Source organism: Lichenostomus cassidix, chromosome 4, assembly GCF_008360975.1.
Source record: "Lichenostomus cassidix isolate B80296 chromosome 4, HeHo_3.0, whole genome shotgun sequence".
NCBI lineage: Eukaryota > Metazoa > Chordata > Aves > Passeriformes > Meliphagidae > Lichenostomus > Lichenostomus cassidix.
Genome location: NC_139484.1, coordinates 59,956,997 through 60,533,712, shown reverse-complemented (window position 1 = coordinate 60,533,712; position 576,716 = coordinate 59,956,997). Strand labels below are relative to the sequence as shown.

The 576,716-nt window shown below is 38.8% G+C and overlaps 3 protein-coding genes and 2 long non-coding RNA genes across 8 annotated transcripts; 4 read left to right on the top strand and 1 right to left on the bottom strand.

The window, feature by feature from the left end:
* Window positions 1–112,713: 112,713 nt before the first annotated feature.
* On the bottom strand, window positions 112,714–561,117 carry CTNNA2 (catenin alpha 2). 2 transcript variants are annotated; one of them, XM_085059503.1, is made up of 19 exons: window positions 560,982–561,117; window positions 506,455–506,561; window positions 469,750–469,945; window positions 453,547–453,713; window positions 449,653–449,772; window positions 447,272–447,538; window positions 433,772–433,975; window positions 221,504–221,584; window positions 206,832–206,984; window positions 173,217–173,309; window positions 172,475–172,631; window positions 169,315–169,515; window positions 156,570–156,721; window positions 149,168–149,281; window positions 145,638–145,819; window positions 143,223–143,328; window positions 140,537–140,671; window positions 129,108–129,251; window positions 112,714–113,878 (listed from the first exon to the last, which is right to left on the bottom strand). In XM_085059503.1, exons 2-19 carry the CDS (start codon window positions 506,554–506,556, stop codon window positions 113,591–113,593), a joined length of 2,862 nt encoding a protein of 953 aa, XP_084915629.1. In that variant the 5' UTR covers window positions 506,557–506,561; window positions 560,982–561,117; the 3' UTR covers window positions 112,714–113,590. The 2 variants fall into 2 exon arrangements, with proteins under 2 accessions (XP_084915629.1, XP_084915630.1); XM_085059504.1 differs by lacking the exon at window positions 129,108–129,251.
* Window positions 176,231–179,835, top strand: LOC146438642 (uncharacterized). Its single transcript, XR_014852102.1, has 3 exons — window positions 176,231–176,533; window positions 179,284–179,445; window positions 179,608–179,835. It is a non-coding gene; the product is annotated as an uncharacterized LOC146438642 (long non-coding RNA).
* On the top strand, window positions 260,971–264,714 carry LRRTM1 (leucine rich repeat transmembrane neuronal 1). Its single transcript, XM_085059505.1, has one exon. It carries the CDS (start codon window positions 261,858–261,860, stop codon window positions 263,421–263,423), a length of 1,566 nt encoding a protein of 521 aa, XP_084915631.1. The 5' UTR covers window positions 260,971–261,857; the 3' UTR covers window positions 263,424–264,714.
* Window positions 344,131–345,632, top strand: LOC146438640 (uncharacterized). The gene is made up of 3 exons (XR_014851869.1): window positions 344,131–344,375; window positions 344,497–344,587; window positions 345,314–345,632. It is a non-coding gene; the product is annotated as an uncharacterized LOC146438640 (long non-coding RNA).
* On the top strand, window positions 560,818–569,246 carry LOC146438638 (uncharacterized). 3 transcript variants are annotated; one of them, XM_085059506.1, is made up of 3 exons: window positions 560,818–561,360; window positions 562,362–562,447; window positions 568,285–569,246. In XM_085059506.1, exons 1-3 carry the CDS (start codon window positions 560,962–560,964, stop codon window positions 568,340–568,342), a joined length of 543 nt encoding a protein of 180 aa, XP_084915632.1. In that variant the 5' UTR covers window positions 560,818–560,961; the 3' UTR covers window positions 568,343–569,246. The 3 variants fall into 3 exon arrangements, 2 of the variants coding, with proteins under 2 accessions (XP_084915632.1, XP_084915633.1); XR_014851872.1 differs by lacking the exon at window positions 562,362–562,447 and adding an exon at window positions 566,029–566,204 and having other exon boundaries at window positions 561,144–561,330; XM_085059507.1 differs by lacking the exon at window positions 562,362–562,447 and having other exon boundaries at window positions 560,834–561,360.
* Window positions 569,247–576,716: the final 7,470 nt, after the last annotated feature.

The following is a 576,716-nucleotide window of genomic DNA, read 5'->3' as shown; positions in this document are numbered from 1 at the left end:
TCCTTAGTGCAGAAAACCAGTTTAACATGTTGATGGGGAAGGAATTTATAAACCTGTTTGTTGTACTTGGAATAAAAAAATATATCACTTAGAAATTAAATTGAAAGAGAAGTTCTGAATTCATAAAATTCTGCAAAAGTCAGACATGTAATAGGAAATAATTGTTTCTAGATTTCAATAACGGCATTCCTGCTTTTCCATGCTAATGAATACTGAAGGAAGAGTATGCCATCAAAGTGTAATCAAAGCTGGCTTGTTTTGTGAATGATTGACAGGGACAGAGGCATAACTTGGGTTTTTTCAATCATCTCACACTAATACTGCAGTGAGACACATAAGTGCACTGCATTAACAAAGCCAATACTCCCCCAGAAATTATATTTGCATTTGCAAATATACAATACATCTCCCATGTCATTACATTAATATGAGCCCAGCACCTCAGCACAAAAGTAAAAACGTGTGCAATCTGAAGTGGACTGCCCCAAATTAACGCAGCAGGACAGGAAATACAAACTACATAATGTATTTATGCCACCTGAGTGATGTTTAACACCCCATTGGTAGGGGATGATCGACAGAGCAGGGAGGTAGGAAGCACAGGAGCTAATCAGAACCCTCATTAGCTGCACACTGAAGAACACTGGGGAGGGAAATCAATACCACCTCAGCAGCAGGATGAGGGCAGTGAACCTTCATCTGCAAATCCTCAGTGGTGGCAATTGAGGTTTCTCATGCAGCTGGAGCCTATTGAAGTAGAAGGGACTGAAATCACAGTAAAGATTTATAGGGCGAGATCCACAACGAGGTTTTCGTTCTGGTTTTGCCCAGAAGGAAGGAAATTGAGCCTCCAGTAATGATTAAAGCAAATTGAGCAGGTTATATCACGAGGAGAGTTCATTTTCCCTTATTAAATGGAGAGAATGAGATGTAAAAAGGGCCAGAAGATTCAAGGAACAAAGCTGGTCAATCACTTGATGCAGTCTTGCCTGGGCAGGTCTAAATGAGAGGAATTAACAGGGAAAGATGAAGATATCTTCAAGATCCTACTATAGACTGGAAAAGGAAAGTCGTGATAGGAGTTAAAGGCATCCCTGGTACCCTGATTGTGCTGCTTTGGGGCACAGAGAGTTCACCACTAGAACTTGCATTAAATTCTGAGCCTCTCTATGGAAAGCTACAGAGCAGCCAAAATTTGCTTTGACCCATCACTGAACCACAGTGAGTAAGAATTAGAATTACAGAATTAGAAGTAAAATGACTTCACACCTGTTTGAAATGCCTTGTACTTCAGAGACCAGTGCTTGCCCTGTATCATATTTTTATTCTGGATTAGAGGATTTATTTGTTGTATTATTCACTCTTTCTTCTTGCTCACATTGTGTTTTTCAAATAGCAGACAACTGAGTAGCTTGTCCTCATTGGAAAACCAGACCATGATATTAAAAAGCTTAATTCTTCCCTCATGATACATAACTAAAAGATGACCCATCAATAGTAACCTCCATTTTATTTTAAATAACTTTTTTATTAACTACCTTTGGTTTTGAAGCTGGGTTGATTATAATCATTATGTTTTCTTAATATCAATGAAGTGAAAACTCCTAGTTTATTTTATTTGTCATAGATCATTTCTAAGGGGAAAGGCAGATATGTCATTAGAAGTTCTAATATACTGACTCTTCAAAATAAATCAATTTTTGGTTCTATATTTTTTATTTCACTTAGAATAGTCACAAGGTCACATTTCCAATATTTAGGGTAGATGCTGTCTTTCTCCTGCCTTACACTAAGAAGTTCTCATTTTTGGGACATCCTAAACCCAAGTGTAAAAGAAAAAAGGAGGTATTAAAAGCAGTAATACAAGTTGTTTTTTATATATGTTTGCAATGGAGCAAAACAGTGGATGCTTAGGGAGTGAGAATAAAAAATTTGGTGCCCATGGTACAATATTCAGTATTCCAACACCTAAACTCTCTTCCATGTGGAGGAATTAGTTTTCTTTCACAAGGAAAGGAGACGGAACATCATAAAACCTTTCTAAGATAGCAAACAGGCAAAACTACCTGAAGAGCAGCATGTCCTGGCACAATGCAATATTTCATAGAATCATGGAATGGTTTGTGTTGGAAGGGACTTTAAAGACCATCCAGTCCCACTCCCTGCCATGGGCAGGGACACCTGCCTGCCCAGGACACTACCATCCCAGGTTGCTCCAAGTCCTGTCCAGCCTGGCCTTGGACACTTCCAGGGATCCAGGGGCAGCCACAGCTTCTCTAGGCAACCTGTGCCAGAGCCTCACCACCCTCACAGGGAAGATTATTTCCTATTCTCCTCCAGTCTGAAGCCAGTCCTCCTTGTCCTGTCACTACAAGCTCTATTTGAGGCAGAACCTGATGTGCCATTTCCATTCATTAATGATTCAAAACCCTCAAAAAAGTTTCAGCTTTTCTGGATGATGCTCACAATTCTTATGTCAAAATCCAAGCTGGGACATGGTTGTCTCTCTCCTTTCCAAGGAATGACAGAATGGATGAGGTTGGAAGGGCTCTCTGGAAGTTTCAGTGCCAGATGTCATCTCCAATGTCCAGAAATTGCTCCCTGAACATGACAACACCATGAGAGAGCTGCATCCCATTTCTGGCACTATTGGAGACACAGAACTGCAGCTCCTGCCTGCTGGGAGAGGTCTCCAATCACCAGATCAGAGCTGATTGACACTGGAGGTGAAATAATACATTTTTTATAGGATAGGTGCAATCCCTAGGCCAAAAAGAAGAAAGGAAAGAAGAAAAAGAAAATTTAGCTTTTTGCAAATGTGATTGAGATTCTTAAACTCCACAGTGGCAGAACTGCCTTTGGACAAGGGGATTTACATGTTGCAGTTCACAGTTCATAAGTCTATAAGCTGTCAGTTCATTTTATAATTAATTACCCATTCTATCAATGCACAAAATGTTGTGGACTCCTGTATATTCATCTTGCATTATCCACTGAGCAGTGCAGACACATTACAGTGTGCTTTTTTCCCCTTCCCTTGACAAGTATAAATAAACCCGACAGAAAGCAGGAAATGCTCAAGAAAGTATAAAATTTTCAGCTATTCTCCCATTTATTTTCAGTGGGAATAAAACACCTAACTTGTGTGATATCTGAAGACACAGTGAAATTGTGTTTAAATATATATGTTTTTATACCTTAAGATACCTAGCTTCCTTTGAGGATATCCCCTTCCTGCTTTTTGCAAGATCAAGGTCTGTAAGAATGTCAAAAGATCAGGTGAAAAATCACATGCCTTGCTAAAAATAAATATTTTACTGCATTATATTTTTCTATACTAATTCATCCTGAACTGCCAAAATTGACAGTTTCATACTGCAGAAACAATATCTTTGTTCTCTAATTTTTAAAACTGAAGAACAGCTTGATGTATTACTGGAAGGTGGAAGAAAAAGATTGAAGGCAAATTTTCTATTAGTTTTGTGTGAGATGGAAGTGTTCTGGTAAAAAAATAAAAAAGGTGCCTGGTATTGTAACATAATAAGAAATTTCTCATTTTCAATGCTTTTGGCAACAATTCTAATCTCTGATGAGAAAATGTTTGTTAGAAATCTTAGCATCCCATCCGAATATTTGTTATTGTGAAGTTAAGAGTGTGGCTACCTGTGACTGAATGATTTCTGTGGTGTAGAGAACTGTGAAAAAGGAGATAAACTTGTGTTACTGAGACACAGATGATCTGAGAGTGCTTTGCAAGAGGGGCAATAGAGTTTTTACTTGTGTGTTGAGGGGAATCAATCAAGAAAATTTGCTTAATAGCCTCATGAAATGCACAATTTGGTGTTCATTTTCTTGATGGGAGAGGATGGATGGTTGTTCAAATAATGCTGCTGCATTTGCAAGAAGTGATTTGTCTTCCTCCAACTGCAAAGATGATTTTGTTAGAACACAATTTTGTGTTTTTCTTTAGGCACTCATATCCTCTCGAGACCAATAAAAACATAAAGTGGGAAAAAAAAACAGTTAAAAGAAAAGTCTGATAAAGTTAGTCATAAATTTCTGGTCAAGGTTCTAGTAAGAATTTTGAAGGTTATATTAATTTAAATCTTATGAATTGCGGATGATCTGCTAAGTTAAAATCAACTTTTCATTGTCTTTGTGAATTTAAATTCTGAGTTTTTAACCCAACAGAGCCATTTCTATCTTCACATATTTTTGTCTCAGTTTTTATCTGAGTAAAAAGTATTAGACTTTCATTACAATAATTTTTTTTAAAATTTTCTAAGAAAATGTTTATTTAAACCTATTATTCTACTTAAATATTCTACTTAAATAGGCTAATCTAGGTTTATTTTTAAAAGCCAAAACCAAAGGAAACCATGTAACCACGATCAGTCATGGTTAAATGATTAAATTAGCATTAGAAAAATGTTACCAACACAGTTCCAGCTGCAATTCAGTAAAAAGTGACTTTTAAACTTTCAGCCATGAAAAAAAAGTTTCAAATTAAACTTTTTCTCTTCAGAAAAGAGGAAAAACCTGAAAGATCAAGACTCTATTTTCTTAATTTAGACACATCAAAATGTATAAAGATTAAATGATGTGACAGAAACTGTGTAAGGAAAGTGATTGTGAATTTAGGTTAAAAAAATTGTCTTTATTTTTTCACTTTAATAGACGTAATTTAATATGTCAAATCCAAGAAAGTATGCATGCATAATGGAATTTCATTAAATCATGTACATGCTCCAGTTTGGTCCAGATGTTGGTGAAATGTATCTGCAAATTTTAAATTAGATTATATTTAGTCAAGGATTTCTGTAAATCCCTTTATTAATCTCACAGCTTCCTGGGATAGGCAAATTTCACATTCCAGGGTATGGGCACAAAACAGGAATGTCAGTTTTTCTCTATTGACTTGTTTGCAGCTTTGTGTGTTCATCCATTTCAGGAGAATTCCTACTGATTTTGGCCACTTCCATGAGGAAGATCTAAACCAAGGTCTGTAACACTGAGACCTTTCACTGTGCAGAGATTTCCCATGAGATGTTACAGGCTCAGCTGAGCCCTGCGGGTCACAGCTCCATTCTCTGATGTGTTCTCAGACCCAGGAAGCTTTTTTGGGTGTAATGCTGATTTTAGGAAACCTTATCCACCTCCAGCTCCTGCTCCAGGCGTCTTTCTGCCCAGCATGGGTTGGATGGATGCACACAGAGAAGGGTGTAGGATGGGGTCAGGGGTCTGGGCTTCATGTGGGACAGGAGATCCATCCTTTTCCTGACCATAAACATCTCCACTCATGACCCATCTGGAGCCATTTTTTGAGAAAACAATTAAAATTTACCTCCAGCATCAAACCAATGACACAGCAACAAAGATTTACAGAGACGAAGGTAAGGTGTTTTGTGGGGAGGGGGCAGAAGAAATGTAAAAGAACTAAGAATGCTTAATCTAACCATCCTCAGATCAAATCCCAAACCTCTCTCTTTCCCTCTTTGTGTCTGTCTGCCATACTGATGACATTTCCTTTATTCCTGTGGCCAGCAACATGTTCCCTGTCCATTCCATGAGAGACAGGTGGCTGTCTCAGGAAACAGCCTTTCCTTGGCAAAGCATTCTGGTTTTTATGTCCAATCCTTTTCTTAAATCTCCCTGGGGCTCCATTTAGATTAAAATCCTCCTTTCTCCCACCAAACACTATTGATCCTTAATTTATTTAGGAGGCAGTTTCAGCACTCCTTCTTGCAGATATTGACTGCCCTTACTGCCTTGGAAATGATAATGGACCCTCAGAAAAATAGGTGCTACCTCTTGCACTTGAGTAGGCATTAGAAAAATATTAACAGCTCTCCCCCACTTGGGCAGACAAGGAGTAAATCTCCTTTGGGAAATTTTTTCTGTACACTGAACCTTGTATCTCATATTAATGTGCAAAGTCCTAATGATACATCAACAGTATTGATGCTTGTAACTCGTTAGTGGGTGTTGGTTGAGACAGAAGTGAAAGCAAAAAAGATCAAATAGGGCTTAGTATAAATTGACTTAACAGTCTTCTTAAAGAAAATGAAAGAAGCCAGGTCTCAGTTCTTTACATCAGGACTTGTACAATTTTTGTAACAACAAAGCTGTTACAACTGCCATGTTAGCATTTATCTGTCTGAGGGATTTGCTCAGGCTCTGCCTCTCAACACATTAAATCCATGATCCTAAAAAAGAGCTCATGGGAGAACAGTAACACCTGCAGGTTTGAATGTCCTGTCAGAGATCTTAATCACTTCCTTCCATGGTTATCTCTCTTGTGTATCATCTGGTAGAATGTCACCCATTTAATAGCACTTCTAAACCCAGAAATACTCCTTAAAACAGCCTCAAAGAGCGATGAGAAAACTTAAGTTGCATCACAGTTGAGAGCAAGTGACTGTGGAGCTGTATTACCCTGGCAACATTCAAAGGAGAGGAAATGTGTGTTCTTCAACTGTTGGAGAGAAGAAAAATTGCATTTGAAAAAAACAACAGCTCTGCAGAATGGTCTGTCTACATTTTATATGCACCTTTTTCCAGATCATTAATGAGTGATCTCATTAATGAGTGTCAATGAACTAAACTTCACAAAATCTCTGTGATTTTCAATAGGGAAGTGTCCATGTCCACGGATTTATGGATGAAGAAATGATTGAGGCAAAGAGAAGCCAGAAGTGTCCCCACCCCAGAGCACAGAGCAAGGACTTGGGTGTTTGGACACAATTTATTGGCCACCTTTTCTGGATTGTCTGTATCTGCACACAGAGCTGGGAAATCAGACACCCTGACCTTTAAAAAACACATAATGAAAATTTCCTCTGTATTTTCATTTTGCCTTAAATGAAAACAAACTTCTCTCCATGATAAATTCTGCTGGGTAATTACATTTGCTACAAAAGGTGTTTGTTCTCACCTCTTGTTCCCTGTGTTTATTAAAACAAATCAGGCCTAATGCAGTCACCTCTCAGAGTGAATTCATCTCCTGGCAAAATATTTCATTTCGAGTTTAGATTATCACTAAACATGGATGTGGACTTCAGTGCATGAAGCCATAGGGATGGAATCTGACACCAAAAATCATTATTAAGGTAATCAGCATCATGCCCCATTAATTTTAATACAGTTATTAGTGGCAACTATTGCAGCCTTTGCATAATTATTTTGGAAAGTAATAAATGTGCTAATGTTTGGCTTGCAAAAGTAAAGCATTTATTTCTAATTGTTACTGTTTCTTGATCAAGTATTTGACAGAAACTGTTTTTAACCCACACATCCTCTGATTGCCCCAGATTGCTCCCTTGAAGGAAGAAAATTAATTATTTCTTATATGTATGGTGCCTTTTTCTCTACATACATCTGAAAAAATGTCTTATCCTCTAGCTTAAAGAAAACTGGAGATAAGCAAGAAAACGTGGTTCTTTATTTCCTCCACATCTTTGAATATTCATCAGAGATACAGAACAATATGTAGAAAATCTCCTGCTACTCATTTCAGATCACCCTGTTTGATTCAGTTTCCCAGTTAAAACACTAAAAGTGCTAACTCACCTATCTCAGTGACCAAGAATGTGAGGGCTTATATTCATATTCTGAATTTGCTAAGGCAAATATGACATCAGGAGACAGAAATTCCATTCATCTGTGCAAGAAAGGTACAAGAAGAAAAAAAAAACCTACCTGTCCTGCAGCTTCTGGTCCATCTAGCCCATCCTGGACTTGATCTTAAAGATCTTTTCCCACCTTAGTGATTCTATCTTCCCAATCAACAACCAAAATTACATAAAAAGGAAAACAACAACAAAAATAACCAAATACCAATAGTCTGATATTTTGCCAGCATGCAAAAAAGGTACCTGATGCAAGGAGCTTTTGGTCATGTTCTTCTCCACTTTGAGGCAGAGCAGGAACAGGATTCAAACCCATGCAAAATAGGTGAGACAGGGTTTTTCAGTAGAGTCTTTCAAGTGATACTGAGTCTTTCCCCACTGGGATTTAACAGCTGTAGGATGCTCCTTATTCAAGGGAATAAAGGTGCTGAGCTCATGGTGAGCTGGAGGAGTGGCACAGCGTTCCTCACTCCAAACCCTGTCACTCAGTGAGCTGGGAGATGTGCTGCCAGCAAAGCTGGGACCTGCTGTCTCCTGGGATCATAAAATATCCTTGGCCTTCCTGTAAACCAAAAGTGCTGTGGGAGCCAGGAGGACAGAGGAAGAGAACTGAGCAAAATCCAGATGTTCCAGATGTGATTTATTGGTTTGGAAAGGAAAAAGTCATTGCCTTAAAAGAAAGGAGTGAATGCAAATATTAAGAATAACCTATGAGCATCTACCATGCTCAGCCCCAGCCAGGAGTAGTCACCTGTGAATATCCCAGCCATGGCATCAGGAACAGGACAGAGCAGCAGTCAGGGGCCTGCAGAATAGTGCAGATGTCCCACTATGGAATGGTTAGTCACAGTTTCAGCCCCAGGCCATGTAAGTGTAAGAGAAGAGGAGCAACAAGAGAGAGGAGCAACAAGAGAGGGAAGCACCAAGCTGATCAAACTCCAGGGGTGATTACACCCTGGAGGAGAAGGAAAAGGGCAGATGTTGAAGGGTCTTGGGAAAATGATAGTACTGCTAAGAGACAAAGCAGCCTTCCCACAGTCTCTGTTCCCACATTCCTCACTTCCAATATCTGAAAACATCTCGACAATAACAGGGTAAGGACCCAGCATATGTGAGAAAATTTAGGAGTTTAATTACAGAAACTATTTTTGGGTAATTTTTTTAGAAATTATCTGTCCTGTAGAAATGCAGCTTTAAGACCAGGCAGAAAACTCAAAATAGAATTTTTCAGCTGTATCTTGAGTTTATAGCTACAGGCTGCTATTTTTCCCCTGAACATATAATTTAATCCCAGGTTTTAAAGCTTAAACCTAAATGGGGTTTCCCACTGGAATTAGATGCTTCTGTAACTTTGAAGGTCTTTGTTTTTTAGCCTGGAAATTGGAGGATAAACATGGTGTCCTATGCCATATGAATTCTGAGGATGACTACACTAAAGATTACAAATAAAATCATGTAGTACAACAGTGGATTCCAAGCAGGAATTGTGACAAAATGTGTTTTTCAAGCTCTCTGTTGTGTTTCCAGCAGAAAGCAGACATTATTCTTCAGACTCCAGGTAAGAGACTGAGTTACAAAAATGAAGAGGCAATCTGCAGCCCCACGCTGAGCAGAGAGCCCTATCTGAACTGCAGCGTGCAGGAGGGACTTAGGAAGAACATACAGTCCAGTCGATGATAAAATGTTTGTTGCTACCTCCCTGGAAGTTGCAGAAAATCAATATCCCCATCAGTACCAGCTCCACTGGCTTTAACATTTCTTACATTCAGTCTGCAGCCTGAGCAGCGAGGGAAATGCCTCTGTGTGTGTGTCAGTGCCTTGTGTGTGTGCTTGTGAGGGAGAGGGATGTGCAGCGAGCTGGAAACCAATTAAATTGTAGTGTTAGATAGGTGGTGAAAAGGGCTCTGTAAAAGAAGGATAGTGCCAGAAGCTGGAGTTTATAAAGCACTTGGTATCCAGTGAATAATAATAACATTAAACGTGTTCTGAACTAATTTATTTGTAGGGAGAATTGGAGTAAGAAGAGCAAAGCTTAAACAAAATGTCAAGTTCAGGCAACAAACCTGGAGGAAGAGATGAAGGAATGCCAGATCTGATGGTAAAAAATACATCCAGTAATACAAAAGAGCAGTTAATAATGGAAGGCTTGAGGACTACCAATACTGACTGGCAAACCTCACAGAAAATAACCCTAAAATGTTAAGTGGTTTTGCTAAGAACTCTTATTCGTGGGAAGGGAAGGAGGTGGGGGAAAGTATGAGTCATAAAACCAATTTTCCAGTCCTCTTGCATTTATCATCAGTATCCTCAAAGGCCACTCTGATCCTCAAAATCCAGCATGGCCTTGGGGCAGCTGATGGAGATGTGGTGTGGTTGGCCTGGACTCCCAAGTGAGCCCACTGAGCTCTTTGTGCTGCTGCACCTTCACTTCACCCTCATTCAGGGAGAGAACTGCAGCTCCTGCTGCCTCCCAGCTGGTGATGTGGGAGGCACAGAGCTTCAGGAGAGAGCTCAGATGGAGTTCACCTGCCTGAGGTGACAATGTGAAGGAGACCAGACTGCTAGTGGAGATGTCAACAGAGACATCAACACAGAGTCAACTCCAGAGGCTGAATGAGGCTATGGGAAAACCAATTCCTCTTGTTTTTCATGTTTTCTCTCTCTCCCTTGTGCACCTTCTGCTCTCCTAGCTTGCTCTAATCCCCATCTCTCCTTCCCCAGCTGTAGCTCAGTCCAGCTTTGACACCAGGAGAGCTGCAGCACAAGTCTCAGGGAGCAGCTTTGCCTCTCAGACTTCTAAACCCATCAGCTGGGTCAGGCATGTCCAACACTTAATTTTCTAAAGAATAAATAAAATAAGACTCTTGATATTGCCCCAGAATTACAGGATGAGGAGAAGGGAGGAAGAAAGTTTTCCTCAGCATGTTCAACCTTCACTCTGTTGAAAATAGGATGCTCAGGGGAAATATTTAAAAACAGCTTCCAGCCCCGATCTGCCTCTGGCAAGAAGCTGAATAAAAAAACTGAACCAGCACAGTCTCTCTAAGGAAGATTTGGGTATCTAAAAAAACAGGCAAAAGGCTAAACACTGCCTTAAATGTATGTACAGCCACATTTCCATGTTTGTGCAGAACATCCAGAGCTGTGCACACAAGGGAATCTCTGGGAATTACTGGAGTGAAGATATTTTAGAACAATTATTTGGAAGCAAAGCCACATTTATGCACATACTAAAATCAAGGCAAGAAATAGTTCTTTGCATAGGGAGTAAATGGAGCTGTAAGCAAACCAGTTGGAAACTGTTGTCTTTTATATTGCCAGACTAATTAGCACTGCTTTCAATGTTTGAAAAAAGAAATAGTTAGGGAAAGATAAGTCAGCACCTCTAATTAGCATTCTGCATTGAGTAGCAAAGACAAGTGCAGTGGGTTGACAGTGGTCATTTTAAAATATAGGAAGAGGATAAAAACTGCTTGCTCTGAATGTCCAATTTTACCTGTTGCAATCTCATTATTTCCTACAGGATTGCACTGTAAAAGGAATAAACACTGAATTAAGCTCAAAGATATTGGCAAAATCGGGTGAAATTGTACACAATATTGAAGTATTACCCTCCCCCCTTTTTTTTTTTTTGTAAATATCAACAAATGTTTAAGGCTTGCTTGCTTGCTTGCTTGCTTGCTTTCTTTCTTTTTCTTTCTTTCTTTCTTTCTTTCTTTCTTTCTTTCTTTCTTTCTTTCTCTGCTTCCTTCTCTCTCTCTCTCTCTCTCTGTCTCTTTTGTCCAGTTGTGTTATGGCTTCTCTGTTGACAGACCTGGTTTCAAACCAAAGCTCCACTGATTTTTATTGGTTCTGCTCTAGTATTGATACCTCTTACCTGCTGTGTGAGGTAAATCACCACCACTGAAATCAGCCAGATGAAAACCCAAATCCCTCAAACGGAAAGAAATTAAGAAGAGAAATGGCCTGTAGTGTTCCAGCATTAGTGAAATGAGGATCAGGTGTCCAAGTTTAAATTTGGAACACTTGCAATCAATAAAGGTGCTTCAGATTTGTGCCCGCATGAGAGCAGCATTGCTTTATTAGAGGAGCACAGCCTTAAAGAATTGCCATATTCACAGGTCTTGACGTGGTTTCACTGGAGGAGCTGCCACACAATGCTGAACAGGAGCAATTAGAAGTGGCAGTGGCAGGTTATAACTGCAAAACACCTCTGGAAGTTCTTGTCTTTTCAGGATACCTCAGTAATAATGTTCCCGTTGGGATATCCATTTAGATATCCTTTATGGATTAAAGGCATAAATGATCCCATTTCACTCCCACAGGTTTGCAAGCTGAATACCTGTCAGCCTGAATGTGCAAATACAGGAAGAGAGAAAAAAAAATTCCTCCTAAGTATTACAGAGATCCAGTTGGTAGCTCAGCATTCAGCAATAACTACCCCATTCTGCACCTCTCAGCAAGAAAGCTGGGACTCAATAGGATTTCACCAAATTTATTATAATGGTCGAATTATTGGAATAAGTCTACCAGAACACCTGAAGGGACTGATGGAGTATAAATACCATTTCCATTAGGAAGGAGGTATGAGTCAAGCTCACCTGCCAGCCAAAAATCTCTCACATCTGGCTGGGATTTAGCTATGCTTGGTGCCCCTTGTTTGATTTTCCTGACAGTTGGGATAATTTCTCTTTGCACGACACACAGGCTTTTTTCTTTCCTTTTTTCCTTTTCCTTTGAAATGAGTATGTAGGTTATTTTTTATGCATGGTAAGGGATAATGCAGTCATCTGTCTGTGGAAAGAAAAGCATAATTCATGCAATTTGACTGATTATTTCAACATGGTTGGTATAGGCTTTGGTAAGAGGCTGCCAAATTGCTGTTCCTTCCTCAGCCTCATTTTGCATAAAGAGTGACACAGGAAAATAATTCAGTGGGGCTTCTCTTTAGCTGTAAAATGTTCTCAAGCCAGCCTTCCCTTCCTCTCCCTTACACACAAGTAACTAACTTAAAGAAACACCACAAAGAACAACAGAGAAGAATGGGGGAGAACTAATCTTGAAAGCAAGTTCCTTTTGAGAATTTTTCAGTGCTAAGACAATGTAAAGAGCCAGTGCACAAAAGCTGCTTGAAATGTTGTCTGGATAGTTAACCCCAAGGTCTCAAGAACTCATTGATAATTGAAAATTTCTCCTGAGTACAAAACCAAAAAAAAATCAAAACAAAACAGAAAAGGAGAGCTGTTGCAGTCTGTTGTTGAAAAATCAATTGTTGCAGTCTGTTGTTGAAATGAAAAATGAGAAGATTGTTTGGGGCAACTCTTAAGTCTTCTCTACATCCCTGCACTCCAGGAGACTTCCTTATCCTGCAGGAAAAACTGAGTTCTGTGTTTCCAAATCTATCCCTGCATCCAAAATATATCAGAATACATTCTGGTCACCTGTGATCATTTTTTTCCAGGCATCTCACATCATGCCAACATTGTTTATACCCCAGCAATCTGTCTGCCATACTCATGATTTGACAAGACCTAAGTTGTTGGATATAGGACTGGAATCCATGAGGAATAATTTTTTTAATGACATCTCCTGATGAAGAACTTAATTGGAGATCTGTCTGTTACAAAGTTATTAATTCACCTAATGTTCTTTGTTCATTCTATGTATGGAAAGTTTCTTTTATTCAAATGACAGCCAGTCATACATCAAATGCTCTGAGAAAGCCGAAGTTTCTCTTTCACAAACAGACCTTTTGGGTAGACCTGAAATTATGTCAAATAAAACATGCTGTTGTTTTACAAAAACTTCTTTGAAGCTATGCTGACATTAATATTATGGGTTTTTTTCTTCTAGTCCTTCGCTGCCAGTGAATGCCTCCATATTTTACTAGTTATGCTACTTTATCTAGAATAAATCAACTGATTGATGTAGTATATTTCCTCTTTTAATTTGTTTTAGTAGTTTTCGATACTGAAATTAGTAATCTTCCAAACTCTGGAACTGAGACTTGGATATTAGCAAACATTCATGATTCAAAGGGCCCTTTAGCTAACTCCCTCCATGCTTATGATACATCACTTGGCTTGCTAATTTATTAGGATTTGAGAGTTTTCTTTCCATCCTGAAGACCAGGAAAGCTCATGTGTTGCAGTAGGGACAGGCTGCCTGTAGGTGACATAGGCTGAGAGACCTGCAGCCTGTTTTCCATTATCACTCTGTTTAGGGTGGTATCAGTAGGTGTCTGTCATTGGGGACCATCCATTAAAATGTCCTGTATCACAGATTTTATTGTTAATGCCTGTTTTAGTTTCCCACTTCCTTTGGTTTCATTTGTAGCCTTCCCATATTTGGTTTTCTTTTTCCACAAAACAAACCTGACCAGGCAATAATCAAGGGTTAATTGCAGAGTTGCTGTATTTTTAATTAGTAATTAAATTTTTACTGAGAATATAATATTTTCCCTTGCTACAGACTTTGCTGTATTCCTGATGTTTGGAAATCTTCATGGGTTTTGTCACTATGTCAAATTAAAACTCTTCAGCTAAAATTGCTCAGTGTAACACAATTTTTCATGTAGTTCAGGTCATTCCTTATTGAGAGTAGGGAGTCTACAATAAATTCCTGCCCAGCAATTTCATTACATACAACTTTAATGAATTAGTATTTAGAGTCCTGTAACTCTCAGTGCTCTGTGATTTATGAGCATCTAATCCTGATCCCAGCAATTCTGGTTGCATTCTGATTTTCAACAATCACCAGCTCCATCAGATTTCCTTTCTGAGTATGGTGTGGACAACAATGCACACAGGTTTGTTCTTGACAGGCAATTTGGGTTTTTTTTTCCCACATAAAGGATTTCCAGCTTAGATTTCATGCCTGAGACTTCAGACATGACTGGCTTGTTTTAGCCTTCTCTGCATTTTTTGTTTACAGGTCTCTTGACTAGGGAGAGATTTAAATTACCACATTCATACAATCTGCCCTCTCTCCACTTGACCTAATATTCTTTGGTCAAAACTGCCCATCTGGTGCCATTTAAACACTCAATTTTTGGTATCTCCTAAATCCTTTCTTCTCCATTCTGCAGGGTAATATGTTTTCTGGGAAATTCATGGATAGCCTGGATATTTTTAACTTTCCTCTTTCTACCCAGATCAGTCAAGCTTCCCAGACTGTGAGGAGCAGTGCCAGCTGCTGTGTCAGAGTCCAACACAGATGGAGCTAAAGGTAGCCTGTTTTCAGCCCCACCATCCTGCCAGCCCTGAGTCATGCTGTTTGCTGGCACTCCCAAAAGGGAACGAATCGACTTGATATCCTCCTAGCTCCACACCAAATCCCATCCTCTTCCCCAAGCATCCTCCCCTCTGTGGCAAGTGCCACTTATGGCTGCTCTGTTAGTCATATCTGCACCTCATTCTGCTCTGGGTTGGGTTTTCCTCCTCCCCATGAAAGACCTCTGTGCCAGGAGCTCTCCCTTCATTAACAGCACTGTGCCTTCTGAGGGGGAAACAGGCTGTGAGTCACTCCAGCAGCTGCTGGCGCCAGAAGGAGATGGGGATGGATGGATGGGTGGGTGGGTGGGAGGATGGATGGATGGAGCCAAGCAGACAGAGGAGTCTCTCAGTCCCAGTGACAGCTTCTGAACATGCCATGTCCCAGCTTTCTTACCCTCTGCTGGCAGCTGAGCTGGGGACCTGACCCAGCAATATGTTCCACTCACACTGAAGTTTCAGGACAGAAGAAGAAGATTGTGGGGCTTCTGGCAGTCATGGTTCTTCTGCTTCTAACATCTTGCTGGCACTGCTTAATGGGAAGTTAAATGAAATTACATTCCTCATTGTCACACTTTCCCTTCTCTACGCTGTCAGGAGTGTGAATCAGCATACAGGACACAAGGATAGTGGCAGCTGCTGCTTCCACTGGAAAAATAATTTTTTCCTATCATTAAAAGGGACTAATATTTAATTATTAAAGGGATTTAGGAAGAGGCTGATGGATAACAGTCACTTGATATCTAAAGTATGGGACTTTCTGCAAGCACAAGATGAGGTCACCTCAGCTCTAACCCAGAGCATTACTGGCAGCCAAACACAACCTCTTGCAGTCTTGAAATTGAAAAAAACAGACTGAAATTAAGACTGGACATCAGCAAGACTGCAAAAATGGTGTAGAGCTATTTGCAGTTATATAGCAGTTAATGTTAAAAGTTCTGAGAAGTTATTAAGCACCACCCTTTAGTTTTGATATAACTTTGAATATTAGAGATTAGTAGAAGACACAATCTAAAGAATAGATCATTACACTTCTGCCCAGTTTGAAATTCCTGTACCATTCATTTCATGGAATATCTAGTACTGTGTTCTGCAGGACACTGGTTCTGTACTGGACAGCTCAGGCTGAGGATATCTTTCTTTACTAACTTCATAGCAGATCTTTCCAGCTGTATAAGAAACAGCACGGACAGGCTTTGACAGGGTATTTCTCTACAGCAGGAAAGGGAATTCCTTTAAAAGGGAATTTCTCAGTAATTTCTTCCTAGAAGATGCCATCTTTTGGGAGACCAGGGCTCAAACAAAGAAAATCACTGGATTTTTTTTGGGTCTGCGGTTTTGTTGTTTTTTCTTTTGTCTTTTTCAGGAAACCCCATCTTGTAAGCTTCTAATTCCATCTCCACTTCAAACCACAAGAATCTCTTAAGAATTTCTCTGTCAGAACACAGCAAAGCAAGTGACAAGCAATGATCACACTTTCCATACCCTATTTCATGATGCTGTCTTGATGTTTATTCTTTCCTCCCAAAATTCAGAGATTACTGAATGACTGACATAACCAGTGCTGGCATAAAAGCCTTTTATCCATGTTCAAATATCTAATGTTTCTAATTTGGCTACACTGTACAGATAGAATGGTCAAAACCACAGATAAACAGTCTCCAGATCTTCTGATTAGATTTTTAGTTAGAAAGTTGAATCTTTTTTTAGTGTATTTGGATGAGCTTGTTAAAATGAACAAAATTGGATACTAACTTTAACCCAAACAAGAGAAATTGTTTTCAGTTATGTGAACAGATTTATCTTGTACATTCCTTGCATCTGCTAAAGTGTTTTATTTTTAATATAAAAGAACTGCTTGGTCAGAGCTGCGCTTCTTTTCCCTTGAGTATAGGCTGTAGGAAACCAGTCATGTGCTCTGTTTAAAGCTTTTTACATTATTTCCAGAATTTTTTCTGTTAAGAAACCCATAACATCCACAGAAAGTGAGAAATATTGTCGAGTGGAAAACATTTTGAAACTTCTGCATTTTGAGCAGCAAAGAAAAATGTCTTTAACAGCTGATACACTGGGCTCATAATTCAAACTGTCCCTCATTACAGACCTAAATTTATCTTTCATCCCACACAGATTTCTACTCCATCACAATTTTTCTACTCAAAATTATTCACATCAGAAATGTAGGCTCATGAAATGCAGGGGAGCAGAAGTGTTATTTATGCTAAAGGAACCAATCCCACTCCTTATTTCAGCTTGCTGGCTGTAGCTTTATTGTGTCCTCCTTCTCAGGGCTAAGTCCCATATGGTATCTCACATTTGCACCTAAGCACATTGAGAATATGATGTCTTTGCCTCTGAGAGCTTGAATTAATCTACTAGGGCTCAGTCATAAAGTACTATAAAGAGCTGGAGGCTTTATTGACTCCAAGCTCTCCGGATGCATTTTTGCCATGTGAATTATTTAAAGTCCTTCACAAGCTTCCCTGGGGCTTTTTCAAAAGGAACTCACAATCACTTTCAAACATGCTTGGGCCAACCCTCTCTTCAAAACCTGCTTTCTCTAAACATCCTGAGTTCTGGCAGCATCTTCCCACCTCTGCCAGGGGAGTGGAGCCCAATAGTCAAAATTTTCAGACCACTCTGCAGTTAGAAATAATTATTATATTCTAAATGAATGGGTTTTTTTTTTCCAGGACAATAGATAAGATATTCTAATAATTATAATTGTTCTGATGCCCTGTCATACTTCTATACACAAGGTTTATTTTCGTAAGGAAGATGACAAGTAATGTTATTTCAGAATTGCACACACATGGCTTTATACAGTCACACAAGTTCAAGAATACTTGATTTTAGTCAATTTGCATTAAACCTATTTAATAAAGCTATCATCATTCAGAAATTGCTTCAGAGTAACAATAAGATTTTCATTTCACAGTCTTCTTCAAGAACAATTTCTCCATGAAAATCAACTCAAAATTATATGAGGCACAGGAATTCATTATGAAAGAGTTCTGTTAATAGAGTCTGATGATTACTCCAAACAATGCTTCTGGGAAACTTGGTTCCCAAAAGCTTTCAGCTGATGAATTCAAGAGTTCAGCCTGAATATTATCTGTAGGAAATACAGCAATAAAAAAAGCTAAACCACCATCAATAGGCAGATGACTTGTGGCTCTAATTCTTTTTTCCATCAGACTCCAATGGAAGTACTTTTATTTTTTTGTTGTTCCTGTGAAATTAAGCAACACTTTTTAAATTTTTGTTCATATCTCAAGGAAATCATGCTGTAACACCTCAGCCAATTCAGGACACAGTGAAGAAGCTTCTCTACCCTGGTTTATCTTCTCTGTTCCTTCCTTCCTCCTCTTCCTCACCTGGTTTCTTACCAGCCCCCATTCAGGCACAGGTGGACTTCTTCACCTGTCCATATTTACTACTTAGACCCTGAATAAGCAATTTTATTGACCATGCCTGACCTCTCTTTTTCCACTTCCCTTCCTATTTTCAGTTTCAGGCTCAGCCAGGATTTATTTAATGAGTTCATCCAAGTCTTACCAGCTAAAAACCTGCCTTGCCTTATGTTCTTTTACGCACCACTTGCAGTGACAGTCTTAATAAATAATAAGTATTGATAATAAGAGCACCACCATTACCCCAGCTCTTTTCTTGAGCTGACAACTGTGACACAAGCCACTAACAACACAAGAAACCACTTTAATCACCAAACAATCCTGACATTAACTTCCCCAGCAACAAATAATTATCTAAATAATTTGTAAAATTGTCAAGTAGCAACCTGCATTTTCTTTTGCAGCTCCCACTAACATGATGGAATTTCCATTTGCAGCACAATGCAGAATTTAAATTGAAGTGTCCTGGATGCTTGCAAGATATTGCTCTTATCCTGAGGGGAGATCCTTACCTGATGCAATTTAAGATTTCCTTCTCCTTTGAAGTTAGTTTTAGATAACACCAGATGAGGATCTAGCCTACAGTATCAGTAGGGTTCAAACCCAACACAATGAGAAACTTTCCTATTGCATCAGAATCAATAGATTTCCTTCTTCCCTTCCAAAAATCCATGGTACAGAAAAGTGCACTACCTCAAGTAGTGTAGGGTAATGGTACTTTAAGATGATAAAGAAGGTGGAGTTTTTGAAATTCCAGGATTCCATGCAACTCTATTCTAGGCCTAAAGTTAAACTGCAAAGGTAGGATCAGAAATTCCAAAGAAAGATCTCATTTCCTCCAAAAGTGAGACAATATCATACTGGTGTCTCCAGAGACTGAATTCAATTAAATCTCTCATAAGGAAATTGTTTTCTACTATATATTTGAAGTCATTTACTTACTCTTCTCTTTAATTCAATGTTCTGATTCAGGAAAATAGAAAAGCCTAATTCTTAATTCAATGTTGGAACTTTTGTCATAATTGAAGACAAAGGCTCCCCATTATTTGGCAGGTCTATAATACTTTAACAAAAAACAAATCTTATAGATTTTCAGAATGTCTAATAATATACTGATTCTCAAGACAGTCTTTTCAGTTTTCTGAAAAATCACTGATAAACGTGAAGAAAAATCAATTTCTCCTTCATACATTACAATCAATTGGTATCATATTTTGAATTCTTCCTCTATTGCAGTTCCGTGGATCATGACAATTGTCAGACACTGACCAAACAGTTATTAGGTCAAAACAAACCAGGGGGAAGATATTTCCAGTTCTAACATTTTTCTGGCTGTTGAACTCTACATGCCTCTGCAGGAATATATGGATTATTTTTCTAATCATGTATCTGTGGCTAGGAAAAGTATCAGGGAAAGTCTCTCCTTGAAAGTATAAACAAATAAAAATAGCACACCATGGGGAGTGGTTCAAGGAGCATAAAAGTCACAATACCAAAGCCTTCATGAGGACTCATCAGCCAAAGGAAAAGAAAAATTGAAAATAAAACTATTTTCTACCCATGTCCTCTATATCCATCTCTTTTCCCAAAAACTCCAACCTCACACAAACTCATCAGTATTTCCAGCTGAGGTCACCTTGATGAACAGACTTTATCATCAGACATTTTCCACTTCTCTCTGTACCCCTTGCTCCAAGGACCTAATAAAGCAGGAGTCCAGAAATCTTTTACAAACCTTTTGTTTCTAAAAAAAAAAACAAACAGAATGAGGTTTACCACTTGCACAGAGAGGGGTATTATCTATCAAAAAATGATTTGCACCTAAATTAGAAAACAACTTTTGTCCTCAGTGGCAATAATGACAATAATTTCAGACTTGTGGCAAAGGCAAAGTAAGATTGGTCAGTAACTTACGGATAAAATAAACTCTAAATGTAATTTTTGTTTTGCTGCTGTGCTCTCCCCACTTCATGCTTAAACACAACATAGGAAAAATCTGATCCCTTTTTCTGCCTGAATAGTCATGTCATGTTCTGGCAGTGGGTATAGCAAATTGTGTGATGGCTTTGGTTTGCATTTTCTTGCATCAAGAAAAAAAATCCAGGTAGTTCAATAAATAAGTATATTAATTCAATTTCTGAATAAATAGCCAATCAGCTAATAAATTAATTCAAGCTTCCTTCATGATTACACCTTAATGAAATCAGGAGAATAAAAAATCCTATGGGGTTACAAAAGTTTAATTTAATAAAAAAATAATTCTTTAGTGTTCTAGATACTCTCAGGGTCATTTAAACATTGAGCTTTTTCCCCAGCAGTGCAAGTGGTGGTGTCTCATTCCATTCCCTTTTATGACATATAAAATCATAGAATCATGGAATGTTTTGGGTTGGAAAAGATCTTTAGGATCATTGAGTGCAACCATCAACTCAACACTGTCAAGGCCACCACTAATTCATGTCTGTAATCACTACATGTCAATGTTCTTTGAACACTTCCAGAGACAATATAGAATTCATCTCTTTAACTCTTAAATAAAATTTATGCTTTGCAAATTCCCTGCCTTTATTCAGCTGTTCAGTGAGCTTTCACTGAGCCTACAGACACTTAATATTCTCATAAGTGAAGCAATAAGACTGTATCTGATGAGAAATTTGCATATCAAAATGGGAATGTGAGTCCAAATTGGAAAGGCACAAAAAGAAGTGATCAGAAATTAAGAAACCATACTGATAAAGCCAAAGCCTGAATCTCTCAGTAAGAATTCACTATCAAATCACACTGAAAATACCTATTGAACAGCATATAATCTCATTAACTAAAAGTGAAAATTACACTTAATTCTTATTCTCTGAAGGTATGAGTTACAATAAATCCTACTGACATACCAGTGCATGGGCCCAGGAGCTGGGATCTATTATAATCTACTTACCCTCTGAGAACCTAATTTCCACTTGAAATAATAATTAAAAAAAAATCTTAAATACATTGACCTCTAATACATTCAAAATGTTGGAATAAATCAAGTAGCAGACTTAATAATTGACTCTTTACTAATGTGCTGCTATGAAAGAAAAGAATTCAATATGCTTAGTGCTATCCCTAATTTGAAGCTCTAATAGTCCATTCTTCATGTTACTCTTCCTGCCAGATTCCAAGGTAAACCTTTTCAAGCCTTTGGGAGAGGAACCAAAGGTGGAGTAAGAGTAGAGCTGTAGTTCCAGTGTGAGGGTCTGAAAGGGAACATAATTCACCACTTTACACCATATTTCCCACATCAGACAAAAAATACTTGTCATTTTCCTTGGGATAGAAACTAAAACTGGAGCTTCATTGCAGGATCTGTTTTCACAAGGCATCACATTTTAAATAAATTTTAAAACAGCATTTTAAAATAGCAAAAGAGCAAAAGAAATCAAGCCACGCTCCACCCATTTTTGAGGATGAAGTATGGCATGCACAGGGAGAAAAAACTGTACAAAAGTCACACTAAAAACTTGAGACAAAACAGAAAGTGGTGGTGATATGTTCCAGTTGATAATCAATCTAAATACACATCCTCCCTCCATCACCAGTTCTGTGCTGATTTTCTGCACGCCAAATGTAAAATGTGCATACCCACAGTCATTCCATTCCAAAGTTCCAAGAGCCACTGACTAAAGATAACCAAGCTTACCTGTGAAGGATGGAGTTTTTAGCATAAGTAATAAACAGTCAGAAATGCACTATTAAGTCAAGTTTATTTTATTATTTGTATCAAGGTGAATGAGACAGGATGTTTTTCTGAGAAACTTCCCTTTTATTAGACACATTATCAGGATTATTCCAAAGATATTTAAGAAGGGAAGGGGTCTACACTGGTTCTGCTACTGAGTCAAATGTCAAAGTGTGTTGAGATGCAGTCCCTGTGACATTCCTGTGAATATAGCACTGCAATGAGCTATTGGGGCTGCTAACTTTGACAACAAAAACATTTTCAACATGTAAACATCAATAGAGGCTCCAATTGCTGAATTTTTTTGGCTGAATAGGAACACAACATACGTAAAAATCGATATAGATGTATTCCGATTAATCTGGTTTTTTTATTCCAAGAAAAGCAAAGTGAGGAATTAATTCACCATTCCCCCTGGATGGGTTCAGCCATCTCCAGGAACACAGGGCTCCATCACACTACTGGTAGTGGCAGAGCTGGGTATCTCAGCTCTTATCAAAAGGTTATTTTACAGAGACCAGTGCCCTATTGCTACAATAATCACATTATGCTATTGGTATTTAAGTAATGGAAGCACTTCACCTTCTAGTTTGATTTTAACCTCTTGCAAAGTCAATATTTTCAGAGAATGATCAAATTGTATGATGGGCTAAAGTATATTTCTGACATAATCTGAACACTGTTTCCTGAATGGAGTCTCAGATGTGTACTGAGTCATTCTGCCCACAATAGCCACTTGTCACTCTTAACAAGCACACCTGAAGACATATTCAACTGTTAATAGATTCATGATCTTTGTCAGAGGATCACAACATATTTTATATCAGCTGGGTAAACCTGCAGCCCTGCTTCACTTGGAGTTCATTAATTCTGTCTTTCCCTCAGTTATGCTGTTATTGAGATCCATGTCATTGGTTATAATATTGCAGAAAAAGCTGTTCACATCAATGTGTTTTCAAATTTAATTCCATTGAGTAAAAACAGGCACTGGTGCATGGACACTGAGATAATGTGGAAGGTCTGGAGTGAGGATTTCCTGGAGAGAACATGGAAGTGTGAGACAATCACAGATTCATGGAAGTCTCTAGGTTGGAAGAGCACTCTAAGATCACTGAGTCCAACCCTTAGCCCAGCACTGCCAAAGCCACTACTAACCCATGTCCCCAAGTGCCACATCTATATGGCTTTCAAACCCCTCCAGGGATGGGGGCTCCACCACTTTCCCAGGCCACCTATTCCAGTACCCAACCACCCTTTCAGTGAAGAAACTTTTCCCAATAAACAATTGTTTTAGTATAAAAACAAACCAGTAGGAGATCACAAGTCAGGATTAAGAATTTAATAGGAAAATTAAAAATACGTGCAATAACACAAGGAAGAACACTGACAGAGTCAGATACAACCTGACACCCTGTTGGTCAGGGTGGTAGAAGCAGTCCAAGTGAAGTAGCTCAGTTGAAGCAGTGATCCTGTAGAAGGTCTGCTCTCCTCCTGAAGATCCAGTGGTAGCTCTTGTCCTCTGGGAACCCAGCAGACAGGGCTGCCTTGGGCAGTTCCAAGCCAGGTTATATCCAGGTGGGAATGCTTGGCTCCTCCCTCCTGGGTGGAGCATCTCCCAATAGGATGAGATAATTCCGTGAGTCATGCAGTTGGTTCTTGATGCTCATTGTCTGTTATCAGGGGTGAGTCACAGCAGGAGATAACAGCTAATGCCCCACAGCTGGTGGTAATAGAATACTAAATACATCTATATTGTAACCTAGGACACCAACCTAAACCCTCCTAGTGCTACTTGAGGTGATTTCCTCTCACAACAGCACTGACATCAGCGCTCAAGCCCAGACGCAATACTTGCAGATGTCAGATGAAATGATTAACCATGAAACAGAAAAATACTCAATCAGAACCTGACATGATGATCCTGCACAGTGTAACCTTCAGCATGGACAAGGCAATCAGGTCTGTGAGTCTGTGGGCTTTGAATTCATGACCATTGATGTCCTCTAACAGGTTAATTTGTTTACATATTTTCAAGGGATTTGGCTTCCTGGAGCTTCTTTAAAATAAAAGTTGTTCCCAGACTCTTTTTTTTTGAGCAATGCAGAGTCATGGGTTAGCCCTCAGTTACTTATTCATGAAAAGTTCTGTTTCCCAGCCTGATTCTTTGCACCCAGTCATTAATTCCCACTACCTATCTGAGAATGTCTGCTCCTAATTAAATTAAATCCACCACATATCTAAGAGATAGGATCTTTGTTTTTTTGTCTCCCTGCTGTCTTTGAGGACTGATAGATAAACAATTTTGATTTGATACTTATCACAACTTCCTAATAGTTTCATTTAAATTCTTTCCTTCGTATTTTGTTTGTTTTAATGCTTTATAGGATTCAATTTCCTCTGCTAAAACCTGTGACCTGCAAAATTACAGTGGTGAAATAGGGATATTCAAAAACTGTTTTCAGGTGATTTCACATTCATTTTCCTATTTCAACTTAAAAGCTAGTGAAGATTAATGTAGATTCTGGTTTGTTAGAACACCTAACACATTGCACAGAGAGTTTTGCTTTGCACTTGCCTCTTGAAATATTTGACTTCTTCCTGCTCCATGTCCTAAATCTGTATTATGATTAAACCTCAGGCAGCACCAGCATCACACACCACTCGCTCCTCATCAGTGGTGGAGAAACTTGTAGGGGTAAAAAAGTAAGATACCATGGTTACAGTCAGCTAAAACAGTCACAATATATTGTCATCTTCTGAGGAAAAAGTGATTTGGAAATATAAACTCTATGATAAATGTATAAATCCAGTAATCTAGGAACAGATTGCTAATTGCTATACAAAGGAAATCAAGTTGGTCTTCATAAGTCAGCAGCAACTGTTGCTGCTTAGGGAATTGAAATTACAATTACATGCTCTATTTAGAAGGAAAACACAACAGTCTTTTAATGAAATGCTACCATAGACCTATTGGTAAATATTTGGAAGTTTTTTTCAGCAGGTACTGAGAGCCATGGCCTCACTTTTCTCCTATTAGTGTGTGCATAAGATGCTACAGGTACTGTTTCACAGTTATCCTCATGTTACTGCAGTAAATTTTTGTTATTACTTATATCATTACTTTATAACTCATAGGCAGACTTGTATCCTGTTAGTTGGTAGGAGTTTACACAATGAAACCCATTTGCTCTGCCTTGGTTGATAGATGTTTGAGCAGATTCACACAAGTCATTGATTTTTCTCCCAGAATCATGCAGAAGGTGCCTATCCAAGGGAAACAAGCCCAACCACACTGAGAAAACTGAGCAGGTTGGAGCCAATCTTTTTTCTCCCTTTTGAGCTCTCCATTCCTCTGATGACTCTTCCAAACCAACAGGACTTGTTGTGAAAGCAGCAGCTGGACTGGTCAAGGTTTAGAGGACAGTTCTCTTGAAAAGTCCTCCACAGTATTCTCATTGTAAGTGCTGGAAGCCAGAATCACTGCAACGAGCAGGAAATGCTAAGATGACACAGTTCTGATGGAAGGTACATTCAGGGATTTACAGAAAACAGATTATAAACTCTGCCCTAAGATTGCAGTAGATTTTCAAGATTTGGAAGCTGAAGATGGACGTTTGTAGAATACAGACAGCAATGGAAGACAGAAGGTGAAAATACATGCCTTCTACACCACCTATGTGTGAAAATTATCATCGAGGAGATTCCTCAAAAGCATTGCAGACACTCTTTGTATAATCAGAGGGAGGAGTCTTTGCCATGTCCACCCCAAAAGAGCTGCCAAGCAAGGACATGAGGAGAAGATGACTTTATAATGCAGAATGTTTTTATCTGCCTTTAAGTGACTCAGTGATAACACAAACTGTATTGAAGTCTGCAGCAAGTGGATGAAATAATAAAATGAGCTAATATTCCATGGAGGACGTGACAAAGTCTCTAGATGAAATTAGCTCTTCTTGTTATTGATATAGCTATTAAAAAATGGTTGATAAGGCATAGGAGAGGTGAAGAAAACAGTTTTAAAAAACATAAAAACCAACACAACAAGGGACAGGAATAGGATGCAAGAACATGAGAACCAAGACTTCCTTACAACAAAATAGGTCTTCTAAGACTTATCTTAACATGGCTCTAGGGCACCACTGAGGAGCATCTAAGTCCAAAATTCCGGAAAGCCTTTCTTAGACAAGACCTACAATGATCAGCTTAAGAATGAAATGGATTTTGTTTGCTTCTTTCCATTGGTATTGAGAATAATTTATGAAAGAGCAGAACTGAGGCTTTTGTGATGGACAATACAAAACAAGGAGCAAGGCACTGCATGGATACAAACTTTTAAAGAATATTCTTCTGCTTGAGATGCTTTGTCTCAGTAAAACAATGCAAATCATGCGTGAGATTGATTTAACTGTGATTGCTGCTTCTCTACCATCACAGTAAAACAGCTGGAGTATATTGATGAACCCAGCCCATTCCTGAACATTTTTTATAACCATCATCTACTTCATCTGCTTCCTTAGACAGTAATTTTGGTGGGGTTTTATACAGGATACCTTCTAGGTCTTTATTTGATTTTAGACTGTTTTCACAGTCCAAAGAGTATCCAGCCCAGGAAATGCATTTTTTCCTTCCCTGCATATACATTTCAACACGTTTGCATTTGTCATTTGCTAAATGCATTATGACACACCATGGCTGCAATTCCCCAAAGAATTCCTCCTGTGATAAAGTGATTTGGAAAGCAGCTGATCAAGGCACTGGGCTTATTAAGTTCCTAGTAATAGCTAAATCCATACGCTTTAGGAAGGTAACAGCAGATGTTAAAATGTGTTATTGCCGCTGGATAAGTACAGTTTGAAAAAATAATTTCCAGTAACAGGCTTCCAGTTTTCAGTTGCCAGCACATTTATTCTGGTTGTAAAATATATACATAATGCTTTGTAGAAATACATTTGGTAAGCATGCAGCCATTCTGGAGTGCTTTGATCACTGTGTTACCATCAGGATGAATTTCTGCTTAGTCCAGCTGCCAGAGCCTCTTGAGACTATCTGAAGAACAATGAGGCATAGCTTCATCTTAAATGAATCTGGTTTAAAATGAGGAGATACCAGGGGGAGCAATTCTTCTCCACGACCTAATTGCACTTCCCCATTCATAATTCCTACAGTTAAGCCTATGCTACTGGCAGTCAAATTCTGCTATCATGTGTGACTCCAGGGTGTATCCAAAGTGACTCCAAAATTAGTACACAACTACTGCAAAGCAGTTCCTCTTCTGGATAATGAAATCTCAGATGCAGAAGAGGATTTGTATACTGTCATGCTCAATATTAGAAGCCCTAATTTTAGGGGACTTCACCTTCATTACCCACATGAGGAATCTACTTGGGCTGCCAACTGAGAGAACCCTTTTGATGTGTTCACCAAGGAGAACTTGAACAAAACCAAGCAGGGCAGCCTCAGCCATGTGGGCAAATGCCTGCTCTGGCTCACTGTGAGACTCTGAAGCAAAAATAAAGCCTCATGCCATTTCACCAGTATTTCATTATCAAAGACTACAGGATATAGTAAATTTATCTACCAACTACTACAAATTAGCAGGGCTATAATTAAGCAAGGTACTTCAAACATTATGCCTCACCACAGGGGACTGTAGGTCCTTGTGCTGCTTCTTGATGTTATTAGGTCAGAACCTGCTTCCTTTGGTTTCCTTCTTCACTTTCTTTTCTAATTACCAATTTGATATAAACTCCTAGATGTAACTGTGGAGAAAATTTCTCTGCTGAAATAGAAGCACTTTCTAATTCACCTTTGTCAACCTTTATTTCTCACTTCTTGCGGTTTGGTTTGTCATATCCCCAGCTCTTTTTTCTTCAATTGCCTTTAGTTTTGTTATTTGGTTTTTTTTGTTCTCTCACCTTCCAGAGAACCATCATCTGGCTACATAAAAGCAGTCAGATATTCAAGTAACACTTTGTTGGAGTGCAAGTAAAAAGTTACAGCATTTTAGCTTATAAGTTTTTCTGCCTAGTTCTTTGGCTGCCAGCTCTACAGCTGGGTTACATCAGGTCCTGCACTGAAAATGGTTTACCTTTTAAATCTAATCACTCTCTGGGACTTTAGTATTCAAATAGAAGACATTTTTTTGTCACTAGGCACCAACAGCACAAACCATTTACTAAAGGAAGGTCTTTGTGATCCACCTTTCAATATCACAGCAGCAGATGTGCCTTTCTTTCAAAGACAAGAATAGAAGGAAGTGATGAGAAAACTCTCATTGTAAAGAAAAGCTTAGTGAGTGGTTTGCAGCTATTGTACAGGGAATAAGGAGATTTCCCACCCCTCTCATTGAACCTTCTCTGCCCCTCATGAAATAACTGAAGATTGAGTGAACAGCAGCTTTCTTCTTCAATCTGCTAAGATATTTACCTGTGGGTGAATAGATACTCACTCTGCTCCAGAGGAACCAGAGCTCTCACCTTTGGGTGATGAAGCTGTACTTTCTCTGTGGACATTTACCCAGCCAGCTAAGGCCTGTGGGGACATGAAAGAATGGATAATTGTTGTTCCTAGTAAGGATTAAACACTTCCTGCAGGGTGGGATGCTCACCAAAAACAAAGGGTGAGAAAGAAGATACTTTCAAGTATAGGTGTAGCAAAGAGACTCAATATCCTCTCCAGCTGGTATTGAAATTAATCCATGACTGTTAATCCAGTGTTTCTCTTCAATCCATGCTCAAACATAAAATGGAAAATAATTCCAGCCGGTGAATTTCCTACAGCACAACAGTAGCCCAGAGTTGGGATGTTCACATCTATGTTTTTGGTGACACAAGAGCTCTGAGGGTCTGCTCATGCCAAGAAGCAGAACTTCAGATGCTGGGGAAAATACCAGTGAAAAATAGAGTTTTAAGAGCATCTGGGGTAAAGTGGCAGCTGAACTTCAGGATTGCAGTTTTGGTTTCAGATAGTCAAAACTGGAGGTGGGCTGGAGCTTATGAATGAGGGAAAGAGAGCAGGAGGGAAAACAAATACATACTATTTATATATGCCTGTGACATTTAATAATTGCAAGAAATATAGTAAGTGAATTCCATCCATCTGTCCCACAAACCACCATTAGTCAGTAAATTTTTTTATAAGTCTCAGAAGAGGGTGTTGAGACTTTTTTTTCCCTCCTCTTTTTTCCACTTTCCCTTATGGATCACGCTAATGAATCACTATTTTTCCAGCTATTCTCATTTCTTCCCCAAAGTGGCACTTCATACTTCTTAATTCCAATTTTAATTATCTCTTTAGGAAGATACTTCACTATGTGTGATTTATTGTACACAGGAATTAAAAAAATAGATAAAGTGCATTACCTAATTCTTTCCTTCTTGCAGTTTTCCTGCACTGAATTGCAAAGTAGAAGGTGAAAATTTATAAGAATTGTCTTCCTTTACATAGAAATTTGGTGCCAGTTGCCCAATCTCTTAATGTGCAAATTGACTGTGGTTTTATGAAATAATATGCTAAAACAGTGAATTGGCTGTTACAAATGTTAATAACCAAAGTAACACATTGGTAAAGTGCATATGCAAATAGCAAAAATACTATGTTGTAGTAATATACACTATATATTACTGTATTCTCACCTAATTTTACCCAAAATTATTTCAAAGCCAGAAATATGCATAATTGACAATATTTGCAATTCCAGGTCTAAGTGGGTAAATCACTGCTTATCTTTTTTTCTCCTCAATTGGCTTTAAACTGAAATACTAGATGGTTGTTCTATCATTTAGATTTTTTCAAACAAATACAGATTCTATGTAGAAAATGGACATTTTGATTAAAAAATAATTTTAAAAATGAACCCAGAAAAACAAGGAATTAATAACTCTTGTCAATAAGTAAAATCTTACCTAGTTCTTAAAACTCTAGCTAATGTATATTTCTGTCATGTGGTGATGCAGGCAGAGGAGATCATCTGATTATTTGACAATAACAGTATCTTTTCTCCCCCTTTTATATGTAAATGATCACAGTTTAGCCACCTCATTAACTCCATGTTTTTAATACTCTACTAGAAAATTCCTCCGAGCTATTGCTACATCAAAATTAAAAACTTGTACTTGACCTAGAATGTCTTTTAGGAAGTCATTAATTTTCAGTCCAAAGATAAATGATAGATTTGTTGTTCTAATGACTAATGATGCTAATTGTTAAAATTGTGCATTTTAGTTTCTTATACTTCTATTTCCTTCTGATGGACTAAAGTGCCCTTTGCTTTCAGAAGCCTCAGAGGATGAATTTACATAGAACATCAGCAAGTCCTCCCTTAACCTTCATTTGCTAAGTTAAATGCTTGAATGTTTTATGTATTTATTCATTTATTAGTGCTATGCTGCTTTTCCAGAACAACTATAGCTTTTTCTTTTTCTGTACATTTTTAATTCAGCAAAGCTCATTCTTTATGACTTCATAAGAAATAACAGGGTTTTTTGGTCATTATTGCCTTACTTTTGCACACAGCATTGTATTTGCTATTTTTAATGAGGACTTCATCCTCCAAACATTACTGCTTATCTCATAGAAAGGCAAGAAGTATTTTGAAAGAATAAACATCTTTTCTTTAGCCCACTTTTGCCTGTGTTATATCACAACTTGAAATACGTTTTCTGAACTTTCAAAGTCCCCTAGTGCACAGCAACAAAAAGATTTACATAAACATTGAATTGAGGAAATAAACAGTGAGATTCAGCTTGCAGACCAACATGCTCAAAACTTAGCTTTGTGTTTGGCTTGGCAGATAAGATGCAGCATCTGGAAAAGTCTCATGTTTCTTTGGACCAATAACTGGATATCAGCCTGGACATCTTAGGGTCTTTTCCTAGGGAATGTAGTTGTGTGCACAACTGAAGTATAGTCATAGAATTATGGAATATCCTGAGCTGGAAAGGAACTGTCGCTGTTGAATCGCTACCGGAGTGAAAGAACCAGGCCGAATCACAGGTGTCATAAATCCAATTTTATTATTTAATTCTAAAACTTATATAGACTTTCAAGGGTCGTCCAGATTGGGTCAATTCAAAAGCTCCCCCTAGGCCAACTGGCTTGTACAGCCTATCTTTCCAGAGACCGTTTCAATAACATCAAAACTTTATCTGTTTATAAAAAACACAGGAAGAAGAAGAGAAAATTCCCGTGGGAAAGAATCTGTGTTACCACAGGGAAACCATTAGGATCATCCAGAATAAATCCTGTCCTTGCACAGACACCCCAACAATCCCACCCTGTGCATCCCTGAGAGCATTGTCCAAGCACTCCTGGAGCTCTGGCAGCCTCAGGCTGTGCCCATTCCCTGGGGAGCCTCTGGGGGAAGAACCTTCTCCTAATATTTCACATAAACCTCTGCTGACAGAGCTCCAGCCGTTCCCTCAGATCCTATCCCAGCTCACCAGAGAGCAGTCAGTGGAATCTAAAAAGCTCCAGAGCTCCTCAAATGTATTGTGAGAGACCTGAACACCTGCACTGACTGCGTTGATTTGATCTCCTGCCACTACAATACAAATTTAGCCTAAACTGGTAGACGTGCTCACACTGGCAACTGGTTTAGGTGCCTCATCTTGAAACTGAACCCTTTTTGAAGAAGCTAAATTACAAGGCAGAAGAAAGAGACATTTCCCTCCTGCTTTGCAATGGAAAATAACCAAGGAAAGTGGTATTTGAAGAACTAGACATAAATGCAGCATTTTTTTCCCCCTGCTTGGTATTGTATTCTCTATTGTAACTTAAGGACCTGCTGTCCTCATTTTTCCTTGGAAGTTACACAAAGCTTCTTAGGTTGCATTGTCTTATGCCTGTTACAAAAAATTGCTGTTTCAGATTTGGGTATAATCTACCAAGTATTTATGGTCCAAGCTAAAACTTGCAGGTGAAGTTTCCTTTTTAACTTTACATTTTGTGCACAAAATGTAGAAAGAGTTCCATGGGAAGTGACACTGTCCTTCTTTAAATCCTAGGGACATTCTTATCAGAGTGAATTGAGAGAGCTGAAATTATTTTGTATTTTTAAACTGTTCTTTAATGAAGAAAATGTTAAAATTATGAAAATCTGCAGGGGAAAAGAAAAAGATTGGATTTTACCACAGTTAACCAACTAAGCTCAGCTTGAAAATTTTACTCCCTGGTATTTTTGTACCTGCTTGCCTGTCTAGCAATAGGAAAGTTACCTTCTAATGTTTTTCTTACATTACACTGAAGTCCATGAGTCCAAAACCTGATAGACATTTTTTTCATTCAAACACTGAGCATTAAGTGACCAGGAAAGTGTAACCTGACCTTCTGTGAGGTCCTTACTAGCTCTGAGCAGGGTTGCACCTGATAGTAACTTATCAGGTTCAGACTTTCATCAAACAGCATAAGCCTCAGTGAGCAAAACATTGATTTGGTGATAATCAGAAGGTTGGAATGGTAAAATGTGTTGGGGCACAGAGGTCCTGATAGTTTATTTTCAAGCCTACTGGTTTCAACAAGGTGTGTAATTACTCAGAGACCACAAAACCAGTGCAAGACATCAGAATTAGCCTCCCTGTTCAGCTCCATTTATCAGTCCCAAAGGTTAAAATGCTGGAATCCTGAATGACATTCAGCACCAGGGCAAAAGGAGAGTTTAAAAAAAAAATTGTGGATCATGGGGGAAGAAATAAAATCATATTGGAAAAATATGCAAAAGCTTTTTTTTTTTTTCTGCAGAAGCAGTGGAGTGTGATTCCATGTGAAGGAGGGATAGTTTCAACATTTTTCTCAGTCCTCCCACAAATCCAGAGGGAAAGCAGGATTGTAAAATGTGCCTAAGGTTCTGCAAATCTGTGAGAGTCTTTGAAAACAATACAGGCATCCAAGCACTGCTGTGCTCCAGACAGCTGGTAGGGTTCCATAAAAGAATGAAATGTTGTGCAGATGAAAGATCCAAAGAATCCCAGTGCTCAAAACTCCATCCACCCAGAATGAGTCACTGTCACGATGGCCACACCAGAACAGATGGCTACTCTGAAACAAAAGTGCTGCACTTCATACCTGAAGCTGGTTCACTAATGGAATATGCAAAAACTAAGATCAGTAATATGTTATGAAATAGTTCATGAAGAATAAAAACAATCTTTTTGTGCTGCGATGCATTGGCTTGATGGTGCAACCATAATTTTGAAGTTTGGTGTTGGGTTTAATAAAAGCCCTAAAGAATCGCTGTCGCCTGCTTTGAAATTGTACAATGTGGAAGTTTCTGTCATGAATTCAAAAACTTCCCAATAGGCAAGGTTTCTTACTGAAACTGGTTAAAATTAAAAAAGTAGTAATTTAAGTCTGGAAGTGGTTCAAATCTGAGTATAAGCTTTGAAGAAGGTATGTTGATATAAACCTATTAAAAATCACATTGATTCAGTTTATGAACACATTCCATAATATTTTTTTTCTTCTTCTTGTTATGCAAGAGTTCCAAGTAGACAGTGAATAATTAATAACTGATTGGTATATGCCTCAGAGTCGATCCAAATTCAGCACCAACCTCAATACATTTTAGCTGAATGGTGGAATCACTTAAAAAGTCACTTGATTCACAATAACAATGAACTGAGAGCATTTGATTTTTTTCTTTGACAGTTTGAAAGCTGTGTTGTTTCCTTCCCATAACTTGTCCAGCTTCAGCTGTTGAGTTTCTGGATGTTAAGATGCTTCTGTTGGTTCAAAGACCCTACCAGCATCAGATACTTTCTCACTTGATCTATATCTTAAACAGCTAATTACACTGAAATTATAAAACTCTCCAAGCTTTTGAGCAATTCCTGGTACTCCATGAAATCTTCAAACCTGTACTTTTGTTTAGATACTACAAAATTTACAATTCCAGGTTATATTATTGTCGTGCTATAACCCCAGCCAGCAGCCAAGCCCCTCACAGTCTCTCTGGTGGGACTGGGGAGAGAACTGGGAGGGTAAAACCCAAAACTTGGGGGTTAAGATAAAGACAGCTTAATAAAGCAAAGCCCCACAGCAGCCACTGGGAAGCAAATTAACTACCCCAGCCAAAACAAGCAAAATTTTCATAAAATTTATGGGTAGAATTAAATTTATAGCTAGTCACTGGAGGTCTGAAATGAACAGATCATCACTAATGCATGGCAATACAGCAATTTCTTTAAAATCACCTTTGAGGTCCAATGAGAAGCCAATTTTTAACATGCTTTTTGCCATGCTAAATTTAATTGTTCTAAGTATGACATCATCTTATATTAAAAAAAGCAGTGCATTATTGTCTGAAAAATAACTAAATAGCAGTATAAAATGAGAAAGAAATTGCAGAGTACTTTAAAGGAATGAAATCACAATAAGGCTGGCAGCCTTAAAAAAAATATTTAATCTAATACAGCTCAAAACTTAAAATATAAAGCCCTTAGAAAGAGAATATCAAGTTACAAATGTGAAGCAGCTCCTTCTAGAGGAGAGCAGCATTCCAATTATCAGTTCACAGTAATACTTCAAACACAAATATTACTGGGCATGTGTCTTACTTTTATGTGCCAAGAGCAACCTATTCTTCACAATTTCACTTTTAGTGACAGAACCACTCTAACAGCCTTTCTCAGGTCTGTTATTCAGAGTGCTTAAAGATCACACTCTAAGCACTCAAGAATAAATCTATCTGGAGCAAAAAGATGAATTATATTACAAAGTTGGCATCAAGTTAAATTGTTCAGGCAGGGAAAAGAGGTTAAAAAAAAGGAAAAATGTTCAAAGCAGAATACCCACAAATCTGCAGGTACAACACACAAATGTTGGCAATGCCTTTTCAAGTAGGTTCCTTATGCTCAAAGGACTGTAAATACCTAGGCAAAAAAACTGAGACAATACAGCTGAACCCTCCAGATATTAAAAGTTAAAATGATGTGAACACAAATATAAATATATGTATTCATAACATTTGGAACAGGACTGAGGAAAAAAAGGAAATATTTGAGATTAGCTGGAAATTTTTTCCTACTGACGGGGTTGATTAATCAACACTTTCCCTCAGTTGTTATGACAGAACCTGGAAAATCAAGAATTTTTCCATCTTGAGGCAGTGTCCTGAAGTGCTCAAGAGGACCAGTGTTTCATCATGGAAAACACCATTTAGGAAGAGCATAAAGCTGGGCCATCTACATAAAACCCACAAACCAAGCCAAACAAACCAAGCAGAAACACTCAAAAAAGCTGATCTCCATTTAATGTAAGAGGGACTGAAAACCAAAATCATGAAGAATATTCCCAAGCCTACACAGGTAGATGTAGTAGAGCTTCTGCAGATTTTGCACTTTTACTCATTACCAGCATTCAGTTGCCAGTTGTTCCCATCATTCCCTGTTTTCCTCAATCACACAAGGATTCTGCTCACAAAAAAGAAAATGTTATTTCTGTACACAATCTGCATTATCTTGGAAAGGGAAGCACAGAGACTCTTGACACTAAACTGAAGTGGGCATTTGAGTTGCTGTGGCTTCCAGCACACAAGCCAGGCAGAATACTGGGCAACCTGAGCCAAACACAGCAGTCACAACACCAAACATCACAAAGATGCACACTTGAACCCTGCACATCTTTTCGTTTTCACTTCATCATACACTTCATCCGAGCATCTCAAAACTCTGAAAAATATTTATGAAATCTTACAGAATTCCTGAGAGGTAAATTATCATGAGTTGCCATTTTACAGACTGATACACTGAAATTAAAAGACAACTCAGCACTAGAGCCAGGGATAGAATTTCACACATCTAACACCTTCCCTTCAGCCCTGAATAAAAATGTCCTAAGCTGCCTATAACAACAAATACTCAGAGACACCCTGGCAGCTCTGAGAGACACATTCATATTAATACTATTAAATTGTAAAAATAGATGTTTTGCATTAATTGATTTTCTTTCTTGCCATCCATTCCAAACAGTCAGTGAAGTGTTTCAGTTCTCAGAACTGAGCAGATACAGATTCATCTAGTCAAATATCTCATCTTAAACAGGACTTTTCCACACGTTCACAGAAACAGTGAAAGCTTGTTGTGAAGTTAAATTCTGATAATCCTGAGAATCTTCCTTAAAATTAAGTATCCAGAACTATTTATGTCTCAATATATACTAATCTGAACTTGCATATTCAACTGATTTTCCACTCTTTTTCCACTGCAGATTTTACAATCATTATGCCTTACAATTGTTAAATTTGGAAAAGACCGGCAAGATCATCAAGTCCAACCTTCAACCCAGCCCCACCACCATGTTCCCCACTAAACCACATCCTCGAGTGCCACATGCACTTTTTTTTTTTTTAACATTTTCAGGAATTGTGACTCCATCACTGCCCTTGGCAGTCTGCACCAAAGCTTTACAAGACTTTCCGTGAAAAAAAAATTCCAATTTCCAATCTAAACCTTGCCTGGTGCAAGGTGAGGCCTTTTCCTCAGGTTTACTGAATGTCCAGTGTCACAGGATGATATTTTATAAAAGATGCTCACAAACACAACGTTTAAAATGTATTGAATTAAGTTCACTGACATGGAATGAGACTGGGATAACTTTAGGAGATTTCCACTGTTTTAGCTGAAGTTCATTTGTATTGTCTCAGTGTGGTGACAGAATATTTGGCCAAAAACCTTGTGTTAACTTTGAGGTACTGAGAAGCAGAACTCAAGAAGGAAGAATTCCACAGGGAAAGCTGGAATATGCTACAATGCAGACAAGAGTAAGTTAAATGTAGCTTTGTGGATGCTGACTGGAAATTGATGGAAACATAAAGAAATATTAGACCTAATTTGTCCATCATTGTCACCCTGTTTTATTTAATGGACAGTAGTTCTTTAGGAAAGGGACAACCTCCTCATGCATTTTGAAGCTGCAGAGCCCTTTTGCCCATGTCTCTCTCTGAAACTGTAGTATTAACAGGACTTACCCTCCATCATGGTTAAAATGCTAAAGACATTTTCAAGCATGCACTCTACATAGCCCTCGAGGAGAATTTTTCACTGATTTGCAATGATGTTTTTTTCATTTTGGGTTTCTTTTTATTTGGTGGTTTGGTGGCTTTATTTTCCTCAAGCTGTTATTTGGGCAGATAAATTAACAAAGAGTAGATATTCATTAATTGAATGACAGTAAAGAAAAATGGGGGCTTTCGATCAAGAGCTTCTTGGTTTCTTGTGGTACTTTAGATGAGAACAGTGAAGAACTCAACACCATCTCAGGCTCACTGTAAATGACACAGCTGTGCTTTAATCCATTCCACAGTTCCAAAAGGAAGAGGGAGAAAATGAGGGATTTTTTTCTTGAGCAGGAAATATTTTTGGGAGGTCATCTGTTTTGCCTTTTTTGTTTGTTTGTTTGTTTCCTTTTCCATATGAGATTCTCATGGTTTTATGGGACACCAGAAATGCAGTGAGATGTGCAAAATGGCTGGACACAGGTTAGTCACTACACAGCTTTCTGCTTTAAGTTGTAGTGAAAGCTGAAATCTAATGGTTGAAACGGGGAGGCAGAATGTGCTTTCATCTTTCCCATTTTTAAAGATTTCTTTCACTATATCTCACATTTAATACTTACAAGGGAATTCTTTCCCTGTTGTGATAGATTTATCTCATGAACACACTTATGTATTCTGTCCTTGAGGCTGAAAGTGTTCTCAAAGAGTTCTTCCTGTTACTCAAAGGGAAAAAAATTCTGTAGAAAGAGCAAAACTTTTTACAGTTTATCAATCCCAATCAGCAGGTCTGACTGTCCATTGACAAGCCCTAATAAATTTTTGAAAAATGACCACCATGTCCTGAAAAAAAAATACTGTTCAGAATTTTTCAGTCCTGAAGGGCATAATTTTAATACTTTAGTCTATGGAGTAGGACCTACTGTCAGCAGTAAGGCTCAGTATTAAATCAGAACTGCAAACCTACAGATTTTTTTTCTCTTGCATCAGTGAATGTGACTGAGAAGCAGGCAGTTGGTTTGCAGCTGTGCCACTGCACTGATTTCATTGGATTCATGAGCTAAATTAAGACAGTACCTGTTAATATGCAGACAGAAATCTCCCAGCTTATTAACATGCACACAGCTACATGAGTTGCATACAACGTCAATGTTTCAATAATTAAGTTCTTTCTGAGGTAAGGGATTCCTCTCTCAAGAGCTGTGCTGGAGTATATCCTCTTCTTAATAGCTTCTTATCATCCATTCTCCTGCTCTTTCTCAGTCTGAGAGAACAAACCTGTGGGTCACATCCTCACTGCCAGTGGAACCTCACACTGTTTGAGAAGGAAGATCTCTGTTTGCAAAGAGATGAGGTGATCTGTCCTCCATTGCCTAGGCAAACTGTAGACTGCAGAAATTACTCTAGAGGTCCTTTAATTTGTCACAAAGCCAAAATCATCCATGGCTAAACCTCCTTCCACATGCCTGCCAAATGTTTCTCCTCACATGTTGACCCACGCTCTATGGATCTTTTCATTTCCCCTCTTTCAATCTTTTATTTTCGTTTCCTGTTCTGTCTCTAAATTTCTCTTCCCCTGTGCCCACTTACCATATGTTGTGTTCTTCCTGATCCTACCATCAAACCGAAATCCAGGCTCCCATGATCAGAGCACACTCTGCTGTGTCAGCACAGACCACAGAGCCATGGCAGGGCTTGGGCTGGAAGGGACCTGTCATCTTCTGCAACGTCCCAAAAGGACACCCCAAGGGAAATCTTGGGAATGGCTTCAAACTGAAGGAGAGAAGGTTAAGATTGGATATTAAGAAGAAATTCTTTCCTGTGAGGGTGGTGAGGCCCTGGCACATGTTGTCCAGAGATGCTTTATCCTCAGAAGTGTCCGAGGCCAGGCTGGACAGGGCTTGGAGCAACGTGGGATAGTGGAAGGTGTCCCTGCCAATGGCAGGGGCTGGAATGATATGGTCTTTAAGGTCCCTTCCAACCCAAACCATTCTGTGATTCAATGAGCCTCAACTAGACGAGGTTGCTCAAAGCTCCATCTAACCTTTGGATGGATATTTCCATGGATATTTCCAGGGATGGGGCATCTACCACCCCTCTGGGAAACCTACTACGGTATTTTACGACCCTCATTGTAGAAAACTTTCTTCTGTCTAATCCTTGATGGCCTACAGGATCTCAAAGAACAGCTGGACCATCAGCACACAGACCAAATAAGTTCCCATCCAGCAAACCTGCCCAAAAAAGGCAGAGAATCTTCTTCAGCTGTGGACCCCACCTGTTGAAATGGAAGAACCTGAAACCATGACCAGACCTTCATTATGGAGCATTGCTACTTCATACAGCATGGTTTTTGTCAAGAAGGGGTGTAGAGGTTTCTTCAGCCTTCTGAAATATCTGCCGGACCACCCACAGTGGTCCATGGCTCATGACCATCTGTTGCAGAGATCCAGATCCTCATCCCTTAAATTAAGGACACATTTGCCAGCTATAGCAAATTGAGCTACACTGCCTTAAGGATGACTTGGCTAATGGACTCTTTAGAGACGTGCAGCCATACTCAAGCCAGGCATAACTGACAGTCATGAAACTTTCTGAAAAGCCCCCAGAAGTGGTGGAGGAATCCAGCTTCCCATGTCATCACCAAACTGGGAGAAAATAAGAAAAAACTACCATCTGTCACACTAATTCTTTGCCCCTGTGAACTTTTAAAATTATGATGTTGTCATATTAATGAGCAGAAATTGTTTAATTTATTAATTCATCTTTAAAAATTATGGGTAATGTTGTGTACCTAGTCATGACATCTTTTCTTTATTTGATGCATTAAGGAATGTTATATTCAGTGTCATCAAATGATCTCCCTTAATTATGACAATGGGTAACGACGGCCATTAAAGTAATGACATTTGTCACCATCAGTAGTGGCAAGGATAATGAATAATGAACAAGGCCAAATTTCCACAGAGACTTTATAGTCTTATATTCCACTCAGCAGCAGGCTAGAAAAACACAGAAACAAAATAGTTCCCTGAGGACAAGATAAGTTAGAGGAAGACAAGAGAGAAGCTTGTTCTTTAAAATACTGAAACATCCTAGCCAAGATATGGATTAATGATGTGGCATAAAAAAACTCCACCAAAACTTAAAAGCCTTGTGAGCAAATCCATTTTATTAGGTCTGCAATAATATCACCCTATATACTCTTTTCAAAAAGAAACACAAATCAGTTTTTAATGTGACTACTCACACCTGGAATACTGTGTCCAGCTCTGGTCCCCACAACTGAAGAAAGTTGTGGACAGATTAGAGATGGTCAAAAAGAGGCCACAAATGTGTTCAAAGGGCTGGAAAAACAGAATAAGTTGGGTCTTTTTCCCTGGAAAGAAGAAGGCTCTGGGGAACCCTCATTACAGAATTCCAGTGTCGCTGTTGAGCCGCTAGCAGAGTCAGAAGACTCAGGTTCAAAGTGTGGCATCCAGAAGAAGGTTTTATCATTTAATTCCATCTTATATAGACTTTTCAAAGGTCACCCAGATTGGTCAGTTCGAAGCCTCCCCCTAGGCCTGATTGGCCAGGCCTGAACTGTCCACATCTGAGAAACTGTTTTTAATAACATCCAAACTTTATCTTTGTTTATAAAACACAGGAAGAAGAGAGAGAAGGGTTCTCATGGGAAAGGTCTGTGCTAGCCACATTCCAGTACTTATAGGGTGGCCACAAAGAGGGTGGAAGCTCCCAAGGAGTCTATGGAGAAGGCAAGGGGCAACAGGAATGAGTTAGAACAGAAGAGAACTCATACAGATATAAGAAAGCAATTTTTTACGTTGAGAGCAATCAACCTGGAACACTCCCCAGGAATGTTGCGGAGTCCCCATTGCTAAGTTCTCAGAGGTGACTGGGCAGGGAACTCAACAATCCCATCTGGGCTCCAAAAGCTGGTCCAAGTGATTCAAGCTCCCTTCCAATCTGTCCTATGGATTGTTCTGGGATTCCATGTTTTCACACTGAATCCCAGAGGTTGCTTATATCCTGATCTTGAACAAAAAAACTCCTGCATTAAGAATATAGGGATGGATTTTGAGACTCAGGAAAATTATCTTTTTGCCCTACCTACAAAAATAACAGGTAACCTATCCCTATGATGCTTCCTAGCTTTGCTTCTGAATGTAATCACAATGGATTCTAAATGTAATAATAATTTATTTTGTTTCTGACATGAACATCCTGAGAAAGGTATCTGCAGAAAGGTACAGCACATGTGTCTTGCAGTTGCACATTAAACTTCCCATGAAATCTGATGCAATGTGGCACAGAGAGTATTTCTGCCAAGAGGCATGAGAAAACGTGTTGAGCAAAGAACAGCTCAGGCACTCCTACAGTTCAGACCATAAAAACCACCAAACCTGGTGTTACATTTGTTTTTCCAGACCAAAAAGGAGAACAAGAACTTTATTAGGCTCATTCTCTCTGCCCAGATTGTCCAGCACAGATCCAGCAGAGAAGAAATCTAAACTGAACTAATCAGTGATTCCAGCTGAACCACCATTATGAAAAACCTGTTACCTGCAGGACCTACTGCCCACTTTAAAATTGGCAAGGAGGACACTTTAGGCTGCTCTGACATGTGCTTTTCTAGGACATGACATAGCTCTGCTGAAATGAATGAAAGTGCATTTCATAATAAGTGTCTTGCTAGCTTTTAATAAAATGATGCATTATTAGCAAAGATTAAAAGAACTAATTATGTACAGCATGCTTGAATGATGGCTGGGGGGAGAGAGAAGATAGCTGTCTCTGTGCATTTGAAAACTGAGCATTAAGAAAAGAAAGGATTTTTAATTTTTAAGGTAGCAGAGATGGGACAGACATCATTAATAAAACAAGAAAAGCAAAGCAAAAAAAGAAAACCACAGCTGGAAATTCAGTGAAGGTAATTTGGGGCTCAATATCAAACAGGTTTTGTCAACAAACTGAACTCCTCAAATTGATTGTGAAATCTCTGTGAGTTTGACTACTAAAACCACAATGAGAAAAAAATTATGAAAAGAACCCAAAGAATTATTTGTTGAATATGGAAACCAGATTGCCTGAATACATCTTAAAAATAATGGACAGCTGTGTGAGGAGAAAGGTCACACTCTGGGCAGTGACAATGATAATTATTCCTGGCACTCTCAGATGGATGTGATTTAGCTCTTATCATGTGGGTATCCACAGCTTATGAGATGAAAAACGTGACAAAGACCATAATACCATTTTCCTGACATACAAATCTGTGAAACTCAAGCTTCTTCAAGCACAGTTTTGATACCATTTTAAGAAAGTGGTTTGGAAATAAAAATATTTAAAGCAGAGTTTAAATAGCAGTTGTGACCAGCAGGTTATATCATCTATTAACTGTGTTAGCAGGCTGTATAACTGTATTTGTGTGTAATAAAAACGCAATGCCTTCAAGCAAAATAAATTGAATAAAATCTATGTTGAAGTGAAATCTGAAAGATAATCAATTTGAGCATGGAAAGATTTGAATAATTTGACAAGGCATGGATAAAGAGTTTCACTAATTTGAAAATGGAGTTTGCTAATTTTATGTTTGCCTGTTGAAGAACAAGGCTTGGTGCAGCATCCCAGGAAATCTCTACCTACCCTACATCCCATGGGCAAATCAAATGGAAAAAATGTCATGACTGGGGCCCCAAAATAATGCAAGTTCAAAACAACCAACTAAATTTCCTCTTGGATGGAGCACATTTATCCCCATGTATTGCTGGGCAGCAGAAGAGCTGGAATGTCATTTCAATAAATGTCCTGAATTCTTTATTAAGGGCAGTAAAGCATTTTCTTTTATATTTTTTCCCCCATATTCAGAATTTTCTTAGGGCCAGGCATGGGTTAACGGGGTAATTCCCCCTCCTCCCCATCTCCTCCCTCTAAAAAGCAGAAGGGGGATATAGATGATGCTACTACTCCCAAGTCAGGCTCAGCCCATCAGGAAATCAAAACTGAGTCTACGATTAATGTGACCAATTGAAAAAAAAACCTACTTCAGCTTCAAAAAAATCTTTTTCCCCCCACTATGAATGTCTTATTCAGCTGAGGACAGCAAACAGTCTTATGTTCAGTGACAGATGTTACATTCAAATGGAGTGGAAATGTGATGAACTATCCAGTTTTGTCCCACAAAGGCTGCAGTTTCACTGGAGTGGAACACTGAGAAAATGGCAACCAACCAGCCCAGATTTATGAGCAATCCAGAGGAAACAGGACATGGAACATGATCAAGAACATAAAACACCTGAACTCTTTTAAAATATTGAACCTTTAGAACATTATGTTCACTAAATAAGACTTAGTTGACAAAAAAATGAACAGGTATGGACACTATGTGGATTAGTTTGGAAATGATTTAGAGTTCAGTGCACAGTTCAGAGTAGATATTCTCTGCTCATTTGGCTTCTGTGTGCAAACTGTCTGTGCATGAGAACTAAAAAAGAAAGAAAAGGAAAATTAATCAGGCTAGAATTACTACTTCACACCATATTAAAAGAAATTGAGAAGCTCAGTGGAAGCCAGATCAGGAGGGACCTTAAAATAAGCAAATGGATTAGGCTTGGTGTGGAAAAGGAGAGCTCATGGACAGGTGGTAAAAATGGGAAATAGGATCAGAGCACTCCTTATGGCAGCCCTGATGTAAATTGTAGAGTAAGACAAACTTTGACCAGGGATGAGGAGAGGAGGATCTGGTAGCTGAGATTCCAGACACTGAATATTCCAGACAATGAAGCTTGTGAATCTTACTTGCAATTTTCAGTCAGCTGGAGCACAAATGTCATCAGGTGCTTTCTCCTCTCCTAAAGTGTGGTTTGCTTTTCACATTTCAAATTCTTTCCAAATTTGAAGAACTTATCCTTAAATCCAGCTCTTTGCTCCTCTGCATGTTCAAAAATGTTGTTCTTCTTAAAAGAAAAAAGCCATACTTGTGGCCTCCTGGGTCTGGAGAAGAAACACAGTGGAGTTTGACTGAGTTGTGTCTTGTCATCCCTGGAAGTGTTCAAGGCCAGGTTGGATGGGGCTTGGAGGAACCTGGGATAGTGAAAAGTGCAGGAGAGCTTGGAACCAGGTGATTTTAAAGATCTCTTTCATCCCTAACCTCTCTGTGACTCTATGATTATATTTTTTTCCTCTAGTACAAATTGTAACAGGCTTAGCAGGTAGGAGATAAGAGGTTGTATGCTTGGTTTCCTTACTGTGAAGTCCACTTCCCCAACCAGAAAACCTACAAAAAACCCCAAAACTAACTGTTTTATGGTTGATCTCTCAAGATGAGAAATTACCAAGTATGAAATCAGAACAGCAGCACACATTGCTAACTTTCTTATCAAGGTGTTTCCAGAGTGAGGCAGAGTGAGAATCTCAGTTTAACCTGAGTTAGTCTCATTCTAAATCCCCATATCAGACAGAGCCTAATATCACAATATTTGGAATACATAACAAGAGTTCAACATTCTTGAAGAATTTTGACTTAAAAACTAGAGGTTTTGTTAAAAAGTTGAAGAACAAGGGTTGGTTCTCAATACAGCAGGAATATTTCCTCTGGTGTCACTTGTCTGATTTTGCCAGACAGCTTTACTAAAACCTGACGGTTACAAGGCAATCAGAGTTTATGCTGAAAGCACAAATAAAAAAAAAAAAAACCAAAAACCAAAACAAAACAGAAAAGAATGCCCCTCAAAAATCCAGTAAAGAAAAAAAATTGTAAATGAAGAAATATAACCAAAACTGGCAAAGGGAAAAAAATATAGTTGATGTAATTTCACAAAAGACAGGAATATTGATTAAGAGCAAGACACCATATGTAGAAATCTTTTGTGTATTATACTCTGTGATGTGGTAGAACTCAGATAATTTGTTTTTTAATGATTAATGAAGTCAGAATCATTAGCATGTGTTTTTTTCTACAAAGAACGAAGCAGATGGATCTGTCAGGGCTTTATAAAGTTCAAATTACAGATGAGGATTTTCCTCTCCACTGTTTGCCTTCATTCTAGGGGGGAGAGGGGCAGTGGGAAGGAAGAGTAACTGCTATTTCTTTGATCAAATCAATTTAGGATTCTGCATGAATTCTGAATAAACCCCTAGCTGTCTGGATTGGTTTTTTTTAAGCAGTCGGGTTTTCAAGTGGGTAAACTGTATTTTATTCCTTCTCAAGAAATTTATATTCTTATTTCTTAATAAGCCATTCCCAAAAGGCTTTCAAGAGGGTTGCATTGCAATGTGGGCTTATAGCTCTGCAGTTGTATTGTTACTAGGATTCAGTCTCTGACTCAAAAAAAAAGGCCTATAGGCAAAACTAAATCAATTTAATCCGACTTAGCATCCTCCAGGGTCTTTCAGCAGAGGTATCACAGCACAGACATTTGGGATCTTTTTAGCTTATGTGACTGTTCAATCACAGTAAAGCACCCAGGCTGCTCCTGGGATTTCTCAAACAGAAATCCTTGCCCAAGAACATCCTACAGAACTTGTGTTCAACATCCAACCTTCTTCACAGCTGCACAGTGGCTTTTGTCCTCCTTATCAGATTTACTGATCATGACAATTGATGTGCTGAGTTTACTCAATCCACAGTTGTGCTCCAGCCCTTGCTCTGTTAAGATTCTCTGAATTCCAATATTTCAGTCCAAGAAAGGAGATTCTCACATCTGCTCCAATTTTTTTTTCCAAATGTAGAAAAGAGCTATGTAAAGGCTACATGCACATCCAGAAAACTGCTTCCTCAGACTAACACTGTTACAGAGGCTTTATCACACTCCCACTGTGTCCTAATTATAAAGTGATTTTTAAGAGCTTCCAGGTTTAGCAGAGAAATAGATGACAATTGATGGGTATTAATTTGTCTCTGGGACTCAGGTATCCACATGGCAAACTGGAGACCTACAACCTGGATGATGCTCCCTGCAATGCTGTCCCACAGCACACCCAACTTTACCCCAGGGCTGCTGCTTCCTGGAGTTTTGAGAGCTCCAAAGTCACAGACCCAAACCTTCCTGTTAGTACAGGTGAGCTACAGAATTGCCAAAACTGCCTGGGATCCAGAGAAAAGGATCATTGCACTAAATCACCTTACAGAAAGCCCAGTGATGACTTTTTCTAGAGAAAACATTCCCAGAAGTAAGAGCTTGAACTCATGTTTCCCCCTGTCCCAAGCTGGTTTGATTCCTCCAAAGATCCTTAAAATCTCCTTTGCACAGTGACACTGCTCAGCTTTACTCGGATTAGATGAAATTTTTAACCTTTTCAGTCTTTTTAGGCAGAAGTTGCCATAGGGTCAGGTGAGCAGTGCCCACTCCAGCTGGGTTAGGCAGGATTGGAGATCTCACAAGATCTCACAGCTGCCCTGGGCAGAAGGGAAATCACACATGAGTCACAGAGACAAACCTAAGATTTTGAAGATCCCAGTTTGGCAGCAAAATGCACACCAAGCACTTTGGTGCTCTCATGAATTTTGCCCCTCACCCTAATTCAAATTATTATCTCTGGTCATTTGATTTGGAGACGTTGAGTCCCTTTCTGTGATGAGCCTGGGACTGTCATCAAACAGTCACTCTAACACAAACCTGAAATTAATTAAATTTACCTGGGATTAAGGAAGTACTCTGTTGTAACTAGAATGCTTTCCTGGACACTATCTGTTTAATCACACATCAGTCTGCCTGATTATAATTGAATCCTCTTAATTAATTTTCCACTGTCCACCACTCCACGTTATTCTGAAAAAAAAAAACTCCACAAAAAACCTTCCCAGCAGATTGCAAACAAGAATGGCATAAAATTATTTCCAAAACTGCTCTGATAGAAATCATCTTAATGAAAACTTGTTACAAAATCTGAAGCAAAATATGGGCATGAAGATAATATCTGCCTCTCCTATTGAAATACTGTGCAGATTTCAATGTCCTTGCAAGCAGTTAACTGAAGAGTTAAGAGACTTTACAGATATATCTGTGTGCAGTAGCAGCCTGTGTTACAAGAGAAAGGGAGAATGCTGTAAGAATATAAACCTCTAATAAGATGAGAGACTTTTACTAAGCCACTCATGCTTGAAGTCTATTGAAAGATAATCTTTGGTACAGTACTTCCAGAAAAGAAGGAAACTGAAATCAATATCCAGTAAAAAACAGATTAAGAGACCGAGCTAAAGAAATCAGAAGTTACTCAGCAGAACAGATATATATCTTAAAGATTGTCATTGATCATGAAAGGATGGGGTCTTTTTAGCTCCTGGGAGAGAACAATTTCTAAGGATGAGACCCCATCTCTTTCACTTTAGGTATAAACCCCTGCAGTACAATTAATTTAACATCTCCATATTTTAATTTAAAAAGAAAGTGTGAGAAAAAAAAATACAGTTCAGTTATCATCTAATCAGGAGGAGGAAATCTAGTTTTGTACAAAAGGACCTTCTTTTCACTCACACATTTGAACGTCTTTGTTTTTCTCCCTGTGAAAAGAGACAATTCATTTTTGAGACGAGAGATGATCTCGCTGCTGGGAAATGAACATTCAGCAAAGGTGAGGTAATTGCCAACATCTTCAGAGACCTTTGGCCAATCTAATTACTCCACAATGCCATTCCAGACTCCAAAATATCAATAGTAATAGTGTGCATCCTTCCTACTCAGGTGGCCAATGCTTTGGACCTGCCATAAACTCTTTCCATGAAAATGAGCCCAGAATTTCTGAATACAAAGTGATCTCTATCACAGCAGCCATTTTTTCCTCTCCTTTGCTATATATTAACAGAATCAATTTGAATTTTAATTTTCAAAACCTATGGATACACTTCTTTAACCTTTTAATAACTACTGTTAAGATGAGAAGACACAAGAGGCAAAAGTTTAACAGTAGAGAAAGACTAAATATCTTAACAGGGATTCCAGGTGGAATGTTTGATTTCATGTCTGAATGATTAATTTCAGCAAATTAAACAAACCTATTTTAGTGAACAGCTTAGTAACTTATTTCCACTGTGACACAATTCAAATCCTGGTCTACCCAGTACTGAAAAAATTATAAAGGGAAAGTAATACCAGCATGAATTATCAAGGTATTTTACTTTGCTCTTCATTAAAGTGTATTCAGTGTTGAACATTGTTTAATATTTCCAATAGGTATCCATAATTTTTGAGTCCTTATTCAGCAGCGAACATCTCACAACCTCAAAATACCAAACTTCAAAATAAATTCAAATATTCAGTCCAATTCTATGTGTTTACTGCTGTAAAAAGGGAATGGCCTTTTTAAAACACACACCACCAAATTTGCTTATTTTTCTTGTCCTCTGGATTACTTTTTTTCTGATTTAAAGTTTTATTCTGACACTCCCTAAAAAAAGTTTCACATTCTTAGCACAGGTCTTTGTGATGGTCACTGAATGGACAAGAGGCAATGGGCACTAATGGAAATACAGGAAATTCCATTTAAACAGGAGGAAAAAAATCGTTTCTTGTGAAGGTGACTGAATGCTGAAATAGGCTGCCCAGAGAGGTTTTAGGGTCTCCATTACTCTTCTAATCTTTACAATTCTGAGATTCTACAGTTTACAATAAATGCTGAACTTTCCGATTTACAAGTGATGTAAATGCCTTAATTGTTTATTTGGTCATACTTTATTAAGAGCTCATAAGCATATTGCATCCTGAGCTTGCATCTAATATTCCTCACAAGAAACCCTAGTTGTGCCATTCCAGTCACCAAAACCCCAAAGTTTTAAACAATTTTCCTGTGAAGTCTTTCTTCTCCATCTGCAAAAATAATCACAGAGAAAAAGAAATATTATCTACAAAACCAGACTTATGTTAGTCCCCTGGGCATCTGCAGAGCCGTTTGTCTTTCTTATTCTCACTCCTCTCTGCAAGTGAAGTTACTGGGGTTTGGGATTTTTTTTTTTCCCTTCTTAATTCTGTCCCCCCAGAGGCATCACCACCATCCCTGATGGGCTCAGCCGTGGCCAGCAGTGGCTCTGTTGTCTCCAAGCTCTCTGGAATTCACTCCTTGGACAAGGGGGAAGTTTCCAGGAGTTTCTCACTGAAGCCACCCCTGTATCCCCCCTGCTCCCAAAACCTGGCCATGCAAGCCCAAGACAAATTATTTCTCACAGCTCCTGCAGCCTGTTACAAAGGAGGGCTGATGCTGTGATCTTCTGCCTGTTGGCTTTTCTTTTCTTCTTCCCCCACCCTCTGTTCCTCTGATGTGAAAGTAAAGCTGTATTTTCACTGCAGAGCTTCATTTCCTGTGTGTACCTTGAGTCTCTCTCTCAATTTTCTTGGTCTCTCCCTTGATCAAGCACAGCTTTCAGGCTGCATTTGTGCTTCCACATCTGCCCCAGCTAGAAGCTTGAATCTGGGACAGTTTGTTGGAGTTCAAAGAAATAGAATTACCCACTCTGAAACAAGGGAAAATCATCCCCTTGCACTGACAGCTCTCCAGTTGTTTACTTCCATTTTTTCCTTGTTCTCTCATGACCAGGCACATTGTCTCCTGATCCATCTTGAAAGCTAGCATGTCCCAAAGAGTCACAGAAAAAGATTTGCTGTCTTCAGTCAAACTTGGATAGCAGCTCTTTCCTCCCCTTTCAACCCAGCAGACTGGAGATGGAGGCTCACACCACCATTGAGGAGTTCAAGTTCATTTGAAACCCACATTTCTCTTTAGCACAAGATAAAGGGCAGATTCCTTGTGTGTCACCTTCAGGGTGCAGGTGTTAAGGGACAGGACAGCTTCACCTGCTGCTCAGATTTGGGCAGTGATCACTAAAAGGGACTTTGCAAGGCAAACATTAACATTAATTCAATTAGAAACTTCACAGACAATGGATGCTAAGGAAATTGCACGCTGTCCTCATATTTGTGTGTGTCCAAGCTCCTTGGGTTTTTGCTAGCTAGCTCTCAGTTTAAATAGGGCACAGATTTTCACTGATGTCAGAAGGCAGAACATTTTGGAGCTTCTCAGCAGGGGAGGAGTCATGAATGGTGCCTGAGAAGGAGAATGGAAAGCAGAGTTGTACACAACAGTTGCATCCAGGAAGAGCTCTGTGTAATCAGATTTTAAGTGTTTCTGCTTCAGTACATAGCCATAAATGTCAGCTGAAAGTTAACTTCGTTGTTTATCAAATGCATGTTAATAACTTAATTGAAAACCAAAGTGCTCTATTGATTGCAAATGTAAATTGGCAACGCTGTGGTCTCTGCCTGCCAGTCAATGACAGCAGCACGAGGCAGGGAGGCAAAAACAGAATAAGGGAGCTGATTACAGAAGGTGTTGAAGGAAGAGATAAATGCTAGAGAATACTTCTGTATTTCAGTATCACCAGACTCCCTACCACACAACTCTTCATGCAGCAGCTGGTAAAATTCAACCCCTACAGCCTTTTTTTTTCAGTGTAAAGCTCAGATGAGACACACACATCCCCACTGCCCCAGCACAACGTCCCTGAGGGAAGAGCAGGAAGCAATGCTGGGTTACAGCAGACAACCCCTCAGGGAGCACTGTCTGGACTGACAGCTGCTGGATGGCATCAAGGACTCCAGGAACATCTCACTCTTCTCCCCAGATGTACTCTTACTGACAAGAATGGCATAAAACTTTCAAAAGAGTGACCATACCCAGAGCAAATAGCTGCAAGCAACTGGCAACATTTCAAGAGGGTGACCAAAAATCTTCCTTAGGGAAGAGAGAGGAAAGATTTCCTGTAAAGATGGGCTTTTCTGCATAGGATCTACAAAGGTTTTGGCAAAATCCTTTTTAGCAAATGTGAACACCCTAGTATTGCTTGGTTTTTGACAGTGATAAAAATTCATTTAGTATCAACAATGTCTCATTCAGTGCTAGAGTCAACAAGCACTTAAAATCTTGGTTTTATAACTCACCCCTCCCTGCCCTTAAATTCCCATCTATCACAGCATAACATTATTTTGTAATTCTTTTGTGAATGTCTTTCCATATTGTTTACAAAAATAAGTGTCAAATTCACTTGAACTCCTAATTACCAGTGAAGTCTGAGCAGCACTAAATCCAACCCCTATTACTGTATTATTATGCAGAAAGGGTCATAAGTGAGATTTGATTGATACTATTTGTTTCCTGTACACAAATGAGAGCTTCCCTCTGAGCACAGCAGATACTGTCTAGAACAATATTGTTATGGAGATAAAGCGCTGTGGAAACATCTTTTAAAGGAGAATTAAAATAATTCACAAGCAGCTGAACTAGGGAATCCTGCTTTCCTGTGTGCTGGAGTGAGGAACTGCTGCTGGAAACACTGCCTGGACAACCAAAACAGGTTGAGTTTATGTGGTTTTCCTTGGTTGGAAGCTCTGGTTTGGGTTGTTTGCCTATTCAGAATTGTCACAAAACATTTTGACCCTTATCTGTCTCCACTTGCCACTTCTGACAAACGGAGCAACAGATTCAAAAACCATAAGGAGGGAATTAAGCATCAGGTATACAGAACTTGATCTGATCAGCCTTATTTACACATAAAATTATTCTGGTCTCCCTTCTTCAAGTCCATTTAAAAGATTTATTTCCAACTCAACCAAAACTGCTAGAAGTCAGGCAAAGATATGCTAATCTGATAATAACTAATTTTTACAAACATAATCTGCTAGTTTCAGGCAGATGGGTAAGGTAAAGCCACATCAAATTTCTAATACTAGAATAAAAAAGAGATAAAGAAAAAACGGTTTTGTTAGATTCACAATAAGAATGCTGTAAAGATACCTAAAATCTTAAAATGTCAAGTGACAAATTATTTTGTAAATTACTATTTAAGTCAAGTAGTAGTTGACTTGATTTTTTGAAGAAACTATAATTGAAGTACTTTAAAATTTTTTCTGCCTATATAAAATAAAATAATTGCATAATTAGCACATAATTACTTTCAGGAGTGGCTGATTTTGGATTCTACTAAGTATGTATTAATTGCTGTGCTGGCAACCTCAATACAAAAAGTCAGAAAGTGAAAACCTTCCCCTATCAAGGTCAGCATTTGCATTATAAGACAATCAAAATAGTGTTAAATCAATGACCAGTCCAACCTGCAGTGGCTGCAGGGCATAGGGCAGTGGGTGGAAGGACAGCCATGGACTCACAAGGTATTGCTGGCAGAGTCACACTGACCTCACTCTCCGAGGTCTGGGGTTGCACCAAGTAAAGACAAATATTCCCAATGATTTCCCTGGGGCAGGATTAGCTCCACTGATGAGTTATCTATTGACTGCAGAGCCCACTTGGAAACCTCTTCTCCATCCTCTGTCACACATAATTATTCCTATTGTTCAGCGGGAGGACTTATAGATTCATAACAAACAACGGAGAGTAAATCTTTACTTTTTTTATAATCCAGTGCTCCATTCACTGAGTTACACTTTGTGAATTTTTGTGGTTGTTAAAATGGTTTTTGATCAACTTTTTTTTTTTAAAAAAAAGAGAAAAATACCAAACAATCCAGACATGAAATTGTTTCATTTACATACCATTTTTGGCTCCTAGGACATCAGGAAATATTAACATATTCCTACAACCAACTAAATGTATTAGCACTGCATACATTGCTGACAAGGCTTTCTTCAACAGGAGGTCAAACCCCATTTGATCTTTGAAACCTGTTCATAATTTTGTTGTTCCAGCTTTGATGATAACACTTCCCATGATCCTGAAATCACCCAAGATAGCTGAGGCACTGATAATATCAAATATCCAAATTTAGTCATCTCTTATTTCTATCTCAGAAAAAAACCCTTTTCTTTTTTTTTTTCTTAAAGTTGTCATTCAGTGATTGTCCTTTTTCATTTAAACCCATTTCAAATAAACCAATTTGCATTTATCTGAAATATTAGAAGGCCTGGTGGCAGATTTTCAGCCTGGTCCTGCTCACATTGACACCAATGCAGTGTCTTGCAGGCAGCTATTTGTACTTCTCTCATTCCTACATTTTCTGCTCTCCATCCCATCTGTATTTCAGGGATCTCAAAGGGATAATTAGCTGTATTGGTCAGTCTTACACACAGGTGGACCACGAGTCATATGAATGGCTGTGGAATAATCTAAGCACCTCAAAAATCCTAAAAAACAGGTCACTGCTGGAAAGGTTCAATCTGTCTTTGGACAGAATAGAAGGAAACAATGAGTGGAAGGATTTTTGCAAGTCTGTCGTGGAGTGTGACCTTCGATGCACCCAGCCTGTGTGAGGGAAGGCAACTGCTGCCAACCAGATTAAATTGTCAAAGCGAATGAATTTAAAGCCGAGGTTTTAACTTTCTACCTATTTACATATCACATGGAGTTTAACGATTAGCAAATTAGACACAAATCATGTGCAAATCAATGCAAATTACCGGTTCACACACACAATGTAAACTTCATTTTTCATGTTGGGATGTAGCCAGTGCCTGGTTAACAAGCATATGGATTTCTGATCTGGGGTAAATGAGCTGCTCCCCCCTCTTCCCCTCTCATTCCTCCACTTGGCACAAACCCACCACATTTCTCATTCAATCCACATAATTCACTCAATACTCTCCTCATGTCAGCCTTCGTGTAGGCAGGTAATAACTTCTAGAGTCATTAAATTAGGCTGTGTGCTTTCTCTAATTTGTGCTCCTTGCTTAGAGTCTTGTGGTCACTTATACTAATTAGAAATGCTGGGTTTATTAACATAACTTATATGCTTTGGAAAGCTCCTGGAGGTTTCCAAGGTGTTTATAGATCCCTGCAACCTTTGTTTTCTTGACTTTCGAACTGTGTCATATATAACTATTCTGAACTGAGCTGACAAGAGCCCTTTGATCTCATCCTCATAATTAAAACTCATTGCATTCACTGCTTCTCCAAGATCACACACACCCAGAATCACAGAATCAGTCAATAGTCATGCCCAGAATCAACTTCTCCAGGTCTGTTCTGCAAACTCCTGCTCAAAGCAGGAGCAACCTCAAAGATAAATCAGATTTCATAGACTCACAGAATAGTTAGGGTTGGAAGGGACCTTAAAAATCATCTAGCTCCCATCCCCTGCCACGGACAGGGACACCTTCCACCATCCCAGGCTGCTCCAAACCCTGTCCAATCTGGCCTTGAGAAATTCCAGGGATCCAGGGGTAGCCACAGCTTCTCTAGGCACCCAGTGCCAGGGCCTCACCACCCTCACAGGGAAGAATTCCTTCCTAATATCTCATTTAAACCAATTCTCTTCTAGTCTGAAGCGATTCTGCTTTGTCCTGTCTATATTTCTTGGGCTATTCTGAAGATTGGAAAATCTGCAGGCTCTGTGATTCTGCTCCCTACCTGCTGAACCTCTGCTCTGGTGCTGAAGGGAAAATGAATTTCCTAAAATCCAGTGTGAGTTTCCACTGCTGAAACATGTGGCCTTTGCCTCTTGACCTTTCATTGTGCAACCCCAAGGCTCTACTCTGTCTTCTCTCCATGTCGCCGCAGGCAGTGGAAGGAAGATTCCTCTAATTCCCCTTGCAACTCCTCTCATTCCTGTGCTCCAGCCTCTAGCCCTCCCTGCTGTACTCTCACCAATTTCTCATTTTTGGGGGACTCTGACAGATTTTCCACAGACTCCTCAGTAGCAGTTAAAATAGAAAACTGTCCTTTGGTGTGCTGCTGCCAATTAGCCATGAAGTTTGAATAATAACCCTCTTATGCAATTAGCAGCCACAATTTTTCCCTTCTCTCAGAAAATCTGTGTAGCAGAGACCTTCCTTTAAGGCCAGGTGGAAAAAAGGATGCCTGGAAAACTCTGTTTATTACCCCCAGACTGATTTTGGACTGTTGCAGACAAGGAAGATCAAAACACACAAATCAAGGGAATGTGCCCACTGGCAATATATAATCCTTAAAACTCACAGAAAATCCTACACAATGTGTATGTACAAAAAAAGTGGAACTGGAAACATTGCTGAAGTCCCAGCTTCCATTTGAACTGCCTCAGTCTGGAACATCTCACTGGGCATGAGTGATTTTAGTCCCTATCAGATGTGAATAACATAAACAATCAAAGAAATATGTCTTCTCTGACATGACCCTTAATCACTGCCAAAAAAAAAAAAAAAAAAAAGAGAGAGACGGTGACCTTGATTAACATTGTGCTGCTGAATATGAGATGAGAGATCCCATTGATCACAGATTCAAGCAGCTGGGGATGTACAGAGCCTTTGTTTTCATCCCTTCATTTAGTACCTACAGAATTTAAGGTATGATCAAAACAGAGGAGAGCATACACAGGCTGCATCTGTAATCTTCTGCTCCCTGCTGAATACAAAGCTCTCACATTTTTGTATGAAATAAGAAAGAAACACTCGTATAACCTGGGCTCAAGAGGAATTGCCAGTTAAGTTTCCATTTTAATGTGTGTGCAGGAGGACAGAGTTAAAATTCTGCAGGCATCCGCAGGCAATATTTTGTTGACCATTATGTATGTAACGTCTACAACATAAATAAATTAAATGTGCTATTTTTACTATATTTTTTTTTTCTTTTAGAGGATTTGGGCCTTAAGAGTCGGCCTGTAATCAGAAAGGTGTTTTGTTCTGTAGCAGTACAGTCACCTGCACAACATATTAAAATATATAAAATTTCTGCTTTTTTTAAATGTTAAAAGTAACATCTTTTCCATGAATATTTATTTTTTTTAAAGTTTGCTTATTTCACAGTTCATCCTTCTCCCATCTAAGCTGCTCTTTCCTTTGCTCCTTGCCTTGCTGCCCAAAGAAATTAATTCTGCTATGCCCATGGTTTTGCATGTATAAAACATCAGATACCAGCATTTTCTGACCTTCTGCTTCTTTCATAATTCTGTTCATTATTCTGTGGCTTCAAACAACCAGGTATTACTCGCATTTTTCAGAATTCACAATCATCCATCTGATGTGTTGAACGTTTTAAGAGGCTTAGTCAACAAACATCCAGCAAGAAGAAATGTGCCGAAAGCAGCTATAGCTTGAATCTTGGACAAAAAATGTCTACAAATAATTACAGACCTCTCTCGTGAGCCCCAGACACTGTAAAACAGACTAAGGTCACAGTTGGATGCTAAATCCAGTATTCCTGCTAACATTTGCAGCCCCAAAAGTTAAGAGCTCTGGAAAGGATGTGTGGCTGGGGCTGATTGGAAACTGTTGGGAATTATCTCAGCAATGCCATGACTCTCCAATTGTTCTGGGAATTTGCATCACAGGAAGTTATTTACCAAGTTAGGGCCAAGGTTCAGGCCACCATGTGGATGTACCCTGTATTCCAGGTCCTGAGGGAAGCAAAGAGGGGGCAAATAATGTTTAATTGTTCAACAATAGTTGGGAGGTCTTTTATAGTGCATTGGGAAGTGAGCAGGGAGTTCCTCACAGCTTTGGGTACATCAGTTCCTTTTGAAAGCCTGCCCTCCCACAGACATCCACTTCTGAAAACACCTCAGTGCTTTGGGTTTAGGAATTAACCTACATGGGCACTGCAGTGACAGAAATACTTCCTCAGCCAGGAGACTTCATTTACAGCCCTGCCCTCGAGATTTTTGCCCCTGCTGCAGTATATCACAGAAGCTCATTAAACGAGGTGTCTGTGAACCACTTGCTTTGTATCTAAAAATAAGTTCAGTGCCTTATTTCCACCATGGGATCAATCCAAGAGGGAGATGCTTTTCTCAAGAAATCCAAATGTGCCATCATGAACACTGCATGTTTTTACCTCAGAAACCATATGGATTCACAGAACAAGTGAAAAGGTTGTGGTTTGGGATTTCTTTTCCCCTCATCTTTCCCTTCCCTTTATCGCTTAAGTCTGGGCATTGTTCAGGAGGTTTGAGCACCAACTGCACCCACAAAGAGTTTAGAGAAGTACCAGCTCTGTCTCCAGTACTGCTATTGAATCAAAATAAGCTGACATAAGCTGGGTGATAGCATGGCTGGTTTTGTGCTGCCACAGCTTTTAAACTGCTGTTGAGCTCGAGCTGTGATCAGACTGAAGTTGAACAAAATAAAGCAGAGAAACCCGCCCGAAACAACTCTCCCCAGCTTTGAGTGAATGCTATTTTTCACTGGCAAACTTAAGCCTTTCTTCTAGGCGTTCACTCTGTCTGTTTTATCTGCTCCCAGGATTGCTCCATTGTGAGGATGAGCACAAGGCTGATACTGCTCTGAGCCATAGTTCCCTGGGGAGGTTTTATCAGGCAAAGCTGTTGCTTTCTCAGCTTCTGCAGAAAATTCATTCCAAATATATATCTCGTATAAAACACATTTGATTTTTTTAAATATATTTTTAATTTTAAATACACCTCCCTCTCTCCAAGTAAATGCAGCTTCTGTTGTGGCTCAGATGTAGAGCCTTGGATCTGAAGCAGGGATAATCATGATCAGATGGGATGACTCTGAGTGGGGCTTCTATTCCAAATTTGTTGCTTTTCCTTCATAGCTGTTATTTTAATCTTTTCCACAGGCATCACTCCAGACAGTTTTTGAGACACACAGTTATGTGTGCAGGACATTTGAATTCTATCTTTCCCTTGATAGGGAGGGTATTTATTAACAGGCTGACATCAATATAATATTTGAGCACAAACATTTTTTCTCTTGGACTCCAACTCTTCCAACCTGCCATTGCAGGTATACAAATTTGGTTTTTTCCACTTTCCTACTTTTCCAAGGAAGAGAGGAGCAGGAGTGGAGTGACTGTAGAAACTCCCTTCAAGCATTGAGACAAAATAAAACTGAGGAAAAATTATTGTATTTAGATAATTATTTAGTCTGGAAAAGACATTTAAGACCACTGAATTGAACTGTTAACCCAACACTGCCAAGGCCACCACTAACTGGTTAAGTGCCAGAACAGAGGTCCAAATGAGTGGTTTTAATTTCATCCTTGGAGATTTTCAACACTCAGCTGGACAAAGTCCTGAGTAACATGCTCTGACTTCGAGGTTAATCCTTTTTTTTTGCACAGGAAGCTGCACTACAGACCTCATACATTCCCTCACAACCTGATTTTTGTATGATCCCAGCACATAGACTATACAAAACTGTGAACCAAAGGTGGGATTAAATATGTACAAATTAAATCCACGAACATACAGAACAACTTTTTTAGATTTGTATCTATCTCTGCAGACCATTCTTGCTCACTGGCCTCAGCAGAGGGGGACTGAGATACAGGACAGTGTCTGCAGGTGGTAGTGTTTGATTGTGCTGATATTTAGCAGAAAGGAGGAGCTGATGGCTTTGATTTAGGGCTTGTGATTTTACATAACTGACAAGCCAGGCAGAGTCTGTGGATGGGTGTTTTCTACTGCAGTCAAAGCAAAACAAATGATATGGTTAAGGCACCATGCAAACTGTTTGGGATATTGTCATATCGTTGCGTGGCTTCTATTTCTGACAAACATTACTTACATTTCAAAGCACTTTTTTCCCCCCAGCTTTCCATATGTTAGCTGCTATCAAAATGCACTATTTAGAGTTAAAGGGAAAGAAAATTAAAATTATTATTTTTTCTAGTCTCTGATCATCAAGTGCTTGAAGAAAATCCGAGACACTGCAATATGTGTAAAATGTCCAGCTTTATCCATAAGTCCAGGATGACTCCACTGGCTCCAAATACTGTCTTAGCACTAGAGCATCACAGCCTCAGCCTTGCAGCAAATAAAAACCTATACCTTTCCCAGGCATTGCTTCAGTCATTCAAAACTCATCTAAAATAGAGAGCTCAAGACTGGGATAAAGATTCTCCCATTTCATATAAATGCTAAATATGATTGTCTCTTCGGAGGGATAACAAGCTCTTCTATGGTGTCAATGTGTGGTGTTAAAAAGCTAAAAATAAGAAATCAGAAGGAACAATACATACTCTTACACAAAATGGTACTGGGGGAAAATTTTTCAGAGAAGCAATTTTCTGGGTGGTTATTCAGGCCCTATATCTGAAACACCAAATTCAGTTCAGAAGGTACAACCACAGAATGGTTTGGGCTGGAAGGGACCTTAAAGCCCATGCAGTTCCATCCCCTGCCACGGGCAGGGACACCTTCCACTATCCCAGCTTGCTCCAAGCCCTGTCCAGCCTGGCCTTGGACACTTCCAGGGATCCAGAGGCAGCCACAGCTTCTCTGGGCATCCTGTGCCAGAGCCTCCCCACCTCACAGGGAAGAATTTTTTCCTATATCCAGTCTAAACTACTCTCAGTTTGAATCCATTCCACCTTGTCGAATAACTACATGCCGTGTAAATAGTTTTTCTCCATTTTCATTGAACTCTTCAGGCATTGGAAGGCTACAATTAGGTCACCCTAAAGCCTCTTCTTCTCCAGGCTGAACAATCCCAGCTCTCTCAGCTTTTCCTCCCTGCAGAGCTGCTCCATCCCTCTGCTCATCCTGGAGCCTCCTCTGGACTCTCTCCAGCAGCTCCAGCTCCTTCCTGTACTGTTCCCCAGGGCTGGAGCAGCTCTGCAGGTTGGGTCTCACCTGATGGGGCAGAGGGGCAGAATCCCAACCCCTTTCCTGCTGCCCAGGCTTTGGGATCAGCCCAGAGATCAGCCCTGGTCACATCCAGCCCTCACCCCCAGCACCCCAAGTTCTCCTCCCCAGGGCTGCTCCACCTGCTCATCCCCAGCCTGGATGGTTCAGATGACTGGGCTGGGAAGTTACATGAGCACATAATCACATGCAGTCTTTAAAGTTTCATCAGAATTGCTCCTAAATGGCTGTTTAAAGCCAGTTTCAGGTCAGAAGGAAGAAGGCATCCATCCAGTGTGCTTCATCTAAAACCAAATTCCATGGAACATGAACAAACACAAAAAGGAGAAAGTGTTGAAAGCATTGCAGTATTAAAGGAAAAAAAAAAAAAAAACAAAACAACACAACCATTTTTGCATTAGCAGAAAGGATTTTATTCTCTTGACCTAGAATGGAAAATGGTTTCTGCCAGTTCAGGTGAGGGTAGTACAGCAGTGGGCACAGTGCTAGGGAGGAGAAATCACTCAGAGCAATTAGCAATATAAATGCAGATTTCAACAGGTGAGTGACAAGCAATTTTTGAAGCTGGATGTACTTCCAGTCTTAAATTCAGATAGTAATGTGGGACTAGGAGACACCTACAGCATGCTAATGTGAAAAGCTACTCAAAAAGTTGAGATGAAGGTTAATGCCTACTTTGAGCATTTACACTTCGGTTCCAAATTTACTGATATGAATAGAAGAACAGTTTACTAACACACTAGTTTTACAGTCCCTGATCTCATGTGTAGGAAAAAGCATTAGTGCCAACCTGATGCTAACAGATTGCAGGGAAACAAGAACAAAGCAAAAGATGATCTACATTGCTGAGAGACTCAGGGTTTGATACCAGTGGGAAATTTATTTTAGACAGTTTTACACCATGCAGTTAATAAAGCACTGAGTTTGCAAGATTGTGTACATGTGAGCTCACTAGGAAAGTTTGGCCAACAAGTGAGTTGTAACCTTGAGTTTGTCACCAGCCTCCCATCCATTATCCTTTTCTTCCCCCTCTGCAGTAGCACTTACATTACTTATTATATATCTCTTCTTTTCTACAAGAGATAACCCAGATTTCGCCAGTTTTCTTCAGAGGAAACATTTCTTGATTTCTTACCATACTTCCTGCTTTCTTCTTCAGTTGATCCATTTAAGAGTTAAATATCAGGATTTTGAAACCAGTGATGTCTTTTTTCCCCTTTACCCCTTTTTTTTCTGAAGACTTTGGAACAATTAAATCCAGGTTTAAATGAATTGATTCAACCAGTCTTAGCTCTGAAAAATTATTGTGATGTCAGTATTAATGGTGTATATTTATTTACATGGGTAATTACTCAACAAAAAAATGCTTTCTGACTTTGTACTTTTTGTGGCCTAAAATACCTGATATTTTTTCAAATACTATTTCTTCCCTCAAAAAATATGACTTTATCTCTGCAGGCTTTATATTTGCCCTTTTCCTATTGCATTGCTCCAGCCAAAAGGAGGCATCTAAGTGGCCTCACATCAGAAACAAAATCCAGGCAGAAAAATGTTGTTAATTCACTGGGCTTTTCTCAGATCTCCAGATTTTCAATCCAGTCACAGCTGACCTTGAAACTTTGGATTTGTGGCTGAGGAGATAATGGCAGAAGTGCTGATAGACTAACTAGTGTTTTGGGATATGAATCTGGAGTTTACTCCCACTAGCAGTATATCATTCTGCAGCTGAGGTATTACTTATCTTGGTGCTCTTACCTCTGTCAGCACTATGAGCAGTTATCTCCCTCCATATCATTAAGGGAGAAAAATCCTGTAGAGCAGCAGGACACAATTTACACTTTGGAACAAGAAAAAAAGTAAAAGGGAAGAGAAGATAACACAATTTGGGTGCAAGCTATAAGCTGTGTGGCAGTGAGAAAGGACTGGAGTTTCAAAGACTGAGTGAAAACAAGAATGCAGTTGCTTTACTACTACAAGAGATTAAAACAATCCTAAAATCCTTCAAAAGGGTGGATGTGTGTGTGTGAAATCCCACACAAAGACACCCAAGTCCTTAGGGTACCTTTTCTAAAATTTCAAAATAATTCAAGAATACTGCTTACCTTACACATTTTCTCAAATAAAGGGTAAAACTAATAATTTAAGGTTTTACTGCATGAAATTAGGTTATTTTAGTGCAGTTGGTATGTTAAAGATCTTTATAAAATATACCACCTACCCTTACCAAAATCTAAATAACTGCCTGCATTGAATCCCAATGATCTGTGTTTCCTGGAAGTAAAGGAAAGTTTTATTCAAATGATGCTAAACAATGGAAAGGATCCAGGAAGTAAAAGAAAGTTTTATTCAAATTATGCTAAATAATCCAAAGGATCCCCTGAGAAATAGGGCTGGTGATGCTAAAAGGTCTGAACAGAGACACAAAGCTTCAAAATTCAGCCTGGAGCAAATTTCAGTGGCTCTGGTCATATTCCAAATTACTGCAGTTGTTCAATATTAATCTTTTCTGTTGTGTTATGTCCAATGCTTGTTTGAAGAAACAATATTAGGAAACGAATTTGAAAAAGATGGACCAAGACACAGGAAATAAATTGCAAGTTGGACATCAAGATTACCAGGCAGGGCAATTCTAAAGCAGCCAATTTTCACACAGACCTTGGTGATTCAAGGGAACATACTTTTAATCAATAAGCCTGTCTAACACGCAGCCAAAGATATGTTTTGGACTTACAGAAGTTCTAAGAATTATTTGTAAATATTTTGCTACCAACATTTATTTTTAAACTTATAATATGATCTAAATATAGGGGAGGGAAGAATCAGGAATTTTCAAAATATATCTTAAGATGAGGTATGGGGAAAAAAGTTGGTTTTTAAATTCAGGGAACTAAATTGTCCAAGTATATCTTAATGCTTTCCAGTCCTTTTCCTGGCTAGATCTAGGAAAGCTGAATTCTACCCTATCCCTCACCAATCATTCTCTTCCAATGGTCAAATACAGTTCCAAACACATCAAATCACCAATCTTAACTACATTGCACCAAAGCCAGTTGGATAAGATCACTGAGGGTAGAATTACAGAATATCCTGAGTTGGAAGGGACCACCAAGGATCACCAAAGCCCAGCTCCTGGCCCTGCACTGATCACCCCAAGAATCACAGCGTGTACAGATTAAATTTTGCAATGACAAAATAGCTGCTTTGCCAGGGAACTGGCTTGGTAATCAGGACCCAAACACCTCAAGTTTTACCTTTTCCTTTGCATGGTGGCCTTGGGTAATTACTTTCCTCTTGCCCCAACTCCCCTTTCCCTCGTACAATAATCTGCTTCTACCAAGTGCTGCAAGAGATTAAGGTATTTAACTTTGGAAGCCATGTGCTCACTTCAGTGGGTCTTATCTCCCCATGCAAATATTTTTTTGCCACTGAGAAAAACAGTAACCTGGAAAGGCACCAACAAAGAGCCTTCATTAGTGTGGAATAAAGATTGGCCTCATGTTCTTCCAGCAATGTTGGAAGTAGTACTCTGCCAGCTAGGGAACACAAATTATATGGCAATAGCATCTTGCCTGTACTTTCTGAGAAGATCAAACATTTTGTGCTTGCAGATTATGCACTTTTTGTAGAGAATCTTAGAATCATAGAATAGTTTGGGTCAGAAGAGATCTTTACAATCATCTAGTCCAACCCACCTGAAAGGAGCAGTGGAAAAGGTGGGCTCTCCTAGAGAAGAGGGTCCACAATAATTATTGCTTGCTATATAAATCCCATTTTCCTTGAAAGGTGATGGGTGGATAAAGCCTGAATTGCATTATTTACTATTTGGGTATTTTTAATTTTTCAAACCTCTGAGTGCCACTGTTGATGTTCTGGGAAGGCAGCAGAGCAATCTGAACTCTGCCTAATGAACTTGTGATAATGAATAAAAGAAGTTGTGCTGTGATCTTTGAAATTTAAGTTTTGGGGTTTTTTTTCTGATAACAGCAAGGGTATTAAAACAGTCTCTTTGTACTATGAAAATGGAATTCATAGCTATAATCAGAATTTTATTCTTATTGGTGGGCTAGAAAGAGAACACAGTCTATAATATCATATTGTTGATGAGCTTCCACATTCACTGCTTATTTATTTCCCTAGAGCCTACAACATTTTTACTTTCATCAGTAAAAAAGCAGCAACTTCCCATAATATCTTTCAGGTCATACAATGTCTATATTGAGGCTATCATGTGTTGTTTTTTCATCTGTGGTGGTTTTGTTCCTTTTGGAGGGGTGGAGGGTGTGAAGAGGGAACAGCATTTGAGAAGGATTTGTATAACTGAGAATACATCCCCAAGCTCTCAGTCAGAAACTCCCAGGCAACAAATTCTGCATCCAAGACACTCAATTTTAAATGAAGAGTTAATCACTGGGTTTATATTAAAAGGAAGGGGGGTGGGGGAAACAAGAGACAGGGTAAAAAAAATGAAGGAAAAATTTTAAAGAAAGCACACTTATTCCAACTTCAGTAATTAAATATTGAACCACACTATGATTTAATGTATCCTATTCCTGCTTCAGCCTGGTCACGTGCTCCTGAAGGGATATCTGGGAAATCTGGTACATAATTATTAGCAATTTATCTTCATCTGTCAAAAAAACATACAAGGCTCATCCACACCAAGAGTGATCTTCCTGTGGCTCTTTCTGAGCACACAGCTGGCAATTGTCATGTTCTGGAGCTTTAAGCAGCATAAAGGCTTCACTGATGTTGTGTCGAATGGATTCACACACCTCTGCATCCACATTAATATTTACTGCTAATTATTGTTGCCAATACAGAGCAAATAAATGAAGTGTGAGGATTCATTTGGATTTCTGAGTGAGGCTAACATTTCACAGCAATATCTTAAAGCTGCAATACATCCCGTGAAGTTTTATCAGACTTGTGCCACACAGCATAAGGGAAATACATGGGAAATAAATGCCAAAGACATTAAAAATATAGACCCACACTATTCTTTGAAAAACTAGGTCTGTGATCACATTGTAGCATAGAATGTAACTTTATATTTCAAATATTTTTTCCTGTCTGTGTATGAGTGCACTGATAAGATAATGAAACATAGAAATAAGATATTACTGAACAGCTTTCCTGTGTGTGCAGCTATGCAAGTTGAAAAAAACAATATCAGCAGCAGGACAAAAGCAGCCAAAAATCAAAGTTTAGGAAGGCTTAGGAAGATTATTGCATTACCTCCAGTGCAGAAGAGATACAGATCTTAAACATATTCCAAATCTATTCAGGCTTCAAAATAGCTTGGAATGATCTGTTTTCCTCCATTTTGCTCTGAAAGCTCATTTTTAAACACAAACCCTAAATAAATAACAGGAACTCCGAGAGGCATAAAATGCCAGACAGTCCATTGCCATTTCCCTGGGCTGAATCAGCTTTACCTAACCCAGGTATGGTTAGTCACCTGTCAGGGAAAACATGGAAAATAAAACAGGGGAAACAGGGGATGTAAGTTGTGCAGCATCCTCTAGCCCTGCACCAGAGCACATCCCAAAGGACAGTTTTGGATCATGGCCATTCCATCAGACACAGAGCAAGCTGTCTGGCATGAAATGCTGTGCTGGGTGAGGGTAGGATGTGGCTTTTTCCAGGAGGTGATAGGGATCAAAGATAGAGCCATTCACTTAAAGCAAGCTCGAGGGAAGTTAAACAAGTCAAATCAATTTTAAAGAATAACTAAACCCACAGGACAGGACGTGGGGGAATGGCTTTAATCTGAAAGAGGGAAGATTTAGATTGGGTATTATAAATAAACTATTTATTTGGAAGGTGGGGAGGCCCTGGCACAGGTTTCCCAGAGAAGCTGTGGCTGCCCCTGAATCCCTGGCAGTGTCCAAGGCCAGGTTGGACAGAGCTTGGAGCAACCTGGGATAGTGGAAGGTGTCCCTGAACATGGGAAGATATTATTTAAGGTCCCTTCCAACCTCAGCCATTCTATGGCTCTAGGATATTATCACCTTAAAGCACTTTGAAGCATTTATATGACCCAATGTCCCCTGCCAAGTTCAATGAAGTTCCATTACTAGCTTTCATTCAATTAGCTCTTCCCTTCGTATCTCCTTTTGCCTCACTTCAGTCCCCAAATCCAGCAGACATCATCAAGTGGTTAATGGCTGATGTGCCTCCAGCTGGAGGAAGTGATGTCAAATACGTGTTATGGATCTTCATACAGAATTCACCTACCAAGAAATCTTCCAGAGGAAATTTCCCTTGCATTCAGTTTATGGATGTAAGATTGGGTGTTGAATGCATTACTGCAGGAGAGAAACAAATGATCACAACGGAGCAGTGATTTTTCCTCTCTCCATAAGGAACACTGCAGAAAACCATCCCTGCTGAAGTACATCTTATCCTGAGAGGTTCACAAATAGCAGGTTTTATTCTGTACACTCACAGGTGGCAGGGTGGGTAGTTTTTAGATTTCATCTTCCCAGCAAGGTCATTTCCCCCAGTGATTCAGCACTTGGGCATCTCATTTTCTCTTCTAAAAAAGGGGAAACAATGTCTAGCAGGAGAACACAGACACACAAATTTTTGGAGACAAGAGAGAGAAGAAAGGGGTTGACGACTTCCTTTGTGCCAAGGAAATTATTATACTGAATTTATTCAGATGTGGTGCAGACAGCTTGCAGTGGGTCCATTAGAACTGCCTTGCTCTTAATTACATTGACTTTTAAAAGCTTTGATTAATTATGATAGAGAGCAAAGGTTTCCAGCAGGGAGATGATTGGATCAGAAAACAGCTCCTGATGCTGACCAGATCGGGTCAGTGTTTGAAGCATTTTATGTCTCACCATAAACTGAACACAAAGCTGTCAACAGCAGGATTGTAGATGTTGAGAAAGATTTATAATGGTCAAAGAGATCTATGAATGCAGAACACTGGCAGTTTATTTATTTAATTAAATTGGTGGAAGTGAATGAAAAGAAAGAGACAAATAACAGTTTAGGGAGGTTTTTTGTTTAGTCACTGGAATGAAAATAAATCACATTAAATACATGCATTTATTGTAGAGATGGATTTTTTTCCCCTCATTGAACTTAAAAAAATGCCTTTTTTTTTTTTTTTAATTTTGTAAAATTCATTCACCATGTGAACTGCAATCACTTGAAAGCCTTTGTAAACAGAGTCAGATTCTTTGCATCTCTCCACCTCATTTCCATCCCAATCCTCAGTGGCTTTCTGAGGTGGGTGCAGGTGCTTTCTGATATCTATGGCACTATTATGAAAAATTATGTGCTTGCCTGAGTTGCATAAGAAACAAATTTGCATTCAATTCCCCAAAGAGCCATCGAAGGTTTAGATGTCCTTGAAAGCATCACTTAAAGTGGGATTCATTGAAAACTAACTGATAGTTGAGCTTTTCAATGGCTCTGGAATGCCAGCAGAGGAAAATTGAATTGCCCTCTGCCAGGGCTGCTGTCTCTCCAGGAGCTCTGGGTGGAAGCTGGATGACAAGGTTAGAGTAGTTTTATAAAGTTACAGGACCCAGGTCTCTCTGCCTCATTTTCTACACCTTTAATTTAGTAATGGCAGCAATTCCCTGGGCTGCTGTATCAGGGCATATTCATTAACATTTCAAGTCCTGCTGCTAATGACAAGTATAGGTGAAAGATTTAAGAGAGTGAGATTCTGGCTTCTGGACTGATTTTGCACTGCTGATATTTGTGGCTTCTTCAATCTTACTGTTGCAGCCATTCCCACCTCCTCTGTGTATAGGGGTTTTTGAAACCCTTGACAATTTCTGGCATTCTTTCCTTCATTACCTTTATATCCTTTTTTTTTTTTTTTTTTAAATCTCACTACAGTAATTATTTTCTTTCTAACTGCCCCCTAGAGATACATATTCTGGTTTTTTTCCTGATAATCAAATATTGGGTATTTCTATGATATTTAGCTTTTAGAATTACTTTTTGAGTTAGAACCTACTGTAACCTGCAGCACCAGTTTCAAGACTGCAATGTAAGTCTATTTGAATGAGCTTTAGATGACATTTTTCTTTGTCACCTGTGCTGTTACCCCATCAACCTTCAGACAAAAGCTTAGTGGGAATAGACTGTAGTACTGTTAACTCAGGCTTCTAAATCTCTCTGCTTGAATTTCAAGCTCTGATTAAACCTGAACTACTCCCCAGCTTTTAAACTGCTGGTGGGAAGCAGGTCAGCTGGGGAAGAAAGCAGCATCTGAGGAGGGCATACATCAGCAGTTTTGGGGGTCAGGCAATCTGACATGAGAGACACAGAGAAAATTCAAGAGTCAGCTCATGATGTATTGCTTTCCTTGCTGCCTTCAGAACGGGGCTCTGTCACAAGCAGTACAGTGATATATGGATCCTCCAGCTTCCCCTTCCACCCCACCAGCTCCCCTTTCCACATCTGACACAATCTTGACACTAAATATACTTTTTCTAAACTCATCCTGGTCACTAGGATGTCCCCTCTGATTTCGCTGTAAGGTGAGCTCATAATTAAGAGTTGAAGTTCAGAAATTCAGGTAATTGCTCCTCTGGGATTTTAGGGCCAAGCACTCCTGGGGCTTTGGAAAATATGAACCAGAAGTGGTGCCTCAGTGGGAACCACACCTTCCATACCTCTCAAGCTGCTGCTTTCAGAGGAGCCATCCACACAGCAATTCCCACCTGTACTGGGGCAACAAAAATCACATATGGGCACATCCTGTGTGTTTTCCAAGGCTGCACCTCAGACTCTGATTACAGAGAATTAAGGACCCATGGCAGTGCCAGTGTGGACAGCCAAGGTGGGAAGTGCCAAGAAAAAAAACCTCACTCTAATATCCATCACTCAAAAAATCATATTTCCTACTTCAAGTCATGGTTCCACACACAGCACTAAACAAAAACCTGATGTCATATTTGCTGTCTGCACAGAAACAGCTGTACTGGGAGTGAACCTCTGGGAAACACACACAGCAAGTTATTAAAAGTAACTTGAGCATGTGACAGGGCATCTGAGTGAAAGAATTCAAACTTCTCTGCTATTAGACCTTCCCCTTACTGCACATTTTTTTCCTGACAATAAAGCTGTAAACATCTTCTGAAAATTAAGTGGACCAACCTCTCATCTACAGCCTTAATTATAGGAAAAAAAAATCTACAGTGCAATTGCAAGCATCAAAATTCATTTCAACAACAAGTTCAATTAAAAAAATTAAAGTTTAATTACACATATTTGATTTTATAGTTGAATAACAAAACCTTTGTCTCTCCTGTTTTTTCTTGAATAGAACTTCCCCAGAACACCCACCATCTCTCCTTCTCTTCCCCTTCTTTTTACCAGGGGACAATTTACCAGAATGGGCAATTTTTAATTTTTTAATTTTAGTAAACAAACCAACTTTCCATCCTGTGGGTAAATTTGTACAACCTCTTCTGCCTCCTCCCCACAGGGTGATAGGTTCATATCAGAGAATAAGAATCAAAGCACTGAAGGATGTCATTCTCTCAGGAGCAACTGAGTCAGAAATACTCCAGTGATTTTGGAAAGGGCAGAAAATGAGCTTTTCCTGATGGCAATGATCTTTAAATTACTGCCCTAATTAAACATTCAGAGTTCTTACTCGGAGGTGTGAGTATGAATTTCACAAAGAGCTGTGCTTCAGTTGTAGCAGAAGAATATCCTTTCGAATTCTTGTGTTGTGGGCAACTTCATTCCATCTCCTCCTAACAGTTAGGGTTTGATTTGCTTATATCTCTGAGCCCAAAAACTCTCACCACTCATTGGAGCAAGTGCAGAGGAGGCACCAGGATGATCAGAGGAATGGAGCAGCTCTGCTGTGAGGAAAGGCTGGGAGAGTTGGGATTGCTCAGCCTGGAAAAGAGAAGCTTTAGGGTGATCTCATTGTGGCCTTGCAGTGCCTGAAGAGATCCTACAGAACAGGTGGGGAGAGAATTTACGAGGGCCTGGAGTGGCAGGACGTGGGGAAATGGCTTCAAACTGAGAGAGATAGTAGAGTTAGAGGGGATATTAGGGAAAAAATTTTTCCCTATGAGGGTGGTGAGGCCCTGGTACAGGTTGTCCAGAGAAGCTTCTCCATCCCTGGCAGTGCCCAAGGCCAGGCTGGACAGAGCTTGGAGCAGCCTGGGATACAGGAAGGTGTCCCAACCATGGCAGGGGCTGGAATGGGTTCATCCTTAAGGTCACTTGCAACCCAGGCCATTCTGTGACTCTGTGATCCTGAACCCACTTTTCTCCATTTCCAGAGCAAATCAAACCTCAACACTTTGGAATTCTTTTTCCTTTTCTATGAAGTTTCTTTGGTGACTTTTTGTCCTCATCTCATCTGTCTTGAGCCTCTCTCTTGCTAACATCTATGACAGTTCTTTAAAAAACTTATTATGTCCCCATCAATACCTCCCTTCACTGTGACACTTTGTAGCCACTGTAATAAAGACTGTGAAAATGACCTGGGTCCAGAGGACAAATTCACACCAAATGTTACTTGTGTTATGTTGGAAGGACATAAATAAACCAAAAATAAGATGGAGCCTTCTAGGCTGAAATAGTGAAAAACTATTGTTTTGTCCTCTTGTCCTCCTTGTCCTCTGAGTCTCACCTTAAAATATTCAGATTAAACCATTTGGTAACATAGGTTTTACTGTTTGGGGTTTTTTTTTTACATATTCCTATAATAATAATCAAGTTAAGCAACATCCATTTGCTTTGGATTTGCACAGGACTCAGCCCAGTAAAATCTGGAATTGATCTCCCTCTGTACAACCAATGCTGATTACAGTCTCTCCTCTCTACAAGTTATTTATATTTTGCTAAATGATCATTAGTGAAACATTATTGAACTCATGAAAAAGAAGAAAAAATAATGAAGGACAAATTATGTTCTGCTAACAAAGAAGAGAGAGACATTTCTATTTTGCATCTCACAGCCCCGTTGGAATTTGCCAGAAGGAAGCTTGATGTAATACCTCATGAAATTCTATTTCCATACCAGCATGTGTATCCATGCCATGTAATCTGAGAAAAGAGGGAAAATAAGAAGAATTTATTAAACAGGAGTCCTCTAACAGCTCTAAGAACCTGGGTTGTGCTAGATCTTAGAACTACTCAAGGTTTTCAAGTGCTAATGAAATTTCCCTGCTAGAAGTCATTCTTTTCAACTTTTTCAAACCAGGGAAGTTTTCACAAAATTTTCTTCCCTGTGTTGTTTACAGCTACTTTTAGATCTTTCACATGGCTTTCAAATTTCAGAAAGAAGGTGGAGGGTAAACAAATATTTTTAAACTAGGTGTGATTTTTTTACTTTTCTCTTTAGTCAGCTTTGTTAAACAGATTCTCTACATAATCTTGAAAGAAAAAAGGGGGGAAAAAGAAAAAAATCTGTCTTAATACTGCTGAAATACATCAAACTTAGAGAGGTTTGAAAACACCCAGCAGGGCAAGAACATAAAAAAGAATTTTATAGCATTTGTGAAATGCTTAAATCCTAAATTTGAAAATTTGTTTTTCAGCTTGCATCGCAGTGGAAGAGGATTTTTTTTTAAAGTAATTCACGTCACGATCAGTGTCTTGACTTGTGCCAGCTTTGAACTCCTGTAGTGTAAGGAATGGCAGCTTAAGATCTCAGCTCCTGTTTTACCATCTTCCTGCACACATTGCTTTGATCTCTACCAAATTTAGCTGACCTTTCCAACAAAACCAGGACAGAACCCTTCCAACTGCATGAAAATTTTAGTCTCAATCTAATTAAGGAAGAGGTAGAGAAAAGCAACCTCTTGAAGGAGAATTTGGATAAATAATGACACCAGAGACTCAGAAATTATTGGGCTGTAGCCAGTCCTTTTCCTTGTAACATCCTCTCTACAGCTAAATTATTTTTTATATATATATTCAGGGAAGTGTATTGTCACTAGTGAGTTTCTTTTACGGCATCACGTTCTTGTCTACAGGGTACCCACATTTCTGTGATTGAACTTCCCTCCAAAGTTCGTTATGTTCCAAATTTTTCCTTCCCATCAGTGTAAATTTATTTCAGAAATGCTCCTTAGCTCTCCTTTCTGTATATGAAAGAGACTTGTTCTCCTGTTTTGCAGTTACTTTCTTGCCTCCTGGGGCTCCTTTCACAACCTTGCCTGCAAAGATGCAAGGATGGAGAGAACTCAGCTTTAGTTTATGTCCACACATGAAAAAACCCACAAACCAAATGACCCAAACTCCCTGCATTTAATCCTTCCCGCAAGCCATTTGGAAAACACAGCTGGAAAATCACACTGCCTGACTCCATCTTTCCCAGGACAGCCCACTGCAGATTGGGGTTAGCCCAACAATGCAAGTCTGCCCACGAAAAATCTTTGCCCCTGTCACCAGGTGAAATTCCATGAGCCCTACTCATTCCTCACCCATGGGAACTCCCATTTCACTCTCACACCACGATCTCAAAAGAATTTGACAGCACTGGGAGATTTGCTGTCAGTATTCACATTCCTCTGTAAATTACTGACTTTGGAGAGCAATGTGGGACCTTGACACTGATCCCTCTCTCCCTTGAATTGCCAGAAATGAGTTTAACTTGGTGGAATTGCATTAGTGGGAAGCCAGATAATGGCCCTAACTCAATAAGGCACATTATTTGTTTGCTTTTAATCTGGTGGCAGTCCCATTGAAGTCAGCCAGCCTCGAGCATATTCCAGAATAGCAATGCTTTTTGAGTAAGGACTGGAATATAAAGGTGCTCAACCTGAATACTTCCCCTCTAATCTAATATAGAAGAATATGTTTATAATTTAGGAACCCATGATTTAGGAAACAGAGAGAGAGAGAGAAATACTTGGCATTAATGACTTCATGCCTGTTATAGGGGGCTTTCTTAAGAATAGAGAATCATATAAAATGGCCACATTTCCAGGCACTGTCAGAGGGGCAGTAGAGTCCAAATTATGAACATCATGGAAAATTTGTAGATAATCAAACTGGATTTGGATTTGATCATACATACATATGGATCTCACCTGTAGCAGGGCTTAAATGGTTTATCAAGCAATCGTCCCTTGATCCTCCCTCTCCCCTGGTCTCATATGCAAACAAGTCTCTCAGTTGACTCCCAGACCCCACAGCAGCTCCTGAATTGGATCTGGCTTTGATCTTTCTGGTCCCTTCAGCTGTCAGCTTGCAGACCCTCTGGTCTCTGTAGAATCTTAGCAAAAATAATATTCTGAAGAAAATCTCAGTCTTCATTAGTTATTCCTGATCAGTTTTGAACTCCTCTGACTTCATCCCCAAATTAAGGAACAATTATTATCGAACTAAATCCCCACAGAGAGGAGTTTCCACCCCAGGTTGGATGGTCTGTCTTGCAAAACAAGACTCATGGTAATTCCACACAATCTTTAAGTCACACGAAAAACTTAATTTTAAACCTTCTCAGCTAAACACAGCTGACTCCCTTATCTCTATAACTACTAAGACTATAATAAATTGATAGTAATTTACGTGGGTGTCCAAGTAAGGGGGAATAATGAAGAGGAGATTAGAATGATGTAAAAACTGTTACAAGCTATTGAGACTGAATACAGTCTCAAGACAGATTACCAAATTAAAAGAAAAATATTTTGATTGCCTCTATGTGATCGAGATTTAGTCTGCTTTGGAAGTGGCAAGCAGTTGAGCTATATCAGCAAATGATAATTTGTGAAGGAGCTCTGAAATAATACACACACAAAAACCCCAAAAGCCTTCAAAGAAGATGAAAGATTTTTCAGGTCTGTTTTTGAAGCAGGTAAAACAAGAATATGTTTATACAGCTGCTAGAAAAATGTGTGATGATTTAGATGTTAAACTCACTTTTATTTTTGAATAGCAAGTGTTTAAAAGCACAACTGAGTCTTTACCATAGAAGGAATTTCACGTTTCTTTAGGATAAGTGCTTCCAGCTATCCCATGGGATAATGGGATAATCCCATGGGTTGGGCTTGGCCTTACAACTTTTAGGACAGGTCAAGTTGTCTGCACCTCAACAGACTTTTTCTGTGACTTTCAGGCCATACGTCCTATGTCTTAATTCCCTATTTCTAAACCAGGGGTAAAGGCTTTTTTCTGCCTCTGAGGATTTCTGGGAGGATCAATACATTAAGGATGCGAGACTTTTAGATATGGAGGTGATGTGAGCTGTACATCTCTGAGATGGATGGCTGCTGAATGGAAGCCAAAACCACAGTTTTGAGAATCTCAGAGAGATTTATTATTCTGGTCCTCATACAGTGGAGAGCTGCATGGAAAAAAATGTGACCTTGAGATTCCTGTTTTGATTGCCTCAGTGCCCAGAAAAAAACCCTGCAGGTTGACCCAGACCCACCCAATTTTCTGCTTCATTTTGGGCTCCCATTAAGTGACCATGCACCTTCACTGGCCAATACCCTCTTACACTGTTGGTTAAAAGGGAAGGAAAAGTATCATCCCCTTAATAGTCTTGTACCTTGCCCTGACATAATGGCTGAGATTGGAACCTCAAGTGCAGTCTGGGGATGCTCTGGGTCTATAAAAAACTGACAATCCCACCCAGGAGATAACTAATATGTGTCACCTACACATTAAAGTGTCACTCCTCATATGCCAGGGCTGTCTTATGCCTTTGCCTCACGGTTCTCTTCAGAGACAGAGAAAAAAAATCACATTTCAAAAGAAATTCTCTCTTTTCTTCCATCCCACCTGCCTGATCCATCAAGATACTCCAGCAAAGGCCACTGCAAATGCAGACAAATGGAACAAACTTGTGACAAAATGGAGATGATATGGTCCTACTTAGTTTAACTTTCTCATTGCCTGACAAAATGTTTAAGCAAGTCCACCAATATGACCTCCCAAACCCAAAACATGCCTGCTGCAAGAAAAAATCAACAAAACAATCTCTAGAGCTAGAGAACTGTCATAGCTGAGTAAGGATTCAGAAAGCAGGATTCAGATCAGTGTTTCCTTAACAGATAAAGTGGAGGTGGGGATGCAAAAATCCGTATTTGGAAATTGAGAAATATGGCAAGAAGCAGCGAGCAAGAACAAAATCAGAGGGCAAGGTGCTAGAAGTCCAGGTTTTATACTCCTCATTTTAACATGAAGAGGGATTAGGAAGTGTTGTTACTTCCCTTCTGTTCATTCACAGAACACTGCTAAAATAGGAGGATTATTTTTTTTTTTTGCACTGAATGAACAGAAGCTATGGAAACTGAGGAGATGGAGGGTACAGCACTCGTTTTGGTCCTAATTAAACACTTTCCAATTTCATACTAAGGGCCAAGTTCATCTGCTTTGACAGAAATACTGCCAAACAAAGGAGAAAGGGAACGAGTCAAAGTGGCTGAAATCTCAGATAATAGAGCAGGAGTGGTTGTGAGATTCATGTTCTTCATACAACAGCAAAGGTATTGAGTGTTTATTGGCTCACTTGACCTATAGTTATGCTACACTCATAACAAGGTGTCAGGGAAAGCAGCACATAATTTTCTGCTAATTATTCATAAGCTCCCCAAGAGTTCTCACAAAGCCTTAACATCAGATAATTTAAGCACTAAAATAATAAAGAAAATATTTTACAGTTAGGACTAGCCAGTTTGACCACTACTGCACTTATAAAACAAAAGCATATAAATTGCACCAAAGAAATACCAAGGTCACAGAATCAAGCCACAAAAATCAATGGACTCCAGTGTACATTATAATATATTTTGTAATTATGTGAGTTCATGTTAATTCTCTTCTGTTTCTTTCCACAGAGAGGATAGTGCTCAATTTCCTCCTGAATTCTTCAGTGCTTATTACTATAGTAACCAAATGCTTCAAAAACATTAATTAATTTTCAAAATATCTCTGTGGAAAATTAAATCCATCTGGACATGGTCCTGGACAAATGTTTTAAGGTGGCCCTTCTTAAGCTGGTGATTGGACCAGATGATCTCCAGAGGTCCTTCTCAGCCTCAGTCATTCTCAGATTTAGTAAAAAATAATATTGTCCTTATTTTGTTGAAGGGGAACAGAGGTAGAGGGTGATTAAGAATGCTTTTTTTGGATCTCTCTTTCAAAACATATTTGTATAATATTTTAGGCATCTTTGCATTTGCGTCTTCAAAGGAAAGCTCTTTCCATCTTTAGGTTAGTATTTTTGCAGATGAGATACAGTTTTTCCTTGAGTATCAAAGAACTGAGAGTCTCGGAACTGAACCAGCACTTTAGGATCAATCAGCCCCAGATCTTTTCTTTTTCTCACCTGCTTCCTCATTATCAGGATGCTCATCCTAATCCATTGATCTCCAAACCTCAAGCTATAATCCTATCGAGGTGTTTTCACGAGATATTTTTCTCTAAATTAGCACCTCTACATTTGTATTTAATGCAGGGGGCAAGAGCAGAGCCTTCAGTGGCTGTGCTTCCTTCACCAAAACCTGTCACTAAAAATTCAGCTCAGAGATGTCAGCAAGAATAAAAACCTTCACCTCAAAACCAGACTGAATGTCATGAAGTTGTAAACAACTGAAGAGACATATTTACAACAAGGAGGGTCAGGAAACAATATTATGGAGTCTGATCCAGACAGAAGAAGTTTAATTCACCAGTCAGGTTTAGGTGACTCTAAATTAGGATGGGATTTTGTACCAGCTGACCTTTGAAGGTAAAAAGAGGCTTCGGGGTATGAGCTTTTGCCTAAAGCTTGGATTCTCTAGGTGGAATTTTGGGGGCTTTAGGAACTTTGTCTTGCCTGACATCACAGCTGAAATAAACCCAGCTGGTGTTTCACTATGTAATTCAGGGACTTTAATAGACTCTGTCTGGGAAAAGCCTCCAGCCAAGGTCAGAGTCACAAACCCAGCAGAGCCACAAACCCTGTGCAGAGCAACCTCCAAAGCTGTGCTGCCTTTTTCCAGCCAGGAAAAGCTGTGTAGGTAGCTGGGTCTCAGTGCCATGCTGCTCCAGTCATTTGGCAGGCAGCAAACCACATCAAATTAGCCCCACTGGGTCCAAATCATAAAACAAACCTTCAGAAACAGCAAGAGATTAGCTATCACAAACTTCTAATTTTGTTATTTATAGTAACAACTATAGCCAAATAATCATGTTCTTGGGAGCCTGTATCCTAGCAGGCACACTAGTGTTTTTTTTTTTTTTAATTATGCTGGTGCCAGAGTGAAAATACAGTAATAACAAGGAGGAAAACTTCACTGTTCCCAATTAAATTCTTTTTTTTCTTTCAAGAACTTTCCAGTAACTTCCTAGTTATTATTCAGCACTACTCCTTGGTCCCACCATGTCACCTTCCAGCAGGTTTGCCAACTTCACTGGCATACAGAGGGCAATTTCACCTGCTTTAACACTTCTATTCACCTGCTGCACATAGCTAGGGCAGGCAGGCACAGTGTGTGCAAACAACCTGGTGGAATTCAGCAACTGAAGCAGAAACAGCTGATAAGATCCTCAATATTGTCTGAAAGTGCTTGCAATTTTTAGTAACAATGCCAGCAGGTTAATAAAATCTGAGGGGAGTCTGAGGAGCAGGACCAAGTGAAATAGATATTGTTCGGCTGGAGGAGAGAAATACAGAGTAAAATTCTGTCTTTGGGTTCTTCTGCTCCAAACTGTGTGGAACATGGGCCTTTCTCTGGCAGGAGAGCCTCTATGGAACCTTTTCTTCCTGCATTGTCACAGGTGAACTGTCCTAGGTTACAATATAAATGTATTTAGTATTCTATTTCCACCAGCTGTGGGGCATTAGCTGTTATCTCCTGCTGTGACTCACCCCTGATAACAGACAATGAGCATCAAGAACCAACTGCATGACTCATGGAATTATCTCATCCTATTGGGAGATGCTCCACCCAGGAGGGAGGAGCCAAGCATTCCCACCTGGATATAACCTGGCTTGGAACTGCCCAAGGCAGCCCTGTCTGCTGGGTTCCCAGAGGACAAGAGCTACCACTGGACCTTCAGGAGGAGAGCAGACCTTCCACAGGATCACTGCTTCAACTGAACTACTTCACTTGGACTGCTGCCACCACCCTGACCAACAGGGTGTCAGGTTATAGCTGACTCTGTCAGTGTTTTCCCTTGTATTATTGCACTTTTTTTTTTTTTAATTTTTCTATTAAACTATAATCCTGACTTGTGATCTCCCACTGGTTTGTTTTCAAACTAATACATGAACAAAAACGTGAAGAGGAGGAGAAAAAAGAGCTTGCACGTGGGAGGAAAGTTAGCATAAAAGGAGGGAAATATGTATCTCCTGTACAGAGTGCTACACACAGTGTTGGTTCACTTTTCTCTCTCCTGTGTTCTCAATCCTTTTTTCCTTGAGGCCATTCCATGCCTGTCTTACAGTCCCTGGGGATCCTGCTCAGGTCATGTTGTTTCCCTTTTCTTGAAGTTATCTCTCTGCCTTAAATACCATTTTTACACCTTTAACCTTTGCTCTTTACCATGACCAGCCCTTTTCTACTCACACTCTGCCCGTCTTGCTTATTTAGGTGAGAATTCCTCAGTGCAAGTTTTGTGGGTGGCTGTGGGTTTGCACAAAATCCAGCAGCAGTTGCCATGTCTTTAATGGCAAATATAAAACAACATAACAAAATAAACAAGACATAAAAAGGGTCAGGTTTGAAAGTAAGAACAGCCCTCGAAGAAAAGTCTGCAGGCTTGTTCAGTCTTGAAAAGAAATTCAGCATGGAATTTTATACGTTAATTGGGACAGAAATAAATGTTTGAAGTGGGATCCTCTTTATTTTTTTTCTTTTTATCAGACTGACCATGATCATATAAAATTTTTTCATCTTTTACTGTGCTGAGTTAGAGTTAAATCCAGGCTAAGCCTGTTTATTTTCTTGAAATCCTATCTAAACATGTGGTGCTGCTGTAAAGGCTTGAGGCTCAAAACTTCTCTAAAAAGTAAATAATTCAAAAATTATTACAAAATAATTCAGAAATTATGTGGAAACGGAGTGCAGTTTCCACTGATTAAAAATTGCAATGAACCAGGTGAATCGAGAGAATGTGTTTGTACCATTTTGTTGTGAGATGTGTATTCTATGACTGCATTTCAGAAAACCCTTTGGAGACAGACTAACCTTATTATTCCCATTTTATAGGGAAGATTGAGATAAAAAGAAAAAAGAATCTGTCATTACACTCAAAATCTGCAGTAAGGTCAAAAATCAACACACTCCTACTGTTCCAAACATAAGATTGTTCTTGCAGTACAAATTGCTAGACAAGAACCATTTTCAAAAAGTACTAATTGATTATGCACTACTGTGGTTGTTGCTTTTAATGTGTTACAGATGTTTGGATACTGTACACACTGGATTTCATATCTTTCATAAAGCACACGACCAGGTGTAGAGAACTTCATAAGAATATTTAATATCTTAGCTATTATGAGATTTCTTTTTTCATGCAGTTTTTCACAGAGTGAAGGTAAGGATAACAAGATATTTAATTTTCTTTCTCCTCTAATGTGCCATTATAAGTTATTTAATTGTGCAAACATATATGCAGAAATATAATATATATGAATGTGAAAAAGAACTCTGGCATCATAGAATATTAATGTACCCAGAAGGTCTTTTATTACAGAGCTCTGAATTGTACCGAGAGAGGCACAGAGATTACTGATGCAGAAAGCAGCATTTTCTCAAGGTAGGTCTATTCTTTTATAGTCCAGCAGTCTGCCTATTATTGTCACCAAGTGCTGGCCATTCCTGCCACCTGCAATGGTCTTTTGTCCTTATTTAAAATCTGTTCACAGCTCTGTCACAAATAACAAATCCTACTCCCATTTAGGGTTTTGTGTGGTGACCACAGCTGAGCCCAAAGCACAGAACAGGGTCTAGTTCAGGTTACCTGCTCTGCTGAGACCTTCTAGGCGTCCTTTTAGTTACTTCATATACCTAAAATTCCTAAATAAATCCCTGTATAATATCAGTTTAACCACCACACTATTTTAGAGCAGGCTGATAGTTGTGTGAGCTGAAACTGGGGAGGCTGAGACAATCATCTCCTCCTGTTGCTGTTGTGAGAAATGAGAGTAGGAGACATCAGAAGATTCATCAACCCATATGTGTCAGATCTGCTGAAGTTTTATAATGGATTGGGCTTGGCAGAGATCCTCTTCTTGGTTTGCACTTGGAGAGGTGAAGTATCAGTTCTGCTGCTTGGCAGAGAACAAGAGCACTGCATGGGTAGAGAAAAAGGAAGGAAACTTCCCAAACTGGAGGAGACAAGACATATGTGTGTCACTTCTGTATTTTGCCCTGCTTAGATGCTGCACAGAAACATGGATGAAGCAAAAGGATTACCAAGAAAAGCCTTCTCCTTCAGGCTGGGGGCTCAGGGGAATGTCTCTCTCTCTCAGCCTGATATTTCTGAGCAGATATTCCACACTTTCTGCTGCAATGTTGGGTGTAGGACCAGCACAGCAATTAGGTATTGAGAGCCATAAGCAGATCAAAGTGCATTTAAGAAGAGAAAGCAAATATTTAAGTCTTTAGACTTAAGAGCTTTAAATGGTGAATAGATAAGTATTAGGCAATATATTTATAAATCCTCCAAATTTCCTAAGGAGCTTTCCTTGAAGCTATGCATAAAATAACTGCCTAGTGTACAATATTCTGCATTATCTGCCAGACACCAACAACCACAAGATGCTGAAGGAAATGAAACTTCAGTTGCAGACAGATGAAAATTCCTTCTTTCCAATGAATAGTCTAATGGAAAGGTGTCTTCCATAAAAAAAATTTTAAATACTACAGTCCTTGAATTTTAGTCATGTGTATTCAAGTACCCATATTTATTGTGGGCTAAACCAGGTGAAGACTGAACAGAAGTGTAGAAACCATATATGATTATAAAATAATCCTATTTTCTGAAGATTGGGATTAAAAAGGAACATTCTAGTTATATTTTAGGCTGAGAAATTATTATTCCATTCAAGTAATCTAAATAGAAAAGTGTCATTTTAATTATTATACCAGGATGCAAATGCAGCTAAATTGAAGAGTTGATTATTCACAAAATTGTGTCATTCTTCTACAAACAAAATGAAGCAGAATGTGTTTTGTGGGTAGAAAGTTTAGGCAGTACTAATGCAGTCAGTGTATTTACTGATGTGAGTCTCATTCGAGAGTCAAGTGAGCTCCAATCAGTTTTTCTCCAGAACCTGCATGTACGAATTTTAACTGGCAAATTAGATAGATGTCATCTGTCGGCTCTTTGGGGAAATAAGAAATCCCTCTACAAGATCATCAAATTAGTTTTCACCAATTGTACGAAATTATATTAAGTAATACCAGGCTATGTTTTATTTATTTGAAAGTCTGCATCAGGAACTGATAAGTCAAATCCAACCAAACATTCCCAAGGGTAATTTTTATGAAAACGTCTGTTTCAAGCCCTGGAGTGAATGTGACACTTTAGAATGGCTCAGGCAAAGGCAAGACTCACACACAACCTCTGCCACTGGTCAGGGGATCTTCAGTAAGAAACAGCAAGGGGTTATTTCAGCAGGTTCAGCAGGAGAAAGGAATTAAAATGGAGAAATAATTATTTTCTTGTCATGGTCCTTCTTAATCATTCCTGAAGTACACTTTTACTTTTGGCTCCGCAGTCTTGCAGATCTTGCCAGTGAGTTTTTGCGCCATGGAGAACCACTGGGAAAACTCCTGAATACTTCACTACAAATAGGTCAAAACCTGGCAATTTTGCCACCTCAGCCAGAATCCTTCACAGAACAAAAGTTTCCAAGTCTCACATGCAAATCTAACACATCTTACCCAACAACACGACTATAAAATACATGAACACATTTGCTAAATCAAAGTGCATCTATTCCAGAAATAGTTATGACATTAGGAGTTATTTCTGGGTAGAGATGGAATGAAATTGGAGTTCTGAGAACTGCAGTAATCAGTTATAAATGATAAAAACTCCACAAATAAAGCCACCGAATCTGGACTAGGTAAATAAACTATTTTCTAGTGGTGTGACTAAACCACTTGGGGACTGAATAGGATTGATTTGTTCTGTGGTTATGTAACTAAAATTAATTTTGTTTTCCCACTTTCCATATGTTAAACATTCTCTTAAAATTAACTGTTAATTATTAATATTAATTCATTTTAATTTTTATGCCAATTGGAGATTTTCACACTCTTTTATAAACTTATTTTATTTAAAATTATTTAATTTCAGTCTGGACTCAAAATTACTTTTGTTTTAACCCATCTGTAATACTCATTAAGGCCAACCAAATGAAACTAATTCACAACCAAAAAAACCCCGCCTGATTGTGTTCCTAATAAATTCTTGTGGATTTGCTAAAATGAATTCTCAAAGAATCATGGAATGGTTTGGGTTGGAAAGGACCTTAAGGATCATCTGGTCCCAACCCCCTGCCATGGACAGTGATGCCACCCATCAGACCAAGCTGCTCATGGCTCCATCCCAGCTGGCCTTGAGCACTTCCAGGGCAAACAGGGAATGTTATCTCTCCAGGTTATCATATCTCCACGCTCTCTCTCCATGCTTTTTTCTCCATGCAGGCGCTGGGAAAGGCAGGTACCTCCAAAGGACAGATCACAGTGATGCCTGATGGGTTTTTTGTCCTTTTTCATTATACTTTTATACCCTTTTTATATACTTTTTACCCTTTCCCATTCCTGTACTTTTTACTCCCTGTATTTTAGCCCACATGTTAATAACCCTTGTACTCTAGCCTAGTTCAGAATTCTTTAGAGAAGACGAAACAATCTCCACAATTTCAAGAACAATGAGGCACCAACCTTGAAAGAGCCCCATCCCTGGGACATGTTTTTGTAAACTAAGTTGTAACCTTTCTGAGAGGAGGTAATTTGAATAAGGGGGCAATTACTTCATTTGTTAAGTTTCTCACTGGGGAATTTTAGATAAGTATGCCAATCGATGGAGTCCATAAATTGTATACATGTGATATTGTCGCTCTCTTTTCTTTTTGGTGCACCTGGGATCCTATTAAACCAAGGTTGTACCCTTTTTCCTATATTGGGTGTCTGTGTCTCAATTTTTACCAGCATTTTAGGCATCAACAGCACAAATTGCAGCTGAGACAGACCCTCCACATGGATCAGAGCAGCGTGAGAAGATGCTGTCACAGCCTAACCTCCATGGAAAATGGACAACAGTGGGAGAATCTGTTTCTCTCACATGCTGCATTTCAAACTTTGCTCTGTGCTGATCTAAGAACACACATTCTTTGTTTGGGACTGTTTTTAGGGGTTTGAAATGACACCTCTCTGTACCCTGAGCAGCAGTGCTGGGAAATCATTTCAGCATCTCACACAACTCACAACCTTCTGAGCCTCATGCGGTGCTGAAGAACAGCCACGCCTTTTGCCACATCCATAAAAAAACTTCCCTGAGGGTTTGTAGGTTTGGAAATGTGCAATCCTGCCTCCGAGGGACCCTGAGTGCAGGGAATTATCTACAGGACTGGGCTGCAAGGGACAGAGAGGAGGGGAAGGTGAGAGAAGGGACAGGAAGGGGAGGGAGAGCCACCTGTGTCATGAGAGAAACACCCAGTGGGTTGTGTTCATCTTCCAGGACTTCACTTCCCTTGTTCTACTTCTACTTGATGCCATTCCCACACAGAAAAATGATATTCACTGTGAACGTAATGAATGCATGTCGAGAGCTAAGTATAAGTAAACATATCAGGGTTTTTTTTTCTGAAGATACAGCAAAAATCACACAAACGGTGCAATAACTGGGAAAACAGGAGTTATAAGAGGAAATTCTGAAATACAGTTAATCCAAATTTTGCTATTTTTTTGCAAAATTATTGGGCGTACAGCACATAGAGTTCCTCAAATAACTTCAATGCTTTTCTGCCAGAATGTTCTAAAGGGGAATGACAAATAAACCACCTTTAAAATAGTATTTATCTGGGACAACACATAATAAGTAACAGCAAATACAATCTTCCTGTTTCCGAATTATATCACTGTAGCCTAAATTCTTCAAGGAGATGTGGCTGCTGAAGCTACAGTGTTTTGTTTTAAAATATCTAATCTGTGTTCTTAGCTATTAATACCTATCTAGGAAATAATTATGTATGCTGAATCATTCATTCAATAGCCTGTGATGCATGATCCATCTGTGTATGGTTAAATAAATCATAAAACTCCGATTTCAATGAAAAAATATATATACATATATACATCTACATATGTGTATAAAACACCTTGTATAGATAGAGTATTGGTTGCTAAAGAGAGACTTGGTTCAGAGACAGATTTGATATTTTAGTCTTATCCTCCTGCATAAGGCCTAGGAAGATAAATTTGATGCCATCTTCAGCTGGATTTAGAAAGAATTGTTCTGGCATAACCCTTAAAGCTTAACTGTGTGTAACAACTTCATATTCTTCACTCTGGCAAAAGTTACTTCTGCTTGCATGGATTTAGTGACACAGCAAAATGTCACTGATTCTTCCACTTGTATAAAGATCCAACATTTCAGAGAGAAAATGTGGCTGTGCTGGAGTCAGGATGAGTTTTACAGTATTTAAGTTTCATTCCTTGCATTTGCAATTTAGGACTGAAGACAAATGGCTGAGGTTTCTGACTAAGCCCTGGCTCAAGGGAAAAGAGGCCCTGAGAGAATGTGCAAGTACTTCAGAATATTATACATTAGGCAGAGAGGATTGGGTCCATTGGTGATGAGATTCATCTTAGGAAACACGTTTAAGCTCATTTAACTGAAATTTTTCTAATTATTTTTAATTATTTATCTTAAATAAGTTTTGGGTTCAATGCTATGATCCCAAAAAAATTCTGATTATCTTCAACCCCTGATGCCTGAGAAAAAACACATCACATTTCTCAAACAATTTCAGTAAGAAAAAAACCATGCACATCAGAAAGGCCAAAACGTTTTGGTTTGACACACTCAGAGCAAACTTCCCCAATTTTGCATGTTGAAATGCTTTTCCTTTCCACTACACCCACAATCAGCATGAAACAGTTTAAAAGAGCCTACACACAACCAGATTTTTGGAGAGGGTCAGCTGAAACCAAACTGAAGCAGTTTTGGTTTTTTGCATGTCTCCACATATGAGCTGCATATTCAGCTGACATTGAGCAGCAGGTTCAGCAGGAGAAAAAAATTAAAATGGAAAAAATATAATGACTTTCTCATCATGGTCCTTCCAGATCATTCCTGAGGTACACTGAAACTTTTACTGCCATTGTCTACACAGTACTTGCCTGCTTTGTCATTAAATGGGTGAATCAATCATCACAGATCCTGAATTCACTGAAAAAATATTGGTTAGTGGAGCTGAGCCAGCTCAGGAAAAAAATGGCCCATTGACTTCTCCCTCTCAGTGACAAAGGGAAATGTTCTTTCAGTAAAAGGCAGAATTGATGGCCTTTTCTTGTTGATTATAAAAGGTCAAAAGTCTGAAGGAAAAATACAGCAACTGGACAGAGAAAAACTGTCTTTGCTAAAGAGCCCATGAACTGCCAGTGGCACCAAAAGCTTTGCTTTACTTTGCATCAACAGCCTCAGTGAACTTCACTGAGCACCCCTCGGCCCCACTCACCCAAAAACCACAAAAATACAGTAATGGTGCTGACTCACCTCTGGGTACAAACACAATTCTAAGTTTGAGAGCCTTATCCTGATCCTTCAGATCAATGAAACATCCACAGCTTATCTCCACACCCAGTGCAGAGGTGCAGAAGCACAAAGCACATTTCCCAGCCTGACCAGCTGGGATTTGGGGCCATGGTGGATATATAGAGTCACAGAATGATTTGGGTTGGAAGGCACTCTAAAGCTCATCCAATTCCAGCCCTTGGGGAGTTCTTCCACCTTCCACTATCCCAGGTTGCTCCAAGCCCTGTCCAGCCTGGCCTTGGACACTTCCAGGGATCCAGGGGCAGCCACAGCTTCTCTGGGCACCCTGTGCCAGGGCTCCCCCACCCTCTCAGAGGAGAATTTTTTTCCTAATAGCCAATCTTAATCTCCTCTCCTTCACCTTAAAGCCCTTCCCCTTGTCCTCTCAAATACCTATGAACTGTCTATTGCTCTCCTAGGACTTTCAGACTACTTAATTTGGCCTCCCTGTTCCACACTGGAGAAAGCAATACATCCTCCCAGAGCAGCAGCTCACACATATTGGTAGACCATGGAAGAGCCTATATTCTTTAAAATGCATCATGGAGCTTTTATCAGTTGTTTCCTTTCCCACACAGCTGCTTGATCTCTCTCCAGAGCTAGCCCAGTGCAGAAAGCACAGTTGCACCCTGAGCCATGGCAGCAAGGCTTCCCAGGAGCACAGAAACAAATCTTCTTAGGCAAATCGGTTTATGTCCTCCCCAGGCACGTGCTAATTTGAGCTGATTTACTGATGCCAGCATCCCACCCAGTGTGTGGCAGCAGCTGGCCTGCTCTGAATGATTCATAATCTGCCAGTGGGGTAAACCACTCTGCATCCTGACATCATCCTGACACCCCTTTCCTGCTCCCTGCTCCAGACGTTGTGTTCTGTGCCAGTTCTTGGGCTGCCTGACCTCAAGGACCACAACTGTGTCTAGCCTGGAGAAGGCTCTCCTGGAGGAGCCTGGAAAGCCTGAATGCACTCTTCTCCTAATTCCCCAGCACCCGCACAGGGTCCCAACTGAGCCCCTCGTGTTTGAACTACTCTTCTATTCATTTTTTCTCCCCTTGGGAGTTCACAGCTCGAGTAAGAGCTTGTCTTTTATCTGGATGAAAAGAATTCCATCTGAATTTAGCAGCTTTTCTTACATCCAGCTTGTACTGGGGGTTGGATCCAAAAACCTATGGCAGCTTTTCCAGTTTTTTCAGAGGGATTTGGATGGGGCTTTCAGCAACAGGATTCTCTTCTGATGAACATAATTGTCCCACAGAGGCTGACAAGGTGCACACAGCCAAATTGTCCCAGGCTGTCCCTGCCACTCACAAGTTAAGCTAGGTGGCCCTGTGAGTACATCAAAGAGAATGACAAGTGTAATGCAACGTTTTTTCCCAAGTGCTGTGATGTTGCAACCTACAGAAGGGTTATTTGATTCACCCTGGATAAAAAGAAAGTCACTGTTTCAGAGTGTTCTGATTCAATGTGTTCTGATCCAGTAATTTCTTTCAGTAACCTCTTGATTCCACTGGACTGGAGGAACCCCTAAGTAGAAGCCAAGGATTCATTCAGCTCATGCCATTCAGCCTTATTCTAAAATCCACCAGTATTTATGAGAATTATTCTAGAGATAAAGTGTCCCTGAGAGTTAATGCACATTGAAAGGTAAGTATTGATTCAAAGACAATTTTTAAAGAGAGACCAACACATTCAAATGCTCCTTGCTTTACACCAAAATACTTCAGAAATGTCAGCTGGCTGCTGGTTCTCTTGGCATGTGTAGTAAGAGAGAGAAAAGCACATTAAACTGCCTCTACATGCACAGGATGGCTTCCAGTCTTAACATTTGGATGCTTCAACCCCCAGTTCTGCATCGTGGAATAATCACAGAACCACTGAATGGTTTGGGTTGGAAGAGACACTAAAGCTCATCCAGTCCAACCTCTGCCATGTTCAGGGACACTTTCCACTATCCCAGGTTGCTCCAAGCCCTGTCCAATCTGGCCTTGGACACTTCCAGGGATCCAGAGGCAGCCACAGCTTCTCTGGGCACCCTGTGCCAGGGCCTCAGCACCCTCACAGGGAATATTTCTTCCCTATCTGCCCTCCTTCCCTTTAAACTGAAACCTTTTATCAGTGACTTCTGTACATAGTTAATTTATTAAACATTTGGTACCCATTAGTATAAAGGAAACCATATAAACATAACTAATTTTTAAAGAAGTCATCTTTTTTTTCTTTAAAATTACTTCTAATTATTTCTAAAACAAAATAAATTTAGAAACCAATGAACTATAATTAGATTATTCAGCCAGAGGACATAGAGGAGCTAGATTATAAATGTTCAGTCTTTTCAAGGGATATGTATTCCCTTTGGTTTATGCTCCACTGAATTTCTTTCATATGTTAAATCTACTTTGAAGAGACCCTGGCACTAGAGAAAACTAGGAAATGGCATGGTGGGAAAGTATTATATATCCACCAGACACTACTGGGGGAAAATATGAGTAAGTAATGACATGAATTCCTTCAAGAAGCTGATAAGGGGAATATAAATCAAAAAGCAACTATGGCTTCTTCTGAGAGGAGGAAAGCTGAGTGTGCTGAGGACACCTGGAAATCCATCCTGTCATATCCAGCTCCACAGGGCTCTGCACTAATTCATCCTTCCCATTGTACAGCACCATGAGGTTCCTGTGAGTCTTTATTGAATCACAGGTATTTTGGCCAGGGTTTTGCACGTGTCTGTCTAATGGGGCACAGCTGAAGAGATTTTTCAGAAATATCTGCATCTTGCTGTAGGATAGAAGGAATAATATTAAAGTGTCTGACCAACATGGACATCTACATGCTTTGGGGCATCTTTAGATCCCTATTTCCATCTTCAGGCACCCAAACCTGTTGACAATTGAGGTCCTTTGCTATTGCAAATAGAAAGCAACATAATAGACAATATCACTGTGTGCTGTAACTAAAAAGATACAATGCACACACCTAAATTGCATTCATCCAGTGTTTGGTGTTTGGGTCACCCAGACCAACCAGAGCATAAACTGCTTGGCACAAACAGTGCTGCCCTGCTTATCTGGGGTGTAGAACTTACAATTTGTATTTCTTTCTGGCCCAAAGAAGAAGATAAAAAACAACACAACAGGGAAAAAACCAAATAAATAAACAAAGCACACAAAAACCCAAAAGCAAGTCAAAAGAAACCAAGCTTCAAATTATCGAAGAAAACCTGATCAGTATACAATTATATAATATGTCATGCAAAATGCCATAAATGCTGAAGACAAACTGCTTTGGCATGAGTCATTCAAGTGCCATGACCTTAGGAATCACACCAGGGATCTTCTTGCAAGCAAGAGCACTTCCAGATTTTCCTGGCCATCCATTTTCCAAAACAAATAACTGTGAAATTACTACTTCCACGAATTCAGATACTACTGGTAGCTATGTCAGCAGTAAAAGGTTATTTTTTTTCTTTTACAGAGACTGGACCATATAAAAATCACTGAAATAAAACCTACCACATCAAGGGTTGATTCCATCTTGCCAATCTATCAGCTAGTGGAGCTCATCCAACCTGAGTTAGCATGTAAGAACTAAGCCATGCCAAGTAGTAGCTGGCAGATTTTCCTACCCTCCAGAGCAAGGATTAAGCAGGGACTGAGTTTTTGAACTCCTGAAGTTTGTAATTTGGCTGCAGCTCTGCTTGCTGGGCAGAAAAACTCTGCCTGGCCCCTCAGAAATGTTTAAAACTGCTCCCATTAACTGTGCCCGTGGTTTGATTAGTGGTATTTAAAGGTCTTTTGAATTTTTACAAACCAGTAGGAAAACCACCTTTAAAAATATGTATCCTATTGTCAAATTGAGATGAAAATGATGCAAACTTGCTAGATTTATTGCACATTCCCAATATTCTGTGTCCTTACTCTGTAAAGTCTAGAGACAGCTCTGTGTGCTAGGCTGGTAAATAATAGCTCTGGAAACTGAAAAATTTCAGTCTTAGGAAAGCTCATGTCTGATCTTAAAAAATAAAACCCTCACATAGACTTGATTCTGCATTCAGGGGGTGACACATTTCCCTATGCACCAAATACACCAAGTTTTGCACTAAAATTTTGAGAATCCCAGTGAAAAGTCATGGGAGAGAGGGAAGAGTTAAGTGCAGCTCAGTAAACATTATCCACAGCAGGAGGAAAGTAGGGCCACACGTCACCTTGCCCAAGAGCAGCTCCTGGTCCCAGAATGGCTCAATTTCAGTCAGAGCTGCTGGTGACGCAGATGAATAAGGAGATGAATGAGTTGGCTGATGTAAATGGGTTGGCTTGTTTGTCAGCATGAATGCCTCCTAAGATTAAAAGATCTCATCCCCACCAAAGGCAGGAACTTTGTTATTATAAGTTACAGAAAGTGCATGAGATCCCTTTCATTTTAATATAATACTCCGTTAATTCAGAATGAAGGATTCAGTCGATACACACACAGTTCAGCTTTTGATGTGCTGTTGAACATTATCTTCTGCTGTTGTTCATTTCTTCTTTTGTTGTGCAAAGAATAAACCCTGTATATCTGCCCAACCCTGCTCATCTTTCTTGTCTTCTCTTTTTCTAATTTTTTTTAATTCTATCACATGTATTTACAGCGATTATTAAAAAAATTACAAAAAAAAACCTTACTCCCCCTTCCCCCAAAGCTTTCATTTGCTCTCACATCACTGTTTCCTTCCTTGCATTAACATCAAACAGTTCGTCTGTGAAGACAGTGGCTCATCAAAATCACTTGGAGTAATTTCAATTTCACACTGATCACGCAGATCTGAAACCTCTCCAAGCAGAGATTTTCATCATAAGAGAAAATTTGGTCTCCTGTTGGGGCTGTTGATATTTCAGCTCTGTCTCTTGTTAGCTCTTGGAATAGATGTGTCACGGGAGCTTACCTACAAAATTGAATTGATTGCAACAATGATTCAGGATTAAACAAGATTATTGTATTTCCTTCCAAGCAGCATTCGTGCTGCAATTTTTTTTCCTTTTTACCTTTTTTATTTTTTTTCCCCTTCTCTTCACTCATACTTTGAAACCTGGCCATTTTGAACAATATAAAACCAGTTTCTGGTTTTGCCCCACCCTCCCACTGCTTCTTTTGGCCTTTCCTGATGTTGTTTTTCTTTATTAATTCTCTTGCAGTTACACCTGGAGTCTTCAACCAAGACCAGAGGAGCAGTGAGGACAGGCAGTGCACAGGTTGTGAACACTTTCCCCACATTCATCCAACACAAAAACAAAAGCACAGAAGATGGAGCAGAAAGACAAAAACGCATTTCTTATGATCTATGAATTCATCTCAGCTCTTCTGAATTTTCTGGTCATGCTTTGTTCATGTTATTTGACTGCATTGTTGGTCACACAGAGATGTGAAAATGTCTTCTGTAGACTGTGAGATCACTGACAGAGATGAAACCTTTTTTATTGTGCATGTTTGGAGACATTCCAGGAATAAAAATCATTAGTTATACATAGAGCACAATAACTAAGGTGACTAAATTTTGTCATAAGAAAACATTTACTCCTTTCAACTAACTCTGTAGAACAACCTCAAACCAATCACATGTGTTGATTGTAAAGCCTCATTCTTCACAGATCTTCTCCATCATTGAAGAATATTAACTGTTATGTACATAAAACCAAAGTTTCCTTAGATTTGTCAGAAGTACTTTTGGTTAACCTAAAATATTTTGGACATGTTTTCAAAAAGGGACATGTTAGGTACTATGATAATTATTGATCTCAAAAAGATGATGATTAGGTCACCAGAAAGATGGATTTTTTTGAGCAATTTCAAGAATGTTATTAAAAAAAAAATAAGGGGATCCTGGATACCATGCATGAATATTTATCTCTCTTCTGAATAATGGGTCTAGACTATAAGCTAGGTGCAATTTCCACGATCTGTCCTAAGCAGAAGGCAGATCTTGATGAGTTTCAGAGGTCCTTCCCAGGCTGTGTGACTCAGTCTTGGATAATGAGTTTATTCTTCAATTCTTGCTCTTACCCAGAAATAAAAATTTATCTCCATTTTCTCCAGCTCAGAACTTAATACACTTAGCCAGGATGCAGAGTAAATGCTGATTTTCCCTGAGAGGATTCAAACCCTGATCTTTCTCCAGGAGAATGCACTGCAGCAGATTATAACTATTCCACGGTGAAAAGTGGAAAGGATATCCCTGACCTCTTCCTTTTGGGTTTGTTTCATTTCATATAATACAATTAAATATTAGACTAGAGGGAGAGAGTGTTGAAATCTTTAGCGTACTTGGTTCATGACTTCTTCTGGGAAAATTCTGATTTGTGTTTTCTGCTCCAGGGAATTTTACTGTATTTTATACAGTAGGGAAGTAAGAACAAAGAGAACAAGGAAAAATGTATATATCTAATTCAAACTTTCAGATTTTTCCTCACATCTCTACTGTATTTTTTTTGGCGAAATATGGCTAAATTCAGCCCCAAACATACTATAAAGCAGAACCTTTAGGGATCTATCCTTCCTGATATCCCTAATTTAGAATATCTGTCTACTAATATTGTTACAGCATAATTTTTAACGTGTGCTTCTTCTCCTTCATATCACCAGAATAACTTTCCAGCAAAAATATCCTTAACAAACAACCCATTTTCAAAAGGCATCTCAGCATTATCAGATTTCCCATTGAGGGACTGTTAGAGTACTTAATAATGAGGCAAACAGGAATACATTTTTATATGTATTTGTTACATATAACGCAAAATATTTACATTTCTAATCTTTAAAGATTACAGAGAAATAGATAGAAAGAAATAGGTCAGAAAGAGAAAAGCCATATCAACTCAGGCTGCAGACTGAGAGATATTTGTCCTATAAAAAACACCAGAAAACACACAGGGAACCATACGTTGTTTCCAAGGGGTAAAGTAAGCAGCTCTTAAATGCTGGCATAGAGCTCTCTTCTTTTTAATTTTCACACTCCTCTCATCTTTTAGAAAATATTGCACTGGGAAATGCTGGACTTACTTAAAAAAACATTGCAGTAGTGCTAATCCTGGCCTCCTTAGCTGCGGAAAGGCTTGAAAAAGCAAAACTCTTCTCACAAGATGGAACATGCTTTACTCATCTATTTGCTCATCAAGCTTAATTTATCCTTCAGAGGAAGAGTTGATACAGAGTTCATTTTCATCTCAAAACAACCTTGACAGGCAGGAAAAATCACAATTAGTATTTCTTTTAAAAAAAGATTCTCCTGCTTCTTATTTAAGATAAAACATTTTGAGGTTTTTGTCATCATGTTTAATCTCCTTATTTGCATTAAGTGTTAGTCACTCGCCTGCCTGCATTCCCTAATGTTCTCTCTCCTAGTGCATGGAGGACTTCACATTTCCTAACTTTATTTACTTTCACACCTGAGCAAGACACCTCAGGGTCCTTTTATTATTTTTTTGTTGCTGTCAAAGGCAAAAAATAATTATTTTACATGGTGCTTTTCCTGCCCAAAGGTAGTTGTCTGCTGTAGGATGCAACTAGCAGCACCCTAGAGTCACTTGCTTTTTTACTAAAAGGGGAGCCTTCAGTGACTCACTGCAATAATTTAAATATCTGCACTGTAGAGTCTGACTGGTCAGGCAAATCTCATCCCTGACATCAGACCTGGACAATGTTCAGGTAACACAACAAAACTTTGGACAATATCTGAATCTATCAGTAGCCTCCTTTTCCTGAAATACCGCAGGGTTTGTTTTGTTTTTGAGGAGGACAAAATCTCTGCAGAGCCAATCCCAGAGATGCCAACAATTGTTCACCTCCCCCAGGAACACGAGACAGCAGCAGCCACTGCCTTCCCACAGAGCACAGGAATATCCAAAACCTTCCAGGAGAGGAGAAATCACCCCCAAGGACAGCACAAAGGGGATTCTCTCCACAGCCTCTCATTTTCCCCAGTTTTATTTATTACTCCTCATTTTACATCAGATTAATTGGAGGATGTAGCTCCCTCAAATTGCTTTGCATAGACATATAATCTATTTCTCCCTATTTCCACTTCTTTCTGCAGAAACAGGCCCTCAGGTGGCACTTGGGGACATAGTTTGTGCCAAGTTGATGCTTGGACTTGATTACCTTACATGGCTTTTCCAGCCTAAATGAGTTTATGGTTCAATGTGTCTCGTGTTTAAAAGCATGTCTGTAAGAATATGGGGGTTTATTTCAGTTTTTTTATTCCCTGTGTGCTCCTTGTATCCAAAAAAAGCTGAGCAGAACAGGCTGTTGTCCTCAAGGCTTAATCCTGTGGTACTTAATTCCAGTGGCACTGACAAGTGCAAGGTTTTCATTATCATGTAGGGAACACAAACCAACCAGAAGAGTCCTTTCTGTGGTCGAAAAATTGAGCCACAAATTGCAGGGGAATGCAAGGAGCGACTGTTTAATGGAAACTTAAAGCTGTAATAGCAGGTCACAAAACTCCTGCCAGCATAACTGGAATTTTGTTGTCACAAAAAATCACACAAGCAATTATGACATCGTCAAGACAAGTGGTGTCAGAGTGGGGCTGAAAATTTAGTGGTTTTTACTTTTCCACTCATGTGAGTCATTGATTATTTTTCCCCCCATCAACTTGTCTCTAGTGACCTATTTATTAGATAAACAAGATTCCTCTCCTTTAACTTTGTTTTTCTTTTAATTGCCTGTGATTATTAGAGAAGCACTTGTTTTCAGTCACTATTTGAGCAGTCTCTCAGCTAAACCCTGTGGTTAACCCTCTTAATATTACAGTAATTTTACACACATCAGAAATGTCAATAAAACAAAACCAGCTAGCTGTAAGCTTCTCTCTGTTTTATCACATGCTGTATCCATGCACTGTAAAAAGTGTTTTTCCCTGTTAGGGCTGGAAACTGATAAGTTTCTGACATTAAAAGAGGAGGTTGTGTGGCCTAGGAGGGATGTGCTTTCAAATTGGAAATGCTGGTAACTGAGGCCTGAAGACATGCAAGGAGTTTGTTATGCTCACAGATTGTCACTGCCTTTGGAAAAAGATATTAATACATTTAAAAGTGTTTTAATTCAACAGGTATTTCCATCAGGGTCTCATCTAAAAGATCCATTCTCTCTTTGAGCCAGCAAAGCTGTTAGTAATTTTTTCAACCCAAACTAAAGTCCAGACTTAGGTGGTTTAAACATCTTTACAGACACATTTCCTAGAAATGAAATATCAAATCGTTTGCATGGTCAAAGGACTTGAAAGGGTCAGAGGCAGGAGCTGTGAGATGTGGAAGACTTTTTGGAAGAGTCTGAAAGGCTAAGGGGCACCGAGGGGCTTTGGGGCTCTTGAAGGAGACATTGCTGGGAGGGAGAGGTTTGACCACTGTATCCTGCTTTTCACATCACCTGCCCACGTGGGCTGGAGCAAGGATTTCACTGTTCATCCTCACAAAACTTCCACCTGCAGGAACTGCAGCTCAGGAGGTCCTCCCTGCCCTGTGCAGCCCCTGACAGCAGTGCTGAGTTATGACCCAAAGTGTGGGAGCTTTGGGCAAACCTGCAAAAATTCTCCTCAAGATCCTGGTCATAAACATGCCCGGTTTAAACTGTCACAGCCCAAGAAATACAACAATAACAATAAAAACAGTGATAATAACAGCAGCAGCAGCAGCAATAATCATATACACAGGGTGGATTTCAACTGAGGACACACTGATATCCCCTGGACTGTCACGTTTTACTCCCATGATCACAAGTAAATTAGGAATAGGATATTAAAAGCAGCTCAGCTGAGAGGGGATTCCTCTGTGAAATTTCCCTGCCAGCACACAATGGCAACCTGAACACTTAGTAGACAGCAATACCCTGGCCTGGGTAGATAAATCTAGATTAAATGGAAACCAGTGAGTTGAAGCTAATGGGACTTGGAATCACTATTTAACTGGCAGAGGACCTCAACAGTTTGAAGATTCAGCTGAAGGACTGATATCGATTCCTTAAAATGAATACCAGTGATAAAAAATAAAATATATTAAAGAAAAAAGTGCACAAGGAACGAGACAGGATAGGAAGCGGGGGTGGAGCAGATGGGGGATATGGTGGAGAGAGACCATCTTGAGCAAGAACAGGCAGTTCTGAGGAAGGGGAATGCTAAATTATACATCTTCAGCTAGTCTGTGATGTCTGATAGATGTTTCCTGCGAGTTATGCAACTCAGTAATTGCTGTTATTTTTTTTTTTTTGGTACCACGCTGATTTTTATTAAACCATTCAGCAAATGCTAATTTCAGAGTCGCTTGTCCAATTAGTCACAACACTTCATGGGTATCTCTGCTAGTGAGCAGATCCTTCAGCCTTTGCTCATCCTCAACAATGCTTTTACCCCTTAAAATATTGTCTTGTGCTTCCCAGAGCAAAGCTGATAGAATCTGCCTTTGACATTTTGCCATATAACAAATAATTTGCCTAATCTTGGGGTCAATGGCAAAAAAGATGGCTCTTGCATGGGATGCTATTCATAGAAAATAGGCAAATTATCTGCCAATCTAAATTTTGACAGATGAAACAAACATCTTTGTTTATAATACTTAAAAAAGATAATATGCTTTCAGGGAAAGGGATATAAGAAATTAATACTTTTCTACTGTAACTAATTTAGACGAGGCCAACATGTAGATTTCCTTCTGAAAGCTGAAAAAAAAACAAACCCTTGCTAATTCCACCTGCCAAAAAACCCAATCCCAAACCCTCTTTTTGTCAGACTGCTGAAAGCAAAATTTTTTTAAAAAGGGAATTTTTCAATAGAACATTTTAAAACAGCACTAATAAGTCTGTTAGCAACATGCTATTCAGTCTTTGTTTTGCAGGTAGATATTGCACACAAGAATGATGATTTAATTGGCAGGAGGAGAATGTCTGATCTATTGTATGCTTTAATAATTGCTACTTTGTTTAATTGAGCAAAGAATATTAATTTCTTTATTCTACCTTTATGATGCATGATACTGTAGAAACGACATTTTATGGTATTTCAATTCCTGTTGTCTGTAATATTTGCAATGTAGCTCACCCCAATTTCTGTGTCTGTAAAACAAAGGGAATGGTTATGCTTATTTTCTCCTCTTCAAAAAAATAATATTCCATCCATGAGAAGTGTTATGTAGGAATCACTGTTCTTACCTCTAAAGAATTTTGTGTCCAGTTGCATTTTTAATTACGAAAATATCATCAGGATTATTTGCACTTATTCCACGACAGGATTATTTTCACAAGCACATTGAATTCATGAAGTGGCAGGGATCTGAAGGGCATCTTCCTTCACGAAGATACCTCAACATTAGTTCCAGTAGCTTATCATAGGATAAATTTTATGCCTCCATCTCTCTCTGACTCAGCCTCGTTCCTTGTCACATCACAAGAATGTGGAAGGTGTCCCTGCCCATGGCAAGGGGTGGAACTGGATGATCTTTAAGGTCCCTTCCAACCCAAACCATTTCATCCCTGTGCCTCACCACGAGGATATCTCCCTTTCCTGCAGCCCCTGGGCTTTCTCAGCCCAGCTGCTGACAGAAGGAGAGGATGAAATCTGACAGACAACCTCCTCTGGATGGAGCTAGGATATATTCCCAGAATTCCATCACACTTGTGGATTATGACAGAATATTGCTGAAAAAAATTGTCTGTGCCTAAGTAATTAAAAATGGTCCCATAGTTTAGACCAACCAGGGCACAGAAATCTGGCTGTGCAGGCAGTAGATACTCAGATATCTTAACTACGAGTTTGTCCTAATTTTGCCATGCAAAAGATGTGCTGCTAGTAACGTTCTGTCTGCTGTGATTTCCTCCTTGGCAGTCACTCATCATACTCCATTTCCCTCAGAAATATTGCTCAGCTGACAGGCTCTGGTATCCTTCCATTGTCCTATTTACTCTCTTTGAACAATATTTAATTTGAGGAGTTGACAGTGTGTGGACTCCTCTGAGCAAATCATCCTAAACTGACTTCATCACCAACAGTGAGAAAGAGGCATTTCCCAGGGCTCAGTTAATCTCACATATTTCATGATTATGTGTGGGGATGTAATGAACTGGAGCTCAGCTGCACCCAGCAGTGCCATCTTTGACTGCAAGATTTACGTGTCCACATTAGCCCAGATGAATGAAGGTGATTTCCAATCCTGGAAAAAAAATAAATCTGGAAACACAGCAATCCTGTGTGCCCTGAATCCACATGCTTCAAATGGAGAGTGTTGGTATTTAGATAAACCAGTATTTAGAGAAACCAAGTTACTACAGGCACATCAGCCTGACACTGGTTCTGAAGAAAATAATGGCTGACACAAGATATAGCTGATGAAGACCTAAAATGAGATGCTATAAATCACATTTTCTTTTGAAAGTGATCCTATCAAGCTAATTTAATACTTCCTTTTGCAAAATTGCACATTATTAAAGTATATGCTGTCAGTTTTGCATACTGAGATTGCTACAAGGCATTTTTTATGCCATCGTACACTATTTGGGTTAAAAAAATAATCAGAATAATCTCTAGCTCATAGGAAGAATATATAACAAGCAATAGAACAAAAGAAAACAGCCTCGAGTTCTGCCAGAGGAGTTTTAGGTTAGATATTGGGGAAAAATTCTTCACAGGAAGGGTTGGCATTGGCACAGCTGCCCAGGGCAGTGGTGAAGTCCCCATCCCTGGAGGGATTTAAAAGCCATGTGGATGTGACACTTGGGGACATGGTCAGTGGTGGCTTTGGCAGTGCTGGGGAATGGCTGAACTTGATGATCTCAGAGGGATTTTCCAATTTCAATAATTCTATGATTCTGTGCTTCATATGGGACAGAATTAGTCCAGGCTATTCTTTTTCCCAGCAGGTTCATAAACACATGGTGTAGAAATTATCAGTTTTTAAAGGATATCTGTTGGCAAAAGGGTCAACATCCAAAAATGCAGGACTTTTAAAGATGTATATTGGGTAAGTATTGTAACAAGTAATTGTTCCACTATGCAGTGCCTGGTGAGTCCTGCCTAAAATACTGCAAGTGAAGAATGCAGAAACCATCCTGTTTCTAAAATCCTACCAGGTAATAATTTAAAAGACCTTTAAAAGATTAACTCCTGATGACAATGTGGCTATTCTGGCTTAATCAGATGATGGTGTCCTTTGTGGAAAAGTCTCTGTTTCTCTTCAAAACATACCTAGTTGGAACTATAGTTTGTTAATTTTTTTTTTCCATCACAGGAAAAAGTTGTTTGGTTTTTTTTCAAAGAAAGTTTTGTTTGATTTAAAGTTGACAACAGGAAGATCAGTTGCTCACTGTAATCCTTCAAAGCCTCAGTATAGATTTTTCCTACTGTGAGTGGAAATAAATTTGGCATTTTGGGAAACTATAGTCACTGGAGTTTTCCCCTAAATTAAATGCTAAGAAAATATTTATGAAAAAATGTAATAAATACGTTTCCTCTCAGAGTAAATACTGACAATTTCCTAGCCCAGTCTGCTTGAAAAGGTTGCAATTCAAAGCAGGCAACATTTTTTAAACATTTGTCTTATATTTATTTTTAAGGTGGAACTGACAGGAGAGAGGGAGGATTTTGCTTAAGGACACAGCATCAAAATAAAGAGTTTTGCTCTCAGTTATAGAAAGATGTAGCAGGAAGATACAGAGCACAGACATCTTTCCAGCCTTGGATATATTCTATAAACTAATTCCTTCTCCACTAAGTCTTAAAATAATATGGCAAAGTTATTCTTCATTTTAAATGACAGAGGAGTTCACATGGTGCATCATTTGAATAATATCTCGTCCTTCTTCAGAAAAATTAGGAGCCAGAGGTTGTTAGACAGAAACCAGAACTGACAGTGGCTGTTTTGGACATGGAGCATCAGAAGTCATCTCTAACTGTGCTGGGAACACAGAGAGTGGCAAGAGCCTCCTCAATTTGCTCTAAAATGTTTGAAAATACAGAAACCTGATGGTTTCCAGCCTTCAATTGTTCTACCTATCTGCATTTCCCCCCTTGTTTGACATTTAATGCTGTTGATGTCAAGGTGCTCTGTGTTCCAGCAGTTATTCTTAAATATTCCAGCTTTAACACAGACAGGGGCTCATTGGTAACACAGTTCTCTGGTGTCCTTCTTATTTTTGTGCTCAGAGCCATTAGCTCTGTGCCTTGTACTTGTGGCATGATATGAAATTTAGTTTAAATGCCTGCAGCAAGGCCTCAGAATAGAATCAGAGGTCTTGGTGAAGTCACAATGCAATGATAAAAAGATCCATGCATGAGAACAGCTGTAGCCAATATTAAACACTCAGCCATCAATTATTGATGAAATATGTTCCTTGTGCTTGCATAAGAATGCTTTTTAGGATCTTCTTATTTAGAATTCTTAGTAAGACTGTCAAATAAATACAGCTTCCTGCAGTTTGAATTCCTTAGAAGCTTACCAGAAACTTTAGGTTGTTTCATGTTTGGGTGTTTTTTTAGCTTATCTGAACTCAGTAACTCAAATAATCTGCTGACAGAAGCAAAGCTGTGAATACAAGACCATATTCATCAAATCAATGAGAAACAGCATGGTTTGGGTTGGAAGAGACACTGAAGATCACCTTGTTCCACCCCTGCCATGGCAGGGACAACTTCCCAGGGCCTTCCAATCCCTGACCAACCTGGCCTTGGACACTTCCAGGGATCCAGGGGCACCACAGCTTCTCTGGGAAACCTGTGTCTCACCATTCTCACAGTCAAGAGTTTCTTTGTAATATCCAATCTAAATATACCCTGCTTCAGCCTAAAGCCATTTAGTTGTAAAGGAAAAAAAAAAAAAAAAAGAAAATAAAAGTGCACAAAACTACAAAATTATGGCCAAATCTGGGCCAGATGCTGCATTTGTCCAGCTAACCATCAGTGATTTCCCCACTCCTCTGGAGAGGAGCACAGCAAGCAGCATAAGTCACTTCTCTAGTGATTTCACATTTGGAGAATCCAAAAGGCACAAGGCTCATGGAGCTGGTGATCCTTCAAAGACACTCACTGAGTGCAGTGCCAGTGGAAAAGGCAGAGCAAGTATTTGGGACTCTCTCTGTGAGCCAGGGATCTCTGGCATGGAGCAAAACAGAGCTCCAGCTACTCCATCCACCCCCTGGTCCCAGTGCTGCCCTGGCTCAGGCTGGGTTAGTCACCAGGGCACTGCAGCTCCTTTCTCAGCCAGGAATTCCACGGCCAAGCACTCCCAGAGTCACCTGGGAAGGATGCTGAAGGAAAATATGGGATAGCATTTTAAATTTCACACACACAAAAAATCCGTTAAAATTGCAACAGGATTCCAAAGGTAATGAGCTGGGGTTGGTTGGTATTAGATTGGTGGAAGTAAAAAATGAAAGAGTCTTTTCTTTATAAAAAAACAGTTGCTTCTCTAAAATAAAGCAAAACAAAAAGGCACTGTGGAAAACATGTCCTTACTAGTACAAATTTCAATTGGGGTCAAATCACTACTGTTGGAAAAAATAGATGTACAAGAACAAAATTTTTATTCAATATCAGTGCATTATAAGCTAAGCTAACTTATGAATGAGGGGTCATTTTGGTAAAATAATCATAATCAATTTATGCTAAAGAGATGGTATTTTGAATTTTGTTCCGCTTGATTTGTGCACATAAGCATAAAAAGTAATTTTAATGTTACTGCACAGGACAAGGATACACAGTTACAAACCATTTGTATTACAAAATGATACATGGTTTCTAAACAGAACCTCCGGCAAAGATAATTAGAATAAAGGCTGTTTGTGACAATTTCAAATAAGATTAATATTATCTCCTGATAAAACTCTTCACAAGGCACCTCAGCATTGGTGATGTGACCCATTGCTTCAGTATTATCCATATTTCACTGGTGTCTAATCTGCCAATATATGGATTTTAATACAGAATTAATTGCAGACAGAAGATTTTACATAGTGCGTTTATGAAGTTCCTATTCATTGATACACTCATGACTTCAGGAGTGAAGCTCCTGCCATTCCTCCACCACTTATTGTCAGGTTTAAATTGGTTTCTGAAGTTTCCACGGACAGAGAGTTTCAGAGCTGGAGTGTCCTCCTGCAGACACAGGGGGAGATCACTCAGGTTAACGAGACAGGCAGGCAGGAGATGGGAGAATAAAGGCAGAGAAAACAGGGGAATAACAAACCCTCCCTGAGCCTGGTGCTGCTCACACAGGCTGATCCTGATGCCTAAAACAGGGTATCCTAAAACAGAAGGCCAGACAAAGTCAGGAGAATAAAAAGAATAAAAAGCAGATTAATTTATTGAAAGTCTTTAGGTACATTTAGGGCAGACAGAGCCTACTTGAGAGACTACACCCAAAATGGACTCTGAGTCATGAGTTCTTCACCTTTTATGAGTTCTAGCTTATTAACATATTGGGCCTCAATTCTCCAATTACACCTTCAGGCAATGATGTCAATCACCCCAAGCTTGCTCCCCCTAATTCACTGTTCTTTACACATTTTGGGGCTCTGAGGCAGTGAAGTATCCTTGGATTTTCCAATTGACACCAATTAGTTTGTCTAAAATGCTGGGAGCAGAGGTTTTTAGCACTTTATATTGAGCCTAGAGCTACACACCAAAGCTATAGATATGTGAAAAATTGGAGCTAAAAATCCTTAAGGCATCCCTCTTGGGCAGTCACAGATTTCATCCAAACACACTCACCAGGCAGCAGGAAAAAAACTTCCTCACACTCGACCCCAGAAATCAACCCCAAACCACCCCCATTCAGTGCAGAAATTCTGATTATTTAGGGGAGATCAGATAAACTCATCTCCCACACCCACTCTCCATCCATGGGCTGGTTTCCTATGCCACCTCCACTGCCAGTTCCCATGTTTGCCAGACTTCTGACTATTTTTTAAGCAATCTGACATTTTGGGGAGAAATTAGTTGTACCTCCAAATGCAACCTAACCCAAATAATAATGCCAAGTGCCCAGATAGTGCCTTTTATGCCCTAAGTGCAGTAAATAACCCAACAGCTTAATGTTTCCCAGCATTCACACTTCTGTGCCTTGGTCTGCAAGCAAGTTTTGGGAGTCTTACAAAGGAACTAATTTAAAGATGGGGAAATTCAAGTGTCTGTAACAAATACACCAGCACATCTGTGCTTATGAGAGATTGAAAGCCTAGGAAAAAATAAAGTTTCCAGGCAAAGGAAGCTCTTGCTAGGAGAGCCAATGCTGAGTAGTTGCTTCCCACAGTAACACTTGTGCCATGCAAGGCACAATTTCAGCTCAGATAACACACAAATCCCCATAACATAAAACATGGAAATCAATCTCCTTCATCAAAGCCTGCTATGAGAAACCATACTTGACAGGAAGTAAATGAAAATCTAAACCTCCCCCCCCCCCCCCCCAACCCAACAGAGCTAAAGTCAGAGAGGGAAACAGTCCAGTTTCAAATTTGAATTAACTGAGGAAAGAAAGGTGTCCAAAAAGTGTATGGAATTGCTGCAGGGAAAGAGTACACTTCTCTCCTCCTGCTTTACATTGCTGGAACCCCTGAGGTGTTTTCCTGGGGTACCCAAAAGGAAAATTTTGCTTTTCTGACTGATAATGCTTTGGGGATGGTCTGGGATGGCCCTGCTTTGGACAATCCTAATCCACACACCTAAGACATAGAGCTGGACAGCTTCACCCTAAAATTGTGAGGCAGAGGCTGCCTGGGAAAGTGGTGTGGAGAAGTAGAGCTTCCCTGGAGAAAGGGAAATCAGGCTCAGAGCAGAGCCAGAAGGAAGGGGAAAGCCAAGGCAGGGAGCACACAGTGCTAGGAATGGCATCTGAGAGGTGCAGGCATTGAAGGAAATGGAAGGGAGTTTCTCTGAGCTTCCAGTCAGAAAGGCAGGGATTGATGGAAAACAAGCCTGAATGCCAGGAACCACCTGCAACAGTGCAGTGGGCTATTGCAGTTGTTCATATTGCTTCTTTTAATGGCTATCCTTTTTCCTCAAGATATTTTTGTCTTTTAAGAAATATTACAGTATGTGTTCTAATGAATCTTGACTTTTACAGCTATTTTAATCTCCTTATAAAAGATTACGGTAAAGTCATGTATTTTCTGCATTTAAACCCTGGATAACTTTTTTTCAGCCATTGTAAAATGCTACTTATCAGGGCTTTACTCACTCAGAAAAAGGCTGTGGTGCAGTTTCACTGTTTCTGGTTCCAGATGCAGCTCAGACACAGAAGGTTTGGTTATCTCCAAGTCCAGTTCTGTGGCACAAGGTAGACACCAGCTCAGAAAACAACACAGGCAATTCAGAGAAATGAGACCTGAGCCCATCTGAACAATCTGAGATGAAGCTCCATGAGAATTTTGAAATCACTGAAACCTTTGTGCTGTGGGTGCACTCAGCCCAAGCTTTCTCTTGCAGAAATGTGTGATAAAGAATAATTCTGTTTCACAATATTTCCTCCATCCCAGGCTACTGAAAAAGCTCCCTGATGCCATCACAGTGGGGAATTATAAGATGTCCACCCAATTAGGTTAATTAGCAATGCTTCCTCCTGAACACAAAATACTGAGGAGGGAGGAGAATAAAAAGTCATAAAATAGTCAGTCCTCAAGTATTTCTTTAGGCAAGAACATAGCTTTCAAAAGCTTGACTGCAAACCTAAAATCCCATGGCTTTGGAAGGAGTGAGAAGAATGTGAAAGCAGAAAATAAAAGAGCAAGGTGCTCTGTGTGATTGAATTAATAATGCAGAAAAGACCTCCCGAGTAAGAAACACCAATCCTGAAAAGAAAAATAAAACGTCTCTGCAACCTGAAATATTTCATCAATAATGAATGCAATCCACTCTGAATGAGCTGTTAGCTCATTTTTTCCTGTAGAAGTGCTGTAAATGCTGGTTACCTCCTACAAGCAGCCTTTGCCATCCACAGGAGAGAAATTCTGCTTCTCAGGAGCCTCTGCAGCTCCTGCCATCCCCTCTGAGCCCCAAACCCAACAGTGGGTGTGAATCCCTCCCTTGCCAAGGGCCTTGCCTGCCCCACATTCTCCCAGCCAGGATTCACCGTCTTGTTCAGCCTGAAAAGTTCTGGGGAAACAATTGCTTCCTTAATGGGAAAAAATGGGGAAAAAAACCTCAATGGGAGGCAAAGCTCCCAAATAAATGCATCTCTGAACCAAAGCTGGGGAAGCAAAGGTCAGCATGAACTCTGCAGCATGCAGGGCACTCTGACATTCCCACATCAGCTGCAGCCTTTCCATCTCTCTTTTCAAGTCTGATTTATGCCCTGGTTTCCTAACGAGCTGCACTAAAGCAATAAGCCTTGATGAGGAGGGCATTATCAGGAGACAGCTTAGTATGCCCAACACATGATGCTCTGCAGGTCAATTAGGAGGTCAATTAACAAACCATATTCTCAGTCAGACTTTTTTGGGGGAGTAAAACCAGTATAAATTAACAGGCTTTGGAGCTGCCCTGGTAATTTTCTTTTTTTTTATTTCTTTCCCCCAAGTCTGAAAAGCATTTGAGAAGGAGATTAAGGGGAAAAAAAAAAAAAAAAAGAATAGTAATTTAAGGAGTAATTTCTTCACATTTTCATTAAACCAAGGCAGTAGTTTCTGAAATGGAGACAAATGCCAGTCTTTTACAGTTATATTTGAGTTTGAAAGCAGCTTTCTGCTCTATCTTTCTGCAGTGAGGGAAAGAACTAAAAGATCCTTGACCCTGGATATGCACAATTAGATGATCTGGGGACACAAGTGAAGCTAAATTCACTCAGGTTCAGCCTGGTCAATACAGCTCCCAAAGTGAAAACCTTTCCCCATTAAATCAGTTTACATGGACCATCTACTTTCAGACTTACACTTGAAAATTTCCCATAATCCACAAAATTTTCATCTGGAAGATGGAGCAATTTCACTGTGAAGGATGATGAAATCAGTGCAGCCCTTTCAGGAGGGGAGCTGCAGGGGTTGTGTGTTGGGTTGATAGTATAATATTGGTAGGTTTGATAACTAAATATGTATCAGTGCTATTTTTTTCTTTTTTTAATCTTTTTGAGTGGTTTTCATTGATTTGTGCTTTACAGAAAAAAAAAAACCAAAACCAAAACACCACAGATAATTTATTTTTCCCTAAGATTCTTAGGAACCACACAATAAAAATTAGCTGAGGGAACTGATGGTGATAAAGCAGGATGCAGTTACAATATATGTCTCAAAATGCAACCCACAACAGTACAAAAAATATTTTAACTGATAACATCTTTTAAAAAAAAAGAGATTATCGGTTTACATGTGAGTATCTGTGTGGGCACAGACTTAGACTAACCCAGTTTTATTTTTCTTACCATCAGCCTGGCGATGGGAGTTCAAAGAGTCTCCAACATCAGGATCTCATTCAGGGGACAGTGGCCAGTGGTTTAGGCCTCTTTTAGTCTGAGAATTTATATAAAACCTTTACAGTTTTTTTTTTTCTTTAATTTTCTTTTTTAATACACAGAATATATTTACACCAAGTGGGATGGGAACCACTGCCTCAGCCTGGATAAGCACAATGTGCTCATCTGACTGCAATTTCACCAGGCTAAGTCCTTAGGGTGGGGAAAAGGGGTGGAGACACACTGAAGATTGATCAAAAATCCCTTTCCTACATTCTTCCTCAAGCTCTACTAAAATTTAAATGATAAAGCCTCCACACACCTTTACATAGCTCTTACATTTAACATCAAATAAAACGCATTCAAATAAATACTCTTCTATAGTTGTTTTAACCTATTTCTTCACTGATTTCCAAGGAATCAGGCATAGAACTTCAAGAGGAAATATACCTGACCATGTCCTATTTTATTTCAGGATTTGTTTTTTTAGGCTTCTTTTCAGAGTGTCTTTTCAGAGATGGCAGTGCAAAATGCTTTTTCTCCTCCTCCTCCCAAAGATGCTAATTTGAAAATTTTCAAGGTACAGATTGCAATGGTTTTCACACAAATGCAGTCACAGAGATATGGACTGTAAACCCCTCTTCATGATTCTTTTAAAAGTAAAGAATTTTTTTAAAGGATGGGTTTGTGCAAAAATCAAACACCAGACCTAGAATTTTAATGGGTGAAATAGGGATCCAGGTCCCCTTCAGTCATGAGAGATGCTTCTAGCTTGTTCAGGCTGAAGTTTACACATAAAAGAGAAAGAACAGGTAGAAATGGATCAACAAAGCAGGAAAGAAATCATAAAGAAATAAAGAAAAAGGCAACGTGCAAGATCTTATCAAATACAGTTTTTGTGACTCCAGAAAATGCCTATGATTTATGAGTTTACATCACTCCTTCCCCTCCCATAGATATTTCTGTCATGTGGTGTCCATGCAAAATCCGAGCTGAGGTGTAAATTGGGGGTTTTCTCACTTAACCATTTGACAAAGGCACTGTCATAGGTAAAAGAAAAATAAAGATTATTTTGAAGATGCACACACTGAGCAAAGCTAAAATCTCTTGCTGTGGACATTGTGCACCAAAGCTGGTGTGGGAGATACCTGCAGCACACCCTGTGGAATGTTCCCACTAATCCCCACAAAAAATCTGTGATTAAACTTCTCCCAGGGACAGGGATTTCCCTCGCTGTCTGAGCTCCATCCACTGTGAGTTTTGAGATATCATTGCCAGGGAAGGGAGATCATAAATGTCCCCCTGTGTCCCCCAAATACACACAATTGTGTGAGTGCCCAAATCACCTTAGATCAGGGTACTGGGAAAGCTGGAGGAGCTTTTCTTCCCAGGCTAAGGAAATGACTCCCTGGAACACCCCAGGGCTGTGTGAGCCCTCAGCTGAGCACTCTGCAGATTTACAGCTCTGTCTGAAGGAACAAATGGACCTCAGATGCTCGTGGGCTACACATCCTTCTGTGACAAACTCTGGTGGTTTTAATTTATTCCCCAATTATGGACCAAATAATGGATCTTCCTGTAGACCAGGGCCTAATTAATAATGAAACTTGTGTAGGACAATGAGCAGAGGGTGTGTGGGAGCTCCTGCAGGTTCCAGCCTGGGGCTGAGTGATGCTGGGCAGTGATGCTGCTGCCAAGCTGAGCAAACCAAGGGCTGTGGTTTAACTGAGCCAGGCTGGGCTTCCCCATAGCCAAAAAAACAACCAAATCCAAACAACAAACCCATACAAACCCCCAGATAGATCTGGGTTCATCTTTACATGTAAAAATCTTGGATTCATTTAGGGTGGAAAAGCCCTCTGAGATTATCCAGCCCAACCATTCCCCAGCACTGCCAAGGCCACCACTGACCATGTCCCCAAGTGCCACATCCACACAGTGTTTGAACATTTCCAGGGACAGTGAGTCCACCACTGCCCTGGGCAGCCTGTTCCATTACCTGAAAACCCTTTCTGTGAAGATTTTTTCCCTGATGTCCCACCCAAACCTCCCCTTGCCCAGCCTGAGGCTGTTCCCTCTCCTCCTGTCCCTGTTCCCTGGAGCACAGCCTGACCCCCCTGGCTGTCCCCTCCTGTCAGCAGCTGTGCAGAGCCACAAGGTCCCCCTGATCCCCCTTTGCTCCAGGCTGAGCTCCTTTCCCAGCTCCCTCAGCCTCTCCTGGTGCTCCAAACCCTTTCCCAGCTCCATTCCCTTCCACAGAAATGCTCCAGCTCCTCAGTGTCCGTCTTGGAGTGAGTGGCCCAATACACATTTATATATAAATAAATATACATACACACATATATATATTAAAATTCAGGCATTGGGATCTTCAGAGATCTTAAAAAACTCAGTACATCCTATGTAGAATATGACATCCTTGCAATATTCCAGCTAAATAAATGCAACACCTCCTTCCTGGGGAGTAGATTGCTGCTTGTGAGATTTTTGGTCATCTCTGTGTATCCTGGAAATTTTTGTGCAGGCACACCCAGAGTACATGTAATTAAAAATAGTCACAGTTACAGAAAAATAATCAAATGGTTTATGAGAAATTAGGACTTAAAAATGGATTTTTATTTTCATTTATCCTCCTGCTAGCATCCAAACCTATGGTTCAGTGAGGAGACAGAGCCATAAAGATAATTTAATATGACCTCCTGGAAATGCAGACCAAAGAACCTTTTTTTTTTTTTTTAATAATTTCTGCATGAAATATTTCAGAAAAAGAAAATAATAGATCAAACACATCCTTCTGGCAGAGTCATTACCTCTGAATATTCTAAGAGTCTTTAGAAACATTACTTTATCTCTCTCTCTCTCTCTTCCTTGTGTTTAATTTTTAGTGAGCTGGGATAAAGCAGGTAAGTACAAACATTTCACATTCTGATTCCACTCTTTTCAAGCCCATTATTATTCAGGAGTTACCAAACATTGGAACTTTGAAATTTTGCCCAAAGGGAGAGGATAAGATTGGGTAGCAACTACTCACCTATGACACCTCACCTAAGATTATCAAAACAAGGAAACATTCCTCAAGCAATTAAATATTTATTCCTTTAAAGGTATAACTAGAGCACGAAAATACATCTCTACCTCCCACAGCTTTTATCAAGCTGTCAAGTTCTCCATAACTCGGTGTTAACTGAGTCATAAAGGGAAAAATATCTAAAGCAGGAGAAATGTGTGAACCTTTGCTTGAGGATGCACTTGGTCATTCAGTGAGAAACCAGGAAAAAATCCTGGTTATTCCTGATCTCTGCAGGTGCAACTCAGCAGCAAGAGCAGGGAATGCTCAGCTTCCAAACAGGAGCTTGAATTCCATGCCAAGATGCCATGGGATCATGTGGCTGATTTTGGACAACTTCAGCCCTGACCTTTCCATCCTGGACAAACTCCTGATGAACTCTCAACCAAAAAAAAAAAAAAAAAAATCCTTTGTGTCTCTTCCAGCTTCCTTCCTTCTCCACTGACATATTCATCATTTTACAAATTAACTGAACAGCCCAGTTTGGTCTGAGAGGTTGTTTCCTGAGCTTTTATTAAAAGAGTGAAAGGAGATACTTTGCCTTATTTCTATCATAACCCTTTAATTCAGATTCATACCAGGGGTTCAATTAAAAAACTAAAATACTCAGTTTTTGCTTGAAAATCCCACTGAAATCTGCATTCTTATATGCAGAAATGTCATTTTAAGCCTATAAATATCCATCCTCTGTATTAAACCCGAGTTTCACAGAGACACAGGAACCTTGCTTTGGCCAGCTTTCATGGAGATACAGAACAAAGATCCAGATATAAAAATATCCACACAGTATTTCTGTGTTTGTGGGATTGTTTCCCACTGCATCTGCCCACCTTGGTCCACATCTTTTTAAGGTTTAAAAACTGAACTATTGATCAGCATTTCACACTCTGAGGGAAATACTGGATCAAAATGAATCTCTGCAGATGCTTTATCCCTTTCTCCCTTATTATCAATGCAATTGTTCAACTTTAAACATATGAAAACTATCATTCATATTGAGCCAAGCACTTTAACTCATTTATAAATTTAATAATGAGATTGAGAACCCTGGGAATTAAGGATTAAAAAGTGCCATGTCTGAGTAATGTATTAAGTTATTTTTCTACATTCCAAACCTCTATTCCTTTGTAGTAATGTCCTGCTCAGCAGCTCCTTGACCACTGGCTTCTTGACCTAAAATACATATTTAGCTACTTTAACTCTCCACTTTTGGATTCTTAATTTAACAAATAAACCAGTAAGGGGAAAAAAATATTCCTAGGAATATTATTTTAAAAGTTTTCTACAGACTTTCTGTTTTCTCAGACTTTAATTCAGGATGTGTTCTTGCTGAAACAGTAAATTATAAATGGAAATATTTTCATAGCTGTTTTCCCCTAGTTTATTAAAATGGGAAAGCCAAAATCGGAAGTTTATTAAATGGGAACTTTATTAAATGGCAAATTTATTACAATGGGAAGCCAAACTCATTTCTCTAACCTTCTTCTCATGGCCACAGGTGAAAAGCTACAGGCATTTCTCACTGGCTTGGTTAACTTGGGTGTCTAATTCTCAGAGAGAAAATACAATGCCTGCCATATGAATAATGAGTGACCACAAAATTTAAAACCACACTAGAAACTGTCCCCAGCTCAAGAAAGCCTCTGAATTTCAAGCTGGTCTTCAAAACAGTCATATTCTGTCTATGTATCTGCTGTAAGCAAATAATTATTTAACAATAACGAAATTCTGTCATCAAGAAATATATAAATTTAATTGCTTCTCTTGCATTGTAGGTACAATTGGAAGAGGAAATTTTTCAGGTTGTAGGAAGATGTGATACCCACACATTTTGGTTGAGAACCAAGGTGATAGTCATGAGAAAAAAAGAGATGCAGGTTTCTGAGCAAAGGTGTGGAGCTCCAGCTGGTGACAGGAGTTCCCTTTTTACAATGGAGCACTGGCTCTAGAGAACATTTCTGAAATCTACATTCTTTTTTTATGCCTACTCTTTATATTACATGCAAAATTCTTCTAGATCTGTAAGATCTGCAAGATTTCAAGATGGAAAATCTTTGGGATGAAATCTTGATTGGTGCAATTAATGAAATTATCGTTGTGGCAATTGTGACATTGTGAAAATGACTTCCACAGTTAGCTTATGATTTTTTTTCTAAATATTGAACTTGCTGTTGCGTAGTTCACTGTGTCACTCCAAATTTTTGAGTTCTAAGGCCTGGTGATTACTTTTTACTTACTTAGAAATTTCACACAATCACAGAATGGTTTGTGTTGGAAGGGACCTTAAACACCATCTAGTTCAAAACTGGAGATGCCTTACCTGATTTAGTCTCTCCTTGAACAACAGCAATTCCAGATTTTGTAATGCTTTTCATGAATCCATGTACTTTTCCATCTTAAGCTATCATTGTTTTGGAAGAGTTGATAAAAACATGAACTATTCAAACACAGGCACCCAAAATTTTCCTTTCAGACCTGTCCTCATCCTGTTGGTTTTACTACACGAGCTGGGCAGTGAATTGGCTCATTCTGCTTGGTTCTTGGCTCATTTTTTCATGTGTATTACTTTATCATTTATCAACACTTACTTTTATTGCAGGACCATAAAGATATTTAGAGCATAGTTGGACAGAAGGCAAATAATCCATCCAAAAGTAAGATTCTAATGGCCATGGCTTTTTCTGGATTTTTTGCTCATTGACTGATTTTCCTGAAGATTTCACAGACAAAGTTGCTATTTTGACTGACTGACTGGTATCAGATTCCTTTCACTATGATCTTTATCCATGGAGACTCCACATGTTCATGGATCACATTTGTCTATTTGCTTTCTTCAAAGCTTTTCCAAGTTTGAGATGCTTTTTATAGCAACAGCAAAATTGTAAAGCAACCATTGAGTTAATCCATCAGAGTTTTAGAACAAAACATTTCAGAAGAAGTTGTATTACTTTATTCATGGCTAATTGCCTATTTTCTTTTTTCATGCAGCATTTTTACTTGTCTGTTATCTGCTGGTTTTGTCTTTAAATTCTGTATCTTTTGTCTCTGTAATCTCATCTGTAGAGATCCCAATTACTTTTAGGGGGTTTATTGTTGCCACAAGCAATGCCATCCTACATCAGACTCCAGGACTTTATAGGGAAAGCTCTGCAAGGACTTCCCCATATCTCAGATATTTTGGTCATGTCTACACTCTCCAGTTCTTATTGGGGAGCTGCTTTTATTACCCAGCACAACCAAACAAAGCAAAAATAGTAATTTCCTAAAAGCCCTCTGAGAGTACATTTCTTTACATAGACTGTGTAGGAGGGCAATAGAACAAAATTTGGTGCAATTTTAGCAATAGCAATTGCTATTCTGAGGGATAATCAGCGTGTTTGAGACATCCAAACATCTCTCAACAGCTCTGCATGGGTTACATGTGTCACTATTGGTGTAAATAGTGTTTATCACACTGTTTCAAATCCCCTCTGAGGTCATGAATGTTCCTTTAACTTGACAGTATTTAATTATAAGGAAAATTAATAGATGCTCATTATTTTATATATACCAAGCCTTTTTGATAATGACAATACAGGCTCTGTAGTTGAGCAACTGTTTGGGTTAAAAGGGAATAAAAGTAGATATTTATGCAGTGGACTTTATACAAGTCTGTAAAGTGTGGCACAATGGATGATTTCCAAGGTTCTGAAGTGCCAATCCAACAGGCTTAATAAATTGAATTATCATTATGATTGTTCTGAGGTGTTGTATTTAAACAAATAATTTCAACCCACATGACACATATGTCTCATATAAATTGAGGCTTTAAAGTGTCTCAAATTCAAACTCTGGGTTTGACCCACTGACCATTTTTGGCTTATTCTGGTTATTAAAAAGGAAGAGAAAATTCACAAAAAAATTAAAAGGAAGAAAACAAAAAAAAAGTAAGCACAAGGCAGAATTAGCAACTCTATACATCAACTATGATTCAGGAGATATCTGTGCATGAAAGGAGACGAGGCAGGTTGAGGATTCCAAGGTTAAATGAGTTTATTGAGTTAGTGGTTACAATGGTATGTCAGATACCTGTAATCCAAGCTACACCTACATATTTGCCTCTAAATTCTCACACTGTCAGTTTCCGTGTCTCTAAACATTCCACCACCAGGTCTTCTATTACTAATATTATAATAATAATCAGAATAATAATCATAATATAAAAGGCAATGTCAATCACCATATTGTGCTTCATACTCCACCATAAGGAATTCAATTGGCAAAAGTAAACCTCTGGTCATATTAATGGGATTAATTGAAATGTGAGCAATCATAACACTACTAGAATATAAAGAACAAAATCTGATTTAAAAGAAGCATTTTTAAGATGAATTAGTTTGAATCTGTTTTAAAAATTCACATACTATAATGAAGATGACTTAAAAGTTATATCATTTAATTATTGGGCCACACATTGAAGCATATTGGCTAGTACATTTTTGCACTGCAACAGAAGCAATACAAGCTTTATGGTCTACCATTACAATTCCATTTTTTTTTTCCACTTAATATACCTGCCAACCTAATGTTTCTTGCATGCATAAAAATTTCGGGGTTTCAACTTGAATTTATAATTTATTCCACACGTATAACCCCCATGATGCAAATTCTTTGGCCAATTCAATGCTATAGTTTCGTTTAAAAAGGAAGCCTGGAGTTAAGTCCACTTAACATCAGAAGGCAACGCCCTGAATTTTGGGCACTGCAGAGTTTTATTTACTCCAATAGAGTCTCAGGTCGCATGCAAATGGTCACTCTGTCCCCCCACCCCATGCCAGACGCACACAAGTCGGCAGGTATGCATACAAAAAAGAATATAAAACCCTCCTGGTAAAGCTCAGTGCTTTAGAATGAATCCATAGCTTTAAATTCACTTAAGGCCTGTACAGGGGAAATATGTTTCTTCTGGGACCCTCTCCTCACTCTTGTCTGATATTCCTCTGGTTTTTCTCTCTTTACTAGAGGTTTCTTCTCGGGGGCCTTCATCTTCCAAGACACAACTGGAGAGTTCACTGCAGCAGTACCATAGACCTTCTGGTATTTAGTAGAAGCCACATATGATGCTTTCACTGTAAGGACCACAGCGTTCATCAGATTTTTAGCTGCCTGGATGAGAGAAGTGGCACTGTCCAGCTACGAAGAGAAAACAAAAATGAAATATAGCAAGGTTACTCCAAAACAAAATACAGCAAGGCCATCCCATGGCTGGATCACTGGGCCATTTGCTCACTGAAGCCTGGATCCTCCCAGACCTCATTAGAGATGGAACAAATCCTTTTCCTCGGGGTACCTTGGAGCATCCAGCACTGGCAACATCATGCACTGAACAGTAAAGGTAAGACTGTGGTGCCTCATATTACATTTTTTTATAAGTTAAAGGAAAAACTTCTGTTGTCTCTGGGGTTTTTTTTGTTTTTTGTGGGGTTTTTTTTTTGTTTGTTTGTTTGCTTGGTGTTTTGTTTGTTTGGTTTGCGTTTTTTTCTGTTGTCACTGATTCTTTTTCTACAGTTTAACTCTTCTCTTTTTTAACAAAAATCCCCTCACTTCTCAACTTAAACCTTTAAAATTTTACTGTTACGTTTCAGAAACTGCAAAACAGGTCAACAGGGATTTTTCCCAAGTGTTCCAGTTTGTTCTAATTATTCCTGTTAAGCCCAGGATAACACTCCCCCAATGATGTCTAGGGGAACAGTGTGAGGCCAGCGCTGAGCTTGTTAGAGAATCCCACCTGACAAGATGAAAGGAGGCTCTGAAACCCCTACAGAAATGAAAAGATGAGGCAGTTCACTGCAGGTTTTGGCAGCTCCTGTAATGTGTGAGTTACTCGTGGTCTCAGGGAATGTTACTTCGTGGTTACCAGGCTTTTTTTGTACCTCTGTGCTTCTCCCAGGCACGAGTCTGCCTGAGGTTCCTGGGTCCTTGGGATGTAAGACTTAAGGATTTGCAGAACTTCAAAACACTGGGAGTTCCAGTCAGCAAGCTGCTATCATGCACTGGAGTGAAGCACATGGCCCTGGCCACAATTTGCAAAAGGGTTTCAAGCATATAATGGGATTTCCAAGGCGATGTCTCAATGTTCCACAATGTGAATCAGGCACTTGCCAAACCCAAGTGGATATTCTCAAAGGAGTAGGTCCTAAAAATATGCTCCTAAGGACTGTAGCAAGCCAGGTTATGGCTGATGTTCAATTATCCCTTTCCTAAAATACTGAAAGGAAGAGTGGGAAACCCTTTTTTTGTGATAAAGCCTTTCAGTTACACTCGAAGCTGCTTCAATTATTTCTGTCCTTCCCAGACTGTAGGAATGATTTGGGATGTCGTATTACTTTAACTCTTTGATTCCACCTCACATGTTCAGGAAGTTTTTAGCTATTTTTGAATTAGCACAAATGGCCTATGTCACTCCACTCCAAACCTTTTCTGCTCCCTACTTTGGGAGCATATGATTCTGCAATATAAATGCTAAGCAAGGTAAGCAGGACAAACAGCCATAAAGCAATAACAAAAGCCACACTATACTTCACCTCAAGGACTTTGAATCATTAACAGAAGAGCTCAGGAGAAATCTCCTTCTGAAGTGTCACTGACTGATGTGAACAAAAATAGACATTACAGAAAGCCTGCATTTGAAACCACATTAATCTGTACTTACCTGGGGTTTTTTATTTCCTCTGCTCTGGCCTTAAACTCATTATGGTTCATTAAATACATAAACAGCTACATACAGTGAGGTGAAAACCAAAAAAAAGCATTTTTATGATATTCACGTACGTGGTGCCATTCCCTGAAATGCACAGTTAATTGCCTGCCCCCAGTAAATATTTTTCCTCGGGACTAATTTGTATTTCTGTTAGTAAAAGAAACGAAGTTAAAAGATGGAAAATTACATTACATGGCAGAAACATGGCTGTTCAATAGAGAGTAATGAAATATAATCCAGTCTAGTGTTATTCTATAACCACACTACTGCATGATTTATAAGGCAATCTGTATGTTTGTTGGCAAATAACAGATCACACTCTATTAAATTAGGATATTCTAATTTACTGCAGAGATCTACAATCAAGCATTATTCATTGTTAAATGATTCTTTTTGAAACACTGGTGGATTGATATTGAATATAAAGCGATACTGTCAAATAGTGTTTACTTCATAATCAGTGTGGATAAACTGAGTGGATTGAGCCTCTATTGCACATTCCTGAATGAATTCTGGTTGCTGAAGGCTTCCAACAGCTTCACATTTTCATCATGAAAAACATTACATTCTGGTGGCTGTTTTACATATGTTAAGGAACAGAATGATTAAAGGGAGCATTTTGAAATGAGGGGGCACCTAAATTAGATGCTTAAACCCACACACAGAGTTCAACATGCACCTCTGAACACAGTGATCAGTAATTTTGTGCACTGTATTGATAAGGACAGGCAGAATCTTGCACTTCTTCAGGGTCACATGCAGACTGCAATGACACCTTTTAGGAAACCACATCACATATTTTGATACCATTTTAATTCTCTTCAGTTTCAGCATGCTGTAATAGTAGATAAAAGCTCCCTGTTTGCACCCTTATTAATCACATTTTAAGATGCAGATACTCAGTCTTTGACCTTAATATCCATTTATCTTGTAAAACACTTCCAAGTCTTGGAATCAGAAAAGAGACATAAAACCCCATCACAGGCTGTGAGTGTTCTCCAAAATCTGCTGGTGGCCATTCCATGCATCCAATTTGGCCACCTGAGCACTTGCAGTGATTTTCTTTTCTTGCTTGTACTATGGCTCACCAAAGAATTAGACTGAATGAACATCATTCCAATTAACATTTAGATCTTCCCACACCACCGTGTTGCTCCAGTTTTGAGCTGTGCTTTGCTGCACTGGCACAAAGCTGGAATGAGGCAGCAGTGAATCAAGGCCTGGGTGTGTTAATTCCTCACAAAATCTGGGCACAGAAACAAATGCACTTTTCCAAACGTTAATCATAAAAAATCGTAAGGAGGAAAAATTAACATTTCAAATAAAAGCACCACTAGGAAAAATATTGCACAGTACAGGAGGCAACCTTTACTCCCAAGCAATACCCACAGAATTACAGATATAATAATAGATTTTGGGCCTAACAGCCAACAGAACCTTTGGCTTGCTACACAAAATAATAGTATTCTGCTGCTTAGACCTCTTCACAAATATAAAAATAAAAATCCCTCTCAAACATAAGGATAAAAAATTAAAAAATAAATAATAAAATAAATAAAATCCCTCTCAAACATAAAAGATAAACTTAGGCTACTGTCCCACAAAACTCTAAGAACTGTGAATGCTGAGGAAAATTCAAAATTCATAAAGAACCTAAGAGCAACTGCCCTGGACCTGGTCACTTAGAATAACTAAGGTTGGAAAAGATCTGCCAAGAACATCATTCCAGGGTTTTCTTCCTGCTAGAGAAAATCTTTCAGGTTTTGAGGAGTTTTTGAGCTGCTTATCAGCTGTGCTGCAATTTTCCTGCACTGTCTGCAGACTCTTCCAGAATCTTGTGGCAATCAAGATTTCTTGCTTCTTTTACATATGCACATAATCTAAGTAAAATAGCCAGCAATTGCAATAGCAAAATAGCTGAAGAAATGGGAGAGAATAAAGCTGGAAATTTTTGTCCTGAACAGTAAAGCACTGAAAAGAGATGCTCTCCCTGCATTTCACACCACTGTAATAGGGAACAATTAGACTTTATGTTTTACAAAGGAGAAAATCTAACTTCCAGAGATGTCTTCATATTTATAATAATCAATATCCATAAAAAGAAAGGGAAATTGAGGAAAAAAATCTGTATTTCCAGTGAGCAAGGATATAGAATGGGCAGTTTTAAAAGAGCTAGTTCCTTGAGAATGTTCTATAGCATTACTGTTGATTTTAATAAACCTTGAAAAGTGGGTGAAGACATCAAAAGAATTGTAGATATTTTCTAGTCTCGAAATACTTGAGCAATGCAAATAAAATGACCTGTGAAATGACAGGCCAGCTCAGCTGACAGCACTCCCAAATTTAATGCAATGTCTGTGACAGACTCCAAAAATAGAGGAAAGAAATGCAGTTAATGGTAACCAAAGGCTTGTGTGGGTTAAAATAATTTCCAAGTAACCTACATCATATTTTGGTATGATTAAAGTTTGAATTGCTTAAAATAACGCTGTGGGTATAATTGGATCTTTGAAAGGTCTTTTGCTTAGTAATACATGACAGTTTGATTAGAAACTCAGTTGACACAAAACTAACAAGGTACATACACATAAGGATTCAAGATTCTCTAGCAGCTGCTTCCAGAAGTACATACACACACACAAAAAAAAAAAAAAATCAGTGCTCAACAGTAGGGTCTTGGGGAAACCATTTGGTGGCTTCATATCAATATTTCTATTAAAAATTTAGAATAAAGTCACTCATTTGATGAAATTTGCAGATAACGACTGGGAAAGTGGCAAGTCATACAGAGGGCAAGTGATTGATATCTAATTAGCTGCTAAAAGTCATAAATGTAGATTTTATTTTGTCCAGCTTCATAGCAGATGATACCTAATTATCTAATAAGGAACTTCATTCTCTGCAGGATCCCAGGCAGTCACTCCTTGAGTACACAAAAAGGAGCAGACTGATGAAATAAGTTCAATTATCATATACAGTTTATTTGCTGTCCACAGTTATGGGACACTGAGTCCTCAGTGCAAGAATACTGAGGAACTAACAAAGAATTTAGAGAAACTCAGTAACAAAAAAAATCTTTTATGGGAAAGACTCAGCCAGCTCTGTTTTTCCCACTTCCAAGTGAATGACTAAAAAATGAGTTGCTTGAAATCAGCAAGTACATGGTAACAAAGCTGATTGTATTTCAAGCTCCACAGATTAGAAAAAGATAAACCAAAACCTAATGGCTGAGAGGTGAAGCAGGTTGTTTTAGTTATTAATCACCTGAAATTATTTATTTAGCAGTTATATTAATTAATCTCATGAAAGATTGATTGTATTTCTTGGAATTGTGAAATCAATACTGGATGGTTTTACTTAGTATGTATTAACTATTGGACATTTTTAGTGCACATCAATTCAGGATTCCTGTGCATCACTTATGCAGGAAGACAGTTTAGATGATAACAACAACCCCTACTGACCTTGGAAGGAATTAATACAAAAATTAGTATTAGGAGTTATTGATAAGTAAGAGTTTAGTCTGGTTCACTTTGTACAGGTTGGGAGGAGCAAATGTCATTTATTTTCCATGCTGAAAAAGAACCTGCAGCCCCTCAAATCCTCTTGGCTAAGACTTGATTTGCACACCTTTAGCAGCTGCCTTAGGCACTGCCAAGCCCTTGAGGCTTTCTGTGAATTCTGGGTGCATTCCTTGCTTCTCCTCCCTTCCAATTGAAATTCACACTTTCCTGGACAGGTAGAGCCGCTCTTCTCAAAACCCAAAAGTCAATCAACAGTCTCCAGAGCAAAAAAAGGCTGCATGAAGCAATTATGAATCTGGATGGTAAATCAGGAGTACAGACTTCTCAGACTGTATTCCTATGCAACAGAACCTTTTTCTCTCAGCTGTGCTTAACAGTAAATCCATTCCTATGTACACAAGATGTATGCAAGGAAAGGATCTTATTCATAAAACTATATCTTATGTTTCTGTGGCACATTTCATGCATAAAACATGACTGTTAGAGAGAGCCAATGCAAGCATGGCCTGTTTGCTATTCAGATGCTCTCATCCCAGTGGAAGGAGACATCTGCTATTTATCAGCACTGCTGTGCCATGGCTGAGAGTCTGTTTCAGTCAGTCACTTCAAAATGCTCATTGGGGTTTTTGCTAGCTACAGCCCACTGTGAGAAAACTGCCCTATATACTTGAAAATCACTATTAAAGAAAAGAAGTCTATTTGGAATGTCATGTGGTCACAATGATATAAATGGATCTGTAGCTACACAGAGAAAATTGTATTATACCTGCCTTGTCCTAGCTATTTGTTTTCACATTGGACTGCAATTAACTTACTCCTTTATACCTGCTGAAATATTTAATTCATTCTGGGGGCAGTTGTGTTTTATAGGTGGCCAATCCACTGAATAACCACCCTCATCTGCATTTTTTCAATTACAGGTAAGAAACCCAAGGGATTCCCAAGCCCATTTGGTTGTATTTAACAAAGGCTGCCATGTCCAAGGACAAAAAAACCACAGGAAAATAACAAGAACTCTGGATATCTCCTGTCTTCTATGGACTATTGTCATTTTATAACACATTACCAACTGCTTTATGCTAATTTGCAAAAGCAGAAGCAAACAAAATACTCCCAGAACTGACATTCCCAATAAAAGATAAACAGACATAATGGAGAGGCATTTCTACGTTTGCTTTACTTATTCCAGGTTATTTTAAAAAACAAAAGGATAAAAGACAAAATTATATCCTAATTCATTTGCTTTGAGAAGAACACTTAATGTGAAGCTCGTATTTTAACAACTGAAATGGTAAAATGACAATAAAGACAATTGCAATCACCTGAAAGTTAATGCTACCTGATTATTTTTCTGAAAAAGAATTATTACTGCTTTCTCTCCAGCCTGCAGGTCCCAAAGGTGGAAACTTTTTTTTTTTTTTTAAATTTTTTATAATTAGTTTTTTCTATTCAACAAATGTATTACAGTCAATAAACTATTTCTTCAATACTATTGCTCTAAAACAAAAATTACCATTTTTCTTGTAGTTACCAAATATAACATAGGTTACTTCCTCAGTGTTTAACATTTAATTAATATCTTCTTGCATTCCTTTTAGAATTTAATGGGGAAATTACTTTGACCAGTAACAAAAAATCTCTCAGAAATGCTGAACTTTCTTTTTCTGCTCATTATCTGGCATTTCACAAGAGGAAAAAGATGCCAAACCACCACAATTCTTACCAGACACCAGAAAAACTGTAAGGACAAGCAATCCTATATAACATTGAATTTTTAAAATTCAATTGCTTTAGCAGTCTGTTTTATGCTACAACACTGCCTCAGAACTTTCAGGCCTGTTGCTGAATTAAGGTATTTGACAAATATGCCAAAATAGGTCATTTTTGACAAAAATGCCAAATATGCCAGATGCCAAATGCCAAAATATCTGGAAAAATTCTACTGGACAAGGAAGAAATCCTCAGTGAATAAAGTTATAGGAGTTTCGTAGATGGGAACAGAGTTTCACTCCCCAAATCTGGGTGTTTGTACAACACATTTCTTTGCTAAGGTTGAATGTAGAGGAAGAAACACTTTCTACACCAACCTACAATTGAGAAACATGGGAATGAGTCTTCTGCCACCATGGCTCGAGGGTTTTTTCCTTCCAAATCTTCCTCATTCTGCACAGAATTTATGTCTGGAGGATGATGCCATTGGTGGAATGTTCAGACAAATAGCAGGATTGTCTAATGGTCATCAGAATTCCAACACGACCTGAAGGAAACTCAGCAAAACCACATTTACAGCTTCAAAACCATTCTGCCCCATGGAATGCTCTGCTCTGAGTTCTTGGATGAGTAACAGGAAACAGAATTTTGTATGACTTATTTAAACCTATTATTCAACAAGATAAAACTTCTTCAACAAGATGAAGTCCAAACTCTATCTGACAGGAGAGAAAAACTCTAACAATAAATAAAACTTTTTTAAATTGCCAGGAGGCTGAAGAAAATTAGGGTAGGAAGTCTGTCAAAACTCAGTATAAAGGCAAATACAAAAGCAATTTACACTAATTTACAAAAGGATTCACATGCCAGAAGTCTACCCAAGACAGAACATTGTCTGAACCCGAGGTCACAGACAGAAAAGCATGGACAGGCCTCTGTCAAAAGCATCAGAACAGAATTCCATTACCATATCCAATTGCAGTTAAATCTGAAAAAAAAAAAGGAAATATAGTATATCCAACTAGTCTGTAATCTCCCTCCTCCCAACATGAGTTGTGCCTTGTTTGTAATCTGAAGATAGAAAGACATTTTAAAAGCCCAAAATAATCTAGTGCTCTTTCAAGCTGAGTTTTAGAAGCAAATGTTTTGTTCTTTATCTAGAGAACAGCTACAATAACAAGAAAAAACCATGTCTTTCTAACACTCTTACCTGAAAGGAGTCCAAATCATGTCTGCTTGGCTGGAAATTGTACTCAGTGATAAAATGCAGGAGACTTTGGATACGAAAAAAACCAATAAAGCACAGAAACACTCTATGCTTTACACAAGAATGTGTTATCTCCTGCTATTGCTCCTGACTTTGTCACAAAGAAAACAAAACAAAAAGCAGCACAAAGCAGGATTTAAGACTGCAATGCCAAGAAATGTGCTATTTCCCCAAATTCTTTTTTAATTTGTACAAGTGTAAGAGCTGTATCTGTATGGGATTTATCTCCATGTCTTCAGCTGGGAGGATTTGCCACTTTTTTGAGGCAAATCTGCTCCTTCAGCTACTTCCCTATCTCTAAAGTCATGCTTTCCAGATCAGCCCAGGGACACTGTGAAGATAGGTGCTCCCCTGGCACAGATGGCTTTGCTCAGGAAAGGGCTTGGAAACAATGCATCAAACATATCAGAGAAAATAAAATAAAATAAAATAAAATAAAATAAAATAAATAAAATAAAATCCTGTTGTCGAATGGAAGATGATACCAAGACAGCTATTCCTGGCTTCCTAACGTTTGCCTGCTGCTCTTCATGCATATTTTATGTCTTGTAGAAGCTGATAAAGGCTTCGATCATTCAAGATATTGATCATTTCTGAGGTGCTAAAAGGCTTTTGCTTCCTTGGAGTTGGGAGTCCTTCCAGTATTGCTCAGCTTAATCAGTGAAAATATTCCTTTCTCTGATTCCCTGAGCACCTTCCAGGACTTTACAGCAGTACGCAATGAAACGAAATGAAAAAGAAAACAAAATCAAATCTCCACAACAGTCTTCAAAGGAGAGTCCCATTTCAGCTTTTCAGAAAAGTGCCAGCACTGACAGAGCTGGTTTAATCACATATAGCAAATAATTTGTAATGGAAATTCTATAAATTTCTACCAAATAAATTATTCATAATTAACTGTTCTATTTATTTCACCAACTCAATCAAATGGTTAAATAACATTCAGTAAGGAAAAAGAGTTCCTTGCTAGAAGGATTTTTTCCCTGGTCAATTACTGAACACACAATTAGTAAATGCATCTGTTCATTACAGTTTTAACTTGAGCTAACACTTAATGTCATTAAAAAACATTAAAACAGGTAAAAATTACCTGTTCTTACTTACTGCAAGCAAAGGAAATCAGAGCAAAACAGAAACACTTGTAAAGACTGCTGTAATTCACAGGGAAAGAACAAGCAAAGATGACAGCAAATTGAGATTAAATTGGAATGAATAAAATCTTGCTCTGCATTCTAAAGGCTCATTTTTATTACTCATGTTTTATTGTGCAAATATTCTTTTATGATGAAGAGAGCCTTTTGAGGTCATTTAGTGCAATGTTCTGTTGAAAATTTGAATCACATGAGGTTGTTCTGGATTTTGCTCAAATTCAGAGTATGCCCAAGGATGGATAATCTCCCACATCTCTGGGCTAGAGAACTCACCCTGCACTTCAATTTCACTTCCCTTGACTTAAAACTCTCTTTAACTTGTATCTAATTGGTATTTCCCATGTTAAAACTTGTTCACTGACCCTTTTCCTGTCCCTGAGACCATGAACCTCTGACAGGTCTGGATCTGGTTCTTCTTAAATCCTCCTTGCAGGTTGTTGTAGACAACAATATCTCCTCTGAGCCTTCTCTGTATACATGCACATGTATCTAAGAGAGCTGTGTAGATATTGTTGGCAATCTCATTTTCTCAGCTACAAGAGCATGTGTCTTATTCAAAGGAAAAAAACTTGGTAACTGTAGAAAGGGAGGAAAGAAGATCATCCATTTCTGACAATTTTTTAATTGTCAAATTAAAATTTTTTAAAAATTTAAAAAACTTTAATTTTTTAAAAAACTTTAAAAGTTCAAATTTTTTAAGTCCTGTACTACTCTTTTCATAGATTACTTATGTTAGGGATTCCCAATTTACTTGGAACAGACTTGGAGTCTCTTTTCTTTTGCAATTCAGTACTTTAGGTAGCATTTTTCCTGAGCAACAAATGCAGAGGTACTTGTAGCCTCAATGATTCAAATAATCCAAATGGTTTCATTTCACCTCATGACAACCATTCCTACACAAAGCAAATTAATTCAACCACATCTCCAAGTCTTACCACTAATCCAGAATTTACGTAAAGGAGGTGAAGGTATAGACTTCAGAAGAATGGTGAAATGAAAAAGTGTTTGCAGTGGCTCTTTTTTTATGAAGTTCTTATTTAAATAGTGCACATTAGTCATGATTACCTACAGACTTGACTGCACTTAGCTGGCATCACAAAAATTCAAACTGAATGCCTTTAAATATTAGTCATGATCCACCATGGCTGGTGTCACTTGAACTCCCAGAATTTTTTGAGATCACTCTGACTGAACAATTTCTCTAGGAATGAAGGCAGCAAAAACAAAGCTGTTCCTAAAACCCGCTGATTTGGTGTTGTTTGGTGACCTAGTCCAAGTTTTCAGAGCTTCCATTTCTATAAATTAAGTCACGCCCTGCACTCAACCCACCTAATTCCAGGTGCTGCACCAGAAGATTCCACATTCCTTTTGTTCTTGGTGAAGAAGACCAGGTACCATAGAGAACTCAAGATCTTTCATGGATTCTGTCTCTACAGAGATGGGCCAGAGCACTTCAGCTTTAAAACTCTGTTTAGAGATCCTAAATTGCATTAGAATCCTAAAGATAGTGCAGTGAATCTGGGCAGATGCTCAACATCTGCAAAAAAACCTGTCCTTGGATTTGACCCAGTAGTCACAGAATTCAAACAACCTAAGGACTGGTTTTGAGACTGTTTTGCCTAATTTTTCTCTTTTGGTCCCCAAAGTGTCAAATGGGTGAAACCCACAGATTAAAAAAATTACAAATCTCTCTGATCTCCAGAAACTAATGAGATTAGAGCATAGAAAATGTGACTTTATATAGAGAAATGCTCCTTAATAAACAATTTAAGTATTTCTGCTCAGAAAAAAAAATTAGGCAGCAGCTGAGTTCACAGAAAGTTGACATCACTTACACACCAACATAAATTCTCAAAAGAACTCCAAGGCTAAACTTTCTGACTCTTACACTTGGCTTAATTTCCTGTCATGCCTCTGTATTTTCTTAAGGTATCACTAACCTCAGCAGTTGTCAGTGTCTAGCTGAAACAAGAGTAGCTGCCCTCTAGAAATGGCTCTGGAGTTCCACAGAAAGGAAGCCTGGAGTGAACATCTCAGATGCAGATGTTTACACTTGGCTGGATGAATCCCTCTTCACACAGCAAAAAGAGATGACAGCAAAAACCTCTTCATAATCCAATTAAAATCTTTCTGAATAATAAAATAATCAGTTTCCATTACACCAGAGACCTACTCTCATCTTTTTGCACAGCTTGAGTTTGGTAGCCTCCCACTGCTACTGCAAGATTTCTTTCTATCATTTTCAAACCATACTTAACTTGGGTGAAGTCTTTCTCCTGTTGTTTTTTTTTTTTTTGGAGGGGAACAGTGTTTGTGGTTCATTTGTTTTTTGGGGGCTGTTTTGTTGGGTTCTGTTGGTTGGTTTTTTTGTGGGTTTTTTATTTGTTCAGGTTTTGTTTTTGTTTGGTTGTTTTTTTTAGATTTGGCCATCCAGAGTGGAAACTGGAAGACAGAGAAACACTGCTCTTGAAAATCAGCTGAGTCTTGAAGGAATATGTATGGTTTGAAACTCCTCATGATTTCTATAGATCTTCTCTGCCTTCAGCATGGCTCAGTATTATTTGTAGAAAGGAAATAATGACAATATTTACTGCTGTTTTCAGTTTTACCAGGGTACACCATGTGTTTGCTTTGACACACTCAGATGGGACTGACAGAAATCCAAAGGATTATGATTTAAGAGAATCATATTTCATGTCTTGGAGTGCAACTGTCCCAGGATCAGAAAGTCCACGGTGTTCAGGCAGTCCTGCTTTCCTCCATCCACTACACTCAGTTCAAGTGCTCTTGAGCATTTTTGTTATAAATTCAAACAAGCTGAGGTCGAGGTTTAAAAGGATTGCAATTTACATCGACATGAAGAGCCCTCTAGAATGCTGTGCACTGTCATTGTGACTTCTCCTGTTTAAACAAGATTCAAAGCACAGCAATTTGTGTTGAGGCAGTGGTGTTAAACCAGCCCAAAACTGCAGGGAGGGAGGGCAGGGGGAGAAGCATCTCTTTGCCAGCTGACACGGTTTGGGAACAGATGGAGCATTTCACAGCTCTCCCTCACTTCTCATTTAGAAAAAGAAGGTAAGAACCAACCCACAAAGTTTTGATTCAACTTGTAAGAGAAACCAGCCTGGCAAATAGAGAAAATTTGGGAATTTCACATCGATGCCTTAATCATACTGAAAAAAATGCTTGATCCCTGTAGATGATCTTACATCATTAAACTATCGCTTGCCCTTTGCCACTCTGACTGAGGAATAAATCTGTCACTTAAATGTTCATCTCCTTAAATATATAGGTGCAAATATACTAGTTAATATGCTCATTTCATTTCAAGACAGTTATACACAACATGCTTGCAAATATAAACCAATAAATTTTTAAGAATACCATATCAAAAATTAACTTTCCTTTTGCCAATAATTTATGAAGGTTTAAGTCATTTGAATTAGCATGTATTAGAAGAAGTTGCTTAGATATTTGCTTTAAAAGTTTTCATATTAAACACTAAATAAAATCAGCTGAAATCTAGGCCTTATAATATTTTAATTTAATTTATGTACATGTAAATAATATTAAACAAACATCATATTTGAGCGAATACACATTTAAGCCTAATCTGTAAAATGTGGGAATCTGTGCACTTCAGACATTTTAATTTTTTTTTTTAATCATAGCTGCCAGTAAAATAATTTAACAGGGGAATTAGCTCAGTAAATGTAACATTAGTCTATTTATTCTCCCAGTGTTAAGCTACTCAGCCAAACTCACAGCCTGGGGTTACCTGGACAAAAATTTGTTATTAGAATTGGCACAGGCAGATTTCAAGTTAATTATTGCAACAGTCTATGTAATTTGGAATATCATTCCCTCTACAAACTCCCCACCACAGAGAAGTCAGCCAACTGCTAATTTGCTCATTTTACAAGATAAATTTAGAATGCAAATTTCTCTGGATTCAGAGTAATCCGCTGACATCTCTGTTCCACAATATCCCCTCAGTGCTGATCATTGCCTCTAATTCACATCATTACTCAATGACACCAATTCTGATTCCTTCTTCCCAATCCTTTTAAAAAGAGTTTCCCTCTCTATGCCACCAAAATGCTGTTGCATCCTTGAAGGGAGATTAGGGCACTGTACAGTTGCTCTCTGTGTTTTATCAATTCTGTGCAAAACCTAAAGTCTCCTGCATTATGCAAGAATAATTATGTGCTAAGACAATTTGATAAACTCATCAGCAAAGGATGTGCTTAGGATCTAAATTAAATTTTACCTCTAAGCATTTGCCTCTGAAAAGAACAAACTTCAAATCATCTTTAAGAGCAGCAATTCCCATAAAGTTTTCCCAGTGAAACATTCGAGATTGACGAACCTGTTTTGCCTTTCAAGCTGAAAAGATTAAAGTTTGCTGGGGAAGCTAAATTTGCTTTAAGTTTAAGGTAAGTTTGTGGCTTTGCAAAGGAAGATTTGGAGATTTGTGTTTGGTTTACTGAAGGAATAAACAGTAGTGATAAAACTCCTTGTGCACATTATTCAAAGCTAGAAAAGCTACCACCTGTCAGGGAGAGGGAGACATTTTTATATTCTTTGTCCCTATTTTTCTCTTTGAAGGGGAGGGAAACAATCATTAGAGAAAGTTTCGCTAGGCAGCTTTGTAAACAAGACTCTCACCCTCCCCGAATTTCATTTAGATTTCCTGTGCATTGACACAAAGAGCATCCCTGAGTCATCAGGGAGGAACATCTATCCATCACTGTGGACCAATTCCCAACACACGCCACTGGCCAGAAGATGGAATGTCTGCATCCTTACCCGATTGCTCAAAGCCACCTAAGTCACCTGAAAATAGAAGTACTTCATCAATCAGGCTATGGACCACCTCTGCTGAAAAGGCTGTGATTGCAGTCTGCTCCTCTGATTTATAGAGGATGTGTTGCTGCCTTTCAGTGCCTCTCCCTGGGATATGACAAGACCCCACACAAAGCTGGTAAAGAGCTTTAAATGAACAAGAACAGCAAGATTTGCAGTATCCCTAGGGCCCAAAATCTTCATATGATCCTTCTTCTGCCCTTTAGTATGAGAGAGCTGACATCTTGACAGCTTTAATAGATTCCCAGGAGGCAGAACAAGAAAGGAAGATCTTCGTAGTCCATCTTGTCTTTTTTAATATGCTGAGGGATATTAAAACAGTGAAGCAGTAATACCTGGGGCTGAGGGAAATAGGTAACAAGACAATGCTTTAAAGTGAAATTGTAATGTTTAGGCAGTGAGAGAAAAAACACACCAAGAAATTCAGTCAGCAGTATCCCTGCTTATTTCAAGTTCTTATCAAAGAAAATAAAAAAAGTAAAATGCTTTGATTTATAATTTCAAAGGTTAATCTGAGTTACACTTCCTTGGGGTTTCCTGCTTAATTTTCTGTCTTCCACAATTTACCTTCAAATTTTATTTCGTCTATAAAATAGGTCTTATAATTGGCTTATTGTCAATACACAGCTTCATAAATATTCTGGAAAAAGCGAATAAAACCAGATAATATTGAAAAAAAAAATTGTGTCCCATATTAACAGCCATTATCCACAGTTAGTAATAATAAATATAAAAACAACACCATCTATCTTTAATCATAAAGAACTTCAGGAAAATTATGGCCCAGCACCATAATTAAAGACTGTAATTAAATTAATGGAATTTTAGCAACAGAGTTCAAGGGGACAAGAGCCTGCCTTTTCACAGGGCAAGATAAACACTGGAGGATCAGTTTAACCATCAGTAAATGGACCACCTCTGCAGAGAAACGTGGGCATTGCTGTGCAGGTGACATTAACTCGGCACTTCAGGACAGGGAGGAAACTCTTCTTCGCAGGTGACTAAGACAACACATGCAATCAACTCTGTGACTCCTACAGTTAATTAAAACAAAGAGAATCTACCCAAAAAATCCCCCATTCTCAGGTCTCTTCCCTCCACCCCCAGACCTCTAAAGACATAGATGAGACAGGAGGTTACTCACCGTTGAGGAGTCACCGCTTCCCGTCTCAAGCGTAGCTCCCTCAGCACAGGTGGGTGGGTGGGTGGAAAGTTGACTAGCCCTGCCCCCATCTATGACATCACACTCTACCTCATAAAAGGTAGTGAAAGTGCTCTGAACTCCAGTCTGATTTCCGAGAGATACAGAAAAGAGATAGTGAGAGAGAGAGCAAGAGAAACACTGCGCCGTAGCGTAGAGGTGAGCAGAGAGGGGAAGGTGTGCTGAAGGAGCTGTGCTTGGCCAAGGATGCAGGGCCTCCTCCTCGATGAGTAACCCCAGCCTGGGGGTTCCTCTCACTCCTTCCCACAGCACAGCCAGCCTGACAGCCCTGCAGGGCTTGCTGATTCCAAAGGGGAACATTTTTGGCGCCTTTTGATGGCAGCCAGAGAGGGCAGAATGCTCTGCCCCAATTAAATGGTGACTGACATCAGTTGGGCGTGAATTTGGTTGATGGCTTCCCAAGCCACTCTATTTTATGAGTGGTTTTGTACAGCCAAATGGCACAAAAACATCCACACCAGTGCAGGCAGCTAAAATTCCAGTGGCTGCAACAGGAATTACACTTGTATTCCCCTGTGTGGAATAAATATCCAATCCACACCTCTGGATTGACCCTTGGGTACAGTAATCGAGAAGGTTTGGCTTCCTACAGCACTGCATGGAGGAGGTCAGGAAAAGAATTAGGGTTTTCTTGCATTGAAAATGGGAGCTGACAAACTGTGCTGAAAGAACGAGTGAGGGAAGTATAAAAATTCTGGGCATACATTTATTTACAGAGCACACTTTCAAGTTCCAGAAAATATCAGTAAAATTGCAAAGAGGTGATGTTTTTAAAGATGTACATTTTTAGACAATGACAGCCTTACAGGCTGAGGCACATTTTTTTTCCCAAATAACATCCCAAGGACTGAAACTAGAGGGCTTAAAATGGGATATTCAATCTAATTTACTGTAAATTGAATTTTTATCATCCAAATTCTGGAAAAGCAGGTTTGGGAGTAAACATAATTGCTTATATTATCCACTGGGATTTTCTTAATAACCTAGCTGTAGACTAAAATTGAAAAAAATAGTATATGCTGCTAAACCTAACTCCATTAAATAAAACTGCTTAGAGAATGGGGCACTATTCAGTGCCAGTAAAGACTTCTAGCATAAGATCCTGCCTTTTAAAAGAGGAAAAATAAATGCTCCTTAAATCTCTTTTAAGGGTATGTATTATAAGCACACGGAGTTAATATTGATGCTTTCCCTCAGGCTTTTTGGTGCTACAAGGATCATGTGAATTGTAATCTAATCATGATTAGTTTTTCTGTCTTAATAATGATTAATGTGCACTCCCTGCTCTGTCAGTGTGTTGTTTTCCTCTCCTTTCCTGCTATCAAAAAAGCAAGTGTGTGACTCATGTCTAGTACCAATCACTCCACCTAACAACAGAAGTCAAGCATTTTCCTTCTTAACCTTCAAAACTTTTAATATCATTGTAATCCTGCAGTATCTGCAGATGCTGCTTTAAACCAGTGTGTTTGTGGAATGAAAAACTCAACAAATGGGCGCCCAGTTGGCGAAATGAGGAGTCATTGTGGCTGTTAGAGATGAGATGTAACTGCAGGAGCACAATGCAAAACTAGGCTGCAGCTGGGGAATGCTAAGTGATGATAGTGCTGTTCATAATTTAACTGTTTTCTCTTTACATCATCTCTTGATTATAAACTATTTGCACGTTTGAAGACAGAGAGGAGGAAAACCTCATCTGGTACCCTGTATTGCACTGATTCCTTATTAATATTTATGTCTAATGGCCTGCTAGAGAAAAGAAAAATCCAAATTTTAATGGCTTTTATGGTAAAAAGTACCACGTAGTATTCAGTGAACTCATAACTTAGGTAACCTATGGCTTGACTACTGCACCACAGTTGTTTTTGCCAAATAAAGTAGGAATGTATTTTGAACTCCTGTGACCACCTGACCACATGAAGCCTAAGCAAGGTTGTTCATTCTGGTAAAGAGAAGATGTTCAGAGGATATGACCTCAAATAAGAGAAAAATTACACATGTAACAACAGTTCTAAGATCTCCTAAAGAGAGAGTTTGGAGAGATAGAGAGTTAAATTGTCTTTTATTAGAATAGAAACATATGCAAGTAGCACTATTATATCTTCGAAGACTGAGTATGGTCAAGGACATTCTCCAGTAACAACACAAGGTAAGAAATATGGAGAAATATGTAAGATTCCACCATGATAATGTGATATAAACAGTTCAGTAGATTAAGTAGCAGATAACATCCCAGATGGTATTTTGGGGCTAGTACTGCTTGAATCTGAAATGTTGTTTTGACCTTCTTAGTATGATATCTGTAGTTGATAAAAAGAATAGTGAGTGAAGAGCAAAGTTAGGACTGAGTTGTGAACATACAGTAGAATACATTACTGAATAAAAGCAGAGAAAGAATAAACCTCATGGAAACATTTTTATAATGTATATACATTCAAGAAAGTGCAGAAATCTTCCAAATGCTCCAAGGAACACAACTAAGATTAATTAAATGAATGCACAGAAATGCAAAGAGAAAGCAGATGAAGACTTTAATATCAAATATTTTCTTAAGGGATGCAAGTTAAGCCTAACAGCATAAGAAAACTATGTGAACACAGATCAAATAATTCATTTAATCACTTGCACCCAGGCACTAGAAATCAACTTAAAGTAAGGGTCCATGTTCAGTCTGACCTCAAAGATCTGCTGGGAAAAAATCCCAATGTGCTTTCTTTCTTGCTTACAAGGATGAACACATGGTGGGAAAGGAAGGCACCACTCAGGTGCCTCTGGCTGCTGTCTGTAAAGTTTGAGCACAGCAGGACTGTGAGAAGCTGGGGAGTACCAACCCTGCAAAAGCATCACCCAGACTGGTATAGATACAAAGGGAAAAATTGATGGATTATAAGGAGTTGAAACAAGAGCTTGAAAAGGCCACGTAAAAATGCCAAGGTGACACAAATCATAAAAGTCTGAGAGCTTAACACAGACACACCTCTGACCCAAAGAGGCCAGCTGCTGAAGTGCATCAGCATGATGGATAAGTGGGAAAATCCTTTTTGTACATTATCTGTCATAGTTAAGGAATGATGAAATATGGAACATCCTACCTGACACTGAGTAAAGCTGTAACTTCTCTAAGATTTTGACAATGCAAATGTTGAATCCACGTTGAAGGTATAAAGAGGGGATTAAAATGTTTCTGCAGTCTTTTGGCTCAGATATTGATGCTCCAATCCAGTTTTACAGAGTTCTAATTTGGTCTTTGATGAGATTGAGGACACATTACTTGTATACTTCCTCACAGTTTTCAGACATACTATTACCTTACCTGGTAACCTGGTTCACAAGGTTTCGTTGATGTACTAGTCAGAATGAGAAAGAACTAATGTTAAAAGAAAGCATTTGAGAATATCTAGCAGTAAGAGGTTAGGACTGATTTTTCTGATACTGGATAGTTTTTCACTTTGACTTCATATCAGTGTTTTAAATACATTATACAGAACAAACCCTTTTTGTTGATGCAGCTACTTATCAGTCATGTAAGATCAGATGTGATAACAGAACTATTCTCCCTTTGCTTCTATGAGGTACATAAACAATAATTTTAATAATAATATGTCCCAAGTGTGGAAGAAAATATTTCAGAAGTTAAAGGTAGAAGGCAACTTTTAACCTTCCTCACTCAGTTTGCTCTCTTCCTAAGGGCCATTATCCCCTCCCACCTTTAATGGAAGCACATTTCTTTTGGGAGTTTTATTAAATACTTTGTTGTAAGCTGTTCTGTTCAGCATTTGCAGCTGATTTTGCTCAGGCTTGGAAAACCTGTTGATGTTTCCCCTTGGGGACACATCCTCTTGACTGTGACTGGTTCTATATGTGTGTCACTTGTCTGAAGCTCTGGTTGGCAGGAAATATAATTAAAGTCAAAGGAACTGATGAGTCTGAACTACAGTTTTTAATATTTTAATATCTGCAAAAGCACCATCTGATAGTACTTTTAGAAGTGGGATTCAGTGTCACCACTTTCCAACTCAAGGAGTTAAATAATTGCAAGAGCTACAAGATGTTCTTCTGCATGAGAAACACAGTGCAAAATCTCCTTTGGTGGGTTAAATCTGTCATTATGCAAATTCAGTCCCCAAAATTCCATGTGCAAGAAACAAATCTCATTTTCCTTTAAGGCCTTGGGATGAACCTATTAGCAAATCTGTTCTGTGCATTAGGGAGGCCAACTGAGAATGCCCTGGGGGAAAGGGATTTTTATTTAATACAACATGGTGACACTTGGTCCCAAATCATCTCTTTTAAAGGCAGTAAGACAGGAAAGGAAGTGAACATGAAATAGCACCAAATTCCTCTCTTTCTTTATAGAAATTTTTACAGGAACAATCCTTTAGGGCCATATCTTAGGGTATGTTAGAATGGTCTTTGAACCTTGCTAATTATGGCAGGGCTGGTGTAATTTGTGTATCACAAAGCCATTATATTCCCATTTTCTTTCCAACTCATTCAGCATGGCCTGGAATAGGAAAACAGGCTGAAGTGAAGCCATAACAACTGCAGCAGGCGAGCTTTGAATTTCTGAGTGGTTCTTATTTTTAAAGCAAATGCAGTATGTAATGAAGCTCATACAATAGTATTTCCTTCAATGCTCTAATCTTTTCCTATTTTCAAGCCTCACTCTTGAATCTGTAACATTTTGCATTGTTCTCATGGAATTAAATGGCTTAATATTGTTTGGTATCAGAAATGCTTTTCTTTGCAGAAAATTCTTCTAATGAGAAATTTCAATGAATGTAATCTTCCCAAATTCATGACTATTAGTCACCTGATAAAGCACAAGAGTATGTTCCCTGGAGCCAAAATGCTCCTTAATAAGGATAAAAGTCTGACCTGTCTAAATTTAAACCTACTGAATGCAGACATATAGATGGTGTGCATGCTTCTTGTCTCCATGAACGTATTCTAATGAAGACAAGTGCAGTGTAATTTTGCTTTGCAAATTAAATTCTATATAACATCTTTCCAGTTATGCAGGATATATCGCTTCATATTTATGTGTGTTTACACATGCATTTATATAAAATGAGGTCTTTTCTTAGTCCTAAAAATAGCCTTATATCAAAAAATTGGAGCCCCAAAAGAACCAAGATTATTGCACAAAATAATTTCTTGTTGGATTTTTCAGTTGGATTTTACAGCCACAACAGAGAGATCTATATATGTCTTTTTTTTTTTTCTATTCATCTTTGAGATGTTTCATAGGATAATTAGGAATTCTTTGCTGTTTTAACTTTGAGAAAGCCCTAAGACAGTGCTTCCATAAAATACATCATATATAATGAATATATGACCATGAGGGATTTTATCAGCACTCATTTTGATTAACCTGCATAACTCACTAGTGCTTTTGTCCTTTAGGAGTAGTAAATTGACTCAGTGTCAGGATGATGAATTTTTTATGTCACCACATCATCAGGTAGTCCCTTCTTGAACTGAGGGACTGAGGGATATTCTGTGCCAGCAGGAGTTGGAGACTCCTACATTAGTCAGTTCAAACAAATTTGTTCCAGATAAAGGTTTCTCCAAACCTGTATAAGTATATATGCTTCATACAGTCATATATTTTGGAACAGAGTAGTTATTATGGTTTTATTTCACCCTCACACATATCAATACATCCAAACACTTATACAGACGTTACTTAAATATATTTCCATCCCAAACTGTCCATCTGAAATACCTCCCTGTATTTTCCATGTCTTTAATGTCTCCCAAAGCAGATGACATGAGCTAGTTGAATCTACAGTGTAGATCAAGGTCTCTCCCTTTCCCCACACAGCCCCAGCCTCCCTGTTCTGGAAGCTGTCCTTGCAAAGGGCCAAAATAAAGACCCTGAGGTTTTATTTTCTCTCCCTGCTTGTTCTGTTAGGAAAGTAGAGATTAGTGTGGAGTTAAACCAACTTTATGGTCCTGACTTTATGTCAGTCAGTCCTTTCCCAACATTGCAATCCTTTGATTTCACACTCCTGTCTTGCTTTTGCTTTGGCTTTCTTCCCCTGACCATTTAATATCTCCTATTTCTTTGGCTTACTTCCTTACTATTTTTGCACTCCTGAGAATCTTGAAGAAAATGAACCCAACAGTTTTGCCAATTTACCAACTCTCCCTTCCAGAAACATTCTTTCATTTTGCTAAGTTCTTGCCTGGTTCAGGAAAATTAAACTGCTCTATTTACTAAACTCCAAATCAACACTTTGTCCATTCACTTCAGCATTTAAAATGTGAAGGTTCTCTCTGATTGCCAACTTTAAAAACAAAGGAAAACACCCCAGAAAGGCCTTCTGTTTCACCCCAGCAGTGGCTCTTAAGTAACTGTTTAGGCACCTGGTCTTAATCCAAATTCAGTGAAAGATGGCCTTACTCACTTTTAATAACAGGTGAAATTAAAATTACCTGATTTTTCTTTGACTGTATGGAATTAGTAAGTACTAATAAGTACTAATTAATAAGACTGTATGGAATTAATAGTAGTAATTAATAAGTACTAACTTTGACTGTATGGAATTAATAAGTACTAACTGTATGGAATTAATAAGTACTCAAGTTAGTACTTATTAATTCCATACAGTCAAAGAAAAATCACACTGCCCACACAACTTGCTTTTACAAGGTAGTTTAGAGCTATTCAGCCTTAACTGAAAGAAAAGTAGAACATTTAAAACATAATAGGCAGAATATATAGGGAACCTGCTGGTGAGTTCACCTGAAATAACTGCTGGATGCTCACTGTTTTTCTGTGATAAATAATGAGGCTCATTCATATTTGATGAGGACTGTCTCTTTCTGGCTACCTTGCTCTTATCACTGATCACAAATAAACATACAATTATTTTGCAGTATATCCTGTACCTGTTCATACTTTTATATATCCACCCTCCCAGTCCAGGTGTTATGTCAATCTTCATCATGTCCTACCCAAAATTAATGGGGTGGCTCTGTTACAAACTTCCTTTTCCTGCCCAAGTCTTCACTGAAATTCACCAAGCAAGAACTCCACAGTCTCAACTGAACTGTCTTGTACCTACAACGGAATATAAGAATCATTTTCTGGGTATCACAGTCGAGCCTATTATGTTAACATAAATGGGACTTGGAAAATAACTGGAAACTGCATCCAGCTATGTTTGGAGTTTGCCTTAACTATTGATTCCATATTTTTGGACAGTGTCCAAAGGCACGTGGTTGCTGCTCTGTACAACACTGCATATCTCTCTGCCTCAGAGGTTTAAGACTCGTTGGGCAAATTTTCTGATAATACAGCTGATTTTATCTGTGGAGCTCTAAATCAAACCTGAACGTGATAAGGAGCTGCCTTGGATAAGGGATTTTCCTAGATTCTGCTCAATTGAGTCCTACAGGAAAAACTGTGGCCTATCTACTAATATAAAAAAGAACTTTAAAAAATGCAAGCTCATAGTCTAAATGGATAGCAGGAAAATGAGCTGATCAGCTTCTGAGCAGCAGGAAACAGAACAAGTGGATATTTATTCTAGAATAGGAAATGAATATATAGATTTGTTTTATTGTAATTCTCTTGCTAACAAGAGGCAGGCAGGAATGCTAGAAAAAATAATGCAGCCCTAGAGTTAGAAGTCTGGATTTTTTTATCCAAATAAGAAACATCATCATTAAAAGCAACTCTATTGAACAAAAGTAGCTCCCACAAAAAGGCAAGGCCATCAGCAAGAGCTAAGTATATGTAAATGGGATTTAGTTCACGGAGAGTAGTGTACTCTCAGCACCTCAGAGGATTCATTCCAATACAATACTGCAAGTAATTAGGAAGCAAATATGCATTACTTTAAATAAACCAAAGCAAGAGACAAAGCAAATTATTTTGAAGTGCTTTTACTCTGTAATTTCATTAAAGGAGGTTGTTTATTCTCAGAGGGCAACTAGAAATTGAATATTGGAATTAAAATTACAGAAACATATATCTGTTTATGGACCAAGGTCAAACAGGCTTTTATTAGGAGCAAGGATATAATCTACACAGCTTAGAAATATTTTTAAAATATTTTGAAATTTTTGATATTAATTTCTTTTTGCCTTTATCTAAAGTCCTCCTTAGCATTTTAGCTTACTTTTTTCCCTGGAATCTTTATCAGGTTTACAGGGCTCCTCACTGAAGAACAGGTATCACATAGCTTTTCCTTATTTTACTTTTCAAAATTCCTTTGGAATCAGGAATTAAGAGTCTCACCTTGCAACATAAAGGGCCAAGTCAACAGACAGACTAAATTGTCCTCACCTCGTTAATATTAATGAGGAATTAGCTGATGTGTGCTATCTCCCAGTTGCCAGGTCTTACTTAACTGGTAAAAATAATTTTGCTATCTGCATGGAGGGAGTCTGATGGGAAAGATCAAAGGAGAAAAAAGAGCAGAGGGGAAAAGGAATGGGAGAAAGAAGAGGGAAAACAACAGTGGATTCTTTACTGAAATAATTTACAATTCAGGACTGTGACATTTTCTTACTTTTTGATCTGTTTTCCTATTTGCAGCAAAGTCACTGATGCCAAAAAGGACCCTTCATATGCTATGCTAGAATCATAGCAATCTATAGAGGAAAAAGCAAACAAGATCAGCTTTATGCTCATTTTCAGAGATAAACCATACTGAACTACTGAATCTTGGGGGAAAAAAAAAATAGAAGTTTCATCAAAAGATATATGGCACATTAAATGTTATGTACACAGTATTTTTGAAGTTGTTGCAACATATTTTTCTCTAACAAAACTGTAAGAACTGTGGGGTGGCTTTCATCTGCCTTTTAGCTTTTAATTGGTTTTATGTCTCTTTCCTTTATATATAAATATGCAAACACCCACACACAGATTCAAACATACATATGCATACATTCATTTCATTTATAAATATTGATTAATATTCTTAATAATGAAAAAAATTCAAGCAGAGATTCTACTCCCCATAATAGTGCTGAATTGTAAGTCATCTTTTGGATCGATCTGAATTATATTGTGGTTCTTTGTAAACACAATAGTGGATTAAAATACTGTAATAATTGTCACGGTGCTTGATATTTACATCAAAACACTTTTTTATAGCACAATCACAGAAACTTACTTCTGTAGCCATAGATTGGGAAGCTTGAGTTCTGGATTTCTATAGTCCTTCTACCATTGTACTGTATGCAAGTTGCCAAATAATGGTATTTCATTTCAGAATAAATAAAATACTGTTTATTTGTAATTGGCTATCCAAGAGAGAATGAAGAAGAGGATGGAAGCAAAAGCAGCAAGTAGACAAGCAGATGTGGATGTGCACTTGGATACCAGACCTCTGGATAGCAAAGGAGCATACAGTACCCAGCACCTTGAAGAGAAACAGCTTGGAAAACACCGTCAGGAAAGCTCTGCACTGACTGTGTCACATCAGATCACAAGAAAATGCTCTCACAAAGGGATGCACAGGAGTTCAACTCACTAGAGCTCCTCCTGTCCAGAGCACCAGCAGAAGAAGCAAGCTGGGCAATCTTCACATTTTCTGTGGGTCAGTTTTACTGAGTTTTTGGAACAGACCCAAATAATTTCCGTGGTTGAAGCTCGTTTTGCCTTAGGGACTGACTGTGAAAAGCCCACCAAACAGAAACACAATGGTGATGGAGCCTGGGAAGCAGCGGGTGCCAACAATGCCAGACTGGAATGATGAACTCAAGCGGTTTGGCCACTGAGAATTCCACAACAACTGGGTGGGGATGTTCCAGGAACGAGGAGATGCTCGAGGCTCACAATGGCTTATTCAGCATCCACAAACACTGAATAAAGAGACTCGAAAAAAGAAACACACACAACCACAAAAGCCAAGCTGGGAGAAGCACTGATTCGGGGGATTGTTGGAGAGAGATGAACATGACAAGTCAATGGGTATGAAAAGCTGGACCCAGATGGCAGGAGGTAAGAAAAGATCTTAGCACAGCTGTCAGTGATACAAGGACAGATCACGCCGTTGGTGTCAGGAAAATGGAAGAGGATCTTTTCATTGCTGTGGGAAGATCAAGGTATTAAATTACATACGTACATACGTCAAGAAGTGAAGACCAATTGCAGGACAGATACAGGAACCTTTAAGCAGCTCCTTTTAGGATTGTGTTTATGACTTCAGAATGCCTGATCCAAGAAAGCCTGGCAAATGTTTAAGACCTTCTATAGTGCTTTGCAAAAAAAAGAAAAAAAAAAGTTATGTGACTGAGAACACTTTCGGTGATTTCTGATATATTGGAGGAGGGCCAGTGATGTCACTGGGGAATCTCATGATGGAATGAAGGGCACAAGCTTTTTGTCCTAATAATCTTCGTACTTGATTGGGCTTAAACAATTAAAGGGTGCTTTTTTCAAAACCACATTGGGAAACAATTTGTTTTGAGCATCTCAGGTCTCACAAATCACCATCGTTTTGAAAACACACTCAGGAGAGTGGAATATATTACAAATTTAAATACATATGGTCTGTATTTGAATTAGAGGATAACAAAGGTGTCATGGGGCTAAACTAGTGTGACAGAAAAAACAAAATCTTTAAGTGCAGCAATAGCATGAATCATTGCTACTGCTTGGTTCTAGTATTCCCACAGAGGCTCAAAGGCCAACATAGGAGGAGGAAAGAAAAAATATTTTAAAAATGTAGAAAGCTCATTGTTTATAATATTACTGCTGCTGCATATTCCTGTCTCTATTTCTACAAAAGGCTGTGTGTAAGAAGTCTGTAGGTGTTAATTGAAAATAACTGAAATAACTGGATGACATTATAGTATGTAATCACTGTGCTTGCAATAGTATTTGAAAACAGCACATGCATCAAAATTTAAAATACTTTGCTGGCCTTCCAGAGTCTTTTGCTAAACCTAGTGTGCATTGGAACCTGAGTGAATGAATCCCATTAGTCATCACCATCTTAACAATATGCACTTCATACAGAGTTGGCTTCTGCACAGAGGAAGGAAATTACCAGTACTAACAAAGGAAAGAAGATTTATAATGAGCAAATATACAAAAGCTCCAAATAATTATAATATTCACAGTTTGGCAATGACTTTCTAGGCTATGAAATTACTTTCCTTTTGGAAGAATGAAGATTCTACAAGGTTAGTATAAACAAAGGGTAATTGGAAAATCAAATTGCTCTACACAAGTTATTGTAAGGCCTGGAAGAATGGTGATAGAATTAAAAAAACACAAACTTGCTTATGAATCAGTGGATTTTTGTTTTGTACACTCTTGCAATCAAAAATGCTCCCTTTCAAGTGCTACATGGGAAACAAATGGCTAAGTACAAATGCCAGCTTACCCCTGATACAATGAGCTCTCCTCCCAGGTTCTGAACTTCTGCCTTCACCTTGCTGCAGATGTTGAGCTGGTGGCAGTAGAGGGCAATGCGCTGCAGGTAGGCCAGCAGGTCCTGCTTGCAGGCTGAGTCTGGGCACTGCAGGCAACAGAAATCTGCATTAGATGGAGCTGAGGTCATGAGATTAGAGACAGGTAATCAGACAGTGGCAATGTGTGTGTGTGTGTGTTAGGTGGATCTATTCCACCTTGTCTTTACATGAGGTACTTGATAAAATGGGAAAACTCAGACTCTACCTGTCATTTAATTCAAGATTTATGAACTCAAGCTAAAGATGCACTCTGCCTTTCTGTGAAATGAGAAGCCTCTCTCTCAGTATCATGTAAATATTATGATTGCTCTGTGTTAATTTATGATATTGTACAGAACAGAAGATCTATTGAACAGCCAAAAGACCAGGTTTGACATAAAACTCCAGGTTGTCTGCTGGGTGTCCAACATCCAGTATAGACCAATTAAATCCCAGATAAACCCATTTATGACTGGTTAGCCTCACTCTTGTCTGCCTGGCAGCTCCCCTGGCAATGTGTAGACATTCAGGATTAGATTAGGTGAAATGTGCTGGATGCTGTGAGGGTTTTGTAATCAATAGAACTAGAAAAGGCCCGAGTACAATTTATTCATAGTCTCTGGGACTCTTAATACAAACTGCATCATCCCCCACAATATCAGCAGCATAACAAACAACAGCCTTGCAGTTAATATTCAAAGTCTTGCCTCAGGAGAACAGACCTCAGTAATTCACTCTGATGGAACGGTGCTACAAGAGCCCATTGCTAACAGCATGGCTCCAATAAATACTCTTTGGGGCTACCCAGCAAATTCTGACTGACAGGGTTCCTGCACAGCTTGGGCAACAAAGATTCCAAATATGCCTTTGTAGCACCTCACAAAGTTTATGCTAAAAAAAAAAAAAAATTATCAGAGCATTTCAAGGAAAACTGATGGAATTAAATGCACATGAATCAACAGCATCACAGCCTCTGAACTGAGATCACTGCTCTGGCCTCAGCAGCTAATGCTGGCAAGGAATGTGTTTATGGTGAAGTGGTTGGATTTAATGTTATCTATATCCCCAAAAGGAGTCACTTGGCTTTTTTCTCTCCCTTTAAAACTAACAATAAACAAAGCTGGAGGTTCACTGCAGCTGCTGTAGAGCTTCTCTTCCTCAGACAGTTGTCACATCTTTCAGGCATTAATCCCTAAAAGACCTCTTCTCCCTACAGGTGCCAATTTAATACAAAAATATTTATCCTATCTTGAAGTCTATGAACTGAAAGAAACAAACTTTAAAGCAGTACTTCTAGAGAGCTGTCAAGGCTTTAAATATAAGTACCTTGGAGTGAAAAAATGTAAGAGCTCTCTCATTGGAACAACAATTAAAAATGCAACTGTCCACAAAATGTTTATATTGTGTAAGGGTCTCCTAAGTTCTGCGAAATATCATTAAAGTGCAAGCATTAAAACAAATACTTCCTTCTCAGAATGATTTCACTGTTTATTATTAAGGTTACAGTCCTCTGAAATTTAAAATGTGACTCAAGTCAAGGCACTCTAAGAATAACAAGTCTCCTTGTGTTTCCTTCTTTAAAATATTCCACCTCTGCAAATACTGCAGACAAGGAATTTCATCAGCTGACAGATGGATTTCTTCTTTCTTGTGTTAAAATGAACAGATGCAACATTTGAAGGATTGGAATGGGTTAACTACAGGAGAAGTGCTTGCTGCTGCTGAAGGAAACCTAAACCCAACATTTCTGAGGCTACAGGAAAATGGGCAGCTTTGGTTTTTTTGCCACTCTTGCCCATATTCTCTGGCAGGGTGTGTTACACACTATTACAGTCTTGCTTGAAAAAGAAAAAGACAGTTATTTTGAAGAGAAAGACTAGAGGCAAGCAAATTATCAGTTCCCACTTCCAGCAAATTTTCTCCTAGTGACAATGAAAAGAAAGAAACTATGGGAAATTTACAAGGGGAAAAATGGTGAGATTTAATTAACCTGAATCTAAAATTAGCTGTCTAGGACCTGGATCTGAAATTTGACTCTTGACTTTTAATACGATGCTTCCTCTTGCTCTCCAGATAGATAATCCAGCCTGAAAAAATATACAGAGCAAGTTCATCTGTCCAGCTATGCCATGAATTTGGCAATGGGAACGAGGGGAGAGACCCCAGAACAGGCACAATACCATAAGGCAAACCAGAAAATAGGGCAGTAAAGTGCCATATCAAGGGAAAATTGCTGTAAGAAGGAGCTGAAAAGAATCCAAGGTTTCCCAGGATGACAATGGGAGCAGAGCACTCAAGTGCCTACTGCTTTTTTAACAGCAAATGCATTTTGAACTTGATGATCTCAGAGATCTTTTCCAACCTGAAAGAGTCTCTATCAGCCTAATTTTAAGAGGCCCAGAGGTGAGGCTGGGGAACAAGTCAGGCATTTCTGAGCTTTGGAGAGACTCATTTATGACTTTCCTGTACCACAAAATGCTGATGGCTGTAGAAGAACCAACTTTTTATCCAATGGGAAGATGAGGATCCAGGCTTCCAATAGGTAACTTTCTGCCTTTTCCTGCAAAGGCAACTCATCCATAGAGGTTACATTGTATTTCTGCTCCTTTTTGGGGTTACCTGATCAGCTACTGCCCGTGCCAATTTGTCCATCCTGGATCCTGCCTCTGCAATCTTCTTGGCAGCATTAATGACATCAGATGTGTTCTTCAGGGGGCCTTTCCCTCTGAAAAACAAGACAATTACCCACAACCTCAGTAAATCATGAAAGGCAGCAGTTTTAGTCACCCTGTTTAGGGCTTGATTTTAAAATAGTAACACAAATGTCTTCTTAATTTATTATAATTTCGCCTTTTTAAGTACTTTACAGTACAGCCTGATTAAGAAATCTGTCTGCTGTGTTTCCTCTCCCTTACAAAATGACAATTTAGTCCGATGGTGCCTTCAAGCACATGAGCTGTACTTAATAGTATATGCATTTTTAAGTGCTCATTAAGCCAGTGCTCTTCCTGGAATACACAGCTATTTCAAAATGATGTGATTCCCAAGCCAGTGCTAAATGTTCAGCCCATTGTGTCTAGGGCAAGAATGTCACATTTTTTAGAAAACCTTTTTTTAGTAGATTTTAGTGGAAAATAAAGATAGTAGATTAGTGGAAAACAAAGACAGGTGAAGCATAATCCTTATGTTACACACTTAAATGTTATACTTAAAACATTTATTACTAGCTTTAAGACTCATATTTCTCTATATTTTTAAGATGGTGCACAAAATTCTGATTTTAGTCATTAAAGCTACCAAAATGTGTTGAGACAAAAAGTCTCCACCAACTTTTCTGAGTTTGCTTCAGACTCAAAACTTTAATCCTGATTGTACCAATAAAAGTGCAGCTGCTCCTGAGAAAGGCTCAGCTGGAAGTGAGTTCACTTTCCATTTTTTTAATGTGGAAAATCATAATATGATCCAATTTTTTTTTTTTCCATGAAACAGAAGGCCTTTTTCTAAGCACAACACTGCATTATATTTGGAATTTTTCATCTATAATGGCAAGAATAACATGCTAAACATATTTCCATTTTAATCTTCTTTCCAGATTTCATTACCACCTTAAACAGATAATGAAATACAACTGGTGAACTTAAACTGCAGCAAAAATACTTCTTGGTGACCTCATGTGCTTCTACATTAATTACATGAGGAGATCCAACTGTCACAAACTCCATGCATTTGAAAAATTATTCTATTTTAACACTGCTGAGGTTACAGCCAACCAAAAAGGTGTGAAAGGCTTGTTTCTGTTTTAATGGAATATATTAAACAAGTTGTTACTGAATCTGATGCAGACAGAGGTGCACTTTGATTTTTTCTTATTTACTTCAAATGTTACATTAGTTTTCTCTCCTTCTCAAATTAGTTCTGTTCCTTTGATGCTAGAAAATATAATCATTAAATTTTCAATTTCATGTTCAATGTATCAAAGGTTGTCCCAGAGGTTGCAGAAACTCTGCATATTCTGGGCTGTTGCTTTAGGACATAATTTCTTCCTTCCATGATACAATGGCACTGCTTGAGCAGATTTCACTCTAATTTTTTGGGGGCAGAAGGATCAGAGACACCAAGACAACACCAATACAAAAGTAATTCAGAATCCTGTAAAATATCCTCTCCATCCAGTTCCCATGGCAGGAGCACCTTCCACCAGACCAGGCTGCTCCAAGCCCCAGCAAACTGGCCAAGAACACTTCCAGGGATGGGCAACACAAAGAGATGAACAAATGGATGTCTGATTTTAATCCTGAAGAAAATCAGAAAGATTTTTGTCCTGTTTTGCGTAATCACATTGTGATAAATACCATTTAAACTCTTGAACTTGCTTTAAAAATAAACTCTGAACAACATTTAATTTATTATGGTGATCTGGAATTCAAAGAACACTGTAAACCATTCTCCCTGGTGTGATTAACAATATGACTATAGTTAAAGACAATAATTCTGTTTACATTGTATCATTCATGATTGGCCTTTTGACATTCTGCAATTAGAGAAGAACAAGACGTCAACAGAGAAAAGAACTGAAAGCAAAAAATAAATAATTACTGACAGACTCCCACGAAGCATTAGATCAAGCCAGTTTCATTTCATTTGGGATTTTTTTGGGAGGAAGTTCGGCGTTCAAATGATATAAATAGTTTTGCCATTACTTTTGATTGACACAAATGGTGCTGAAATGTTGAAAGTTCAGAGAGGCACATGCATTTAGATAGGTACTAAAGGAAATGTCACTGGAGTGTCTGTAAGGTCACAGACTAACTTTGCTGCTGAAATTCAAAACGATCTGCAAATAAAAGAGACCTGCAAATAGCACAAAAACTTCACGTGATTAATCTCACTTGGAGAAACACCCAGGGCAGTGTGTATGATGAGTGTTGGCTTTGCATCCCCAAAACCGCAGCAGATCATCTCAACAGGCTGCAGATGGAGCAGAAAAAGGAAGATGAGGCACATCTGAGCTCCTCAGGGCTATTTTGTCCTCACCTGGTGAAGTCTGTCATTTCCATCATGATCATGCACATCTGCTTGGCCAGCACGATGATGTCATTGCCACTGTCATCCCACTTGGCCACCTCTGCATCCAGCTTGCTCTTCTCTTGGTGGAATATCTCCACCTGCTCAGCAATCTTTGCCTTCTCCTCCTGGGGAAGCTGAGCCATGATAGCCTGGGGAAAAAACAGATGTTGGGCATGAAAAAGGGTAGGTGGAAACTGGATGTTTCCAGTGGTCTCAACAGTCTGAGATTTTTTTTGTGGGAGTTGAAGATGCCAAGCAAAATCTAGTAGGTATTTGATTTCTGTTAGGACAGGCAAAGCCAAATCCACAGCTTGTTTATAACTCTTCTTGCACTTTCAAGATGACAAAATTCATATTTATGATGTCATGATTATTCACCAGTTGACATAGGAGGATTGAATTCCTATTAAATCTTAATTATGAGGGAGAATAAAACGGGTGACATTTATGGGAAAAGGCAGACTGAATTGCTTTGTCTCCCCTAGTCTCATCCTCTGTCAGAAACAGAGGATTTCAGATTAACACAAACACTAAAATAAGCTATGACACACAAGACAATACATTTGAAGTGAATTTTAACAAACTTATCTTAATAATATTTAGTGTTCTAATTGCCTTTTGGAAGAGGTGCAAAAAGGCACTGAAAGGTTGATAGTGATCTGCCTCAGCACCAACAAAGAACAAAGTTCCCTGCCCCCTCCAAAGAAAAGAAAACCCTAAAAAATTATGATAATTACTTTAAAAAATCAAATGGACACTTCAAATAATGATTTCCAAGTTGAGCTACTATTTGGCTCTAGGGGTTCTGAAGACCACATTATGCATTTAATGGGGTGTGACACATATTTAAGTGTCATTACATTTTTTTCTTGTTTATGTCACTTTCAATCAGCTGAAGACTTTTTCTACATATTCTTAAAATGCTCTTGGCTTTTAAAAATCTGTAATTGACCTTTTCCAAAACTGAAATTAAAAAGGGTTATAAACAGTACATCAGAAAATGAGAAATTTGCAAGTTAATCAAATTAAAATTCAACCTGAGTTTTAATTAGGCCTTATCAATGTAACTCAGCAGTTTCAAATGTTAGCATAATAGTCTCAGCACAGAAAAATGCACTGTAAATCAGGCTAATAAATAAATAAATAAATATATGAAATGCACATAAAACACTAGAAGTGAGGTTAAGAGAATGTGATGGGAGTGGTAAAATTTGGGAAGTTGATGTGTATGACTTGCCTTGCTTTCTTTGAGTGGCAGCTTCACCTGAACACTCTTTAAACTGGTAAACAGTGTTTTAATATTTCTGTTTCAGCTGCTGATGTGCTTTAAAAGCAGCCATATCCTATAGCATACACAGCCCATAAATTCCAGTTTTATTTCTGCTGAAGACCAACACAGGTCTTTCTACTGAAACACTAACAGCTTTATGGAATAAGCATATTAAACAAATCCATTACATTCCACAAATAAAAATATTTTGCATCTTTTCCACCGAAAAGGTTCAGATAAGATACGATTCTGCTTAGCAGGCTCATCTCAATGAGTCACCCCAGACTGGGGACTGGGCAGCTTCTGCTTAGCATGTTTTCCTTTTAGTTTTTTATCATTTGTTGTTTCCTGTGCCATATTGCAATCTGTGTTATTCAGGAACTGTCTTTATGATATATTATGTTTATACAGTGTGTAGCTGATCAAAGCAGAAGGTTTTAAGAGCAGCAGTAATAATAACCACAGTAAATGTAATAGAATTTAAGACTCCTGAATTCCCAGGTGAACTCAATTCTTAGCAAAAATAAATTACTGCAGTCTTTGCTTGGGTTTTGGATCGAGAAAAGAAGACATGCTACCCAGTCCTAAATGTAACAAAAAAAAAAAAAAAAGAAGAAAAAGGCTGTGAAATTTGACAAAATACTCTGTACTGTATCTCATTTCTGTTACATCTGAGATTTGCTTTAGCAGTTAATTCTTTGAATATCTCAGACAGGACTTTATGCCCTTTAAAATATAAAAATCACTAGACATAGTCAACTACATCCAGAACAGAGTTCTGTCGTCATTCTCAGAGTAAGGTACCCAGGTATAATTCCACAATTCTTGGGACTGAATCGTTTTCCATGTCAAACCCTGGTCATCCATCTCTATTCATGTAGAGGATAATGAACATATAAGTTATGTCCTCAATATGCAAAGGCAACATTTTTTTGTCCTAGGGATGTTGTGATGAAAAAAGAGTTTTTCTGATACATGGTAGAATTTAGTTACCATCTATATTAAATATTTAGGGAAATTAATTTGGGAGAAAAAGAAATCTCTGCCCATTCCACTGGATCCATGCCTTGCATCTCTCCCATATCTCTGAGTAATCTTCTTTCAGATTTTTGTTAGTCTACTGTTTCTTTTCAGGGTGTAAAATCTTTGTGTCAAGCCCCAGCCTACAGCACTGAAAACTCCTCTGTCCTGGTCCTCTGAGCTTTCACAGAATCTTTGCCTGTTGGTATTTAGGTTCTCAGCCCTACAAATCCTCTTCCAAAATCCAAGGTAAAAAATCCCTGTTCCAGCTACCAGCTTTTGCTGCTGTTTGAGTGTGTGGGGAGGATGCTTCTCATTTAGTCCATTCCTTCACTTCTAGCACATCAGAATAAACCAGAATTGTGTGAAACAGCCATGAAAATCATTCAGATAATTCCCAGTTTCCCACTGGTTCTCTGCTGGAAAATGTTAAAAGGCTTTTCTTTAAAAAAAAAAAAAATCCTCTCCAGCCAAATATATTTCCATGATGCATTTTCCCCCAAAATTATATTGACTTTTTTTTTTTTAATTAATCTGAGCTGAGAAGCCTATTCAGTAGAAGGTAAACATTCATCAGAGGGTGGCATAATCCTAAGTGTTAACAGGAATATTCCTGAGTGTTAACAGACTTCACTTCCCCAGCACCTGTGACCCCTGAAGCACTCATCAGCTTAATTTGCAATCCCCATGCACAAGCTGAGGTCGCAAATCACAATGACTGGAGTTTATCATGATGTAATTACCCTGGTAAAATTACATTGACTCAGTAGCAAATATCTTCAATTACAATTAAATTACAGGGACTACTCAGTAGCTTAAACAGATCTTCTTGACAGGTTTGCACACTGGGAAACATGACTAATGTAAGATTTCTCTGGATACAGCACATGGTGCCCTGATGGGATTTTTTTTTTTATAAATTTGCTGACTACTCCCACGGTTTCAGCACATTCCAAACCTGCAAAACCTTCTCTTAGAGATCTAGCTGGAGCAAGCAGCTGATACTAGGCACCACTAAAGCCTCAAGATCATTCAATAAATGCTACTTAAATAGGTTTGACATGAAAAAAAACCTTCAACACCTCAGTCAGCCCCATCCCATCCTTTCCTGAATGACCCTGAGGACTGGAAATCACTGCCTTTGCTTTTTCAGGCAGAGTTGTTACTGGTTATTATCCAGACTGGAGGCTGTGGGGTTTATACTCACCCTTGCACTCTGGCCAGCAATGAGCTGGTCATCCTCAGTCTGGACGCTCGTTCTGCTGCGCACATCGTAATCCTCCTGCTCGAAGTCTGAGTCATCCTCCAGCTCCTCAGGGGTCTGCAGGGAGACAAAGCCATGGGGAGGAGATGACACAGCTTAAAAATGACACAGACCAAGTCCTGTGCACAGTGAGCTCTTATTTCACTAACTGCCCAGGAAATGCTGCTCTGCTCTCCTTTGAAATGAACTTGTCTGCCCCAGCAGTCAGGAACCGAAATTGCATTGTCTTAAAAAATTAAATTGTTTCAACCTTAGTTTTCTTTACAAATGGCATTTGTCATTACCTTGCCACAAGTTTTCTTGCTGCAATTTCTCTTAACTCTGTTAACATGATGAATGCAGTTCCAGGAACAAATATCCTTTGGAAGCACTAACAACCGGAACGCAGTATTGAAAAATAATGTCATTTCATATATAAATGGACACTAATACTATTATGTTACTGGAAGCTACATGTAATCTTCAAAAGAAAAAGTAAATACCTGGAAAAAAAACAACTAACATCCTGGAAGAAGAATTTATCAAGGCAAAGAAGAGATTTCCCATTGAAAGAAATTGCAAATGATGTCAACTGGTTTTGAAACAAATGTGAAATTTATAATCTGTGTAATCTTGTTAGTTCACATGGTTTTTTACACATACAGAGCTTTGGAATTTGACTCATCTCCTAACTGAAACCATATTGTCTCCACTGCTGGTGCTACAAATAACGTGAGGGTGTCTTGGAAGATTGATAAAATCAAGTTATGTATTTTCAGGCTTCAGATTGTTTAAAATGTTGGAGGGAGGGAGTAAAAAAAACCAAACCTGATGGAGCTGTTCATTTTGGGTTTTTCACCTAGCAAAAAAATTGGAGTAAAAAATGTCCTTATGTATATACAGGAAGAAATTCTAATTAAAATCACTAGTTAGTACCATATTTAATAAAGATGGTGCAAAAATAATGGGAGTCTTTAGAAAGAAGATTATATTCCATTTTATAATTGAACAGCATCTGGTACAACAGCCTGGCCATGAGTAACTTCTGTAGGTAAGATATATGACAATGGAAAAAAAAACCCACAGAAACTCTGCAGAGAAATCCTCACCTTACTGCACACCCATCACCCCCAGTATCAACCTGGAAGACAAAAACCCTACAGAAGAAATAATCCAGGCTGGCATTTCGTGCTTGGAGGCAACGTCAGGTTTTCTAGCAGAGGTGCTAATCACTGCCAGTTGTCATTACAGCTCTGTCTGGAGGATGCTCAGTCACCAGGAACGAGTCCAAACGCTCGAACGTAACGCAGAGGAGTCTTTTGGTGATATTTCTGTTCCAGCCTGGCTTCCAACACGAAGTGCACAGCACTGTTTGTAGCTGCACGGTGAAGTGCACAGGATGGGGAGAGTAAAACACAGCCATCTTCGTTTGACTTGGAAAGTATGAATTAAATACGTGTTTTGATGCCGAGTGCTGGAGGAAGAAATAACCAAGCGTGACAGTGTGGTAATGAACCTCGGTCTGCTTCTCTGGAGAGAGGCAGGTACAAGGAGTGTGTGTAACAGGATAGGCAGGAGAAGAAGTTTAGATGAAAAATGAATTTACCTTTTCTCTACTGTCACAGGTAAAAGAAAATGATTGGTACTCATCATTATAATGACCAACGGTCTTGTTTCCCAATTGCCTTTAATCCCTTTATTCTCTCTGCTCCGCTGCCCGAGGGCAGGATGTGACCTTAAAATCAGTCATGAGCAAAGGAGCTACAAAGAGAATCATTCAACTCCCTGAGCAAGAGTATGTTCTATCACAGGGCTCAGCTTTTCATCTGCCTAGGCTGTGCTGTTTAGAACAAGAACAGGGTGGAGAGCTTCAATAAACCAGCTGGCTCCTCCCCATCCTCCAAGTCCACTCAAGGAGACAGATTCACTGGTCATTGTAAAGCCCTTTCACACCTCAAATATCCTCCTCTTAGTTTCTTCTGTCTCCACTTTTATAAATGAGATTATAAAAGCTAATGTGCAGTCCTTTCCAAGTCTTTCATAGTCAGACTTGCAGTAAAGATGTAATATCCAAAATATTACATCTCACCACTGTAACCAGTAAGGACATGAAGCTGCCTCTTAAAAAAAATTCTGAATATTCTATGCAAGGACTTATTCTTGAAGAAACATCCAGAAAAGAAATGTATTGCTGTTACTGTCTGACATTCATAATCTTAAAATCTGTGGTCTTTCAGAGACTGAAATTTAATGGGTATAAATGTTGAACTTGGAGAAAGTGTAGTGCAAACCAAAAGGGCAAATAATGCAACTGTTAGCAATATACTACAAGCACGATACATCTTCCTATTTCCCCCTTGTACAAGTGGGACCTAATTCAAAATGGTCTTTCAGATCACTCTTTTTATGCTTTCAAGTGTGGTGAATTTAACACCTTTATTTTCTTCCCCAAATAGCTGCATTTTTCATTACAGTGAAGAAGTGGGGTTAACTTTTATCTCTATGCTGCCTTTTCAAACCCTTGCACCATTGCTTTGTTTTAGCTGATCCCCTGGAGATGAAGCCCATATAGAATTAGGTCTCCCTTTTGTTTAGACACAAAAATACAAAAATAAATATTATATTGAATTTCCTTGACTTCAAGACTTCTACTCTTAGCTAGGCCTTCTGAACATACCAGAACAACTCTAATTTTTGTGCACAACTAACAGGACCTTGATATTTAAAACCTTGTTTCCAAGACAACAGAGTCTGAAACTCCATTTATCTGAGCTGGAACACAGACAGACAGATTCTGTCTTGCAGACACCTGGACTTATGGTCACACAAATGTAGGAAACATGGATCTGAGACTGGAGACAGCTTCCAATCAAAGCTGACAACCACCAGTGGCAGGAGAAGCTAGAGTAATTTTCAAAACTAATAGATTTTATGAACTGATTGATTTCAGCAGAAAAATGGACCATTTTAATAATTTTTAATCTGTCTGTTTTGTAGCACAGGCCATTAGACTTACCAGGACTTTTTTTTTTTTTTCTTTAATACAGTATCTTTACTACACACAACATATTCTTCATTCATTCTTCTTCATAGTCTTCCTCCTAACTCGGAGGAAGTCTTCCTCCAAGAAAAGTAGATACTTTTCTTTTAAGATGCATGTTCTATTTCTAATGTGAATATGGTGACTTTCAACTTCCAGACATTGGAATTTTTTTTTTTTCTTTTTAATATCTCTCTGGCTGTTAGACTGAAGAGCTCGCTGTGAACAAAATATCTTCCATCTATGTATTTTTTTTTTATCTTTCATGACTGCAGTGTGAAAATATGAATGATACAAGTAATAAAATGGCATATATATGCAGATTTATAAATGCTATTTGTTTCATATTTCACCAACTCAAATGTACTTGATGAAGCTAGAAACCCCACTTTGCTATAGTGCTGCATGCACTTGAAAATTGTAAGAAGCAATTTTAAGAATTTCAGCTCTGTGAACAGCAAGTCAAGCTAACCTTGTAATGAAAGACTGAAGAGATGAAAAGATCCTACAATCTTAAAATTTCTTACAATGAAAATGCCCTGTAATTCTAAGAGAAAAGGAGAATAAAAGACAGACTTTACACTATGCTTTAATATCCAACTCCATGCTATTCTGTACATTTGTTTTGGTACAATTGCAGCCTGAGTGACTCAGGTGCAAGCAGCACTTGAGTGCCTCAGGCAGAGAACCTCTCTCCCTTGTTTGGTGATTTACAGTAAAATCTAACACTTCAAATTCAATCTGAGAAGCAGCAGGGACTCAAAGAGAACACTGGACCCCATAATACCCTTTGGAGATAGGATGCTTCAAAAGACAATGGGATTCTGCACCAAATCTAGTTTTCCGGAGGACCTGAAATGTTGCAGCACTTTGGATTTCACCACATTGAACTGTGTTTTGTGGGATGCCCACCACCAGGAAGACCAGAAGAAAAGGATCAAAGGATGCTGCTGGGATCCATGGAGTGGTAGTATATTCTAATTCATTAGTCACTCTCTTTCTCTCCCACCCTGCCCCTCTTTTTCTATTTCTTCCTATCCCTCTCTCTACTTCCCATTACTGTTAAATAAAATCCATACTATTGACTTTGGCATTTGGTCTTGTTTAAAACTTAATTTGGACAGAGGCATCTCTAGAATAATTTTAATAACTGGATCTGAACACTTGGTGCTGTGACCAGTGCCCTGGGGATCACATTTGGATCATATTGAGATCACATTCCAGTGCTCTACCACCCTCTGGGTGAAGAACCTTTTCCTGATATCCCTAAACCTCCTCTGACACAGCTCCAGCCGTTCCCTCAGATCCTAAATGCTCCCAGAGCACATTTTCCAGGATTGCCCCAAAGAATGAAGTTTATAAATGTTTAAAGTCTACTCTGAACATGAATTAAAACACAGCAAGATGGAACACCTGGATGTTGGCTCCAGCAGTGCTCCTACCTGATCCAAACCACTAACACTAAGGTGCCACTAAAAGAGAAGCTGCTAATGACAAAGGCTGTGCTTGAAAACACCGAGTTGGCCTTGGAGACACGTAAGTTAAGAGAAATGGTGCCATTGTGAGTCCTCCTGGCTGTGGAGAGAGTTTCTGGCCAACAACTGAGGGAATTTCATAAGCAGCTATGAAAACACAAAGTGTAATTTCATCCCTGCACTGAGATGGGAAACATGTCGGAATGAAGTTATTATTTTCTATTTTATTTCTAGGTTTGGTAATTATACTCTTAAATTCATTTATGGTGCTTCTTAACTTGTGGAAGAGATCTTTTTCTTCTGTATAGATAATAATAATAATCCTCAATGAAAAAATGAGTTTCCTTTCTCCTCCAGAAGGACAATAAATTCTCCCCGTTAGAAGAAAAAAGAAAAGAACAGAGACTATCCACCCTTTCCTTCAGCTTACTAAAAGTAACAATACCAACCAAAATTAATTTTAAAAGTGGCTTTATTTACTCTCTGGAATGAAGGAATCTTCTCAGAAAAATTCAATCTTTCACGGCTTGCACATGAACAATCACTGGCTGAACATAATTGTGTCAGATGCTCTAAGAAGTTTGCAAGGTTGGGCTTTTCTTTCTTTTTTGTAATTCTGAAAAAGTTTTACTACCTGAATTAAAGGGTGCATAATATTTCATAGATTATTCGATAGAAATATTCTAAAGAGTGTCTTTTATAGCCTCACCCTTTAATTATATATCCCATTTCAGAGTGAGATGTTCAGATGGGAATGTTAAAGAGTATCTCAAAGTGAAACTAATTTTGTTTTTCTACAGCAAATAAGGTTCTGATTCAGCAAACTCTGGTCTGTGTAAGCTTATATATGTGGATTTTTCCAGTTAACTCACAAGGATAATGAGTCCTTTTATGTGCTTTAGTTCTCTGCCTGGGTAAGGAGTTCTACACTGAGTTCCATAAATAGGTTAATTGTCTGAAGGCAAAAATAAATCTTCCTAATCTGGGCAAGCAGAATTCATTAACTCATATTGTAGAATGGATGGTAAGTAGTAGTGATACAATGGCAAAAGTAATTTGGGATTTTTCCAAGGAGACTGAGAAGACTGAGTGCTGATCAGCTCTGTAGTACACATAGGAGTCAGGCAGCAACAAAAGAAGTGAATGTCCCTCCAAAATTCAAAGTGTAAAAATAGAAACATCTCAGCAGGATGGACATCTCATGGCAAACTCCTGGGGATAACTCTGAGGTACAGGGAGGTGATGGAAGCCAGAACTATGTATAGGGGATGGGAAAGCCTGGGTCTATGGCAGCTCCCACTGATTATTGTGTCTATGACATAATCACAATTTAAAATTACTAGAAAATATTGGAGTACGCAAAGAATGGGTTCTTGTCCTCATAAAAGTTTGGAAGCTGCTGCTACAGACTAAGGAACTGGAAAATCAAAGGGAAAACAGAGATCCTTTACTATGCAGATCTTCCACTTCACAGAATCCCAGAATCATGGAATGGTTTGGGTTAGAAGAGACCTCAAAGACCATCTTGTTCCACCCCTGCCATGGCAGGGAAACCTTCCACTATCCCAGGTTGCTCCAAGCCCTGTCCAGCCTGGCCTTGGACACTTCCAGGGATCCAGGGGCAGCCACAGCTTCTCTGGGCAACCTGTGCCAGGGCCTCCCCACCCTCACAGGGAAGTAATTCAAAGATTTCCCTTTGTTCCCTCAAGAATTTCCCACCCCTTGCAGAAGAGTTGCCAATCTTCTGATGCTGCAAACCCAGAGAACAGGATGGGTTTGCCTCCATCACAAGTCATGTAATTCAGGCCACCTGGGATGAGCACTGGGTATGAGAATGGAACTTGTGTTTCGCAGTTATAAAATGAAGCCTGTCAAAAGCTGTTTCTGTAAATGTTAATACACAGTGACAGATGACTAAAATGGAGCTATTTTGGAATGTTCCAACTGCCTGAAGTCTTACATCAGTGCCATTATACACTCACGACCACAAGTGTGTGTTACCTGTTTGCTCAAAGGGATGAGTGATGTTTTAGCCCTGTTATTTGCTTCATAAATTCTCCCTATGATTTTCTCTGTGGCTTTACTTGTATGTTGCTTTCCTTATGGCAGATGCAAGGTATTTTGGGTTTCAAATAAGAGTTTCAGTTGCTGAAGAGATGTCCAAACCAGGTCTGGTTTGCTGTTTTTCTTTTTTAAATCTTTTCTGACTAAAGTGAAAAGCAACACACACCTACTCTCACAATAATTATGTTGTTCTGTGGTGTCTTTTATTTGTTTGTTTATTTTATTAAAATATGTCTAAGCAAATTGAATCAACTGGTTAGTCAACACTGAAATGACACATTTTTTACCTCAGTAAACATTCAAAACCATCCCTGCAGAGGTTCACTGGTGCAGAAAGATAATTTATTTATTCATTTAGATTTTAAACCAGACCTACCTCACATCCCAGGCAGCACACATACATTAGGAAAAAAACTCCAAATTAACAAAACAGCAAAAAATCTACACAAACTTTGAAGACCTTGGCAAATTAATGCTATTACTATGGAAACAGTAATGAAGTTTGGAAGTATTGGCAGTTGTGATCGAATCCTCTCCTAGCTGATTATCATATTAATTGTCGTTCATCTACTAAAGATTCATCTGTAGTAGATGTGGTTCATCTCTTTATGTACTAATTCTTTTGTTGCTGCACATACTTCTGTTTCACGCTTGTTTCAACGTCAAGCTTTTCTCTCTTATTACAACCCAAGGCTGATTCCAAGAAACTTTTCTATTTCTCTCATCCACCATATTGTAAATATCTACCTGTAAATCCCAGCCCTGCCTCCCCAGGAGCTTCACCTACCCTGATCATCAGCACGGCTTTCCTGATGTCCCGAACTCCGTCGTAAACCAGGCGGGAGGCGTCGATGAACTCGTTCTCCTCGAAGGGCTGGGGGACGTTGGCACTCAGAGCCTCGATGGCCACCTCCACTTGCTCAGCAAAACGTGGCATCACTGGGTTAAACACAAGGAGAGGCAGCATTAGAATCTCCTCTCCTGGATGTTTTTCCGTTGCTCTCAGGCGTGGATGATTTCCAGGGCACACAGCACATGCTGTCCCTGCAATTCCCAGGCACAGGGAGGATCCTGGATGGGTTTGTAGCCATCCTGCACTTGGAGGGCTCTGGACTTTACCTGACAGCATGAAAATAACTCTATATTCTCTCCTCCAATTGCACAGCAAAGAATAGAAAACTTTCTTTAAAAACTGTGATTTACTGACTTTTGAAAGGCTTAAAGATACCTGAGCAATCAGTAGAGTTCATTTAAAAGCTTTACAACCTGAAACAAGCAATATTTATATCAAGTGATCAAAGCAAACTGTAGCCACTGTGCCCACAGATTTACACAATTTACAGTCTAGCTTACACTAAATAATAATAATTTTATAAGGGACAAAATGCAAAATTAAGGACATTACTTTTGTGAAGACACCGAAATGAAACTTCTCTTTCTTCACTATCACAATGTGTATAACACAAAAAATAGCCATAGATATAGGTAGCAGTATTATAAAATGTTGTATGAACTTATTTAATATACAACTGATTTACTTTTGTTAATGGTTTCAGGGCATTTCTTGAAGTAGCAAGAGGCTTTTCTTCCAATTTCATAGAAGATTCCTTTGAAGGTATAATCACTTTCTGCACATCATGTTGGCAGGAAAAGAAATCTTTCTCAAGTCAGCCCTCTAACAACTTAAACCCGAATCCTACAGACATGAATATCATGTCCCACTGATTATAATACACCAAAATTACTGTATTAGTTTACTTCTCTTCAAAATTTTAACATTAATATTGCGGGACTGAGCTCATAGAGGAAAAATATAATCCATGTTGCATTAGAAAACTGGATAAAAAATCCAGTGGGATTAATTCTTAAGAATTTAAGGAACTTGGGCAAAGCTAAGATTTATAGATAGCCATTTTTTCATCATATTCACATCATTTTTATTCTAGCATATAGGTATCCAGATCATGTATCACTAACTTCACAATTTTGGCAATATAATTGAAAGAACAGGCAAAGATGATTCCTACATCAGTTGGTTGCCTTTTTGGTTTTTTCATAAAATATTACCTTTCTTGCCCATCTTTTCCCCAAACCCTATTTTTAATACACTTGTTGAATCCATGTGATTGAGTGCAAAGGGGAATTTCCAGTGCTATTTTCATCCAGGGCAGTGACAATCTTTCCTAGGAAGGAAACTTCCACTGTGGTAGCAAACCACATTTTCTTCCTGACTGAATGCTCTTAAATTAATTTTAATCATAATGAAAACTACATTTTATGCCTCTTACTTACTATCTGATTTAAAGTAAAACCACAAAAAAAACATGATTCAAGAATAGTTTACATTTTGAAGAATAAGTAGCAGCAACCACAAGCTCAAACTTTCTGTTTCTAGCATTTAAATATTATTAAATATTACACTGGATGCAAATGGGGAAACATTTCAAGGGATATAGTGATTCAAATCTTGTTTATAAATAACAATAAATAAATAAATGTATGCCCATGTTCACAGATGCAAGAACAGAGTTGTGTTTTCCATGCAGATAATGTTCAGTAAATTCCTAGGACAAACTGGAGAAACAGGAAAAATTGGCAGCAACAATAGACTTTAAAAAAGTAAACATAAACAAAACATTGCCAGGCAGAGGGGAAACATTTTAATTAGAAAAGCAGTTTGAGAGAGCTGGAAGTTTTGGAGAGAGCATTAATAAATGCATATATCAAATTACCTTAATTAATAGAACACTTGAAAGTGTAGTAGTAGACTAATATGATTGCATAAGGAAGTCTCTAGACTGAATATCAAAAAGCATTAAAAATATAATGAAAACAAGTAAAGCTAAAGAGAAATTGCTTTGGGTTATTGGGGTAAAACAAGTAAAACTAGAGATGCAAAAATGACAACATTAAAAAAAAAAGAGGATGTAAGGAATCCTAATATTTAGGGTTAAATTAAATTTAACCTTTAATTTCTGTCTAAAATTTCCTAACTAGCAGAGGTTGTCAGGTATTTGATATCATTATTAGTAGGTGCAACAGGCTTGAATCAGGAATGGGCAGTTTGAAGAACATTTACATAAACATAAGGAAATTTTTTTTTACATTTGTCCTCAAGTTAACAGAGCACAGTAAAATTTACCCTGTAGCTCTTAAGAAAATAATCAAAGCAATTCCTGAAAATTCTTTGAGAACTCAAGAAAAACAACAGCAGTGAAAATTCCAGGGATTTATCAAAAAATAAAGGCATGTGTCTGTTCTAGATGAATGTATGTAATCCTTATATAAAGGTTCATATGAAGGTAGAAAGGAAAGGAATTAGGATTTATAACATATTCAACATAATTTCAGTATCCAGAAATAAAATTAAACATGACATCAAGCAATTAATGTTTAATTATCTGTAAATCATCAGCAGATGCTGGACAGGCAACAGATTGGTGGCAGTAAGTTGCACCAGGATTTTCCAATATTTCCCTTGGCAGGGCAGTGTCAGTGGCAGTGGGAGGCAGAGATGACCCAGCTGGACTTTGGGAGATCTTTGTGGCCACATGTGCCATTCTTAGAATAAAACAAGGGAAATTTAAATTAAATGGTTGCAAGGTGGGAAGTTACATTTTATTTATTCATATTCCTGAACATGAGGTGTTCATTCCTGTCCACATTTATTACCTCCACTGGGTGTGGAAGCTTCTCCCATCAATTCTGATTTTGCAGACCTGGCTATAATTCAGTCCCTAATTTACATTACTACGCATGAACATTATCTGCTGTTTCAAAATGGAAATAGATATTAAACTACTTTATGAATTGCTTGCTTGCCAATCGTATTTTTACATCAGTGCTCACTTTTGATTAGACAAGCAAGAAAAAAAAAAAGCTTTAATAAGGTGCTATTACTTATTGCTTCTCTAAGCACATGCTGTCATTTATTGCAGCGAAGTTTTTGAAAACTGAAAATTGAGAATTGTATTATTCTCCAGTTAAGGTTATTGAACTCCATGCCAAAAAACCTCCAGTCTTTCTCCTCTATCAGTAACCACACAAAGAAGGATATTCCTATGGCAAAGGTGAAAGAACAAGAGAAATTCAGGCAAAGGTGTGAATTCATATCTGGAATTAAAACTTGCAAATGCATCAGACAGAGAATGATTCATATATTATGCACAGAGAGATTGACTATAAATTTTAGATTCAGAAGCAAATCAATACTTCTGGGGAAAAATTAAACATTGGTTTCTTAGTCTGAGCTGAGGCCTTGAAAACACTTATAGGCTTAGGCTGAAAAATGGGCTCCATTAACATCTCTGAGCTTAACTACATGAATTAATTAGGCACCTGCATAAATGTTGACAGAATCAGGTCCCAAGCTAATAGCAACATTTCTAATTCACTGACTTGGTCATTCCAATGAAATAAAGATTTTAAAGTGGGTGAGTTTCCAATGGCACTGAAAGCAAGACCACAGCCAACAAAATTTAGGTTGAATGGCTGCTGGAGAAAAACTGGGAATCAGCAAAGTTCAAATTACTTCCATTTTATCAACTGATTAATTCTTTTAAATTATACTTTTTTTTTTGCTATCAGCATAATAGAAAACCAGCACATCACCATGTGTGAATTCAGGCCTTGATCAAACTGGTATTTTTTTGTGAGCCACCCTGTTCCACAAAGAAAATATTTTCTCTAAAGCCCTTCTGGTTTTTCTCCCACCCACCCCTATCTCCTACATATTAAAACTATCACGTAATTACCAGTTTTCTAAAAATATATTCCCTATTGACTTTTTCTCCTATGGCAATCAGTTTGTACTGCAATTTTTGTACTTGAAAACATCATTGAAGATTTTGTTTAGTGATATGGGAACAATAACATCCCTGACAGACAGGGAAATGTTAGGTTACATAATAAAATTATTGAGATAAAAATTTTAAAATGTCTGGGCGTTCTTGTTCATAGCATTAGAACAAAAAGTTTCATTAATATGCAAGATTAAATGAATGCCTTGCTGATTTATTGGACTTTTATGGCCTTATTATTTAGGAACTTTAATTCCTCAGAATCTTAAGTAGTTGTGAATGTTCAGAAATGTAGAAAGGGATAATTAAGACACAAAAAAAAGCAATAAAGGTCAAGGACCCTCCAGGTGCATGGGTTTCTAATTCTTAGTAACATCAATAGCAGTCAGGAAATTTGGTCTGGTTTTGTGGGTAAGATTATTCAAGAATGACATGGCAGTCCAAAGGTTTAGACTCTACACTGCGAAGAGTTCCAGGATCCCTGAAAATGTCTGTGCTTCTCTGAAACATCAGAGTTGTTTGTGTCACTTAAGTCAAGAAAATCATCTAGAATGACTGGCAATGATTGCAAACTAAAGATTATCAGGGAGACTGAAAATAAAAAAACCCATTAATAACCCATTAAATTACCCAAAAAAAAAAAAAAAGAAAGAGAGAAAAAGATGCTCTGTTAGAAAAAAAGCTCAGCAATTATCCAGATTTAAGAAGTTTTAGTATAAAAAATTCAAAAAGTTATAGTTTAAAAATTTCCGGGCTCTGGATGAATTTTCTTCTGATGTGGTTTTTTTAAAATTAATTTTTAAAAAATAATTCATTAATTTACGTAACTGAAGAAAGAATGCAATCTACTGGGAAGTTTAAGTATTTAAAATAGGTATTTAAAAGATAATTCCTAAGGTATATCTGACATCCTCTGTCAAAGACAGCACAGCTTCTTGGTTTCATTTGAAGGATGAATAAGGAATGAAACATGGTATCTTATTTAGCTTGCAGTATTTGTCAAAATCTGTTTTGATAAGAACTGTACATTCCTTATCAGAAGATTCTAAATATTTCACAAAATGTTTTTAAGTCCTGGTCTCATATAATACAATTTACATTTCAGCAATGACTATTATATTGTTAATTAAAAAAAAAAAAGCTTTATAAAAGTCTATGGGAATATTACATAATGTATGATAGAACCATAGAATTATTGAGGTTGGAAAAGATCCCTCATATCATCAATCTCAGCCATTTCCCCAGCACTGCCAAGGCCACCACTGACCATGTCCCCAGGTGCCACATCCACGTGGCTTTTAAATCCCTCCAGGGATGGGGACTCCAATACTGCCCTGGGCAGCTGTGCCAAGGCTGGACAAACCTTTGGGTGAAGAAAACTTTCCCTGGTGTCCAATCTAAACCTCCCCTGGCCCAGCCTGAGGCTGTTCCCTCTCCTCCTGTCCCTGTTCCCTGGAGCACAGCCTGACCCCCCAGCTGTCCCCTCCTGTCAGGAGTTGTGCAGAGCCACAAGGTGCCCCCGAGCTCCTTTTCTCCAGGCTGATCTCCTTTCCCAGCTCCCTCAGCCTCTCCTGCTGCTCCTGCCCTTTCCCCATCTCTGTTTTGGGTATCAAACCCTGTGTGTCTCACACTCAGGAAACAGGAAAAACAAAATGAGGGCAGAATGCTATAGCACAGAAAAGGATGAAACATCACTGTCCAATGCACAAGAGCATCTTTTCCCTTCATGCTATTTACTGATTCACTTTTCCCCCAATGAAATGGTTAAAAGTCAGGTGTAAAATAATGAATATGCAGTTTGCAGTGAACACAAGACTTTCAGGAAGAATCAGCTCTCACTGCCAAACACTGATTTAGCCATGGGCCATAAAAACAATGTTCCCAGGCCTCTTTGAATTTATGGCCAAGTCCTGACCCTTTGGCCCATTTGTGTTAAGTCTTCTGGCACTTCACAGAAGGCTCCACCTTCATCTGTGGGTTTATGCAACCAGGCAGATTGACATGGGAATGGGACAAATGGATTTGCTCATGTGCAGTGCAGATGAGATGGACATTACAGAAATTAATGGGAGCTTTGTCACCAAGTTGTCCTAGGTTACAATACAGATGTGTTTATTATTCTATTACCACCAGCTGTGGGGCATTAGCTGTTATCTCCTGCTGTGACTCACCCCTGATAACAGACAATGAGCATCAAGAACCAACTGCATGACTCATGGAATTATCTCATCCTATTGGGAGATGCTCCACCCAGGAGGGAGGAGCCAAGCATTCCCACCTGGATATAACCTGGCTTGGAACTGCCCAAGGCAGCCCTGTCTGCTGGGTTCCCAGAGGACAAGAGCTGCCACTGGACCTTCAGGAGGAGAGCAGACCTTCCACAGGATCACTGCTTCAACTGAACTACTTCACTTGGACTGCTCCCACTACCTTGACCAACAGGGTGTCAGGTTGTATCTGACTCTGTCAGTGGTTTTCTTGCATTATTACATTTATTTTTAGTTTTCCTATTAAATTATAATCCTGATTTGTGCTCTCCCACTGGTTTGTTTTCAAACTAATACACAAGTGTTGGGAGATGGGGACAGACAAACAAGAGGGAAAAACACACCTTCAAACTTTCTCCTGACTGAACTGCCATTCACAGAAAGATAAATGTCAGAGAGAAGCCAGGAAAGTGTTGTTTGCCTCCTGACCAGCACAGGAGGCCATTGATTAAGGACAGGTACATGACAAAGTGGACAGGGAAGGACAACAAATGTCAGCTGCAAGGACACTTGGGTCACACCAGTTTCACATGTCTCACTTTCCTGTCAACCTGTGCAAGGCTACACACAGTGAGCACCCAAAAATATTTTTCCTGCAAAACAGATCTCCCTTCAGGTTAGTATTTCAAATAAAAGCAAACTCTTCAGCAAATCCCCTCAAGAAAGCAGTCTCATGCTGTTGGACACCAAGTGGGTTATGTAAAAAGCAAACCACCCTTCCTGGCTCAGTTTTGAGTTTGTGTATCTCTATATGTAGGTGTGTGTAGGCAAGGAAAGCCAGTGCTTTTATTTAAAAACATTATTGTACAATTCACACTTGTATTCACAAAACATTCTGTTGGAGCTGGTGGAGGGATATTCACTCCATTTCTCTGCCTGTATTTTCTAGACTTGGCAAATTTCTTTCTATCTCCACCACCACCCTCTTTATTTTAAAAAATGGCTTTTAGGAACACGAAGTGTTTTTGGGAACAGATTGGAGCAGCTACTAAATAATAACCATTTGTGAAAATGGGCATTTCTATTATATTAACAAACTATTCATTATATAAGGTGTCTGGCACATCCAAAATAGATAATCATAGTATTTTCTAAACTCTCACTGACTTAATTTGCATCTAAATCTTGAATTTTCTTTGATTACGTAATCCTTATCTTGACCGTCTTCCATTTCTGGAAGATCTTTAGGTTGTGAAGAACAAAGTGGAGAAGTCTACTTGGAATATTCAGTTAATATCTTCCAATAAACACAGCCTAACACCCTCAGCACTGATGTGAGTGCTGTTGTGCATGGGAAAAGTAGCATTTCTCAGCTGTCCATTACAATGCCACAGTTTTTTCTGAGAGGATGAATTAGCTCAGAACCTTCCCGTCAATGTAGATAATATAGATTTAATTGTTCCATTTACTTAGAGAAATTAAAATCACTTTTAGTCTTGTCTTTCTCTCCCAACCAGCCAAAACAGAATATTCCTTTTGGCAAATTTTGCAGCTGCCTATTCACCTGTGAATACACTGTAAACCAACTACAGTGCTGACCCTGAAGCATGACAAGATTTCCCTTTCTGCCTGCTGGGAGATGATCACTTGTGCTTTGCTTATGCCTTGTCACCAGCTCTTCATCCATCAAAGCCCTTAACATTCACCCCATGGTCACCCATTTCCCAAACAGCTGTGTGCAGGATGTTAGGAAAAACCTTTGAAAAGCTAAGTCAATTATGTTATATTCTCTTTCAGTACTGAATTCTATTTCTAAAATCTAAATGTGCAGAGAAAAGAAATAGAATTGCAGCTTTGAGCCACAGTGATCATTTATTCATCTCGTATATTTCATTTAATTGTTTTATAATGCATTTTGTATGATTTCTTAGCGTATTCCTCTGTAGACTGATCATAGTCTCTCTGATTAAAAATCCTTTGGATCAAACCAAGCAAAATGTACAACAATCTTGGGTGTTCTCTGGTCCTTTTGTAAAATAATGGTACTTTTCTTTAATAATGCATTAAATTTTTTTTCGGTGGTGACACCTTGACCTTTGGATTCCAGTTTAGCAAAACTTTAAAGAAAATGCTACAGCACTTTGCAGAATAAAAGTCATAATTTGACCAAAACTCCTGGATAAATGATCTCATGTTCTCAGGATGATGATACCTGTAAGTTTTACTATAACTACCTGAACTCCCATAAAACATGAATTTAACATCATTTATTTTTTAAATAGGCTCCATTTCGCATCTTTTAGCTCTCTCTCAGATTCAATATGGGGATTTTTTTGATTACAGCTATGCTTAAATTCATCTTCTTGCTTCTACATTTTGTTTCCCTTCATATCACTGCTGAAAAATCCATCTTTCCCACATTTTAGTATTAGCTTTGATAACATCATCGAGCTGCCTTTTCCTAGTGATAAATATCTTTAAAGTTTGCCCTACTCACACTGATAAAACTCTCACAGGCTTATTGCTGAATTGCCAGTAGTGTTGATTTTCAACTTTAGTCCATTCTGATAAAGACAAAATAAAAAAAAAATTGTGTCAAAACAGAAGTCGGAGTGACCTACTTAAAACCAGCGAGTTACAAAGTTAGTGGGATATTTTTAAAACATGCTAAAAGCTGAAACTCAAATTTCTGGTGCGAATCAGACGATTTCAAATTTCCAATGTCCTTCACAGGAGTAACCCAAGTAGTGTGGTACTTGCTGTTCCAGGATGGTTTCCAGACATCCCAGTGCAAACCAAAGCAAAAAAGAAAAAAAATTGTTGGGAAGTTTTCACAGCCCTTCCAAGCAGTTCTACTCCTACTTGTGCTGCTCTTTTTGCTTCCATTTCCCATTCGCTTCCTTTCATCACAACCCTGCAAGGTCTACTCCAGTTTTCCCAGCTTGAATTCAACCCTCTTGACCTTTCAAGAATATCACAGCTTTTGCTCCTTTCTGAACCTCAAAAATCTTGAAAAATACTATCTGGCCTCATTGCCTCTTCCTTGATTTCCTTCAAGGGACAATTCTTGTTACTTGTTCATTAATGTAGGCTTCTTCCCTTCAGTTTTTACAGCTTCTGAATGATTGCAGAGCAGATTTGAGTCTCCTCCTTGTTGAAGGCAATGGGACACTCTCAGTTGGCTTTGGTCACTCAGGTACTGAGCAAAATGAGATCTCAATATTCAAACAGAAATTCTGCTCTGTTTTCTCTTATTCCCTTACATTTTGCTTTTATCCTTACTTTTACCTTATTCTTTCTTCTCTTTTCCTTTCCACCCTTCTCTCCTTCCCCCTCACCTTGGACAACTTGTAATAGGATAATTTCAGTGTTTTCTACAAATCTGAATACCAATATGACATTTAAGAGAGGCCCCCAGGAAAAAACCCTGAACTGAACAAAAAAAAACCCACAAAGAAACAACAAAAAACCAACTCATAACCAAAAAATTAACCAAAAAAATTGAACCTTGGAACCGTTCAGGTTCACTCCTGCACACAAATAACTAAATCCACTAAAATCTATGAGTTTGGTGTTTGTTTTCAGCAAGCCTCATCGACTCTGTGGTTTTATAGGTTTCATCTTGGATTTATAAGAAAATCAGCAAGCGAGAGCTAAGTTTTTGTTATGGAAACTTGTTCTGTTTTTAAAGGAAAATGAAAGTACCCAATTTGAAAAGGACATTAACCAGTCTGTCACTCCCTAATACTGCTGTCAGAGATAAGAATTCAGCCTCTACCACGTACTCAGCTTTAAAGGCAGTTGGTTAGACAAGCACAGGCAGTAAAGCACTGAAGCACTAAAAAACCCACCCCATATATCCCAAAGGCTGTAAATGAAAACAAAAAACAAATAAAACTTGGAGATGAGGCTGGTTCTTAAAGCAATGTTTGCAATTTCCATTTCTCAGAACCTATTAATATAATTTTCATTAGAGATTAATTTTCTCCCCCCTAAACAAAAACATAAGCAAGGTGTTTGTCTTTCCAAAACACTATATCCATATTTCTCCACTGTGGATCCAACCCAATGCTCACAGAACACAGTGAAATCTCTGGAAAAAGTGGCTTAACAGAGGCTTTCCTTTCCTGAGCTGACAGTTAAAAGTAAGTAATAATTCTAAGAGAAAGGTAATGTGCTTATTTCCCTTCCATTATCATTTAACTAAGATCTTCCCAGTTTCCGAAATAACTTTAAAATTAAATTAATGACAATTAAAAAAATAAAAAAGGAATAAAGATGAAAACAGTGAGATGTTCATGACTGGGTTTCTCGTAGAGATTTTGATGTGCACATCTGTGGGTGGAACCTGAATCCAAATAAATCACTGGCATCATTCTTGAGTGTTTCATAAAATCTGCACAGGAGCTTCAAGGTGATGAATTGAAAGAATATAGGAATACATGCATGGATCCACAGGTATCCAGACCATGGAATAACTGAGGCTGGAAAAAGCCCCTAAGAGCATTGAGTCCAACCATTCCCCAGCACCACCAGGTTCACCATTAAACTGTCCCCAAGTGCCACATCCACAGCTTTTTGAACACTTCCAAGGATGGTGATTCCAGGGTGACACAAGGGGGTCTAAATTCCATTTTAACCACTTTATCCTAAAGTGATGAAATGAGTCAGTAATTTCTACTTTTTTTAATCACAGAGAAATCATAATCAATGCCTTTGTAAATGGCCTGAAAAGCTGCAGATAGAAACTGTGCTCTAATATTAATGATCCACATTCACAACTGGCAGAAATTGTTTAAGCTTCATCAGCTTCATTGAATTTGGGCTCATTCTGTCTCCTGAACTACTGCTACACAATTTGTGTATGATATAAAGTTCTTAATATTGTAAACATAATTTTAATTTTTTTTTTAATACCCACAAGTTTACTTACACTTTACAAAATAAAAAGTAGTAATTTTGAATTTGAGGAACAGAGACTTGTTCTTAACTATTGAATCCCAGCATTAACTCATTGAAGTTGTCAAGATGCACTCAATCCAGCGTTTATAGCAGTTAATTGTAATTCAGATTATATTAAAAAGTGAATTAAATTTGGAATAAAAGTATTTACTGTGCATATTATGGAGGTATACAATGGCATTGCCCATTGAAAAATCTTTAATGAAAAATTTATAGAATGTTGGGTCACAGATTTTAGCTCAGTAAAAACCCTGAATATACATTTTGTTTTGCTTAATAAAGAAATCTTAACTGTAGGAAGCATTCTTCATAGCCCCTCCTTGACCAAAAGATGACTTCAACACAGGAGTGCAACAAAATATTTTACCATATCCACACAAACAGATTATCTTCCTTCTGTGAATTCATAATACCAATAAATAAGCTTTTAAAAAGAAGCTAAATTTACAATACGTATTCCACTGATCTTTTGTTGGGTAGTAAAAAACAGGCTGACATTAAGCTGAGGCTGCACAAGTAGTAAAATCATCCCAAAATCAGGTTTTTTAGCTCATTTTTTCGACTTCTGTTCTCAAACCAAACACAAAGACGGCAGGGCTACAATGGTTTTTGCTTTTCCATCTCACAGAGCAATTCCTGGGTTTTCAGTCTGAAAGTTTAAAATAATCTTCATGGTTTTAAAGCCCAGATGGAGACGTGCAATCAGGCAGGGGAGGATCAGCTCAGACATTTCCAGACAATTCATGCATCTCTGTCCTACCTGAGCATCTGATCAGCAAGTAGAGACTCAGTCTGTGAAGTCCATGAAATTTAGAGCTTCATTCACCCAAAACCACTGCTTTAGGATGAGAGCACTTGGTAGCACTGCCTGCACTGAATTATTGAGATGCACACAGCAACACAGAGTGCTGATATAAAGGGCTTTAAAATGAGCAGCACAGACCTGTAATCACCTACACTGAGATGGATCCAATCCCCGCTCTGGCAAGGCAAAAACAGATTGAAAAAAAAAAAAGGAATATTTTTCCCCAATCTATCAATCCAGTAGACTTTTCTACTTTTATATAATCAACATATTTTATACAATCTAGCAAACTTTTATATTTTTTCAAATCAGGTGGTACATTTTCAGTTGCTTATATGTATTTTTCAATGGAAAGTTGTTTTGTTTAGCAACACTTCAGTCATCAACAACTACATTCACCTGCATAGACCAAAGAGTAATGTTTGCAATGATTTTCTGGAGACACATAATACATAATCAACCAACTGAGAAGAAAGGGCTGTGTATTATTTATAAAAATCATAGAAACTTTGATGTAGTGGCCTAGTCTTGATGCATTACTGCATCTCTTCTTTTATATGGCTGTTGTCAGTATGACTTCTGCAACAGCACTGAGTAGAGAATAAAAAAAACACTCATGGCCATGAATTTATTTGTTTATATCTTGCTTTCAAGCACAGATGTCTCTCTGAGTTACAGATCTCCGAGAATTAACCGAAAGCTTTACTTGACGAAATAACGAGCATTTCAATAAATCCTTCAGCATTTCAACAAACTCACCAGTTTCAGAGAGCAGTTTGGTGGCTTCCAGCACCTTCTCAGTGTAAACCCCAGTCTCGTAGTTCTCCATCTCCGCGTTGATGATGTGGATGACTCTGGCTGCGCGGCCCCGGATGGCACCCGCCGTTCTGTCCAGGGTGTCCACATCCCCCTCTTGCAGGGCAATCACACACTTGTTCACATCTTCCAGGATGTGGTTTTCTGCAATTCAGGGAGAAAATGCAGCTTGTTTCATTTCATTCTTCCTCATGGCAAAGCTTATTGACTTGGGCAAATGGCAGTATGGTATAGAATTGTTATTTATCTTTATCCAGCTCTGCAAAACGAAAGCCCTTCTGTGATATTGTCACATGAAAATAAAAATTTGTGTGATATTTATCTTTAGTAGGGACTGGGCTACATCATCTCACCTCTACTGTGAGTACCAACCTGTAATTCCTTGAAAACCAGTCACATTAGTTTGAAACATCACACTGAATTTTACCATAATGAAATTGTAAATAAAATGAATGCAAAAAGGAAAGCAGTCAAATATTTTGCAGATTCTCTAATAAACAGTAGGGCAATTTTCTGAGCATGAATTCACACTCTTCCATAAATGTTTAATATGTTTGGCTCATTTTTGCCTAAATAAGTCAGTAAAGAAAAGAAATCACATTGAAAGTACAACAGCAAATGGTCCTTGTAGGTAGCAGAGAACTGGGCAGGAACAGTTCACCTCCATCACTCCATCTATGCCAGAGAATAAACTGGGAATTTCTAAAAACACACAGAACAATTACATGTGACTGTGCATATTCTGAAGCAAGAGTTGACAACAGTGATCTGCTCAGAGGAGATGACTGATATCAAGTATCTTTATTGGATTCTTGGGAGATGCACTGTTATTTTTGTGGCTCTGAACCAAGCCATCTACTCTCACATGCTGCAGTATCTTCATTTCTGTAGTATTCTCACACACAAATTATGTCAAAGGATGAAGAAGATTTGGACTAGGACTGGTATTATTTCCCTGCAGTCAGTAGAGTCAAAAACGGTTTTAGTAAAATCACAACTGTATTTCTTATTTGACCAAACTCAGTCTGAGAAACTGAGTGACTCTAAACAGCAACTTGTTTTTCTGCTAGAGACACCTCTCAACTGAAAATGAAATGCTGTTCTTTGTAGTAATAGTAAAACAGAATGAATCAGTTCAACGACTGCTTTTTGTTAATTATCCTTGGCCACTAAAAAGAGTGACTCACTGATCTTCACCATTAAAAATTCCAAGGCTGCATCATTTGAGGGTTTCAGAAATGTTTTACATGATATCAAATTTTACACTGCAACAACTCTGGATGGAAACTGAAAGTCCCCTGAGCTGTGAATCTGAGTAACTTGCAAGGCAAAATACTTTGTTTAAAACACTGAACACTCAGAATGAAAAAGCAATGCTTTGTTGTAATTTTTCTTCACTATTTCCATTTCACCATCACCGATTGCTTTTACCATGGCATAACCAAATTTTGCCCAACAAGAAGAAATACAGATTTGAACAGACAGTGCATTTGGAATAGAAATTATTAAAATTATGGTCAGCTTTCTTCTGGTAGCCACCATATTATTAAAACATACCATGAAATGTGACAGTCAATATGAAGAGGAGGAGGTGTCATTTCAGGAGGCACATTTAACCAGATAGTGGCATTTTGAATGCTTGGCTGGTTAAACATCCAAAAATAAAACTACCCTGTGTAAGCTGAGGCTTCCAAGCTTACAGCAAGAGCAACAGGCTTTCTGGATACATGGCCTGTTTTCTCACATTTAATAGAGATGTCTGTGGACAATATTAGAACAAAGAAATCTAAAGTCAACAAAAATAATACTTCTCAGCTGCCTTGGAAAGTCTGGATCTAAGTCAAGACTATGTCAGAAGGAAATATGATTTGAGAAAAAGAAATTAAAAACTCCACCATCCATTCGAATGATCTCTGGTTTATGGATACAAGCACCTGGACTAAGAAAAGTCCTCAAAGAAAGAAGAAAATGGCCATTTGAGCCAGTTTTGCAGCTCTGGCACATGGACTGGGTCTGCACTTTACAGTCTTCCCTTTCCCTGTAGAACTTGTTCTTCTGAAAAGCGTTTGTCAGCTTCAAATCTCACACAAGAATCAATGTAAGTACACTTCTATTCAGAGAATTCATTTTCCTTTTCTTGACATGACTTGTAGTAAACACTCACAGGGCTGTTGAACAGTGGAGTGTAATTAACTAAACCAAACTATTTCCCTGTTAATAAGAGTAGCAGGATACAACCAAACAGAATAAAGAGGGCATTAAAAGAAAAGCAAAGGTTTTTTTTAAATGATAAATATTTTTTCTTCCAATATATATTTTTTTTCATAAAATTCTATTAGAAAATTTAGGAAACATCAAGGAAAATAATATAGAATGAAACATAACCTTTTGGCCAGACTGTCTCATGAAATTTGATCCTTCTGGGACATTCGAGTAAGCAAAGCCCTCTTGGCACCCTCTATGTCCTTACAACAATGAAATTCACCTTTCTCAGCAAAATAGGAAAATGAAGTTTCTGCAGCACAAACTGACCTAAGCCATGCACCACTTTGCAATGACAGCATTCATTGGCTATGACCATATTATAACAACACACTCTGCCACTAGTTGTAGCCCTTTTACCAGGAGGATGGAGAAAAGATTGTGACCCAGGGTCAATGTCCTTCTCTTCTCCATCCCTTCTTCACCCTCCCAACCCAAACCATCCTGTGATTCTATGATTCTATAAAGTTTATCTTCCCTCCCCTTGCTCACAACTGCACAAGGATTCTAACAATTCCTACAAATTCTGTCAGCCTGTCACAGGTCTGGAACACATTTTGAAAAGGTGGCCAAAATCCTACTTTGTGCTTGAGTTGAAACAAAGCTTCTCTAGAAATAGAAGCACAAATGGGAAGCTGTTTTCTGGGAGGTGAAGAGCTGACCATTGCTACCAAGAATTAATTGACATGGTGTGGCTGCTTCCACTGAGTTTAGAAGATCAGTATTCCAACAGACATGGACTAATGGATTAATGATGCTTTACTAATTATAGTTCTGCCCACTCTGACCCAATACTTTAATTTTGGTGTATCTTTTTAGAAAAGTCCCTTTTTCCCAGTACCTGAAACAGAGAGGAAATCATCCACCGAAGTGATGTCATCCACAGCCTCAGTGAGAACTCGCACCTGCTTCTCCCACTGGTCCTTGAACACATCCATGTTGTCCTGGGCTACTTTGCTCTGGGGTCTGGCAGCCAATGTGAGTGCAGCATTGATTACCTGTCAGTCAAACCCAATTGTTAGAGGAGGAGTGTAAAACTTTGTTAGCAAGAGAAAGAATAAATAGATTATGGACTGCGTTGTGGCAAGCACAGACCTTTTCCGTGAGAATTCTTTTCTCTCTTTTTCTTGTGTTTTATAAACAAAGATAAAGTTTGGATGTTATTAAAAACAGTTTCTCAAGATATGGACAGTTCAGGCCTGGCCAATCAGGTCTAGGGGGAGGTTTCTGACTGACCAATCTGGGTGACTTTTGTAAAGTCTATATAAGTTAGAATTAAATAATAAAAGTTTCTCCTTGATGCCACACTTTGAACCTAGATCTTCTTACTCTGCTAGCAGCTCAACAGCAACACTGTGCTAAAAATACAGCATTACAAGCAATCTGATATGAAGGGTCTCAAGATATGGATGTGTTTTTCACTGTGCAATTTTGCATATTTCCAGTTGGAAATCCGGAACACTGGTGGAAACGGTGGAAATCGGGCAACAATCTCCTGACAAAGACAAGGCCATATTCTTCTTCTAATTCTTTTAAGTGCTAAAAGAGTTCTCAAGTAGTTTTTAGCAGGAATCTTGACTCACCTGTGGGCACAGACTGTCGATCTGTGTGGCTGCCATACGGACTAACTTCACACCTTCTTCATTGTTGGAGATGGAACAGGCCAGATTTGCAACCTGCAATGAAATCATGGAATCATCAGGATGAGAATCAAGTTTTAGGCAAGTGAGACATTTTTATCCCTTAGTCAGTTCTTATTGAGCTTTGCCTGGAATGAAAGCATTTTATACAAGAGGAATAATACATCTTCTGTGCTGGTGAACAGAAAGCCATGTAGATTATTTCCTTACAAGCAAACGGAACTTCTAATCTTCTTCAGATTTTTCTCAGAATCTTCCCTCACTGTCAAGTGTTTCACATCCTCCTCTATAGCTTGAAAATTATCTTCTGAGAAGTCACATAGTGACTGCAGAATATCCAGACATTTATCTGTATATTTCCTTTTCTCAGTTTCTTCTTCCTCTTATGAACCATATTCATTATTAATATAGGTAATCAGGCTCATCCATACAGTCTGAGCTTGGCAAAATGAAGGATTTTTGATGTCCTAACACATGCAATCATACTTTTCAACCCATGAACAAAACTGATACCTTCACTGATACTGGGAAGTTGCTTATCTCTCAATTTATTTTCATTGTTTCTGACAGTTTTATGTTAAAATCATGCTAAAATAATTTTCATTTCAGTTGGAGCTCTTTATTTGTACGTGTTTGTCTGCTCCACAGCAAAATATCCACTAGCAACAGTAAAGTAACTTAGTGATTGAAATATCTCTGCTGAAAGCCTTTCATAGGCCTACAACAAAGGCCTGAAGATCTCATTCAAAGCTCTTTAAATCTACATTTACTTGCCCTGGCATAGCTTTGGGAGGTCTGAACCTCATAAGACTGAAGGCTATTTGGGTAAGATAAACATCTGAATGAGATCTAGAAATCAGAGCATGTCTCCAGACACAGCAGAGCTGCATCTCTGTGGCTTGAATTCAAGTGGAGGAGCATGTTCTCCTTCCCAGCTCATACAGCTCTCCCAAAAATCCCATTCCAAAAAGCTTTGTGCCAAGTCCATGAGTCTGCCCCGAGTTTCCCAAATTTCAAATCAGCAATTTGTGTCACTGTGATACTCAAATGACAAAAGTTCATTTTGGGATGGGGGAATACAGGGTATTTTTTTAACCATCCAAAAGAGTGGCTTTTAATTCTAATCTACATTAAAACAAATTTATAAAATTTTAAATATGCTTCCTTGGTATTATTCACCGTGCCTGCAGGCACAGCTATCAGTTCGAAATGATTCATGAATTGGTTCAAGTGCCCCCATCTTTCCAATTTCCCTCCAGTCTCCCCCTGTGCTATTAATCTGTTCCTGTCTGCAGTGCACATCCCTGGTTAGCTCTGATCCATCTGTTCTGCATGGAACCTTTTTCCCTTCCCAGTTCTGTGCAGCGTGGTTTGCATACATCAGAGTGCCAAAGCCCAGGCAAGAAAAGAACCCAGGGCTTCAAAGAGTCCTGCAGGCATTTCCTAGTCAAGATTTTATCATCATGTTGTGATTTTTATTTGCATTTCACGATGAGACAAATGAGTTGGTCTGTTTGTTAACAGCCTTACAGCCCTCATGTCAAAAGCTTTCTCCTGAGCTGACATCTTCCAATTAATTTACCATTTTCTGTAGTCACTTCTCAGCACACATCAAACAAACCACTTTAATCTTCACCAGAAACAAAAGCTAAGCAGGATAATATTCAGAATGCATTAACATAAGTGGAAATTACAGAGTTTAAAAACCAGTAAACGATATTAAGTTTAGCAAGCACCACCTTCCTGTATTGGAACTGAGTGGCTTTTCAGATTGCCTTTAAATTTTGTGATTAACATGATGAGAATTTGTCCTAAGGCTTCAGATGTAACATTTTATTTTTTTGCAGATAGAAATGAGCTATGTGACTGAAGGGTTCTGGGTGTCATGGAATGGCCATCAAACTATAAAGCAGGTCTTTGAGTTCCTCTGGAAGAGAACTTTGCAGATATAATCAGCAAAAATAAAATTTATTTCTTCTCTGTTAATTACTCTTTAAACAGAATCTGATGAGATTATATTTGGATGTTGCAAAGTGCCCTGTTTTCCCAAGAAGGATACAGACACAACCAGAGAAATAATTTTCTTTTTTTTTTTTTTTGTAAAACAGATTTCATTACATTGGTTTGGATGTTATTATCAACACAAAAGTACAAATGCAACATATTGCTACATCAAATATATATCAAAAGACCATTACAGTTATCTGTTTAAAGGAAATAATGACACATATCATGTATAATCCTAAATTTAATAGTTTCTGTGGCATATTGCAATTCTTGCATAAATATAGCCCTGCATCATCAGCAGTCAGACAGCAATACTGTTTCACAATCCAGCAGGGAGAGTGCCAGCCTGCACCAGAGTAAGATCTGATTATGTCAAATAAACATAGAGATAAGCAAATTCCACAATGGCAGATGCAATCTGGATAAAATTGAATTTAACACTACAAATCTATGACTTTACCCAAAACTTAATTTTTGAAACATGGCAAGAAATAGTCTTTACTTGCTTAAGCCTGCAGTGCTGTGCATAAGCATGGATCTGTGAAATAATACAAGCTTTAGGTGCACTCAGTCACCAGATATCTCACTATTTAATTACTTTGATTGACTTTGTTATCAAATACACAGTCAAGTCACCATCAATTAATATTCTTGGCACAGCAAGGTCCACATGCATGCTCTTATTTGATAGAAACCACAAGGTAATTCAGGCTTTAGCCTCATATAAATTCAGCAACTTTTGTTACCTAAAACTATGACCAAAAAATCTTAGACACAATCCCACCCCACTTAGCTGAGACACTTGTATTAGGACAAAGTGATCCCTTGGGATAATGGATAAAAAAAGGGAGACTGTTTCAGTTTTCTGGTTGACTCCTCCCCTAGGTGTGTCTGGTTTGTTATTTAAACCTAAATTAGAGCTGCCCTGCTGATTGCTGAAAAAGGTACAACTGAACTAAAAGATGTTTTAGTGGTGCATTATGACTTCTCTGGCATGGGGATATTTAATACAATGTGTTTAATGAAGAACCCAGCCACTCTGAGGTTGGGAATTTCTTTAATGTGCCATTCCTGGGCTGGATGGAGCAGAGAGCTTGGAAAGGAAATGAAAAAGGCTGTGTATTAGTGCAGCTGCCAATTTACCAAAACTTTAATTTGACAGCCTTTATCTTTGCACTTCAAATGCTCTGTCTCCACCAAAGGACAGAAGGAGAGGTTTCATGAGGGGCATGAGAGGCTATGGAAGCAACCAGGTAATTCATTTTCCTTTTTTCTTTTTTTTTTTTTTTTCTGTTTACTAAGTTCCTTAAGCACACCAAACTCACTGAGTGCCTAAAGAGAACTCAAGATTGTACTGAGATCAGTGGGAACTGTCTGAAGATTATTTATATCAATGAACACATTTTAAATACCAAAATCAATGAACTGTGAATCATTCTCAAAAATGCATGGAGAACTTAATAACAGTGAAACTGCTGTGTAGATGAACATTATTTGTCCAGAATTTCAGGTCTGCTAAACTCCTCTTCATGCCATCAAAACAATTGCTAAAAACCTCAAACCTGTCCTGCAAGAGCATGGAAAGGTAATGAGCAATAAAATAAACATCCAGCTCCAGTGATGCTGTATTTTTCTGTAATCACCAAATCCACTGAACCAATCGTAGAACTGGGATGTGAAAAAGCAGAAAACAACTCCTCCATATTAATTTCTATCAGTGGCACTGATAGGCCAAATGCAGTTCTGCACCTTGCCAGGTGTGTCTATTTAATCATTCAAAGACTTCCATTAGTTTCAATTATTTAAAATACATACAGGACCAGTTCCTATAAAATTTATCTGCATGTGTTTGGTTGTTTTTCAGCCTCACTTTCCTGCTGGATAGCAGACTGCAGTGGGGAATCACGTTGTTTCTAATGTAAATTTTTATTACTCTTCATGGTGACCTTTCCCTTAGGACAGGAAAACTTTATTTCTGCCACAAAACTGCACTCCAAGCTACAAAAGTAATCAAGGGTCTTTCATACCAATTTACTTTATTTTTACACTGATTAAAATCAGGGGTAGTTACCTTTCATTGTGGTTTTAAATGAGACTATTTCCATTTTTGACTTGAGCCCTTTGTATTATTAAAGGTAACTATGACTATCAAGATGTATTGTGCTCTTTTGACTACCAAAATCCATTGCCTTCTGGTTTAAAATTAAATTCAAAGATTTTACATGGCCATTTGGAATTCAACCCACGTGAAAAGGTCCAAAAGAAAAATCTATTGCTTAGAGCAAAAATGTAAAAAAAAAAGGGAGCAGTGTAAGCTACAGCAAAAGAGCAATAGCAATACAAAAGCTTCAGAATATCCTATTTTTTAACATTTTCCTTTTATTCTTTTTTCCTCACCATAAATTGCTTAGGAGAAATGGTACCTGAAAAGCTCTGTTCAGCTTCCCCAACCATTTAACCATTCAAAGGCAGAAAATGCAAACTATTCTTATCTTAGTTTCTTAGTTTTCCCCATTGTTTGTAAATACGTGATTTTTTTTAAAGTTGTTTTTAGTCACATCTTTTCTATTTATGTAAGTTTTTTTCTTCACTGTACTTAACTGGTGGAAGCATTGGGAAGGAAAGATTTGCAAGTCATTCCTTATTTAGGAAACTGCAGAGTAAGTTACACAAACCCTAAACACTGGTAATTTTACATGTTTGCACCACACATTTGGGAAGCTGAAACTTTCTGAGTGATTCAGCTTGAGTTGAAGGTGGTTTAAGTCAGAGACTTCTGTAGCACTCACAGGGGACTAAAACCAAGCAAATAATCAATTATCATATTCAGCTGATGAGACCTAACTTGCTGAACGGTGGTATCTTAACTATTTGTAATTATTTATCCATCCACTCAGTAATTTATCCAGTTATTGTTTCAATCTCTGAATCCTTCAAAACTCTGACATATATTAATGTTGGTACTGCTGTAGGCAGCCCAGTGATATTCATGGAGCCACAAATAAGAGAATTTTTTCTACAGGAGAGCAGAGTTGAAGCCAAGTTACCCAAGATCTTGTACTTATTTATCTTCACTGTACTCACTCAAGCATTCTGTTATGAGCAAAACTCTATTTATCACTAGACAGGATGTTTTTGCACATACACAAACAAGTGCCAAAAAATCAAAATGTCACTGAGAGTACACATTGCAGCAGATTCCTGTTCCTCATCATGCACTGCAGTGCCAGTTTGTTCTGCCATGAAAATATTAGACAGTGGTCTCTTCCTCAGTGCCTCTTCCATATGGCATGGGGGGAACCTCACACTGGATTATATGGCCAATTTTCCCTCATTTATATTAACCAGTTACCTCTCTAAACAAGAGATGTTTTTTTAAGTTGTTCACCTGCATATATATTCAGGTCTATTAAAAAAGCTAACTGCTTGCAAAGCAGTAAAAAAAGGCATTTCTTTTATAAATTAACAGTGACCTGATTTACCGAGTTGGATGTTTGGTTTAAAAATTTCTAGCACCAAACCCTGAACATATTTAACATAGACTGTTCAAACTTTTACAATATGTACCTAAGGAGATTGGTACCAGCAGGATGTTAGAAAGATACAGAGCATTTTAAGCACAGCAGTTGAATGTTTTATTTCATGTTTTATATGCTGCCCACTGAACCTACGAAAAACTCTTTTTGCTCTCAAAAGGTCAACAGCATTTTCTCTCATACTTACTACAGGAATTAAGGCTTTTCCACTCACTTCAACTCCTTCCAGACTTGCTCTGTCTCAGATTTAGTCAGAAGAGCTTTAAAAGATTTCTGCTTTTGGTAATGTTCCAAGTACCTCAGACTTTAATAAACTCAATGGGTCTTCATCTGAGATTTTTGAAGGAAAGCTAAGCATGTTGGAATCCTCATGTGTACAGAAAGCTCAACTCTAAATGAAAAAATCCTAATTTTAGACAATTTCAATGAAGTGTTGTTAAATCAATCTGAATCTCCTTGATTTCCAGGACCATTCTGGTGCCATGATTGTGGCCTATAGGATGGAATAAAAGGGAGATCAAAATTGAAGTACTTTGAAAAGTCCTTCTATTTAACTATTTTCATAACTGAAAAGAAGCCAACATTGGTTCATGTCCAGTTATAGAGCTTCCAGTAAAGAACAGAAAAAGGTATCATATTACGTTTGATCCTTTACTTTTAATATCAGACAACAATAATGATGGCAGATACAAATAAAAAAAATTCAGTCGAAGTAAATACTGTCTCTTCTTTTCTTTCTTTTCTCTTTATATATGGAATTCGACCACAAAACTCTGTCTTTCTGGAACTAGTCACGTTTTGACACCACACTGATGAGCCTCAACTGTGACAAACGTGCCTGACTGCAAGCACAAGAAATCCCCTACTGTGGTCTAAAAACCTTCTAGAAGAGGAGTGAGACAAACCTCTATTTTAGACCAAATTTCCAGGTCATTGTGATTTCTCAGCAGGAACATCCCAAGTATTCTCTACGGAAAACAGGGGAGAGCAAATTGATTAAAGAGAAAGCAGGTGATTGTCTCAGAGCATTTCTCCAATTTACACCAAAGAAAAATAATTCTGGAAGCTACTTCAGATGCATTTTTACTTCTTTTTTTTTTTCCTTTTTCAGTTTTTTTCAGGGTTTCAGCTTTACTTCCCTTTAATTTGTAAAATTATTCAAGCAATGCTGTTGGACACTTGGAGTGGAGCACAGCCCAGAACTATCAACTGCATTCCCAGCTGAAACCAATGGGCCTGGACAGCAACTGCCCCAGCTCCTACCTGAAGATCCAAGCTCACAATTAAAAATCCATCTGTCAGGGGTTCTCTGTTCCACTGCATCACTAAATAGCTTGAGGACAGCAGGAAAGGGTTTCCCTCCTGAGTTTTACTCCCCCAGGAGCTGGGAAGCAGAGTGGATCACTCAGCTTCCTCCCTTCAATGATTGCTCACTACCTTGATGTTATTTCTGAATTTTCTCTCTATACACATGCACCCATTGCTGAAGAAATAAACTGCAAACAGCTGGGGAAAGCCAAGAAGAAGAGCAGGACATATTTAAGATCAGATTTGTTCTTTAATTTTAACTGGTCTTGAGCAGTGTAGCATTGCACTGATGGAATGCAGTGAGTCTTACTCATACAAGAAAGCAGCTTGTAAAGATATGGAGGATCTGTTCCCTGTGGTCTATCTATTCAGGTGGATCATGGATATCCTGTTTTAAACCATATCACTCCCAGGATTGCTGAGTCTAGATAGTACAGCTAAAAATAATTGATTTTATTTACTGACTTTCTGAGTTGCAGGTAAAACTGCATTTTACACTACTTTGGCACACACTTTTTTCTTCCTTTTGCAGAAAGCAAAGGTAAAATGTCCAGCTACAAGAATTCCTTCTGTAGAAGTCAGAGACCAGAGACCCATCTCAGTGCTGTTTCACCTCTGCTAGCAGGATGGGGTTACTTTTCTACTTAATTTGATAACAGGTAAAGGATTTCTGACACCATTCTTCCATAACTGGTCTATTGACAAGGAAAAAACAGTGAACAAAGAATGTAGAGGAGCACAACAAAAACTACAGCACAGTCTCTGAAATGTCAGCCAACAGAACCTTTACACAACACTAACTGTTATGTTCCAAAGTGTGCAAAATGGCCAGAAGAATTTCTTTGTCTGGTGCTACATCAACAAAACTCAGCAAGTTTTGTGTATTAATCCTTTCTGGTCAATTTGCAACCAAGGCCACTGCTACTAAAACTCATGGTGAATTATGAGCAATATGTACTGAAATATCCAAGGAGCAAGAGGGCAGTTGGTGTCCTATGGAAACAAGATTTACAACACTGCAATGTGTGTGAGTCGATCCCATAAAGCAATTTTGACAACATACCCCTGGCAGTGCTGTAATTAATAGATATTAATAGCAAGTAGTTACCAAAGCAATCCATCTATCTAATAACAGTCCACTATTTTGGCAAACTGCTCAGTGACCCTGGAACAGGGATGCATGCCTGACTAGGCTGTGATAATTAAACGTTAGTTATATTATCAGGGAGCTGCATTTTGACAGCTGTTGAAGAAAAAGAGGGGACTGTGTTGGAACTCAGGAAAGTTCAAGACATTAACAGAAGCTCTGAAGGCATTAGCAGTGTGATATCAGACACCCCAGGGTATAAACAAAGCACAAATTACAATCACTGATCCCTGAAGAAACATAACTTGCAAGTTAGACAGAACCAACTTTATTTAGCTGACCAATGTGGATGGAGCTGAACTTGGCAGGGGATGCAGAGAATAATAAGAAGGACTTGGACAGGTATGTCAGCCAGAAAAGGAAGGTCACAGAAAGTGCATCCCCACTCTGATAAGCAAGACTGGGAAACTGGCAACAGCAGATGAGAAGAAATTGAGGTTTCCAACACCTTTTTGCCTCAGTGTTCAGTGGCAGCCTCTCTTCCCCCACCTTTCCAAGGAGGGAATTCAAGGCAGGGACTGGGAAGCAAAGTCCTGCCCACTGACACAGGAAATGAGGTTTGAGACCTCCTGAGGAACCTGAACAAGCACAAGTCTGTGAGATCCAACGAGATGCATCCCAGAGAACTGAGGGAATTGGCTGATGGAGCTGCCAAGCCACTCTCCATGATAGCCACATAGTCACAGCAGTCAGGGCAGGTCCCAGGTGACCAGAAAAAGGGAAACATTGCTCCCATCCTTAACAAGAGTTGGAAGGAGGACCCTGGGAGCTACAACCTTGCCAGCCTCACCTCTGTGCTTGGGAAAATCCTGGAACAGATCCTCCTAGGAGCTCTGCTAAGGCACATGGAGAGCAGGGAGGTGGTTTTGCCCTCTTTGCTCAGGGGAGACCTCACCTGCAGGGTCCCAGCACAGAGAAGATATGGACCTGTTGGAGTGGATCCAGAGGAGAGCCACAGAAACAATCAGAGGGCTCATTTCCTTCCTAGGGGTGAGTGAAGAAATTGAATTTGGAGTAAGATTTTAAAGGCTTACAAAATCCCATTCAGAGAAAAAGTCCCATTTACATTTATTTGTATTTTACACGAATCCCATTTTTGTGCAAGGATAGTCGATGAAATGGTTTTACAATAATTCAGTAACGGCTCAACAGTAATGCAACACTGTGTCATCTGCCCAGAACCAGAATGTGTAGACAAGGCAACAGAACTGGATGTTCCCTTTTCCATTCCTCCTGTCAGCTTTAACCCTGGCATGGAGAGAGCTCAGATTGGCTTGAAACATCATTTAGTTTACTTGTGTGCTTAGCAACCCTTTTTCCTGCTAAATACATCGCCTTTTCTCTTGGAAAAGTCATATTTTAGCTAATTATTCTTACAATAAGGGTGTCTGACACCAAAAGCAAACATCCAGAGTATTTAGCAGAAAAACTATATGTTTTAATGAGGTATTTTCCAATTTTTGTATTATAAAAAAACTAATCAGTCCATTATTCCTGACTTTTGGTGCTGTCACTCTCCGCCCATCCTTTTGCATGATCAGAAAAAGAAATTACAAACATAATCCTAGCAGAGTTTTAGCCTAAATCACCTCTTTTATATTACACATGGTCTCTCTCATATCTATTAAAAAGATGTTGCCCAAAAAGATGGCACTGAGAAACCTCAATCTGTTCTTAGAGCTAAGGATACAACAATGGGGTGAGAAAAACTGCTTTTATATTTAGTTCTCTCTCCTCATCTGAAATGGGGAATACATTAAAAAATCCCCACAGTACTGATTATTCAATGGGCTGGAATACAGATCCTCAACTTATAATTTCTCTTAATTTAAGACTGCACTCTGAGGGGTTTTTGCATAGAATTTTGGTTTTGTAAATGTGTAAATTTTCATCTTTGAACTCGATCACGTGGTCTATTTGATTCAAAACTGTTACATTCTGACCCAGTCTTACTTTTGGTCCCAGTTGTCACATTTGCAAATTCTGTGTATGAAAGCTGATTACCTTTGCAAAGGATCATCATTAGCTCATAAATATCCAAAACCATTTCAACAAATCTCAGATAATTTATTGCGTATTAGAGTGGTGGTTTTGGCTTTTCCTTTGACCCCTCAAAAAAAAAAAAAAATTAAAATTGTCATGTGAATGCAGCTCACAAACAACTTTTTTTTTATAATGAGTTTTTATATCAAGAGCTCTTCATGTCACTTTCAGCATTAAACAAAAAATGGAAAGAAACTTATATTTAAGAAAACAAAACAGACATCAAAATTCTAAATAGAACTGCAGATACCTTTAATTCACTGTGCTTTGATTTATAGTCCTCTTGGCATGCAGAGATGAGAACAGTAAGTCAATTGTCTCTGCAGTTAGTTTTAATGGCAATATCAGTGTGTGGCTTCTTTGCAAACTCCTTGTTCAAAGTCAGTAGCCAGCAGGTCCATGAAGAAGCTGCACAGTCTCTCCACCAGCCCTAATTTTACTAATTTTTTAAGCTCTTGATTAGTTTAATTCAAAGAAACAGATAAGCCTCAGCGAAAATTAAATTCAATGAAAAATTAAAATTTAATGAAAAATTAAAATTTAATTAAAATTAAGTTTCAGTGAAAACACGCAACTGTTTTGAGGACACAAAACTTATCCACCTAATGCCTCACTGAGGAAAAAGTTCACCTGATGAGCCACACTGGGGAATCTGAGTAACTGAGAAATTTCTAAAAATCTTTGGAAAAAGCTTCACGACAAAATACAAATATCTAAGAAACCAGGATTCATAATGTCTGGTGTTTACAGAAATGCTTGTCTGAGAGAAGATAATCCTTTTTCCTACAAAAGCACAGCAGGAATTGCACATCCTAAGAGCCTTTGGCTGGGAAGCAGCAGAGCTGCCCTATGTGTTGGGTAGGTGAGGAAAGGCTTGGAGCTGGAAAATGCTTCCATTTGTTTCCACAGGGACTCCTGGCCACTGGGATGTGCTGAAATTAACACTTTGAACATCACCCTGGGTGTGGGAAACCCTGAACTGAGCCAAGGAGTAGCTCCAGAACTTTGGTTTCTGTAAGAACTTTTCTGTGAATCACCTTTAAAATGAGCCACAGGTGAATGAATGGTGAGAGAAAGTTTTCTCCCTCTATTATTAGGAAGTTATCCCTCATCACACTACAGGTCATCATTCAGTTTTCCAAGATCTGTCCATAGATTAAATGATTTCTCAGATGTCATCCTGCAACAGGAAAAAAAAAAAAAAAGGGAAAAAAAAAAGAGAAAATGCAGGGACATATACAATAAAATGGAGCATTATTGAGTCTTCTCTTGGGTCCATTCAATGCTGCTTTGAGAATTGATAATTTCACCCAATAAGATATCCAGGTAAGGTGATGGATGCTACCTGTATTTATTTATTTTTTAAACCCACAGATTGCCTATCTGTGAAGCAGGTGGGTAATAACCCTCAGTCCTGCTTTTGGAGCAGGCAAATCAAGTTGATTTCAATGTTGGGAACTCTGTGGCTAAATGTGATTAGTTTTGACAGGAGAGCAGATACCACAGGAACATCCATGTCTCTAGATTGATATTAATATAACAGTACCACAAGTTGTGGACATTAGAGCTGAAAGAAGGCTGACAGATGATGCTCCTGTCTGAAACAGGATCAGCTCTGCCTAAACCACTCCTGGCAGGTGTTTGTTTCACTTAGTCTCAGAGCCTGCATTGATAGCAGTTGTATGGATTTCTGTTCCTGGACGTGGAAGATTTAATTAGGGAAAACAAACAGCAGCAGTGTGTGATGAGGTCAGATTTACTACACCAACTGCAAGGAGTGTGCAGCAGGCTGTGCTCAGGGCCCATTCAAATGGATATTGAGAGACTGAGTAATGACAGAAACAGGAAAATTAAAAAAAAAAAAATCAATAAACCCCCTCTGCCCATTTCTCCTTTGCAGACTCACTGTGAGCTAAACTAGGTCTGGTGTGTTGGAATTTGTGAGTGAAGAGAAAAAGGAATTTACACATTTACCTACTGCACAGCAAGAAGACCATTTGCATCCATTAGGACTATTTTTGCTAATAGTAAATTCACAGAACTTTAGAACCTTAAAAAAACCCCAACAAACCAAAAAGCCCTTAAAATGGGATCTACCAAGAAGATACCACCAGTGGAGGTGACATTTTAAGCTAAAAGAAGTTTTGACATCCCTTCATAGTGTCTTTTTCGCATATGCTTGAAACACGACCACAAAGGATTATTGGTCAAGCCTAAAAAATTCATTTTGTAAACTAAATTGCCACATATTACCCGGGTTCTTAGAGTATCTTTATGCACTTGGAAGAGCAAAGAAAAACTAAAACTAAAACATACCTTCAAAGGATTATTTTTTCCCTCAAAGAACTTTGTATGATCAGAACAGGTGATGTGGTGCCTCTGATGTGTTTAATGTGTTGCTATCATTGTCTCTACTCAGATGTCTGTAGTAGCTGAGACTCCTCAAACAATGCAAAAGTAATGATGAAAGTTCTGATCACTGCTCGTGCTATTCAAGGTGGATTGCAGTCAACTCAGTTCTGTTTATCTGAAAGCCAATCCTTGCCCTCACAGTGAGAACCAGCAACAGGAGCCCTGAACACATTAGAAAAGTTAGCAAATTTTAAATATGAATTCTTTATGTGTGTGAGAGCAAGAGATAAAGGAGGTTCAAGTGCAGCTATAAACACAATGCAGCACTTGCAAAGTAAAGATCCTATTCATTGTCTCACTCAATAATTCTAAAGTACAAATACAAACCCCCCAACCCTCACACAAAATAAAAAGGCTCTTCACTCCATCCATCCCCTGAGACAAAGCTGGAGATCCTCAGCTCAGGCAGAGCAGCAAAACCACAGTGATTTACTCCAGCCCTGCATCATAGAACATACTCTGATCAACAAACTGCAGATTGTAAAAACTGAGCTGGAAATTAATTCCACAATCAACCCACCAACAATACACAAATGGTAGCAAATGTTTCTGTGTTTTCACTTTCACATCTGCACAATGGCACTCCTGAAATGGTTCAGACACTCTGTGTAGAACTGACTCTGTAGCGCCACTCCATTTATTGAAATAAATAAATAAATAAAACAGTATTTTCTAAATATGAGAAGTGATCACTAAGACTTTTCTTTCACTGGCATGAAAAAGGCATGATTTGTTGACCAAAAAGCATGTCATAGTATATATTGAAAAAAATGTATATATCACTGCTATCAGAAATAATGAGTAATGTATTACAGAACTGCATCAACCCTACATCCTTTTATTCTTCTAACCCACAACTCTTTCATGGTCAATGTGTTGTGTATTCACTGAACAGCCATCAGCACGCATTTGCATTACCACAAACTGGAATGTATTCATCTAGCTGCACACAGGGATTTCTTAGTTATTGGGGGTCAGTGAGCACAGTTTTATGAACTGATATTGAACAGGAAGGAACTGCATTAGAATGAAGACAGAATAACAATAAGCCAAAGAGTCAGGTGAGTATTTTTTGCTTCAGCTTAAATACACCCTTTTTTTCCCACTGTCAGGAAGCTAATGCACATATATATATATATATAAATATATATATATAATTTTTTTTAAAAAAAAAGTCTTTATTTTCTATGCATTATTCTTTTTTTCAGCTCTTTAAACCCTTGACAGCTGCCCTGCTGACAGCCTCCTGCCAGCTGAAAGGGCAGGGGAAGGAGCAGAAGCAGTGCTCTGACAGTGTGGCTGAGCCAAGCGTGTGACAGGGGTTGTTCCCAGAGACAACAGGTCCCAAATGGCAGCACGTGTTCCAACTTCCCAGTGCTAAAAGCTTTAGTCCTACTTTTTCCTTTGTCTTTTTCGAAACTGTTGTTTCTGATCTATCAAATCATTGGTTCTTTCTGTGTATTTAGCATCACAGGGTCACCTGGCACAGGAGAATTAATCCTGATTTATGCTGGTGTGAGTAACAGGAGAACTCAGTTTGGGGGTTACAGCTGTTGAGAATGTTTATTTGTGTAAACAAAAGGAAATCAATTCCATTTCTGAGGCAATGGAAATATAACTTAGCCTAAGCAGCTTCCATCTGAGAAACCACCTTTTCTGAGGGAACGACAGACAAATTGTCTGCAAAGACATTAACTGCTACATCCACCAACATTACACTGCAGTCTTATAAAACACCTCAGGAAACAAGGTAAGATCACACAGAGCTGTGTGGTAACACAGGAGTGCCATTTGAAAAATATAACATCACATACACTAACAGTCATGCAGCTGTTCAGGATTATTTCAATACAAAATTTAAAAAAAAAAAAAAAAATCAGTTTATCAGTTGAGGTCAAAACTCCTAAATTTTCTTTTCCTAGCTGTCAAAACCCAATACAAATAAAAGCAAATAGACTTGTGCTGAGGATATTTGAATAGGAAAGACTGGTGTACTTAAGATCAGCATTACTCATTTCAGAAGTTCACAGAGGAACAGCTGATTTTCACGTTCTGTTATTCCCAGTTTAGGCAAGCATTCAATTTGAGAAGGGAGCACAGAGGTGATTTAAATTTAATATCTCGATCTCATTTCCAGAGAAAGGCTTAAATGCAAACACAGTCAAGTTGAAAGTCTTAATGTTCTACTTGAATTCACATGATTTATGGCAGAAGAAAAAAACCCTGCGGTGTTTCAACAGCCTGAGAAATGCTGGTTTCATCTACGTGGGCTAAAGGAAGCCAAATTCAAACCACAGACACTCAGACTAACATTTGACACTGGCATTCAAATGAACATTCCAGCTGGAAATAAACCTTCCTTTGAAAACTCCTAAATATGAAATAGGGCAGATCCTGCATTCATCCACAGTGGTATAATTAGACATATTGGACTGAACTCATGTTCTTACCCTGGATTTACAGAGGGCAATTGAAGCTCATCTTCAGTCCTCAGAAAAATGCCAAATATGCTGCTGAGAGGGCTCAAGTGGCAGTTCTTTCTCCTAAGAAATGCTTTTCAAATTGGAATTTAGATGCCCAAATACGCTAGTGAAAGATTCTCAAGTATTTTCAAGCATTTTTAGCCATTTCCAGAATCACTCATTGGCTTCAGTGAGCTGTTCTTCACGTTAGAAGTGCACTCTTGCATTAACCAAAATTCCATTTTTCCTTTAATAAATGGCTCTTTTCCTCAAGGTATTGAAGTCTCAGCTGCCCAGTTCTCTATATATTCCCATCAGTATATGCAAGGTGAGTGCATAATGGCAAAATGTGACAAATGTAACAAAAACCTCCCTTTATACAGTGGATAAGCCAACTAGAAAAGAATTCCCACCCAATCTGAGTAATAACTATTCTATCCAACTTGAGAACAATTCATGAGGATTTGTTGGAGTTGATACTTCTTTTCTGTTTTCAAATTAACTAAGAGAATCATCTTCCTTAATATTTCCTGATGGCACAGATGCTGCTATCAAGCAGTTTAACAAGTTAAAACCTCATGTCCACTGTAAAAAGGCAGATAATAATGTGCCTGATCTAAATTTGGAGAGCATTTTAACGTAGCAGTGATGCCTCAGCTCTGCATTACAGGCAAATTATCTTTTGTCTGCTACTAAAACAAAAAATAATCTCATGAAGATGAACCAGAGACAATAAGCATCATAACATTTTTGCTGCTGCTGCATTACTTTTTCCAAGCTAATTCCACATTTCGGGTGGTAGTGAAGGGCTATGTCATTCCAGAAGAGAGGACCAAGGAGGGCTCAGCTTCTTGCAACACTATTACAAACTTGAAACTCAGTTGCTTTGATAAAAATTTGTGTACCCAAAACGTATTCATTTTTCTGCAACTTCATCCATTTAACAAAGTACAGAAAATTATTCATCCTCAGGCTCTCAGGTTACTGATGCTTTGTGCAGCCAAAGGAGCACTTGAGCTTTTCATTCTGCCTTAGCAGTAAAAACTCAGCAGCTCAGAGCAATTTGTAAGAAACCAACTTTGCAGAGTCTCCAGCTGGTTCTGCTCTCACAGCACCACTGAGTGAACCGAGGGAAAAACCTCTGTACCAAAAGGTCACAGCTGATGACATTTTCCACCAGTGAGAATATTTGTCCTCTCCCATTCCACCTTCCCAACAGCAGTGGTGCCTCCTGGACTTTGAGATTTTGTGGAAAGAAGAGTTAATATTAATCCCTCCTTGTCCAACAACTTAATTTTAAGACATCTTGGACTATTTCCATGCTTTCCACAAACAGCTTTAACCTCTGCAGATCAGACTACACTACAGAGCACTTTGCACTTCTGCTCACTGCCTTTGTAGCAAAGTTTAAACACTACGCAGAAAAACCTTAGGGATTCAGTGGAAATCAAGAGATGTTTTGTTTCAAACCCAAACACAACAATTCCACATAATTCTGAACCTCCTTCAAATGGCTTTTGAAATGAAACAGTCATTCTTTGGCAAAACTCAGGCTAAAGCAGATGAAAGTGCTAAAGCAAGGGAATTCTAGTTCTTGAAGATCAAAGCAATCCTATCTAACCGTTTATGTCTCAAAAAGGAAAAAGTGTCAGCATTTGTTTAATAGTGTATTTTTCCAAGAGTGAGAAAAACTTAATTAAAGAGACTAATTACACATAATCCTTTAAGTCAATAGTATATGATCCTGTTTTAAACTGCTACAGGATTTAGAAATTCTAACATATGTATGTTCACTTCCACATTTCAGCTTAAGGAAGGAAATGAAGAATATATCAGCTAAACAAAACTGAGGGGGACGAGTAAAATAGTTCCAACAGCAATTAGTCAGGGCATTATGTTTGATATTACACACTACTGCAGGAAACATGACCAAGTTTCTAAAATACGCAATTCCCACACAATTTCCAAAGATATTGCTAAACCAGTAAATTTTCCTGTGCCTTTCCTCCAGATCATTGTTGCTATTTAAGCAGAAAATATATACAGGTGAGGGTTGAGATTTATTGAAACATATACGACAGATTCAGGAAAATTCATTCATAACAAGAGAATAGAAATAAAGAAACTGTGCCAGACATACTATCTGTATGTGAAATGTGTGCCAAAAACCAGAGCTGTTTAAATAATATTTTTTTTTTCTGTTCTGTGGCTGCAAAAAAAAATAATCACAAAAAAAATTGTGTCAGGTTGACACCAAGTATATTCCTCTTGGCCAAATTCAGTCAACTTTCACCAATAGTTTATGTTGACTAAAAGTGTATTTCTTAACCAAGAAAACATTCACAGGAGATATTTCTCACAGCTTCTCCCAAGTTCCAGGTTTTCCCAGAATAATTCAAACCTATATTTATACAATATGCATTTCTGTGTTTAACATCCCCAATGTACATTTGTTTAGAGGAGTCAGAAGAATTTGCGTTCAGCTTTATGGATTCATTCATCAGCTTCCAAGTGGCTCCCCGTGTTATTTTTTAAAAAACCACAGCTTTTACCTGCCAGCTTTACCCTTTATTATCAAGGCTATTTTCTTCGTGTTTAGATTAACATCTGACATCACCAACAAAATTTAATGAGCTGTCTTGTTTCTCAGTGCTCTTTTCATTGAAAATTTCTGCCTATTTTTCACGGAACTGACATTTTGCTGCACCATGGTGCCATTTTTCAGCCTTATACAGCCACATGCTCTAAATGCAGATATATTTATCAAACCATTATCATCAATTACCTGAGAGCTCCAGCTCCACAGACATTTCATGAATTCCTGAGATTTTTCAGGGTACTGACGTGACAAAATACACACCAGTATGTTGGGAAATAGTTGAAACAGCAGAACTAAAAAATGAGGTGGGAGAAAAAAATCAGATTAAACACCATTTACTGCTGCTCTTATCATGATCATCCTGCCTGTGCACATTTCAACAAACAGTTTTCTGGGAAGAAACCTTTCTTTTCAAGGACAATATCACAAGAGTCTCCAGTGATTTCCACAAATGATTAAACACTGTCTCTCTGTCCCTTTAGATTATCCATGTGTTCCCATCAGATCTTCCCTTAAAATGCAACTCAAGGGATGCAAAGGGTTGCTTTAGAAAGAGATATTATTCTATGTCTGCATTGTTCAGTAAGAGAATTCTATTGAATTATCTCAGCCCTTGCATGAGCTCTCTGATCAGCTTTTATTCAGAATTATAGATATATCTACAAGGCCAAAAGGCTTGGACTTAACCCACTGAGGAACTGCCAAAGAAACTTGGATTACCTCAATGCCCATCAGAGCAAGTAACTGCAGAGCAGGGAAAAGATTAAGCAGAAAGAGAATTTCTATTGCCTGATCAATCATAAGGAATTATAACAATCCTGACAGGCTACAAGCACAGATGATAATCTATTGTAAAACTCGTATTCATGGAATCAGTTTTAAAGACTAAACAAACCAGATCAGAACTAAAGCATCCAAGACAGGAGCAGATAAAGATGTTGAAGAAATAGTGATAATTTAAGAAAATGCAATGAATTGTTAATTCAAACCATTGCAAAACTTCACCTAGAACAGACCTGTGTGTAAAAAGAGCAGCATGAACAGCAAGGAACAAAGAGTTCCCAGGAAGTTTGGGGAAATAGGACTTCAGAGGAAACTACAGAAATGTTTTACAAATGCATTCAAGGTAAGTGCTTGGGAGGAAAAAATAACCTCACATGCTGGTAGGATTTTCAAAATGAAATTTAGAAGATTTGTGATCATTGTGGGAATAAAATTCTGGAATCACTTCCCAAACAGCTCTTTGACATGGAGCTTGAATTTTTCTGGATTTTACAGATTAGAAACTGGACTGGAGTTAGAAATTAGATTATTGAATAATTACAGAATTTGAATGATGATTTACTATCTTTCTTGTACTTCATTTCTCTGAGATTCAGCCTATAAGCAGAGTTTTATTGCCACCTGTTTAGGTGTTTGGTTTGCTTGTTTGCTGTTTTAGTCTTGTTTGTTCTTACAGGCAGCCTCTTTCACCTTCATGGCAAGTATTCTGCTCTGCTGGTAAGTGCAGGATCTGATATATCCTGGGAGAAGAATTTAATTAATTTAAAATTTTAATTCTATCCTAAATGTCTTCTAACACAAGGAAAGGCTCTCTTAGACATCAAGATGAAAAAATAATAATTATCATAAGTATGACAGAGTTGCAGGACGAGGCACGATCATGAGATTTAATTTAATCAAAAGAACTTCTTGAAGATGATTATTTATATAATAAAGATGTATTCTTAACTTTGTAATAAAGTTTCTTATTGCATTGAAATTGTAATATTGTGGCTAGAGTTTCAAGCCACAATATTCCTCCTTTATTTCTCTCTCCTCCAAGCCTTCTACAAATCATCTCAATAAAGATTAAATAAGTCCCTCTTGTAAGATTCAGATTTCCATTTCTTTATGCACAGAAATATAGCCAGGCTTTTTTATTTTCAAATCTGTATTTCAATGAAAATACTGTGATTAGACTGCAAGACAGAAAGAAGAACACACAAGAGCTTGTTTTTATTTATTATATTACTGAAGAAAAAGTCACATAGGAAGAAATGAAAACAAGTACAAAAAGCTGTGCAGAAAAAGCTGTAGGGAGCAGGATTCAGAGAGTAAAAGAAAGAGATTTCTGCCTCCCTCCTGTAATAACTTCTATTGAAATCATCTGTATTATCTAGTTGCATTAAGTTGTTTTGGTTTTTTGGTTTTTTTTTTTGAAAACACTGAAAAAAAAATTAGGCCATCTGGAATTAGACTTAATAGCATGCTCACATTTGGTAAAGGAGAATCAGTTTTCCAATGTCTGTGTCATCATGTCATTGTATCTGGTTGTATCTGTAACTGTGTGTATAACATTTGTAGTTGGTATCAGTGAGAAAATCAGAACAAAAGGCCCTTCTACAAAGCACCTGATGTTTTCACAGCAGCACAAAGGAAGCAAGCATTCAAATATGTTGCTGTGTTATCTCAGATTGCTTTTTTAAAATACAGGCATTCCATATATTTTTCACAATTTTAAAGAATTTGTCAAACATTTTTTAGAATATGATTCTATGATTTTATATATATAATATTCAAACCCCCAGTCAGTGTTAGCCAAGTGTCAGCTGATCCAAAGGCATTCCCACTCCAGCCCAACAAATGGGACAGAAGCTGAAAGGAGGGAGCCTAAATTAATGCATGAAAAATTAATCTAGGATGTGAAAAGGTATAATAATAATAATCTTTTAAGAAAAACAAGTGTTAAAAAGGATTAAAAAATGCTAATGAGACTTTTATCCCTTTGTCAGAAGCCAAGATGTAGAGGGCAAGTGTCCTTTTCAACTGCTTTTTACATTTTAAATCTTAAATTTTACGTCTTTAATTTTAAATCTTTTACATTGTAATAGATATATAAACTTCTGGTGTTTATCTTTCTTGAGAGGATTGCATCCCTGAGCTTTGCAGTGGAGCACCTGAGTTCCTCCAGGAAGTCTATGGTAGCAAACAAAACCTGGCCTGCTAAAGATTTAGAGCTGGTAGCTAATGGTGTTCAGCCTGAAAGGAGGGTAAATCCCAAATAAATGGGGGCATCAGGGGCTGAAAACAACATAACAAGGAGGCCAAAGAGAAAATCTTCTTAAAATGACAGTGAGAAACACAAGTATGACTCTGGAAACACTGATAAAATCCATGTGTGCTCCTACCAACGTTGTTTTCATTTCCTTGCCTTAGCTGGAGGAAAACCTAAGTTTCCTAGGCATTTCATCCCTCTGCTTCTCATTAAAATCCATGGAAATCTCTTTCAATCCCACGAAAGCACTATGAAAACTGCCCTCCTCAGCTATTCTAACTGCAGCTGGCACTTGTTAGCTCGGTCTCGAGTGTGAGAAGTTCTTGGAAGTTTATTTTACGGCAATGAAATCAGTTTTGCTATTTAAACGCTGCAGGCAGAGGTCAGCCAAGATGCACCGTGTGCCATCTGCTGTGTTAGAGTTACATGCCAAGAGAAGTTTCCACGCACACGAGATAGAAAAAGGAGGATCTTTGACAGACACTGGCAACTAAAATAAGCTTGGAGATCAAACAGGTTAAGATCCAGATGACCACAGGCAGTGGCTGCAGGATATTTGTTTAAAAGGAAATTATCAGGGAAATGTATCTTCAGCCTGCATGAGGTGGGAAATGCCAGTGCTCCCCAAAGGCACATGTGCCACTGGTGTGTCACTTCCAAAGAGACTTGATGTTATGGTGTTATTGCAAGGGAAGGGTTTGATGTAAATGAAGCATTTCAAGCTCTCACCAGAAGGTAATTACAAAACCAAAACATCCCCACTGCAAGAAACTGAGGGCAGATTTTGAAGTACACCACAGGCAACAGCAGCTTCTCCTCCAGATCCTTTTCCACCTTTAATGCTCTTCTCTGAATGCTTTCTAACAGCTTTCTATCTTATAGAAAGCTATCAGAAAACATCCAAAGGAGAGCTATGAAGATGGCAGATCCCTATGAAGATGCACAAGACAGAAAGGGATCTTCAGTGTCAACACATCCCACAGATTTTGCCTGACTCCCCTACTTCAGGATGTTAAAAAACACCTTATAAAAGTCCATCTCCCTACTATGCTGTCCCAGAGGGTGCAGACAATAGCCATCTAAAAGGTTAAACCATTAATCAAAGGCAAAAGTTGGGCAAAATTAATTTTATCTTGTGTGTTAGCAAGGTTCCAGCTATTTCAAAGTAATCCTGGAAGTATACTATGTTTACTTTTCCTGCTTATATATAGTAAAGAGTAGGCTGCATCTAATGGTTTCTAAATGCTCCAAGTTTTTTGCTCACTTGTATCTAGTATACTATTTTAAGTTATATGCAAATCACAAGTCAACCAAAAGTCAAAAGATATTACGGTTAAAATCCAGAAATTGGAACAAGGAGTGTGCAAGTCTCACTGATGAACCACTGGTAGAAATCACAATGATCAGATCCTTTCTCTCCACCTGCCACGGGGTCACTAATAGGATGTTGCCTACAAAGCGGAGATCATAATAATGATGAAATTTTAAAAGCATTTTGAGTTAAAAAGAAACAAAAAAACCCACACAAGTCCCAAACCCCAAAACTGATGCAAAACAGAATTTTGGCACTCTTGAGCACTAAAAAGGGTTTGAAGCAAGAAGCATCACCCAAATTTGAAGAGAACCTGAGCTGTTGTAGTTCAAAGTTCAGTCAAGTTAGAAGCCTTGGGTTTCCACCTGACTGATGGAGACTGACCTTGTGCCTGTGAAGATGGAGGAAAATCTATAATTTTACCCCCAACAAGCATCTGGTTTTACAGGTTCATCTACAGCGTGCAAAATGCCAAACTTTTGTGTCAAACATCACAAAAATTGCTATTCTCCTGCTTTGAAGATGGAAATAATTCTCCTCTACAAGAGAAAAGACTATATGAAGGCAGGTAACAACAAGGAATGGGATTTGGCTCAGCAAAAACACTGGGGAAGAATTTTTTTTGCATTTGTAACTGTGATGCATAAAAATGATGAATCATTCTGATGATTGCTACCAATTTTGGGTATGTTTGGGTAACACCTCATTCATTTGCAAATCAGCAAATTCAGAAATGAGGAGAGAAATGCAAGTTTCTCAGCAGAATTCTGAGTTTTATTGGAAATAAAACTGAAGTAAAAGATGATTTATGGCCATGGCATGGATGAGAAAGAAGGTAACTTGTGCAGCAAAAGGCAAAGGCAGAAAGCTGTAAGGTAAGACTTAAGGTAAAACTGTACTTTGTTCTCCAGAGCTCCTACTGCTGCCTGGCTTTTTGCCATCTCATTCTCTGTACATCATTTCAGATGGGAAAACTGCTATCAGCGACTTTCAGAAATGAAAATATATGGTGTGACTCAGAAGTGCCTCTCTAATGCAAAAAGGGATGGAGAGGAGAAAAAAAAAGATGGATTTTTACCTGGGGTGGAAGGGGGAAATAATGAATACTAGAATATTATAGTGCATTTGAAAGATTCATTAACCTCAATTTTTAATTGAGCGGACAGTAAATAAAGGACTGACTGGAAATAACCAGATTAAATGAATGATTTATGGTGTTAATGCTTTTATCTGCTAGGCTTTTGAAAATCATTCGTCACAAATTAGTGTAATTCTTAAACTGATGAAGAACCTTTTGTATAAGGCTGACAGTGATCTGTTCATCCTATTTATTTATTTACCAGTATCCAATGAAATGGGCAAAGACTACAGGAATCCTGAGATAGTCCTGGAATCCTGAGATATTCCTGAATATCCTGAGATATTCCTGCACAAGCCAAGGTACAAAATTTCAGGCGAAAGCTCCTGCTTTCTCCTCCACAGACTGGGAATGTGAAGCATCACAGCTTCCTGTTTGTGTTATTTAGGTGTTTGACTTATGTTTGACTTTCTTTAAACCCATGAGTGCCAAGGTGATTCAGTGATTATTTTGATATTATTGAATCAACTCAGTGATTATTTGCAATACTATGCATGATGAGAGGTTTGATGTTACACAATATTGTAAGAACAGTGCTCAGTAGCAGCTATTCCTACCTACTCTTCAATTTTTATGCTGTAAACCAACAAAATCACCAAACACTCTTTGTTCAAAGGGATGTCCTTTGACATTGTTGTTACCTGAGAAGGGCACCACAAAGCCTCAGGGATTTTCCACTCCTACATAAACTCTACATTGACATCCCAGCAAGAATAATTATCCCAGTGAGGCCTGAGTCAAATAAGGTATCATTATCACTTCTTTCTCATTTTCCCCTCTCCTATTTAAAAATTTCCTTCTTCTACTGTTAATATACACCGAGTGCCTTCATGTTCCTTCTGACATTGCAGCAAGACAGATTTCTGTAACAAAAAGGTATCCATGGCACTTTCAGCCATGTCACAAACAGTGGTTTCAGATCTCATGGCTGCTCTTACCTGTTTCCTTGGGCATGGTGATATTTCAAAATCCCTTTAAGCTATGAACAGTACAAACTGTGCCTTGGAAAGGTAACAGCTGATGCATAGCTATGGTCAAAAATTGTCCTTATTTCATTACAAGTGAAATAAAAACTGGAGTCCTTTGACTGGAGCCTCAGAGGGTAACAAGTATGAAATTAGAGACTGCAAGGAGACAGCATCACCACCATTTCTGGCTCTGTGAGAAAAGGTTCTCCTTACAAAGCAGGGACTTGACTCTCTCACCCAAATATAATGACCCCATCATTAGGGTGATGGCAGCAGCCTCAGAGTTTCTCATCTTCCAAAAGCAAGGCATGAATCCTACAGACTTTCTGACTGCAGGAAGTGCAGGCATTGATAAAATCTTGATTTTCCTCCCTTCTCTCTCTTGAGCTTTTTCAAGCATAACATATTGTAAAGAGATTAAGGGTTACAGAATCACTTTTCCTCAACTTCTGAAGTCTTGGAAGCACTTGAGGATCATGAAAACAGGAGCTTTATAACCTGTGTACTGTGAAACTAAACTTACTGGGGAGATTACACTTTCATGCTAAAATCGTTTTCTCGGCTACTTAAAAGTTCTTTAAGAAGTTTTCCTCAGGCTGAAGTTCCTCCTGCCTGCTCTGAGGCCATAGGAAAAACTTTCTGGAACTTTGAAGAAAATCCACTTAATTGTTTTATTAGATTTTCAGAAAGCCAAGTTTGGAAATAAAGCAGTGAAACCAATGCTTTTTCATGCTAAGCCATGGAGTCAGTCCTCCTTTATTATCATCAATATTTCATAAAAGATTTTCTAGTGAAGCGTGATCCCCACGTTTGTTATAAAGTTATTCTAACAGAATAGGGAGGTGGTTGGTTTTATCTTTGGAAATTTAATTAAGGTAAAAAAAAAATTCAAACACTAGGAAAAGTTGTTATTAGGCTTATAATATTTTACTCAGTAATATCTAGATATTTTCTGAATGAAGTTGTTGCTTTTTTATGTCATGAGGTTTTCCAATGTGTTTTCTCATTCATATGGAGCTCAACTTTCTACTTAGGACAATTATGACTTCTGGATCCATATCTACGTGAAATGATGGATTTTCCTCTTGAATCCATGGATTGTCAATAAGTTTAAAAAAAAAAAAAATCTGGTCCCATGTGTGCTTGACATTCAGCAACAGCATTACAAACACATATGAATAAATTCACTGAAAATTCACCCTGAAACCTTCTTTTACCCCAGCAGCTTTCCCAAATCCTTATTTCTCACAGCGTACTCTGTCCATTCATATCCTCATCCTGATTTTTCCTCCCATTTCCCTCATGCAATTCTGCAGCAAAACCTTCCAGCAGGAGATGAATATTTTGTCCAAATAACAACAATCCAGGGGGAAACAGAGACTGCTTTATCTGACTCTGCTGGTTATCTTGAGAATCTGCTTTGACAGACAATATTTTAAAGCTGCACAGCCCAGTCAAGGCTGAGACTATTGGTGTCAAAATACAGCAACAACAACAAGAGTTCCTGAACTAATCCAAAATGGCAAAAGGTGCATTTTATTCCTGAAAACACCTGGAAATCCAGCAAAAACCCACAAAAGGGATAGATGGAAAAAAAACAGGGTAAAATCCACTATAACCCACACATTGCATCAGTTGAAGCAAAAAAAACACTCCAGTGCAACCCCAGTGTACCTTGATATGGGATTTAGATGCATATTTTGTTCTGGATTATTAAATTATTAAATCCATTTTATTACTCAGTGGTTTGTATTTGAATATTTGCTATATATATTTTGCTTGCAGCATCTTTTTAAATCAAAGCTGCTATAGCTTTTGTTCAAGACCATGAGATTTCTAGATAAAAGATGATAATTCCTTCTCTTGCATCAGTTCAAAGCTCCCTCATTAAACATGCCATTCTGTGCTCAAATCTTTGACATGAATTTTCCTTGGACATCTGCTCATTTTTTGAGCATGTCTGAATGCTCTCCCTTATTTCTGACTCACTATTTCCTTCTAAATGCTTCTTTTTTTTTCAGTTTCCTCAGAAATTCTTACAGCTTTCACTGAATTTTCTGACTTCTTTTATAGTTCTAACCCCTCTATTTCTGCCCTGAAATGGCTCAATGGTGGATGACAAATTCCCTTTCTCCACAGTAATACGAACTGTTTGTTTAATTTCATATTTTGTTGTGAGTTTGGAATAGCAACACAGATTCCTCTATTTCATCCTTTCATTCCCCACCATTCCCATTAGCTCTTTTAACTTTTGTGCTCTAGGAAAGACTAAATAAACTCTTCTAGTGAACCCTAAGATGCTCATGTAAAACACAGTCCTTCATATTTATTGATTAAAATACAACTCTGTTAATACAGCACAGAGCAAAGGCCAAGATGCTAAACTTTTTACAGAGCAATAAAATGTTAAACTGTCTTGAGTAGCAAAAATTAATCCAACTTACAGATTTTAGAATATAGGCTGAAGTACCTGTTTTAAAGAAGCACAAGGGAAAACATCAGTTCTGGTTATGGCACAAATAAAACACTGTTTCAAATAGGATATGAGAGGAAAAAAATAAAGAATGAGGGTAATTAGGTGGGGCTGTATAGAAAATATTCCCTTGGAACCTCCAACATGCCAGATGTTGCATTGCATCTTAGTGTAGTGAGGTTACAAATTCAAACAACTGGTTTGGAGGAGCTGAATCATTAATTTATGCACTCAATTAATTAACAGAAGTACCAAGAGCTGTTGATTGTATTATTAACAAGTTAGAAATCACACAGACTGAGCTGTGATCAGATTGTATGGAATAGTGGATATAAATGCATACTAGAGTTTGTAGGAGTCATGTTATTTTGGGAAAATATGAATCACACAGCAGAGAGCATGATCAGACTGAAGAACTGAGTCTTTGCTCAGAGAATGTTATTCAGTAAAAAAAATTAAAAATTAAATATTACTCAGTGATTAAAAGGGGAGTAATTGGATTTGACCTCTTTTACAGAGGCCTTAAATAAGCATGGTTAAAAGTTAATTCCCTAAAAAAAATCAGGAAACTGGAAAATACTGGGAAATTATTACAAATAAATTTTGCTGCAAGGAGATAACCAGGTATTTCTCATGAAAATAAATAACAGAGCACACATAAAAATGTGAAAGAATTACATTAAAAAATGTCAAGAAGTGGCCAAATTATACTTTTGTTGGTAGGAAATCCTCCAGCATTTTTTTCCAATTACATGACAGTCATTTGCTAATGAATTATGACCTCTAGGAAATCAGATAACAGAATGAGCACAGTACTGGCTTTATGTTTACAGTCCCAAAGCTAGAAATGCTTTCCACCTGACATGGGGGACTCTACACCAATTTGCCAGTTAGTATTTTTTCAAATTTATTTTTTAATCTTGAACTCTCCTGGGAAGGAAGAAAAACATCATCATTACCCCCAGGTTGCCAACTGCATGTAGTATTTGCTTATTATTTACATTACAGAAATATGTGTGAACAAATAAAATTATCCTTCAACCCTTTTGCTGTTGCTATGAAATGCAGAAGTGCAGCAATTGAAGGAAAAAGGGACAAATGAATAGAAAATGATTATTACAGATAAAGCTAACAGTCTCACAGGTTCTGGTGTGCTTTTTTACTCAGGTGTTTTTATCAGAGGGAAGAAATTTTGGAAGCAGAGCCCTATTGCCAAAATAACCACAAGATAAGGAAGCTCCACCCCTTCCAGCCATCCTGGATTCCTTGCTTTCCCTATCAATGGGCAGATGTTGAGGGATCAGCATCTGCTGTAGCCAAGTTCTCCACTGCCAAACTGTTTAATTTCCCCCCTATTTCTGTGTTAACAATGCAGTTTACAGGTCACAGAGAGGTTCTGCTATTGCCTCCCCCACAGCAGACTCTAAACCTTTTTACCCGAAGGCAGCACTGGCTTTTGGACAAAAACAGTCTTGACAATGCAGACACTGAGTATTTACCTCCTTTAATAACCTCCCTGCTTCAGGGACAGGTACACAAGAGGCTCTAAAAGTCACAAAGCAGCAGCTATTTCTGTGTCTCACCTTTTCTATAAGGCACTTTGATTTCATTGCAGTGTTAATCGACACCAGAAGATGGAACTGGCAGAGATCCCAGGGGACTACCAATATCCAGTGCTTACAGGAAGTAAAAAAGGCAGGATAAAGAGTTCACCCATGATACTGCATTACCTGAATGTTCTATCCTGAAAGAACTGGAGTTCATTTTGCCTCAAAGGTGTTTTCCCCTCCAAGGGGGAGAAACAGACACTGGATCTGGCTGCAGGATGGACTCAAGAACTTCACTCAAAGAATTCAAGCTTCTCATTGTCTCATTGCAAATAATTGGACTTGTGGCTTTGGCTATGTCAATGCACTCCTGATGTTTATTAGGAATTAACAACATCTGTTGCCCACACAGGGAAGAAAGGCCTGAGATGAAAATTAAAGCTGAGCAGATGAAACCCTAGGACACAAAGGTAGCTCACAGCTTTAATTTCAAATAAAATTTCTCAGCTTGAAGAGCTTGAATTAAACTAATCTGTGACCTTCTTAACACTCCTTGATTAGAAGCAAGGATTTCCACCTCCTAAATAGTGTTTCTTACCTAGCTTAATGTCAGCTAAAAGAAAATTACAGAGTAAAAGCTGATCAGTCTGTGAGAGGAAACCCAGGGATGTTCACATTTTTCAGGATGCAAGTTGGATGCAGAAGCTATGACAGAATATTGACACTTTTTCTCCATTATCAGGAGCAAACAGCTGGGTGTGTACTCTGATGAAGCAGTGGTGTGCACTTAAACAAAAAGAAATAGAACATTTCAAGTATGTGTGAAAATATCAGCAGGAACAGTCTTTGTTCCTTGAACTAAAGTTGCAGAAATAAATGAGCCAAATTTTTTTCTTAGGCTTGTTTCTCTGGGTTTTGTCTGTTGTGAATTAAAATCTGTCAGCTCATGAACTTATACAATATTTACAAAAGCACAAATAAAATGCTGTCATCTGTTCCTTATGAAGGCCACCAGTGCCTCTTGGAAGTGCCACCCTGAACTGTCAGCACTCCATCAACCTCAAGTGCATTGCAGTCTTACACAGAGCATCTTCACTCCCTAAGTCTGGTTTTCCATTTCTTATGAACCAAATGCTGCTTTTCTGAAAGGTATTTCTGGAAAGAGAGAATACTGGGTTGAGTTTTAGTTCTGTTAATGCTGATGTAAACTGAGATTAAGTTCACTGTCGACCACACAGATTAAAATCTTCTTTCACAATTTTTCCCCTTTTCTCTCATTACCAGATCAATAAAAAGGGGTCACTGAACAGCTCTTGTTGCTTGTGCTGTTCATATTGAAAGTGGTTTTTTCTCCCCTCGTGTGCAAATCTGTTTCCACATTCATGAAGGGAAAATTTACAGTCAGTCTGAATTAGGGAGCTCCAAATGATACAATTCTTAGAAAATGAATGGTAGCCTGCATTGTCTTATAAAGAAGTTCAAATACTTAATTTTTCTCCTTTTTCTATTTTGTGATATTAAAAAACCCAAACTTCTAACCTCCCAAAAGTAATCCCATTATCCTCTTCAAAGTGGCAATTACATGGAGAAAGTTAATAAAGGCTCCTGCAAACTTAATGGACAAAGAGACTATAAACCAAAACCAGAATGGTGCTGTTAGATTTCATCTGCTACAAATTACCAACCAACCTGATGATATTATTGATTTGCTTGCCCTACATCAACTTTAAATGACCATCAGCCATTGCCTAACACAGTTCTTCCTCCAGCCAAGTGATCTTACAAGGCAACTTTGATTATTTGTCATGTCTCCAGACATCTTTGAAGTTTGTATGAGATGAAACTGACAGATACATGTGGGCTCCACAAAATTTTTCGTAAAAATCAATTCATGCAAAATTGCTAAGGCATCATCTTTTCAAAAGTTGATTTTTAGGTGCTTTAAATTTGGTGCTTCATCAGTTCATGCTGAAGAAGAAAAATCCCCCTCATTCAAATTTGGTTGGAAGTAAGAATACTGCAATTGAATTTAACTCTTGTAAAGGTTCACTGACCACCAAAATGGTGAAGTCTTTCCACAAAACCATTAAAACTCCCCAGATTGAAATAACTAGTAGAAATCTCTTGGACTTAAGTCCATCCTTTTGAGAATGGAAAGTCTGATCCAATCCACTATAATGTGAATTCCAGCTGACCATCTACCGTGGCTTTTAAGAGTTTAATGGATGCTGAATTTCATCTACCAGGAAAACCTGCTGGATTTATTAATTTAATTTTTCAAGAACAAGTCCAGAGGACCAACAGTTAAACCAAGGAAGCTCTACTAAACAGAATAATGAAAATTAATTAATTAGCTTCCTTATAGTGCTTTGATAGATGCATTGAATAAACCTGAGCTGATTTATCAGTCTAGTGCCTTTGTGTGGTAGGTATTCGAATTATCTGTCATTAACCTTATGCTACTAATGAAGGTGCTTGGATAGAGAAATTAAATTACTTCCCAAAGTCACTTCTGAAGTTGGCATTACAACTCAGGCATTTACTTTCAGTCATTAGAGGTTATTTTTTTAAAAAACATGAAAGGTATTCATGAGGTAAAGATCATGACCTGGAAAGGCACCATCACTTCCCTAACCTCAGTTTCAGAAGGCAGAAAAAAAGTTGAGAGATGGATGCTAAAAAATTATTCCAAGCAAAAGAGTCACCCATCTGAGCACGGAGTGGTACCATCCAAATTCTGTTTTATTATATTATTATGTTTTACCCTGAAAATCTGCATGGCAATTTGATTTATTTTGTATGATTTACATTGTAGTTAAGTGAAACCTCACTCTGCATTTCCAACAAAACCCATAGACAAATCTAGTTGTCAGTGAACGTCAAGAAAAATGACAATCCATCTTCGTTGTTATCAATGTTATGGTAAGAGGTGGGAAAGGGAAAATATTATATAATGAAAACAGTTTTTGAGAGAAGATTTAAATATTCTGCTATATGGACTATAAAAGGAAGTTAACCTCCATAAGCCTCATGCTTACAAAGTATGTTTTTTAAAATGTATTGGCTATGCAAAGCAAAGCCTGCCATTTGTATTCAACAAATATCAAGAAGTGCATTTTCTTCATGATGACAAAAATGTAGGTTTTCTGGAGAGAAATATTAAAACATGCATTATTTTTTTCCTGACCTTTTGACAGGCTGTCTATTGAGCTCGGTGAGCCATCCAAGAAATTCAGATTCTGATTTCCAAATTAATGATTAATACTACAGACTTTTCGCAGCACTGAATTTGCAGTGCCAAATTCCTCTAGCATGAGCAAGTGCAACTCCACGCACTTCAGTGGAGCTGTGTTTGCATATCTTAGCAAGCAGCTCTGGCCCCGTGCCTGGGGAAGCATCTTACATTTCAGAGTCACTTGATTATGCCTCATCTTTAAACCACACTTTACTATTTGCAAGATACTTGACCCACAAAACCACAGAAGTCCATCTGCTGAGATTCCATTGTGCATCAATAAGTAAAAATGATGAAACTATTTGAAGTGCAAAAATCCAGTGTATAAGGAACATAAATATATTCCAAATGCTTATTTGATTCTGCAGTCTGATGAACTTGAAATTCGGGGTTAAAAATTTCACTTGCACTAGAAATTCATTTCTTCAAGACGCTTTTTACCTGAACCAGAAATAGTTCTTACAACTAAAAGGGCAAGAACCACCTAAACAACCCCCCCTTGAAAGAAAGTAAGAATGCACCCACAGACTAGTACCAGCTGTCAGAGAAACACAATAATTAATTAACAATCTGCTTATAATAGTCTGGAACAACCTAAACGGAATAAAAATATGAGGTATTAGGCCCAAAACATCCATTGGTACCATCATTGTTGCTTTTTGGTAGCTAAACATGACCACATAATGTCAAAAATCATTACCCAACCTCCAGTTTGGTCTAAAATACAAATCTAATGTAATGTTAGGCTTGTGAAACCAGAGCTAAATGACTAAAACTGCTCATTTGTTTGGTTTCATAGAATCACAGAATGGCCTGGGTTGGAAGGGACCTTGAAGGCAAGCCATTTCCACCCCTGCCATGTTCAGGGACACCTTCCACCATCCCAGATTGCTCCAAGCCCTGTCCAACCTGGCCTTGGACACTTCCAGGGATGGGGCAGCCTCTCTGGGGGTGTCAGGGTCTCACCATGCTCACAGTAAAGAATTTCCTCCTAAGATCTAACCTAAACCTACCCTCTGACAGTTTAACAGCATTACAGTTCTTTCTTCTTCCCATTAAAGTTGTGGGTTTTTCTGGCAGGTGGTTTTTGGCTTTTTTTTTTTTTTTAACTACACCCCTCAAAAGTATTTTTCCTCCTTTTATGCCATTAGCTCTTATGATATTTTTAAAAATATCTACTCAGCTACTTTTACCTTTTTTAATAATGCTATTAGACCTGTCATTGCAACACTTTGTGGCAAATCTGCGGAGGACGTGGCTCTGTAACACTAACCCCACATATGTTCACTGTATACAAGCCTACAACTCTTCTGCCATTATAACTATGAACATTGTGGAGGGGTTTTATATTTATTTGGAGTTTTTTCCCTCTCTTTATGTATCTTCCAGCTATTTCCAGAATTAGGATGAGTCCTGTTTTAACAGAAGACATTCAAATGTACAGTTCACTACTTGTCGGATCAGTAGCTCCCTAATAGCATTTCCCTTTGCTAAATGGCACATGAAGGAACTAGAAAGTATGTTGCAAAGGGGCTACAAAGCCTTCCAAATAATGCTAGAACAGAGAAATGCCACACAGTGTTATCAAGCAGATCACTGAGTTATATTTGTCTTTAAAAACACAAGCATGATTCATAGTTCTTGATCTCTTGGAGGGCAAACTGAGATGAACATTTTCAACATTTTATTAGATGTCCATTCCATGAGTATCCAAGGTTTCAAAGATTATATTTTATACTCCTCATGGGAGAATACAGCTATTTCAATATCATCCCTGAAGACTTGTAATTATCATTGTTGACTTTACACAGTGTGTTTCTTCAGAAAGAGGAAACGTTATAAATATATATATATATGAAATGCAGGTCTTTCAAGACCATGTATGTTCTTGAGGCTCTGCCTTCTCTACACATCCTTTTCCCTATTTTAGTTTAGTCTGACAAGTAATTAAGTTCAGAATTAACAAGACAAGTAATTAGTCCATTCCTTGGCTAGGACCAGACTGTGAAGCACCTATTTGGCTTTTTACTTAACAGACATTAAGTTCAATTGTACTATTAGTAAAGTTAATTGAAATTTACTTCTTGTTGCTTGTGTCTTTTGACAAAATACTGCAAAAAAACAGCATTCTAACATGCTTAATTGCTTTAATTAACAACTGAAACACAGCACTTTGCTCTGCCAGTCACCCCAACATTTCCTGTGCAATCACCGGGATAAAGTTGACCAAAACTCCCGAAACAACACTTCTAACATTTCCTCCATTGTATAACTGCTCTTGCCTCTCCTAGAGGTGCCAGCTGGAAATCTGGCAGTGTCCATGAGGTCACTTACCTCCACTAACTTGTTGGCGTGTTCACGGAAGACCTGAGCGTATTCCTTCACTTCCTTCTCATTCCCGCTTTTCGCAGCCTCGATGAGAACCAGCAGTGGGACGTTGGTCTCCAGGAAGGAATCTGATATGTGATCCATCACTGCCTTCCTTAGCTGTGACAAAAGAGAGCAGGGCAGTGAATAAAGGACATTTATCAGCACACATTCCCACCGTTCATATCTAAGCACTGATGTGTCGCATCTCACAGTGCTAGGTGGGAATTTAGGCTTTTTGCTTTCTTTTCTTCAATATTTCCAGCAAGCAAAGTTAAAAACTTGAAGGCCTAGGGTGGGGAAACTTCTGGGATTTGTGCTGACATACACCTAATCCTATTGGCCTGAGTGGATCTGTACAGAATGATGGTGATAACTCACATAAGACACTGCAAACTGATGAGAATTGAAAGCTCCACACTACTTGAAAAAACAGATCAGCTCACTAAAAAGCCAAATATGGATTAAGGAGCTTAACTTCAAGCAACCATTAAAAATATTAGCCTGAGTATTTCTAAGCCTTCTCTAATTCCTCCAGTGAATAGTATTCCATGCAATAATTAATATTTTGTGTAGCAGATGCCTTGTGCTTTGTATTCCCTTTCACAGACCTCCAAGAAGTATAAACAGAAAACCTTTTTTTGCATTTTCCAGGCAGATTAGAAAACATACTACAATTCATTGCAAGGGAAAAGAAACCCCACCTTACAAGTTACTGAAGATTTAACACCTGTTAGTCCATATAAACATCTGTTTGAAACTATATTACTGTAAGAATGATGTCACTAACTTCTTCTCCACCTTGCTAATGACCACTAATTAATGTCAAACTTCACTAAAATTTGAAAGACAGCCAGAAAGGTGACTGAAAGCTTAAATAATTCTTCCTGGAAGCCTAATTGCTCTGCGGGATTGTGGATCAGAAACATCTTGATTATGTTTTCTGCAGCTTTTGGGTTGTTAAGAGTGAAAAACTGTGGACTCAAACATAAGCTGAGAGCTATTCAGCCTGGAGGTCTGGGTAGACATTAGTCTCCTTAAATCATGCATTTTTAGTTAGATGAACCATCCAGAAAGGTAATTTTCTCTGTTCTGCAGTCCAGATAAGAAAGCTTTAGCTAGATAAGGTGCCATCAAAACACCCAATCACACTGAAAACTGGCCTATTGTGAGACATTGCAAATACACAATCCAAGATGCATTTGCTGTTTGATGACAGCAATTCTTAGTTCTATTTGAATAAGGGGAAAGCTAACTTTGAATATTTTCATTCATTCCCTGAGTGATGCAGTGAAAACAAGCAAAGCAAAGTAGCATATATGTGCTTGCAGGAGGTAATCCTTTTATTTCCATCACAACTGAAGCAGTCACTGTATTAAGCAATTCTCAATTCTCTTTAAAAATTAATTCTACTCAGATTCAACCTGGAAAGGTTTTTTTTCCGCTTTTTAAAATGATTGAAGGCACTCAAAATAGCTAAGTCAGTAAAACATACAAACAGGGGGAGGAAAGAAGACAAAAAGAAGAAAAGAATCATCTATCAGAGACCTGCCAACAGTTTGGAAGCTTCTGTGTGTTTGCTACCACCTATTACAGTTCCATCTTGTACTCTTTATTTTTGCTCTCATCAATCTGCTGCTATCCACTTGCTGACTCTTATTTTATCCTTACATTAAAAGCTCTTTCAGACCATCCTTTGGGTCTGTTTGCATCTCAAACAATGGGATCCGGACCCATGAATAGTTTTCACAGGTACCATCTCAATATAAATACTAATATTGCTCCGAGTACATCAAAACATTGTAAGAAAAAAAGAAGAAGGAAAAAATGTTCTAAGATAAGTGTCAGAGAACAGTGCAGCAGCATAGCACCCTGAGTTCTGTGGCTGACAGATTTCCAGTCAGTATTTATACAAATTTTTTAACTTAAAAATTCAGACCCAGGGGGTGATCCTTGGGGTTATTCTGTGCAGGACAACTGGGAGCTGTAGTCAATAATCTTTGTGGGTGCCTTTCAACGCAGGATATTCTGTGATTCTCTATCAAATGAAGGGTTTCACCTACAGCCAGCATTAAGGGTGAAATACTGCCAGAGAAAGTGCATCATAAATTTGCATAATTCTCCTCTGCAGACATCCATCTCACAGTGCTTGCTGGCAAACTCCAGCCCAGATGCCTCATTTGTGTACCCACAGTAAGACTTTGATGCCCAATTGCACCAAGAAAGGCCAAATAGTAGCATTTCCAAAGGAACACACTTTTAAAAATCCCATGAGATTTCCATCTCATTCTCAGTGAAAAATCCTCTAAAAAATCCACTTGCTCAAGTTCTGTATGTGCCAATGAAAACCTACTGTCCACTGCACTGAAAAAACTTACTTTAAATGCTAAATGAGCACTGACACTTTTCTGTTTGTATTGTTCCATAAGGAGGGATCTTTTCCAGAGGCTTGTATTTATTCAATGAACAAGCAATTCAATTTTTAATCTAAGCTAATGTGGTGTTATAGATCAGGTTATAACAATATGCCCCATGGAATTGTAACAGTAGTGTCAGGATGTTCAAGTAAGCAGCTTATTTTCATCAGTATTAAATATCTTCAGTCTACAACCACATACCAGAGATCAATAAAAAGGACAGCAAGAGCATCAGCTAACCAGCAGTTTGGGGTTTACTATAGTAAATATAAAGTAGAGTTCCAGCTGAATCAAAATGAAGGAATAAAATGGATATCTTGTTTCTAATGATGACTGAGTGTTGTCCTCTGAGGTTCATAACTGCAGCAGCTGAAGAAAAAAGTCTGAACTCTGACTGTCACAGGTTTAATAAATACAAAATTAATACATTCTATTTTTCTTCTGCTGTGTTAATCATAGATGTCAGAAGAATATTTCTGGCCTGTCTTGTAAACAGGCATTATAATTTCTTTAGAAATTTGTTGTCTGAGTTTTAGGACGCCCTTGCATTGAAGTTGAAAGGTAGAGCTAACAGGTTTTATGAACGCAGGAAACCGCAGATTTTGCCATCCTTCACCACAAACTATAAAGAAGGACTTGAAAAAATCATTTGTTAAATGTGACAGGAGTATGAAGGAAAGACATTCATCCAGCAGCTCAAATGGATACATGACAAGGTAATATTAATGGCACAAGACAAGACATTTAAAAGTACTGCCTCACCATTACCAGCCTCTTTGATCCAATTAGGGCTATTCATCAAGGTAAATAACTACTGGAAAACCAATCTTGCCTGTTCCTGTGTGTGCTGCAGCAAAGTCCAGCCTAAGCAATGCCCTGTGCACCCAGAGATTTCAGTTTTGCACGAATAATATCAGTTCAGAAAGGGATGGGAGAAGGCTGTGACTTGAACTGGAATGGTCCTAAAACAAGCACATCATGTTTTATTCCAAAACCAGCACAAGAGCTTTGCTCACACACCTGCACTAACAGAAGTCTTTGCAGTGCTTTAATTCTTACTGCATTCTGATGTAAATACTATGATACACACTATTACTCATAATACACTTTAGGTTTATTCCCCCCCCAATGGATTTTTAAGTTAGAGGTGAATTCAAAGCATGAATTCCACTACAGGAAACTTCATTTATTAGAGGAGGAAGCACGTTAAATTAAGCCCTTGCTTAATTCATTGTGTCACAGAGAAAACTTTATTAATGAACATAAAGCTAACAGATTAATAAATTTGCCATATACAGAAAGAAAACATCAAGGCCTGCAAATATTTTTGAAGGCATGAATGGTGTCCCACATGGCAGATTTTATGTCCTTCCAGTTCAGTCAGTTCAGTCAGTTTATGGTGCACAGTCAAGTTGCTGTTTTTGATAGCATCATGTTCCACTGTTCTAAGCACTATTTAGGGCTGTTTTATCATCGTCGGTTCACAGCCATAATTGAGCTCAAAGAGGTTAAATGCCCACCAAAATGATGTTTTCCATGGCTATATAACAATTTTAGAACCAAAATGTCTCAGTGCTACTCACAGTCTAGTAGAGAATTAAATGTCTAATCCTGACACGGGAAGGTAAAGCCACAGCAGGAGATTAATGACTCCAGCAGATTGTTAAACTTTACAAAGCCTGGCAGTGCAGAGCTGCCTGTAACAAAAGTTTACCAAGGAGCACCTCATTCACCATTTTCCATTTAACGTGAGTTGCAACCCAGCTCCAGTTTGCACCTGCAGAGCACTCCCAAACAGCTTTAATCTAATTGAAAGGGATGAAAATAAAGCCTTCTCCACTGCAGTTAAAGTGTGTCACCTCCAATATGCTGTGAAATTGAGTTCTGGAGAATAAAGCAGTGACCATTAGAAGCTGCTGCAGAATGGTGCTAAAGAGAAAGTCTCAGTCAATTCTGCACACTCTTGTCACCTGAGGATTTGACCACAGAATGGTAACTTGGGGGATGTGGACAGTAATGCCACCAATTATGGCTTGGCAGATCAAACAGGAAAAAGATTAACATTTAAAACATGTATCACACTTGGACACCCAAACTACAGATTTATGGAATGTAATTAATAAAAATATGTAAGATTTGAGCTTATGATACAAAAAAATCAGGAAGAAATGCTGTTACAAAGACAGGTAATATTTCATAGAATCATGAAATGGCCTGGACCTTAAAGACCATTCAGTTCCACCCCCTGCCATGGCAGGGACACCTTCCACTATCCCAGGTTGCTCCAAGCTCTGTCCAACCTGACCTTGGACACTGCCAGGGATCCAGGGGCAGCCACAGCTTCTCTGGGCACCCTGTGCCTCCTCACCCTCACAGGGAAGAACTTTTTCCTAAGATCTACTCTAAACCCACTTTCTTTCAGTTTGAACTTTTTAATGTATTTTTCCCCATGTAAGCTTTCCTCTCCCTAAAGAGAAACTGCCAGAATCAGGAAAAGACTGGGGGTGAATTTACTAACAGAAAGCAAGCTGAAGTGACAATTTTTGACCAGAAATTTGAAAGAGTACAAGAAACACAAAAACATTCCTCCTAGTCATAGGCACTACAAAGGATTCCTCAAAATGGTACATGCCTGAAGCATGGAAAAACCCAGTTATCAAATGCTTAGGTATCTAATCCCCATTGATTTACATTTGTTTGTTTGTTTGTTGGGGTTTTTTTGAGGGCCTAAGGTGGGTGGTTTATCAATTTTCATGACACAAAAATTTTATACTGCCTTTTCAAAAAAGAATTTTTCAGCAAGAGCAAGCCTCAGGCTCGCTAAAAATATTAGTGCTGTTATATAAAAGCAGAGGGGAAAATTATATGTTTGGGGGAAAGATAATCACATACCCCCCAAACATGTGAGGATTATCAGGGTATGAACTCTGTCTTTCATGTCTGGATAGAACAGTAAAGACCCAACTCTGATGGCAGTGCTGGGATTCTACTAAATATTCATTATTTCTAAAAATAAAGAACTATACAGGGCATTAACAGGTAGAGGACAGCAGAGAGATTCCCATAAAAATGTGGGAAAAACAGAAATACAGGTAGGAGCTGAACAGACACTGAAAAGCTTTAGTGAAGTCAAAATAACCCAGAAGTGAAAAGACAGTGATTAACTTTTGCATTCTGTATGACCTGAGAAGGTAGAACTGTGAGGAAGTGAATGTGGAAGGATGATATTGCAGAAAAGGAAATTACATGTAGGAACAAAGAAGGGAAAGACCATAGGAGGTTACCCCAGCAGAGAAGAAAAGCAATAGAACTTTGAAAAATAACCTTGTGAAAACTGAGGAGGACTGTCAAGTGTCAAAAATGTCACCAAAACTGCAAACCTAAAGGGTCTGATGCAAAAGAGGTGTGACAAAGAAAAGGGTAATGAGGAAGAATAGAGATAATGGATTAAAAATCCAAAGATTAAACTAAGATCCACAGCATATTGTGTAGCTTCATATACTGTCTCAGGCTCTGTTGAAATAATATTTAAATCAAGTAGAGTGGCTTTGGAACTTTATGGGGTTTTTAAAATAAATACAGTAAATGGAAAAAAAATATTAATAGGGAAAAAAAGCTTTTTTTGGGAGATTAAATAGCTATTTGGTCAAGATGGGAAGGAAATTTTCTAAGAAAATCCTTAATAAACTTCTCCTCACTACAAGGAGAAGCCTTACAGCTTTAATACCATAAATGTCACATGTGTCACACTTGCATTCCCACCTAATCCAGCCTGGCACAGTAAATATTGTCATCAGCTTTTCCAAGACCTACAGGCTGAGCCCAATGGAAGCTGATGATGGCTCTTGGTTAGACCTGTCTATTGGAGTGCCAGACAATGGCTGAAACAAGATTAAAAATTGATTGTGTTCTGCAAAAATGGATTTCTCTTCATCTTTTCCAAGAGTCACTCAGAGTCACGAGCAGATCCTGCTCCATGGACAGAGATGATAGATATCTGATACCATCAATTATCACCCATGCCTTTCAAAAACCCCTGACAGCAGTGAGATCACACTCTGGGTTTTGTTCTTGGGTTTGTTTTCTCTGGGGATTTGTTGTCTTTTTTTTTTCTCATTTTGTTTATACTTTGTTTTCTTCTCCCTTGCGGTAATTTTTTACACAGTAAGAGCTGGAAACAAAACCTTTTAAATCTGGTTGCTTAATAACAAGTAGAACATAACATTAAAGATATTTCATAACACTTAAAAATAGAGTCAGTGAACAAAATTAATGTCAATTAAGAAACAACTGTAATGTTGAAATCCCAACTGGCAATTAAAGTCTATGTACTTTGCCATTGCTCATAAAGCCATTAGGAAGATGGAATTAGAGAAGTCTTTGGAAAAGGACAATGTTTTCCTCCACATTTATAGTGCTCCCTACCTCATGCTGCTGCATTATTGATAATGAACACCAACATTTGAAGCTGTTGTTATGAATCCAAACTTCTGTAAGTTCCTTTAGCTGATGTGACTATAGGTCATTCTCTAGCTGACACTACAGAACAGTGAAAGCTACTTTGTGTAAAACTATTATCAACAGAAATCTCTTGAAATATATTCTGGTAGGTTTTTTGTGGGGTTTTTTTTTTCTTTGTCTAGTTTGTGGGGTTTTTATTTGTAATGTAGCAACACAATACACTTCCATTGAGCTTCTCCCACATTCGCAGTGTCTTTTATCAAAAAGAATTTTAAAAACTCAATACTTGTTCCTCTGCAATGATTACAGAGCTAAGCATCTTCTAAATACAAAGACTTGTTGAAATATCTGAGGTTTTATGAAGGCTCATTATTTGGGGAATAATACACAAACTATGTGCAGTAATCTTATCTAATGCAATAGAGCTGTCACTGAGTTTTGCCTCCTAATTCTTCACAAGGCACTTTGAAAGGCAAACCCTCTGCTCATGACTTCAGTTAAAAAAATAAATTGAAAAAATAAATAAAATCAAGTTCCTATTTCAAAAGGCAAAAGCAGCCATAGTTACTACACTGTGGCTTTTGCCAGAAAAAGTAAAAAAAAATCCATCATGTGTATTATGTTGCAGATCAGAGTTTCCTTCACTTGATGAAAATGCTACACACTGCAGCCTTACCCAAAACTACCTGATATGGGCATAGTTTCCTGAAATATGGCACCATATGTGCATCAGTAAACATTATGTGTAGAGTAAATTAAACCAAGCCTTATAATTAGGCAGTAAGGAAATTACTGTAGACCTGAAAGAGTAAATCAGCAGTATTAAAGCACTGCCCATTTCCTCTGGAGCACTTCAGAGCCCCATAAAAACCTCAATGTCACAGTGATAAACACCTACAAGTGCATTTTGAGGGAGACAAAGGCATATACATTCAAAGATGTTCAAGTCAAAATCCTTATTGATTGCAATTTAAACAACAGTGCATTTCCCTTAATTTTTTTAGCTCAGATTTTTGAAAATGTTTCTGAAAGTCCTTTCCTGAAGTCAATACACCACTTATTCTACCAAATGGGAGTAGACTAAAAGTGGGAGTATTGAGCAGCATGCCAGGGGCTCACAGCTCTTTCAGACCACGCTGGTGACATTCAGAGTGTCCCTATTTCTGTGGCCTTAAATTCAGTGGAAACTGGAAGAATAGAGGACTTTATCAAGTGGAGCATTGCTGTCTCTGCCTTCTAAGCCAGTGTTACAACAGACTCCTGCCTAACACCTTTGTAAAAGCTGCAAAGCCTAGAAAAGATCCACAAACCTAGAAAAGAGCTACACACAATGCAGTGCACCCCTATTAAATGGATACAAGGCATAAACACATAGCATTGCCACAGAAATAAATCTGTATCAGCATTTGCTAGACTGCTTTTGGGAAGCCAGCTTGCAGATTTCCATATTCAAGAGCACTGCAGTCACTGCAGGTGAAAATAAAACCTATTAAGCAACAAGGAAAAGGTGCCGAGTTTGTAACAAGCAAGAGCTGATGCCACATGTGGCCTTAGGTTCAAAGAGGTTTAGATTAATTTGTGGCTGACTCCCTCTAAAAAATGCCAACATTTTGTCAGGATGCATTTTCATGCAACAGAATGGGGCAATCTCAGCAATAACATTGTACTTCCCCTTGGGAACAGCCAGAAACTCCTCTTTGATAATACAGCACAGATTCCTGTGGATCATCTGTTCAAGTGTGACCTTGCTTCAACTCTGCCTTTGCAAAATAAATCTTAATAAACGTTCCTGCAAGAGAAAATTTTGAAGTTACATCCCTCTTGGAAATTCTGCTGCTACTTCCCACTTGAATGAAGTTTTGCATCTTCAGAACACTGCAGCACCTCTCTCACCAACTCCTGCAGTGTTTTGTGAGCTTGGTGACCCTCTGGCACTCAGCTTTCTTCCCCTATTTAAATTATACAGATCTTGAGTTTAAAAAAGACACCTACAAGATTTATAACCTTACCCAATGCCCTCTTGTTTGCCACAAAGGGCACATCAGAACCTACTTAAATTTATGTTAATGAGAAGGAGAACACACTTCCCCAGCCCATACAGAAATGCACTATTGATTGGCTCTACAGCTGGAAACTGCAAGGATTCCTCACACAAACCAACCTTTAGGCTCTTATCTTTGGGGGGCCTAAGTTAGGAAGCAGATTGTTCATGACTCCCTGTGTAGAAAGAGTTTATACAAAACACACCCTTGAAACCCCAAATCACCCTCCAGAGAGGAACCCTCTAGTGGCAGTAAGGGAGGCTAAAGGAAAACCACTTCCTTATATCACCACCCAATTTCCATAGCTGATATCAGCTGGTGTGAATTTCCAGAGTTCTCTCTTTTCTCTTCCCCCTGCCCCCCCAGGATGAGATTTTTTTTATTTCTTTGTGTGTGCTCTCGATCATCTTTTGGAAGCTGAAAGGAGTTTGTTATTTAATGTACATTAAGTTTGATTAGAATTGGATTCACTGTTTTCCACTGAAGAGCTTGTTTTGCTTTCTGAGTCCTTATGCTTCCCTTGGGCTTATATTTTAATATTCAGATGCTGTGTACCTCCTAATGCTGGTACAACCCAGAATGCCTCAAGTGAGGCAGCTTCACCTTCAGCAGCAACTTTATTTTCCGTGCTTCAGATTACTCTTCTAAAACTGGACAGTAAGTCTTGCTTGTCCTCACAGAACATAATAAAGAGAGGACAAACAAAACCAAAAAAAAAAATCAGGTCAGTTAATCATGATTCAGAGCACCAAGATTTAATTTCTAGGTGTTGCTGGCCCTCCCTACAGCATTTGCAAGTCATCTGGTCTGTCTGTAGCTTTGCTGCAAAAAGGTGATGATAAGATTTCCTCTTTTGGAGGAAGTCCTGTGTTTTCCTCAAAGCATTTACATTCTGTGAAGAAGCAACCTATGCATATACTTGAGTGGAGAGTCTTAAGCCCACAGACTGAAAACATTATATAAGTGTCTATCCATAATATAATTGACATTGTATGGGTTAGTTGCGATAAAATCTGTTCCAACACAACACATTCTTTCCGTTTTAGATGTCCCGTCAGTCTAATTCCATGAGTTAATATTCATGGTTTTTATTCTGAGAGTCCCTCTAGAGTCTATGCCAATTTTTGGCAGGCTTCAAAGCGCTAAACATTTTTTTTTTTACCCTAAATAGCATTCATAAACAGCAATACAACTTAATCGACGTGGAAGTGAGTGACATAAGGAGCAAATGGAGACACACTGCACTCAAGGGCTGGAACAGAGAGAGATGACAAATAAGCCTAAGAACATGCTGAAGCCTGGGATGTAGTTCAGACTGGTAAAACCCCTATTAAACAAAGGACACCACATTGCAAGTCCTTTCAAGGACCTGTGGGATTGATAAAAACTGACTACAATCAAGACGTTGTCCCCAAGGTTGTTGTTTTACCAAACTTGCATGAATAAATTACAGAAGATATTTGTCTCATCAACTTTTAACCTTTTGGAAGCTTGACTTTCCCCCTGATACAGCTACTGAAATAGCTAAATCAAGGATTCAGTGATCCTCGGGGGTGCCTTCCAGCTCAGGATATCCTATAATATAATAATTGTAGATTAAAGGGAGGGATGTTAGAGAATATGGTTGATAACAGACTGATAAAAATCATGCCCACAGTCCACCAAGTGTCTAACAAAGGCATTTGCAAGAGCACATCTTAGCACAGGGGAATGTAAAGGACTGATCAAATATACATAAGGGTCGTGTGAAAGGATGTACTTACTGCATAATACATAAAGAATTGATTAGAAGTATAAAAAGGGCAGATATGACCTGGATATGTAATTTTTTTTTTTTTTCTAATTTGGCTTCTGCAAAGTGTGTGCCTGGTACAAAGACAGCACAGCAGAGTCCCTTTTAATATTAGGTCATGCCTAAATGGCCAGGCCTGATCCTGAGTACCCCAAAGTGTGTCACCATTCCCAGGATACCAGCAGTGGCTTTTGGGAAGAGCAGACACTGAAAAGAAGCAATCACTATCCTAACCCATCAGAAAGAGGGAGAACTTTTTTTGTTCTTGTTTTTTGGTGGTTTTGGTTTGGTTTTTGTCGGGGTGGTTTTTGGGGGTTTTGTTGGTGGTTTGGTTTTTTGGTTTTTTTTTTTTTGTTTGTTTGTTTGTTTTTTAAACTACAGACTTGCATACCAGGGGGAAAAACAGATCTCAAATCTTGTCGATTGGCACTGCTTATTATCAGACAGTGCTTTCTCCAGCTTGTTCAAAATGAAAGGCTGGCATTGTTCAGCCTGGAGAAGGCTTCCAGAACTTCTAACACCTTCCAGTGCCTAAAGGAGCTGCAAGAGAGCTGGAGAGGGACTTTTGGAAAGGGCATGGAGTGACAGACAGGGAATGGTTTCATCCTGCCCCAGGGCAGGGTTACAGAAACACAGAATTTTTAGGGTTGGAAGGAACCTCTGGAGATCACCCAGTCCAACCCCCTGTCAGGGCAGTGTCACCTGGAGCAGGTGACACAGGAACACATCCAGATGGGTTTGGAATGTTTCCAGAGAAGGAGACTCCACGATCTCCCTGGGCAGCTGTTCCAGTGCTCTGCTACCCTTAACATAAAGTTCTTCCTCATGCTGAGGTGGAACTTCTTCTGTTTTACTTTATGCCCATTAGTCCTTGTCCTGTTGCTGGGCACCACTGGAAAGAGTCTGGCATCATTCTGTAACCCCTGCCTTGGAAATATTTCTGTGGATTGATGAGATCCCTCTTATTCTTCTCCAGTCTAAACTTCCAGGCCCAACTTCCACAGTATCTCCTCAAAGAGGGATGCTCCAGAACCTCCATCATCTTCGTGGCCTCTGCTGGACCTTCTCCAGTAGCTCTTTGTTTTTATTGTCCTGAGGAACCCAGATTTTATTGTTTTTATTGTCCTGAGGAACCTAGATTAGATTTTAGGAAGGAATTCCTCCCTGTGAGGGTGGGGAGGCTCTGGCACAGGGTGCCCAGAGAAGCTGTGGCTGCCCCTGGATCCCTGGAAGTGTCCAAGGCCAGGCTGGACAGGGCTTGGAGCAACCTGGGATAGTGGAAGAAGTCTGTGTCATGGCAGGGGTTGGATTGAGATGGGCTTTAAGGTCTCTTCCAGCCCAAAGAATTCTGTGATTCTATGAAAATCCAGTAAGGAACAGCAGTAATGAGCTAAGGGCTGGTGAGACGTGTCTGCTGCCAAGAACTGAAGTTCTTCAGTCTGACTTAGGTTGATGTTCTTACTGGCAGTTCATGGTAAGACATATAATTATATCTCCATTATAGTTTCCCAATTCCCAGGAGAGTTTAAATGATGAGTTTAAAAGATGTAATTCCATCAGAATAAGAAATATTGAAGTGACTGAGAATTGTGAGGTGGAATTTTAGCGCCGTGTATTCCATCCACAGTCATTTCCCACGTTTGCATGTTCTGCAGATAATGAAATTGAATCTCAGAAATAAAAAGCTAAGTAACCTGGGGAGAAAATGAAAAATCAGTCTTAGATGGGTGATTACTGAAGACTTACAAGGGAGCCTGACTACCAATTGAAATTTTTTTTTTTCTTCATCACCAAAACATATGTTGTAGATTGTCTGGTTTTATGGTGTTAACATTAAGCTTCCAAAGTCTGAAAAGCAAGCTTTAAAAGGGATTTATTAAAAATAAAAGGCATGATGATACTGAAAGTTGGTTGTCTCTCCAATGATTTAGCCCAAAATAGAAAGACTGAAATAGTATAACTCTTGAATCTCCACTGCAGCTCATTTCCTCTGAATCTTCAGGCCTCTCTCCCCAGCCATTAAACCAAGCTCTCAGTGACACCTTCACACTCTGGAATTGAGCAGGGAGTGCACAGGCAGGTCTGGGCAAACACGCACAGTTAAACTGCTGATTATATATGTGATGGAGCAGAACACTGATTAGGATTCTGAAGGATAATGATTTGCAGTCAGAATGCACATTGTTGAAAGCAGACTCCATCTTCTTCTATGTTTGTGCAAAACCCAGCACAATTATGATTTAGTCTTGATTAGTTTACTAGCAACTGCCACAATTTAATAAACATTATACCTACGTGATTAACTTCCATAAATATCAGAAACTCTATTAAAAGCTTCATCTCCAAGCAGGAAAACACATTATCTGCACTTTACTTTACCCACATCCGGAGTTCCAACCTCTCTGAGACGGAACAATCCACGGGAGTGAATATCCAGGAGAAGCACACAGTTTATTAAGAAAGGTGCCATTTTTATATCACGTTTCGGAGTAAATTTGGCTTTGGAGATGAGTAATTCAGGCAACTGCTGAGAGCCTCACACAGAACGGTAACTCATGTGTTAGTCTGCTACTTCCTTGAAGCAGTGAGAACAGAGGTGGGAGGCAACACATGGTCCCAGCTCACTGCAGAGCCGAGGATCCCACAAATTTGGAGGTCAGAACAGCAGAGATCTTTCTTCTGTCATTAGCTGAGCAGCAGATGTGACGCCAGGCCTTGTAAAGGAGACTCAATGATTCATATTGTCTGTAAGTCCACTGCAGTAGGTTTATCATTTGGGAAAAAAAGCTCTGAGAATATGATCTTCAAACACGTTTGCTGATGGTTAAGGAGGAAAAGCTGAAATGAGCTGAGTTTTAGCAGTGCAGAGCACTGATTTCAAAATGCCTACAGGGGCCACTCTTTCTGAAACTATCGTGCTGCAAATAGGTATCTGCAGATACATTTAAATCTTTGCTTGGTTTGGAAGTTTTTTTGATTTAGGATCATTTTCACAGAGGCCAAGTAGAATTTTCATTACTCTTCTTATCATCATCATCATCATCATCATTTAATTTTTACAGAAAATGAAAAATTGGGATCATCTCAAAAGGAGAAAAAAGAGGTCAGAAGAGGCAATCTGTCCTGCCTTAACTTAAAGGTGTAAAAAGGAAACTACAGATTTCTCCCTCTTGGTTGTCAATCTCCTTTCACTTCTTTTCCACCTCAAGCTTTTTTAATTAACCTTTCAGTCTTATTACAGAACACAGTAAGTGCAATATAAGAAAGTCAACCTTTACGGCTTAAACTAGGTTTTTAGTTATTAATAAAATCCTAGAATAGTTTGGTTAGAAGTGGGCTTTAAAGGTCATCTGGTTCACTTCCCTGTGCCATGGGCAGGGCAATCCTCAACTAGATCAGATTGCTCAGAGACCCACCCAGTCTGGCCTTGAGTGTTTCCAGGGATGGAACATCCACCTCTCTGGCAAAACTGTTATTTATTAGGCCTTTCTGTATCTTCTGTATCTTTATTTAATACAGTACCTTAGAAGTTCTCTTTGAAAATATTCTGCTCTTGTAAATTTTCATACTCTGCTCATCTTTCCTGTTTCTCCAGTGAGAGTGTTCAAATAAAACACAAATAAGCACATATGCCAGTGTTTTTATGACGGTGGTTTTTGGGCTGCCAAGGCAGGGAAGGTCTGGACAATCTGCCTCCCCTCCCACGTGGAAAGACCATTGGGGGTTACACTTGGAATGCATTTCTTTCTCCCTTTTTTTTTTGTCTCAGGAAATGCTACTACTTTGCTTAATGTCATGTGTAATGTGGGGTCATATCTAAATGAGGACAGCAATTCTTTTCACCTCCACATGTGGTGGAACAGTCTGAAGCTGGAAAGGAATGATCTCCTTGGAAAAGCAAGAAGCATCACCAAAAGCATGACTCACCTGTCTTCGAAGGTCTCGTGTTTTCTTGGTCATCTTGTCAATGGCAATATTGAGTGGATCCCCCTTCTCCTTCCTTCCAGTCTGTTGAAAAAACCAAAACTTTAGAGTTAGACAAAAATGCTCCAGGTAATCTAAACTTAAAAAAAAAAAAAAAAAAGATAGTAAGGATTTATTCAAAGGAAATTTATTCAAAGGAAATTTCTTGCAGCTTCTTTGTTTGCTTCAATCGAGTTGTTATTTCCAAAGTAATGTTTTTAACGTGTTTATGTGCAGGAGGCACAGAAGATTATTTTAAAACAATCCTAAAGTGATAAGAACAAAGATTAAGGTGACTCACCGGAGAGTTCAGAACTTTTCCACCAATAAATTATGTGCATATATTATAGCTAATACTCAAAAAAATCTGGCAAGACCTTTCACTATAAAATGAATATTAAGAGTTTCTAATCTCCATCCTGCCAGGCACTGGGAATGTTAAACATGATAATAAGCAGCAACACAGCTTGAGGACAGAAGGAAAATGGTCCCTATGCCTGTAACGGGAATCATATTGGCAGACATTAGGTTCAGTATAAAGAAGAATTCCACTTGAAACACTTTCCTGCAGGAAGTTTCAAAGCAAAACTCCTCATGAAGATTAAAAAGTGGGAAAAAAGCCTTTTGTGGTTTATAACCAATGGGGGAAAAATATGTTTTTTAGGTTCAATGGCACAAAAAACATTTAGTTACTTTGTTAGCTGTATTACCTTTCTCTTAAGAGAAAACTACTTCTCTAAAGATTTGTCACATCTCTTGCACACTGAACTCTGTTTGAAAGCTTTTCATCAAGAATCAAAATGATCTTCCATTCTTTCTGGCAGAACTCTTTCCTTCCCAAGGCTGTTTTCAAATACTCCTATTTAGAATTGTTCCTTGCATACGATTAAGAGCCATTTTCTCTCTCTCCAGCTGAGCCTAATAGCACATGTTTCTGGGAGCTATTGAGAAGTCACTTTTGGGGTGGGCTGGGGATTAAAAAGTCGCTTTCAATGATATCCTCTCACATGTACAGCACAGTTATCAGCCCTACATTGGCAAGTGGCCTCTGTTCCAGTCTTTGCTTTAGGCATTCATTCCAGAGAACGCCTGCTTTCTGTTATTGCCTGTAATTCTAATTATGATGTGAGGCCAGAGCTTTTATGATCATTTAGAAATCTGTAAAACCCATCCCCTTTTTCCATTTAGAAATGCAAGCATAACAGTATCAAGTGGCACCAGAATTTAATACAAAACATAAATTTACCTCTTAGCTTTTGAAAAAGAATCCATTACGAATTCTGGAGTTAATCATACAAATTGACATCAGAAATCAGAGAGAGAAAGCATTTGCTATCACACAAGAGGAGGCATCTGTGTCACCCGCTGATATTTTTATCTCACTTTTCTTGCCTTCATCCTTTGACTGAGTTCTTCTGGTCCCCAGCTGAAGAACTACATCTCTTCAGCCTAAGCAGTGTCAGCACAGGCTTTTAGTTTTAGATGTCCTGAATTCAGTCCCTGCCATTTTGTTCAAGACAGCAGCTGTCACATGTGCACACAATCGAGGCTGTTTTTCCAGCTGAAATTTCCCAATAAAGCTGAGGCAGATAAGTTGGGTTCAGGAAGTCTCTCCTGACTGTTGGAATGGCACAGCAGGGACTGCTGGATGAGCCAATCTCAGCCAGGTTCTAGTTTGTTAGATTACAGAGTTATATTCTAAGAAAATTTAGGGGAAAAGAAAATCATTCCAGCTGTGCACTGTGAACTTGTTGAACCAAGTTTCCTTGGTGACATTCGTGTTCTGGGATGTTTTATTTTCCCAGTTAAATAATTCAATTTCCTTAATATTGTTGAAATTCTTCTCTTCCTTCTCACTGTTTAATCCTTAATGGACTGGCTTAGAAAGATCCATAACCACAGAAAATATGTTTTAGGGCAAAGATAACCTTTGTTTGGCACTTTTTTTTTTCCTTGTTTTTAATAAAATCAGGAAATAATATGCTAAACATGCCAAAATTCCTGTGAGCATTAACACAGTGGGAACAATCAAAGAGCAAACACCACGACACTTAAGGCTACTCAGGGTTGATATTTTACAGCTCAAACAGAACAACTGGTACACAATTCATCCTCACTGATCTCATGCAGGGCAAATATATTTTGTATTCATCACCAACATGGTGATGTCAAGCAATTAATGCTTGGCACCCACTTAGGGGGTCACAAAGTTGTCCTTGAACAGGAACTTGGGAATCCTTCCAGGGTAGCCAGCTACAGATACAGTGACACTAAATAAATTAAGCATTTGATGAACTGCACCATTTAGAGGAAAAGGCTCCTGGTCACTGGAAAAATAAAGTAGAAATTTTGAGATTTGGTGATTTAGGTTCCTAATCTGGGTGTTTTGTTTTGGGAACTCTCACTGAGAGTAGCCAAAATCCAGCATCTCTCCTAAGCCCCTCTTCTTCTATCTGATAACTTCTTTACTCCAGTTTGGAATAAACAGTGTTTGCATAAACAGTGGCCCTTGAGGTACATCTGACTGTGAAACACCAAACAACTGGGAGCCCTTCTGTGACCCTCAGGCCACTCAACACAAATGTCAATATCCATCTGGCCTCTCCCTTCTCCCTGCACAGCCCAGCAAAGCTGAGTGCAATTGCCCAAATTGTGCCTCCATGCTGCCTGAGGTGCTAAATGGGATGAACCAGTCTGTGCTGGAAAACTGAATCACACCAAGTGGACAAAGATCCAGCTGAGCTCTCTCAATGGCAGTATTTTAATAATGCACACAAATAAGGCTGAGGTCTGTCATTCTGCACCATTTTTAGTTACCCAGGAATTTTAAGGGGCCTTCACCTGTTACTTATAAAATGGCAACTGCCTTTTAATCTGTATACAAAACCCCTTCTTCACTGTACGATTTCAAAAAAATTTGTTTAGTAAATCGCATTATTGAAAAATAGCTAGCGTGGCATGTGATGCTACATAGCTTCAGGCAGGTCTGTCAAACACCATCTGCTCTGTGCTGAAAATATAAGTTTATTAAAGTTTATTTATTTAAGTCCTTAAGTACTCTTATTTTATTGTTGCTCTGTGATAAATTTTTGGCCTTCATTCCTAGAAGGGATAGAAAGGAATTTATTCGTTTCCTGAAAAAAACGAAAAAGCTTGGTATTGAGCCTTTTGCCATTTCTCTGTTAATCTTTTTCTGCAAAGGGAGGAAAGATACTTTGGGATGAAAAGGAAGTAAAAATTGCTGCTGGCATTGGGTTAAAAGGAGAAGGAGGAGAAATGCACAGAATTCCTTGAATGCCAAAATATCCACATTCAAGTTCCTATGGACAGAATTACATCTATTCATGGTGTAATGAGGAGAACTTTGCTACAGGAGAATATATTAATCAAGTCCCTGATTTCTTGTGACCATTAACAGCCATTTGCATGCTGCATGTACTCGAGATATTTTCAAACAATTTTCTCAGTCTGAGTTGCTTCCATTCTAATTTCCTTGGAGCTTTTCCCTGCCCATTTGATTTATTCTCAGCTGATCACGATGAGCTAATTCCCAGGGGCTGTGCTGCCTGCAGAGTCCCCAGCTCAGGAGAGGATCTTCCATTGCTGCAATTCCCTCCCAGGTAACTCAACATCAGATCCAGCTCCCTCAATATAATATTCAAGTGGTTTTAAGCCTGATTTGCCACCTGACATGAGAAGTTGTGTAGTTTTTCAACACATCCATGTCTGATAAGTGGAAGAAATCAAGGTACTGAGTGTTCTATTACTAGAGAAGATGTCTAGTTGCAACCAGTGTCAACAATACCACCTCAACAATAAAAGACAGAATAAAGCAATTTATATTAGGCAAAGTCTGAAAAGCTTGACAGGTAAAACTGCATAATATTAAGGTGAGCATTTAAACAGGGAACTTCAACTTCATTAGGTTAGGAAAAGAAATAAAAAGAACAAAAAGCACTTAAGGACTGTAAGAAATTTCAGCATCTGCTGAATGCCAGAATGATCTCTGCTAAGGTATAGCACTGGTTTTCCTTTTTTACAAAGACCTTCTCCTCTCCTTCCTTTTTTTCTTTTTACAGTTTAAACTGTTAGAGTAAAATATTAAGCTCCCCAAATATGTGTCACAACCATTAAGGACATTTACATCCCACGATTTGCTCATTACAGAACTCTTTTGATCAGCATGAGGTACTTAACAAGACACTTTTCTAACCCTGGAGAATATCACAGAATCAAGCCAAGGACAGTCAGACCAATCAGCCCAGAGACTCAGTGCATTTTAGATGAGATATGGTCAACCTTGGAAGAAGATGCTCCAGACTGGAACTGTGTTGCTGGATTTTAATAATTCCACATACCACTACTAAGGAAATCACAGAGCTCAAATATCAGCACACGAAACAGATGAAATTTCTGCCACCAGAATTATTATTATAATAAAGACAGATGTTCATGTAATGAATATCCTTGTATTGAAAAGCTAGGATCACTTAGAGGTGTGTGAGATGAAAAACCACTATTTTGGGCATATTGTATTTAAAAAAATGCCAATGAACAAGGCTGACAATGGCAACCTATAAAAGAAAGGGATGAAGTGCCAAGAAATACAGAAAAGGTAGAGCAACTGCAGTCCTACAACAGAATGTCACAGACAAACCCCTGATGTGTATCACAACTCAAGGAGTGATGTTAGAATTATTATCCTTTTCCTTTACAGTGCATTATTTAGAAACTCATGGTTTCCATTGAACAATAACAATATTAATAATCTATGTAAGATGTTTTGGAACCACTGTTTTCAGACGTTTCTCTGTTTTCTCTGCTGTTTTAGATGTAAGCCAAAATATCAGGGAGAGCTCAATCTCCTAAAACATCAAGTGTTGCATGTCCAGGACACCCTCACTCCTGTTTCAAGTAATTTAGCCTCCAGGAGACAGCTGGAAAGATTATCTATTGATCCAAAAGCTACCAAACCTTGATATATTTTTATATTTTCATCATCCCCCAGGTAGAGGGCTCCATTATTTACAGTTTATTCAGAACTTCAATATCACAATGTTTTATTAAGGTGTAAATTGCTGCTCAAAAATATATCTGTCCTAATATTTTATTTTAAATGTTGAACAAGATCAGTCCTTTAAAACTATGCCAATGTTCAACAGTCCTTTGAAAAGTGATGAAGAGAAGCTTAGTACTAAAAGAAAAAACATTCTGAACAACAGGCATAGTCTGCATCAGTGCTTTTAAGCAGAAATCTAGGTTTAAACATCCCAATACATAGCTCCTTTCTGACAGAAGACTATTAATTTTGGGTCAGGAAAAGGCTAAACAATATATTCTAGAAGTAGAGAATAAATTTCATTGGAAGTTGAAAATTCTATGAATTTTCTAGGGAGATGGGTCAGGAAAACAAGTTTTACAAAATCTGCGTGGTTCCTCTAGAGATGAGATGAAGACATCTTAGAATAATAAATGCAAGGAAGAATTCAATGGTAAGAAGTCTCTTGGGAGAGTGGTATGAACATGAATTACTGTTGTTCTCAGCTCAGTGATTTTATCATCTTTTTATTCCTATAAATTATGTTAGTTTTAGAATTTATTCTAAGTAACTACACTGCAGGTTCTGCATCACCCATTTCCCAGCTTTAATTTTGCTACAGAAACCCTTCCTATGGAATGAGAATTTGTATGCTCCCATTTCCCCTCAAGAATTCATTTATTTCTTCAAGAGGAAAAAAAAGAGAATTTTGCACAAAAAGGGGGTAAAAAAGGTTGCATAGTAAGGTCTTTAGAGCTTTGTTTAGAGTTTTGCAATAAAACACTGAATTACTGCCCCTTCCCCTCCACAAAACTCTGCAGTTCCAGAATTCCACTCACTAAATAATCTGCTCATAAAAGTATGATACACACAGTAAGTTCTCCTTAAATGAAACAATTGCTCTCAGCAGTGTTTAATTACCTTGTGACCAGCGAGTCTATTTGGTTCCAGGGTAGCATGAATAATTACAACTCTGGAGAAGGCTGGGGAAGCCACATCCTTGCAATCTCAGATAGTAAATAAAGTCAATAAAATTAAAATGAGCCACGAGCTGGACATGATATCAGTACCAGAGGTGTGCAAATCTTATCCTTGGCCTGCAGCCAAGCAAGTTTTATCTAGCTCTGTACATAATTAAAACTAAGTATGTAGTAAAATAAAGAAATCATGAAAACTGTATCCATTAATGGTTGAAGAAGATTCTCTTGTTATATTTTATGTATGTTTTTTATGCAGGCCACATCACCACAATATCTGAATGCCTTCAAGTGGTGAGTTGGTGAATTAAGTGCTTTGTTTAATATCAGATATGTGCAGTTTCTTCTTTTATCCTCTCCAGAGTGGGAAAACTTGTGTGTAGAGGAGTATTTTACATTTGTGGCCATTATTTTTCTTGTTTTGCATAATTCACTTATTCTAACTACTTCTTGTCTTTTGGCAATAACCAAAGATTTTCAGAAACATCAGTGGCAGCAGTTTGATTTGAAACACCAGTTAGGATTAGGACTTGATCATACTGGTTCCCAAGTGGCAGCTGCCATTTTAATTGATTATTTATCTGTAATCATGGACTGGCATCTAAGCTTTTCAAAAAAAAAAAAAAATAGAACTGGCTGAAGAATTCATATTTTTAATTATATTAGAAGCTGCATAAAATGGAGAACTTTTTCACTCTAGAGAGCCAAGGCAGCAGTTTTTTGGGGTTTGGTGATTTTTTTTTTTTTTTTTAATTTGTAGATGATACACTGAATAGTTCTGTATTTATGTGTCTTTTTGAACAAGGGTCTCCAAGATCACTGTGGTGAGGACAAATTCCTGCTCTTCCACCTTCTAGCCAAGACTGGATTTTACAGCACACTGAGGCACTGAAAATTCAAAAAAGGCAACTGGTGGGACTTTCCTAAGTGACAAGGCACGTGTAACTTCCAAATCTCCTTGATTTTTATTGTATAAAACACATGCATTGTTTGGAGAGGGTTTTTTTGGAAGGGGGGGGGAAAGCAATGCAGCTATGAGAAATTCTTCCCCAAGGCACAAATATCCTGCCATCCTTTCAGAGCTGTGTCATTGAATTAAATTCAGATTATAACGTAGCACACTCTGCCATTCCAGAAAGCAGTGACAGTGCTCAGGGTAGGACCATCCCATTTAATTTTACCATCTTGAAATACTGAATCAAATCTAGTTATTTTAGCTCCTTCTATATTCAATCTACAGTGACAGGCATTTTTAGAGCACCCATCTGTCTTGCATATTTATTTTAATACAGAATACATATCATCACAGGGGATTGCTTCTCTCCATTGACAGTGGAGAGGAGCTTGAAGTACTTGATGATTAATTCTTAAAAAAAAATCAGTTATATGAGATAAAATGCCTAGTTAGTAACTACAAAGTAACTCCAGCCCTCCTAAGGATCAGGCTGGAGATTCTACCTTGGACAAATAATGTGTGATTTGCATTATTTTTTCCCAGAGAATTAAAATATACAGCATTATAAGGGCATGTTTTTTACAAGCTTCTGCACAAGAAATTCCTGTCCTTCCAGATGGGATATTTTGATGTCCTGAAAATAATTCACTTTCTTCCCACCATCTGAAAAGAAGCACACTTCAAAAGATTCAACACTGGATCTTAACAATCTCAGGCCCTTTCCAAGCTGGCAGCCTGTCCAAAATGGGGTCCCTTGGGGATCAATATTGGGCTCAACACTGTGGAATGTCTTCAAGGAGGCAAAAGAGATGTGGGCAGGCTGGGGAGGAGCAGAGAGGGGCCAGGAGGATGATCCCAGCACTGGGATGCTGCCAGGTGAGCAAAGGCTGAGGGGAAATTGGGTCACAAAACATCCCAGCTTAATGAAGGAAATCAAAAACCCCTCCAGTGATATCTGGATTTCTCTAATCAGATAAAGACACACAGCAGCATAAACCCCAATCTGGAACTGAAGTTGGCTGATGATGGGGGGAAAACAAAAAAATGCAGCTGGAAAAGACAAGAGCAATAACCTGAGACATTTTCTGACATATCCTTGAGAAATCTCTGGCAATATATGTGATCTCTGTGAATGCAGGGATAGGAGTGTTAGCATGCAAACCTCCTTCTGATCCAGGTTTCTGTCCTGCTGTCCTTGGGAAATGATGTCTGGGAAGCTTCCCCTCGTTCCTTCCTACTTGAGGGGTGACTTTGGAACAACATGCATTTGAATTTTAATCCAGCGCAGTATTTCTTGTAGGTAAAGAACATCTTTTCCTTTGCAATGCTTACTCAGAGGACTCAAATAGGGAAACATCAGGGTTTTCATAGAAGAAACTGCACATTTCTATTCAGAAGACGTTGGTACAGAAAATTGATGCTGTTACACTTAAATGCTCACAAAAAATAGGATTTTTTGAGGGAAGAAATGTGAATGATGTAAACTGTTATAAAAACATCAGCTTCACTGAAGCCACACTAATTTACACCAGCTGAGAATCTCCCCACTCATCATTTAAGCAAAATCTTGCAGATGTTTCCATTTAGAAGGTCAGAAATGTTTACTCCAGAATTCAAAATTATTCTAATTTCTTCACATACTTCTACTTGCAAAGGGTCCACTACAAACTCCTCATTTAACCACCAACTGCTCTGCAGCTGTAAATTGCAATCTGCTTTAAATTGCTCCTGGATGCCTTCTCTTAATCTGAAATAACTGGAGAAAAAGGAGATAGCACAGAATTTTTCCTCTCCCTTCAGATATCAAAGCCTGCAGTGAAGGGCTATGTAAATAAAAAATGTAAAAATTTATCCACTTTAAAACAAGCTCTTGAGAAAAGTCTATTCTATTATTCTAAGCATAATAATGTGCCTAAGTCATGAAATAGTTACTAACAAAGTCTTATTCATTCTATTCAAACTCTATCAGTTAAAAAGTTGGTGCAATACAGGCAACTAAACAAAAAGAGAGAAGAGGGGTAGAGAAGCACAGAGTGTCTTACATGTAATGAACAATCCTGGAATCCAACTCTGGAATATACTGACTAAATCCCTGTTATGTCCTTGTCACAGATTAGTGGAAATACTTGTCAGAGCTCTTAGGGGAGGTGATATCCATGTCTGGTATTTGTGTCAGTTTATGTCTTATTCACTAAAAAACAATTGTAGTCCATCTCCTCCTGTCTGGTTTTAGACTAAAGGGTGCATTCTGAGTCCCAGGGATGAGTGTAACTCACTGAATTAAATGCAGGACCTCCTGAGACATCTCAGCATTCCTTGAAATCATCCTTTTAGTGTTTTCCAGCTCTTTCTCTTGGAGGAATAGGAGAGCCACATAATGTTGTTTGGTTGCAAGCAAAGACTTTTTTGTTTGTAATGTGCTTAATGAAAAGGCTCCATTTGATGACAATATTTGATTTTAACTTTGCCTGCCATAGTGTAGACCTTTAAGGTTTTTTTTTGGTTTTTTTTTCCATCAAAGCTTTTTAACCAAATAGGCACCTCTGGCAAATGAAGTGACCACTGGAGGTTCATCAAAGCATTGACATTCACAGGTATAAAATGTACATTTTTTATGAACATATTGAAGCTCCAACTCTGCCATTCTGTTTAGGTGCAGAATTACTGTTAATGGCACAAGTACAGGTATTACTCAGAATTCAAACCCCCAAATCTCACCTGTGTCTGCCCTAGAAGCACAGAACTGTTTTGGCTGCACTTACTGTGCTTTGATTAACAAATATCACTGAAAAATAGGATTTCAACTGGTTGGCTGCATCTGTCACTATCTAATAGATCTGTGGATGAGATGGGTATTGACTATTACATCTGCATTTCTTTCTTTTTAATTGCACTATGCTTATATTCCTTGGGTGATCTACGAGGAAATGAGTCTTGTTCATGTCCAATCAAAACTGTGTTCATCAAGGCAGGCAGCTGAAAGTCAATGTTAACTCAATATTTGTACTTATAACAGAGAACTAAATGCTTTTTCCAATCAATTGTTAGTTTCTTTTCCCTTATCTTGCCGGTTTCATCCAGACCACCCAGGGAGTGGTTGTTTTGGGTTTTCTTTTTGGTTTTTTATTGTGTGTGTTCTCTTTATCCTCCAACCTGCTCTGAACATTTTTAATTAACAGGGCATAGCAAAACAATATTTGACATTATTTTAGGTGATGTTTCTTGCATCCAATGAAACCACTGCTGCTTTCCAGTGCTGCCACCCTACCTGGCAGTGACTGTGGAGAATCCACACTAGCTGTGGACGTGTCAGACTTTCTGAGGGCAGTGATGTGTGCCTGGCAAGAAGGGTTTTCACTCTGACATCCCTCTGAAAACCCCACCTGCAAGCAAACGACGAGTGTGAGATTTAAATGGACAGATACCAAAACTTCAGCTCCTGTTTGGAATGAATGGAGACAGAGCAAAGCCTGGGAAAGAAAAGAACTCAACCCTCATTATGGTAATTAACCTTTCACTTGATTACAGGCTCCTTTATAGGATGTCAAAACCATGAGGCAACAGGGATGAAATGAAACAAAACAGAATAAAAAAAATTGTAAAAGGACATTTTAAACTCCAGCCAGACTTCCAAAAGAATGCAAGAGCAAAGGACTAACGCTGTTTTCACAGAGCAAAGCTGTGGTCTGTTCCTGCCATAGCCTCAGATCAATGTGTTAAGTGATATCCATTCAAATGACTTGTCAGTTTAATCAGAGGAAGTGAAACACAATTACAGGGCATTAGTGGAAAAGCCAGCACAAAATAGCAGAATGTCCATGTGGGATATCGGAAGCAAAAGCCTGTTGAAAATAACTCTGTGACATTTTCATCAACAGTCTTTTTTACAGAAAAAGAAACCCTTTGGAAATGCCATTACAAACTAATTAGGCATAAAATAATGCTTTAATTCTACAGACTGATTAGAGTCCTTATTTCTTCTTGTAGATATCACAAATATTTTTGGCTTTTGTTTTGTTATTAGAATAAAATCAAATATATAAAGATAAAGACCTTTGCTGAAATGATAACTGGTGCATTTACAAAGCCTCTCTGTGCTCCCTCTCAAGTCAGCAGGAGTTTTACCATTATTTCCATTGAATGATTGGAGCATTCATTTTTCATGGACACTCCAAATTTCCATTGAATAAAAGATTTATTTTTGGAATCCTCGAGCAGATTTCTTGGATTAAGTGGATGAAATGGGAGCAGGGAGGGTAGGGATGACTCTTTCTCCTGCTGAAGGCAGGGCTGCAAGTTTGGTGGATTCAAAAGGACAAACAAATGCAAATCTACGCTGAAAATCCTGCCTGAAGTGCCCAGGTGGGACATGCTGGGGTAGACATTGCTGCCTGGAGTCCCTCAGACTCTTTCACCCTTCCAATTTTTTTTTTTTTTTTTTTTTAAACCCCCTATCAATGCATGTCTACAGGACAAAACATCTGCTGGAAAAAGCCTTCTCCTTCCAGAACAAATTGAATTTTTAAGATCCAGAAGGAATGGGGGCTTGGACTTTACTGAGCACAGTGAATCTCCTGCAATGACGTGACTTCACTTTTTTCAAGAGGAACAATGCATAGCCCAGGTCTAGGTGCCCCTGTGGTAAAATCACTTCAAATGATCATCTTGTAATTCTGAGCTCAGAGACTCCGAGGTCTTTAATTGGATTTGGCCCTTTATCTTCTATATTCATGAGGTAGTAATTAATTTGACCATCCCTGCCTGGCCCACGGGGTAATTGAATGAATAGCTCTGCACAGGCACATAAATGCCTCCAGAAAGAGTTATTACTATGAATGTGCAATATGAGGAGTTAACTCTGCCCCGTTGATAATGATGGCATTGAAATTCCTAAGGAGAGTGCCACTGGAGCCCATCTCAGAGCTAATGGAAAAGGGAGAAAGGATGTGAATATGCAACTTGCAGAACCACTGCACAGTTGATACTCTGCCCTTTAAAATAGTAACAATAAAAATTTAATCTTACTTTCTCAAATTTCCTGGCTACCACTTCACCTTCTGGCACTACTAAAACCCCAAAAATACTGTAGAAGGGGTTAAAAGCAACTTAGCTCTTTTGGTAGATTGCCACAAAGACTTCTTGTAGGAAATGAAGTGTAAAAAATGTTAAAGAATGTTAAATGAAATCACAGCAGACTGAAACCTGTGGTTCCAGTGCAAGACCTGAAATAAATTTGAAACAGATGCTAATTGGCACCACCTTCACTCTGATGTTCATAAATGAAACGGAACAAGACTTCAGAGGTGCCAGAGGAAGACCAACCATCCAAGGAACATTAAAAAAGGCTTGGATTTGGTTTGTCAGCTCCAAAGTTATTTATATCCTGCTAAGGTATCTAGATCCTTCTGAAAAATTCATCCAATGAGACACATGTGTACATTTTTAAAAGGATTGAAAGTCTCTGGAATTTAAATTTTTGAATTATCCTGGACACAACTTCCATTATCATTTAGTGTTGGCTTTGGAGGTGAACTGCAGATCTGGGGTTGTACTGAGCTGTTCACTGCAGGAGATTTTCCCCTGAGGAATGGGTAATGATTTGAATCAAGACAAACAGGGTTGTTTGCAAGTCTCAGTACAAATCATGCACTGCCACAGACATCTGCAGCTGTTTAGAGCCCCTTTAAATGACAAATGCTTACAAAAGCTAATTGCAGATGGTAAAAGTGCTGGCTGACCCATACATCTGGTTTGATCCTTTCCCTCCTGGAAAACTTGATGTTACAAATCAATTTTATTTTTAATATGTAAGGACGTAAACAATTTTAAAAATTATTATTCTAATAATTCAGTAGTTTGGCCCTTCTGTGACTTCAGTATTAATTTCTGTAGTCATACAAATGAGCATTCCACACTTCCTATTTATTACTCTATTCTTTAATGCCACAACCTATAATTCCACTGGTATTTTCTTCAATATTATAATTGAATAAATGTCTGCCATAAAAATGAATGATTTTACTAAAACAAGAACTGAGGAGCTTCTGCATGTTGCACTTGGTGATAATGACCAAGAGGAGAACAACTGAATTCACAGTCTATGGGAACTTGACTCTGCCTCTAATTCCCAGTCCTAGTTTCTAATAGACTGCATTTTAGTGAAGTTTTCTTTAGTGTGGCAATAAGTGTTAAGGGTGAAGCAGTTCCATGATGATCAAACACCTAAAGAAATTAAAAAAAAATAAATAAATAAACTAAAGCTCAGCAGGAGAAGCTCTGCGGCTTTCCACACCACATGATGCTTTTCACTTCAAAACTACCAAGCAAATTACTGAGGAAAAGTTACTGTGAATAAAATGGGCTGCACTGTGTTAAGTAATTATTTCTAAAGTGTGAAACGGGTAGGAAGTATCTCATCTCAAAGTAGTGCCATGATGCATATTACCTCTCTGGTATAAAGTGAACAGTCTTTTTTTTTTTTTTCCTTTCTCCTCCTTCTTTCTTCTTTATCTTGCAGGAGAAAGCACAGGAATGAAAACTTTATTTTCCTAATGATTTTGCATGTGGGAGAAAAGTGTAAAGCCTCAACCTGTGAAACTCTGCTGTGCTCTCTGTTTATACTGTGCTACTGTTTTGGGAAGAATTTCTAGAGTTTTGTGAGCTCTCAAGAAATCACAGAATAGTAAAGGTTGGAAAAGATCTCTGAAGTTCAACAGTTCACCCAGCACTGCCATGTCCACCTCTACCAGCTCAGGGAATTATAAATATAAATGTGTGATGTTGCCCATTTAAAGAGTGCAGGATGGGATTATGATCTGCTGTGCCAAAGACCAGCATTTCTGTGAGGGATGCACCTCAAGGAAGGTTTAATTTATGTAACAACACAGAGCACAGCTCTCCTTTAGGTTTGTCTTTCAAGCACATCATGTCACACACCCATTCTTTTCCTCAGTCTAGAAATCAGTGGTAAAAGAAGGTCATTTTAATGGAAAAGTTACCTCACAGCATGGGTTAGGAAAATACCCTTCTTGCTTCTGAGAGAACAGAGGGGATTCTTGCAATTAATTAATACCTAGATGCATAACAACAGGCTGCAAGAAGGAAAGGTTATTTTTTCTTTTTGTTTTTTAACAACTGTTATTAAAAGTTGCAAGGATTGAGGAGAAGAGGAAAACCACGTAAGAATCAAAGAGGAGCTTTGCCCAAGACAAAAGGTGACACAAATTGGTAGTAATGAATTGTGTGAACCAGCTGGCTAAATACTGCTGTCCATTTAAAGGATAATTACACAGACATTAAAATATTTATGCAGTACTCATGTGAAATTCAGTCCCAGATCAAAACCAAGAGATAGCAGAGATTAAATAAGAGAATCCTAGTTCAGGTTTAATGGCTGACAAGCATGATTATTTTTCCTTAATGTTTTTCCTTAATAATCTGCTTCAACAACATGCAATCCAGGCTTCTGTTTTATTTTGCTCATAAACATAAAAGATTCATTCCAAAAGGATCAGAAAGGGTTATTTCCTGAGATTAAATATCACATGGATATCCACATTATACTTCGCAGGGCTATGACTTTTGAACACTCAGAGCCATTCAGTGACCTGCCCCAGATAAAGAGCAAAAGTGCATCTACAGAGTGTAAACTCATTTTGGCATCTGTCCTGAAACTATCTTTGAGGTTTGACCTTCAGAAGAACTTCACAGAACACAGATGGGTTGACTAGGGCTGGCCACAGGAAAGTGTTTAACAAGTCAGTGTTGCAGAGCAGTTGGAAATGATGCAGAACAGGACTCGAAATAGATCGAGGGAGCTCTGCTGAGATATCTCTGTGTCCACAGATCCTCTTGGATCAGAAGGAGAATGGATAGAAAATTCTAGTTTTAATAGAGCTTGGGAATTATATTTTAATATTTCCAACTTTAATATTTTAATTAATTTATAAATAAATTTTATAATTCAATAATTTAGTTTAATATTTACAATCATTTTGTAAATGCATTCACTTCCAAATACAGTAATTGTTAGGTGGGGTTAGACTGTATTTTGAGGTAAAATGCCAAATGCTTTTGGAAGCTTCCCCAGGATGCAGGACAATGACACAAAGTCACCAATGCAGGACAGGTCACCATGTCACACTCCCTGATGTCTACAATCCTCGTGGACAGAGAGTGGAAAACCTAAAATCCATGCCCACACCAGGAAAGGTTCTTTTAACCATCTCTGGTGAGCCTGTTTAATCTCACATGCTCATGCAAAACAAACAGAGCTGTGTTTACAAAATTAATATTTCATGGGCTTCTTTTTAGACAGAGATCAATGTCTCCAAAAAAAATAATTGCCTTAAGTGCACAACCATGTGCATACATTTACAGATATTTTTATACTCAAAGATGAAATTTCTTTCTTTAGATGACTTCCTAAATCAAGGCAAGAGTGCCCATCAATCATTTAATATAGCTTAAGAGTAGAAAATTTGGTAAAGAGTGTTTTTTTAAAAAAACAAAATGAGGTTGGTAGGGTGACTGCCTATGCCAGCATTCACTTTGACTGATGAACTCCAGAGCAGTTTATTACAACAAATAGCATCTCCCAGTAAAATTTGCTCCTTCTAATATCATTCAGCACCACAAAAACGTATTTTTGACATCAGAAACAAATTGCAGGAACATGGAGAAGAATGAGTTGTTGCCTCAGAAAACTATTTCCAAAATACCACATGACTTAAAATTTTATCAAGACAAAAAGAAAGCTGGATGACACATATTCATGCATTTGTGTGTGGGTATGTAATGCTTTTGTAATTGAAATACGCTATGTTTTACCATCAAAAAACCAAAATAAATCAAAATAGCCGTGTTTTCTTCACTGGTTTAATTAGTATTTTTAATGCTAAGAAAGGCAGTGCCCAATATTATGCATTGTGTTAAATATGTTATTTCAACTGTCACTATTTTTTTATTTTTAATGTCAATCCCTGGTCAGCTGGACAGGAGAGAAAAAGTGCAATAAAAGGCTGATGGGTTGAGGTAAGGGCAGGGAGAGATCCTGAATTCACCAGTTACTGTCACAGGCAAAACAGACTCGACTGGGATAAATTGATTTCATTTATTAGCAATCAAATCAGAGTAGGATAATCAGAAACAAAATCTAATGTGAAAACACCTCCCCTCCACCCAGAGAAATGCTATAGACCAGCAAAAACTGACATGGAAAAATATTTTCTTCAGAATATCACAAAAAAGTTTTGGCTTTGTATCCTCATGACTTGTGACTTAAACTGACTTTTGAATTATATGGACTTGACTAGTTTTGTTATCACTGCTGATATTTTTTCTCACAAGAAAAGACAAGTGTTATTAGAATTGGTTATTTCTGTAAGCCTTGAATCTAGTAAATTAAATGTGACCAAGATTCTTCCCTTCTGTAATAAATCCTAATAACCCAGCTGGATTTATTACAGCCTATTATACAGCACATTCATGAATATAGACCAATTTTCAGTTTCCTGGACTAGAAATCATGATCACATCTAATCTCCTGTGCCTGACAATAAGTTTATGATGTTTAGTGGGAAAGCTCACTGACTTCAGAGGTCACTGAATGAGATCACAAACTATTTTATACAGCACAGTTTTTACTTAAAAAGCCCCAAAAACCACAGTAGAAGGAATAAAAGACAAATGCTCCTATTGCTTTTTGTGTTGCTCTACACTACATGGATTTTAGAGGCCTTTTTACTCCCCAGACAATATGCTGAAAAATAAATACAAAAAGTCAGAGATAATTTTTTTTTCTTTTCTCAAGTATTTTGGGAATTTCAAAGGTCACATTTTTGAGTTGGATGCCCCATCTCTGGGCATTCAAGGTCAGGTTGGACAGAGCTTTGAGCAACCCTGATCTAGTGAAAGATCAGATTTCCCTGCTCATGGCAGAGGAGTTGGGCCAGATGATCCTTAAAAGTCCATTTGGAAAAGATATATTTGGATTCTGAAGTGTATTTTTCATTCAATATGTTAGGATTTTTTTCCTAAACAGAGTAAGAAACTACTCAAAATCTGCCCTCGGTATTAGCATGATGACAATGAATTCAGTAGTCTAAGAAACAAAATTAATATTTCTCAGAATGCCCCAGATTCTCTCTCTGAATTCTCCCATTCTCCCACTCTATGGAAGAAGAAGCTCTGGGATCCTGGTTGTGCTGTGCTGGGAAAAATGCACAGCAGTGGTTGGATCAGCTGGGGAGTTCAGCAAATTGGAATGAGAATTTGGGCTCAGATCAGATCTCTCACCACCAAACAAAAGGCAAGACTCCACCTAAACTGTGACTAATAAAAACTGCAACTTTGTGATTTCCTGCACAGTGATACACCATAAAAATTATTAATTTTTTTAAGTAATGCATGGTATTTAATTGAGCACTGTAAAATCACAGAAAATGAACAGACCTGTTTACTGCTTCAGAAACAGAGGGTGAAATCCCTGTTTTGTAAATATGATCTGCAAACGTTTACTTTTAAAAGCCAATAACCTAAACATTCTTCTACCCAAGTCTTTATTTAAATGTCAATTACTATAGCATCAGAGAGCATTCATACAGCTAAATGATGCTTCAACCAGCCTGCATTGATAAATGCTGTATGACCACAACAGACTATCTATGAAATATTTTCCATTTGATCCATTTGTAGGACTTGCATTGAACTTGCAAACCAGTGGAAGAGGAATAAACCCCTCTAGTGATTCCTAGAATGCACATTATAAATGTAGTAGGGGAATTTTAACAAATTTTGATATTTACTGTCTTTCCCAAATTTTTCTGAGCACCCTTGTGGGATGACTCCCCTCTTTTCAAATAGCATTAGCCTACTGAACTTAATAAAGATAAAATCCACAGACATAATAATGGCACTCTGAAGAGATTAAAATAGACACATGAAAAAGAAAGAATGCTGCTTCAAATACACTTAAAAAAAAAAATTATGTTGTGTTTTTTGTCTTTTGGGTGTATGTCAATATACTCTGCTTCAAATATCTCCATGCATGCTCATCAGTTAGAAGTCTCCTTTATTAAAACAAAACTAGGAACATTTTGTGTGAAACCAAGATCTGGGAACTTCGAAGGAACTGAAATATTTGCAGATATGGAAACAGAAGAGCTAGCTGCAGCAACCACAAAACACAAGTAATATTTGCCATCCTCCTACTTTGTCATCAAAGCCCTTCCACGTTCTGGGGCAGTTGCCACCTCCTCCCTCTGTATCACTTCAGAGGAGGCTGCAAACACTATCTAGCATTTCTTTGATGTTACACAAACACATGCAAATCCTTATGCATATGCATGAGCACAGAGACACGCCTCCAGAATGAAACTCAACTCCCTCCATCAAGGTCAGTGTCCTCAAATTTGCAGTTCCCAAGCCAAGGAGTTTGGTTGGAATGGGCATTGCAGTGAGTGGGAAAAGGCAGATTAATAATAATATTGTCACACAAGCTTGTTTCAGGCTGTAGGGTTCAGTCCTTTGTCTCTCCCGTTCATAGATTCATGGGTTACTTCTACTTTTTCTTGCTCAGAGCAAAAGTATGGCTCCAGGTTTGCTCCTCTAAGTGGCAATTCTAATGTTGACTGTTGAATTTCTGTTTAAACAATCTCAAATTGACTGCCAGGCTCATGTTTTGTCTTCCCACAGAGTCCCAATTCTTTTCATGTTCCTTTCTTTCTCCTCTTTGCATACCTTTCCATACCTCCTCTTTCTCCTCCTTCCACTCAATAATCTGGGTTTCACCTGACACACTCTCAGTACTCTGCAGAACACCTGTCTGCACTCAGGAGTTCACTCTGGCTCCAAAATAGAGTTTTTATTCCCTGGGCTGAGATGCACCCATAGCTCAACATATTTTCTTTGCCTCCTCGTTCATCCAAGTCATCCTCATTCACCCATGAAATAATTTCTGGATTTGTGACACCTGAAGAGCCCATGAGGCTCCCATGGAGACACCTCCTGGTTTGTTAAGCTGTAAATGCAGTCCCTCAAAATATTCCACTTAAATCCTCTGCTCTGTTTTGTTGTTTCCATCTCTTTTGCTTCAGTGCTGCCCCAAATTTTTAGACCAATTGACTCTTCAGCCTTCAGTCTTTCCTGCCATGCAGGATCAACACAAAGGCTTATTTTGAACAATGGGATTGAATGTTGTGCCCTCACAGAGACCCATGAATATCAATTAAATCTGGAAAAGACTAAAAAAAAAAAACCCAAAAAAAACCCAACCAAAGGGAACATTTCACAAGCCTAGGAAAATATTAAAAAATGGAAATTCTATATATTCTTTCTTTATCAGTGATTTAGCCCAGTGAGTAGTACAATAGCTAATTGTATTTTTGCAAACTCAATAAAAGGAATTGAAACACAAAATGTTGCAAACTAAATGAAATAACAGCATCAGTCATCTCTGAAATCATTATCGCACTTGAGAAACATAATAAAATTCAAGTGCATGAGACTTTCCTGGAAATTTCCCACACACTCTTTGAAGACATCTGTTCCAAGCAGAAATGTAGGGTAAATTTCTGGAGAGAAAACAACAACAAAAAAGCTGAATCTCCCTGCATTCCCCTATAGATTACACGATTCAGAGCAATTTCTTTGGGGCATTATGTGACCTTTTCTACTCATATGAAGCTCTCCTGAGCTGTGGGGTGCTCCAAGAGAAGCCCTGAATCAGCTCTGTGAAGCTTTTCAGAGGAACAGAAATGGACTTTTAGCCTGGCTGTGTCTACAGAAACAGATCCACCTTTAACTCATTCATTTCACTTGATAAATCGAGAGCTGGTGACAAAGGGACATCCCCACCACCCACAAGAACCTCCTCTTAATGCACTGGGAACAAATTTCCTTTCTCTGCTGGTATCAGGATTCCATATTGCACTGATCAAAACCCCATTAAACACTGCCACATTTACAAACAGAGGCAAGGATTTAATTTAAATGTCACTTTAAATTTCCACTATTAGACTTTGTCACTGTTACTACCCTAGTTTCTTTTCCTTATTCCAAGGCTACCAAATATCTTTATGTTCAGAGATTTTAATTTTAATTGCACACTCAACTATCCTAAATTATAAGGCAATGTACCAAGGTAGTAGCAAATCTGCATTATACTGTTCTCTCCATATGCTAAGCAGGTTAAACTATATCACCCATGTGTTAAATTCCTCTCTGCTGTGAGAAAAACCAATGAATATGGTCTTTGTGTTTCTGTAACAGACTGCAGAACTGCTCAGATCTGCTGACAGCTTCAGCAGACCTCGAGGAACCAGCACCAGTTGTATTAGGCACAATTTTCTCAAAAATTTTAAATGTTAGATCAGTAGGCCTATATATTTGCATACCTTTTGTCTCAATACTAAAATTTCTACCAGTCCCATCAAATTCTTGAAACATTCTCACAGTATCAGGACCTGTAAATTTATGGGGTTTTTCCCCAGCTTTTTTTCCAATATTGTTATTTTTCCATATCTGCTTTAGACCCTTCTGAGTCAGTTCTGCCTCTGTTTTCTCTCCTCTCTCACTACTCACCATTTCAACCTCTCAAATTCACAGCCACTACTTTCCTGCCTTTCAAATCCAGCTGTAATTCCTGGCTCTCCATCCTTTACCCCAGCCCCTCACAGAGAGCCAAAGGGCCTTGACCAGCTCAGCTTTTCTGGCCAAACAAATGTCTGAGAATCACAGCAGAGAAGAAAGGGTTGTAAATACTGTCAGTGCTTCCTGCCTTGAAATTGCAAGTCTACAAGTCCAGTAAAGTTTATCCAGTGCCAGCTCTGAGATTCCATTCTGGACAAGTGATTTGGGAACTAAATATGGGACACAGAACACGGAGCTTAGAGAAAAACTACTGAGGGTGGAACTTGTAGCCTACAGGGAAGGGAAGGGAAGGGAAGGGAAGGGAAGGGAAGGGAAGGGAAGGGAAGGGAAGGGAAGGGAAGGGAAGGGAAGGGAAGGAAGGGGAAGGGAAGGAAGGAAGGAAGGGAAGGGAGGGAGGAAGGAAGGGAAGGAGGAAGGAAGGAAGGGAGGGGAAGGGAGGGAAGGGAAGGGGAAGGGAAGGGAAGGGAGGGGAGGGGGGGGGGGAGGGAGGGGAAGGGGGAAGGGAGGAAGGAAGGGAAGGAAGGGAAGGGGAGGAAGGAAGGGAAGGGAAGGGAAGGGAAGGGAAGGAAAGGGAAGGAAGGAAGGGAAGGAAGGGAAGGAAGGAAGGGAAGGGAAGGAAGGGAAGGGAAGGAAAGGGAAGGGAAGGGAAGGAAGGGAAGGAAGGGAAGGGAAGGGAAGGGAAGGAAGGGAAGGAAGGGAAGGGAAGGAAGGGAAGGGAAGGGAAGGAAGGAAGGAAGGGAAGGGAAGGGAAGGGAAGGGAAGGAAGGAAGGGAAGGGAAGGGGAAAGGAAAGGAAAGGAAAGGAAAGGGAAGGGAAGGGAAGGGAAGGGAAGGGAAGGGAAGGGAAGGGAAGGGAAGGGAAGGGAAGGGAAGGGAAGGGAAGGGAAGGGAAGGGAAGGGAAGGGAAGGGAAGGGAAGGGAAGGGAAGGGAGGTTCATGCCCCATTAACACATTAGGGTAAATTGGCTCTTTGGGAGGTGGAGGTGCCAAAACCTCCCCTCAGCCAAGCTCTGCCCATTTCTGGGACACAGGAGGGTTCAGGCAAACAAAATGTGGGACAGAGATTCTCTCCTTCATCTGTAATTCATGAGACACAGTGCACAACGAGACACACTCTGCGTCAACTGTTCCAAGGGAAATATAGATCCCAAAGGCATCAGGATTGGGATCTGCCTTTGGGATTTCTTCTGCAAATGCTTCTGATGCTCAGGTGCAGAAAAAAATAGCACCAGCAGCTTGTATGGCCATTGGCATTTGGCCATTTCCTGCTGTGACCCCCCGAACCAAAGCAGGGCTCATGTCCTGCAGGAAGGAGTAGCAGCAAGATAAAATGAGAAGATAATAATTAGTAATAGAGATAATAGGTTTTACCACCCTGGGAAAAAAATCCCTTAAGCATTTAATAAGGGACATGGGATTTGAAGCTGCACTGAGGGAAATGTCGTATTATACAGAGCATTTAAAAACTGTACTGTGACGGAGCGGAATACTTCCACAGAGATTTTCAGCCTTTGGTGTCAAAAGGATGGAGCAGAATAGCTCTGAATCCACCTGCTGCCAGCCCTTTCCAGAGCCCACGGTGGGAATGTCTGCCTGCAAAACAGCACAACTTCTCTGGTTCACCAAGGGCTGGGGACAGGGGACATGTGAGAGCCTGGGTGTCATCAGTCTGGCTGGGACAGTGAAACCCTTCAGAGGGGCAGCTTATGGAACAAAACCTGAGATACAAATAAAGCAATGAGAAATACAAAAGAATAAGCCAGCTCTGGACAAGCTGTTCTTTTTTCTCTTCATGCCTCACTAAGGTATTTTGACCTCGTGGGCATGAAAACCAAATCTCTGTGTGGGGGTGAGCTGAGCAGGATGTGTTTTGTGCAAGAAACTACAGAAGAAAAGGGCTGGAGGCCCACGGCGTCAGTTTATGACTTCTGAAGCACAAAATCTCTGCTTCAGCACAGGAATCCTGCGTGGTGTTTGTTCTGTTATGTTTAGTCTGTGTTTACACTCTCTATCTACTTATAAGCAGGAATATTTCATGCAGGTGTTTTGAAGATAAATGATGCAAAAAAAATATTGGAAGTGCAAAAAACACTATTGCACTGGAAGCTGCAGATGTACTTTAGATAGCTGGAAGTGCCTAGAGTATTGGACGGGTGTCAAATAAATTTAAAGAAATAATATAATAGATTATTCCACGTGAGCGAAAGTTTCATGGAAATGCAGTTTAGATAACAAAAAAAAAAAATCATATCAGCTTGTCATTTATTGTGTGTGTGTGGGCTTGTAAATAACCATCCCAGCAAACCAAACCAAACCAAATCTCTTTGGGAATATTCCCAGGAGAATAACACTACTGAAAAAAATAACAGGAGCTTTATTTCAGCTCAGCAAACCAAAGGGTCTCCTAGTCAAATATATTCTGCATGTGAGATGGTCACTGACTAACAGGGATGACAAACTGGAGTTTAAGGCAGGCAAATATATCTGCAACTTAATGCACATAATATATTCCAGGCCTCCACTGCCATAGTTAATACCTTTGAGAGTCCTCAGGGGCACAGCTGTCCAGCTCCATCAATTTTTACACATAATGCAGGTAAATCAGTAATTCAAATGTTATACTGAGCTCATAGAGACAGAATATATGAATGCAGTAAGTCTTCTCACAGAAATTCTACAGCTAGAAATGAGGAGCTGTATTTATTTAAAATAGTAGAATCTTATTTCATATTAAAATAAAACTTAAGGAAATACATAATTCAGCACCAAGTGATTTGTGCATTTAAGTGAATGCTTACAATTCTCGAGCTCTGTGGGAAAGGCTGTTGCACAAAGAAATGGTGAACATGGGAGCTGCAGTTGTGTGAGCACCTGTGGGGTCAGCAAAGATGAAGAAAATCCCTTTTATTGTAAGTTCTTGCAAATTTCCTTATTTAAATCACAGAGTTTATTTGTAGTCTACAGACTTTCTGGGCAGGCAGAGGAATGAAATATGCATTGCATTGCTTATGCATGTTACCTAAACACTCTTTTCTTCTCGTTACAGGACTCAGCTCTCAAAGAGGAGAAAATCTATTTTGTTTTTCTGTGTTCTGCTCATGAGCCTCAGAACAGTCAGGTAACTTCACCTCAGGCAAAAATTGAGAGAAAAAAAGGAAATCTTGGGGTAGGCGAGTTCTTCCATCACCACTGATGTGGATATTTCCTTCTTTACCCAGTTTCATTAACATAATATAATTATCCATGCTACATAATGAACTTGCTACCTACAGCTATTCACTTAGAAATGACACGGAAAGGTTTTTTTTTCTTGTGTCCATCAATGTTTCATCTCATCATTAATGACCTGGGCGATAGCACATGGAATATGCTTATTAAATTTGGAGGTGACACCAAGCTGAGAAGCCCTGAAAGTGCTCAGGAGAGTAGAATGAAAATTCAAAATGATTCTGACAAATCGCACTTATGTCCTCAAAAAGGGAAAAAAAGAAAAAAAAGAGAGAGAGAGAGAAAGAGAGAGAGATGCTATTCCAACAGGGTCATGAGTAAGACGTTCACTCAGTCAGGAATAACAGCTATAAAACCCAGAACAAGTAGCAGCTCTATAGAAAATCTGCAGAAAAGGCACCACGGGCTCTTGCACATCACAGGAGGAACAGGAGCCATCAGTGTCACCCAGCTGCTGAAAAGGCAGGCACCCTTCTCCAGCAGGAAAACCAGCAGCAGCCAGGAGATCCAGCAGGAAAACCCAGCAGCAGCCAGGAGATCCTGTGCTTCCAGCAAGCAAAGGCTAAGCTTCAACACCTAGGAGTTTGTTTTGACACTGTGTGTACAGAAAATGTGGACAGTTTAGGAGGGATCCAAAATAGATCAAAAGCAGTTTCCAAAGATCAGCATGAGACTCCACCAACTGGAGCAGCCTGGGCGTGCTGGGCTTGTTAAACTGATGGAATTTGAGAGGTGAATCACAGAATTAGAGATCCCAGAGCATCCTTAGTTGGAAGGCACCCACAAGGATGACTGAATCCAACCCCTGTCCTTGCACAGACACCCCAACAATCCCACCCTGTGCATCCCTGAGAGCATTGTCCAAATGCTCCTGGAGCTCTGGCAGCCTTGTGGATATGATCATTCCCTGGGGAGCCTGGGCAGTGCCCAGCACCCTCTGGGGGAAGAAGCTTTTCCTTGAGAAGTCTTCAGAGCCTTCAGGAGGAGCTGATGTGTCAGGAATGACCAAACCAATCCTGCCTTGGAGCAAAGAGATGGACCAGGTGATTTCTTAAATTCATTGCACCTCTGTGGACTAAGAAGGTTTCTATCACAGTGCCTTGCCCAGCTATAACTCATAGAATCATATTGAAAAGGACTGAGGGACTTTTTAACTCTTATTCAGAGGGGTTTACATTTCTTTAAGATAGAAACCTCCAAGTAAAGCATTATTTAAAAGGTGGCTCCAAAATACTGTCAGGGCTTTGACATTAAGCTTCAAAGGTCCTTCAGAAATCCCCATCCCATTATTTCAGTGAGAATCCATTTCAGCTCCAGAAGATCTTCAGATCAGAACACGTGTTCTTCAATTGTCTACCCTCCACATTCTAAAAAAACCCCAACACTGAAGTCAAATATTTTAGATTTCAAGTAAAAATATTTTAAAAATTAAAATAAAATAAGCCCCTGAAATAGCTCCACTGTTGTAGTGCATCTTTCCTGGTTAAGTGGAAACCAAATGGTGGAAGTTTTTGCAAAAGATGATGTCTTATCTTGACTAAAACTCTGTATTTATTTTCCATAGGGATTAAGTGCAACACTGGAGAAATGGATCTTAAGGACATGTTTTAGTAGAGGCCTTGGTGCATGATCTTAAAGGGTTTTTCCAACCTAAATGATTCTATGATTCTACATCTACTGCACCTATAAATATTTTTTCTATTTCTTGATATTTTGATTAAGCTGACTGGATTACACATTTCACATGAGGGTGTTTTTTTTTAATTCCCACTATGTGAAATGTTTCATCTTTATAAACTGTCAAGCAAAACTTATCTATACACAGAATTTACTCAGCCTTGACGTGATGTTATCTAAACTGGTATTCTCTAAAATTCCAATACAAAATAAACACATTGCGAGAAAGTAAATATATTTTTACAGTCTCCTGTAGCTGCTAAACTACTCTATTCTGTTTTGTAGAGAAACATCTAGAAAATCTACTTCAGGATAAAAAAAGTAAGGAGTGTGATATATGCTATATAGCAAAAGTAGTTTGGTTTTTTTTTTTTTCCAATTCCTGCAGTTGTTAGGCTAGAAATAAACCATGGAAATGGTTATAGGGGAAATTTCACTGTATGTATAAAAGTAATTATTTATATTTAATATTGTGCTTCAGACACAGCAGTTACAGCGCAATATCCATCGTAACATCCACCATTTGCTCCAGATTTTGATGGGGCCTTTCAGGTAATGTGGCATTTGCAGTCTCTGAACACAGCACTCCGGGAAAATCCAGTCAGCAGGAAAAAATGAGAATGTGAATGTGTTTGTGAGCCATCCAAGGAACTGTCCTTGACAAGCACAAAGGGAAGCCAAACACCTGTCTGCCTGTTATCCACTACCAATGTCTTTTAATATCAAACACCTTTGCTTTTCAATGGATACCTCAGTCTGTAAAGCAGTGAAAGAGAACAAACACTCCCAAACCACTACATTTTGTAAATATCACATGGTCATGTTTTAAAACCAGACCAGAAGAGGGAAAACCAGCAATTTGGGTTTGGGGTCATTAATTAAAGGTCTTTTCTAAGTCAATAATTTATCTGTTCATCAAAATGAGAAGATTTTATTAACTAGAAAATATAACAACAACATTCTTTTTATTTACTGAGTTCCTGCATGTTTCAGAAATACTTGCTCATATGAATGGGACAGAAATGTTAAGGAAAAAATTTTTTACAAGGGTGTGTCTTGGTTTTGGCTGGAGTTAATTTCCTAGAGTTTTGGATTTAGGATGAGAATGGTGTTGATAACACACTGATGTTTTAGTTATTGCTCAGCAGTGCTTACTCTATATCAAAAGCACATAAAAAGCTGAGGGAGCATGGCCAGGACAGCTGACCTGAGGTGGCCAAACGGATATTCCATACCATGGGACATCATCCCAGTGCATAAACTGGGGGGAGTTGGCTGGAGGGGCCAATCACTGCTTGGGGATGGGCTGGGCAAGTCATTGTACTGTGCATCACTTGCTTTGTCCATCACTATTATTATTACTATTATTATTATTGTTACTATTACTATCATCATTATTATTATTATCGCTTCCTTTGCTGCCTTAATTTCAACCCACAAAGTTTATTTTTTTTCCCAATTCTCTTTCCCATCCCAGGCAGCAGGAGTTGGGAAGGAGACAATGAGTGGCTGTGTGGTGCTCAGTTTGTGGCTGGGGTTAAACCCCAACAGCCCTTTGGTGATTGTTTTTCCTTGCAGGTCCAGATAGATTATCCATCCCACTTCCTCATGTTCTCTCCTTGGTCATATGGGACAGCCTATGAATGTTAGGAAAATTTATCCTCTCTCTTGAGCACAGGAATTTTTACTCCCAAGAGCTGAGATACAGATGGGGAGTAAACTGAGAGCAGGAGGGGTGGGGAGGCTCTGGAACAGGGTGCCCAGAGAAGTTGTGGCTGCCCCTGGATCCCTGGAAGTGTCCAAGGCCAGGTTGTTTGGGGCTTGGAGCAACCTGGGATAGTGGTACGTGTCCCATGGACAGGGTTGGAACAACTTGGTCTTTAAGGTTCCTTCCAACTCAAACCATTCTGTGATTCCATGATATGCAGTGATAAGCAATAACTGGATTAATTGCGAGGAAGGACTTGCAGGAAGGAATGATATTTACTACCCCTCTCATAAATACTGTGCTCACACCAGGAGCTGTAGGATTTAAATGGCTTTTACCAGTAGTTCACTTGAAGCTCTGTTGTGCTCCATATTGTAGCTGGAAAGAACTGGCAATGACCTTCCCCAGTGCACGAGATCTTCAGGACACATTTCTAAACCATATCCTCACTGATGCAGGTGGCAATTCAGTGGGGTTTTAAAAGAGAAAAAACATAAGTCATATAGTTTGGGTGCAGGGAAAGAGCCACAAATGTATGCTCTGCACTCCCTAATAGGAGCAACAAGGTTTTTCCAATACTGGAACAGAATTTTTGATAAAGTGCCTGGTGGCGAATTTGAAATACTAGCCTGGGGGCCCCGATGAGACATAATTCATTCCAGAACAAATCCAGCTTCTACATCCATTCCTCTAAAGTCATTATTGACCCAAGGGAAAATGCTGGCCTTAAGCAAGTTTTAATAAAGACTCTGGTGGAGTCGTTTCTGCAGCACTAAATGCGATAATGAGAAACAAGCCACTTAGCTGCAATAGACCCAGGACCTGTATATAACCCGAAAGTCAGTTTTCTGAGGTTCTTGGGATTCCTTCCAGAGATGAAACAGGCATCCAAAAGAGATTTAATTACCTTGCTCACTAATTTGTTACATAAAAATCAGTCAGGCTTAAATGGACCAATATTCTGCTTGTCCTATATGAGTGTAATTTATTTTAATACTGTTTCTGTGAAGTAAAAATATCCATAGACTAATCAAGTCTGGGTTGAAAATCAAGGTTTTTACTAAACCAATAAAAGTGTGAACATATAAATCTGGCCTTAAACATTGCTCTACTTCAGAACTTTTCTTCAGTTTATTTTAAATAAGAAATGCTTGCATCTGTGACCATAAGACCTAGTAAGAAATAGCAAAATTTCCTACAGAGTCTGGCAGATTTAAAGTTTCTTATGGGATTACTGAAAATTCTCTATGGATGAAGTAGGTAAAAAAACCTTGATAAGTAGCATGTATTCTTTTAAAGTTAGATTTGTAGTTACTAAAAAACAACAAAAAAGAAGAAATAATTGTCTTTCACTCTCTCCCTTTCTAACCATCAACCCCAAAATAAAACCTTGCAAGACACAGTGAAAGTAATTGGAAAATTAAACTGCAGTCTTGATAGAGAGAGATAGAGAAAGGACCCTTTGTGTGACTGTTATGATCCTCAGTCTCCATCCCAGGCAGAGCAAGCCCAATCTTTTGTGCCTGTGGTTGATGTCTGGCATTCCCTCACAGAGAGATGCTTTGTTTAAAGGCTTCAAATCCTACAGGCAAGTATTGAAGTTGTGAAAGTCAGCAGAGGAAAACACAGAAATAAGCTCCTCTGCCTTGGTGCTTTGGTAATACAATTGAGGGGAGGGAATAATGAAGAGAGGCTGAATGTGGCAGTGCTTTGGGCAGGAGTGAAATTGGAAATATTCCCATGGCTAAACCACGCAGTGAACTCCTGGGCTTTTTCCTGCCCTCAGCCAAGACAAGCTGTGTCCAGGTATTTCATTATGAAATCCACAGATTTGCACATTTTCACAAGTCTGATCAAGCGTTTAGGATGCGCAGCAAAAACAAATACTCTAGCATGAATCAGGGGGAAGTATATTTTTACAGCCAGACCATCAAACTACAGCCAGTGTGCTGTATTTGCAGCCAGCCCCTTCCTTTATTTCACATAAAAAAGAGTTTGGGGTACTAATCCTTTTTATGAAAACTCCTAAAATACTTTCTAAAGTTACGGGGGAATCAGTATGTGCTTTATGATCCAGGAGGATTGGAGCTTCCAGACCTTTTTTTAATCTTTCTTTTCGGTACTGTTTGAGTTGAAATCAGATACTACGTGGTAATTTCAATAAAAGTAATATTGACTCACGTTTCTGTGAAACTCGTAGCTATTTATATGGACAAGATGCAGGGCTGGGGGGGTGGGGACACAGAAAATATTACTGGTTTGAATGGAGATGAAATGTCAGGAAGACTGGAGTTGCCATCTACTGGAATGTGCACCGAATGACAACTGCCATGCAAAAATCCTGAATTTCAAGCATTAGTCACTGTAGCAGTCCAGGTACGTCGCAATGGCTCCAGAACAAAAAAAACCCCACACGCACAAAACCCAATTAAATATTATAAAGTAAATTTCCAAAAAATGATTCTCCACTCAGCTCTTGAGAAGTCAGAAGATGCACAAGGAGGCTGTGTCAAACCAATCTGATTTGCCTACGTCTTTTATCCACGTTCAGCAATAGATTATATTTATCAGTCCTTATCAGAACACTGATAATTGCACTTGCCAGCTTCAAAAGCACGAAACAATGTCAGAATCTGAACAGGAGAGAATGGTAAATTCTTCCAATATGAGCATCTAATCACCACTGCATTTTTAAACCACCGCTTTTTAACACGAGATAATATTAAGGAGTATCTTCAGTTGATGAAACACAGAAAAACATAACAAAATTCTTCATGAAGCTGCTTATCATCAAAGACAGTTACTCCATATTAATTTTGCTGCCCCAATAATGTGTAGCAAGTTCATACCAGAAAAAATGTATTCAAGTACACACTCTTATGCTTGTAGGTCATCTAAAGCAGAATTTTTATTTCCTACATCTAGGTCTCGCAAAAGACCAATTATTTAGATAAGGAAGTTCATACAGAAAGTGTTTATAGCTGGACAGACAGACAAACCAGACCTCTCCAGGGCAGTTCAGAGGAGAAAAGAAAGCAAAAATGTCCTGAAAGTGTTGTGAATGAAATGACAACAAATTAGGAGGAGACATGATGCTGATGGCAGCCACAGCCCAAAAAATCAGGATATTTGCAGACATCGACAGATCACATCCCACCTCACAAGACCAAAACTATACATCAGGATTTTCTGCAAGCAGTTTAATATTTTCTCATATTTAGTGAAGACATTTATTAGTATCTTACTAAATGGAGAGTATGAAGTGACTGGAGAGAAGTATCTGACAAGTGAACTGTGTTATTATGATTAATGGAGTTCATACATAAAGGGTTTTCTCTGGAAAACGTCAGATTGAATAATTACTGGAATTACTCCCAAAGGACTTCAGAAAATGTTCTGCCCAGTTTCAAGTCACGTTCTTATCACATTTTTCCTTTGACTAGAGGGTGATCTTTAATTGCAGTTTAAAGTAAAACAAGTACTGTAAGCAATTCATTAAACATTATGGAAAATGATGTATTTCTCTAACAGTCCTTGAAAGTAGCTTTTACTTTTTACCCTCATCTCTAGGCAATATAGCAAAATCAAATCAATAAATAAAATGGCTTTGTTCTGCCTTTGAAACAAAAAAGCACACTGTCCCTTTTCCCCTGCACCAGATTAGGGAGAGAATATCCTAGAACTGAGATATTGGAATATTACTGGCAATATTATTAAGATAAGTAGGGAACAGATGATAGCATTATTTGGTCTCTTGGATTTCTTAAATCTAATCAGTATTTAATGGATACAACGGTGCCAGCAAATCCAGACAGTCAGAGAACAGAGCTCACAAGACTCTGAATGTGTTTCAGGGAAGTAGCCCAAGGTCAGCACTGCTTCTCAGCGCTGCAGATGCTTCCAACAGGCTACACAGCCCTGAAGAGTGAGGGACAGGGAAATGGAGCACAAATCAAAGGAGAAATGCTTTCAGTGGTGCCATCAAGATGATTTTCTTTGGGCTGAAAGAAGCAAATACCACCCAATCCTGCTGGCACTAGGGAAGCTGCTTCCCGCTATGTTTTCAATGTCTTGTGCTGCTCGCTGCCTTCATGGTCCTCGTGGTCTATGGGAACACAACTGAGTTCTGCTGACCTGATGTCAGCAAGGTCCCAGCTCAGCTGCAAAATGGGCTGCAGAGACCTCACTGTACAGATACCATACCTGGGAGCTTTGCAGTACACTGAATTCTTGTCCAACAGTTGCCTTGAACACCATTACAGATTATTATAATATTCATTATGGTTAGAGCACCTCTCATAGGGAGCCAGCTGGGAGAGCTGGGAGTGTTCACCTGGAGAAGAGAAAGCTCCAGGGAGACCACAGAGCTTTTTCCAGTGCCTAAAGGGGCTCCAAGAGAGCTGGAGAGGGACTGGAGACAAGGGATGGAGGGACAGGACACCAGGAATGGCTTCCCAGTGCCAGAGAGCAGGGAGAGATGGGATATTGGGAAGAATAAATCATTGACTACGAGGCACAGGTTTCCCAGAGAAGCTGTGGCTTCTCTGGTGGATCCCTGGAAGTGTCCAAGGCCAGGCTGGACAGGGCTTGGAGCAGCCTGGAATAGTGGAAGGTGTCCTTGAACATGGCAGGGGGTGGAACAAAATGAGATTTAAGGTCCTTTTCAACCCACACTGTCCTGTTTTCTCTGATCAGGACATAGCAAAAGACAGTCCATGCCGGGCATTATGCAGGCACATTGGAAGAGACAATCCCTGAAATTAAGAACTGGAAACAAAAAAACTCAACCAAAATGAACAATAAGCCTAGATGTAGGAAGAAATAGGGCACAAAACAAGCAAAAAAAAAGAGATACCATGAGAAGAAAGTGAGGATCTGGACCTGCTTCCAGGGTTGATTTTTGGCATATCTGGCACTCACTACTGTGGTTTGCTCAATCACCTCTTGTCCCCTACCTGCCATGGGTACACAACACCCCCAGCCAGCATCCACTGACCACACCAAGAGCAGGGCTGGTCACTCAGGAGTTTCACACCAATGGTTTCCCAAATTTTTACGACTGCTGCCAGGAACATTACTGAAGCAATCATGAAAAGTGGTTATTTGTCCACAGCCGTGAGTGCATCACACAGCATCCACTTAAACACATAAACACCTTTTCACAGACAAAAATCTCTGAATAATGGGGGGAAAACTACAATATATCTTGAGCCACAGGCATTTCAGAGATACTGACCTTTAGTTTTGATTTAGAGGCTCCAACTAATAAAGCTTGGCTTTGCACCAAATCTGAAGAAGAAAATCAAGCACACACTTGTCAAATCATAATTAATTTGCACTACAAAAAAAGAGCAGAAGCCAAGCGCTCTTTAAAAATGGTCTCTAGAATTCAAAACACTCAGTGAAACGTCCTGTGTCTTGAAAAACAGGATGATATTTTCCTGCCTTTTCAAGTTGATTACGCATCTTTCCACTCATTTAAAATATAAATTGAGTCTTAGGAAACAATAAGCTCTTCACTTTACAGGAATATTAAAGGTTCAGAAGTACAGCAGTAGGAGAGGGAATGTGATTATGAAACATAGCTGAAGTGAACTAAAGCTTTGTTACTATTTCCCCCCCAAAATCTGCTGTTTCCTCTTTAAAAACATATATAATGGGAGGGTAATTTAGATTCATACTAAGGTACATATTTTGAGAATGTAGTTGGCAAATTCCTTCTAAAACCTTGGCAAATTCAGGATCTTTGGATATGTTATTAGAATTTGCTATGCCCTTCTATAGAATTATTAAGAGTAATGGAGTAACACAAACTTTTGATTACCTTGTATCTTTCTTCCTTATATGACATGAAAAATCTTCAAAACACGTTGGAACAAAACCAGAGAGTCAGGAACGCGTATTTCAAAGATTGCCATTGGATCTCACAAAATTAAATTAGCTGTTGAGCAAAGCTGAGTTTCTAAGATTACACATACACCACACACAAACCTCCTCCACCATATGAAACTCTTCAGTAATGCCTTAAGTATTTTTAAGTTGGTTTAAAAAAAGAAGGTCAGGTTATTCTCCTTTTTTTTTTTAGAAGGCATGACTATCTTTTGTTATGCCTTTAAATATGTCCTTCTGAGACTCCTGACCCATGATTATTTCTCTTAGACATTACATCAGTTGCAAATAAAACGTAATGAAACCATAAATATTGCAGGTAGTCAACAAACCATCGTCTTTCAGCTTGCAAAAATCGCAATGACTTCTGTCTGAAATATGAGTCTTCAACCTGGTTTCTGCATTATTAATTCTGTCTATGAGCTAATGATCCAGAGGCCCTCTAATCTCCCTGGAAGATGCAGCACACATGCAACCAGGATTTCAACACATTTTATCCTGAGTTTTCCCTTTAGAATATGGATATCATCGGAACAGGAGGATGAAAACTAAAATCCTGCCTTCTCTACCTGCCAAAATTCACCAAGAAACACATACAATTGAGAATACACACAGCCTGCCAAAGGTGCCATTGCCTGTTCCCTATCAGCACCCAACCCTTTTGCATGTAGTGACAGGACAAGGGGGAATTGGTTCAAATTGACAGAGAGCAGGTTTAGGCAGAATATTGGGAAAAAATTCTTCCCTGTGAGGGTTTGAGGCCCTGGCACAGGTTGCCCACAGAAGCTGTGGCTGCCCCTGGATCCCTGGAAGTGTCCAAGGCCAGGCTGGACAGGGCTTGGAGCAACCTGGGATAGTGGAAGGTGTCCCTGCCATGGAATGAAATGGTCTTTAAGGTTCCTTCCAACCCAAATAATTCTCCAATGTTATGATTCTGTTTTTCTGTGGAGTCAATTCAAATGGTGTCCTGTGTGATGGAAGAGGACTCAATAAATGTCTGTATTCCATTTCAAAATAGCAGGACCAACTTCATACCTAACCCATATTTCTGGAAGTAATGTATCCACAAAGGCCAGCATAAAGTTGTTTTGTCTTTTCTGATTGTGCTTTAAAATACATTTGGAAATGAGCACAAGAAATGGATTAAAGACAACTGGTTGTCTAATGCTGAGAACAGATTTTCTGCTCTGGGAAAATTTTCCAAAAGCAGCTCATCTGCTTGTATAAAGACTTTACAGAAGACTGCCAGGAATGGCTTTTAACTTGTTCATCCTCACTTTTAATAATTGACTTCATAAATTCCTCTCAATTCTCTCTGCATCCTACACCTTGGAAACCTAGAACATGTTCACTGCCCCTCAGGTTATGCCATTGGTAGAGTGGAGTGTTTTCCACCAGGATGGCTATTCCAATGTATCACCAATGACTTCTCTACAGCATGGTGTTTCTTGCATCTTCAGGCTGGACATCAAAACTTCCCAAAAGATGCAAGTTATCCTGGAAAAAGGGCACAAAATGCTGGTAAAACATGGTCAGTCCTGCTATTCTGTCCTTCATCCAACCTCTCTCAGGCTTGGTAAGTCTGAGGAAATACACCAAGATAAAACAACCAGCCCTAGGTGCAATGGGGTCAACATCTGGGAGTAGCCACATCCATGGAAGAAAAGAACCTTTCTATTCAGAACCTTTCAGTCAAAACAAGTCTAAAAGCACAAATAAAAGACCATTCAGCACCAGAGTTTATAAAAAACAACCCTCACAGATGAAATATCAACAGTAGCAGAGGGCACAGTAGATGTTTTCAAGTGTGTGGATAAGCTGTGTCCCTCTTTGCTCTTAAGCTAATTGGAAATTAATTACAGTTCATTTGCTGGCACCTCCAGAAATGCTGGGGAAGGTCTTGAGATAAACCTTTGTGGAGTGTCTCGCTTAGCACTTCTGAAGGTGGAACTAATTGATTTCCAATCAAATATGACCAACTAAAACCTTCACACTTGCTAATCATTGCACTCTACACGTGCTTCCTCCATGACTTCCTAAGACATTTTTAGAAATATAAATTAGCAAGGGTTAATCAAAACCCAAGGCTTAAATTTTCACTGTTCCTGTAAACCAGGAGTTCCACCAGCCTGGTAACTTGACAGTAACACTCCAGCCTTTGCCTAGCCAGGGTGTTGCTTGATCTTCATGTGTTGATTAATCCCAAAAGGATAATTTTAACAGTGTTTTTCCCATTACCCCTGGACATTCAGAACCAGTAACACTCGAGAGCTTTGACATCATGTCAGAAATCCATCAGTATTTTCACAGTCACTTCAGAGTGTCAGTCATTCCTTAGTTAATTCAAGTAGTCTACCAGTAATGAATGGGAGGAGAGAGATACTTCATCTTACTATGGATATGTTGTCCTAAAAATTGACATTTCTGCACTGCACTGACAATTCTGCACGTGGGTCTTTTCTGTGAGTGACTTTCTAGAGTTTTGCATGACCACCTGAGGATGATGAGGATGGAATGACTGCAAGGAGACAGAAAAATATTTATCACCTTGTCAAAAACAACAAGGTCATTTACATAAGAATATCTATGATTTAAAGGTAGCCACAAATCCAGTGTGTGTCAAGCACTGCAAAAATTTAATGACATTTGGAGTCAACAAAAGTGTTTTGGTGAAAATCTTGCATAATAAACACATTTTTATATCTACCAAAAAAGATATGTTATATAGGACTGGACTTCTTAAATCCTAAATTTTACAGAGAAGGGGCAGCTAATAAATGTTCAGGGTGACCAAGACAGAAATACAAGAGAAATAACAGATTTAGTTTGCTTTAAAATCACATCTTTTTTTTCCCCTTTTCTGTTTTTAAATGTTTCCTTTATACAAAATGCCATGGTTCAGCGCTCTTGAAAATTAAAGACTACAAAAGATCAAGGCTTGAGTCCTTCCAGTCATGAAAGGAGATGAAAATCACCACTAAGAGCCCCACTCTTTATTTTTCTGATATAAACCACTCAGCAAATGCCAAAAAGAAGGATTGTACTCAGCATTTAATATCTTGTTTTGCCTTTTTGTATTTTGGTGGTGAATTTATTAAAAGATGTGTATATGAAGAGTTAGACATCAGTGGCCACACTCTGATCTCATGCACTCTGTCCCAACCCCATCTGTTCTGGATTGCAAATTAAGGTAAATATCCAGGTAAATATCCAGGCACAACCAGTAATGGAATATACAAGGGATCAGCAGGCATGAAATGATTCTGAGGCCAGTTAAATTATATGGGACATTTCATGGTTGGACTGGATGACCTTAGAGGTATTTCCCAATCTTATTGATTCCATAATTAATCTGAACACAGTATTAAAAATGTGTAGACCAAATACACTGAAATACATTTCAGCCTGAACAATTCTGACCATCACTGCCACTGAATTACCTTTGCCATGACCACAAGAAGTAGCTTCCCAAGATAAACTTTCTAAAACTTTATTCATGTGGTTCTTCTGTAACCTACTTTACATCGATTTAATCAAGTTTCTTTAAACACATACAAACTCAGTTTGCCATTCTTAAAATGTTTTATAATAGCACATTTAATAAAGCTAATTTAAATCTGCTAATTTATAGAGACTTGCCAGAGGCTTTGAAACTTCAGAAAATGTGTAAACTTAACAGTTTGGCTGTGATAACAGCTCAGACAGTGGAAATTAAGCCTTTTGCATTACAATCATGTTCAAAGTGGATTCCTGGTTTTATTGCAACAACAGTGCACTGCAAAAATACAGCAGGACACCAATTTACAAATGATGTTTCAGGTGCTCCAGTTCTTGAATTTGGTCACTAATGTGCCTCAACACCACAGCCTCAAACATACACTGAGGTCTCTTATTTTAAGACTACCTGGATCCTTTTCTAGAACAAATTTTGGACAGGAGCAGAGTTTCTCATCCAATAGCCCTCTTTAAAAGGGTGCACTTATGGGCATTAATTCCAGATACCTAATTCTGGCTGTCAGTCTTTCAGCTGCTGCTACATCGGTTTGCTACTGTCTGCTCTAATTTCTGCCTTTGAAAACCAAATGATAATGGATTATATGCCAGTGTGGGAAAAGGCATATTGGTTAGGATCCAAGCTGTATCCCAGGTGATAACAAGGAGAAGCAGTAAAAAAAAAAAGTATTCAGCCTTTTGGTGATGTATCAGGGAGTTTCATCTCTGCTAGAGGAATTCTTTATACATAGCATTTAAATGGTAACTAAGTGGTCATTATCATCATCTGATTTGCAGAAAATGGCAGCTTTCCTTGAAGATATAATTGAAATTTTCAGGGCTACTGTTGCAGACCTCTCCGAAAATTTTTACATGGGAGAAGGAATTAAGGCTTCCCCCATGAAGACTTGTAGGGTTGCAGATTTTTAAGGAACACAACCTCATTGCTTTGAAGCTTTTTTCAGTATCTGTTAAGTTCAAGCAATCTTTTAATTTTTTCATTCCCTGCTAATTGCACCAAAATATTCATCAAGGCAATCGGGAATATATTCTTGGCTGAGGGTTTTTTGGTCTCTCCTGCTTCAATGCCCTTTCTGTCGGTTCTGCCACTGCTTTCCTTCCTGCTTTTGTGTACTGAGAAACAGAATTAAGGTGTACTGCAACCAGTGGACACTTGCATAAACAGCCTGCTTTGAATAAAACAGCATGATCTGGGGAGAGGAAAACCACCTTCAGCTCTCCTGCCCGAATGCTAAAACATAGATGAGGTTCATATACTATTAAAGCAACACATTTTTGCTTTGAGACCACTGAAATGCTGTGAAGAGCAGAAAAATGTAAATAAACTGAACAGGGAACATAAAAGCACATTGATCCCCAGGTTCTGAAACCGCAATTTAAGTGGTTTATATCTGTAATTTATTTAAGACTGTTTCTGGCAAATACATTAGTAATGAATCTCCTTCACACATTTTTATTTTTATGCACGAGAGCTTTAAGTTTGCCAGGACTTCTGCAAAGCAACTTTTACTGCATCAAATTACTGCATTCCTTGATCTCCCCAAGCACACACTCACAGCAGCCACACTCAAACACAACCATCAGCTCTGCAACCTCCAAAACAAGATATTTCTCTTAAATTAACACAGCTATGAAAAAGAAAGCAAATGAAATGGTTTTGCCCTGTCCCTCCAGCATTTTGCATCCGATGTCCACTTAAAATCAGTACAATCTTCTGCAATCCTTGTATTTCCGTGTGGAACTTCTTCACTGGGAATTGATGCAGAATTGGGAGCCGTCAGCTCCGATCACTCTCACCAGCACAGGGCTTGAGACTCTATTTCATAATAGGAAAAGATGGCCAGCGTTTTCCTGACACAAGTACCATATATTTTTCAGTCAGTAAAAATTACAGAGCTCACTGACGACGCGTTTCCCATAGAGAACGAGGACTGCAAATTACCCAGCAAAGATTTTTTTTTTTTTTTTTTTTTTTTTGGTACACGGAACAAAAACCAGCACGATCTGCAAAACTTATTAACTAATGGGGTTTGAAACCCCTTTCTTTTCATGCTGCCGACACGGTCACAGCAACCTATGCATTGATCTTATTCAAAAAGCACAGTAATCTTTATGCTGCTAGAATTCAAGTTTTGTGTGCTGTAGCATGCACTGCAAAGAAAAAGGAAAAAAAAACAAAAAGAAAGCCTTTAGGAAAGGCATGTGCTGAACACGCAAAATATGCAGGATGGAAAAAGACCAAATGTAATTAAAGCTTATATGAAACGAGACATTCCTATTTGCAGAGCTCTGGCTGCATTTCTATGAGAAAGAATGCACAGAATTTCAAATCATGCTCTATTTACACAATGTCAGAAGAAAAAAAACCACATTTTCCCCCCCACACCCCTCAATTCCCCACCCCAAGGTTCCAAAAGGCAAATCTCATCATCGGAATTAGAGAGAAAAAGCAATCCAAAGAGATTGGTTTACATATTCCTTCCCAAACCAAGTAATCGAGTCTCTCCCTCTCCCGGCTAATAGCTTATAAATTCAGACTTTAAACAAAAGCATCCAAAAAAACCAGAGAAAGAATCCTAATTCTCAAGCTTCCTACTTAGCACTGCCTCGCTTTTGATGATTTGTGCGGCTGTGTGTGCGTGCCTGTTTGAGAAATGGCGAGATAGGCTTAAAGTATTTTCCATTTCATCAAAGAGCATATATTACTTTCCTGGTTCGCTCCGATGTTGGTTTTATGCCCACCCCTTTTCAATCTGCCCATGTCTGAGATGCACAGTGCAGGCGTACAATCATGAGCAGCTTACGACACTCAGTGAACACTGGGTGCCTCTGCATGCTCTAGCAACATACTGCTCAGCTGAAGGGAAGGGATTCTTGCTGTCTCTCTCTGCTCTAAGCATCACCTAACAAGCAAAGCGAACAAAGAATGGGAAATAAAGCGACCCTTAGCCGGTCAGTGAATGAATGGTAACCTCTCTCTGGAGTAAAGGTTGTGCCGGTCAATGGTCGTTGCAAATGATGGACATTAAAGAGATTGACAAATCCTGTGGAGTCGTTAGTAAAGAGTTTGGAGTTTTTTTCACGCCACAGTGTTAACTGCAGAGGAAAGGACAGAGGGAGAAGGAGAAGATCAAGCTCATGTACATAGTTCTGAAACTTGCAGGTCCTAGGAGGCAGCTCAAAAGCTAGCTGGACAAGCCTTTCGCTCGTTGAGCAGAAGCGAAGTGAGACATTGTGAGCTTGCCAGCCTTGCACAACATTGAAAGGGACTGAATTTGTAGCACAGAGGGGTCTTTTTTAGCTCTGCATATAATTAGTCCAAACACAAAGGAAGCAACTGAATGGAGGTTGTCACTCTCTGGAAAAGGGTGGGTAAGACACTTTTTAATTAAATTCTTTCATGAAGAAAGATTTTTTTTTCCTTTGCTGCAGCATTTAACATGAACAAAATCACTATCGTTTTACCTTTGAATGTCTGTGAACTTTAATGCTGCACAGCTCCTGCATGCTGTAAAGTGAAATATTTGCCTCTGTGTTTGCTCTGTTTGCTGTTTTGCTTTGGTTTTCGGGCTTTGTTTCGTTGGTTTGCCTTTTTTATTTTTTTCTTTCCCTGAATAAAATATGATGTAGAATTTGAAAAGATTCAATGGACATTCTCAAGCATATTTGGAAATATTCTTGCTAATGGATTTCCTTCTTATCGGTCTCTGTTTAAACTGGCTGCTGAGGAAGCCCCCGGGGTTGATATTGTGTACGCTGGGTATCTTTTCTAAAATGCTTCCAGCTGTGAATAGTGGGTGTCCACAGCTCTGTCGGTGTGAGGGCAGGCTTTTGTACTGTGAATCACTGAATCTTACAGAGATGCCTCGCAACCTGTCGGGCATGATGGGCTTGTCTCTGCGGTACAACAGCCTTTCAGAGCTGCATGATGGACAGTTCACAGGGTTAATGCAGCTCACGTGGCTCTATCTGGATCACAATCACATTTGCTCAGTGGAGGGGAATGCCTTTCAAAAATTGCGGCGAGTTAAAGAGCTCACCCTGAGTTCCAACAAAATAACCCAACTGCCCAACACCACTTTCCGCCCCATGCCGAACTTGCGCAGTGTGGATTTATCGTACAACAACCTACAGTCTTTGGAGCCTGACCTGTTCCACGGGCTGAGGAAACTGACAACTTTGCACATGCGGTCGAACGCCATCAAGTTCGTGCCAGTGAGAATTTTTCAGGACTGTCGCAGCCTGAAGTTTCTAGACATAGGATACAATCAGTTAAAGAGCCTGGCTCGAAACTCTTTCGCAGGCTTGTTCAAACTCACTGAGCTGCACCTCGAGCACAATGACTTGGTGAAAGTGAATTTAGCCCATTTTCCCAGGCTCATCTCCCTGCACTCCCTCTGCTTGCGAAGGAATAAAGTTACCATCGTAGTAAACACTTTGGACTGGATATGGCAACTCGAAAAGATGGATCTCTCCGGCAACGAAATCGAATACATCGAACCTCACGTTTTCGAAAGTGTACCTCATCTCAAATCCCTGCAGCTGGACTCCAACCGGCTGACCTACATCGACTCCCGAGTCCTGGACTCCTGGAAGTCCCTCACAAGCATCAGCCTTTCGGCCAACGCCTGGGACTGCAGCCGGAACGTCTGTGCCCTGGCCTCGTGGCTGAGCAACTTCCAGGGTCGCTACGACAGCAACCTGCTCTGTGCCACCCCCGAGTACGCGCAGGGCGAGGACGTGTTGGACGCCGTGTACGCCTTCCACCTGTGCGAGGACGACGCCGACCCCACGAGCGTCAACACCTTCTCCCCGGTGACCAACAACAGCGAGCAGACGCCGGGCTATGGCTCGGCCACCGCCACCTACGACGCGCCCGACGGCGACGAGGACCGGACCACGTACGCCGTCACCATCACCATGCCCGGCGAGAACTCGGAGAACGCCGTGCAGATTCACAAGGTGGTGACGGGCACCATGGCGCTGATTTTTTCCTTCCTCATCGTGGTTTTGGTGTTGTACGTCTCGTGGAAGTGCTTCCCGGCCGGCTTAAGGCAACTAAGACAGTGCTTTGTCACACAGCGCAGGAAGCAGAAGCAAAAACAGACCATGCACCAAATGGCTGCCATGTCAGCCCAGGAGTATTATGTTGATTACAAACCCAACCACATTGAGGGAGCCCTGGTGATCATTAATGAGTACGGATCTTGTTCCTGTCACCAGCAGCCAGCGAGGGAATGCGAGGTGTGATTTTCCTTTGGGATTTAAACAGTGTGCAACCAAATAACAGCGTGCAGGCAGACAGTGGCACGGGGTGGGGGGGTTGCTGGGCTTTGCTGGTGGTTTCTGACGTGCACCTCTGCCCAAATTGTTTAAGAGGGGCTGTCCGAGAGACTTGATATTTTAGCTTTATCGTGTCTTAAAAACCTTCAGGACAGCCAATCTTAAGGTTTCATATGCTAATACTCCCCTTCAAGATCTGTCAATATTCAGGAACCTGAGAGTGTAAAAAGGTACCAATTATTGATCTTTTGTAAACTAAGAAAACTGTTTAAAATAAAAAAAAAAAATAGCATTTACAGTTTTTACAGACTGGTGTATATTACATGAATGGTCCCCTGTATACAAAATGCAACAGTTTAACCTCTCTCTTCATGCTGAGTGTTGAAATGAAAAGTCGAGGAGCAAAGAAGCCACGTAAAATAGAAAGCTTAAAACTACCCTGATGGCTTCCCATTGTAATTAGCACACATTCACGTACATCATGTTGCTGGAGATATGAAGCATGACACTGGAATTCTATTTTTGTTAATGTGCTACCTGTAACTGGACATCAGTACAGCAAGGAGCCAGTGCACCTCAGAAAGGCTGAACTTTTGACAGTGTTCCTAGGACAGGATTGCTGAGGATTTTTAAGTACAGCTCACTTGTTAGTTGCTGTAAGATCCCTAAAAACTGCATTATAACCCCTAAAAGTATTTTGTATCAAAACTGATCGTATTGCAAAGACTCGCTAAAAAAACAACCAACAAAACCCAAAATAAGTGAAACACTGCCAAAATGTGCTCATCAGAATTTTCTTTAATATAAAAAAGACCAAATAAAATTTGCTAAATTTAAGGGCTTTTACTTGCATTTCCCACCTTTATGCTTGTTTTGAGCTATGCCAAGAGCAAAGATCCCCTTGTTTTGTGCCCTGTGGTGCCACGGTGAAGGGAGAAGACCAAAAGCAATTATTTGTGTCTCAGTGGTGAAACTCAAGAGCAAAACCAGTGTCAGGGTGAGACAGAGAGTTTTCAGAGCACCCTCCTGGGTCCTGTAGCAAAGTGCTGGCAAAGCCCAGCTCATGTCCCTCCCTTTCACCACCAGCCTTCACTAATAAAAACAACCCCAAAAACCTCTGCAGAGGCTGGAGGCAGATGAACCCTCCTTCCAAAGGACTGAAAAATGGCATTGATGGATATAAGCAGTGATTTCATGATGTAGAATCACACAGCTGTTTTTTCTGACTGCCCTTAAATAAAGGCTTCCTTTCCTTGTATTTTGGATTTCTCATTCCAGAATGTGAACAACCAACCGATTGATCTTTTCAGCAGCTCCTCTCACGCTAATTTACGATGAGGGAGTTTTATAACATCAGGCAGAGCATCTTGAAATTTTCTTCCTACAGCATTACATGCAAATAAAATGTTATGGATAATGAACTGGGTGACATTTCTATGTTTTGTACATGTTTCTCTATCCTCAGGTTACCACTAAGAGAGGAACAATTCCAAAATCTTACATGTATTTTAATGTAACAGGTTTTATTTTCCTTTTTTATAGCATTGAAGTGCTACCTACTCTTAAAAGGGTACAGCAGGCTTATAAAGCAGAAAACAGGCACAGAAGAAATCATTTGTTTTCTTGCACAGCAGGTTTTAGCCATTAATTTTAAATGTAAAGAGTGACTTCTGTATTTTTTTGTGACTGACACTATTTTTAAGGAGTTAGAACTTCTTTTCCTCTATTTGGTACATCTCCATCAGTGTATTATTAAATATGGAAATAGCCTCTTAATCAGCATTTTTATTCAGTGAGACTATAATGTCATCTGTGAAAGCAATGAGCTTATGAACTGAGAGAGGACAGTTTCACAGAAAATTTAATGAAAATCAACTGCTTCTTTTTTTTCCTAAAGCCACTGCAAATTCACCCCCAGCTTTCAAACAAGCAAGCACTGTTAAAGCCAGGCTTTTCTCTCTTTAAACAAATGCACATTTTTCTCTCTGTGCCTCAAGCCCACAAGGGCCTGATCCATCCTGAAACTCCCAAGTGACCTGAGGGGTTGAGAGTCCATGTAGAAACTTAACAGGGAGGGCAGAAGGAAAATGCAGAGGGAAAATACAGAGCTCCTCGTCTCTTTGGTTTCCTGACCATGTTTGAAGCAAAAGTACTTTATGCCACGCTAACTGAGGGCCAGGCTATCTTTATTTCCCCCATTAAACCCTTCTATGAAATCAATAGGGAATTTAACAGTGAAAAATTGGCTCTCCAACTTTGCACTGGGCTGTGTGCTCCCCAAACCCCCAGGCAGCACTGCAGCCAGCAGGGCTGGTTACAACCACCTGCCAGGAAGCTTCCAAAACCAACCAAGGCTGTTAAAATACTGTCTGCATATGGTGAAACGAAATATGAACTGCCTTTATTTCTGTAATGACCCCCTGTTGCTAGGAGGAAACGTGCTGGTGCAGTCATGTTTGCCCCTGTAAACCTGAGATGAGCCTGATCCCAACAAACAATCCTGCCGTGGTTGTATTTCGGTGTATTTTTAGCATATTTGTGGGTTGTATTTGAAACACGCGAGTGATTGCACCCCTCTGGAGTTCTCCCTGCTGTTTATTGGTGTTAGCAACCTCCAGCTACGTTTGCAAAGACGTGAACAATTCTGCCTTTGGAATTTATTCACCTCTGTGCTCCATGCATCTTGCATTGACAGCCCAAGTAAACTGAGCAGAGCATTTTTCCTTTAAAGGTGCAGTGATTTCTTGAGTGAAAGCTGATTTTGGGGCTGCCTGTTGCCACTTCTGGTGGCCACCAATGACTTGCCTCCCTGAGCAGGATGATGGATGGATCCCTCCATGGAGAGCACAGGACTTATTAAAGGATGGATTTCAAAATCCTCATGCAGAAATCTTTTCTAAGGGTTATCCCTTCAAAAGACAACCTCCTAGTGATCCCCAAAGGATTTCTGGGGATTTTGACACCCTCTGAATATTTATTGGAGAAAAGAGGGTGTCACTGCTGTTACATGGCATGAAGGCACTCCACAGGGTGCCCACATCCAGTCTGAAAGTTTACATGAAATATATGTGGGTAATAAAGAAATAAAAGAGCCTGTATGTCATTTCAATCCAGCTATTGCAAATCCAGTTATTCATCCTGCTCCAGGCTACTTGCATTGGTGTATATGAGAGTTATTATATTTGTACTGCATTTAGAGCAACTGCAGGGACAAATTTTCCCTAATTCTTTCTTCCCAATTTCATGTTCCACAACTGCCCAGAGATATTTTATTCCCTCTCTTTTGATGCCCTTATTCTGGCTTATTAAATGGCTCCAAAATCAAAAGAAGAAAAAAAGGAAAAAAAGATGCTTTTGGGGTTAGTTGCGAACAGAGTTTTGTCCATGAAATGCTTGGGGAATATCAAAGGAAGGAAGATATTTTAAACATTCCCTTTTTGATGTTTCACTTAATAGGACTAACCTCCCTTTTATAATTAGATAATTAACATTATTTCCTTTATATTTACCTGGCTTTTTGCACACAAGGCAGGGCGAAAGGCAAGAAAAAGCACTACCTTTTCTGAAGCTGGTTAACAGAACCAGAGCTACAGATCTCTAATATGCATTCTCTTGCTGCTAACATCAATACCCACTCACAGTGCACCCAGTGCTGAAGGAACTGTTGCTGTGTATGCTTTGAATGTATATAAGGGATGATTTATTTTCCTTTCTGCCTTTTTTTCCCTTTCCTTTCTGTACTACTTTAAAAAAAAAAAAGTGATATGAAACCACAGAATCAATGCTAATGTACCACATTCTGTTTCTGGCCTGAAAATATAAAATACAAAGAAATTCTGTGTTAAAGCTGCCAATTCCCTCCTTTGCCATGCTGTCTGGGTGCTGCAGGGGGTGAGCCCAAGGGATGACCCATTCCTTGTGGTCACAGCAAAGATGCTGATGCAGCCCCCTGCATACCTGTGCCACAGAAAGACCATGAACCTAAGGATATTTTTGTATGCTTTAATATATTCTGTATGTTTTTATGGCTAAGGCATCAAGGGGTAGTTGAAATGAGTCTGTTTGATCGTTTTCGTCGGTTCTGATAAAAAAAAAAAAACAACAACAAACAAACCAACCCTCATTTGCTTGTGAGATGGACTACATTTGTTCCTTGTGTGTCTCATTCTGCATTAACAGCAAAAGGACTCTCTGAGACTCCCTCCCCTTCCTCCCCCCTCCAGCTTCTACAGTGGTATTCAGAATGGCAAAAAGGGAGTGTTTAATGAGGAAGCTTATTTCTAGTGCTCTAATAATAATAGCAGTGATGATAATGAAATTAAGAGGAGACAAAAGATAAGAGGAAAGAGTGGAGTAATGGCAACCAAATCAGGGTGTTAGTGGATTCCTTTGCCTTTGCCTTTTGTAAAGATGGTTAACCTAAAGAAGCAGCACAGATGAAAAACCAAGACCGAGGGTGGGTGGAGAAAGCAGTTTTAAAAACTGTGCAAGCAGGGATGAAACAGCTTCTGCAAAGGAGGGTACAACACTAAATAGCTCCATTCAGCAGGAGAGAGAAAAGGAAGGGGTGAAGGGATGGGATGAAAGGGAAGATGAGAGCTGGTGAGAAGGCAAGGGGGGCACTGAGCACACATGGGAAATGAGATTTCTCCGTGCCTTCCCCTCCCACGTCCGGGCTGTGGCAGGGACAGCAGCAGAGATTGAAGAAAGATGCCCAGCATCTCTCTGGCTCTCTCTATCTCCCTGGTTTTCCCACCACTCCCAGGGAGGGAGGCGCAGTCGGACAAGCTTCCCCAAACACACGTGCAGCAGCAGCCCGTCATTTCCTCTGCCTCCTCCCTGCGAGCACCAAGTGCCTCCATCCATCACTGCCTGCTCAACTCCTGCACTGTGCCTCTGACACTCATTTTTTGGCTGGATTTCTTAGCTATCCTAGGCATGGTTCACTGCCGACTTGCTAGAAAATTGGACTTTTCTACCCAAAATATCTTTTTTCAAAAAAAAAAAAAAACCATCTAGAGCAATGGGTGATCTTGATTTACTGTGGATTCTCCTGCTAATTATATCCACACTCATATTCAGCTTTCACATTCACAGCTACAATGACAAGCAGATCTGAGATATTTTTGCTGTGTTCAATTTACCATTATGCACCAAGGTTGTACTTTCTCCTGACCTGCTCAACCCAGTCTAATATTAACAAATTGAGTATTTATGCGGGTTCCTTTCCAAGCTTGAAGTTGATTAGGAATTTAGGAAATGCTGGTGATTTAAAGATTAACCTTTCATATAATTACTGACACAAACCAGAGCTATTAAAGTATTAGAAACAACTATTCAGAGCATATTCTACATCAAAAAAATATCACATTTAGAGCCATGCGAAAGACTTTCCATACCAGCCAATTTTTTTCTATATATTTTTTTTTTAAGCAGAAAAAAAAACCTGGTGAAGGGAAAGGAGTAAGCACAGCCTACCTCTAAAGTTATGTGGAGGAAAGCAAAGCTACAAAAATAATACAGAAACCAAGCAACAGTCTTCTGCTGGCAAGACACAGCTTGTAATTGGGTGGGTGGCTGTGAAGAGCCGAGATGAATGCTGCAGAGCACTGTCATTTTATTGCACTGTGTCTGCTCTAAAGTGAACAGATTTGCAATGGAATCTGCATTTCTGTGAGAACAGGGCAATTGGTTTTTTTGGTTATAAAGATCACGTCACTTGTTGGCATTCAGGCACAATTCTTGAGGCTTTAAAGCAATTACTGTTCTTACTGGCTTTTGCTGGGGTGATAGCTGGGGGAGACAGTCAAAGGGAGGAGGCTTCACTGAGAGGAGTTGGAGCTCCAAGCCCCAGATTTGCACTACAAGAGAAGAAATTCAGTTGAAAATAACCACCAGCTTTTCACCTTTTCCTCCATCTTGCCTCTTCCTAAAAATCCAAATACATGCATCACTTACAAAAATCAGATAGGCAGCAGTGGCTAAAGGAGTAATATTGTGTGTGTCCATGCTTGGCAAACAGCACCTACTATTCTGCTCAGGCACTTTTATTTTAAACCATTTCCCTGCTCTCATGTTCTTCACATCCTCACCAGACACACTAACTACTGCCAGAAAGATGTCTTTCAACACGGGTGCTATGGGAACGTGACCAATTCTCTTTCATTTCTGAGCTAACAAAGACTAAACCCAAGATTTCAAAGGCAATAGGTAAGTGGAAAAATCAACTTCATCGCTGAATTAACACTTTTAGCACAGCAGATTTCTCTTACTGACATGATTTGATGCTATGACCAGTTGTTCATTTATTACCAACTTTAATCTGGCCCTTTTTGTTAACTTGCCTTTCTCCTAAGAGCAAAACAAAGCATCACACTGGGGAGAGGATTGAAATTTGTAATTTCTGGTAAAATCTGAGATTTAAAAATTATGCATGAACACATCAAACTGCTTTAAAAGCTGATCCAATGAAGAAAACGCTGCTTATGAGCAGCAGATCTCCCTGTAGCAGCACACCTCTGTACCCTAGTGGTTACAGTAAGGTATGAGCAAACATCCTCCTGAGAGCAGGGCAACTGAAACTGAAAACAGATATCTAAATACCTTTCAAAATACATACTTCCCTTCTAATTTTTATCCCTTCTTACCCATTCTCACATTTTTCATTCCCAGAACCTCACAGGCAGGGTGAATCAAAAACAACAGGGGGAGGAGGAAGAGGAAAACCCTGAAAATCCCAAACTAAGCTGCAAGAACAGTCCACAGGTACTGAATTCCTGAGGTTTTGAGTCTTTTCACAACTGTCAGCCCTTTGAAACACGTCTGCTATCGACCCTCATTGCAGGATGAGAGGTAAAGTGAGCTCCCAGGAGTAAACCTGCCTCTGTCTCTGTGGTCCAGCACCTCTCTGACAGCCTGGCTTGCTTAGAGAGCCTGGTAAATATTAAAGAATGTTAATAATAATGAGATAAACCAGCTAGGGATTTTTTTCCCCACTTTTTTTTTTTTTTTAACTTGGCACCATAATAATGCTTATCTTGACAGAAAATTTACTTCTCTGATCCACATTATTTCCCAATACAATTTTTTCAACAGCAAACAGAAATCTGTGGCTGCCACTCAAAGGCTTGCAATCCCCATGCTACAGAGGCCACTGCATGTCAAATGTTTACCTTAATTCCATGTAAATGTCACTCCATATTGGACATTTTGTGTTTTTACCAGCAAATTCAGCTGCCTCCACCTTCCCAAACCTTCCCCTTGCACAGCAACTCCCTTTCCAAATAACTCAGAACCTGCTGTTCCTGTCAGATCAAATTCCCAACCCCCTGAATGCCCTGAATTTATTTTGTAACTGCTGTAGTCTAATGAATTGAATGTGCATCCCATGGTCTGAAAGGTGAAGAAATCATGGAGACAGTGAACAAGCAGAAGGAATGCAGCTGAAATTCTCTCGCTGGGGAAAAGCTCCAAAACAAGAACCACTGTGTGGGGCAGTGCTAGAGGAGGGTGGAGGACACAGAGCCTCAGCTGAAAAAAACTCCATTAATTACATAGGATAGAGGAAAACACCACTAAAAAATAGAGGGGGAAATTGTAAACAGGACAATGCCCATAACAGATTAATCAGAAAGAGATTTAGGTGATAACCAACACAGCTGATCCTCACCAGGGGACCACAAAGCTCCATGGTGATATTTGATGACAAAATGAGTTTATACAAACATACATCTGCAGTGGGGAAACAGAAATCCACAAAGTCCCACGGAGCTGAGCCCATGGGCTTATTTGTCTGTCCATCCTGGCTTTGTCATGATTTGCTTTTTGGTATGTTTTTTTACATTTTTGCTTTTTTATCGCTGTTAAACGCAGAACTTAGTCCACAGAGATTGTGCTTTTGCTTCACAGATATGCTAAGGCAAAAGTTGTTTTTTCTATGGGTGGCACTTCTAAACTGAAGCAAACCTTGTTATATTGGTTTGTGTGCCTATTTCCCTGATTCTAGCAACTGTTGCAGATTACATGAGGTTATTCTCGCTGTTAGAATGAAGAACTTCCCAAAAAAGTTCCCTGAAGTAGTTTTATAAAGTTACACTGAGTATTTCTCCTGATAAATAGAGTTGAAAACTTTTTTCCCCCCTGGTTATCTTTTCCCACCATGTAGGATGCTCCAGCCCCAATCTGTCATTTTTCATTAGCAAAGGAGTCGAGTTATGGCTGTTAATGAAAACTCTTAATGAGGATTTGGTGAGGAAGTCCTGAAAAATCAAACTCAAGCACTAAAATCTATGGCAGATCTATTGTTTGTAGGTAATAGAACTTGGGAAATGAAAGGGAGTTTAAAGCACTATGGAATTCAAAACAACAAATCATATTTGGACTTTTGAAGAGCTTTTGACAAGATATTCAGTTTCCCATAAATAAGCTCCTTGGCTATAGAGAACTAGGTAGGAACTCAAAAATACAGTGGCCTTTTATTGAATCCAGGGGAAAAATGGAGTAGAGTGTGGTCCCAGGACTGCTGAATCATCTCAGCTCTGATCAGGAAATAGATGGCATTTCTCAAATGACAGATTATTTATATTGTGAAAAATAATGAAAATCGCGAGGATGTGCAAAGGGACTTCCAAAGGCTGAAGCTTATATAAGCTGTGATGGATGAAATTCTGAATTGTCAAATACAAAGCAAAAAGACAAGATATAAGGGAAACTGTTCATCTGTGCCTCGGTGATGTAAGTTATAGGCAACAATTGGACAACTGTCTTCCTGGGGATTGCATTACAATCTCTGCCCAGTGTGCAGAGAGGGGGGGAAAAAAGAGGAAAAAAGAAAAGTGGAGTAACATCTCAAATGGAACAGCTCTCAAGAAATTAAATAGTGTGATATAAATCACTCCTATGCCTTCAGCTAGAAAATTCTGTTAAGGCTAAGTTAGAAAAGGATCTAAGTGCTAGATAAGGATAAACTCCTGACAGGTAAAAGGATGAATGATTTGGGAAAGTTTGCGAGGAGAGAGGCAAAGAAAGCTGACCTACAACTGCAGCACGAGAGCAAAACGTGGATCCACCCCCCCTCTAGCGGCCAATCCCCACCGGCTGTGCAAAACCACTGCAGAGTGACTTTAAAACAAGCACACACCCCGCTTTTTTTAAAATTCCTCTTTCAATTTTATGTTGCTTCACCGTATATTATTATTTGCTGTTCCTCATTAAATTGCCTGCTGCACTCCTGGGTTGTTTCTTGTCATCTCTCAGTGCAGACGCTGCTGTACAGATGGATTTTTATTTTTTTGGGGGGGGGTGAAGTGCATCTACCTGCCTGCAAGAAGGACACAGAGTATGGCAAGAAGCCATGCACACCCTGGTATCAGGAATAATGGTAAAATTAAAAAATAACCTTTGGAATTCAGTGTGGAAGACATCACCGATGCAAAAAAAAGGCATTAAAAAAAGGAATGGTTGTACAGAAATGGGAACGCAGAACTAATTTGGTACATCTATCCCTAAAACGTTTTAGATTAAAAAATATGCTCTTTTAGGAACAGTATCTGGGAGAGGGCATATCCTGCAGTGGAAATGGTCTCTTTAATTTCCTACCCATGGACCTATCCCTGAATTTCACTGTTTCCAACCAACCTGCACCCCTGGGGAAACTGAGGCTGGGTGAACCCTTCACATTCCCACAGTCCCAATACACACAGGTTCTTCTTGGTCACTTACTCCTTCTGTAGGAAATTCACTCAAACTGGAAGAATCCCCATTTTTACCAATTTCTCCAAATAATTCAATATAACAGACCATTTTCTGCTGCTGTTCTTTAGCAATCCTACCCTAGAACACTTTGTGGTCTGCAGAGAGAAGCTGAGCTCTGTTTCTGGCTGAGGTAACACCAAACCCTTTGTCAGGACTGTGTGTTTTGTTAAACTTGCACATTCTACCAAAAAAACAGAAGAAGAAAACAGAAGAAACCTGGAGCAGAAGTGAACATCCTTCAGCTGCATCTATTCCATCCTCAACCTAATAAATTCCAGGGAACCAAGCTGTGCTTGTGGGGCAGATGAGAAGTCACAAGGGATTAAATTTGCCTCTTGCAAAAATCTTTCCATCACTTCAGTTTTCTCAATCTCTGCTTCAAATGCCACTCTTATCAGTGTTTTTTTTAAGACACAGGTAAATTTATGTATTTTATAGGGAGGCAAATTAACCCTTTCTACAAGTGCTTTGCTAAGAAACTGTCCAAGAAGGTATTTTTAATTAAGGCTTGTAACACATTATGTATGCATTTTAATAACTAAACAAGGGTTGCTGCCATTCTATAAATTATTCTGAAATCACCTGTTGATTATCTAAGGTGGTGCCTTGTTGTATCCTGTGGTGGCTTAGATGCAGTTCAGAATTGGCACCCTGATTTTAATTTGAATAATTAATTAGCCCAAGTGAAACAAAAGAATAAAACCACAAACAATGCACATTTTGACCTCTAACACCTTAAATTTAAAGAACAAACCCATATTCAGTGTGTCTTGATAATCTAAGCTTGTTAAAAATAGCTAGACAACAGATTATTCAAAAGATTTGTTTATAATGATGTAAGCAATTTGCTCTTCCATTACAAAATTAATTCATTACTGGCTGCAGTCAGGGCAAGTTTAACAGTCTATCCTTTACTGATGCAATTCCAGACAACTCTTGTGTTCAAATTATGCCCTCTGTCAAGAGAGATTCAAAAAAAGGAGAATGTAAGAACTGCACAATTTTTAAAAAGTAACAAGAGGCATTTGAGCACTGTGGGGATGGGCAGAAGTATTAGGAAAAGCTTCCAGGGAAACCTAAAGAAAGCTGAATCTCTGCTCAAGAGGGAAAGAAATCCAAATGATCCACCCATGGCATCTATTTTTCCATCAATACTTATAGAGAATCATATATATATTTCTGATACCTACAGGAGGGATTTGGAGTATTTGGCTGAGCACCTCAAACTGGGTGGGAATTTTTACCCATTAGGTTATGCAACAATACACTTAATTTTATATAAGGAATTCAGATTTTCTTAATCCATACAACTTCTCCATCTCACTCTGTTAAATAATAATTTTTTATTGCCTATATTCCTCCTTTCAGATGACAAAAGGCAAACTCTAATTTTTATAGGGCCTTGAGTTTCCAGATATTGAAGAAAAGAGGCTTCTTCAGAATGACAGCCAAGTGTAGCCTCTGATTTTCCTTGGATATCATTACTGGGGTAAATCAAGTGACAGGTTCCACACTAATTTGTCCCTTATTAGTTAACAATATCAACCACTCTTTTTCATTCTGGATCATACATTGTATGGAGTACCAGAAGTAGTTTTTATTATTACAGTTATCTCAAAGGTTCTTCCCAATATCTACCATGATTAAAATAAAAAAACACAAAAAACCCAAACCCAGAAACCATTCAATCAAAATTTCAATGACAGATCATTTTTCCTCTCTATAAAATGAAATCTTAAAAGCCATTTAATTAAACTGAATGATAACTGAATTACTTTAACCACTCAAAGAATTAAAACCACAGATGCTCTCTCCCCAGACACTGAAACCTGGCATGCCAGCGAGTTACCACAAGGAAGAAATTTTTAAGAAAGCAAACTATTCTGTGCAGGCTTTAATATGTATAAATAAGACCCCCTCCTCAAAAACTTCATTTATTTGCATTTTCAATCGCAAATTTTTACCTTTCTGTAACATCCAGAGTGACAGGAAGGTGTCAGAAATGACCACATGCTTTGAACTTCAGCAAAGAGTAAAACCTCAAAGCAAGGTCTGGGTTCTGTTTGAAATTCTCACTGGTTTTAGTGAAAAAAAACCCAAAAAAACTAACTCTAAATGTTATGCTAACCACCTGCTTCAGCCTCCTGGTGTGCCTGAAAAACCACTCAGAGCATTAAACCATTAAACCAAGCCCAGCTGCAGCTTGACAACACAATGATGTTCACCTGGACACATAAAGATTGTTTGCAACCAGCAAATAGTTGGAGCAATTTATTTTTCTTTTTAAATATTGTTCCTATTTGCCCCTACTTCAATAATTTTATCTAACCTAGAACTAACCTTGGATGAGTTTGTTTTCCCCTTTCAGCAGTTAAAAAGAGAAAGTTTCTTTACATTGCAAATATTATTTGCTAAGTCTCTTCTGTGTGTTTTCTGCGCTTCCAGAGGATTAAAGAAGGAATTTTGTCACTGAAAGAATAGGAAAAATAGATTTGCAGATGTAGCAATCTTGTAAAGCCCTGAGTTCAGAAAAACATTCGCAATACCATCGAGAAGGAAAAATCATTTCCCAAATTGTCCCAAGTCTCTTCCTACAGAGATTAAAAGGACAATGATGCACCTCCTACGTGACTCTTTTCCACTGCCTGCAGGAACAGCCCAGCTCCAGTTCCCTTCCCGTGATTAGGCTCAGGATTATTTCACGCCTGTCTCTTGGTTCCTATATTTGTCATGTTAGGCATTTTTTTTGCAAGGTGAACACAAGTTATTTTATTCAGAGGTGTGAAAAAAAAAAAAAAAGAACTGGTCCTTGCTGCATTAGTCAGGTTTCCATCACTACAAAGTAAAGCATCAATTGGGATGAAAACTCTAGAAATCACTTTTTCTTTTTTTTAAATTCTTGCCAACTACATAATTATGCCTCAAATGATTTTGTGCCAGGTGGTTTGGCTAACAGATGGAATGGTATATTTGTTCACTCTTCGTAAACCAAGCTCCTTTCAAAAGCTGTGAGCCAGAAGTATCTAAATTATTGACTGACAGTTCTATATGCCTAATAATTAAACTCTGGCTACAAATTGCAGTGAGTCCTAGGAGCATTTTAAAAAATATATATAGAAAATATATGATTGTATCTTTACTAGTAACGTTTTTAAATCATGGCAGATAAAAATACTGGTGTGAAGTGATGCACTACAGACAAAAGAGCTTTAGTTGGAAGCATCTTAGAAATGCCTGAAGCAGGACACTTCACATCACAGGGATAGATGGGCTGGAGAGATGGAGCTGGGAGATCCTCAGCAGGTTGAAGTGCAGAGTCCTGCAGCAGAGTGGGGAATCCCAGACACACAAAGTTGAGAGAGGAATGGATTGAGAGCAGCCCTGGGGACGACTTGAGGGTGCTGGGGGATGAGAGCTGGACATGTCCTGGCCCAGAAAGCCCCATGGCCTGGGCTGATCCCACAGTGTGGGCAGCAGGGAGGGGGAATTCTGCCCCTCTGCCTTGCTCAGGTGAGATCCCACCTGCAGAACTGCCCCAGCCCTAGGACACCCAACATCAGAAGGACCTGGAGCTGCTAGAGCAAATCCAGAGGAAGCCATGGAGATGCTCCAAGGGCTGGAGCCTCTGCTCTGGAGCCAGGCTGGGAGAGCTGGGGGTATTCACCTGGAGAAAAGAAGGATCCAGGGAGAGCTTAGAGCTCCTGCCAGTGCCTGAAAGGGCTCTGGGAAAGCTGGAGAGGGACTAGGGACAAGGGATGGAGGGACAGGACACAGGGAATAGCTTCCCAGTGCCAGAGGGCAGGTTAGATGGGATATTAGGATGGAATTCTCCCTGTGAGGGTGGGGAGGCCCTGGCACAGGGTGCCCAGAGAAGCTGTGGCTGCTCCTGGATCCCTGGAAGTGTCCAAGGCCAGGCTGGACAGGGCTTGGAGCAACCTGGGATAGTGGAAGGTGTCCCACGGACAGGGTTGGAACAAGATGGTCTTTAAGGTTCCTTTCAACAGAAACCATTCCATGATTCTTTGATAACAGGAAAAGATTGCTCCTGTAAGATTATTTTTCACAATCCCAAGCATTACCAACGGCTCACTCAAACCAGCTAGAGGTTGTGACCAGATCTAACCAATGCAGTCAGGTTCACAAGACTCTTCCCAGAGAACACACACTCAATAAAACACTACTCAGGAGGGAGAAATTAAACTGAGATCAAACCTTGAGATAACCACTGCTTTATCCATCCTGCATTAGGAGTTACCTGGGGCTCATTAATTTCTTGCCTGCACACCCCAGAAGGAAATACAGCAACCTTTGTTACTCAGAGTACAGCCAAGACTGTATCAGGATGTGTCACAATGGTGGTCTTTGTGCTCAGCACTCAGGGAAGGCACTGAGTGAATCCAGCCTGGCTGGAAGGTGCTGGACTTGGAGCTCACATGCAGATGAACTGTGCAGAGGAGCCATTTAGATGGACAGCACATGTCAGCAGGCATTTTCAAGCTGGAAACAGCCAGGATTTTCTGCTCCTGTGCCCATCAGCTGCACCATAAAGGTACCAGAAGTCTGTGGCAGAGCTGATCCTGTCCCATTAAACATTTCCCTGAACATCTACAAACATCACCATTTCCCAGCCCATGTAATGATCGTCATAATCCCACCAAGCTGAGGGGAAAAAGAGATCCATTTCCTACACAACCCTCCTAGGGGAAAATAGTAATTAATTTTAAAAAAACAAAAAATGAGAAAAGCTTTTTGTCATAGTATATTAATATCTGTACTTCTGCTATCACAGAGCTGTGCCAGAAACACTGATTTAATAGGCAATGCAAAGCAATTACCATGCAAATAATATTAGCCAGCAATTTATTATTTTTTTTAGTGAACTCCTTGTTTTGGCTAGCAGACCACAGTAACAGATTCCAATAAAACTGGGTAATTGAAAGAAATTGCAAGTGTCTAAATAGCTGTGACACCAAACATATGAAGCAGCAGTTCTCAGCCTGGCCTATTGGTCTGCTTGTGATATCAAATATAGACAACCTGGGGAGACAACAAAGGAACAGCCTACACAGCAAAAAGAGAGCACTGAAGCAACCAGAAGGAAAGATACTGAGGAGAACTCTCTTTAAGTAGTGACATTGGCAAGGAGGACAATGGAGAAAAATGTAGAGGGTTTTAAGCCACTTAGAAAACAGCTTTCCTGCTTCAAATCCTTCCTTTGCCACTGGTTTTCTTCAAAAGAAACATATTTTTTAGAGTAAGTCTATCTTTTCTTAAGCAATATATGCTCATCTATTTATAGCGCAGGATTGGAAACTTGCTTAGATTAACTGAAATGTTAAGCTCCATGTTCAGCTTCAGAAGTTGCCCATTGATCCTCTTGCCTTGGATTGATCAGAGCAATAGGATTTTACCTAAATCACTTTTGTGCTCTTCCTGTGACTACCAGAAAATGAACTAAGTTGCTTAACTCACACCAGAGTGCTGTGACATTCACAAAATTAAGGAAGCTGAGCGTTGCAAGACCTAAAATATTTAATTCCCATGCAAAACAGCTACTGACAGCTGTGTACTTCGAGACATAATATCGTGGCAACAATTAAATGATGCCTCCTAGGAAATCTGGGACAGGAAAACATGTCATAGTCAAGTCTGTCATCCCTGGAAAGACCTTTGAAGATCATCATATATATGCACGCATTTTCTGAGCAGGGCCAGCAGAAGCCAGAAAGGTCACTGGAAAGCTGGTAAAAAATGCCAATAGCAAAACAGATGAGCATTTTATTCACAAAACTTTCAGACTCTTTGAGACAGCAGAAACCTCATCCTATTTCCAGCACTCAGTTCTCTACAGGGCTGAATCAAGAAGCAAGGGAAGGGTCATGGGAAGATCCTGTGCTCTATAAAACAGATTTATGCACAAGCTCAGAGCCTGGTACTGGATCCATCTTCATGTAAGTGAACAAACATAAAAGTATCATAAAGCACATGCTTGCTTTGAAATAAATACCAGTCTCTTAATGTCTTTATATCTCTAATAATCTTAATGATCTTAATTAGTATTAATCTCCTAATTATGTTAATCTTATCTTACAAGGATACCTATGCTGGCATGATAACTGAATTAATACTTCAGCATTTTGCAGTGGAAATCTGCCTCATTTCCTCAACAGTTCTTCAGGCAGAATGGCAGCTGACATGACAAAATCAGGCAGGAACACATTTGGCATTTGCCACAAACCTATATCAAGACACATAGTCTTGACTCTGTAGCTTTGCCAAGGAGTAGGAGTATTCCCAGGCAAAGAGCCCAGTTTTAGACACAGGAGTTTTAAATACAGCAGAGGTGGTTAATAAAGCACCAACTCCCTACACCTGAATGCAGTGCTCAGGGTCAAAGCTTGAATGGATTTTCACAGACTGGTGGATGGCAGTGCTGGGTTGATTGTGTCACTGCTCTTTCAGATGTGGCACTTTCTGGTAGAGCACAAGCCCAGGGTCACTGAGGAGAAGGAGCCACTGCTGCTCCCATGGAATGTCATCCAAGCATGGATCATGTGCTGCTTATTTCCCAGGGAATGGAGGTTGGCCTAGAACTGCTGTGGCAATGAAGTCTGAAATCCCAAAATCTGTAGGTGAGTTGATTTCACCCCTCAGCACAGGAGCCTTGGAGGAAGCCAAGCTAATTGTGCATAAATTGCAATCTTCCCATTCTGTGTAGGCTTTCACAGCCAAAAGGTTATTTCTAGACCTATCCTAGGTCTAGAAGTTGGTAGCTCAGCTCAGTGAATTTCAAAGTCTGAGTTTATCACAGGAATTTAGCAGACTGACAATTACAGCAGGATCACAGAGGAACCAGAACCTCTCTGGTTACGAAGCTTTTCCCTTTGCCTCACTCCACAGATGGGAGCTCAGCGTTGCTGATGCTGATTAAACTGGAGCACGTCTGGAGAGATCTGGAGACAGATTTTTTTTTTTTTTTTTTCCCCTCAGACACATCACTCCATCAAGGGCTTGGCTAAATCTCACAGCAATCTTTAATTCTCACCTATCAATGCAGTGCTCCTAAATAACCTCGCTGTTGTTTCACTGTCGGTGGATACCTTTGTTAGAAGTGCTTGACAGCTAATAAAACATAAAATACAGGTGATTAGACCATTCCCTTAGAACTCTGGGAAAGAGGTTAGAGATTTAAAACATATCAATGCCATCAGAGAAGAAAAAAAATTGTTTTACTTCTGCCATGGTAACTAAAAGACTTGATTCTCAGATCACAGTCTGGTTAATCCAGAAGGTTTCTACTCCTCTAGTGATGTTACAGCCTTCATTTTTCTGGAAGTTTCTGCTAAATCTGTGTGTTCAGCTGGCTGACTTTGGATTTTTGAAAGATAAGTGAAGATTCTTCAGAATTATGCTGGCAAGGGAGTGTCAGCTCCCCCCAGATATCTGGAGGATTCTCGGGAGTGTGAAGTCAGGGCTATGGACCCAACATTTCCTTGCATGGACAGCAAATGAGTTGTGTCACATTTCAGAGCCAAGAAGGAACCATCTCGAGCCACACAAGGTCACATCCCACCAGAGAGGACAGCAGCCTGCTGGATGTGACTTTGAACAGCTACTTCCAGAAGCAGCCATAATTTTGGCAGTAAATTCCACTAAAATCACTGAAATCACCTCCAGCAAGGTCCTTCATCTCTGACTGATTGTGCAAAACAAGTTTCCCCAGCAGGGCTCAGAAAGTGTTGCACTCTAAATTCATGCCCCACTTCAGAGAAATTTCCTTGAGTAGGTAAGTAATGTCTTTTGAAAATATAGATTTGCCTAATGTCAGAGAAGAAAAAGAAGAACTCCTTGTAATAAGGTAGTGCCACCAGCACATCAAATGGCTGAATTAAAGCTAATTGAATATTTCAATCTAGGCTGGTCTCACCAGCCTGCAGAACAGCATCAGATGATATTCAAGGGATAAGAAACTCAATTCCAGACAAAAGTGGCTCTGAAAAACGACACAAGATTTTCAAGTCTTTTGTAAGGGAAACTGTTCAATCGCCCTCTCCCTCTACGCAGGGTAAGATAAGAAGCAATCAGCTCAGTTTGCAACAAAAGAGAGCTGGATTCCATATTAGAAAGCATTTGCTAACTGTAAATACAGTTCAGCACAGAAGATGAAGTTCTGTTTGTGCCCAGAATTTTGGCATTTTAATCCTTTATTACAACTGAACTGAATTAAGACTCTTCCAAATAACTGTCGTTATTATATTGCTTTTTAGGAACTGGAACATTTTGCATTCTACTTTGAAAAATTAAGAAGACATTCTTCACTTATGCCATCTCGTAATATTTGCTGAATTTAAAGAAGCCTACACACACAAATATTTAAGCGCAATATATATGTGTATTCACAAGTTTCTAACAGCACACAAAGGGACATGTAATTAAATCATTAAATTGGATTAAGGGAATTGTCAGGGAACATCTAACCTTTACATTAGAGGTGGTGTGTAGAATTGTTGTGATTCTGAGGTATGAAATTACTGAGTGGTCAGCAGCCCTGAAGCAGGTCTGTGGGCAGCTGTAGAGAGAATCTCACAGCAAAGTTTGATATCAAAGGTGGTGTCAATCAAAGGAGCCCAAACTCACCCTTTTCCTTGGAAATGCATCCATATATTGTCACTAATTCACTCTGGATAGACTTAACACTGCTGGTTTTCAAGGTAATGGAAATTCCTGTTGATTGACAGCACAGGCAGACCACTGCTTAGTGATATTGAAAATAAAGTGTAATTGGAGACTGAAACAAGGACATGCTGTCAGCTTTATTCTATTTCCTTATTTTACATATAACAGAAAGGTAGAGTAGGACAGAGCTGTAAATCCCTGGGTTTATTATATTAAGCTTCTAGTTTATAAATTGGACTATTTTTGATCCCTGCTTTTTTTTTTCAGTTGGCTTTCATTCCAAGAATTTTTGTTCTTTCCATTTAAAGAAGGAAGACTGCCAGAAGAAAGAATGGGCATCATAATTCAGATTGTTCATATTCAGAGCAGGACTAAAATTTTAGCAATTCCAAATGGGTCTGACGACAGGGATAGGGAACAGTTTAATTCAGCAATGTCTTTATACTTTCATTTTGTAAAATACAGTATACAAGTGTCTTAAACATTGTTATTTAGAAGCTAAAATGACAGAAAAAAATAATGGAAAGCATTTTAAGAATCTATTTAGCTCGCTTGCCTGCAAAAAGTCAAAATCAATTGTATCATTCTTGACAAATGTGGCTATTATCAAATCCCTCCACTGATAAGGATTTTGCAGCATCCTCAGGCAATATCTTTCTGTGCTGTATTCTCATTACTCCTATTACACTGTCCTTAATTCTCATCTAAACCTTCCCTGCTGCAATGTTATTCCAGAACTATTTCTCCTGTCCAATAGGAAAATGAAACCTGTTTATTCTATTCCACTTTGCTGCAGCATTTTTTGTAGCTCAGGACCTGGAAGAAAAATGGGTGCAATTTTCACTTCTCCAGGCAAAACCCCAGTTCACTCAGCCTCCTCTCACAGGTTGTATTTTTTCTAGGTCGTCGATCATTATTTTTACGTTCCTTTTCAATCAGACTTTATCTTTCCTGAAGTTTGCACCCCAAATGGGCAGAGTATTCAGCAGTGCTCTCAGCAGTGTGCTGGGGTGATATATCCTGCTCAGGCCTGGCTGGCCCAGGAACAGATGATGGTGCACTGTGACTGACCTACAGCCTTTGCTAAAGCATCACTGCACCCTGGATTTGTTATCTCTTTTTATAAAATGTGTATTTTGTCAGGTAAAGAGATAAAAAAGAAGATCAAGGAAACGTATTTCGGATGACCAGAGGGCTGGTACACCTTTACTGGGGATGTTCCCTGGAGGAGGATCCAGGGAGAGCTCAGAGCATCACCAGTGCTTAAAGGAGCTCCAGGAGAGCTGGAAAGGGACTGGGGACAAGGGATGGAGTGACAGGACACAGGGAATGGCTTTATCTAACCCCAGAGGGCAGGGTGGGATGGGATATTGGGAAGAAATTGTTGCCTGGGAGGGTGGTGAGGCCCTAGCACAGGGTGCCCAGAGAAGCTGTGGCTGCCCCTGGATCCCTGGAAGTGTCCAAGGCCAGGTTGGACAGGGCTTGGAGCAACCTGGGACAGTGGAAGGTGTCCCTGAACATGGCAGGAGTTGGAATGTGATGAGCTTTATGGTCCCTTCTAACTCAAACCATCCTGTGATGTTATGATTTCACTTTTTTATGAATAAATATTGAAGCTATACTTACCACTAATTTAAAAAAAAGAAATCTCACTTTAGTCTGTGTTTTGTTTAATATCTCAGTTGCAGTCACGAAGTTCAGTTCTGGCAATGCTGTGTATACATGAAACCACATTCTTTTAAGGAAGCCTTTTTCCTTGAGTAAAGCAGCTCATTCATCTAAATTGATCACACATAAATACATTTGCAAAAGCAGAGCTGTTAATTTATATGCCTATTTCAGCCAGGCACTTAACCATATCTTTAACTAGGAATACACTTTACAGTGACCTAAACTGAGAATGAGCCATTTAATATAAAATAATAAATCCTTCCTCTCACAATCTGCAGTCTGGAAATGCACCATATTGGAAAACACTTTTAGAAATCATTTGAAGACGATTCTGTTTCAGAAAATAATTTACTTATCAGAACAATTATATACTGGACAGGACACTGTTAAACAATACTATTTCATAGGTATATTGAGGGATTTTTTTGTCATATGAAGTGGTTTCATTTTCTTCTCCCTCCCAGGGAATGGCAGCTCTCCTGACAGCACTGCAGTGCTTCCCCTGGATGTCACCCAAGTAAGCTGACATTTGAGAGACATCTCAGAGCTGAGAGGAACTATATTAATTATTATGAAAAATCAAAGCTGACTTCAGAATACCTCCAACAAAATCAGATAATTCAGTATTGTGTAAAACATCCTAGGGTTAAATTACACCCCAAATATTATTTCAAGCTCTGATCTTCAGGAGTAATGCTTTAATAAGAATATGAATATTCAGATGGGTGATATTAAAGCTAAAGCTCTATAATGACCTAATTCAAAGGTCGCTGAAGCAAACAGAGAGACTTCACATATCATAAAATCACAGAATGGTTTGGGCTGGAAGAGACCTTGAAGTCCATCTTGTTCCAACCCCCTGGTATGGACACTTTCCACTATCCCAGGTTGCTCCAAGCCCTGTCCAACCTGGCCTTGGACACTTCCAGGGATCCAGGGGCAGCCACAGAGTTCTTGGTAAAGGTATCTCACACAACCTTCTGATTTTTATCACAAACTCCCTGTGTTTTTCTTTCCCCTCTGCCTTGAAACAGCAGTGTGCACACAGATCTCCCTTTTCTTGTCTCCAAGGTTTATGACTTTGGGATCCTCATTCTTATGCACTTTCCCATACAAACAGCTGCTTTCACCACTCCTTTCTTGCCTCAATTTTTAGGTTCCATCCTGTCTTGTCTGTTTGTAAACCTGGCAGCAGCACCTTGTCTCTCTCTGTCTTCCTTGTCTCTCTCTCACCTGCAGTTTTATCCTCTCCTATATGATTACCAGCAAAACTATCTTCATGTGACCTGTCCCGAAAGGGTCTCTCAATATCTACATCATTTGGCTACAGACCTGAATTTAACACCAATTTCACCATACCTAGCCACATCCCTACATTTTTTAATTTTAAGAAGAAAGAAATAAGTCTTTCTTCTCTTTTTGCTAATCTGATACATACATTTCATGCAAATGCATTGCATCCTCAAGGCTCACTTTTACTCAAACCATGTATTAAGCTAGAATGACTTCCAAATATACTGAATTTCCAAGTATGGCTGTGATATCAGGTTTTCAGACATTTGATCCACTTTCTGCTTGGGTTGTAATTTCTCTGGGACAGGCTTTGTGTCTTCATTTGCATTCTGTATGTAACATTTCATAAATTATTTTTAAAACATGTGATTTTTTTGTTGTTGTTGCCACTTGTGACATCAGCATTACAGCTCTATCATAATTAGTATTTGGGAAAGTTCAGTCTTCAGGAACTTTCTGTTCTGTTTTAATTCAGGCAAAATGTGACTGGATTCAATGCAATCTCTGACTAAATCCAGACTGACGTAATACTTCGATCTGTGAACACTGGAAGTTTTCCATGACGTAAATGAATCCAGAGAAATAATCTAGAGACATATTATTAACAAGAACATTTATATATATGATTTAATGCTAAAGACTGTCTGACTGGATATACTTTTTTTGTCCACGTGTGTGAGTAACCCCAGCCTGGTACATCCTGAGCTTTACTGCTTTTCCATTACAGTTGTTCCTTAAAAATCATTACCATGTGGAAGCAGACAGAAACGCTGATTAGAACACATTAGAAGCTTAATTTTGTATATTCAGGACTAAATATATTTTTTTATGAACATTCTTTTTTAACTATCTCATTTTCAGACTTCAGAGCAAGGACTGCCAAGAGTGTGAATCCAATCAATTTCTTTGGGAGGTTGCATGAGTAATTTGGATAATCCACCCTTGTATTTCTCATGGGCACTCCAGGAGTAGTAAAAGCAGCAGTTCATCTCCTAGTTCCAATACAATCCCCAGCTGAATTAATGAATTACTGCCTGGCCTTGAATCTTTACTATTTGGTTTAGCACAGGCAGGATAAATCCCATATATAATCTCCCCCTGCCACTTCTCTCTCTCTCCCCATCTCTAAGATTATATATACTATATAAATATATATAGAGAGAGATGGATATGTATATTCATGCTGACTGATATTTCTCTTCCAGCCATGCTACTCACTATCAGTCATGATAATCCTAAGAATCTCTTGAATTTCTTGTATTGGATTTACAATAATTTAATATTATCAAGTAGTTAATATTTATCAGCTTTCTCTGGAGCTCTTAGAACTAATTTTACCAGCAGAGAGTGTGCCCACCCTGCTAAAAATACAGATGCAGTGAAGAGAGAGAGCCTTTAGGAGAAAATAAGTTTCTATTATAAGAACAGAGACAAAATATTTCCTTTAGTCCCTCATTAGTTACCTATTTTAATTTAACTGATGCTACTGTTTCGCCTTTAGCAAACACAGAACCTTGGTGAAGTCCCAGCAGTGATCTCTAGTCAGGATGGCAAAGATCCCAAAGAGATTTGCAGCCTTATCAGATAATGATGCTGCTGCTGAAAGCTCCTTCTCCAGGATCTTTACATGGCTCTGCTAAGACATTTTTCTTTCCGACTTCCAGCAGCCAAAGCAACAAGACTTCAGTGACAAATGATCTGTTTAACCCTCCAGAAAGGAATCCTGACGTGGTTTTTAGCACTGGTTCCATTTTTTTGTCTGAACACCCAGACACATCACCTTTCAAGGAAAGTGATGATGCAATCTCAACGTTTGGAGAAGCAGCTCAAGAATATCATTTCACCTCAGTGTTTCTGTCTTTTTGTTTGATTGCTTTTGGGAAAGGAAGAAGATATATAAATACAATAAAAACCTGATCTACAACGGCAAGATTGCCTTGAATTCCTGAGAGGCTATTTCCCTAATTCAGTAAGGCAAACTAATTATCTCTGTTTTTAACTTTCAGAGCTGGAGTCTGGAAAACCACATATCTCCTCAGATTTTATGTGTTATTAAGAAGTTGATGCCATGAGAGAGTCAAAGAGAACAGGTGTAGGTGAGACCTCTGGAAGCGATTTAATACTTTCCTTTCTCCTTGTCATTGTTTCATGACCCCATGCCAGCTGGAGATTTTTTGGTTTTGATTCTCATATTTTTAAACAAAGTGAGTTTTGTTCTATTGCTAAGTTGATCTTACAAAATGTTAACGTTTTATTTGTAAGAGATGTCCTCCTGTATGGAAGTCTTGACCAAAGCAGTTAATTTTCACAGATGCATAAAAAAACCAAACCAGCAGATATCTGCAAAGTCATCTTGTATTTATAAAGCTCTCAGAGAAGGCAACAATATCTCATTGACTTTAGCAGCAGAACTACTTCTTCCAGTACAAGGAAATTATTTGTATCTAAAATTAAACTGGTCAAGAGACTTTTACTTGTTCTGTTTGCTGAGCTGGACTAAGTCCATGTTTGTCTTGACCCTCTTAGTCAAGATATTGTTGATTTTCAGCTTTAATCCTCCATGTATTCATTTCATTCTTCCCACCAAGCTTCACACCACTGGAACTAAGAGTTACACAATCAGCTCCAGCAATTTATCTTTCTTTTCCCCCCCATATCCATGCTTTTCAAACACCTACATACATATCACATCCTCCTGAGTTGCTCCAGATCCAATGTTTGAACTAATTCTTCATGACAGGATGTCAATGTCAAGCATTATTGAGCCTTAAACAGAGGCAGTGATTGCCAAATGTGATATTCCAGCATCTTCCCCAGCAAACTGTTGAGAGCTGATTGTAGGGAGGGTCTGATTCAGCTGCACTTACCTACATTTCCAAAAATAGCTTTTTAACCTCCTTCTTTCTGTAACATTGGTTTCTGTTTCTGTGCTCTGAAGGGTGAAACAGTTCATTGCTCTAAGGGCTTATATGAGAATTAGGTTCAATTTTCATCACTGGAGCAGAAAAAGCTGTGAAGCCAAGGCACAGCAAAGACACTCTTGACAAATAATGTGTGGTCTGCTTTCCCTTCACAAATGGAATGGGAATGATAAAATGGTGCAGCTCAAAGGAAATTTTCATGGGCTCTTGAAAAATAAGTGTGGAGCTAAAAATTGTCTTTGAATTTCGGATCAAATGTACTTTAACAACCACTGTTAAGGGGGATGACTCATAAATAGATGGTATTACATAGGCAGGAAAACAAAATTGTGCAAATAAAGTGGATTTATTTTTTGAATTACTGTAATATATCGCTAAACCATCTTTATATGTATAGATCTTAAAAAAATCATGACAAAAAATCAAGCCAGGCCACACAAGTGGAAATCTGGCATAATTAATACTCTTTTTGACAACTGTGAAACTCCTGTTTTCAATTTGTAATTCAGCTGAGCTGATGACAGATTTCTCTTCATCATCACTGATTTATGAGCTCATCTTGTCAACTCTTCCCCCCCTTCCCACACTATTTACACCAGCTGAGGCAATTTTTTTATCCTCAGAACAAAGGGCAGCATTTCAAGAAACACTGTCAAATTGTTTAAATCCATAACTGCCTTTTGAAATTAAGGAGATTTTGTCTGGATGCCACAGCTCAAGTACTAAAAGAAAAGGACCTAAACAGAAAGCAAAACTAAAAGAGCACCATATGATCAGAGTCTGGATGTCTCAAACATCTTTTGCTTTTTTCCAGGGTTTTGGATTTTGATTTGGTTTTTAGCTTTTTAAAATTTATTTATAATTTGCTCATATTCTATTGTAATAAAAGAACTTTTCTGAAAAGCAAACAAGTTGTTGGGTCAGTAATTAGCACACTGCTATTAAGAATATGATTAATAAGATGAGTAATGACTCATCTAACATTTATATCATCCAAAGAAGAGAAATGTTCAATAAGTATCTATTTAAGTATTTAGAAAATATTAGCTGATAATGAAATATTTCCCATTTCAGAGTAAGAAGGAATATATTAAAGAGTAACTCCAACAAAAGCTGGAGTTCTTGGAGTTTTATTTGTAAGAGATCAGTATGTTTTGTAAGAGATAAGATATATGTAAGATATGTATATTTGTAAGACAATCAGTATGTTTAATTGGTTTGTATAAGACAGTATTAACAGATCTAGTTGGTCAGTGCTCTGGAATGGAAGGGGAATAAGTACACAATGAAAAATGGCCTTAAAAATTCACTTCAGAAGTCAAACCAAACAGAAGAGGAAAGGGGATTCTCTACTATAGTTATCTTGGAGATGAAATTTTTAAAGGTGTTCTTTCTAGGCAGATAAATCTCTGAATATACAATCACTTCAAAATTCCAGCATTTAAGTTCTCAAAATAAAACTTATCACACAGTTCTTTCTTGCCTGTCCTTCCTCTATTACAACTGATATCATCTTTTTGACCTCACACCTTCACTGCGAAGGATAAGGCTTGGAAGACAAGAGTGTAGCCAAGCAGTGATGATACTTTTATTAGCAGCTATTCTGTGTCCTTCCATGAAGCTGAAGAACAGAGGCAGGTAAGAGAGCCTGGCTGATTCTTTTGATTAGCTGAATAATCAGGCATTTGTTTCTTCAAATGACCTTGCCTGTCATGATACAGTTTATTATCAGCTTCCTTACACTGCCTGCTCTCTAAATACTCCTCTCTCTGTTGTGATCTCTTCCTTGACCCCAGAGAATATATTTTCTCCTTTACTTTTTTCTGCTGGAACTGTCAGCATCTCTCACAGTGATTCCTCTTTGACCTCTTGGATCAAGGCAATGGAATGCTTATCTCTTATGTAAATGATACTATTAAAAGTTTCATTTAATATCAGTCTTATTTCATTCCACATATGATACACACAAGTTTCTATAGCCCTGTCAGCACAGGAAATTTCTACAGAAACACCAGGGTCACTTAATGTTTCCAGTTCGCTTCTCAAACATCACATGAATTCATTTAGCCTGAAATTCATACAGGAATCTGTTAATTGTATTCAGAGGTCAAGCTCCACAAAAACCTTGTAAAAAGGATATTGTGTAAGAGTTTCTTGGGCATATGCTCCAGAAACAGTGGTGTGTGAAATCCACTGTCTTTAAAGAACCACATTTGCAAGAACAAGGATATTTAATTTGAACTACTCATCACTTGTATGTGCTTCTTTTTGCTCTTGCTCCTACAGAGACAATTTAGTTTACCACTCTCAAATGCTAGAAAAAATAAAAGAGTGCAGGTAGTTTTGTTGATGTAATTTATGGAGCTAGTTTAGAAAAAAACATATAATGTCAGCAAAGGGAACTATTTTTATCGCAGTCTATTGTTTAACAACCCTTCATGGTCATCAAATTTAGTGCACCTATAAAATGCAAGGCAGCTGTAGGGGATGAACCAGCAGTTTAAAAATACTTAAGAGCCAAAAATTATCCAGTTCCCCATCTCCCTGATCCACTAATATTGTATGGAAGTGAAAAGAAGTGTATATACAGTATTTACAAAAAGTTGTCAAGGGTTTTAAAATTAGATGCTTTTAGGATACAGTTTAAGCAATTATTAAAATTAGGAGAGTGAGTGACTGTCCAGAGCTGCAAGCTGAGTTACTGTGCTCAGAAATAAGCAGTGAAATCCTCACAAGCCTGAGGTGAAGTCCACAGAAGAATGTTGTGACATGGATCAGACACAGAGGACCTAATTCCCACTTGATGGGAGCTCCTGAATTTCATTAACTTCTGAGGAGCTAAGCTAATTTCCATCTCAGCAATACAGAAACCTGATGGATTACTGAAAATTGTTAATGGCCCAAGCCCCCATAAGCTAAAATTTCATTAAAATAATATTGCAAGGGGGTTTTGTTTAGTTTTGTTTGATTTGCAACCTGATGGCATGGGAAACAATTAATCACTGGGCTCACTCTCCAGTTTACTGGGGGAAAAAAAGAATTGCTTGAAAAAACCCTTGCACTTCTTTCCCTGTTTCATGTAGCCACCAAGTATCTGGCTCTGCATTGACTATTTTTGTCTTTCTGCTTCCATCCCTGCTGCTGTCAAGCCCACATCCCTTCTCTCCCCCACTGAAATCTCCACCATCAGCTCTGCCCTTCAACCTCCCTACCTTCTCCTCTTCCCAGCCCTCCTGCAGAATTTCATCTCCTCCCCTGGAGTGGAGGATACAGCTCAAAAATTTGGGTATCAAAAAAAAAAAAAAACCTCTGTGAAAAGCTTGGTAAAAGTCTTAAGGGAAAGAAAAATCACACCAAGGAGCTGGAAGGCTGTTCAAGGAGCAAGGAAGGAGAGCCTTTCCACACCTGGCTGAAAACCCCCAAGGCAGCAGAGGCTATGACATCAGGGCAGACTCTATTAATGCTTGGCTGAGTAGTATTTAGCTTAGGAATCTGCTGTGTGTAGCAGCCAATAAATATTTGATCTGTGCTCTTCTATTGCGTGTGTAGGGCTTGCAGAGTCTCCCTGTACTCAGCAAAAGGTGCCCAAAATAAGGGATACATTGGCAGCCAACTAAGATTTATCTCATCTTAGCAGGGCTAAATTTTCTGATGATTTTGCCAGTCATAGAGCTGATGACCCATGGTCTTACATTGCTGCAAGGATAACCCAATCCCAGCCAAAATCCCACCAGTCCAAAGAAAAATCACAGCCATTGTCAACATTTTGCAGCAACATCACAAGTACTAAGCATATTTATTCAGCCTAACAATTCAATTTTATTTCATGAACACTTTTATCATCCATTTTGTGCTGAAACCTTCAAGAGAGAAGCAAACAGCCCTGCTTTGGCCACAGCACTGAATGTGGAGAACAATCAGAGTTGGTGAGGCTGCTGATTTTTCACTCAAATGGAAACAGCACGGCAGAAATAGTTGGCCACTACCCCAAAGAATCCATCCTGCCAGGTTGCTTTATAGTCCTTCACTTAGGGATGGATCACCTGGTTCCCTTCCCTGCTTATTTTGGAGATGTTTTCAACTAACACTCTGTTATTGCCAGGATTCAGGACCAATTTTTAATAGCCTGTTTTTCTCCTGTAGCTTTTGGTGTTTTCCTAAGGAACTGAAATTTCTTAGAAGGTGCTTAAAAACACATCTTTGAGTAGGTGGCTATGAATTCTCCTCCTGTGGATAGTTTTGAACTCAGCCAAGAGAAAGTGGTTTTGGTTGTGGGTTGCTTTTCCTTTGAGGATAGATTAAAATCAGGACAAAATATGATCAGCAGGAGAAGTGAAAAAGGAGTATCTCGGTTGCTAAATGACCTGCCATAGCCTGATAGCCATGGTCTAATGCTATTTATTCATAGACTCGACTTTTTTTTCCTTTTTTCTTGGAAAAGCTTATCAAAGTGACAAAACCCATTTAAACCTGACAGAAAACACAGCAGACATGAAGCATTTCTGTACAATCACATCCAGTTAACTCTTCTCCTCACATCTTTCCTTTGGCTGTATGTGGGATTTCTACATACTGGACCTTATTATCCCTGCATTTCAGAGACCTTTGATGTCTCTGTTCACATTTTGCAAAGAGAGTTTTGTTTTCAGCTCTGAGGGTCAGTCTAAGATCAAAAAGCCCTTGTTGATAATCAAAAGCCCAAAGTTTTCTGTGTCTCTGGGTCTTTGACTTCAAAATACCTACCAAAAAATCAGTGCCGAAGGAACAGCATGGAATTTCACAGAATCACAGAATTTCTGAGGTAATTTATCCAGATAACCTTGGCCACTAACAATATAGACAGTGTTAATCAGAAATATTACCTATTAACAAGTGCCAAATTTACACACACATCAGGTCTTATCATCCCTGAGTTATGAAGTCATCCAGATCTTTCAAAAACCTTTCTCCCTGTCTTTCATGCCACAAGAAAATGAAGTGCTTTCTCTTAAGGAAAAAGTTTCTATATATATCAGAATATTTTAGTTCATAGTATGCATCAACATTTAGTTCATAGTATGCATCATAGTATGCATTACAAGTGGTAATAAAGGAAAAAAATTATCCTTGCTGAGGGATTGGAATATATGATGTCCAAGACGAAACCTGGTCTGTTCAGCAAAGGGTCTGATGTTAGACTGGAATGGGTTTATCTAAATCAGGGAGCTTTTTCCAGCTCCCTACTTTCTCATCCTGGGGTCTTGTGGTTGTTGAAAGGAGAATATTTTATAGAACCAAATAATAATATCCTAACCAACGCTGGACCTGTGGGTGCTTGACAGCAACTGTTTTATGTGAGGCTGCAGAACAGTCTGCATTCCTGCTTCCCCCGACTCATAACTCCTGCAAACCTTCCCACTCCTCGGATTCGTGTTTGTCGAAAAGGTATTTCCACTTTTTCGTAAGGAACAAAGAGCTCCAATGAGAGCACAGTGACCAAACAAAATGAGAACAAAGCTGGAAAATGAGTGTGAGGTGGATCTGCATTTATAGCTGAAATCAGCCTGGCGTGAGCACAGCAGGGACACAACGTGAAAGTCCTCTGAATGGAACAACCACAGCTCTGGAAATAAACTGAAATCAGAACTGGGAGGACAAAGAGGTGTCTCCTTCACTTTTTTTTTTGCAGTGCTACAGAATATTCTGTAGTTCCAAATCCTTCCTAAGCTAATTTCAGAGCTACAAAGGCATGTGCAGGGAACACCCATCAGAAACTCGAATAAATGAATTCCTTGAATTCATTCATTGAAAAGGGAAAGATAGCTCTGGCATAAACCCATTACTCTCAGCTTAGTCACCAGCCTGGTTACATAATTTTTCTAGACCTGTTCATGATACTTTGTGTCTCAAACTCACAGGTGACAACAGACCTCGTCTAGGAAGATAAACTGATCCACAGACACACATTTTTTCCATGCTAATCTTCTCCTTCAAAGGACACATAAACAACAGCACCGAGAGCTCCTACATAAATCACACAACTCAATAACTTTTCCACCTGCATATTTTTCTAAACCTATCTTAAAAGATGCTGTGATTCTCCATAAAAGAAAAAGGAAGCTCTTTGTCTATGCAGATGAATAGCAAGCAGAAAATAAAATACCCCATAAAAAGTCAATGTTTGGATTTTTTTTTTTAATTAGAAAATCCTGATTCATCAGTATTGGACAATTTTGTCAAGAGTTTATTCCCCTTTCCTGAATTCACTCTCTGAAAGAAGGAAGACAGACATAAAATCATTCTGACAGACAAAGGGCAGAATAAATAATTCCCCTTGTTGCAGACCAATGAACTTCTAATTGTGTATGCAAAGTGAAAGTTGCAATGGGAGACACTAATTCCACACTCTTATTGTTTTGATTGCCAGGTTCAAATTCCTGTATTAATTCAGGTACAGTGTTTCCTGCATTTCAGTTATTCTGTGGTAAAAGGTTAGTGAGTATCTGAGTATCAAAAGACCTTTTGAATTCCACAAAAAAAAACCTTAATGGCATAAGAAATGGCTTTTTTAACCCTCATTTTCAGTAATTTGTTCTGGTATATAAACACACAAACACACACATATGTGTAAATAAAGACAAATAAATCAACAAGGGCAACAGGTAAATGAAAGGTATAACTGAAAGCCACAGAGCAACATGTGAAATTATGATTTGATTGAAACAGATTATTTCCATTATTACAGATAGCACTCTATTAATATTAATTTAAGGCTAAATAACTGCAATGCTTAATTATTTGATTAATCAGCCATCAAGCTCTTCTTGGATCCTCTCAATAAACTATTACAGACCATCAAGGCTGAGAAGCTGGGACAGCAAATAATGCAGTTTTTCTCCTCCTATATTCTTTCCTCGAGGCTGACAATACATACACATTCTGAAAAGATGTGGAATACAGTTGGAAGAAAGTCAGGGCAAATCAGGCTATAAAATTGTACAACAGTATACCGTAATGAATAAAATTTCCTTTTTTTTTTAGCAAGGTGTGTAAGTTTTGAAATCTAGACATTTCAACATTAGACACAAACATTAAAGGAAAAAGGTTTCAGATGGTACCTGAGCTGAGATTATGTGTAACCCAACCAGAATCTGGTTTGACTGATTTTTAAGACCTTTAACATACTTTCAAACTATACACCTGATCCATCTAATTCTGTCTGCTGCCATGTACGAAGGGGATTATGGCTTTGAAGCTGTTAGAAATAATTGATTTAGGATGAGAGAAGTCTAATTCTAAGCCCAGAAGTGATAACCAGATGGGGATGCATTCCTCAAAGAAATCCATGTATGAATAAACAGTGATTTAGGGAGAATCAACCCTGGGTGTTGACTCTGAAGGCTGTTGAGAAGGATGTTCAGACATGGCAGTGAAACATTAGTGATACCAACGTCATTCTCAGAAAGAACTGTGGAACCCTGAGGATTGCACTGAAGGCTCTAGGGGGAAGTCCTCTCTCCATACTCAGGCTTCTCAAATTGTATGTCTGAGCCCTAATAAAGCAGAAACACCAGCAGCTATTTTTAGGCTAAGCAGCACAGTAAGCAATGGAATAGAAAATTCAGTATTCAGTGCATGGTCTGACAGCTCCACTCCCAAGAGTTTCCTGGTGCCCACCAGAGAGAGCATCACTGGAGGGGCTGGTGAACATCACCAGATGCTTTGTTTTGTTGCCAAGGAAGTAACAATAATAGCTGGAAACAAATTAACCTCTTAGCATTGATGAGTAGGGAAGGATATAATTGAAATAAAAAATAAATTAATCCCTCCTAGTCAGAAGAATAAGAAAGAAAATTCATTAGCAAGGTTTTTGCAAAGAATTAGGGTTTATAAAAGAAGGTTGAGATACCTTTTTGCTTCAGAAGTCTCTTAACAAAGTTATTCTACAATGTCTTTTTACTACATTTTAGATAGACAAAGTGAATGCATTATGGCTTAGAGGAAATTATTTATATAATAAATTTATTATTTATATAATAAATCATCAGATATCATCAATCTAAGAAACTGTTTGGACGACTTATTCCAAATGAACTCAGTTTTAAAGGTTAAATTGAGCTTTCTTACTGTAAAGTTACAGACTGTTAGAAACCATGGGGAAAAAAAAATCAGCCTATGTAATTTCTATCATCATTAAAATGTCATGACATTCAGTCCATAAGCTACAAAGACCACTCCGAAAATTAAAAGAAAAGATATTTTGAAACAAATGACATGACCTTCAGCTCTTTACCTCTGAACCAAAAAAAAAAAAAAAAAAAAAAAAAAAAAAAAAAAAAAAACCTACAGAAAGAATTTACAAGAACAAATAAGAATTTGATCTCCTAAGTTCTTGGAACTTTAAAAGTTTGGATGATGATTTAGCATACTTATAAGAATCATATATGTAATGCCAACATTTAAGAAACTCATTAAAATCTGTAATATCACTGCAGAAAAAAAACTCCACCTTTTTGATATCTGTGACCTGCAGTAGCTCAACCACTAAAACATCATAAATAAACATTTCCCAGCTATTCTCAGTAAGAAACAAAGGTGAGCAGAAGGTGTGGGGATTTACAGAATTTACAGCCCTCATGGTGTCTGAGCACAGACTGCAAACTCTCATCCCATCGAGACCATCTCCCCCTGAAGTATTGGTGCAGCAAGGCTTGAAATCAAACACAGCCCCATGGCCACCACACCATTTGTCTTTCCAGCATATCATTTGGTCAAACTGCAGGAATGTGATCTGGAAAATTGGGAAACCCTGAGTCATCAATTATCCCACACCTTTAACAATGGGATGCACGTTGGAGCAGCTGGGAAGTTTCACTTTTTATCCAGTTTAAGGCACGTTGACACCCCTGAGCCTTGTGCTGCTGCTCAGCCTGAGCTGGGTGACTCCAGAACTATGTTTTCTCAATATGCAGCACTAACAAAATGTAATAAAAATGTTAATGAGGTAAATTAAGTGCAAGAAGTTAAATGATGCTGATAATATCATAACTCTGTGTCAGCTATCTCGTGCACAATACCCACTCTGAGTTCAAGGAAGGAGGGGGTGTGAGCTGTGCTTTGTATTGAGTGTGACAGTTTCTGAAACCTAAACAACCTCCTCAGATAATGAATTCACAACACAAAGTCAGAAAGAAAATATTTTTAGGGGTGTGGAACATCTTTTGTTCAGATGTTACTTTTCCATTTGGGGAGGGAAGGAAGGAAGGAAGGAAGGAAGGAAGGAAGGAAGGAAGGAAGGAAGGAAGGAAGGAAGGAAGGAAGGAAGGAAGGAAGGAAGGAAGGAAGAAAGGAAGGAAGGAAGGAAGGAAGGAAGGAAGGAAGGAAGGAAGGAAGGAAGGAAGGAAGGAAGGAAGGAAGGAAGGAAGGAAGGAAGGAAGGAAAGGAAGGAAAGGAAGGAAGGAAGGAAGGAAGGAAGGAAGGAAGGAAGGAAGGAAGGAAGGAAGGAAGGAAGGAAGGAAGGAAGGAAGGAAGGAAGGAAAAAAGGAAGGAAGGAAAAAAGGAAAAAAGGAAAAAAAAAGGAAAAAAGAACCACTTGCAATAGACCCAAATACATGCCGGAAAGAAAACAGATTGGTTTCTTTCTTACTCTGTGCTTCTCATGTATTTTTCCAGGAGCTGGAATGTGCTTGAATTTCCAGGTATCTGAATTGTAGGAAACAGCCAGACTCCCCTCATTGACATAATTCTCTTTTTGGTAAAATCACAGAGGAGCAAAAATGAGAGGCAGAAACTCCACATGCTGCTGCTGACTCCTCTGTGCCTTTGCCCAAGCTCCCACCAGCCAAAGGAATACATGAATACCAAAAACCTTCAAATCCTCACTGCAAAGTTTAAGGTAAGCTCCCCTGGATTTCTAAAAATGCAGAGCACCTCAGTGCTCCCCAATGACAAGTTGTCTCAAACTGGAAAGTCAAAAAAGAGAAAAGGGGGGGAAAAAAGGGAAAAAAAAAAAAGAAGAAAAAGGAGGACAAACAAAAGGAAAAATAAAGAGAAATAATTTACTCTCACTGAAAATGCTGGCCATGAACTCTGGATTGCTTCAATATACTGTAGGCATTTTTGTCATTTCACAGGAAACCAGTATCAGCTTCACTTGACAGACACAAAATGTACATTTTACAGCAATAAACTGCAAATTCCTGCTTTCCAGCATTATTCTGAAATTTGTAATGTTGATAATTTAAGCACTACACACCTTGCACTGGGTATTTTCTTGATTGTACAACTAGACTAGTTGATTACCAGCATAAATACTGGCATAGAGAGTGCTGGGATACAATGCAGTGTATACTGAGATCCTCTATCTACCTCTACATTTCAATTATATGAATCCCAGTGTGTATATATAGATATATCACTTTTTGTCTCTTTTTCATATTCCAGTCACTTTCAACCCATGTTCCTTCCCCTCAGCTCTATGCATCTCACTGCACCCTATTTTATCCATTTGCACTGTTAATATTCCTCCCACACCTGCATTTCCTGACCTGAGGGGGCAGAGGTATCAGTGCAGAGTTCAGCATAAAGACATGGTATTGACTGACATCATATTTATTTTAATTTATTTGTTTTCAAAGCAGTAGAGAGGTTCTCAAATAAAGTTAATTCCAGTTTATTTTTTCATGGTTGGATGAGACTTGACTTCTCATTGATAATGTTTCTCCACCAGAAGCAGCCTAGATGGTCTTGGAATTGCCTATGCCTTGTTTGTCATGACCTTCTTGCAACAAGTTTTTCTACACCTGCCTGGCTCTAATATTGGCCTTTTTAACTACCATTCTGCTATAGTTTTTTGGTTCTCTACTACACTGCCAGCTGCCCTGCTGCTGGAGGCTTGGAGTTGCTGTATTTGGTCCATCACAGCCTCTGCATCCCTGTTTCCAATGCCCAGGACTTTTTGAGGGCTGAACCATCAACTCACTGCCCATCTCCTGCCTCCTTTGCTGTATTGGGCTGCCAAAACAACCTCACAATCTCTTAGTACGTTCTGCGTCCTTTTAATTATTTCTATTTTCTGTATTTCTGTTATTCTGCTATTGCTCTTTCTATGTTTTTGTGGAATATCCATCCTTGAGGATATTCAGATTTGCCTGGATGAGACATTGAAGCAATCTGATCTCAGATGACCACAGAAAGGCCTGGAACTTTCACAGGTCACTGCCAACTTAATTTTTCTGTGATTGTCTCACAACTAAATGTGAAGCAGATCTGAGTTGTCCACTCTGTCTTGACGCTGGATATTATCCATGAAATCCATACAGCACCATCAAATCTACCAAACTTTGCCTTGTATTTTCTTGACTTCCTTTCTTTTGTATGGAACTCTTGCTATTTTTTTTTTCCTTTGCCACCAACACCCTTTGTTACTTCATGGGTACTGGGATGAAGTAATCCTGTACCCAAATTCCATGTATAGCTCTCTGCCATCACTATTTGGAGCCATTTCATTTGCCCAGATCCGCTTTTCTCAGCAAATGATTCACAATTCCCATGAACACTCCTGCTTCTAATTACAGACCCGTTAATATTTTCAAGGCTACTCCCAAATACCACAGTTCTAACACTGCAGTGTCTAGCCTTTCAATTTTTTATTCCATGCAAGAGAAAATGTAGAGAGCTCCTGAACAATGATCACAACCCATTGAGGGCATGAATCATCAAAACACACGTAATTCCTCACCTCAGTGCCTACATAATTCCTTGAGCTATTTCCTCCCCAAAATAGGGTAAGAAATTCTTAATTCTGAACTCGTAATTTCTGTTGCCTCTACACAACCAGTGCTTTTATGCTGTGGGATGCTCAGTGACCCTGACTGCAGCACCTGTGGAAATGTATTGTTTTTGGACTCACCAGACAGTGAGCACTTACATTAGCTGGTTCAGGTAATTTAAGTGACTCTGTTCCAGTAAAAAGAAACTCCTGCTCCATACTGGGGCACTGGCAGAGGTTCTGCAGCTGCAGGTTGTCTTCAAGACTGACTTTCCTTTATCTCCTCCAAACATTTCTTTCCTACACCTGCCCATGTCTTCAGATTTAAGACACACCATTGTGAATGCATAATTTTAAAGATGCAAAAACTTTGCACAGGGAACGTCAGAGAGCCAAGACTGCTAAATATATTTAGCTTTAGAATATTTGGATTAAGGAAAAATACCTCTTTGGGGAAGAGCAGAGATGTTTTGTCCAGGGAGGCTGTGGCTGTCCCATCCCTGAGGGTGTTCAAGGTCAGGTTGGATGGGCTTGGAGCAATTTGGGATAGTGGAAGGTGCTCCTGACCATGGCAGGGGAGTGGAACTCAATGGTCTTTCAGGTCCCTTCCAACCCAAATTACTCTTGGATTCTGTGATAAGACCTCCCTTTTTTATTGTTTGTTGTTTTTTTTTTAATTTGTTGGTCTTCATTAATGGAGTTTTTAATGAAGTCTCATAAATAATTTCACTGAGAAGCACAGCTGGAAGGCAGCTTTCCCACAGCACCACAGAGAAAATGAGCATCAGAGGATAACTGAAAGCCTTGAATCACTTTTCTTTACCATAGGAAGACAAATGTGAAGTTCTCCCCTAAAGGAAATTTTTATGCAAACCAGAGTGGATTACCAGCATGGCCCCAGCTGCTCTTGGATTAAAATATGGATCTGCAGTTGCAGAAATTAGAATCACCCAGAACTCTCCTGAAATTGATGTCATGGTGTTTTAAGGGACGTATGGAGGATATATGATGCTATAAAGGACGCAAGCTCAGAACCAGATGGTCTGATCAGAGCCCTCCCGATGTCTGAGAAAAGAATCTTACTGGTTTTTATAGAATCTGAACTATTTCTTATTGTAATAGAAGTTCCTTTGTTGCTGGAGGAAGATACACTGCATTATTCTGCATTTATAAGTTAAAAGCAAGTCTTGGGAAGTTCCATTTACAAAATCAAACCTTCAGTTACAATTTTCTGCTGATTTATCCCACTTCAGTTTCACACAGGCCATTCAGAAATAGATCTGATTTACTGCATCAGACCTTTTTTCTTCCCTAACATCTTCCTAATATTCCAAAATGATTAAGAGGGAAAACTCTGGAACGGAGTTGGTTCCTTTCAGTATTAGACTATTGAGATGTATCTTAACAGGTAGGGTTCATGTCACAAGTAGTAAGCAAAATAATATTTCTTTTTAATAATACTTACAGCAACAGTGGAAGAATCACCACTGAACATTTTAGTTTTACTTGCATCAACAAGAAAATAAAGCACAAAATCGGAGCAACAAAAACAGAGCTCAGCCACATGGTGAGGTAGTTAAGAATATTTCTGGAATAGTCAAGTGAAGTTAAGTCTTCTCTACTGAAATTAAACAATGAAAGTAATGACTGTAAAATATCCCTGAATTTTGTGCATTTCTGAGTATAGTTCACCTTTAAGTAATACTCTCAACATAAAAATACAACTTTACCTATTAAAAAACCCTAAACTTTATTTTCAGTTATGGTGAAAGATGGAGAAAACAGAAATGCAGGAAAGTACGGATTAAAGAAAAGAGTAAATATACTTGGGGTTAAAAACTAAGACTCAACAGCTGTTTTCACATTATTCTGCATGAGAGTAACAGTTCTCAACACCTACGGATTTTACAGTGTCACAATGGGGTTTTTATCGTCCTTGTATCAAGCAAAAGTAAATGCACACCAGCAGCTTAATATTAACACCCAAAGTGCCAGCCCTGCCTAAAGATGTTCGACTGAAAGTAAAGATATATTGATGCCAGTCCTTCCAAGCTTTCGCAACAGACTCTGAACGTGAATTTGGTAAATAAAGTATTTAAGCCCTCAGTGCTATGTGGGCTACTGTAAGATTAATATCTGAAAGTCTTTGGCAGTGCAAAAAAGGTCTTTAATTTATTTTCACTCTAGGCATCACGGTCAACACCAGCACAGGACACTGGGTCCCTAGTCACTCTGTTAATATTAATGGTTTTGGGATATAAGGCAGACCTGCCATCTTTTGCTTTTATGTTTATTCGCTGTGCCCTGGGCCCTGAAGCACTGACTCGAGGCAAGTCTGTCCTTAGCACACACCAAATAAACTCAGATCTCACCACTGGGCTGTCCTAGGCTACACTATAGATGTATTTAGTATTCTATTACCCCCAGCTGTGGGGCATTAGCTGCTATCTCCTGCTGTGACTCACCCCTGATAACAGACAATGAGCATCAAGAACCAACTGCATGACTCATGGAATTATCTCATCCTATTGGGAGATGCTCCACCCAGGAGGGAGGAGCCAAGCATTCCCACCTGGATATAACCTGGCTTGGAACTGCCCAAGGCAGCCCTGTCTGCTGGGTTCCCAGAGGACAAGAGCTACCACTGGACCTTCAGGTGGAGAGCAGACCTTCCACAGGATCACTGCTTCAACTGAACTACTTCACTTGGACTGCTGCCACCACCCTGACCAACAGGGTGTCAGGTTGTATCTGACTCTGTCAGTGTTTTTCCTTATATTATTGCACGTATTTTTAATTTTCCTATTAAATTATAATCCTGACTTGTGATCTCCCACTGGTTTGTTTTCAAACTAATACAGGGCTCAGATTTATTTGCAGTGGTGACAGCTGAGTCAGTGTCTTCTGAGAATTTGGAATTTCACATGGTTGGATTTTAGGGCCAGCAAAGTGAGCTCACCTGACTCTGTGCCCAGGCAGGAGAGGGTCTGCAAATAGGACTACCATCAGGTAGTGGGACATCCAGACTGCATAAACCCCTCAAGAGTATGATCCTAATGTTGGTGAAGTTGGGAAGACTTGTGAGGATTGAATGCAAACCCCTAATTTTAGATTTTGCCAGCTCTTGGGACAAGGAGGCTGCTCTCTCTGTTGGATGTCAAACACCAAACTCACTCCCATTTCAGGTGGCTTATTGTGCACTCCAATACACCCACTCAAAAGGAAAGGGCACAGAAATCTAGACTTTTCTATGCCTGTCCATAGAACTGTGCATAGACAAAACTGCTTTAAGTATCTAATTTCAAAATCAGACACATTGTAATGAAAGAAAACATTCATGCCTGCCTCATCTTCAGGAGACATGGGATAAACAGTTCCAGAAACTATTCCCCAAGATGACTTTGGAAGTGCTATTATCTTTTATTAGTGCTAACTACACTTGTTTGGATCTGCCAAACCCTCACCTGGACCATATCAATGGGAATTTCCAAACTGATGTAGTAGGGTCCATAATGCAGTTTGGGCTCCTCATGCCCATGAGCTAATGGCCATGGCCATTCAGAGCAGAAATGGAATTGCTATCTGCCACAGGTGCTCTAAGTCTTCCTAGGCTAGGCCCTGAACTTGTTACTATCCCTTGGTACTGTGTGTGAAGGTTTTTGTGCAATGCAGCTTCTGTGACTGAATGCAAGACAGAAAAAACACAGAATGCTTTGGGTTGGGAGAGACCTTCAATATCATCCTGTTTCAACCCCTGCCATGTGCAGAGACACCTTCCACTATCCCAGGTTGCTCCACGCCTTGTCCAGCCCAGCCCAGCCTGGGACTTCCAGGGATGGTAACCATGACCACTTGGACTGCATTTTTGCATTGCCTGTTGATCTAAAGGGTTTTAAGCAGCTTTGGAAGCTCATGTTTGTACTGAGCCCAGTAACTAGGAGGATACATGGTGAGACACAGCGAAGCAGACACTGCTGCAGCCCTCCTTTCTCTCTGGTGTATGTGCTTATTAAATAACTCCAAGTTATTGTGACTCCAGCACCCTGCAGCCCTGACCAAACAGGCCACTCCAGTGGAGAGGAAAGCCTCGTGCTTGGGCACAGATCACTGTTAGCAGTGTGCAGAACTGCTCTGCAAGTCCCATCTGCTGGGAGGTCAAGGCTTCATTATCAGAATGAGCAAACAAGAGATTAAAATGGATTCTGGCCAATTCAGCACATCTGCCGTGGAGGAACATCAACCACTGGTGCTTTCAAGGGAGATGGGTTATTAAATGGAGTTTCTCCAGAGATATAAAAGGTGTGAAAGGCACAGCAGTGCTGCAGCTGCCTCTTGCTGGGACAAATCCACCTGATTCCACCCTCAGGAACATCCCTGGATGCATCACAATGCTGGGTGCTCTCTGAGGTGACTCTGCTCCCCTGGCTGTCATGGCCACAAGTGGAGATGTGACTGAATCAACACAGAACTTCCCAGCACAGCCCTGCTCACCTGACAGTAACACCCAAATGGTAAGTTTCTGACCAATTCTTCAGTGTGGCTCATGAACAAGTGAGTACCAGAGAGATGAGTTAGACCTGTACTAAACAAAAAAACAATAAAAAACAACCAAAACCCACAAAAACAACAAAACAAAAGAAAAACCCAAAGAGTTTAATTTTCTATATGAACACAATTCGCCTTGTAAACACAAACCACCGTTGTCCACAAAGCTAAATACATGGATGCTGGTGAGAATGTGATGCTGAAAATGGTGGTTCTGGTGATTTATTATGTTAATTTTATTCAATAAAATTAAGCACTGAACTGTATTTTTACCAGGGAATCAAGTTTGTTTGTAAGACACTTATTTCCTTACCCCTGAGCTATGTACAGAAAGGAGGAAAACATTTTTCATATTTTTCTTCCCAGGTGTTTTGATGCACCAGTAAATCAACACTTAAGGTTCTCATTAAATATGTGACTCAAAAGAACCCCTAAAAAAGTTTTTTTAAAACAAATATAACAAAATAATAATTAAAAAATTACAATGGATACTCTGCTTTTTGTCAGGAAAAAATGCTTTTCTTTTTTTTTTTTTTTTTTCTTTCCATAGCATTTTTGGTTCCATAATTCTCATGCATAATCATAGAATATGCTGAGCTGGAAAGAACCTGTCAGGATCATTGAGCCCAACTCCTGGTCCTATGCAGGAAACCCCAAGAATCCCACCATGTACTATCTAAAGATAAACCTACTATTTTAGTAGCTAAAAACAGCATATTTACAATTCTGAATCCTAAAACCTCAGAAACTATAAAATAAATATTTTTAAATTAATTAATTAAAGGCCAAAAGAGGCTTAGAGGCTTTTGCTCCCTTTTCTTACTGTTCCATTGTGACTATTTTTTTTAAACACGATGAGCAATTCACCAATGATACAAAATTCTCATATCTGTAAATAGAACAAGAGGAACAGTGAGATGCAACAGCTGTAGGAATATTTTTTTCTTTTTATTTTAACTCCAAGGGTGTTCAGATTTTTAGGCTCAGGTCCATTTCTTCAGCAGTTGATGCCAAACTCCACTAGGTGTCATCTACCACTGTATTTCTACTGGGAATATGAAAATGCTGGCACTGAAGGCATTTCACATTAATATTTCTACATATTAGTCCTTCCTTCTGATAAGTCCTCGGGATGTATCTATAAATTCCCATTCTATATATTACTTATGCACGTATCTTCTTATTACAGCCACTGTCACTACTCTTAATTAAGCTTCTTTTCTAAGAAAATACACTTTCTTGCAGGCATGGACAGCTGCCACATTCTCAGAAAAAAAAGAATAAAAATCATCAAACTAATTCCAAAGGAAAACAAAACCTGTTCCATGCCTTTTTATATGACATCCCTTACGCCTGAACGCTGCTATTTTTGGATGAAAAATACCATTTTCACGCCATTTCTGAGATACAGCTAGAAACAGTCAGTCATAGGAACCAAGGGAATGGTAGGAAGTTGTGTCAGGGAGGTTTAGGTTGGATATCAGGAAAAGGTTTTTCCCCCAAAGGGTGGTGGAGCACTCAACAAACTCCTCAGGGAATTGTCTGCATCTTAAAACAATCTTTGCAACCCACCCTTTACAACTCAAATCTACCTCTGGTCATTAGAAATGCAAATCAAACCAGACAAGAGATTTGAAAGCAGAAAATTACAAGAGAAATGCTGTTTTCAAACGCCCATGGAGTTCATGTAACACCAGCATTAAAAGGCATCGTTGTTGCTGCCTGAGACACTGATACAGGAATGTGATAAAAAATCCTATCACTGCTGCTCGAGACTGATAAACCCCAAATATAAGGAGTGAGAGAAAATTGCTGCCAGTGCATGGAGCAGCACAGGGCTGTCTGTGCAAGGAATGGGACTCAGAGGGACTTGCTGTGTTTACAGGAGTAAATAAAACCAGAAGGACATCATGTTTGGAACAGCCAATACCTCTAGAAGAAAAGAGCAGCAAAGACTGATTCGAGTTAGAGGGCAATTCTGCCCAAGAACAATCAGATATGACAATCAATTAATTTCAGTTACTGCAGAAAAGATAAATAACCATTAAAATGTTAAGGTTTCTGAAATGACTTCTCAGTTGGGAGTATGAACAACTATTTTTGAGGTGGGCTTTGCTCTGCTTATCAAAGTTACATCATTCAGTTCCTGTTGGAAAATGTTATGAAAAAAGAATCAATGGCTTTCTGAAGCAACTGAGATAATTTTTTATTAACCTTGTTAATGTAACTCTGCAAATGAACACCTATCACAAATAAATTTGATTTTAGTTTATTATGCTTAAGCATTTTACTATCTCAAGATGTCATCTATTTTCTACCTCAATGAAACAACACATTATATAATGTATTATATATAATTATATAATGTATATCTGTAATTACATATAATGTAGTAAACATTTATCTCTGATAAGGAACCAGATAGCACTAGTCAAGTGCTAATAATGTCATTCCTTCTTACTGCATTATTTACAATATGTTTCCAAGCCCAGGCCCATAGCTACAGTTTTTAAAATGCTGATTTAAAATAAAGTAAAATTAATGGTTACTTTATTTTGCACAGAATTCACACTACACATTGGACATTGGTGGCAAAGGCTGGAATAAGATGGGCTTTAAGGTCCTCCCATCACAAGCCATTCTATGATTTAATGGTTCTACATTTTTTCTGTGCTGGTGGTTCATAAAAGAGCCAGACTGGAAAATTTCCCAGAATTTCCAACTTCAAGGTGACTTTCTAGAATCATATTTAGCAAACTAATTTAAGGTAACTGGTTAAAAAAAAAAAGAAAGAAAGAAAAGAGAAAAGCTATCTCTGTAGTGATTTTGTATTTTTTTTGTAACCTCATCCATGTAATCAGTGTTTAACTCCACAGAAAATATTTCCTTTATTATTAACAAAGATGGTGCTGCTTGGGTCACTTCCCATGTGGGTCTCTACTGTATCTCCATTCCTACAGTTTCTCTTTACCTTTCCTAGCAATGACTTCCTTCATTCCAATCTTTATATTGATGCCCACAAAATATCGGCGAGTTGGACAAACAATGCCATGTCACACCATCTATTTGTCCTCCAAATTCCATGTGCTGAATTTGCAAATGAGTTTTCAAATGGCTTCTCTCAATAGCCACTGAGTGAAAAGGTTTACACAGCCCACGGATACCTGAGCACCTGAATCAGCCTCAATTCCCACTGTTATGGGAAGCTTTTCCCCCCCTCACCTCCCTTGTACATTTATTTGCAATATTTCTACATAAGCAGTGGTTAAAAAAAGATGCAGTAGTTGGGCTCTGAACAATAACACTGTGATTTCAGTAGGAGCAGCCAAGTCACTCCTAAAATCCACTTTTTTTGTCCCACAATATCCCTGCACAGGGGGGTTCCCCTCAGGATGGGGAACCCCCCTGTAATTAACAGCTGCTCTTTCCCCATCCTTCCTTTTCCCACTGAATCTATTCACTATTAGCATTAACCAGAAAATTCCCAACTTTTTAAATATTTGCCATTTGCCAGTCAAACTCGCAAAACACAAGTTCTTCCCTCTTCAAGAGACACTTGGAAATTGTGTCTAGAGGTGAGAAGAGCCCAGTCTCCAAAAAGACTTCAGGAGCACACAGGGATCTGTAACAAACTCAAGCAAACTGCTGAAAATTCAAATTATGAAATAAATCTTATGCTCCCAGATTAAAACAAAGATTTACTCTGTTGGCAGCCTGGTTTTCCATGCTCTGCCCTTTAAGAACGGAAGGATTCACATCATATCCATGATTCAGACCATGTATTTTTGAAATGCCCAGAAAAGCATGTCTAGCACTAAATACTATGGATTGGTTGTAAAATGGAAGAGAAAGTGTGACCTGAGAGGTGGTTTTAAAAAAGAAATGTTTCCACAAACCCTCTAGTCAGGATGATCCTTTTGGGTCCTTTCCCACTCAGGATATTCCATGACTCCATGTCAGCCATGGTATTTTAACAAGCATCACCCAGACCACAAACTTGTGATGTGTTTTTCTCCTGAGGAGCATAAAGGATGGAGATTTACCAGAAGAGAGAATATTAGATCAACGTGAGACATTAATCTTGCATGGCCAAGAGCTGCTCATGGTTGATTTTTCAGACACTTTGTACACTGTCTACCAATGTAATGATCAAGGTGTAAGAATTATTTACACTTCTTTCCTTTTTGAACCCTAATCCTTTTTGAATAAGGCTGAGACTGGAGCAGACTAGAGTGAACAGGCTAAAAAATGAGAAAAACCAAACCACAAACCATTCTGTGGCTTTACAGCTCTGTGATTTCTCAGGAACGCTTTCCATATCCAATGCCAGGGTCGTAATCACAGAATTTCTGCCTTGCCCTGAAGAGACCACTCTGTCAGCACTGTAACTATTATCCTGAAAGACCTGCCAGCTTCAGTTTTATAAACAGTTCAAACAGTCATTACTTCTGGGGTTTTGTCTGTGAAATGATAAGGAGATAATGGACATTTGGTCCAGCAAAGGTTACATGTTGCACAAAGGGATCACAGCCTGCTGTGCCACACGCCTGCTGACATGAAAATGACCCTTTTATCTTTGCACATAAACACACAGGAACGTCTGCAAAGTCTCCAAATTATTTCATTTCCTTGGGAGAAAGAAACTGTAATTGGGTGGGCTGTGCAAGCTCATTCTTCCCCCTGCTAGTTAAGTCACAGACATTCATCTTTCCACAAAGAGCCCAAATTGCTCCTGTCTGCACTTGTATGTTTTGTTGTCTCATTTTAACTGACCCATCAGACCATAAAAAGCAGCACAAGGCCCTCACATCTACTAATTGGTGTCATTAGGAGTCCTTTCTCACTTGCTGTGGAAAGGACTAACACCTCCTAGAGAAGAACTGAAAATCTCACACGCAGCCACTCTGAGGCAACGCTGATTAAATATAATTCCTCATTAAAAGATACCAAGCAGCTGGGCCTGGCTTCTCCAGTACACAGACATTTCTTATTAAGGTTAAAATGAATAAACAAAGTTTCCTTTGCAGTTTTCTTTATCCTGCATCATTCCCCTCTCGAAGTAGGCTTCTGGCTCACTGTGAAGAACAGCAGAATTTTATTCACGTGACTCTTAAATTTCACCTACATCTCCCAAATAAAAAAGGTTATTTGCAATATAAGTGCTGCCAGAAAACATTCATCAGCTGGAGGCTTTGAAACTTCAATTAACAGGTGACCTGCAGCAGCATTGCCTGGCTGTGGTCCGTGAACACACATAAAGCAGAGCATTAAAACCACTGCTACATTAAATAGCTTCACAGAGCACCGAGCACATGAAGACACCCTGCTCTCTCTCTACCTTCACACAAGAGGTTGTCCCTTCACCAGTCCTGCACGACACAAATGGCTCTTTGGGAAATGCTCTGATTGCAAAACACTGATGTGAAGTGATGGACAGCACAGAAGGACATTATTAATGTGATCCAGTCCCTGTCTGTGGATTTAACAAGGATATTATACAGCGTGAATATCCAGTAGTAAGGTCATCCTACTAACCCGGCCTTATTAATAAGATAATCTGCTGCTGGCTGAATGGAGGCTCTTCAAAGGATGAGGCAGGAATGTGCAGGAGGGTTGGGAGGTGATGGAGCCTGATGGCTGCAAAGCTGTGGCCAACCTGTGCTGCCAGAGAGGACACAGGAGCAAGGAACAGACTCGGAAATATCTGTGGCAGCCTAAAAAGCTTCCTGTAAGATAAACTGCCCACTGCCAGGCACGCTTTGAAACGATCTGGCTTAGACTTGCTTTACACTTAGGCAGGGGAACCACACAGCAACTGGAAAATGCTGAAATGTGTTCAAGTACCTGATTAAATTAGACTGTGTAACAATTCTGTTGGACCCAGCAGGGCTGGTATCTGTTAATCAGGCAGTTTATGGAGCTTTTCATAGAAACAAATTGTACCTCAACAACTCTTCAGTAATTCTCATTCCACAGGTGATGAGATCTGTCTAATGCCTTTCAGAAGCGTATAAAGAACCTGCTTCATGACTATCTTACTAATTTCTCAAATTTAAAACAAGCAACAAAATCATTTTTGGCAACGTTTGGAAAAGGAAAGTTTTCTCTTGACTGCTAATGATGCAAATAATAAAAACAATCTCAGATTTAATTTACCCTCTGCACAGAACTCTTGCACAGAAATTGTATTCACTCAGCTAACAACAGAACTTACTCCCAGTTAATAAATAAAAGCCTTTGTATGATATAATCAATGAAACAAACAAGTTTTGTATCTCTCTTCATCCATGGCTCTGTTTCAGCAGCTCTTCAAGTAAGCCTGCCAGACTCTTCTGTGCTAAGGGTTTTTTTGTTTCAATAAGCATTTGATGGATTATGGACACAGTGAAATCCTATATATCAAGGAGATTTCTGTTTGTCTGATCTTCTCAACTTTCTCACCCTTCACTGCCCTGCAAACTTCCCAGGAATTGATGGGTAGCTGGGTCAGCACTCAGCTACCTCCAGCATCCACAAATTATACCCTGAAATATCAGAGAACAAAGGAACGTGAGGGGTCAGCTTTGCCAGAAGGTGCTTCTGCAGAAAGAGTAGAAATAGGGGAGATCTCAAAAATAGCAGGTTCATGTGGTTCACATCTTGTTTTTCTAACAGGCACCTTCAGTGCATTCATTATCCCTTATCAGAGCTATTGAACTACAAGAACCATCCCAAAAGTGAATGTCCTTTCCAATGACCAGGCTGGCAATAAGCCATTTTCAGAGGATGATGTCTGAGTTTATCTGGCTGAGGCCAAGAGGTGTAAAATCATAAATCATGAAGGTCAGAAAACACCTCTAAGATCCTTAACCCAACAATACCAGATTCGCCACTAAACAATCCAATGCCTGACCATCCTTCCCATGAAGATATTTTCCCTAATATTCAATCTAAACCTTCCCTGCTGCAGCTTGAGGCCATTTCCTTTGGTCCTGTCACTACATGCCACGCAGTGCAGAATATTTTACATCAATATATACTGGAAGAAAAAAAAACAACATAAGTATATTAATTTTAAAAAGCCTTTTCAGATTAGTTGACTTAAAATGTTGTGATACAGAAGAATCCATTTTTATACCAACAGAAATCAATAACTAAGAACAATTTTTTGGTCTTATCCCCAGTCATTATAGCTGTTCTGAATATGTTTCCAGCCTGTCTCTAATGTAGCACAACTGCACTTAAGGACTCCTTGATGCCCAAAGTTTCATGCAGCTCCTATTAATATCAACACAACTCGATTTAGGAAAAGAATCCCATACTTTTACCAAAAATTTATACCAAAAATTTAATACCAAAGAATAATTAAAACAGTAATGCTGCAACAAATTCCTTGGATTTATTTTAATGACTCCTGGTAAATAAGCTCAGGGAAGAGGCAGGTTAACATTAATAAACACACATTACCATACATCTACATCCAGACCAGAAAAAAAAAAAAAAAATGCTCTACTGAAAAGCTCTAAGTAGATTTGAGGCACTGATAACCCAAGTGCTTTCCCTGAGTCATTTTACAATATTCAGTTGGAACATTCTGGATGCTGTTTTTGATGAATTGACTCAAAAGCAAAAGCCTGCATATGGATAGACTCATCCTACGTGTCTTGCAGACTTCAGATGAACTGCAAATAGTGTGTGAGTCCTTCTGACCCACTTTCATCTGAAGTTTCACCCTTCTCTACAGGAGGAAAAGACTCTGGCTCTACCTGTGATAGCTGATAGAGATTTATTTACATGATTCAATACATGGGCATTGAAGCTGAAAAAGTTCAGAACACCAATAGAGTCCTAAGTGAGAATAATAAACCCAGAGGAAAACTGATCAAGGCTCAGTGAAATCTTCAGATCAAAGCTGCAGGGGAAAGGTATGGATGTGCTGGCAGCCCCAAAATCCAGCCTCATCTTGGGCTGCATCCAAAGCACTGTGGGCAGCAGGGGAGGGGGGATTCTGCCCCTCTCAGGTGAGACCTCACCTGCAGAGCTGCCCCAGCCCTGGGGCCAACAGCAGATGGACTTGGAGCTGCTGGAGAAAATCCAGAGGAGAACACAGAGGTGCTCTGAGGGCTGGAGCCAGGCTGGGAGAACTGGGGGTGTTCACCTGGAGAAGAGAAGCTCCAGGGAGACCTAAAGAGGCTCCAGGAGAGCTGGAGAGGGACTTGGGGCAAGGGATGGAGGGACAGGACAAGGGGAAATGGCTTCAAAGTGCCAGAGGGCAGGGTTAGATGGGATATTGAGGTGAAATCATTCCCTGTGAGGGTGGAGAGCCCTGGCACAGGGTGTCCAGAGAAGCTGCAGCTGCTCCTGGATGACTGGAAGTGTCCAAGGCCAGGTTGGGCAGAGCTTGGAGCAGCCTGGGATAGTGGAAGGTGTGGTGAACATGGCAGGGGGGTGGAATGAAATGAGCTTTGTGGCTCCTTCCAACTCAAACCCTTCTGTGATTCTACATTACCTAGTGTGAGCTGATTAACATACAAGGCCAGTCTAAGACAGAGCACAGGCACTGAGGAAAAAGACCCTCAGTGGGCAACTCCATTTGTCACACTTTAAGTAACTGAACACATGGGATGACTCTTTCTTGAAAGGTGCCTGTCTTTTTTCCACTTACTTAAGAGAGCTGAGGCTGTACATGACAGGGTTTTTTTGAGAGATGAAGTTAGGTGAAATCCATTATTCATCACCTTTCAAAGCAGCACAGAGTTAATCACCAGACATAATGCAGGTGGAAATTTATGTCATATGTTATGCCAAAGGTCAGATTACACATAATCAGAATGGGCCTTTTGACTTTAAAATCTGTAATGGTTACAGATTAGGAGTAGGACCCTTGCAGGCAGCACAGTGACATGGATGGGAAACTGAAGTGAAATGAAAGTCATTCATGACAACTCGGTTATATTTCTTTTTAATAATGGATGCCAATAAAGAAAGCGCAGTTCATTTTTAAATGACTGAACTTTTGAAGCGATCTGCTAATGGCTCCTGTGACATTGACAAAACCTGAACAACATTTATCAGGTACATAAAGCTGAGAACATGGTCTGTACCTTGCACCAGAGGAATTTCTCCTAAGCTATCCCATGCTTGCCAGCATCTTTAAGAAAAAATTGGTTTTTTACATAATAAATATTACTAGTGTCTCAAGAGACAGATGATATAAAATTCTTACATTTCCCAACAAAACAATATATTTTATCTGCATAAAAGATTGTGTTTTGAGTTCTGTCTGGAATGAATGCACTTTAATAAACATAATAACTCAGTTGAGTGTGTTAGGCAAAAGCTGAATAACATCAGATTTACATGTTTTTAAATAAAAATTGTCTCACTGTGTTTTAATTTTTACTCCATTCAGTTTGAATGTTTTCAGTGGGATTTGCCAGATGTATGTACCTAAAAAAATCAGAAATGGGATGTAAAACTGTGAACAGGACTAAAATTTACTGGAAAAAGAGATACCTCACACTAGAATTGGAGAACATATTTTTCTTAAAACATGTGCTATAAACCTTTAATATTTTGGCATCGTCATGATTCTCATTTAAATATGAGAAGGGCTTAGGTTGTGACTGCCCCTGGATCCCTGGCAGTGTCCAAGGCCAGGTTGGACAGGGTTTGGAGCAACCTGGGATAGTGGAAGATGTCCATGAACATGGCAGGGGTGGAATGAGATTAGCTTTAAGGTCTCTTCCAGCCCAAAAAATTCTGTGATTCTTTGACTCTTTTCCCCACTCATAACAAAATCCAGAGTCTCTCTGACCCTATTTTTTTTTTAACAGTAGTTTTCCACTGACAGAGAAGAATTATATACTTCAGTCATATATACTGACATTTTTACAAATACACTGACACAATAGAAACAAAGTAATAAAACACCAGAGAAATTATTATTTAGCACAGCTGGGAAGGGTAGTAATGCACAGTGAGTAGTAGAAGTCAGATCTTACAGCTAAAATAATATCTGAAGTATTGTTAATATAATTCCATTTCTCTGTAATTTACTTACCTGAGGACTGTCAAGAACTTTAAAAACCATTTGGACTCTCAGAAGAACTTCAAAACTTAAAATTGAACTTAACCACTAGTCAGCCTGCAATAGTTGCCTCGAGGATTATAAAACACTTTAAGGAAACCCACCCTATAAGTCAGTTATTGCCTAAATTCTTAGTGCAAAAATCTAAATCCTAGAGCAGGAAGAGAACACAACACCTTACAACCATCCCCATTGTCCTGGCTCCTTCCAGCCACATGGATTTTGGGGAACAAGGCAGTTCCAAAACACAGAACAGGCAAGTCAGCCCCCAAAATCCTTGTTAAACTTTCTAACAAAGGAAAAGTTCTTACTGCCCCCCAAACCTGCTGACTTGAGCATCCTTAACCAGATGAACTTAATCTCAGTGGGAGCATCCTGCCTATGATACATCTCCAGATGAGATTCTTCAGTAATTCATAACAAGCCAAAAAATGTCAGAGAAATGGTGAAACCAAAGTAGGAAGAGGAATAAAATCTTAATGACCACGAAAACCCCTGGATTATGAGATGAATATTGTATAAATACACTCCAAATCCTAGTTATTTCCAAATGTTGCAGTTTCAAGATAAATGTTCTCTGGAACTAAAGTCTTCTTTTATTCACTGCTAGGAAAATAGGTAAGTAAAGTACTTCACAGTTTTCTTCAAATTTTGATTAAATTTAGTCAGATTTAGGTTCTGTTTCTCTTACATTTACTATCAAAATTTTCTTAATCAGTTACACAAGATTGCTTGTCTGTTTGTCTCTCCAAGATAGAGATGTTAGGATTCACCAGCTGCACACAGACACATCACCAGGCAAGGCTACATGAGCAAGGTACAATCAAGCTTTTTAAGGCACTTCAACAGTACCACCACATCAGTAGAATTTTGTGACTGATTCATTAACAGAAGCTCTCCAAGAAACTATCTGGTACAAGGAAAAATTCAATCACAGATCTGTATCCTGTTAAAAGATCAAAGACAGTCAATTTTCCCAATGAGGGGAAGTTATGAGCAGAATCCCACAGGGATCAGCTTTGCTTCTTTGTTCATCTTTATGTCTCTAATTGATCTAGGCCTGGTGAAGGAGTGAAATCTTCTTATATACAAAAATATCTGGCACAGTTAAAACTAGACTGGAATTAAAGTGTTGCATCACCCTAACAATATATTTACAACAATATTTCCTATTTTAGTAGTTCACTCAGGAAGGAAATGTTGTGTTAGCTTGAGTTGTTTGAAAATTCTTCCATTCAAAATGAGCTTTATGGAGAAAGAAGGGGAAAAAAAATAAGGCAGACCCATGCATTTATAAACTTAATGGAAAAGGTGAATAGGAGGTAATTATTCATTGGTCTCATTATACAAGACCTTGGGGAAAACTGCACTGAGTGATTAGACAGAGGAAAATAAATACTTTCTCACACACAAACATTTGTCATAGATGTCTTGGAGCCATATATTAAAGAACTCCAACAGCAGTTAAACAAATTCAAGAATTATTACACAAGATGTCACAGATGCAACTTTTATCTCCAAAATTCCTTGAATCTAAAGGAGAAGAATAACTCAGCCCTTATTGATGACTTCAGGATTTGTTCCCAGCTACTCTCAGAGGCAGGTTAAGTTTAGAGATCTTTGGTCTCTCTACCTCTGCAGATGTAACTCTGTCCTCAATTTGTGGCAAACATCCTCACTTCTCTCCACTCTCATGTTCCCCAACACCTCAATCTGCTCTCCACAGTGTGCCCATCACTCCATGCTGCTCCCAAAGCACAGAATCAGAGAATCACAGAATGGTTTGGGTTAAAAGGGACCTTAAAGACCGTCTAATTCCACCCCCCTGTCCTGGGCAGAGACACTTCACATTAAACAAGTTTCTCAGTGTCATCCACATCTCTTCCTACCCAACCCTCCCATCCACACCAAACCTTTCCACACAACCCTGAGTTATTCCCATACTCCTGCCTCACATCCCTTCACCCAGGGAGCCCTTTTTGGCTGTCAGAGCTCCTCCTGCCCTGTTTGATGAGGCTCCAAACTGTGCACTGACAGCTAGCAGTGTTGGCTGCTCTCTGATGCTGAGTTCTCCTACGAGTTTCACTATCTCTGGAGAACCAAAGCCCTTGCAGTTGCTTTCACAAAGATCAAACCCAGCAAAACCCCTCAAACAGAAAGCTGTTATCACACAGTGACATGATTCTGGAGGCCATAAAGGAGGACATGAAGGAAAAAAAACAGGTATATCTTGTTTCCAGGCAGAATGGGTCACAGTGGCTGATTTTCGGAACATTTACTTCTCAGTTCTCTGTTTGGGGGGGGAAAGAAATCCTGCATCATTTACTAACACAAAGTGCTCTTCTGAAGTGTGAATGCTTAGTATCTTTAACAATAAATTAAAGGCAATTTATTCAAATGTCTAAAAATGGATCTAATAGAAAATTATTTCCTTTCTGTGAGCTTTAAAAAAAACCCAACAAAACTGAAATTCAAACTGAAGTTCAAACTGAGACTCAATGGTTTCTGTACTGTTGTATCTTATCTTAGAGAGGCTTAAATAAAATCCTTGAGAACTCCTCAACAAGCCTATCAATGGGTTAGAGTTTCGTGTTAAAAATGCTTCTTTTCCAGCAGGCATAAAGAATTGCTGGGAGAACGACCATAAGTCTCATCCCAAGGCAGTAGGAAGACTCCTACTGCCTTCATCATACCTGGATCAAGCCCAAGGTTTGTATTGTAGCTTAATGTATTTTTATACCGGCTCTGCAATGAATTCCAACAAAAATAAAGCTTTAAAATGTTAAAGGGGGAAGAACAGGTTACACTGCTAAATCCAGGGAAATTTTGAAATGGATGTGCTTCCTACACTCAGAGCATCAATCCTGCTCTCCTATTCCTGTCTACAACAACATAAAAGTCCCACTAGGTGTAAAAATCTCCTCCTAACGCTGTCTCCTTTTCAATACATACAAGACAAAATGCACTCCCTAAACATATTTCCCTTCACAAACTGGTAGTTAAGTAACAATTTCATCTCCTCTCCTGCTCCTTAGTTAACTCCCACATCCCCTTTCTCCAGCTCTGAACATTTAAAGAGCTTTATACCTGTTTGATGAAATTTGTGAGGCTGTTTATTTCTTGCAGTGATTTGAGAAATAATCTATCAATGGAGCTCTCAGCTCCTCTGGACAATATACTTGGGAACACACACTGTTCTCTTTAGGAGATAAATCAGGTTTTTAACTCCCACTGATGAAGTCAGGCTCAGAGTCATCCAAATCACCAGGACTGAAATCCCTTCAAGAATTTTCATAGGGCAGGTAAGAAAATTATTTTGGTAGTTGTGCTTTAAGGTGGAAACCTTTACCAACAAACAGGAATTATCACCAGAATAAAAAACTAATCCAAAATGATGTTTCTGAAGGGATCATTGGTGATTTGATATTTTGCACTTTCAAAACAGGCCAGGGAGGAACTGGCAAGCGCATTTCATGAAAATTATCAAGTTGTTATGATGGAAAACATGGGATTATTTTCATCAGAGAAGAAAAAGCAGTAAAATCTCATTCTCTCACAAATGTTGGGTCGGCCAGGTTCACGAATCATAAATGTGAGCATTGGGTTTTTATCTCACAGCTGCTGGAATTGGGGTGCTGTTGTTGGTTTGGAATCCAGTGCTGGACATCATGAATTTTAGAGTGGAAAGTTGTCAGAGAGATGAAAGACTGCAGAAATAAAAGATTAAGGGCAAAAGGGGGTGAACTCATCAATATTTGTACTCCTAGAGGACCTGAGCATTAGCCACGTGGTCCTGCAGTATCACTGCATAGTCCTTCATGTAAACAGCACTGTTGATTCTTTTTCCCTTGCTTGGTGAAAAATGGTGGCAATTATATAAAACTGCAGAGTTACCAAGAATTTAATTTTGTGCTTTAACAATACAGAAATTAGGCACCGGCACAGCTTCTCTAAATGAGATTTGCTTCATTTCCCTGTCTCCTAGACTGAATGCTCCCTCCTTGCAGAATAAAATATGCCAAAAATTACAATAGCCCAAGGGAATCCCCTCGACCATGGATCCCCTTCAGAAAATGGCTCATGGAAAGAGAAATGTTGGGAGGCTCCAGATAACAGCCTGAAGGAAACTCAAGGCCCATGCCTGTCCTCAAACACCTTTTCCTTCCCTCCAATTTAAATAGAATCATTTTTCACCTTACCCGAGGTCTGCTAATTCCTCCTAGGCTTAAAATTCAGTTTGTTCAGATACAGGTTAAACATTTTTCAGCTGCTCAGGTAATGCACGACTGCAGATCACAGCAGGATTTGTGTCCTGGCTAGGAAATGCTGCAAACTGAGCCCTGTGGAAAGACTCAGTGGGGAAACAGCACCCTAAAGAGCAACTCATGACTTGATCAGTAATGTCAGCATGCCAAATTATGCTCTGCTTAATTGCCAGACACAGGAGGAGAAATATTTCAGTGGAATAGGATTTGTAAATAAGGATTTAAGCATTACAATTGGGCTGGGTTTGGAGAGGGGCTATTATTTTGGTTTCTAACTTGGCCAAAGCTATTACATAGTAAGTATGATAAATGCACTGAAAAGTTACTGATCGTATTACTGAACAAATCAAATAAAGGGGAGCATACTTTAATGTCAATATTGCACTGTATTTTAATTTCTGGTGTCACAATAAAATCAGCTGAAATGCCTATCCTTCCTCCAATAATTTATCTTCCAGAGGTTTGGGTTTTTTTGCAACGAGTATTAATGCCCTTTGCTGATCCAATGTCAGTGATATCAGTATTTATTGCAGTTTTTGATTAGCTCTGCTATTATAATTCACGGAAAACAAGGCACAGCACAAATAAGGAATGCTGTAAATCTTCAGAGGAAGCAGAAGCAATCAGGCTCCTATCAAGGCTTGCAGTTCAGGCCCAGGACTAATAATACACTTTACTGGGCACTTGGACTAAACCCATCTATGCGTTTCCGGTAGGTGAAGAATTTTGTGGTTTATCATATTAAAGCCAAACTTTCAGGTGTGTGAATGGAAGAAAGAGTGGTCATTTTTTGTGATGATGTGGGTATTTTGGATGCCCCAGCCCTGGAAATGTCCAAGGCCAGGCTGGATGGAGCTCTGAGAAGCCTGGTGTAGTGGATGGAGGTTGGACTAGATGAGCTTTAAACATGTCTTCCAACCCAAACCACTCTGTGATTCTGTGATTCCGCACTGACGTATCTCCCTTTAAGTTATTTGGAGCAGTCTGGGACTGTGATATCTCTTGGAGACTGTTCACATTGTTCCAGTGGCCAAAGGACACCCACTCCTCAAGAGAAGTCTAAATAAGAGCTATCTGAGAGTGCACTAGCAATGTAAACTGATAAATCTCCTGTCAAATTTAACCAAGAACGAAACCCAAACCTTACGGGTTTTGGCAGAGCTGCCAGTTCCGTAACATAAAAATAAAACAAATCAAAACAGCATAAAAATGAAAGAAAAAACATTGCAGCTTCAAGGTTTGTAAACAGAGGGAGTTTGTGGTGCATTTAAAACTTCTCTGAAGATGGGCATTTGTCCCAAGCTGTGGCAATGTGAGCATCTGAAATAGTCTTAAAAGCAGCACTACTGCTTCTCTACCCTCATGGAGGTTTTAAAGAGTTTTCAGACACTCCCACCAGCCTCAGCTGCCAAATCCATTTGGTGTTTCCATCAGCAAGCTTGGCATGATGCTTTCATTCCTTAGGAGGCAGGCATAAAAATATTGGGGTGCTTAATGTAGTGACAGAATTACAATGGGAGTTACGCAAAACTTATTCCCCTTTTAAAACACATGGATGCAAATTATCAAGGAATTCTATGGCTGAGTTGATTTCATGTATTTATTTATCTATTTATTTATTCATTTATGGGCAGGAAAGAGGGGTGACTGCTAAATTTACAAATATATAACCCCTAAAATTATTCTGGCATTTCTGCCCTGCACATATTGGACATAAAATTCCACAGAAGTTTGAAGGAAGATAACTTGCAATACAAGGCTCTTCCCACTTCTAACGTTGGCTATATTTGGCACACTGATTTCTAGAAAATGTAACTTAGCGTTAAAAACCAAACTCTATTATAAAGAACTTGGTTTATGAGGAAGAAGATATAAATTGTAGGGACAAAAAGATCAGAAGCCAATATGTGAGGCTGATTAAATATTCTACAGAACTCAGTTTTATATCATAATGGAGAATCTGGGAGCAAATTTCCATTGCAAATGTCATTTATCTATAAATATTAATGCATAAATATTAACTAAATCTATTTCATACAGCTACGTTAATAGAACTTGCATATTCACGATGTAAATACAACAGTTTACTATTTTTAATTTTATTACTTGTAAAACAAGATTTCTGGACACATTTTATGTCACTAAATTACATTATTAACAAAATAAAATTATGGCAGCGTGTGCACAGCATGGAAGATGAGAGTCACCATCCCAGGTGTACTTACACTTTGTAGGAAGAATTGTGACCATATTAAAGATAACAGTGAAACGTAAATTTCAATGAGCAGTATTATATTGCTTTCCAGATATACAATTAAGAATGCTCTGGAGATAACTATAATACTCTAACACAAGTTATTACTTAATAATATAACCATAATACTGGTGGAAACTCATTCAAAAAGAGCCCTAAAACCTTCCAAGCTCTGCCAAGTGATGCCTGCTTGAAGGTGGAATTTGCTCCCAGGATAAAAGGCAGAAGATCTTTAGTTGGCAGATTTTACAGCATCACAGCAGGAGAAAAAAATCCTGATTTTCTAGGAAAACTGAATGAATGACCTAAAACGGTTTTTCATTGCTCTTGCATGGTCAAGAGATGGAGCAGGAGGTTGGAACTGGATGGTCTTTAAGGTCCTTTCCACCCCAACCCAGTCTGTGATTCTAATGCCCAAATAAGCAATGCTCCCCCATAAGCAGGTAAGAGTGAATAAGAACGAGGAATTTCCACATAAATTTGGGACAGACATTCCCACAGAAGAGAGCATCAAAACTGGGACCTGAAGGCAGAGAATGGGAAGGAGCACAAAATGTGTTTTACCTGATCTCAGCCACCCCAAAGTTGTGCCTATAAGTAGAGAAATGCTTGATTCCTGCCACCCTAACACAGCCACCTCAGGCAGTGTATGAAATTATCCTCTTGCCTCCTTTTGCTGACAATATGGAAAATAAAGAGATGCTTAATTTTAACTGTCTAAAGAGTAGGTGAAGTGCAGGAAGGGCAGAGCTTGACTTGGTACCTGCAAGAGTCCAGCTCAGCTGAATCAGCACTGGGGGGAAATGCAGAAAAATGGGCTCCAGGAGAGATTTCCACTACTTTTCTCCATGCATATAAAGAGCAGTATAGATGAATTTCATTCCTACCTCACTCCTGAAACAGCACAATTACAGGCTGCTCTTTTTTTGGGGTGAAACTCCTGAGTTTGCCCCCAAGACTCATGGCTGGCACTCTTTTGGTGCAAGACACAAAATAAATGAGGGAAGAGCTGTGGCAGGTTTTCCTGTTGGAATGTGGCATGAACTGAAGTGACGTGTCATGCTCTGTAAGTTGGTCTAAGCATCATGTTAACTGAATTATGAACAGTATCTGAGGTGATCACTTGGAATTGATTTGCTGCCCAGAGAAGGTGTGGATGTCCCCATTCCTGGAAGTTTCAAAGGCCAGGTTGGATGGAGCTCTGAGGAACCTGGGATAGTGGAAAGTGAATCTGCCCATGGCAGAGGTGGAACCAGAAGGTCTTTAAAGTCCTTTTGAACCCCAAATCATTCTGTGTTTCTGTGATACTTTTACACTTTACCTGGAGACCAAAGTCTGGGTGAAACTCACTCTGGTAGTCAATGTATAAATATATTAATGTCTAAATTGTATTCATTTTCATAATATAAGAATACACAGAGAACTTTTCCAGGTGATTGTGGGGTGCTGGTGTCAAATATAATTTAATATTTTCCTGTCATTTATTAACTTTTACTTTCTTAATTTTAAGCAAGCAAAAAATAATCTCTTACATATGCAAACTTATGCATAATGAACTATCTGAAAACCATCATAGCTTGACTCTGCCTAAATATAGAGTATACTGCTCCTGAAAAGCTAATAAAATATCAGAGTGAATTCTGTACTGGTAACCCTTAGGCTGGTCCCAGCACTAACAGCAGCTAACATCTCTGCTCCCATCCCTTGGAGTTGATACAGCCAGATGAACCATTTTCCCCTGCAAATCCTCTATAAATAAATCAAATGTAAAATGTAAACTAAAAATTATAAAATAAATATAAAATATAAAATAATATAAAATATATTAACTGATTTTTCTGTAGTATCTATTCAACTTTTCCCTGAAATATCTGCCAGTTCCATTAACCAGAGCATGTTCTGGGAAGAGCTGAGGCTACCTGGATCTGTGATTCAGATGAGCATTTTCCCATGCTCTGTGCCTCTCACAGCTTTGCAAGGAGATTCATCAAGAATTTCCCAGTGTCTACACAGGCAACCCTTTCCAATATGCAAAAAGCTTAAAGTCACACTCTTGGCCATTTTATAATTCAAATAATCTCACTGCAGAAATGCCTGTGAAATAAATAACCCCATTTGATTAAGAAGTCAAAAAAATGCAGTGGTGGCAAATTGCATCCAATATTCTGTTTAGGGAAGTACATAAATGAATCTTTTGCCTTAGGGCAGGAAATGTAATTTTCTTTCAGTATAGAGCATTTAGCATCACAGGATCCAAATCTAGCTGATAAACATGTCTAGCCAAGTAAAAGTCTTTTCCAATAAATCTGAGCACTTTTAATCAACTTGCTTATCACGACTAAATATTTATTTACCAATTAAAATCTTAAACAGGGGTTTTTTCAGATGAAGGGAATAGGTCTGTATTTGTTCAATTTGAGTCCTGTGCTGTTTGCAGCCTGAGGTTTGTGTGCTTTGGATGTGAAACATTCCCAGACTTTCCATACATGAGCTTGAACATGATCCTTGAAAGAGATCACACAAATACCCTCCTCAGCTTCATGACAACTTGACAGAAGGGTGAAAGCAGCTCTGAAAATACCTAAATCTGAAAAAACACCTTCAGGAAAGTGCAGGGGACAAATCCTGTTTGTCACTTAAGGGCTGCAATGTCACCCAACCTCCACCATTCCCTGGGGACCCCAAGCACAAATGCCACACCCCTAAGAGACAACTTCAGTAATTTTACTGCCCCCAGAAGGTGTCTGCTTCCTTCAGACCAGGCCAGGCTTAAGAGCAGCCAAGCCCATGGAAACAACTGGAGTTTCTGTAAGCTGAAATGGCAAAAATCTTTTAAATTCAATTTAGCGAACAATTGTTCCATTTGGGGAAGGAATCTTGTCTGCCCAAGGATGCCAACACCAACTGAAATGTTGCAATTTAGGTTTCTTTACGAGAATCAAATCTCACCCCACTGGCTCTACACCAACCACCATATTTTTCAGTAATTTTATTTTCCTCTGGCACTTTGTCACTGGAGACATTAAAAAAATGGTAAATGTTACAATATTACTGAAATAATTTTTAAAAATACTACTAAAATACCTTTAGTGTTCCCCCCTCCACTTTCCAGTTCTGCAGCACAGTCAGAACATGGCTCTGCTCAAAACTCTGAATGGCTCTGCAAAGTGCTGCTTTTACCTCATGATTTTTTTTTTTTTGAGTGAAGAAAAGTTCTTAAATCAATTCAACAATTTATTTGGGATCTGTTTGCTAGGATAACCTTAGCTGGTCCCAAGCTTCTTGAGCACACCTTGAATCATTCTTAAATGACCTTAAGTTCTGCTGCTGTTTTTCTCTATTGAAGGATTATTGTTCAATCCATTCAGTTATGCAAAGAAAAGTCCAAAATTCATGTTGCTTGATTTACAGCCAGTGTAACAAGCATTAAATCAACAAATTCTATTACAACAAAACAACCAACAAATTCTATTACAATAAAACAACTGACAGGTGAACCTCATTTAAAATTTTTGCTAGAATCCCCCTAAGCTAAGCAATTAGAAACTGCTTTATCTTTGCTTTTCTGCCCATAAATCCTGACAATTTCCAACATTTTACCTGCTACTACAAAACTGGATTATCAGATTTGAGATAAAAAATTATATAAATGGTGCAAAACACACACAAAACCAGAGAGAAGAGTCCTGAGCAACTCTCCTCTAGTGGCATTCTCCAGGATCCAAGGAGTTTTCTCTTCACCACTCCCTCCTTTCACCCAGATATACTCTGTTAAATACTGCCTATTCCAAGAAGAAGAAACTGCAAATAAGAAAAGGATCGTCTTTTAGAAAGCATATTTATTAACCAGGGTAAAAGTCATCTCACGCAGGGTTGATTCACAAATACACACAGAGGAGAATCTATAGAAGAGCAGGGCAATCCTCCTAAAATATTTCCTTAATTATGAAAACACACAGAAATATAAAAACAGAGAGAGTTGTGTGTCACACAACCACTTCAAGGTCTGGATAGCACCACATGCTTTACCTGCTGAAGCATTAAGGTTGTTGGTAGATGTGAGTAACCCACTCAAATAAATCTCATTATTTAGTTTAAAAGTGTAAAACCAGGTACACACTAAACACCTTTATGGCAGGCAGGAAACTAGAAATGCTTCTGGCACAACACATTTTTGCACAGTTTACATTGCCCACCAAATAACAATACACAGTCATGCCCCTCAGGCTTCTCTACACATTTAAAGTGAACATTTATAGGTTTGACACTAAAGTATTCATTAACCATGCGATTCAAATGTAACCTAAACTCTCCTGCTTTGTTTAAAGTGTCCTCCTGGTTTTGATGCATCCCTTCACACCTTTTCCTTGTAAAAATCCACCATGCCTGCACTCCTGACTTAATAATGTACAGTGGGAGATCTCCTCTTTACTGTCATGAATTATTGAATATAGCACCAATATATTGAGGGAAGAAACCCCAGGAACAAGCTTTACTCTTCCTGGAATGAGCTACTCACAGAACTTTGCAAGGAAAACATCACTAGAGGGGCTCAGGGAGGGCACTGACACTGAAATGGAGAGGGAGCACTGTATCGTCACAGAGCACCTACAGAATCACACATACAAACAACATTTTCATTACCAAACAAACAAAAAAAAAGGGGTAAAAATAGGCTGCTAGGACTCCAAATTAAAATTTTAATACCTATAATATAAATATTCAAAGCAGCTATAATTTCAAGCCAGCAATTAAAAGAAGAGGAGAAAAAAAAAAAAAACCCAAACACTTTCCAGAATGTCATTTGAAATAAATTAATCTCCGTGCTGAAATGGAAATGTATTAAGTTTGTCAAGTGTTTTAATGAGACCTTCTTGTTGGAGCCAACACAGAATCAATGTCTGAAGGGAAGTCCAGCTCATCAGGCTGCTCCAGCAAAACTTACTGACATATTCTCCCTCTAATAATATATTATCTTGACTTATTCTTGATATGAGTTGTCTGCTCTTAACAGTAAATACAACCATAAAGCAATGAGAAATACGAGCAGGATGATGACACTAATTGCACTGTCTTGACTTGAATTCCAATTACTGAGCAGTAAATGAGATTACTAGCCTAAAGATAATCTTAATTTAAATGTGCAGCTGCATTTATCTCATCTCAGATGCAATTTTCCAAAGTGCTTCAAAAAAATAATTCCAGGCAGGCATCGAATAGAAACCTTTCTTTCTGAAGATTTTCAAGATAATTAAGTGTCCTCATCTGTTTTGTTCTGTGGTCATATTTTATAACAAGCAGGAATTTGCAGGTAAGAAGAGAAAAATGAGGAAATTTCTTCAATTGTTACAACTTTTTCTGCCTTTGAGACTGTTTTCTAATTTTTGTATTCCAACATGAAATGTCTTTGATGAATAGAGGATCAAATAGTTTGAATAGATGAAGTTTCAGACCCATGACTTATGGATAGTATATTTTGAATCATGTAATTTTCCTGTAAGCATTGTAAAGCATTAGAAAACCTTTAGAAAATTACTGAAAAATATTAATTAACCTACCAATTCTAAATATAAATGAATGTGCCAGGTTTTTTCAATTAAAGGATTATGCTGAAAAGCTTAATTAGAAGAATCACAAACAGAAATTGTGTTTTCACTGTATTTCCATATATGTCTGTCCAAGGAATAAATGAGATTTCTCCGAAAACATTTTTCTTTCTCTTAAATTCAGACAATATGTGCAATACAGGCAATTAAAAAGGGCTCCTACACCCTGCCAGAGATTTGCAATCCAAGACTGCAGATTCTTGGGCAAGAGGGAAGATCCTGACTGGCAAAGCCTCAAAAGTAAAAAACAAAAAAAAAAACCCAAAAAAACCAAAAAACACTCAAACCAACCTCAAAGCTACCTGAGAGAAATACTTCAGAATGGAATAAAATCTTGTTGAAACATTTTAAAATTATGGTTTTAACCAGATTTGATATCAGCATCTTGGTGAAAATACCTCATGCCTTCTTCATGTCTTTTTCCAAATTTCCTAAACCCTTATCATCCTTAAGTAATACTTATTGCTAATTATTTTAATTCACAGTGTTTAGGGAGTATTTTCCATAACTCAGAATTCTTCAAGCAGTTTTACAGAGCAAAATGGATCAGGATTTAATGTATTTCCATTTGGAGCAAAAAATATAATTTCCAACTGCAAAGACTCTGCACATAACAGGACCTGGAGCACAGGCAGTATATTAGAAGTTTTAATGAATTTTAAGGCTATCATCACTTGAGTTCTCTTTTTCCCCAAGTAAATTTACACCTGAATTGTATGTCTGTTAATGCAATCATTTGTTTGTTCACAGTAAACATCAGCTTGAAGAGCAATAAACTGCTGTAAGAAAATAAGAGTGGGGGAATATAGCAATTATTAACAAAACCCCCCAACATTTTGATCTGAGCATAGAAATAAATTTGCAATATAGAGGTCTATTCTGATAGATATGTAAAGTGCCTACAGCTATATATGACAGGGTCAAACCTCAGAATACAAATCCCTCCACAGTTCCCATATTTGAATGCTTCTGCAAGTAGCTCTGCTTGCCTCAATAGGAGGATTTGTATTGATCTTCATTTGAAAGGCAATTCTTTTTCTAATTGATAATTTTTCATCCCTTCCTAACTCCAGGCTGGCATTTAACAACAAAACCCAGCAGCTTGTGCAAGTGCTGAGATGGAAAGGTCAAGGACAAGATGAAGCTTTTGTGAATTGCAGCTCTCACCCCACGTTCCTTCCCAAGGTGCTTTTTGAATTAACTAGTTTCGTTGATGCTGAGCAGATGTAAAGAGAGAAGGGATCTGGTTTGTCTCTGAGTTACGTGAAATAAAACATCTTGTTCCACCTGGCTGTTGCCTGACTGTTTCTGGCCTTGGCTTTGCCACCTCACACCAGCTCTGAAAAGCTGAGTTCTGTCAAGCTGCAAAAAGCAAATAGCAACTATATTGTGACAAATGTCCCAAGATGCATGAATCAAGGTGTGCAGCAAAAAAATTCTGTTCCAGTCTCTGTCTTTGATGGTGAAAGTGGCTGGAGGATTAATCAATGAAAACTCCTTCCCTTTTACAAAGGTGCAGAAGGATTGAGGCAGACTGATCCCTTCTTCAATCAGAGCCCACCCTGCCTCAAAAAGTAATAATCAATTAATCTATGTCACTCCTTCTAAAAGGATCCAGGTTCTATCCACAGGGATCAATCAAATTACAGTCGAGACTTAATATTCTTAAATTACCTCTTTCCTCTGGGAAGATACATATTGGTAAAAGCAAAAGGAACTCATATTTTTCCAATACAATATCCAGTTATTAGCACTCTTTGCTTCTTTTTTTCCCCACCAGAATATATATTTGTTAAACATAACAAATCCCTAACTCTCTGGATATATGATATTAAATGATATTTTCTAAGTAAATGTAAACAGTCTCTTAATTCAGCATAAATGCACAACACCATATGATTTATTAATGCTGGTGATTTTATAGTCCCCCAATTTTTATGATGATCCCATGAATGCTGGTCTATTAATTTAAAAAATGTAATTGAAAGCCAATCGTGGAGATATCAGGAATTACGTGTAATGCACATAAGACTGATGTTACCTGTTCACACCTAGCATGTAATTGATGATTAATCTCAGCACCTATGGAATGCCATATAGGAAAGCTGGCATGCACTCATGTTTTTTCTCTTCTTTTATTTCCATTGCCAGTATACATTTCTAAGGTATGTTCTTTCTTGCTCTTAATTGTGGTGGGGATTTTTCATAGTTTATTCGTTTGGGGTTTTTTGGTGGTGGTGGTTTTTTTGTTGTTGTTGTTGTTGTTGGTTTGGTTTTGAATAATTCCTCTTCAAAAATTCCTGGAATTTTAGCATTACGTGTTTAGAAGATGATTTCCATTTAGAGATTTAGCTCATGGTTTTTGAGTCATTCTTTTATGACTATTTGTAAACATAAACTCTACGGTGAATCAAGGATATGACTCATCTAATTAATAAGCATAAAGTGTCTTAGGAAAAAAGAATTTAATTCAAAACACAGAGTCTTTCAGACCAACCTCTTTCTGGAGCAGCAATGTCTGCAGTAATGTTAACAAAAGGCAGCTGGGAAGTTGCTAGAAAGAAGACTGACAAAGGGGAAGGGTGGAGGAGGAGCTGGAAACCACTAACACTAATCTAGAAATCTTTCCTTAAAAAAAAAAAAAAAAAAAGGCTACCGGAAAGTCTGGTATTCTTTTCTTTTAGGAAATGATGGATGCTTTGCTGAGGTATTTCTTTGGTCATTACAATTTTGAAGGACTGAAATAAAGTGTGATTTCACAGATCCAGTTTTGCCTTCTGTGCTATTGACACCTATCCTGTTTCCCTTCATCATTCCTGAAGCACCATGTGCTTGTGTTGTACAGTGCAGCATAATCAGCTCTGGGTCATACCTAATTATTGTTTCTATGGGAAAAAGATGAAAATGAAACATTGGGACATTCATTGGCATATGAAAAATCTGCAGACAGATTAAGAATTGGTTTAATTTCATTTAAACATGACCATGTATGAGTGAGACATCCAGCCTAAGTATCCAGGCTGTCTTTACATGGAAGAGCAGTCAGCTTCCTCAGAAGACATACTTCAGTCATTCCCAGAAATTATTCTGGATTAGGAGCTAAATCTGCTGAATGCAGAGGGATCATAAACAACAAGATCAGATTTGACCCTTGCATTTGAGACAACTGGAATCTGGAGTCAGATTCTTCTCTCCGTGATTTTCCTGAGAATATATAACATGGCAAAGTCAGAATCAACAGAGATTTGGTCTCATGAGTCCCTTAACCACAAGAACATTCCCTGGACATCTGCATGACTCAAATGTTTTCATTTTCGTTTTCAGATGATGTATCCATCACACAGGAGAAACTCTCTTCAGTTACCCAAAATGCCATCTCAGTGGACACCACAGCTGATCCACATGGACAGAACAGCAATGGGCAGAACATCACTCTTCTGTCCAGAGAAATTAAATTCCCAGAGTCATCCACTCACAGGCCATGGGGTATTGAGAATATAGATCTGTATGTAGCTGGTAGCACCCCACATTCCCTGATTTTTTGAGACTGGGTAGGAAAGGTGAATGAGAAGTTCCAGCTCAAACTGTAGCCAAATATTTGCAAATTTTGGAAAAGTTGAAAAAAATGTAGAACTTGAATAGAAAAAAATATAACTTTTTTTCCCCCCAGCGTTAAGACCATCCCTATATATCCCTCACCAAGAACTGCAGAGGAATGAAATGTCATTTTTCATCCTTTCCTTTTTCATAGAATCCCCTCCACACATGTTCTTTCTTCACTCGCCCTATCCATGCCTGCAACAAAATTCTGGTCTCAAGAACTTCTTCCTGTGTTTACCCCAAATCTTTCTAAATGTGGTAGAAGTCTCCTGACTAATGTATCCCAAAATTGTTTTTTACAGCACTGCTTTTTATATATAAAAAAGTACTTTATAGTACTTTTTAAAGTAAGTTTTATAAGAAAAGAAGGGGGCACTTGTTTAAGGAAGTCCATTATTCTATTTGAAGAGCAAAACAGCATTCTTATGGTAAGCAATAAAAAAGCACCATGACTTAGTAGATGCATAGTAGGAATTACTGCTGAATCTTTGAAGTTGTAGAAGAAATGTTCAAAAACTGTTGACTTTGATTATAATAACTCTTAGAATTCCATCCATTTAGATGCAACCATAAAGTAGGACGTGTTATAAAAAAAACAAACAAAAAAACAGGAAAACAATGTTCAAGTGGGTGATTTGCTGGAGTGAAGCAGAGGTAGGCTTGGCTCAAGAAATAAAAGGATTCCATCTGTTCTTGCACTTCTGCAATATCCTCTTGGATACTTAAAATTATATGACACATATATTCTGATCCTGAAAAATTAAGAGATACTTTCGGGACAGTAAAGGCAGGCCTGAAGAAAGAACATCAAAAATAATGTTACATGACTTTGTTTTCTGCTTTGCTGGAGGAAAAAGCCCCCATCAAGCAGAGCCTTCACAGCATCTGTACAAACACGCTCTGCCCTGGGGCTACAGAAGGCAAGATCTACTCTACCTCTCCCTTCACTTCCATTCTCTAGCTTTATTCTGCCTTTTTTTTCCCCTTTTCTTCTTTTCTACAAGCTCACCCTCCTGCTGACTAATGTAACAGCCTTTCCTTTATATTTTATTTCCCAATCTCCTCCTGTGACTTCACAAGCCCAACTACTACTGGTGTTTTCCTGACTCAGCTGAACGACATGAGATGGAGCAAGAGTTCCTCTATCCCATCTCCCTCTCATCTTTGCACCATTTCCTCCTCTCCCTCACTTCCAGATAAGTGAAATTGTCCATCAGTACCTGCTGAAAGCAGCAACCATCTCAGGAATGGCTGCAGTCTCTTTCTACAGAGGGTAGAGATGTGCTACAATTTATTTTAGCAAAATGTGCTTTGGGAGAAAAAAAAAAGTGCCCCAAATTCCTTGGCAACGACCAGAGAGCAATAATAATAAATAAAAAAGAGCAAAGTGGAAAATGCAGGACTTAAAATGGCCCAACACATAAAATCAAAGTCTGAGCAGCTTCAGGTCAAAGAAGCTGGCAATGTAAGCACTGCAAGGAAAAAAAAACCCAAAACCCAAAAAAAGACAGAATCATGGTGTTGTAATTAAGATACTCCACTGATGATCAGACGTCTTGCTCGACTTGGGCTATGGCACCAGACTTCTGGAACAAAGATAGTGCTGCTCAATTAAACTGCTTTTCTATCTGATGAGGCTACTTGAGCAGGAAAAAGTTATTAAATGGGACTGTCAGCAAAAAATCTTCTTTACTGTAGCCCAGCTCTTCATAATTAGACTGATAAAAACCCCTTTACTCTTGGCTTGCTCAGAGCATGGGTTCCTTAGAGCAGAATTCATTCTTTAGGATCTTGTGATATCTATTGCCATGAGCCTCCAAAGCATTTCTGAGAATTCCAACTAACATCCCTATTTTCACCACATTCTGATTTGCTTAATTATTTTTTAATTCACATTTTTGCCCTAACACAATCCATATTCTTCAATGCTTGGACATTTTCCAAATGCTGTGGTATCTTTTTGAAACTGCCACAGCCTTTTAAAGGATGGTTGTAGTGTGGCAATGATCAAAAAACATTGCGAGTGAAATATTTGGTTTGCTTTGATGAGAAAAGGGATGGATAAACTCATCATTATTTAAAATGAAAGTACATCTTAGGAGGCACATGGAGATATTCTTCTGCTGCTGTTTTACACCTAAGAAGAAGAAAAGAGAGAGGGAAAGGCACAAAAACGGGGGGAAGGAGAAGAAGACAATAACAAAGAGAAAGAGAAAGTTAAATGAAATAAATACCAAGAAGATGACTGAAAGTGGAAGGAAAACATGTGATTCGCCAAACATCACTTGGAAAAGAAACATAATCTTCACCCACTTTTTGCTAGACTACCCTTGCTCAGTTTCTGTTTTACTTTTCTGTAGAAAAAATCTGAAGCTTTTCTTGTTTTGGAAAATATCGCCTCACAACTTAATATTCCCACCTGGGTCGTTCATGATGTTGACTTTCATTTTTTCCCCAGGTCCTCTTGAGAATTGTCAGAAGATATGAGGAAACAGTATCAATCCCTTTATTAAGGTCATTTAGCAACCTCCTGATATTCATTTCCCCAGCTGTTTTCTTAATAACCCTAATACTTTTATAATTTGCACGGGTACTTTGAAATTTATTTAAGAGTTTGCAGCCATCAAGATGTCCTCAAGCTGACCTGTTTGCACTTGGCCAAATTGTAAGTTTCAGAAAACGATTATTTGTCTCCTTTGCTGCAAGAGCTTGCCAGAAGCATGCTGCTAAAACCTTCCAGATTCCTCACAAGGATTATCATTTTCTACTGACTTGATTTGATTAGGCTTTGTTTGTCAAAATACTGATTGGTGGCCCAAGACTTAAGCAAACAGAAATATATTTCTATTGCAAAAGCAAAGCTGTGTCTCATGCAAGTCAGTGATGCTCTAAGAATTGTATGGAACTGGAATTCCCATTTTAGGGGAAAAAAAAAAAAGGGAGATGAAGCGAATATTTTTGAACAAATATAATATTTGTCATAATGTAGAAATGACACAGTTTTTTTTAGGAAACCTCAAGCTACAATTCAATTATCAAGTATTTTCAGTCTCATTGAGGTATCAGGAGTATCCTCATGATGAGCAAACACTGGAAAAGTGAACAGGAATCTTGATATAACCCAAATTTAGCCAAAACGGAGACTTACGATATCAATACTGCCCATGGGCAAAAATTATACTGGGAAAACTCCACTCAGCTTGGGTTACCCTCTTTTCAGAGAGCTTGGCCACACTGCAGAGCAAAGGAGAGACAAACCCTGAAGTTCTGTTTGCTGCAGATCCCCCAAGGTCAGAGGTAACTCATCACACACATGAAAATTCAGAGCAGCTGTCAGGAGTGCAGGAGCTCAGTCTGAGCACCAACAAAAGGCTGCACACCAAGACAAGTACCACATTAAGTAAAAAAAATTAGGCAAATTACTTAACGTCAAAACTGAGGACAGGACCCTGAAGTTCACCCACAAGGCTTCTTGTATTTTTCCTTTCCTGCTGACTACTCCTGTTTCCAACTAGAGCCTTTCAGCTCGGCGAATTAATGAAATAAGGAGCCTAAAGAAGGAGCATCATTCATTATATAACACGATTTATCTCGGAACATAAATCACCGATCAGTGCTTATAATCAAAGGCTTAAATAATTTTAATTAAAAGGGAAGTTATGCTGAGGCCATTCCCTGCTATTTAACCTGGGAGCTGAAAGTCACCCTTTATCTTCAGCCCTTCGTTTTAGTTTTCTAGGTTTGATTTTTGAGGTCCTCCCTGTTCCCCTCGCCCCATTTCATCTTTCATCATATATATTTATCACAACCAAATCTTTGTGTCTAAACTTTGGTAGTGCAGAGGAGTGAACTAAATAATCTCCTGAGATCTTTCTAGCTTATATTTTTAGTGACTGAAATAATTAATGTTATTTCTTTAACATGATCGTGCTAAAAATGATGGCACTGGTTTGAATTCATAGAAGTAAAACTGATCATTGAAAATAAATATTTTTAGTTTATTCTGTTTAGTGTATATGTTCAGCTTAACTTGGCAGCTTGCAAAAAATATTAAATGCAATTGTAGATACTGTAAAACAGACGAGAGAACTGAGAAAACTGCCATTAAATTACTAAGCTCACCTAAAATACAAAATAGATAGAAAACATTATTATTTTAGGTCAAAGGCAAAGACATGATGTGTAAAAGACAGCATTAAAAGTGAAAATAGGAAATTACAGATTTGCATTAATTTATTTAGGGAGGAAGTCATACCAGCTTAATAGGTGCATCCTTTCTGTTTGGGAAAGAATTTAAAATACAACAAAACCTCCCTAAAAAAGCCAACAGCAAATTTCTGTTCAGCACATACATGGAGAAGACCGGGATGATTTATACACCAGAAACCCAAATCAGTGGAAGGAGTTTTTACTGAGCAAATTTAAGCTTTACAGATTCCTGTTCAGTCAATTCTTTCTCCTGCAATGTACAATTTTTCAGCATCACATCTTTATTCATGCCATTCTTCCCACATAATAAATCAGGAATATTTTCTGGTATTTTCCAAGGATAACAGAGGCAATATTTACACTACTTTTAAATAATGCTGAGAAGTACCTTAAGCAGTAAATATTCAGCTTTGTTGCCAAACATTTAATTTACCTATTTTTAATCTGTATTTCTGTACCTTATAATATATATATTTAAAGAATCTATCTATTCCCTCACATAGACCCACAGATATTTAGGTATGTTTAAATATTTATTGAAAGATAACCCAACTTTGAAATGTTTCTCATGTTACAAAATACAGACACTTAAGTAAATATTATTATTTTATTAATATTTGTTAAATGATCTTAAATTGTGGCACAATATCATCACCTGTGTAAATTCTATGGATGAGAAAGCTTTTCAAACAATCCTCAACCAGTTTGATCTTGACTGCAAATTTTCACGGACTGTCACCCCCCAAGTGCAGTTGATTATGCAAAATGAAACAAAATTACATGTTTCAAATGATGCTTTTCAGATGCAGCTCTGAGTCAGTTCTCATCATAACTAAGACAGGTCAGTTGTGAAATCTGTGAGCCCCATTAGCCTGTAAAAACTGTTATTTCTTCCTAGCAACAGGAAACCTTTTTTTTTTTCTTCCCCTAAACTGAAGCTATTGATCTTTTAAAATTCTGGAATGTCTGAAGAGTTTGAATTCCAAGGACGTATTACACTTCCTAACAATTCATAAAGTGCAGGACAACTGTTGTGATTCAGGAACATGGAAGGACCTTATGGATAAGGATTTTTCCTTAAGATAAATGACAGTATAACTTCATGAGAAAGCTTGATTAGATGACATATGAATACACAAGGCTGCTGTGAGAAGGTTTAGCACTAGATTCTCTAAGAAGGGTTAAGAGTCTCTAGTGATTGCAAGAAAGATTCTTATGAAGCAAAACCTGGAAGAGTCTTGGGGGTAAAAAGGTACAAAATGGGGGGAAAGAGTGACAATTTCTATGACATCTGTGTGTCCAGGGAAGGGAACAGAGCTGGGGAGGGTCTGGAGAACCAGAAGTGGTTCAAAGAGCTGGGAAAGGAGCTCAGCCTGGAGCACAGGAGGCTCAGGGGGACCTTGTGGCTCTGCACAGCTGCTGACAGGAGGGGACAGCCAGGGGAGTCAGGCTGTACTCCCAGGGAACAGGGACAGGAGGAGAGGGAATGGCCTCAGATTGTGACAGGGGAGGTTTAGATAGAATATTGGGAAAAACTTCATAGGAAAGGTTGTCCAGTCCTGGCACAGCTGCTCAGAGCAGTGGTGAAGTCTTCATCCCTGGAGGGATTTAAAAGTGATGTGGCACTTGGGGACATGGCTTAGTGGTGCTGGGGAAATTGGACTCCATGATCCTAAAGGTCTTTTCCAACCTTAATGATTCTGTGGTTCTAAGTATCAAACCATTAAGAAACACTCTGATGACCATGACAAATGGCAACCATTAGTACAACTACAAATTTATCTTTTGTTTCTCTTCTGTTTTAAAAGCACCTTCTCATTTTTAATACCAAAGTGCCTCTGTAAAACATTTCCTAGGAAGTTCTGCTCATTGCAGCAGGTGCCCTTCAGCTGCAGAAGTTTCAGAAGAAAGGAGAAGTGCAGGAATTAAACACAAGAGGTATTTGCTTAAAGAAAAGATAAAGTATTCTTGGCAGGAAGAGGGGGTGCTAAAAGCTGATTCTTTCTTGCTTTCCCTAAAAGAAAAGCACAAAACGGTAATTTTGCAAATCATCAGTTTGAATGTGATCCCATGAATGAGAAGAAAGTCATTCAGAGTTGGGGTTTTTTCTTAAATAGTGCTAGAGATTTTATATCTGTTTCAATCTAAAGTTGTGAGTGTAATGGAAATCCCATTTGGGTTGAAAAGTTATTGGAAGCAGCATGTTTTAATGGACAAGGCATTAGACATGGTGAAATAACTTGGGATATATTGCTGAAGACTTCTGTGACTTTGAGGAAAATAACAGTACTTATTTTCCCTATCTGCAAAATTCAGAAGTGATACTTTTTTATCCTTTGTCATGTATTTTGACATCTCTAGATAAAAGGCATAAAGACAGATAAGTAATATTAAATTCTTTATTTGTGATGAATGCAATTATCTTCATCCATATACTTTTTATGGCATTTTTTTTTAAATTGAGTAGTTACAGGGTGTTTCAAAATCCAACTTTGTATTATGCTAAGTGATATTATTTTAGAAAAAGAAAGCATAAAAGATCATTACACTTGACAGATCCAAAGGATAATTCAACCCATCACAAATAGGTGTCTTAAATCATTTATGACTTTTTTTCCTTTGTGTCTCTCCATTGACTGACTACAGAAGGATGATTATCTTACATTATGTGCAAAACTTTTCCACAGCTGCAAAAAGCCTGTAAACACAGAAAAACAGGATTTGGGATGTAATCTCACAGCTTTGGGGTTGTGAACTACCAAACTGTAGTGTTTGCAATCTGGAAGCTAAACACATTAAAAACCAGAAGTGTGAATCCTATTTACATGTCCACAATCATTAATGGGATGATAGGGACAAGTGAATTTTGGTGCTACAAAATCATATTTTTAATTGGAGGAGTATAAAACCACACTAGAAATTACAAGACAGAGTGCTGACCTGTAATTTAGGAGTTTATTGCCAATATTTTATTTTGGCAATGGGTTACTCCTCATAGTTGTCTGGTGGATTTAGGGTTCACTGAGCCACTGCTCACGGGATTTCTGTGGAATCAGTTTGACAATCACTTCATAATCAGGGAACAGCAGTCAGCTTGATGTAATTATTTGTGAGTCCACCTTACACTGTCATAAAAATACCCATTGCTTTATGTTTTCTAATTAAATTTTAAAAACTTCAACAGAAACACATATTTCATTTTTCTGTCTTCATATATAGCATTAGGACTTCCCTGCAGCACCTTCTAATGCCTAAAAGGGCTGCAGGAGAGCGGGAGAGGGACTTGGGACAAGGGATGGAGGGACAGGACACAGGGAATGGCTTCAAATTGACAGAGGGCAGGAAGAGATGGGATATTGGGAAGGAATTGTTCCTGTGAGGGTGGTGAGGCTCTGGCACAGGGTGCCCAGAGAAGCTGTGGCTGCCCCTGGATCCCTGGAGTGTCCAAGGCCAGGTTGGACAGAGCTTGGAGCAACCTGGGATAGTGGGAGGTGTCCCTGACCATGGCAGGGGTGGAACTGGATGGGCTTTAACGTCTCTTCCAGCCCAAACCATTCTGACTGTGTGACTTTAACACTTTAAAATCTGAAAGAATCCAGCAGTATTTAGGTCAGTACTTATACAGTTCCTCTTCTTAGGCCCAACTCACTTCAGAAAAACAAAACAACGAAGAATGTTCAAGTGAACAATCTGGATGTAAAACCTACACACTAATATTTGCATAGATGCTCCTTTATAAATAAACCACACTTTTCCACTTCTTTACAAATATACATAATTGCCCATGCCTAGATATATCTCCCCTCTCAAGCTGAAAAGCTGATTTAGTTTTCTGCACACAGTTCAGCTACTCAAAATAAGAAAGGCATTTTAATATTGCAAAAGTAGCTAAAGCCAATATTTGTTCTGCAGCAAGAGCGTGTGTTGTTTTCTTCCCTACAATATTTTGAGCTGTTATAGAGACATTGCTGTATTAAACCTAATGGATTTCAAATTAATTCAGCATTTATATTCTGATCGTATTTTCTATCATATATCTGAAAGGATGCATTCAGCTGATAATAACAGGCTACAGGAAACAATACTGATTATTTGGAATTAAAATGGCTAAGTTGAAGTTATTTTATGCTGGAAGGAGGCTGTTCATGGCTTAATTTGCCAGGTGCAGCCAAGACATTGATACAAGGACCAAGGAGGTGACAAGTCAAGGTTAAGTGCAGCAGGACTGGGTGTTTGGTGATGGTCCTGACTTCTTCATGCCTTCCCTTGCCTAGCAGAGCATCCAGAAAAGCTCTGGAAACTTCTTTCTCCTATATTTAACTATATCAATCCCAAGAGGGTAGCAGGAAAGTGCCCAGTCTCAGAGCTGTGGGGTAACTCAGCCTCATGGGCAGAGACAATCAGTAAATTGCAAGGGAACACAACTAGGCACAGCAGGGCTAAATGGTGAAATCCCACAGTAAATGTAAGAAATGCCACATCCAGGATTGCAGACATCTCTTCATAATGCAGTGATGTGCAGCATTAACTAATTAGCAATGTGAGCTGGCAGCCCAGAACCCCCTGTGCCCTGGGCTGATCCCAGAGTGTGGCAGCAGGGAAGGAGAGGGAATTCTGCCCCTGTGCCCTGCTCAGGTGAGACCAAACCTGCAGAGCTGCCCCAGCCCTGGGACACCCAACATGAGAACAATGTGGAGCTGCTGGAGTGAGTCCAGAAGAGGCTGTGGAGATGCTGTGAGGGCTGGAGCCTCTCTGGAGCCAGGCTGAGAGAGTTGGGGGTGTTCCCCTGGAGAAGAGAAGGCTCTGGGGGGACCTTAGAGACCCTGCCAGTGGCTAAAGGGGCTCCAGGAGAGCTGGAGAGGGACTGGGGACAACAAGGGATGGAGTGACAGGACAAAAGGGAAAGGTGTCTCTGCCCATGGCAGAAGGTGGAACAAAATGAGCTTTAAGGTTCCTTTCAACCCAAACCATTCTGAGCCTCTGCACAAGCAGAAATAATGTCTCCCTACTATTTCAGGTGTGGTCTAGCAAGGCTGAATTCACTGCAATAACCACCTTCAGCCTCCTGGCTGCTCCCCTGTGAACATAGCCCAGGTCACAGCTGGACATTTCTGCTTGCAAGAGCAGCACTGTTGTTTCATCTTTCCTTGGGCCTGGCAGCAATTAATACAAAAGCAAACATTAGTGCTGCTGCCAGCAATACTCCAATAAAGGAAATTTATGAGCCCTTTTTCTTCATCTTCATCACCAACATCATCAGAAAGGTGATGGGTACAGATAAATGTTTGTTAGAGACTGGAAGGGTTTTGATTTTCATGAGGAAAGGCAGATGAAGCTGCACTACTCATTGTATTTAGCAATATCACCCAAAACACATAACAATGACAATTGCCAAGGGAAAATTACTTGATCCCTACATCAGAATCCTCCTGTGGACTAACACAGAAATCAGTAATTGGCACAATCTCATTTTCAAGGCAGAAAGAGGTTTTGACATCACTTGCCCTGGCAACCATTATCTGTCCATTAGATGGGAACAGAAAAGCTGAATCACACAACTATCAAACCCAGTCAGTGCTACTAAAATCTCAGAACTTTGCACTTTTATAGCTTTCTCATGTATTTTAATTGCTTGGCTGTCCACATCAACTACCTTTAACCCTTTATCTGTACCTGGTTGCAATACTGCCTGTTTTCATATTTGTAACATACGGCTGGATATTTTCAACAGGTAAAAAAGCATTTATCTGCATAAATCAAAATACTAATAACCAAAAATGTTTAATTTATTATGATAAAACAATTTAAAACTATGCTTTATACATCAACCTGTCTTGGAAATTACCACAGCTTTTTTGTTCTCCCTACAGAATATATTTTCACAGTTCTTTCCCGTAAGTATAACAGAGGATTTGAAAGTTTCCACTTCAGAAACTGTTGCATTCTCCTATTGCTTCTGGGTTTTTCTTCACCACAAAAGATTTGTAGTCTTCTACAGTGATGAAGGTCGTGGATGGTTTTATCATGCAGCCAAGCAAATAACCAGAATTTGGCCAAGCAGCCTAAAGTAATTTTTCAAGTTCTGCAGCTGCCTGCCACAGAGAGGTGATGGAGCCTGGAGAGTTCATTTTAATTAGTCTCTCTTTTCCCTCATCTCCCCTTGATTCAAAGTGGGTAAAAAACAGACCTCATCCATGACTGTGGAGAGTGTTTCAAAATTTTAGTAATAATTCACCTGAAGGAGGGATTAAACGTCTCAAATCCTCCCAAATGTGAATCAGATACTTTGTACTCAGCTAAGAAAAAAAAAAACCAAAATAGACAAAAAAACCCCACAAAAACTCTCTAAAAACCCAAGAAAAAACAACAACAAAAAAAAATCCAAGGAAAAAAAAAATCAACCAAACAACCACACAAAAGAAGCACCCCCCCCAACCACCAATATGTAAATCACATTAAACTTTTTAAGGGTTTCTTGCTCCATGAGAGAAATCTCCTCTTACCCAATAAAAGATTATACAGACCCATCTATAAATAAATATCTGTGTGACAGTGGAAGTCAGTATTTTGTATTGAAACCAACACCTGGTCTAGAAAATCACCTCCCTCAGGTCATCTCAATCATCTGATTATGATCCTTAACACACCTGCTTTACTTTACGATTAATAATGTTTACAACTTCCCTCTGAGACTCATCTAAGGAGGGGAAATATTCCACAGTGCCATGGACTGGCCTTTCTCCAGGTGGGAGCAATGATCCTTTACCAGAATGACACTTTTCTAGGTCAAAATAAACCAAAGTAATGAGTAATTCAGCCCTGTGCTAACCAAGTGAAACTCCTCAAACTGTTCCCAGCTCCTCCCCAGCAGCCAACAAGGGCTGACTTTCAATTACTGCCCAAACTGGAACTCAATCAAGACAAGCATCTTCAAGCAACAACAAAAATTCTACTTAGTTAGACTTAAAAAGAATTAATTTTCCAATGAGTTGTACAGCCTAACTCATGGATAGATTTTAGCTCAGGAATTCAGAAGTAATTTTTTTTTCTTTCTGAGCCTGTGACTTTGTCCCATCCTGCTGGGCAAGAAGCCATCACCTTCCTGGAAACTCCAGCCTGGGAACAGCACTGATTTCCCAGCCATGGATCTGTCCTTCACTCCTGGGACAAAGGTAAAGCTCCTCACTGCAGGGTTTTTATTGCTCAGCTTCAAACTGCAGGGGGAAGAAACAACCACCAAAAATAACACAAACCCTGTGTTCAATAAAACACAGAGATGACTAAAGCATATATAAACGTATGGATAAACACAGGCAGAAATAAAGCTACAGATTGAGGAAGCAGATCCAGAGAAGAGTGTCAAGGAAATTAAACATTAATAATGCAATGCCTGTCTTACAGACAAAAGTATTTTTACTCTGAAAAAGATTAGAGGAAGGATAAATAGTTCATAGCAGCTGTTTGACATATCACTAAATATGCATTACTGGAAGGTACTTTACTACAGTGGCAGTGAAATGGAAGAAGAAGATGATAATCATGAGAGCAAGAAAATTTAGGGATTTCAACAGCCGGACATTTTAAAAATAATTGGTATTTAAAATTTGATTTTATGAGTATCATTTACACTAAGAGAATAAGTATTCATGAGGACATAGGTTGCAAAATTCTCAAATGTAACAGATCTGTAAAGAATTAACATCTGCAAAAAAAAAATGCAAAGCCAACAAGCCCACCTGATTTTCAACAAGGAGTTGCAATTGCTGAAAGTAGAAGAAACTGGTTGGAAAAAGAAATACGCTTATGCCATGAATTAGACAGTGTAGAAAATAGTTTACAAATCTGAGAAAAAAATAATCTGAATCTGGATGGATGGAGCAAATCACAGCCATTGGGATGAGGCTCTGACATCTCCCAGCAGCTCCTTCACCTTCCCTACCATCACTTGGACTGTTTTTTTGTTCTTTTTTTTTAAATACTTTACTGGAAAAAAAGAAATCAGGAGGCAATTCCAGCTGACTTCAGGTGTAAGCCAGGCTGTGAATCTGCTGGAGCTGCAGCTCTCACTGTCCTCTGGGCTGCTATTCTGTGCCAACCTTTCTCCCTGCATCCAGGATTTCAATGGCACAGATGTGCATCAGACAGAACTGCTGCTCTTCCACTTCCCTTTGGCACACAAACTCCTCATGCCAACCCCAAAAACGGAGTCCAGGCTGACTTTTGTGAACTTAATACCTTATTCTACCTGGGTATCAAGAGTTTTCATTATGTTGGCAGTTTAGACACTGGTGAGTTGGAGTCAAGGACTAAACTCCTGTCTCAGTTTTCTCCTGAAGTTGTTTAAATTATGATGAAGCTGTTTTCCAAGCCACACACTTTCCTGTGTGTCTCATACAGCATAATGCAATCTCATTCAAAAAGAGATTATTCTTGTTGTTTTTCTTAATCTGGACTCCTAAATGAAGTCCTCCTGCAGTTAACTCTGTTTTAAATTATTTTTCAAACGCACCATAAGATTCATCTATGTGAGAACACTGTTTCAATTTAACCATTCACAAATTGATTTAGTTGAGTGCAACCTTGCTTCATTTCAATTTATCTTGTTACAGTTCCAGCTAATGGGGAATTGACTGAAGTTTTGGCTCAGCTGCACAGAAGCAAACAGCTGCAGAGATTTAAGATGCTCCTGCTCTCCAGCTGCTCATTCTGTTCCTCTGCCAGATATTACTGTCTCTGGAAATTTGGCAAAAGTGAGTCCATCCTCCAGCCCTGCCACTGTAGCTGACATTTGTCCTGATGCAAAGACATCTTCACACATTTTCTCTGCTGAATCTACTGAAGGTACAATAACCTTGAGGGAAGGGGCACAACTGAGCATGGATATTGTCACATTTGAAGGTGACTTTCCTCTGCTCACCTCCTGGTCACACCCCACGTGGAGGGAGCCTTGCTGAAATTGCTCTTTCACTGACACGAGAAAAACAGCCTGCACTGCAATGTCCCAAAGGTTTTCATGTATTTTGCATAATTAATAGATTTATCTGCATGCAGTCTGTTTGAATTCCTTGCTGTCCTGGAAATTTCATGGATTTTGAAGCACCTTGTATGTCCATTTCAGCTCAGGATATTCTGTGATTCTGTGACCTGCCAGCTTTGTTCAATGGAATCATACATAGAATTATAGCACGTTTTGGGTTGGAAGGGATCTAAAAAATCATCCTGCCATGGGCAGAACACCTTCCAGTATCCCAGGTTGCTCCAAGCCCTGTCCAGCCTGGCCTTGGACACTTCCAGGGATCCAGGAGCAGCCACAGCTTCTCTGGGCACCCTGTGCCAGGGCCTTACCACCCTGACAGGGAATGATTTCTCCCCAGTATCCCATCCAGTCCTGTGCTCTGGCAGTGGGACACCATTTTTCCTTGTCCTGTCACTCCAGACCCTTGCCAAAAATCCCTCTGCAGCTCTCCTGGAGCTCCTTTAGGCACTGGCAGGGCCTCTGAGCTCTCCCTGGAGCTTCTCTTCTCCAGATGAACACCCCCAGCTCTCCCACCCTGGCTCCAGAGGGGCTCCAGCCCTTGGAGCATCTCCATCGTCTCCTCTGGACTCTCCAGCAGCTCCAGGTCCTTGTGCTGTTGGCCCCAGGGTGGGGCAGCTCTGCAGGTGAGGTCTCACCTGGGAGGGGCAGAGAGGCTCTTTGCAAAGTACCAGCAGTTAAAACGAAGTTAATAATTTAACGAAGTCCCATTAAATGATTTCCCTTTTCAAGTTTCCAAGCAGGATTTGTCTGTGAGCTCTCCTGGGAAGGGAGGGCAGGTGATGGAGCTCCTCCATCCCTGAGCAGCCACCTTTCAGAACTGACCTTTAAAGCAGAGCAAAGGAAGAGGCTTTCTACCTCCATCACCTGTCAAGTCCAAGACTAGTTTGTATTTCTGTGTCCTTCCTTGTTTCCCTGCTCAAGATTGCCCAGAACACACTGACAAGGGGATTCATTTTCAAATAGTCTGCCTGCCCTTCACAAATTTTCATGTTTGGTGGAGTATTTTTATCAAATGAATGTGTATCTTTCCCAAGTTGCCACTTTGCTGTCAGATCTCCCAAAAGACTATTCACGGCCCAGTACAGGTGATAGCTGCTGCGTGCCAGCTATGCTCTCCACAATCATCCTCCCACCAACATTCCAGGGCTCATGATGTCATAGCAACTACCTAAACTTCTACCCAGCCAGATCTGCCTGGGAGCCCATCTGTCACAACTCCATCTAAAATTATATGAGTGGCTCTTTAGAGAAAACAACACTGAATGTGAGAGGTTGTATCCTTTAACAATCTCATTTTTTAATAGATGCGTCAACAGTTTGGCCAAAGTCATAAGGAAAGTGGAACAAAAGTTTTAAAATGCCTAAATATTTTCATTTTGATTCTCACAATAGGTAACTCATGTGAAATGCACCCCATCATCATGGTTAAACATGCTGTTAACCACTCCCTACCAAAACCTCCTGATACTACAGCAGAATTCAGGTTTTATTTGATTCTATTTCCCTGTATTTAGCTTTTCCCCTTAGAACTCAAAGGTTATTTCATATATTGCAAAACATCTTCAAGTAATTACAGGTGTCTGACTGCACTGGGGCCCCAGCATCCCTTCACACTGGAGTCTTGAAAACACCTGCTCTCTGAGGGCTGTTATTCTTTGGGTTTTGCAAAATTATTTATTGCCTGGAGTTTTTCTTAACTGATTAGTTGACAAAACTATATTGTGCAGGAAGAAAAAAAAAAACCAACAAAGCAACTACTTCTGTTTTCACCTATCTGCTTTTAAAATAAAATACATTGAACTTTAATAAAGGTGTTTATTACTGCAATTCTACTCTTGAAAGTCCAAAAGCTAAACCAGAAATCCCTCAGAAGAATCTCAACACCTCTAACATTTCATATTCTGGCTGTGAAGATGTGCTTATGCTAATTACAGAAGGGTTTGGGTTTTTGTTTTTTGGTTTTTTTTTAATAGAAAGATATTTAAGACAGCAGCATTTTGTGGTGCTAAGAGAAAGAAATACTGATCTTATATATCCCCACTTCAGGAATAAATAGTGCTATAGTGCTATTGCAAGGACTTTTTTCTGGCCTTTCTCTCATTGCATGGTTTACTAACTGATGTAAAATTAACTCCTCCAGTACCTTCCTGCTGACATTATACTAAAAGTCATGGGAAAATTGGTTTTCTTGCTTTTATCCACCTTCTAGACAAGAAGGAGTTCTGGTAGCTAAAATACCTGATGGAAAGCTCTTCACTTGGTTAGCCGTGGCACCTCAGCACAAGGTAAAATACCACATTCTGTGTTTCTGCCCTGAATGCAAGCCCAGCACAACATCTGAGCTGGGGTGGAACAAAGCTGGAGCATTCAGACAGTGAAATACACTGGGATACAAAGGTGCAGATCTTTTGCTTGGGTGCATAAATCCTGTTTCTTAAACTGCCTGACTCATACCCAACAAAGAACCCTTCGGTAAGGTCCATCTGCATAATCCCAAATTATCCAGATGGAAGCGTGGAGGAGAAAAAAGCCAAATAAACCTTTTATAGTGCAAGAGGAGCCAGTGTTATTCTTGTATTGAATCACAACAGCACTCTTATTATAATGTGTGAATTATTTAACAACACAGGTAAAAATGATAAAATGTTACAGGTATTATGGAGTGCAGCAATCTGAATATCTAGATCTATATCTAATCTATATTTATATCTATCTATATCTATCACTGCATCTGTATCTATGTCTATTTCTATATATCTATAAATATCTATGTCTGTATATATCTACATATGCATATATTTCTCTATATGTCTGTATATATATACATATATATATAAATAGATATATCTAGATATATATAGATAGATATAAATAGATATAGAGAGATATATACAGATATGTAAAAAAGGATGAAATCATGCTGAAAACTCAGGCTTCCAAACAATGTTTCACCACACAATGAATGGAATGAAATGAAATAAAATGAAAATGGAAACTGTTTATGAACAACACCACAGCACACCATGGAGAAAAGCAAGTTCTGTTTAGCTTTACATAAACCAGAGGAGTGAACTGAAAATTTCACATGAAAGGCAATTTCCCAAGAAAACTAAAACAATTCCATGAGTGGCTGGAGGCAGGGAATAGTCTGCTTAGTGGATTAAAAGACTGACACATATTTCTTAGGAATCTGAAGATGGGCAGCAGGAGATAAATGCTCAGTGCTGGTCACAGGCATCAGTAATTTCCAAACCAGTAAATATGACAATAAGGTATTAGGTTAGAGACTTTATTCGCCTTATAACTACTTTAAGTGATTTTATAAAAAGTTTTCCTACAGCACAAAGGTATTCAGATATTGAAGACCAAACCTCATCCCAGATCCCTTTATGTCCTGATCTGCCATCACTGAGTTTCTTCCCTCTTCAACTGGATGTGGAGGAGAGGGGGAAAGAAATCACAAAGAAGGATTTTTGTCTCTTTAGCATCTCTCCAAAATTCATCTTCCCACCTTTACTCCTGAACTTTTCCCTGGAGCAGAGAAAACTTATTTCATTCCACAGAGTTAAGGAATCTTTTTGTCCTTTTGTCAAAGGAGGCAAAATCTCATCTGTGAAGCACTTAATGATGGCATTTAATAATCCAGTTTTTCTGAGTGCAGAGAGAAAACAGATTGGACACCAATAATTTTTTAACTGTGATTATTAAGGGAAAAATAAAAATGCATTTAAAATGATAAATTCTGATTGAGGGGGAAGTAAACATTACAAATCATGTCTTCCAAGGTTTTGGTGCAGCATTTCAGCCACCAGCAAACCACCTCGTAGGCTCACACTAATCTGACTTTCTAACTCGCTGCAGGTTGACATCAATTGACGTCAGACCTTAAAAACGTTTCAATCAAGATCTCCATAATCCTCATAACTGAAATGTCTTTGTTCTGTTTTATGATCAAACATTTCTGAAAACAGAGCCACCGGTCCCAGCAAGCACTCAGGATGCTCAGAGGTGAGTAAAGGCACAATAAAAAGCTCAGTAATCTACCAAATCTCCTCAGAGAACACGTTTCTTTATCACTGTGCCTGCAGACTCTTACACTGCAAATGTACTGGCAACCATTTCTAGCAGACATGAATATCATTTGAAAAGTTTAAAGATGCACAGAGAAAAGCAATCAACAGCCTCCATAAGAAATCTCAGGGAAAAAGTGAAATGATTTGGTAAACATGAATGATTGATAAGTTCTTCAGCGGAAAAAAAGGAAATCAAGAAGCAATGACCTTTTGTACCCATCCTTCAAGTAGCAGGTTTTAGAAACTTTTGTATTGCCCATAAAATTAGCTAGAAGATAAATCTCACTATGGTGATTTGCTCTTTTTAAGTCCAGAGCCACTGTTCTGAATTCTCACTGTATAATTACTTCAATATAGATAAAGCATGAGTCATCTGTTCTACTCTAACCTTTGCATTTAAATTTGAATTTTATTCCTGCTTATCTTTTTCCCTAAATTGATATTACTGTCTACTATGTTTATTAAAAACAACTTAAAGCCACAGTGCATGTCAGACTCTGCACTGAGGCACCATTTGTTGTGTTATTTTAATTAACATGTCTCAGGGAGATTACAATTCTAATCATTTCTATTAAACTATGTCAAAGTTTTCTTACTTCGTTTCAGATTTTGTTTCCTGTTTCAAACTATGCCTTAATACCCAGGAGGCTTTTAGTAAATGCTCTGCACACCCAGGTGTGAAACTCAGAGGCACTGCCTTGTTTTCCTGATAGCAGCAGAGCCAAGGTTGGTGAGGCAGAGTCCTTAGCAGGTTCCCAAATCTGCCCCCTCTGGATCTCTTCCTCCTGTCTTAATCACTTAATCCTCAGTGAGGCAATAGTTCTAAAACCAAGGAAACACATTCCTAGAATGAGATCAGTCAGAATCCCCTTCTCTCACGAATAAGCAGGTCCTGGGGCAGGACTGTAATTGAAGGGACACAAAAAAGCAAACCCACCCCATCCAGAGTGCACTGAGAAGAGCTGAAGGTGAAATCCTTGGTTGTCTCCACAGGTTTGCCCCTGACTCACCACAATTCCCCTGAGGCATGCTGGGGTAGCCAGGGGGATCTCAGTGTACTCAATGGCTGCAGGGTGAGCTGCTGCACACTGAGAAAGGTTTACTTCACACCTTGTTTGAGTGAATTTCTTACAAGGTTTGGCCCCAGATATCCAACAGTGGGTCTAGGCCACAAAGCAGGAAGAAAAAACTCCCTTTCTTAGCCTTAAGGGGGGTTTAATTACTTTTTAAGGTTCCCTTTTTAACCCTTTTCCTCCCCTTTTGGTGCTAATCTGAATAACCAACACAGCAGCACTTATTCAGCATTTTGAATGGGATTCCCTTCGTTTTAAGGACTCTTTTCCATAACTGATGGAGATGAGCTGACTGGAAGGCTCAGTGCTCATCAGAGCTGTCAGGGTGCCCTGCAGGGAGCTGATCTGGAGAAGGTTTTGCAGATCTCTTGCAGAGAGAGCGGACAAAGACAGTCAGTCTCAAAGACTCCCACACACCACACTGAGACACTGCAAGAATACCTTTTTTTTTTTTTTTTTATTAAATGTCCCTTTTCTTAATTAAAGGATGAGTGGTCCATTTAGTACCATCAAGATACTTTCACAGTCTGAGACACTATGAGAGTCTTTCAGCTCTCAGTTTTGAGACAGCAGGATGTACTGACATGTACAAGTTCAGTCCTGCCAATTAAATTCAACACTGCTGGCTACCTGTTCTTTGGAAATCCAAACAAAATTAATTGACTCTGGATTGCCTTCTTTCTCTACTTCATACAAAAAAACCGTATTTTAGATGAAGGTTTAGTACTACAGGCAGTCTTAAGATGTATTAGGTAACTGATCTGTCACAATGGAAGAGCAGACCTTTCTCGGGAGATTTTAATTTGGGTCTTTATTGTAAGTAAAGATCAGGATCTCTGAATGGAAGAGATTGAAGTCTTATAAAAGAAATCATGATGTCTACACAAAGCTCAAATTCTTTGCCTTTGCTTTTGTTGTGCAATGCAAGACTACAAGAAAAAGTTGATTATTGTGCCTCTATCTGTGTCCTTCAAGTATGTTTAACAAACTCATTTAATTCTACTCATCATCTTATTCTTACTTAAAGGCATGGTGTATTTCTACCTTCTTAATCACTTCTCACAATTCTTTACTCAAGTCCTACAACACTTTTTCTATTGTTTGTTGAATTTTCTTATGTATGTTGATCCAAATTACCCAAGTCCTACAACATTTTTTCTATTGTTTGTTGAATTTTCTTATATATGTTGATCCAAATTACCCAAGTCCTACAATTATGCTCAGGACTTCAGCTGAACTTTCACAATTATCTGGCAATGCTGTAACTCCTTGCACAGCTCTCTATACCACAGTGGGAATAACCTGCAGAAATCAGCAGAACTCACTGAGGTTCACCTGAGGAGGATGCCACTTTATTTTGCAGTTTCTAACACACCCATGGATTTTCTTCCACTCATTTCCTCTAAACTGCTTTTTGTTCTTCTTGACATTTGAATGAGCTTTGTCCCTTTCTCCCTTCTGGTGAAAAAAAAAAAAAAAGTGGTTTGGATTTTAGGGTGCATGTTCAGAATGCCTGTTTTGAATCTAGAGTCCACTCAGGAGTGAAGAGTTGCAGGAGCTCTTTTTGCCCAAAAACTTACAAGTAAACACTCAAAAAATCAGCTCAAATCCACCAGCTTTTCTTCAGCTGATGCTCTTTTAACATTCCCATTTGTTCACACACCACTCCAGTCCATGAGCAAGATATTTTCATGCACTTCTCAAACTTGGGAGGCTGTTTCCCAAATGCAGGCTGTGTTTCACCCCCTCTACTCCAACCCCCCAACACCAAGGGGGAAAAAGAGAAAAAAGAGGTTTCTATATGGTTACACATCCTGTGGATCAATGCTGGTCCTGTGAGAAGCTGCAGCCTCTCTGACATAGAGAGAGAGTGATTGCTGAGCCTAAATATTTCCCACCCCCAGCTGCTGAGGTTTCCTATAAAGGCTGAAATTTTCTCAGTCTTCTGTGTTAAAGAGCTGAAGTGACACCAAACTGGGGTGGTAGAAAGGCTTCCTCACCCCTCAGACTCTGTCATAGCCCTAAGGAAACCAAGGCGCAAAGTTCTGGACATGCTGAAGGCAGCTGATGCTGGGAAGATTGGAGAGAGTGTTTGGAATCATGGATCAGAAGGAAGATTTCAGGTCAGGTGAGAGGCACATCCTTCCCATCCTCATTTGCTGAAGTCCCACCAGACTGAAGTAGCCAAGCAGAAAGGACAGTGCGCACAAAATCAGACCAAATGGGTTTATTGTCTGACACTCACCACACAACCTGGCCTCACTCTTCTCCTCCTGGCACAGGAGGGCACTCGAGCAAGGGGAAAAGGAAGCAGATAAATGTGCCTGAGATCTCTCCTCCCGGGAAGTGGGTTGTACAAATATCATGTGAGAGTTCCTAACAGCCCTTCCAGACCCTTGTGGGGGAGTATTTCAGATGTGAAGAGCTCTCCTCTCCCTAAATTAGAGCCTGGATTTAGAAACACACCCGAACTCCTACCTCACCATTGGAACTCCTGAGCACAACTTGGCCAAGAGCCTGCAGAGTGAAGGAGTATGTAAAGCACTTCATGGAATTGTGACAGCTTTCCCAGAATAACCTCTTCACTAATTGGGGAGAGACAGAATGAGCTTTTCTAAGAACTGAACTGTCCCAATTTTAGCCCAGATTTTGCTAAAACACAGTGTAAGGAAAGAGTTTCACATTTGACCAACAACTAAATCTTGCATTTCAGAAGAGGTTAAGGTAGAAAAAAGAAGAGGGAAAAAAAGGAAAACGCAAAAACCCCCAAACCAAACAACAAACAAACAAATAAACAAACAGCAGGTTTCAATTCCAAGCATTCAAGACAGAAACCAAAGGAGACCTAAAGCAAACACTGCAAAGCTTCTGTTTCAAATCCATTTCCAGAAGAGCTGATGGGGGCAGAAAAGAGGGAAAAGCTGAGGAAGAATTCACCCAGAGAAATTCTTTTCTGTCCTTAGCCCTCAGTTTAGCCTTCAGTGAATCTGCCCACATAGTCTTTACCAAATCTTGGGAAGTGACAAGACTGTAACACAGTGGGACTCATAAATAAGAGAAATTTTTTTTTTTTTTTTTGTGTCACTACTGGTCCTGAAGCAGTTTCCAGATTGATGGCACTGCCCTGAATCCAAAAGGTACATATAGATTTTGGCACCATTTCAGTACCAAATTCTTGCAAAGGAGGGTTAGAACACTTTGCTAACAGTGGCAGAGTTTGGCAGAGCCCTGTAATTAATGTCTTGTTGCTTTTCCCTTTTGTCAAAGTAGTCAAAATAATGTCATATGAAATGATTTATTTTTGTTTGTTTGGCAGCTCTCCAGCATTTCAATAGCAGGGAGGCTGCTGTGCTCAGTGTTGATTTGTCCCAGCACATTGTATTTGTACAATTTCAACTCTGTAGTACACAGCCAGGCAAGGGAATAACACAAAGTTTTTTTAATATTCTGCCTTTGCAACAAGCAAACAACCCAGAAGAGTGTATTTCAATTTTTGCCTGGGGATTAACATACAAATGTTCTGAAAATTAGGGATATAATTATGTGAAGTCAATTACAATTTTCAATTACTTATTTCCTAAGGCTTTATGCTCAGCAATGTTGGACATTCTGTGCTTGTAGCTCCTCTCAGCCCTGCATATCATCCACCAACAGAGAAACACCACAACCAAATGACTCAGAATAAAAGGGTTTTAAATATTTCGCAGGTAAGCAGAAGTGAAGAGTTGTGCATTTCAGCTTCACAAAGTATTTGGGGTGGTCTGAGGTTTCATGATTACTCAGAGCTTTTGTTATGCTGGTGACAGCAACAGAGAGCTGAGGACCCAGATATGTTTTTTTAGGGCTTAATTGCAATACAAAATAAAGTTACTGATTAAGAAAATCAATATGTGAGTGTGTGTGTGAGCCTTTCTCAAATCTTATTCACAGCTTATAAGTAATAAAGAAGTGAGAGTCAATTAACTGCACTGAATATAAATCACAAGCCCATAAATTCTTTTTACTGTATTGAGTTACCGCTTTGCATACTAATGAGTCATATTCATTTCACTTTTTCCCCTAAAAGTTTCCTCTGCAACGTGGTAATTACATAAATTACAGCTTTTTTTGTGGGTTTTTTTTTTTTCCAGTGGCTATTGGAAAGAAGTAGCTATGAATTTTAAAAGAATCATTGTTTCTTTGCTTTTAGGAGAATCTCACACCTGTACACCCCTGCATCACATGTTCCGAGGCAGCACTTTTGGGAATTATCTGCCTTTTTCATGACTGCAAGAGACAATTCCAATATTTCGCACAATTAGGAGAGTCAACAATAGAGACAAACTATGCCAAGGGAAAGGTGACAACGGATGGGGAAGGAATACTCAGACAAAGCATCGAGCCTGCTCAGAGCATCCTATTTTAAGATAATTAAAAACTTCTTGGAGAATGGACAAAAGGGAACTGCAAGCACCTTGAAGAGATATAGGGAACATCCTGTGAGAGAAGACTCTTTGTTTATTCTTAAAAATAATTTAGAAAAAGGATGGATAGTTATACATTAAGCACAGCATGAGTAGTGTCAGTCTCAAGAGGACCTCAGCAGGCTGGAAGAACAACTTTTGGGGAGGAATTCTATTGTAGTCTGCAATTAAATGAGTAAAAGGGACAGGGTCATTTTTTAAGTGTCTTGGAGGTGATTCTATGGTTCTTGAAAAAGATCATGAAAAGGCAAATTTGAACTGAAGGAGGCCTTAAACTGTTTTGTCTGGATTTTTAAGTTGTGTGACAGCAAATCTGCTTTTATTTCTAAGTTACATAAACCAAAATTTCCTATCTGTTTGTCACAGGACTACACATATCAAAGAAGTATTTAAATTATGCATGGCTACAAGAATTGTCATGTTTCTCAAGCAAATTACTGAATACCCTTAGAAAATCTCTTGAATATCTCTATATACTAATGACCAAACTCAGTGTTATTCCTGCTATTCACCCATTACAGTCCAGTTTTGAAATATAAAAGGTGCTTGATAAAATGAGATTTTCATCAGTTACCTACTGCCAGCTAGCAAAGCAGAAAATAGAGAAAACGGCCATTTCTATTTCGTATTGCTTAATATCCATCACTTTAATGGAAATGAGATAAAGTAGATAATGGCAGTAAGAATTGTATTAGCAGCACAGACATATATTACATATTTCTCAGAGGGACCATTGTTGTAGCATTTACATTGTTAATATTAAAATGTCTCGAGCAGCACAATCCAATGTAACCAATATTATAAATATTACCTTTAATATAAAAGAGTTGAATGAGCTTTTAACCTTGAATTTGATACAGTGTTGAAAATAACTTTTATACTTACATGACCTAGCTCCTTGTGAATAGCTAAGTACTTTTCCCCTCAAATAAATCTTTCTCCAAAGCAAAACTTCCTTGCACTATTCTTAGCTGTAATTTCCATTGCACATTAAGTGATCATAGACCTTTTCTGTACTTCTTTTAAGTGTAACTCGGAGGCAGAAATGTCAATTTAGATGAGGCTTTCGAAGCTAACATTAAATACAAACAAAGACTGTAAGAAATGTTCCATTTTGTAGATATGTCATTAAAAAGAAGTGTACAGGAAGGTTATCCACATGTTCATACATCCTGAGTCCAAGTACAAGTGTGGTTTAAAATGGTTTTTGAAACAGAATATTAAAAAAAAAAAAAAGGGGGGGGGGCAAGCAACAGGGTCAGGAATGAGGCAAAAATGGGAAGTTTGAACACAAGATGGTAATGTCATGTCAGGAAAAAGGTGATTTTTGGCTCCTGTCTGCAGGATGCTGCAGCATGTCCAAGGAACAAATGGCAGGGCAGAGCTTGGGCAAGGGAGAAACTGAAAAATCAGATGAGACTAAGAAAATAGCACAATCACACATCCATGCTGGCAGTCAGGAGATTTGATTATGCAGAAAAAAAACTGGACAGAATCTAAACCACAAATCTGAACACCTCTCACAGTGAAGAGCTGGATAACCACAAGGTTTAAATATACGATACAGGTTAGAAACGAAGAGAGCGAAGCTCAGCTGCTTAATCTAGGGACCACTGGTAAGAATTTGTTGTAAGTCAGGCAATCATCAGGTGCAAATGGTGCTGGAGGGAAGACCTATTACTCTAAATACGTATAATCTACCAGTCTAATGGGCCTGGGGATAAGGGAAGTGAATATCAGGAGTGTCAGGCAAGCAGAGAGAGGAAATATTGATGGGATTGAGTAAGGTGGTGAGTTTTCATCTGGAACATTTCTTGTCATTTAGGTTCCAAAAAGTGGAATCTAAATGAGCAAAGCAGAACAAAAGAAGTTAGGAGGGTGGCAAAAAGAAGCTAAAAAAGCTGAGATTGTGCAGGTGTAACAAAAGGAAGGCTGTGAGGGGCCAGACATTGTAGGACTGCTCTGCTGAAAGATACCATGAAATGGAATGGTACAGACTAAGATTTAAGATGGAAGACGTGGCTGGCAGAAAATTCATCAAGTGTGAATTGACTGGAAATAAATACAATCCTCAAAATACAAAATTTCTGACAGTAACATGACTGGGGTTCTGAAACAGCCCATAATGAAGTGTTGGGACAAAATAAACCCCTAATTTTAATGACAATCTTCATGGATTCAGAAGCAGGATTGAAAGATGTGTCTGCAATACTGGGAGTCTGGTGGTAAGAAATGTAAGAGGCTTCTTTTGGGCTTTATTTCTTCTCTCATAAATAGATATTTCAGGACACATCAATTGATTCCCAGTGTGAGGCTTTCACTCCCTAAGCTGAGACAAAAACTCCCATTCTCTGTGGTGCACAAGGAACAATAGAAAGTCCCCTATTAAGAACACAAGTACTGTTTTATTTTTCATAAAATGACGGAGTGATACTGCAACCAGGAGAAGAAAACTCAACTTCAGGCCTCCCAAGAATGACATTAAAAAGTTAAGCAGCACTTAGTCTTCTTTAAGGTGTCATTTCTACTCAGCGTAACTCTAAGACGCTTAATGCAGATGGATGGGCTGAGCAGACTCTGCAAAGACAAGGTTTCCTTCTTTACATCCAATCTAAAAGCTTTTAAAATCTCTCTGTCAGGAACAATTTGACTGCATATCAATTGCATCCCCCTACTAGTGCAAAACTTATAATGAGAGAGCATGGCGGGGAAGAAAAACCACATTTTGATAACTGTGACAGTAAAATGAAACACTGTCAGCCTGATGGGCTGCAAGGCTGGGGCTGCACACGAACCTCACTTTGCTCATTAAAGCTCTCATCCAATTGAAACAGCAGCTGGGCTGTGTCTGGGTGATGCCACACTTTGGAGCTGCCAACCAGCTAGTTTGTGGTGTTGCTCTGCTGGCCTCATGAAGAACAGGCTCTGGGAGAGCCAAGGTTTTCGTGGTTTGCAGGACAGACCAACTTAATAAAAACTGCCTCTCTTCACCTGGGATGCTGAGGAGCTGCATTGCCTGTATGGAAAGAACAAATGAAATATTTTCCTGATATTTTCCTGGTTTATATACAGTCTGAGGTTTCATATAATTCCTAAAGCATAGAATTTCTATGGATAAAACCACTCTGCTCTAAAAAGGAAAGATCTGGAATAGGACTTTTTTCTCCTATTAAAGAAGAAGAGATACAAAGTTTGTAATTGGCACTCTCAAAAGAAGAAAAAAATTCACTTTTATCCACAACAACATATATTTATCAACATACCAAAAGGAGAATAATTGAATCATCTTCCATATATATCTATAGGAACAATCAAACTGATCCCCAGGGTGAGAGCCACCATTTCCCAAATGCTTCTATTCTATGTGTCAGTAAAATTACAATTCCCCCTCACACCATCTCCATTTAGCTCATAGTTTTCATAATGGCTCTAATAAATAGCAATAATATTGGATATTTTCAAAGAAAAAACTGGTGGCTTTATTCTCATTTCACAATACAGCCCAAGCAAAAGCAAAAATAAAATAAAATAAATGTTAGACATGCAGGGAAGACTGGGAGCAGCTCCATTAAAGTCAATAGTTATACATAAAAATACATAAAACGAGGAAAGAATAAGAACAAATGTCTTTAGATAATGTATGAGAATCACAGTATGAACCCTCAGCAGAGATTCATCTACAAAGACAAGTTAGTCAGGAGAACTGATTTTTAACTTGCCATTTCAAGCTGAAGGGGGAAAGAATAAAAATTTCCTAGCAGCAGCATTGTCTGAAGAACTCTTTTATGCTTAAACAGTAAGTCCTGAACAATTTTAAAGCTCAAAGTATAGAAATTAGCATCACAATCCATTGCTTCTACTGCTTTCATATGTGACTGGAGATTGTTATTTAGTGGGGCCATCAATTTGGCATCCTCAGTGACAAAGCATTGCTTTAAAAAAATAAGTCTTAGTAGCCAAAGTATTTGCATTATTTTCAAAAGCTTTAAAATGTGGTATTTTTTCATTATTTAACAAATTGTTAGCATCTCTGAATCAACTCAATTTAGTTAGAAGGAAGGGGGAAAAAGGCTTATTTTGTCAAGACTTTATACAAGTTCTATTTTAAAGAAAGGGTTTATTGAAATTTCAGGGTTTAATCCCAGCCTGCAACTAAGTACCATGGGGCTGCTCACTCACTGCCCTGCCCCAGAGGGATGGGGAGGAAGATCCCAAAGATGGAAAACCCAAGGGTTGCGATGGGAAGAGATGAAGAACTGAAATCAAGTAAAATATTTAGTGGTGTTGCAGGTGTCGTTGCAGTTGTTGTTGTTGCTGTTATTATTATTGATGGTGGTGATTATTTTTGTTGTTGTTGTTATTATTATTATTAATGGTGGTGACGATGATGATGATGATTGATGATGATGATGAAGAAAAGAGAGGCACAAACCCCAAGAAACAAGTGATGCTCAATGGAATTGCTCAGCACCACTGATCAGTGTCCAGCCCATCCCAGAGCAGAGATCAGCCTCTCCCAGCACATTCCCCCAGTTTATAAACTGGGATGATGTTCTGATATGGAATATCCCTCTGGCCACCTTGGGCCATGCTGCCTCCTGGCTTCTTTTTCTTTTCCAAAGCCTTGGAGCCTCTCAATTTTTTTTTTCCTGGAGAAAAGCCAATTTAGCAAAGGAACTGCACGCTGCACTGTCTCTTCTCTGCAGCTCCCAAGGAACTACTCTGCTTGGAAGCTCTGGATTCTCCTCCCTCCTCAATCCCCCTGCTGCAGCCTCTCCCAGCTGGCACTGAGCTGACCAGTAATAAGGACATTTTCCACTGGTAAATCCCTGCTGCAGTGGGGGAGTTACACCAGATCACCCCATGCAGTGTTCCAGGGAATGCAGCCCAAGGCACAGGCAGCCAATTCCCAGTTCTGCCATTTGCCTCTGAGTGATGCTGTTCAGGTCAGACCACCTTTCTGCCCTCCTGAGACAGGAATACTCAATCTTTTATAAAGCAGTTTGAAGTTCACAGCTGAAATCAGATAACTTTTAATTTATTTTTTTTTTTAATTTTCATCATCGACCCCTCAGATTTTCTCATTTATTTTGGGTCCACTCCTCATCCTAAGCTTGTTGGTAGAGGAGGAGGAAGTGAAGCAGGTCTGGCAGCATGCTGAGTTACAGTACTGAGCCTTTAAGGAGTATATTCAATTCCAAGATCCAGGAAACTCAAGGAGGGATTACATGGTGAACCCAGTCAGTTTAATAAATATATTCCAGCTTTATGGTGCCACAGATGCTCATCGAAGAGCTGTTTGCCTTTAAGCAACATTTATTTAAATAATACATCCCTGCAATCAATAAAATGCCACCTCTTGCTGGATTTTTTACACAGCTCCCACCCAGCAGTTCGAAATATTCAATAGATCTATAATGAACTTCATTGTGCCCAGCTGCTGTTGGGTTTTACATCCTTTCACACCTAATCCTCACCATCTGCACATTCAAGATTAGACATGATCCCTCGTGGACCTTGCTGCGTGCAAACATCCAGCTCAGTGGTTTGGACTAATTTCTCTCATCACTCAAACCACATCCTGCGCACCCACAATTATTTCACAGCATTACAGAGAGGCTCACTGGAGTCAGAGAAATATATTCATATTACTTGGCAATTATTCAGCACCTGGGAGGATTATACTTTTAAATTGCTTGCAAACTGTTAGCACGTAGATGCCACAGGTTTTCAGGTATTTTAGAAATGAATAACTAAGGTTAGTGTCTTTTTACCACCATATTAACACAGGACCTGCCTTATTACAGTGGTTTGAGAATTTAAAATAGGAGTTTGATTGTTCAAAACAATCTGTGGACAAAGTGTATAGAAGTACCTTCTAAAGGTCAGTTCTAAAATGCTCATTATGGTTTTGGCATTTCAGATTTTTTTTGCAATTACTCGAAATCTTAGTCTTAGAGCTATTTGAGCAGAAAAGCAGGCAATGCAGTTGGACAACTCAAAACACTTCAGCCAGTATGTGCTGTATAATTCACCTTTCACATCATGCAAAGATACTTCCACAGTTTGCATTAACATTGCCAAGTTAGAGGCAGCATTCCTGGCTACAACGCCTTTGAAGTCACTGCTATCTCTGGCTGCAAAATCAAACATAAGGCTGACACATCAGCTGTTAATTGCATTAAATATTGCTGCACTAGTTGCTGTTTTGGGGGGGGTTAAGTTATTTTCCTAAGGAAGAGATTCTAACATCCTTTTTCATATGAGAATTAAAGCCTGAAGGATGCAGCCCAGCATCACCACCCACATGATCTACATGACAGCCCAATTATGGAGCTCCTTTGGGATGTGGCAATTTAAGGAACAGAAACCTGGGCTTCCCAAATCACTGTGTGTTTGGGTGTTACTGAACATGTGTAATTCAACTGAAGAGCACAGGAAATGATGGTGACACTGCCCCAAACCAAGAGAGTGACATAAATTTAGATGACCAGCAACAGTATGACAGCATCCTTTTAACTTGCAGCATCTTACACCCCGTAAGTTCATGGCATGGTCCACATCCCAGATGCTTTGGATGGGAAAAGAGTTTTACACACTGGTCTGAATATGGGAACAAATTCATTCCATGCATGTGGATCTGAGTGATGAAAACAATCCTGACTCTTCTGTTTAGATATTCCTTTAATTCTTCTGTCTTTGCTATCATTTATTACTGCTTCACCCAAGTTTGAGGTGTGCCTTGGATGGGGAGTTAGAATGCAGCATGTGTCTTAAGAAAAAGCTACCATTTAAATTAGAAATTAAATAACTATTAAAAAAAAGCCCTACGGGAATTGTTCCCAATCACGAGGTAAAACGAGCAATATTTTAATAACAACTCTCTTCTTCTCTAAAAATTCTGGCTCTTGAAGAAGTTTCAATCTATGGAACAGAAATAAAAATTTTGTCCTAATTTATTTTCCTTGCTACTTTCATAATAATGAATAGTTTTAAACAAGAGAGAAAAAAAAAAAAGTTGTAATTCGTGTCCTGGAAAAACACCTCTATTTTTGGAAAAGCAATGAGCATGATTATCTTCTACTGGAGCACAAGAATAATAGGTATTAATGATGGCACTTCTGCTAATTTCATAACCCATTCTCCCAGCTGAATGAAACAGGGTTTATTCAGTGAGCCTCGATGAATTCAAACATTTGAACACCACAAGGTGCTCAGCACCACACAGCACATCCTGACAGTGCAAATACTGTCTTTTAGCTCACTGCTAGATAATGGATTAGCTGTACTGGCTGTCCTCAGTAGCAAATACTCTTTAAAACAAAATTAGCCTTTAGAAAGAGTATTTCAAAACAATCAGTGAACCCCAACAGCTTGGGGAAATACAATGCAAAGTCTGCAATAATATATCCTGTAACTGCATTTTATTGCCTTCAGTGATTTTTCCATGGATCTCCTATCCCCTAATTTTAGAAAACAATTGTCTCACTCATCAATTTCTTGAATATAAAACAGTCATTCATGGGAACACGAAATATGGATGCCACCCCCTCATGTACCAGACAGAGTTACTCTCTTAGGAGTAACCACAGGAAAGAAACGAGCATTGGCACAAAATTCCTGCTTCACAGACCTGAAATTGAACAGGAACTGTTGTAACAAATGGGACTCTTGCTATTCTTTGACCTCCACAAAATGGGTCAGTTTATGATCTTTTCCAAAGCCAAGGTGCAGCTGTTCAGTGCCTGCACTGCAATATTCCCATCCAGGCACCTGGTGCTGCAGTGCTCCACTCACTTCCCAGCTCAGCAAAACTTTCTGCCAAACTCAGTCCTGGATTCCTGCAAGCCAGGCTGGAAATTGGTTCTTAAAATGTATCTGCAATTGGGAAGACAGGGCCACTGTTTTCACACACACAGCGATCTGCTGAATGCCAAGGAGCTGTTCTTGAAACAACCAGAAAAAACACCTTTGCATAACTATTCCTTCAGGAGCTGCCCAAAGGCATTTGGAGATGGGGAAGGGAATGGACCTGGCTAAAGGAGGTGCAAATCTGCAGCTGATGTGAAGTGAGTGAGACAGGCTTTCTGCTGGGATGACAGCAGATGATGGTGTAATTAAATATTTACCCTAATGAGGAGTCACAAGGGAGTGGCCATAAGCAAAACTTGTATTTCCTCCCAATTGCTTGGCCTTGCAGCCCTGCCAGAGCTCTGTTAACAACATGTGTGTGTGAGTTAAATGTAATTATACACACACACTTCACCCACACGCCAGTTTTCATATGGTGACATTAACAACCCTTACGAATTAATTAAACCTAACAAGACACCCATAATTAAGACTTCTGAGGTTTATTATTTCACTTTTACTATTGGGAAACAGACGCAGGGAGATTAAGTGCCTTATCTAAGTAAATGAATCTCTAAATTACAGTGGGAACACAGTCCAGGGGCCCTGATTCCCAACAAATTGACCGCTTAAACATTGAAGGCTCACTGCATGGGCAATAAATAAATTGCCTGAGTTTAGTTGTCAATGTATCCTTTCCTGGATAAAAAAAATTATTTCTGGAATTAGATATTAGCCATGTTGTGAATCTTTTTCCTAAGAAATTATATCAGTCCAACACCTCTCTGAACTTTTAATTGTGTTTGCTTTCAGATGACTCTTAGCAACAGTAAGTCCATTTGTGGTCATCTTGCAATGCAGGAACAGAGTCTTTACTAAGCTACCACTCTAATTAATTGAAATGTTTTTCAGATTAAGAAATACATTAGATAAATTTTATTTTCTATCATCAGGCTGTCTGATCAATTAAGACAGGATCACATCCAAGTATCAAGGCATGATCTGGTTATTTTTTAACCTTCAGCTATACAGGACTTGGTAAAAAGCAGTGACATTTTAGGGAATGCTTCCTCTTCTGGATCACAAATAAAACTAACAAAAGTTATGAAACATGACCTTGAGGTGGCCTTCATTTTCAAAGGCCATTTCTAACAGCCAGAGATTAAAATATGGGAAAAAATGCTTAAAAAAAAGTTCTAAGTAATGAAATTTGCAGGAGTACAGAGGACCTGAAAGACCATTAGTTTAATGCAAAGTGGCAGTTCCTATATCCCTCATGTAAAGAAGCCATATAACAACCTACAGTCGAATCCATTAGGAAAATAAATGACCTACTGACCTCAAATCACATCCTTTACTCCCTGTTTAATTACAAAATCAGTGAGTAACTGCAATTTAAGATCTTCTGTATCCAGCTCCTTATAAAACCTCCATATGGGAGAGCTCTAAGGAGTTCTTGTGACACGGAGTGTCACAGGAAATGTCACCTCACCTCTGCACGCCATTCAAACTTGAAAGGAAAGCAGACAGTTGTCTTTTTAGGCTTGAAATCCCTCATTATTGATCCAGGGCACATTAACGTGTTTCATGGCTTGTTTGTTCCCTAAAAATAGTAACTGGATTGTGTTCAGGTCCCACTTTTTAGGGAAAAAACAAAACCCAGCAAAGTGAGACAAGCCTCAGTGCGCAGGTAGGTCAATACTGCCCAACTTCCACTTTGGAAAAGCCAAAAGAAGTGATTCCCCAAAAGCTCCACACGCCATTTACCTCAGCTCTCGGCCAGTCCTGGGGATCCTAAAACTACAGTTTCTCTTTCTCTCTCCTCCAGTGCACAAACCTGTCCTGCCTCTTCATGCTGCTCTTCCCAATCTCCCACCTTCTGCCTTGGCTCAGTGCCTCTCTGGCGTCTATCAGTATTTCTTGCAGAGAAACCCAACAGGATAAAACACACAATCAATGCCTGTATCAAGTATTCCAGTTAAAACATAAAAATTGAATTAATATCCTAAGCAGTGATATCACCATACCTATTTTGGGGTTTTTTAATTTGGTGTAACTGGCCTGGTTTTTTCCTGCTGCCAAAGGAGTAGCAACAGGCACTCCACAACCACTCCTGCTGCTTCCTTCTTGCCCATTTTTGTTTGGTTGTGACTTACTGCTCTGCTGGAACTATTCTAAACCAGTCTGGCTGGAGATGCAAACACAGGCAATCTCCAGAACAACCTCCACCAGCAGTACCAGGAAAGAGAATCATTTAGAATGTTGCAAGTACAGCAACACCTTGTAAAACACAGCAGACACTGTGCAGGGAATCAGCCTTCAGGATGCCTGAACCAAAAAAAAAGATGAAAGTTGGTTGAACACTGGGTAGTTATTACAAAGAATTGAAAATGTCAGTTACACAGGAACCCTTGGACAGCTGATACCTTTTCTCACTCCTAAAAATGACAGATAAAAAGGAAACATCCACCAAAAGGATCTTATTTACTCATCTCTCCAGCCTGTGAGTTGAAAAGGAATGCCTGGAAGTGCTCTGGTCTCTCTCCTGATCCCTACAGCCCCTTGGAAAGGCTCCACAACCACATGCAGACTTCCAAAGTTACCAACCACTCCAGCTACCTGCTCCCCTCCTGATTGACTTCTGGACCAAAAAGACACAAGTGGGTTAAACGGCAAACAAAAAAAAAAAAAAAAAAAGAGAATTAACAAACCATAAATCCTTAAGTGTTGAAATAATGAAAGGCAAAGTGAACTTTAACTTAGTGTGATAGTTTGGGAGTATATTAAGAAACAGAACATGACATACAGAAATATACAAAAATTTGGTACCTGGAGTGCTACTGGTTTTAAGGCTGTTTCCATTTGTGCAATTCTCATTGCTGCTTTCTGGTTCATAGGGAGATTATATTACACTTAGCCCTTGAAATATTTTTCATGGGTTTTTACAGTCTTATTGTGGAAAAGCAGGTCCAAACAGTATCTTTCTTCTCTTGCCTGATAATAAGCCCAGTTCTGAGCAATATTTAATTTTTTCCTCCATACTTGAAACAAAAAGCTGCCAGAGCTAAAGATTTACAAGGTGTGTGACATTGTCCTCACATCTCACCTCCTCCTTTTATTCTCCTGCCTCATTTCTCTTTTTCTATCTTACTTTGTTTAACTGCACAACCTACATTTCTTTCATATATCCACCCTCCTTTACTTCTCCCTGCTTTTGCTTTTTCTAGCAAACTAGTCTCACTTTCTCCAACAACTTTCTCTTTTCACCCAGCAGGCAGTTGATTGGATGTGCAGATGGAGGGGCCAAACCTCTTGGTCAATTTTATCAAGAACAGGGAGAGAAACAGAAGCAAACAAAAAAAAAAAAAAAAAGAGAGAGAAAGAAAAATAGCCACACTTTACTAAAAAGTAGAAGACAATGTTTTTAAGGCAAATAATGATGCTTACACCAAGATCAAAAGTGAGTCACAGAACTGCAGATCCTCCTGTGCAAGAATTAATGTTGGAAACTAAATCTTTGAACTTTCTAAACAAATAACCAAGCAAAAGAACCTCCAAGATACATTTTTTGTTGTGGACCAAAAGACTGTAGGAAAATGTAATGGGGAAGAGGATTTAAGTGCTGTCAGCCTTTCAAAACAACCATGATCTAGAGCTTTGACACTTCCTGTCTGAAAATTCGACTTATATTGACATTTTCTTCTTTCTCTCCGGTTCAGTTTAGCCATGAATCACCTGTTCTGCTGCTCCTGGGTACAAAATGCTGTTCACAATTTGACATCTCTGCCACTGTGCACTAAGCACATTCCAGTGCTTGCTCCTACTGATTGCAAATGGGGCACAGGGATGTCTCAGATGGAACTATTTATTATGGTATCACAATGCATGGCTACATTTATGCCTTGGTGGCCAGCAGTGCCTATCTAGCAATAAACATCTTAGAAATAAGCAACTCTGATACAGAGCATGAAAACCTGGGATGGAGAATTTGTATCTCCTAAGAAACACAGAATTGTCTCCCAGTGGATTCATAATGCTGCCAAAAAGCTGGGCAGATCCACCAAGTGATTTCAGCATATCTAATTCTTATTTACTTATCCGCTTCTGTCTGCTTGAGTTTTTAAGCAACTTAGTGGATATGTGTCCCAAGTCCTGTATTATGTGTCACTTAAATAAATTTATATGAAACCTTTGCCTCAGTTTCTCAACTCCACACGACTGCAGCAACAACAACCATCAGCTCATTGCTCATCACTGCCCAGCTGTTTTCATCACCCAGGCATCACCAACAACCACCTCGCTTTGTAAGAGACCAAGGGTGGGGAAGATATGTGAAATAAATATACCTGGAATTGTGAAAAAGCTGGCTGAGAGATATTAAAAGATTAAAAAATCCCAAACAAACAAAAAACTTGGCAGCTGGGGTTTTTTCTGTGTTGTGGGGGGGAAAAAGTGAAGACAATCAAGGAAATACTGAAATTATCTTGCTTATGAAAAAAAGAGGAAATATAAATGTGAGACATAGAGTTAACAGTGGCTGACTTTGCCTCTTTTTTCTTTCCAAATAATTCCACACTTATGGAAAATTTAGGTGTGATTTTTTTTCCAATTTCCCCCTAACCTCTAATTAAAAGTCACACTAAAAAAAACCCCTCATTCACTGATAAATATATGGAAACTTTAATAGTTACCAGAATAAGTGTGCTAAATATGGATACAAAATTAAATGCTAAAAGTAGAGCTATTTATCATCCTGCTTTTACTTTCCCATTCACATATGCTATATACATATACACTTTTTTTTTTTTGGAGAAGGCTTGTACTTCAGAATCCTAACAAACATGGATTCTTTTTTTCTGAGTACAGCTCTGTGCTAAAGAGCAGGAATGTTACACTTTATCATTCCACAATTCAGGAACCATCACATCACGCCTTTGGAGACAACAAAATCGTGACCTACACGTCTGTCTAAAATAACAACAGCAGTTTTGAAGACTGAAGGAATCCAGCTCACCACCCACATCCTTTTCTACAATGACTGCTCTTAAGGAACATCATCTCCCTTTCCCAGAGGCTGATGGCAGAGCTCTCACACCGCAGACGCCCCACGAAAGCCACAGCTTCACTTTTTGACATTAATGGGTTTTCTCTAACATATGATGGAGAAAATGCCTCATTGCTCCCCATCATCTCTCCAAGAGATGCTAAGTGCCTGCAGTCAGCTGTGACGATGCCACCATGTGTGACAACATTCTCACAGCTTTGAAGGGAACGGGGAGATTTTCCATAGTCTGGAGAAAGCAACAGCTTCTTGTGTGCGAGGAAAAGAACCCAACAGCTAATGAGAAAGATGCTGTTATTTTTGCATGTAGGAAACTGAGGATCAGACATGGCTTCAGCAAAGTCATGAGAGATCAAAATAAGGGCAAGCACTGAAGTTGAACCGTGGCTGCTTTGAGTCACAACCATCATCAGGTGTGGCAGGGACAGAACAGCTGCTTATTCCACAGGGAACTGGGAACAAACCACCCGTGAGAAGACCTTAGGGCTCCCTGGATGTGGTAATTCATCCCATTCCTGACATCCCAGGAGATTCCACACCTGGCAGGACAGGCACAGCCTCTGCTGCCTGGAGGCACATGGTGAAATCAGCAAATTAGAAGTTGATGCCAACCTGAAATCCCAATTATTGATTACATGATTAATCATTACAATCACTGATTACAGGACATGACCCTGCCAAGGCACACACATTCCAACTCCATCCACAATGCTCCCTTTCCTCTTCTCATGCCACAGTCTCAGAATTCAGCAGAAACACCCTCCAAATTCCAGATTTTGGAATATGAGATTTATGTATCACATAAGAGCATGGTGGCTTCTATAATTCATTTAAACCCACTAAAATGCAGATATTATTGAGCAACCTGGCCTAGCAGAAAGTGTCCCTGCCCACGGCAGTGGGGCTGGAACGAGATGGTCTTTAAGGTCCTTTCCAACCCAAACCATGCAGTGATTTCATGATGATTATTTATCTATTGTCTGCTATCTCACAACTAGAAAGAAGTGCACTCCAGTGCACGAGTGCTATAGCTACAGCTCATTCTCACATTGCTTGTTGTGGTTTTATTTAGTTAAGAAATTTGCATGAAACTTGCAGATGACACATGATACATATGGATACATATGTGATGACACTTCAGTATTTTTTTATCTTGTTCCCACTGTTGTTTAGTGAAATGATGGCATCTATCACACAAGCAGCAACAGAGCAGACTGTTACAACTCTACTATTGAGAGGCAAAATGTGAATAAATGATCCTGAATGCAGAGATTTTTTTTAATTGCTGTTTCTCTTGTGGCATGGGCTTCAGGATGCACCGAAAACCCAGGGCAGATCCTTACCAGTTATTCATTAAGCCAATTTGCTCATGCACAATAAGCTATTAAGGTCATAATGAATATCCTATAAAAGCAATTTAAGAAAATAGAAGAGATGCACATCACAGTCAAGCCCTTTACTGTAGTACATTAAACTTGTTTTCCACTCCATAGGGTATCCACAATTTTATGTCTTTCTTCCACAATGAACTTTATAAGCAAGCTAGAGGATTTATCCTGATTTCACTCTCTAGCCACACTAAGAAGACAGAAAAACCAGAGCATGTGCTGCAGCACATTATCATCTTACAAACAAATCTCTGACAACTTCAGGAAGAATATAGATTCTCACAGAATTCAGTTAACCTCTTGGGTAAAACTGTATTTCTAAGTATAACTCCATGAATTTGTAGACAACAAACAGGCAGTATAATTTAGTGCTGGCTTTGAAATACACAAAAATATTTTACTGGGCGGACAGTGCTCTTGGCACCAACTCTCTGAAGTACTCAGCAATTCAGAAAGGAAAAAATTGAGAGAATGCTGGAATTAATTTACTCCACCACCAGAGATGGGCTCCAGCTCTATATATGGCCTACGAAGTTCAGCTTCTTTCAATTCACGTATATAATTATGTTCCATTTTTGTTAAACAGACACTGCAAGAAGGGTTTTGTTGGTGGGTGCTTTTGTCCTTTTCTCATTTGTCTTGGCTCCCAGGAAAACAGAGGTATTATGGGAGACAGCTACAAGCTATTTTTTCCCCCCAAACAAACCTTTATTGCATAAAAATATAATGCAGGTTTTGTTTACAAGCCTTAACGATTTGGTGGTATGAGATGTGTTGAGTGTTTAGCATCCAACTGTCTTGCAGGATCCAAAGAAGCCAAGTTAAAATCTTCAGGTTTCAGGTACTATTTTAGAAACACAGATTTTTGTCTCTCAGAGCTTTACCTTGCAGTGGTATTCCCAGAATCACAGAATCAATTCCTAAATCACTGCAGTACAGGAGTAACTAGACCTTACATTGGTTTGACACTGCCTGGATGAATTCTCATCTCTTCAGTGGTTTTTCCTATGCTGTATTTTCTGATGGCAATAATATTTTAATCTGTGCTAACAGGTGACTGCCAAGTGATGTTACAGCATTCAGGTAGGAACAAAGTGATGGCTGCTCTAGGTCTTGTTCCTCAAAGGCAAAGCCCTAAATCTAATTATAGCAATGCAGTATCCTCCTGCATGGGATCTACCCTACTTTTACTGACAGCTAATTTCAAAATACACCCTTCCTTTTCTCTATTGTTTTAATTCAAATGGTTTTTGGTTTTTAATTAATTTTTAAAACTTGGCTATGAGAATCAGGAAGGGATTAGCCAGTCAATGTTAAAGACAATTGAATAGAAGCTTTTGGTGTAATTTTCACTAACTCCATCAAATCATGCATTTTTATCATTTATTTAGTTCAAACTCAACATCTGATGCATGGTTGCCTTTGATTCAGAGTGACAAGAAAAAAGTTTACTGTTAAAGATTAATCATGTTCTGCTGTTCCCACTCTCCTTCTGCTCTTTGATTTAAGAGGATGCACTCAACTGTAGTTTTATTTCCACACTACGAAAAAATCTGGTTTAGATTCCATTTATTTGTAATTTATTCTTCCACATTTCTTACTCAATAGTAATGTAAGTAATGCATGTAATAAACACTCATTTCATTCATTACTTTTGTACTTGACCAGTAAATGGTGACTGCTCTCACAAAATCCTTCTGCTTATCCACGATTCTAAAACACATAGCTGGTCTGCTTATTTATTCTCCTCACCTTTGGAATGTCCTTATGATCCCTTGTCTCTCAATTTAGTATCACTTGAAGAAACTCTTGTTTTTGGTACAGGGAGCAATGTTACTTCCCCTTTCCCAACTGTTTCAAGGCACAGCTCCCAGCCTCACCACGCTGTAAGAAAATGCAAGTGCTGCACACCCACCAATCACCCAAGGGTCCTGACACCAAGAGATGCTGTTTTCCTCTTTTTCCCTGGAAGTGTTCCAGGCCACGTTGGATAGGACTTGAAGCAACCTGGTCTGGTGGAAGGTGTCCAGGGATTTGGAGCTGAGTGACCTTTAAAAGTCCTTTCCAGCCCAAATTGTTCTGTGATTCTATGATTTTCTCTTTTATTCTTGATGTTAATCTCCATTCTGTATAAAGCCTGCTGTGTCAGAAGCAGACCTGTCATTCCAAAACTTACCATGTATTTATCAAATCACACTCATTAGTAACAAAAAAAGGAATAAACCCATTTTTTTGTCTTTAATAATCTCATTCATTTCTTATCTGAAGCTTAACAAAACCATATTTTCACGGTAAGTAGCAATCCTTCCCACATGATTGCCATCAATGTCTACTGAATTCTAGCTTTTATTTTAAATGGTATTTAAAAGAGGTTCTGTCATTTATAGTTGCAAAGATAACTGCTGAAACATGAAAGCAAGAATATCAATGCTGTAGCTGCCTCCTAAGCCTGACAGATGCAGTGCCTCGGCTGCTGCTCAGAACAAGATGCTGAGCAGCCATGGTGAAATAAAAAAAACCCTAAAAATGATTAAAAAGAAAACACATAAGCAGCTTTTCGCACTTTTTGAGACTGACTCCTCCCCACTTCGTGTTGCTCCTAAGAAACTCGTAAGAAAACTCCTTTTTTTCCTGCTTGTCAAATATGGCAGGTTTTGACGATAAAAAGAGACAATTAGGAAGAATTGGAATTGAGAAACATTCCTAAAGGCAAGCACAGGGTCCTGCACAAAGGAGAGATAAAGCTGGGATGAGAGGGGAGGAAGGGGAAGAGGGCAGATCCCCAGCTTCACTTCTATGTTCACTCTGCTCTTGCAAAGTTTTTCACCCTTTCTGGACTCCCACCAAGAGAAGCCTATTGCCCCTCACCTGGTTTGTCAGCTGCAAGGACCTGGCAGAGCCCCTGACCCAAAGATGGGACCACATTTTGCAAACTCTACACACAGCACTGCAGTCAGTGAAGGATGCAGTCAGTGATGGGTTGGACACCAAACGGTGAATTTCTCTGCGATAACACAATCTGCCTCACTCCAAGATCTGTAACTCATCTGAATCTGAGACTTAAATCCAATTCTAAAACCATTTATTTCAACAACAAAAAAGCCACATTCTCTTTCAACATAGAGGTAATCAAATATCTGGCCTGTATTGCTGCTGATGGGTTTTACCTGATTAAATTACTGCTGGGAGGACAAAAGTATTGGTGAGCTCAGAGTGTTGAAATAGAGCAACAAATAAAAATACTGTGCATCAGCAAAATCCTGCCAGTCAAGGGGTTAATTGAAATGCTAGAATGAAGCATATAAAACGAATCACTATTTATTGTCCATTATTTGCAAATGTGCAGATAAATGAAGTAAATGGCTCTGGCATTTCCATTTCAATAAAGTAACACTGAAAAACATGTCACCAACCAGTAATTAGACAAATTAGCTGTATATTAAGTGAATGAAGTAAATAGAAAAGTATCAAATACAATACATCTTTAAAGAGTGAAGAAACTTCATTTCTGACTACAAGAATGGGAAACAGTGGAATTTGAACTGAGAAAGCCTCAGATCTAGAATTACATCAACCTTTACTGCTTTAAGAGTTAGTTATTGCCCTGTGATTGACTAAACCTTTCCCTGGTAATGACCAGAGCATTCTGAGCTGAAGGATGATATTTTTATGGACTGCTGGTCGCTTTTAATTCCTTTATAGCACATTAAAATATAGTCACTCTTTTAGCCATTTTAACCTTGTTTGGCACAAATGGTTGCACTTGAAATTCATTGACTTAAATGGTCCATGGAAGGTATCATTAAGAACTGCTGTAGTGGATTTTTTTTTTTTTTTTAAACTTGCAATCCATTTAATTATTAATGTCCCTCTATCATTTATGGCCCATTGTTTTTCAGGTTTTCCTCATCTTTCACCTTACCTTTTCAAAGAGATGCAGAAGCCAGAACAAAGAATTCCACATGCAAAGGCATTCACAGCTATCATTAGACCTTGCAATGGTCCAGAGCAACTATACTTTGAGTTTTGGTGATTATACAAATCTCCAAGGTGAGGCTCAATAACAACCTGAGGACAACACTGTCATATACACAAGACAATTTGGAGATTCTATATGCTCATACACCATTAAATATATCTTTCATGCACATATAAATGCACTTTTTTTTTACTTGTTCTCACTTCAGGATGACCTCTGAAAATAATTGTATTTATGTTTCTTTGATCTACAGCACAAATTAAGGAATACAGGTTAGCTCTCTGGTTTTCAGTAACAAGAGGACCTGCAACCTTCACAGATTATTGATTTTCTTAAGTTTTCCTTGAACGACTCCGCTGTTGTTAAGATTTAAATCTGTAATCTGCAAACACTGATCTCCTTTCTGTAAAATCCAACAGCAGAGTGATAAGCAGGACATGTCTTTGAAATAAAAAGGAAAAAACTATCCCATAAAACTACCCTCATTCATCCAGCCAGTAACTGTCTTTACTTCTGTATTTTTTTTTTAATGTAAGTTAAAACAATGACTTTTGTAACATTGCTGAAGGAGTCAAGTACAATCTGGTTTCTTTTTCTGTACAAAAAGAGAATTGTAAGAAAAAAACACTACCAAGAGTTATTTATTTCTCTTTCTTGGAATCATTATGTGTTAGCTATTCCTTTCAATCATTACTTATGATTTCACTGTTCTGTAAATAAAACTGGACCAGGTCTTCCAACAAACCTCTTCCCTCTGGTTGCTATTTCCCAGCTGCACAGCAAAAAGCAAATTCTTGTTTCTCATCTCGGTATAGTTTATCCCAATCCCACAAGAGCAGCCAGACAGCAACAACAGTGCTGAGCCTCAGCAGCATCACCTCCAACACCCAAAGGGAATAGCTGGACCCTGGACAGAGCAAAACAGCTGGAAGAGGAAATCACTGAGTTGCAGGAACAGCCAGATTGAAAATATATGTTCAACCTCCCCAGGTGACTGAGAGCCAGGGAGTTTCAGGTTAAAGGCCTATTGCAGAGGTGCCCATAATTTTTTCAATCTTAACTCAGTGCTACATAAATCAATAGAAGAACAAAATCCTATCCCTTTGGAAAAAATAAAACCCCACAAACCAAACCCCAAAAGAGTATTTTGGAGGAAGAAAAGGGAAGAGTAGAGGTAAGAGCCAAAAATTCTGCATTCTTATTAAATAAAAGCATTTATCTCAAAATACGTATTATATATCACCAGTAGAAAAAGAAAATGGTTTATTACATGCATGAATACTAACGAGAAAATAATGTAATTTGTCTAAGACTTGAGCTTTCTGTGAGAGTGCTGATTTCTATAGCTTTACCCAGCCTGAGAGATTGTGTTAAGATCACAGAAACATCGAATGAGTCCCATATCTCACCAATTTTCTTTCCTGATCTTTGAGGAAAATTTTCTGACAGGATATCACGAAGCCCAGAGCTCTTGGTACCTAAGAATATGTTCTTCCCTTTCCTGGCCATGCTCTAAACCAATCCTAATTACCACAAAATATCAATTTAGTGCTTTCCAGAGGAGCAATAAATGGCACAACTCAGCTTTAATACCAAAAAGCACAAATACCATTAAAAAGAGGATTCAGTGTTGTAAACTCCTTACGGCCTTGGACACCACCTCTGGGCAGAAAGGGGGATCAGACACACTGAAAACTCTCCTTTGAACTTTCTAAGTTCTTTATAAGTTGTTTGTGATGCTGCTTAATAACCCAAAGAAACAACAGAGTCCACTGACGCGCAAAAGAAAAAGTCATGTGAATACGTTAAAAGCAACAAAGGGAGTAAAGACAAAAGTACATCACTGTACTTTTACTTAATGTCTTTCAAGAAAGGTGTATTTTCTAGGGGAAAAAGGTTGATACAACAGTAAACAATAAACTTCAGGGGAAACAAACTGAATCTGCTTCAGCTTTCCAAATATGACATGAAGTCAGCATGAATTATGTCTCAAATTTGAAAAACACATGTATGGAACCACCTTAGAAAGAGGATAATGAAAACTTTTTTTTATGCATCCTGATAGAAATTTGGATTTAGTTGCCAGAACATTAACAGAGAGTAGCAGAATACAGTTATCCACAGCCATTCAGAACCTTACCTATTATGCAAGTTCTCTATACCTGCACAAGGAAGTACAGAAATAAAACTTGTCCCCTAACTTTTTAACAAATGTATTTTCATTTTCAGTCCCATCTTCCTTTACAAGCTGTGATTTAGCTCAGGCTGGGGAAGCATTCTAGGGAAACATCACTTCACACTTGTTCTATGGATAAATTTTCCTCCTAGACACCTCCTGTTGCCTGTGCTGTTCTATGTTTTCAGAAAGTCGTGGGAATCTTATCAGAAACTGTTTTCCAAGGAAGCCATGCAATTCATTGGACATATTGAATTGTAAAAAAAAAAAGTCTAGTTCACCAGGTTTCTTCCAGAGCTGGGAAAACAGAAGCAGCAGCTTCCATGGGTGTGCATATAGATATATATATTTAGGTCTGATAATTCAGTACAAGCAGAACAGAATGTATTTTCTATATAGAAAGGAAAAAAATCAAAACAAAAGTATGGAATGACCAAGAATAGTCCTAAAATTTCTGCACAGTAACAGAGAAAGTAAAGCTTTCAAAGTAATATAAGAACTTTTACAGGGTACTTTTCTTCTAATACATTCAATGTCTTGTCCATACAGAGTTACAGTAACAATTAAAACCACAACGATAACTTCAGTTTGTTAAGACCATCCATTACAATTTTATAAGACAATAAAACTCTAATCCTTCGTGTCCTCAGTGAAGAGCAGGTAAACTATATATTTACTGCTGGGATTTCTTCCCTGAATAAATAACTCACACTAAATAATCAAGACAGAAGGACAGTCAGTGATCCAGACCACTGACAGAGCCTCTCACTCCATTTTTCATTTCCCAAGTTTCATTCATTTGGGCTATTATTGCTGTGCTACCTGCATTTATCTTTTCTGCTGACATCTGGTAATAAAAATGTAATTACTACAATATGTTTATTTAGATTATTATCTATAACACACAACCACACACACACACATACTCTGCTTATTCATTACTTTACCTAACTGCAATCTTATATCACAGACTCATCTGTGACAAAAAATATACCCAGGGAGTTTAAAATGTCCCTGCAATACTTATTATAAATGGAAAATTAACAAAGAAAGTTACTTAAATATTGCCTCCAGTTTCCCAGAGACTTGAGATTAACATTTTTAAAGTGGATGCAAACTCATTTTGATATGTTACGGTCTTCAGCAATAAATAAGTCATACTTTTTCTCAAAATTGCTATTAAATTAGTCTTCTGGTGTTTTAAATTAATCTGCTGGTGTTTTTGTCATTCTGAATTTCGCTACAGCACCTGCCTTATGCAGTAAACACTTACTCCAACTATTTCACCCATAAAATTCTGTTATTCAAGTTAATAGGCCTAGGAATGGTTACAGATATTGCTCACAGGTTTGTATACAGAGAGTATGAAAACGCCAAATTTGGACAGGTCCTGTTTGAACTGTGACACAAATATGCCTATACAAATTATAATATAAAAAAAGTAAATAAATAAATAGATGGAAGAGTAAATGCTGGGACCAATCCTCCAAGACAGAAAAAATGTCAAACTGGAAAAGGAAGAAAGTGGGGATTTCCTTTTTTGATCCTCGATCTTCAAGCTGTACAGACCTTTAAGAAATGCTACAAACTGCAGTAGAGTGAACTTAATAAATTATCTTGATTCTAAAAAAGGAAGAGTAATGGGCACAATGATTTCTTGTTAAATTACTGGGCAGTTAGAAAGTCTAATTGTACTATATTCCTAGTTTGGGAAAAACAATCCAGTGTGACCTCAAAAGACAGTAAGAACTTAGACCCCACTGAAGGGCAGGAATAACTCCACACTCACTGGGAACAACTAAATATCTTTCCCTTTTTCTTTTTCTTCTCTTGTGCTTTTTGAGGTGTCAGTGGCATCAGGGATTTCCTATGTGTTGAATTCTCCCAGTTCTACAAAAAGTCCAATTCCAGCTCATTTTTTTTACTTCCAAAGGGACAAGAGGCAGAAGAATTGCTGCATCACTTGTACTGAAAATCATTTCCAGTCCATAAGCCATTTCAAGCAAATTTAGTTTCTCATTATACTTGAAACATATAAAAAACAAGCAAGCCAGGCTATGAGATCACCAACTAATCCCTTTTCCTGCTGCACAGACTCACAGGAAAACTTCCCCATTTTTCTCAATTTCTCACCTATATTTTCTTGTTACTGATGAAATGTGTTTCTGGGGGGCAAAATCACATGATAGTTCACATCCTTTGGCCAAAATGTGAGATTATTTTCACTGCCAGGGAGATTACTTCTGGATATATAAATACAGTACTTTTTGCTCCAAAACATTACCTATTGATGTGGAACAAATCAACAATGACAAATACCGAATTTCATGTCTCCTTCTCAAAAAATTACAGTTCAAATCATGCAGGACATGGAACACTTCAATTTAGAATTACTTGAGAATATCAGAAAATAGAATTTTGGAAATGTGATTTGTCTTCTTCCATCAATACTAATAAGAGTTCTTTAAAGCAAAGCATTACAAAACATTTAGTTTCTCTAGGTTCAACTCTTAATCCAAAGTTAACTATTGGTTTCTGCACATTACAATCCAGCAAGGGTGTTATAATCAAGCCCATTTTGTGTGTGTGTGTGGGAGGGGGTAAAGGAGTGTGCTTGGGGCTGAGTTTATTTAAAGAAAAGCTGAGAAGTTTTCTGGTGAAAAGCTCTGTTGATAAATGGTGGTTAGGAGAAGAAAATTGGTTATTCAATGAACAAAGTGGTGTGTAATTTATTTTACTTCATTAGATGCTGAATTCTTCAAACACTGCTAGGAATTAGAATGCTTTGAAACTAATTATTGTAAGTACATTTAATCATAGCTTTGAAGTTACTTTCAACATAGCATGTTCTTTTTGATTAAATTATATCTTTCTGCCATTCCACTACAAGTACCCAGTTCAAGGGCAGAAGAGGAGAAAAAAAAAACCCAACAAACCTTTCAAAAGTCACAAATAAAAACAACAATAATTTTGTTCTGTTTTTCTCTGAAATATTTCCATAACCTCCTATTGCTACGAGTTCCTGCAGAAACTTGAGTACAATGTTGAATACATAAAAATTATCACAAAATTAAACAATTATGTTATTACATATGGTACAAATAACTTCAAGCAGAGAAGTAAAATAGCAGGGAGATGAACTAAAATGCACTTGCAAGGTACATGGATTTGCTGGAGTAAAGATAAAAGGAGCTCAATACACTCTCTCTCTCTCCCTTGCTTCTTTGTACATATAGTTCTGGTAATTCAAGCTCTCAGTTACATGATATTTCTCTTTATCATGATAAATGATGGCTGAAAGGAGCAATTTTGGGTCGAGCCTGCCTCCTGCTTAAAAGAAAATTTTGGTCCAGTGATTTAAGCAAGGCAAAGCACCATGAATCTCCTCCCTATTCCCGAGCTTGACTTGGACATGAGCAACGGGAAATTGGATCAGTCTGATGAAAGAACAAAAAGCTCTGCTGATTTCACTGATTTCCACTCACCTTCCCTACTTTCAAATGTGCATCTTGTACTTCACTGGATTTCAACTGGTTTACTAAAGCTTTAAGTGAAGAGAAAGAATGTTTTCATACTCTTCTGAGTATTTTTTCCTCTTTTCTTTTGTAATGTAAAGAACCAATATAGCAGTGCAGGAATATGAATTATTTTAGGTAAGTCCCACCCCTGGAAGTGTCCAAGGCCAGGTGAAACAGGGCTTGGAGCAAACTGGGATAGTGGGATGTGTCCCTGTCCATGGCAGGAGGTGGAACTGGATAACATTTAAGTTCCCTTTCAACCCAAGCCCTTGTATATTCCATATTTCCATGTTATCTCAAAGACAACTAACATACCAAAGGAGAGAAAAGCACTTTTTCTTCTATTCTTTCTAAGGGTTATTAACTGTCTGCCCAGCTTGTAACAATAAATAGTAAATTACCTTTTGGTAGAAATTAATGTATTTCATAGCCTAAAGTTACCCAATTTTCGGTATTTCCATCTCTACAACATGGTCTCTTTATTGCATTTGGCTGAAGGCTTTGGAAGGTTAAGTGGGTAAGTTTTATTTTGTAACTCTGTAGAGAAACATTACAGCCTTAAATGGCAAAAAAAGTCCCACAGAAACAGAGAAACAGAAGTAGATCTCTGCAGGCTTATTTGTTTTAGTTTTATAATATGAAATAGTAACAAAATTGTTTGTGTGGATCACCAGAACTAAAACCAAGAGGAAGGAAGTAGGGAAAGGCAAAGCATGGCCTGGAGTCAGGAGGGCAGTTAGAAATTTCTAGAGAAAAAGTAGGTAAAGGAGGTAGGATAAGAAGCAAGACTTTAGCTGATCAAATAGAGATGTAGCAGTATACAAATAACAAGATATCAAAGGGAAATAAAAGAACACGTACTGAATATTATCATCAGCATCGGAGAACAAAAGAATGGGAGAACATCTCTTTCTTCTTCAACTCCAAAGCACAATATTCAAGAAATAATTGCAGCCTATCCCCAAAATGTCACCCAAGAAAAACAAAACAGCACCTCAATGACACAAAGCAGTGGTTCTGCTTGTTCTTTTACTTTCTTAATGACATATTCCATCAGTTCTGAATTTGTCAGAAACAGTGATTAGAGGAAAAAAGAATCTCTTTTGTTATTGTCTACCCAAAACTTCAAAGCAGCAGGGACACTGAGTGAAACACGACTCTACCAAAGTGAGCATTTATAATTTTTAAGTTTGATATTTATAAATTTACAAGGCTTTCCTAGTCCTGCTGCTCAGAACTATCACAGAAAAGCCCATCACAGAAACTGTAAATATTTGGAGGCATCTTGTTCTATTTTGCCACAATCTGAGGGCTTCAGTGCACACAGCATATCAAGAGTTAGGAGAAAAGAGAAAACTCCAAACATTTTCCCTGCCTGCCTCAGCAAAGCCTCATTAAATGTCATTAGGTACCATTTCACTCACTCACTTGGTGATACTCTTTAACTTGAAGCATTGGCCAGCCAGTTCAAGTCTACTTTTTATGCAGGGAATTTTCTTTAGAAGTATCTCACAACCCTGTTCATCCTGGCTTTCCCTATTAACATCATGTTCAGCCTATCTTTGAACATCCAGACCACCTGGATCTGAAATAATGTCTTAATCTCTTTTGCACAGGACGTTGATGTTGATAAACCATTCCAAGCTTATCAATCAATCAATCAATCAATTTCCATTGTGTAACTAAACCACTGGATAATTTCAAAGTAAACTGAAAGACTCCCCAATATTTGAGCACCTTGAAACTGCAGAAGATTCCGTAATGAATTTGGGTGGAAAACAGGAAACATCTCTGCTGCAAATATCAAAACCAAATTGCTAAGTAATTTCAAGTTTGTTTGTCATGGGACATAAAATTAGGAATATTATTTTAGTAAAATTCTAATTCTAAAGCCTTTGATACTTGTAAGTTCTAAAGCAGTAATACATGACATTTATTGGTTCCATGTTTTGCTTTGACAGTAGCAATATGGATGTAAAATATGGCCCCCTACAAAAATCAGCATTATATGGGTTTCTGATTTCTTCTCTAGTTAACTACATCTTTTTTACATTTTCAATGTCAATTCCTCAAATGTATCAGCTTGAGATCGCTAAATGTAGTGATTGGGTATTTCTAAATCACAGTCAGGCTCAACATAAAACTGAATTTAGGAAATTTATGGCTATACCTGGACATTTTTCTTAAAGCCTCTAGAAATATATTCTCTTCAATTTGCTTTGTTTCCCTAGTATTATTGTGAAGAAAAACAGGACAAGATTTCTGGACTGACTTACTGGAATCTTGCTCTCTAATGATCCCATCTTTTAAACATTTATGTACAAGATAACAAAAAAACGCAGATAGATCTGTAATTAGGGAAAAGTGAATATTCAGTGGCAATGAACTCCTAAACAATTCCAGAGACAAAGAGGAATGGAACAGTGGGAAGCTGGACTACTTTTGGATTGTAATCTACAGCCAAATAAATGGCAATTTATAAACAACACAAAAAGGGGTTTAATATTTGGGGTAATTTAAAATGTAGCTATATCAATGCATGTACAAAATACAAAAAGAACCCCAAAACCCAAGAATCTTTTAAAGGCATATAAGTAGTGTTTCCTACCCTTATATAATAATAAGAATAATAACAATAATAACAATAATAATAATAATAATAATTTTATCATTGTTACTACTACCCCTACTTTCACATATTCAAAATTTTCTGAATTATTCTGATGTGAATTTTTTCTTGATTCCTTATTAATTACAAGGCTTCCTTCAATATTTTGCAGATTCTAAGTCACATTTCATACATCAATCAGCACCTTCATATTTGGAGGTTTAATTTCCCATCAGAATTATAACTGCAAATCTGCTTAACTAATCTTGCAGTGAATTGTCAATACATGAATAAAAATAATACAAGAGACTTCTAGTGAAAAAAAGAGAAAAAAGATGCAAAATATTTAAATTCTTATTGTAGGAGGAATTCACTTTTAATTTTAAAATATTTTTTCTATCACATACTTTGATATTCAAAGAGCTCTAGAAAATGGCATCATGTAGAGCTGCCAAAGCAAAAGCCACCATGCTAGGAAGCTTGTCAATTCAGTCTTGTACTCACATTGGAAAGAAAACCATCTTTAAAATATTAAATACAGCCGTGGGTTTTAGTCTCACAGTAACTTCATGACTGTGACCTTCATAAAAGACTTGGCAATCTCACAGCCATAGAACTCATGCAGGATATTAAGGAGAGACATTGAAGGTCAGCACTGAATTGCTCTGATTAAATTCAAAACATAAAATCAGATTTTAACGTTGCATTTTCTTGTCCTTTCATAATTTAAATTCTCTTTGGTAATTAAAGAATACAAAAAATGCTTTAAGAGAGAGATTATCCTACGGTGACCACTGCAGGTAGTTTACAATATGGCTTATTTTATAACAATGATGTTCTGAATAGGAATGTAATGACAAGAGAAAGGATAAAAAGAACAACCAGCAAAACACGATAAAACTATTCATCCTGCTCCTAATTTATCATCTGAGAGATATCAAACTGACCATGACTGGGCACCTACAGCAAATTGTTTGAGGGGTAATTTGGTATGCGATGGAAAAATAAAGAGTTTCTGGAAAAATCAGAAGAAACACAATTATTTAGAATTTATAGTTCCATTAGAGCTTTACCCAATCTTTTCTCACTGCAGTAGTATCAAAGAAGGGATTGTGGGTATGAAGTAATTGTGGGTATGAAGTAGGTTGTTCAAACCTACAAATGTGTCCCTTGTCCATCCTTAGTGTCACAGAGCTGCACTCACAGCAACCTCAGGAACCAAGATCCTCAGTGGGACCAACCAACGTGGGATCAAACACTGCAAGGAGCCAAGGAATGCTTTGGGTTGCAAGGGACCTTAAATATCATCCCATCCCACCCCTGCCAAGGCAGGGACAGCTTCCACTGTCCCAGGCTGCTCCAAGCCCATCTGTGAGAGACCAGTGTAACTTTTGCTTATGCCTCAACATGTGTTACACACAAGGCGAAAAATTACCTTAGGATCTGTATATGTGCTGGGAGCTCTGTCCCCGGGGAGGCTTCACCTGGCAGCGGTCAGGAGAGAGAAAGCTTCCACTGCTGCTCTGCACGATCTCCCCTTGCTGCTGGGGCAGATCCCCGGATGGCTGGGAAAAACGCGGGGGAAAAGTGCACGGGGAGCCATGCGATAAGCAGGCCAAGCACATAAAAGCTGTTAAGTGTGTCACGACGGGAGCCATTTTCTTAGGGTTTCTTGAAGGGAAAAGAGGCTCACCTGGAGCCTTCTCACCTTTGCATTTTCTTCCCTGCAATCCCGCTCCTTCCCTGGCTGTCCTGTCTGCCCGTGTCCTGCTCTGCTGCTTGCCCAAGGCAGCTCCATCGCCGCGACAACCTCATGCTCTCTGCTTCCCCAACGGTGCCACCGCTGCCTGCACCCTGCCTGCACCCAGCCCGAAGCCACCTGCACCCAGCCCTGACTGCCTGCAGCTGCTCCTCGAGTCCTGCTCCTGCTCTTCACCCACGGCAGGGACACGCAGCTGCTGCTGTTTGGAAATCGCGCCCAGCCCATCACAGGAGCCATGCAGACTCCTGGCAGCTCACAGCGCACACGCTCCAATGATCTGTCCAGTATTCTTTCTGTTATAAATGAAGTCATGGAGCTGGTTTCGTAAAGGGTTATGAGGTATTTTTTGCGGTTATTTGTCAATGATTGTGTATATGTTATGGCTACCTCCATAGATTTGTTGGGGCTAACTGATAAATGTTATGGCTACCTCTATAGGTTTGTTATGTCTAATTGTTAATTTGTTGTGGCTAACTCAAATGTTATGGTTAATAAAAGGAGAGCTGGGCAAGCAGCTAAGCTATCAGAAGACCCTAGAAAGGACGAGCCAAGGAGGACTGAAGACAACAAGCCATCAGAGCACCTGAAGGAGGCTGGGTTAGGGGCTATAAAAACTGTATCCCCTAAGCAGGTGTGCCTCTGGCTTCCCCCATCGGTAGCTAAGCAACCAGTGCTGTTCCCTCTACTTTGTGGAACAAGGGGTTTTTTTTGTTTGGTCCCCAATTGTCTTTTTTGATATTAAATGTTTAAAATTTTACAACAGTGAGCTTTGTTTCTCACGCTTTCTTTCTCCATCTCTCCTTCCCTCTACTTTCCTTTTTCTGTCCCTCTTTGGTTGGACCCTTACCCTTTATCAATAAACAGTTCTCAGATATAACACTGCCATGTTTGCACTTTATTTTTTGTCCAAGAAATCTATTAAAAGAATCCTTCCCAACTCCCTCTTTTTACAGCAGAACAGGACATCATCCAGCCTGGCCTTGGACACTTCCAGGGATCCAGGGGTAGCCACAGCTTCTCTGGGCAACCTGGGCCAGGACTTCACCATCCTCAAAGTGAACAATTTCTTCCCAATATGTAATCTAAATCTACCCTCTTCCAGTTTAGTGAACCAGCAGCCCAGTGGTTAAGCAGAAAAAAATCTAAACCCAAAAAACATAAATAAAAGGTAAATAAAATTCACTCATGTTATTAATATTTTAAATTATTATGGTCAAATTTGATGGTATGACTGTGCAACAAGTACCATCATTTATGGAAAGTAATTAGATGTTTTCATTCTAATAACTAATTGTCACTAATCAGTCTACCATTCTCAGAAACAAAAAAAACCCCAAAAAAAACCAAAAAAAAAACCACAAAGTGAAGATGATCAAGATCACCTGGCCCTCATCATTATTTATACTAATCAATGCTTTTCCAACTCTCACATGCAGGGAAGAAGTCCCACCCTTCCCTGCAGAGAAGCAGCACTTTGCAGATTTGTGAGAGCCTCCTATTTCTAAAGAAAACATCCAAATTCTTCCCATAGCAAACATTCAAGTGTTGTCTACCATTCCTGCATTTACCAGATGGGCTGTTTGTAGTAGAGGAGAGGGGAAGGAAGGAAAGGAATTCCATCAAAGCACAAACCACAGTGTCAGCGATGTCCCAGGTAACACACACAGCCCTCCTGCTCAAGAGCATTCAGTATTTTCCAGAAAAGACTTGCCATTATTTCTTGGAAAGAATCACAGGGAACTTCTGTTCTACTCCAGTCAATAGTTTTCATGTACAAAGAAGAACATCCTGATCCATCCTTTCAGTCTGGCCTGGTAGCTAATATCTAATAACTAGATAATTACCACTATTTAGCTACATCATCTAACAATGACCAGTGATTTAAAGTAACTTACTCTTCATTTTTAGGACTAATGCAAAAAAAAAGTCAATATGTAATTTTTTAGACTCTGCAGTTTAAACCCAAAATACAGCTCACCTAGGGATAGTTCTTCTGCTTCCAAGAGCTCCATCCACAGCAGCATTCAAGCTGCACACACACCAAAAGCCATTTGTGTATCCTAAAAATGACTCCCATAATTCCAACACACTCTGTCCCACAGACACAGCTTCAAGAATGGCAGCTTCTCCACAGGCTTTTGTTGCATCCCCTGCAAGGTCTAATCACTCAAAATACACCCAGCTGTAGTTTTATGCTGGAGTCAGAATATTTGGGTGAGTCTGTTTGTCCCAGAGCCCTCCTTACCTTCCAGTGCTTCAGCCTCCTTACTCACCTTGTGGGCTATAAATGCACAGACTTCCCAGTTTTCCCAAGGTGGAATAGGCCAAAGGACCTGCAGAAAAGACTCACAACCACCTAAGGTGGCTGCAGATACAATGTCTCCTAAAAAAGGACATTCAGTGGTGCCCAGTGTGTGGAACAAGCACCATTTGTGGAAGAAAAAGAAAGTCCTGTGATATTGTAGGTGGGGATGGAGACTGCAGCTGTCTAGGGCGTTAAAATTTTGTTTCTTGGCAGATGCAAACCACCTTGGGAACACTCTGTAACAACCTCAAGAAAGAGACAGGCCAGCAGAGTACTACTAAAAATCATATTTTCAGAGCCCTGACATCCTTTGACAATTTAGGAACTATCTGATTTCATTTCTGAGGTTGCCTAAAGTACTCTGAAAGTTACTTTTTAAAGGAAACATAACAAAAGAACTTCAAGATTATTGTGATATGTCTTCAGCTGCTTCACATCTCACCACACAATCTGATCAACAATTCAAAGACACAACAAGTAACTAGGATTTAAAATTAAATGTTCAAGTCAGTTGTGTCATTTCTAGTATAATAACACAAGTTGTTTTGTTTGTCCAGAGCTGTTTTTCCTTTTCAAAGCACAGCCTGAAAGTACAAAATAACATCAGGTCACTCTTCAGGCTTTCATCCTGCACTGTGTGCTGCTGTAAGAAGAAAATTATAATGCTTTAAAAAGTAGTTTAAGGAAAAGCCTAGAATCTTGTCTAAAACAAACTCTGCTCCAGAACAAACAGTCCATGGCAGGGTGTTTTTTTCAGTTTTAGCTCTACCTCGTTAATAGGAAAAGTTCAGCTAATTGGAAAGTCAAACTTCCCACGTTCCTTGCTATACCTATTGCCTTTCTAATTAATTTCTACACTTTCACAACATTTCTATTTGCATTACTTAAAATGGCAAAATGATGTCTGTGATTGGGCAAGTGTCTTTCCTAATATACCATATGGTGAGATATCTCATAGTTTGACAATATTGAACAAGAAAAGATCTGCTCATTTCTGCAAATCCCCTGTTGCCTAAGCCCTTGATTAGACAAAGTGTTTCTGTGAAATTCATTTATCTAATTAGCCTGTTTGATTATTTGAAATAAAATTAAGTCTCCAAAATTGTTAAATCACCATGTACTTTTCCATTGCATTGATCTGCTGTGAGTGGAGAAAAACTGAGTAATTCTCACCTGAACACTTCTCATCACACACAAAAAAAGACAAATCCATGGCTCTGCAGGAGTTTGCCCAAGTTAAAACACCAGTAACAACTCATGGTGAGTGGTTCAGACCCCATCTGAAGGGTGAAAGGAGATTCCTGTCACATTTGGATCAGGGACAGATTGGAGCCAGGGTCACATCTACCTTCAGCTTTTTCCTCTTCCACCTCACAGAGGTGAACACTTCAGGGATGGTGACTCCACCACTTCCCTGGGCAGCCTGTTCCAAAGCTTAACCACCTTTTCAGCAAAAACATTTCTCCTAATATCCAATCTGCAACTCTCCTGCATCATCCTGAGGTGATTTCCCCTTGTCCTCTCCATTTCTTATCTTCATGGATCTCTGAAACTCAAGGCACTACATCATGGAGTCACTGGGAGAGGTTTTAGCCCTTGATGTCATCTGCTAAGCAACCACAGAACTGCCTGGGGAATTCCATTCACATGATGGAATATTTCCTTTTTTAACAAAAGGGGGATAAAAGATGGCCCGTTCCACATAATCCCATTTTGTTCTTCCATATTAAAATTCTGTCGGACTCGCTCCTACTCATGATTAATCTCATTATTTTTCAATTAATTTGGGAAGACCAGCAACTCATTTTACACTACCATGATTATTTCTATAATGCCAGCCAAAGCAAATTACCTTAATACATACCAAATTAACATGTGATGGCTCACATTAAAGGTTCTTCCTCTTAAAAAAGTACCCATGGATTAAGGAAATGTACAGAACATACCTAACACTGCAAGTGAATGTAGGAGAAATGGAGGGAATGCCAAATCCACAAACTTATTTTCCCCATCATCACATCCCATTAAAGTGCTGGCTGTAACTTTATTACTCTTCCTCATTCTTTTCTCAGGCATCCACTTCTTACTTTGATCCCCTGTTTGTTGTTAAAATGGCACTAATGTTTTACAGAAATAGCCTAAAATGAAGGCATTGTGCTTATTGCTGCAAGTTTTCAATTCCTTTCTCGACATCCTTTTCCAACATTACAACAAAACCTCTGGAAAAATCTAATTTCAAGAGTAATTAGCAAGTTGTATTAAAAACAAATTAAACTGATCCATCCTGATTTGTCAATATTATTCAGCTGTAGCTAACTCTCAGCCAAAGGTCACTCAAAGATAACAAACTGGCTGACCTCAGCATGGACTCTGCATGTTGTATTTCAGTGCTGCTGTTGGAGGCTGTGAATAAAAAAATAACAATAACTAAGTAGATTCCCTCAGTGGATACTCACCACTCCAGTCTAGGACCATTTTCTCCAATTTAAGGCAGATTTTAAGAAAATAAAATACCAAAACACTTGGCTGAAGGAAACAAGCTCTTGGAACATGTTGCCCACAGGAGGGATGGAGTCACCATCCCTGGAAGTGTTCCAAAAAAGAAAGCAGAATTGGAGCTTCACATGATTTAGTGGACATGGAGATATTTGGTCAAGGCTGGACTTCATCTTGGAGGTCTTTTCCAACCTTAATGATTCTGTAGGGATCTGGATCTGATCTCATTCTTTTCCGCTTTGAGAAGATGCAAAGCAGTTCTCCAACTGTCCACCTAAATTTAACACACTGTACTGCACGACTTAGCACAACATCTGCCTTCAAATATATTATTCAGCTGAATATGAGCACTGCCTCCACATTTTTTTAATCAACTTATTAAATTGCACCAAGTTTCTAAACATTACATGTAAAATGACAGGTTAAAAAGATAATCATATACACATTGTAGGACCAGAGAATTCTCTCTTGAAGAACAAAATAATAAAGCTAAATATATATTTGAGGGCTTAGCAGCTCTTGAGAGATGAGTAGATGCAGCAGTTCAGGTTCTAACCAAAGAAAATGGTCAGTATGAGATGCTTCCTTTGAAACTTGGCCAGTAATCAATAAATTAGGAGATCTAAAATAGGATAATCAGGTTGGACATTTCAAATGAACAACAATAATTACTATTTCATACAGTATCTAATTAAATTCAGAAACTCATTGTTGCAGGGCAGCTCAAACATATGAGTGGGTTCAGTAAGGCTTTAGCGAAAATAGTGGATTATGGGTCCACAGATGGCTATTAAAACAGCGATTCAGATGCTAATTTCAACTCGGGAAGTTTCTAAATCACAGCCTGTGGAAGCTTGGAAGGTATAGCAGGGAAAAGCTCACTGCACACTTTCCACACTCCTTGCACTCTTCGTTAAACAATTGTTACTGGACAGGGAGCTGAAAGTCTTCTGGCCTGACCCACTCTGACAGCTGTGGCCCGGAATTATTTATTTCTTCCATGAGTTTATCTCTCAAAAATACATCTGCTTAAAAAAATTGGCTTTTGTTTTTATCTTTGGAGTTAGCAGATGAGCAAATATTTTCTGCTTAATTTGACAGGTGGATATAAACTTCAGTATTTCCGCAAAATTTTACAGCACAGGGTTGTCTCCCTCTGTGGGACAGTCCTGGCTCATGTGGTGTGGAGCAAAAAACTTAAAGATCACAAATGTCCTAAACACTGCCAAGGCCACGGATGGAATGTGCTGTAAGATAAGGTTGATACCATTTGAGATGGAAATATCTTCCTAAATAATGAACTGATACAGACAATATCTGCAGGTAGTGCCGGTAAAACTCTCATAAAACCACGTTTGTTTAAGGAATTAAACTACTTTATGAATGAAATACTTTTTTTTCAAGAGAATAAAACAATCAAAATGCAACGTACTATGAGTAAATTTTTAATACCGTAAAATTTCAGTGTATTATCTGTGTGATTAAATTCCCCGGTTAAGATGGCAAAATAATAATTCATCTAGCCCAGGAAAGTGCTTTTTTCTGCATGCATACTCCTGTGACAAAGTACAGTATTCCATTTAATTTTAGAGAAGATTACCACCTACCAGAAAAGGGATATAAAATTCAGTAAATCAAATTACAAGCAATAACACTGACTTTGGAGGGGTTTATTTAGTATTTTCATATTTTATTTTAGTTTTGTAGTGACAGCTTTTTTAAATGCAATTGTGTTATTTGAACGTAATAACAACAACACCTGGCACTTAGAAATTCAAATTATGTGTGAATTCTTTTGAAAATAACAATAATTTGATTCACAGGCATCAAGTGGAAACTACTAGTCACAACATGACAGTGAAGAGAAAAATGTTTAACGTGAGGAACAGAGCTATGGTACATGACTCCAAAACTGGGGAGTTTCATCCACCCAGATGTTTCTGTACAGATAAAACTCTGGAAAATCTATTTGAGAACTCCTTACTCCTTCCTTTTTCTCAAGGTCCTCTCCTCTCACACAACTTTCCACCAAGTTTTTCACATCTCTGACATGAGAGTTTTGCTTTACATCCTGGAGTAACATGAATTTTATTTTGTTTTCAGTTTGGCAAAGTAACAATGAGCCTGTTCTATCACTTCTTTGGTGCCAGGACTTTGTCACTTCAAAGGCACAAGGAAATTCTTTGGGTTCAACAAGATTTTTCAGACTAAATCTTGAGATTGGCAACTAAGAGACTTTACACTTTCAGTAAGTTTGAAGTTGATTTATACTAGTAAAACTACACAGGGGGGTTAGCTCTTATTCCATATATAAGAATTTAGCTGACAAAAATTCAATATGAGCAAGAGATTTCCCAATTATCAGCTCAACTCAACAAATAATTGCATGGTGATTAGTGCCAATAAATCATTCACACTGCTTCAAAAATTTTACTGTATGAAAAAATGGTGACAAACAAAAAAAGTAGAGACAAAACCTGTTACGAAGTTCTGCTCCATTCTACTGTTTGCTTCCTGACAGCTCTGTCTCTATGCTCTCATTCTCTTGTCCTGCCTCAATTTTTGAATACTTTTAAGGTTCAATTCAATTTCCATTATTTTCCCATCGTTTCTCTAACTTTTTGGGAATTTAGACAAAATAAAGAAAAATAGACATGATGCCACTGAAGGAAGCAGAGGAATTCTACTGACTAAAGAGAGGAAAGCCTCTCTTAAACCTTTAACTTAGAAGAAAGCAAATTTTAAAGAATGCATCTTAAGTGCTATCAGTATGGATGATTTCTATGCCGGGGAGAAGTAAACTGGGGGAAACCAAAGAATGAAAGAGATGAAGAACTGGTAATTTAAAAGACAATAGGGGAAGAGAAATGGTCAAAGTACAAAATAAGTAACGAACATCAGGTTCTGAAAACAGGAAAGAAAAGAACAAGGACTCAAACAAAACAAGATGCTTCAGTGAAGAAACTACCACAGCTAAGCTTTTAATTTAAAATGGGAAGTACATGCAAACAATAGAACGTGCATGCTGCTCCTTCAACACTTTCGAAAATAACTATTAAAAGAACCTTGAACAAGTTACAAGCTGCACTTGTGAAATCTGAAGCTTCATTTTGAAGACTAAGCAAAGACAAAGGCAAAATTTGTTGAAATGCATTACTTGTCTGCTCCTTCTGAACACTGTAATTGTGCTTACTCTGTATTCCTGCATGCAACATTGAATCCCTCAGTCTGCTGCCAGGTTTTCATTCCATATTGTGTATTATTGAAGTGTAAAACTGCTGAATGCGCCCCAGCGCGGTTTTAATCATATTATAGAAAATGTTCCAAGCTGATGTAATCAAATGCCTTTAATTATGGCAATCAAATGTATTATCAGTTTACTATTGCTAACTCATATTCGGTACACAGAACAGCCTGCAATAGCAGGGTCTGCTATTTATACGTGACTTGGTTCAACCTTATGGCAAAACACCTCGTTCAGTTTAAGTACAAATATTTGCACAACCTCCTCCCAGGTTGGAAGGGAGCTCAAGGATCATGCAGTCCAGCCTTTCTTGGCCAAAGCACAGTCTAGACAGGATGGCCCAGAACCCTGTCCAGCTGTGTTTTAAATGAGTTCAGTGTTGAGGAATCTAGCACTTTCCTGGGAAGATTATTCCAATGGCTGACTGTTCCCATTGTGAAAAATTCCCCTCTTGTGTCAAACTGGAATCTCCCCAGCAGTGACATGCAACAACTACTCATCTTTTTCACCAGCACTTTGGATCCTGCTCCTTCAGTGCCAATCCCACCTATTCAATCTGGCCAGCCTCCTGCCAAAAATTCCCCTTGCCTCTTCCAAGCACATGGATTCCATCCCTCCAGTCTCTCGCTACTGATTACCTTATAATAAAAACTACTTTAGTGGAATGTATGTTTCATATAAATTTCATCCATAAAAAGAGACAGGTTGCTTTACAGGGAATTCACAAAACAAAGTTATTTATTTACTGCAGATTCCCGCTATGGACAGGAGGAAAGCACTCCTGGAAAGGACTGAGGTTGCCCCAAGAGATCACAGAGTTCACCCTTGAGGACAGTGAGGGAGGACAATGCCTTGAGCAACCTAATCATACACTGAAGACAGTTTTGCTTTGAGCAAACCTGACCAAATAATATCCACTAGTTCCTTCCAAGGCAAAGTATTCTCTGATTCTGTATTAGCAAGGTAATGGCAGTTCATAAACTTCAGTTCTACGTGCTAATGTTGGGGAAAAAACCTTAATGCTATTATGCTATTGAGAATAAAATTCACCGTGAGAACTACTAAGAGATCATTAAGTTTCCTTGTTACATACATTGAGTTTGATTACTCAAATAAATTACAATTTCTTGCTAATCAGACAATCTTTGCAGCACAATACAACAAGAAGCTGCCATAGTTACACAAGTGAATCAGTTTGAGGGGGCTGTGAGAGTTGTCATGATATTAGGAATTCTATTTGGGGATGTAATTATCCACACACGATGCAAATGATCAATCACTGTGAAGTTAGTAACAAATGTGGGGTTTACATGGCTCATTAGTATCCATGATACAGAGACACACTACACAAAGTTTCTTTGTCACTGAGAGTCACAAGTACTGCAATATGCTTTTCCTTGACTTAAACAGATAGGAGTTCTGTGGAAGAAGACAACATCCTCTTCTTTCATCCCAAAATAGAGTCAGGATTCTTTCCTTGGTGCAAAGGCTATAAAAGGAAAGGGCTCATGCCCTGTGGTGCTCTCAGAACACCTGGCAGTATTGGGAAGGTAAGTGCTTCCTCAGCCAGCAGGGAATAACAGAGATCTGGCAGGAAAACTCCAAGTGCAGGGTGCTACAAGCACTGGAATATCGAGAGGATAAGATGAGCACCCAGCCTGGGTACTTTTTGCACTTCAAAGACAGGAAGGGGATTCATTGACAACACTGACATCAAAGGCTGAGTCACTGAGGGGACTCACTCACTGACAAGGAGCTTTAAATACTTTGCCCTGATGCTTTAAGCTCTGAGGCTGCACAGTCTGGGAGATCACAGGGCATAAAGAGGCCGAAATTTAAACAGATTGGGACAAATCTAGGGATAGCACCACATAAATCTAAAAATACCAAGGTTACTGCAGGAGCAGCATTTACTTCTCAGCACAGCCAAACTCTTGTCTTTAGAGATTATCTTGTTTGTTATTAAAGTAGTTACGTAATTACAAAAGCAGCTGTATTTCCCCATAATGACCCTGATTAATGATGTGAATTGACCTCAATTGACTACTGATTTTTGCAATTACCTTTTAAGTGTGAAAATGGGTATGTAAATGTTGCATCTGAACACAAAGTACCTCTTCTGGATCCAGAACTCGTTTCTCCATCAAACATTAGATTCACGTTTTTCTGAGAGATGGTTTTCTGGTGGTTTTTTGCCCACTGCTGGCTGTATCAACATTAGTAAGCAGTGTAGTGTAACAGCACCAGGAGAAACTGAGACAAATACAAGATTTTACAAGGCTCGTGAAATGCTAAATTGACTAAACAAGAACTGTCAAATCAGAGTGAGAAGAATTTTAAAACAGGGTATTTGAAATCCTAACTCCTTATTTTTGAGCAGCTAAAATTTGTCCATATAAAAGTAAATATAACAGCAAGCCTATAAGTAATATTAGAAGAAATATCACCATCTTATCACTAATGAGTTGGACACCCACAAACTTTACTTAAAATGGATCAGATGTTAGAACTTGGTCCCTAAAATGACAAAATAGCCCCTCAAAGCCCTGAACAAACAAAATCCCATTTTGGATCTATGCTTCAAAGCTGGATTTGGAATTGTAGGCTGGGAAAAATTAGATATTGATTCTGGACTTCTATTCTCACCTCCAAGAAAGAACATTGCGATCAGTACTGAAGATGTTACCTGTACTTGTTAGAAAATTACAGAAGCTATGATGAAAGATCATAACCAAACCCACAATTTTATGAGCTCAGTGGGTTCTGAAAGATTGTGCATGACCTCAAGGCAGGATTTTTGTGCTAAAAGGCAGAGTATATCAACACAAAATCTTGGCATTTCCAAGCTATCACTTGGCATTTCTTAATTCCCAGGTGACATGTTGGATCTCAGAATGCTGTCTGCTGAAATATGTGTAATGAAAAACCTAGGAACAGGTTATCTAAACATGTACTTGGAAAAGTAAGAAACAGAAGTGTCATAATTTTTTATAAATACCACATGACAAATGAAAGAGAAAACGAAGTTAAATAATGGATCACACAAATTAAAGCCTCTGCAACCACAAGACAATCAGCAACCAAGCAGGAGTAGTACAAGCTTCCAGTTTAGGGAAAAAATCATCCTGAGATGAGAGAGTGAAGCAGAGATCAGCAGTGGAGATTTCTCAGCTTGAGCTGCTTTGCTTATAAAGCATCTTTGGCTTTAAAACACAGAAGAACAAGTCAGATAATATCAGAGAATTCATGAAGAGCACAACAGCTGATCACTCAACATATTACAGAACCACAGAATGGTTTGGATTGGCAGGGACAGCAAAGATCATCCAATTCCAGCCCCCAGTCATGGGCAGGGACACCTTCCACTATCCCAGGCTTCTCCAAGACCTGTCCAACCTGGCTTTGGACACTTCCAGGGATCCAGGGGCAGCCACAGCTTCTCTGCCAGAGCCTATTTCTCCTTTGGTAGAAGAAAGCCAGAGAAAAACTGCATTGAAATGCACCAAGGAACAATCCGAATGTTGAGAAGATGTATATTTAATACATATTTTAGGCTTTCAAATATTTTCCTCACTAGCTATTTCCTCTGATGTTTGTTAACCTACTATTTGCTAAAGCACTTCAATATTTGCAGAGTGTCTCAGAACCCTCATTAATCACCTCCTAAAAGCACTAAGCCAATTAGTATGTGTGGCACCCACCAGAAGAGAGCTCTGCACTGTGGTGTTGTTACCTACTTGTGCAATAAACTGCTGTCATCATCATTACTCCTAACAGGGACCCAGTGTAGATGTTTTACAACACACTGGTAAAACACCAGGCTTTAAAACTGCCATCTTTTTAGGAAATTATTTCTTCAAGATGTAATTAGAAGGAAAAAAAAAGAGATAGAGGTTCAGTAAGTTAATAAATTAGTTTCTCAAATTTAAAACTCTTTGTTGTTTTTCACTCCTCACTAGAACTAGGTAATATAAAGAGAAACTCAGATTTACCCAAGAAGGTATCTCTTTAAATCTTGTTTTAACAAGCTGCATTGACACAGATGGGATTCATATGCAGCATATCAAAATAAGAATTCTTCTGTTTTGCTCTTTGTGTGTGTTTGATATAAAAATTAAGGGAAGAAAACCTCCTAAAGCTTTAAAGAAGATGATTCACCACAAAGATTTAATTCATTGAAAAGACTACAATGCCTTTTGAAATAAAAGCAAGAATACTAACACCAAATCTTAGTTCTACAGAGAAACAGAATTTATGCAACACACAGCTCAATATCCATAGGTTACTTATATTATTCACAACTAGTAGCAGCCTACACTCCCATCATAAATTGCAATAAAGCTTTTCTTTATGAGAACATCTCCTTTCATCTCCAACTAAGAATGTAAAAATATACTAGCCTACCTAAAATATGAATTGCATCACTTCTAAAAATACACTGGTATCTATATGTGTCCCTTCACTGGAGGAATTTTTAGTGCTATAACCAGGCAGTATCCCAACAGCTCTTTCAAGAATTAGCAGCAGAAGAAAAGGGCTAAAATATCTGTTTCACTTGGGTCAGGCAGCCTCACATAGCATCGTATGGTTTCTCCAGGCTGCCAGGCAACAACACACTGTCTGGCAATTCTTATCTCCACTTTCTAAATTTCTAAAATCCAAGGAGCAGAACAGCAGAAAACGTGCATTAATGAGCCCAGCATTCCCAGTTGTGTACCTTTCTCCCTTATTCCCCCCACTGGTTCCTTGCTCTAATTTTTGGAGCTGTGCATTTACAGGTTAAACTCTTGGAGTAAAAACAAAACAAGGAAGAAAAGGAAAACAGGGGCAAATGCATGAACTCAGTTCAGTATTCATGATTTACTAGTAGTAAATCAACGAGTATAGCCCAAAGGAATGTTAACAGGTATTCACTGCCTTCAGAAGAACTTTACATGATTTGAATATTGCTTAGCAACACCGACTCTATTTAAAGGGCTGTGACAATAACATATGTATGAGTAGGTCCGGAAAATAGCAGCTTCATGACATCCATACCAGTGCTTTATCCAGAAAGCTGAATTTTCTTGCCTTCTGTCCTTGGCTCTCTCAAGGAGCAGGTTCTCATTCCAGAACCCAAATAAGATGTACAGGATCAATGCATGTATGACTTCAACAATGTCACACAGACCAGACACTTTTAAATGCTTAAAACCACAGTTCTAATAAATACATTAGTATTAAACTTATTATCCTTTGGCAGAAGAAATTCCTGCATTACCAATAGCTCTGCCCTGTGCTTATGAAACACCAGCACATCTTTTAAAAAGGATAAATTGAAGTTTTGTGCAACAGATGAAGTAAATAGGAAAAATAGATGCAGTGGGAGTTCTGTTACCATATCAGATAATGAAGAGGGGACTGGAGAGGTGACACTGAGATGTTCACCCCAGCCCAATCCTCACATTTTACTTCATCCCCACAAAGCACTGGACTACGCAAACAAGGCACCAATTTCTCAAAATAAAATGGTGGCAGCAATTCATGTAACATCCATTTATTAAAAAACACAGCAGAGCAGCTTTCTGTATAAAGGCCTGGCTTTATCAGCTTAATGCAGTGTAATTGCTGCTTGTGCTTTAGAGTTAAAGCACAACATGGGATTGAAGAGACCTGCAACAACAGCAAAAGTAATCCCCATATTTTACTGTGGAACATGACAGCAGACATCATGATAGGATGAAACAGATGTAGAATGGAGATTTGGGGACATTATTCTCTCCAAGTGGTAAATCACAGGCATGAAGGGGATGAGAACTTGGGAACTGCTGCAGAGAGTTTTGCAAAAGAAGCCATTTGAAATCGGTGCAGTGCTTGATCCACCCTCCAAACCCCAAAATAACGCGGCAGGGCTGCCACCTGCTGGAACTCGGTAACACACAGCGAGAAAGGTAGAGCTGGTAAATTCGGGATGCTGGATGGAGAAAAACAAGAGGGAGTGGCTGGTTACAAGGGAAATTGCGGTATTTATAGTAAGAGCATGCAGATAAAATTGGATTAGATTCACGCATCCGAGAAAAGAGCATCAATACACTCTCAAAGTCCTTCAGACCAAATCACATTTAAGGATCCTGACTGCAGCGACTTCTCTACACTTAGCAGGATGGACTTGCTTTTTTCCAAAGGATTTGGGCAGTGGGCCAAGACACATAAAAAAGATAGAAGAGCAAACAGAACACATGCTAGCCCAGAAACATTCAACTGTAAATATCCACCATTACCAGAGTTATAATACCATGAAAACATCAGAAAAGACATTAACTGAAGTGAGTTTTTTAGTATTTCAATTGAATGGCAAGAATATTCTTATATTTATACAAATTGATCAAACTAACCTGCATTTCAGGTGGAAAAAGCAGAGCTTTTCCAAGACACAATTTCTGAACAAATTGATATATAAATATTGTCTCACTACTAAATCACTACCACTTGCCTTTTTTCTTTACTGCTCTGTATCTCCTTCCTTGTCTCTACCTTTTTATCTTCTTCCTACAATTCCTCTTGCTTTTAATGTTTCCATGGCAATGACAGCAAAAGAAAAGATTAAATATGCTTTGTGTATTTCCTTCTTTTTTACATAGAATTTTGAAAGATGGCAAAGGGGAAGAAATACTATCACATATCCCTCAGAGAGCAATGCCAGAGTCAGGCCAATAATTCATTCTGCAGTTGCAAGGATTTACCAATTAACAGCTATTTGGAAGCTCATCTTCATAAACATTTAAACTAAGAACAACAGTGCTAAAGACAATCTGTTGAAAAACCAGAGAGAAAGTAAGAAAATATAATCCAACAGAGAGTGAAAGTTACAATATTTAATTAGAGCTCTTCCGTGCTAGAGCTCGTTGGATACCTTCAGGATAACATCCAAAGTGTATTCTGCATTTTTATATGAAAGTCATTATATTAAGGCAAAAAGTTGCAGATTTACTGTTAGGAATGAATGCATCTTTGCATCTGAAATTAAAATTAAGTATGGGAGGCCTAGCCAACAGCTGCATTTTTTCAACCCTTCTCAAAGCAGAGGGTTCTCCTTCAATAGCTCACCAGTCTGAGAGGGAATTCTGCAATCCCCACATCTCCAGAACCTGCCAGATGCACTAAAAACATAACTGAGACCACTGACTGTAGAAATACTTTCAAATATAACAAGGAAGACTTCACTGTATTTCTAAAAGCCTCCTGAGCACCCATGGATCAATAGCAGACATTCCCATCTTTTCCATGGTAACAAAGACACACTGTAGATGTTCAATATCACCCTGAAGAACACACAGAGGTGTTTGTGCTGATGGCATTTCAAGAGAGAACTCACCACTCAGGGAACTCAGAATACAATGCTTTGGTACTTGCAACTGTGGGACTTCAGGAAATTTCAGTAAATTCTCTCCTCCTGCCCCTCCGTTTTGGTGAATAGATTTCCTCTGGAAATGGAAGCTCGGAGGCATCTAAAGTCTTTGTCAATTCAGTAAAAGTGAATGATTTGTTCCTGTGGGTTTTTTATGATTTTTTTTTTAATGAGAAAACAATTTCCCAAATTAAGACACCGACTCTAAAAGGGTTGTGTCAAGGTTATGTTTCACTGAGAAAGGTAAATGGATTATCCAAAAATTTTTAGAAATTTCTATGACATTACTTACCTTCTAAACACAATCCACCTTTAGTTTTATAATGAACACAAACATCCAGATCCCTTTTTAATTTTATTTTAAAATGGTTTAGACCAAAGCTGACTGAATTCTGCCTCAAGCTTTCATTCTAGATATCCATTTTAAAACCCTTTGGTCTCTTTTATAGGCAACTGAAGTTGCTGCAGGACTTCTCTTTCCATTTCTTGCTTCAGTGTTCAAAGTCTGGTAGATGCTAATTCACTGATATTTAGAGATCTGGTCTATTTTCAGAGGAAGGAGATATTTATATTTCTCAGGGAGTTCAAGTAGCAAATAGATGACAAGGCTGTGCAGTACCTACAAGGATGTGAACCCCAGAAATTCCAATTCCATGAGTCAGATGAAATACTTCCTCAAGCATTGCTAACTTAGTCATGTAGATATTGTATGTAAACAGAATCTAAACCATCTTTCAAAAATTCAGAAAGGTTGGAAATTATATGAAAAATTGGCTTCTTCTTTCCTATGCCAAATACACATCTTAACTTGAAAGGTTCAAATATCTTTGGAGATATTTTTTCCTCTCTGTAAAACATCCATCACCACCTTAAGCAATGTGAAATACTCCAAAGCTTTACTCTTGCAGATCATATTGACCAAATAGGTTTGGGGGTGAGTTTTTTGAGATTGCAAGATTCCCACAAAATTAATGTCATTCTTTCAGATATGTGGGTCTCCACATACAATGGAGAACACTGATGAACCCTTAAATTATATTTTAAACCACAAGGAGTTTAAACAAATAACACAGAACTGCAATACCGAAGTTCTGATGACATGTTTAATGCAGCTCTTTCTAAGAAAGCAATAAATGTTGGAAAAGTGGACATTACTTGTGACTGATTTCCATTCCCTGTCTACAAGTGCTTACACAATTAACCCATTGACATGAAGATTTCTTATTAATAAGAAATCTGCAATGTGTGTGCCAAGGAGTTTTTAAGTTAATATGATATATTACTTGATCTGTCTCCAGAAAAATAAGCATACTGGCCTGTTATTGCATATCTAACCACCTATTTAATGTTCATAACAGAGTTCTTATAATTTGACTAATCCATCTTTATAGAATTTTTTGTGATTTATCCATGTTTCCCCCATTAAATCCTCAGCCAAGTGACAATACATACTTTAATATGGACAAAGAATACGATCTAAGGATATACTGACATCTACTTCAGAATGTAATTTATGATTTCATGTATTGTTCTTCATCACTGAAGTACATCATTGTTTCTTCCCCGGTTTAGTGGGGGTTTTCTTCATTTTAATTGTCTATGAAGGTGATTGTAATTTATACAGCAAGCTTCATTTTGAAACCTTTCAGTCCTCCTTGCCCTCTGATGTGAGTTTTCTGTAGAAGGAACCACACCCTTCTCTCACTATTTGGAATCTTCACAGTTACAAGGCACATTAAGGAGTTTGGATTGAAGCCTGTAAACTCTTTCCCTCTAGAAGCATGTGACAGAATAAATTTCCACTAAACAAAACTGTTTTCTTCCAGGAGCTGTTCATTCCAAAAATAAAGCATATCCCTTCAGAAGATGTATTTCTTCAGAATAGTATTTCCTTCTTTCCAGTGTGCACACGTAGTGTCTCCACTGTTTATTAGCTTAACTTCTCTAAGCCTGTTTAGTCCCAAAAATCTCCTATGTTCACCCAAGAGCCTCTGTTACACTGATCTCCTCACCCTTCTGGTTATTCAGCCATTTTTTATATTAATTTCTCTCCGCTCCTTTGCCACTCAGTCTTTCGCTTATGCAACTCCATCCCTTCTCTGTTCATTTATTTAATGATTAATATAAAAACCCTATTTTCCACCACAATGCAGCTCTGTTCCTCACTTGCCAACTGTCACTGTTGAGCCGCTAGCAGAGAAAGGAACCCAGTTCTCAGTGGCAAGAAGGAAAAGACCTTCATTGTTTTGATTTCATCATATATATAGAGTTTTCAAAGGTCACCCAGATTGGTCAGTCAGAAACCTCCCCCTAGGCCAGATTGGCCAGGCCTGAACTGTCCAACTCTTGGGACACTGTTTTTAACAACATCCAAACTTTATTTATAAAACACAAAAGGAATTCTCATGGGAAAGACCTGTGCTAGCCACAGCCAACACATCATTATACCAAATTTCACAGAGACAAACAGCACAGAGATCTTTTAGGGCTGGGAATACAGATTCCAGCAAAGTGATGTAGCTGCTGGGACCATTCCTCAAAGAAATCCATTTTCCTGAGAGAAGAAGTAACCAGCTGGGAGTGAGAGAAGGGGAAAGGCCATGAACAGCCAGAGCAGCAGAGCTCAGCCCAGGCCACCCAGCAGCTTTAAGGGATGTAATTCCCACCTGACACCTCACAATGCCATCATGGTGACATCAGTGATGAGGATGGATGGGTCCAGCATGGATAATCATGATGGATCATTTAAACCCAGAAAGGCCAACAAACTTCTAAGACAAAACTCTGAGAGTGAAAAGGGTCAATTGGTCCTTCTTAGGGTGTTGTAAGAGTCTGAACCAAGGTTGGACTTGAAAGAGCTTGGAGGTCTTTTTCAACCTCAATGACTCTACAATTTCTCACAGAATTTTTCAAACAGGGAAAAACCCTCTTGCAATAAAAAAGTGATGCATATCAAGACATTTCCAAATATATTGTCTAGAACTATACATTCTCATACTCTCACATTTAACTGAGGTTTAAAAAAAACCCTCCAAATAAAAAAACCCACCAAAACAAAAAGCTAAAGATCACAGGTGGGATCTTTAGGTGGGAAATTGAAGACAGTAGGATAACCCAACATTTAGAGAAGACCATACCATTCAGAAATAAATTTACAATGGAAACCAGGGAGGTTTAAACTGCTATTTTTGAAAACCATGTGAAGGTTGTCTATTAGAAACTTACCATTCTGAATGGTATTTGTGACAGCTTAATTTGCCCATGTAAAATAAATACACTGCAAATCCTTTCTCAAATGTTCTTCTCCCACTCTTAAATGATACAAGCTCATTTAACAACTGGTAGTCAAACATGTTCCAAACTGCAGAGGATTATTGTGAAGCAAAAATAATTCTGCCATTCTAAAAAAAGTGGCTGGCAATTAGTGATTTCAGTTGGCCTTTTCTCCACAGTGTTTAGCAGAATGTTATATTTAAGCCTTATTAAAATGTACAGAGATTCTAAAATCTTAAATATAGATTTCCTTGCTAATTCTCTGTCAAAGTCAAATAGATAAAACATAAATGTGGAACCAATCTTAGACAACAGAAATGGAAAGGCCATATTGGGTTAAAAATAAATTATTGTATTAATATACCTATATTGTCTGTATCACCATTTGATTTTCCAGAGCAGTACCCTCTTGAACACTTGGCTTAAACCCTATTTTTACCTGAGAGTGGCTTGAAACCTAACAGGGTCAAGAGAAAATGAAAATAAACACTTTTAGAGTACATTTACTTCTACTAAAGTTAAGCTGTTGGCTTTTCCCTCATCTGAATTTGAACTCTCAGCACCTCATGCATTTTTTCACACACTAGAAAATTCCCTGCTTTCTTTGTCAGAAATACTCTACCCATAAATGATGGCTTGGAGAAAATATGGATGATCTCAACTATTACCTCAGATGTTTTAAATTATATTCTCAACTCATTTCTACATCAATCTCATCATTTATATGTATAAAATTAGGGCAATAAAGTTTAATTGTTTTGCTTTTCCATCAAATTGAAATGGGTCATTGGATTTTGATTTTGTTATTCAATATTAACAAGGCAAAATAATTTGCCTTCTGTACATGCTGAGCTTAAAAGTTAGAAAAATGCTCTTTTTGGTGAAAATTTCATCAAGCAAAGATAATTTTTGTCCCTTAAATAAGAAGACAGGATATGTATACTAAGAAACTAATGCAAGAGGCAAGCCTGCAAGTCAGTGTGGTGAATGCATTTGAAGAATAAAGATCATATTTACTGCCTTTGCAAATTTTTATGCCATGCATAAAATTTTCCAACTCTTATAAAGAATAACTCAGAGACAAGTGACAGAACAAAGTTACTGGTATGTCTGTGTTTCCTTTTGAGAATGTGTTCATGCTGTACACATTAATAAGTATCAGTGAGATGAAATCAAAATAACAAATATGGGCGATTGAGCATGAATTTTCAGAATCACTGGAGATTGCTATCATACTTATTTACAGGAGCACTAAAGAAATCTGTGATTATATTAAAATATAGGTGAATCCTACATAAAAGCAGAGGAGGCATAATGAAGATTAAAGAGAAAATACACCTATACCATTCTTACAATGAACAGATAAAGGAAAAAAATTACCATTGAACAGGGAAAAATGCTTTTGAGTTCATTAAGAAGAATGAAGTAAAAAACCAGGTTTGCACATATTAAAAATTCTTCACAGCTTTCAAGATGTTAACAGCAGAAGGTGCATTTCTGATCATATTTTGTGTCGTTTGAGCCTGAAAATAACAGGTATGAAATTCAAACTCAGTGTTTTGAAACAAGATTATAATCTCTGATACAGGAAATGAGGAGAAATAAATACATGTGTATGTCTGTTCCTACTTATTCACATATTATTTCAGACAAATGTACTGCAGAAACAAAAAACAAATATATCTAAAGAAATGAATATTGGTTTTGTCCCATCCTGTCTTGCAGAAGATGGGAAAATTATTTTCAGTCACCTTGGCACTGTGGTTGCAATCCACACAGCTGTCGTCAGAAAAGCAGCTAAGACCCCACATTGCTCCCCATTCCCAAACTCTCAGTGGGAGATGGGGAATTTAACATGCAGTTTGCTCTGATTTGGGAACTGACCTTTCTCTAATAAGAGAACCACAGCTGATGTTTTAAAAGAAAGTTCTCCAGGTGAAGAAACATCAGGGAGACATTACCTGCAAGAAGGACCTAATTAAACTAAATTTATTTACTCGCAAATGTTTCTTGCTGCTTATGGTTTAGGAACCTTCACTGTACAGGAGACTAGAAAATAAAGAAGGAAAACCCAAAAAACTGTATATTTGAATGTCAATTATTTTCTATCCCCCAGCTGGTTTTGGCAGTTATTTTAAAATGCCAGAGAATTCATTGCACTTTGATGACGGCACTTGTTATTTTTCAGTTGTGAACAAGACAATCCAGGGCACAAAGTTCAAAAGACAGCATTCACAGAAGGCAATAATTAGACCCAACCACACTCAGATGCTGTTGCAACTCAACAGCTCTGTCTCGTAGTAGTAGGGTCAGAAATTTAATGTTGCACCATTTGGTGTAATGGCTCTGATAACTGCTTGCTTGTTTTCACACCTACAGTGGAAAGTAATTAAAGTAAAATCCTTTTAGCTGTAATTAGATGGCAGGACTCATTTAAACTGAATGCAAGAAAAGGAAGAAAAGGAAAGGATCAGAAAAATGAGGGAAGTATTAGATTTTATAATTAGCAGGTCAGTACCTGCTGTAGTCTGAATTTTTTAAGAAAAGAAAATTATTCAGTAAAGGCCCGAGAATTACATACCTTTAGATTTTTTTCCCTTCAAAATATCAAAAACACTAAAGAAGGAAATCAGTGTGATTTATATATATATTGTAATAGAGCTTTTATATTCTACTCTTAGGAAGCAATTGCATTAAAATAAAAGTATAAAAAAGTACATCTTCCTATTTGGTACCACTTAACATTTGGTTCAGCCTGGAGAAGAAAAGGCTTTGGGCTGACCTAATTGGTGCCTTCCAGCACCTGAAGGAAACTGCAAGATGGAGAGAGACTATTGACAAGGTCTGGAGGGACTTTGGATACAGGGAATGGCTTCAGACTGCCAGAGGACAGGGAGAGATGGGATATTGGGAAGGAATTCCTCCCTGTGAGGGTTTGAGGCCCTGGCACAGGGTGCCCAGAGAAGCTGTGGCTGCCCCTGGATCCCTGGAAGTGTCCAAGGCCAGGTTGGACAGGGCTTGGAGCAACCTGGGACAGTGGGAGGTGTCCCTGCCATGGCAGGGGGTGGAATGAGATGGGATTTAATTTCCCTTCCAACCCGAACCATTCTGTGATTCTAAGATTCCACTCCCTCCCCCTGGGAGCATGATAAATCCCACAGCACACACAGAATAAAACCAGGCTGTGAACCACAGGCTCTTTTCTGTGTTTGCAGGAATTTTCCTTTAACTACTGAATTTAATTTCATAACCTTCCCAGACCTCTGAAGAGGTGAAAGCTTGCTCTGAGATTAGAAAGGGAATCAGCATGACTTGACAAGCCATTTGATGTATTTGCCTGTAATAACTTTGGCATTGCAACCTTCAGGGGGACAGAAAGCTGACAGCCAGAGAAAGGAGACAAAGAATGGAGCTCTGTGACTGCAAGCCAGTCTTTAATAAAAGGCACCAGGGATTTTCATGAGTAGAAAAAATAGATACATTTCTAAGTATTTTTTAAACCTTTCTCATCTGAAAAACAAAGAAGTTTTGATTGTAAGATAGAGCTAGTGATCAACATTAAAACTCATAATAGTTTGAGCTCAAAGTAGTCAAAAAGCCCTGCAAATGAAGATGATTGGAGTATCTGATGCACAAATCAAGACTTTGTATCTGTGGGAGGCATTTTGACTTCAAAAATCACATAAAATTGGAGAAAGAGTCTTAGAGAAATAGAATTGTTTTATCCTGGCAATGCCAGGTTACCACAAAAACCTCCAGGTCTGTTTTTTACTTTTCTTTTTTACCCTTAATTTAAATCATAAGTCTTACAGCTTCCTTGAGATTCTTGGCTTGAACACCTCAAGTAATTTCATTTTTTTTTCCCTCAGAAGTCCTCTCAGAAAGGCCTCAGCCTGGCTTATTTTGCAAATACTGACAATGCCAGTGCAGAAATGTGGAAATCCCTCTAAAACTCCACATATCTCCCAGTCCAACACTGAACTATTTTATCCTGCACATAATCCTGGAACAATAGGGAAAACTAATTAAGCAGTAGAGCGTGTAAAGGAAAGTGAGCAGCACAGCCCAGTACAGTCATTATAAAAATCAGAATATTTCTGGATATAATTTATTTACACATTTTCTACTCCATTAATTTGAAATGAAAACGTATTTATCAAGTCACTCAAAATCTTCCTCCTTAAATATGCAAATACATCTCCCAGAATTTCCCAGTCTTGAATCACACAAGCTGAACATAAACATTAAAACTCCAAAATACCACAAACTTGTTACAGGGCAAGTTTTTCCTCAATGCACAGTAGAAATGAAAATATATAAATTACATGTTCTCAATTATTTTCCATCTATTGAGACTTAAAATTCTTTATATCAGCAAGGCTGAAGACAAGTGTTAATGCTGGGGAGAAATTCCTGAGTTACCAGAGGAAACATTAACTATTCCGTTATCAAGGACTATAAACATTGCTCAATGCTGAAGTTCCATAACTAGAAAAGTTTCTAACTGCATATTTAGGGAAGAGTCATTCATTTCATTTAAATGGGTTTTAACAATGCTAGAATTTTTGTAGCATTTTCATATACCTGGGCTAAAAAGGGTAATAATCTGAAAAAAAAATTACAATGCTGCTGCATTTCAACTATCAGTAACATCAATTCAACCTTTGACAGAACTCAAGAAGCACAAGGCAAATTTCTTTTATAAAAAAACCCAAATTCCTGTCTTGAAAGGTTTCCCAACTAAAGCCACAGACTTCCTGAAACCTGCTTATAGAAGTCTGTCACTTCTGGTGCTATTAATCAGAATTGGTGTTGGAAAATCAGATTATTTTTCTTAGGAATCCTACATGGGGTTAAAATTCTGGTAAAAGACAGGAAACAAAGCATAATGTAAGACAAGAGAAACAGTTTCAGAAACTATTAATCAATATTAAATAAATATGTAATAATTAATAAGTAGTTAATCCTATGTTTTTAAAAACACAGTTCATTCTCTCAGGTATAGGCATGGCTGTGTTACTGAGAAACAAGGAAATTACTACATAAATTATTATTTAAACAAATATGATGATGAACAACTCTATAAAAGACTGAGTCAAGCAGAATGGCAGTAAAAGACCACATATAACACACCTGTGTTAACCCACTCTCACAAGGAAATAACAATTTGTCCCTAGCTTGCAGTAGAAAGTACACAGAGAAATGTATTTAGACTGAAACATTTGGGGAGATACCAGAGAAGTTCAAAACTTTATCAGACATGGACCAGGAAAACCTGGACTGGTTGGTCCTGCTCTGAGCAGAGGGCTTGAACTACAGGATCTCCAAAAGCCCTTTCAATCTCAGCAATTCTGTGACAGCAGAATGAAGAATTAATCAAACTCATCCTATAAAGCCACCTTTGATAATTTGGGGGGGTTTTTTTGGAGTTGATGTGAGAAACATTGAGGTGCAAAATGAGCTCTTTGGAAATGAGAACACTGATAATCACACATGGAATCCAATATTGCTGGAAACTGGGTTTTGGGAGATACAGCTCATCTTTATGCTGTTGAGATGACATTGTTGAGATCTACTTGGGCATTCATGGTGGATTTCTTTCTTATACATGAAAAGAAACCAGCAGCACCGAATCTCCTGGAGTCCTTGGTTTCCAAAGCCAGGATATGACCTGGCTGCACACCCTGTGTTCTCATGATTCAGAGCAGACTGATATACTTAGAAGCAATCTTTTGTTCTCTCATGACATCAATGCCACAGAAGTGCCCACTTCAGTGTTTATCCTTGCATTGACAAAACCCTGATGGAAATTAAAACAAAATCTTACATGAAGTTGAGCTCTGATTATCTTTTCTTGCAAAGACATTTAACAAATCAATACAAAAACACTGAAACAAAACACCAGGAATGTATATATTGTAGCAGACCACAGAGGAAGAACAACATTATTTGTAACTATTATTCCTCCTTACTCAGGGAATGTTTTCAGTAAAACTCATCATTCATTAAAAATGATTCATCTCCCTTGGCCTTTATTCGCTGCTTCACATTTCTAATGAACTTAATGTAGCAAGTGATGTAATCAGACAAAAGCATGGTGAAGAACTCTTTCTGCCACTATAGGCACAATCATATTTAATTAAGAATTTATCATTAGCTGAAGGTATTAGTTAACTATTACAGGCCCACTATATTGTCTGCCTCAGAGAAAGAGCTTCCTCATTAACAAACAAGTGCTTGGATCTAATTGTTGCCTCTTTAATCAGCTCGGTGCATTAATATCTCATTAAATGGGCCTTACAGAACAAAATTACTGCTTTGCTACCACTGGAAAGGATTAACAAAACCATAATAAATTCTTGGAGGCTTTATCCAGCATCCATCCACAAAGGACTAGGTATAAATACCCTTTAATTACTACCTGGAAACAGTAAGTGGAATTACATTCCAACAAGTGAAGTCTGGACAGAAGTTTCAATCTGGAGGCAGCATTCCTCAGTGAATTGCACAATTCCCTCTGCAGACAGCTGTTCAAACAGCTCAGGGATGGAAGGAACATCCAGCACCTACTAATTTTGTTTTCTATTCCTACATACATTTTACATTCATATTTCACTTTGATTCCATATATCTAGGCTGACAGCACTCCTTTCTTCTTTAGGCATTACATTATAGAAAAAAAGAAATGTAATAACCTCCAATTTTATGATTGCTTGTTTTTTTTTTTCTGAGTAGGCCTTTTTTTTTTTCTTTTTCTTTAATTTTAAAAGAAATCAATGAACATTCTGGATCCTCTCGCTTTGTTCCCTTCATTTCATGAATATTCCTTTCACAACTTCATAGATCAGCATGGAATCACCATGGATACAGGAGATTCGTTGGAAATCATGTCTGTCTGTCTGTTTTTAAATGGGCACTACCATCTCATAAGCAGAAAGTCCCTAAAATGTTAATTTTTCCATACTTAGAAAATAAAAAAGTTGCCTAATAATTAACAAGGAATGTGAGGCGTTCAGGAGATGTTAACTGTGCTTTCATGATGTTAATCTGAGTATCAGCAGGGAACCAGGAAAAAATTCCAGCACTACCTGCACTCAATCCTTTCAGCAATTCTGACTTAGGGATTCAGGGAGCCAGAGTTTGCATCTTTACATACAGACAATTATTTATATTATTTTATCTCACCTACAGTTTGGCAAGACGGAACAAGATATGTAAAGTAATCTCAAACTGCTTTCAGGACAATTTTCAAGAAATAAATTGTGCAAGATAATGCTGTGGGAACGAAAAAAACAAGCTGAAGAAATGTCTCCTATAAAAGTTATTTTGTCTGAACAACAATACTTAAAAAAAGGTCTCAAAGCTATCAGTATTGTTTCACTGGAGATCAGGTCAGAAATACAAATGCCATAAAATTTTATTTCCATTTTCTCTAACACTCTGTAATGAGCAATTTGATCCATTATTGCCACCTTGAAAAAGTGCATCAGAGCAGTTCATATTTAAAGGAGATGCTTGTAAATAGTTTCCTTTTAAAAAATTAGAGACAGGCTTGTTTTCCTTTTCACCTCCAAGAGACAATCATTCCTATGTGAAGGAAAATTACTTTGTATTCTTAAGAAAATCTGCTAAAAACATAGAAACTTTAGATCTCCTTGCAAAACCAATCTTCTGTTTCCAGTTTATGCTCATATACTCACTGCCAAAAAGATGGAATTCAGGTTATTTGTAAGGCAAAAGAAACAAGCCAGCCCTTGGCAAGATGAGAAATTTAAGAAAATATCCAACAGGAACACAGGGTGTCAAAGTCTATCAGTGGAGATCAAAGCAGCATTTACTTTGATTACTTGGACCAAATGCACATTATCAGTGCAATGGTAATGTGGTTGGAATCATGGGATCACAGAGCAGTTTGGGATGGAAAAGACCTTAAAGGTCATCCAGTTCCACCCCAGCCATGGCAGGGACACCGTCACTATCCCAGGTTGCTCCAAGCCCTGTCCAACCTGGCCTTGGACACTTCCAGGGATCCAGGGGCAGCCACAGCTTCTCTGGGCACCCTGTGCCAGGGAATTGCTCAGGAAAAATATCCTTTTAGAGTCTGTGCAGCAACTGCCTGGTACCTGTAAACCAGTTACAGCACGGAAAAGCTTTGCCTCTCTAAGCACAACCACAATCTGAAATGGACTTAAAGAGAGCTGCTCTCTCTCCCCACAGCAAATCCTGCAGGATCCTGAAGAGTGTTTTGTCATATGGCAATCACCTTAATTATTATTATATTAATATGAAGTATTATTGTTATTATTATATATAACTATATTCAATACCTGTAGATGATTCAAGTGATGGCAAATTCCTTTCTCTTTTCCCCTTTTCTTTTTTGAGAAGTGTATTCTGTGCCAGGGTGGTATGTTTTTATTCTGCTTGTTCATTTTTAAAAATAGCAGAATGTTTTCCACTTTCAAATACATAAATCATGTTATATTCATTACATTTATTATGTTATCATTTATATATATCTATATAATAAATATATAGTCATAGAATTATATGGGTCTTTAGGATAATTCAGGCATTAAAACATGAGAAAATAGCAAAAAAAATTTCAGGACAGTCAAGCCGAATTCAAAAATCTCTCTGAATTTAAAGAAAAAAATCAAATTCTTATAGCACAAGAAAGCAAATTTTATTAGATATAAAACCCCAATAATTTGAAAATTAGACCAAACTTTCCTTGTTACCAGTTTTGGAAATTTAGAAGTTTAGTCTCCAGGTCAATTTTTCTGCTGAACTCGATAAGAACAACTTTTCCTTGATCTTGAATTCAACTGTTTAAGACTGAAAAGCAAGTTGTTTTGTGCAACTTTTTATATATTTCAAAGATAAACAATACAACAAGCATTTTAATTAAAGCTTTATAATTAAACCACAGGTGTTCTTCATTGAAAGAATGGTAGTTTGTGTCTCCTACTAGAAAACAAAGAATAAAAAATAAAAAAGAAGACTTTGAAGTAAGTGCTGAATTATGGTTCTGATGTGTAGCAACAGTTTTATGCCTTCTTCAGTGCTGCATAAAGCTTTGAATTTGCCTTTTCACCTGTCATAATCTCTTTTTTTTTCCTAAATCCTCTCTAATCTCCATTCCTTTGCTGTTTCAGCAGTGCTTTTCCAGACATGGATTTTTAGTTATTTAATAACTATGGAAATGTTAACTTGTGTATATCTTAATAACATTGATCTCTGCCTGTCTGAATATTGGCATTTAAAGCCATGACACTGCTGTTTATTGATTTGCAGCATTCAGTGGATATTGTCACTAAATACAAACTATTTATGTGGGCCATTACACTTTTAAAAATAAATTCACTTAAACCAACATTTTACACCTTGTGCTCTAGAATTTGCTGTGCTTCCATGTTTACTTGGTTTTATAGTATTTTTTGCAAAGTGTTACTCCCGAAAAGTATGTGCAAACCAGCATAAAATAAAATATATATCACTTTTGATGGTAGTAAATGACAAAAACACCTTCAGAATCTTTCTGTTGTTGTCTCCTAAACAAGACATATCAGCTGCAGTATCTATTGACAAGTTAAACTCAACAGAAGGAATCTAAAAAGTTCAGAAAATAGCCTAAAACATGCCTAGATAACGTTTTGAAGACAGAAAAAAAATAAGGCAGTGAGGAATTATGAAAAACAAGGAAAATAGGCACTGAATTCCCTGCCCACTTTATGCTTGGAGTTGATCTTTCAATCTATAGTATCAGCCTAATTTTTCAGTAAATGCTGCTGGTTACAGGGGCACAAAAAAGAAGTGTGAAGAAACAGGACTCCTATTTAATTTGTTTTTCACACAAACATGCAAATGTTTGATTGTTCATTTCTTTTATCTTTGCCTAGCAGTGGGAAATCCTTATCAGTGGAGAACAGCACCCAAATTACAGAGTGTGTTTGCCTCTTCCACTGTTACATTCTAAAGCAGTAAACTCCAAATCTTCTAGTTAATGGCTGCAGAAGGTCAAGATTTCATGCACAAGCTGAATTGTGAAAAAGAATTGCAGGCCAAGATGGTCAGCAACACACAAATAATTTTTCACAGATAGATTAAAAATATATAAATTCAACATAAATATAGTTACCCTTCTGTCTGGGAGTTGTTGAGAGCAACAAGGCCCCCCTGAGCCTCTTTTTCTCAGACCCCTCATTAGACTCGTGCCCCCAGCCATCTTAAAATCACAATTAAATTGATAAAAGGATGGGGGAAAACACCAAAAATGAAACAAAAAAGCCTTTAAATTGAAGAGACTTTAAGCTGGTGCTGCCTGACTGGCCAGGGAAAGTGGTCAGAGATATTAAGATGAGAATAATGTTGACAACAAACTGATGTTTTAGTCTTTGCTGAGCAGTGTTTACACTGAGTCAAGGACCTTCCAGTTTCTGCCACTGCCCTGCCAGAGCTGGCTGGGGACACAAGGAGCTGGGAGGGGACACAGCTAGGATAGGCTGACCCCAGCTGCCCAAGGGGACATTCCAGACCCCATGGCATCATGCTGAGCAGTAAAACTGGGGGGAGTTGTCCAGGGCACTGTGATTGATGCTAGGGGATTGGGATCCATCAGCAGTAGTAAAATATCCCACTGTGCATCACTGCTTTTGCACATTCTTTATCATCATTATCATCATCATTTTCCCTTCCATTTCTGTCCTGTTAAACTGACTTTATCTTAAGCCATGATTTGTAATTGTTTTCCAATTCTGTCCCCCATTCCCCTGGGCAGGAATGAGCAAGCAGTTTGGGGATGTTATAAACTACAACCACATGCTGTCCCTCTTGGAGTTCACTCATTTCCTTTGGTGCCCTGAGGAAAGGCAGGAGCCTCCTCCAGTTTGTGGTACAAACATGTTACCATCACCCTGTACAGCAGAAGAGGACCACAAAGACAGGAAATGGCTCAGAGGTCCCTTTATCATTCTCTTGCTCTGCCAAATCACTGATTAGCTACTTTCAGACAATAACAGAAGATTTTGTTGCCAAGGTGACCTCATTTCTGAGAACCCAGATCTCTTCCCGGGTGATTACATTTCCATGCTAGAGCCCTGAAGGAAAAAAAATCCTCGGTGCTTGTATTTATTTTAATCTCTGCACTCATCTCTAATTTTTAAAGGAGAAATTAGTTACACATTAAAAAAATTGAGTTAGTGGCTCATTAAAGACAGGCAGAATCTAAATGCCATAATAAATTTGTAATGGGTGTGGTACCACCAAACTTGTGTGGTACAAAGATGAGGCTGTGAGCAACAGATCAGTCAGGTCCTGCTGAATGTCCCTTACCTTCACCTTGGTGAAGGCAGAGAACAAAGGAACAATTCCTCTGACTTCCCCACTTTCCAATTTATCTCTTAAACAACATCATGATTATGCCTTAAACACTCACCTGTAGTGCTCAGCAGACTGGGTAACAATTAGTGCCTTAACACAGAGTGAAAAGCATTGAAGCCACACTGAGATCCACACAAGAAAACTTGATTTTGCATAAAGCCCAAGAAAAAAGAAGCAAGCCGAGAATTTGAGATTTCTCTTACCACGATTTGAAAGGTTCTCCCCAAATCCAGAGTGTAGTATTCATTTTATCTTTATAAGCATTTATAATTCTGTGAAAGACTTGTTTTTTTAAATAACAATTAAGAACTCAACACATACAGAAAATGAAAATAGAAGAGTAAAGTAAGTTAACAAACAAGAAGATTGTGGTAGAAACTATTCCCAAACACACACACAAATTTTACTGGATGAAATTAATTTCAATATAGCAGTGAAAGGTACTTTCAAACTCCCCAAAACAGCCAAGTTTCTGGCTAGCAGAGTGAACTGCAAGGCTGGGATTCAGATCCTCTCTGTCTTTTCCCCCTCCTGGCCACATTTCAGTGGTGAGAGGCAGAGGGGAGCAATTAAATCAATTAAATTCCAATTCTAATTATCAGCTACATCTTCACCCTCCAAAAAACCCAAAATTAATGGAACAGTGAAGCACAGGAGCCTCTGCTTAGGGCTTGGACTTGCAAAAAATGCCTTTCGGAATGAAACCAGAATTTAGGAACACAGAAAGTTCTTATTCCTAAGCATTATTTGAAAATCAAATGTTCGATTCAACAACATGGCTCCAGTTAAATCTTATCAGTGTGGCTTTTCACATAGGACAAAAGCACAACTGGATTATTTCTATTATACATCACTGCATGTATTTTAAAGTGTGTTAATTCTGCTCATCACTGCATGGAACATGAGACCTCTCACAATCTCCAACACATGATCAAATGTTAAAGAAGGTTTAAGGATTTTCCTCTTCCTAAATGAACCTTTACAACATTAATATTTGAATTATTAACTACTAAGAGTGTCTCCTTTACTAATTAAGTAGATACCCATTAGTAAAGAAGTTTATAAATACTAACACCATGATATAAAGTTATGTTACTGTGGTTTTTTCTATGGAGCGAAAAATGGGGACAGTCTAATGACATGCATGATTCCATAATATATCATTAAATTAGCTTCAGAAAAATATTTTAAGTAATAAAATGTGAATTGTTTTCTTCATCAAAATTTTAGTCTTGCCCATGCCACCTAAATATCACAGCCCAGATATCCAGACTAGATGGGGCTCTTTAAATGCCCACTAATTTCAAACCAGAATTCTGTTAACAATAATTTTCATTTTCTTAAAGGCTTCCATAAAAAAAATAAGTATGTAAAGAAAAGACTATATTCTCATAAGTCACATTTTCATAGCACAAAATGTGTTTAAATTTAACTGAAAACACAGCTCACAAGGACTGTCCCAGACTTCCAAGAACTTCATGAAAAACAAGCAACAGCAACTTAAAGGTGAGTCCTTGACTCATAAAATTGCAAAACCACAAAGGCAAATCACTGTTTTATATGTTTGCTAAACAAACACAGATACTGAGAAATCTGCAGCATTCACAGGGACTCTCCATTTATTCTCTCCATTTATTCTCTAAAGCAAAGAGGACCCTCATTAGTCTTTTACTTCATGAAAGATTTGCAGAACACCATTTCGGCCAGAAGGTGCATAAATCAGCCTTACTGTTGGAAATGAGAATTGGCAAAGAATCTCTCTGCAAGTGTCCTTCAGTTATAATGACACAGGTAACACAAGTTAATAACGTGTTACCTTCTTGGCTTGTAGCCTTCAAGCTTCCAATTTAGCTAATTTATTTGCAAACTCCAATCCTGTATTTGGGCAGAAACACAGAGCTACTGAGAACTTAAAAGTAACTGCAAATTGACACAGTGAAAGCTTGAAGTGTGCTTGGGCCTCATTTACACATATTATTTTGTGTCATAACATGCAAAAGCAAAATTATCCTGAGAAGATGTGACAGCAAAAATGTAACTCAGCCTTAAAAACCCCAATAATCTAAAAAATCTAGTAAAATCTAATCTAAAAAAAAAGTCTTAAAAAGGTCTTATAAACTCTCTCAAAATGATTTATTATTGCATATTTCCACCATTTTTGTCCTTTTCTTCTGTAAATTATTTAAAATAGAAAAATAAATTCCCAGGTAGGTGATGGATGCAAGTGGAGGTGAATGTAAGACCATTAAGCTCCAATGTCAATTCCACTCATATTAACTTTGAGTTAACAGATCATAAATATTAATTCCCAATTTCTCAACAGTAGATTTTAATTACTGGTAACTTAGAAAAAGATTCAAATAAATTTTTGAGGAGCAGAGAATACAATGACGAGCTACCACATATAGTTCTGCCTGGAAATTCCTGGTTAGCTTCAGCAGTTTAAGTCTCTCGGATAAAATACATACAGTCATAATATGGAAAAAGAGAGATGTTTAATTTGATCAAGTAAATAATGATTCTCAAGTAAAAATGACAAAAAAGAGGATATTTTACTGATTTTTTCTGAATCATATGTTTATTAGCCTGAAATACGCTGTGCTTGTATAGGGCTCTCACAAAGAACCAATGCACATTTCTTCTTTATCGGATTTACTTCAAAAAGTTCTAAAACACAGCTTATAGCCAGTGTAGTAAAGATCATTTTTAATGTTCCTAACTTGAGGAAAAAAAGCAAGATACTGACACTGTGACCCTTGTCCATTATATTAAGCAGCAAAAATGACCCAACTTTTAGCTTAAAATTTTGCACTGGCATAAAGGGATTGCTTGGGAGTTATGCATCCCTTCATATCATTCTTCTACAAGAAATCATTATCCATTTTTAACTAATATTCAGCTTTTCTGTTTCTCCACCACCTGACAGGAGTATCTGTTCTGTCTTACTCAGTAAAATGCCAAGAATACAAACTTCAGTCAGCTGAAAATGGACAGGAACTCAGGATGTCAACCATCTGTCACTGCGCCCAAACTGTCTTAAATATCACAGAATCATAAAATAACTCTGTCTGGAAAGGACTTCAGAGGTCACCAAGTGCAATCACCTCTCCAGGCAGGGTCAGCTGGAATGCCAAAAGAGAGCTCAGAGCTTTATCCAGGCAGCTCTTGAAAAGCTCCACAGATGGATATTGAACCTTACTGGGCAACCTGTAGCAATGCCTGACTCTGCTCTTGGAGGAATCCTGGTAATCTTGCTAAATGTTCAATCCCTTCACTACAGGGAAGTTTCCCACACTTCCTCAGCCTTCCCTGCTAAGAGTTCCTAGAAGTTACAGGAACTCAAGAAGGAAATCACCAAGTGGAAGATGAAGCCAACTCACAGATGCAGAGACTTCCCTGAGGATTATCCTGCATTCTCTTCCTCCATTTCATGAGGCACTTCTAACTACAAAAGTTCCTTTTATCAGGACAACAAAGCACACGATGTTTATGGGCAAATAAATTCACACACGTCCTTTAGCCAGCCTGGTACAACAATAATGATGAAAAACAGATACTGATTTCCATGCACTCACCACCCCCCAGTGCTCTCTATCCACAGAAAAGCATTTTAAAAGAACTCACTGAAAAACACAGAATCATGGAATTTGGGTTGGAAGGGACTTTAAGGATGATGCAGTTCCAACCCCCTGCCATGGCAGGGACACCTTCCACTGTCCCAGGTTGCTCCAAGCCCTGTCCAACCTGGCCTTGGACACTTCCAGGGATCCAGGGGCAGCCACAGCTTCTCTGGGCAGCCTGTGCCAGAGCCTCCCCACCCTCATAGCAAAGGATTTTCTCCCTCTCCAGCCTTCCTGTAGCCTCCTGTAGGTACTGGAAATTTTTTTAAGTTTTAAAAAGGACAGGAAGAAACCATGTTTTCCCAATAGACATGACCTACTTCTGTCCCTTTATTTATTTAAGAAAATAAATATAGCAGGATAGGAAGAAATAGTAATTCCAGAAGGTGAAGGAAAACTGAAAATATTTAGAGGTTCCCCAAAAGCAAAAATTTAGGATACGAGGAAAACAACAAAAATTAAGACCACCATAAAGCAAAACCAGATCAGATTATAACTTATTCCAAGTATGTTTTTTACCATCCCTCTCAGAGAAATGGGATCACAGGGGCTAGACACACTTTAATATCATAAAGTGACAGGTGAAGGTTGCATTTCATATCCCACTGTCAGGCTCCTTCTGCTCCCTTCCAGCTGAGGTCTTCAAGCATTATGTTTCAGGTAAATCTTGTCAGTTATGTGTCAGGAAATTTGGAAAGGAGACAGGGAAATTAAAATTACTCCAGTAAGAGTAATACAGACATCAAGATCAAAATAAAAATGTAAGAATTGTTCTGAATTCTTAATAAATCCTTCAAAACGGTCATTTAGCATCTCTGACTTTAGGTCCTTCTTCCACAAAGGAGAAATGAATGCAATAAAATGGGTAAATTCTAGTCCTTTTTTTCCCCAAAACTTACTCAATTAGCTAAAATACCATGAAAAATATCCTCTCTTGCCTCTCTTTAAAAAAGGTGTTCAGCTCACAGAAAGCTGGGAAAAAATGCTGAGAACCTGAAGTGAAGAACTGGGTACATACATTCGAGCCATAATTAATACCTTTGCAAAAGCCTTTGGTATCAAAACAATGAAAGCAAAATTTGCAACTCAAGTGATGATTTGGATGTCCACATTTAAATAATGAACTGCTTTCACCTGGTATTCAGACAAAAGATTACTAAGGAAGCCAAGGGTCTCTCCTCCCTCTGTTGGTGACCTGGAAGATCAGGCTGTTGGTCAAGGGTAAACAACGGGTTTAAAAAGAGCAATGAGGAACATGAGAAAAGACAGCAATTTTTATTTTCTTTAAGAAAACAATTAAACAAAACAAGAAGTATCTCCAGCTCTCAGATTGGTGATGTTTCAGTCACTAAGTGATTGAAATTAGCAGGATGAATTTCCTATATGAAGTAATTCTTGATGTTGCTTAAATGTGTAGTATTTCAAAGTCCTGAAAAATCCATATGAACTGTGTCTGTGTCCAGATTTACATTTTCCCAACAAAGTGCTGTGTTGTGGGATTTTTTTTTTTTATGTCTTTCACCACAAAAGTGAAGATATTTAAGAAACTTTGTTAAATATTTTGCAGAATACAAATTTCACAATGGCATGGTTGGAGATGTATTCATTTTAGGAACATCTAGCTGTGAATCCAAGAGAAATCAGGTTATCTGATTGTTAGCTGATACACAAGAAGTATTGCTACAACAAATACCTACTTTTTATTTATAGCTCCTTGTAATAGAACATTATAAAACTAGGGAACGGGTTTGCGTTCTATTCTTCGTGGACATCACTGCTTTATTACTGAAGATAGATTTAATTTCATTTCCATCAGCTGGTGTTGCACTTCAGTTATTATCGTTCCAATGGGTGCAATGAAATGTCACTGCTCTGCAGTGCGAGAGTCAGGAACAACATTATAAAATCAATACCATGGTCAGGCTATTTTGGCATTCATGAGACTTATGAGTTACTTTATAAAACCCGTGTGCTAACTGCATTAAGGTTTCTTTCCTTACATCCTCTAGCTTTCAATTTTCTACGATATTGAAAAATTTCAACTGCTCCACACAAATTCTCCGCTCTATCCAGTGCTAGTTCCTTACAGAAAATCTGATAGCTACTGCCTCCTCTAACAGGCAAGAAGAAAGATGCAGCAAACAGCAAGTTTAACTCAATTTAGCCCCTCTGCCATGAACTGCTGAAAGTTCCCTCCCTTCCTTTCAGTGGATTCTTCTTCGGGTTCAATACTGCCAAGGGGACTCAAGCAGTGCTTGAATGGTCATGAAATCAATCCAGCCTACGCAAGGCTCCATCTGAAATCAAACCATAATGTCTCCTTCAGCAAGCTGGAAATGTGGAATAGCTCAGCTCTGCTGATGATCAGGCAGTACAGTCAGGACACAGTCATGGTTTGGAAGAGAGGATGCATGGCTCAAACACCACAGCTGGGCAATGAAAAGGTTCCCATTGACGTACAAACAGTGGAAATGTTTTGCTCCTTAGGCTCCAAAATATGCAAACTGGCAGGTTCTTTCCTGCCAAGGCAAAAATTATTTGGGATATGCCTGAAAAAATATCAGCCTTGAAGTGAATAAATATGATGTAGTTAATTCAAGTCACATACTCATTATCCGATGCCCTCATGAATACTCCTTGAACTATATGTACTTGCTACCTTTATTAATTAGAGCAATGTATTTCACTGGAAAGTTGGGCAGAACTGATTACTCTCTTCCAGATATATCCATTAATAAAAAAAACCAGCAATGGTAAACTGACCTCAGGCTAAAAGAAAACAAACATGGCTGTACAGCCTGGAGAAGAGAAGGCTCCAGGGAGAACATCCAGCACCTTCCTGTGCCTAAGGGGCTCCAGGAGAGCTGGAGAGGGACTTGGGACAAGAGCCCAGAGTGATAGGACAAGGGGGAATGGCTTTAAAACGAAGGGGTGCAGGTTTAGATTAGATATTGAGAATAAATTCTTCCCTCTGGGGGTGGGAAGGCCCTGGCACAGGTTGCCCAAAGAAGCTGTGGCTGCTCCATCCCTGGAAATATCCAAGGCCAGGTTGTTGGATATTTCCTAGGAGCAATCTAGGACACTGGAATTCCAGCCTCTGTCCATGGCAGGGGCTGGAATGAGATGAGCTGTAAGGTCCCTTCTGACCCAAACCATTTGGATTTGATGCTCTGTGACTCGTGTGTGCTCTGCGCTTGTGTCAGGGAGAGGGAACTGCAGGAACACAGCACAACTCTTTCCTGGAATTCACACCCAGACAGGCAAAACCAACTCAAAGAGCTCCTGCCAGCAGAGCTGAACCAGTCCCAGGTTATTCCTCTGCTTGTTTCTCTCTAAATCACAACTGCCAAGATTAACATCGTGTCTACTACATTTTAATGATGTTGTCATGGAAAAAGAGATTGGTGTGTCTTATTGTCAATTTGGGGGGAAAGGCAGAGACCATGTTTTGACATAATAGACATGAACAGCAGAGAAATCTCTTAATTGCTGTGCTTTCTTCCTCCTTGTTTTCTTAGATCCACCCTGTAATGAACATACAATTTTAATCAAAGCCCATTAAAGAAATATCTCTCCTTTTCTCTCATCAGCAAAATAAAAAATTACACCAGACAGTGAGAAATTATTTCAATGACTGCAGTGCTGAGGGTCTTCTAAATCTATTTTAGTATGTTTTGAAGGGATACTTCTTCCTTAAGCATGGTCAGCGAGGCTGTAAAGCTGCACTTTACACCATCACTGTGCTGTGCCTCAGATGTGGGCATACAGACCAGTACCCAGACACCTGTACTGTCAGCTAAATGTTAATGTATTCTGTCAAAACCAGATTACCTTCCCCACTAAATTATTCAATGTCATTATCCGACTTGGCCATCTGCAATCCTAATGCCTTGTGTTCGAAAACTCCGAGCGCCTGCTGTATTATTTTTGTTTTACATTCCTACATAAATCCGTTCAACTCAATATGTTACGGCGAATCCACAAAATCAAATGCAATCTGCTGGGCTATAAAACACCAGTTACTGAAAATCGAAGGGTTTATTATAGCAACAATTCAAGGAGTCACTAAGCAGTCTTGGTGGGCTGAAGGTCGAACCACATGCTAAGACAGGAGTTGGATAAGCCATGCTGCACAACAAGGTATGTGTTTGCTATACATAGCATGGCCTTCAACCCATTCGTGTATTTCATATCTAATAAAAATCCGAACAGTTGGTCTGATTGGATTTTAAGTGATGCAAATTTGGAAATCAAATAGGCAGACTCCCTTTAGACTTGGTCTATTTAAACTATAATTGTAAAGAACTGCAAATTACATTTACGACGCTGTGGAATTCTCAAGGGATTCGGCAAGAATTTTACCAAAGGAGAAGTATTCATCATTTTAAATTTGTTATTAACAAATAAAAATGTACACAGCGTGTGACGCTCCCTCATTTTGTTATCACCATTTTGCTTACATGGCAGTACAAGTGTAACCACTCTTCAGTGAATGGAATGCTCTTTAGTTTTCATAGCCATTTAATTATATGCTTTGACAAAACCCAGTTATATTAGTGTCATTCTGTTAGTCTGGCAACACTAAGTAAAGAGATAAAATACCACTTACATTTCCCAGACTACAGATTAAGGTGTGATTTGGAGACCAGATTCCCATTCTCAATTACAAAGCAGAAGTTTCATTGTCACAAATAAATCTTAAAAGCAACACTGGACTTGAATAACTTCTTCCTGACACTTAATACTCAGGGAGACACTTAATTTGCCTTTGGTTAAGCAAGACAGAAGCTGAAAATGTGACACACACACCCTCTCCCCAATACATTGCTAAATGGGAACGCATAGAAATCCGGATAAAACAGAAAAACACTTCTTTTTCCCTATTATTAGTGTCTGCATCAGAAAATGACCCATGTCCTAGTTCTCAAGGCAGGAGATTTATGAGCACTGGCAAATCACAACAGCGTTAACATTTCCGTGCACTTTCACATCCAAAATTCATTTACTCTGCTCATGATTTGACACTGTTTTTATTCCTTCTCTCTGGAGGGAGTGTATTTTGGCACCGATTCCGATTTGTCTTAGAGGAAAACCCTTTCATTGAAGTTAAGCTTTATTGGACATTTTATAATATTTTGTGACAAAGTGCATTGGCAGTGTCTTCATTTCTGCCACACAGTGCGGCCACCCTGAAGGTGCTGCACCAGGTGGGGATTTTTTGTTACCAGGTTTGTTCAAAAAGCACAGAGGAAGAGTAGACGATTCCAGACCATCTCCCACTCCAGATCTCCACAGCCAATTTTAGGCAGATTTTCCCCAGCAGGAATTCTCAGTGCTTTAGAAGCTACTGGTGTTAGTGAGAGGCAGGTACAGCAGGAAAGCTCTAGCAGGTGGAAATAAAGTGATCATACCTCAGTGTATTAGGCTTGATATATTTTAAATGATGCAGCACATTCACTTTTGTTTCAGTATTTGAAAAGTAAATGACTGCAGGTTAAAGCGCATCATGTCTACAAAATGTGGTTCAAAATAGTTTTACCAAAATATAAAATTTTTCACAATTCTCCTTTACTTGCTGACTCCATTTCTCCCCTTCCTAATTCAACTTGGACTAAGCATCTTGCAAAACTCAGAAGAGGAAAAAGAGAGTTAAAAATGAAAGGATGACTGAGTCAAAATGATGCAAAAATAGCTATTCTTGAGGCCTGTGTAAATCTCTTAAAATCTTAATGCTCTACAGGCTGTTTAAGTAAGGATCTGGATTATTCACTTTTAAACAGTAAATATCACCTTTGGTTCAGGAACTCCCTGAACCATAAATTGCCGGAGGCTAAGATAATAAATTTTGCAAAGAGGAATCACAATCACAGCATGTTTGCCAGGTTCTTATACTCTTCTCGAGTCATCCCCTGTGACTATTATCAGAGATAAGATACTAGGCCAGATAAAGCTTTATTCTGAGCCCTTTTATGTTCTTATTCCCCCAAATAAAACTACCTTCTTTGAAGATAAGACCAATTCTCAGCGCTAAGAACCCGTGCACAATTATCTAACATCACCACGACAAACTCCCATAAGATAGGAGCAAAGCATATCTTTATATATCATATGAAGTTATTCACAGTGACAGACAATTTGCTACATCCAAATTTCACTGAAAGGACCATGGCTGTTCATTGGCACAATGTGTTTGAAACACACTTTCAAAACACACATCATCATCCTGATGTTGCCCTTGATCAGCTGCCCTCCTTTAAACACTCTCCTCTCTTGGGTTTTTGTCTTCCTAGATTTTTATGTCATTCCCAAGCTTCCCCTGTGTATGGTTTAGTCATGGTAAGAGCAAAGCATTCCAAGAAAAAATAATCCAGGGCATTTAAAATACAGAATGTTTTGAGGGTATCAATCTTGGGGGTATCCACAAGGACTTTGTTCCTCACTTACATGCCTGAGTGATATGAATGCAGGCTCAAGTGATCAACCACTCCTCACCCTAACTCCTGAAACATCCTAAATTCTGAAACACAAGCAAAAAATTCTATAGAAATATTATATTAGAGAGAACATAATAGAATCACAGAGTGGTTTGGGTTGGAAAGGAACGTAAAGCCCCTCCTGTTCCACCCCCTGCCTTGGGCAGGGACACCTTCCACTTCCCCTGGTTGCTCCAAGCCCTGTCCAGCCTGGCCTTGGGCACTTCCAGAAATAGGGTATATCATTCTTGCACTATCACCTGTGCATTTAACATGTATTTTTATACATGCTCAGAAATGAGGCAATGAGTTTAATTATCTACTGACACAAAATCCAATAATGGGCAATGATTGTCACAATAATTTCTTACCCACAAGAGTTTCTAGGGAGGATAGTATCTAACAGATATACTACAAATCAGAAAAAATATTAAAAATTGATATAAAACCCTAAGAAGCTGAGTGACCTCAGCCATTTATCTTCTAAGGCAAAACAGTGTGTACAGAGTTCTCGAAGAAGTTGTCCCTCTAGCTCCTGTCTGTAAGGGAAAAACAAAAGAAAAATATAGAAAAGAAAAGCAATTTACCTAAAATTCTAAATCACCCTAATGCTGTTAGACTACTGTGGGTTTGGCCATCTGGCTTAGAGGCTCATTAGTAAAGAAATGACCCCTTCACATAAAACACAGTTGGGTCATTCCAAGCTAATGAGCCTTCAAGTTTTATTGTTTTGTACACACAAATGCTTGGATCTAAATCTACTTGGGAAGTCTGGCCTTATACACTCCAAATCAGGCATACCTTTAATTGATTCACTCACTTCTTTATTTAGTTACAGTGAAAGGACAGAAAAGAAAATAGGAAGGAAATGAAGAGTCTCTGTTTTTCTGCTTCAAAATGTATTTCAGTCGTATTTCTCTGACATCCATGGGATATTGCTCCTTATCCTATAGGCAGAAATCAAAACTACTGCATGAGGCACAAGGATTCATACTCACCTACCCAGTCAGAATTAGACATAATTTTCTATCACACTAATAGGTTTGTGACAGACAACAACAAAAAAATCCTCCTTCCACTTCCTTTCTCTTTTTTCCTGTTTTCCCTCTTTTTAAAATTTATTTAGGAATTTTTTAAAAAATTGATGTTTACTCTTATGGATTATCCTGGTGTGTTTAACCCTTACTGACCCCTGTTCTAACTTAGATAATGAATTATTCACATTAAAGTTGGCCTTGCAAGGCCTTTAGTTATTAGACCTATTGTTCAGCTTCAAATGATAAAAAAATGTGTTTAAAAATAAAATAATGGCATAACAAACAAGTCAGAGTGCTTGAATTTTGTAACTTTTTAAAAATTCTGATCATCTGACTGCGTCTATGTGGAGAACAAAAAGAAGTTACAAGAAAAGAGGTCATTCATCCAACAAAAATAAAAATTCCACTGAGCAAAATCATCCATAAGGCACTTCATAGAGCAAAGAAATACACAAGCAAATGGTTTGGCCATTTGACATCACAGCAGCTTCTGTTCTGCTCCACCAGAAAGAGAACCACCACCATTCAATAACTCCCTGGGGAAACAGTCTCACATTTTGGGAAAGCTGAGTTTTGGTCTTTTTGTTTCCTTTCCCTCCAAAATGCTGCAATAAGATACAAATAATGTGATTTTCTCCAGTTTCTTGGCTTTAAGGGGCTCCAGGTAAGGTGGTTATGTCATTCTGTGATTACTTCTCTTTCCAACGAGAGCTCACACAGGGTTTAGTGCAACAGCTTAAGAACGTGAAAGGTTTCATCACATTAATATGTCTCTGGTTAATTCTACCTTATCTACTTGTTCAGCTCAGCCTTAAAACCCAATTAAAATGTAATTCATCTGATCCCAGGATTCAAGTGCATCCCTGGCAATGCATTTGACAGCCTCATAGTAACTGCATTACCACACATCATGCCCTGAGGTACTTAAGATCACATCACAAAGAGCTCAGCCACTGCCCACTTGGAGCTTCAGAATTGTATTCCAGGGATCTCAGTAAATTGAAATGTATGAATTTCATTGCAGCTTTAATGCATAATTACAGTTATTATGCATCTGTCTGTGTTGCTACTCTCTTTGTGTTGTTCTTTCTTTTTAAATAAATGCAAGAATTGGACAAGGCAGCAGGCAATCTGACAAAGATATAAAAATTCTAGATTATACAGGTAAAGTGAAAATGTGAGGTCAGTATGTTACCATAAACTTAAACAAAATTTACTTTCTAAAGCAGATAAGCTTAAAGCTTTAGTACAGAACCACAGAATATCTTGGGCTGGATAGAATTATTAATGACCATTGAGTTCCAGCCCCTTTATATGGGCAGGGAGACAAATTCATTGACAAATTATATACAAATTACTTTCACAAAAGGCTTCATTTCATTTTGTTGTACCCAAAATATTGTAAACAGTTGCAATATCTGTTAAAAGGAAAAGATTCTGAAAAAGTTTCCAAATATTATGAAAATTCAATCAATACTTCAAATTCAAAAAATAACCCGATCCAAAAGGAAAATTGCTTATTCCTTCAGCTCAGTCATCTTAAAAAGAAAAAAAAAGAAAAAAAAAAAGAAAAAACAATCCTTCTACTGTCTTACTAAGCAAAATTTCACAGAACTGATTACTGCAGAGATGTTTTTTTGTCTTCCACTTCTCAAGTAAAAATGTAAAAACAACCCCCATGTGCTCCCAACATCTGGCTAACACACAGCTCTGGAAAAAGCAACAAGTTACTGAGTCACAAGACTTGATGCCCTTGCATTTCTATTGCATTTTGGAAGCTGTAAGATAATTTCTCAGATCACACATCAGACCCCACCAAACACTGATATATGTCATTTCACACTATCATACAACTGACTGCTGGAGCAACTTCAGAATTAGTCTGTTTTAGTCTGTATTACAACGCACATGTTCTCGAGCTCTGCATCATATACCTACAGCTGAAATCATTTACCTCAAAATGCAAGTAGAACTTTTCACCTCATTTTTTTTTCACCTGAATTAATGCATGTAACATTAATTTGATTAAAATACATTCTTTTTTCTTCCCCCAAACAACCTTCTGAATCTATTTGTTTCTAAAGAACCCAGTTAGTAACAACATCTTCTCTTTCTGTATTAGTACACTTTCTTGGATTCCAGCTGTACATCCGTGTGCAGATCTTTAGTGATGCACAAAACATTTCTGATGTGCAAGCATGCCCTCTTCTGGATATTCAGCACCATCATTTCGGCTTAAAATTCCCTAAAATACAGTGAATCCCTCCAGCACTGACTTGCAGAGCCCTGCTTTCATTTGTAAAAACACACCTGGTGAAAACAAACAAAAATAATCCAAACCAATGCAGGATTCCTAAACTACAGGTTTACACACAGCTGTCTTGTTTTCTGTAGTTTAGATTGCTAACGGCACTGTAAATATTGCAGTGACATTACTAAGAGGAAAAGAGTTTTGACCTTTCCTGACATGAAGTGCATCCTTGACTATCCAAATGCTGATTTAATGATGTCATTTTTGTCTCAGCTTTCAGTGCAACAGGCAAACTAAAGTCATTCAGTATTTGCCCAGTTAGAGTAACAATTCAATCCAACTTCTGGTGAGATTCTGGTAGTCATTAAAGAAAATAAATCAGAAAGAGAGAAATCCCATATCTTTGAAAATACAGGTATTTTGCAGTCTCTTCAACAATCAAACACTACAATTATATAATTACTGAAGGATTTTTAACGTGAAAAACAAGAAGTTCTGTAGCCTCCAAGGAGATGCAGATTTTGGATGTGGTTTTCTGAAAGCTCACTAACTGCAGTAGGTCCATGCTCCTCTTATTTTCATTCATTCCCAATAGTTATATAAAGGCATTGGGAATATTTTTCTTTGCATCCAAAAGAATTCAACTCAGAACAATGTTAATCTGGATTGTGCAAATACTGAAAGTAAGATCTAGACACCAAAAGCAATATTGTTATTGGTATAGAATACAATGCATGATAAATTTCTCTCATATTGATATTGACTTGCAGACATGGAAAAACAACAAATTAATGGCCCATAAATGCTAACTTCAGTACAAGGAAAAATTACAAAGGTTATGAATTACACAATATAAACAAGACTGACAGAGGACGTTTTCAGGTGGACAATTAGCTTTAACAGCATCATTTTCAGATACTCTACGTCTGAAATTGAGGCAATGCTTTCCAGCACAGCAAAAGCATTGATGCAGAAGTCATTACTTCTGTAAAAACACATTTGAGAGGAAAAGAAAAAAAGCAACTAATTAATGCAAAATAAAATTAGTTAAATATGAAAACAATTGCAAGAAAATGCAATTTTGGGGGTTTGGTATGCTTTGACTTTGTTTGTTTTTTTTTTTTAAAACCAAGAACCACATTTTGATTTTCTCTGAATACACTAATGAGTAAATGAGTAAATGCTCTTAGAAGGTACCAACAGTACAGTCAGACTTTAGTATGTCTACGTACATTTATGAAGTAGAGCAAGGAAGAATAACAAATACATTTGTCAAGAAAAGCAAGTTTCCTGAGTGAACTTGGAGTCCACTTACTACATAATTTATTCCCAACTATGGCACATGAGAAATTACTATAATATTTTATAGGAAGGCAGTTTGGGTTGTTGGTTAAACACAAGGAAAAAAATCATAAAAATTAAATCCCACATAATCTTGACTCTTATGTCACTTCATTCTATCATGTGCTGGTTTTGCCCTGGTTTTCAGTTTAACAGGCAAACCAAAGCCAAACACTGCAATTATATAATTAATGCAGAATTTTTTAATGTGGAAATGGCAAGGCATTTAAACTTAATGAATTAAGACTGCTATGACCTCAATTTTAATGCTGGAGCAACAGCAGCCCAGGCAGACTAAGCCCTACAGGAACGGAGAAAATCAGGTTTGGATTTACTGCCAGTCCAGAAAATTTCCATGCTAATTTGGTGGGAAGTATCTTGTTAGAAACATCACTCAACCTAATATGCCAATTCAGCCTTAGACTCCATGAACCTCCTGTGATTCATTTACATTTTAACATGACATACAATGCTTTTAGAATGACATAGCATGGTTTGCCTTTAAAGACAAAGAGCACAAAGGAGGCAAAATGTTCTCCAGTCAATACCAGCAAGGAAATTCCAGCAATGTGGCTCAGAAACAGCATTTCCTCCCACAAATATTAGAATGACAGTGTCACAGAATCAGTAAGAGTTGGTGATGAACGAGATAAGGAAAGAGCTGAACCCTGTGAGGCAGGAACTCTCCTTGTCCTTATCAGTGAGCTCAGCTGTGATAACTCCCCTGTCCAGAGCTACCAGGACATTCTCAGGTGGCCTGAAGGTGTTCACTCTGCTGGTTAATGGGCACAATGGGCCCAGCTGACTGATGGGATGGGCAGCTGGATCGACTTACAAGGTCAAATTCTTCTGTATTGTCCCTGATCCACAACATCACAGCATCCAGGTGTCCTTTATCCACAACATCACATCATCCAGGTGTCCTTTATCCACAACATCACAGCATCCAGGTGTCCTTTATCCACAACATCACATCATCCATCTGAAACTCCCCACCCCAGGGGAGGTACCTGGGAGTTCCTACTAACCCTAAGTGAATATAAACCCAACATGGTATGTTAGAGGCATTTCTTCCACCACTTGAGGGGTTTAGTCTGTGACCATCCTTTTGACCAACTGACATCAAAATTGCAGCAACCAAGTCTTGCTGTGGAGCCTATGGGTGGTGAGTTTTCTCTACTCTTATCCTTCTCTTTCTTATGCATTTTTATAAGTGATATTTTTATGCTTTTATATTGCCAGGTTGCTAAAGATAACAATAACCAAAATGCCTACATGTGTTTTCCTCTGCAACTAAGTTGTTCTGAAATAAACTCTATATGTGTGTATTTACAAAAAACACTCATTCAGTGTTGTTTAACTCTAATCCATCCCAAGAGATTTATTAACAAGAACCTGAGTTACCCTCACCTTTTAGAGTGGATTGTGACAGGTAGTTGTAAAGAGCAAAATAACTTCAGTAAATTTCAAAATCTGCTCATGCAAACAGATACAACACCACAGGGCTGTGTAAATGTGCACACACCAGAACCTGAAGTCAGGGCAAAATGTGAGGATATTTGTCAATTCCAAGCCATAAAATCTCATTTTCTCTGAGCTTTTTTTGTTTCTTTCTGATGGCAAAGGCCAGTGTGGCTCTCTGGATCTGACAGGAAAAACACAGCAATCTCTGAATATGGAATTACAAAACCAGGGAATTCAGGAATGAGTAAATCGAAACTAACTTGTGTAATTGTAAATGATGCAGCATTTCTGTATATCTACTGAAAAATAATAGACATGCCTTATGAGGAGGGCCTGACATCATCAAAATAGAAGAGACAGAAGGTTCCTGAAAAGGTGGCTCAAGTCACACTGTGGGTTGCATACTTGGACAGTGATTTATGTACAGCAATGAGCAGTCAAGGCACTCAGGAGGGATGCACAAATGCAAAAAAACCCCTAAACTGGCCAAGAGGCAATGCATAAAACATTTGGTAACATATCCTATCCCTCTAATAACCGCTATTGTGTTTCTACTTATTTATTTCAACTACAGAAAGATAAAACTGCTTATATAACCTGTAAAAGAGCCAGGTGAGTAGTAAAATAGCTCATCTCCAGCTTGAAATACAGTGGAAAGTTTTAAACAAGCCATTGTCCTCTAAAAATTATTCGGCCAGCCAGGAATTTGACAATGGTACCGATGGAAAAACTGCCCTGCTGAGCCAGTCATGCCTGAATCAGTCGAAGCTGCTGCTCCAGCAGTCAATCTCTTGTCACTCATCCCTGATTCCTCATCTCAGGACAGCTCTGGACATTTCTCTGTCTCATAACAGTAATTTACTGCTCACTGTCACCCAGATTAACCTCACACAAGTCAGCTCCAGAGCTGAAACGCACATGCCAATTATTGCTTATCTCTTAAATATGAATTCAGATGAAGCTGTTAAATGTGACAGCTGGCAGTATCTTGAGAGTTTATAGATTTTTCAGTTGCTATCTTGTTTTTCGTTCTCCAATCAAGCACAATAACCAGCTGTCTGCTAAGGACATTTCATCTTCATGTACTGCAGCACTCTGTTTTTCCTTTGAGCGATTCCAATTTTTTACTGATATATGTGTGAGGAGTAGCTGCCAGCAGGCTTGTGCTTTCTCATTTGTTCTTCTGATATTTTGTTATTTCAAGAAATGACATTTTCTTCTCTATAGGAAACAGGAATTAGAGCCTATAGTAACTCCAGAGAGAGCAGATATCAGGGATTGGTAATAACTTTAGAGAACAAGACCTCAAAGAGCAAACATTAAGCAACATTATCCCTGTGATAAAGTAGGGATCCTAGAGCACATTGCATAGGATTGCATCCAGATGGTTCTGGAATATTTCCAGCGAGGGAGAATCCACAATCTCTTTGGGAAATCTATTCCAGTGCTCAGACGTGATCCTCAAATCTAAGTATTAAATCATCAGTAGTAATACAAGGACTTCATAAAGGAGTGGTCATGCCACTAGGACAGAGAAATATTATCTGCTCCAAAAAACAATTATAATTAAAAAAAACCCAAGCTCCCCTGAAACGTTGACAGGGACTGAGAGCACAAGCACTGGATGAGAGGGAAAGGAAAGCAAGAGAATGCAAGTTGGCTTAATAATGAGCCCAAAGGCTTTAGAAGAGAATATCATATTTGAACCAGCTGGGAAATGCCTTTTCAAATGCAGATTTGAATTAATGCCAAGCCAGTATTGGAGTGATTACAGAGGTCTTTAACACTCACGGCTTACTCACTTGTCAAATGCTTTCCAAATTTATCATTGATACACCCCAGCAACACCACATTCAGTCTGTCTCTGGCACTGAATCTGATGATGTCAGAGGGAATTCAAAGCACCCTATTTTAAGGATATTTTTCTAAAGATATAATTTCCTTCCTTTCTTATGTTAATCAGACACCAACACAGCAGCACCCTGAGCCTTGCTAGAAAGGGTGCCCAGTGCTGGGTTGAGTTTGGCAGCATCTTTTTCATCCAGGATTTTAAGAGCTGGAACTCCCAGGGTTCCTGGTGTTTTTGTTCCCTGACAGCCTGCAATTCAAACCATGAAGGATCCAGGAGAGTAAACCAGCAGGAAACTAGACCCCAATCAGAGCTAACTATGCATTAAATAAGGCTTTCATTCAGACAAATGGAAAACAATTGCATGAAGAGCTTCTGTGGAGCTGTATTTAGTTCTTCTCTGTAGGACAGAAGTCTAGAAATGTAATTTTATTTTGAAATAAATGATGGGATTTATCACATATATATAAGAAGCTGAAAAATACTGAAATACCAATTTTCTCTGAGAGACTGAAAAAAAAAAAAGAAAAAAGTCATATGACCCAGCAGACTAAGAACTCTCTTGCCTTTGCTTCCCAAAAGTAACAGATTTTAAAGTTCAGATGAGTTCATGAGAGAAATAATAGATACCATGCTGGGAAAAGATTTTGTCAGTTACTGATAAGACAAATGAAGAAAATGCATATTTCTGGATATACAAAGAATAATTAAACAGTTTACAACTCATCTCCATAGAAGTTCTTGCAGAGAACTCCCAGGGACCTCCCTTGCACAGGGCTTATGTACTGTGAGCAATACAATATACAAAATATATAATTATTCATAGAACTAGTAAAGAGCCTAGCGACTAATTAAAAATGTTACTTGACTGGTAGGAAATGGAGCACATCAACATTTATTCAAGAAGGAAGGAGAAACCAAAATGTATCTTTTATAGCAAATAATACAACTGCAGAATGGGCATTATTTTTACTTCCCTAAGTTGCAATTTGCCCTATCCTTCTTTCTACCAATTTTTTCCGTATTTTTCTTTGGATGCCAACATTTTGAAATAATCTGCTTTTTCTTAAACTCACAGGCCTTTGCCTCAGCTGTTAAAGTTTTGTAAGAAACACCCCTCTGAACCCAAAACATAGGAGTAGATGAATAAAAAGGAGCTATTTTAAGCTGTAGAAGGACTGAACTAACACTGACTGAACAGCACATTGCCAGTACCCTGCACTTCCTTATCTGTGTCCCTTGAACATAAGCACTAAGTATTTATTTTGCTGTATGCTCATTTGATCAACAGTTATCATCCAAAAAATCATCATTTTTCAGGTACCATCACACAGAAAAAAAAACCCTCAAAACACAAATGTCTGATTAATTTCACAGTCTCTAAAGCAAGAGCAGGATTGCAGTGGTTTAAAGCTACTCAAGCAGAAGATGTTAAAGATGTCCATCTTTGCAAATCAACTGTTGATCAGACTTAGAACTGTCATGTTTGATGTGTGTGCCATTCAGTTTTACCCTTTTGAAACTTATGAAAGCTTTTAAAAGCTTTCCAAGTGGAATCTTTCATTATATTGAACATACTTATAATTATTTCAAAGCCAAGAAATCAATTCCCAGGTTTCAAGGAAATAGGTTCAGTACTAAAGCAAATTCTGCCAAGGCAAACCAATGGATGAAATTCAATCCCTCAATAACAGGATCTGCCCACAAGCTGGGAATCTGATCTTCTGTCCTGCCTATGGGGACTCAGTTAATATATCAGAGGAGTCTAAAGATCTTCAGCTTATCCCCTGCCCATATTACATTATAACAGTTGTCATCTCAATGGCTTTTCAGCTTCCCTTGGCAGTATTGATCTGATCTCCAGTATTGATCTGGTCTATGACAATTATAACTGGAGCTTAAGCAACTGAGGCTCAAATGATTTAATGAAGGAAGGAGTTTGGCAATTTGTCCTTTCCTAGAGCAGACATGACATGGAAGTGGGGCTGGAAGCCACAAGATGGAGGATTCAAATACCTCTGAGAGGCAGATTGAGGAGTCTCTGGCTAAAACAAGCACTAGAACTATCTAACCTGGTAGCTTAAAATACCATTTAAAGAACTCCATTGAGACCCCCTAGTTTACCAGCCTGTCCCTAAGTACAAAACCTAAATTTAGGCATATTAATCTGTAAATTCTAAACTGAATCCCATCTTTTGTATTTGCTAAGATCAACCTGGAAATTATCACTCTCAAATTCTACCATCCCAGATGTGGTAAAATCAGAAGTACTGCATTTTATTTAAGGATATATTCAGTTTTTTAAATGTTTACTCAATAGGTGTAAAAATATCTTACTTAAGTTGACTACATTTCAATATAAAGCAGCAAACAAATAAATTACAGTGGTTGTGTAGCTCAAACTAAGAAGGAAAAAAAAGAGAAAAAAAGACACTATTTCAAAAACCATACTGTGGAAACCATAAAAGCAGCTGCTCACACCGTTATGTGTTTAAGTAAAAATGATGATATTAGCAACCTTCAGTGTGGTCATAAATGCCTGCAGGAATTTAAAACTCTCCTCCCTCTGTAAGTGCAGTCAGAAATAAAATAAGAATGTTTCTGGTCCAAGGGCAAATCACATCATTCCCAAAACTCTGTGTATTCAAAAAGATGCACCACAGTAAAATAAGAAACCACCATTCATCAGTTCCCAAAAGTTTTTTTGAAAGGCCTTTAAGGATTGCACCAGCAAGGATTCTACAAAGCAAGATTTTGTAAGGAGAAACCAGCAAGTTCTTTTACATCGCAGTTACTTAGTATCACCTGTTACTTAATACTCTCATTTTTACAACTTCTAACCCATAACACAGCAGCACAAACTTCCCCTTCATTCAAGCTTTCTCGAGAACCTGTCAACCATCACTTCAGAAAAACTAAGAAGCTAATAATGATTTTTGATTCTGCACCATCAAACAGCTACTCCTTGAGGTGACTCTATTATATGGAAGAGTATCTTTGAAAAGCAACATTTAAGTCTGAGATGTAAAATGAAATTATTAAAGGATTGAAGTTTGCATTGATACTGAATTGCACCACTTTAACAACTGTCACAATTACCAATGAAAATAGCAATATTAAAGGTCTATCCTCAAACAGTCTCTTCAGTGCTATATTGATGATTCCGGAAAAATAGGTTGAAAATGTGCAATCTGATACTCTGGGAGCAACCAAAGATGAGAAACAACAAAGTACAGGATGCTCAGTTTGATACCTTTTAGCAAACATTTTCATTTTAAAAGAGGTTATTAATGTTGCTTTGGACTTTTTCCCACATCCTCCAAAGGACATGGCAATAGAATATCTGAGTTTTAATACACAGTGTCGGGTGAGAGAATTTTCTGGGATCAGCAGTGCAGAACAAAGGTTATGCGCTGCCAGTAAACACCACATTGAACAATTCAACACCTCTGGAAACTCCACTCAGAGAGCTGTTTTTAAGATTGTGTGAACAGCACTACTGCTGAACTCACTACTTGCATGGCAACTGAGAATTTCATAGCTGCATCAGCAAGTGAAACTTCAGTGGTTTAACCCACACACCAGAGTCAACCTCTTATGAATATCTATAGGTAACATCCCAGAAATCAAACACAATGACCACCCCACAAGGGCAAGCGTGTTGAAAGTCAACTGTATTCATCTTCAATGAGAAAATAACTCTTGGGCCATTTTGCATTTGCATTACTCACCGTTGTAATTTCAAAAAGTATTCTACCTCCATAGGAATACTTGCTGCTATTTATTACTTAAGAATAAATTATTTTATAAATTATAAATTTATAAATTATTAATTTATAAATTATAAATTATTTGCATTATTTTAATGCAAAATTCATGGGGAGCACAGAGTTCTTTGACAGGTACTGATGCCTGATGGTTTTTGTCTTTTCTCTTTATACCCTTTTTATACCCTTTCCCTTTCCTTGTACCTTTCACAAACACTCCCTGTACCTTAGCCCTACAAGTCTATAACCCTTGTACTCTGATATTTAGCTTAGCTGGGGTTCTCTGGGGGAAGACGAAACATCCCTACTATCTCAAAACTAGAGGCTCCAACCTTGGACAGAGCCTCCTCTCTGGAACATGTTTTTGTAAACGAGGCTGTAGTCTCATTTGGGGTGGGTAATTAGAATAAGGGGACAATTACTTCATTTGTTAAGTTTCTTATTGGGGGATTTTAGGTAGATATGCTAATTTGTGAGGTCCATAAAATTGTATACGCGTTGTAAATGAGGTGTGCTCCTCTGCGTGTTTCCACCTTTGACAAGGGTGCACCTGGGATCCTGTTAAAACCAAGGTAAAACCCTTTTTTCCCTACACTGCTGTGTCTGCCACTTATTTTTACCAGCTTTTAAGGCAACAGTACAACACCAGCCTTGTGACCTTCTGATTGTAACAAACTCCCGTCAAACGCTTGCAACGCATTAAAAACCTCAGTAACTCCAACAGCATCACCTTTGCACTCGGCATAAAGAAATACTAATATTTTTGAGAAATACGAAAGCGGCATCAGCAGCCCCAGGGAGGCCGAGGCACTGAGCAGGACTTACGTTGTTCATGTACTCGGAGAGCAGGTCCTGCAGCGCCTGGCGCACGGCGTTGCACTCGGCCACGATGCGCTCGCGGCGGTCGTCGCGCGTGCACGAGGAGTCGGCCATGAGCGCCGCGCCGCTGATGATGCTCTCCAGCCGCTCCTCCAGCGACGGCCGGAACCGCGCCTCGCTGAACGTCATCGGGTCCAGGATGATCTTGTTCTGCAGGGAAAACGGGAAAATGGTGAGCGCTCGCGGGTCTTTGGTGGATTTGAGGTGTTGCTTATTGCAGCGCCTTCCCTGAGGTTTTTCAGTCTTTCCTGCAAGTAAGTTGTCATGGAATACCAGCCTGGAAAGGACCCTGGGGATCGCCAAAACTTTCTTTGAAAAGTTATCTACCAAATTCCTGAAAAAGTAAATATTAGATAGATCTATGTTTAAAAAATAAATAATTCACAAACTTGTTGCCCAGAGAAGCTGTGGCTGCCCCTGGATCCCTGTAGTGTCCAAGGTCAGTTTGGACAGGGCTTGGAGCAAGCTGGGATAGTGGAAGGTGTCCCTGCCATGGCACGGGGTAGAATGAGATGATCTTTAAGGTCCCTTCCAACCCAAACCACCCTGTGATTCTAAACCCCTTATTATTCCCCAAATGTTCTGAAAATTTCCTGTCTGTTCAAGAAACTCATACGTAAGGTGTAAATTTTTTATTCCTGAAGATAGAATGGAATATTCTCAGTTAATAATATCATTTTCATTATTTTATCAGCAGCCTACACTGCTGAAATGTTACTGTATTACCTCAATATTGCATGAATTAAAAAAATTGAGGAAGCTAAGACTGCAAAAAAAACATTAATAGTTAATGACACTTAGACAAAAATATGAAATATCTCTGATTTCCATTCTGTAGAGCATTTTTTAAAAGCTTTTTTTGTTTTTTAATCGGGAAAATTGTGCTGCATTATTTAAGTAAAAACAGAGCACTACATGAAGACAGTCTAGAAACATCTTGAATTTGTTAAGTAGTCTACTGGTTAGCAAAATATCCTTATTGCCCTAGAAAAATAATTGTTTTTCAAAGACTGTTTTCTAATAAAGAACAGTTAATTCTTAGTTTCTGATCACTGCTAAACACTTGTGTACTGTATCTATCAAATTTACTACGAAATATCAAGTAGGTTTAAACCACATTGATTCTACTGTTCTCAGTGTAAAACCTGATGTAAAGTTATGAGTTTCAAGTCAGTGCTGGATTATATTTTACTATGCTTTTCTCCTTCTGCAGTTCAAGGTAAGAAATACAAAAGCAATAATCAGTTCCTTCCACTCTTAGGAACATTTACAACACCATGTGATTCAGGAACCTTTTGTTGAAATCACACAAAGAAATTTTCTAATTGTATATGGACTAAAAATGTTCTGTAAGCTGTGCATTTGTTATTTGAGCTTTAGAAGAAAAAAATAATGAAATAGGAATGCAAAATGTAAAAGCATTCTGATTGTTAATAATCACACCTACTTTACTGAGCGTAAGATTTGTTAATGAACCATTTTAATTTTTACAATGTTCTGATAACTTTATGATTAGTCTATTTCTTTTAATATTCAAGAGCAATCAGCAAGTACAAGCCAAATGATACAAGTAATTTGAAAAAAAAAACCACAAGAAAGCCAATACAGTGTATTAAAATGTAAATTAGAATTTAGGAATATAATACATAACTAACGTGTGTCTTTAGCACTGAAAATTCTGTCTGTTTATTATCAATCACAAAATGCTCAAATGGATTTGAGGCTAAAACCTGATTGGATGTGAATATTTTCTTTCTTTCAGCAGGACAAGGCTCTCAGGAAAGATCCTATTTCTCAGTAAAACTCCCAATTCACACACAAACCCTGTAACTCTCATTACTATATGGAGAAACCTATAACCTCACTGAATCCTCGTCAGTTAAATATTAATAAACACAAGGAATTTATGAAAATCCATTATTTAATAAGATGATAAATAGAAGAATTTATACTAGATAATGTATTGCTCCAGCTCCAGGAACTGCTGACTTAGCAGAAAAAAATGCTGCATTAGCCAGAATGTGCAATAATGTCTCATATGTATCTTCTGGGGTCTGTGTTTCACAGCAGTAAGCAGAGCAGTTTTACAAGCACCTAAATTAGAAATGACTTCTCCAAGAGCTAGGCCTGTGCATATTTATGTAATGGGGCTTTTGAGCCAAAGGATAATGCTCAGGATTTTCAGGAATCAACTGTATCAATTCATTTTCACAACCTCATATTTCACATGGCAGTAGCAAGACTGTAATTGCACCAAATAAACTATATAAGCAACTTATGGAATTAGCAAGAAAAAAATAGAAAAAAAAAATAGCTGCATGTTTCAGATTCCTAACCAATCCTTCCAGAAATGCTTCCCTTTTCTTCCTCTTCCTCGCAGCCATAGCTGTAAGGTTCTCTACATCTCTCAGCAAGTCATGAATCACTTTTTTCTTCTTGGATGTTCTGGAAGACCCTGCACTCATTTTCTGTGAGACCCAAGGACCCACCTAGAATATGGAAATATGCGTGTGCACCCCCTTATGTATTTGCATATGCAAATGCAGGGTCCTGCACCTGGGGAGGAACAACCCCAGACACAGGCTGGGGGTGACCTGATGGAGCAGCTCTGGGGAGAAGGATCTGGAAGTGCTGGTGGACAACAAGCTGTTCATGTCCAGCAGTGTGTCCTTGTGCTAGTAAGGCCAGTGGGATCCTGGGACTTACTAGAGAAATGCAGCAGATCAGGGAGGTGGTCTTACCCTCAATTCAGCCCTGGAGAACTGTGTGCAGTTCTGGGCTCCTCAGGACAGGAGGGAGATGGAGCTCCTGGAGCAGGGCCAGCACAAGCTGTAAAGCTGGTCAAGGATCTGGAGCATCCCTGATGAGGAAAGGCTAAGCAAGCTGTTCAGCCTCAAGAGGATCCACAGCTGAGCAGAGCCCTCATCCCTGTCTGTCCCTGTCTGCAGGGAGGGCTCAGAGCAGGGCCCAGCAATGGCACAGGAGGAACTGAGTGCAGAAGTTCCACCTGAACATGAGGAAGAATATCTTTACTGAGACCACTGAACAGACTTCCCAGAGAAGCTGTGGGGTCTCCTCACTGGGGATATTCCAGAGCTGCCTGGACACAATGCTGTGCCCTGTGCTCTGGGATGACCCTGCTGGAGCAGGAAGGTTGGACCAGATGATCCACTGTGATCCCTTCCAGTCTGACCCATTTGGGATTCTGGGCATATTTCCATCCTTTTAGAGCCTTGAAGATGAACAAACTACAAATCCCAGTATCTCTTGATCATTGAAACCCAACTCACTGTTTCACAAGCAGGTATGTCACACTCCACAAATAAAGTCAGAAACTTCTGTACAGACTACATACAAATACCATTTGGATTTCAAATAACAAATTGTGTAATATAGAGGGTGTATAATAAATCCAAGATAGCTTTTCTCACTCAAAACTGTAAAAAAGGAATATATTTCTGTGCTATTTCTAAATGAGGCGAGATCTTTTTGATGATCAAAGCTTAGCTTATGAAAAATAAAAGGCACTCAGTAATTATTCATCAATATCCCGTGATTTTTTTATTTTTAATTAATTTCTAGGCCTAAACACTATTAAATATTTGTTTGGGGTACCTGTTAATGACAATTCAGGATCTCAGAGTAATTTAGGTGGGAACAAACTCCTGAAGGTTATATTTTAAATGCCTCCATGAAACACTTTAACATCAATCCAGGTTGCTCAAGGCTTCATCCAGCCAAGATGAGAATTCCACCCCTGGAGCTTTTCCAGACCTCATTGCCTATTGTTTGAGTGCCTGATCACCTTCATGGGTGATCATGGGTGACTTTTCCCTTCCCAACAGTCAGACAGAATTTTCTTAGAATCACCTGATGCTGGTTGCTTCTCCTCCCAATACCATGAACCTCAGTTTTGCTTAAAATGTGACAAATAATGGTGTAGTTACTTTCTGATGTGTTGTAATGATAGTCTAGATGTTTATTTTAAACTCTCTCTCAAATATCTCATAAGGAAAACGGGTTTTAGAGTTTTGGGAAAAAGGAGACTGGGGATGAGAACCAGCTCCATGACAGCTCCTGATGTTCAGTTACCGAAGAGACACAATTTTTTGTTTACAAAAGGTGTTACTTCTTTCCAAAGAAAGCTGGTATCAAAACTGAACTTCAGAGTATGTTATTGACACCTGTAACTCTTACACATATATTAACATGAAAAGAATGTCTTCTTGGAAAGAAGAAGGAAATAATAGTTGGCAGGAAATCAGGCTACATAAATTTCTTTAAAAATTGCAATTTCCCGTCACTTCTTAAAAGCCAGTTAATGAACGATGCATGTAAATGAACTGAAACATTTTATATTTCTAATTAGTTAACTAACATTAGAGCCATAAATCAGGGACTGATACTGTAATTAAGTCCTTATAATTAGTGTTTCAAACCTCTTAACAAATGTAGACAGATTACAGTAAACATACATAATTTTTGGCTGCCGTTGCTGAAACAAAATCCAAGAAAATTAATTTTACTATAATTGAAGACTTGTTTAAAAACTTGTTAAAAGTTGTGATAAAATCTTCTCTGTATATAGTAAACTATTTTCTCTTCAGCTCATTAAATTATATCAAGGTGTGTTTTCAGAGAAGTTGCAATGTTTTAATAATTATTGAAGACTTTCAGAAAATAGTCCTCTTCATACTAATTACTGCTGAAAGTCAATGTTCTCTCATTCAGAAAGCAATAAACTATCTCAAACACTAATAAACTACAGGATGCCACTTCTGAAATTTAAAATATTGGATAAATTATTCATACTTCAACTGAAAATACTGAAAATAGCTATATATTCTACATAAATGTATGGTAGAATCAGAGAGCATATAATTATTGAAACTTTATGACATTTATTTGGATTAGAATCTCATTTTCAACCATACCAAAAAAAACTTTGCAGTCATCATTAAAAATACAATGCAAAGGAAAAGCAAGACATTAAATTAATAATTTAAAACAATTTCCCAACTCCAAAAGAGCTGGAATTTCTCTATCATTGCCTGCATTTTCCAATTAAATTACTTCATTATTATGTGCAATTGCCTTACTGCTCATGAACAATCTGCTCATCTGCTGAAAGTCTTCAGGAATGTAGAAAGTCCTAAGGAAATTTCAGCAGCTTCTTCAGAACCTCTGCCCTGTTTATTTGTTAAACACATATTAATTCATCTATTTAGAATGTGAAACCTTCAGGGCAGAGACCATTTCCTAACATGATTCTTAATTACTTAGCATCACATAATCACAGAACGGTTGGAAAAGACCTTTAAGATTATCAAGTCCAACCATCAACCTACTACCACCACCACCACTATGTTCACCACTACATTGTGTCCCCAAGTGCCACATCCACAGGGTTTTTAACACTTCCAGAGACAGGGAATACACAACTGCCTTAGCACAAGGAAAATCTGATTTTCAAGGTAAATGCCTCTGCAAAGTGTGACAGATATTTTAGATAAATAATGCCCCAATCATGAGACAGCAGGAAAAACTGCCTTTGTGTACAAGGCAGCACATGATATACTGAGAGACCCAATTCTTCTGAGTAACTTGGAGACAAGAGTGTATAAATAAGAGTGTTTGATGTATTTCTTTGTCAGGAGTGTCTGCACTACTGCGAAAACAAATGCTGTGTGCTTGCAGGTTTGGTTTCAGTACCTTTGTCTGTGTCTCCTGCAGTGCTAACAAGGCTGTTGAGCTCCTGTTTAGCAATAAATCAAATGTTTCTATCTGCCACAGTGCTGCATTACAGACACACCATACAGTGGAATTTGAGGGAACAAGGAGAGTGTGACAGTGCAATGCTACACTGCAGCTTCCATTGAGCTGCTCTGGAGTGATGAAACAACAGAGAAATAATTCAGAAGGAGCTCCAGGAGAGCTGGACAGGGACTTTGGACAAGGGATGGAGTGCCAGGACAGGGGGAATGGCTTCCTACTGCCAGAGGGCAGGGTTAGATGGGATATTGGGAATTTTAAATTCTTTACTGTGAGGGTGTCAGTGGCTGCCCCATCCCTGGAAGTGTCCAAGGCCAGGTTGGACAGGGCTTGGAGCAAACTGGGATAGTGGGAAGTGTCCCTGCCCATGGCAGGGAGTGGAATGAGATGGTCTTTAAGGTCCTTTCCAACCCAAACCATGCTGTGATTCTCTGGTCTTTCCCTCTGGGACACCAGACTGGATGCATCCACAGCAGCTTGGTGAACATCTCACCCAGGCAGAAGTGCAGAACCATGAGCAGAAGAACAGCCCCCACTTTCCCAGCCCCCTCTCCTGACTGCTCTCTAAATGTAAATGGAGATACTGCTTCCCTGAAATAGTGGTGGTGTTCACTTCTCACATACCTAAGCTATAGGAGCATCTGAGAGGTGCTAAATAAACGGGAAAAATAGTAGCAAGTGTAGTCTAATTAGAACATTTCACATAATGTACTTTCTGAGCCGTTATATGTAACCTGAAAAAATATTTAATATGTTTTTGATTTAGAATTCCAGATATTCATACTTGCTTTAAGAAGAAAATAAGGAACCTGCAATATTTTGAATAACAATGCAGTAATTGTACTGCTACAGAAAATGTATTTCCTCATAGAAATGGTAATTGGGTTTTTAAAGCTTGTTTCTTTTCTGTGTTTTTAGTATCTCTAACAAATTTGTGTGGATGAGGGTTCACTACAAAAATTCCTTAGCAAATAGACTACTACAAACTCTATAAACCCTACTATAAACAGGTTAAATGTATTTGTCAGGGAAGCATAGGCAGCAGTTGGTGTGCTGGCAAAAGGCTTTTTCTACCACCAAAAGAAGTGGTAATAAAGTACTGTGGTTAAACTACAATGAGTACTTTTGATCACTAAATCTTTCCACAATACTAATTTACTATACAAGAGCATTTCAGGGGGAAAAAAATATACAGATATAAAAAAAAAATAAATCCAGAAGCCCACTAGATGGTGCTCAAACACAGCAAATACAGCTCAGCAGAACGATTCCCACTGCCAAAGGGGAGTGAAAGGCAAGGAGATCCTCATCCATAGTTACCCAGGATGCTTCTCTTTGCAGAGGTCACATTTTTGCTGTGCATTTGCTACCAAAATCCTGACATTGCCAGCGCTGTCCCTTTGTACTCTGGAGCTGACCTGTCCACAGCAATATATAAACAAGCCCATAAATACAGAGAAGAACTTGTAATGGGCAGTAAAGTGCAGCAAAAACTGAAAGGAAAAAGCTTGTTTGGCCCCTCAGCATCAACAGAACTGCAACAATTTACTCTGATTTTACCTTATTTGAAAGATCAGTTCAGCATCCTCAAACACGTCTGCAAACAGGCGAAGTTTTTGGGTTTAACGTAAAATGCAACATATTCCTGTTGCTAATTATTCTCTTAATATACAAAGGATTACCAGCTTGATGTTTCCCCACTCAGGGAAAATTTGAGGAGTGCAGAAAGTGAGTAATATCTCACTACTGCATTCAAGTTTTGGAAACTCTGGCTGCCTTCACACAGGAAATGGTTGGCTTGACACTATTCCAGTGTTAAAGCCACTTCAGCTGCAGGGGGAAAAAATCCAACCTAGATTTTGTGGCCCCAATGCAAGAAAGTTAGGGACTTGGGGAAATAAACCTAGATGAGACCCACACAGCTGATCAGAGGGCTGGAGCCCCTTGCTCTGAAGCCAGGCTGGGAGAGCTGGGGGTGTTCAGCATGGAGAATACAAGGCTCCAGGGAGAGCTCAGAGTCCCTGCTAGTGCCTGAAGGAGCTCCAGGAGAGCTGGAGAGGTACTTTGGACAAGGGATGGAGGGACAGGACAAGGGGGCAGGCCAGGTTGGACAGGGCTTGGAGCAACCTGGGATAGTGGAAGGTGCCTCTGCCCATGGCAGGGGGTGAAACTAGATGATCTTTAATGTCCCTTCCAACCCAAACCATTCTGAGATTCTACAGCATTTCATTCAAATCCATCCATGAGGTTATCTGAATTTGCAGCACACTCTCCCCAGTGAATTCCTAGCTAAATTCAATATAGAACTGCTATTATACAGAAATTGCCATTTGCCTTGGCTAGAGCTACTCGAGCTCAACAAGTCTGGTTCCAAATTGCTGTGGGATGTACAGTAACATTTTTACAATTGTTTCTTATGAATTTCAGTGGTGAAACAAACACATTTCAATTCTTCTTTCGAAGCTCACATTCTGTCCTTTTCTCTGCAGAATCACAAATCACTTCTCTGAAGAACATATTTACAAGCAAATTGCAATTTCATAAAAGTTCTGCAAAAATCCATTCTCGGCTCATCTAGTAGGTACTCGTCCAAAAAGGAACATTTTAAAGGTAGTTACTTTATGATATGACATTTCTTCTGTCCGCTATGTTTCTGCCACATTTTGACAGCTCTTAATTGTAATACCAAAAAAAAAGAGCAGTCTGTTATTGCTATACCCAGATACTTTTTTTTTCCGTTTTCTCTGCAATGTTTTCCCCTCATTACACACTTATTAGATCTTTCACTCCATTTAAGGTGCACTGCATTCTCTAGCCATGCAAAATATTCCTGAAGGAGCATTAATATATTCACAGAATATGTTATGATACCCAATTTATTAATTATGAGCTGCATTTAACAGCCTGGAGGACAGTGACCAGTGTCATCAGACACTTTCTTTCTCATCAAATGTAATCATCTCCCAAATGGTTGACTTGCTCTGTTCAAAAATTCATTAAAGATTGAGTTGCTCTGCCTGTAATTTTTCAGTTTAAATGCTGCTCATAACAAAAAATATTACAATTTCAGTACCTTGGGACCTATCCCAAATACATAAATACCTCAAGTACTAAAAATCATTTTAACCATCTCTTTCAATTTTCAACCATACCAAATCATAGAACCATGCCTGAGTTGGAAGAGACCCACAAGATCAACCAGTCCAACCCCAGGCCTTTCCCAGGACACACCAAGAACCTCACCCTGTGCCTAAGAGTGTTGTCCAAATGTTTGAAATACTTGAAGTCTGTCAGGTTTGGTGCTGTGACCACTTCCCTTCACATTCCTTTCAATTCCTGTATAAACCATATTATTTTCATACTCAGAAATCAGAAAATAAAGGGGTGACCCACAGGCCCAGAAGTTCAAGACGTAACAAGGACCAACACTGCTGGACTGCAACTTTAAAGACAAAATACAGAGAAACAATAAATCCAATGTGAAAAAGATAAAAAATTATAAAACATCAGATAGAAGAACATCAGATATAGGGCTTGCCTGTTTGGATTAACACACATTAAAAAGCAAGCACTATATACTCCTTTACCAAAATATCATTTTATTCCACTGCTAGAGGCAGAAATTGCACATGCAAACACAAAAGTCAGGGAGAAAGTCAGCTAAGCCATCTCACCAGCTCTTTCTGGAGCAATACAGAAAACAACAGATATTTGCTTTTGGCATCAATGGAGAAAAGGGAGTTTGGTCCTTTTTTTCTCTAAATATCTTTTTCTCCCCTCTCTGAGTCAGAGGATTTATAAATTTTATTTAATTTTATTGCAGATAATTCAAGCCTTCCTTCAACAGAGGAATAATCCTTTTCATGGAGTTATGGTGCACGCATAGTAAACAGCTTTATATTTACAACACCATTACACCCACCCTCACAGCACTGTACAAGAACGATTACCCTCATTTTTTCATATCAAAATCTAAAGAAAATTGTTTAGGATTGCTTAAAATGTAAAATATTGTAGGTTACTCAGTCTGAAACCCCTAAAATCTGAATTTCCAGAGTGATTAGCACTTCTGAAGTGTCGGCAGCACATCCCACTGACACAGCTACACTCCTCAGGACTAAGGAATTGCAATCCCAGTCCATATTCTGAAAGGAGGCAGCCTCCTACTCACTAGAGATCCCAAGTGCCCAGAAAATACTATTTTTGCCTGTCACTTCCCCCTCCCTCTGCCATCATGGAGAACATGTTCCCCAATAATCTGTGTGCAGCCCTTGCTGTGGCAGAGAGAACCATGGAATCATGGAATTTTTTGGGTTGGAAAAGTCCTCAAGGATCATCAAGTCCAGCCCCAGCACTGCCAAGGCCACCAGTGACCATGTCCCCAAGTGCCACATCCACATGGCTTTTAAATGCCTCCAGGGATGGGGACTCCACCACTGCCCCAGGCAGCTGTGCCAATGCCTGACCCTTTACCTTTAGGGTAAAGAAAACTTCCCTAATATCCAACCTGACCTTCCCCTGGCCCAGCCTGAGGCTGTTCCCTCTCCTCCTGTCCCTGTTCCCTGGAGCACAGCCTGATCCCCAGCTGTTCCCTCCTGTCAGCAGTTGTGCAGAGCCACAAGGTCCCCCTGATCCCCCTTTTCTCCAGGCTGAGCTCCCTCAGCTCTTTCAACTACTCCTGACTCTTCACCAGCTTCATTGCCCTTCTTTGGGCACAATTATTCCTTTATATCCAGATATAAATATATATTTTAACACCCACGTATGTTTTTACCCCTTTGCAGTTGCCAAACCCACATCAGTGTCGATGTCATTGATCTTCACCTCAGTTTTCACGCAGCACAGATTTCCTGGTCCTTCCCATTCCATTTCTTCTCACGCAATAATTTCACTCTCTTTTTCTCTACCTCCACACCACGCTGCAGTTTGATGTGAAGGTCCTGTCTCTGCTGCACACCATGACAGGAAGGACACCAGATAAATCCATCCCACAACTCAACATGTGCCAACACAGAAGCCCCTCGATAACCAGAACAGATGAGACCTTACCAACTCAAAATTACCCCTTCCTGAGTGAAAACAGAGCTTTTTCAGAGTTCACAGTAAGTTCTTCAAAAATTTATCTATGCTACTGCCATAAATTTGGCCAAGTGTCATGAGGGGAAATAAACTGTGCACCCCCATTTGCATTAAGAACTCAGAAATATTTCATGTGCATAAAATACATGCCAAATTTTAATAATAAATTACCAACAAAACCAGAAATACCTGGTTTTAAATGAGCTCAGACTAAAGGAGGAACACTGAAGTTAAAGGACAAAGTAACAAGGCATTAAACATGTACTTTTGTCATCAATCAACTTCAAATAGGACTTTAAAGGAAAAAATCTAATAAGGAACAGATTTGTGAACCCTCCTTATTTCTACTTAAATTATCTCTGAGAAGCAATAAATGACAACTATCTCCACAATTTCGCTGCTAATAACTCACAGGTGACTTCATAGAAGCCACCAATGTATAGAGTGTGACAATTACCATAAGACCTAATTAAGCACATTGGCTGAAGTGTTTCAAATAGGTAGAATAGTTTGTATTCCATCTGATCACACTTTGATTGAGAAAATATTCTGATTATTCACACCACGGTTATTTGAAGTGTTAAGCCACAGAACACTTATTCTGAAATTTTAAATAATGAAGGAAGAGAAGTGCTAAATACCATGGAAAAAAATTGTAAACTTATTTTTAATACAGAAGAATTATCATGTCATATAATGCAGGGTTTAGTGAGCACTTTATACCAAATACAAACTGATCTCAATCAATATGACTGACATGGTAAAATAAATATTCTGTAAAATTATTTTCACTAGAAAATACAAACTTCCTTTCCCTTGCTGAAGTAATATACTGCTAGCATGAAAAGCAATCTTTTTTCCTTCACCACCTTTTTTACACATTACATAGTTTCCCTAGCCTGGTGATTTTTTTTGTTTGCTTGTTTGTAAAACATAAAGGTAAATTCACAATCATCCCACCATCAATAGCTATCAATTTTGAATTTCCCTGGAGTTTAGGGAATATCATCTCTGTTGCAAAATTAGGTGTGAATAAATCTCATTCAACATCTAAGCAGTGAGTTAGAAAATGGTTAATACAACTGTTTCAATTTCTGTACCCTTGTAAGTCAGAGGAGAAAGTTTTCATTTATTCTCCTAAAACGAGAAAGAGGAAATTCCCCAAAAAGGCTGTTTTCCCACATGTAATTATGAACAGAACACATTACTATGGCTATACATCTCCCATATACATGCATGGTTCCTGCAACATCACAGAAATTGGAAAAGAGTTTACCTGAGGAGAAAATGGATGAATATTCTCATAGAGGCAGGGGACAATATCAGATGTCTCGCACAGTCTTCACTACATTTATTTTCACTAAGCACAACGACTCTCTTTGCATTGAACAACAGCCTTTTCCAGAAGGCAGCAGCAGCATCATCAGTTTGGGACTGAGAAGTCACATGTTTTCTGTCCCTGTTTGTCAAACCTTTGCTGTCCATAACGTGCAAAGTTCCACACAAAAGCCAGAGCACAGTCAGACCACGCAGGGACATTACTCCCAGGATCTTACCAACCAGGCGCCTGTGAGCTGAGAAGGCCCTGAAAACCCTGCAGAATTCCTTAAATCTTAACCCACAGCAATTGTGCAGGAACAACCACAGAAGTAAGAATAGATGCAGGAGACAAGGCCAGTCCAACAGGCCATGAGATGAACCACCTGCACTACACCTCCACTTGCAGCCCTAAATGCAGCAGGATTGAGCAGCTCCTGATTGCATGTGACAGATGCTTGCATTGCAGCCTTGTGCCCTAATCAAAGTGAAAAGGACACCATTCCCTAAGAATAACTTGAACAAATCTTTGCCTCAAGTGAGCATGAAAGACGAAAACATTTTAAGATACTGTCTGAAATAATGTTTTTTTTTTCACTGCCTGAAGAACAATCCTCACATAGGAGACAGGAGAAAATCATCAGACAGGAGTGGTAATGAAATTAACAGCTAAACAATTAGCTGTCAAGAAAGTTGTTTAAGCGAAACTGTATCTATTGCTGGAACAGAGGCTGCAGCACTTTGCCCACAGCTGAACTGACTGCTATCAACTCTGTTTGAAAGATGCTTTTTCCATCTCTTTGATTAACATAATTCATGATTCAAGTTGAATGTTAATGTTTCCAGGATGCTGAACTCCCCTGCCATCTTAAATATTTTGTCTTGCCTTCCTGACTTGCCAGACAAACATGATTTTACCATTCAACCAAGCCCAGATCTTGGTCACAAAAATAAACTGCCAGAATAATCAGTTTCCATTAGAAAGTGGTTCCATCTAGAACCATGCAGCTAGATTTATCAGGGATCCTAAGGATAACAAGAACTTGTTTTTCTCAGTATCCCAGCATATGAGCACAGATAACTCATTAAAATTCCAGTCCATTAGCAGCAACCAACTATTCCTCACTAAAACCAACACAAATCATTGTTTGCCCTTTGCCTCTGCAGTCTGAGGAAATGGATGTGAATGAAGAGGGAAATTTGAATCCTGTGTAAGAACAACTTAGTTAAAAGCACGCGGATTTTTGTTTTCCTTTCCCACACCCAGCTGATACTCACATCGAACTCATTCAAAGCAGCAGCCAGCTCTCCTATGCCAGTGTGGCCCTTGTTCTCATCGGTGGGCGAGGTGGCCTGGGCAGCATTGGAGATGCCAGCAATGGCTTCCTGCACCTGCTTGAAGACGTAGTCCCTGTTGGCCCTGGTGGCTGCGACGTCGGGGTGGCGCAGGAAGGCCTGGGATGCTGTGTACAGCATGGTGGCATTCTTCTTCAGAGCCCCTCGAGCTGCAGCCATCTCGTCCCTGCAGTGAGGGTCTTTCAGTTCCTACATGGAAACACGCAGGTGTCAGAGTGGGCAGTGAAAGGTTTTGTGTTAGAATGTATTGCTCTGAGCATGCAGGAATAAATGCTGGGCAGTGGTTTGGCAGAGGTGGAATCAATGGCAGAATCCACCATAAATCACAGGAAGAATTCCCCTCCTGCCCAAGGAAGTCCAGTCCTTCTGTGTCACTGTAGCTGTGACATTCAGCTCACAGTATCTTACCAGTCTGTACACTTCCCTTTTGCAAAAACCCACAGAATATGTATGTAAAGCATTCAAAATTACTCTTCCTGATCAGCTGGATTCCATCTGCTGATTCCATAAAGGCAATGCAAGTGCAACAATCCCATAGCAGCAAGTGCCTTATTTATCTAATTACTACACCCATGTCCTTTCTAAAATTATCATAAGGTGGACCTTTAAAAAATTCAAAATTAAATCATTACATAGATGAATATCATAGAATCACACAATTAACTAGGGTGGAAAAGACCTTTGAGATCATCAAGTCCAAACTATGACCTAACACCATATGGTATTAGTTCTTAAAGACCTACTAAATATGCCTCTCATTATTTCCAGCCTACCCTTCATGTTTTGCTCTATTCCTCATATCATTTGGTGTTTGTATACTTAGTATATCATGACAGATATCTTTTTTTTTGTTTCCCCTGACAACAAGAATCTGATGCTGCACAATATGTTATCAGTATAAGATGGTACTGATTGTTGTTATTTAACCCATGATCTTTTTTTAATTATAGTGGCTATCATACTGCCCTTGAAAGCCTCACAAACTCTGCTGCTCTAAGAATATTCATAAGGAATAAAAAAACATTATTACTTCTATTTTAAAACGATGAACAAACTGGGTTTTTGGGGTTTTTTGAACTGGTTTGTTCTCCAGATAGTTCATACATTTATGGTCACACATGCAATCTATCGTCAACACTGAAGAAGAACCCAGATATTCTGGATTTAAAGGTTCTACCCATTGATTAATTTCAACCACAGATGACTGACAGGTAGAAGTCTTAAGAGAGAATTTTTTGCCATATTCTTGTATCTCTAACAAGAATTTAAGAGACATAAATATCCATTAACTTTCACATTTTTCTCTTTTTCCCATATTTACAGCTCTATTTCCACAGGTGAAGTGTCTGAATGTACAGAAGAGTGTAGAGAAGAGTCTTTATATAGTGACTAGATTCTACATTTTCATTTATTTATCTTAGTCATATAATTTTCTTTCACATAGTCCCGCAAGGAGCAGGGAGTTGGGCTTGATGATTCTTACAGGGCCCTTCCAATTCAATATATTCAATGATTCAGTGGTTCAATTTCAGTGGAACTCTAAGAAATGCTATTTTTCATTAAAAAAAGCCCCACAATCATGATTCAGAAGTAAATTGCCATTCCTGTAATTCAGAAAATAAGGTAAATAGGTGGATGAATATGGAAAGCCAGCTTTCCAAACCCAGTGTGCAAAGATGACACATCCTTGAATTATTGGTGATATTCAAATGAAATTGGAGAGATCTTATACAGCTCTATAGTGTCTTGAAAAGAATGGTATTCATGGGAAAGTTACCTTTATTGCAAAGATGTACAATTACAGGCCTTGAAAAAATGTTATCATGACTTTCTGGTCTTTTTTTCAGGAGGCCTTAGCACAGAATAAATGGATAAATGAGTAATCTTTTTTAAAAAAATCTTAATAATAATGGTTTTAAGCTCAAAGTAGATTTCTGTTCCTCTTGAATTTGAATTATACTGAACTAGCAAAGAGCTCGTGCTTTACCAGCTGTCAGAGTGACCTGAAATCTGCATAGGTTAGAATTAAATGGGAGTAATCATCAAACTAAAACTATCCTTAACCTCCTGAATCACTTCCCTTTTCACCTTTCAATCTGTTACTAATTGAAGCCACTTGGAACATACTCTTAAAGAAACTGCACTTCTGAAAAATTTCCTCACATTCAAAAATAATCAGTGTGATTAAATTACAGGCCATGACACAGCACTTAATTGTTCACTGTGCACTTTAAACAAGACTTGGACATAAAATACAGACTTTTTCAGCCAAGAAGGACTTTTCTAACCACTCCTGTACTCACCTGTTGTCGTCTCGCAGCGACATAGTTCAGTTTTACCATTTCCTTCCCAAATTCCTTAAAGCGATTGGCTAAATCTTGCTCATTTGTTGCATTTTTCACAGCTTCTAGTGCCTCCTCTACCTACAACACAATAAATCAGCACTTTAATCCACTCTTTGACAAAGTCTGTGATTATTCCACCTAATACTCTGTCTTACATGGACCCAATTTAGGTTTCACATCCATCACTGTACAGAGGCTTTATGAGAGTCCCACAAACTTTAATTAGGTTTCTTAATAGAGCAGCTGTCACTCTGCATTACTGTCCATTTACTGTGCTTTGGGAACATGTAAAACTCCTGTAAAAGATATAACTGGATTAATTTCCCCACTCACACTTATCAGATTAAATATTTAGTGTCTGAGGGGTTTAAAACAAAATAGATGAGTATGTTCTTAAAGTGTGTTACAGGCTTTGTGCGAAAACAAAGGAAGTTAATTATTCTGGACAAGAAAAAATATTTTAAAGGGAAATTCAAACTTACCATTGAGATTTAAATTTACCCTGATAAATCCAAAATGCTGTATCTTTGTGAAATAAATTATAGCTTCAACCCAGAATACATGTATTATTTCTTTTTCTCTCAGCTCTGAGCTTTCCTTTGGTAGTTATTAAACATTAAGAAAAGAAACCTCACCTGCAGTTATTCAGTAATGCTGTAACTAACAGGCAAAGACATAAAACCTCAGTTATACCAGCAAGTTAATCCACCAAATGTATTGTGAAACTTTACCTTATGCAAAGCAAGAAAAAATATCTGAAGGGATAAAATGCTCTTTTCATGCAGTAAGTAAAGGAAACATTACTGTGACTAAATGGGAATTCAAAGTGGTACTTCTCTCCCTCACAAGATAAAAATCCAATTCCAAGCAAAAGCATTGAGAACTGAAAAGATTCTACTGATCCTTCTTGCTAAAAGCTATTGCTTTTAGAGTAACATGCATAACAAATTTTCTCATCAAAAAGAAAAGGCTCATTGGGATGGGGACAAGTTCCTGTGCAAGAGCAGAGGTTTGCAGCTCTCCACACACTGGAGAATCGATAAATTCAGCAGCAGCTGGTGTCTAATAGTTTAGAAAGGCACAATTATGTGCAGAACCTGTCTTTTTATTGCTTGAGTTGCTCTGTGTTTTCCTGCCACTGAGAGAGTATATTTTCATTTTGAGCTTTTACCTACTTACTGCAGATTTACAAATTACAGGGCAGTAGAGTAGCAAACTCATACATTTCTATTGGAAATGCATAATTCAAGAACACAAATTCATAGCTGTTACGCTGGAAATTATAAACCAAGTTACTGCAGATTTACAAGCTACAAGCTTATTCAGAATCCAAATCACCTCTTCTTTTACTCTGAAGAAGAACAGAGTTTTTTAAAAATGAACTGACCGCCTTACCATTAACACAAATTGCAAAAGCATCGTTGTATTAAATAATCTGCTCTTGCAGAACTTCTCGCAAAATATTAACATTTTCCTTTCTTATCAAGAAACATTTATATTAAAATACCTGCAAGTTTCATCTTTGGTATGTTTGTAACGGCAAGCCACAGGCATGACAAACTGACACACGTTTTTCTAAGTCCTGCTCCATATTAAACAGAATTGCTGAAAAGTTTGTCGGAGATTCCACTCTGATAATCAGATTTCAAAAGATGGTGATTGTGCTCTGTCGTGTCAGTCAGGGATCAAGACCACAGAATTCCAAAACTAAGAAACCAGTTACGAGAAATACTAGAAAGGACAGGAGCAAAAGCTCCTTTTTAATGATATTTTTATTTATGTTATTACTATCATAATTTCTTTTTTACAGATTCATACCGGAATGAGTTCCCTATCCTTGAGAAAACATGACTTCTCTCAACTGAACAGATCTGTTTCTCTGATTAACTAGCCCGGACTTAATTACGAGAGATTCATAATTCTCTAAGAGCATGACCACATACTATATTGGTAGATGGTTTTTTAATGTCTCACCAAAGTTTCTGCAATGACCACTATTCCTAATTTTAGCAGTGAAGAAGATAACCCGAATGCAATGACCAAGAGCTCTTCCAGAAAGCACCTGCATATATTCCCTCTAAAACACTAATTAAAATGCACCATTTCCTGGGAAGCCTCTGACATGCTTTCAGAGAAAACTGATTACAGTACAATTCAGCATAAATCAGGCTTCATTACTTTGACATGCAGAATTATTTTAGTTCATTAATTTTATGGTTAACTTACACCAGTCTTTCAAGGTTACCTTTGAGTCAATGAAAGAGCTGTTCTTTTGTTAATTTTGAATAGTATAACCACTTTTTACCCTAGTAACTTATTTGTCTCAAAGTAGTTAGCATTATAAAGTGGTTAAGATAAGGATATTTACATGTTTAATCCTCAGAAATAAATTGCCCTTTTTAACATGAAAATAAAACTCAGAGTTAAGGTCCTTACGTTGAATTTTGCTGCAAACAACCAGAGATTGCTGACTTACTGGAAACAGAACTCGTAATAGCATCAAATAAATGCAGAGATTACAAACCACACTGCCAGACACTGCTCTGGCAAATGCAGGGTGCAAACTGTGCAAGTAAATACACCCACTTACAAACCAGCATTGGACATTTGTATTTTACATTACACAGTACTCTGCTGCAAAAGAAATCTCAGATGTGAGAACAGCATTTCTCATTGCCTCTGTAAGAGCTTGAATAGAAATTCTCATAATAATGTTCAGAAAAAAAAGCTGTTCTTTATGATATTTAAGTGTTGGCCTTGCTAGGAAAGGACAATTTGAATTACAGTTGCATGGAGCATTATGGAGAAGAAAAATTAAAAGCATATTTGAGAGAGACACTGCTTACACTGCATGTAACCAGAGCCATGTGCTGACAATTCTGAGAGCAGCATTCTGCTCACTAGAGCAGAGCTCACTGTGCCGAAAAATCGGCCTCTTTCCTTATGAAAACTGTTTTCCAGCTATTCAGGTTATCTGCACAGCTTGCAAGTTGAAGGGTTCTCACTGTTTTTCCAGAACATGACATTGTTGTATAGTTACACTGTTAAAAAGACAAGTTTAAAAAAAAATAAAAGAAAAAAGAAAATACTTTTTGAACAGTTGCTAAAAAGGAGCAACTCTCCAGGTCCTCTGCTAAACTCACACATGCACTCTGCAGGCTTTAAATACTCTGGATATGATTTTCTGCACAATTTTGTTTTGTTTCAGAGGTTTTTGTTGATTTGTTTATGCAATAAAAATGTAACAGTGCAACAGCTAGGGAGGGTGGAAAAAATACATTTCCCAGTTTCAACTGAAAATCCTTTTAATACTCCTGTATAAAAACATCAATGGTGGCAGTCAAAAGTGAATATAAATCTACCCAAACTATCTGGCAATCTTTAATTCCACTTTATTCATTGATTAGACAATTGTACTGTTGTCTCACTCCAAATTAGATATTCAATCTTTAGATATATTCAGAAGTCACGCAGAGAAAAAAAGAAGAGTAGACAACTGTAGTACCTAAATTGTGCCACAAGATAGCAATACTGGGAGAAGTAAGCACTGGGATAAGGTGTGAGGGGAGCAAATGCTCCAGTTTAGGTCAGAGAGATGTTTAACAGCAGTATTAGTCCAGTCACTCAAGAGATCTGACAAATTTTGCTTTAAGTGTCCAAATATTACTTTCTTCAGAATTAGAAAATGACTGAAACTAATGCAGAAATGTGTTAACTCCTACCTCATTTCAGCACTTCAAGAAAAAAACAGTGAGAAATAAGGAATGGGGACAGTTCCATTCCTAGCTGATTTACCCCATTTTTCAACACACAAAGCATGCAAACCCAACAGAGAAGGTAAAAAAGGCCTACGATTTTGAGGTGTGAGAGAAGCCTCATGACATCAGCCATGTCAGCCAGGATGAGCAGGCGAGTGACGGCCGAGAGCAGAGCGCGGGCAGCGCGCACCATGGTGCCTCTCTTCACCGACGAGCACGGATCGTCCGCAAACTCCGACGAGGCAATGCGCATCGTTTCTCCTGCCATTGGAGACACAAATGGGCATCTGGTTAGGTTGCAGTTTTGCTATTTTTATTTTTCCAGAAAGTATAAATAACTCACTAAAAGCTAAACTAAGCGCTGTTGGGAAAAAAACAGAGAACTGCAAAACCCTTGGGTTGGAAGGGGCCTTAAAGACCATCCAGTTCCATCCCAGGGACACCTTCCACTATCCCAGGTTGCTCCAAGGTCTGTCCAGCCTGGCCTTGGACACTTCCAGGGATCCAGGGGCAGCCACAGCTTCTCTGGGCACCCTGTGCCAGGGCCTCAAACCCTCACAGGGAGGAATTCCTTCCCAATATACCATCTAACCCTGCCCTCTGGCAGTGGGAAGCCATTCCCTGTGTCCTGTCACTCCAGGCCCTCATCCAAAGTCCCTGTCCAGCTCTCTTGGAGCCCCTTTGGGCCCTGGAAGGTGCTGGAAGGCCTCCTCGTAGCCTTTTCTTCTCCAGACTGAACTGAAACTCTCCTAGCCTTGCTATGATTCATAGATTTTATATTAACCCAAGCTTTGCTGTTGTTAAAAAAGAATTCTGTTTGTCTCCAGTGCAGTGCACTAGAAGTGCTTTTTTTTCAGAAAGAAAGTACTTCTAATGTGAAATCAAAGCATATTTACATGTCTTTTAAGACCATTACAACAACATTAAAAAAATCATAGATGGCAAAACTTCCCATAAGACAAAACATGTAGTGGGGGAGAGACTTTAGACGGCCACAGTGATTATTTCCCATCAGAACTCTTATTGCACTTATCATTAGGATTGCACGTTAATATTATAATTTGCAAGCAGTGTATCTTGGATGATAAGCTGATAATATACAATTTCAAAATAAAATTCAAGCGGCTCATTTCTAAGGCAGCACACTCCTCTTAGCTTTCCATAAGGTTGGCAAAAATCTCAAAGAAGTTTTTAGGAGACATTTACCAAACAATCATTGTCAGATAAAAAGAGAACAAAACAAATTTCTAAACACATATAAATGTTATATTGCTCAGCATCACAGAGCTGAAATTCAAAGTAAAACAGAAAACAAGGTTTCTGTGGAGGAGGACCACAGTTTGCTGTCCATACCTTCCCATGCATTTTACCTGTGTGCCAAAAATCACTGAAACTAGGAGCAAGGAATTCTGAGGCCAGAAAGATTTTTCTGACACATACTTTAATTCAAACAGTTATTTGAAAAATTTATTAACAACTCTTGGCTGAGAGTGGGCTAAAAACTGGGAATAAAACTTCTAAATATTATTATTATGAGTAAGTAACTCAAATATGTCATGTAAAAGGAGAGATAGAGAGCAAGCACAGAACAGCTGAGAGCCCAGCACGTAAGCAAGGGTTAGATGTTGAGTTTCCTAACCTGGGAATTTGATCCCAGTGGATGACTGGCTTCATCTAACCAGTGTAACATTGTAAGGCATTCTCTTCCCTTCAATTATTTATTGAAGGAAACCAACTATCGCAGTTTTGTGAAGAGAGTTAGCTCCAAAATGCACTTTTGGAGCACATTGAGCTGATGGAGCCCAAGGGGACACACACAACCATGTGAAATCCCAGCAAGGCTTTCCCTGATTTAAGCTCTAAGTTAGGTTCAGATGAGATGGAAGTGATTCTAAGCAATCAGCAATAAAACTCATATAAAGTGGAAGTAGTGAATTTTAGAGAAATCTAGGCTGAAATGGCAGCCAATGCAAGATTTGGATTTTGCAATCAGATGCCTGCAAATTGTTTAACTTCCATTTCAGTGCTGAAGAGATTTTAGCATTTTCTGCCAAATTAGCAGTGTCAAGCTTCAGATAAATATTTATATTGAAGTATAAAAGAAAGAAATAATATTCAATAATCAGCCAGTGGCACCTGGAAAGCAAGAAATAAAATTATCTTCTGAGTCTTGAATATCCAGGGAGATCCCTAGCAAAAAGACTGGAAAATCAACACTCATGGGTAGAGGAAAAATGCATAGAAGGGTCAAAAGAAAAAAAAAAAAACAGTAAAAAGAGCTTATATTAGCTATTTAACCTTGGAAAGCTCACATTAGGTAAAATAAATCTCCAAAATAATGAAGCAAAAAGTATTAAACATAATTATCAAATAAGAAAACCAAAAAATTGTGAATATAAAAGGTCACAGCAGGTCATTTAAAACTTAAAAATACCTAGTAGTTCATAATTTAGAATCTAATAACCAAAAAAACTGGCAGCTATGAGGAGGAAGGCTCGTCTGTCTCGGTGCCAATTAACATATTTTAATCCTTCTAAAGCAATGTTATCAAACCACTCTTATGCCAAAGGTAACACTGGAGCTTCAGCTAGCACAATTATATTTTAGAGAAACCTTTTTATCTGGAATAAGTCAACTCTACTTTCAGTTACCCATTTCTTTCCAAATTCATTTCAAGTTGTTCTGTAATCTATATTAAATTACTTTCAGTGAAAATTGGGTCGACACAAGAAACACAGACATCTGGAGTCATCAGGTCTGCTTCCTTGCCACTGCAGTCAGTCGTGTGATAGCATAATTAATAATGATCTCCATATGATAATAGCTACACTCATAAACTTATCAAGCTTCCATCTTAGAAACAGCTCAGATATTTAACCCCAATTAATCCTATGTGAAGTAGGAAACTCATTCCAAAATGAACTCCAGAATCTGACAGGTTCTTTTCTTTAGAGAGACACTTTAATGCCACGCTGCCTGTATTTGCAGATAATTTAAATCCATTTCTTCTCATGCCCTATTTGTCCTTCAACTTCACTGTGTTCCACTTCCACTCTTGTTCCTATTGTCCCTTTTTGGCTTTGTGCATTTTTGTGAGGAGTCCTGACAGATTAAAGGCAGCACTTCAGTCCCCTCTAATTGCACAGAATATCCACTTCCACAATCATTACAGCAACCCCACGAAACAATTCTGTCTCTGGAGTACAAACTGTAAGAACTGCAGGTTTCTAGGACGATTTGCAGCTATGAGGAATACTCACAGAACCACAGAATCTCCTGGGTTGGAACCACAGGTATCACTGAGTCCAGATCCTGCCCTGCCCAGGACACTACAACCACCTCACCATGTCCCCAAGAACTTAATAACTGCAGAAATCTATCAACAGGTGATTGCAAAGGTCACCAAAAAAGCTACTGAAATTTCATGAGCAGACTTAAGGTAAAACATCTACCTGTGAGGAAAGGAATGAACCAAGGCTTTCAGTGGTTAATAGACAGAGGAAATGCCATTTTCTTCCAAAGCCTTGAAGTGTTTATTAAGAGACAAAAGACAGGCACAGAGCAGCAATCTAGAGAACAGCTATGATCAGTAGGGGATGCTGACAATACACCAAACACCTGGAAATAATTAACGGAACAATGACAAATTGATTGGATGCACCACTCCTGAGCAGTTCTCAAATGGAAGAAATTAATAAACCTACAGTCTAATTAATCCCTTTCTTTTAGATTTTTCTTTCTGTTCTACATGTCCAAGATTAAAGACAGAACAACTGGTCCGTGACATAATTGAAGTATTTTAGTGTTGCCCTTGTAATTAGAGCAAAAGCACTGTTATGAAGCTATCCTAAATTATAATAATATATAGACCCAAACTGAGTTGCAGATTCCATATAAAAGTGATGATGACACTAACTGATGACATGATAGATCTGAAGAACCCATAATTGCTAATAAGGCATATTTCAATTACATAAGCAGGTTTTTAATCCTTTCATCATGGATGTTGTCTTGTTAAGAAACTAAAGCAAACCTTTCAGGGATGCAAAGATCTGCAATTTTATTCCCTTTGGATTAGTCTAGAAATTCATGAAATAGAGCAGGACCACTCACAGTCCATCCCAATATACATCTCAACAGTCAAATTTTAAGAATAACAACTTCATCTGGTCTTGGATGGTTGGTTTCTCTCTGTCTATATTCCTCCTACCTCATTTATCACATTGATTATTTACCACATCTCTTAAAACATCATATTTTGTTTACAGTACTTTAAAATCCAGTCTCCACAACTAAACATGTTCATTTCAGTATAAACCTCTATTTGACATTATCAGAATGTGGGAAGTAATTTGTAGAGCATTTTCATCCTGCATACTATCCAAATACAAATATGCATTAAAAATTCTATTCAGAATTCCAAAAGCTTCACATGAATGGCTGTTTAGTCTTCACTTTCCTTAACACCTTTTTTTCTGCGTCTTTACTGCTGTGTTCCCAAAACTCATTTCCTCTCCCTCCTGCAGTTGAGATTTTGTTCTCCATCTGTGGGAGAATGACCACTGTTCCCATCGTTTTAATGGATTTCAAGGCCACAAAAGGCCATCCATGATCAAGCCTGATCTTTTCCCATCACATTTCAGCTCTTAGAGCTGTATCTCTCTGGAACTGATTGTACAGACAACCCAGTTCACTTCAATTTGATTCACTTTACATTTAACATTTAGATAGAGGGATAGAAGATGAATCACTCTGCATTTTAAAGCACAATGGATATCCTTAAATCTAGTATGTATTTTAGATTCAATATTCTCTCTCAGATACAAGAAGACACCATATTATTCACTTCATAGACCATTAAAATATGTAATTTTAATTAGCTACTTCTTTCCTAAGGGACAGTAAAATAGCAAGAATACAGAGTTTTTAAGATATTTAGCCACATATCTATGACAATGTAAGACAATTTATCCATGAATGCTATGTTTTAGAAAGAACTTTTCTAATTAATAGTCAGATTAGCAGTGCAATTGGAACATCACTGATACACTTAAGTACAATAAAACACCAATTAAATTTCAATTCAAAACTGAATTGTTTGGGATGTGAGGATACATTAGCATTTCTAATCCCTCTTTGTCTGCAACTCAGTTACTCCATGGATTAACACCCTTGAGGGACAAACTAAACTGAAAAATCTAAAAATCTGAAATCTCTAATTAAAGTATATTCTTCTTTACCCAAATGCTGCAGAGCTGCATCATGAAGCACATTCAAAATTATTAGAATATTCATCACCTAAAGAAGAAACTACAGTGGAAAATTCTAGGAAAAGTTGCCATCTTTCCAGTGAACTGTGCAAGGTACATTTATTAAAATAATTCTTGTAAAAAAGGACTGAAATGAATGAATGTGACAAAGAAAAATCTGTACATCCTAATGATTAACATATTGAATTTAATAATGTAATGGGTTTCTGCATAACAATTTATGAATTTAAATAGAACTGCCCTTAATAAATTTGAATGAATGTTCCAGGTATAGAAGGGAACAACATTTGAAAACCACCCAAAATTTCCTAGCAGGCATGGAAAAGGAAGCTGTCCAAGAAAATGACTTTGCACTGAGCATCAGGCACACAGATTCCATCATTCTGGATATTGTTTTCATTCTGGGGCTGGAAGAGGTTAACAAATACTATACAACCAAGCAAGTTCAAGGGTAGATTCCATCTATGCCCAAGGCACCATGGACTAAGTTCAAAATCATAATTAGAATCAGCTCCATCACTTTTTGTTATCACGTAAAAAAGAAAATACCCAATGAACAGTTTATTTGAAATTGATTATTTTTTGAGATTAGCTTCAATTCAAAGTGTTAGTATTTTCCACCAAGACACATTTTCATAACAAAATTTATCAAAAAATCCTACTGATCTGTGAAAAGAGGAGCAGCAAGTTGCTAATGTCAGCTCATGGGAAGCCCTGTGAGAAGGGGGAAGGATTGATGATGAGATTGATCACTCCCTAGTCCCTAAATTATCGACTCCCTCATTCTTTTAAGGGTCAGTTTTGTATCTCTGCTAATTTAATTTATGCTTTTCCTTACATTTAGATCCTATCTGAGTGTCTTGACAGAGGCAGTAAGAGAAGCAGGGGAACTGCTTAATCTGGCTATAAGTAAAAAAAAACCTTCCCACAACCCCGGCTGGGATTAAGAGAACAGGCACATTAATGCTGGACAATTTAGGGGTTTGCAGCCAAGAGAGAAAAATAATAGGAAAAAATCTGAATATAGAAATTCAGAAAGATACTCCAATATGAGAGGGCATAAGAAAGGAGAGGAGCAGACCAGGGACAGTCAGCAGCACAGGAAAATCTACGGTATAGGCTTACAAAAAAAAATTATGAGGAAAAAAATGAGAAAAAACAATACAAAGAGAGCATTTCCAGGTTTACACAGAGCAACAAATAGCAGGTGCTATTTTATTCCTTTTAAAAATTTATTTAATTTCTTTGATTTGTTCATATAACCTGGACACATTGTTTATAAAAAAACTGTATTTAAGACCCAATGCAGTTGTTCTTTTCAGCATAAAACAATTTACCAATCATGCTCAAAGCATCAGCCTATATGAAAATTTACTTTATCTTTCCAAAATTGGGAGTTACATTTAAAAATTAATTTTCCAAGACTACAGCATTTTTTTCATTGGATTTTGACTTGGCAACATTTTAGTATCCCAATAGTTATTTGCCAGTTTCAATGGGAATTCACATGTATGTTGTGATACCTATGTGTTAATATAACAGCCCTTTATATAACTATACACACTGCTTGAAAGTTTAAAAACTTCAAGAGCTGCTGTGCAGAGAGATAATGAGATAACTGAGCTTCATGGTGTGAATTTACATTCCAGAGCAGAGACCAAAACACAAAACTAATCTACAGCCCACCATCAACACACAGAAAGGCAGATTGCTGTTGTGCACCATAAAAGGCTCATAAACAAGACATGATTATCATTAGATTTTTAATGAGAACTGATAGAAACGATCATTAGTCTAAGTCTGTATAGCTAAAAGAAAAAACTCTGGTTGAGTATTTGGACTGTCCTTTATAAATACCATGGCAGCAGGGAGGCTGAGGAGAATCAAGGCTGGAGGAAGCTCTGAGCTACCTGGTCTAGTGCAAGGTGCTCCTGCCCAAGGCAGGGATTGCAACTAGAAGAGCTTTAAGATCCCTTTTATCCCAAACCATTGCATGATTCCATGCTTTACTGGATAAGGAAAAGGCTGAGGTACTAAATTCCTTCTTTGCCTCAGTCTCCAAGAGTAAGAGCAGTTGTCCTCCAGGTACCCAACCTTCAGAGCTGAAGGGCAGGGATGGGAGCAGAATGAAGCCCCCAAAATTGTCCCTACTCCGGTCACTCATGTATTTATAGAATACTTTTTGGGGGTTTTTTTTATGGCAGTTTTCAGTTTAAGTTCTAGCGAGGCTTTGGCCCTTGCAATTTTCTTCCTGCATGAGCTCCAAACATCCTTGCAGTTTTCACAAAGGTCACAGACTCTCCTTTTTTGCCCAAGGTCCAGCCAAATTCTCTGTTCAGACAGCTGAATATTGAATAAATAATATTTATATATTTAAAATAAAGAGCTATTTAAAACCATGAAGTCCACCAAAAACAGATGAAAGGAAGTAGAGGTGACATATTTTTGAAGAAAAAACCACATATTTCATCACATAGTGTAGAAATCACATAATATGAACAGAGCTTAAGAACTCACTTATCTACAACTAAAACATTAAAAAAAAAAAAAAAGGCACAGCTCTGAAAGTCAATGGGAACAATTATGGATGAATGAGATTTGCAAACATCCTGAATCAAAATCAGTGGAGAGCCTACAATTTTATTTTTAGTAGATATAGAAATAATTCTAAATTCCATCAGCTTTACAGAACAGGCTCCTTTTCCCATGTTCATATATAAACAGCAGTTGGAGTATCTCACAGATCTAAAGTCTAAAAAGAATTTGTCTCTGATAAAGGGATTAAAACAGAGAGAACAAGATAGCTGGGGATCAGAATGCTATAATTTGACACATCTCAGAGGAAAGCAGAGCCTGTTATTTGATTATAACATTTTATATTCCCTCACTCTGTAAAGTAATAGTGGCCTTTGTAGTATGTGAAAAATGTACTTCAGACAAAGACGTGTTCAAAATGGTAAATGGAAAGGCAATAAATTAAAGCCTTTTCTATACTGACTAAGCATCTTTTAGGACTCAGATATTAGGAAGTATATTTCAAATTTTCATGCTGTCACTTTTAATACTTCTTTCATCGAATACCACTTTCTGAAACCATATCCAAAATTAAAGCCTAATCTGTATGGGAGAAAGAAGCTTTTACACAACTTTGGAAGTTGGATGACTGCCATGGAAAATGCAGTCAAAAATAAAGAACACAGAACAAAACGTACTGTAGGCAAATAGGAGGACTGAGCAGGGGGGCAAGGAAGATGCCCGGATAAAGTTTATTGCTCCAAGGACTGCTTGTGTTGTTCTCAATAAATGCCACTGGCTAATCATAGAATCATGGAATGTTTTGAGTTGGGAGTGACCTTAAAGCTCATCTTGTTCCACCCTCTGCCATGGACAGGGACACTTTCCATTACATCAGGACGCTCTGAGCCCTATCCAACCTGGCCTTAAACCCTTCCAGGGGCAGCATCTTGGTTTAATACCATTTAAAGAGGTGAGCACTCAAAAATGAGTTACCTGCCTTAATTCCCACCAATCCCTTTCCAGCAAGAAGGAACGAATATGAGTAGATGTAAGTAAAAAAAAACCAGTTTACCAACAAAGGGAATAGCAACACGCAAAAGATATCAGTAAATAATGCCAGATACAGAACTGCCCAGTCTCCTAACTCTCACGGACACGAAGTGAGACACAAAAAGCTGGAATTACCGTTCCCAAATGGCGCCTGCCTGAGGCGGCCGTGTGGCTGAGGGACAAAGGGGAGATGGCGTCACACCTTTACCCTGCAGAACGGCAACCGCTGCCCTCAGGAACAGAGAGACAACATGGCAGCAACGCGTACCAGAAATGCCACAGCCCACAGAGCAGTTCCAGAGGCAGATGAGGATTTTCCAGCTCGTTTGGGGCCTGAACCTCTGCTGGTGATCGCTGCTGCCATTTCCAGGCCCTGCCGCTGTGCTGTGGTGTGTGGGGATAAAAGGGCCTTCCTGTCTGCTCAGGGACACTGCGACCTAACCCCAGGAACTCCTCGCTTTTCTCACTGCCACCAGAGCTTGCCAAGTTCACCTCGAAACACTGTCTAATTGTGAAGTGCATCTTTACCAGTGGCTGTGGTTGCAAACCCTAAACAACCAGCTCTGAAGCAGAGCTCCTGCCTTCAGCAAAAGCTGCCATGAAAGGTAGATCCACTGCGGCAGCCACAGCTTCTCTGGACAGCCTGTGCCAGGCCTCACCTCCCTCACTGCAGAGAATTTCCCTTAATATCTCAGCTAAACCTGCCATTGCTCCTTCTAACTAAGTAGAAATAATCCTGGTAACATGGATCTGAACCCAAGATCCCTGTATCTTAGTTAAATCACAGATGTATTTACAATTACATTGGGAACACTCAATGTTCACAGTGAGGTCAAAAACCTCACTTTTTCATATTGAATTCCTTTACAAAACTTACTCAATGGAAAGAAATCTTTTTGTCAAAGGTTGTTAGTAATTTTTTTCCTGTATGTGTGTAATCATCACAAAGTCACTCTTTGTGATTTTTTAACTAATTTTCCAGTTAGTTTTTGAAAGACTCAAAATTCACTGTTCAGTGATGGAAGCATAAAGCAATGACCAAATCTCAAGCCCATCTTCTTGACTTTCTCCCTTCAATAAGCTGCTTCCCAATTTAAATATCCCAGGCAAAGTCTCTGCACCTCTCCAGATCTCCCACCAGTTTCCCTATCCATCATTAGACAGCTGGTGAAACTCTCAGTTCCTTTGCTCTGCTAAAAACTTCCATCACTGGCCTACACAGTCATCTGAGGTCACTCCTGTGCCAAGCTAAAAGGAATTTCCTTCCAAACACTTTCGATCTGACAGACTAAAATAACTGATTTTCCAGTTCAAAGTGTGACTCAAACTTTTCCTTTTTCATTTCCTTCTTTTTTTTCTTCTTTTTTTTTTGAATGCTGAAGAAAAAGAATTTCAGTTCAGAATTTCTGCCTAATGAATCAACAGTGATTTCATCTCCAGCACTTGGCTGCGACTCAGAGGATGTTTCAGTAACACATAAACCGGAACAGCTTCAAAAGGGGAGGTCGAGATGCTCACCCTGTGGTGCTCTGCAGCTTCACAGAACTGTTCTGCAGGGTCAGAGACTTCAGCTCCAATCTCCACATTGAATTACGCAAAGAGGGAACATAACTACAGATTTCATGCATGGGGGACATCTCCTTGCAGAACATTGCTCATGGTTAGCTCAAAACTTAATTGAAAAGGCTGCACATTAAATGCTGCTGAGGATTACTCACTGTGGATTAAGCCTACCCAGTTTGGGAATTACTGCTGGAAGACAGAGCAGCGCAAGATAACTGCCTGTGGTACCTATTCCAATTTGTAGATAACTGCCTGTGGTACCTATTCCAATTTGTAAGAGTTTTTTTTTTTAATTATTTTTTATTACTATTATTTTTTAAATTTAAATCCTAGTGAAACTATTCTCCAAATTTGACCTGAATTCAGAAACTTCATGCATACTAATGGATGGTGGAGTTAAATATTTACTGCAAAACATGGCCTAGTTACAATCCCTTAATGGGGATATTTTTTTATCTTTTAATTCTGCTGCATTTCTGCATTCCTTTCTCAAATAAAACCTTTCTTAACAGAAATATTACTTCTAAAAGAACAAAGTAATTTCAGGATCGAACTTTAAAATTCAAGTCAAATATTTCTGGAAGAAACACTATTTCTGTAACTTCCAGTTTGTGAGTATAATTTTATTTCTGACAACTGTCAGAAGTCGACATCTTAAAGCAATTTTATTCTTCCCTGATATAAAGCCACAATAGTAATAAAATCTCCAAGCAAGGCAATATAAATAAATATAGTATAAAAAAATCACCAAATATATTAATTTATATTACTTCTCAAGCTTTTATCACTGCTTTTGCAAAATTTGTCTCAAACTGTCGTGTTCAGGCAATACATCATACACCAACTACCCTTTGTAACAAACATACCCAGGAAATGTAAGTCACCATAAATTTAAACTAACATGCGCTCTAAACAAAATACTGGAAAGTGAAATGAATACCAGAAAAGCTCCAGCCAAGGCTGGAACAGAAATAAATCTTTTGGAAACAGCACAGAGAAGAAGCAAAGGCTCTCAGAGAGTCAGCTGGCTTTACCAAGAACCAGTATCACCAGCAGTTCTCCCCAACAGCCTAAAAAATGTGTATAGAAAATCACAAAATCATGGAATGGTTTGGGTTGGAAGGGATCTTAAAAGATCATTTATTTCCAACCCCCTGCCATGGGCAGGGATGCCTGTGTGCATTTCATTTTTCTCTACTTTTAGTTCCCTCCTTAAGGATCAATCCTGATCAGCAGCAGAGGGAAATAGGATGAGGCACTGGTGCTGTTGGGCTTGTTTCACAGAAAGATAAAAGGGTTTGGGTTAGAAGGGATTTTGAAGGTCATCTACTCTGTCCCCTTGCAATAAACAGGGACATCTTCACCTAGACCAGGATGCCCAGAGCCCTGTCCAACCTGCCCTTGAATATTTCCAGCGATGGGGCATTCACCACCTCTTTGGGCAGACAGTTCCAGTGTCTCATGGAATGATAAAATAATGACTGTTGAGTAACTGATGCTGATGTGTGTGGTCAGATGTATTGACAAACTATATATATATATATATATATATACAATCTATATATATACATACAAACTATGTATATGTATGTGATACATATAACATATATTTACATGTATAATCTGTATATGTGTGTTTGTGTTCATGTGCCTACTGGAAACACAGCATCAGTCTCATCCCACTTTGGAACTGAAACCATGGAGCTGCAGCAGCCTCACTCCTGGTTTTGGGAACACCTGACACCACTTTTCTGTATAGAAATTCTTGGAGATGCTCTACAACATCTGCTTTTTCATCAGAAGTGTGTTAAATCATTTCAGAAAAGGAATTTTAATGTCTTTCTGCAGCTCAGTTCAAGGAGAGCTGAAAGATATTTAATGGATGGAAAAGAGTCTGAAAGAGGCAGCATTAGGGTGTTTGCATGGAATGACATTTAGAGTGCCAGATTTCTGAGGAGGAACATTGCAAACACAAATAACAATTGAAGTCACTTCCACCCGCAAAAAGCAATTCAAAAGAGATAAGGAATATTTTTTTTAACAAGATAAGAGTTTTCAGGCCACAGCTCCAGGAACTTGCTGAATAGAAGACTTCAAATCTTGGTGCTCAAAGCTTTCAGACCAGGCAAGAGCTATCAGCCAGACAAAAAGCAAGTTGCAGAGCACCTCATCACAGTTATTACTGGAAAAAAAAAAAGAGAATGTGTTTATTGTATACACAGGTTCTTTCAAAAGTGCAGCCCAAGATTCATTTTCCCATTAGGCAGGACTACCCACATTCCCCACTTCACCTTTCAGAACAAACAGAAATTCTAGATTTTCTAAAAACCTGCTCTCCACTAATTGCTTTCCTCATACAGTTTTTTCTCTATCAAAAGCTAGCACACTCTAACTTCTATAAGTTAGTGTACAACTTCATATACTTAAGTGAAAAGGTTTATAAATAAACATAGGGAGAACATATGTTTAAGTGAAAAGATTAGGGGGTTTTGGCCCAAAAAATATTCTCTAGATTCTAGAGGAAATTATTCTAGATTCTCTGTATTTCTCTAGAAACCATCTTTCATAGGATTTACTTTTAAAACTTCCTTCAAGAAGTTTTCAAAACTAGATGGTTAAAAGCATTAAAGCACTAAAAATATTATTTTTAAGTGTGTTCCATCAGGGAGGAAACATTGCCAAGAAAGTTAAAGTCACTTTTGTGTCTCAGATGTTCACCCATAATTTCAAGCTTACAGATAGTCACAGAGTACATGGATCAAATTCTTTTTTATAATGTCCATAAATTTGCATGAACAAAAAATTAAGTCTACCTCAACTTTACCCTGTCTTCAAACACATGAAAAACATCAACAGCTATTTTCTGTCCCTTGATTGAAGCATGAATTTCAGATTATGGTGTGAAATTTTATCTACCATGCTTGAAAAGCAAAACATTTGAAACACAACAACCAGCTGCTGGACTAAATCATGTTTTTAATGGAAGTTTCAGCTATATGCCAGAAAACTTCCAGGAAAATTACATTAAAATCAGGCAGTCACAAGCACACACCTAGAGACAGACATTGCCAAAGCCATTTACCAGATAGAATAAATTTACATGAATATGACCTATTTCCTTGTGTTGCTTTCTGCAGCATCCCAGACAGCCTCTGAATAAATTTAATCAAACCTGAGCCCAGGTGGACCTGCAGGTCTTGATAGATTTTTGTGTCAATCATGGCCTGAATTTCTCCTCCACAGGGAATTTCCTTCTTCTCTACTGATCAATGGAAGGCCAGTTGCATTTAGAGACCTATGCTGTGAGTGTAGCACATACTGTACTTTTTATTCCTGTAAGTTCTTCACTTTCCTGCACTTTTCAGGCTTTGAATTTTCACTCTTTATGGTCACAGAGTCATGGAATGGTTTGGGTTGGAAGAGACCTAACAGATCATCCAGTTCCAACCCCTGCCATGGGCACAGGTCTGTCTGCTTTCCCTCCTCTCTGATATAAAAAGACATGAATGATAAACACCCACATTTCCCAGGTCTCCTTTGGCCCATCTGGGAGATCTTTTACACAATTCTAAAAATATCAGAATAAACACCACACAGCAAAGGATTCAATGGCCCAGAAACTGAAAAATTGCACTTAGATGGTGTAGAACTATAAGGACAAAGTGTTCCTACTATGGAATCATTACAAGATACACAGATACACACACAGAGCTTCAGGCATAAAATTCTTTCTTTTTGCTCTCTGTGTTTATAGAACCCAGCTTTGTAAATCAAACCAGTGGATCACCAGAGTTTTCTAAAGCCAACAGAATTTACTCTTCCACACTACAGAAGTAACAAGAACCTCAACACCACAGGCACTTCCATTCATTCCAAAGCATTTTGCACATGATACAGAGCATTTGTTCCACACCTATCAATGGAAAGATACAGAGCATTTGTTCCACACCTATCAATGGAAAGCAAGAGTCCCTGGAGTGAACTGCTGCCTTTAATAGTATATAAGAGTCCCCAGCAAAGCAGGGCAGGAAATGAGGAGCACACCCAGAGCCAGCTGTAACTGCCGGAGACATTTTTAGGTTGACGATGTAATTATCCCAGCTGGAACCCAGCCAGGAAATCAGCCAGGAAAACACAGCCTCAGTTCATTAATCCAACTCTTTATGCCACTGAGCTAAACATATCATTTCACGTCGCAGCAGGGCTGCTCTCGTTTACACGGCTCGTGGGTGCTAATAATGGTGTGTGGTGTCTCCTGCTCTCCTCGTTATGGCAGCATGTTGAACAGCCCCAAAAAAAGCTGCTCCACTTTTCTGACAGGCTTTTTTCCTAGCCTGCAGTGTTGACAAGAGATGAATGTCTCTGTCATTCTGTGTAACACTGTTTAAGATCTTTTTTTCTCCTCTCTGCTCCTTCGTTGTTGTTTGGGTTTTTTTTATTAAATATAGGTTAAAAAAAGAAGAGTAAAAGTCTCACTATCATTTAAAAAGTCAGAAATTCAGCCTAGATAAAGAGTGTGCAACAGTTTAGATTGATGCCTCTAACTCAGTAGAAGGCTCCTGAGGAGAAGCTGAATCAGCATTGTAAATCCAAAAGGGTGAGTGTCATGAATTCAGAGAGATCATGGGCACTTGTGCCACCACTGAATATGCTGATCTACAACTTGACACAACACAAAATAAGTCATGTACACAACAGGAAACTGAAGCAGTTGGCAAATGAAAATTAATGCCAGAAGAGCCAGGCATCAGCTTTAAAAAAATCTAAAAACAAACAAAACAAAACAAAAACAAAAAACCCACAAATAAACAAAAAACCCCAAAAAACCCAAAAAACCCAAAAAACCCCAAAAAACAACAACAACAAAAAAAACAAAGAAAAAAAACACCCAGCAAAAAAAATAATCAACAAAACCCAAAAACCCCCATTAGATTGTTGGAATATCACTGTACACAGAGCATACAGCAAATACTTAATTTATTCTGACATGCTGGCAACTGAATATTTAAGGAAACCCAAACCACACAGGAACAGGAAAACAGTGAAATCAAATCTACATACAGTGGAGAGGAGGAAAAAATAGCCTTGGGATAGAATACATTGGAATAGTCACTAATCAGTGCTTATATACACAAAATTTAACCCTGCCTTCTCATGTGATCACTTCAGCCCAATTTTCACAAGATGAAAAAAACATAGTATGAGTTCTAGGAGAGTAACACACTGAAAATCAGTACTTTTCACCCAAATCCTTTAGACTCCGTTTGAAATCTCAGCTGGAGATCTCTCAGTGTGGTTCTAAAACCCAGGGCTGATGATACTGGCAGATGGTATCTTTAGATTATAGGACTTACAATGGAATAAACCTGAAAGGTACTTAATTCTGCTGCAATAAAGATAATTACAATCAAAGTCAATAAAACTGAGTATTTTTTAATAAGCATATATTGAAAACATATTTTTCCCCTACCACACAGGTAAATTTGAAAGCATCTGATACCCATTTTATCTTTTGAAGGAAAATTGTCGGATGATATCGTGAGGATCCATTTATTTTATCAACAACACCCAGAAAATAATTCCCTTAATACTGCTATTATCTCAGTATTTTCAGGCTTTAATATTTTTTTATATATTTGAAACCACCAGTAATGCTATATTGCTGTTTTATCTGGCTGATAATTGCTAGATTGTTCAGAAACATATGTGCTTTAACACTAATTCCACATTTGCACCCACAGGCTTCAAACCACTGCTCAGATTTAGCCAAGTGAAAAAAACACTGTCATCCTGTGTCATCCTGTCACCCAGCAGAATAAAATACAGACTGAAAATGAAACAATAAGCTTTGGCACTGGGCAAAGCTTCTGTCCCATCAAGCCTCTTGTCCCACATACCTTGTTTTCGAACATCTTCCACTGCAGCAACCAACTCCTCCTTGAGATCCTGGCTCTCTTTAGCAATTTGGTCTCCTTTCTCCAAGAAGTTCTGAGTGGCCTGTTCCACTGAGGCAGCCAAAACATGAGCCTTCTTAGAGCGCCCTTTCTTCTTGCCCGACGGTCCTTTATTGCTCGTGTTCACAAGTGTTGTTACCTTTGGGCAAGAAAAACAAGTTTTTGTCAGTTTGAACAATTCCCCAGCTACGAATAGGAACACCTAATTCAATACTCATGCTATTTTCTGTGCCCCGGAAGGGAGGTGGTGGTTACATGTTTTGAATAGATAGAATTGGAAGTATAAAATCCAGCAGCACATCCCTCAAAGGAGGGTTTTCCTTTTAACCTCTCCTCAGTCTGGGCTAAGAAAATCACAGCTAAGCAGCAAAAAGAAAAAGATAAGAACCAGGCACGGAGGTGCAGTGGTGCCAAAGCATCATTTTTGTCACTGGTTTTCATTTTTAGAAAATGAAGGAGCTGATAAAATGGAACCTGAACACACAAGGGTCAGAAACCATTCAAAAAGCAATTGTCCCTTGAGATAATGTACTGTCAGTGACATGCAAGTGGTGACAAAAACATTGTGGCTGTTTTCCAGACGTGACAGGTATGCAAAGATGACACAGGTTAAAACTCTTTGCCTTAGTATTGCTTCACTACGTTCCTAATATTTTGTCATAAAACCACAGCAGGCAGTGAAATGATCCTATCAGTATTTAAACAGAAAGAAACTCTGCTTCCATGTTTGAAGAATCTCCTGAAGGAATTCTTTATTGAGCTGTCGATAAACTGATTAAAGAGGGAATCCTGCGTGACTGCAGCAGTGCCAGGCTGCTTCTCTGTAAAACAGCAATACTGAATTGGATGTTATTGGGTGTTAAATGCACAGAAAAACAGCAATGGATCCATAATGCTCAGGGATGCAATTCTCCAGAACCAGGATACAAACCAGGGCACTTGAAGTGTTGTCTCAGTGTTGTAAGCCATACATTTGCTGTAAGGAAATAAATGCCTTTGCAATAGGGACATTTCATTAAAAACCACAGTATTTTTAAAAAGTTTGCAAATTCATTGTCATCCCTGTCACTAGAAGAGTGACAAGGTCTTTGGCACAGTTTTGACCAAAAAGCCTTTTACCATGCTCTTTGTGCTACATTTTTTTGCTCTTTAAGCTAGTTTTTTTTTTTCTCCAAATCACATCTAAAAACTACAGACTATGGAAGAATAAATATATGTACCTGTATCTGTATCTATCTATAGCTCTATCTATATATATAATCAGGGCTTGAAAACACCATATGCATGGATTCCTTGGGAGAAGAAAATATATTCCAGAGCCCTCTTTCAGGAAGGAGTCTGCCTGGCTACTGGAATGTGGTATTAATCCATCATATTGAGGGTTTTTTCCATAATTTATATCCAGAAATAATATTTTCCTTATTAGCTTTCCCTTGCAAATATTCCTTGTGAAATTTCCTGGAGATTCTTTCGTAGTTGATTGTTGTCATTGGCATCTAATTATGGACACCTACAGAAATGCAAGTAATTCTAAACCACCATCAAACAATAAGAAAAGTTGATCAGAACTTCCCAGTATGGAAATAATTATAAATTTAAATAGAATATTTAATGGTCTTTTCTTTAAGGCTTTTTTGAAATAAGACAATTGCTTTGCTTTGTGCTGCCTAATATGCAGGAGTAGAGAAAAATCACTTGAATTGTCTCCAAATGCTCAAAATATTCTCAGTGAAGGATCTCTGTGTCAGTCTGTGTAGAGCAGATGAGCATTTGCAGGTCCTAGAGATGAAGAGAACCCAGCACTGGCAGAAAACCTTTGGTAACTCTCTGAGCTGCTGAGTCCAGAACTAACACAGCCCGCAGGAAATTCCAAATTGCCACAGAAGATGGAGACTTTTGCTACCAGTTCTTACAACACACAGGTAGGAAACAGCACCCCCAAAGTAAATCATCTTTTCCAAAAGGAAATGCTGATGGAGTCTGCTTGATCCCAATTCCTTCATAAAAGTTTTGCTGCTCTTCCTATTTATTTTGTTTCTAGGATGAAAAAAAAATTAAATTCCCATCATGTCAAAAGCTGGGACTAAAATATGACCATGGAAGAGTCTAAGATGTGGCAGCAAGAGAGCAGAAGATCATGAGTGGTGCTGGAGAAATTGTTTGCCAATGAAGCTCAATGATTTGTAAATTTGAAGCAGAGGCTTTACAATTTTAAACAAGATCTACTGGCATGAAATCCAAGAACAGCAACATCTCACTGCCCTGTCTAATCAACAGCATTCAGATAAAGCAAGGAGAGAAATCATCCTCCACGTGGGGTTAGGACATTCCCTTAGAAAAGGGCAATTCTGGATTCCAGTCTCTGCACTAACAGGTTGGGCTGTGGATAATACAGAGCTCTTATAGGAGGAAAACACTCATAAAAACTGAAATCTTGCCATTTTGCACACCTTGTGTCAGCATCTTTAAATACATTAAATTACCAATTGAAAGGCTAAAAAAGAGCAGTCTCTTCCAAAATTAGAATTCCTGCTCAGGAAAGTCAGCTTGGGACAGGGCAGAGGACAAAGGCTCCTGACACAGTGACAGAAAAATCCATGGCATATTAGCTTCTTTCCCATTTTTTAAAAGCCAATAACCTACAAATTTAATAAATTTTATCAATTGCATGGAAAAAAATGAAGACAAAATAATAATAGCCTTTTACCTTATTAACATAGCTCTGTCTTCCAGTGGGGTTTTACAGCTAACTGGTTTAATTTAAATATCTTACCCCACCTATACTGGTACAAAGAAAAGAATGTCTCTATCAGCTTCTGTTACTAATTAATGCAGAAGTCACCCAAAATTCTGTACAATTATCAAATATATCACTTGATAATTACCATAAGCTCATTTGGCAGCCCTGTAATGATCCTGGCTTTGTGATCACACTAGGGAACCTTGCTCTCTTATTTTATTAAAGAAGCTCCACACAGTCCTAGCACAGATCTCTGCTGGAAAAACCAAATTTCACTAATTAATAGTTCAGCCCCATCCTGAATTAAGGCCTCCTAACACAGCTCCAGCAGCACAAAAGGAAGGTGAGGATGTCTTTGCTGAGAGCAGAAAATTCTATTAGCATGGATTTCCCTATGGCAGAAGTCATGTGCAGGCAGGGAATGCCAGAAGTGAAAGGGGACAGAGCTGATCACACACTCAATAAATTAATCCCCTGTCAGCAGCTCCAGCTCACAGAAGAACATTCCTGGCTCTCTGAATTGAACTGACTTCCCTACACATTTCTGAAAGGGGTGGACCACAAGTTTAAGAGTTGTAATTCTGCCCCTCCGACTTCTCTTTCCTCAATCTCTGCTCAAATTGCATTAGTTACCCAAGGCTTTCCATAACCACATTAAAAATATGCATGTATTGACAATTCTTTAGGAAAATACTGATGGGATTTTTTAAAAAAAATAATCCTGCTAATCCTTGTGGTTTCTCACTGGGACAGATGCCTTGGTATTGTTTTTTCAGCACAAGACTGGGTGATGAAAGGAGTGAGAACAGCCCTTTGGAGAAAGGCTTGGGGACATTGGTGGCACATGGCAGGGGGACTGCACCTTAAAGGTCTCTTCCAGCACAAATCTTTCTACGATTCTGTGATTCTGCAAATTCAAATATCAATGACAGAGGCTGTTGGAATTTTTTCTGGAGGGTGGAGAGCAATTATTTGTTTCTTTGTTTCTAATAAACCAAAGCAGGTAAATCAAACAGCTCTGCAAACACGTCCATTATGAAAACCATTCACACAAATACTTGGCTCTGGTTGTGACAGGTGAAATCAATGTAAAAGGGTTTCTCTGAAAGATCACTAATTATTTGCAAAAAAAAAAAAAATTCTCTATTCTCCCATATGTCACTTGTATTTTCAAGTAAATATTACCTGTTTTTCCCAGTGGCATTTCTTGAATGTGAACAGCTACGAGTTATTCCTCCCTTCTCATACACTTAAAGATCACTGAGGTGCTGGAAACACTCAATGACCTGAGCAAAGACAGCCCTGACATTTCAGTGGAAGGGCCTTTTCACTTCTGGATATCAGCTGCCCTTCAATTCCACTGCACCACCTCACTGCCTCACTGGTTGTACAATGGTATCACCCCCTTGAGCACTCAAAATCCTCCTCTTTCCAAAAGAAGTTTATTTCATTAAAGGAAAAAAAAATCATCACAACTGTCTGGAAAACAAAACAAAACCAAACTCTCTTTTTCTGAAATGTCTCATGGCTGGGTTTGGGTTTTTCTGTTTCCTTTGGCAGAAGAGTTTATAAATACAAAATTTCAAAACACCCAGTGAGAGAAGCAGATTGTGTTGTGGCTTAAAGCACCAGCATGGCTGCAGGAAGAACTGGTTTGATTCTCTGCTCAAAATGAGGTGGAGAACAGACCTGAGCACTGTGTTTGTGACCTTCACTTGGACCATCCAGGAGCAGAGCAAACAGAGGTGGAATTTTGCCATATAAATTCCTGGCTCTGCATACCAAAGACTGAAGTTATGATGTGGCTCTCAGCAGTAGCTCATTAGCTGATTCCACTCCAACTGCAAGGAATTACTGAGCAAAATTCAGGAGAAAATGCTTTCAACAACTACTTTTTATTCACATACAAAACAGAAAAGCAGCTAAATTGGATTTTTTCCATATTTGTGCAGAGGAGCAGATAACTTGTTGGGTTTTTTCCCATATTTGTCCTTATTCTCTAGTGCCGCACAAAAAAAAAAGCTTTTTCTCTATTACACCAATATGTGTGAACACAGATGTTCTGCTGAGCATGATTCAGCCTGTAATATAACTCCATTTTTTGATAATAACTGTTCTTCAATTTTCCCTATCAACTTGAGTAATTTGCCACTGTCCTTACCCCATAAATCATAACAGCTTACATAATTAACTCTTGTAATTATCTCCGCACGATTAGCACCAGCTGTCTACCTAATTCATAAAACCCAAATTCTCTTTCTATTCTATATGGATATTTGGATTCTCACTGATGAATAGAACTTTGCCTGAATTCCAGTGGTTTAACCCAGCTTTTTGTACTCCTTCCAGCTCCCCTCAGTGTTTGCAAACACCTGCAGGTTGGAGGAATTCATAAATAAGCAGACTACACTCTCTAATGCATAAATTATTAGCTGGGGTGCTAAAATATGCCAGTGACACACCTACCTTTGGCTGGGAAGCTCACAGATAACTGAGGCAACACTGATTAGAGCCAGGATATTTTAATCCAGTGTAGCTTGAGGACAGCGAGCAGCTCAGATTCACATTTCTGCTGCCAGTTGCTAATTCCTGAGCCAATTTGCATATTTCTGTTCTGTCCACATGATGTACCTTTAGAATGTAATTTGGAGATAGCAACGCTGCTGCTGTTAATTCGTATTTTTCTTATCAGTGCTCCCACCACGGGAAGAGGTTTACATCCTGGCCAGTGCAAATGAATATTATATAAGGCACTTCTAAAGTTCTTCAGGAAGTATTTTTAAGTTCTTCAGCAAGTATTCTTTCTCAGTGGAATTTCTGACTACTTGTTATGCTATCAAAACCAATAAAAAATAAGTAAACCACCCCACACTTACTTTCCTCCTACAAATCTTCCCGAAAAACTATCAGAAGTTTCTGCAACAGACATACAAACCTGAAATATGTTTCCACAAAACATATTGTTAAGAAAAAGAAGAATAGAAAAACACAATTAAATGAAGAATCATGGTTATGTTCCTCCTACAAATCTTCATGAAAAATTTATACAACAGCCATGAAAACCTGCAGTATGTTTTCACCGACTCTCCCACAACTGAAACAAGAATCAACATAAATTAAGCCAATAAAATATCTCCCATAATACAATTTGCCTCTAATTTGTAATAAATTAGGAGCAAAGATTCTTAAATTCTCCTTTTGTGACACATTTCTCCTGTTAATTGGCACTAAAGGACTGTGATGCTAATTAGAAGGCAAATACAAATTCCAGGAGTTACCTTGTAAACAGGAAAAAGAGATTATGTTAATATTCCACTGATGAAAGACAGAAGATTTATATTCCTGGGGTTTCCCAAGGATTCACTTGCTCCTGTTCATTCCTTGAGGTTCCTCACACCATGCAGTTCCCAACTGGTAACTCCAAGAGTTGAACATCTCTTGGAACTGGCAGCACAAGCAGCAACATCCATCACAAGATTCCCTCTCTGCCTCTGAGCTGGCAGGATTGCAAAACTTCACTTTTAAGAACCAAACAATCCCATTCCTGCAGAAAGGTTTCCAATATCTTGTTAGGATTTTGGCAATTCTAGCTTCTGCCAAGCCAGACAAGTTTAAGCAGGTGTTCAGTTGGAGAAACTACACATACTTCAGCAAAACTATTGGCTTAATCTGACACCTAAAAAATCTGTTCAATGCCTTTAATGCACGTAAAAGTCAAACTTTAAGATATTCCTCTCAATATGTAATTCACTGTGGGTTTTCTATTTGCACAAAAGGGCTCAATCCCAGTCAAGTCCAACAGCTAAAGACTACACAGAATCCACAGATTCCCATTATTTCATTTTTTAGGTTACACCAAGTGAGTTAGGCTGTACCACTTCAAAAATTCATGTCTGTGATTTGTGTTAAACATGTATTTTCTGTCATCTCTTTCTTCATTATGCATAGGAGTAGTTCACGATTACACTAAGATGAAAAGAGGAACAAGAATTCTTCCCCACACAAGGGCAGAATTTTGGCAGGATGACCATTTTAGGATCATTGAGAGGGGGAACAGCATTGTCTTGGGGTTAAGAAATGCAGGTTTGAAGTTCCTCAGGCTCAGCAGAGAAGTGAACTAAATCTTCTACCTCTGTGGGTGACCACCTTTACACCTGGGATTTTTGATAAGAAGGTGGGTGGGAGTACCAGAATGGTTAGGATTGAAATGAAAAGAATGAGCCATTTTTTTTTAACCCTGAAGGAAGATTTAAGACTAACTCCAAACAAACTTGTGCTCTATTAATCACCATGTGATATAAGCTCCCCTCTGCAGGCTCAGAGTTCAGCACATAAATTCTGGACAGGGATAGGATTTCAAGAAGCTCCTTTTCACAGCTCTCCCACAACTTCTTCTGAATCTCACTCCTAAGCATCTCTCCTCTCCTCTCCTCTCCTCTCCTCTCCTCTCCTCTCCTCTCCTCTCCTCTCCTCTCCTCTCCTCTCCTCTCCTCTCCTCTCCTCTCCTCTCCTCTCCTCTCCTCTCCTCTCCTCTCCTCTCCTCTCCTCTCCTCTCCTCTCCTCTTTTTCTCCATGTGTTGAAAAGGAAAACTAATCATGTCACCTGTTTATGGACTGCACTCCCAGAGCTGGGTACCTAAAGAGACTTATCTCCAAATCTTTCAGTCTTCCAAATTTCGAAATCAAGGATCTCTCTGGGTTTTATAGAGCATAGATTGAATTTTAATTGGAGCAATATTTGGAGACACAAACCCCTCCTGCTTGTGATGCTGCCATTATCTTCCTTCTGTTTCTCATTGTCCAAGTGAGACAGCATCACGTATCCATGTGGGAATTAAAAATGTTGAAACCACTAAAGGCAAATTTATTTGGCTGCAAATGATCATCTCTGTGCAGCTCAGCAGTGGTTTCACAGACCACAATTCAAAAAATGCTCCTTTGAAGAGTAAAACATGAAGTTTATCTTACCTCAGCTAAAAATAATCAGAAAGCTGAAGTCTACTTGATAATCAGTAAATAAGCATTAAATGCAGTGACCTCTAAGCAGCCAGAAATGTCAGCTTCCAATGCTGTGTTAAATGAACTTGGCAACCACTGAGCAGGAATTGAGGATGAAGTAATTTTTTGCATTCAATAACTTTATTTAACTTCTCACAGTTAATAAGTTATTACTACTGCAACCCCCCTGCTGACATCTGTTATTTTCCTTGTTAATTAAAACAGTAAATGTCACTGATGCCATAAGTGCGTGTTTTTCTCCCATTTTACCAACTTTTAATTTGGGGCAAAACTTTTTTGCACTACTTTTGGATGTAGAAGAAAAGTCATTATCATCTGCACTTGGCTGGAAGGATATGAATCCAGAAATCTACGTGAATGATAAAGCAAGAAGTATAAAATAAAAAGTATAAAGTAACACCACATTAACTCCAATTCTTTCCAAAACTGAATACAGAGCTAATAGACAAGATTAAAAACACATCACATGCAAAATGTGAAATATGTAGAGTCAATGGCTATGTAATATTATCACTAAAGTAAGTCTTGTGATACTTAAGGGGTACCAAAAATAAAAGACTACTGGTATTATGTATTATGTGGGAGAAAATCAACAAGCACATTTTCATTTCCAAACTCAGGGGTATCCACGTTAATCGATCAGAAATGAAGCCACTTTGACCTAAATATTGCTGAGTGGATCCTCAAAATCTCAAAGAAAAAAACAAGACAAGGAAAATACACACATCTGTAGCTGAATTAGAACCAATTCAAGTGTATTTATACTCATCTCGAAGTACCAAATCACTTGAGAGCTGTAAAACAAAAAAAATACCAAAAACCTACTTGGCGTCAAACTGTTTCCCATTCCACCAACAGCCTTGATTTCTCCTGCTTCTTTAGCAGAATAGAGAATAAATTCCAAGGGTGTCAGACTGATTCAAGAAAATACTGCATTGAACCACATGAGGGCACACCACACTAGAGTAATAGAAAAACTCCTGTGAAATCCCTGGATTCATTGCACTTTGAGCAGTTTTATTGGATCTGCAGGAGAGAGCATGAGCCTTGTCACTGTAAACAGCACACGCTTGACAAAGGGAAATTCTTAGCTGGTATTTAATGCACTGTTTTCTTGGCATTTGTTGTTGGTTTAAAAATCTGTTAGCAATCTTAGAAGCAGCAGTATTTAAGACGTAGTTATCAAAGGAACTCAACCACAGAGCAGGGGGCAAGTTGTACTGGCTAGGGAGAAAAAAAAAAAAGGAAAAGTGAGATTAAAATTGCTTTAGTGAGGTTTTACAGCTTTTTGTGACCAGTTCTGGGGTTGTGGACTCTCCATCCCTGAAGTGTTTAAGGCCAGGCTGGACAGGGTTTGGAGCACCCTGGGATAATGGAAGGTGTCCTGAACATGGCAGGGGTGGAACTGGATGATTTTAAAGTCCCTTCCAACTCAAACCATTCTGAGATTCTGTTATTACACAGAGGGAATAAAGGTTTTATTTCCTCCCTTATTAGACACCACACCTAGAACAGAAACTTCAATATTATCTATCTTTCTTTTGGTTTTTTTTGTCTGCAATGACTAAGACATTTTATGAGGAGAAATAACATAAAAGGATTTAAATAACCCTTAACTGGATACCAAAATAAGACAGCAGGCAACTATAAAAGCAGGAAGCACAACGTTTAAGCTTCTCACAGGCAGCTGATCTCCCCAGGCTTCCAGCAGCCAAAGAAGAGACGCTGCTGCTCTGACTGAAGGAGCCACCAAGATTTGCTTCCTCAGGGTAATGTTACCGTTTGTGAACTGCCCTAAACAGCACTGAAAACAATCTCATACATCACTAAATACCAAAGGAAAACGATTCCCAGGAGTTTCTGTTTCAGTTAATGTAAAGGACTGTACGTGAAGGGAGTAAAATATTTCAGACATATGTGGTGAGTTAGTGCTCTGGTTTCCCTGTAACAACTAACATATCTTTTTTTAATGAAAACCTTGCCCATAAAGAACAGCTGAAAACAGAAGCAAGCAATCTTCCACTCTATATATACACAGATTAAATCAAACTTCCCCCAGAATGGACACTAGTTAATTTTTAAGGGGGTCTATTTTGAATAGTAAGAATAATAATGAAATTAACTTACTCTTCCTGTCATTCCATAGCACTCAGGCTTATGTTAAGAACAGCAAAGAATATCCTGGTGAGATTGCAAATACAGAGCACCTATGAATTCTCACTTGGAAAAACAGAAGAGAGTATTCCCTGAAGGGTTCTTTATTTAGGTTGTTTATTTTGCACATTTCACACACTGTATAAAATCTCCATCGCCAACTTAAAATTCCAGAATTAGCACAGAATCACAGAATATCCTGAGCTGGAAGGGACCCAAAAGAATCATCCAGTCCAACTCCTGGCCCTGCACAGACATCCCAACAATCCCACCCTGTGCATCCCTGAGAGCATTGTCCAAATGCTCCTGGAGCTCTGGCAGCCTTGGGGCTGTGCCCATTCCCTGGGGAGCTGTTGAGTGCCCCAGCACCCTCTGGGGCTTCCCCAACCTTTTCCAATATCCAACCTAAACCTGCCCTGCACAGCTCCAGCCATTCCCTTGGGTCCTTTCACTGTCACAGAGAGCAGAGATTGGGGCTGCCCCTGTGCTTCCCCTCCTGAGGAAGCTGCAGACCATGGTGAAGTCTCCCTTCAGTCTCCTCCAGCTGAACAAGCCAAGGGCCCTCAGCCACTCCTCAGATGGGTTCTCCTCAAGGCCACTCACCATCTTCATAGCTGTTGTATCCATCATCATAAATTAATTTAGGCTTGAAGGGCCTCTGGAGATCTCTATCCCAGCTCCTCACCAAAGCAGGATAAGGATTTGTTCCAGTACTGCAATGCCTGCTTTACTCCTGATCCCCAAAAAGGACTCAGTACTAAGGATGTGGTCAGAGGGGAACTCTCACTTCTCTTCACTCTCTATTTATTCTTATGCTAAGCCCACCAAAACAGCTCCATGTGAGTTTGGCCTTCTTTCCCACAATGTTGCTCTCCAGTCTCGTTCCAAATTTTCCAGCAGGACTCTGACATGGTTTCCACAGAGCACGAGATACTCCTCATGCCAGCCCAACGTTTTGAGGATATCCACCTTCCTCCAAAATTGGTGCTGTCTGGACATTCATTGGGGGTGCATTTCACCCCATTGCCCAGACCAATGACAAGGCATTAAACAAGGTCAGCTTGACCCCAAGCCCTGCAGAATTCCCTTGCAATTGGTGGCCATCAATCTTCCACCCCCACTATTCAAGTCCAGCAGTCCAGCCAATTTCTGACCTCCTTTGTAGTCCCTGTATCCTCTGAAACACTGTAGAGAGACTGAGAAGGCAAAGCCTGTATTTCATCTACGTTTCTTTCTATTGTGTACCTTGTGTGCAGCAACTCAGAAAAAAAGAGAGCTATCCTAAAAAAAAAAAAAAAAACACAGAAAAAGAAAAGAATTGTGTTATCACAAATAACTTGTGTGAGGGATTTGATGGAGTCTGTGGAAAGGTTGCTTTGCTTTGTGTATTTTGGGGGTTTTTTTAATAGCAACTGACTGAGCTTTCCACTCATTACTATTCAGCTAAAGTGAGACACAAAGCCATCTTTGAAGGTCATACACAGGGTGTTTCCGCCCCTGGAGAACAACCACCTCACCCACTTCAGGGGTCACACATCACTTTTCATGCATTACAAGTGTAATTCCATGCACCACAAGGGCTATGCTGGAACACAGACACAGAATCATGGAATGGTTAGGCATGGAAGGGACTTCAAAGACTATTCAATTCCACCCCTGCCATGGCAGGGACACGTTCCACTATCCCAGGTTGCTCCAAGCCCTGTCCAACCTGGCCTTGGACACTTACAGGGATCCAGGGGCAGCCACAGCTTCTCTGGGAAATCTGTGCCAGGGCCTCATAGGAAAGAATTTCCTCCCAGTATCTAACCTAAATTTCACCTCTCCCAGTCTGAACCCATTGCTTTTTGTCCTACCATTACAGTTCCTGATGAAAATCCCACTCTGGCCTCCCTGTAGCCCCTTGGAAACTGAAAGGTGCTGTGAGGTCTCCACACAATCTCTCCAGCCCCAACTCTCTCAGCCTGTGTGCACAGCAGAGGTGCTCTGCTCCCCTTATCAACTCCTTGGCCTCCTCCAGACTTGTTCCAACAGTTCCATGTCCTTTCTATGTTGAGGGCACCCCAAATAAACCCAGCACTCCAGCTTGGGGTCCCACAAGAGCAGAGTGAAGGGGGAGAATCACCTCCCTTGAACTGCTGACCCACACTCCTTGGGACACTTACTTATTTTGGAATTTCATCCCTGGGGACCTGCCAAGGCAGTGGAGATGCTAGCTCACACAGCTTGTTGTTGATCAGAGACAGAATTCTGGACATGGCAGAAGAGAACATTTCCAGAAACCTCCTCTGGTTGAACTAGAAGTATGGACTGCCTTTCTCCGTGGCTTTGCCGGGAACTGATCCATCTCTGCCCTCCTCCTGCTGTTCTAGATTTTTTTGTCAGAAGAACAGACAGCAGCAACATCATCCCACACAGAACTAACAGCTACTTCTGTCCCACACACTCCACAGACAGATCTAGTTGAGGAGACATCAACATTTTTTTTTCCTTTGTTTGTTTCAACAGAGCCATGAGTAATACACCTAATTATGCCTCTGCATATGGTACCCAAACCTTCCTCATCACCCCAGCACTAGGCATTTGTCTGCCTACCTGATCCCTGAATTTAGGGTTGTGTTTTTCTCCCCCATGGCAAAGTTTAGGTTATTTTCCCCTCCTGCTGCAAATTAAATAGTCCTTCCTAACCCACTGCCTCCTGCTATTGCCACCATCACCATCGATTTCTGAATAACAGAGTTACAGCAGTAACTCTGGATTAAACTTAACCCCATGGTGAGGGAAAAAAACAGAATCACAAAATTGGAAGGGAAATAACCTCAACTGGCAGTGACAGCCAGGAAAAGTCTTAGAAATGTAAAAGAAAAGAATCTGATATATATTCCCAGCACTAAGTGGCAATTGGCAGAAGAGAACAGCAGGTGCCAAAGAGAAGTTGGTATGTCTGAAACACAAAGTGACATTAAATTGGTTTGCAGCTCGTTCTGACTAAAGCAAAGAGACACAAAATAAGCTTTTTATTAAAACCCAAATGCATTAATTAACACTAAATATATGGACTTCAGGCTGTATGTGTAAGAATAAGCTATTTAAAAAAGATGTCATCCTTAACAGCATATAATTCCATACTACGTTTTAACAACAATTATCTCAGTAGGCTATTACTGCTAAAAATTAAAAACGAAAAAGAGCAGATCTTTTCAGTCAGCTTCTTAACAAGCACGTCTAAACTGCTTCCTTTAATTATTAAAAGGAAAGCCTTTAAAAAATGCCAAAATTCTCCAACATAACTGTTAGAACACAAAACCCTGTAACACAAAATTCCTTCCTCACTAAATACTGCTCAAGCAAAGAAAGGTTATTCTTCACAAATGCTACTCAGAAATGTTAAAAACCACCCAACATAAGTCTTTGGGGATGCAGTTTAATTTCTCTGCCTTCAGAGCAACACATATAGTCAGTAGAAATCTGTACATCTCTAAGCAGCAAAAAAACCCCACAAGGACTGGCTCACAAGAAGTCCAAAAATTTGCAAATAAATGCAGCTGAATGTACAATATGAGGAGTTTTAGGCAGTTACCACAGGGAATGTGTAACAGCTTGTAAAAATACTATCCATAGTATAACCTAGGAGACACTAGAGACTGGGAATAGGAATATTAAGATTAGTATCTGTGAGTGGAGATGTTTGTTAAGTACCACAGTCAAAGCAGGAAAAAAGGATTAAAAGGACAAGCATTTAGTCAAACTAAACATAAAAACTCTTCCTCTCTGCCACTTGAAAGCTCACACATTAGGCTAAGCACTGCTCCTACTGCTGTTTCAAGGAGTGTGTTTGTACTTGGGTTGGGTATTGTTTGTGTTCTTTTATCTTAGATATAATGAACCTCTTTTTATTAACCGTGTTAATTGATTGAAGTTGAATTTAAATATGAATGCATCTCCTGCACTGTTTCTAGAGAAATTCTCAGTTTTTGCTATTTGCTGTAAACTATATGAATATCATTATCAAGAAAGGAAGAGGAAACCTGATTTTCCTTTTTTCTTCTTTTTCTTTTTTCTTTTTATTCTGAACAACACAGTTCTGAGTCATTACAGAAAAAAAATCCCTTATAACTGTAAAGGGAATCACATTTCTGTAGTATAACAGATCAATCCAGGTACATTCTGGAGTGAGCTAACAGAAGGCAGTTTGCTATTAAATCACTTTAAAAGATAATTTTACCTCACTGAACAAAACCTTCACTAAGATTTATCTATCAAGGCAAATTCTGTAATTTGTTATTTAGGGGGATTATCCACCAGGATGACAGAATGATGAGTAATTGAAACCAATACTTTCTTTAATGCAAATCTATGAAGTTTTGGAAGTGCCACCAGGATAAGAGAGATATAAAAAGCTATTTATTTGATTGTTACAAAACTGTACTGGAAAGATTCCCTGCCAGAGCTGTCACTGCATCTCCTCTTCCCCAAGAACAGCTGGTTTTTTTGATCTGCAGCCCCAACAAGGATCTTTTTTAGGCAGCAGCATTGGCCCACCATGAACAGCAGTCAATGATTGCAGCTGCTGGTCCTGCTGCACCAGCAACCACAACCACACCAGATTTCCACATGCATCAAATAAATTGGTTTATTCACCAACTGATCAAGTTAGACTCATGCAAAGCCCACTATGGCCAATTACTGTGGATTTAAAAACAGGACCAAGCTGCTCAAATTACTTAATATCCACAATAATACACTGTCAGTCAGAAGTAAGAGCCCTTGTGCAAAGATTGGTTGTATCACTTCAGTGTTTACATACTGTTTAGGATTTAGCTATCAAAAATTATGACCTTGCACCTTTTCCATTCAATATGTAAATATTGGAGGCATTCCATTTTCAAGGCTTTTTTTGTTTGTTTGTTTTGACTTCTTGACATTTAAAATAAAACAAAGGCAGAAGGAGCAAATGAACTTACATTTAGTGCAGGACAACACATTCAAACAATTTCTGTCTATTGAAACACTACATTTAAAAATTCAATCAAGATTGTACTGCAAGCTGGTTTTGCTCTTTTGTTCCAATTATTTACTTTCTCTTAGTACTTTCTGCCTCAAGTTTTCTCATTAAAGAAAAACAGCCAAACCTTTCCTGTACACACAAGTTTCTGAGAGAGTGCTAATTAAAAGGTGTTTTCCTAGGAACTAGCATTAGGACTGAAAAATAAATGTCAGTCTTATAAATTATACTTATTTATTACTATTTATTAAGTAAATAATTTAGTATTTCAAATGCCTGTTTTTAAGTTTGAAGGTCTTTGTTGAGTGAACTGGTTTTTCAATCAATTTTAGGAGAAATAAAGGTGATTTGCTGTGTTGACAAACTGTGGAAAGGTGGAAGGAGGTTTTAGAAGTAGGTGTGGGAGTGGGACAGAGAAAAGCAAACACCTAACCAAGGTTGTTGGGGTGTTTGAGGGTTTGTTGGATTGTTTTTAATACTGAACTGGAAGGAAAAGTAAGAAATACATCCTGTGGAAAACCCTTTTAAAAGGTTTGATCAGTTCCACATTGTACAAGGAAAAGGAAAAACTGCTCAGCGAATTTATTTCAGCCAAATAAAAGTATCAGCACTCTGAAATTGAAGGAATTATGAGATTCCTCAAACCTCCACACTCTACTGTCCAAACCAAGAACCTGTATTTTGATACAAACTGCTAAGTAATTTTTTTTTTTTTTAATGATAGGTCAGATTATTTCTACAATGTTTCTAAGGAAAACACCATCTCCAGAAAACAAAAATATATTCATTTATGGTGAACTGTTGCAAGTTAATTCCCAACTTCAAGAGAAACTTGGAAGAAGGAGAATCTCACTGCACTTATCCCAGCAGAGTCACACAGGTCTGCAACAGAGGGACAGTGCTTGAAAACACATCCAGAGTTATTAAAGTTATTAATTTGTGAAGGAATTGCTGTCAGCTGACACAAAACTCTCTAAAGCTTGACAAACATCTCAGCAAGCACCCTGAAAACATCAGCAATGAAGAAGGACGAGTCTAGAAAGAACAAGCATCTTTTCTGGAAGTATTTATTTTAAATTAAGAATGGGATTACACACATTGGATAGCAGCAAATGTTTGTTTTCAGGAAGATAAATAGATTGCTGTGCCACACAAGAATAATTAGGAAGATTTACATTTCCTGGGTGTCATCCTCTCTTTTCTAATATTCCTCCGTGTATTCCGGATTTGTTGTTATTGTTGATTGGAATAACTTGAAAAATTTTCCCCCATGACTGTGAATACTAATTAATTAGAATAAAATCAGGAGGAAAGGTTCCATTCTTAAGCAACTAAATTAACCCAGGTCAGCACCCAGAGATTTCAGGCAGTATTAAACAAGTGGAAACTGTTTTTATTAATATATTCCAATTTCCAGAAGAATCAGAAGCTGCTCAGTACTGGAATAATCATTGACATGTTTATTCTCCTCCAAAAGCTTGCTTGGGGATTCAGATTTCACAGAAAATGTTGTGGGTATTTTCTTTTTTTAATAATATTGACTACAAAGTAGGTATGATTAAATTAAATTACATGTAAAGGAAAAAACCCATAGTATAACATGCAAACAAGGGGCAAACAACAAACCTTGCCTCTAAATGAGGCAGGATTTGCCTTCAAATGACAGATGTTGTTTTACAAACACAATTCACACACAGAACACCTTCAATATTCCCCATATGTGTCACCACCAAGCACACTTGGAGCCTAAATCTAAATAACCTAATGTTTTCCCACACAGGCAAATGCAGGTGGAAGTAATAGGTTCATGAGGCTAAAATATTCACTTTTATTCATAAAAGAAACTGGAGTCACAGAAAAGACATGGAATTAGACAACCTCAGACAATTACCATAGAAACCCACTTACATCTGTTAAATATTTTTGGCCAGCAAATGAATTCAAGTAGTTAAGTATTTATGATCTCCTAAATACAATCTGTTAGAGACGGAAAAACGATTAACTTTAATATTTGACTGCACAAGCAAAGGTGTTCACACCCATTAACTCTCAAAACCCAAAGCATTTCCTGTTTATCCACAGAGGCTCTGAAGGCTTTTTGAACATCTTTGATAAACTCTGCAGCCCCAGCAGAGGCTGGGAAGGGACTGAACCCAAAGAGGTGACTTTATTCATTAGGCACGCGGAGCTTCTGGCTGAGTAATGAATCCCAACTTTGCTCTGGCTGACTCGGGGCACAGCTTGCACTCCAAGATAAAATCCCCATTTAAAATCCTGTTGCCACGAGAAGAGCTGCTGATTTATCTCCAGACGATAAATTCCCTGATTTTTAAGGAGGCATTAGGTTGCTTATTAGTCTCCAAACTTGAGCACCAGCTCAGGGGGAAGCCAGAACTTCCTCAGCAAGGATATTTAGGCTCTTTCAGACTAAGTGGAAAGGAATGATTTGTTAGGAGAATAAGAAGTCTCAGTGCTGACCTGAAACTATGCAGTATCTAAAAATAATAAAAATGAAAACCTACACATACACACACTTCAGGAGCCCATTCCTTCCTTCTGTTTAACACAGAGGAAAGAATCACCCTTTCAGAGACAGAATTCTCACAAAATTCTTCAGAAAAAGGCAAAACACCATGAAGACTCCCACAATATTTAGTTAAAATTACATTTCTCATTATTTCTGGTTATCAATCTCTGCGTGAAGACAGTGTGGTTGTTTATTCTTGACCCGGTCCTTGATCTCCATCCCACCACTTAATAAAAATCTTACAGCTTTCTTAGACTAACAGAGTCAGACAATCTTTTTCTTCTAAAAGAAAAATCTCTTCAGAACTCAAATGGGAGAAAGGTCAAAAAAAGCATCATAAGCTTTCCTGCTTGCTCTATGACAAAAATCTTAATATTATGCCTTGTGTTTGTTCACTTTTTTTTTCCCCCAGGAAATTGCTCAGACTGTAGTCATAACCTTTCCCAAACCCCAGAATAATATAACTCAATAATAAATGTAATTAAAATGTAACAGCTAAGATCCCTGGACCCAAGATCTTACATGCAGACTATTTCTGCTCATCAAAGGTCTCCATCAGTTTCTCTAACTCCTCTCAGGCCTGTGATAGAGATCTTCAAGTAAAATACTTCAGCCTTCAAATGTAGCTGAAGGATAATAAATAAAGGTACAAAATAAATACAAGGACATAGGAATAAAAGGACATAGGAAAGCTACCAGAGAACTCAAGAACAATTCTGGCATTTTATATATGAATAAAGTGGAAAGGAAACAGATGGCAAAGTATGCATAAAATCCACTATTATGCTAATGAAATTAATCAAACTAAAGCTGACCACAAAGAAGCACAGAGGACACTTGCTGCATTTAGGGATAAAATGGGAGACAAACTTCAATGCTAAACTAAAAAGGTATGCACAGAGAGGAAAAAACAAGGATATGCATAAAGCTGTGGGTGTTTCAGAGAGATGCTGTGAATGCCACTACTCACTGATGGTCAGAAAGGCAAAGGAATGAAATTCAGCAAAACGGACAAAAAAATCATTCTGGCACCATGGAAAGGGTGTAAAAATATTTGGGCTGTCTCACTCCAAAACAGAAGCAGCTCCACCTCTCTGCCCTTCCCAGCAGTGGCACAGCAGAATCAGTTTTAAAGGCCTTGAAATGTCCCCAAGCTGCACCAGAGGAGGTTTAGGTGAGGTAACAGGGAAAGGTTCTTCACAGAAAGGGCTGTCCAGCATTAGAACAGGCTGTGCAGGGCAGTGGTGGAGTCACCATCCCTAGAAGTGTTCAGAAAGCACGTGGATGTGGCACTTGGGGACATGATTTATTGGTGAAGGTGGTGGTGCTGGGTTGATGGTTGGACTCAATGATCTTCCAGGTCTTTTCCAACTTTAATGATTCTGTGATTCCATGAATATCATCCACTGCATGACTTCCTTGGGAAATCTGTTTTAATGCTTCCCTAGTCTTACTAGAAGAGAGCTTTTTCTGATACCATTCTGCAAAATCTTCCCCTTTGGAAATTAGGTCTATTATTTCTCTTCCTACCCATTTCTGCCACAGAGAACAAATTGTCCCATTCCATCCTCCTGTATTTGAGAACTGCTACACTCCACTCACCTTTCCTTAGAATAACTGTTCCAGTTTGTCCCATCTTTCACAGAAAGTCATGTTTTCCAGATTTCTAATCTTTGTTATCACTCTTACCTAGACCCCATGCAACTGTTCAAATCTTTCCTCAATGCAGGGCTTAAACTGAATATCAGATCAAATCTTGGAGGGGCAGGACCTGGAAGGAATATTTTTCAGGAAGGTTTCTTTCTGATCTACAGCTGAATTTAGCGTTCAGTAAATCATGACACTTCTTGCCATGCTCATCTCTGAGCCACTGCCATTCCTTGTCTCCTCTGCAGTGGCAGCTCACTGATGTGTATTTATGCAGTTCATTATACATGGCCAAATGCAGAGCTTTCTAATTGTCTGCACTGAATTACATTCTATATTCTCAGATTATCATCTGCAGCTTGCCAAGGTTATGTTGACTCCTCATTCTGTCTCCCAGCAGGATTCCAGCCCCAGGTGAAGCTTGATGCTCTCTGCAAAGGCAGAAGGTGTCTCTCCATTCCACTGCCTGGACCTTTAGTTAAAATAGTGAAAAAACCAGAATACCATGTGGTTGACACAGCTTTATTGACAGTGAAACCAGGTAGTAAATCTCATTCCATAGCAGCTGCACCTAAACCAAGGCTTCCCCCTGAGAATGTCACTTCAGGCAATATGAAAAGTTTTAACGAAGTCAAGATACGCAGCACCAAGTACCTGTTACAGGAAGTAACTGCAAAAATCATCATTTCTTATACCCTGGACAAACACCACAAAAAGTGCTGACAAGAACTAGCTGAGAATCAAATCACTGCCCCAAAAACCAGGCAGTGGAACTGGCACAAAAAACTGAGGGAGGAGGGTGACTGGAGAGAGCAAACCTTCCTCCCTGCAAACATCCCTTTGTGAAATCTTCACCGATTTCCTGTTCTACCTCCTTTTTTACCAAGTCTGAGGAAGTCTTGGCTCTTGAAAATCAGTGGTCCAAGGACAGTGATCTCTGAAAATGCATCAAGCCAAGGCATCTCCCACATCCAGCTTCTCCTGGACACTGCAGAAGACAGGAGATATGGCAGATCTTATCAGAGCATCCATCCTCGAGGGGTTTTTGCTGGTTTTTAACAGGACTTTGCCTCTAAAAGGACCTGCCTGGACCCAACAGCTAATAATTCCCATGTCAGTGTGTTATCCTGTTAAAAGGTTGGAAGAAAATTTCAATAGAACCGATTTTTGCCACCAAAAAATTATTTCTTGGCTACCAGAGTGCAAAAAAACCGTATTCAGCCCCACCTGAAAAATCTGTGCAAGAATGGCCTAGAAACTGGGTTGTTCAGCTGCATGGATATGTTCAGAAATGGCCATAAATCTGCCCAGATCTCCACTGCATTTCCCAGTGAATAAAGCAGAGGTGTGTTAGAGCAGCTGAATGAGTGATGTAAAACATTCCTCATGTGCTGTGCCAGGGTGTGACACAAACACCTCTGCTGCAGCATCATTTTAATTACCTTTTTGCTGTCTCTGCATACTTAAGGCCACACCATGGATTTTTTTTTATAACATCTAAAAAAACCCCAGAATTTCAAAGCTTGAATATCTCTTTTAGCAAAATACAGATTTATTCTTTTAAAAAAAAACAGGTTTTATCCATAATGCTTCTGCACAAGGAAAAGCACTTCCGTTCATTCCATCTTTGAATAATTTGATTTTACATCTGCGTGTTAGAATCTGTATCTAAAAGCATATGTGATTTAAAATAAATCTAGGGATACTTGTGGAATCTACAAGGTAAAAATTTTATCAGCCCTAATGCTTTTTAGAAATGTATTTTATAGGCAATTTCCTGTCGCACATTAACAGCAAAGTTAACATAAATGTTTAAAATATTTTTAAGCAACTATAAAAAGAATTAGGATTATATCACTTGAGAAAAATGTCTCTTTAGTTGAGCTACAAAAATCAATCCAGGATAGTCCTGTTGATTTCCACTATCACAGGCTAAAAGGAATTAGATCTTATTTCCCCCCCCTTTTTTTTTTTTTTTAATTCTTTTAACTGGCACTTTTTCATAGCAAGCAACAACTAAAAAGAAAGAGAGGACTGAAAATTCCAGTTCTTAGCAGGCAAGAATTTCAAGGAAAAGCTGTACCCAGGATGGCCCTTAAGTATGTCCTTTGCACTAAACAAGCATTTGCAGTAAAATTAGCAGGAGTTTGAATTGCTTTCATAAATCAAGTGAATAAAAATGAACCTGTAAATTCCAGAGCCGTGCAACAGAAATGTAAGATACCATGTTATAAATGCCACAGTATTTCTCATAGCACAACCTTGTAAGGACCGGAAAGCAGAAAATTTAATTCCTCTCAGCTCATAAACAAATAAGTAGAGAATATTAGACTTGAGACAATCTGCTACCAATATTCTGCTTCATGTATTTATGGATTTGCATGAAATTGTATCTTCCTTCTTGCTCCAGTTTCACACTCCAGATGTTGATATTACACTACATTTTTGTGAAGAGGATCATCAACAGTGGTTTTACCATTTCCAGACCAGTCTCACTCAAAACTGTTATTTTTCCAGTATTTTAAAGCCTGTTTGCTGAGCAGACCCAGTGTCCTCATCTCGTGCACCGCAGATCTGTGATTTAGGAAGGTACAGAGGGGGAAAAAAGGCTGCCCAGTGTGGAATTGGCTGCTTTGGCTTTCAATTCCACCTTGCAAATTTTCCAAAACGTGGACAAGTGATTTCCACACCTCTCTACTGCAGAAACCTCAAAATGAACAACAAACAGCGACAATTCAAATGCCCACAGGTCTGTTTCTCAATGTCTTCGTTTTTCAGATTATAAAAAATCATTGCTTTCAGTAATGCACATCTTAAATCAGCAGTGTTTGTATAACTTGATAATCAAGAGAATCACAGAATCATGGAATGGTTTGGGTTGGAAGGGACCTTGAAGATCATCTCATTCCAACCCCTTACCATGTTCAGGGACGCCTTCCACTATCCCAGGTTGCTCCAATCTCTGTCCAGCCTGGCCTTGGACACTTCCAGGGATTCAGGGGCAGCCATAGCTTCTCTGGGCACTCTGTGCCAGGGCCTCACCAATAATTATAACTATATAATCCCTGAAAATATTCCAATTTTGGATGAGCTGATAAAGTTTGGGTAAAAATAATGTATTCTCATTGTATCGTAATGCTGGGCAACCATGCCAGGAGAGAACAAACTCCAGCAAAAACCTACAGAACAAACACAGAAATCTTCTTTAAAGCATACTGGTGTATCAACCCTGCTGCACCACAGCACCTCAAACGTGTCACACAACAGCAAGCTCTCATCTGAGCTCCGAAAATTTCCAATTGCCTGTGGCATCCTCCAAATACTTGAGGGTTTTGTTGTTTTTCTTCTTTCATGAAGTAAGATGACTGCTCAGCTGTCTCATCCAGCAATGTTTTATTCCAATCAGCCCCTCAGAAAGCAAGGCAAAGGCAGGTCAGGTTTTCATTTTGACTAGATTTTGCTGATCTTTTATACGCATCTGGTAAGAGACTCAGGGAGAACGTTGTTGTCATAAAAATTTACCTTGGGAGGATAAATCTGCAAGCAGTTTCTTTGTTTTGGATGAAGTGCTCAGAGTAAGTCAGACAAGCACCTGTTCCACGAGCATTTCAGCCACTGAACTGTTGTGATTTCCCAGATCCCAATCAATATCTCCCCAGCTCACCCAGTTCCCATCCCTCCAGCTGCACAAGGGCTGCCTGGCTCACTGGGCTCCCATGGGAATGGATCAGGTGCCTTATGCTCCCCTGGGTGGAACTTTATTTTGATTTTATTACTAAAATAAAGGGTGTGCTAAATGAATAAACAGGATACAGCAAGCAGAAATGCCTGATAAATAGTCAACCATCGTTTGCATTTCATCTCCAAGTAGAAGCAATTTTAGAATATTAACTGTGCTGGGGATAAATAAAATACAATGAAATGTATCCCCCTTAAATGAGGGAAAAATATACAAAAGATATTTTCTGAAGTTATTTAGAAAAATTAGAACAACATCAAACAATCTGATTCAGTAAAACCTTTTTTCTTTTTCTTCCTTTCCCACCCTCCTATCTGTCTGTAAATGGATCACCCTCCTCTAAAAGGCTTCCTTTCCTATAAAAGGAAAAATGTTTGAGTAATTGTGTGAATTTTGCCATAAAATAATTGAGCATTCAAGGCTAAGGTGGTTAATTAGACTTGATCAATACAGTCAACACAGCATGTTGACTTGATCAATATGGAAAATGTAATGCAAATTGCCATTTTTTGTTTTTCATACATGCACCTTGTGTCAAGACAGAATCTTAACTAAATCCAAAATCTATTAAACCTAAATCTGGACTAAGTCTCAGAAACATTTGAAACACAGAGATTTACTTACTTCAAAACAAAATGTGTCAAACCAGAATAAAACACAAAAAGAAGCCTCAGATCATGTTTTTAATGTAGAGTTCTCCAGTAACCTGTATAAGATTTACTAAATTAAGACCACAATAAATACACTTACAGGGACAAGCAACAGCGTAAAAATCTCATGAAAACCAAAAATGAGTTGTGCAGTAGTATAAAACAAAATTACAAATGTTAATAAAGGCTTTATGAATACCAAGTTTCCCACGTATTCTCAGTGGACAAAAGTGGGACTTAATGACTCCAGCAAAAGGCACATTTTGATGCCACAATTAAGGTTTTGATGGTTCCACTCTACAGAAATGGAAATGCTGGAACCCAGCATAGGCTTCCCTGCTGGACTTCCTGTGCAATGAGATGCTGATTACACATATTCATTTTCTGGCTCAATGAGCTTCTTGCAGAGTGCTCAGGAAGTGTGGTGACAAATGCATCACATCATAGAGTGCACAGTGACAGCTCCACATCCCCACCCAGACAAACCTCATGCTAGTTTAGAGCAACCACCGACCAGGAAATCAATAAGATAATACTTTGTACAGCTCTGGGTAGTGAGAGGGAGAAAAAGGACATAAAAAATGATATATTGCATTCAATTTTATATCTTCCTCTGAAGCCTCAGCTTCCTGCTATCCACATCAGTAAAAGACACATTAGAAAAGCTATTGACTCACTGCAACTGAGTTGACTCATCCAGAGTGTGCATTACCTGTGTATTTGCCAGCAATTCAACGTGAAATTTGCAACTAAATTTGCAGTTCACACTGCCAGCTCTACTGAACAATTGTAATTTGACTGACTTTCCAATGAATGAAGGAGTTCCTTTTAAAAAGCCTCATGAAAATCAATATACAACCAGTGGATGAATCCAGACCCAACAGGCTGTTAACCTGGAACAATTCTCTCCAAACCAGGTAATTCTAAACTCATAAATGCAACCCTGCTGATTTCTGCCCTTTCCTGTAATAAAAACACATGAATCCAAAAGCTGTGTCAGAGTCAAGGGTAAAGAAGAACCTTGAACCAGATGTTACCATGGGAGCCTTAAGGAACATTGACACAATGACTGCAAAAGCAAAGACCTCCTTAAAATGTTGGCAGAGAAAATCAAGGACCACCACAGAGTGTGGCCTGAAGAAAGACATAACAACCTCTGGGTTTAAATTAGCAGGGATTTTTTTTTTTTAAAGCAACTGTTCTGAAAAGAATTTAGAGTACCCAGGTCTTATAACCAAGAAGAACAGGGAGGAAGAAAAAAAAAAATGAGAAGAAATGATCACAGGACCTAGATTGACGATCTAATAACTAGAATTTTTTTGGCCAAGGGAAGTATTTGAAAGAACAGACAAAAATGGTCAAATGGGAACAGTAAGACAATCCTTTACAAAGCTCACTACAGGAAGCTAAAATCTGAAACTCAACTTCTCACACCTTCACCCCCAATGCTCTAAAACTGCTTTCCTTTACAAAATTCCATTCCAAAAGCAATGAGGCCTTTAATATTTTCAGCAATTTTCCTTCCAGTTCAAAAATATTTAATTTCACTTTCTTGACTTGCAATTCATAAGTTTTATAGGTATTTTGGAACAGGATGGTGCCTGAGGACAAAACCAAGTGATTGGCGAGAGCAAAGGGCTGGAGAGGAGCCCAGGAGGATGAGGAAGTTACAGAAAAGTAAAGATATTTTGTCTTCCCTGTCCCAGCAGCCTTGTGGGAAAGGCTGCAGAAGACTTTTCAAGGATCTGTCCCACTTCAAGGCAAATCAGCTTTGGCAGCATCACTCTTAATGAAAAGGAAACCTCATTTAAGCATCTTAATTTATTCTGACTTAGTTTCTGACATAATTGGTTTCTAATTTCTCTGCTGACAAAAGTAGGTATAAACCCACTATTTGGTTATACACAGAACTCACACAACTGATTCCCATCTCATTTCCAAGAGAGATGCAAAATTAAAAGATCTGTGGATGTTTAATGTCTTTGCTGGCTCATCCAGCCTAAAGGGCTGTTGTTGGGTTGTAAAAATAAAACAGTCACAAAACAAAGAAAAGAATGAAAAAATAATGAAACAACAAAAAAAAAAACCCACGAAACCCAAAAATCCCAAAAAAAACCGAAGCAAAAAACGCAGAGCTAGCATCCCTCACAGACTTGGGTAAGTCCACTGAGAAAACTGTACAATCATTTGAAAAAAAAGAAAACCACAATTGTGTAACTTGATTGTATCAGTTTCACTGTTGGACACTTTCAGTCCAGTGAAAAAGGCTGAGAGGTGTGCAGAACAAATTCATTACTAATCTCTCATTAAAGATGTATCAAATATTATGCACTGATCTGCTACTCTGAGCTCAAAATTTCAGGCTTCAGTTTCAAAGTGCTTAGTAACTTCTGTTCAGTAAAATTTAAACACCTGAAAAAGCTTGAGGATGATGATTACAATAATCATTTCCACTCTTGCAGCTTTGTCTACTGCAAGAAGAAAGTTAATTTTTAAAAGAGACCAAATCCCCTGAAGACTAGTGAAACTGCTGCAATTTTTACCTGTGTCAAAAGCTATCCTCTCCATCTTTAACAAAAATCTAATGCTACTTTCTACACAATATTCAAAACAAACTCAAATAAAAGTCCAGAGAAGCACTCACAAGATGCCCTTTGAGAGGGTAAAACAAAACCTGACACACAGACAACCGAGGTGGGAAGACAGCAAAGCCCCTAACAGAGAGACCAAGCCTCTGCTGATGAGGTATCAACCAACATATGAAAATAGAAAATTATGTTCCTAATTTCTTCTGACTGGCCAAGCAAACCAGCAAGGAAGTAGAAATTTCTGTCTCCAGAGCTGTCTGTCACACGGGGAAGGGGACAGATGCAGCTCACAGCCTGGATTTTCTTCTGTGTGTCCAAACACAAGGAAAATTCAATTATTTCACAAATTCTTGAGAGTTGCAGTGATGCTGCGGATGAGAAGGGTTGTGTGTGAAGTAGCAGTGATTTCTGGCTGAAACTAAATGATGTGACCCTGATACATCCTGAACATTGGAGCTGGAACGCTGTAGAATTCAGAAACTCCAAAATACAGGTAACTATGTGACAGTGAATTTAATGAAGTTGCTCATAAAGAAATGCTTCTTTTACAGGGCAGGGACCATTATAAAATGAACTCACTGATCACAATCAGCACTAAACCGAGGATAAACCTGCACATTTCCAGCTATTTGAACAACTATTTCAGTTGTGTCACACAGGAACTGCTCAAATAAAGACCATTTACTTCTCCACAAAGGGTAAAAACACCACCACAAACTTTGCTAATCCACCACATTCCAACAGTCAACAATATCTCATTGCACACACATGAAAGCACTGAGTCCCTCCGTTTAAAAAGAAATAAAACCCACAAATATTATAGGCTATGGAAGCATTCAAAGAGATCTTACAGGGTGGAATACAGGAATGAAGCAGATTTAAAGAATATGGACTGAGAGGCAGAAAAGAAAGAAGAAAAAGAAGATAGATATAGATATAGATGATATAGATCGATATAGATATAGATATAGATATAGATTTAGATAGATATAGATTAGATTAGATTAGATTAGATCTATACATATAGGTATAGATAGATACAGATATAGATAGATAGGTAGATAGATAGATAGATAGATAGACAGATAGATATAGATATATGTATATAGGTGTTGTGCCTCATGCATGCATTTCCCTCACATTTTTGAGTCAGCTTCCTTGTCAGAAAACTATAAAACTACATGGCAATTGAAGTATTTCAAGCAGAGTAGTTAAAGCTTAACCATTCCTCACTAAGAGTGCAGATTTGTGTAATTCCCTGGGGAAAAAATTAAATACCTTACTATACATCCCCTGGAAACAGCTCCATGTTCAGTAGCCATTCAGCACACTAAATTCATTATGCTTCTACATCAACCCCTTCCAACAGAAATATTTATTATTAGCATGAGCAGATACAATACATTTTCATTAGCAGGGAGCAAGATGAAATGAATCAGAAAAATTAATTCCCGTCGCAAATCTCATTTTTCCAAAACTCTCTGAAAACTTACAGAGCAACTGTTTGCACAGGGAGATGAGGATTTAGAGCAAGAAAGGGCACAGGTCTCAGCCTTGTCCAGTGCTGAGTCCATCCTGGAGCTGCCTGGAATTGGCTCCATGGACATGGAAGCTTCCAGCAGCTTCTCACTGAGCCCTGTAGTCTCCTCACTACCAAAACCTGGCCATGAAAACCCAATATTTTTGGTTTATCCTCTTCCACACTACCAGTTTCTTAAGTGAAAAGTGAGCTGTATTTTAAAATGTTATGTATAATTAATTTCATCTATTTTCATCTTTAAAAGAAATTTATAAAGAGCAATACTCACACAAAGTGTTAAGATTACTTTTTTATGACTACACTTTTTTTGCTAAACACCCTTTTATTCATGAGGAAAGAGAGAAAATTTGAGCAGATAGTCCCTTGTTCCACACTGACCCAAGAAACTAAATGAGAATGAAAATTCTAGTGCTGACTTCATTTAGGATATTAAAAAGACTTATTTTAAAAAATAGATATCTACAGAAAGGAAAATTTCTACTCAGCAGAGAAATATTCCTCGTGTATTCATCAAAGGTCATCGGCACAATATTGAATTATTCTGTGTTGAATATGCTAAGCACGAGTTACATATCCTTAATACCCTTGTTATCAATTAGTAAAAGGTTTGAGAAATTTCATCAATGAATACTAAAGTGCTACAGAAGTACAGAGAAATAGACTAAATAAGAGAGAAACTCCACTATATTAAGGGGAAAACATAAATCATTTCATTGAAAGAGACAAGTAGGAGAAGATTATTTCTCCGCCATGTGCTTAAGGCAAAACTGCATCTGAATTTCTCTGGCTGAAAATCAAGCTCTTCTTTAAAATACACCAAAAGCTCAGATTTCTCTAGTTACAAACTACTGCATTTTATAACACAGTCACTAAAAAGTCTACTTGGATCCATTAAAAAGAGCACACCCAATGAAATCAATACTCCAAAGAATTTAACATGGGGCACAAACAGAAATCAAACCAAAAATATCTATGTACCCATGCCCTCAATCCTCTGAACTGCAAATAAATCAGTCAGTCTTCAGAAACATGTATTGAAGGGCAATGGAACAAAAACTGCCATTGCTTCTCAGAACATGGATCATTAGAATTAGGTTAATTAACACCTCAAAGCAAAATCTTGTAATTAGGGTATTATTTTTGTAATTAGGATTATTTTCTATCCTTTCCAACTTCTGCAGACTGATGACACACACAGCTAATGAAGTTAATGAAAAATAAGAAAGTGAGCCAGATTTTCAGATCACTCTCAAGAACGAAGCTAAGATGGATTACAAACTTCAATATCCAAATTGCTCCCCAAGTCATTAGGAACATACATATTTAATCACACAGGTTGTGTATCTACTTTCTCTTTTCCCTGGCAAATCTGATCGATGACAGAAAATAAGCAGCCCTGCTCCCTGCTTGCTCCCTAATTCAGAAAGAGAGAAGGAAGACCCTTTGCTGCAGGGTTTTGTTCTTCCAGTAATTATTTTCCCAGTTTTGTAACTCCTGGTGGACCTGAAGTATCTCAGAGAGTTATTAAGGTTGGAAAAGACCTTTAAGATCACCAAGTCCAACCATCAAGCAAGGATAACCACCACATTCACCACTAAACCATGCCCTCAAGCTTGGATGTAATTTACACTTTATTTATTGTTCATATTCACTTATCATTTCAGTTTCTAGCCAGAGGATTTTGTCTGATCAGGGAACTTTTCACTACAAGAAAGCTTTTTGCTGATGCACAAACATACTGGTTAAGATCACAATACCTCTTAACTTACTACATTTACTACTGCTCCTGCAAATATCTACTCCAAAATCCCTGCTGAGGGTGTTCAGTATTTGGATGTTTTAGTTTCAGGGTATGAATCCCATATTGAAGTTTAGTTTAGATCAGAATCGTGAAATATTATTTACACCGTAAGTGCTACCAGAAATAGTCTCAAAATCAATACTTGCAGCAAATTTGAGACAATTTCTTTTTAATTGATAAGCCTTTGTATAGATGAAATGCATCCAAAGTCTTTTAGGCTTCCATTAAAAGACAAAACCACAGTAATTCACATAATTCTTCTCTGATCTCCTTCCAATTTGTCAACAGCTTTTTTGAAAAAGGGGGAATCCTTCCAACAATAATCTCATTAACACTGTGATACAACAACAATAATGCCTCAGTAAATTTACTTTACACCCACCAGCTGATGAACTTAAGGATATTATTATCATGTTATGATGAGCTCCCATTAAGTTGGGTATTTGAAGAGCTCTTTTGAAGTTGCTGCTTAACAAACCATACCAAGACCCTGCTCATACAGTATGTGACTAACATTATTTTAATACATTTGATTCACATTTAGTAATATAAAAACATTTTTTCAGGTTGCCAGCACTACAGGATATGACAAAAACATCCTAGACCTAGAACTATTCGAGTTACATAAATTATTATATTAGCACTTATATCTGCTGCAGTAATTCTGAAGTCTTTAATTTAACCACTGGGAAAAAAAAGATGTGTCAAATACTTTGAGTAAATGAAAGTTTATGATATCAACAAGAATTTGCTTATCAGTCAAAATGAAAATCCATTACTTATTTTGTATCAAGGCCACTCTGTTTTAACTATGCAATCATCTTTTAAAACATAAGGTGATATACCTTTCCAGCTTTAATTAGCATTTTGAACATAAAAGAAGATGATTGTAATTTGCTAATATATTTGTTGACCTTGAGAAATTTTGGCAGTGACAGGTAGTTCACAAGATATTCTGAAAAAAACCCAAAACACATAACTGCTTTTTGAGCAAACTGGGAAGGATCATCTAAAAATGCAACCAAAGCCAATTTTCCCTCAAAACCTTCAGATGTTCCCCTTCTACAGGGATGACCCAAATTAAATCAACAGGACTGTTAAGAACCTGCTGAGTTGTGGATTTGGGGGCATGAAAAAGACTCATCTCCGTTTCATTAGACCTCTCTATACATCTTCAAGGACATGAGCAGAAGAAAGACACTGCAATAATTAGTTTGATCTTCTCGATTAGTTTGGAAATCCCAGGCAAGAACAACATTTTCTGAGAAGTCTTCCATGAAAGCTGCCAGAAAACCATCTGCAAGAATAGAACTGGGTTAGAAAGCTGTCTAGACAAGCTCCAAAGGTGCTATTTCAGGATACAGGATGGAGACAGGATCAGGGACATTCCTGGGCTCCAGCAATGAAACTGCTTGCACTATTTTTCTCTGCACTTACAGGAAAACATTCCTGCCCATGGCAGGGGGTTGGAACAAGGTGGTCTTTCAGGTCCTTTCCAACCAAACCATCCTGTGAAGAAAATTATTTTGTCTGCATCACACAAAGTCAAAAACACTTTCTGGTTACCCTGAGCCACTAATAATTGCCTAATGATGGAGCAAATTGAAGAGTTACCCAACGGATGGAAAATCTAGCGTTTAATACAAATAATTACAGATTAGAGCAAGTTCATTTTAGCCATGAGCTTTTTCAGTCACAGCTCACTGCACACCTAAGATACTCCCAGCACAATCTGCATTTCCAGCTATGATACACCAGTGACAAATTTTCTAACCATCTTTCCACACTGGTTTGTGCAGCAGGAGAGAAGAAAAAGCAGCAATCATATTGCATTGCTCCGAGTTAAGCACTGTTATTCCATAAAAGCAGAACATAAGTAATGGGTGAGACCTAAAGCCCTCTGAGTCCTCATTCTCCCCCTTGCAAATGCCAACCTGCACATGCATAAACTCCAAAGTACAAACACATCCATAAACACCTCCAAACAGTGAATAAATGGGAGACACAGACTGACAAGGTCCAGACCTTACAGGACACTGCATGCTATAAATACCCTGCAGCTTTCGAGAACAGGGGAGTAAAAATAGAAAAGCGAAGGTTCTCTTAGTACAAAAAGTGTTCATGCTGAGAAGATCCCAACTAGAGCTGAGAGGCAAGGATATTACTGAATCCAATGGCAAAGGAGAAACAGGGATGGCCAGAGTGCTTCTTGCAGAACCTAATGGTTGAAAAAACATCCTGAAGTAAAAAGGCACCTGGTAGTTCTCAGTTCAGAAATTATTTTAAGTGATCCATAGTACAAAAACAGGACAAGAGGGAATTAATGGTCTCAAGTTGTGCCAGGGGAGGTTTAGATTGCATATCAAGAAAAATTTCTTCACTGAAAGGGCGGTCAAGCAGCACAGGCTGCCCAGGGCAGTGCTGGAGTCCCCATCCCTGGAGGGATTTAAAAGCCCTGTGGATGTGACACGTGGGGACATGGTCAGTGGTGGCCTTGGCAGTGCTGGGAAACAGCTGGACTAGAGGATCTTAGAAGGTTTTTCTAACTTAAACAATTGTATGATTCTATAATGCTGGACAAAGAAAGGATTCTCCTCCTACTCAACATAATAACTTCATACAAATGTTTAAAGTTCTGTTTGAGAGGAAAAAGTTCCATATTCATTTTCTGATACGATTTCCACTCCCTGACATGAACTGCCATTCCAGGCAAGGCTGGTGCACACTCCAACCTCCCACAAACACCACAGATTTGGGAGTGTTCTGACAGAAAGAGCTTAAACAGAAATTAGTTTCTCTGCTGGGAGAATAGTCCTGTTCAGTTAAAAAAAATTAAGTAATATTCACCTAATATTGACCTTACTCTACAACTCAATTGAGCTCGAATGATGAGAAAATAAGCCTTTACAATTCATTTTCCCTTAGGTCTGTCCTGATGACAACTTCAGCTGAATCCAGCTATCAAATAAAGAAATTGCTCAAGCACTCTGTGCAATTACTAAAACAAGTGCAACAAAAACAAGTATCAGGCAGAAAATGCTCCATTACCCAACTTCTCCCAAACTTGTTTGAAATATGCAGAGACATTGACTAACCCTACAAAAATAAAGCTGAATCCATGCACAGCTGTGGTTCAGATGCAGCTCTCTGACAATATTAATCAATAAATTTCTGGTGGAAAACAGCACACCAGATTTAGGGTTAAAATACAATAAAACCAACTTTAACCACATGTAAACAATATGCAATTAACTGGAAGGGTTGGGGGTACAGTTGTATTCTTTATGGCAATATAGAAATTTGTCCATTTTCCAAACACACTGTAAAAGGGACTGGATTAGTCACAAGTTCATTAACAGTAACATCAGCCATGATTAAGATGATTTTCTACATAGTTTTATTTCGTGTAGTTTATCTGGAATTTTATCTAATGACTTATTTATTTTAGAGGTATAAAGCACTTAATTTTACTGAGTGATGCTATTATATTTTAAAAAATGCAAAATCATTGATCAATTATTTTTGTCTGCCTTATGATATACTGTTTCTTCCTTTTAGATGCTGTAACTGGCATCTTCAATTTATTGAGAAAAAACCACAAAAAAATATGCACTGCAATTCAGAACTGTCTCTTCACAGCAAATGCAGAAGGACAAAAATGTGTCACACTGAAGGAAAACAGAATCAGTCATGAACAATCTGCAACAGGAATGCTCACCATTATTTGTGCTGTTGTTAAACCTCTGCAATAATAAATAACAGCCCAAAAATTTAAAGATCCTGAAAGGCACAACTGCTGCATGGCTCTGGTAATAAAGGCACAGCTGTAAAACAGCCACACTGCTATCTAGAATTCCTACACAAAACTAATGAAAAGAACCACAGACTGACATTAGAAAATTTAAATCTCAGCAAAAGACCATATCTCATCTTCAAAAACTCAACACAGCTCCTCCATCTTTTCATCTGTGTGTACATATATGATTATTTTTTTGTGTTTTTCCAAAAAACAATTGCAGGGATGTTGCTGATTTATAATGGGATGTTATTTGGTTGTTGTCTTTTCTTAACATATATAGATTGTATTCATAACGTATTTAATTAGCACTCAAAACCACCAGAAACAAAAAATATCCCAACTCCTTATAGACAACCTCCAAAAGTCTTATTTTTCAGCTACACATAAAATATCATGTAATTGCAGTTAGAATCTTCCTTTAAAAGTAATTCTTTTTTCTTAGGAAAACAATCCACAGTCTAACAAGTAAAACTGCAATCCCCTTGGGTTACTATGCATGAAGATGAGAGTAAGAGGCAGCAACCCTTGAGAATATGTTTTCGTTATATATTTCCTTATAAAAATGTCATAGAATTAAAAGTTTTAAGATTTATCATAAAAAAAAAAGCCAGAAAACACAATTAGCTCTAAATACAATTACCTTCCACTTTTAGCTAATTGTGACAGTAAAGCCAGAGAAAAGAAACGTATTTCAATTAGTAATTTCAATGCTGTGGAGAAAAGAATTTCTAATGATTTTTTCAAGCACATATGTCTTAGAAAATCTCAGCAATGGCAGGTTAATGAAAGATGTGACAGGCCAGACCTGCTACTCTTCAAACATGACAACAAGCACTGGGAACACAGGTAAGCCAGCAAGCTCCAATCCTCTCACATCTCTGACAGCCACACAAAGTTTTAATTAGTTTGCTAGTTCAGGGCTTCCTAGAATAAATGCAGTTCTGTCATTTCTAATGCATTCTCATGATCAGTTAATGGATTTTAGGATTTTTTTTTTGCCTCCAGCTCCGACAACCTTCTTGTCTTATAATTTCTTCTAAATCAATTCCTAGGTTATCCATATTTTCTCATCTGGAGCACTAATGAGCTTGTCTAAAATTCACTTTTAATGCACCATTCTCTTCCCCTGACTTACTGAGGTGTTCTTTTTCAAACCCACATCACATTTCTGTATTAATCTCCAAAGTATCAGCAGAAACCAGTGGATATGCCATCATCTGGAAATCTGTCAGTCATGTGCCTATACATACAGTGACTTCTAAGTTATCAAACTCCCTGGATACAAAAGACTAAATTAGCATTTTTGGAGAGCCCTAAAACTTGTGTAGCCCTAAACCAGTTTTTCCAGCATTGCCCAAAACCATGCACAGCTTGGAGAAGAAGAGGGAACACTGAATATCCAAACATGAATTATTCTACGGAAATAGGACTGCCTGCAAAGGTTGCTCAGGAACTTTTTGCAGCCTAGTTCTGTTGCATTTTGTGGCCATTAAATCTCTCTCTTCTATCCAGTGACCTATTTCAATAACTTATGGAAGAACTTCCCATTTCTATGATCTCCTCGTTAAGCAGCTCATTTGAATCCACAAGTGGACTTCAGATCTGAAAGCAAATGGGATTAAATATTTGTTTATTTATTTACGTGCCAAGATAAAGTTTCAAATTAGATGTTTTCTCTCTTGGGGAAGGAAATTGCTTTTAAGTTTTCTGAGGAGATCCAAATCTCTGCCCCTGGAATGTGCACATGGCGTCTTGCATATGGAGGTTGTCACTGCACAGGCAGATTGTGATTGAAGCCCCAGCAGAGGTAAACAAGAGACTATTCCTGACTTGACCAGACTGCAAATGCAATTTCAGGCAGGAAAAAAATAAAAAGTCTTTAAAACTGGGGATGATCGTTAACTTATCTGAGAAAAACAGAATGAGCAGCTGAATAACCTCAGCTAAAAATGCAACAGATAAACACAATCTGAAGGTAACACATTTTTCATCACTCGGAGCTTTCGTGATTATGTTTGCGTGGCTCATATTAAACATGCTTTAGTCAAACATACTCTATTGCAATCAAAGTAGAAAATACAAGAAATTAAATACAAGAAATTAAATGACATGTTCAAAAAGGGGCGTTTATGTATTCATGTTATCCAGAAACCTATCAAGAGAGGGAATCAGAATGGAAATATTCATAAAAGTTGAATAAAATAGCCCAACATTTCTCTACCATCTCTTGACAGCACTTTATTTTCTCTAGTCTCCTTGACACGTTGCTAATACAGAAATACATTATTCCTCATCGAAAAACAATCTTGGGAACATGAGTTTTTATCATTGACGAAATCCATGTCCTGAAGTTCAGTTTGTAATTTCTTCATTTACATTTGCTCAATAGTGCTATCAAAGAAAGATGTAGCTGAGCCCAAAGTCAACCCAGCACCTGGTGAAACTGTGAAGCTACAGTGGTACTTTCCCTTCTTGGCTGATGTTTTCTCTTCTCTGGGCAAAGCAGTGGAAAATAAAGCAAAAGGAAAAGAGGAAATTCCTTCACAGAGGACTCAAGAGTAACTTGGGGTTTACAACAGTGTTTGGTGCACAGCAGCTTCACTTGCTGTGCCAACACCAGTGCCAGAACAACAGAGTTTGTAACCTCATTTTCAGTAGGTTCCACCGTGAATTCAAGATTTTAGTCCGTCTTTTGTATCAAGAACAAAATTATCAAGGTTTGTAATGGAAGTTAATTATCATGTTATCACCAGCTATGTGGAATGAAAGAATTCTCTCTCTGCCTCCAGTCTGTAAAGTTGTGCACATGGTTAGAAACTTTCATGTCCAGAATAGTTTGTAGAAAAATAAATTGGTTTTCTTTTTCAAAAACAAAGCAAGACAACCAGATGTCATTTCTTTAGGAAGTGACTCACTGAAAGAGCACAGGAACCATACAGAGACATCATTTTGGTGGAATGGGAAAGAAGTAGCTTCCCATTATGAACAGCAACTCCGGCATAGAAAGGCACCAGACCTCTACACACACTCCTAATGATGGCAGGACAAAATGAATCAGGTTTTAAGAGTTTCTGTAATTTGGATGGTTGGTTTGGTTTTGGTTTTATTTTGAACCTGTCTTTCCTGGGGAAATAACAAACCAGGAGCATGTGCTCAGTCAGATCCCTGTCTTAGACTGACTGTTTCATGAGTTTCTAAATTGCTTTGCAAGACAGACATTAGCAAATAGTTGTTGCTACTGTTTTCCTGCTCATACTTTGAGACTGTAAATTATTTAGAGCAAGAGCTTCTAAACATGTTTGAACAGAGCTTTCCAACAGAGATCACGAACAGAAACTGCTCATGTTTTTATTATCAAATACTATTAAGATAATTATGTTAAAAGAGTAAATACAGCATCAGGCTGAAGGAAGAAACAAAGCAAACCAAAGCTACTTGCCTGGGTTACAAGTGGCTCCAATAGTCTCTCCACTGTGAGAGTCCTGATTTCCAAACTTTTGGGGTCCCATTTTAAAATGATAGGTGACGTTGCAGAAGTCATACTCCCTGGAACAGACAAAGTTACACCGATTGAGAATTATTAGTGTCATATCCAAATACTGCACAACATTTATTTAGAGTATAAATATATATATCCATATATAAAATATTCTCCATAATCTTGCTGGTGGTTCCTCTACTCCCAAGAACTCAAGGTTCATCACTGCCACATCCACTGGATGCTTATTTATCACAGTATTAAGCATTTCTTGATTTTGCCTCAAGAAGAGTAATACTTATTTAAAACCTAAATGGGTTCTCTGGACCACCTTAGGCTTAAAAGCTTAAACAAGGCCTAAACTGAAGACAAGAGCAAATTGCTGTCATTTTATTTGCCATTTCAGGTTTTCATGCAATTTTCTAGACAGTTGATTTCATTTTTGAAATTCCAGATAAAGAGAGGTCCAGCTGTCAGGTTGTAAGAGACATTCAATGCACCTCATTGAGCTGGAAAGTGATTTAAGTATTTAGTGACAAGCAAAGCCACAAAATTAACTTGTCCATAAAAACCAGGAAGACAGAAAAATCTGATGAATAAATGTTTATTTTGAGTAATTCTGATTTCAAGATTTCCCTTTACTTTAAAATTCAAATAATAAAAAAAAAAGTCCCATATATCATGAGAACCTTTAAAAGGGAAAGACAAATCAGTAGTATCATATTGGACATGGTGTAAGTGAGAGTCAAGTCAAGCCCTTTGTATATAATATCTCAGAAGCTTTAAATTGTTTTCTCCAGAAAACAATTTTAGTATTTTTAACTTGGTAACTTTAGTATTTTAATTTAATATTTTTAACCAGTAAGCTAATTTGAGCAATAAATTGCCATCAATAAATAATAAATAAATTTCCAATAATTAAGGGAACAAGATCAGAAAAAATTCAGCTATTGCTCCTTGAATCCCAATGCACTTCATGAAGACTAATTGAGCAAGGTACATACTCAGGACTTAGCAGCATTATCCAGTACATACAAAATAAATTCTACTGCTCTGCTCAGGAGAATGTCTTGAGTAATTACCACCAATCAATAACAGGCTGGTGAGTCTCTGCAAAAATTCATTCACAGGCTGCAAAAGCTTCTCAGTGAGTTCAAACACTTGCTCAAAAAGAAAGGCATATCAGTTCTCCCTAATCAATGTGTTTGTAAATCACATATAAAACCACCATTAGCAGAATTGTCAGACAATATCTAGTGTGTGCTCAAATCACTATTGTTCAGTTTCTACTCTTCCACAAAATCCATCAGGTTTCATGTTTTATCAATGTTTTACAATGCTGAAAACACCCAGATGTGATTAAAGAAAACTGTGAGACAATTTCTAGTTGCTGTAAACATGGTTGATGTGAGAGTCATCATTTTTTCCAACAGACAATGTTTAATTATCTTTCAGAGCCTGTTTCTTTTTTATGTAATGTTGGTCGCCACTCCTGTTGGCCTCTGGATTAAAAAATCAGTAGCTAATTATTCTAATTGATTAATTCTGAGTTATGATACTTTCAAATGTGTCACATAGTCTTTCTTTTTACTAGGAACACTTTTCCTCACCAACTATTAATATGAATACTCAAGCATACACTTGTCATAATCCAAAAGCAAATTCAAAGCTGTAACACAGTCCAGAGCCTACAAAAGCAAATTTATTTCCATGGATGGCAATCATGCAGGTGATACTAAAGATAACCTGGATGATCAGTTGTTACAGCCAGAACATGGCCTCAGGTTCAACCTCTACTGAAAAATAAAACAAATATTCTTCAGAACTCAATATAAAACTGCTTTCAAATAAAAAAGGGCACACACAAGAAAAAGCTATATTAAAAATTTATGACAGTTCTTCATTGGCAGTCAAATCTACACCAAAACAGCAAATAAGTAAAAAAAAAAAGTCAAATTAATGTGTTTTTCTCAACATTCCTTCAGCTGCTGTCACAACAGCAATTTTAAATGACAAAATGAAGAAGAAGTTACCTGCCCAAGTGTTTGCATATGAATAGATGGAATATTTCTTCCTTGCAATTTCTACACTGAACTTCTACACCAAACAGGTGAACAGGGACTGCCCAGCTGGATAAAGGACAGGATACTAAGAATATTTTATCACTATTTGACCAAATCTTCCCCAAAACTAGCTGTAACTACTCCCCTGAAAGGAAATACAAGAGTGCTATAATAATACTGCCATAGAAGTACACAGATATTGCAGTCCTAATCCTGAAACTAGCTCCAGACTTTTTTCAAGAATATATTTTAGGAACTCTATTGCCTAACTGCCTTTTGTTCCTTGAGCATGTGCCAAAATGTCTCTTGTTCTAAGCTTTTAGCTTTTCCTACATACAGCAGTACAGAAATGTCTCTATCCAGCTCAGTTCAGGCAGTCTGTCTTCAAAGCCTATCTGTAAAGAAAATAAGTATTTACTTTAGTAAATACTAACAAGTATTTACTTGAACAAGTGGATTCCTACACTAGAGCCAAAATCCACATCAGTAGAATTCTCCATTACAAAACAGCCCTCAAAAGTCTAACCCCACACCACCCTCACCACCAGCTGCCTTTTCACACAGCATAATTTTACTTTTTGGAACATCCTACGAACCCAAAATATTCCGCATGTGGAATTTTTTGTCTGTCACACTACAACTCCCTGTTTTCCTCCCCAACAGATCCACACTCCTTGTGATTTACACAGAGGAGCTTCCTGAGGGTCAAAGCTGACAAGTGACACTGCAGCTCATTTCTGTGCTGCAGCATCAGTGTAAGAGTAAAAATATTTAAAATCTGCATAAGCAAAAGCAATGTTTGACAAAGGAAAGTGCTAATTTTTTTAGAAATATAAACATTGCCAGTCTTGAACAGGCGTCCAGCTGCTCGTCCAGCTCACATCTGCAATGCAGACATGAAAGACAGATGGTAAATATTTCACCCTGAATAAAATAAAAAAACCCTTTCTACCTGATTCATAGCAAAGCTGGAGGATTAATCAGCTGGCAAGAGTAGGTTGGCAATGCTGGCAGCACAAGTCTGTACTTCCAACACTCTATTTGCTACTGGAAGGCAAAAAATCATATTCATTAGTGAAAGAAAGATGTCCAGCAAGGTTGAAAGTCAGTAAGCTGAGAGGAGTCAAAAGGCAAAATAATAGTAATTCAGCCAATGTATCCAACTAGTAAAGTTAAAATACTAACTTTTTAACAATAAATTTTTCATGCCTAATGCTTCAAGGCATTTATATGGATTACTGAAGAAAACATGCTTTGCAAGTGATTCTCCCCCATCAGTCCCCACTCTGGCTTGCAGCCCCATGTCCAGATTAACACATGGGGCACTTCCAGGCATGCTTTAAACCACTTGATCTCCCAGCTCCCTCTTCCTGCATGTTTCCATCCTTTTCCCTTGGTAACAGGCCTATGAACCCACCAGGAACAGAACCTGGCTGAACACTAATGAAACCCTACAGAAGGAAAATAAGTGTTCAGCTCCCTGCCTGCCTTTGAAGCCACCCTGTTTGTGGCAGCTCAGGGGACAAGCAAAGCTCTGAGCAGAGGTGGAGGACAGGGCAGCCTCTCCAGACACAGACTGGTTTAATCTGAGTTAAAAACTGAACAACAGACAGCCTGCACTTCCTTGGTTCACATCTGAAGATTGAGCACCACGTCAAAACAAACACCTCTCTGCACGGAGACAGACTTCTGCGAGGAATACGGAATTCCTTCCAGCAGGATACACAAGCTCTTGAGGCAGACTCGGAAAAAAAAAAATCTGACTTATTTCACAGACATTTGTGTGCTTCACTGGGAGGTGGAAATCTAAACACATGAATGGTTATAGCCTTGAGTCTGCCTACAGAGCATAACAGCATTTAGAGATGCACAAGCTGGCTCTGGATTAGTTCATACAGGTACAGGAGAGGTTTGAGCACAGCGAAAACAGCTCAGACATCAGAAATGCTAACACACACAGCCCTGGAGAGCCCAGCCCCAGCTAACCTGGCTGGCAGAGGGCTGCAGTGATATATATATAAATACATGTATAAAAACCTGCTGGTATTTATAGCCAAGACTCCATTCCCTTCCATTTATCTGCAGCATTGAGCAATGCAGTTGCACCTCTGCTCTGACCTGAGCAGCAGAAAGTGGAGTTGCAAGAGCTCTGATACTGGAGGGAGGCTGGTTTTCCAGCACAATTCCCAACCCATTTGCCCATTCTCTGTCTCTGCTCACACAAGAATACAAATAGAGACAGAAGGACAAAAAGCAGGAGTGCATAACAATTGCAGGGAAAGGAAATAAGGGGGAATGCTAAGAGGACAGAGACTAACAATGAGGAGTAAAAGTGCAGTGGGAAAGGGAATAGAGAACATGCCTTTCTGCAGATAAAAGCTCTTATCATTAGTCAATGACAGCCCAGGACAGCCTCCAGCAGATCTGGCTGGAACAACCAGAGTTCAAACGGGCAGTTCCCAGCACCTTGCTTAAAAAAATGGAGGAAAGAAGAAAGAAAGGAAAAAAAAATAATAAACAGAGCGGGATGGTTTGGAGGACTGTAAGGAATATCTGTCTCCACACTCAAACAACTTCTTGACATATTTATTTTGTTTCATGAATGTGACTCTTCTCTCTTCTTTCCTAAAACTACAGCAGGAAAAAACAAGGCAAATTAAACCTTTAGGCCCCACTCCCGAGCTTAACCACGCAGAGAATTTTTAATTGGAGCTTTTCTAAGCTCTCAACTTCCTTGTGGATTCACAGCCCTCTCCCCTTGCGCTAACCCTCCACCTCCACAGTGGGGTGAGATTCTGCTTTGGCCTCAACTAAACGAAGTTCCTAAATGGAAGCAGCCCATGATGCAAACTCAGATTTTTAACCATTAACCTACCAAGGAAGGAGGGAAAAGGGCTTTACAAGGGGAGGATTGCCTTGGTAACAGAGCCAGGGGGACAGAGACCATGGAGTGCCCCAACAAAGAAACCAGCAAGCTAAAAAAAGGCAATGATGGAGTGATTCACATTTTTCAGTCGCATTAACCAGCTTGGTCTTGAAGGCAGCAGCCTACACCACAACCTGCCTCAGATGTGAGGCAGAAATTTCCTTCAGAAATCAAAGAGGTCCTGAGAAACTCCCAGGAAAGGTGCAAACACCAGAGGAAGGGTTGGAGCAACAGAGAGGTTCCACCTCCACCCACCTGCCCGACCTGCTGCTGCCTCTGCTTTGACCAGAAAGTGAGAATGGATCTCAGAACTCTGTGCAAAGCTAACTGCATGCAGTGTCCAAATGGTTTTTATCCACTATATGGCTTAGAAAAATAACTCTGCTTCAAGGGCTCACACACCTACAGCTACGGTGTGAATCCCTGTTTGGACTCTCCCATCATTCAGCACTCAGGTGAAGTTTATTGTTCAGAAGATCTTCACTCCAGGGGGATGTTAGATCCAATACCCAGTTCTTAAAACACCTAAATTTCTAATGGTTGGTTCACCATGAGGAGCTTGGTGATTTAAGGAGTGCTGTCTCCAAGAAGGATGAAAAATGGTGTTGCTCACATTTGTTTGCTTTAATAAATATTAGAAGTAGAACCATGTGAGAAGTAATTTACTCCAAGGAAGCAAGCAAAGTGCTTGAAAGTTGTTTTAAACAGCCACACATAAAATTCCTATATTCAAATCATTTATCTTGCATTATTTACACAAGTATGCTTTTTTCCACTGAGTAACTTTTACAGCCAAGGTAGGGGGGTTTCCCAAAATACTCAGTGAAATAGAAAATGTTAAGGAATCTGTACCACAACCTCAGCAAAAGACCATCCTGTCACTTCTGTACAACCACAGATTTTCCCACAAATCGCTCTGAATTCACACAGCTCCTCAACACCTCCTAATAAACATCCTCTGCCAGCTCTGGATGTGATCAAAGCCTCCCAGCTCAGCTCTGCTGGGAGGTTGGTTCATGTAAGGTCATGCTGCAAGCCCAGGGAAACCAAATGATTTTAAATCAGGTCCTCGGTGCAGATCCTACACTCTGCCTTCTCTCTCCATCATATTTTCCCCCAAATGATGCAAATTTCTACATATAGCAAAGTAATATCTGAGTAAGACAGTTAAATTGCTGTAGAGATGCTGAATTTACATAAATGACCTTCCTTCTGAGTAATAAAACCGTAACTTTTAGAACTTTTTCCTGCTTCTACTTAAGGCAACATTAATCACACACCTTGTAGGGAAAAAACAAACAAACAAACATTTATTCACTTTTTCTATTTCACTTATTTTTCTTCACTGTATTAACTTGGCATCAGTAATACCAGCAGAGTATACAAGGGCAGAGAAGTATTAAGCATCTCTGGTTTAAATTAGCACATTTGCTCTCCTTACAACACAGAATTAGTATCTCAAGTTCCAACAGCTCTTCAAAAAGAGTTCTTGGACTTAATCCTAACCATGACTTTGCAAGCTTCTGCTTCTGCACGAAGGGGTCATCCTTTCACTGAAAGAATCCTATTTACAGTTCCTCATCCTTGGAAACTACAATTAACCTTACCTCTGTACTGCCCTGCAGCTGCTCTTCATTTCTCTGAGAGGGAACTCTTTATTCCAGGCAGATCAACCACTGCTGCCTCCAAATGAAACAATTTACAGGTTTTTCCTGTGGAGAGTCAAAGCTTTAGGGGATTTTGAGGTTTTTTTTTTTAGTTTGGTTGGCTTTTTCAGGAGATTGTTTCCCTGCTGATTTCACCAGAATGGCAATATTGCAGTAGCATCTCTACAAACATTTCTCTTTCACTAAGCTTTAAATTATCTCATTATTCATCACTTTAATTAAGAGCTTTTTGCTCTTGTTCCTGTAAGTGCAACACATTTTTCCTGCACCTTAATCAGAGTATTTTAGTTATCTGAACTACACAACCAGCCCAAAGCTTGTACAACTTCACTGGATGAGAAGAATCTCCCTTTCCCCTTGGAAAGTCCACAAGCCTGCACACCATGGGCAAGGAGCTGTGCAATTTTCCAACTCCATAATTAACACATGAAATAGGATTGGTTTCAAACAAAGCCCAGTGGAAGCACAGCTGACTTTTCCTCAGCAATTAATATCTGGGGTCATTAAGAACCTCTCTGAACATTCCCACTGACTTCCAGATGTTCACATTGTCCTGTATCTGCATTTGTCCAGCTGCTCATCAGCTGCCGCCGAGAAATTCCTAAAAATATCAAGAGAAATTTATCATCTAACCTTGTGTTCATTAAATCTGCTATTTCTTTAAACATTTTACAGAAAGTTGCTCTACTCCCTGTTCAAAATAGGCCTCATTCTGATAGGAGCCACAGGTACCATTCTGTAATTATTTACCATTAATCCATAAAAAGGAAAAAGTAAAAATCCACAATGATAGAACTAAATTCTAAGAATAAGAACTAAACTGCTTAATTCTGCTTGGTCCCTTGTTACTGAAAACTTTCCTGATGTTATTCTTAGGCTGATGGATGTTTTAAATAAAGCACAATGCATAGATTGCCATCCATGATGATATCCAAAAAGTTTTTATCTTCCCCAGCTGTGTGTTCACAGGATTTGCTGTAGTTCTGTTAGTTGGGAAAAACTGAAATACGATGTGACATAAGAATTGCATCACCATTATATTCTGAACAGAATTAATTGAATTAAAGATAATAAAGCTCTGTGTCTCCGATTCAGAACAGTCCTTTATTCAAAAGGAAGAGATGCAGACAATCAGGGAAAATGTACAATTTCTAATGTAAAAGATGCCATTCAAAACCTTTAAAGAAGGTGGCTTAAAAAACAGAAAAAAAGAAGCAGCTGTTTCTTCCAAAACTTACACACAACTTTGAAAAAATGTCATTGAAAGAGAGAGATAAGACTTCTAACACCTGACCTCTCTCTTTAATCTATTCTACATTTGGACTACATTTTTTTTTCTTATTTTTCCTGAGTATGCAAAGTACTGAAGACAATCCAGGAAAGAAGGCAAAAATCTTGTGTCTTTGCTTAAAATTTGAAGACAGAATTATCTCAGAGCAAGGCTGACAATTCAAGATTGACCTTTTACACAACAATGGGAAAAGCAGACACTTGAGTATGTAAAAAGTATAATGGGGTAACAAAATTACAGTTGGTACCACAGATTTACAGATTTTTAATTGAGAGAACTTTAGAAATGATAAAAAATAACCAAGTATTGCAACAGACTCCCCAGTCCAGGTCAAGTGAGTGAAAGCTGAAATTAAAGAGGTTCTTCATAGAAATGAACAACTTTAAAAGACTTTTAAATAGGGAAAAAATAAATATGAGGAACAGGGCACTGAGATGGATTTTTCATCCCTGCTTGTTTTAAATTCAGAACTTTACTGTCTCTCAGGTAAGGATTACTTTAAACAGAACTGACTTCATTAAAAGATGCACTCCATGATATGGAGGTGATTACACTAATTACATCTCTTCCTTCCTGCAGGACACTGTCAACAAAAAATAAAAAAAAGGTAAAGGATGGGATCTGACTTCATTTAAAAAAGTTCTCTACAGCCATGCAAACACACTGAAGGTCATTTTACAGTCCCCAAAAAACAACCAGGTTTCCAGAGAAGCCAATTCATGCGCTCGAGCCAGAACTAAACTGCTTTTATCCCACTGAATTCCAGACCCCTTGAACTCTAGCAGTGAACACCACACAATCTACAGCACTGCCTTCCATTAAGATAAGGAGCATATAGATTTAAGAGTTCCCACGAATTATAAATGTGCTGGAATGGGTCAGACAGGCCAGTGACATTGGGAGATTTACACTCCATGGCAACACAGTTCATAGAGCTGCAAAGGCACTGACTGGTACAATCCACTATTTGTTTAAAACTACCCAAAAAATACAGAGAACTGTTTGATCATAGAATGGACATGGAGGTAGTTTGTTGGAGGTTGTTTGTTTAAAACAATATTGTTTTAAGCAATATTTCTCCAAATAAAGTGATTACTTTCAGAGCTAGAGATCACATAATCTCAGAATCACAGAATGGTTTGGGTTGGAAGGGACCTTAAAGAATTATTGGCAGTGACACTTCCACTATCCCAGGCTGCTCCATGCCCCATCCAACCTGGCCTTGAACACCTTTCCAGGCAGAAAAATCACAATCTATTGGCAGCTGATATTTACATTACTCATACACAGCAGTAGCACAAAAACTCACCATCACGGTACTTAATTTCCTAACCACACCAACATTTTAAAGTTTCCTCCTTTACGTCTTATTATGAACAAAACCAGTTTTCAAGCTGGTAAATTTCTTTGATTTGGCTCACATCCCTGTCTTTAATAACCTCAGTGTATGCTGCCAGCCATCACAACGATGCATGAGTGTTCCTGGCCTTTAGTGGGGTATCTGCAGCAGAATGAAAGAAAACGAAGCAGATAATTCAATAGTGGCAAGTGTCATCCCAGTTTCTCCTCATTGCACAGGCATGGAAAGCATCCAGAATCACCATTTGTCCCTGATCAAGGGTGGTTCAGCCTTTAATCCCAAATTCTCCTTTCTTTTGTTCCCTGTATCCCAACACCAGCCCACAGGTGATTCTGCTGCCCTCGCTAATCCATGGCATCCCATCCCTTGTTCTGCTGCCATGTACAAAGCACTCTAAGCCTATCCCTTGTGGCTGTTTTGTTGTTGTTCACTTGGTTTTAACTACATGTTTACATCCTACTCCTTAAATTCCCCATTTGTCCTTGTTAATTCCACTGGGCCGTACTTTTTCTTCAAAAATAATTCTTATCACTGCAGCTCCAGCTTTCCACTCTCTGAGAGCAGACTGATGGGGCTGTTTCTCATCTACTCTATTCTATTAATGCCCCAGTTTGCAACAGGATATCTAATTTATTATTATCAGCCTATATTTTTTCCTTTCTGTGTAGTATTTATAACTAAACGTGTTTTTCCCCTCAGCTATTCCATGAAGGAATCAATCATCCCAAGGACAAAGGAGATTTTTTTTTATCTGAGATGTAATTGTGTTGTCCTCTTAGCATTAATTTGCAGTGCAAGCCAACATGACCTGCAACACCTTCAGAACATAAATACCTTTTCAATAATGTTGTGCTTTATGAAGGCCCAGCAGTGCATTTTATAAACCAATTCTTTCCTCAGATTTGTGTTGATCAACATCTGAAATATGGAGGAGAAAAACCAAAAAACAACAAAGGGAAAAAAAACCCCAAATCAGCACAACCCAAACAAAACACAACCCAAGAAAAAGAACTAAGTGGCAAACCAAATTTGCAGTATTTTAGTTTTAATCAGTCAATTGTCATACGCAAAGATGTGTCAACTCTACTAGCTTGAACTTCTACAGTCACTGTTCTAGAAATTTTGAGGGTTTTTTTAAGTTAGCTGCAGATATTTATGATAGAACCACAAGTGAAGATAAGACAGTTCAATAAATCAGGGTCCAGTCTAGATTACATCTGCAATTGGTAACTAACTGAGAGAATTTCTCAGATTCATTACTGCAACTTTAATTGGACTCTGTGTCAACCCCTACTTTGAGCCACATCTACTCACAGCTTTTCTTTCAATTACAAACCAAAAATGCTACAAGGGCTTCAAATTAGTAAAACCAGATTTTATTAGAAACACAGCTTTGCCATTACAATAAAGAAAATTCAGGAGGAGAGAATGAAAATGAAAGGGATTTATGAACAACTGCATCCTTCCAGGGTTGAGCTCTTCCTTGGCTTTGCTCTCAGCTCTAGAACTTTGTGGAGCTTTGTTGGGTACCAACGTATTTTGCCGTGTTTTTGACAGCCTGAAAAAGTCCATTTCCAACCCTGTTGCAGCACATATCATGGGCAGGGACACCTGTCTGGGTGTCTATTTATTACTCCTCAGAAGGTATCAGGTTTCTGGGAATGCTCCAGGTTCCATTCTCACTTCTGCATCTCAAGCTGCCTCCCTGATCCACCATACCCAAAGAATTCAAATTATACATAGTCAAACTTTTATTCTTTTCCTTTACTCTCATGACTTTTCCCTCTCCTCTTATGTTTCCAGGAAACCTAGTTACTGACAATAAATGAACTGATCTCAGGACTGAATACATTACTGAAATGCAAAATGCCAACCCACAGAATCTGATCATTTACCTGTTCCTCCCTTTTTCTTTCCTTCTAAACAAACAAGAACCCTAGAGCAGGACTGCTTTGAAGTTCTTACAATGGCAGTGAAAAAGATAGATTAAATTTAACTTTGATAGATGCAAAGTGATAAAAACCAGAAAGGACCAGGATCCTGCCTGCATACATAACAATAAACTCTGAATTGGTTATTAAAGCCCAGGAATGCAATCTGTGAATTATAATAGCTTTCTGTAAATGCCAGCTTAACATGGGCTAGCAACAAAAATGAAGTGAGGAATTATTCTAAAAGGGAACAAGAACAAACCAGAAAACACCATTATGCCATTATAAATCCATATCATTAATATAATTTAGCCATCACTTTCCTACAAAGAATATTGCAGAACAGAGGAATACAGTGGCACCAAGGGCAGACAAGGACTTCAAGGAAAAACTGAAGAGATTAAAAAGTCTTCATAGCGCAGAACAAATGAAAATCTAAAATAATAGAAACAGAATATCCTGAAATGGAAGAGACCCACAAGGATCATCAAAGTCCAACTTTGACCATTCCCTGGGGAACCTGTTCAGTGCCCCAGCACCTTCTGGGGGAAGAACCTTTTCCTAATAAAAAACTTCTCCTGATAATAATAACCTGTGGTGTCATGCATAAAATTAAACAACCTTTTGCTATTGTTTTTCCCAATAAAAAAAAAGTAAAGAGAGTGTCACAAAAAAACACCCAAAAACCTTTTGAAATTATCAGGAATGGTTTGGGAACTCCTTGTCACAGCGTACTACAGATGTGAGAAGTTTACATCAGCTCATAAAATAACTCAATGCACTCATGAAAGGGAACAGAAAGGGAAAAACCCACAAAAGAGACAAAAACCATCCCTAACAGACTGACCTGGGGCTGCCGAGCTTGAGGCTGCCTGAGGCTCAGAGAGAAGCCCAGCAAACCTGTCAGGGAGTGCTTTCCTACTTTTACTCAGAGGCATCAAGCACTTCATCCCCTCATTAAAAGGAGTGTAAAAGTGTTGACACCCCAGCTTAGTGCTACTCTGGTCTAAAGGGTGACACAAATCACTGGCAGACAATCTCCAGCAAGATAAGGAAACCTCCACGGTACAGAAGATTGGGGCAGCTTTTAGGAGTGAGATAAATCTACTCCTTTTCCTCTTCCTGTGTGAGAAAGCAACCAGGGCACGAGGTGCTGGTGGAGCAGGAATAGCTTTGCCCTGACAGGGAAAATCAGGAATCAAGGAACCCAAAATATCGTGAGGAGAAACACAGAGATGACAGCTCCAGTTTGCCTTTCAAGCATCAGCAGCTTCATTTGCTAAAAGAGGTGCACAGAGGAACAATTCAGCACAGCTCAGAGGCACTCATGAAAATTACTTCATATCACAGCCCCACGATGTTCCAGGAAGAGAGGAATCACTTCTGAGAAAGGCAGGCACAGAGAGCAGCTCAAGGGTTGAACTGCTGGGGACATTTTATTTTCCAGTGTGGACACAGCAGTGGCTCTGCTGTCAGAGCTCTCACACCACCACAAGGACTATCTCTGGAGGTTCAGACAACTCTGCAAGGGCTGTTGGTGCCAGAAGGGATAGGAAACACATCAGAGAAAACAGATTATATACATTATATATCATCTATTTATCAGGCAAAAAGAGGAGCCTTTTGTTTTGTTCTAACACAGAACCAATAAGGCTGGAAGAGACCTCCAAGATCATCAAGTCCAAACTGACTATCACCATTCCCACTAAACCATATTAAGTGCCACTTATACTCATTTTTTTAACACTTCCAGGGATGGTGACCTCACTACTGCCCTGGGCAGCTGTGCCAATGCTTGACCACTCCTTCAGTGAAGGATTTTTTCCTAATATCCAGCCTGAACCTCCCCTGGTGTCACTCGAGGCCATTTCCCATTGTCTCCTTCTCTTCCCTTGTGCCTCCTGACAGCCAGGAAATACAAAAACCACCTGTTAGTCCATTTCAGGTTGATCAGCTCGTTACTATCATTTTACTTTCACAAAAAAAGTAATATTAAGTCAAATATTCCCACTTTTTTCTGCCCTTCTTCCCTTCCCTAGCCCCTCAATAGTTCACACATTCCCAAAAGCAGCAATACACATTTAAATCCTCTACACTGCTTCTAATCCATGATGATCTTGCACAATTCCATAATTGCAAGATAGCAGCTAATGAGGAAATTCAAAAGAAAGTGAATTCATTTCAAGAAATAGGGTTCTATTTAACAGCACTTAATTACTTCCTCAGATCACAGAAAGGAAATCATACATTCATACCAGCAATTAATTTTTTTGAATATAATCAGAGCAAACTCAACTGAAACCAGATATTAATAAGAAAATACTTGCCTTTTGAAACTTTAATTTAATTCCAAACATATAAAATACACTGTAATCAAAAATATATCAATACACTACTACCGTTCTATTTCTACCATCACAAAAAAACATTCCTAAACTCTCACAGTGGGGGAAAAATTAATTATGTATGAGGTCACAGTATGAAACCCCAGGTTCTGAACTTCCATTACTTTGAAATTCCTTGTTAGATGTGAATTTGGGAACATCACTACAGGGCTGGCCTCATAAGGAAACTTTTGAGCAAGGATTGGTAATAACTGATAAAATTTTGGGAGAAAAAAATAGCTCTACATAATTCCTCTAGTTTATTGCAAGTAAGCAAAGTAAATTAAAATAATAACTTAAGATAAATATTATCTATGCAAGTCTTGCAACAAAGTGTTTCACAACAATGAGCACATCTAATCAAATCCAAAAACGAATCTCACCTATTAACACAGGCAAAATCCAAGCCATGTTACACAGTTTATTACAAAATCAGACTAAATGCTAATCCCAGAAATCCACCATAATCTTGCCTACCTCTACATGGCAAAATCTGTTTACAGAAACACAGGTCTGAAATCTACAACTACATGGCGTAATTTAAGGTAGTAGTTGCTAAAACTTACAAAACTGGAAATTAGATTTATGGGTCAGAGGCTTTTGCCAGGAGTATCACAGCAATACATATGTGTGCATTATTTTAAACTCAGACAACTCAACTCACTTATTATTTTTTCCTACGACAATAGTAATAAAAACTGAAATCTATAAAGAGCTTAATATTTTATTTCTATTGCCACTGAAATCTCACACTCCTATAAAGCCTATATTCAAGTAGACCCCATTAATGCCATCACTGTAAATATTTCACGTTACCAGACATGTTGATAGCACTTTTTGGCATCATTGCTGACATTTCCTATCCTCCCTCTCATTTGATCTCATCTCAGGACAAAGGCAGATTTGCCTCTGAGAAGAGGATGACCTGAAGGGAGCAAACCTTCAGCACTGATCTGCAGTTCCAATGTCACCTTTTGCATTTCCCAGACAATTCTCTTCAGATGGGGAGCCACAAGCTTATCTCTCCCCATTAATATTTTTGATGCTCTGTATTTCCTCTCCAAACAAGGCATTCATGCCTGAGAAGAAAGCATGAAATCAGAAGAGATTATTTTGTGGAATTAATTTTGATCCTGTCATCAGTGAGACAAGTGCACAAGAGGAGGGAAAAAATGGTAATTCCTTAAATGTTCTTGATACAATCAGTGCTCTAATCACCAGTGCTGTGCCTTACTCTTATTCAGAGTTACCTATTCATCAACCACTGTTCCATTCTCTTAGAATGCCTTAAGATAATGTTTCATTTTACCAGCCAGGGACAGAGAATGAAAAGTGGCTCAGTTATCCTGGGCAGATAAAAGCCATACCCTGTGTGGACCCAGTCACTTCCCGTTCCATTAAAACAAACTTAATTAATTGAAATGTAACATTTTCAGGAGAAGCTTTGTACACAGTTGACCTTGCTCCCTGAAACAATCTTCTGCACCATCCTGTCTGAATCACAGAAATTGTCTCCTTTGTCACTTCACTGCACTGTGGCTGTGATTTTTCCTTTTCATATCCTGTCCTTATCAGCTGCAAAACTACAAACACATCTCATAAATTATACTGTCTCAAAGGTATAATTTTGTACTGTTGTTGTAAATTGCAGCTTAAAATTACAGCTAAAAATGTATGGAAATCCACATTTATATACTAAATATTTAATGCGCCTTCTTGGGAGATAATTTAAATATATTTATATGGCTGAAAAACTGTTGTTGATTTAGGAATTATTCAGTTTTTTGCTTTATTCTTACTCTCCCTAAATACAAAATAAATAAAAAAGTGTGTGTACTTGAAAGTGAAGTAGGAAATTCAAGTTATTCCTTCTAGATCAAAGAAATAGAAAAGCATTTACAGCACTTCCTGAAATTACTAAGCTCCATTTGACAAGTTACTCTAAATTTCCACATCCATCACAGAAAAACATAATACAGAGATCAATTTTATTAGAAATACAAAACTGTACAAGCCAACTTTCTAACACAGGAGACAATTCAACATTTTTGTGCATTTCATTGTTAAACAAGCAGAAGGCCTAACTTATTTATCAGCAGTTGTAACTGTTGATACAACACCCTCTAACTCCTTCTCAAAAAGTGACAATTACTGAAGTGTTTAAATAAAAAATCGCACAGAACTGGTTTGAAATAATGCATTTATTTATTTTCTGTTTATTTTCATGCACAATTCTGGTTTTGCATTCAAAAATCAGAAATTCCCTCTGACTGCCGGACAAGGAAATTTCAAAGTTATTTCAATTCTTACAAAGTTTTGGCATTACCTGCCTTTCCCATTTCCCACTTCCATCCTTCCAGTGTCCCCAGGATTTCCAGCCAGGACTGAGAGTGCCACAGCTCATTTCCAGTCTCACCTCCCAGGATTTTCACCCCACACAGCCCAGGCTGAAATGGGATTTTTCCCAGGGTTTTTTCATGTAGCTCACAGACAGCCCAACACTGCACACTGCTGATGCAACAGAAAGCTGCAGCATCCAGCCTGAACCCCCAAAATCTCATTCATGGCTCCTGCTTACAAGAACCTGATGAGTTTTTCATGCATTTGCCTGGAAGTTACCATTTCCTATTATGCAACATTAGGCATGAGTGGTTAATTAGTTTTTCCCATATGCCAGCACATACGTAAATTCCAATTATTAGCAGTGCTAGCTTACACAAATTACCTTTAAATCCAATATTTGCATATCTTCTCGTCTGCACAGCCTCCTCCAGAAAACAGCATTTATGTTTTGGAAGGTTTTATTAGTTCTTTGAAGAGATCTGTGTTTCCTGATATTTAACCAAGTATTTAAATTGTCATTTGCGTCACCAAGCTCTCCTTCCTTCAGCTGCAACACTACACAATTTGCACTGGCACTGTATAGTAACTAAAGGCTCAGTAATGCTGTTCCACATGTAACATTCATTATTCCGGCTCAGAGCAACACTAAAACTCATGAACCTGAAAGAGCTGGATGGAACTTCCAGATAAGGCTGAATGGCACTTCCAATTCCACTAAAACAAAACAAAAGGCAGAGCATTCTCCCACTCAAATCACTGAAATCTCCATTTGCTGAACTCCTATTCTTCCCTTCTTTATCAGGAAAATGAGGAACTACATTTGATTAATGACTCCACCACCAGACACAGTGAAATCCTCTGGGCACAGAACACACATTTGCCTTCATATTTGTGCCACACTTTGATTTTTTAAGCAGCTACTTTTCTTATAACTTGGGTAGAAACTCCACAGGTAATTAAGGCAGTTCATCCATGACAAAATGCTCAAAACTAGATTATAAGCAAAATACAGAGCCAGGTTCTCTAATGACTATTTACTTTGGAAGGTACAATGGGAAGGGAGAAGTAGTTAAAATACACCAGTAACTCTTGAAAAGCTAAATGAAAAGCAAAGTTCCCATTGACAGTCACATTACGATCTTCAAGATTTTTCATGAAAGGTGTTTGGGGGAAAAAAACAGAACGTAAACTTCATAAAATAATAAGCAGAACAAACCAAGGTAAAATATATGTATTTCACTTAGGGCTCTGGTATTACAAAGCACTTCAGCTTTGCTTCATGCTGTGTAAATCCCACAGAAACTTCCATGCCATTTCTTTGTACTGCAGGAAAATGCATTCATTTTTCACATTATCTTTTATCTTTGCTGCGTTTTCTTTCTTTGGGGGTTGTTGGGGATGTTGCTATTGTTTTGGGGGTTTTGGGGTGGTTTTGCTTGGTTTTGCTGTTTGTTGTTGTTCTTGTTCTCCTTTGTCATCTATGGAAACCCAAAGCTTGGGTATCAAGGGAACATCAGAGCAAAGTTTTGGATGGAAGGAGTTCCAGTGTCTGCTGTGGATCCACAGATGTTGAGTCATGCCAAAATGTGAGAATGGCACTCCCTGTGCAACACAAAGGAAGCAACCATCTGAGAAAAGGACCACACAGAAGACAACCTCGTACCCCATAGTATCTCATTTTTCACACCAGATTACACAAGCAGTTACAAATTCTAAAGGAAGTATGCTAAAAGGGCTACTTTCCACTTAAAGAGAAGGGCTATGATTTTACAAGCCCAATATTATGTTTTCATTCATAAAATCTGGGAACAAGGCCAGACCTGACTGCATACATTCCATTTGACCTTTCAGGAACATTTATTTCAGTGCAGAACCTCCACACTGATACGTAACTCTGAATTACACCACTAATGCCAGTCACAGATCCCACCTCCCAGTGAAGTTGGAGTTATTTATAAAACCCTTCTGGGATTATAACCCAGAAATTATCCATCCCACAGATCACACCAGTGAGCCTGGCTGGCTACAGAAAGTGACAGTTTTGGATGCCAGTGATGCAATTCACTGAATTGTGTTGATTAACAGGGAATCTTGCAATAATGGCAGTGACTGCTCTAAGAAAATAGCTCCCCTTTTTTATGACTCTTCAGGTCAGCAGTGCCCAAATTTTTCAGTCAAGAGGGGTATCAGCTTACTCTATTAATAATTCTCTTTCTTTGCAACAGGCTAATAGTGTTTCCAAAATAAATATATTGGTTTTGTGAGACATTCAATGTTATGATTTCAGCTACACAGGTATTGTATTATGCAAAAAAAAGAGAATATACATTACACTTAGAATGAAATTTTGGTGTACTCAGAGTTAGAGGATTGGGTGGTTGAAGTGACTGGCACCTCATTAATTCAAAAAATAAAGGAGTTCTCTGCTATGATTACTTTTCGTTATACATCAGACTTTTTAAATACCTAAAAGTTTTCAAACTCAACACTTGACATTGTTGTACCTCATGAGTTTCTCAATGCCAAAGTTATTTGCAATAACTCAAACAACTCACACAATTTTTTATTCTTTTGAGTCACTCTGTCTCAGTAGATTCATTAAAAACCTTGGCAAAATAAAATTTAAAAACTACTTCCATATTACACGAATGTTAAAGACAAACCAGACTCCAATTGGATTTTTTTCTGACTTTTTATCACGAACCTAATGGAAAACCTTATACTCGAGTCTCAACGATACATTATCATTCTTTGTATTATTTGAATAATTTCAGTTTTCTTTTCAGGCTATGCTGGCTGGTCCTGGAGTCAATCCACCACACATAAATTACAATTATGACCCTGAGTGCTGCAGATGGAGATAGGATTCATCCACAGCTTGGCAATTCAGGAGTGTGTCAGACACGAGGAGCTCACAAGAGCAGAGATTTCTGTCTCCCCTCACAGCCCATGATATGAGCTCTAAACCTGCTTTATTGAAACCATCAGTAATTTTCTCTATTGCCTTCAATGGGTAAAAGATTTCAGTTCCTATTATGGAAGATTGATGATGACTACATGGTGCTCAAAAGCAGCAAAGATTCTCAAATGTGATTTAACCCTTCGTCTTTTTGAAAGCCAGCTATTTTTTCCAGTTTCCCATTTCCTTTTTATTATACATACACGTTATTTCTTTATTAATAACCTTTGGAGAATAGTTCTAAATTTAGTGTATCAGATGACTTGTCCCAATTCTTTCTTCTCTTAGTAGTTTTCAAAAACTTTTCTGTAACTCCCTTTTCCCATCAACGCAGCATTTCAAAGGCATTTCTTTCTGCTGACAGTTTCTGATGATCATAATTGCATTTCTGCTTGTTTGTTTTTAAGTCAAACACACACTGAACTCAGTACATTTAAATGTTTGGATATAAAATTAATTCTGTACATATCAAAAAGACAAATAAATGAGAAGGCGAATTTGGATTCGTTTTAGTTCCCTTTACAATATCAAACTGATGAAGTGTCACAGACTTAGCAGAATTGAACTTTATTCTTCCCAGCTCTGGAGAGACAGAAATGAAACCACTGACCACAAAGCCAATATCCAAGGGGTTTTGTTTATTCTCTTTAACCAGATTTTCCTATTTCCTATTATACCACTAATTCTGAAGTGCAGAGTCCATTTATGACAAGAATTCATAAAGCAGAAAGGGATGGGACAGTGCTAAGCGACCCAGAATTTGATGATTATTCTGAGTACTTCCACTAAAAGGTTGACTCCTATTTTTCAGACTTTCTCTGTAATTCTGTCTGTTATTTCAATGCCTCATTGCATACACAACAAAAACCCAGCAGAAAAAATAATTTCCATAGCAACTATTCCAAGGAACTCAGCTCAGCCATTTGTACCATAAAATTTTATGGACTTTGACCAAAGCTTTTCCTTATCTATCCTTTTTTTTTTTTTTTTTAATGTGGCTTTATCCATGTTCAAGTGGAAATATTAATATTGGGCATGAAGAATTTCATAGGAACTTATTATTAAAAACTAAACTTTACCAGAGGAATGTTCCATGATCCCTAGAGGAACTGTGATTCTAAAGACATTTCAAGCAAGAACTTGCTTTAATATTTGAAATGGCTACAGTGACAACACATAAAAATAGAAACAGAATTTATACAGATTATTACATTGAAAAATAATTGTCCACAGCAAAAAGATTAAGAACTAAAGAATAGTTGAGTACAATGGGTTTTTTTTAATTTCTTTTTCCATTTGGAATTTTTTTTAAGGTTTGGAGTAGATTAATTTTGCAAAACCTTTAGGGATTTGCACACTTTGCTCTCTGATGACAAGATATTCTATGAGTGTACTGTGTAGAGTATAATAATTCTTTTAGATGGAAAAGTACAAACTATCAGCTCCAAACTGCTCAGAACAGATCTCAAGTCTACTGTAAAATTCTTTACTTAGCCTCAAATATGGGATATTTAGGCTTATAAACATCAGAGCTGACATGATACTTAATAGTCCAGAATAAGCTCATTTAAGTGAGATTATTTATTTAAGATACACCTGGCTATATTCTTGCCTATTACAAAATGTATTGGTAGTGGTTTTCTTGACAGGAAAAATGGGGATAGCTGTTATCAGCAGAAAATTCCTACCCAACAGTGCAAAACCTCATCGCCTCTTCCTGCAAGGGAACTCCCCTGATTTAGGAATGAAGGCACATTCCAAGAATAATTTGACTTACACAAGAAAATTCAAGCTAAATTGGTAAACCAGACTGGAGATCAGAACCAGAAGAATGCAGACACTTCACAAGCAATTTTTTGTTTGCTTATTCTTACACTTCAACCTTCTGTTGAAGCCACCAGATTCATGTCAAAAATGTAATTATTCCTGGGTAGTCTCATGTCATTCTTTGTTGCAATACTGAACTTTGCTGAAGGAATCCACCAGTAGAGTCCAGGATTTATCAGCATTTTTATCTGTTATCAACAGAGCCTCAAATTAGCCCCACTCAGAGTAGAACACCATGTGAAATTGTGGCTGGAAATAGAAGAGAAACTTTCTTAAGCTCACTTTATTTTCTTTCTTTAGGATTTCACTCCAGATGACAGATCTGAAAAAACAGTAATAATTAAGGATATGTAAACAATGTGATTCAAGCTACCTCTAAGTTCATAACTGCCAGGCTGAGATATTTCTGGGTTTAAAGCACTGAAGAGTAGTGATGGATGAGGTTTTTTATTAAATTCATTAATAGATAATGGCACTCAAATGCAGAGACATCAAAGCATCCAATGTTCCAGCAGCATCTGAGAAACAATTAGTTAATGCTGAAAGGGAACTCTTCAATCAAAACCAAGACAAAGAGAGTTTTTATAACTGAATGGCCACAGAAACTGTTAACTGATTAAAAGCACACAGACAAATGTGTTTACAGTCTCAGAAATAATCCTCACAGGTAATTAACTTAAGTACTGGTAGGGACAGGCAAGTGACTACAGAGATCTCAACCTTTGCTTTCTGCTGGTTTATGTAAAAGTTTTACCACCTTTAAAGTGGTTGTGGTAAACATGACAAAAAATTCATGTCAGCTTCAAGAGAAAAGGTAGAGAAGCTATGCTGGAAAGGGGAAAAGGAGAGTGCAATATGTTTATCTAAGAAGGATTACAAAGTCATAGGAAAAGGAAAATTACTGATTGAAGGGAGTAGAGAAGCTTTATAACAAGCAAAGAGAAAATCAGGGCATTGAGAAGAGGATTCTCCAAGGGGTGCCTCTGCTGCTTTAACCACTGACTTAAAAAAATAAAATAAAATATCACGGACCAAGGAAAACCAAATATATCCCAATGTATTAAATTCCAAAGGCCTTCACCTGTAAATTATTCACATTAAAAGGTCTATAAATAATGGTGACATAAAGGAAAGAAAAAGGAAAATTAGAATGCGAAAAGCCTGAGTATAGAAAGCACAACTTAGGTTCTCTTTAATCACATCAAACTCTCAAAAATATCAGTTACAGGATGGTATTAATGCCCATCAAAATTAAACAAAATCCTACTCACTATAAGCTCCAAATCCACCAAACACCTGGACCCAAAGCAGCACCACTGAGGTCTCCACAAAAAGCAAAAATCAAGCAAGAAAGGCCAAAAAGCTCATTTGATTATGCAAAACATGCAATTTTAATCAAGCAGTCAGTTGATTACTCTAGAGAGAGAGGTCACTTAAAAACACCACAAAACAGAAACAAACATTGACTCCCAAAAGGAGTGGGGAGGAAAAGCAGGAACAAAGAAAACCTTTTCCAACTCTACCCAAAAAATGATTTAAAAACATGCTGTTCTCCAGCTTCCTAGCAAGTTTCCAATACAGGAACACATTCTTTATTTACATTCTCATTATCTACACTACAATTACTCATTCTTTACCCAATAGGGACATTTATAGGCTTCAGAACCCATGAATACCAAAATTAAGAATGTCCTGAGTTATATTTGATAATGTGTTTCCATATCTTCCATTATTCCACGGTTTTGCTTCTTGGAAGTGAAACCCAAGGCCAGGCTGGATGGAGCTCTGAGCAGCCTGGTCCAGTGGAAGATGTGTTGGGATCATTCATGAGAACTGATGCAATATAAAAAAAGGTGGAATGAGATGGGCTTTAGGTCCCTTCCAATCCAAACCATCCTGGGATTCTGTGATTCCATGGTTTCTTCTCAACAGGCAGTTTTTAACAGGGGATTCCCAGTTAAAGGCAGAAAAATATTTTACCACATATAACTCCCTCCCTCCAAAATACAGAATCTCTATTTGTGATTAAGCTTTCCGATGGATGGATTTTATTTTTGTCACATTTAGAGAGGAAATTGTGATGGGTTTTCTCTATTCTGCTTAGGAGATGATGTTCATGGTCATGAGGGCAGCCACACTAAGGGGAAAAAAACCCAAAACTTCTCCAGAGGCAACTGAGATATGACTATGTCATTTTTACTCAGACATCTGCACATAAAAATCAAAAATATGCCCATGGGCAAGTGGCAGCTGCAACAGCATTTGCTCCACCTTCCTCATTTCTGCACAACACAGCTCTGGAGTGAAACCTGACTTCATGTTCCTGAGAGATGATTTCAAAACAATATAAAAGAGAGTATCTGCTAGCAAGTTATCAATATTATATTAAATTGAGCTTCAAAAATTACAATCAGTGAGAGAGGCTGTGTCACTCAATGTCCTTGACACCTGTTCTATAGCATGAATTATTAAAGCTGCCCACATTCCCTTCCATCGCAGCAAATTAACAAGATCCTGTTAATTTGAAGCAGAAATCACCTCCCAGATCGACACCAGTGTTTGTTCTCTTATAGCACTTATGGGTTTTAATCACATCAGGTTTGGAACTTCTGATCAATACAATGAACTTCAGCTCGCTAACATGAAAATTAATGAGCAAAACTGATTTAAATTGCAAGTTCATCAATTTATAATGAAGCGGAAGATGAAACATCCTTCTTGTTTCCTTTTTGCCTGCTTTTGGATGGCTCAGCCAGGAAAACTTTTCAAAATTGTATTTTATGGTTTGGTTGGCTTTTTTTAAATAAGTAATGGATGAAATTTTAAGCCAATCCTCAGTCTATTTATGACCCCCATGCAAAATAAAGAGAGAGAGAGGCAGAGTGTAAAAATGCCCTTTATTCTCTGCAGGAGATATTGAGGTCAGAACTCCATCTGCATTTTTCAGTGCTGTGCATATACTCTAAACCACAGTTGGATTTATGCTCCTGCTTTGGAATTTATATCATATTTATCTCATGTCTAATTCCACACCTTCATTCAAGGTTCAGGCACTAATTGGTATCTGAAAATGCTGGAAAGTTTTGTTTCTTCTATTCATTTGAGCATTTGAAGGAAAAAAAGTATCAGTATAATAACCAATCATCTACCACTTCTAAAACTGATAGGATATGATAATATGGACACATTAAAAAAACCCCAAAAACCATCATTTACAGCTACAGATAACATTTGTTGCACATATTTAAATGGTAAGAAAAATAATACATTCATACTGCATATTTATTGTGTTAAAATAAGAACCATTTAAATGCCAATTTTCTGTATTAAAATTTCCATCCAGAAGTTAAACAAAAAAAAAATAATCAATTCCATCAAATAATATTATCCAGCACTCTTTAAATGCAAGTTATTTTAAAAAATTTAAACTTAGGCAAAGGAATTTAAACAGCTCATAAGCAGGCAGGCAAAGTGGAAGACCACAAAGGAAATGTAGAATATAAGTACACTGTGTCAGTTTGTCAAGTTTTGACTTCTAATTTCAATGTTAATGTTAGTATTTTCCATAGATATGATGCTTAGAATAAATTGTTTTTACGGTGATACACAAAAACTAATGTTTCAATGTGAATATTGTGGTACTTTTATTCCCCTTTTATAAGGATTGTAAATGACAGATTGCATTTAAATGTAAATCAACTATTTTTAGAGGTCACTGATCAAGAAGAATGATTTGCCTTCAGAAAAGTAACTGATGAGGAGAAAAATGGAACAAACTCCAATTTATTTTTTTTTTTCTAATCACAATTCTTTAATATGAATGAGAAGTACAGCAGGGAAACCACAAAACTGCAGATACAGGATGCCTTTCCTATGGTGATCTGTATTTAGAAACTGTGGAAAAGACTTTTGGAAAGCTCATTTGTGATTAGAACAGGAACACATTTGAAAACATTGTTTAATAAGGGGTAAAAATCCTGCATTGTAAAAAAGATAAATAAAAATAAAAATTAAAAAAAGCCATAAAACCTGACAGGTCTTTTCCCACTCTAATTGCTTCAGTTTTGGGACTTGAGGATCATGCATTACCCCACAGCAAAACAGAGCAAGAAGTGTTTAAGACACAACTCCACTGCCTAAAACATCAGCAAACAAATACCAGAGAAGTGCTGATGGCCTTTCAAATTCAAATTGTGGCTGCCAGCAGTCTGTGCTTATGTTAGTCAGATTTGCATGTAGCATTCTTGTGCACTTTTGCACTACCTAATAACTAAAAATAAAAGCACAGAGGTACCTGTTAGACACTTCCCTTTCCATACAAATGGTTTATCATGTTCCATATCAAATACAGAACAAGTAGTCCTTGTTTGTAAGAATATTGCTACTCTAAACAAAGTGAAATTAAAAAGCTTTATTCACTGTGTTATCTAGCAATATATGGGGAGAAAGAAAGAGATACAGTGAAATAATAATGATGCTATAACCAGTTTCTGATAGGGCAAGACTTTTTTATTATTCTTTAACTACCTAAGTGTATCTCTATTAAATGAAACTTTCAGATTTTCAAGGAAACTAATTGTGTTTACAACTTGTTTCTGTTTTGTCAAAACATTATTCAACAGTCTAGGCTAGTGTCTATAGTTATTTTCAACCTTTATCTTGTTAAAAAAAAAAGAAAAAGATACTTCACACACTAAAATGTAACTCTAAAGCAGTCATTTGAAGCCATTGTGGATTTAAAGAAGTTTCAAAGAAACAGAACTTCTTGGAAGATGAAGCAGCAGCAAAGATGAGCAATATATCCCAACTAGGCAGTTAAGCATTTTCCTCATGTCTAATGGCTCCAGAGGAAAGGTGGGATAAAATATCTCCCTGCTGCCTTTACTTTCAGGTCCTTGTAAATTTGAGTTTGGCCCCTTGGAGTGACATTAGTGCTTTGCCTCCTGTGGATTGTGGTTGGTTTGTATTGAATTCACAAAAATCACAGAATTACTTAGGTTGGAAAAGACCTCCAAGACCATCGAGTCCAACCTGTGACTGATGCCCACCTTGTCACCAGCCCAGAGCACTGAGTGCCACATCCAGGCATTCCTTGGGCCCCTCCAGGGATGGGGACTCCTCACCTCTCTGGGCAGCCCATATCAATGCTTAACAACTTTTCCATTAAGAAATTCTTCCTAGTGTCCAACCAGAACCTCTCCTGGCACAATTTGAGGTTGTTCCCTCTTCTCCTGTCCCTGTTCCCTGGGAGCACAGCCTGATCCCCCAGCTGTCCCCTCCTGTCAGCAGTTGTGCAGAGCCACAAGGTCCCCCTGAACCTCCTTTGCTCCAGGCTCAGCTCCTTTCCCAGCTCCCTCAGCTGCTCCTGGAGCTCCAGACCTTTCCCCAGCTCCATTCCCATCCCTGGACACTCTCCAGCCCCTCAGTGTCTGTCTGGTCATGAGGGGCCCAGAACTGGACACAGCATTCGAGGTGTGGCCTCAGCAGTGCCAGCACAGGGGACAATCCCTGCCCTGGTCACTGATCTCTCAGAAAGCAAGGAGGAGACAGATTTTGGCAGGAATGATTCAGTGAATTCCTAAAGCAGAACCTGGGGGAAGGGGAAAAGGACTGATCAATCTGACTTCCAATAGTGAGAGATTCAACAACTCCAAAGGCTGAAACAGAAAAATCTGTATGACCAAACATGCTGGGGGTGATGGGGATGATGTCCTTCAGGCAGCTTTGTCAGGAGATTCAGTTAAGAGGAAAGTCATTTTTTGAGATCTGAAAACTGGGCTGGACTTGATGGACAAATGTGGTAGGAAATGTAACCTCTAATTGTGCCTCAAAGGAAGATTCTCCAACCAACTCTCAGCCTCAGCACCTTCCCTTACTGGAACAGGGATGTTCAAATCAGCATCTCTTATTACACAAAACAGACGACATGATTTCCAAATCCCCATTTCTTGTATCTCCCAGTTTAATAAAACATCCCAAAACAAAACATCTACATTTCTACCCAGCAGGAATGACAAATCCCCTGGATTTTCCAAATGCATGTTGGAGAAGAGCACAGATTTCTGGAGCAGATTCTCTCTGCTCTCCAGAACATCTGAACCCAGCACCCATCAACCATGTGCCACACTAACATAAACCATGCCCAGTATCCCATCTCTGAAATTCTGGAATAATATGGGAATAATCAGAACTGAAAGAGTGATAATTATTTTTTTCTTTAATATATGAAAATCACTTTGCATCTATAAACTCCATATTCTACAGAACTGCCAATCTTTTCAATAAACAGACCAAAGGAAGAAAGAGAAATCTGTCAGAGGAGAAATTGCTTAAAATGCCTGACAAAAAACCCAGGGCTTTTCATTTTAATATTGATAATTACAGAAATTAAATAATGCTGGCAATGGTATGATGATAATTATACACACAGAAAAAAAAAAGGAGCACATTAAGCAAATTACTCAGAAAAGCTGTCTCATGAAAATATATACTTTTAATTTTTATAATTTTTTAGACAGGAAATGGTGATATAATTTTTAAAAATAGTATATATGACTATTGTCACATATAGAAAACAGAATTTGTGACATCACTCACAGATTTCTGATCTGCATTCTCCAAGACCATCACCTTCATACCCACAGCCAAATAGCAAAATTTAACACAACGAAGTTTGGCTATAGCCCAAAATTCAATCCAAATAAATAAAAATCAAAAACCACACTGCAAGCCATTTCCTTTCCTTAAAGCAGAACCAGCTGGATATGCTACTCAGAAATCTAATTAGAGCTCTAACTGAAATTATTTTTTTAATTCCAGTTGATAGTCCAAGTTTACCACACACTGGTATCTCAGCAAGAACCTGTCCAGCACAGCCTGGCAGTGCTGCCACAGCAAACCATGGTGCAAAAGCTCCCTTGTCCTGTCCTCTCTTCCCATGTTTCATCCCCTCCCAGGGCTTTTGCCATATGAGAAGATGCTCGAGGGCTGGAGTCTCTCTGTGACAGGGAAAGGGAAGAGCTGGGCTTGTTAAGCCTGGAGAAGTCCAGCAGTTCCTAAAAGGGCTCCAGTCCAGGAGAGCTGGAGAGGGACTGGGAACAAGGGATGGAGGGACAGATCAAGGGGGAGTCACTTCAAACTGGAAGAGGGCAGTTTATATTACAGTTTAGGAATAAATTCCTAAGTGGATGCTGAGGCATCAGACCAGACAGCCCAGGGAAGCTGTGGCTGCCCCTGGATCCCTGGAAGTGTCCAAGGCCAGGCTGGACAGAGCTTGGAGCAACCTGGGACAGTGGAAGGTGTCCCTGCCATGGCACAGGAATTTGAACCTTCTGTAAGGTTCCTTCCAATACAAACCAATCTTTGATTCTATGACCCACCAGCATTTCCTTATGCACTTCAACATCTCAATTTCCTTATGCTTGAACATCTCAATTTCCTGCATCTAAGAGATGCTCAGAAAAAGTGATGAACATCCTGAAAGTGAAAAAGTGATGAACAGCCTGAACATCACTTTCATCCCCAAGGAAACACAAAAGCTGCAAGTCCCAAGCTGCTCCCATTGCACACTCCAAGCACAACTGCACATGAACCACAAATGGTGCCTGAGCTGTGGCAGCAAAGTACTGGGACTGAACAGGTGAACTGCAAACTGTGGCCTCTAATTTCTTATTTTATTCTGGTGTGCACAAATTACCAAGCTGTTATTAGCCTCAGACAGAGCTTGAACTGGTGGAGGAAGAGATGGGAGGAAATTTCAAGTGCCACTGAGCTGGAACTTATCTAATGAACTAGCTGGTTTGAATTCCTGGCTACATTACAGTGCTGTTTCTCTAAAGGCTGAGAGGGATCTACTCTAACCAGAAAGAGGGGGAGAGGAGGAAACAGCTTTTTTTTTTTTTTTTTTTAATTCCAAATTAAAAAATTAATACATCTGATACAATTTTTTCTTGTAGCTAGTAACAGGCCCAGGCTTTTCCTTTGCCAATCCCACAGTTCAAATTCTCCACAAATTTTCCATCAAGTCCATGGTTGGGCTCAATGAGCTCAGAGGTCTTTACCAACCTTAACAGTCCTGTAATTCTGTGAAGGAAACCAAGAAATCACTGTCTCTAAAACTGTCTTTTCATTCCAGCTTTGCCTTTGCAGGTCCCAGCTGAGATTTCTCAATCATTTAAGATTTCATGCCACATAAAGTTAACTGTACAAATGGGGAATTCAGCATTTAGGCAGATCAGCAGTTCTTTTCAACCCAATAATTATTTCTTTTATATAAAGAGAGAAGTTTACAACTATGTTATGCAAATTGTCTCTCTAGTTTTTTGGTCATTTGGTTATTTTCTGTAGATCATGAGCACACTGTTGACTTTTAAAGTGTTTGAGAAAAGTTCTTCATAGAACAATTTCACCATGAAAGAGCTTGACTATACTTATATTACCCTATGAATGGAAAATTAACTCTTTTAAATTTGCTAATTCATGTAATTATTCTAAATTCCAATAATTTCTTAAAAGGCAAATTTTGACTACAGAGGCATTTTCAGTCCTGTTTAACATTGACATTCCTCTAACTTTGTTAAATTTCTGCAATGAGTCTAAGTTCCCATCACACAAACACGTTCTGCTTGAAATCCTTCCTGAAATTATACCTAGGGCATCCCAGATTCAGGGAAGGGGAGGATTTAATATCAAATATTAATGTAATATGTTCCACCTGATGATTTTCTGTGCCAACTTCCATGTATAATTAAGAGTTTCTTCAAAAGCATGCATGAGGGCAGAAATTAATAGATATGATGATTGATATTTTTGCTCAGCTTTTGACTAACACTATGAATGCAGCAATAAACAACTGATGTGAAACACTGAAATTATCAATTACTGTTTACATACATCTCCATTCAAACTGGGATTTTATTATGACTTCAGCCTTAATCCATGCAGAAAGAATGTTTAGCCTTGCAGGTAACTCCTAGAAAAATGTTAAGGAAATGTTCACTTGTTCCAAAGTATCAATACAAAGTATATTCATCCGGTATTTTACACCCAAATCAACAAAAGTATGTTCACTGCTACAAAAAACTGAAGTGAAATTTAAGAATATCTGCTTCTCCAAGTTTAATGTGGAACAACTGGCAAAGACTGACATCAACATTCAGGTGACCAAAACAACCACTCCAAATAATGTTTTACTGCTTTCCCTTTCTTTCACCAGGACTAACAAGTATCGATCAAATCAAATGCTTTAACTACTTGCTACGAGCACAAACATCTTCCTGACACAATCAATTATCCACCTGCCTCCAGAAAATCAGTTTAGATGTTGCTAAGATTTCTCAGAAGAAAGACTGTCAGCCTGTTCAGGCTGGCTGTCCATTACTCGAAATAAAATATTTCCCACGCATCCTATATTTTCTACAGAAGAAAGAACTGGGGAAAAAAAATAAAGGAAAAAAGAAAAAAACAGGTAAGGTGATAAAACTGCAATCACCACAAGGATAAAGAGAACACTAAAAATAGTCCAGCCACAAAATCTGAGTTATCTGGTAAATTGGGATCATTCACGAGAACTGATGCAATATTAAAAAAAATTCAGAAGAAGAAAGGGAGAGAAGGAGAGAGGGAGAGAGGGAGGGAGAGAAAGAGACAAAAAAAGAGTGACAAACAAACCAACAATTTCTGAAGGGAGTGGGAATAGTGTGGAAAGGAATGACTAAAAGGTTTCAAAGGTCATATGAAAATCAAGAGAACTGCCATGGCACATTCAGCCTGGATTCTCAGCTTTTAGAGCAGTTACCAAGAAACAAGAGGTACAGAAGGAAGTCATGTGGCTTCTGTACCTTGTATCTAGAGAATTTCACTCCCAGTCAAAAATGAAATTATTATCTCTCTGTCCTGCTATACAGGTATTATTTTTGGATTTCTTCTTATGTTGTCCAATCCAACCTACACCTAATCTTCCAAGATATTACTCTCCTGACATTCTGACTCATCCATACACCTGCAGCTATGCTCCCCCTCCTCTTCTTGATGTTATCATCCTGCACCTCACCGTCTGTACTTTCTGTTAACAGCAATCTTATTCCACCACATGCACTCAGAAAACTACTACAAAGGTACTCCAGCTTTTTTTTTTGTGAAGTCAGTGCTTTCTCAAACTTCTTCCACTAACTAAATCACCTCTCTGCATCACTCTGCTCACCTTCACTTTTAAAGCTTTTCAAAACTTCACTCAGACACCCACTGGGCTTCAGTTTAATGAGCCTTCCCTCCTGCAGCACTGATGGTTTCAGCAGCATCCACCTGTTCCTCAGCACTTCTTTCTATCCACAGGCTCTGCTCCCACCTCTGCTCATACAAGGACTTGTTCAGGAGCAGAACGAACCCAGTGAAACCAAGAAGAAAAAAAAAAAATCCAGCCCTGAAATGAGTATTTCTAAAATGAAAGTTAATTTAGCGCAGATCAGCTGTGCACAAATGACAGAGCACAGCTCAGGAGCTGGCACAGAATGAAAATCATCAAGAGCAGCTGCTTGACTTAGCCCTGGAGCTAAGGAATTATTGAAAATAAGCTTTCTGCAACAGGACATTGAGTTCAGCCCCAAACATCCCATCAAGCAGGTGACTGAACTGTTAAACAGGTAATGCTGCACCCTCTCAAACGCTGGGCTTGACAATTGCAAGGAAACTCTTCCAAGGATCTGTTTCCTCACTGCTTTCTCTCAACCTCCTCCAGTGCTTGACTTGGCTGCACCATGGAAGGAAACTGAGCAGTGGCTGGGATTGGGATGGGTTGTTGTCACTAAGCCTTGCCCTGTTGATTGAATTTAACTCTGTGCTTGCACTTCCATCTGTCTAAATCCAGCTTTTAACTGGAACAGAGGGCTGAGTCTGCTTTTGCCAGGTGTTTACACAGCACTTGGCACAAACAGAATGGGAACATTGCCCAAGACTCATAATCAAAGGTTTTCTAGTATGTCACACCCCAGCCTCCCCTTCCCCTAGAGAGAGTCATAAAAACCATCACAGAAACCATCACAGTCCACCTGAGTTTGACAACAGCAAGGTGAAGCTCTCTCGTTTCCCACCTCCTGCCTTTTTTTTTAAACAGAAATTCAACCTGGAAGTGCTGATATGATGTTCATCAAATCACCAAATAGTGTGGGTTGGAAGGGACCTTAAAGACCAATCCCTGCCATGGCAGGGACAAATTCCACTATCCCAGGTTGCTCCAAGCCCTGTCCAGCCTGGCCTTGGACACTTCCAGGGATCCAGGGGCAGCCACAGCTTCTCTGGGCACTCTGTGTCAGGGCCTGCCCACACTCACAGGGAAGAATTCCTTCCCAATATCCCATCTAACCTGCCCTCTGGCAGTGAGAAGCCATTCCCTGTGTCCTGTCACTCCAGGTCCTTGTCCCCAGTCCCTCTCCAGCCCTCTTGGAGCCTCTTTAGGCACTGGAAAGTCTCCCTGTAGCCTTGTCTTCTCCAAGTGAACAACCCCAGCTCTCCCAGCCTGGCTCCAGCCCTTGGAGCATCTTCTCATATGGCAAAAATCCTGGGATGAGATGAAACATGGGAATTTAAAGACAAGGGAGCTCTTGTACCACAGTACAGAGAACCCTAATCAGACATTCCCTCCTCTCTGAACCAAAGCATCTGGAAGTTTCAGTACAATTTTTGCAAACCACCTGTCTTCCGGAGCAGGTGGAAAAGGCTGTTTGGAGAGCATTTTTCTGCAAATGGAATTTGATTAGTACATGAACCTTCCATGTAATGTTCTTATAATGAGTAAATTAGTAGGTGATATAAACCTCTGGAAAAGGAAAGACTGTAATGAAAACCTTATTATCCTTTTTACAGTAACGCTGAACGGAAAGTGATGCTATGTTTAAATTGATCATGTTTTTATTCCCACCCCCAGGCAAACCTGCAAAAACTCAATGAGCAGTGTGATTTCATTAAATATATGTATAATGAACCATTTTCTTGTCCTTTGAAAACAACTGATTTGAAGGAAGACTGCGGCATAATGACTGACATCTGGGTTCTACAGCCTTTTCAATCTGCACGGAATTTCCTATTACCGACTGAAGGTGAAAGAACCACAAACACAGAGAAAGAAGAGGAAAAACAGCCTTAATAGGCTGGGAGAACATGAATTTTAAACAGCTGAGAAAAATGCAGCAACTTTGTGGAGTTGGTGGGAAGTCTGCTACGCTGAGAAAGCTGTTCAAACATCGCCTCTGCTGAGCCTGTAAGAGGATGCTCAGGACACCCAGGGACTTCAAAGCAATCTGGAATGGTGGTGGATTAGAAACTGCCCAGATTGTATCCATTTGAACCAGAAGCAGGACAGCACTTGTCTTGGGAAAGCACTCTAGGAAATGGTAGACAGAAAATATTTGGCTTTCCAGATATAAATCTCTGCTCTTTGGAAGGAGAGAACAGCAGGGTGTGGGACAAATACACAGCAGTTACTCAGCTTACTTGCTTTTGTCCTAACTCCACAGAAGAAAGAAACCTGGCTGACCTCTAAAATTCAGAAAAATCCATATGCCAGAAAAAAAAAAAATTAGCATTTAACTGTGAGATTTTTCTGTATCTCTTACATAAAGAGGTCTGAAGAACAGTGCTTCATCCTAAAAATATCCATCACTCTACAACTGTACTTTTTGAACCAAGAGACATCTATAAACACACATGGATACAGGCTGTACAGTTCCAGTGAGAGAGAGAGACTGTGCTCAGTATTTCACTGAGAATCCTCAAAATTCATTCATCTGGAAAAGAAACAGCCAGATCCATATGATCAGATGACAGAAATCTGAGATGCCTGTGGTTCTGCACTGCCATGTTCTCTAAGTAGCCGTTTCAAAATGAATATGAAAATTTTAAAAATTATCTCTTCACAAAAATACGGAATTTTAAACATAAAAAAAAAATCCAACTTGATTACATGAGGTTTAGCACAAGGGCATTTAAAAGAGTTTAAAGCATTTTTTCACTGATGCTATGGTGTTATTCTCAGAAGGATAAAACTGATTTCACCACTAATGGATCCGAGAAGAATGTGGAGGAGCAATACAGAAGGGAATAATACCAACTCAGAAAAAAAATATAGATATACAGATATTTATCAGAAAATCCAAGACAAAACAGTACAGCAACTGCAGAGCTGGATTTTGAATTGTTTGCAACCTGTCCAAGCAATTACCATCACTATGTGCTTTGACCAGAGAGGAAACCAACACATCTAATCTGGTTTTCAGTCTTCAAAATACATCTCTAGTCTGCCTCTTATTGGAATTGAAAATCCCCTAAGCCGAGGAGAAAGACTGAAAGACATAAAATGCATTTTCTTCTTTACCAACATTAAAACATGTAGTTATTTCTTGCATAAGTACATAAAAACCTGCAAACTCTGATGGGATTAATTAACAAATTATTAGTATTTACAGGCTAAAGGAAATGTGAGAAGTAAACAGATGACAATGGAATGCCAGTCCTTCAAAAAAAGCAATTTTCCTAACATCAGATTAATTTTTCCACAGAGGAACTTTTCATATACAGTTTCCACCTTGATAGTGAATCTTTGATCGGTGTCTCTGAAAAAATCATCTCTGTGAAGATTAAGAAAATGAAGGAACCCAGATAAACTCAAAAAAAAGGCAATGAAACTTTCAGGCTATCAGGTAAATAAATTATTACAGGCATCTCGGTGGAATACAAACAGTTTTCATGTAGGGTTATGATGGAAAATTAAAGAGTTTAGAAACAAAACAAAACGTAAGCTAAAAAAAAACCCTTTAAAAAAATTAAACACAAAACCAGGGTGAAACTGGCACCTTTTCAAACAAAGTAATACACTAAGTAGTCATAAAAATTGGCAAAATTCAGCCAATGTCAATCCAGGAACTAATCAATGCTCACTGTGCTATGAAACCTGACCCTGAGGCAGTTGTTGTATCAGACACAGGGAGCGTCTGAGACCAAACATGAATAAAATGAATCCTAGAAAGTAAATCAATTGTAGTGACATGATATTACTCATTGTATCCATTTCCTCTCCAACACCTTTAATTAACATTTAAGTCTCAGCCATCTTTTCTGGAAGTTTCCCTGAGAACACCCTGCAAAGGTTGTTTCACAGGCAACAAGGACATACAGAATTTCCCTCTTTTTCCTCCTCCTCATCCTCTTTGCCTCCACCTTTCCTACCTCACTCATCTACTGACTGCCAACTCTCTGCAACACTTCTTGCTTCCAAAGGATTTGAAAAAAGATTCATAATTGGTTTTCATCTCCTGAACGCTTTTGCAGAATTATTTTTGGCCTCCTGTAAAACGTTTTGGGCATTAAATACTTGCACATGATGATACCTTTCAAATATGTTCTCTTATCTAAAAGTAGCTTTCACTGCTGTCCTGAGACATCATTGCCTTTCCCTCATTTTCTGTCTTAATGAATATTATTTATTTTCCTTACTGTCTTGAAATGGTTGGTCTCTATGATTTCCCTGGTCTTTTCCAACCTAAACAATTCTCTGACTCTGTGAAGTTTCTCAAGAACAAAATACCAAAGTATTCTTTTTAATTGCCTTTTAATCATGTCTCCCTGTACGTGTAGTTCTTTTTGGAGATTAAACACTACCATAGTGAATTTGCCTTTTTCCCCACCTCCTACAAGGCTTTGAACCAGAATGTCTATGATCACTGTTTCAGATGTTTTCAGCAGTAGCAGTTTTAGTCCCAAACTCGTTCCAACACAAGTTTTGCTCTCCTGTGATCCCTGACTACACTTCAGTAAAGTTGTCTTCAGACAAATTCTGCCTCATCCTCACTGAGCTTCTCCTACTTCACTGCACAGCTTCAGTCCATGCAGTATCATTATGTTGCCTGTTAAAACAATTAACTCCTTTATCTAAGTGGATTCTAAGCTTTCTGGAAGGTAAAGCACAACCTCACATATTCCCTCTATAACTTGTAAAGTATCACTGGTCCCCAGAAAAAAATTCCTGCCTCCATTTTGGGGGAAAAAAAAAGGAGGTGAAGAGTAAAGTGACTATTTCTAGTATATAAATAAATAAATAAAGCAGAACACTCCATCATAAATCTCACTGCTCAGATTGCAGATCTTGTCAAGCTCAGTGACCAGGGGCAAAAGCAGCTGATGGAAATGCATTTTTCACCACTGCGTAAAATGGAGAACGATATGGGAAAAACATGGGGAAAAGCAACCCTGCTCTAAAATGGTTGGCTTGAAGTTAGCAACCAACCCCAGAGACCTCTGAAAATCTGAAGTTCTGCACAGCTTTGTACAGGAAAAGAAGGCAGGGGGAAATACTTGTATGTCACTATAAATCTATTACACATCTACATCCTTAACACCACGTCCTTCCACCTGCACAAAGGTCTGGCAGAACTGATGATGTATCTACTGAGCCTCCAGATCGGAGGCACTGAATGCTTTTCATATGAAAAGAACCCAAACACACCTCATTATTCAATTTTTAAATAAATCACAGAGATGAAATATCACTAAAATCATGTTCCAACCCTGGCAGTGTCCAACGCCAGGCTGGACAGGGCTCAGAGCAGCCTGGGATAGTGGAAGGTGTCCCTGACCATGGCAGGGGATGGGACTGGGTGACTTTTAAAGTCCCTTCCAACCCAAACCATTCCATGAGTCTGTGAGAAGATAGATGGCATGGAGGCAAAGAGAACTCAAAATAATTCCTATGACACACAAAACCTAAATGCACATCAAATTCTTCACTCATCAGGTTTCAAAGTACCAGGCAACACTTCTCCCCTCAGATTCGTGGAACCAACTGCAGCAGGATGTTGCAGAGATGAAGGGAACATTCACGAGGGAAGCTATGAAACAATAACATGTCTGTCCTCAATTAAAAACTATGGTAGAGTTGCTGCCCTGAGACTCAGAGTGTCCATGAACAGCTGGTTCTCAGAGCTGGATGGAATATCCAGGGATCAATCAACCCATCCATGTCCTCTTTGTTTCCAACTACCCTTACAGAAAGGACAGATTTTATTATTAACTTTCCCTGTAATCAGCATGTTTAGTATTTTCTGAGTTGCAGAAATCTTTGTACAACACACACTTGGACTTGGGCAGACTTTGGCATTCCAGAGATGTCATCAGACCAACTCACAATTCTGCTAAAATCCTACATTTGTTGTAAACACATAGCAGTCAAGGAACTTCATCAAGCTTTCAGTGTTCTGTTCACTTCCAAACTTTTTAGGCATCCACATGTTTGTGTTTAGATTTTTTAGGAATCAAAGCTCCTTAAATACTGTCAATGGAGGCACCTGCAAAAATTATTCACAACCCCCTCAGGCAGATATTCCCAGTCACAGTCAAGTCCTACTAAATTCGATTCATCCCAAAATTTGCAGATTCACAAACACGTAAGACAGCACTTCCCGAGTCTAATTAAAACTTTCCTCGCACATCTGTTAAAAGCAAAAATAAACTTAAAAAAAACAAACAAACAAGCCCAAACAAACCCAGAAAGCAGCAATAATAAACTACACGCTCCACTTCCCAAAGCTGGATTTCATTCACAAATATATCAGGTTTTATTCTCAACATGAGATGACTCACCGCATGTTCACTCCCTTCAATCTTCAAACATTCTGTTAATGTATGCAGGAAACAAAGCTACAAGAGTTTGCTTATGAAAAAGGACGTTTTCCTATAAACCCTAAGCTTGCAAAGGTAGAAGAATTTGCCTTCTACAGGAAAGAATATTTAGTATACAGTGGAATATTTAGTAATAGAGATAGACTTTCAGTGGGATTTATCCATGTCGCACAGAATAACAGAGAAATAATGGTAATAATGAGGAATTTATTCTACATGAAAGACAAGTTATCAAGGAAATTTGGCCCAAAGCTAGAGGGAAATATCAGCCAATTATTGATAGGGATTGACTGAGATTATAATTTCTTTTACCTAAGAAATGAACAGAAAGGCTCAAAGCCCCAGAAGCTCACTTTTCAGTCTGAATTTTATGATGATACACTACTCTTGGTCAAAATGTAATGGAGAAGGCGAGAATGCTGCAAACAGTAAAAACCAGAATTTACTCTTGGTCTTTCATCAGCCTGTTTTTATGGTATTTGACAGGAAGCCACCCTAGCAGCCCCTAAAGAGTAAGAACATCACAAATCTTACTTTTATTGCCCTTTTCATAAAAAAATTCTTCAAAAGCTCATGTTTCATCTGTCTCCTAACTCCAGATTTTTTGACTTTGATGTTAAGTTTTAAGCACACAGGTATTTTGAGCTCCTTTTCTTGTTGTGCTTCCCACTTGCACATCATAACATCCAACCTCTCTTTCAGAATTCTTTCTGCTCATTTTTATTTCTTAACACAAGCCAGGAAAATGCCTCCAATCCTTTCTCACTCCCCATTCTGTACGTAGCAGAAATCTCGATTTCCTTTGTTTGATTTGAAATCAAAGACAGTTGTAAGAAACTAGACAGCTTCTCACAACAGCAGAGGAAACATGCACAGAGAGCTCTGTTTTTCTCAAAAGCACACCAAGACCTATCATTTTACCTCATCTAGAGAATAAACTCTACAATTCACTTAAATCAGGCCACAGGCTGCAGCCTATATTATCAATCATAACCACTCAAATCCAAGCAGCTCCAACATCCACAGGCCTTCTCTGTTAATAAAAGCAGTAAGATCATTTTTCAAACTGAAATACTATTTAACAGTAGCAGCAAACAGAGAGCAAATTAAAAAGAAACAAGTAAAATGAACAAAACATTTGTGTAGGTCCTACCATCCTCTGCTAACTGATGAGTTTCCTCTTCCTCCTCCCAAATCTTCAACAAACTGCAAGTTTACTTCTGCTGGCTCCCAGGGTTGGCAAACACAACTCATAAACAGAAGCATGGAATTAATAAGATAAAATTCCAGCCTTTTCTGTAAGCAACCTCCATTTTCATGAAGGCTGCTTTTCTTGGAATATAATGGGAGATTCCAGCTGACTCTTCCGCACCTCTTACTAAATGAGTTTCTGATCATATTCCACTCCAATGTTCTTTTGTGCAAAACCTGCTTCCTAAGAGATCTGTGTTCCCCCACCTGAAAGCAGCCTCAGCTCAGGCAGGATGTGGTAGATCAGATACAGAACTTTATGCATTTATGACTTTTTAAGTTCCAATAGCCTGAACCATTTTCTTCAGCTCCACAGCCCCCAGAGGTTAACATTCTCTCAAAAGATTCTGGAGATATCAGAGAGACCTTCAAAATAATTGCCTTCCAACCCCCTGCCACCGTCAGGACACCTTCCAGAATCCCAGGTTGCTCCAAGCCCCATCCAGCCTGGCCTTGGACACTTCCAGGGATGGGATTAGTAAAAATCCAATAGCAATGGGTTCTCATTTTTATTACCACTGAATTTCCCCAGTCTGAGACAGATGTCACACAAGTCTTGAGAAAAGAGAGACCTGTTGTGCTGTGGAGAAAACTCACTTTTCCCCTTCAAACCAGTTCAAACCACATCATAATTTAGAATAAAAAAATTACTTAGGTGTTTCTGGTTTGTCATCTCTTGGATTTAAACAGAGGCAGAAGTAAAGGCTCTTTGACCATTACAGAATGTTTATGAAGCTGCACAGAAATAATTCAAAGTGCTGGCCTGTGACAGCAAAGTTGTCGGGAAAGCAGCACTAAAGGAGACAGTGATTTAATTCCCAACACCTCAGCGAGCTGTAGGTGGGACCTGGTACTACAAAAGAGGAGAACTATCCTTGCTGAAGAGATTCCTCTCATCTCCCCCTAAACCAGGGCACAGATTGTAGGAGAAGGGCTATAAAACCCAGGAGTCACGGATAAAATGTGACATTCTTTCTAGGGGACAGGGAAGCTGTTGCTTAGAAACTGTTTACACACAGATCCTGCTGGTGTACCTAAAAAAAAAAATAAATTAGGTCATTCTTGGTTGTAGGTAGGAGAGATTTTTATTGATAAAAATCACCCCACATCTCTCTTGACTGTCAATAACTAACAATGCTTTAGGAAGGCTGCTTGGATGCTCTTTTTGCCTTCAACTGCACATTCCCAATGGCAGAATTACCCATTTTGAAAGAATTTGGTGGGTAAACACTGATGGACATCACAGTTCACTCGGGAGGCTGAGCCCAGGCTCCAGGCATAGAGTGAACTATTTTAGGAAGGAATTGGCATCAAAAGTGCAATTAATCTTCTTAATTGTTGTAGAGGAAAAAAAGAAAAAAGAAAAAAGGAAGGAAAAATCATGGCAATACCACTAGATCAAGGAAAAAAATTTCAGTTATATTTTTTAAATGCCTGATGAAACCAGGTCTGCTAAAAATGAAAGGGGAAAGGCCACAACACTTCTTTGAAGCCACGAGAGAACAAAGTTTGCCTTGAAGAACAAAAGGTGAGGTTGGAATTGGATCATTTTATTAAGGGAAATAGTACAAGGAGCTCCTAAGTATCTAAAACAAAGTTGCAAGCAAGCATTCATTGCTCACAGAGAAAACAAATTCGTTCGGAGCAGATGGGAAAGAAAAATTATATCAATCCAGAGCCAGTTTTCTCCTCCACATAAATAATCCACGCTTGAACAATTTTTCCTCATATAAATAACCACGTTTATAAGAAGCCTCAAGTAAGAAGGCTCTTATATCATTATTCACTTAAAAACCACTCAAAAAAATTCAGACAAATCACTGCTTTCTAAGTAAAAGAAAATAAAACGCACAGCTTGTGGTAATAAACAGCTCATTGTCATCATTCCAGAGAAAGACATTTTTTTTCTCTTCACTTAAAAATAAATGTAGCACGGGCTTGTTTTCTTCTATTAAGCAAATCACATCAAATGAATACAAGAATTAGCACATGGGACCTAATGTAGAAAAGGCACAAATGTCACAGTGATAACCCCAAAAAACTAAGCTGGTGTTACAGAACAAGTGCCTCTGAGCTGAAACCTCAGGGGCAGATCTCGAATTGGTTAACAAAGCCCACATTCTCTGCAGTGTCACCATAAGGTCACCACACCATTCTTAAGGCTGGAAAACTAAGGATCAGGAGAGAATGTGTGATTTAATCAAAGTTCCTTAACTGTAAAGACAAACACGACCCTGTGCTGTGACACTCAGGGACAAAGACACCCTCTTGGGATGACTTGGGGAAGTTATAAGTGCAGGTAACATATAAGACATTAAGTTTGGATTTCAGGGGTTATCACAACCTAACACAGGTTCAAAGGCTGGGAGAATTGTTTAGTTGCTTCATTCAGCGCATGGCTTCCCACCCAGGGAAGGTGGCTAATAGGATAAGATCCTCCTCTCCCATGCCAGAAACGCAGACAAAAACAGCCAGGAAAAAAGGAGGCTTAACAACTACAACTATTATTATTCACAAATTCATCTAGAAATACACTTTGGATGAAAGCAATGCTAATTATTAAAAAAATTAAAGATAACGTGGCCTGTTTCCCAAAGGCTCCCAAAGCCACCCGGGAGACTTGTGAAGCGTGGAGGAGAGGCCAACCTGATTTTTATTCATGTGTTGCTGTGCTTATCTACATGGGAAACAGAATTATGCTCTATTTAGCCCTCTGTCAGGTTGCTCAGGTTTTAAAATAACTGTTAATGAAATCACAAGCCCTCAACACAAACAGCAGCAACAAAAATAGCACCAGGACAGCAAACATTGGACTGCAGCAACTCTGAGCAAGTGTGGAGCAAAAAAGCATCTCCCTGGATTGAGCTGTCTTGAAATAAAACACAAGGAATACTAGATTGCATTTTACTGAGGCCTCACTACAGTGATTCACATTTTGTAACAATCTTCACAGAAATGAAGCTCTTAAAAATTAATTTTTCCTTTGCCTTGAGAACCTAACTTAGCAAAAAAAAGAGTTCAGCATGGGAAGTGCTCATTACATTAACATGTAAAATATCTGGAAATCACCTCAAGCATAATGATTTATCATAATAAAAAACAAGGTTTCTGATTTTTCAGCTTTCTCACAATGTTGTGCACAACTCAATTTTAACACATTCAGATGGTTTTAACTTTAAAAATGCTACTGACATGTAATTTTTTATTCCATTCTTTAGAAATATATGGACATACACTTTTTGGTCTGAAGTCTGGATTGAATTTTAGGAATTACTATCAACAAAACTCCTTCTTTAAAAGAATAAAATCACAGGATCACAGAATCACGGAATGGTTTGGGTTGGAAAGGCCCTTTAAAGATCATTTAGTTCCATATCTCCTGCCATGGGCTGGGACATCTTCCAGTAGAGGGTGGTGATGAGTTTTTGCTTTGCATTTTCAAGTGAGAGGACGTTGATAAATATGGATTTTTAGCCATAAAAATCCAATAACTTTTTTTAATGGTGATTAAACATGTGCAAAGACTGTCCATGGTAGTATTGTGTCACTGCTGTGCACAGAAGAAATCCAAGTAATTACACACCTTCATCAAATCCATCTGTTTTATTCAGTGGGATCCAAAAATGAAAACACAGCAGTTGTCCTTCAGACACCAAAATATTCTTGGAGGGAAGAACAATGACACCTTTTTAACATGTTGACTATATTCACTGCCCTTGACAGATTTTGCATCTCACCATGGGATGTTTTCTGCAGTACTCTGTGTTTAGAAACACAGGCCCAGAAGGAATTTTGATTCATCACACAGAATATATGACACAAGACTGTAATACCCATAATTTAGGACAACATTTGGAATTTTATTCCCACTTTTCCAGTTTTCTTTGAAATGTCAGTTCTCTCACCAAATTTCACCATTATTTCATGTACTTTTCCACGCTAAAGACTAACCCTGAGTTGTGGTTCCTCCCAGGGCATCTTCCCACCCACATCAGAACCTTCTGGGAGAAATACAGTTAAACTTATCAAGTAACTCAGTGCTTTGGTATGGCTGGAGTTGTTTTTTGGCACTGAGTTATAACCCAGGGTGTTGTACAGAGTGAGACCTGCACCAGACCCATGACCTAAGTGAGGAGCAAAGCTGAACACTGTAAGGTGACTCCATCATTTTTAGGGAACTGAGTCCACCTGTAATGTTTTCTTCAATTGTCCCAACCCGACAAGAGAAGCTTCTCACTTCAGAGGAAAAGCAGTCTTTAGATTAAAGCAGCAACACAAAAAACAGCTCATTAAAATGAAAGATTGAGCAGCATGTATTGTATATTTGCAGCAGCTCAGAAATCAGATGCAAAGAAGAGCTGATGTACCAGACACTTACTGCTAATTTTTTTTCTTAATGTTAAAGTGGCAAAAAACCCTGCTCACATAAATCACTTGCTTTCTAAAGCATGTAAGAGACACAATCAGTGCTCACAGCAGCTCTGTAAGGTAACACAGAGAAGCATCTGAATTTTCCAGAGATAGAAGCAATTTCTGTATCACTTTAATAGCACACAGTTCTGGCTCCAGCTACTCTTAGGAGAGACAGACACAGTCCACAGCCAAAGGCAGAAGCAGCTCCAGAAGTGTTGGGTAAGAGCTTTGCAACATTGATGAAAATTCTGTAATTAATTTCAGAGGATCAAGGATTTAATCTTGCATAATCTGAATACCCAAACTAGTCCCTTAGACAAGACAGCCAGAAACCATCTGCAGTGCTGGAAGAGGCTCCCAGAAAAATAAATCTTTCTACTCAGTCCTTGTTAAGAGTTCCTCATGTTTTGCACATTTCTTGAAATTGGAGAAACGTATTTCAGATTCAAGGCACTGAAATTACTGCAGAAGGAGGATTACGTGAAGACCAGAGCTCAGATTCAACATGGGTGCTTTAGTTTTATTTTAATGCATAAAGGAGGTTTATCTGCTCAGACACAGTACTTTTTTTTTTTTTAAGATACTTTCTCCTAAATAAAAAGACCTCTAAGTACTTGAAACTGTTTAAAGTCTTGTTGTGATGTACCTTTCCCAGAGCAGCTCTGCTTTGCCTATATTTCCTATATCCAAGCTGTAATGGCTCAGAGGTGACTTCCATGCCAATTTCTAATTAAAGCTTGGTGGAAATTATTAAAAACACATTTTTTTTTAGGAGTGACTTCAAAATTTTGTCCTCATTTATATGATCTTGCTTGCACCCCAATGAAAAACAACTTATTAATGAAAAACAGCAATGAAAGAGAAACATCCAAACCAGCAGAGCCAAGAAGTGAGTGTACAAGGTCAGTCAAAATTTTGGAGATACAATCAATCTGTCCAATTCACACCAGTAATTTCAAGCACACCTGAAGTGTTTAAACTCCAATGGCTTATTTTATAGAATCACAGAACATCCTGAGTTGGACATCATTCCCCAGTCTGTCCAGACATCCAGGGTTGTCCCATCCCAGGGGCAGAATCAGCACTTGCCCTTGATAAACTTCCTGTGGTATTTCTCCAGGGATAAAAGCTGTTTCTTTTGTATAATCAAACATTGATTGCTCTGACCCACCCATGTCCTAATCATTACACAGGCCATCTCACTCTCCCTCTGTTTCAAGAAATGTTTAATTACTGGGGATTACCTCCCAAGGGTTGATCAGGAAAGGCTTTAGGCATCACAAATCCTGCAGCACCCTTGGGGTGGCACAAACTTTTCTTCTGGATATTGTGGCAACAGAATGGACCTCACACCACCTCTGAAGTGTTTGTGGTCCAGAGAGAGCAAAATTAAGATCCCCATTTTTACACCATTATGGAAAACTGATTTTTAAAAAGGGACATTTAAAATATCCATCTCTAGTGTTTCCCCATCCTCCTGACTGATCTTTTTATGAAAAACCATCCAAGAAGCTGTTCTTGGGCTATGTAGTTTTTTTTTGTCTTTTGGCTGACTGTCAACCACCCAGCAAAAATAAACTCATTAAGCTGACAAGAGACCTGAACACACTCATGTTGTCAGTGCATCTCAGCATCATTCTCGTGAATTCAAAAGCCAAAAAACAATTAAAGTTAAGTTGGCTCCACCCTTAGGATGCAACCAAGTTTGCAAGGATCTGTCAGTCCAAAGTCAGTGTCTGGCAGCATCTGAGCTAAAGGGGATGTGCAACTTCAGCACATGTCAAGCCAAAACTGTTCTAAAACTAGTAGCAAAAAAAAGGAGAACACGGAGCGTGGAGCCTCCAAAAAGCATCTCTGTCACAATTACAGCTCTCAGCCTAATTATGTTTGCAAGCCTACTATTTTTGCATCCAATCCACGCTGCTCTCCCTGTGTTGAATCTGTCCAGCTATCTGTGATTTTCCTTTTGCTGCCACCACATTTGTAGTTTGCTGAGCAGATCCCCAGCTTAAGGCTCACATTGAGCCTTGTAATCAGCAAGGTTTCTACTTAAAAGCAAAAGGGAAAAAAGTTACCATGGCTACTACAGTCACTCAGCTTTCTCAACTACCTCAAGACATTAATTCTGAAGGCTTTTTGGCTATGTTTGCACAAAATGTATGCTTCCATACTACTCTGTCATGTAAATTAGGTTGTGCTGCAGCATTTGAGATCACCTGGGACCACTGAATACCTTTGGCTGGCATTCCGAAAAGACTCCACAAGAAGAAAGGTGATCGTTTCCCTGATCACATTAAGGAAATTAGAATTAAATATATTAAAAATAATTAAAAACAATAATAAAATGCTGTTTCTTACCCAGCCAAATGAAGGTAAATACTGAACACAGATGCCCCAGGCATCTTCTAGTTCTCAGGCTGAATTTGTAAACAAAAATACAGTTGGTAGTACGTACAGCATTAGAACAAGGCAAGCCATAAAGGACTTGCAGAAAATGCTCTGGAAATGCACTTAAGTTATTTAGAAGATGAGGAAAGCATAGAGGGAATGATGAAATGTATGTAAGGTCTGATTCTGGCTTCCACCCAAGCACAGCAGGAGTAGAAGACAATCCTGCCCAGGATTTGTGTCCCCACTGCTCCTTAGCTCCTCAAAGGGACCTGAACACTTCCTTTACATCACCTGCACTGACCCAAGATCCCCTGGGCTCAGGCCTGAATGCAAGGCTTGGAATTTGAGTATCAAGAAAGAAAAAAAAAAGAAAAACTTTATTCAAGGATGCAATTAGCACGCAAGAGCAATTAATGCATCGAGGGATTCAGTTTGCTGCCTTAGCCATGCACAGAATCCTCCCTGAGCTGTGCAAGGAAAATTAAATCACAAGACAGAAAGAGTTTTTCTCTTTCCTTTCTTTTCATGTTCCCCCTTTTGCTAGGTATCAGATGTGACCCAGAAACAATATTTAGCAAGGCCAAAAGTCCAAAACACACTGAATGAAATTCAGCTTGAATTTTAGGGGTAAGCATGGGCCACCCATGTAAGCCAAACAACAGCTCTGCAAACTCTGCAGCCTCAGCAGTGCTCCCAGACAAGCAGGACATTTGTCAGAGTGGATTTATTCTGATTCTCTCCCTGCACCACCTCACCCTCCTTCATTCATGGCCTTCCTGACAATTTTTTGTTCTTAGAAGTATTTCTGTGGAGCATCCAAGCCCTGGGAATGTAGATTACGGAGATAATAGAGACGTTTAAAATTAGACTAAGCAGCTGTAATTCCAAATTTGCATTTCTGACTTGATTATAGTAAGCACTGAAGACTATCTGGGCAAGAACTAGAAAGGAGCTCATGTGCTGCAATGAAAAATATATGAATCTCTCTCTGACCCCCTTAAGGGAGGAAAAAGGGTAACAAATGGCACTTTTATGGAAGTTGTTTCTCTACTATTCTGTAACTTCATTTTAAAGAGTCACCTCTGGATTTTAATTTCAAGAAATAAAGTAACCAGCTCTCCTATATTTTACAAATGGAAGAACTATTCTCCTACTTATCCCAGAGTTTTCTCACTTCATATTTGAGTTGTTATCTGTTTTACAGCTTTCTTTAAAAGTTTGAAGAGTCTCCTGTGATCTGAACAGTCAGTATTTGTAACCATGGCATAACAATTTATGAAGCACTTTGATAAATTCTCTATCAAAACCAAGCACAGACGACAATTAATTTTACTGAAATATTCTGTCACAATAAAAAAATGTAATGATCTTTTCTATTTTTGAAGGAATGAAATAAATATTTTTGTCACATAATTTTTTCATGAGATAAAGAAAATTAAGAGTATTTGGGTTCTATTGTCAAAGTTTATCCATAAATATAATGAAGAATTAACCACAAGTAATAGATCATAGCTGGTCATTTTGTATCAGGAAGAGCAACCATGCAACAACATTCAAGAAAGTTAATATTTAATGACAGGATATCACACCTATTCTCTTGATTTATATTAATTCATTTATTTGAAACTGTTTTTTGACAGAAATCTCCCAATTAACTCTAAAGATACAGAACAGCTGTAAAGAAGAAATTTCACTATACCAAGAAGCAAACAAAAAAATATTTTTCCAGAGGTAGGAAAGGAGAAAAAAATCCCTAATCAGATAAAAACATCTGCCTCAGATTATTTGTTTGCAAACAATTCTTATGCCTCTTTTTGAAAGAGTTTACTCATTTTTCTTAGTGTGGATGCTCTGGAAAGGACACAATTATTGCTACTGACATGATGGCACTAATACAGAACTAAAACCAGTGCTTACTAAAGTTTTACTCCATTTTTAAGTGTTTTACTCCATAGTCTAACTTGAAAGTTAAATCTGTAGGAAGAAGTCTTTTGGAGTTTCTTTTGATGTTTGAAAAGATACAGAGTACTGATAAAAGTGGTTTTGTCAGCTCTGCACAGGATGGACACAGCTTCTGTATTTAAAACATAAGGAATATTTCCAATTGATCCTTCCTTTCCAAGCAGAGAATTGAGAGATTCAGCTGCTCCTGCTGGGCTGAATGGGCTTTAATGGAGAATTGCCATAAAAAGAGATTCAATGGAATATAGAAGAGTGGGGGTTTGTTAGTAAATAGCAGCGTGTTAAAAATTAAGGTTGATTAGTTGTAGAAAAGGGCAAAGTGAATAATCCATTTAGAAGCTTTAAGTAACTTAAAAGCTTAAGCTCCATTTGCAGAAGTCACCTGGGCAACTGGGAGCCTCCCCTGATTGAAACTGCTTCCACTTTTTGTATTCAGAATTTAAGTTCCACTCACATTCAAATTGTCTTCCATTTTAATATTCTTGTCTGCATGAAGCATATTGTAACATATGCTTGTTGGTTTTTTTTTTTAATGCAAAGCTTCAAAGAAAAGGACAAGTCCACAGGAGAAAGAAATGTCACATAATAATTACTGGAACACCAGCAGTAACAGCAGATTGGAATATCTACAAAAACATCTTTAAAATACCCTGAACACCAAAATTCTTTTGTATAACTGCAAAATCGACTATTTTCCTTACCTCTCCAATGCAACCCCTGTGAGATGTTCTTAATGTTACAGGATTCAGCTTCACCTAACTGAGTAATTCTCATTACTTAAGAAGCCTGAAAACTTGGGCAGTCTCTGCTGCAACGTTGAAAACGTCTCTCCACTGTTCTCTGTACCAGAATACTAATGCAAGGGGTGATGTGGCTGAAAAGCACAGCTAGACAAAAAATATTCCAAAGAAAAAAAGCCCTGCTATCAGAAAATGCTGATTCAGCAGAGTTAAAGCATTCCAAGGAAAGGTGTGCTTTCTCCACACAAACCATGAAAAACTGTGGAAAAGCTTTCCTCCTACCCTTACCAAGTCAAAATGCTTTCTCTGATGACAGCACAAGACATCTGAAACAATAAGATGTGTATGGGGGCTGGGGGAACAGGGATAGTCCTACTAGGGGAAAGCATTTTCATTTTGCTGGCCTTTTAAAAATCCACCTGCTTGTTCCATGCCAAACCAGAAAATGATTCAAAACACAAGGAACATGAAATCCTGCCTTTTAACCAACTGTGCTGGTGAGTGATGGTCACAACAATTCATTTTCTGAGAGCAGCTGATCTTTTGTTATATAAATATGACTTCAACCTATCCTACTGTTTGGAAACATCCACGAAAGCCTTTTTGTATCCAGCCACTGCTTGGAACCAGATACCACTGCTCTCTCAGTGGCTCGTGTGTGATACTGAGGAAACCATGAGAAAACTGAGATGTAGAGCTTTTATCCAGAAACCTGATACAAAATTCATTTACAGCTGTAGAGCGCTGAGCCTGCCCGACCAAAGACTTGATACAACAGTGTTATCACTCCGAGATATATTTAGATGTATGATGAATTCCTCTAAGACAGTGAGAAGCTAGAATAGAGTAACTTAGAATCACAGAATAGAACCACGGACTGGGCTGAAAGGGACCTTAAAGACTATCTGGTTGCATCCTCCTGCCATGGGCAGGACACCTTCCACTATCCCAGGCTGCTCCAAGCCCTGTCCAACCTGGCCTTGGACACTGCCAGGGATCCAGGGGCAGCCACAGCTTCTCTGGGCAACCTGTGCCAGGGCCTCAAACCCTCACAGCCAAGAATTTCTTCTGTATTTCTAACGAAAATTTCTCCATTTTCAGTTTGAACCCATCACTCCTCATGCAGTCATTCCAGCTCCCGATGAAGATTCCCACTCTGGATGCTCTGCAGACACTTCAGATACTGGAAGGTGCTGTGAGGTCTCCACACAACCTTCTCCTCTCCAGGCTGAACAGCCCCAACTTTCTCAACCTGTCTCCATGGGAAAGATGCTCTGGTCCCCTTATCAGCTTCTTGGTCCTCCTCTGGACTTGCTCCAAACATTCCATGTTCTTCTTATGTCGGGGGCACTGGAACTTACAATGTTGTTAATTTAGTTACCAACCACTTTTTTCAACAGGCCAAAATCTGGTTTCTGTTCTTTGCTGTCACTTCTTCAACCTTTTTGTCACAGTAGTCTTGAAAAATCCTGTTTACTTTCCAACACTGCTGGACTCAGCAGCAGTTTGCTCCCAGTCAGGTTCAGGTGCTGTTGACCCAGGGGAAGATCTCACCTGTCAGTACTGGAGCTCCACAGAGGAACAAGAGCCTCAGCTGCTCCTGCTCCCTGCAGCCCCTTGCTGGCTTGGAAAACTGTGCCTAGAGAAAGTTCACACTGGTCAGTTGCAGCACTTGATCCTCACAAATGTGGTGTTTACACAAAATCAACAAGTTTGTCTAAGTCAGGAAGTTGCTGTCACCCAGCCTCTGAAATTCAACCTTCTTTTTGACACTTTCACCTTCCCTTCCCATTCTGGTCTTTTTCATTACATCTCCTTCTTGCATCTTACCTCAAATCAGCTCCAAGGGAACAATTCCTACAGACCTGAGCCACAAAAACTCCCATCAAAATAAATCCTGAGCATGCCACTCTAATCATTAACAGGTTAGTGCTGCTACTCTTTATTTCTGTATGTTGCTCTTCTTATTTCCAACTGCATATTGTATTATTTATTTACTTATTCTTCCCTGTGATGGTGGGGAGGCACAGGCTGCCCAGAGAAGCTGTGGCTGCCCCTGGATCCCTAGAAGTGTCCAAGGCCAGGCTGGACAGGGCTTGGAGCAACCTGGGACAGTGGAAGGTGTCCCTGAACATGGCAGGGTGGAACTGGATGATCTTAAAGGTCTCTTTCATCCCAAACCATTCTAGGATTCTATGATTATTTCTGTGTAATTGCCCTTCATCTTTTCATGACCATTTGATAGTCTATCTAAACTCAAAGTTCTCCCATGCTTTGTACACCTGTGAACAAACTAGGGAGCAAGTGAATAGTCAGGTTTCTTTGGCCAAGCTTTGAAATATGCTGTGTTAAAAGCAAAGCCTACTCATCTAAAGTGTAACAAAATGTGGTTCTGTCACTGTAGACAGAAAAAAAAAATAAAAATCTCATGCTGGTGTGTTCAGACAGCATGTAATACCTGGAAGGCATTGTCATAACTACTACAATTTGACCACAAAACAGATTTCAATAAATACTGTGGTTATAATTCATATGTAACAAGAAGAAAAGTGTTAAGGGATAAAAAATTCATACATTTTGAAACAGTAGGTGTAAAAAACTAATAGGTGAGGATGAAGACATTTCTTGGCAAGAGGAAAAAAAGCGGGGGGGAGGAAGTGTAGGAACAAAAGCAATCTCAGCAGTCACACAGGTGTGGTGCTAAACAGGGACTCTGAGCTACACCAATAGTGCAAAAGGGCAGACACATTCCAAAAGTAATCCTGCATGTGCAAAGAAGCTGATGATTTGCTGGTACCTCATGAGAATAGGTACATTCTCATCCCATTGCAAGTACAATGTTAAAACAGTATTACTTCACAATAAACATTTTCAGTCAGCACAACCAAAGGTCACCATGGAGAAGCACTCTCAGAAGGGTCCAAAGAGTTCTCTGTCCCACCAACATGGATATTTGGGAATTCTGAAAATCCTGGGGAAGATCCAGAATTCTGAATAAACACTTATGTTACAACCATGCTCTAAAAAACCCAGTGAGACAGTGGTTCTAACCATAGGAAGGTTAGAACAATGGCAGTCCTAAACAAAACAATAATTTAAGGAAAATTATATGGGATTCAACTGATACATCAGAGCTCTGTAACAAATACTAGGAAGTAAAATGATGAAAGCTGACTTTCTAAAAAGATTGTGGTTTTATTCTTTGATATGACTGAAACTTCCAATTGGCAGAAATATCTGTCTGCACATACAAACTTCTCTGGCACTTGGTGCAGTATTCTGTGAGAGCCTGACAACAAAACAGAACCAACTGAACTGGTGAAGAACTGGTTAAGTGACATCTCAAAAAGAAAAAGGAACAGCTTTTAAGAAGAGCTCATCACAACATAACTCAGATGAACATGGAGCTCCCCAAAGGCGGAGCCACTACCACAAAACTCCTTTTCAATTACTTCTAAGTCTACACCATAAATCATGACATAATATGCACAAGTATAAATTGATAGAGTGCTACATAACTGAGATAAATCAGTTCCAAAAAGCCATCAGGAGTGTTGGGTATAATCAATCAACGCTAGAAACAAAATGTTATTTAAAAAAGCCACGTACAAAGTTATAAAGCTGCAATCAGGAAAACACATGCCAGTCTGTGGAATGATGAACTCCTGTGGAAAGACACAGTCCTGCAAAGGGTTTGACCCAGTGAGAGTACCCAGAGAAAAGGAGATCAAAATGCAGGGCTGCAAATGAAGGTTTAATATGTAAATGGGATGCAGAAGCAGGAGAGTAACAACAGAGAGGTAATATTTAAACACACAAAACACTCCTGAGACAAGGCTCTGGTGTACTGTATCCAGCTCACGTTTTCATAAAAATGCTGAAAAAGTGGATATGGAGAAAACAATCCCCAGAAACTGAGTTGTGAGGAAAATGCATGCAGTGACAAATTAAAAGAATTTCAGTTCACTTGTTTTTTCAAGTAGAAAAGAGAGGGAATACTGGGTTACAGCAGATAAATACTTCCATGGTAAGAAAATACTTTGAGTTCTTTAGCATAGTGGAGAAAGGCACATCACTAACCAGTGACTGGAAGCCGAAGCCAAATAACTTAATAAACAGCAGATTCTCTACCTCTTACTGTCTTCCGATCAAAATTCCAATTTTTCTGGAAAACATGTTTCAGCCAAATGCAAGTTATTGCATTTAAGAGTAACTGGATAAAATCCAACTGACTACAACAGTCAAGGGGTCAGAGCAGAAGATCTAATTGCTTCCTCTGGCTTTAAAGCCTCAGCCTACAAATACTCTTGGTTTTCAGGGCTTCAAAGGCATCTCAGTAGTACCATGCACGCTCAACATTAATATTAAAAGAGCTTTCAGAAAATCTGCATGAATTACAGTTGTATTTCCATGTAAGGGCTCGAGTGACACTGGAGCTTTCCTGTTGAGGCTTCTGTCATCAGCAGAGCCCATTAATGGAATTACAGCTCTCTGGTACCCAGCTGAGGTGGTATTTCTGTAAACAAGCATTTACACAATTGAGTGCAGAACTTCACCCTTCGCATCAGTACTTTCTCTCCTCTAGAAAGAATCCTGTTTGACCCGGAGCACAAAAAGCCTGATACAATGAATGGTATCAATCACAGGCACTACAGGTAAAAAGGAAAACCAGCAGCATTGCAATAGCCACAAAGCCAGGAAAATCTGGTGTTTGCATCAGCAGCACCGTTTGAGCCTGGCACTGTTTATGCTCCTCATCTACCTGGTACTCCAAAACACACACAGCACTCACTGCAATCTTGACAAGTCCAACATTTTTAAGGAATACATGCCAAGGTAATGTATAACACACACATTAAATGTTCGGGCTGATAGTTGTGCTGTAGTACCAGCTCCTGTGCTATCTGTGGATTTCTAAAATAACAGAGGGGTTGAAACGTATCAATGCTGGTGAAGTATGAACTAACTCCCAGTTCAGCAAACGGAAGCTTGGAAAGGCTGGAATAGTCTGAAGCACGCTCGCAATCACATAAATGCTCTGCCACTGCACAGGAGAGAAACACAACCACCAAGTGACAGAGCATCACCTTAAAAAGAACCCAAGCACCACATGCAACCAGCAAGACACGAGGGAGGGCATTCACCCCTCCAACCTCCAGAGAAGGAAGCATCTGCCACCCCACGCTTCAGCCCACCGTAAATATGGATAAAAGTTTCTCTGCCGAGCCCCTGGCGCACGGATGTTCCCCTAAGCATCCCCAGCGCCAACTCCCAGATGGGCACGGCAGCCAGGGAAGTCTGGCAGCTCCCCACCACCACCACCACCACCATGGCTGAGCAAAACTTCTTCCACTCCAAGAAGCCACACAACGAGCTGCTCCGGCTGCCGTCGCCTCCCAGCCAGCATCCACCCGGCTGCTCGCCATCCCCGGCGCTCCACGCAGAGACAAAGCCACGCTTTAAACTTTCGCTCCTCGCAGATCCTCCGCCGGGAGCTGGCACCTTTCGGGCTGGGCGCTGGGTGGGATATGAAGCCGGCGGAAGGGCTGGGAAGGTCTCCGAGCCCGGAGAGGCCTGCGGAAGGGATGGAGGAGGTGCCCGCAGCCCCCTGCCCACCGCCCAGCCCCGCGACCCTTCCCCGCCGCTCCGCTCGCAGCAGGCGCTGCGAACCACAGCGATGCACAGCGGGATGGAGAACAGGGAGGAAGGAACCTCTGACGCCTGAAGAAAGGAGAATAATTTCAAACAATACCCCCCCCCCCAAAAAAATACTTAATACGGAGCCAGGTATCACCTCGAAGTGATGGTGGGTAAATAGATGAATAAGTGAAACAACACACCTTTGACCCTCTGTTTTCCTCCCTAAATATAATCCCCCTCTTGCCATAATACACACACCACAAAATGACCATTAATTCAAATCCATTCTTTATAGGAGGGGGGATTATCTCTGTGACCGACTCTGTCTTTTTCCCTCTCCCGGTCTTTCACTGCGCGAGAATTGAAATTGCATCTTTTTTTTTAAAAACAAAAAGGGAAAGGGGAAAAAAAAAAAAAGCAAGATTATTATATGCGAAGGGTGCGAAATGTGGGCACGGGGAGAGGGAGCCTGGGGGATGGGGAGGAGTGCAGAAAGGTGGCTAAGGAGAGAAGAAAGGAAAGGAGGACCAGGAAGCGCAGGGAAGGATGAGGGGAAGGCGAGATAAGGGGGAAGGAGGATAAGGAAAGAAGGATGAAAGGAAGGAGGTCGGGAGGAAGGATGAAAGGGAGGAAGGGATGAGGGGAAGAAAGGAGGATGCTTTGCCCTGGCCTCACCTCAGCTCGGTGGGTGGGGGTGGGAGAATCTCTCGCCGCCGCCGCCGCCTCCTCCTCCGCCACCTCCTCCTCCTCCCCAGCAGCGCCGGTCACTGACGGGCCGGCTGTGCGGCGCGGCTTCCTCGCCCGGTCCCCGCCTCCCCGCTCGCCTCGCTCCCTCCTCCCGCCGCGCCGCCGGCCCGAGCCGCGCTCGCTGGGCTCTAAGGGGAGCCGGGCGCTGCCGCCGCGGCCGCCCCGCCACAGCCACGGGGGGAGGAGGCGGCAGCGCGCCTGCGCCGCCGGGCGCTGCCGGCGAGGGAGGGCGAGAGGGATGGACCCGCTGCCGCCGCTGCCCGCTCCGCGGCCGGCCGTGAGTATGGAGCGGGCTCGGCCGCGGCAGGTGGGGCTGAGAGCGGGCTCGGGGCTGCGGGAGCGGGGGACGCGGCCTGGGCACGGGCGGTGCTCGGGGCGGTGGGGAGGCACGGCGGCGATGGAGAGAGGCTGTTTACGAGAGCGGGTTGTGACAGCGCAAGGGCGAATGGGCTCACGCTGAAAGACAGCGGGATTGGGTTAGATAATAGGAAGAAATTCTTCCCCGCGAGAATGGTGAGGCCCTGGCACTGGCTGCCCGGAGAAGCCGTGGCTGCCCCATCCCTGGAAGTGCCCAAGGCCAGGCTGGATGGGCTTGGAGCAATGGGATAGTGGAAGGTGGGTGTGACTGGATTGGCTTCGGGGTGTCCTTCCAGCACTCGGTGGCTCTGAGAAGGCAGTGCCGGCAGTGCGCTCCAGGCTCAGCCGGGCGGCCCAGGGCAGCGCTGGGAGCTGTGGCAGCCGCAGGGACAGCGAGCTGCAGGAGCTGCAGGGTCTCTGGGGTGCTCCTCTCATGGTCCCATGTGCTGCCTCGGGTGCTTTGTGAGAGAAGGTCGGTTTGGTGAGCATGGACCGTCAGGAGCAATTGCATGAGCGTCGGTTCTGTTCTCTTGATCTGTGAAAACTTTGTCTTACCTGGGTGCTCGGCAGCCCTGGCTGACAGGAGGGTGTACCAGGTGCGGGTCGGGCTCTGCTCCCAGGGAACAGCCTTGAGCTGCACCAGGGGAGGTTCAGATCGGACATTTGGAGGGATTTCTTCCCAGGGAGGGTGGTTAGACATTGGCATGGAGTGTCCGAGGAGGTGGTGGAGTCACTGTCCCTGGGGGTGTTGGAGGAAAGACTGGAGATGGTGGTGTTGGGTCATAGTTGGACTCGAACATCTCACAGGTCTTTTCTAACCTAATTGATTCTGTGATTTGCTGATTCTGTGCACCAAATACCAGGGTTTGGTCCTCTCTCACTTTTATCTTCCCCTTATTTCAACTGTATTGCTCATCTTACCAATCTTCCTTTCTTTCACTGCACTGGCAGCACCTTCTGCTGTCACTTTTGGACAGAACAAGCTGCCACCATCCTGCTCCCAACCCGCTGAGCCCCGAGTCCTGCAGACCCCAGCGGTGAGGATCCCTGTGCCGTGTGGGTGTCGCCAAGGGATTTTGCCGTGCCGAGGCAGTGCCAATCCCACTGACGAGCTGCTGTTCCAGGCATCCTTTGCACCTCTTGTGGCATCCATCTGCTTCCCTGGCTTCTACGGAAACTCACAGGCATCAAGGAGGGGAGGGGGAGGAGTCCTGCCACGCTTTTACCTTTTCTTGACAGTTTTAGGCTTGCAGGGATCTTTCCAAAACAATTTCCCTGCTTCAGGCTGTGAGGGAATGATGTTAGTGCTACAGGTGCCTGTTAGGCCCCAAGTAGAGGTGGCAGTTCCCAGTCTTTTCCTTCTCTTTTCCCATATATAAATATATTCAGGATTTATATTCATGCTTGCAGTGAATAAGTGAGGAACAGAGCTGCATAAGAACCTTCTCTCAGGGATTGAAGAGAGGATAAAAAATTTTTTAGGCAGGAACTTGTTTAAATATGGATTTAAATGTGACCAGATGCTTCATGGCACATACTTGGTGCAGCCATGTCGCTGGAAGTAGTCACAGTCAGTAGTGTACAGAAATACTTTGAATTATTTTAACCTCACAATAGCAAGTGTAAACAGAGACAATGGTTGACCTCCCCCTTTATGATGAGATGTAAATTGTTGGTGCAAGGCAAACTGGGTATTTAGTTTGTGTCTTTAATAGGCTTCCAGGTGGCACCAAATTGGTTTTCTAGGTACTGTTATTGTCCTTCCCACCCTGTTAAATGGAGCCGTGTGATGTTAGGAAACTGTTATCTACAGAGCTTCTGTTTCTTGCCTACATTTCTGTAATCCAAATGTTTTGGCTTGCTGGTTCTTCTGGGTAGGAGCAGTGCCTTCCTTTGCAAATGGCTAGTCTATTGTGAATATTAATGGAAACAAGGAATGTTCCCAAGCAGAACATGGTAAATTACCTATTGCTTTATCACCATGCATTACTTTGCTAATTGAATGTCAGCTAAATGTTCCTCCAGGCATCTAACTGAAATGATCTTATAGGGTACATGTAAGACCACAAATAGCAAATAAGCACGGTTATGAAAAATGGTATTTCTCCCCTTCACCAGTATCGAAGCTTCAAATACATCTCTTGTAAATTTGAATCTAAGGACTCATTCAGCTGTCTTTATATGTTTTTGTTTAAAGTCTGTCAATTGGAGGAATAAACGAGATTACTTCCCTAGTCCAGATGACTTTTTTCTGAGACAGAAGACATGGATTGCTGGACTGTTGCTAAGAGATCTCCCAGAATGCCACACAGAAATCTGAAAATCTGGAGGAGCTGTATGAACTTACTTTTTCATGGTGCTGAAAGAGGCTCTGTGCACTCTTTAGACATTTCTTTCTTTCCTTTGGGTTATTAACTGATTTTTGAAATCAACTTTTTTTTTAATCACTGTCTCAAAGAAAAGGACAAGAACTGAATTTGTTACCACTGTTTACTAAAAACTGAGATAAGCTGCTGAGCTGCTCATTGAGTGAACGTAGCTCATACCAGCCAAGGGAGGCCAACTGACAATTCCAAAAAAATGCTTCTGACTCCATGAAATCTCTCACTGCCAACATCCAGCTAGGGGGAGAGAAGAAATATCATCATAGCATTGGAAATATTGGACAGCTGCATTAGCAAGATGGACAAAAGGACTATTCTGCTTAAAGGAAATATGCATGGACGCTTTTTGTGGATTTTTGTCAACTGTGGAACTGTCTGTCATGATATAGAATCCAATTATTAAGTGGGTTATTGTGCAAGATGAGCCCTCTGACTGTGCCCAGTCACCCCACATAGACTAGGAGTCGTTAGTGATGGAAAAGCCATCAGGGAAGGTTTGGGATCATTGTTGAAAGACATCAGTGCAGGACCTGGATCTGTAGTGACAGTGTGGCCAGCCAGAAGGTGGAATCACAGGAGAACCCATGGTGCCTTGTGAGCTCTGGAGGCATTTTGCAGGATTTCTGTGGCAGAAGGAGCATTCAGGTTCTCTCAGTGCATTCCTCTTTGAAGAACTCAAAGCTGTGTGATCCCTGGGATAACAAGGGAAGGAAATCAAGGGGAGTTAAGTTTCTCTGCTCAAGGAACTCTGCATTGGGAGTTGTGGCTTTGTAGGCAGATTGTTGGCTGCAAGGGTATCACATAGCAAATTTCAGCACACAGCCATCTGGCTGTTCAAATATTAACCTGTAGTTTGTTGATGCCCAGAGAGATCTGAAATTGACTTTGTAAATCACCAGTGAATATTTTTCTTTTTTTTTTTTTAATTTTTAATGACAACATTATATAGCAGGTACCTTGGCATCATATAATGTATTGGAAATCATTTTCTTCTGTGTGCCAATAAAATCCAGCAGATGCAGGTTTTCTCCATAAAATTACATATTACATGTGTTCTCTGACAAAGTTACATTGATAATGGGGATAACAATCTAAAACCTTTATCTTTTCCAGCATACCAGAAGAATTTACACTGAGGCTAGATCTGAAATTAATCTGATACTTTTTATAAATGTAATCACAATATTATTTCTTAGTGCTAAGTCTTGTTTTTTGTCTTTTTTCTTTTTAATGTAGCATCAATTTGTCTCCTTTTTTCCTCACATTTGGTTTAACGGGACGTTTAGCTTTTGCTATAATACCTGTCACATAATTTATCTTTTTTTTTCCCTCTGTTTTCTTGTATTTTCCTTGCATCTAAGTTCTCTACAATACCAGCTTCTTCAGTTAGACCTAATATTTGACATGTTTTCAGTCTTACAGTAGCTTAGTCTGCTTCTTGAAGTGTTACAAACTGTGCTTTTATCTCTACATCTAGCTCCTGTGAGAATACCACAGCAGGAATTACCCCCCTTTCCCCAGCATAAAGTCTAGCATTGTGTCTGTGTACACACAAAAAAACCCTCCACATTTTTTCCTCGTCTTTTCTGTTGTAGAACTTTTCTTGTACACCGAGAGAGATTATTGCTGAAAACCGTTTTGATTGTTTGCTTCAAGAACATGAACTGTTTTGAGTTCTTACATCTTATGTTATTATCTCAATACCTCTGTGTCTAAATGGACTTTCTTCACCACCTAATCCTGAATGCCTGCTCCTATTTGTACAACACTTGTGCTTTATTGAAAAAGAGAATTTTGGCAAACAGGGAAACTAAGACTAGTGAGGGTTTTTTAATGAAAAGAATCAGTTAACTAATATCTGAGAGAAATTGAGGAGGATCTGTCTCTAAGCAATTAAATCAGACTTTGAAAGCTGCAGGTGGAACTTGGAATACTTTAAGCTTCTTTTAGGCTCAGTGATCTTTAAAGACAAAGCAACTAACAGGTTGTTGCTTTAATCTAGATAGTTGGCTACCTGTGCTGAAAGGAGATTGTCAGCAAGAAAGGTCTTTCAGTGCCTTGTATAAGACATTACGTTTTGGATTTGACTGAGTGCAGATAAATACCCAGGCACTGACTAAAATCATCCCCCACACCTGAGCACATTTGGGTATCTGTATTTTGGTTTGGCTGTGTGATTTTTGAGACTTTTTCTGAGCTCTGGGTTGCAAATATTTCCTGCTTTTCCTGTGCAGTGAGACCCTTCTGTGCTGGCTGTCAGCATGAGCAGGACAGAGAAGCCTTCCCAGCCTGCAGCTCCTTGAAACTGGATATTGTATGAAGAGTCACTTGCAAGGTGTGGTGTGACACAGAGGTCCCTGCATGCCATGCCCTCTGCCACCCCTTTATCTGCCTCAAAAGGACCTGCCAGGTGAGCTGCCAGGACCTTTCCCTGCCTCAGACCCCTGAAGTGATTTGCAGGCAAGTAGCAGATGCAGTTTGTTTGGAAAGAAAACACAGGGGGTCTGTCTATCCACCTTTTTAAGCCAGAGGGGATGGGGCAGATACCTTCTCTGCTTTCAGAAAGTTGACTTGAAAAATTCAAAAGAAACACAAAAAATACATCTGCTCTTTGCTGGTGTTGGACTAGATCAATGCCCACCATAGCAGGCTGTTCTAAGGCCTTTTCCTTAAATGGTTCTTTCTCAAAATCATTGGATCAGATTTTAGATTTTGTTAAAATTTTCCTTTGTATTTCAGTGGATGCCACAGATCAGCAGGACCAGGGGTTGTGTGTTTGTGAAGTTCATCTCTCACCCTTTAATTGTAAGAAGGGCACTGTGCAGCAGATTCCTTGGGTCTCTGTATTTTGAAGGGAAGGTAGGAAAAGAAGGGTTTAGAAGGTTTGCATATATTCAGAGAGTGTTGAATCAACATTGGAATATTCAATTCAAATGCTCTAACTTCTCTTTCTCACATTTATAAAATGAATGTGTTCTATCTCAAAGATTGAGACTCAGGAAAATATATCTTCTCAGCACTTCCTTCGTTGAATAACCAACTTGACTTCTTTAAAGCTGCCTCAGTTTCTCTACCTCAAACCTTTCTTAACTGTACACATACCAGAAAAAAATCTTTTCATATCTCTCCTTAAAGCTCTTCTTTTTCCTACAAAGCCCTTGCTCAGACAAGCAGCACTTAGGCAGAGAGTGCTGCTCCCCATGTTGACCGCCACCTTCGAGCTGTTTGTCTCCCATCTGTTGTTTGTAAACACTTCATGTCTTATGTGCTGCTGATGTTGTTAGCTCCTTGGAAAACAAGTTCTATTTTCTTATGTTTGCACACTGCATCAAAAACAACAGGAAATCTGTCCATGTCTGGGAAGCCCACGCAATGCCAGAATAGTTTTTTTCTTGCTGGGGAGCTCAATTAAGGAAACTTGTCAGAGGTAAACAATGATGATGCAAGCTGTAATTCAGTGTGGTTCATCTGTGCATAGAATTTGTGTCCAGGGTGGAGAGCAAGGCGAGAGAGAGACACCAGAGGAGGAGGAGGGAGCTGGGCTGAGTGTGTGAGAGAAGGGACAGGAGGTGGCAGAGGAAGGAGGCAGAAGGTGCACAGATTAAGAGCTGCAGGATGTATTTTTGGCTCATGCCTTTGCAGAACTAGTTAAAGTTGTCTTCTGGAACTTCTCTGTCCCTAGAATCCCTTTCTTTTCCCAGCCAAGGAAAAGCATAGGGAGAAGGATAAATATCCAGATCTTAATAACTGTCACAAAATAAGATTGACTTCAGAATCGTCAGTGTGAGGAGCAGAAGGGTTCCTGTGCTGCCGTGGCTGCACATCCAGTTCATGAAGTACTCTGGTCTTGAAAGGAATAGCCAATGGATTTGCTTCACTTCAGGGAAATTACTGCCCTCAAACCTTCTGCTTTTTCCATTATTCCATCCTGCTGTGCTTTCTGCAGGTGAGGTGGGATGGAAAGCTCTCCAGTACTTGCTCATCCACATGAGAATTGCTGGATTCCTCCTCTGAATCCCAGTGCTTTTCTTCAATGACATTGAAATTTGATCTAAATTTTGATCCTTTCTCAGGTGTTAGTATACAAACTCCTGTTGCCTTTATGAGACTTCTAGTGGACAACACATGACAGGGATTATTTATGTCTTAAATATAGATATTGCACCTTGGTAGTCTAGAGGTAACTAGGTGTAGAACAAGGAACTTGGGTTTAGAAATTTGGGGTTGTAAATTATTTTTGTTTATCATTTCTAGTTTGCATTACATTAATGATTCTCTGTCCTTAACTAAGGGTTAAAGCAGATGGCTGTGATATATTGCTTGCTAAACACTTTTTAATGAGAAGAAATGCAATCAAATGCATTTTCTATCTTGTGAGCACAAAGCAGTGATCAAGATTTGTTTGACTTACAGTAATGTTTACAGGAATTATTTCCCTCATCTTGAAGAATGTAAACTCTCTAATTCCTCTTTTTTTTTTCTCTTGACAGAAGCCCAAGACGATGCATCTTTCCAGTAACTCCTGTAAAAATGCACAAGAGACTTTGAACTGAAACATGGCCTGAAGAAAGTTAATGAAGTTGTTAATGGTCTGCGTCACAAATGAAAAGACTGTGGATGATTGTGGTCTTTTGCTTCAGGCCTTGATGAGTCATGAAAATGATAGAAAGCTAATTTTTCTAAAGGAGCAGCTTCTGTAAGTTAAAAAAAGTGGAAAAAATCAAGAAAGAAACTAAATTACAGACATCTGATGACAAGAGCTACTACTGGTGATGACCAGTGTGTTGTAAGCTGAAATTTTGTTGAATTTTAATGGACTTTTTGACCTAAATTACAAAGCCTTTTAGAAAGGTCAACCCTTTTTTTCTGCTAAAGGTCATGTACTTCAACTAAGAAATCTTTCCTCACCTACAGAACAATACAGCAACATAAAATTCAGGTGTTCTTTATTCTGAACGTGTTAATGAATCATGAGCCCTTTGAATCACACTCCTTTGCCCTGTCCTCATTAAAGAAGTTGTTTTTGTGTTTGTCTGACGGGAAGCCAGGATCCATTCTGCTTCATGATTTCTTCATGCAAACTACATCAAATATTTTATAAAACCTGAGTGATTTCCATAACAGAATTTTGGCAATTTAAATCCAAACAGGTTGCTATGACAGTTCCCACAAGTCTTTTAGCTTTGTTTTGTATTATCAATGTCAAAATGAAGCCGTTTGTCTGTCCAAACAAAAAATTTCCAAGCTCTTTTAAAATACTTCTTTGCCAAAGTCAAGATGACGGCTAATTTCAAATTCTCTAACTTACATCTGCATAACCATAAACCCACAAGGACATAGCTTTAATCTTATAAATAAGTAATGTCATTAGATACGGTATTCTTAGTTTAATTGACTTTGCTGCTCTGTATAACAGTGATTGAAAAATAAAAGCCATTTAACATTGGTTAAACCTTTTCTAGTGGTTTCTGAACTGGAAGTCAAAAGGTACAAGCCATTGCCAGAAAATGTTATCAGTTCTGGGGTTTGTTTCAGTGGTAAAATAAGTGAAATCTAAGTGGGCACAGGGAATTGCATCTAGTGCTTTGTAAATAAGAATCAGGTGAACTCTCAAAGGCAAAGACATAAAAATAGCACAGATTTATCATGCAGACATCACTGATGAAATCCCACATAAGGAATTCATTTCATTTTCTGCAGGTGGACCACTGTAAATAAAAAAAAGTGTCTTTTTATGGGGGATATTTACCAAATTGGCAGCTGAGTCTTTTCCTTCAGAGGTATTGAAAGGACTGGGTGTTTTCAGATTTTGGGGTTTTTTACATCAGAAGACAAGAAGTGTAAGTTTCCAAAGGTAGAATTCACTTGTGTGTGGCAGTAAAGTTGCTGAATTACAGTTAAAGCAGTTTCTTGAATTCAAATTAATATATATTCCTCCCTTAAATTAACTCAGATGTGTCCTATACATAAGTTAATCATGGATTTAATCATAGATAATCGATTGTATCTCCTCAGACTGGCTGACATCTGTGTTGGTTTGTGCTGTGGTCTCTCAAAATGTGAAGCAAGAACTACAACATGGCAGCAAAAACATTAATTTTGTCAAGAAACTGGAAATAATTTGATCAGTGGAAGTTAATCTCTGGTGATCACAAGTTGCTAAGAAAGAAGGAAAAGGGAATTTCCCAAAGCAAGGAACAAGATAACCAGAGACCACACTGAAATAAGAGCGACAGGGCGTGGAATATTCTGAAAAAGCATCTGGAAAAGAGCTGATTTATGATCAGGGAGATGAGGAACTGCAGGAGGCAGTGCTACCTGTATTTTTTCAGCACATAGTGAAAGGCTTTATGCTGAAAGAAATAAAACACAGACTTTTCTCTTGCTCTTTTCCACGCCAAGCCATGGAGCTGTCTCAGAGAGGTAAAGCAGTTGGGAATGGAAGAGAAAGATGGTCAATACAACTGTGGTGGGATGTTAGAGTCGTATAAAAAGTGTTCCTAAAAATGAAATTTTAGAAAAACTCCTGGGTTTTTTTCTATATTCAAGATCTAGCTAACCTCACTCTTTCCTCCCCCCCATACACTGACATTAATACAACTCCTGCAGTTGACTTGAAGGACCAAGATACATTTATTTCATACTTTTATTTTAATGCTTCAATCTTTTTTTCCTGTTAGCAGGTTATAAATGCCTATGGGATTGGGAGAGTTTGGAGTAATAGGGAGTAAAATGGAAAGTGCTCTTGGGAAATTGCTTATTTATATAAAGCTGATGAGAAAACAAGTGTTTTATGGGAGGTCCCTGACTCTCTTAAAGGATATTTGGCTCGAGGACAGAGCACTTGCTGGAACACACACTTAGGTGTGTCTGTTATTGCACTGCTTTGTGCTGGGAGTGGAAAAACAACGTGTTTTAGATGCTTTTTATTATATATTTTTTCTCTCAAGTGTCAGCACGTGTTGGGAGTATACAGACGGATTCTGTGAGCTTGCATGTCCAGAGATTTCTGCTGTCACTCAGAGCCATCATACAATCAGCTGGGTCCTAGACATGGAAAATAGATGTAAAACTGGGAGTCAGCATGTGGAACACAACTTGGATCAACACTCAACAGGTATAAATGCACCAGGAGAAAAGACACAAATACTAAGAATATCTATAATTGCTACACTAGGGATGATCACATTTGAGGGAGCAGAGTCATCATAAGAGCAAAACAAAGATGTTCTAGAAGATGTGGAAAGAAACAACAAAAAAAGCAAAATTTACCATGCAGTGTCTGATTTTCTGAAGGTGGGTGGCCAGTGCAGGGCATCCCACGAGGTGCTCAACTGTGTGTTACTGATAATTTCTCAACTTACCAACTGACAGTAAAAAGCTGTCAGAGTAGCTCAAATCTGTGATTTATTTAACAGTGTAAATGCTTTAAAAATCTTACTAATGATTTACGAAGAAGACATGTAAACAAGCAGAAAAAAATGAGCATTATCTAAAAGTAAATGTGAGTGTGGTGCCTTGAGCCATTTAGAATATTAAGAAGTACACTGCATTAAAGTATTGAATATATATTTTCATTATGTATTGAGTGGCCAAAAATATCTTAAGAGCCTTTTAAGGTAATGTATAATAACATCTCTTCCCCAAAAGTGAGTCAAGGCTTATGTAGCCTGCATTTACAACGTGGGTACCTCTTAAAGGAAAATCCCAAGGGTACAGAAGGAGCTAACACAGCAAAAGGGTCCAAATCCTGCATTTTGTCATATCCTTTGACCTTGGAAGCCCAGAGCAATAACCACAGGATGTGTTCTAAAATATATAAATCAGGAATTGTCTTAAACTCTTCATCTTCAGTGCTGCAAAAGTGCAATGATGATGATGGTGGTGGTGGTGGTGGTGATGCTGTGTATTGGCTCCTTGGTTTGCCTCCTGATAAAAACTTACAACAGCAACAGGAGCCTCTGGTGATAGGAGGGAGGCTCTGGGTTACTGCCCACAACTCAGGGTTGTGTAACAAAAAGAATAAAAGAAAAAACATGCTCTGAATGTGATGTAACAGAGCACCTAAGGGGATGAGCAGCAATGGTGGAAATGGAGCGAGCAAAAGTTGCCACAAGATCCTCCCTTTGTTCAGTTAAGACCTTAACTGTTGTGCCTGTTATTAGTTGTAGTGAATTATAAAGTTGTAAATTACAAGGTAATTTGATGAGTTCCAGCTGCATGGACATCAGATACAGGTTGAAACTGTAAAAGTAAGATGTTGAGAAAACCTTAAATAATACCCTGTGATGCTATCTCACTTGTCCCTCTCAGAGTTTTTTCGAAACACTAAGTTTCAGGAGTGTTTTCTTAGTAGGAAGACATTCAGGTATTCCAAGATGTAATACACTGAGGACATTTACATTAAATCTTTTTTTTTTTCCTCTGTAAGGTGACAGTGGTTATCTCTTGAAAAATTGCCTAATCTCTTCTGTGTTTTATCTCCAGATTCCCTCTCAAAACAGTATCATTATAAATTGTAATGAAACTCAAAAAGTGAGCAGAATAGTAATTGAAAGAAGATTTGGCATCTTCAGGATGGGATTTGGATGCTTAGATAAATGTGGTGGAACAGAACTGAGCTGCCCTTCATGTAAGTTCAGAGCAGTCCTGATAGGTGTTAGCTTATGTAATACACCATTAAACGTGGTTCATCTGGGAAGACGAAGGGGAAGCATTTTAATGAGTCAATTTAAACTGGTGAAGTAAATGACCATAATGATAGAGACTTGGCAAATTACATGTGCTTAGATGTGGGACTGCAGCACAGCAGAGGAGGTTCTGGCTCTGCCTGTCACACAGACCTCCTGCACGCTGGCTCAGATGTGCCTTCCAAGCCTTCTGTGCCTTTACATTTCATCCTAGAACCACTTTAGTGTCAGTGAAATGGAAATTAGAGATGCCATCGCCCAGTGCTGAGGGGAAAAGTGGACTGCAGACCAGCAGACCACAGTTTCAGGCAATAAATGGTGTCCAAGCTCTTCACTTCTTGTGCCAAACAGCAGCTCTGGGCACTGCTTCCCCTCACCTCCTGCTCAGTGAAGAAGAAGGTTCCAGCAAATGCAATAAAATTAGGTTCCTAATTCCCACTCCTGTAAGTCTATAACAATATCCCTCTGTTAGGAACTCTGTATTACAATCAGGTATCAACTTAAAGCACCCAAATTCTTTATTACCTCTTCTCTTGCCAAATTCAGCATCATCCTGTAAGGTCAAACACTCCTTCCCAAACAAAACCCTATACTAGTGAGAATCAGAGGCATCATTTTTGAACCACAGATTTAAATAGAGGGAAGAAAAACCTTTCAGCCATAACCTCTTCTGTGCTTACAAGAATCGACTCAAAATTATTTAAGTATGAGAGACTAAAATAGTCAAGGTATTGCAGCTTTTCTGGGAAAGCTCATTTTAATGGACCTCCATATTCAGTTATGCATGGAATAAGCTCCTCTATGAATAGTATTAAAAGACTTATCTTTCTGTGGATTTCTGTCCTATATCTTCTATACATTCTCCTCAAAATCTTAAAGTATCTCCAGCTTTTCTTGTGCCAGGTTTTTGACCCCCTCACTGCAAGAAATGAGCACATGCTGCACAAGGCTTTGCTTTGCCAGTTGTCCTGCTAATGCACATATGCTGTCAGGCCAGCTGGCTCTTGGCAAACAGCAGAGGTAAATGTCAGGTTCTTTTCCTGTCCCTTGCTATGAGGAGAGCACAAAACTGTCCCTGAACAGTGCTGCAGAACCAGAGTGCACTGACTCAGTTTTGCTTTGATAATCTCTAGTAGAGTAAAAAATTAACAACAATAAAAGGGTCAGGCATACACAGGGAAAGAAAGAAGCATGTTGCTTGTAATTTCTGTTGAAAAACTAAAATTTTAAAAATTTTTATCAAATTTTCCTGTCTTAATCCAAGTGGTGTTACACAAGAACTGATGAACTGTCTTCAGAGCTAATGTTGGTTCTTTTTCTGTCAATAAAAATGTATTTATTTCTTACCAATGAGAAATGAAGGGCCAAACCATCAGATGGGAGAAAGCTGTGTTATTCCATTCAAATGAGATTTATATCTGGTACTTGCTGATTCTGGTCTGCTTATCTGCTTGTGTGAAAGGAAAAGAAATCCTCCCACCTGATTTTGTCAGAGCTATCTCGTTAGGGATCAAATTGACCTCCTCCTCCACCATTCACATTTGGGAGTTTTGAGCCATATCAGGTCCATCAGCAAAGTGAGAGGATTGTGGGACAGTGGGGGAGTTGTGCTCTGACATTTTGGGGGGTCGTGCACAGCTGTGGGATGAGCAAGGACAGATGTCACTCCCCGACTGATCTTGGTTCATAAACCTGGGAGAGAAAATGTGTTGAAAATGTTTGCTTTAGGAAAAAAAATATAAAGAGGAATGTTCTTGCTCCCTTGGACTGGCCAAGCTGTACGAAACATCCAGAATAAATGTGGCTGTTGAGCAGGCAGTGACACCACATGAAAAGAGCTTTAGCAAGGGAACAAAAGCGACACTGTTTTATCTTTACTGCTGATTAAAGTCCCTAAGTACTGTCGCTACAAAATTATGCACATTTTAAACAAAAGCCTGCACCATGTCACAAGCAAGAAAAACAAGTCACAGGGTGCAAGGCAAAGCTTTCCTCCCAGGCACTGGTGGTTGATCAGTCGCTCTCCCACAGTGGCTCAGTGTCATCTGAGCTGGGGATTCGCTGCCCTGTGCCAAGCAGTTGCCAAAATACAGCTGTTTAACACTTGCCTGGGCTCAGCTGAGCCACCAGCAATACTGAGCCTGGGGCAGATGGAAGGGTTTTTAACTTATACAACCTTCAGTGAAAGATGGGTTGATCCCAAAATACCTCATCAGACCCAACATCCCCTCCAAACAGGTAAGGAAACAACCCCAAACCCAGAAGACCCAACATAAAAAAATAAACCAGAAAAATAATCAGTGACAACCTGTTAAAGCAAGTCACTCAGCAGGAAGGATTTTATATAACAAAAAAAATCAGTCATAGTTTTAAACAGGTACTGCATAACAGATAAGGAGGTCTGCAGAAACTCTGGAGAGGTTTGCTCAGTATTGAATGATGATGAAACATCTGTACATTCCATCCATCACTGATTATGTGAGAGAACATTTGATTCGGCAAATTAAAGAGAGGCTTAACCCTTCAGCTTTTACAGAGGGAAAGAAAGAGAACAGGTTAAAACAGCCTTGAAAATATGCAATTTTTCTTTTGTGTACACGGAAGCAAAATTATGTACAGCTTTTATTTGTGTGCAAGGCTGTTTCTGAACAGCTAATCATTGAAAATAACTGTTGTTCTCCTACAATGAGGAGCTTTCAAAGATGCCAAGGAAATGTGTTTTATTAAAAAAAAAAAAGATTTCAATAAAGATAAAAATGCAGATTCAGATCTTACCTATAAAAGGCTTGGGGAGCATCAGAAGAGCATCACCTCAAAGCAAATGCCAGCTACATTTCCCATTTCTACCGTGTTCAAAGTTGAAGACAAAAGTTACTTTGAGAACTTGAATCTGGTTGTAACATTTCCAAAATGCATGGCTAAGCAAGAAATGTCATTCACTCAAGCCATCACCAAAATGTTCCTAATTACATCCCTGACTAATTACATTACGGTATCCCTTTCAAGTAGTGGTTTTAAAAGTACAACTCTTGGCTCAAAATTGATTCCTTATTTTTAGGCAATTCTTTCTATCAGCTTGAACCAACAGTGTTTAATAGGGTGATAAGTTTTCACACAGAATTGCTGATTATAGTCCCAAACCTGCAAAGTGTTGCAGGATCAGAGGGGGAGGGGATAATAAAAGTATTTTTTAAAAAAATGGTCCGGATAATTTCATAATTCAGCTAGGAATAATTAGTGCACTTATTTTATATGATATCCTAAGGATATGCAGAAACTCTCTGTCCTTTGTGCGATACCAGAAAAGGACACTGCAGATCCCAGTTAATAATAGGCCAGAAATTCAAGACCTGTGCTCCCCACCAGCATTTCTGCCACTGGATGGGACATTTCCATCTGGAAGTCCTGAGGCTCCAGAAGTTGTCATATAGTTCAGTTGAGGAGCGTTGGAAACACAGCCAATGCTGTGCCATTTTGTTGCTTAAATAATTTGGCTATGATGGCATGAAGAGTCCAATCATCCCTGGGAGTGTCCAAGGCCAGGCTGGACAGGGCTTGGAGAACCTGGGATAGTGGAAAGTGTCCCTGAACATGGCAGGGTTTGGAACTGAGTGATTTTTAAGGTCCTTCCAACCCAATCCATTCTTTGATTCCATCATAGCTTAAAATTTGGGATTATTGTTATTTTGTGGATAAGACTGAAAACTCACAAAATGAGGTGGTGTTTTATTATTGCCTGTTCCAACTACAACCAGTTCTGTTTGGTTTTCTCTGCCACACTCATCTCCCAACAGCAGCCACGTACAATCAACTCAGTATTCCTCAAGTAATTGCACAGTGGTGGCCCAGAGGGTTTGGGAGCTATTTTAAAATACACTGAACATACCAAAAGGTGAATTTTCCTGTCCAAACCTTCTCCAGCATTTTTCAGGCCCTTAAACTGACACCTTAACTAAATTTTCTGATGTTTAGTGTCTTGCTAAAGGCCTAAACTAATGGGTATAGATAAATCCTTGAAGGAATACATCATCTCTTGCCAACATTCTTGGCAAAATTTATGTTCTTGTTAATAGTTTTGTACTTAGACATTAAACAACCCTTAAGTGCTCCCATTTGGCTGTATAAATAAGGTTTTTATTCATGTCAATATTTCTCTTCAGCATATGTGTTGAGAGATACCTGACCCAAATTTAAATCGGGAAAGGACAGGAAAAGTAGACAATTTCCATCCT

Excerpts from the sequence above, each read along its gene's own strand:
- LRRTM1 (XM_085059505.1), top strand. The coding sequence starts at position 261,858 with ATGGATTTCCTTCTTATCGGTCTCTGTTTAAACTGGCTGCTGAGGAAG.
- LOC146438638 (XM_085059506.1), top strand. The coding sequence starts at position 560,962 with ATGCTTTGCCCTGGCCTCACCTCAGCTCGGTGGGTGGGGGTGGGAGAA. Across the intron at positions 561,361-562,361 it reads AGCGGGCTCGGCCGCGGCAG|CACCTTCTGCTGTCACTTTT; the intron begins GTGGGGCTGAGA and ends CTGCACTGGCAG. Across the intron at positions 562,448-568,284 it reads GAGTCCTGCAGACCCCAGCG|AAGCCCAAGACGATGCATCT; the intron begins GTGAGGATCCCT and ends TTCTCTTGACAG.
- CTNNA2 (XM_085059503.1), bottom strand. The coding sequence starts at position 506,556 with ATGACTTCTGCAACGTCACCTATCATTTTAAAATGGGACCCCAAAAGT. Across the intron at positions 469,946-506,454 it reads TGGAGCCACTTGTAACCCAG|GTAACAACACTTGTGAACAC; the intron begins GCAAGTAGCTTT and ends TCTTGCCCAAAG. Across the intron at positions 169,516-172,474 it reads TGATTTCCTCTCTGTTTCAG|AAAACCACATCCTGGAAGAT; the intron begins GTACTGGGAAAA and ends CCTGAATTGCAG.